At 45.0% G+C, this 576,716-nt stretch overlaps 4 protein-coding genes and 1 long non-coding RNA gene across 8 annotated transcripts in view; 3 read left to right on the top strand and 2 right to left on the bottom strand.

Moving 5' to 3' along the window:
• Positions 1-112,984: 112,984 nt before the first annotated feature.
• PTPRU (protein tyrosine phosphatase receptor type U) lies at positions 112,985-466,004 on the bottom strand. 3 transcript variants are annotated; one of them, XM_035119522.3, is made up of 30 exons: positions 465,643-466,004; positions 328,216-328,344; positions 296,887-297,158; positions 295,386-295,467; positions 294,088-294,203; positions 291,948-292,122; positions 290,418-290,711; positions 265,546-265,854; positions 242,943-243,052; positions 238,845-239,046; positions 226,669-226,771; positions 224,382-224,655; positions 219,209-219,245; positions 209,621-209,759; positions 193,233-193,390; positions 179,528-179,718; positions 176,051-176,123; positions 171,717-171,793; positions 163,843-163,879; positions 162,657-162,754; positions 162,424-162,540; positions 155,561-155,715; positions 149,839-149,974; positions 147,942-148,091; positions 146,859-147,032; positions 139,298-139,438; positions 133,570-133,695; positions 125,679-125,836; positions 120,803-120,938; positions 112,985-114,258 (listed from the first exon to the last, which is right to left on the bottom strand). In XM_035119522.3, exons 1-30 carry the CDS (start codon positions 465,713-465,715, stop codon positions 114,196-114,198), a joined length of 4,305 nt encoding a protein of 1,434 aa, XP_034975413.3. In that variant the 5' UTR covers positions 465,716-466,004; the 3' UTR covers positions 112,985-114,195. The 3 variants fall into 3 exon arrangements, with proteins under 3 accessions (XP_034975413.3, XP_034975412.3, XP_060131711.2); XM_035119521.3 differs by having other exon boundaries at positions 112,988-114,258; positions 146,859-147,035; XM_060275728.2 differs by lacking the exon at positions 465,643-466,004 and adding an exon at positions 433,043-433,110 and having other exon boundaries at positions 112,988-114,258; positions 146,859-147,035.
• A 5,204-nt stretch (positions 466,005-471,208) lies between these two features.
• On the top strand, positions 471,209-480,200 carry LOC118087129 (uncharacterized). The gene is made up of 4 exons (XR_015950649.1): positions 471,209-472,697; positions 475,882-475,981; positions 476,154-476,324; positions 478,799-480,200. It is a non-coding gene; the product is annotated as an uncharacterized LOC118087129 (long non-coding RNA).
• Positions 480,201-525,258: 45,058 nt separating this feature from the next.
• MECR (mitochondrial trans-2-enoyl-CoA reductase) lies at positions 525,259-545,883 on the top strand. Its single transcript, XM_035120264.3, has 10 exons — positions 525,259-525,432; positions 535,844-535,941; positions 537,463-537,594; positions 538,331-538,474; positions 539,441-539,543; positions 541,467-541,569; positions 542,142-542,215; positions 543,603-543,663; positions 543,912-543,984; positions 544,859-545,883. The coding sequence occupies exons 1-10, from the start codon at positions 525,278-525,280 to the stop codon at positions 545,020-545,022; spliced, it is 1,107 nt and encodes a 368-aa protein (XP_034976155.3). The 5' UTR covers positions 525,259-525,277; the 3' UTR covers positions 545,023-545,883.
• A 1,858-nt stretch (positions 545,884-547,741) lies between these two features.
• On the bottom strand, positions 547,742-552,905 carry LOC118086752 (putative transmembrane protein 244). The gene is made up of 4 exons (XM_088671322.1): positions 552,749-552,905; positions 552,103-552,228; positions 549,170-549,214; positions 547,742-547,821 (listed from the first exon to the last, which is right to left on the bottom strand). The coding sequence occupies exons 1-4, from the start codon at positions 552,903-552,905 to the stop codon at positions 547,742-547,744; spliced, it is 408 nt and encodes a 135-aa protein (XP_088527448.1).
• Positions 552,906-565,971: 13,066 nt separating this feature from the next.
• Positions 565,972-576,716, top strand: part of SRSF4 (serine and arginine rich splicing factor 4) — a 15,458-nt gene continuing 4,713 nt past the window's right edge. Inside the window, exons 1-2 of one of the 2 annotated variants that reach the window (XM_035119584.3) lie at positions 565,972-566,311; positions 575,840-575,982. In XM_035119584.3, coding sequence (XP_034975475.1) covers positions 566,205-566,311; positions 575,840-575,982 — 250 coding nt within the window. In that variant the 5' untranslated portion in view covers positions 565,972-566,204. The remainder of the gene's footprint in view (positions 566,312-575,839; positions 575,983-576,716) is intronic. The other variant, XM_035119585.3, reaches the window with a different exon arrangement.

The raw sequence follows: 576,716 nt of genomic DNA, 5'->3' as shown, positions 1-576,716 counted from the left end.
GATTATAGAACCAAAATTAAATTTAAACTCTTCATGGGGAGGTAATTTTTCCTAATCACTCACACTGCTGCACAGATCTCTACAACTTGATTACATTCTAATTAGATTAATTGGATGGAGAATAATTTCTTTCACCAGGAAGATCAACTGCAGAAGGCAAGCAGCTCTATAAATGCCAGGAAATAAAAAAAGAAGAAGGGGGTGGGAATGGAGAAGAACGAATCGCATCCAAAGCTTTAAAACTCAACCACAAAATGCACAGTAATTAAATTGTTAAAGAATTTACAAGGCAAAGTAGATGAGCTTGGATTTGTCCTGCCTCCCGCGCTCCCGGCTCTGCTGTAATCATTTTCTCTCCCTCCAGTTCTCTGCCTTTGTCCTTAAAATGAGATGTGGAATTCCAATTCCTTCATTGATTTCTGAGATAAAAATTTAAGAAACTCCAGTAACAAAAAGGTCAGGAGCCTCCAGAGTGCATTGGAAATAGATTGCCTTTGTTAGAGGGCCAAAAAAAGATTGAGCCATATAATCTTTCAAAGACTTTGGCTTGAATACTAATGGTCATTAGATACCTCTTCCAAAAAGCAAATGTATGTTGAGCCGGGTCAACCTTCCCTTCACTGGGGCAGGGAGACTAATATTTAATGTTCATGTACCTGTTCACATTATATGTATATGCATAACTTCATATGATCCCCTAACAATTCGCAGGTGCAAATAGGAGCACGCTTCTATCCTCACGCCAAGAATCGCTCCCTGAGGTCTGCCTATCACCACCATTCCACATTGCTGAAGGCTCTAGTCTATTTCATATTCATTTGCTCTACAATAACCCAACCTCCTATGGTTTGAAAGCCAAGAGAAGGCTTCCTGCATTACTTGCAGAAAGAGGGTATTACGTCAGCTCTAGAGAGAGGAGTCACATGCCCAGCCCTGTCCTCATAAAAAGGTGCCCTGTTAAATCAGGCCCATCTAGTCCAGCTCTGTGTTTTCACAGTGGCCAACAAGATGCCCATCGGAAGCAGGACAGATGCTAGGCACAGATGGAAATTTAGAAATAACCAGTGATAGCATGGGGGGGCGGAGCAGGGGCACTTGCCCTGGGTGTAAAATTATTAGGGGTGCAACATTTCAACACCCGGTGCTGCCTCAGTACAGCTGTGCACTTCTGTCTAAAGGGCTGCCTAAAGGCAGCCCTGTTTAGGGAACTTTTTAATCTGTGATATTTAAATGTATTTTGGTATTTGTTGGAAGCTGCCCAGAGTGGCGGGGGAAACCCAGCCAGATGGGCGGGGTATAAAATAATAATAATAATCATCATCATCATCATCAACTCTGGGCTCTGTTGAAAATGGCTTCTCCATGCGAACCAGGAAGTGACCTCTCCAGACAATGGAATGACTCTTTTCTTATATGAATGAAAACACAGGTTAAAGGTTGGGAATGATAGAACCACAATAGTCCATTGACATAATTTCCCCACTGATTCTTCTAGTCCAGAAGTAGTCAACGAGGTGCCCTCCAGAGTTTGTTGGACCTTGCCTCTCATCAGCCCCTTTCAGCATGGCCCAATGGTCAGGGATGATGGGGGTTGCTTTCCAACCACACGCGGAAGGCTACCCATTGTAGGCTATGGATGACACTATCAATACTACATGGAACAACCAGAAGCTCATTATTGATGGGTGTCATGATTAGAAGCATCAGGTCCACATTCACCTGAAGAGAGAATTGGACACTACAATTACTGCCTTGTGAAGTTTAAAACTTACGGTACCTGCTATGTTTTCCCTTAAATATTTAACCTTCAGCAGTCCAGCTAAGGAGAATAAAAGTGACTATATATATATTACAGCCATTTTATGGTCAGAATTATTCCAATCCCTGGTGAGTTACAAGACCATTGAGGAGGGGAGAAAAACCCACGTATCTACCCTAATACCCAGCAAAGAAGCAAAGTGTGCTGATCCACAGCTGTATTTCAGATCATCAGTGCTAAATGATAGTATCTTGTGTGCTTTATCCTAACTTGCAGCAATTTATTTCACTGGGGGAAATGTGGCAGATTTATGCCTTGCTAGTTCAATGGCTTTGCATGCCGTACGGATGGTTCACTTTGAATGTTAAGTGAGCTCCAGAGGTTGAAATATGAGAAAGTATTTGGATAAGGATGATGGGCCACCAGGAAGACATAATCCACAGGAATAATGGCAGTGGTCTACCAAAGCCAAAGCAAGTACTTAATTTAATAGCTAAGAGCTCTATTAAAGGGATTAGGTTTATATCCCATAACTTGAAGTGCTTAGGATGCAATGTAAAGATACCCCACACGGTGTTTGTTTGTTTTTTTCAAAGCAGTGAGATCACCACAACAACTGTAGCACATGGTGGCCAGATGGGGGGCAGAAAAATTGTTGTGCCATTCTACAACTGGCACATCAATTGTTCCTATAATGATTCTGATGCCACCACCCAATAGCCAGTAGAGGCTGGTGCCCATTGGGAGTGGTAGGGTAGGAGGCAAAGAGCCCAACCATAGGTGGAGCCAGAGCCAATGAGTTCTACAATGGCAACATTGAGACTAAAGTATGGAGAAGAAGCTCAGGATCATGGCCAGGACCTGGACTAGGAGGAATTTGGATTGAGGTTGATTGGGACAGTGCCCCATTTGCTCTGCTGCTCTCTGAGTGATTATAGGTGAGACAATAAGCCAAACACACAAATGATTCAGGAATTATTTGTACGGGAGAGGTTGGAGACAATTGTCTTCTTTCTCTGGACTTATGTGCACCAGATCTCTCCCCCCCCCTTCCTTAGCAAGGGTGTATGGCCATGAAACTAGAACTGAGCTGAAATTAATCAGAAAAGAAATTTGCTGCAGAGTTCTCCAAGAATTTGCCTTGTCGGGCTCTACCAAAGTAGATGCAGATTTCCAGGAAGAGTAACATATATTTGGTGAACACTCCCTGCCACCCACACCCACTCGCCGTCCAACACACACATTCACATCATGTGAATATGATGGTGCAGTTGTAGAGCCAAGCCTATGCAGATAATATTGTTCAATAGGCTTGGCCACTATTCCTTCCAGAGCCGTCCTTCCCATAGGGGCTAGTGGCTCATTGTGCCAGGGCGCCAGCCTCTCGGGGGCGCCCCAGCAGGGTGCAACGAGCCACTAAGCCCTATGGCTCTGCCGCCACTGCCTCCTCCTCTCCCTCGGCCACTGTGAGTAACTTCCCCCCTCCCTCCCTCTCTCTGTGAAGGACAGGGCGGCTACGGGGCGTGAAGTAGGACTGCAGAGGGGGAGAGGGGAGGGAGGGAGGGAGGGAGGGAGGGAGAGAGAGAGAGAGAGAGAGAGAGAGAGAGAGAGAGAGAGAGAGAGAGAGAGAGATGACAGTGCACCATCTCTTCTGTCTGCTCACACACTCCCCCCCCCCAATGCTGCGGCCATGACCTCTTTATTATTTGGGGAACGCAGATATGTATTGGTGGGACTCAGAGAAAGCTGTCCCTCCCCCACCCCCACACCTTGATTTATAGACTGTTGGGCCTGGAAAAGCAACTTTACATAGTGATTCTTTTTTCTCTAGTAACTCTTTTTTGGGTGGTGCAGGCAGGGACTTCCTGCTGCTGTTTCTGAAGTGGGGTCTCACTGTAGTACTTTGCAAATGCAGACAGTTTTGAGAGAGTGTGTGTGTCCCTCCCCTTCTACCTTCCCTTGGCTTCCTCTTTATGGCGGTGGGGGGGGGGGGTACCTTGCATACTGAATGCCCTGCAATTAACTCTCCTCTCCCCTGCACTATATGCAGTTTGCGAAGGAAAGAAATTAACCCTTTAAGAACGTTTCACCTGGGCAGCAGCGAGAGCGCCAGCAGTGGGCTGTAGTCAGGTAGCCCCAATGGTGCCCTCCGCCCCAGGCTAAATTTTGGGAAAGGGAGGGGGTGCCGGAGGGATCTTTGCGGGCGCCGGGTGTGCTTAAGATGGCCCTGATTCCTTCCAATCCTGCTCTCTTGCTTCCTGGTTGGTATAAAATAGCAATGTAGATTTCATTCGGTATTAATTGAGTCATGATTTATCTGATCAGATTCTTCTTTTTTAACAGATGGAAAAGTCACCAACCACTAGGGATATTTGTGTATACAAACAGGGTGCAGAACTGAGGAAGGTCATTTTCACCCAACTTTAGATGCAATAGCAGTCTGCTGGGCATGGCAGAATGGGGTCGCCCTGCTTACCTGGTTTAACAACACCAGTGTCACCACTGGTTACCGAGAGGGAGAGAGGCAACATAGCAGGGATGGTGGTGTGGGCGCAGTGGCAGGGTGGTAGATTGGTTCTGCTGTGATGCCTGAACTGAACTGATGTTCCTGCTGCCTTGCCACTCCCTCTGGTACTGAGAAGCCAGTTAAGCAGCACAGTCCCACCAACCACTATGGTTTAGATGTACAGTCAAACCTCAGTTTACATTTTCCTCTGTTTGCGACCGCTTCAGCGAGCAACTGCCGAAGTGTTTGCATTCGGGTTCCGTGGCATTGGATGCGCAGACGCAATTTGTGTAGTGTGCGCGTGCGCTCTATCGGTGCTTTGCGCACACGCAAAAGTGTGCCTTCAGGGAGCGACCGCTTCGGCAAGTGACTGCCTCTGCGGAACAGATTGCGGTCGCAAACCGAGGTACCACTGTAACGTTAACGATTCTGATCATCCCAGCTGCAGAAAGAAATGGAGAGCCTTTTGCTTCTGGTTAACATATTAATACCTGTGTTAATTTAACCTTGATATTAAGGCTTTATGAATTATTGTTCTGTCTCATATCCATGTATGTATTTTCCTTCACTCTGTCTTTTCCATTTTGTGTACTGAAATTGTTTAATAAAAAGGAGCAGAAAAAGAAAAAGAGGGAGAGGGACAAGTTTCAGGAGCTGTTGCAAATTAGCTTCCGATGTCATGTTTGATTCCTGCAAATTTCCAGATGCTACTGAAAACATTAGAAGTCCAATAATATTATTTCCAGACATCTAACTAAAAGGTCAATGTATCGTTCTCTGTCTGAGTATGTGAATACTGAATTCTGCAAAGGATGCATCTATAAACTTTAGAAATAAACAAGGAAGGTGCATAGTGAACTTTCCTCAAACAGGTGCATTGTAATGACCATGGGTACTTGCTAGCAGGCATAAACAACTTAAGTTGGATCTAAGGGAGCTGCCTTTTCTCTTCCCTGCACCTCTCCCTCACAAGAACATAACAAGAAGGGAGCCCTGTTGGATCAGGCTAAAGACCCATCTAGTATGACATTCTGCTCTCAGAGTGGCTAACCGTCTACTTGTGGGAAACTCACAAGCAGCAGTGGAGGAAGCCGCTTGGGTGGCTGGGGCAACATGCCCAGAAGTGGGGCAAGCTACTCATAGGGGTGGGGCACACCACGCGGCCTCCAGAGTCTGCCTGCCTTCTCCCACTCAGTCGCCCTACAGCTGTGGGGGAGGCAGCAGGTGAACCGTTTGGAGAGTGCCCAGGAGAGACGTGTGGCTCAGGTGCGCTGCAGGCCCCATAGTGAGTGCCACCCAGCATTTTGTCACCCCCCTCAGTGGTGACACCTGGGGCACACAGCACCTATCACACACCCCTTCCTCTGCCCCTGCTCACAAGGAGATCTGAGTGCAACAGCAACCTTCCACACTTCTAATTCCCACCAACCTTTGCCACCCTGAGTTCACTGCAGGAATTGTGGGGTACAAATTTGATTTTCAATAATATATTAACAAGAACCCCCATCATCTGCTAGTTTAAGGGCCTGCAGATCAACCGAATCGAGGCTGTTACTTTTTAAAAAGCTCAAACCCGTATTTATTTATACTTATAAATTACGTTATTTCTGCTGAACTTTGTGCTATTTGTTTCCACCTGTTAACATACCACGCAAGTTGGTTGTTAGGAAGAGCGTTGCAAGAACTGGAAGGGGGGAGCTTTGCAGGCAGAAGGCGCCGTCTAATTTATTAGTAACAGGAATTATTAATAGTGAGAGCAGACATCTTAAGTGAGGGGAATTTAATAGTCTGCAATTTGAAAATGTGTGAAATCAATTTCATTTGCAGAAACTCGAGACCTTGTGATGTTGGGATTGGAAATGAGATTGCATTACTTGCTTTTGAAATAAAAGTATTTTCTTCTGGTGTTACAAGCATCTTAAAGATGTCAAAACACTGCTCACATCACGCACATAGCTATAAACCAAATAGTCTGCAAATAATATTTTGAAAGAGTTTACAGAGTTATAATTAGAGGGGGGTGGAATTGTGAAATTATCTCAGGTGGTGTGCAGGAATTTTGCCATGCTTACTTTTGCTACTTTGCTCCTCGTGCTACTTGAAGGTGGTCCTTCCTCTGATTCTACAAATTGTCTCACCAGTGCTCTGCACTGTGCAGCCTTCCTGGGTGCCCCACATGTCAACCATAGAGCCTTTTCAGATCAGGAAGTAGTGTGGGGAACTGGGGAGACTGACTGATACGGAAAATACATTTACTGCAAAGCAGGTTCTGTCCATAGGATAGAACATGGGTTGCGGAAGGGCTAACAAGATATCCCAGGGCCTGGGTGGGCGGGTCAGTTTGGATGGCCTCTGGTATCTGATTGGAGGGAATGGTTGTTGCTGGGGAATTTAGCATGTTGCAATTGCTTGATTGACAGCCCTGGCAATATATATGCATACTGAGCAGTTTGTGCCACCTCTTTGCTGCTCGCATCAAATCTCCCGCCCACCCTCCACTATGTTTAGGTCCTTTACACTGACCTTGCGGCGCCTGTCATGGGGTCACCTGTATTCAGGGGTCTGGTAGGAATTTTGCCACTTGGCTGATTGGCTGGTGCCCAGGGCTGGCTCTAGGTAGACCCCCGGTGGCATGGCGAGCCAGGGCGCCGGGCTGGTAGGCAGGGTGCCACACAGCTTTGCGGTGTGGAAACCATGCTGTGCCCTGTGACGGTGGGGGCGCCGGAGCGATCTCCGCCCCTCAGCGCCAGGGCGGCCGACCTGCTCGAGACTGCCCTGCAGGTGCCAGGTGGTTTTTGCCTACTACGCTGCAATTAGTCACAACTTGTAAGGTTGCGGTTAGGCATTGGTTCAAATAAAATGGACGAGGGATACGGATTTTGGCTGGGCCTGACCCTCATTGATTGCTGCTGCCATATAGAAGTATTCCGTTAAAGGAATCCTGGGGCTCCACATGTTTGTCTGTTTATCCCCGCTAGGGGTCAGGCTGCGCATGAGCCTCGGGGAGCATCTGGGGAGAGGACAAGAAGGGCTTGTGCCCCCTGCCCCGTCCTCTCTCAGGGGGTGCTTACTTACTGTGTCCCCTACTAGGCTAGACGGAGTCAGGTCTGTCCCAGGCGGGGGACAGATGGCTGGGGAACCAATGCCTAAGCAACCACTCACATTATTATTTGTATTTTAATAAAGTTGTGGCCAAATTTAATGCCAAAAACCTTAAACTAAAATTACGGTGTTTGGTGTGAGTTATTGGGGGGGATATCTTGGTGCCTCGACACGCAATGCTCAGTTACCAAGTAGGCAGACGAAACACTCTAAGAGAAAGAGAAAACTCATGCATCCTACTGCTCCTTTGACACTGTCCAAGAGAACACAGGATTACATGGCCTTTCCATCAAGTGATGATGATTTGCAAAGCATAGCTAGCACTGAATGGGAAGGATATCTAGGAGTTTTTGCCTGTCCTTATAACAGGGGTGAAGTACAGACACCCCTGGTATAAGATGGCTATCATATCTCCTCTCAGACTCCTCTTTTCCAAGCTAAACAAACCCATATCCCTTAACCGTTCCTCACAAGGCTTGGTTCTCAGACCCTTGATCGTCTTGGTTGCCCTCTGCATGCAATCCAGTTTCTCAATATCCTCCTTAAATGGTGGAGCCCAGAACTGGACACAGTTTTCAGGTGTGATCTGACCAAGACAGGATACAGCCAGACTATTCCTTCCCTTGATCGGGACACTATACTTCTGTTGATGCAGCCTAGAATTGCACTAGCATTTTTTTGTTACTGCATCACACTGTTGACTCATTTTAAGCTTGAAAAAGACCCCTAGATCCTTTTTCACATGTACTACTGGCAAGCCAGGTGTCTCCCATCTTATATTTGTGCAACTGGTTCTTCCTGCTGTAGTGCAGAACCTTACATTTCTCCCTATTAAAATTCGTTTTGTTAGTTTGGCCCAGTTCTCTAAGCTGTAATAATAATAATAATAATAATAATAATAATAATAATAATAATAATTTATTATTTATACCCCACCCATCTGGCCGGGTTTCCCCAGCCACTCTGGGCGGCTTCCAACAAAATATTAAAATACAGAAATCCATCAAACATTAAAAGCTTCCCTAATCAGGGCTGCCTTAAGATGCCTTCTAAAGGTCTGGTAATTGTTATTCTCTTTGACCTCTACCTCCATGGACAGCTGTGAGTCCAAAATGACTCCCAGGGTGCACACCTGGTCCTTCAGGGGCACAGTTACCCCATTCAGGACCAGGGAGTCCTCCACACCTGCCCGCCTCCTGTCCCCCACAAACAGTACTTCTGTCTTGTCAGGATTCAATCTCAATCTGTTAGCCGCCATCCATCCTCCAACCACCTCCAGGCACTCACATAGGACCTTCACTGCCTTCACTGGTTCTGATTTGAATGAGCTGGGTATCATCCGCATTTGGTAGAGCTGGGTGTCATCCGCATACTGATGAACACCCAGCCCAAACTCCCTGATGATCTCTCCCAGCGGCTGCATGTAGATGTTAAAAAGTCATATTGAATCCTGATTCTCTCTTCTGAGGCATTAGCTTCCCCTCCCAGTTTTGGTGTCATCTGCATATTTGATTATCACCCCCACAATTCCTTCATCCAAATTATTTATAACATTGAACAATAGTCCCAGGACAGAATCCAGCAGCACCCCGCTTGTCACTTTTCCAGGATGACGAGGAACCATTTTCATATCTTCCTTATTTCTAAACTCCATGCTAGGTCAACCAAAATATCCAAAAACAGCACACAATATCTCAGATTCTCCAGAACTCATCATCAGACAGATGGTAAACAGAGCAAGTGAGAAAAGAAAATGATGGCTGATGTTGAAAACATAGAAGCTTCTGATCACAGTCTTAAGATGGAATAGGGAAGTAGGCATTGCCTTCATATAGATTGGATTTCTCTTGTGGATGCTGCTGTAATGCAGACCTCACTTTTCTGGGAATTGGTTGTTGCCATTTGTCTGTTGCCATTTGTGTGTTTCCTAGGGCGAAGTCAAATCACAGCATTAGCAGCACCAAAGTGACTTATCTGGGGGTGCAAGCCTGGGCAGTGTGTATGGAGGTCCAACAAGACCCCTTCTTGGTCTTACTGGTGTGGTCCAAATGAAAGCAGAGCAATATGTTTGTCAACCAGCTTGGTTGCAGGAGTTGCCAGAAAAAGGCATATAAACCACAGTCCAACCATATTTGGGACTCCACTCTGTGTAGGGTTTTCTCCTTAGGCTTTCTTCTCCCAAAGATATCCTGCAAGACAGCAGAGGTTTAGGATCAGAGTTTCTCTTCTCCTACACAGGCTACCTTCCCAGGTTGGTGAGCCCAATCTGCCCCTCACATGCAGAAACCGCCTTCTTGACTGTTGGACCCACTATTGGTCTCATCCGCTCAATCTGCCAAGTCTGTCTTCTCATGCAGGGGAAGTCCCTAACTCACTGGGGGTTTGAGACCCACTGGCTACCCTTTAGGGTTGCCAGACTCAATAGTGGACAGGACTTCTGTGCCTTTTATTGCCCTGCTGTCTTTTGAGTCTGGAAACCTTAAAGAGAAACCAGCAGACCCTTTGTTTAATTTCCAAGCAAAGGGTCTACTGGTTTCTCTTTAAGGTTTCCGGACTCAAAAGAGAGCAGGGCAATTAAAGGCACAGAAGTCCTGTCCTCTATTGAGTCTGGCAACCCTAATACCCTTACTTGGTTTAGCTGGCCAGTAGAAGCCATTCTTGGGGTGTGGACATTCTGACAACTTTTGGGAGACACAGGTGAGAATAAGCCCCACACAATTTAGTAGATATTACTTCTGAATAGCCACAGCTAGGATTGTGACATACCTTTACATTTTGTCTTTTCCACTTCTGTTATTTTTAAAAATGGATTTACTACTTTCTCTACTGATACTTTGTTTTGCTTGTAGTGACCACTCCCTCCCCTTTCCAAGTGCGAGCAACCTCCTTTGTTGTGACCACATTTCCCACATCCTGTCCCAGCCTAAGTAAATTAAAGTAGCAGTCGATTATGTCCCATAGTTAACAATCTGCCCCTTAATCATCATCATAATGTCTTCCTGCCATTTCCTATAAACCTGCACAAATACCTCTTGGGCTCATAAACTCTTCTCAGGTTTATGTCACCCATCAAACAGCAAGGAGCTCATAAACAAGATATATACTCAATTTTTCCACTAATTAAATATGTTATAGTTTGTTTTATTCCTCCCGAAATAATGTTTATAATATGCAGCTTTGTTGAAAGCTGAGGAGGAAGCATTGATGGAGAAATCTCTCCCACTTAGGGTTCTACTTGGGCTTGGGGAAAACAACAGCAACCCTTTCCCGCAAACTTGGAAAATGACTGTTTATCTCAGGGGTCAGCAAACTTTTTCAGCAGGGGGCCGGTCCACTGTCCCTCAGAATTTGTGGGGGGCCGGACTATATTTGGGTGTGTGTGTGTGAATGAATTCCTATACCCCCACAAATAACCCAGAGATGCATTTTAAATAAAAGGACACATTCTATTTATGTAAAAACATGCTGATTCCTGGAACATTCGCGGGCCGGATTTAGAAGGCGATTGGGCCGGATCCAGCCCCCGGGCCTTAGTTTGGCTGCCCATGGTTTATTTCAAGCTGAATTGTAAGTGGGAGAGCATGACACTCCCCAAAAATATGCATTTTGAGTGCTACGCTGGACTACAGTGCCAAAAAAGTTCTTTTTTAGAGCGAGATTGTGGTGTGACATTGCAGCAACACATTATTATTATTATTATTATTATTATTATTATTATTATTATTATTATTATTTTGTGCTCTCGTGTGAAAAAACCCAAGATGTCCTGATCAGTTGAAGGGTATGGGAATAGGGTCATTGGATTAACCGAATGGTAGGAAATTCTGAACAGATGAAAGGGTGTGTGTGTGTGTGTGTGTTTTCAATTACAAGCCAATAATAGCCTCATTATAGCAATACCAATCATTCAAATACCGAGTTATATAATTTAGATAAGGTGCCCCCCCCCACATGCTAGAATTGATGGCTTGGTTGTTTGCTTTATTTCTGCATTCCAAAAATCTTATTAATTTCCATTACATTCCAGTCATAATAATAATCCCTTATACAACAACTGCAATATTGTTAACTTCTATTTGTGCCGACACATTGCATGATTTTTAAAACTGCAAGTGAGGAACTCAAACTATATCCTTGTTCTTCCTGTGTGTGGCAATTATTCTGAAAGTTGTTTTTTTTCTTCTTCACTCATCAGCATGTGATCAAACCATGGAATGTGGGGGTGACCATCAACTTATTTTTTATTTCAACGAATTACATATCACTTAGTTACAGTTGTCTCTATGTAGTGTGCAAGGAACTTAAAACAATTTAAACAAAATGAGTTAAAACTATAAAATCAAAATTCAGTTAAAATTCTTGCTGGAATAAAACAAAAGCCTCAACAGGTACCAGAGGTTCAACAGGGAGGAGGCCTGCCTGACATCTACTGGAAGGAAGCTTCCATAAAATTGGGCCCACAATACTAAACACACAGCTCCTGGTAGATACAAGCCGTACATTGGAGCCATGGGGGACCACAGACAGAATCTCCCACAAAGACCTCTTTGATCTCATTGGTCCAAATTGTTAGGTAAATGTAAATGGACCCCTTACCATTAGGTCCAGTCGTGACTAACCATGGGGTTGCCAACCTTCTGATCGACAAGCCCTAGGCTCTGTGGTTTAACCCACAGCGCCACCTGGGGACCTTGTAAATTATTACACATTCTAGCGTATGGACACTCAGTGCAGACATTTGAGCACCAGGTGTCATGGGCTGGACTGAGGAGGAATGGTGGGGGCCGCCCCCCTTCTCCTGAACCTTCCTGAGAACAGGACAGTATAGATTTAGAACAGTGGTTTGCAGAAGGGCATAGTTTAGAGGCTGCAGAGGGGAGAAGCTGGAAAATATTGGAACAGCAGGAAGAAGAAGCCCCTGGGAGAGACAGCTGACAGACTCAGTGCCTCTGGAAAGCATTCCTGACCCCCCCCCCCCTCCCAGGACCAGGCAAGTATTGAGGGTAGTAGAACAGAAATCTCAGAGGCCAAAAACTCAGATTAGCTGACACAGGGGTGACGTAGAATAGGAGAGACGGAGGGGGTGGGACTTTACTTGGAGTGACACCATTATCTAGGGGAGACTGCATTCCTTTCTCTCTCTCTGTGAATATTGAATAAAATACTTGGTAAGAACTACTGTATATTCCTGCGTATAAGACTACTTTTTAACCCAGGAAAATGTTCTCAAAAGTCAGGGATCGTCTTATACGCCGGGTCGTATTTATGATATGGCGAGTATATCCCAAGCTCTATATTTTAACTGGAAAAGTTGGGGGTCGTCTTATACGCCCAGTCGTCTTATACGCCGGAATATACGGTATTATTGTTTATTTGCTTCTTGGCTGCCACCATGGGAGGGATCAGATTTCCCGAATACTGACACCAGAATTACAGTATATGCACAAAATCATATAGGGTACAATTATTAATGACTACTACAAACCCTCCAACATTTTGGGAGGGCAAAATGGGACACACACACACACACACACACACACACACACACACACACACACACACCATCCCACTGCCCCCGTTGCTCGCCCACACACCTGCTGACTGCCACTGACCACTCGCTCACTCGCTGTCTGCCGCTGCCACCGCCCATCACCATCTGCCACCCACCTTACCTTAGCCACACTGTCCAAGGGGCTGATGGGAGTTGTAGTCCCAGAAGGGCACCATGTTGATGGGGAAGGGGAAGCTGATGCCACCTCAGGAGCTGCTTCTGCAGCCCCCATCATCAGGCTGCTTGAAATCGGGGAGCAATGAGACAAAGGCAGAGTTTGAGGTGCCTTCAGAGAAAGCAGGGCCACTCTGCTTTAAACAGGTTGCAACTAGTCACCATGACTGTAAATTGCCTCCTGTATCAGAGTTGATATGCCCATCTGGTCCAGCATTCCATTCTCACAGTGGTCAACTTATTGGGATGCCAATAAGCAGGACCTGGATGCAAAAGCGCTCTCCCAATTTGTGATTCCCGGCCACTGGAATTCAGAGATATAAATTTAGTTAGTTAGTTATTATCACATTTCTATACTGATTTTTGTCTTTTGTTACTGTTGAAGAGATTAATGAGAGAGAGAGGTTGGACCTGAACCCGTGACTTCCAATTACAAGAAAGAAGATTCTGACTAAACGATACGAAGAACTTCCTGATTGTAAGAGCTATTCAGCAGCAGAATGAACTACCTCGGAAGGAGGCGGACTCTCCTCCAGGGGCGTAGGAAGATAGGGGCGGTGGGGGCGGTGCGCCCCGAGTGACGCAATCCCAGGGGTGCCATCGCCGCTGCCCGCCCCACCACCAAAATGTGCGCCCCGCCCCTGCGTGTGGTGCCCCCCACCCAAAACGCATGCCACATCATTGCATACAGCGTGCCCCACCCCCAAAACATGTGCTGCGCCCCGGCCTCCGGAATGTGCCACTGCCCCTGGTGGCAGAGCATGAAACTCCACCACTGCTCTCCTCCACTGGAGTTTTTTAAGCAGAGTTTGTCAAGGATCTTTAACTGTGATTCCTGCATTGCAGGTAATTGGTTAAGATGACCCTCGGAGTCCCTTTCAACTCTAAACATTCATGGTTCTACCTACATGCAGAAAATATAGCAGTATTTAAATCAATTTTTCACATCTTGAAAAGAAAAGCGGCCAGGTAACAGGTGATAAGGAACACCTTGGTCTGAGTAGACCATAGAGGGCTACTTGAATAGATAATCTGACCTGATGTAAAGTAGCTTCCTCTGCTATATGTGTAGCACTAACCTCCTTTCCTACAGACCGTTAAAAGTCCAATGCAAGAGAAGAATACTGTAGTATTATAATCACAGCGTACACGGGGGTGGGGAAGTCGGTATCCGAACCCATTGAAATGGAAACATAATCTGTCTGCACAAAAGATCAGCAAATTTTCATATGCCATCTCCCTGAAAACCAAATCAATTTATTATGATATCCGCTATTATGAAAAATGCCGAAGATTTGTAATAATGATTAATTGAGCACTTATTGCAAAGCCTGACCCACATTTCCCAGCCCTCTCTAAAAAGGATTTGAGACATAACAAAAAGCAACACAATGCCAAGAACACATTTGGTTGCAAGTAAATAATAATAATAATAATTGCTTTTAAAAAAAGAATAAAATAATGTAACCTGCTTTACAGAATACCCATGAATTGTTAATGCTCTGTGGAAATTACCATGGATAAAAATGACAGGAAATCTAAGTTGTTATTTTGCCCGTTGAAGGATAATACTGTCACTGCCATTGAGGATTTGGAGAAACAGTCCTTTACTTAAAAGTGGATGTTTCAGCAAGAAGAGTTTGCAAGGGGAACAAAAGCTTTAAATCCTGACTCACTTATGCTACACTTTGTAGATATGTACGAGCCCTTATCCTCTGTTGCTTCTGGTATTCTTTATTTATTTATTTATTGAATGGATTTTTGTTCCACTCTTCAGTCAAAATGGCTCACAGAGAAGCTTACGGATCAATTATTATTATTTAAGCACCTCTGTACAAGTTTACAGTGCAAAAGACTTAACACAAAAGGAAATGTGGAAAGGGGAGGAGGAGGAAGGAAAGCAAACTCAGGCAGCAGTTCTTAAAGCTGAGCTTTTTAATCAGCTAGGATAGAAGCAGCTAGGATAGTCTGATGGCATTGCTAGTAGTTGACAATGAAGCGGAACCAAATGCAGCTGGTATCTCAGCAGAGTCATGATGGGATAAGCTTGTTTCCCTGCTGCAGTCTGCTGATGGGATGGAATAATCTTTCTCTTTTTCTAGAAGCAACACAATATTAAAAATGGCAACAGCTCCATCTACAAAACTTTTATGACCACTAGCAGGTCCCACCAAGCCACCAAGCTTTAGACCAATGGAAGGACCATTTTCAGTTATGAAACAGAGTGTACTGGCAGCAATGGAACAGAACTAGGTTTGTTATGCCTGTTTTGTTCCAGATCCTCACATTGGAGTTTAGGATTAAGCAGAAGACAATTTAAATATCTATATATTCATAATATCCCCTGAGTGATTTTCATTTCATGATGTGACACAAAGACAAGACAGGTTGCAAGATTCAGGACAGATAAATGAAACCACGTCTTCACACAGCACATAGTTAAACTATGGGAATTGTAGAGTTGACAGGGAGTCTGAGAGTCATCCAACCCCCTGCAATGCAGGAATCTCAACTAGATCATCCTCTACCTTAAAACCTCCAAGAAAGGAGAGCCAGTGTGGTGTAGTGGTTAAGAGCAGTAGACTCATAATCTGGGGAACCGGGTTCGTGTCTCCATTCCTAAACATGCAGCTGCTGGGTGACCTTGGGCTAGTCACACTTCTCTGAAGTCTCTCAGCCCCACTCACCTCACAGAGTGTTTGTTGTGGGGGAGGAAGGGAAAGGAGATTGTTAGCCGCTTTGAGACTCCTTCGGGTAGTGATAAAGCGGAATATCAAATCCAAACTCTTCTTCTTGGGAGTCTGCTGGACTAAATGGGCCATTGGTGTGACCTAGCAAGATAGAACTCAGGTCCATTGCTTTCCATAAGTGTATTCTGTGTTGAACCTGGTTTGAGACAACCCTAGGATTCCAGGCCAGTCCTGTGGCTGACCAGGAAATACCTCCCCATCATGATTTCCTAAAGATCAAAGCTTTCCACACAGGACACATGGAAAACGGCCTTCCCTATTTCTGTTTAGATGCACAGCAATGGTACGCTACAGGTTCCTGTTTGCATGGGCTGCCTCTGCGGGATTCCCATCAAGCCAAAGGGATTCCCATAAGCAGCACTGTTGCTTTGTTACAGCCTGCTCTGTCTCCGAGAAAGCAAATGACAATTAATTTGCAAAAGCGCCTCGGAGAATTTTTTATTAGCATTATTTAAAAAGCTGGCTTCATTTGTTGCCCTCCGTTTGAAGGCACATAATGGGCTCGATGCCTCTGAGCGCTTCACAAGCCCCACAGTGCTTTGGTGACACTTGATATAAAGTGCCCTGTGATAATGAATGAACTTGGTGCAGAGCGCAGCCAAGGGTGGGTTCATTGGCTCGTCTGGGGAGTGTCACATGGCCACAATTTTTATTGGAATTCACGTAATTAATGTACTTTATAGCTGAATTCCAGCCAGAGCACCACCCAGCCCCATTTTTTTTCTCTTTAGCATAGCATTTCAAGGGTTGTCAGAAAGGACTTGGCCATTTCCCATCACATCCTGCATAAGAACATAGGATGAGCCTGCTGGAGCTGGCAAGCATCCCCTCTGGTCCAGCATTTGAGCACAAGAGCACTTTCTCCTCCCGGGGAGTGGAATAACATCAGCTGTCATTCAAAAGCATTACTTCCTCTGACTGTGGAAGCAGAGCAGAACCATCATGGAAAGTAGCCATTAATAATCGCCTTCTCTGTTAATTTGTCCAATCACCCAAGCCATCTAAGTCGGTGGCCATCACTGCATCCTGTGGAAGTGAGTTCCATAGGTTAATAATGCACTTCATGAAGAAGCAGGCCTGGCTCTAGGTATAGTCCTGGTGGCGCGGGGCACCAGGGCGCTGGGCCGGCAGGGGGGGAGCTGCACGGCGAAGCCGCGTGGAAGCCGTGCTGCGCGCTGCGAGGGCGGGGGCGCCGGAGCGATCTCTGCGCCTCAGCGCCAGGGTGCCCGACCTGCTTGAGACGGCCCTGTGAAGAAGTAGTTTCTTTTATCTGTCCTGAATCTTCCAACATTCACCGTCATAAGATGCTTACAATTTATAGAATTCTAAATGAGCGAGAGAGAAAATTCCCCACTCACTTTCTCCTTGCTATGCATAATTTTTATAAAATTCTGCCATGTCGCCTCTTATTCCCCTTTTCTCTAAACTAAAAACTCACAAATGCCGCAGCCTTTCTTCATAAGGAAACCACTCCATGCTCTTCATCCTCCCACCCTGCAGAGCTCCTGGACTTCTCCTCCCATGAGTGGGAAATAGATTTTCTACTGCTCTTTCAATCATGGCTTATCCTTCCAGGCCCAGGCATCACAGCTGCAATGCTAAAAGCACACAGCAGCAATGGGAGCATACTTTGACTTTGTGTGGTGTGGTGGTCAGAGTGTGGGACCCAGGTTCAAATCCTTACTCAACCACAAAACTTACTGGGTGACCTGAGGCTTGTCATTTCCTCTCAGCCTCACATGGTTGGTATTGAGACAAGAGGACAAGGAAGGAACCACGCATGCCCACTGGAGCTCCTTGGAGGAAAGGCGGGATAGAGATGGAAGAATAAACCAAACCAAATCAAATCTTGCCTGTTATGAAACCCAAAGGGCCATACATGAGGTTTCCTACTGATCCTCCATCCATCCACCCAGACCTGCTTTATTTGGTGGCCTTATATACCTTCAAGCCATTCCGTGGGACTCACATTGTTGGGAGCTAATGTGTACATCAGGGACCAGAAGAAATGCCATTGTCATAAGTTTTAGTGGCGTTCACAGCAGACCACTCTGAGAGAGATGGCTCCAAACTTTACCTCCTAACATGCAATCAAGATGAAATTGATTTTCTTGCTGTGCCATGACTGACAGCAGCTGAGCCAGTGCCTGTGAGTTCATCACTCAACTGCCGCAATATCAATTGACATTTTCCATGTAGATGGATGAGCAGATTGTCCCCGCTCCATTTTTTCAGTGTATCCTCATTCATGCCTTCCGCTCCTCCTGAACTTCTCTTTACCTGGGAAAGCTTCTAAAATTAATTCTCAGCTTGGATCATGAAGTTTGCCCCTGTCTTGCCAGGCCTTTCTAAGGATGGAGTACTCATTCAAAGCAGGGATTCTTAGCCATGCCAGCATCCCTCCTCAAAGTGCAGTGAGCAGGATTAAGGCAAACACAGTAAGCATCAGCATCAGGTTTAATGTCTAACATCCCATCCAGAAGAAATTGTCTGTAAATCCCTCCCCTTGCTTTTGGCCAAAGTGGCTGAAATTTATAGGCACTCTTAATCTAGCATGGATTAAGACTGCCAAGCTGCAAACAAATCAGTTCATGGACTTTATGCGGGGGAAGTAAAAGGGGTTAACTTTCCTCCATAATCCCTTAACACACTCTCTCTCTCTCTCTCTCTCTCTCTCTCTCTCTCTCTCTCTCTCTCTCTCTGTGTGTGTGTGTGTGTGTGTGTGTAGAATTTCTCTCTTGCACTTTCTTACCTTGAAATAATTAAGAGGTAGAAGAGTGGTGTGCATTCTTGCTTGTGCATTAAAAAAAATAATACCAGGGTTACACCATTATCAATTTTGATGCTCTCCAATAGACCTTACAGATCTTTTCTTTGTCCTCCAATAGGCCATAAAACCTCCATTATGGGCATTTCAAAGTAATGCTGTCCAGAACACTGCCTGCAGAATTCTGAAGAGCCATGGTAGTGGTGATGTTTGTTAAAGCAGAGTAATGTTGGATTGTATGGGACACAGGAATCACCAGTGACCCTCAGCCTCCCTGGTTGCCCCTAGGCTTAGTTGATGTTTGGGTCCCCAAGAAAACTGCAGAGTGCGGACCACTGGCAAGGTGATTTGTAGAATGAAAGAAAAGACACTCACAACCCTACCTTAACCACCTCAAAAGTCAATTAAGAGCAACAATAAATCTACACCTGACCCACAATAATTTCACTTGAATGATAACTTTGCAAACTCTTCCAAAACATTCTTCGTACAACCATTTGGTTTATAGCTATAGATGTGTGATATAAGTAGCATTTTGAAGAAACTGTGCATGTAACAGCAGAACAGAATTACGGTATTTTATGTTGGAAGCAAAATCATACAATGTCATTTTTCAACACACTCATCAGAAGGTCTTGTGTTTCTGTAAATATAATTGATTTTCACACATTTTCAAATTGCTAATTTCACCTTCATTTTCTTTCCCCTTTGATAATTTCCAAACACAATTTCTTTTCCCATTAATTGGGGCAATATTTCATAACGTCTCCAACAATAGTTACAGGTAGGTAGCCGTGTTGGTCTGAGTCGAAGCAAAATAAAAAAATTCCTTCAGTAGCAACAATAGTGCAACAACTTATTCCAATGGACTAGCTTTAGAGTCAATATTTCTTGACAAAAGGCCAAATGTGTTAAATAAAGATCTTATCATTTTCTTACTTGCAGCTGCAGATCTGGAAGTTGCTCAGTCATGAAGCTCCCATACACATTTTACTCTACAGGGTTGGTGGAATAGGATCTGGGGACTAGCCATTGTGGAGAAAGTGACAGAGTGCAACGAACAGGCTAGAGGAGCCAAATTGCAGAAATATTTCTCAATTACTCTCAGGGACGGACAGAGGAGGAATGGTGGAGACCACCTCCTACTCCTGAACCTTCCAGAGAAGAGGAAGACAGTATGGATTTACAACAGTGGTATGCGGAAGGTCACGGCTCAGAGGTAGATGAGGGGCAAAGTTGGGAAATAATGGGAGAGGAGGAGGGGGAAGCAGAGCCAGAGCAGCTGGCTGACACGTTATCACTAGAAAGCATTCCAGACCCCCCTTCTCCCAGAACCCAGAGAGCATTGAAAGTAGGAGAGCAAAGGACTTGGAAGCAATGTCCCTAAGCAGCCACCGTAAGGTGGGTGGTACTGTTGATGACTGGGGAGAGAAGGGGGATGGAGATTAGTTGGAGCAGCATTATTAGTCCAAGAGGCTGCATTTCTAAGCCTCTCTCTGTGAATATTGAATAAAATACATTGTTAAGAGCTCTCCTTGTCTATTTATTCCTGGCAGCCTACAGTGGGGGGGGGGATTCCCTGATGCCTGGCAATTACCTAGTACCCCCTTCATTGTTTGCATTAATAAACAAGATGGTAAATTACTTCTTCCAATTTCACAAAGACTCTTGTGGTCAGACATAATTCCTAAGCATTTCTGGACAATGGTTTAGTAAGAAAATATCCTATGCCTGTTTTATTTTACCTTGCATCATGCACTCTGTCTCACTTGTGAGAGTATATGATATTGGATGTCATATCTGTACCAAGTATTGAAAAAATGTAAATAATAAAGTATATTAAAAAAATTAAGTGATGCAAAAATGTTTGGTGGAGAGGAATGCAAGAGATTTGTTTTTTTTTTGCCACAGCACTTGTAGCAATAAGGATAATCATGCCACTTTTCCAAATTCACGCTTTGTTGGACAGCTCTGCCTGCACCACAGGTGCCCACTCCTGACATCATTCCCTTGGGTGATTTTTAAACAGCAGGTGTTGAGGAATGTTGTTAAGAAAAGTGATCAGCAACCACCACTTCAATCTCTCTCTGTGCTGAAATTTGCTGGTGCCAAGCCCATAAATGCAAAGAGCTCTGTAGCTTTTGTTAAATTAGCAGCTCGGTAGTCACAGTGGGGGTTTGCCTAGGAACCGTCCACAAAGGACAAGGAAGTCAAAACATCAGTCTTGCATAAAACTATTTGTTCCTGCTTCTTAATTAAGATTTCATGCCTGTGTATGTCCCGAGGAACCATGGGAGGTGCAGAATGCGCAGAATGGGAACCACAGAATTGAAAATGAAGTTTGTACTTCGGTGGATCTGTGAATGATAAGGGGTATTATGAGCTCCACTCCTCGATAAAATAGTCATTCTCTTAGCAATTCAGGGTCAAATGTGATGACATGCTTGAGATCTGCAGCTGAATTTCTCACCTAGTGCTGGGCCAGTATTTGAAAAGGTTGAAAATTTAAACCAAACTTTGGAGGGGGTGGCAGTGAAAGTGAGGGGAAAATGTCTCTTCTGTTTGGGGAATGGGTACACTGAGGGAGACATAGTCAACCCAGCAGGGGTACCAACTTGAATAAAATATAGAGTGGGCATTATTGATCACAAGATCACACTATTTGAATGGCAATGCCCATCAACTTTAGGAGGCCCAGCCCCCTGAAATATTTTATTGGGTGGGCGCAAAGGGACCTCAGCCCCTAGAAGTTGTCTCCTATGCAACCCAGTGTGCAGCGGCTGTAAAAAAAAAAAGGCAAGTCCCATGGCTTGGGATCGTTAAGAAATGGACAGAAAATACAACAGCAGGTGTCATAATGCTGTTATACAAGTCTGTGGTGCAACTGCATGTAAAAAGGTAAAGGTAAAGGACCCCTGGACGGTTAAGTCCAGTCAAAGGCGACCATGGGGTTGCGGCACTCATCTTACTTTCAGGCCAAGGGAGCCGGCGTTTCTCCACAGGCAGCTTTCCGCGTTATGTGGCCAGCATGACTAAACTGCTTCTGATGCAATGGAACACCATAACGGAAACCAGAGCACACGGAAATGCCATTTACCTTCCCACAGTGGTACCTATTTGTCTACGTGCACTGACATGCTTTCAAACTGCTAGGTAGGCAGGAGCTGGGACAGAGCTCACCCCGTTGCTGGGATTCAAACCGCCAACATACTGATCGGCAAGCCCAAGAGGCTCAGTGGTTTAGACCACAGCGCACTGTGGAAAGTTCTGGTCACCTCACCTCTAAAAGGATATCGTTGAGTTGGAAAGGGTTCATCAAAGGGCAAGCAAAATGATCAAGGGCATGGAGTGGCTCTGCTACGAGGAAAGGTTGCAGTGTTTGGGACTTTGTAAAACTATGCTTGGCATGGAGAGAGTGGACCAAGAAAAGGTTTTCTCCTCACATAAGATCTCATGGACATCCAATGAAGCTGGATGTTGGAAGATTCAGGATAGACAAAAGGAAGTACTTCTTCATGCAATTAATTAAACTGTGGCATCTGCTCCCACAGGAGCCACTTGGGTGGCTCTAAAAGAACAGTGGACAAATTTGTGGAGGATGAGGTGGCTACTAGCCAGGATGGCTATGCTCTGCCTCCAGCCTGTGGGCACCAGAGACCCTGTGGGTGCCAGGAAAGGTCTCTCTGTAATGGCATGTGTGTCTTTAGACACCACACTGGTGACCCCTGGACTCATCTTAAGCCCGACTCTTGACAGCAAAGGAACCTTAAGAAGAATTCCCTGTGCTTCCCAGTAAAGCAATTAGAGAAAGATAGAAGTGGTGGGGAAGTTATTAAAAACTGTCCTGGAGAAGGAAACTAATTCTTTGCCCTACAGATGCACATAAAATATTAACTGTGTGAGGTTTTTTTTTTTTTAAGGACAAAAAGAAAGCAGCAAGAAAGACGACTGTTAAATATGCTCATGTTCAGCAGCCAAGGTCTATGCACTACTTGCCCCTGACAAATGGACAGCGAAACAGCAGTTTCTTTTAAGAATCATTAACTCCCAAGGCTAGTATTAATGGTTCTGGCATAGGATCACATCTAATCTCCTCTCCATTTGAAAAGCTTTAGTTGGGAGCTTCAGGTGTCTCTTGGCTTTGTGAATCTGGAAGTGGCTGAGCATGATTTGTTAATGCCTCGTCCTATGCATGCTTATTCAGATGTCTCACTAAGTCAATGGGCTGACTCTCAAGGACCAGGAGTGGGGAAGCGCAGACCCAGGTGCCAAATGTGGCCCTCAAAGCCTCTCTTTCCAGCCCTTGAGGATCTCCCCAGGACCCAACCCAGCTCTGGCCTTGCATTGCACCCTCCTTGAGTGTTCTTGCCTTGCTGGAATGCGTGCTTGAACTTGCACAGAATCATAGAGTCGGAAGGGACCCTGAGGGTCACCATCTAGTCCAACCCCCTGCAGTGCAGGAATGTGCAGCTGTCCCATTCAGGGATTGAACTTGCAAACTTGGCGTTATCAGCACCATACTCTCTAATCAAGTGAGCTATCCAGGTATGATCCCTCTTGCTTGCCTCTATGGACAGAGAGGGGTGTGTACAAAAAGTTGCCTTGTCTACAAAGTCAACTTGAGTCCCTGCCCACCACTGGCATGTGGCCCTCAGGTGGTTGCCCAGAAAGCAAGGTGGCATGGGCTCCTCCAATGAGCTATGATCTTCCTCATATTATCCTAGCCCCTTTAAGAAACCTGCTTGACATCACAGAATCTCAGTGGTGTCTATGATGGCTTGGTCATGCCTGCAGAATGGAAGATGGGCCGGATCCCCAAGGAAGTGCTCTCTGGGGAACTTCCTTCATGCACCAGGCACCAGGCCTCTTCCTGATCGGTCTCTACAGCCACAGCAGGCACTGTAACCCTCCAACAGGCTGACTTCACCACCCAAGGCACTCCTGAAGCAGATGGATGCCAAGAACCTCACAGAATCATAGGAGTGAAAGGAGGATCCCCCCCATCCTAGATGAGAAACATGGGAAAGGATTTTTTTTGGGGGGGGACTGGCCTCAGCTGAGAAGCATACTGTATGGGCAAGAGCACTATCACTTTATGGAAGCATTAGCCAGGACAGAAGAGACAGAAGAAAGTCATTCATCACACAGTACAAACTAGATAAACTATAGAATTTCCTCCCACAAGAAACAGGGGGTTGGACTAGATCAGGCATGTCAAACCTGCGGCCCTCCAGATGTTTTGGCCTACAACTCCCATGATCCCTAGCTAGCAGGACCAGTGGTTGGGGAAGATGGGAATTGTAGTCCAAAACATCTGGAGGGCCGCAGGTTTGACATGCCTGGACTAGATGAACCTTGGGTCCCTTCCAATTCTATGATGCTAAGATTCTATGCTTAAGCATAAGGCTCTCAGTGGCTACTGATCCTGACAGCTACATTCTACCTCCGCTGTCAGAGACAGTTTGCCTCTGAATGCCAGTTGCTGGAAACAGCAGGAGGAGGTTGGATGGCCATCTGACATAGATGCTTTTGCTGAGATCCCTGCATTGCAGAGGGTTGGTCTAGATTAACCTTTGGGGTCCCTTCCAACTCTACAATTCTATGAGAGAGTGCTATTGAATTCAAATGCTGATTGTGAGCTTTCCAAGAGCATCTGGTTGGATGCTGGACTAGATGGGCCTTTGGACTGATCCAGCAGACTCTTCTTATGTTCTTCTGCTTGTGTGTAAGGTTTTTAAGCAGGAAATGTCCTGTTCTAAAAACAGACTCTGGTTCACTAAATGGGAACTATTGTGGAATGAATTTAAAAGACCCCCCCCCCACAAAAGCAAAATATTAAGAGGGATGAAGCACTGCTCTGGAGCTAACAATGCATCATCTAGCCCAGGCATCCCCAAACTGTGGCCCTCCAGATGTTTTGGCCTACAACTCCCATCATCCCTAGCTAACAGGACCAGTGGTTGGGGAAGATGGGAATTGTAGTCCAAAACATCTGGAGGGCCGAAGTTTGGGGATGCCTGATCTAGCCTTACCACCACTACGACCTTGATCCAAAGCTTGGTACCTTGGACTCGTCTGCTGTGCAGTACAAATCTCACAACAAACTTGAAAATCTAGGACTTTGAAGAGGAGCAGAGAACTCCCAAGTCTATCCTTTCCTTTAAGCAGTCCTCACTGATGCTGAGTTTCATAACCATGCTATGTCTCCCCAAACATCTCACAGAAATCCTGTTATTATCATTGCTAAGCCCCACAGAGTGGGAAAGGGAATTAACATGGATTCCCACTGGATATTAGATGGATGACTGCATTGCTAATGAAGCTCAGATAAATAAAGTTAGTGGAAAGTATATTTCTGAAGCAGAAAATCACTCCCATGTTCCTCCCGTGCTCACCTCTTCGTGTTGATCTTTGCCCCATTCTATGTGTTTTGCTGGGGTTATCCCCATCACAAAGAGGTTGAAGGTCCTAAATCACGGTGAGTATTTAAAACTTGCATAGTAAATCTTCCCCTGATTTACTAATGCAGCAATAAACTCTGCAAAAGGCAATCAATATGTGCTAACAAAGTACCACGAGAGGCTGGACGTAAAGCATATAATCCATGAATCATTCTGAAGTTGTTCCACTAAGCGAGGTGCATTGTCCGCCCTTCCATACCCATAAATATAAGCACAAAAAGGTGGGAATATTTTAATGACACCGTGAATAAATAGCCTGGCTTGTGTGGTTTTATGTCTAATGGAATGACATTAACAACCATAATCCACACACACACACATGCAAGCATACACACATGTCATGTTGAAGTAGATTTGTGAGATTTTGGGGTGATAGATGATAGATAGATAGATAGATAGATAGATAGATAGATAGATAGATAGATAGATAGATAGATAGATGATAGATAGAGATATACATGCCAAAGCATCACTTCTAATCCCAGAGTGCAAGGAGTAGATGATCAGTCTATTTCCAGGCACTGTCAATTTTGCATGTGTTCATTCCATCCATTTTCTTCACTAATCTATGTGGGTTTTTAATTTATGGAATTCATACTTAAATGTGTACAGTCATACCTCATGTTACGTTTGTTTCATGTTACGTTTTTTTCAGGTTGCTTCCCGCGGCGGCCCGGAAGTACCGGAAAGGGTTACTTCTGGGTTTCGCCACTCACACATGCGCACAAGCGCTAAATCCCGCATGTGCACAAGTGCCAAATCGCACTGCGTACCTGCACAGATACGGCGCTTCAGGTTGCGGGCTTTTCACGTTGCAAACAGGCCTCCGGAATGGATCCTGTTCGCTACCAGAGGTACCACTGTACTTTATTCCAAAATAAATATCTAAATAAGCATTTTATCTCATTTCCATTTCTAAACATATGTTATTCCCCCAAATAATAATAATAATAATAATAATAATAATAATAATAATAATGCATGTTGCTCCTTTATTTAGCACAAGTTGGGAAAGTGTTGTTTTATTTAGGGGTCCTGCTTCCTAGACTTCCTATAGGAATCTGTTCGGCCATTGCAAATATCAGGATGCTGGACTAGATGTGCTTTTGGCCTGAGCTAGCAAGGTTCTTTTTATATTCATTTTTGCTACATTCAAAAATTCAGGGATTGAGCAATTTCTTTGTTGTTCTCTGATTCACAGTATTTTCTACAGAGCACTGCCTGGCAAGGCTTACTGTTTATTTCCACAGGCTTTCCTCTCTGTATGCGAACACCTTCAGTCGTCGTTTTTTGTGTGTATTTAACCTGTCATACTTTGATAATGTAACAGAGTGAAAGCAATGCTTTCAAAAGGAGAAAGCCTGTCTGCGGTAAAACCTGGATGCCTAATCCACTGATTTGCATATGTCAATATACTTATGCACCAATGTGAGCCTTCCATCGCCTCCACACCAAGAAAAGGAGCAGACATTCTGTAAAAGACAAATGGGAAGAGAAGGTTTGTGGCTACAGTAGTTTTATTTCCTTGTTTGGGAACGGATTGCAAACTTTCTTTCCAGCAATCTGGTTTCCTTTCTGAGAGTGCAGCACTCTGATATGCAGAATCAACAGCCACTGCTGCGGTTATTTGCATTTATTCGCATAATCCCCAGAGGATTCGGTTGGTCCCACTTGTCCTCAGAAACACTTTGTTGGATGTGTGCGCAGCAGAAATGTCCTTGTCATATACAACCACAAAATAATGTTGAAGGGCACACGACTGTAACAGACAAGCTTCCAGATAAAGGCCTTGCTTTGGGAAATCTTCTTCGGATGACAACTGCAAAGAACATTCCCCATAAGGAATTGACAAACATTCATGCTACCATCATAATTAGTTGTTGAGGAATGCATTGTCCCCCAAACACTCCCCACCTCAAAAGCATTTCAAGGCCCTGACAGCAGTTTTCACAACTGGGACGATTTCAGGAATGTCTAAACATGAAACAAGCAAAACTATAATTATATTAGAAAATGGAGGGTTTAAGAAAAGCGCAACCATTCCAAATCTCAATTCCAACAGGATAATGCCGCAAATCATGAGCAGCCCTGTGACTTTTGGAATAAGAATCAACTGTGTAAGAATTGTCAAGCATAATCTAGACAAGATGAATGTGAGATCATGATTCAAAACCACAAGGGATTGATTAGGAGTCAGATGACCCCATACTGAAATGAAGGAGCTAATTATAAGCTTCTATCAAATATTGACAGCCCAGGCCACCTCTTCTCCAGCTTGGATGCCTTTGAGAAAAGTACAGCTTGAAATTTATTTATTTATTTATTTATTTTTCCGGTTGGAGGTGAATTCCTAGGACCTGCTTGCCTGCCTGAGGCAGGGATGGAGTAATGAGGTTCCTGGCACACAGGCATGGTCTCCCTCTGGAGGTCATTAGTCTATATTTAACATTAAGGGATGCTATGCATATAAGTGCCAGGATCCAACTTCTTAAATAGCCAATTGCCTTGGTGCTTCCCTATCTAGAAGCAGAGGGAAATGAAATGAAATGATGGGACAAAGAGGGAGCACTCCTTCAAAGTAGAAGGTTTAATTAAGGAAAGCATCAGTTTCAACCCATATTTCCTGTGAATCAATTCAGACTTGTTAGGGTATGGGTGGGGTGGGTCCCCCCCCCCTTTCAGGTAGAAAATGATCATAGAAGCCTTTTAGCTGGTGGATAAGCTTCCCATGCACACAGAAATGATGATACAGGAAGGGATGTAAGAAGCCCTCGTTTTCCATTCTGCCTTAAATTCATCACTCCCAGCACTGTTTCCATTCTGCTGCAGTTTGTCTTCTGCTAAAATCATTGTTGTTGTTGTTGTTGTTGTTGTTGTTGTTGTTGTTATTAAAATTTCTATCCAGCTCTTCATCTGAGGATCGCAGGGCTGTTTACAATAGAAAAGCATAGAAAAGCACAACATAGTAACAAACAAAAACAATAGCACACACCCCACAGTTTAAAAGGCCATAGATTGCTTAATTCGCCAAAGCCTGGGATTAGAGGAACGTTTATACCTGGCACCTAAAGATATGTAACGAAGGCACCAGGTGAGCCTCCCTAGGCAGAGCATTCCACAAGCAGGGAGCTACCACATAAAAGGCCCGTTCTCATGTTACCACTCTCCAGATCTTTCGTGGAGGTGGCACACAAAGAAGGGCCTCAGGTGATGATTGCAGGGTCACAGTCAGTTCATATGGGTTCATATGGTATTCGTCTCATTGTGGTAAAATTATGCAAATTATGTAAATAATTGAGTAAATTACATAACTTGTGTTGTCATTAATGCTGTTCCACTACATTACATAACTTGTGTTGTCATTAATGCTGTTCCACTACATTCGTTTCAGTGCAAAGGAAACATAATGTGAATGGGAGAAACACAGTTATTTATGTATCCTTTGGCTATTATTTATGTATCCTTTTGTTTTCTGCTGCTCCAGAGAAGCGGACACGGAGCAATGGATTCAAACTACAAGAAAGAAGATTCCACCTAAACATTAGGAAGAGCTTCCTGACAGTGGGAGCTGTTCGGCGGTGGAATTTGCTACCAGGGAGTGTGGTGGAGTCTCCTTCTTTGGAGGTCTTTAAGTAGAGGCTTGACAGCCGTATGTCAAGAATGCTTTGATGGTGTTTCCTGCTTGGCAGGGGGTTGGACTGGATGGCCCTTGCGGTCTCTTCCAACTCTATGATTCTATGATTCTAACTAGAGGAAATAACAATAGCCAATACTTTGGATTGATTTGTGTTCAGGACATGGTATGAATAAGTGGACCTTAGCACCCCAGTCAGCACCAGGTAGCTGTCCTTGGGTACAATAATGTAGACTTAATAGGAGCTAACATTTTACTTCCCCCCAAACTGACCCTGATGTAGCATCTCTGTGGAGCACTGTAGGAAATTAAAACACCAGCAATCCAGAACTGTTCAGAATGCTTGTCTGAAGCAGTAATGGGTACCAGACCTGTCAGAGACCAATATGGCCTTCAGTACAGTCAATTGCTGACATGATGTTTGCAATCACAACCATATATGGGATTGCAAATAAAGCCTTCAATCTCCCAGACTATTGAAAGGATCACTGGGAAATGTCTGTAGGAACAAAGACATTCATATTATGAAAACTGTATTTCAAGTGAATTCTCCCTATCCTGCTTACCACTCAATTGTAAGCTCTTCAAAGTTCCTCCGTTCAGAGAAATGAATCATTAGCACATGAAGGAGTGATGCTTGAGCCTTTGATTAATATTACTGGGGAGTGCCTGGGAATGATTAGTGAGAGATAACACAATAGAAAGGAAGGGGGCTCTGTGCCACTCCAACATGCCATTCCTTTCCTGGCTCGAGAGCTGCATCAGCTTGTCTAATGCAATGAATGCCTCCCTTGTTGTAAATGTGTCAAATTAGACCACGGCTTGTCAGGCTTTCGTTTTCAAGGGTTTCAGATCTTTATCAGGCAGTGTCAGACTAAAGCGACAAAAAACCAGGAAAGTGACAAACACCCACACTACAGCTGCCTGCGAATAGAGCAGGGAGGAAACGATTGGCTCAGGGCATCACCAATTACACCTGTGTGTCAACAGCACCCCTGGTTAATGGAAATGTACTTGCAGATGAAGTCCAGCACTTCCCTTGCTTGTCAAATTCATCACACTTGCTCATACAAACAGTATGAGAATGGTGATTGTCAGTTAAGCTCCATTCACATGGCACTTGGTTCTGTTTCCTTGCTGTATTCCTCAATGTTAGTTTCTGCATTATATTTGAACTTCCATACAATGGAAAAGCCAATTCTGGAAATCTAGTGCAAGTTTAGTGCTCATTTCCATGTTTGTTGGTTCCAGAAAGGATCTGTTTGCAATCCCGCCAACCTAGAAAATTATGGAAGGAAGGCGATGGAATTGGAGCCAGGATGCCAGCATACAGTTCTTTCCTGCTGTTTTTGTGGGTGAATCAAGTGGGAACAGAAGTATGCATATGTGGAAAGGGTGGTAGAATAGTGACACTGCTGAAGGAGAAAATTTCCTTTGAGGGTTCAATAAGGAGTCTCCAACCATATACCCAATTTAGTCAGACCTCCCCCCCCCAGTAATGCATTACCAGACAGAGTCCAAAGAATCTGTGAGAGCTTCTTCTTCTTTGGTGATCATTCGTAGCCGAGTAAGATTGTCTTCCATAAACATTGTTTTAACAATGAGTCCGTAAGTGACTGTGGCGGCCAATTCTGGAACCACACATCCTTCCACAGTGGGGGCATTGGTTTCCGGGTGGGAGTTGATCATGGTGTGGATTTGCCAAGCATGCCTTCTTCTTAGCACATTTCTTCTGTGAGAGCATAGCCTTTAACACACACTATATTTAGGAAGAAAATGTCCTATTGGCTTTTTCATCCTTCGCCCAATCACCTTCTGCCACCTCAGCGCCTCACCATCTTTTCATCCAACCACAGTCCTTGAAAATATTTACTCAACCCAAGCATTTTGCAACCTTCTGTTGCATCTTCTCTGGAATTACTTTTCAGTCCAGCAGTCAGAGTAAGCCTCCTCCTAAACTGGTTCTTATTGGTTTCATGGTTAGGCCGTAGTGACAATAGCCTTACTAATAACAGGTTTTGCAGAATTTATAGCTCATCGTCCAACGATGTTTGTTATTGTGCCTTGCCATGCCCACTAGTGTGAATGAAATTTAGCATAGTATGCTGGTATATCTGTCAAAAAGCCGCAGTTTGATAATGCAACAGGCACTGCAGTGTGAAAGGAACATTAGAAAATGGGACAGAAGCACTGGGGGTTATAACCAGGAGAACTAATGCAATATTCCCCACGTTGGAATGCACCCCACATCCTAAATGGTGGCTTGCAAGATCAGTGGTGTCACCAGAGAGCAAGCATCAGAATAAATTGTTGCACAGAACACTGTTCAATTTATGGTCCTCTTTTCCGCAGTACTTTTTTTAGGGGAAGGGCTTAGTGCTAGGGAATCTCCATTGCATGGAGAAGGCCCCAAGTTTCATTCCTGGCATCGCCAGGGAAGTCTAGGGATGCCCACTGCTGGAACTCAGTAGAGCTATTGCCAGTCAGTGTAGATAATACTGAGCTTGATAGACCAAAGGCTACCCCAACAACCTCAGTCTGCCCCACCTGCCGGTGTGGTGTAGTGGTTAAGTGCGGTGGACTCGTAATCTGGTGAACCAGGTTCGCGTCCCGGCTCCTCCACATGCAGCTGCTAGGTGACCTTGGGCTAGTCACACTTCTTCGAAGTCTCTCAGCCCCACCCACCTCACAGAGTGTTTGTTGTGGGGGAGGAAGGGAAAGGAGATTGTTAGCCGCTTTGAGACTCCTTCAGGTAGTGATAAAGCAGGATATCAAATCCAAACTACTCTTCTTCCGACTCCTGTGACTCCTGTGACACCTGTTGTTGTTGTTGTTCTTCTTCTTCTTCTTCTTCTTCTTCTTCTTCTTCTTCTTCTTCTTCTTCTTCTTCTTCTTCTTCTTCTTCTTCCCGGGGGTGGCACTGGCTGTCAGCTTCCTTCTGCTTACTTCAATGGGCCAGTGGTCTGACAATGTGCTTCTATTAATTTTTAAGGCATACAATTCCTCATGAACTTACTCTATTTGTGTGTTACCCAAATAAGAACCAGATGAGGAGGAGAGTGCAGCAATGTTCTCTTGGCCTTGGTGGTCATCACTGCCTCTTGTGGCTGTGAGTTCCATAGTTTAACTACACACTGCTTGAAGAAGTACTTTCTTTTCTCTCTCCTGAATCTTGCAACATTCAGTTTCATTGGTTGCCAATGTTATGGGAGACAGAGAGAAAAAATGTCCCTGTCTACTTTCTCCATGTCATGCACAATTGTATGAACTGCTGTCATGGTGTGAAAAAAGTCCCAAACATTGCAACCTTCCATCAGAGCAGTGCTGCCCACTAATTGTAATGCTGAGCTGAATATTCAGGGCTCCCAACTCCAGGAGAAAATTCAGAGGAGAGTTTGGGATGTCCTTTGTTTTCTGGCCATAAAGAAATCTGCAGCCATGTAGATTCCTAGATTCTCCTACTTGCATCTGCTGGAATTTGCTATGCAAGTCTCTTAGGTCATGAAACTGCAGTTTAAATGTTTTCTGATGGTCTGAGGATGGAGATTTATACTAAGTCTGTCTGCTTTGAAACCCCTCCATAAAAAGGTGCCTTCAACAAACAGATTTGTTTCATTATCCTCAGATACCCCACCATCAGCAGCAGCAGCAGGGCAGCCAAAGCACTGGAAATAACAAATAGCTTCCAAGTATTTTTAAGAACAATTTATGGCAGATCTCACAGTGTATTTCATATGATCTCCTACATACCTGGGTGTCTGTGCTAGAGGAAGTGCATGGCCCAGCACAGTGTATCAGAGATTATGGGTGCAATAAATATTGGAGGGAGGATCTATGATAACATCTATTACGGCTTTATGAAATATTTATATTGCCTGGATACATATTGCTTCCTGAACAGCTCGTTCTGGGGAGGTTTAATGAAAGACATCTGTCGCTTTCACTGAAATCTACCCATGGACAAAATATGCTCTCCTCTCCTCCTCCAAGCCACAGTCTTTGGGGGGGGGGTTACAGAACCAGCAGATTGGCACTGAAATATTGCTATATTTACTTTCTAAAGGGCAGTCATGGGGGAGACAAGGAAAGTGACATATTGATGTAGGCACACAGAGTCTTTCACTAAGTTTTGGAAATGAGCTTCCTTTGTGAAGCACTAAGATCAATCTTAGTACAAAGCACTGGCTTTTTTTAATGGGGGCAGTAAAAAAGAACACTGTGGGTTGTAAATGCAGCACACACACACACACACACACACACACACACACACACACACAAACACAGAACTATGCAGGCACGTCCAACAGGTAGATCGTGATCTACCGGTAGATCACTGGACGACTGTGGTTGATCTCTGGTAGATCACTGCTCCCCCCCCCAAAGAAGCTCAACAACTTTGGCTCCGCCCCCAAAGGCTCAAAAGTTTAGCTCTTCACCCCCCAACAAATTGGGTTTTCCACCTGCCTCAAAAAAGCTCGACAACTTTGACCTGAACCCCTTAGAAATGGGCCTTCCTTAAAAAATCTCAACAACTTTGACCTAAACCCCTAAAAGGGGGGGTAGATTACTGCCAGTTTTTATCTCTGTGAGTAGATCACAGACTCTTGGGAGTTGGCCACCTCTGATTATAGGAAGACATGGGGCTGAGAAAATAGATGCATCCATTTATGCCTACATTTCTACCCTTCTCCTTTCCCGATGAGCCAACTTGGCAAATAATAGCATATACGCAACCCATAAATTTTCAGGCACAGGCATGGGAAGGAGGGATCACTTTGACTGACTTCATCAGCCCTCCCCTCTCTTCCTCAAGCGTCATCTAGAGGCAAGCCATTCCATCGAGCTGCCTCAGTGGGAGGATATGGAAAGAAGGACTCCTTCCTCAGCTTTTGCTGAAAGGCCAGTTCCACCAGGCACCTCCTGCCTCAGAACTGTGCCACCTGGTCATTAGAACGGTCTATGAATTAGTGCCTGAGCTTGTTTCCCTTCCCCTTCCCTCCCTGTCCTTTCCCTCTTTTATGTCCTGTTTTTGTTTTAGATTTTAAGCCTGCTGGGAAGGACTGTCTTGTTTTAATTGGTGGTATGTAAGCCACTCTAACAGTCTTTTTGTCTGAAGAGTAGAGTACAAATGCTCTAAATAAATAAATGTTAATCAGCAGCACCTACCATTGGTTTGTCTGCCTACTGTGTATCATAATCATTACCGTCCCTACCGAAAGTGAACTTGGGTGGCTGAGTGCCAATCAGTTTGGAAATGAAGCAGAACCACTAATGTTTCAATATGCCTATGGGGACTCCCAAGGCATGCAGAAACATATAAGTTTGTAAATGAATATGGCTTCTGCATGGAGCCCCCCAAAGTATATTGAAACTTTCGCAGTCTTGATTTACTCTGGGGAATCTTGGTTAGAGAGTAGGCTTCACCTGCTGCCATCACACTGACAGAGAGAGATACTTGTAGGAAAGGAAATAATAAAGTTCTTTTTTGTAGGGTGTTTCTAGTTCTAGTCTTAGCTTGTCAAGGGAAGAACAAAACAGCTATGATTGCTCCTTTGTTATCTCAGAGAATAATTAAAGATGACCTTGTCATCTTGAAGTCCACGAGGAACGCATGAGGAGGAAGAGGATGCTGGAAACAGAACACAAGCTGAAAATCTTGGTCTACATTTAGGTGCAGCCCCCCAAAATGTAGAATTGTTTTTTAAAGTCATCATGGGGAAAATCAGAACTTTGTAAGACTTCCTTACACTCCAGTACACACTTTCCCCCTATTTTTCTATTCACTTGTATTACTATTTTTTTTTTAACAATCTATGGGTGGCCCCGTAGTGTTTTCAGTATTTAGGGCCTCTGAAGGTCTTAATCCAGCCCTGGATGAATGGAAATCTGTACAGTAGGCTATGTTCTACACACACTTGTTTTCCATCCTAGAAAGCAAGAGACATCATCAAAGTTCAAGGCCACACTCCAGCCAGGTGAGAACACTCCACAAGGTGTGTGAAGCAGGACCAGTGAAGGTTGTAGCTGCAGGGAGGGGCGTGTGACCTGGGAGAGTCCTGGGGGCCAGATAGAGTGACTTGGAGGTCTGCATTCAGGCCTGAGGCTTCCCGTCCCTGCCCTATTCCTTGGGCTCATATAAAATCCTCTGCAACTCATAGCATAACAGTTTCTCCGCAAGACAGGGCTCAGTGCCCCAGCCACAGAGAAGTTCAGAATATGGCTATTTGAGGGTGCAGGATGTGAAGGTGTTTCAAGAGGGAAGAAACTTGTGTATCCCAGGCTGTATATATGTAGAATATTGATCATGACACACACACCCCTTGAAAAGGATAAGACAGGATTTACAGCACAAACATGCTGGGCCCCCAAATATGGTTCTGCATAGCCCTTCCCAATTAAGTTAATCGAGTCTTAGCCAAGGACTGAGTGGGCTGTGGGGAATGAACTGTGGTTTCCATGGAAACATATTGTTTTGATCTGACTGCAATTATAGCAACGGAGGAGGCTACCTCCTATTCAGTGTGGCCTCTTGTAACCTTCATGAAAACCAGCAAAGAATAGTATCTGGAGATTTCAGTGGCTCGGGCAATGTTAAATGGATATTTCCAAAGGCCACAGAATTTCAGATCGTGCCAGGACATGTGGGGCCATCTCTGGAGATGTGGGGCCTGTTTGCAACCTTCCATCTGCCATGCTAAAAGTTCCCACGTGGTGAGTTTACTGCCTCATTTTCTCACCGAGAGCCATTTGGCTGAAGCCATCCCTGCAGGAAACCACCAAACATGCAATAACTTTTAAAGGGCTTTTATCCAACGATCATCCTCTGGGGTGATTTTATCAACTGCAAAATGATTATGAAAATAAGTCCTTAGAATGAGAAGCAGGTAAGAACCATAGGAAGAGCCCTTCTGCATCAGATCAGCATCCTGTTTTGCACAGTAGCCAATCAGAAGTCTCTGGGGAGCCTGCAGGCAGGACCTGAAGCAAATAGCCAGTCAGTGAAAGATGGCTCTGAACATGGACACTGCATATAGTACTAATGGGCCATGCAACTGCTGATAGGTTTTTCCATGTATCTGTTTCATTCCTTTTAAAGCTGTCTAAGCTATTGGCCACAATAACATTCCTTGAGTTCTAGTTACAGGTAGGTACCCGTGTTGGTCTGCCGTAGTCGAAACAACAAAAAAAAATCCTTCCAGAAGCACCTTAGAGACCAACTAAGTTTGTCATTGGTATGAGCTTTCGTGTGCATGCATACTTCTTTGCGAAAGCTCATACCAATGACAAACTTAGTTGGTCTCTAAGGTGCTACTGGAAGGATTTTTTTTCTCCCCCGATTCCTTAAGTTAACTATGCACAGTGCAAAAAAGTTGTTTCTTTGCAGATACAGTGGTACCTCAGGTTACAGAGGCTGCCAGTTACAGACTCCGCTAACCCAGAAATAGTACCTCGGGTTAATAACTTTGCTTCAGGATGAGAACAGAAATCGCACAGTGGCGGCACGGCAGCAGTGGGAGGCCCTATTAGCTAAAGTGGTACCTCAGGTTAAGAATGGTTTCAGGTTAAGAACTGACCTCCGGAACAAATTAAGTTCTTAACCTGAGGTACCACTGTATCTCTTATTTGTTTGTAGGTGGCGCCTTTCTGGCTACATAAGAATCCACACTTGCCTCAAAACTTCAGAAACAGAGTAAATGATATTAGGAAGTTGGCCGACATCTCCTAAGGGTATGTGCATTGTGAGTGGGGAAAACTCAATTTGGTTCCCATTTTAACGCAAACCTATGTAATTCACACTTCCCAAGCAAGGGTATACCAATTTATACAATCCATGTAGGTAGCAATGTGACCATATCTGCACATCACAACTGATGTCACCCATCTACTGTCATATAACAAATCCAGTATGATAATAGGAATTGCCAATGTTTTGGGGCCCCTGGGAACAATTGTCAACCAGAGGAACTGACATGAGCACTACAGATGATGATATTGATGTTGATGTTTATATGCTACCTTTCTCACATTCCAAGGGGCATGTGCCACCACACTAAAGACACAATTCCTATAATATACAAAACAGACCTCCTGATAGTATCTACTAGATGCCTTCTTCTGCAGCGCTCAGTTGGGTATATAAGGGGCAAGATTATATTTTAGGTGTCCTGGTCCAAAGCAGCATAGGGCATTGCATGTCAGATTCAGCAACTTGAACATAATAATAATAATAATAATAATAATAATAATAATAATAATAACAACTACTACTACTACTACTATTACTACTACTACTACTTTATTATTTATACCCCACCCATCTGGCTGGGTTTCCCTAGCCACTCTGAGCGGCTTAAAGCATCAAACCTTAAAATCTTCCTCATAGCTAATTATAATAATAATAATTTTATTATTTTTACCCTGCCTGTCTGGCTGGGCCTCCCCAGCCACTCAGGGCGGCTCCCAGCAGAATATTAAAAATATGATAAAACATCAAACATTACAAACTTCCCTAAACAGGGCTGCCTTCAGATGTCTTCTAAAAGTTGTATAGTTCTTTATCTCCTTGACATATGGAGCATGTTCCAAGGGGAGGGCGCCACTACCAAGAAAGCCCTCTGCCTGGTTCCGTGTAACTTTACTTCTTACAATAAGGGAACCACCAGAAGACCTCAGAAGAGGACCTCAGTGTACGGGCTGAGCAATGGGGGTAGAGACATTCCTTCAGGTATACTGGACCGAAGCCGTTTAGGGCTTTAAAAGTTCAGCACCAACACTTTGAATTGTGATCAGAAACACACTGGGAGCCAATGAAGATCCTTTAGGACAGTGTTATATGGTCCTGGTGGCTACTCCCGGTCACCAGTCTAGCTGTTGTATTCTGGATTAGTTGTAGTTTCCGAGTCACCTTCAAAGGTAGCCCCATGTAGAGCACATGACAGTAGTCCAAGTGAGAGATAACCAGAGTATGCACCACTCTGGCGAGACAGTCTGTGGGCAGGTAGGGTCTCAGCCAGCATACCAGCTGCCCTGGACACAAAATTGACTTGTGCCTCCTTGGACAACTGTGAGTCCAAAATGACTTCCAGGCTGCACACCTGGCCCTTCAGGGGCAGAGTTACCCCATTCAAGACCAGGGAATGCCACACACCTGCCCACCCCTGTCCCCCCAAACAGTACTTCTGTCTTGTCAGGATTCAACCTCAATTCATTAGCCACGACCCATCCTCCAACCATGTCGACACTCACACAAGACCTACACTGCTTTCACTGGTTCTGATTTGAAGGAGAGGTAGAGCTGGGTATCATCTGCATACCCAGCCCAACCCCCCTGATGATCTCTCCCAGTGACTTCATATAGATGTTGAAAAGCATTGGGGAGAGGACGGAGCCCTAAAGCACCCCACAAGTGAGAGCCCAGGGGTTTGAACACTCGTCCCGCAACAACTCTTTCTGGACACGGCCCAGGAGGAAGGAGTGGAACCACTGCATAACAGTGTCACCAGCTCTCAACTCCTCTAGGCCAAGTGTAGCCAACTTCCAGGAGACTGCGATCTACTCACAGAGTTAAAAACTGGAAGTGATCTACCCCCATTTTATTGGGGTTCAGGTCAAAGTTCTTGAGCTTTTTTCTAGAGAGGGGAAATGCTCCATTTTAGTGGGGTCTAGGGAATAAAGTTCTTTTGGGGGCTCTGGCAAAATTTGAGGGGGATGGGGATTAGCCGCTCAACAAAAGATTGCTGTGGAAGCAGTCTGCCTCACAGCTAAAACTCCATCTTCCATTCAAGGGAAAAGGAGAAAATGCAGCGAGGGGGGAAAGGGGTGGGGGCAGGTGCTCTTAGGCAAAAGAAATGGAAAAGGAACCCACGATTGACAGTGATCAACTAGAATCTCCCGGGGATCGACCAGTTGATCCCAATCAACCTGTTGGAGATCCCTGCTCTAGATGGTCCAGAAGGATGTCATGGTCAATGATGTCAAAGGCCACTGAGATATCCAGCAGGACCAGGAAACAGCCTTCACCTCTGTCCCTTGGCCAATAGCTAATTGGCACAGGCAAACTTCAGTCAAATACTCACCACAACCTGCTCTGTTGGCTACAAAAGAATGATTTTCCCAAACCAAATTTCAGTAGGATGGGTAGAGGGGACGCATATGCATCCAGGGGTGACACGCTGGTGACTTCTGTGGCAGCCAGGTGATTTCCAGATCCTATTCTTTGCAGAGGATAGACATAAGAATGTGCTTTACTGCCCTTGAAGAAAAGCAGTAACATTCTTTAAAATCTGGCACAGCAACACCATGTTCTGTTTAGTTAACACTGGTTTTCCTTGTTTATGGCTCCCTTGGCATCCTTCCTAGAATTAATGTATTTGCTTTGCATTCTCAAGCAACAAAGACCTTTTTTGGAGAGCAGAGCTGACCTCAGTTATGCATTAATAACTGCATAACTGCATGGCATGCAAAGGAGGTGGAACCTAACATGGTAGGAACCCATGGGGGGGAACATTCCCTGCAGTAATCATGCTATGTAATATATTTTATGGGTGTGCACTGAATATGAGATTCGGATTGGGGCCCAATTCATGAATTAGGAATGCCGGCTGATTTGGTTTCGGACTTTTTTGTAGGAAGACACCCACTTTGCTTTGGAATGGCCACAAGTATTTCTGAAGTGGCCCACTTGAAATCAGGATTTGGGTCAGAATAGGTAGATAGGTTGATAGGCTGCAAAAAAGATTCCTTACTTAATACTTTGTGAAAGCTGGACAAATCACTCCCATTAAATTACTTCTGTTGGTGCCTGCCATCCAAAGCCATTGCCTCAAACAATACAGCAGCTTAATAGGATTCCTTCAGAGTGGGTGGATCTGCCGATTTTGCTGTCTCTCGGTTTCTCATTCCCTCAAATCCCACCCCCCCACTCAGTTTGCAATTTAAAAAAAACAAAAAGTTGTCCAATGACGTAATGGCAGAAGAGCAACAAGCTCTCATCTTAATACCTACAGTGACTCATAAGGCCGCAGTTCCCCTCCAGCAAGCTGCTCACAGGGAGCTATCCTTGGTGCTGCAATCAGTGGCTTGCCATGCTGACTTGACCCTTGGCGCTGTAGGTATGATGTGGAGAGAGAAGAACAGTGGATATGTGTGCAGTGGTCTGTCTGGTGAAGACTTAACTACAAGTACTGTAGCAGCTTCTGAAGCCTTGTGCTGTGTCTGCCTTCCCCAACTAGCTATTAGAGCTTCCTAGGCAGGAAGGGGTGTAAGAGGGCTTCCTGTTCTGCTTGAGCAACAAGGTATTCCTAAATTCAGGTGCATTCCTGTATATTTGGTTGTTTTTCAGATGTGGCTTCTATCTTATTCCTTGGTTCATCCCTCCTGGTTGTGCTTCATCCCTGACCTCTGGCTTGCTTCTTGGTCCTGCTTCCTGGTGAGTCCTGATTTGCTCTTTGGTCCTGACTTCTAGTTTGTCCCAGCACCCAGTTTCTGACTCTTTTATCCATAGCCTAACCCTGACACAAAGCTATGAAGGAGCCTGAGGTCTTGGAAAGCCACTGTTCATTGGAGGAGGCAATACTAGGCCGCATAAACAAATGGTTTAATTCAGTACAAAATGGCTTTATAAATCATCCAGAAATTTTGATTTCTGAATCAGAATTTGAACCCAGATCATCCTGCTCTGAATGCATATCTACACTGCAACAATGGCACTCAACATCTGATTATCTGGCCTGCATTGCATTATGCATGTCATACCGAATAAGTTTTTTGTTCCTTGAATAGATGAGTGCAGCTCTTAGAATTCATTTTCCTGAGTGAACCCATGAGTTTGCAAATTAGTCATTCATTTCCCATTAATGGACTTCGGCACTTCCGTCAAATGCCTTCTTTTCGCCACCATTTCTTGCCAATAAATGTGTTTGCTTGGTTGTTCATGTAAAAGGAATATAAATAGACAGGGTCTTGAGCCAAGCAAATGCAGCTTGGTATTCATGCAGTAACCCTATTGATGCTGTTGCTCACTTTCCCCCCTTCTATATCTCTATTTAATGTTACATGGCCTGATCTGAGTCTCATTGAATCCACAGAGACACCCATTGACTTTTCTGTGCTTTGGACAAGGTCCATAAAACCTGCTATTTACATCGTATATATCTGGCCGCAGTTTCCATAGAGTTAAAGGCTAGCTGAATGAAAATTCTGAATTCAAGGCAGCCTCTCCAGCCTATGACTCCCAGCGCCTTAAGGGAATTGGCTGGGTGTATTTTTCTGTACGTATTTAGTGTAAATGAGGCATCCACATAGATGGATCATAAGCAATTTCCATCCCCACTCCAAATCAGCCAAAGGGTTTCAACTCCCACCCTGCACAATGTAATCAATTGTGCTGGAAAACTTTTTTCAGACTGATTGTCAGTAATTTGCAACAAACAACTCCTTAGAGGAAGAAGGCTGCTCTGAGTTTTATCTTATCTTTGTCAGCTTGGAAAGGCCATCTTTGGAAATAATAACGGATTCAGCTGCTTGTCGATTCTCATGGCTATGTCTGGAGGTGAGGCACAAGAGGGCAGGAAGCGTGACTGGGTTCTCACCCCTAGCAACAGTCACAGCTATTAACATACCCCTTACATTGTGCTTTGGCTATGATGCACTGTTGGGGGTGAAATATTCTGCCATTACAGAAAAGTCGCTGGGGGTCGCAGTATATGTATCTTAGCTACTGGATCACTGCCCTGGGTGGTATGAGAGGATTGTTCTTAAGGGTGTGACTGAGTTGCAACAATTTGTGGTAAGAGAAGGAGACGGTGAACTGTAATGCCTTGCTCATTTACAATACCATATGCTCCAATTGTCTCTTATTGTCGGGTCTGGGCAGAGGAGGAATGGTGGAGACCTCCTCCCCAACCTGACCCTTCCAGGGTGGAGGAAGACAGTATAGATTTACAACAGTGGTTTGTGGGAGGTCACAGCTCAGAGGCAGATGAGGGGGAAAGTTGGGAAATAATGGGAGAAGAGGAGGAGAAGGAGGCAGAAGCGGAGTGGCAGCTGACAGACACAGTGTCATCAGAAAGCATTCCAGACCTGCCATCTCCCAGAACCTGGAGAGTCTTAAAAGTAGGAGAGCAAAGAGCTCAAATGCAGAGGGCATGTAGAACACCTGTAGAAGTGATGAATGAGGAAGTGGGAGAGACTGGCGGTGGAGATTCACTCGGGACAATGCCATTATCCAAGAGGCTGGGTTCTATAGCCTCTCGCTGTAAATATTGAAATAAAAAAGGACGGTAAGAAACCTTTCGCTTGTCTTTATACTTCCCTGGGCAACCAGCCAGGAGCCACTGACAGCATCCTGACATATACTTACAGCATACTTACCATAACAACATGAGAAGAACCCTGCCATCTAACCCCCCCATCTAAACCAGCACCCTGTTGTCACATTGGCCAACCAGATGCATATGAAAAGCCCACAAGCAGAATTGAAATGCAACAGCACTGTCCCAACTTGTGATTCTCAGCAACTGGCTTTCAGAAACATAAGCGGGGACAGTACACAACTCTCAAATCGAATAACCATTGATAGCTTTAATTTCCCCAAATCTTCTTTTAAAGCCATCCAAGTTGATGGCCATCATTACATCTTGTGGGAGCAAATTCCATAGTTTAATTGTGCAGGGTGTGAAGACGAATTTTCTTTTCTCTGGGCTGCATCCAATATTCTCTATCTGCTAGGCCAGGGGCGCTCACACTAACAGATGTGAGAGTTTTAATGCTGCAAAAGAGAGGAATTTGACACAACATTTGCACGAGCAGAAACTCATTGCAAAGTTACTAGCAAACTGTTCATGCAGTCCCTGGAACTACTATGTTCTGCTGCTGCCAAAAAGAAAATAAAAGTCAGTAGAAGCAATATAAGTGCCTTTAACTTAGCATTACATTGTGTACAACACTCTTTCCTGAATCTTCAGTGTCATTGAATAGTCCTTGTTCTACTATTATGAGAGAGGGAATAAGCTTCTCTCTATCTCATTTCTCCAGAACATGGATAATTTTGTATATCACCCCATGCTCACTTTTTCTTATAAACTGAAGAGTCCAAATGCTGTAACCTTTACTTCGTGAAGGAATGTATTCCTGTTGCCTTGGCAACAGCGTTTCATTCCCCTGTTGCCCATTCACAGTGTGGGAAATGAGAGGGCTTTGTTGGCCCTCAGTGATGTTGCATGGTACAATGTCACAGGGAACCAGGCAGAGGGCCTCCTCGGTAGTGGTGCCCCCTCCGTGAAAGACCCTCCCTTGAGATGTCAAGGAAATAAACAACTATCCGACTTTTAGATGACATTTGAAGGCAGCCCTGTATAGGGAACCTTTAATGTCTGATGTTTTATCATGTTTTTACTATTCTGCTGGGAGTCACTCAGAGTGACTGAGGAGGCCCAGCCAGATGGGCAGGGTATAAATAATAAAATTGTTATTGTTATTAGCTATGAGATGCTGTGTGATGAACATTCTCATAAACTGATCCTCTATTGGCTGAAGTCACACAATGAAGAGCAATGAGTTCTTGATGTTGGTTCTTACCAAGAGGGAGAGAGAAGAGGCAAAGTGCAGGGGTCAAATGTGCTAAACTTCTCGCTTAAGTTGGCCACCAATTTATGAAGGACAGTTCTGAAGCTTCTTCCATTTATGAGCAGTCCCTGCACAATTAGAAGCCCAGATAATCAGAATCTAAATTTCACAAGGAGCTTCACCACTCTTCCCCATTTTATACCTTCTCTTTCCATAAGTTGGAAGGTGGTGGACACAGTGACAGGGGTGGAGCTTAGGGAACCCATCTATGTTCCCTCTGCTTGTGTGTAAGCTTTACACATGAGCAGAACACCAGCTCAGGGTTGTTGTTTCCACTGCTTCACCCTCTTTCCATGCAACCTTGGAAAATTCAGGACAAAGGAAAGTATTTCTTCATGTTGTTAGACCATTGTTGGACTATGGCATTCACTCCCACGAGAGGTAGTGATGCTCACCAACTTGGAATGCTTTAAAAGAGGGGTGGACATATTCTTGGAGGAGAAATCTATCAAAGGCTCATAGCCACAATGGCTGTCTTCTACCTCCACCATTGGTGGCAGTATATTTCTGAATCCAGTTACAAGGAACCGCAGGAGGGCAGAATGCTGTTGCTCATGTCCTGCTTGTGGACTTTTCATAGGCATCCACAGCTCTTATTAAGCAACCTTCTATTTGACAATCTTGCTCTGTTCCACTCTATCCCCTCGCTATATTAGGGATGCCAATCAACATTTCTTTCTAGAGGAGTCATCGTTTTAAAACTGTTAATTCCTAATATACCCAGTGAAGTTTCTGTACCCTCATTGTAACACATCGCTGCATGACAAATGACACATTACACTTTAATGTTTTTCATCTACCACATTTTCTATAGTTTTTGGTACAGCTTATCAATCTTCCATTTCTTATCTTACAGAATATTGACAACTATAATGGAACACTCCTCTTCCTTTCTTTTTCTTTTTTTATTTTTAAACCATATTCGTTGTTCATTCTCTGGCAACTAACTCAGGACCAAGAGCACAACAAAAAATTCCCTCTTATTTTGTTCTAGGTTGAACATGTGTCTGAAACATATGGAACATAGGATGCTGCTTCATATTGAGTCAGACCACTGGTCTTCTCAAACTTGGTGCTGTCTACACTGACTGGCAGTGTGGTGTAGTGGTTAAGAGCAGTGGACTCGTCTGGTGAACCAGGTTCGCGTCCCCGCTCCTCCACATGCAGCTGCTGGGTGACATTGGGCTAGTCATACTTCTTTGAAGTCTCTCAGCCTCACTCATCTCACAGAGTGTTTGTTGTGGGGGAGGAAGGGAAAGGAGAATGTTAGCCGCTTTGAGACTCCTTAGGGTAGTGATAAAGCAGGATATCAAATCCAAACTACTACTCTTCTTCTTCTTCTTCTTCTTCTTCTTCTTCTTCTTCTTCTTCTTCTTCGAGGTTTCAGGCAGGGGTCTTCCCCAGCCCTACCTGGAAATATCAGGAGTTGTATCTGGAACCATCTGCATGCAAAGTCCCGAACCTCAGTGACTGAATGCATTGAGAAACAGTCTTCCCCACCACCAGATATTGTGAACTCCCATTATCCTTGACCATGCACCATGCTGGCTACAGCTGATGAGAATTGAAGTTCAAAGTTTCTAGAAGGCATCAGGTTGGGAGTGTCTGCTTTACAATCACGTGGTATACAAATCTCATGAAATAAGTAAAATAAAATAAGAAACATCTGTGCACACATGCACACAACCCCTGCAAAGTAATTAAAAGTATGTAAAACATTTTTATGGTCTTCTTTTCTTCCCAGGCAAGTGCCAAAGTGAGTATATCCAAAGCTGGATAACATAGTGTGCCAAAGGGGTTTGATGTTTTAATTTGCAGTGTGTAAAATTAATGGACCTAGGAAGCTTAGCCTTAAATTCATTGGGAAAAGTAATCTATACACTTGTGTGATTGTTTCCAGCGAATTCACCTAAAAATGCTTCCTTGGACACCACCTTGTAAAGAGCCACTTCCCATGCAGAACAGCTCCATGGCTGCCGCCAGCAGTTTCTAAGTGATGTTCCCTAGACTTTTCCCTGCTTGTTCATTCATATGCTTTTATGACTAACTGCAAATGCTCCACATGGGGATGCTGTGTCTTCAGTTTGAATAACAGGGAAAGAGGTGAATGCTGAAACTACTGCATGGCACAGATCCCATGGGCATATCTATAGAATCTGCATAGCTAGACCAAACACCTCAAGTGACAGCTCAATCAATTTCACCATGCACATAAACACCTGGGCCAAGCCCACTGGGGAGATAGTATGCTTGTCCTGGGCTTGGGGCCGGCTCTACCATTAGATCCAGTGGGGTGGGGTGGGGTGGGGTAAAGAAATTTGATTTGGTTCCCATTTTAATATGAATCCACACAATCTGTACATTCCAGAAACAACAAGTATCCTACAAAATTTGCACCTTTCCAAATATTGTCATGCAGTTCTCCAATCAAACAATGTTTTAAAGTTTACAGTGGTTTATGAACATAATTGGTTCCAGAAGTCTGTTCATAAACTGAAGCGTTCATAAACTGAAGCGAACTTTCCCATTGAAAATAATGGAAAGTAGATTAATCTGTTCCAGACGGTCCGCAGAGTACTTAAACTGAAGCATTCATAAACTGAAGCGAACTTTCCCATTGAAAGTAATGGAAAGTGGATTAATCCGTTCCAGACGGGTCCGCAGAGTACTCAACCTGAAGCGTACTTAACCCGAAGCATGGGTGTAATTAGTTCCGGAAGTCTGTTCATAAACTGAAGCGTTCATAAACTGAAGCGAACTTTCCCATTGAAAGTAATGGAAAGTGAATTAACCCGTTCCAGATGGGTCCGTGGCGTTCGTAAACCAAAAATTCGTAAACCGAGGTGTTCATAAACCGAGGTTCCACTGTATATTATAGGAAAGTATACATAAGCTTGCATATATTCATGAATATACCACAAAAATAGCACAATCTATTGGGGAATAGATTGAATTATTATTATTATTATTATTATTATTATTATTATTATTATTATTATTATTATTATTATCCCATCTTTTCCCTGATGGCATTCAAGGCAACTTACTGATAAAACCAAAAACCAAAAATGTATTTATTAGGAGAACTATGCACAACAATGCTGATTAGTTTCTGTGAGTATGCTGAACATAAGATTGGGAAAATGATAAATTGGGAGAAGCTGAAATTAACAGATTTCCCCATCCCTAATAGCTGCTCCAGACAGCAGTGTGGGAGGGGAAATATGACATCAAAAGCTCATAACTCCTGCCCCGTGTGTCGAACCACATAACTGCAGTCTCTCAGGGGGGAACGTTCCAGACCTAGTCTGGCTGCAACCACCATGAATGACCAGTGGCTCCCCTGGGCAGGAAGGATGATAAAATGGCTTCTCATCTCAGTGGTGCTTTGCTTGAGCACCAAGACATACCTAGGCTGTAGTGCTTCTGGGCTTTCTCTTATTCTCACTACTCACTTGTTCTCCCAGTCCTACCTTCTTGTTTGTCCTCTGCCCTGGTTCATCTAATAATCAGGAGGACCTAAGAGTAGGAAAACATGTAGTAGCTGAGTTAGACCACTGGTTCTTCTAGCTCAGCATTGTCTACAGTGAATAACAATGGCTCTCCCAAGTTTCAGATAGTGTCTGTCCAGCCCTTCTTGGAGATACAGGTGATCGAACCTGGGACCTGTGGTATATTTATTTTGGAGCAAGCCCTCAGGATTCAGCTCTCTGTTACCTGAAACTGGGCATTACATGTACCTATGAAACAAGAAAAACCAAAGAGAGGAAGAACCATATCAGTGTTTGGTGAGTGCTTCAAACAGAACAAAGCCCCAAACTATTACTTATTTCTGTGTCAATATTGAGGGAATGCTATAATTGGGCACTTACTTGAATAATTCATTAACTGCATTATCAGCCAACCAACTATTTATGTAAATGTAATGGGCATTAAAAGAAACTGCTATAAAAAACAATCTTTGAACGTAGAATCAAAGGATGCATTCTGAGGACGTAACTGGGTGTTTATTTTTATTTTTAAAAACTCACTACTGCTGCCATTTTGTGTTTTATCATCGCCTCTTCGTGGTTAAGTGTCCTATAGGCTCTGATCTTTTTTTTCCCTAGCAGGCAAAGACATTTTTAGATTTACACAGAAGTTGTTCCATTGAAATTGGCATTTCAAGTTTCACTTTGTATTCTTTATTACTTTTTATTATTGCATTCTTATTACTATTGTTAGATGGCTCAAGCACCATTTGGCTGAAAGGCAGGACACACTTCTAAACACCAAGAAGTAGGCAATACATAAATAACATGACAAGGTTGAGCTAGTCATTTCTCTGCCTACATTGCCAACAGCCAATCTGAGGCAGGGGGCAATAACATAAGAATGTTACAAGAGCCTTGTGGATCAGGCCATAGACCCAACTAGTTCGGCCCATAGCTGCCAAGTACCCCGTTTTCCCTGGGAAACCCCCGTATTTTCTTACCGTTTCCCGCAGGTGTCCCGAATGGCAAAATACCCTGTATTTCCCCATATTACGGAGCTCCTGCCAGCGACCATGTACTTCTGGTGCCGTGCTGGCACCGGCAGTCGCTTCTACACACTTCTGGACATGTGTAGAAGCGACTTCCGATGCCGCTGTGCCCATTTCCAAAATGTCCGCAGCGCCAGAAGTCGCTTCTACGCACTTCTGGACATGCATAGAAGCGACTTCTGGCGCTGCAGACATTTTGGAAATGGGCAGAGCGGCACCGGAAGTCGCTTCTATGCACTTCCAGACATGCGTAGAAGCGACTTCCGATGCCGCTGTGCCCATTTCCAAAATGTCCACAGTGCTAGAAGTCGCTTCTACGCATGTCCGGAAGTACGTAGAAGCTACTTCCCGTGCCGCGGCGCTGCTGATCCCGGATTTTTCAATCCGGAACTTGGCACCTATGGTTTGGCCTCCTGTTCCTACAGGGGCCAACCAGATGCCTATAGGCAGACCACAAGCAGGACCTGAGAGCAATAATACTTTCCCCTCCTATGGTGTCCAGCGACAAGTATTCAGAAGTACACTGCTTCTGACAGTGGAGGTAGAACATTCACATCTGGGTCACTGATACCCTTATTCTCAATGAATTTGTCTAATCCATCACTGTTCCTTGTGGGAGACAAGTGTCATATTTTAACTATGCTCTGTGAAGAAGTCCTTTCTTTTGTCTGTCCCAAATCTTCCAACATTCTGCTTCATTGGATGTCCACATCTCTAATGTTATGAGAGAGGGTGAAAAGCCTTTCTCTGTCCACTGTAGGGATAGTGTGATGGTACGAGGGGCATTCATTAAAGATTTCCCCTGATGTACTTCCTTTGGACTGAGACAAACAAAACTGGGCACAGTTATTAGTCCATCTCTACATGGCTACCAGCAAGAGTCAAACACTTCTCCCATTGTTTTATGCAGCTGTGGAGACCTCGTCTGTAGAAATCAGCAGGTTGCATCAGAAGCCACAGCTTGACCTCAGAAATAAGTATTTCATCGCCTGGAAAAAGCTTGCCTTTCAAAAATAACTTCATGGTTGGAAAGAGGTGGAAGTCCGATGGTGTGAGGTCGGGAGAATAAGGGGGTGAGGAAGGATTTCATAGCCACAGGACCGTGCTTCTGCCTGAGCAAAATGTGAGTTGTGAACCAGGGCGTTATCCTGCAGGAGGTGGACACCTTTGGTCAGCATACCATGCCTCTCCATTTTGATGGCCTTTCGCAATTTCTGCAGCAGTGAAGCATAGTATGCCCCGGTAATTGTGGTACCCTTTGCCAGGAAATCCATCATCACTACTCTGCGCTGGTCCCAAAAGACTGTGAGCATGACCTTGCCTGCTAATGGTTGGACACGTGCCTACTTTGGAGGTGGTGAGGCAGAGTGCTTCCATTGTTTGGACTGGGATTTAGTCTCTGGGTCATAATGATGGACCCATGTTTCATTCTGAGTAATTAGTCTGGCAAAGAAGTCATCATGGTTTTCGTGACACATGGCCAAAAGAGCCCGTGAGCATGGGACTTGTTCCTGCTTCTAGAAAGGCATCAGCAGCTGGAGAACCCACCATGCAGACATGTGCAAATGGTCATTGATGATTTTTTCTTCAGAGCCCACACTGATCTTGACATCTGCAGCTAGTTGGCGAATGGTTATGCGGCGATCCTACAGAATGGCAGCTTCCACTTGCCGGATGGTGTCTTCATCAATGGCAGACTGTGGTCCCCAGGAATTGGAGCTGTTCCACCAAAGTGTGACCACACTTGAACTGACAATGCCAGTGCTTGACTATGTCACACTATGGGGCATCCTCCCCATGGAACGTCATCTCATCGAACGTCTCCTGTGGTGTGCGCCCTTTCAAGTACAGGAACCTGATGACTACTCTGCATTCAACTGGTTCCATTATCAGACGTCACTCCACATTAGCACCCATAACTGAGAAACTTTTTGGAGTTCAGAGCTACAAATTACCACGTTACCTATGGAGAGGTGTATCATTACACTTTTGCAATTTCATCCTCCTGTGATAATCAGAAGTGGGTCAGGGGAAATCTTTATTGAAAGACCCTTGTATCACATCACAGTCCTTCTCTCAGCTGTCGCCTAAGAGCAGACATTCCATCAGGTTGTGGCAGAGGGAGAAGAGTGAGGCCACTCCATCAACTCAGCTAAGAGACCAGCATCTTTCAATCCTTGACCTGTTTCTGTTCCAGGTAGTCATTATAAGAAGCTTGTCATTGAGGACTGGTGCATTAATCTGCTTTTTTTCTCTCCTCCTCCCTCCTCATCTCATTTCCTTTTGTGCAATGTCTTCTAGATAGTGCAAAGTCGATAGTGGGAACTATCTTGCTGATATTTGTAAGCCACTCCAGGATCCCATTTCATAGTAAAATACTTCACACAAACCAATCATTTGTGTTCGGTTACTTGGGATGTACTTCTGAGCAGAACCATAAAGGATTGTGTAGTTAGGGCCCTGTCCAGTTTGACCCTTTGATGCCATGTTAAAATCACTATTTTCCCCTCAGAGCTTTTAATTAAACAGTACTGTTTTATGGCAGCTTAGGATCTTTGCTGTGTTGCTGAAGTTTATTGAGCCTTTGTCTTGTTTTATGTAGCTTTGCTGAATAATGATTGTGATTTACTGTTTTCCTGGTTTCTCATTCCTGTTTTACAAGTTTTCCCCTCTCCATAAGCTGTGTATCTAACTTAATATATACATCAAAAAGGCAGGGTGTAAATATTCTAAATAAACAAACATATGGTGTCCTGAACTCAGCACTGCTAGGACCTGGGAGACCAGGGTTCGAATCCCCACTTGTCCTTGAAGTGACCTTGGGCCAGTCACTGCCTCTCAACCTAACCCACCTCACAGGGTTGTTGTAGAGATTAAATGAGGAGAAGAACAATATATGCCACTTTGAGCTACTTGAAGAAAAAAGTGGGATAAAATGCAATAAATAAAATACTCTGAACACCTGTGATAGTGGCACATGTGCAAAGTGCATGGTGCTGTATGCTTACAACATTTTAATGTACATGGAAGAGGGGTGAGGGGGAAAGTCATTGCAGTTTGCCTTTAAGAGTGAACCAACCTTGTTGGCACTTTATGAAACAATAAACAAACTAATGCAAAGCCATCCTGTGAAATTTATTCACACTTCTCCAAATTTTGCAAGCACTTCTCCATCAAGTAACATGTACAAAAATGCATTTTCTTAAAAAAAAAAAAAGGTAAAGGACCCCTGGCAGGTAAGTCCAGTTGCAGACGACTCTGGGGTTGCGGCGCTCATCTCACTTTACTGACCAAGGGAGCCGGCGTTTGTCCGCAGACAGTTTTTCTGGGTCATGTGGCCAGCATGACTAAGCCGCTTCTGGCAAAACCAGAGCAGCGCACGGAAACGCTGTTTACCTTCCCACTGGAGCGGTACCTATTTATATACTTGCACTTTGACATGCTTTCGAACTGCTAGGTTGGCAGGAGCTGGGACCGAGCAATGGGAGCTCACCCCGTCGCGGGGATTCAAAACCGCCGACATTCCAATTGGCAAGCCCTAGGCTCAGTGGTTTAGACCACAGCGCCACCTGCGTCCCAACAAAAATGCATATGCTACAATAATGTGTGCAAAAAATCCACCTGCTAGTGAAAATTATATACAAAAATGGATAATATTATGGGAAATTGCTTTGCAAAAATGAGCACTTGGGGCCAAATTGCATCCACACATGGGCATAATCAAAGAAAGTCACATGAAATGCTGATGAATTTTCCCAAGGATTTTTCTTATTGAAAAGAATTGCAAGCTGGTGCAGAAATATAAACACAGAAATTACAAAGTGGGAAAATGAGAAACAGGATGAAACTATAATTGACAGATTGACACATATACTGCAGTAAAGTGTGCACAAAGTGTTTTTTTTGAAAAATGACATAAAATAAATGCATTATGTTTGAGGACATTGCTTTATGTATTTGCCAAAATTGCATACAGACATGTGTCTATGAGGATAAATTTGCACTGAAATGCTGATGTGAAAAAGTGGGGAACTGAACTTGAGATTGGAGAGAACAAGAAAGTGAGAGAAATCAAAACTGACAGCTTCGCCCATCCCTACTGTGGAGTTTACATTGCTGGAGAAGTAAGTCTTTGCCTTCAGCCCATCCGACTAGTTAAATATGTCACTGCCATTTGAATCCGAAAAATTGTCATTAGAAGATTATTATTTGTTTCAATCAGCCTCATAGGTCAAGGTGGAGGCGATGAAATGAGGTGGGTGCTGGAGAACACGCTGCCCCTCTCTGCACTTAGCACAGTCTGGTAGCGTGTAAACCTTCCACAAGCAAATGTTATTGCCAGCTGAACAGGAGCTCTGCGTAGAGATAGGTCCTTTTAATTAATCATACACTACAGATTCACCCACTCTGAACTTTCTTCCATGTACGTTTCCCTCCCCCAGTTGCAATGAGCTCCACTCGTGGCTTGAAACGCCCACAGGCATTACTGTGCTAAAATTGTTCACTGCAGCCAGTTGAAATCCTCCCTGACCTTCCATTTCTCCTGTTGCAAATGCTGTCATTCGTCCACCGCCCACGGACCACCACCCCCGCCCACCTCCACTACAATGCTCCTGATAATTGTTTTCTGAAGGATCTCACCGTATCAGCGCATTTCTTAAAAGTGTCTCTCTTTTATGAAATCCTGGAAGGAGGGGGAAAGAGAAATCCTTGGAATGGAAATAGGTTTCTAGCTCTCATCGTTTCAGAGTGACATCCAAACCAGGGGCAGCCAACTTAGGAAGTGCCCTGCTGGATCATGCCAGTGGCCTGGCCAGTCCGGTCCAGCATCCTGATCATGCAATGACCACCCAGATGCCCTTAGGAAACACTCAGGCAAGACCACAGCACAAGAACACTCTTCTCTCCTGCAATTTCTAGCATTCAGAAGCATTACTTCCTCTAATCATGCAGACAGTGCCTAGCCATCCTGGCTAGTAGCCATCCATAGCCTTATCCTCCGCAAATTTGTCCAAGCCTCTTTTGAAGCCACCAAAGTTGGTGGCCATCCCTGTCTTCTGTGAAATGGAGTTCCATAGTTTAACCACCAGGCAGGAGGAGGAGGTTAGAATAGTTCATATCCAGCAACGGGGATGCAAACTCTTCAAAGGCCCGGTTCATGTGCTTTTCCATACATAGGTCAGAAAAGTCGTACAGGCAGCAAAGCATGTAGATTTGCCCCTTTTTTCTTGCCATGGTCTGGAGCCCATTAATTGCTACAACTTCCTCTTTCTCTAGCATGGACATAAAGTGATAGGATAATCACCACCTGCTGAATTTCTTCATCTCATTTGTGTATATCTATTTTTCTGCAGTAGCAGGATGTTGCCTTTGGAAGCCAATTCAAGTAGCTAATGCTCCATATTGATTGTCTGAAGGGCCCAAACCATTTCACTTGCTCTTCCCATCATGGTTAATGATATTATCAATAGCAGCCCTGCTCTGCAAAATGAATTTTAGACCCCTTTTGTCAGGGCTTCAATTTATTCACCTTTATAGGCTGTATGTTACCGAAGAGCATCAAGCTTAATTTACTTCTAAAGGTTTGTCATCCAATTGGTTTCCCCCCCCCCATCCCCATCCCTGCCTCATTGGGTCGTCTTCCTGCCACTGGCATTAAAAGAAAGAAAACATTGATGTGTCTGGTCAGCTTACCCATCAAGATCCCCCCCTTGCTGGTGCTCTGACATTTCTGGTTCTGACCACATGCAGACTAATGCATTTTCATTTGAGCAAATGGCTTCTTTATGATTGAAGACAATTGTCATTTGGTTTCCTTTGTGCCTCCCTTATCATTGCCCATTCAACATTCTAATCCAGCCCCTGCTGAATGCAAAAACCCAGAGCTTCAGCACTCACATACTGAAAAAGACCCCCACCACCACCACCACCACCCTTTTCAGAAGTGATTGCTTCCATTGTTGATCCTCTCTAGCTGGTTAACAGGTTTCTCCCAATATCCAACCCTAGTCTTCCCTCTTGTAGTATAGGCCAATTCAATCTACCTCTGTTGCGTGATAGTCCTTCAGGCATCCCACCCATCTGCTGTATTCTGCTCTTCTCCAGGCTAAAGCTATTCAGTTCCTCATGGGACCTGTTTTCTATATTCCTGACTACCATTGCTGTTCTCCCCTGAATTCGACTGGCTAAATAATGGGCAGGGGAGGTTTTTCACATGGCTCAGGGCCCAAAGCAGAAGTGGATGGGGCAACAAATATTGATTTGTACCATAGGCTGATTTCTGCACACATACACATCCATCTCTGTCCTCCATCCAGGCAAGCAAAGCTTACAGGCGCATCCTAGTAAGGTTGGGGTGGGGGACTTCAAGGAGGATACAAAGCTGTCAGTGGATGTAGCTGGGAAGAGGTATGTCCTGGGGAGAGTATGAAGGTCCAGACAGGCCTGGAACAGCCCTAATTGATCCCTGGGCATGATGTTCTCAATCCCTGGTCTGAATCTGTCCTTCACAGTTTTTTCATTGTAGCATTAACCTACACTTGGGGAGGTCCAACAATCTGCCAATTTTGAAGTTGAGCCTATAAGACAGGACTGTTATTTCATCACTAGATTGCCCACCCTACTGCTTAATAAATCTCCCTGCTTGAGCTGACAGGTTATCTAGAAGATTTGCTTGAGATCTCCAGGCTTATGGTCCTAGGAAACATCCGCATTCCTGCTGGGGCTGCTTTGTCCTGCGTGGCTCAAGATTTCATGTCTGCCATGTCAACCATGGGCCTGTCTCAGGTTATTAAAAAAAGTAATCCCTCAGCCGGGCTGTCTTTCTGTAGGAACAGAGTCGGGCAATGGATCCATTTAGCTCAGAATTGTCTACACTGAGTGGAAGTGGCTCTCCAGGGTTTTCATGCAGGCTTTTATTAGCTCTGCTCGGAGACACTAGAATTCAATCTGGGCCTTGCACATCCAAATCACAGGCTCCACTACTGAATCTTCACCCCTATCTGGAGATTTCAGGAATTGAACCTGGGACATTCCAAGTTAAAAGAATGTGCTCTACCATTGACCTATAGCAACACAGGAGCCTGCCTCACACAAGTCAGGCCACTGGTGCATCTAGATCAATATTGTATTTCTGAGTGGCAGTGGCTCTCCATAGTTCTCCCCCAGTCCTGCTTGGAGATGCCAGCATTGAACCTGGGGCTGTCTGCATGCAAAGTAGATGGTCTACCACTGAACTGTAGCCCTTCCCGAAACCATGAGCCATTAAGGCTGTGTTATGCTTCACATTTCAGTGTCTGCCTTTCTAATTCCACCTTCTTAAAACACTTTGGCATGTTGTGTGTGTGTGTGTGTGTGTGTGTGTGTGTGTGTGTGTGTGTGTGTGGTGTTTTTTTAAACCTCCCCTCTACATCTTCATAACAGGATACAGCATATTGAAGAAAGGTTTGGATCCTCCTTCAGATTTGTTTAAATAGCGTTTACAAAGCAGGGGTGGCATTAAAGGTTGAGAAAGCTTTGCGATGACTGTGTTCTAGAATGAAATGTTCCGTCGCTCTCCTCCCTCTCTCTCCCCAAGCTACAAGCCAGAGAGGAAATTTCTGATCCTGGACATTTGTTTTAGCACAGCTGTTCATGCTCAGGCAGGGAAATTAATCACTCAGCTGCACTTGGCAAGGATGATGGCTTGGGCCACCATCCAGAGATGGTACATGAGGTTCTCCTCTTCTTTCAGCCTCTCTGCACCAAAGCCTACACAGCAGCAACCGTGAGAGAATGCAAAACCGCTAGCATTTCTCCAGCTCTTTGTTTGAGGACACTTCTCACCCCAGCTTGAAATTCTAGGACAAATAACTTGACTCCAAAATTTAATATTGCAAACAAGTGGTTCCTTCTGGTTCCAGTTTTCAGGCTATGAGTACCCATTGCTTAGGCAGCCCAAACAGCACCACCCACACCCAAGAGGACTGACTGCAATAGACCACCGCAAAGCATGATGTCACCTAGCAGCAGCTTACAGAGCAACATGGTTATTGTTCCATTTGCTTCCAATGCTCAGGCTCTGAATGTTGTCATGAAGGTTGCATCAACCATGCACAAGTGGGAGGGCTCGGGAGGCCTGGGGGAACTGCAGAGTTTTCCTAATCACAAAGTGGGGATAAGAAAGTGGGGATAACATTTTTTGCACGTTAAGTGAGATGGGATCCTTTGATGGTACTCCAAGCATCTTCCCACGGTTAATAGCAATGGGGATGGATTGGGTACAGTGCATCTCACAAGCACTCCTCTGTTTTGGTTGTTTTGGTTTGGTTTTCATGACTGTTCTTATAATAATTTTTTAAAAGGATTTCTCTAAAATCCGAAACACACACACACACACACACACACACACACACACACACACACACAGGGTTATATTTTAAGATGCCCACAGGCCAAAACAGAATGGGACACACTGGGATAGACTGGTTCATCCCTATCACCCATATGGAATTGTGGGGCTCTGGCCTACAGAAAGGTCTCATCTAAGGAGGTCTAGGCTAGGAAGAGATTTTTGGGCATAGTTCCTGTCTCTTTCCCAGGGTACAGCCAGACTCACCTAGACATCTTGCATATCCAGTGGGCTGAAGAATTAGCTCAGCCCCCAACATAGCTTAATTTTCAGCTGCAAATCCAGACTTCTTTCTTCCTCCAAAAGTTTTCGTAAAACACGGACCTCATTCAATCCACCAACACGTGACTTGCCTCTTTATTCTTGGCTCTGGTTCCAAATCAAATGCTGTGCCTTCAGGCACATGCTTTCAATCCATCCTTTTGCAATTCATTAGGCGTTATTTACTGCAAGATTTATTCACAATCTGAAATACTCACAACATGCTCCAGGGCAAATTACCTTTATTATTATTATTAGTTCTTTTTTTAAAAAAAAAACCCAACTATATATATATACACATATCTGCTCTTAGCTTTGATTTAGAACAATTTTGAGAGCAGAAGGGTTTTTTGGTTTTTTTTAATTTTAAAAAAGAATTCTCTGGAAAATGATAATCTGATCCAAAAGGCCGTGGTATTTTAACTGTGAGTAACAGGAGTGATGATCACACATGTCAAAGACTTGGGCAGCTTCCCCAGCACCACACACACATACACACTTCTTTTTAGGCCATGTCTTGTTCCCTTCATTTCCATGGGTTGGGGGGAGGGGAGGAATTTAATTTACCTAGTTTTCAGTTAAAGGTGAACCTACATATTCCACACTTTCCAAAATGATACCCAAACCGGAACACAGTCATCCTCCTAAATTGGCACAGCTCTGAATTTTGCAATGCAGTTCTCCAGCCATGTAATGTGTTCAGAAGGGCATATACTACAGTAAACGTGTAAAACGTGTATAAGATGCACATATTAGTGAAAATGGTGTACAGAAATGCAGTATATACAGTGGTAACCTTGGGTTAGGAACTTAATTCATTCCGGAGGTCCGTTCTTAACCCGAAACCATTCTTAACCTGAGGCACGCTTTCGCTAATGGGGCTTCCCACTGCCGCCACGCCGCCACCGCACGATTTCCATTCTCATCCTGGGGCAAAGTTCTCAACCTGAGGTACTACTTCCAGGTTAGTGGAGTTTGTAACCCAAAGTGTTTGTAACCCGAGGTACCACTGTATTAGGCAAGGCATAGGCAAACCTGGCCCTCCAGATGTTTTGGGACTACAACTCCCACCATCCCTGACCACTGGTCCTGTTAGCTAGGGATGATGGGAGTTGTAGTCCCAAAACATCTGGAGGGCCGAGTTTAATAATAATAATAATAATAATAATAATAATAATAATAATAATAATAATAATAATAATATTTATACCCCACCCTCCCCAGTGAGAGCCGGGCTCAGGGTGAACTAGCTTAATTAGGTGAACTAGGTTACAGGTAGGTAGCCGTGTTGGTCTGGGTCGAAGTAAAATAAAAAAATTCCTTCAGTAGCACCTTAAAGACCAACTAAGTTTTTATTTTGGTATGAGCTTTCGTGTGCATGCACACTTCTTCAGATACTTCTTCTTCTTCAGGTATCTGAAGAAGTGTGCATGCACACGAAAGCTCATACCAAAATAAAAACTTAGTTGGTCTTTAAGGTGCTACTGAAGGATTTTTTTTATTTTAGGTGAACTAGCTTTCCAAAATGGTGTATATTTAGCCAAACTGCATACAAAAATTTGCACTAAAATGCTGATGGGTTTTCATGAGATTTTTTTTTTAAAAAAAAAATCTCACCTTCCTGTTGTGATTATCCTTGCCTTGGTTTCCCTGTGCTTCCTTTCTGACAGCTACCTCTGCAAGAAGGACATACTTACCTGCTTTATTAATCCCTGGGATGAGCCCTTTCACCTTTTCCAGGCAGCTGTTAAAAACAGATCTGCTGAAGCATCGACCAATCTCAGATTCTATTAGCACTAATCACCCTCCTCTGCTACACATAGAGCCCAGGGAATGCTTCCCCCATCCGCAAACACACACACACACACACACACTGTATGATTAGAGGGGGTGGTCCACTTGGCCTTATCTAACCAAGCATTTTTGACACTAATTCTAAGACCACTGGTAAATCTCTGTTGCTATTAGAGTCTGTCTAGAACAGTTGTGCAGCCATTACCTATGCAACATAGCAGTTTGCTGGGAAATGCTGGCTGCTTGTGTGACGAGGTTACCAGACATCCCCCAAAATAACTCACAACACACACAGAATTTTAGTTTGGGTTTTGGCATTAATTTGGCCACAACTTTATTTAAATACAATTAAATGTGAGTGTTGGCTTAGGCATTGGTTAATCCATCTGTCCCCTGCCTGGGACAGATCAGCTCCGACTTCCCTAGCCGTATAGGGAAGTCAAGTAAACACCCCATGGGAGAGGAGGTAGCTTTCATCAAATATTAAAAGCTTCCCTAAACAGGGCTGCCTTCAGATGTCTTCTAAAAGTCAGATAGTTGTTTATTTCTTTGACATCTGGTGGGAAGGCATTCCACAGGGTGGGCGCCACTACCGAGAAGGCCCTCTGCCCGGTTCCCTGTAACTTCACTTCTCGCAGTGACAGAACCACGAGAAGGCCCTCAGAGCTGGATCTCAGTGTCCGGGAAGAACGATGGGGGTGGAGATACTCCTCTTGTTATCATCATTTCTATATAAATAATTTTTACATGTAGTTGAAAATTAGTATCTTTTTTTGTCCTCTAGCATACTTAAATTTTTGAGTTAATTTTTCCAGTCATAGCTATGGACCAGACTTGATTATACTTATCCGTAATGTGATAGTTGGCTCCTACCATCGGGACATTTTTCCTAATGTGCCATCCAAATCTGCTCTCCAGTAACTTAACCCCTTTACACCTAATCCTGCCCTCTGAGGCAGCCCAGAACACATCTCTGCCCTCCTCTATGCGACAATACTTCAGGTATTTAGGGAGTGTTATCATGTTGCCAATCAGTCTTCTCTTCTCTGGCCTCATCACACCTAGTCTTTTCCATTTTCTCAGTGATAGCTCTCTTGTTGCGGAAAACTCCCTCTAGTGATGCACACCTGGCACCATCAGGGGCCATTAGGGGCCATTAGGTGCCAGACAAAAATATTTCATTCCCCCCTGGATTTTGGCCCTTGCTTTGCATGGTGGCCAGTGTGGTGTAGTGGTTAAGAGCTGTAGACTCGTAATCTGGGGAACCGGGTTCGCGTCTCCGCTCCTCCACATGCAGCTGCTGGGTGACCTTGGGCGAGTCACACTTCTCTGAAGTCTCTCAGCCCCACCCACCTCACAGGGTGTCTGTTGTGGGGGAGGAGGGGAAAGGAGATTGTTAGCCGCTTTGAGACTCCTTCGGGTAGTGATAAAGCGGGATAGCAAATCCAAACTCTTCTTCTTCTTCTTCTATTATGTGTACCTGTGGCTACTATCTTGCTTATCTTTGCAAAGATGTCTATATTAGACAAAATGTGCACAAAAATGTACATCTTAATCTGGATTCAGGTAGGTAGCCGTGTTGGTCTGACACAGTCAAAATATATTTAAAAATAAAATAAATGTCCAGTAGCACCTTAGAGACCAACTAAGTGTGTTCTTGGTATAAGCTTTTGTGCGCATGCACACTTCTTCAGATACACTGATTCACTGACTGATGACTTCCGTTTCAGTGTCTCTGAAGAAGTGTGCATGCACACAAAAGCTTATACCAAGAACACACTTAGTTGGTCTCTAAGGTGCTACTGGACTTTTTAAAAAATCTTAATCTGGCTTTGTGCCAGCTCTGCCTGCTGTTGGAGTCCATAGAACCACAGACTTTCAGAGTTGCAAGGGACCCTGAGGATCATCTAGTCCAACCCCCTGAAATGCAGGAGTATGCAGCAGTCCCATATGGTGATCAAACCCACAACCTTGGCATTATCAGCACCACATTCTAACCAAACGAATTTCTCGTGAAAATTCTGCTGAATTTTCGTGAGGACTGTTTAAAAATCAGAATTTTCAAACTGAGATGGAAATGCGCAGAACTGAACTTAAGGTTTGGAGACACAAGAAACTGAAATGGTCAGATTCACCCGTTCCTACTCAGCAGGAAGGCCCACCAAGTTCAATGGGACATACTCCTAAGTAAATGTGTTCGGAACTGCAGCCAAAGCATGTGTACTATTACGTGCAATCACGTGCTTCATAACCTTTATAGCTGCTGTGTTTCGGGGGAAAGCAGTTGATATCATGTGTCTGGAATCTCATGGAATAAAGATAAGCATAGGGTGGGGTGCTACAAAGGAAAAGCAAACACACCGCTTCATTTGAATAAATAAATAAATAAATAATGCACTGCCCATTCCCAAAGCTTTTCTCTAAAAGATGCAGCTGTCAAAGTTCTTAGATGTAAGTTTGTACTATTTACAGGCAGGTAGCTGTGTTGGTCTGCCGTAGTCGAAACAAACAAACAAAATCCTTCCAGTAGCGCCTTAGAGACCAGCTAAGTTTGTCATTGGTATGAGCTTTCGTGTGCATGCACACTTCTTCAGATGCACACAAAAGCTCATACCAATAACAAACTTAGTTGGTCTCTAAGGTGCTATTGGAACGATTTTTTTTTATATTTAGTGTGTACTATGTACATTTGGCCTGTCAATTCAGGGGAACTCCCAGCCATGCCAGGAATATAATGAAAAGCAGGGCGATTACAAAGATGCTTAAATTTGAAAAGAGTAAACAGAAGGATTTTAAATCCCCACTGAAATCAAATGCTAAACATGATCTCTGCTGAGCTAAAGGAATTGAAGAGTAAAGAAAAGGAAATGCAAGATATCTTCAAGACATCCTAAGAGACCTTCTAAACAGTTAATAAAGAGCTGAAGGAGGCAGGAAGAAGTACAACCCTCAGATAACAACCCCATTTGTCTGCCAAGAAACTATGTTTATGGAAGCCAGAAAATGAGACACCAAGGACTGAATCTTATATTATAATCTGGTATCTGATGCTCAGCAATTTCCTTGTATTTTGAGTGTAGGAGGAGTTTGAGAAAAAGAGCAACAACACTGCTATACTCTGCTAGTTCAAATGGGCTGATTCTAGAAAATTGGAGAGAAATTCAGTTCCATTCACATAGGAAGGCACTTGCTGGACTAATGTAAGAAGCAAAACACAGCCACCCTTCGAAATGCAGAGTTATCCCAATTTCGTGATGTGGATTTCCAGCCAAACCATGTTTACAAAAAATAAAATAAAAATGCACCTCTTGGGGCGAAACGTGCATAAAAAATGAACACATTACAAAGTTCATGACATCAGCAGAAATTGCTTGCAAAAATGTGTTTATTAGGAGAAATTTGCACTATTTGGTTTTTTAATTTTTTTAAAAAAACACAATTAGGCTGCAGAAATGTGGAGACCTGAATTTAAGATGGGGAAAATGAGAGATTATTCCATCCTTTGCTGCCTCCAAGTTGACACTGCAGGTAATGTAGTATTTCTACCTTGCAGGGTTGTTATGAGGATTGAATGAGGGTGCTATCTGAAGCAACCCGGAGGAAAAGGTGGGATATAAATATAATTAAATAAATATGAAATAAAATATTGACAGTAGGGGTAGTCCATGATGAAACAGCTGTTGCCAAACAAACAACAGGGATGTGTGAAGCCTACCTTTCCCTTTCCCTTTCCCTTTCCCTTTCCCTTTCCCCTGCTAGTTGTTGTTTTTAAGCCATAACCATCCAGTTTACAAACTGTGAACTATCACTGCAATATAAAGTGAGAGGAAAGGGCATCATAGCTAAACAAGTTTTTAACAAATGACAAAAGTAGTTAATGTATACCTGAAGAAGCGTCTCCACCCCCACTGTTCAGCCCGGATACTGAGGTCCAGTGCCGAGGACTTTCTGGTGGTTCCCTCGCTGCGAGAAGTGAGGTTGCAGGGAACCAGACAGAGGCCTTCTTGGTAGCGGCGCCTGCCCTGTGGAACGCCCTCCCAGCAGATGTCAAGGCAATAAGCAACTATTTTACTTTTAAAAGACAACTGTAGGCGGCTCTGTTTAAGGAAGTTTTAAAGTTTGATGCTGTATTGTTTTTAATATTCGGTTGGAAGCCGCCCAGAGTGACTGGGGAAATTAATAATAATAATAATAATAATAATAATAATAATAATAATAATAATAAGTGTTGTTGTTGTTGGTTGTTATGTCTGAGAATGTGATAATGGAAAGAAGTCCTTTGCATGCAGTAGATATTTATACATATTTCAAGAAAGTTAATCTTTTTCTTTTTTAAAAAAGTGCTATTAAAGTAGATGTTCTTTATCCTATCTATTCTGAGTCACAAAACTGGTGAAAATGTGCTAGGTAGAATAAAAATGGTATTCAACTGTGTTTTGTACAGAGAAGACCACTGAAATTAATAAACATGACTAAATTAGGTCCAATAATTTAAACAGGTCTCTTCTGAGTAAAACTTAGTTGAACACCACCCTAAGGCTGCAACCCTGGGCACACTCTGGGGTTGCGGTGCTCATCTCGCTTTACTGGCTGAGGGAGCCAGCCTACAGCATCCGGGTCATGTGGCCAGCATGACTAAGCCGCTTCTGGCAAACCAGAGCAGAGCACAGAAACACCGTTTATCTTCTCGCTGTAGTGGTCCCTATTTATCTACTTGCACTTTGACGTGCTTTCGAAGTGCTAGGTTGGCAGGACCTGGGACCGAACAACGGGAGCTCACCCCGTTGTGGGGATTCGAACCGCCAACCTTCTGATCGGCAAGCCCTGGGCTCTGTGGTTTAGACCACAGCGCCACCCGAGTCCTTCGAAAACAGTAGGTGAGCCAAACTGCAGTCAGCCTTTGAAATTCACATTTTTACTGAATTTTGCAAAGCCATCCGCCAGCCAAGCAACATGAACAAAAATGCATATATTAGAGGATAGTGTGCATTTAAATGCACCTGTTAGTGAAAACAACATACAAAATCATTAGAGCAATCTGCCTGCAAAAATGTGTGTGTTTATCAAAACTGTGGGGGTTTTCTAGAAATCCACACAAATATGTGAATTTTTGTAAGGTGTTTTATTTTGTTACCTCTGAGAGTGAACGTAAAACATAGCCATTGAAACTAGTAACCACTGGTAGCCTTGTCCTCTGTGAATTTGTCTAATCCTCTTTTAAAATCATCCAAACTGTTGTTGGTGGCTGTCTCCTTTTAAAGTTCTGTCGATATCAGTCATATTTTGAATGCTTTTAAAAAGCTGGTTCTAACTTTTTTTATTGGGAAGTTCAATGTTTACATTCTTTTTAGGTATGAGGAAATTTGCACTCAAGCAGTATATGGCTTTTGTTAAGTTAGATATTTTTAAAAAAAACACCCTGCATTCAAGAAAGCAACAGCCATTATCACATTTTTAAAGAAATATGTTTTGTTAAAGATTTTCATGAAATACAAAAGAATGTGCAATGTCTCCTCCCCCCTTTTTGTTCACATTATAAAGTCTTTTGGTTACCTTCAGGCAGTGTTGGATTTATGTATAAGCTAAACAAGCTATAGCTTAGGGCCCCACTCTTTTGGGGCCCCCCAAAAAGAATTAAAGGGAAAAAACTGTACGTACATTTCCAAAATACCGGTATAAGATAAAAAACAAATAAAATAAAACCTACATACAGCAACAGTGTTTTGTGTTGTGTAGGCTCCTATAATGTAAGTAATGGGCCGCGCCTGCCAGCCTGCTCCCTAAAATATCACTGGTAATTATTTCAGTATTAATATACTTCTTCTTAATTGTATTTGAGTTCAACAATTACTTTGATAAAATACATATTTTGTTATGTGCAAATGGCTTTAGATACATTTACCATATAGCATATATTCAACACAAAAAACAGTGACATTTTGTGGTTGACAAAGGACAGCTGGACATAAAAAGGGCCCCATTACCTTCAGTAGCTTAGGGCAGGCATCCCCAAACTGCGGCCCTCCAGATGTTTTGGCCTACAACTCCCATGATCCCTAGCTAACAGGGCCAGTGGTATGGGGAAGATGGGAATTGTAATCCAAAACAGATGGAGGCCGAAGTTTGGGGATGCCTGGCTTAAGGCCTCAGGGTGGGGGGGGGAGGGAAAGTAGAGGGAAGAGAGTGGGCAATAACCTTACACACTATTTTTTCCATTTTTCACATTTCAAAGGTCTATTCCAACCAGACAAAATCACTCAACAATGATTTCAAGCATGGTAGGTGAGTGTTGTGACCTAAGGAAAACCCATGGGGCCAGAGAGAGAGAGAGAGAGAGAGAGAGAGAGAGAGAGAGAGAGAGAGAGAGAGAGAGAGAGAGAGAGAGAGAGAGAGAGACCCAGAGGTTCACATTTGGCTCCTGGGCCTGAGATTCTCCACTCCTGTACTAGAGGGATGTGGCACATGCTTACTTCATATTAAACAAATAGAAACTTGCACTGCATAGCAAGTTAGTTCCATTTTGGCTGGTGGAAGGAGGAGAACTGTAAGAGGGCTCTGTAATTGTTAGCTTTCATAAGAAACATAAGAGAAAATTTAAAACAGATTTAATAATTTTATTAAGTGATTAAGGGGAACAGATTCCCTCCCCCTTCCTTTCCCCTCGTCCATCTTCTCCTGCATCCTGTTATTTTTAGCCTGGTACAGGTAATCTTCCATACTTGGCACATCTACTGACTGTCTTGTCTAAATTGAGATCCAGTTCTTCAAGTCTGATTGCAATCTGATCCCTGATACTGGAGGCTGTGAAAACTGCCCATGGTGCCAGATTGTGGTCCTTGACTTAACCTGCTAAAAATTCTTCAGATACACACACACACACACACACACACACACACAAACCTCTTTGTGAAATGTTACGTCTCTCACATGTTTTGCTTTCCTCGAGAACCCAAAACTCTTTTCCATAATTGTATCTGCAACAGCTTGCCTTCTCAACTTAGATTAGTCACACGCAGTGAAAAATAATCAACTGTTTGCTGGTCCCACAATATTCAGGACCCACTTTTCGGTCTTAACCTGCTGTCTCCATTACAACATCAAATTCTGCAGCACGACTCGCAAACTTCATTTCTTTGGGTACTTTTCAGATCCACTTTTTTTTTAATCAAGGCCCCCTCCCTTTTATTTTCCTTTTAGGCATTCCCTTCTGAAACCATGTCATGTGCCACAACACCCTGATTGATTAGAGTGGAGACAGTCTTCAAATTAAACTGCTTGTATTACTAGTACGCAATAACTTGTCTTTCCACAAACCCACCTAATAGCTCTAGCTCCTAAGATCAACTGAAATTGGCTCTGTGCTGTAAAATAAATCTACTTTTCTCTTAAAAGAGCAGCTTTCTTGCCCAGTACTAGGTTTTAAGGCAAAGTGGGGTAAGGGGAGGCCCTTTTCTCAGACTTGCTTGGAAAACAGAAAGTGCACAGTTTACCCTTGTCCCCCAGCACTCAGAAAGAATGGGAGAGGGTCCTGCTAAATCCTTCCCCTGTGCAACCCATCTTTTCTCCCAGCCCATGTTTTGAGCCTGGAAATTAACTGAGCCTGGGAGAAAAATACCAAAAGCAAGGGACTGTAGGGAGGTAAGAAGGGGGGAGGGTTCCGTTCCCCTTACCCATGTGTGCCATTTGCTGGAGAAAATATACTTGCCCCTCATTATATGTGTACACGGGTAAGATCTTTGAATGAATAGTAACAACAAAAACATGGCTGCCACACCACAAGAAACCTACATAATCGACCATCACTCTGGCTCACAGAGAGAAGCTATCTCCGCTTACCAAATTCTGACACCCAGTGGGATAAGGTTACATTTGAGGGAGCAAGTTCAGTGTAGGAGAGACCAAGTCAGTGCAGACAGGAGCTGAGTTGGAAAGGGGGTGTATACAGATACATACATATATACAGCGATGCAGGTGGCACTGTGGTCTAAACCACTGAGCATTTTGGGCTTGCCGATTGGAAGGTCGGTGGTTTGAATCCCTGCGATGGAGTGAGCTCCCGTTGCTCTGTCCCAGCTCCTGCCAACCTAGCAGTTCGAAAGCATGCCAGTGCCAGTAGATAAATAGGTACCACTCCGGTGGGAAGGTAGACGGCATTTCCGTGTGATCTGGTTTCCATCACAGTGTCCCATTGCACCAGAAGCGGTTTAGTGATGCTGGCCACATGACCCAAAAAGTTGTCTGTGTACAAACGCCAGCTCCCTCAGCTTGAAAGTGAGATGAGTGCCACAACCCTATAGTCACCTTTGCCTGGACTTTCCAGGGGTGCTTTACCAACATATTATATATTCTTGGGTTACAAAAGCACATGCATTGCAGGTCATAGAGTATTTTCTACTGATCAGTTACATTCAATTGTAATGAGACATTCGCAGGGACCGTACTGGCAGACACCCTGGCACCCATAGGATGTCTGTCCCGACATACAGGGTAGCTGTTTTAGATGTGATAACTATAAAGCATATCTGTGTTCCTCCTTAACCTACATATGTCAGCTTGGCACCAGCATTAGCGTGGCTGCTGTGCCTGCTTTCAGATGCAAGCCGTGAGATCGTGCCAGCCCTTCTACTCCCTGAGGTAATCTATTTCTTTTTGCTTAATGTTTGCTGGGAGACAGGCCCTGTCTTAATCTATTACAGTGTCATTAACAAAGAAAATGTTTGCCCCACAGGGCCTCCAATGGAGCTTCTAAACTATAGTGGAAATGAGGATCTAATTACTCTCCTGCTCAAAAAGGTACAGTAGTTCCTTTCCAGCTCCAAAGACGGCTATGCTCACTGCTGGGGGAGATGAACAGAAATGTCAGCAGATCTGAACCACTGAGGTCAGGAGGATGAGACTCCTGTACCTCGAGTAGTTATGTAGAACTCTTCTCATTAATATAATAACAATAGAACCTGGGCCATCCAATGAAGTTCCATGTTGCAAGATTCAGGACAGACGAAAGAGGCACTTCTTCATACAGCACAGAGTTAAACAAAGGTCATATCCATACTATGCATTTAAAGCACAGGGCTTCCCCACACCGAATCCTGGGAATCCCCGTGAAGCTACATTTCCCAGCACCCTTAACAAGTTATAGTTCCCTGGTTTATTTGGGGTGAACAATCTGCTTTAAATATATGGTTGTAGGAATTTGCTCCCAGGAGATGTAATGATGTCCCCCAGCTTGGGCTAGGCAAATTCATGGATAACACAGCAATCAATTTGCTACTAGCCACAGTTGCCATTTCCCCCCCTCTGGTGCTGGAGGTTGAAATGGCTCTGAATACCAGTTGATGGGAATCTTAAGTGGGGAGAGTTGCTGTTTCACTCAAGCACTGCTTGTGGGCTTTCTAGAGGCGTGTGTTGGGCTATTTTATAATTATTTATTAATTTGTATACTGCTCATGCCAAAATGGCTTCTGTTACGATGCTGCACCAAGTGGACATTTGTCCTTATCTAGCAGGACTCTGGCAAGCTACACCCACTGAAATCTTCTATTCTTTTCAGCTATGAAAGGTGCAGCAACTTTGTCCCCTAGTCTGATCTAGTCTCTGAAGGAGACTAGAACACAGGGCTTGAAGAGTCATATTAGATGAGACCTTTACCCAAATCTGTCTGTAGGCACAGTGTGGAGTGCGAGTTTGTCTTGTTTCCATGTGCATAACAAGAACATAATAAGAAACTTGCCACCACAGACCAAAGACTTATCTTGCTGATGCCCGCCATGCTGGCTATGTTCTGCTTCCATGGTCCGAGGCAGCAATGCTTCTGAATACCAGTTGCTGGGTACTGCAGAGGGTGAGAGTACTCGTGCTCAGGTCCTGCTTGTAGGTTTCCCACCAATATCTGGTTGGCCACCATGAGAACAGGATGCTGGACTAGATGGGCCTCTGGCCTGATCCAGTAGGTTTTTCTTATGTTCTCAAGCAAAGAGAAGTGAGGAGAAGGTGGGGCCCTGAGACAGCTGGTGGGCACGGGGGCAGAAGGAAGCCAGGAAACCTTCTCTGGCTGTGATAAGGTTCTGGAACAGAGAAAGGTTTTCATAGCATGTGGAGGCTGAAAAGCTCACCCAGGATCAAAACTGGGGGGGAAGGGGGGCCAAGACACGGGAGGGGAGGGGACACAAAGTGGGGCCACAAAGTTGGGAAGAGTGGCCAACTCAACTAAGAGCCGCTGCTGTCGGCAAAACGTTTTTTCTTATTTTTCACAGGTATGAGAGGAGAGCGCGGGACTCCCTGCCTGTGCCATGGAGGTCCCAACCAAGCACAGGGTCCCCGCGGCGCTTTCCTGCCAAGAAAAACTAAGCGCAGCCGATCATCTTATTTCGGCGTGCACACGTGGCAAGGCTGCCCCACCTGAAAAAAAAGAAGCTCCCTCCGCGCCGTGTCTCCTCCTTGCAGGACTGAGGCGGCGAGGGAGTCCCGACGCGGAGCCAAAGCGCCGCCCGTCAGGAACTTGATCTGCTTGCCCAGCCCCCGTCCCTCCTCCTCCTCGCCGCTCCGTGCACCCAGCGTCACTGCAGTACCTTTGGCCCCACTCCGTTGCCCTTAGCGTCGCCTCCCTGAGTGGTGAAAGGCGAAGCTGCCTCCCTGCGGGCGCACAGCCACATGGCGCCACGGCCGTTGCCAAGCAGCAGTAGCCGCTTGGATTTGCATGCCTGAGCCCTGGTGCCGGAGCAGAGGCGCGCCTGGGACCGCCTCCGCTGCGCCTCTAGAGGTGGCCCTGCCCTCCTCTCGCGCCGCACGGTGGCTAACTGCAAGCACTACTGCTCTGCCACCGGGCTCTTCCGTGCACAGCAGAGAGGTCTGGGCTGGTTTCTGGGGGGGGCAGCGGCCCCCCTGCCCCGCGGTGGGTACGCCTATGTTCACCTCTGTTTCAAGGTACCATTTTGAAGAATCGTGGGTGTTTATTTCCATGCCATGCTACTGCAACTTACCGTGTGTGAACTCTCATAGCATCAGAACTCTCGGGTGCCTTTTCCCTTCTCACCAGTCCTTTACTCTGCTCTTACCTAAGCATAGCAACCTTGGAATGTACCTGCTAACACGGATGCAATCAGAAAACATCACATCATCTTGCACCTGTAATCTCTTGACGACAGGGAGCAGGCATCTCGAAAACCAAGCTGTTCCGTGAGGGCACTCTTCAGTCACACAATCAACTGAAGTTTGCAATGCTTAGAACAAGCCGGCTTCTGATTGCATCATCTCTTCTAAAAGTCAACCAGGGCAGTGCTCTGAGCAACTCTGTGTATGTAAAAGCCAATTAGGCGGGGCTTTGTTTTTGAGACTCCTGTTTATTCCCTCTGACTCTTTGTTTTGTGTGCATGTGTGTTTGGCTGAGAGATTGGCGGGCAGAAGTTAATTATCTTACCTGACACCACCGTCCTGCCTGCACACTTCACAATGAGAGACACTTCACACGGTGCTCTTTGCTAAGCGAGGAAATAATTTGATGCAACGGAGACTTTTCATTATTAAAACACACACACACACATATGAAAGCAAATCAATGTTTCCTCCCTCGTAGAGGCGATCTCTTGCAGTTGGTGGCCAACTTGTCAGAAAGAGAAGCTATAGCTTCTGACAGAGAAGTTCACGGGAGGCATCTTTTCTCCTGCCATAATAGCAGCTTGGGGATCTGGACGAAGGTTGAACATGTGATGGTTTGAAATAAGGTGTTTAATGCCTTCTTTTGCAAAGTAGCTTTCCTTGATAGTTAAGGCAGCAGGGAAGCCATGTAGCTGTTGGCAACCAACTGTGAAAAGAAACCTTTGGAACGGAAGGCAGCCCAGGACCTTTATATATATAAAAAATACATAAGTAAAAGATTGGAAGGTTTCCATCTGTCATACCATGCAGGAGAAAATTGTAGCTTGTCCAGCGCACGCACACGTACACACACACACACACACACACACACATGCATGAATGTACCAACTCACCCAGTGAAGTCTTTCTTATCCAGACCCTTCCATACAAGTGTGGGTCTGTGTCACAGGAAAGTGGTATGCCTTCTACTAAGGACATTTTTCTTTCTAGCTGAGTCTACAGTGATTGGCAGCAGCTCTTCAGGGCTTCAGACAGAGACCATTCCCAGCTCTGTCTAGAGATGCTGGGAATTACTCTACCACAGAGCTAAGACCCTCCTCAAATTGCTTTTCGCATACCCTGCATCCTAGGACATCCTGCAAACAGCTGGGAGGCTGCACTGCATTCTGGGTGGTACCGCCAATGAAGGTTTTGCTTTCCCCTTTTTACTGGAGGGGATTCGGCGTTTCAGAGCAGAGCTCGCTTTCTGAAGATATCGCAGGGCAAATTCTTCGCTATCGCACCCCACAAAGCTTGCTTTCTGAAATGGTGAATCAGGACAATGGTCTACCCACCCAGTCCAGCATCCTGTGCTTCACAGTGACCATCCAGATGCCTATGGGAAACCTGCAAGCAGGATTTGAGCACAAAAGCACTCTCCCCTCCAGCGGTTTCCAGCATCTGGTGTTCAGAGGCATATTGTCTTTGATCATGAAGGTAGAACATAGCTGTTGTGGTCAGTAGTCATTGATAGTCTTATCCTTCAGCAGCTGAGCAGATCCACCCCATACATTTAACACACACACACACACACACCCCACATTTAAAGCACATGACTTCCCCAAAGAATACTGGGAGCCCTACCCACTTGCGGGAGGTTAGCAATGGCTGCTAGCCATGATGGCTATGTTCTGCCTCCATAGTCAGAGGCAGTGACCGTTCTGAATATCACCTTCTGGAAACCAATGCAGGAAAGAGTGTTCCCGGGCTCAAATCTTAAGGGTTTCCCACAATCATTTGATCGACTGCTGTGAGGATGGGAGGAGGACTGCCTGCTGAGGGCTAGAAGGACCCTGCCCTTGCCTCTTTCCACCTGGCTTGGGGCGGGGCTTGACAGGCTTCACAAGGACTGCAGCTGCTTTCAAATTGTTTTTAATTTTTATCTGTGTTGTTTTCTAAAAAGCTTGTGTTTTCTCCCCAACACACCTTGGATTAACCCAGAAATTATCTGACTTCTTTCGAAACAACAACAGCAAAATCAAGAGTGCCAACCCCCTGTCTTACTAATTTGCCTTTCAGCCACTGAAAGAGAGACTGGAGGCCAGCCAAAGAATGTTCCCAATGCCACACGAAGTTTGTCTAGCACGATGCTCGCAAGTGGTAATTCATGGATGCAAGCAGCACACTCAGCGGGAGCCCGGCAGGTCAGTCTTTGGTTACATGCACCACAGCTAGCTGGAGGGCTGGCAACAACATCATCTGACTTGTCCTGCTGAGCTTTTTTTTCACTCCAAGATTTGAAACCTCTCCGCGGAGCTCAGCGGTGCGAAGGCATTGACCCGACGGCTAAATCAAACCTGCCGTTTTGTAGGCTAAAATCCTCCGGTGCTGCTGACTAACCCAGCTGGCTCAGATAAGTGCAACACAGTGTGACCAATGGAATGAAAATGTGGCCTGATTAGAGCGCAAGAGGAGGAGGAAGCAGCAGCAGGGGCACGGGGCACCCTGCAGAAAGGACAGGCGTGTAGCAAATTGTTGCTGCTTTGATAGAAACTTTAAAAGATGTTTCCAGCCGTAGAAACGAAGAGTGGGGAAGGAGCTACAAAGGCTCCCTGTCCAGCCCTGTCATGCTAGCAGGCAGCAGGACCTTCCATGGGCCAGATGCTCAAAGCCTTTGCCAACACAAGGCTAGGCCAACATTCCCGCTCACGGCTACTATTTGTGAAGTCAAGATTGTAGTTTTCAAATGCTGGGCATATACCCCACATAGGTCCATTTCATAGTTTTTGTACACTCACTCACTCACACAAACTTTTCAACAAAAGCTTCTCCTCTCTTGAGAACACACTTCAAACTGGATAGGAGCCCTAAATTTCCAAATGTACAGAAATGCATTCTGTATCCAGTAGGCTCAGCACTAGAAAGAGATAAGATCTAGAACCAGTAGCATGGGAATTACAGGGAAGCAACTGATCATGGGATACTAGGAGAAGCATCAGAATGTTAAGAGCCATTTAGCAATAGGATCGAGTGGTAAGCTCTCTTTCACTGGAGCTATTTAAGCAAAGGCCGGATCCATCTGTCAGGGATGTTGTAGCCACATACTCTCAAGGATGTGCCTTCCAACTCCATAGTTCCATTATTTTTTATTATTATTATTATTATTATTATTATTATTATTATTATTATTATCAAAATTTGTATGCCACTTTCCCATATGAATATAGTGACTCACAAAAGAACAAAAATGGAAATCAATAAATGGTTACAATAGCAATCATATACGAAGATCACGTCCACATACCAAGAACACTCAAAGCACCATGTGTCTCCAAAGAATTACTATGATTCTAGTAACCTGCATTTCCATGGGGGCTGTGCTCCCTCCTGTGTGTCCAGCATGGAAACAAAGACTACTGACCTCATAAGTTACATCGGAAGGGGTTGTCCCAAGCAAGCTGATGAAGGAGGAATGAGCCACCCTTTCCCCATCTCCATTATCCAGTTGATTGTCCATTTTGGTTATGGAAGAAGATACTTCCCTTCCTCTGTGAGCAGTGTGGAAAGAAAGTGGGCTAGTGATGGAGGGACAGAGCAATCTGCAGGTCCTCCACCATCCCATTCACTCACCAGCAGTAGCAGTTAAATGCAAGGCTTTGCCAAGGGGACTGTTAATATATAGAGTTTATCTGCAGCAGAAGAAGTCAAGTGTAGTCAAAGGAATCCTTGCTTGAGCACACCTTTAGTTGAAAGGTATTCAGACTGATATAAAATAAGGAAAGTTATGTTTATTAAAGGAAGCACATTATTGTTATGAAGGAGTTCTATAACCCTTCTTAAGCTTTCTTATGCCATCTCACCCCTTGCTTTTTCCTGCAAGACCAATTGCAGTCGTTAACAGTCGTCAACAGATTTACCACTCCTATCAGCCAATCACCCATTCCCACCACCCTTCTGAATAATAGCCCTCCCCACCCTCTGACTATACATAAGGATCTGGTGACTTCTGTTTCAGTGTATCTGAAGAAGTGTGCATGCACACGAAAGCTCATACCTATGACAAACTTAGTTGGTCTCTAAGGTGCTACTGGAAGGAATTTTTTTATTTTTTTGTTTCTATAACCCTAGTTATCTATTTGGAGAAACAGAGAAGCCATGTTTGCCCCTTTGTTCTCAGAAGATAGATCCAAGATGACCTTGAAGTCCAGAGAAAGACTGTGAGGAGGAGCAGGATGTTGTATTTTTTTATATATAATATTTTTTATTAAGGTTTTTCAAAATACAGAAAAAAAGAGCACAAAAACAGAAATACAGAGAAAACATAACAATAGTAACACTACAAAAAAAGGTAAAAACACAAAATCAAATTGCTTATTCCTTAATCCCTTCACATTGTCTATAGGGACCCCCTCGGGTTTCCCTCCTTGTGGTCCTTTAATAAATTTATAGTTAGCAAATTCTATATCAAGGATGTTGTAAACAGGCTGCAACCTGAGACACATCACACAAAACATCAAAGAGATAGAGAGGTGTCAGCATAGAGAGAAAGGGACAGGGATAGTCTGGGAAGCTGGAGGTCCCGTACTCTATCTGTCTTGACCCATGCAAACCCTTTCCAGCAAGCTGAGTTGCACCCAAACTTCCAAGAAGAACTGGGTCCTTGTCTCTGCTTTTCCTATCTGTGGGCTTTGTTTTCTCTGTTGCCGGATGGTTTTGGTTTTGTTGCTGTTTCTAAGACTACTTCTGTCCCGCTTCCCCACCTGCACTCCGCCCCTGGTGCTCTTGTCTTTGCCTGCGTTGGAGGGTTTCCTCTATATTTTGGAAACTTTCCCAGGCGATTCTAATATAAAGACGACATGTGCTGAACTAATAAATAATTATGTGGCATTTGGAGAGAAGAAAAAGCATCCAGATGTAAAAGCAACAGTTCATCAGCAAAGCAATGAACTCACCAAAGGGGGAGGCGGAATATAAAGGCAATGCCCCCTTCAATACACTCCTTTTATCATTTCCCACCAGCCGGCAGGTGAAAGGAAAAACAGTCAATAGACACGGTGACATTTTTCAAAGCCGGCAGAAATGGTGTTCAGAGCTGCGGGGAATGAAAAGAGAAGGCACCAGGAGGGAAATGTATTGTAGGTGCCCTGTGGGTTCATTTTTAATCTGTGCCTCTTCATTGCGCCAAGTCCTCAAAGGGAGGGTGGGCTGCTGGTTCTCTCTCTTCCCCTCCCTCTGCTCATATGTTTTCCCTTTTCCCCATCTAAATCAAAAGGACACCAAATTGACATTTTAATTTAGCCAATAGCACAGAGTGCCAAGTTCGCTCTTGCCTCTTCAGATATTTAGCGGGGAAAATATTAACAGATCTCTGTACAGTTTAGCGCCGGAAGACATCTTCAATGGCACAACTCTGTTGATTCCTATAAGGTGAGATGCATCGTCTAATGGGGACAAAGGCAGCATAAACACTCTTTTAAAAAGAAGATGGAAAGATAAATCCAATCAAATAAAAAGTGGTGGTGAATCTCAGGCCTAGAGTTGAAATGAATTTGGCCCCCAAACCACTCCACTCGGCCCTTGGGACTTTCAAAGAACGGCTTCAGCTTTCACCTGCCTGCAAAATGGTCATCATCATCATAATACTGGGTTACTTTACAGCAGGTGGGGATGCTGAGGCCCCAGGTAAACCTCTCCCCAGCCACATTTCTTACTGGCCTTGCTTTGCACCCTCCATGAATCTTTCTGCCTGGCTGCAATGCGTCCTTGCACTCTGATGATGCCTTTTGCTTGCCTGAAAGGAGGATGGATAGAGAGGTGTGTGAGAGTATGTATAGAAATTTCACAAACACACCCCAAACTGTTTTCTATGCATGCCTCTTTCTATGCCATCCAGATTGACCATGAGATCGATATAACAGTATGGGAGGAGAGCTTTTACTGCTTCCCTCCTCTTTCTGGAAGGCACAGAACACTTCAAATAGCATTATCTACAGTCAGTGGAAATCAACATCTCTCCACAGTATACAAGATCAGATCCATTGCAGAAGTGGCGTAAAATCCATTGGTCTGTTTGCATAGACCATCATATATCAGAGCATAATTAAAGGCAGTCATGTCTAATTCCAGGACATGCCTTTACTTCATCTAGTGATTCTCTCAAGGCAAGTTTCCAAGTGGAACCGCTTTTCTACAATAAACACAGAATTCAACATGAATGCCACCTTCTAGATCTGATCTAGGAGTTTAGGATTATCAGAAATGTTTCAAATACCCCCAATGCCCCATGATACATATCACAACATCATATACCAAGCAGTGTTACAGGGGTGGAATTATTTCCCCCCATTGATCTCCCATCTCCTTCTTCCCATTGTCTTCCTGAACAGATTTGGAGTCAGCACAGAGCACGGTCAGGAGAGGAAGATTTTGGGGAAATCCCCTTGTTCAAGTGCACGGCGAAGCCGCGTGGAAACCGCACTGCAAGCTGCGCCCACCCACCAGCCATGGGAAGAAACGGGGCGGGGCGGGGGCGCCGGAGCGATCCGCGCACCACGGTGCCCGGCCGCCTGACCCGCTTAAGACGGCCCTGCTTATGAGTATTTTTGAGGCAGTTGGGTATGTTTAGCCTGGAGAAGAGAAGACTGAGAAGTGATATGATGAGCATCTTCAAACATACAAAGCGTTAGTACATGGAAGATGGAGCAAGCAGGTTTACTGCTGCTTCGGAGGATAGGACCCAAACCAATGGGTTCAAATTACAACAAATAAGATTCCAACTAAACATTAGGAGGAACTTTATTTCTTTCCCAGATGATTTCATTAGAGCTTTATCATAATGCAATGAAATAAAAGAATCAAATCTTTAAAAAAAAAAACAGAAAAAGCAAAGCAAAAGAAAATGTAGATTCCTCCCTCAAAGGTATATCTTAATCCTTATCTTACATAGAAAGCGGTGGACCCTCACAGCTCTCACCTGGGAGCTTTCCTTTATTCACCCAGTGTCTCACCTGGGAAGATCTTAATATTAGGAAGAACTTTCTGATGGTAAGAGCTGTTCAGCAGTGGAACAGACTGCCTCAGAAGGTGGTGGACTCTCCTTCAATGACAGTTTTTAAACAGAAGTTAGGTGGTTGTCTGACAGGAGTTCTTTAGCTGTGATTCCTGCACTGCAGGGAGTTGTACTAGAAGACCCTACAATTCTGTGATTCTAACTCACATCAGTCCTGACCGTTGGCCAAATGGGCAGGCACTGGGGGGAATTGGAGTCAAACAACATCGGGAAGGTCACAGTTTCCTCATCCCTGACCTACTGGGCTTAATTCAACCTTAGCCGATCACAGAATGCCTATACAAACCTTATTCATATCCCTTTCCTACTTGGCAAGCCTATGTACTTGGCTGGCATCCCATTCCCTAGCAAAAATCACCTTGGGCCCATAGTGCTAGCAAACGAGGTTACCTTCACATTGGAAATTGTGTCCTGGAGCAGTTCCACACTTTTGTTTCTTATTTATTATAGTGAACATCTGGTACATTTTTCAGGCACAGGTCCCATGTGATTTCTCAGTGGAAAGCGTCCTGCAATAGCAGTCCCAGATACAGCTAACCTCTGGGGTTCCTGGGGCGAGCAACCTGCCAGAAAATGAAACAAATCTTTGACGTTAGTCGGGGATTAAATCGGAAGCAGTGTGAGGGCTGCAGCAGCCTCCTATTTAATTTGGGCCTCTTAAATTGCATTCCACTTCCCCCCGTGAAGAGTTCTTTGCTGCCGCAGCTGTAAATTGCTGTGAACCTTTTATGATAAGTTGAGACGCAGAGTATCTTAACCTTGCAAACACCTTTGTTTCATTCAATGCCCTCTAAAGCTTCACAGAAATCAAAGCCTTTTTTGGGGGAAAAAGAGAGAAAGAGGAAAAGAAAACAAGAAGGTCTCTGGGTTCAGACAGCTCCCTGGGTAATGGAACAGGAGACCTAGTGGGAGATGACCTAGCTTAAGGGTTCTCAAAAAATTTACTTACAGGATGCTCAAAATAATTCTGTGCTTTTTTTGGGGGGGGGGGGGAGAGAGACACTGATCCACTTTTGGCATGGAAATCAATCTTAGATTCCCAGGGAAGCAGGTCATAACCAAAACAACAACCTGGGACAACTTGGAACCAGATTGCCTATGGGAGAACCATTAGCCATACTCCCAGCATAATTATTATATTCATCTGCTGAGCCCCTACTTGATAGTACTGCGGCCAAGGGAGGTTCAATTGGCTGTGATCAGAGAGTAGAGATGGGAAAGAAAATCACTTCCGTTTACACTCAAAGGTAAGGCTAACTAATTGCACTTCCCCAAACCATACAGGAATCAAAACAAATCCTATGAAATATGCACCTCTCTGCATTTTCCAAAGCCTTCAACTGTGTAAAAAGAAGAATATACTAGAGTAAAGTTTGTGTAAAAAAAAGGCATATAAGTGAAAATAGGATACAAAAATGCATAAGATTATAGGCGGTTGCTTGCAAAAATGTGTATGTTGGGCAAAATAGCATACAAAAATGTGTTCATTTGGGAGACATTTGCACTAAAATGCAGATAGGTTTTCATGAGGACTTTAAAGAATAATAATTGCAAACTGAAATGTGGAACTCTGGATAACTAAACTTAAGACTGGAAAAAATGAGAAATGGGGACAAACAGATATTGACAGATTTAGCCATCCTTCTGAAAGGGAGAACCTTTTCCATTATGGCATACCTTCCAATTGAACTAGCAGGTGCCTTCACAGATAACATCTGCGCAGACAGGCAGAGTCCCCCAAACCGCAGGCAACCCCCAAGTGGAATAATGACTCAAGACAACATGTTATGGGATTAAAACTGGCCACAACTTTATTAAGATTCAGATGTAGGGAGACCTTGGCTCAGGCATTGGGGGTTTACCCTTCCCAGTCCCCAGCCGGGGATCTGGGGGACTTCAGGGTTATCCAGAATGTATGGGGGTTGGGCTGGCTCTGGAAAACATATGTTCAAGCAGAGAGAGCCCGCCCCCCGTTCACCACCACTGGAGGGGGAGAGCAATGACAACCATTCGGTGTATGGCCAATGCCTTCCCCCAAGACCCCTTTAACGGGGGAACCCCGATATTGACGCCACAAAGGGGTTGACATCACCATCTCATACCCCCCCCCCCCTTTAGAAAGATAGCCAAAAGGATTCCGCCCAAGGCCTGAAACCGCCAAAGTTGTGACAGGAAAGGCAAAACCTGCCAATGCAGGGAAATTCCTTTCTGGCCCTTCAACAGCGGCCCTAACGTAGCAGAGCCTGCGTACCTGTGGGAAAAGAGGTTAACCTGCAAAATAAGACTTAAATGAGGGTGTGGAGGGTGGGAGAAGCTCTGGAGTCGACTGCTGCTTCCCAGGTAAGAATCACCTTCTTTGTGTGTGCTGGATAATCCCTCCCCTTACCTGGCCAATCCCCTGCCAACACTTCCCCAGGCAGGATTGGTCGATTGGCTGAGGTAGGCGGAGACCCCAGGTATCAAGCCAGGGGAGGATGCCAGTCTGAACTACCAGGGGCCACTCTGGGATCCAGGGGGCTGCGCACGACCGCACAAAAGTCACCCCCTGTTTGATGTGGGGAGCGGTCATTCAGCACCTCCTGAAAGATTATCCATGTAACCCTGCTTGTTTACAATATCTGCTCAATTTATTTCCTGCTTGTTTTCCACTACACTTATTACATGGTGATAATGTAACAAACACACACACACCATAGCTGCCAAGTTATCCTTTTTTTACAGGGATTTTCCCTTATGCTGAATAGGCTTCCTCGCGAGAAAAGCGAAAACTTGGCAGCTATGCACACACACACACACACACACAACCCACCTTGAGAATGTTGTGGAAGGCAGTGCAAAAATCTCTTAATAAATAGATAAAATACAAACCTAGACCTAACAAAGAGATTTTGCCCCAATGGCTCTGCTGTTGCTAGGTGGTCCATCGGATTAACTGAACTGTAAATTCTTCCCATGTAGAAACAAATGCTGTGGCACTGTGGATGCGCTTCAAGAGCAACATGTGCAAAGTCTGTTGTTTTTTTCCATGGCCCTCTGGGTTATTGCACATGTGTGCATGATTGGTGCTAAAACATTTGACCTCGCTTAATGAATTAGAGGCAGGATTGTTCTGTAGAATATGCTCATATGAAGGTTTGAAAGTGATGAGCACCACTCAGGGCCTTTCGTGGTGTAGCACACTCAAAATGTGGAGCTGCTGTATTGCAATGGTTCTGACATCTACAGCTTTGATTATGTGACACTTACAGGTATTGGCAATTCCAATTTTAGATGCTATGCTCCTTCTGCAGTTTCCCCTCTTGCTCTAGGTCTAGGATCATTTTTAGCACCAACATTGGGACCATAGCTTAGCATTACAGGTGAAGCTTTATGTGGCAGCAATTAATGTGCTCATTTTATTTCATATGAACTTTCCATTTTTAGCCTCTATGAAACATTTTATACACTTTTTACTTTTCTTACCATTTGGTATAGTACTGCCACGCAGGGGCTGCTGGTTATACTATTCTTGACATGCAACTACATTGATATCAGCTGATATATTGTAATGATTGATAATTTGTTTTATAATGACTCTAAAACGCTATAATGTTCAGATAATCAAACTGAGTTATTTGTTGGATTGCCATGCTATGTTTTGAAACCATTTAGTATTTGTTGCTGCAAAAGGGTATTGGTTTTAATTTTTGCTTTGTTGTGAGCTGGTTTGAGCTTATTTATGTTAGGAAAGCGGTATGCAAATTCAAATAATAAATGACAGTAATTTCTCTGTCCCTCAAAGGAAGCTACGTTTAAATATCGGAAGTAAATTGACCAGACAGATTTGGACTGAGCTGAAACAGAGCAAGTATTTGGGAGTGGGGGCAGGAATTTGTAAACACATACAACAAGATTCGCAGCTGAGGGACTGTGAAATGTGTTGTGTATTGAGTCAAAGGATTTTATATCTGTATTATTATTGTCTGTATTGCATTAGGATAAAGTAACTGCCTTTTGGTTCCAGAGGGTACAGCTACTATTGGTTCATTTAAGCTGCTGTATTTGGATCCTCTGTCTTATTGGTTTCCTCCAAAAGGCAGCACTGTGATTGCCTGATATTGTTCCCTCCAAAATGTATCCCTTTCTAGCTAGTTCCCTGTCCCTATAAATGTAGCCTTCCTGCCCTCAGAGTCAGTCTTGTTCACTTTAATAAAGAGCTGTTACTAGAGAACTGTCTCCAGCATGTTATGTGAAGAGAGCTGAAATCACAAACCCCACGTCACAACAACTGGCGACGAAGGTGGGATCCGGAATGCTGAGGAGCGGTTAAACACAGCCCTGCCTCAGAGTCCGGATTGCAGCTGAGAACAAGACTCACTGGCCAGCTGAGAAGACGACCCTGCCCGCTAGGACAATGGAGAGTCCAAGGGTATTGGAGCCCTTCCAGCCATCAGAGCCCCACACATGGGAAGACTACGTCGAACGCTTCGAGTTCTTTGCAGTGGCTCAAGGGATCACCGATGCCAGCAAAAGAAGGGCCACATTCCTGAGCTACTGTGGGCCCGAGACCTTCAAGCTGGCCAAGGCATTACTTGCTCCAGCGAAGCTGAGTGAGACATCTCTCAAAGATATTCTTGCCTGCCTAACAAGCCACTTGGCGCCTACTGAGACCAAGATGGCCCGGCGGATGGAGTTCCATAAGAGGCAGCAGCGTGCTGGGGAGTCTGTATCCACATTTCTGGCTGAGCTCCGGAAGCTCGCTCAGCATTGCGGCTTCCAAAATCTGGAAGAGACTCTCCTGGATCGGTTTATTGGTGGTCTGAGCAGCAAGAAAGCCAGAAGACGCATCGTGGCTAAAGAAGAGGTTACCCTTGCTTCAGCCTTGAAGGAGGCCACCGCCACGGAGAATTATGAAAGAGAGGAGCTTGATGCCAGTCGCAAGGCCACTAAGCCACAGATAGAAGTTGCGCATGCCATGGATGAGCTAGAGGCTACTCCGAGCCAGAGCCCAGTCCGTGGGGTCGAGTTGGTGCGTCAGGCCTGCACAGTGCACAAAGATCGCCGAGGCAGTTGCCCAGGTTGTGGCGGAAACCATGAGCGGAAGAGTTGTCGTTTCAGGGATGCTATGTGCCGGACGTGCAGAAAGACGGGTCACATCGCCAGGGTCTGTAGATCGGCGGCGTCGGGAGCAACAGGAGCACCTAGACTGGAGCATCGCAGACCGCCCACAGCAACTCGTGTTCTAAAGGACTGCCACTACGTAACGGAGATCAACGGGAGGGCCGTGCAGTTTCCAGCGCAAGGCAAGGCACACGTCAAGGTGAAGATTGAGGGTCAGCAGTGCGACATGGAGGTGGACTCCGGATCTGCATTCACCATCGTGTCGGACCAGACCGCGAAGACATTCTTCCTCAGGGGTAAGTTGCCCCCTCTGGAGCCCTTCCCGGCAACCTTGCAGTCGTACTCAGCAGGCCGCATCCATGTTATGGGAATGTGTGCCGTGAGAGTACAGTTCCGGGACAAACAGGCTGTACTCAAACTGGTGATTGCGAAGGGCAGTCGCCCCAGTCTCCTGGGCACTGACTGGTTCCCCGCCCTGGGACTGAGTATCTCAGGGCTTAATTCAATCCAAACCTGCCCTGAGATGAGCGAGGCATTATGCAAGGAATTTGCTGGTCTCTTTAATGGAAAACTGGGTTGTTACAAAGGGCCCCCAGTTGACTTCGAGTTGGACCCTGGGGTGGCCCCAATCCGACTCAAACCAAGGCGAGTGCCATTTGCACTGCAACCCAAGATCGAGGCAGAGCTGGATAAATTGGTCAAGCAGGGAGTTCTCTCACCCGTGGACTCTGCTAAGTGGGAGACTCCAATCGTCACGCCCCTTAAAGCAAATGGGGAAGTCAGGATATGTGCAGATTACAAATGTACTATCAATAAGGCACTCAGGGGAAACTCATACCCCATTCCAGTCGTATCACATCTGTTGGCTAAACTGGCTGGGGGCAAGGTGTTCGCCAAAATTGACCTGGCACAAGCTTACCAACAGCTGCCAGTAACCCCACAATCAGCGGAAGCACAGACTATTGTCACACATAAAGGGGCGTTCAGAGTTAACAGATTACAGTTCGGAGTTTGTGTGGCCCCAGGGATTTTTCAAGGGCTCATGGAACGCCTGTTAAGAGGTCTGCCGGGGGTCTTGCCATTTTTTGATGACGTTTTGATTGCTGGAAAAGACCCACAGGAACTGGTTGCGCGTGTCCGTGCAGTGTTGCTCAAGTTCAAGGAGGTGGGGTTGCAACTGAAAAAAGAAAAATGCAGTTTTGGGGTGCCAACTGTGGATTTCTTGGGGTTTAAAATTGATGCATCAGGCATCCACCCCACAGATGCTAAGATTAAGGCCATCATCGAGGCACCACGACCACAGAACAAGACGGAGTTGCAGTCATTCCTGGGACTTATTAACTTTTATCATTCGTTCTTACCCCAGAAAGCTTCGGTAGCTGAACCATTACATAGACTATTGCAGAAAAAGAATGTGTGGCGATGGGGGCGGGAGCAGCAGAAGGCTTTTGACTCCTTGCGAGGAATGCTGAGTAGCAGGAGCGTCCTTGCTCATTATGATGAGTCAAAGCCGCTGGTCCTGGCATGTGATGCCTCTCAATACGGTCTGGGGGCTGTGCTGAGTCATAGGGAACCGGATGGGTCGGAAAAGCCCATCTCTTTCTATTCCCGTACGTTGTCACCCACGGAGCACAACTATGCTCAAATTGATAAAGAGGCACTAGCAATTGTGTCAGGAATCAAAAGGTTCTATGATTATTTGTACGGTCGCCATTTCTCCATTGAAACGGACCACAAACCACTGTTAGGGTTGTTCAACCCAAACAAACGAACACCACAAATTCTCTCCCCCAGAATGTTGCGTTGGTCAATATTCCTGAATGGGTTCCAGTACACCTTGACCCATGTGCCGGGGAAACAGTTGTGCCACGCTGATGCACTGAGTCGATTGCCCCTTCCTGGCGGGAGCAATGAGGATCCTGCTCCGGCGGAGCACATTATGATGCTAGAAACACTTCCGGGGGCTCCTGTAACAGCTACGGATATAGCTGAGAAAACTAGGAAAGATGCTGTTCTCTCCCGTGTGCTCACTTGGGTGGGGAGGGGGTGGCCAGGTGGTCCGCATGAAGAAAAATTTCAGGCCTTATGCGACAAGGCAGCACGAATTGTCCATGCATAAGGGTTGTCTCCTATGGGGAGATAGGGTGATCATCCCAGCACCACTGAGAAACAGGGTTCTTGAGACGCTTCACATGGGACACCCGGGAATGGTCAGAATGAAGTCGCTAGCCCGATGTTATGTGTGGTGGCCTGGAATGGACCAGAACATAGAACAATGGGTACGAACATGCAAGGCATGCCAAGAGGTGCGGCCAGAAGTGGCCAGAGCACCAGTCCACTGGTGGGAGCAGTCCAGGACTCCCTGGAGCCGGCTGCACATAGATTTTGCTGGGCCATTCCAAGGGAAGGTCTTTTTGGTTATCGTTGATGCATATTCCAAATGGTTAGAAGTGGCGATGGTCCCTAGCATGGCATCAGCTGCCGTAATCAAGGTGTTGAGGCAGCTGTTTGCTACCCACGGGTTACCTGAGACCATTGTATCAGATAATGGGGCAGCTTTTGTATCCCAAGAATTCAGGGCATTCTTGGCTGATAACTTTATAAGAGGGGTCACATCCGCGCCCTTTCACCCATCCTCCAATGGGCAGGCTGAGCGCATGGTAAGAACAGCCAAAGAATCCATTGCGCGCTTAATGGAGGGTAACTGGTCGGCTCGCATTGCGCGAATGTTATTTTTGCAGCATGCGACGCCGTGTACTGCGACGGGCAAGTCGCCAGCCGAGCTGCTCTTAGGTAGAAGACTGGTAACGGTGCTGGATTATGTCCACCCAGATAAAATGCCAAACCGTAATTCAAGAGCAACCCCCCAGGCTGAGACTGACACAACAAGGTATCTCGCCCCTGAAGATCTGGTCTGGGTGAGGAACTATTCACGAGGTCCGCGGTGGGTGGCCGGTGTGATCACCCGGGCTAGTGGACCTGTGTCCTATTATGTGACCTTGGAAAATGGGCAAGTTTGGAAGAGACATATAGATCAGCTGAGGCGCCGGGCGCTCAGCAGGGAGGAGTCAGATGATTCATCCCTGGCTAATGACGCACAGCTGCGAGACCAGAGTGAAGATGGCCCAGAGGTGCAGTCACCAGGGGCTTCAGCAAATGAACCAGGGTCTGCTAGTCCTCAGGATGACGAGGTACAGGTAGGGGACCCTGAGATGTCTGGGACTCCATCTGTTCCTGACGAAACCCCTATAGCAGCCCCTCCATCACAGGTAACACCCAATCCAGAACCTGCAACACCTGTTGTCAGGAGATCAAGTAGAAGTTGTAGGACCCCACAGTACCTGAGGGATTACGTCTGCTGTGCTCACTAGGGGGGGAGGGGTGTTGTGTATTGAGTCAAAGGATTTTATATCTGTATTATTATTGTCTGTATTGCATTAGGATAAAGTAACTGCCTTTTGGTTCCAGAGGGTACAGCTACTATTGGTTCATTTAAGCTGCTGTATTTGGATCCTCTGTCTTATTGGTTTCCTCCAAAAGGCAGCACTGTGATTGCCTGATATTGTTCCCTCCAAAATGTATCCCTTTCTAGCTAGTTCCCTGTCCCTATAAATGTAGCCTTCCTGCCCTCAGAGTCAGTCTTGTTCACTTTAATAAAGAGCTGTTACTAGAGAACTGTCTCCAGCATGTTATGTGAAGAGAGCTGAAATCACAAACCCCACGTCACAACAAAATGGGTTGGAAGTTTTAGGGAATTTTTGAGTGAGAGCAAGAACCACAGTCCCCTCACTCTGATTTGTGGCTTCAGTTATCATGTAGCTGAATCTGATTAACTCTGTGATGCTATGATGTCAAAATAGTGCCCATTTGATTCCTGACTGGATGGGATTGCCTCAGGACGAAACTCTAACATCTATCTATCTATCAAAGGCATCCCCAAACTTCAGCCCTCCAGATGTTTTGGACTACAATTCCCATCTTCCCCGACCACTGGTCCTGTCAGCTAGGGATCATGGGAGTTGTAGGCCAAAACATCTGGAGGGCCGCAGTTTGGGGGTGCCTGATCTATCATCTATCTATCTATCTATCTATCTATCTATCTATCTATCTATCTATCTATCTATCTATTATCTATCTATCTATCATCTATCTATATCTATCTTATGATCAAAGACAGCAAGTTGAACTCAGGTAATGATCAATGCATGGTTGAGTTACTGGGGGTTGTCATGAATCCCCTCCCTGGAAAAAAACTTCCTCATTTTCCTATTAAAAATGTAATGGGTATAATTTGCACAGCTCTAAGACCTTCCTTTTAGGAAGGATTTTCACCTAAGCCTTCACTTGTCTGCAAACCAACTTGGTAATCGCTTGAATTCTTGTCACATTGACACTGTAACAGTCCAGAGCCCAGCCTGGAGAATGACTCCATCTGTCTCTCCTTGACATGTGTGCCTCTCTAATGGCAAGAATGCTATTTCTCCACAAAGCCTTTATTTTATTTTATTTGCCATCTATGCCGGTGCCCAAAGGCAACGCTGACTTCAGATCACCAGCTGGCTGTAGAGGAGGGAACCCCTGGTTTTTGCTTCTGGCAAATCCACAGTTCTATCAACATTTAATCATCTGTTCTGAAATTACTGCAGTGAGTGTGGGACACTTCAAGCCCACAATACGTGCTACGAAGCCTTCCAGGTGACCATATGTTGAAACAGTTTACAGCATAATCAGCGTTCCTCTGGGTGGAGGCAGTCTGCATATTTCCTGTTTGCCTGAGTGTGAACATCAGAGTAGCATCCAGAAACCCCCCCCCCCAAAAAGAATCAACAGTGATTGCTGCACATAGTCTTAGCAGAAACAATTGATTCTGCAACATGAATATTTTTACAGCATTTTTGCATATACTCAACAGCACAGACAGCCAACCTTTTTTGGACCTGTGGGTACATCTAAAATTTTGAGACTGTGCTGGGGCACCAGTCTCAAAATAGCTGCCGGTATAAGAGGTTGTCATGTCACAAAATTAGAGAGACAGCCATCATCAACAATCTTGTGTTTACCTTGGGAAGTCATCTATGCCCTGTTGGTGAAGATCACACAATATGCATTTTACACAAACACACTGATGCCCCTCAGGTGGTTTATGTCACCCTCTGATTTTCTTTGCCTGCTGTGCCACAAGCCCCATTTCCATATGTGTGGGTGGGTGGGTGGGTGGGTTGGGTCTGCCACAGCTTAGAACCTTGGAAAATTGGGGTTCTAAGGCGCGTGGGAAGCTCCACAAGTGCAGAAAGCATGCTGCCTCAAAAGACCGTATTCCACATGTTGGAGAGTAGCAGGAGATGAGGCTCTCACAAACCTCCTCACTGCCCTCCTTCATGTCATTGCTTAACTCATAACAGCCAAAGAGGACTACAGCGCCTTATGCAAATCTGAGCAGAGCCTGAAATGAGAGGTTTTCTTTGGCTCTTTGAAAATTGGCTAGAAGCTACAGATTGCCTCCATAACTCTTAAGCATGGCACCCTGACTGATGGAATTTAATGCCGGTCTATTAGATAGAATGCTGTTTTGTGACAGTTTTAAATAGAATACTATTTTGTGCCTGAAATCATTACATCTCCCTGAATAACTCTGCGTTTTGCAAGCCTAAAAACCTTGCACGGCTGTTTGAGTCAATGTTGCATGTGGTGTAATATAGAAAAACGGATACAGCTGCCTGAATTAAATACGGAGAGTTTACATAAGTAACTGCTTCCATTTTTCTATATATGCAGACACCATCATATACCAACAGTGGCTCAGTTGCCTGAGTGACAGGGTTTGGAACAAGATTGTGGTATCACTAGTCTTATGGGGTGGGGAGACAGGCTTTGCAGAAGTGCAAACAACCTTTAGAAAATATATCAGCGGGAGGCAGTCATAGCCCAAAGAAAGCTGAGCATGATCAGTGGCACACAGGGGAAATGGGTGGGACCAAAGACACCAACTTGTGGAGGAGTTTGAAGGGCCAATGATGGGAGGACGTTGGGAGGAGACGGGGGGGGGGAGCTGAATGTGGTGATAGCACGACTGCAATGGCTGTCAGCATTTCCTCTCTGGGGCTCGGCTTCCTCCTGTTGCTGCCACCACTGGCTGGGGGCTGCTTTCCCCCTTTCGCCACAGTGGGAGGAGGAGGAGGAGCCGGTCATTGAAGCCATAGCACAGTCGGCTCTGTGCTTGGCCTCCTCTGCCCCCATATTTTTAAAAACATCCCCCCCCCAAAAAAATTGGGGGCCCCAGAAGAGCTGGAGTTGTCGCCTATGGGTGGGAGTTAAAACAGAATGGAGCATTCCAAAGAGCAGAACTTTATACAGCAACATTTTGTTGCAGCCCTCGCTTGTTCAGGCTAGTCTTTCATTAAAAAGAGGAGCATAATTAAAACAGGTTGTGAAACATAAACAGACTGTAAGAAAGAGGGTGAGTGGGGAAATAAGGCACTTACCCATTTATCCAGGCTCCTTGAGAAACACTAGCTTTCATGTAAAGCAGAGGTGGGGGAGCTTTTTCAGCATGAAGGCCACATTCTAAGAGCCACATGTCAACTATGGGCAGGGCCAGAGGCAAAATTGTACAGAGCAATGGGTGCTTTTTATAGTAGACTAGGTTTCCCCCCCCCCACCACACACACACCCTTCTTGATCATTCAGGCAAGCAAGAGGCATTATCAGAGCTCAAGGGCACATCCCTGTCAGACCAAAATATTTGGGGCTATGAAGCAGGACCAGATAAAAGAAAGTTCTTCATGTAGCACCTAGTTAAACTATGGAACTCGCTGCCACAGGAAGCAGTGATAGCCACCAACTTGGGTGGCTTTCAAAGAGGATTAGACAAATTCATGAAAGATAAGGCTATCGGTGGCTACTATCCATGAGGGTTATGCTGTACCTCCACAGCTGGAGGCAGCAACGCTTCTGAATGCTAGTTGCCAGAAACTGCAGGAGGGGAGAGAACTCCTGTGCTCAGTTGCTGCTTGTGAGTTTCCCATTGTTCTGCTTCAGACTGACTTGTTCACATTTTAATAGGAAACGCAGCAAAGGAAAGATACAGCCACCATATAATGGTCCAGTTGTGGGTGAAGACAAAACAACATTTTCCATATGTATTGGAAGCAGATGCAGCCAGTGTGGAACTGGATTCGAACTCCAATCCAGTGCAGCCCAAGAACAAGGGGGATGGGAACTGTAGTCCCAATATCTGAGTGGCACCCTTCCTTTAAAGAATGGCATTTCCAGGGGTTAAGAATAACCAGCAAGTCAAAATGTGTCGTCTCTGTATTCAAATGCATAATTACTTTATTGATAGTCACTATAAAACAAAATACAATGAGATGAAAACTCCAAATGAAGCTCTTCTGTGAGGATGGGAATCCATATAATCTCCGTGGGATGCCTGTTAACTCAAAAGAATCAATTTTATCCCAATGAAAGCCTGTAATCATAGGCATAAAAAAATACTAGATAATATGCGGATAATCAAATAAAGACCTGCTCACTCTGAGGCTCTCTAGGCACTTACTCTATTCAAAGTTAACTTTGTAAGGTTTACACCGGAATGAATGAGTAGCTGCCTTCAATTTCAAGGATCCGTCTTATCCCTACAACAGTCTGCAACAGATTTACAAAACGCAAGGAAATTGCCAGCTTTGTGTACCGATGTATTGCAGAATACATATATCCTGATAAACTGATATTGCAGGAGCTTATATCCAAAATTACATAATATCCACGTGATATTAGAGCCAAGTGTCACCCAATGAAATCAGTTTGCATACCTTGCAGTGAACCTGATGTTATGGGACAGCTTACAAAGGCTGTAACAAATCAATTCAGAAGAAATGAGACCAGTAACAAAATGTTGCTGTGCAAATTCGCCTTCTGACAGGAGTCAGGGCCATCCCTAGGCCCGGGCTGGGTGGCGCAAGGTGCCAGGGCGCCTGACCATCAGGGGCGCTGAAGGGGCACCGAACGCTGGTGTCTGCCTCCGCGCGCCTCTGCTGTTGAGCGGCTTCAGGCCACTCTCCAGAGGCGCGCGGGCAGCGCTGGCCTGGGGCCTCCTGAACAGCTGAGAGGCGCAGCACGGCAGCCCCAGGCTCGTGCTACCGACGCACGTCCGGAGCTTCGAGCGGGAGCCTGGGGCCACCTCCTCTGCGCCTCTCAACTCTCTGTGCACCCCTCCTGCCCATCTCACTCACGGGGGCGCCGGAGGGATTTTGGCACCAGGGCGCCAGATATGGTTAAGACGGCCCTGACACGAGTGCTCCTCTTCTGGTTTCCAACCAGACAGCCATGCCTTCCTTTAGGATACGCCAGGCATCCCCAAACTTCGGCCCTCCAGATGTTTTGGACTACAATTCCCATCTTCCCCAACCACTGGTCCTGTTAGCTAGGGATCATGGGAGTTGTAGGCCAAAACATCTGGAGGGCCGCAGTTTGGGGATGCCTGGGATATGCCATTCCACCCACCCACACGATTTCCATTTCATAGCTACTCAGCATGCTCATTCCTTATTAAGTTGTTGAGGGGTTTTTCTCTCCCCCTCTCTTTAGGGTTTATACACACACACACACACACACACACATTCTGTAAATTGAAATTCTCTTGAGCATGCTGATGCTCTCTTTTTTCACTATCTTTATTTTGGCACCAATCCTGTTGGCACTCACTACCATAGCTGCCAAGTTATCCCTTTTTTTAAGGGATTTTCCCTTATGCTGAATAGGCTTCCTCCCGAGAAAAGGGAAAACTTGGCAGCTATGCTCACTACCTGAGTTTGCTATTAGGGGGAGAGACCATAGAATCACAGAACTGTAGAGTTGGAAGGGACCACAAGAGTCACCTTGTCCAAATTCCTGTAATGCAGGACTCTTTTTGCCCCATGTGGGGCTCAAACACATGGCCCTGAGATTAAGATTATCAAAACAATTAAGATTATCTAGATTATTAAAATTATCAGTTGGTTAGAACCATCGGTTCGGGTTCTATCCTCTGGAGAAGCAGAAAACAAGCTTCCTCCATCATCCATGTGACAGCTCTTCAGATATTTGAAGATGGCTGTCCTATCACTTCTCAGTCTTCTCCAAAATGTACCCAGCTCCCTCAACCGTTCCTCATAAAGCTTGGTTTCTAGACCATTAGTCATCTTGGTCACCCTCCTCTGCACATGTTCCAGCTTCTCAACATTCTTTTGAAACTGTGGTGCCCTGAACTGTACACAAGACTTCAGGTGAGGGCTGAAGGAATTGGTGGTTCCAGCTTCACATATGGTGGGGGGGGGGAGAGATTCCATAGAATAGGAGCAGTAGCAGAAAACACCCTATGATCTTCTGCAATGTGAGAGTAGAATCTCCCCAGATGGTCTAAGTGACTCACAGATCTATACATGTGTGAGCAGGATTGCACTACAAGAATACTTTTCTTCTGATCGAGCTTCTTAGCTGAGCCAGGAGAAACACAACATCATTACTGACCAGAATGACTTCTTGAAGAAAAGCTTTGAAATCAAGCTTTTCATCGTGATCCGCGTTGCTCAGTGTGAAAACTCCAAAATTGTCAGGCTTCAGCCACAGCTTATCAGAATTTGTTCTATAGCGCAAATACATCTGTAGGATTTCCAGGACTAAAATATCTGAGATCTGCTTCCAAACGTTTACTGTTCATAAAACTAAAGGGCTTCTAAAACGAGATTTTGCTTCTTAAATTCTAATCTCAAGAGCGAAAGCTGTGTTTTGCCCACATAAAGCATTACATTTGCATATTATCAAATAAGCCACATTCCTGCTAGAATTATTAGTAAAGCAATGAACAAACACAATTTTATTATATTTCCTCCTGTTCTGTTTTAATTTGAAAAGACCTGCAGCAAGAAATACAGCCACAGCCCTTGAAATGCCCATGCAAAATTGGACCATCTAGGATGCTTCAGCTAGGAAAATCCAAATGCAGCCATGTACCCTTCCAATTTCAGTTTCCATATGAATGGAGACTCAATGACCCAGCAGAAGCTGGCATTGTATGTAAGATAAATCACCAACTGTAAATAATTTTCTCAAAACCCCTTTTGAGGGAAGTGTGTTCAAAACCACATAGCACCCATACTTTCTGTGACTGCTAACAATTTTGCAGCATCTTCTAAAATATGTGTTGCTCTTATGGATGCTTACAAATATTATACCTTCATATGGTGGGGAGGGGGGTTAATTGCCCTCACCACATCTGCCCCCCGTTATCACAGTGTTTTGCAGGCAATCCTGCAGAATAGTCAGGAGGCCTTTTATATATCTGTCACATCAAATGAAAGGGAATTCTTACCAGTTAGTTTATTTTATAAACACAGAAAAGAACTAAAGAAAGCCTCTAACCAGTATGGTGGGGCTCCCATTTAAGGTCACTCCCCCCCTCGTCCTGATTCATCTACGCCACTCCTACGTCTTGTAATCTGAGTTTGTTACCTCTGTGGTTCCTGTCCTGACACTTTCTGGGCTCTCCGGGACTTTGGGGAAGGGTGTGTGTGTGGATACTATCCAGAGACTGTGAATCTGTTAACTCTCTCTCTTCTAGTGTTTCTTCTGCTAGCTGTTCCCCATCCAGTATTTCCCAGCTTCTGCCTTCTGAACCATGCCCCTCTGCAAACCACTGTTCCAAATCTATACTGTCCTCCTGCTCCTGGGAAGAATCAGGGTCAGGGGGAGGAGGAAGCAGCACCCACCCTTCCTCCTCATTGTAGCCCTCCTCAGCACGGTCCCTGACACAAAGGAACCACAAACCCTAGGTGAGCACCAAGACAACTGGATTCCCACACTGCTTGGAGATTGGCGTGGTATGTAACAAACTATGTCAAGCCCCCCCCCCCCCGCCATAAGCACACTTCATGGGTGTTATCCAATGCACTTGTTGTATTAGCAGAAGGATATACACTTGCACAGCAGAATCGTCCCCTCTCCTCCCCACATGCATACCCCACACCCTCCCCAAATCTCCTCTAGAAGGTTGTGGGGAAACCCAGAAAGGTTTTAGGGGATATATGGCAGGGGAAAGGGAGTTCCATTGAGCAAGCAGACATCTACATCTTTGCACTAATGGAATGGGATGCCTGTCCTTTATATCCTACGATCTCGGGGCAGTCAACAAGAAGAAAATCATTTGAAATAGCAATCCATTAACAAATGTGAGCATCACAAGTTTTAATCAAGCACAATTTGCTCTGTATTAATTCCACACCACCCCGTAAATAGCCGGGTTTTTTCTTTGTTTAATTAAATAGAAAATCTCATCAGAAATAATTAGCAGAAGGCACATTTCAGGCCGGAACATTAGAGTCCTAGCAGCTGCCCTGCCTAGTCAAATCCAACACTGCAGACTGAAGCACTTGCCTGCCTGGGGCCTCTCTCAGAACTTGGACTGGCCACCCAAGATGGCAACTGAATCCTTCTAGACAAGAAGGGTCATAAATGGGCTTCCTTTTTGGCCCAGCATTTTGCGTGAGCAACAGAAGAAGTTGCCTTGCACTGAGCAGACAAATGCTCCAGTTAGCTCAATAGCATCTATCTACATTGACTGGCAGCAGCTCTCCAGGGCTTCAGACAGAAAATATTTCCCAGCCCTAACTGGATATGGGGGGATTGAACCTGGGGCATTCTTCCTGCAAGGCAGCTGCTCTCCCACTGAGTGATGGTCCTTTCCCTAATAGCAGGTTTCCTGGCTCTGATATCAGGCTAGGCTTCTTGGTTGTGACAGTTACACTACACCAAATAACCTTATACCAACTAACCATGGCTCAATCCTGGACATCTCTTGATTCTGGATACTCACCCAGGGATATTATAACTTCCCTGGGAAACCTGAGAAAACACCCAAATCCCAAAATGTCATGTCAACCCCTTTGCCTGTGGATTCCAGGGTGCAGCAATTGCTTCAGTTTCCATGTCTTGATAGGTCAGTTCACCACGTTTCTCTCTCTCTCTCTCTCTCTCTCTCTCTCTCTCTCTCTCTCTCTCTCTCTCTCTCTCTCTCTCTATGTTTCCCCTTCAGAATTTTCTACATTTTAGTGCATTTTTAATATACAGATTTTGTATGCAATTGAGCCTAATTTACACACTTTTGCAAACAGTTCCCCCAATTTGGCACGATCCTCTCCTGTGTTTGATTTTGTACCTAGGACTTTCTGCATGCAAAGCAGATGCTCTACTACTTGGCTGCAGCCGCAGCCCTTTGGCCAGAACATTCCCCTTCCTGTTAGGAAATGAAAAGCTGTTGTTGTTTAGTCATTTAGTCGTGTCCGACTCTTCGTGACCCCATGGACCAGAGCACGCCAGGCACTCTTGTCTTCCACTGCATCCCGCAGTTTGGTCAAACTCATGTTGGTAGCTCAAACTCATGTTGACCTGTTGTCTTTGTCCATGGAGTTTTCTTGGCAGGGATACTGGAGTGGCTTGCCAGTTCCTTCTCCAAGTGGATCACGTTTAGTCAAAACTCTCCACTACAACCTGTCCGTCTTGGGTGGCCCTGCACGGCATAGCTCATAGCTTCTCTGAGTTATTCAAGCCCCTTCACCACAACAAGAAAGTGATCCATGAAGGAGAATGAAAAGCTACAACCATTTATTTATTTCAGTGAATTTATGCCTCGCCCTTCTTCCCAAAGTAGTGATACAAGAAACCACCATGTATTGCCTTTATCCTCCCTTTTTGCTTTTCATCCCCCTGCCCCATACTATTCTTTCTCACTGCTTCAGATACCTTCCACCACCTGAGCTTAAGACATTTTGGAGCTTACCGTTATAGCGACAGGTTTTGTACATCAAGACGGAGATCACAGATTTGACACCCTGCTGTGTTCACCTGCTTGTGTTTTTGCAATATGTGTAATAGGCAATTTTGAAGCATTAAGAAATATTACTTGTTTATGCACAGTGCTTTTTCTTCTTAAAAATGTTTAGGGGTACTCTGATTTTGACTCAAGAAAATCACTATTTTATAGTTCAAATTGGGAAAATTAATTACAGCAAATGGACAAAATACACCAGGAAAGGAAAGGAAGCCGCTATCAGAGGTGGTAACAACAAAGCAGACCAATCACCGTGCTAGATTCCAATTCCTACTTCACACATTAAACGCTGGCTTCAGTCTGAGACTCAGGAAACACTGTGACAGGAAATGAGGCAGCCATCGGGGGTAGCAGTGGAACTGACGATTCAAAGTGCTAGAGAAGAAACTAAACATTAACAAAATGTTTAGGGTTTTGCATACCCCTGAGTCCCCCCCAGGAAAAAAGCACTGTTTATGCATATATGTTATTGAGAGTGGTTTAAATTTTTGGCCCAGGGCAGCTTTCCTGGGCATTTAAACTTTATTCCTGCTTTGGAGCTTCCTGTTGGGGCATCTGGTCAGCCACTGAGAGAGAACAGCTTCATTTTTGACTTCTAGTGTCATGGAAGCGACACATCTCCGTCATTCAAAAGCAAGAAAAGAAATGAGCTATGTTATTCGATAATTTACAGGTTTTTCATCACAATAAAAGTGAGATGATCTGCACGCCTTTAAAAATAAATAAATCATTTCCATATGTTTCCAGTGTAGAACTTTGCCTTGGAGTTATGCTGTGAAATTGCCCTAAGTGTCAATTGCAAGTTAATTAATCCTACCGATGATGAAATTCATTCTGATAGATCTAATTGTGGATACATTTTCCCCCAATCACTGCACAGGTTCTTTTTCCCCATTTCAAGTGGAGCTTCAGTTGAACCGTATCAAAGCCAATCATGGGCATGGAAATTTTGTTTACGCAGGAGAAAATATTCAGCTTGCTGCTACACTATACACAGGAATGAATATCATACATTCCATACATTTTAAGAAACACTTTCAGAAACTCTGTTGCTGCTGCCTGGCCAGGGTCTGATTATGTCTTCCGTTAGTTGTGTGGCAAATAAATGAATAATGCATTGAACGTGCTTGCAATCAACCTTCATACGTCAGTTGGAGAAGAAATGCCTTATTAAAATGTCCATACATTAAGCATGGAGAGACTTCAGGCTTGCTGGATCTAACATCTCCTCTGCCACTCCACACACCTAAATGATAAGGTTCACCAACCAAAACCAGGAGCAACAAACAAAATGCAAATTTGTGCCTCGAGGAGAAGGGCTATTTCCAGGAGCCGTGCATTGGGACAGGGGCTGCCAGTGTTTTTAACCCTGCAGGCACATTTGGAGTTTTTTGACTGAGTGCCAGGGATGCCACCCTCTTTGGTCACTGGTCTCCCTCTTCCCCCAATCAGTCCCAGCTACTCAACAGAAAAAGAGTGTGTGCTGTCTCTATACGGAACACAGAATTTTCAGTGTTCACGCATCAGGGTTAGTCCAGCCCAAGCAGTCTGCTTTCCAACACTGTAAAATGACTCTGTCCCTTTTCTCTCTTTAATCATTTGCCATGGTTTAACAACCCATCAACCAGGGCTGCACAAAACACCCCTAAACAGGGCCGACCCACCCATGATTCAGGGTGAAGCAGCAGCCTCAGGCTGAAATCAGTGCTGAGAACTCCCTGGAAACTGGCACTGATCCTGGCGCTGCTTCTCTGCCAGCAGCAGAGGTGACACAATGGGCATCGATGTGGGGCTGCAGGCAGAAGTGCTGGGGCGCATAGGGGCAGTGGCATGAGCAATCTTGGGGTCGGGGGGGGGGATGACAGATGCCACACACAGAAAATGAACTTATTTAACCTTTTTAATATGCTAAAACCTCAAAGCAGTTTACAAAAAAACAAAACAAAAAAAACTCAATATGGCACCACTAAGGTGAGGGCACCATGTTCCATACATAATGTCCGGGAACAACATGACATCTCAGGCATTATGAGTTTTTTAATATTGCACTGCCACCAAGGAAAGGCACCCAAATTCTTCTCAGAACAATAATCTAAGCATGAATATTGCTTCCCCATCACCTCACACTCTGCCTGCTGTTTTGTTATGGCAGCTTGTAGAGAATTGGCTTTTGGGGAGTTTGCTTTCCCAGCCTCCTGCATGTCTGAATGATGTGCATGGAGCTGACCCAGAAGGGACTGGCACGCCAACTCTCATGCCAGGTAATATTTCAACTAGGGTTCATTAGTCAGTAACACTTGCCAGGCAGTAAGGATGGGGGGGGAGCCCCAAACATTTCACCCAGGTTTTATGAAAGCAAACCTTCTGACCATCTCCCAGCACCGAAGAGTGAAACAGCTGCAATTTATCAGAGGCTGACCTCTAAGACATGCAGAACAATCTTTCTCTCTCTCCTACAACCCATTAGAGTAATTAATGTCTAGGTTTTTTTTGTTTGTTTTTTGCTGGGGTTTTAAGAAAATTCCAGATGGCTCATTTGTAAATCCTGACTTACATAGCTGGGCTCTGTCTGGAAGGTTTGGCATTGCCATCTTTTCCCGGAAATGTGGGAATGGGGTACCGATGGCCTTCGAGATAATGCTGCATTCCAACTCAGCCTCAATCTATGTCAGGCATCCCCAAACTGCGGCCCTCCAGATGTTTTGGCCTACAACTACCATGATCCCTAGCTAACACAATCATTGGTCAGGGAAGGTGGGAATTGTAGTCAAAAACATCTGGAGGGCCGAAGTTTGGGGATGCCTGATCTATGTAATGGCTTATGAATGATAGAGCTGAGCAACATCTATAGGGCATACGTTCCCCATCATTGCATGTGAACATTTAACACCGGAGCTTGACTCCTAGCTCATTGCTATTCCAAACTTCCTTCACTTGCCTCCTCACCAGCACTGCTGAGCCCAGAGAGAATGTTGCAGAGGAGGTTAGTTGAGGTGAGCCGGCACTGGTTATGAGATGGTTATTTGGGGTTCCGATTCCCTGAGGGATGCTGCAATGCTCATCCCTCCTGATGGATTGATGCTGCTTAGAGAAAGGAGTGTTTTGCATTTCAATGATTAATCCAGGCTCCAACTTCGGAAGCCCTTGGGAAAGATGCGCAAAACCTCCTTCCTCATGCCGTTATCTGTGGCAAACATGCCCCAAAAAGACTGCTAATGATTTTGCAAAGCCAATGTCACGGTATTGTTAGAAGTGACCTGCCTTGTCCTCCTCCATTCATGGATCCTTCTTCTAATCCTTGTTGACACACAGCACAGAGCATATATACTCCGTCTCCTGACACCCACCCACCCCGGCCCGGATCTCCCTGGTGTTGAGAGGAAAGCTTCCAGGTTCAATCCATGGCATCTGCAGGTAGGGCTAAGGATGCCCCCTGCCTGGAAATCAGGAGACATGCTACTGGTATGAATGGGGGAGTGATTAACTTAATCTGCACATTCTAAAACAACATGTGAACCGAAATGCAGCCGTCCTTCAAAATCCACACCTCTTAGAATTTCACAGTACAGTTCTCCAGCCAACTATACTAATGTAAAGCACACATTTAAATGCACGTCTTAGTGATAATAACAATGTATCCTTGCAGTCTTGTATGTTATCTTTAGCATAAATGGCCCTGAGATGGTCATTTAGAAGACGATTAGTAAACCAGTGATAATAATAATTACAATGGTGAATCTGCTTGGCAAAGATGTGTAAAAACTGCATGCAAAAATGCTCCCTTGGGTGGGGGCAAATTTGCTACACCTCAACTCCCCCAGAAAGAAGAGTCAAGGTGGTATTGCCCAAGGGAGGAGCTAGGGTTGGCATGTGATTCCCCAGGGGCCAATCAGGAAGGGGAGGATAGCTTGGGAGGACTTACACTATGATCTTAACCTCTTCATGCACTTACTAGCAGTTGTGCATAGTTATGTTTGACCGCAACATCTGACATTTATGAGGGGGAACAATGACACAGAATTATTGCAATGCACTGCCCTCAAAGGGAGGGAGGGAGGGAGGGGGGCCAGGCTGGGAGAGAGAATTATATGTGGCAGACCCTACCTTTCCCATTCACTAAACAGTTTACATCCCGCTTACATCCTTAGGGTAGTGATAAAGCAGGATATCAAATCCAAACTCTTCTTCTTCTTCTTCTTCTTCTTCTTCTTCTTCTTCTTCTTCTTCTTCTTCTTCTTCTTCTTCTTCTTCTTCTTCTTCTTCTTCTAGGAGCTCAATGTGTCATATATGTTTTTCTCCTGCCTCATTTAATCCCCATGGCAGTTCTGTAAGGTAGGCTAAGTGGAGAGGCAGTGACTGGCCCAAAGTCACCCAGTAAGCTTCTTGGCTGAGTGAAGATTTGAATCCTGCTCTATCAAATCCTAGTCCAGCACTCTAACCATCACAACACATTCAAGATGTCTATTTTTGAGACCCACCCTAATTCTCTGGCTTGTAATTTGTTTTAAACTGTGTTTAATGTTGTATTTTAAATTGTTGTGACCTGCCCTGGGACCTTAGTGTGAAGGGTGGAAGAAGAAGAAGAAGAAGAAGAAGAAGAAGAAGAAGAAGAAGAAGAAGAAGAAGAAGAAGAAGAAGAAGCCGCCACCAGGAGGAGCTCAGCAAGCACCGCTGCCTGTGATGGTGGTAAGGAGGGGAAAAAAATTAAAAGCACAGTAATTATGCAGCACTCCCAGGTGGTCCATGGCTTCTGAAAACTGTTTGACACCTTTGTCTAGGTTTCCCTGGAAGAACAGCTTGACAGCTGTTTATTTTTACCCTTTTTAATTTTTTATTCATACGCATATTTTCACTGTAAAATAAATAAAAGTATACAGCAATAGAAATAACCCAAGAGGTACAGCTAGTTGAGTTAGAGTACAGTTTTGACTGATTTATGTGTCCTTAGGCTGACGTCGGTGTCAGTTTTTGGGTTTCAAAGGGTCCTTGGGTAAGATGCCTTGAGTGGACCTGTTGCTTGAGTGGACCTGTTGCTCCTCTTCCTCCTCCTGCTCCTGCAACCCAATTCAATTGCCCAACATATATAACTACCCAGAGGAAAGGTGCAATGGAAACAAAGGATGCTGCTCTGTATCCTCACTGTGGTCTAATGAGCAATCAATGACAGCAGAAGGGTGGTCAAGAGAGACTTCAAAAATAAGCAGTGGGACCAGAGTGAAGACTTTCAGGGGTGCCACACATTCAGCAACCTTCTCTAATGGCAGCTGAAAACACAGGCAGACTCCTATTTACTCCCCTCTCTGACAAATGTAATGCAGTACGGTAATTTTCATCAAGTGCTAGTCTTAATGGCTAACGTAACCATCAAAACTCTTCCATCTAAATTCTCAACAGGAAGGTCTTTACTTACACACACACACACACACACACACACACACACACACACACACACACACATATCACATCACAAAACAAATATTCCTTTGGAGTATACAAAATACCTAATCATGTATTTATCCGTAAGTACTTCTAAAAGTCAACATAATTATTCAAGTCCCATTATGCTTAATTTGTGGCAAATTATGCATTTAGCTTTAAGTCGAGGTTGCTAGGCTGGTTAAAGTGAAGATAAAGCTTCCTGCTATTTATAAAACTGGATTTCATCAGAGATGCAACATATTCGTTTGAAATTGAGTACAGAGGCAACAATCCTAAGGAAATTTATCCATGTTTACTGGGAAATGCCCAGTTGTTTTCAGTCAGAGAGTTTGGTCCTATACATGTCTAGAACCATAGAATTGTTGAGTTGGAAGGGGTCCCGAGGGCCATCTAGTCCAACCCCCTGCAATGCAGGAATCTCAGCTAAAGCATCCATGAAAGATGGACATCCAACCTCTGTTTAAAAACCTCCAAGGAAGGAAAGTCCACAACCTCCTGAAACAGTCTGTTCCACTGTCTAATAATACATCTCCTCAGATAGTAGGAAAAGTGGGGTTAGGATTACAGACTTAACACGTAGTCAAGACCAAAGAGACATAAGATGCTGTCTTATTCCAGACAGACCACTGGTCCATCTAGTTTAGTATTTTCTCATTATTATTATTTGTACAGGCCTTTTAGATGTTCAGTTTATGGGTGTTTGTGCTGGTTTTTATCTGTTTTGCTGTGGTTTTATTGCTCAGTTTTTGTAAGCCACCCTGAGAGCTGAAGAACAGCTAATTAATATCATAAACAAAATGATTTTTAAACGAATAAATGGATAAATAAATAACTTGGTGGTTAAAGAGGCATTTCAAAAGCCAAATATGGCCAATGGCTAAATGACTACATCTGTAGCAAGGTGAAAATCTGGGCTTAGAAATGGTTTTAAAATTCCATGTCTCTGAAACTGGGAGTCAGCAGCAACTCCTTGCATTGCTTTGAGCTAGATTTTTTGGTTGCTCTGTTTGTTTGTTTTTATTGAGATGCTAATTTCTCCAGCATTACATCATTGTTCTAGGATATCTGCTGATTTCAAAACGTTGGCAAGACCAGAATTAACCTCCGCTAAAACCCAGCACCTTTATTTCTCTCTGCGGCCCTGGAATTAATAATCACAGCTGCTGGATTCCCAGCAACTAGCAATCAGGTTCCTAACCTTGGTTGTTTGGTGGAACAGCATTCCTAGGCTGAGAATGTGGCAGAGCAATTTGGCCCAGGTCAGTGTTATGATTTGAAACCCAGACCAGAGATTTGTGCTGACTCCAGATTTTTTTTGGGGGGGGGGGGCGGGGGCGGACATGGGAACATAGGAAGCTACGCAGTGTTGGTTGGTGCTCATTGGAAATGATGAAGCAGAAGACAGAGTGACTCAGTAAACAGAGCCAGAACCAATGACAGGGAGAACCAACTAATTCTAGGTTGACCCCCATCCTCCTCACTGTGGGTTTTATTATTGCAGCGCTGGAGGAGGAGGGAGCTGACAGCCAGTACCACCCCCTGGGCTGGTTGTAAGTAGACTGATGTTGGTGGAACAGTACCCCATTCAACCTAATATACCAGCCTCAGAGGAAGCTGCCTTATACCAAGCCTGACCATTGTTGCATTGCTCCTCTTCTTCATCATGCAGTTGAGCAAAGAGAGGCACCAAGAAGGAGAGCTGTAGCTTCATATGTTCCTAGGTGGAAGATGCATTTGGGATGTGGGCTTTGGGAGACTTTTGAATATGCCAAGCCTTTAAACAGGTCCTGCAAGGGTTTGAGGTTAGCAGGTGGTCAGGTGTTGTTTGCTGCCAGATAATGGCGACCCATTTATCTATCTATCTATCATCTATCTATCTATCTATCTATCTATCTATCTATCTATCTATCTATCTATCTATCTATCATCATCTATCTATCTATCTATCTATCTATCTATCTATCTATCTATCTATCATCTATCTATCTATCTCATAGCTGCCAAGTTATCCCTTTTTTACAGGGATTTTCCCTTATGCTGAATAGGCTTCCTCGCGAGAAAAGTGAAAACTTGGCAGCTATGCTATCTATCATCTATCTATTTCAGATTCATTCATATATCCACCGTATTTCAGAATCTGCTCCTTCCATTAGAGCAAACTGTGGATTAACAAGATGAACTCCCGGATGCCACCCTCCTCTTTTGCATACACTTAATTATGGTCACTCAAGAAATTATACATGCTTTAATCAATTAATTCTGGAAAAAAATGCTTATGATTAAAACAACAGTTTTTTAAAAAGAAAAACATAACATATGGGATTCATTTTTTATTGAGATAGTGTGTGCATATGTCACAGCAGGTCCCCTCTGGTGCTTCCATCTGTGTGAGAGTGGAGAGGGGGGAATGTCTCGCCTAAGAAACTACCTACCCATTTTAGAAGTACCACAGGGTCATAGCTCAGTGGCAGAGTGCATGCTTTTGCATACAGAACAACCGAGGTTCATTCCCTGACAAGTCCAGATAGGCCTGAGCGAGACCCCTGCTTGCATTCCTGGAGAGCTATTGCCAATCAGTGCAGAAAATACTGAACTGGCTGAACCGATGATCTGACTCAGTGCAAGGCAGATTTCTCTGTTCCTAGGTACTTATATAAAAGTAATTAAAAGTGTCTTGCTAGATTAATTAAGAATGTCTTTTTAGTTGCTCAAATTGTGGTGTGGTTTTTTTAATTAAAAAATCAATTCATCTAATCGATCAGTTGATTTACAGATGGAACATGACTTATCAGAGGCAGACGGATCGAGTGGGAGACCATATTCACGCTGTGAAGGTCTCACAGGTTTCAAGGTCAGGGCCTATGTGAAGTGGCCAATGTTTCTTATGTCATCCAACCTGCCTGGATATACCATACATGTGCAGTAGTCCAGTGGCAAATTAGGAAGTGAAGGGTAATGAGAAATGCATTCCCTTTGGGGCAACCTTGGAAGACCATGTGCCAGGGGCGGGTGGTGCTGGCCAAAAACGGGCGGAGCGATGAATGCAAACGTTACCTTTGTAAAGCAGGCCCATTTCTATGCATGCTCACACACAGGCAGTCTTCCATCCAAACAGGCAAGAGGCTATCAGAGTTCAAGGACATACCTCAGCCAAGCAAAAACACCCATGAAGGGTGTGAAGTAGAGCAATTGAGGTGTGTGTGTGTCATGAGACAAAGGTTCTTGAGAGCAGAAGCAGTAAGGCCTACAAGGCCTACACAATCATTCAAGCCTGCTGACTGTTAACAGCAAACTGCTAAAAGTCACTGTGACTCGTGACTCATCTTGAGTGATGACTCATTGCGTGCCCAGGCAGAGACCCCCCAACCTCAGACGACCCCCGGGGAGGAATAATGACTCATGACAATGTGTTATGGGATTAAAATTGGCCGCGCCACCGGAACTATACCTAGAGCCGGCCCTGATCAGAGTTATCCAAACTGTGGGGGGATTGGGTTGGCTCTGGAAAACGTATGTTTAAGCAGAGAGCCCGCCCCCCCCCCATTTTGCCGCAACACAGGGGAGAGCACAGACAACCTAATGGTGTATGGCCAGTGACTCCCCTCAACACAACCCCTTTAATGGGGAACCCTAGGATCACCGCCGCGGGGGGGGGCATGGGTCACCGCTTCACGCCCCTCCCCCCATTTAGGGAAGATAGACTAAAGGATTCCGCACAAGGCCTGAAACCGCCAAAGTTGTGACGTTTTGCTATGGGGAAGGCAAAACCTGCCAAGGCAGGGGAATTCCTTCCAGGTCCTTCAACAGCAACCATCAATGACCGTAGCAGCAAGAACTTTATTTTCTCAAGTAAAAGTTTTGTTTTGTTTATGAAGAAGACTGTGTGTGATTAATTTACCGCTGCATGACAGAATGGCCTGGGAAGAGTCCAAAGGGCCTGATAGTGAGGGCTTCATTCAGACTCAGGGACTGAGTTTCCCCACCCTGCTATGAGATAGCCCAGTATTATTATGCCCATTTTACAGGTGTGTGAAGACTGAGGTCACACTCCAAAGCTCTATGTGAAATTATTGCATTCGTTACTCTTACATGAGAGATACGAATAAAGGCCAGTTGTGTCTTTTAGTACCACAGCAGCTTTCTACAAGTGAAGCAGGAGTGGGAGAGATGTTGATTGTCTATCAGATCTGGAAGTGAGCCAACAGAAATGACTCCCCCCCCCCCCAAGTCATTACCAACACTTGTAGGCACATGCCTTCTCAATGAGTGGGAGAACAGCAACACCCTTCTCTGCCAGTACTCACAGGCAGAAAGGACAACCGCCGTAATTACATTCCACTATAAACAGAGCTCTCGAGTTTAATTTACATTATTCTCTTTTTATTATTTATTGGCAACATTTAATTACCACATCCTTCACCATCCGTAATTAAAGATTCAAAACAGGCTTGACGACTCAATTAGGGTCTTTTAAAAGTTTTATTTTGGTGTGCGCCTCCATTAAATTAAGGTTCAACTTTTACTGGAAGTCTTTAATATCACAATGCATTAAACCGACTGCTTGCTTTGTTATGTATAAATCACCCCAGACAAAAGCTGGCAAGCTCTTACTCAGAAATCCCTGGTCACAATGTAATTTTATTTTGCAGTCAGGCATGGCATAAAGGAGTCCCTTCCTCTTACTTTTTGCTGTAAAGCCAACAATGGTTAATTTTACCCAGCAAGCCCCCATTAATTCCTAAGGCGTCTGCTATATCGTGATATATTTTTCTTGCTAGCATTTGGGAATTTGGGGATGTTCCTTAACTACAAAGTTTAGTCATTTTGACATGGTCCCTTAGGAACTTTGGGCTACATTCACACCATGCATTTAAAGCACCATTATACCGTTTTAAACAACCACAATTCCCAGAGTGGCTTTGGGGAATAACCAGCCTCATATAACCAGCATGCTTAAGTCTAATGAATGCATGAAGGGGTTAATAACATAGAGAAAGATGCCCTGACAAACTTAGCCTAGGTCACGCCCCCTTACCTTGGCGGGAAATGGGTAATCAAGTCTTTGTTCCCTCTCCAGTCTACCTGAGAAGATCAGTATGTGAAGAAGGTTGAGCTGGTTGCTCCAGCTCAACTGCATGACTCTCACAAGCCACTCTTGAGTTCCCATACCAATAACTTAGGAACTTTCACCATTTTACAGCTAAGCTGAATTTTACTGCCTGTGCGACTTTACTGAACCACATGAATCTGACCTTCAGAGAATTTGTAAGTAAACCATTTTTTAACGTTAAACATGCGGTCTTTTCCTATGCTGGGGAAAGAAGGAAACTTGGAAATAAACTTGTTAAGAGGAGCATTTTGGAACTCACTTGGGGGGGGGCATATTTTAAAGGTCTAACAGCCTATATTTCCATGCTTTACTTTGTTGCATGTTTTGTGACTTTAAATCTCTGCTGAGTTTCTCTCACAAAAGAGTACCTGCCCCAAACTTGGATCTTGGCATCCAGGAGTTCTCTCTCTCATATATATCATCAACAGGTTTAACAATCAAGGATACTCTGAGAATTGTAAGTCTGGAGGGAAATAGGGGCCATTTCTTTCTTTCTTACATTTATATTTCACCTTTTTTCCCCCCAAGGAGCTCAGGGTGGCATACTTTTTCATTCTTCATTTAACATGTACAGCAACATTGGGTTAGGCTGAGAGGCAGTGACTTGTGAAAGGTAAGTTTCATGGCCAAGTGGGGATTTGAATCCTAGTCTCTCAGGTCCTGAGGAGAGTGAATGCCACTAGTGAATGGATGCTTAGGACCTGGGTTCTGGGACAGCCATCTGATTTATTGCTTTATAACCTGTTAACAGGTTAGTCTCACCCTTCCAGGTGGGGTTCTTGAATATTTGAAGCCAGGGTAACCAATCCAAACTATTGGATACAGGTGCATCATCTGAAACATGGTGATGTTTTGTATCCTACCATCTTACTTTTGTGAAAACATTCTTCTCCCTCCTAATTAGGCCATATGGCTCAATGTTTTGTATTTAATTCTTGCTATTAATTATTCTTCGTCCATATTTTTATTGCTCACTACTTTGGGTGCCATTTTGTGGAGAAGTGGCATACAAATAAACAGATGATGTTGATGATGCTATGAGTAAGTCAGGAGAGGGGAATCTACAGCCTATGGGTCAAATGTGGCCCCTCAGCTTATGTAGCCCTCTCAAAGTCACACCCCGCCTCTCCTCAAGCCACACCCCTCACTGGTTCTTCTTCCTACCATCCTTGAATGTTACAGCCTGGCTGAAATGTCCCATTCATCTGGCTTAACTGGACGGAGCGGGGAGATTTGTGAAGATGTTGTCTTCCGCAGAGATAGAAAATGTCAGTTGGCATGATTCCCATAACCAGTGCAGCTTTCTTCTTCTATTTTTATTATTATTAGGCCAAGAACCATCCCCCGAGAACAAGAATAAAATATTGGAACTTTCTTTTTGCCATTTGGAAATGTTTTATTTCATTGGCTTCGTTTTTTTGTTTTGAATTTTATTAAAAAGGGAGAAAGAGCACCACTGATTTTGTAATACCGATAAACATTATCCATATGAACAACAGTGTCTATATATATTTACACATATGCCTCTATATACATAGGTATCTATGTACATATGCCCATAAAGATTTTTGTGTTACCTTGGATGAAAATCTCAAAGAGAGTTGGAAAGTTGTTACCCTTTATAGCACTTGGATTTTTATTTTTTTATTTTTTTAATGCTTGCCCTTGTCGAGAGATAAGAGTGAAAATATTAAACATCTGGTCATATGAAGTTCTTCTCAAACTTCTACTCAAACTCTGAATTTTCCCTTGAGACTACAAGAATCATTGTGTGAGTTGCCTTCCCCCCCCCTTCTCTTCCCTTCCCTTCCCTTCCCTTGGCACATCATTTGGATGGTGAATCAGCTCTGAGCTCCCTCATGGATCAGTGGAAAATAACTCTGTAGGTCTCTGGCTCACCTATGCTCTGGTCAGAATCATTTGGCAGCTGGCTGATACACCAACAAGATATAGCACATGGATCAAGTGCTACCCTTTAGCAAATGCAGCTCATCTCAAAAATGAGATGTGACATTGGGCTCATTGAGAATGCAGACATTTGATGTTAATTTCCACAAATGAAACCAGGTCTACATTTCATTAACCTCAGCATCCCCTGGAAATCCTTAGTATCTATTCTGTTAGGTCACACCAGCCTATCAGAATCAATTAACCACCCAATCTCCCACCTATCAGCAGATCCATACTACATACATTCATTTTATTTGACTGCTGCCTTACAGGAAATAAACAGAGGAATAAGACTGTAGAACTGGGTGTGTTATTCCTCCTCCAACCTGCTATTTTTGCAGCAAAAGCTAATGACAAGGCTGGAATAGGATGAATGTATCTATTTCTCTTCTTTCTCACTTTGTGGTTTTTAAAATCCACAATCCCCTTCTATTTTCTTCGGTAATGCTTCATTTTTTGATTGTTTGGTCTTTTAATGTGTTGTAAACTGCTCTGAGAATTTTTCCTACAAAATGTAAAGCTGTATAGAAATGACATGAATAATATTTTTTTCTACAGTAAAAATAAAATAAATAATCCTTCCAAACATATTTTTAAATACATGTTTCCTCTCCAAAATATGTTTTAGCTATTTACCGGTAATTGCATATCATGATAATATAAACTGCTGACAACTGCAATAATTAGAGGAGTGCTAAAGCCAGCGAACTGCTAAATTCTCATGCACATATGAGTCTGAAAGGTGCAGATCAAGGCATTCAATGTAGAAATTCAGAAAGGACGAATTCCTAAGCTGCAAGAGAATGGAGCATTTTAAGCATATCTTAAAGTGGAACAATAATGAAGCTGCATGGGGATGAAGATGATGATTTGGCACTTCCTGGTTGGAGGGGGGATACGTGACAATATAGGATTGGAAATATTTTTTCCCGATCTTAAATTCAGTTATTTGGAATTTTGAAAAGAAAGAAAAAACCTCATGAAAATTAACCATATATTGATTTTTTTATTGGCATTTATTGGCATTTTTGGTAAATATTGTCTGGTTGAAGAACTACATCACAAAATTCAGTTATGTGTGAATTCGAAGGAGGGCTCTGTTTTGGTTTGCATATTGTTTTGGAAAACACAAGTCTCGTTGATTTGTCTTTAAATGCAAACTGACTCAAATTTCTCTCTAATGTCACCACTGGGTTTTAAGAGAGCTCTGAAGATGTCTTTCTTTCAGTCTGCTTTGGGGTAACATTTGGGGGAATGACTGCACATCCAGATGGCTATAATGAATGGTTAAATTGCCATGTTTGGGGTATTTGTTTTTTAATATATAGTTTGTTATGGCATCGAAAAGTGAAAATGCTGAGAAAACCTAAATACCAAAGTACATTAAAAACAAACAAACCCCAAAACGTTTCCTGTGTTTTTCTGCATTTTTCAGTGTGCCCTGAAAGTCCTTTCAATAAGTGGAGAAGAGAAGGTTAAGGGGTGATATAATAGCCATGTTCAAATATATAAAAGGATGCCATATAGAGGAGGGAGAAAGGTTGTTTTCTGCTGCTCCAGAGAAGCGGACACGGAGCAATGGATTCAAACTACAAGAAAGAAGATTCCACCTAAACATTAGGAAGAACGTCCTGACAGTAAGAGCTGTTCAGCAGTGGAATTTGCTACCAAGGAGTGTGGTGGAGTCTCCTTCTTTGGAGGTCTTTAAGCAGAGGCTTGACAGGCATATGTCAAGAATGCTTTGATGGTGTTTCCTGCTTGGCAGAGGATTGGACTGGATGGCCCTTGTGGTCTCTTCCAACTCTATGATTCTATGATTCTATATGAGTCTAAGTAAATGTGCATCACCTCTCAATCTACTCCAGGCTAAACATACTCAACTCCTTCAACCATTCCTCATAAGGCTTGATTTCCAGATCCTTTATAATCTTAGTCACCCTTCTGCTGCAGCTTGTCAATATCCTACTTGAACTCTGGTGCCTGGAACTAGACACAGTATTCCAGGTGGGGCCTGACTGAGGTGGAATAGAGTGGTACGGTCACTTCCTCTCTGGATACTATACCTCTGTTGAAGCAGCGCTACTAGGATTGTATTACTTTCCTGTTAGTGCTGCATGTTTTCAGGAACACTGACCTGAGCAATGACATGATTCTCCCCACCCCTACCCCACTGTGGAAATCTAGAACGTTTTATCGCCTCTCAACATCTGCTCTTTTCTATTTCCACTACCAAAACAAGACTCCACTCCAGTACGGGTCCAATTTATCATTCTTTAGGGCAGCTGGGTGGATCAGCCTTTATACCCAGCCCACTAAATCCTGAGATGACCTTTGCTACCAGCTGGAATTAGCTGAGGAGAGGCAGTCTCAAGTCTGTTTCATCTGACACAAGCTCTCCCTGTGCTCGGTTGCGACTTGGCAGGCACTCTCCTATCCATTAGTTAGTATAGGACTTGTTCTGTTTGCCATTTACTTGGAGCCATATAGAGTCCCCTGCCCAAGAGGTCCCACCTGGCTTTGGATTTCTTGTGGGGATCATTTGCCCATACTGGCCTTGGTCATCAGGTGGTTCTCCATTGTAGGGGGAAGTTCCAGTGTTGAGTTAGGTAAACTGGGGCAGGAGGAGAAATAATTGGTGAACACCTTGAAGCAAGTTCGAGGAGATGAAGGGCTGCTTCATCAGACCTGTCCATCAATGCTTCATGGCTGGAGGGGAGGGGACAGGAACCCTGCTCAACCACTCAAAGCCTCATGGCTAGAGGGGTGTGGAAAGAGTTCAGAATTCCCTCAATGGGCTAGCAAGGAGTGGGGAATTAATTGCTCCGAGGCCTTGAGCCATGGGAGCTCGTCCAACAAATCTGAGACTGAGGGATCACATTCCTATCACTCAAATTTCTAGAGATTAATAGATTCAGACCATTATGATAGCCTTGCTGCTTCACATAGCAGTCTTACCCATTTGAAGATCCAGTTAAAATAATTCAATACATTTGCTGCCATTCAAAACCCCAACTTTTGTTTAGCGCCTCTCTTTTACAGGTGTGTGGATGCCATGTGATACGTGAGTTTACTACACAATCTGCCTCTACCGAGGTTATTTATTTATATATATATAAATTCCTTGGCAGGATAGCTTTTGTACGAACTGTCTTGTCTTTATTGAAGGCATTAGCATTTTTCATACAATTTTGTGTTTCTCCAATGGGATGAATGAAGCAGCCCGTTACGTCTACTCGGGCGACCAGGAGTCCACACACAGAGTTAAAGCTTCCGAGCAGCAGCAAAACAGCCAGGTGTTGATGGACAGAGCAGGTGGGACTGCAGAATGTCATTTCCCACAAAGTATCAAACAAACATACGGTGGAAAGTAAGGAACAAGAATATCAAAAGAGCCCCCAAAGTCCCATCGTGTTGTTGCATCTTCAGAGCAAAGAGATCTGGATGGTTCATTTATTAACTACTGCTGCTTTTTTCATCATACAGGTTAGGAAATATTCTTTCCATCCAGACCTGAACATCTAGCATCCCTTTAAAACAAAATAAAAAACTGAATTGCAATCCTGTGCACATTTGCATGACAGCAGAGCTTGAATGCAGTGGGAGTGACTTCAGAGTAAGTGTGCATAGGATTGCATTGGCGCAGTCTCCTTGATCCAAAATATCTGAGGGATGGATGCCCCAGTTCAGCTTTAGACATGCATAGTTAGCTAGCAGGGCTAGTTAATAGATTCAGACCATTCTGGAAGCCTAAAAAGTGTTGCCCCATTATTCGGGCAGATTTAATTTTCTGCAAAATTGCTGTTTGTTTGGTTTTTTTGAAAAAAAAATAGAGTTATGTATCAAATTTGTATCAAACTCACTGTGTGTGAGAGAGGGGGGGAATTATGCTTCTATGATGATGCTTGCTGCAATATGTACACACAACTTCATAAACAAAATATGCTTATTTGCTTTTTATTTATTTATTTGCCGTGTGAACAGACGTTTCCATTTGGATTAACTGTCGGGGTGTCTGATCTAGAGGAGATGTACATGGCAGTAGTTGTTTATTTCTCCATAAATAGGGCCGTACTGCTCAGTAATGAAAACAATGGATATTAGCAAGCATCCTCAAAATAATTGTTTGACTTATATCTTGCTTGCTAGATGTGCAAGGTGAAGGTTTCTTAGCACTGCTTCCCCTAAAACATTCCCCCCCCGGGGGGGGGGATACTTTTCTGGGATTTGGGACACATCCCGTGTTACTTTAAATCAAGGAGACTTACTGTATCAGACCATGTGAACTCTGAAATAGAATCCTGCACTAAGAAAGGCTGGATTTGGTAACCAATATAAAGAATACAAAAAAAACCCAATTTGCACAATGCCTCTTAATTTTGCAGGATTCTGAAAATCTTTACCGTTTTGTATAATCTGTTCCAATTTTTGTAGTCATAGGAGGTAGACAGGAGCTGTGCAGAGCACTTAAACTCCACCTCCAATCCTTGAAAATCCAGCAAAGCAAAACCTCTGTCTTCAGAGAGTTCATCAGGCATTTCAAGAATGCATCTACGGTCTTGATGGCTGGAACTCAGTCATGTGTTGTTGTTGTTTTAAAAAAGAAAAACTAATACCGTATGAAAGGTCTCAGCAAGCTGAATTCAGTGCCACATTCTACACCCTTGTGAAACAGTGCCATTGGCACAGCCTTCTAAATACTCTTGTAAAAAGTTTGTAGAAAAATGAATGGTGGTTGCCTTTGCTCTGAACACAGGAAGCCATATGTTGCTATTCACAAAAGTGGCATTTCTCAGTATGAATCTCTATGTTCAGAAAGGTGTAGAGGAGCCCTTTAATTTCAGCTTATGTTTTCCATCAGTTCCACCCTCAAATAATTCCCCCCACTACTCTGGCATTGATGTCGATTATAAGTGCCGTATGATACCATAGGCCTTGTTGGCTTCCTCTTAGCTAGGAGCAACAATTTTGGTTTTCATTTTTGCACAGTGGCCTATTGAACTGCCTTTAACCCATGCAGGAAAGAGGTGTCCTAAATCTTCTTGGAGGCACCAATGGTAATCTGGATGGAAAAGCCAGTGGCTGAAAACAAAAGAGGGCTGGTTTCCATAGCATGACTAGAAAACTGTACTCTTTAGGGGTCTGAGAGGCTCGTCCTCTCCCCAATTTCAGAATACCTTTTGCCTTTGCTACTGAAAACTCTTTGCTTCATATTTCTTAGCATTTCATCCATCTTGATATTCCCATTCATTTTCAGATGTTGATGTTGGGGGTTTTTCCCCAGTTTTAATAATCACTATTTTGTGCCCCCAGCTTTTGTGCTGCTGCAGCTCAGCAAAGATTCATTCCTCCTGGCAGCAACCAGGCTATTTTGTTGTTCTTGTTGTTGCTCAGATTGCCCTGAACATTGTGCCATTTCAGGGCATGGTAGAACAAATAGTGATCCCCACATAATCTGGTGGCTCCCAATTTGGCCGACATCACCACTCTGGAATGATGCAGATATTTGGGGAATGAATGGGGACTGCCAGGAATGGCTGCCAAATAAGGTAACTCTCCTAAATGTGCACAAAAGGGGGTTCTGGATAGGTCTCCCATATGTTCCTTTGCATTGGTTGATGAATGCATACCCCTAGCCACTAAGAGTTCTCTCCTTCCTTTGCTAGTTCAGTCAGTGTCTTGGCCAATCAGGATTTTATGGGAGCAACTGAGACTGCAACTAGGGTCCTTCGGTGGTGAGATGAGGAGCGTCTTTGCAGGGAGACACCCTTCTGCTAATTATCTATGAAAAGTCTGTTACCCAGAGTGGGAGGTAGCTGATGGAGGAAAGGGAAGGAAAGTGGCCCCACAGATTCTGACACACCCACACACCCCAGCTGCAGGCCCAACTTCACAGCTAAGGGCACAGAATGAAGAAATCCCACCCACCCAACTCTCTTATGCTTCTGTTGGTAACCACCACAATTTATGCTTTTAAAGTTCTGATTCACTGAACCAAGCTACAGAAAATAAATGTGGAAGTGTCTGCCCCTGTGTGCTGGGAGAGCAGACTTACCTTTCCAGGTAAAATGAATTTGAACCACATTAGTCCTATGTTCTGAAATAATTTACAAGTGACCTCCTTCCATCTCAAAGCCGCAGCCAGCCCACAACCTGAAGCTCATGCCTGACCCTTAAAAAAAAGAATGGATCTGCATTGCCATTGGCATCTGTCTCATCCCTGTTTGTCCCCACTTGTCAGCCAGTCCTCAGAAATATGGTCAAACCCATTTGGAGGATAGACTTTTCTGCTGAATCACTTGCTGGTGGTGTCCGGAACCACTGTAGGTGTGTGTCTGAGATAGAGACAGAGTTAGTTCTAGAGGCTGACATTCTGAAGAATGGTGTGATATCTGGGGTGATTCAGTGTTGGGGTAGCCCTCTTGAAAATGCCTTGAAAGGGCTGGAGGATTGACACTCTAAAAAGGGAGCCCCTTCTAAAGCTTCTGCTGTTTGGAGTGGAGTATCCAGGCACAAAGACATGGTGGTTGTTACAAAATCTGGTCTGGCTACCTTAGTCTTGGAGCAAGTAGCCTGTGTGCTTTCTTTCTCTTAGATAATCCCCAAAATTCATTCACTGTGTTTTCCTACAGGTAAGGTTAGACCAGGGATAAATTCAGAAACACTCTTTGGAGGCAGGCATTAGTCTGGAAACAATAAACGTAGGGTTATAAACAAAGAGCGAAAAACTGTACACGTCCCGATTTTCACTGTCAGTCCAAGATGGCACACACTTTCCCACAGAAGGATGGTTGCCAAGATTTTGCATGATCGCCTTCAAAGAGCTTCTTATAAGCTTTCAGAACACCACTGTTTCTTCGAATCGCATGTGGTCGTTGTGAAAGATGCTGGACTCCAGCTCTCCTCCCAGTCTCGGTGGCGGCATGGATCCCTTTCTAGGCTGTGATTGGTGCAGTCACAAGGAGATTACGCCTGAGGCTCTTCCAGTCCATACATGCACAAACAACACACAGGAGCCAAACTCCAGGCTGGCAGGTACACAATCGTTTTGTAGATGGGATGAGTTTGTGTAGGCTCTGCTCTGCCAGCAGCTGGAGAAGTGGGAGCAGAAGCTTAGGAGGAAAGATGAAGGTAGGGGATGGACAACATGGCCCCATATCTTGCCTTTTTAGTTTCCGTTCTTTTCCTTGTATTCTCTTCTCTCCTCCTCCTTCTTGCTCTTACTCAAAAGTCTGGATGCAAAATGCATGTTTGGCACAAACCCAAAACAAACACTTGCCTGCGCGCTTCTGGCAAGGTGCTATCTGGTCTCCAGTGACTCCAGGTATTCCAGGGCTAGGTCATAGCAGAAGTGGTACTGTTCCTTTAAGGGGGAGGGGGGGGGAGAAAAGAAGGATTGTTAAGAACGGGCAAAGTGCACATTCACCAATGCTTTACAGTGCATTTCCCCATAAAATAAGCATTTGGTACATAAGGTACATGTTCTTATGGGCACATTTTGTTCACCAAAATGGCATCATAAAAGTGCAGAAAGCATACCAAGCAAATTTACCCTCTGTCTCTGGCCCAGCCTTGCAAAGAATGCTGGAAAACACCCAGTGCAGGATTTACATATAAGTTAAACAAGCTACTCTCTAGGGGGGCCCCAAAAAAATTAAAGGAAGAAAACCTGGATGTACATTTCCAAAATATAAAATAAAAAACAAATAAAATAAAACCTATATACAGCAACAGTGTTTGTGTTGTGTAGGCTCCTATGATGTACATATTTTGTTATGTGCAAATGGCTTTAGATACCTTTTAGGTCTATAAATTACCATATGGCATATATTCAACACAAAAAAAACAGTGACAATTTGTTGTTGGCAAAGGACAGCTGGACGTATAAAGGGCCCCATTACCTTCAGTAGTTTAGGGCCTCATCAAACCTAAATCCAGCCCTGAAAAAAACCTTCTGCTGGAGAAAATCACTACAATTTAATTTAATTCTTTATCAGTTTATTTATTTTTATATTGGGATATCACCTTTCCTCCAAGGAGATCAAGATGGTGTATATATTTCTGCTTCTCCCCATTTTATGCACCCCCAACAACCCTGTGAGAGAAGTTAGGCTAAGAGATGGTGACTGGCGCCATGTCAGGATCACTGATAAGCTATATATTAGTTCCAGGGTCACAGACAATATGGGTTGTAGGTAACCCATGCTAGGCCTTCTCAGAGCAGACCCGTCATTTTTTCTTGTTGTTGTTCATTTCAGTGGACTTACTGTGATGAAAATTTTGTTGGATACAACACTGCGTCTCTGAGAAACACTATTCACTGAGGAACACTATTCACTTAAAACATGGGGTGTAGGTTATGACCCTCTTGTGCTGCTTGCGGGCCCCATGGCTGGCTGCTGAGGGAAGCAAGATGCTCAACTAGATGAGCATTTGCTCTGGAACACAGCAAGGTGACTGATACTGAATCAGACCACTGGTCCATGTAGCTCCTTTTTGTCAGTGACTAGGCAATGTAGCATCCTCCACATAAGGTAAGGTAAAGGACCCTGGACGGTTAAGTCCAGTCAAAGGTGACTATGGGGTTGTGGCGCTCATCTCACTTTCAGGCTGAGGGAGCCGGCGGTTGTCCACAGACAGCTTTCTGGGTCATGTGTCCAGCATGACTAAACCGCTTCTGGTGCAACGGAACACCGTGACGAAAACCAGAGCACACCGAAATGCCGTTTACCTTCCTGCTGCAGCGATACCTATTTATCTACTTGCACCAGCATGCTTTCGAACTGCTAAGTTGGCAGGAGTTGGGACAGAGCAGCGAGAGCTCACCCCATCGCAGGGATTCAAACTGCCAACCTTCTGATTGGCAAGCCCAAGAGGCTCAGTGGTTTAGACCACAGCGTCCCCCATGTCCCCCATCCTTCACATGCTGTAATGAGGCATGACGGGCATGTCAAGAACATCTGAATCTCTCACCAACATGAACATTAAAAACGAGAATAAAACAACCTAAAATACAGGAGGAATATATTAATTGATTTGTCCATTAATATGCAATTTTACAATAAACACACAATTTTTTAAAAAAATGTCATCCAAATAAGAAGTAACCCTCTTCAGATCTTCCTGATCTTCTCTTATGTAGAGTTTGAGTGTAGGGCTTGCAATGGCAACCTGACAGCTCTTTATCTGCAAACATAGCTGGATATGGTTATCTCTTAACGTAACCTACCACACAGGGTTGTTAAGACAAGAGGAAAAGAACCATACATGCTACTCTTTAACCAGGCCTTTGGCTGATTGACAGCCAATGCCCTTTTAAAATGCATTGTGGAAGGGGGAGGTTATTAAGTTGTCTTTATTTTTGTTTTTATTACGTACTTTGTAGGGCTTTTTTATATATTGTGATTTTATGTTGTGAACCGCCCTGAGATCTGCGGGTGCATGGCAGTATACAAATTTAACAATTAATAATAACAACAATAACTTTTCTAAGCAATGGTAGGCTATTGATCTCTTCCACCTTTGGTGCCTGCGAACAGGGCCACAAAAGTCTCTGTGGAATGGGGTGGCATTTTTCACTCTGCAGTTGCTGCAATCCTACGCTCACTTGCTTGGAAGTAAGCGCTGTTGAATCCAGCTGGGAAAATTCAGGTCCACTGGGGAACACGTACTAAGATTTCTCTGCGTACCTTCGTTGTCCAAAAGCAAATTTCAAAATGGAAAGGAACATTGCTATATAAAGAAAGAGACAACAAACTCTCATAAAAGCCAGAGTGCAAAAGAATGATCTGCTATTAGGATGTCAGGAGAGTAGGAAGGAAGGGGGAGGATTTAGGCATCAGCGGAGTCCACAACAGCCTGGGAAAGAGATGAAAGAGGAGCCAAGACCACATTTTGAAAGGGTGTTCTCTGAAGTAGAAAAACGACAGCTCCTTTTAAGAGGTCGTCTATGCAGCAGAGTGCTCTTCTTTTATCTATACCCTGCAGCTGATATGATGGATAATTCTTTTGTATTATATGAGTTTCCTACTGGGATGGTCTGAGACTATCATACATTTATGCCACAGTCGGGGGCTGCGTGAACTGGGCACCTTAAAAGCGAGAAGAATAAGGATCTTGATGGATATTCTGGAGAAAATGATCTGGTGTCAGTGTTAGGTCTGAAGGCAATGGACCGGACATAGCAATGCCAATCATTTTGCGACCAATTGGTGAGAAATAAACACTCCCTGAAGCACTTGCTCTGCATACTGTACCACGTGGTGTACTGCGGCCCAGCAATAGATGTGACATGAAATTAGCTACATACCGAGCCACCCAAAGCGCAGGGCAGAACTACCCAAAGCCCTGATTTGCCATGCTGGAGGGGGTCTGAATCGGGCAGAGGCATCCCTCTGCTAGGCGGCGGAAGAACTACACCACAAATTTCAGAGAAGTGCAAATTTCAAAGGATATCTGTTTTGGTTTGTGTGTTAGTTTGAAAAATGCAAACTAGGTAGTTTCTTGTTAAATGCAAAAAAAGAAAATGAAATTCTCTCTGATGCCAAGCACATTAGAACTCTCCCCACCCCACGCCCATGGTTTCAAAGAATTGCTATTCAGAAGCTTTACTGCCTCTGACTGTGGAGGCAGAGCATAGCCCCATGACTAGTATCCATTGATAGCAATATCATCCGTGGATTTATCCAGTCGTCTTTTAAAGCCACCCCAATTGGTGGCCATCACAGCCTTTGTGGGAGCAAGTTCCATAGTTTAACTAGGCACTGCTTGAAGAAACACTTTCTTTCAACTTTTCTGAGTCTTCCAAAATTCAGCTTCATTGGAGGTCCATGAACATTATGAGAGAGGGAGAAAACAACCTCATGAATGCCTATCACATCACCTCTTCCTTCCCTTTTCTCTAAACTAAAATCTGTAAACCAAGAAGTTCCAAACACAGCAATCTTTTCTCATACGAGAGTTGTTCCATCTGCTTCATCATTTTGGTTGCCCCTTTTACTTTTTCACTGAGATGGTTGATCTGTGTCTGAGTTGCACTGCTGGTGACAACCCTTTTGCATGGGGGTTCTGTTCCTGCCCCCCTTGTTATGCCCCATTCCACCTCCCACCACCCCATTCTGCCCTCTTCCTGGTCCAAAAGGACCCACACATAGGCGGTCGCATGTCAATTGGACGCGAGCAAAATTGTTGCTGCCTGTACTTCAGACTGCAGACAGGGGTTCATGCAATGGACTATACCCTCCCAATCATTCTGACTTGGCCTTTAACCTGACATGTCGGAGGAGCAGTTAAGATATGGGCAACAACAGAAGTTTAGCTGGCTGCTAGAGAAGGCATTCCATCCAAACTCTTAAGTACAATTCCTTCAATGCAAGCAGCAGCCAACTTTTCAAGAAACCAATTAGTTTCTTGTGGGTTGGGGAAACCTGAGCCCAGAGCCTCAGGTGCCAGTGGTCTCCAGAAGGGAAGAGAATCAAAGAGTGAAGGCAACTATGCAAGATATTAAACAATTATCTAATGCTTTTGGACGACGAAGAAGAAGAGGGTTGCTTTCCTTGATGGCAGCATTGAAACATCAAAGTTCTGTAGCAGAAACGATGCACACAGGGGCCAGATCCTCTGCGGGTGCAAATCAGTGAAACTCTACTAATAGCAAAACAGACAAGATCTCATTTACTCCTGTGGTGGATCATTAAATTGAGTCTTCAGGAAACAGCATTTGCAGGTTCAACTGAGGTTGGGGAAAGATTGTGTTCCGGATGAAAACACTAGTTTGCATCTGCTAATACCTTGCAATTTAGCCCAATAGGTTGTCCGACTCTGTGCCAGTTCTTGCATATATTTTTTTTATTGCTTTCGCTTAATTCCTATCCTCTCCCCCACCCTTTCCGTCCCCCTGCTCCAATTGTGGTTTTAATTCCTAATGCAATCACATCCACCCCCAAAGATATTTCATTTTGCAAGGTAGAAATTTGATAATCCAGACTTCACAAATGTCATATTCCCCCCCCCCGCCCCCCGCCATTCCAGTTCTGTTCCTGGCATGACTCGCTACTTAAAGCAAGAAAATAAGATTCCGGCATTGCAGATGGGTGTGCTTAGAAAGCCAAAATGTTCATTCTTGGGGTTTGGCTCTAGAACTGCACCAAAATGCACCCCTCCCAAATCCACTGCCCTGTTTGCAAGCATTTAGCAAGTTTTTGAGTGCATGGACAGTGAATGGGATAGAAACATACCTACCTTTTGGCCATTATGGAAGTCACAGCAGCAGACAGGTGGTGTCCAATGCAGGCACGGACCCAACTTAGATTTGTTTAGCTTTAGGAAGCTGGCTGCATTGTGTGCCCTCAGGCAATTCCTTGGAGCCAAGAAGGCCCTCTAGGCATTTCTATCTGACCTTTGGGACTCTCCCCAGGACACACCCATCTCCCTAGGCCACATCTCTCACTGGCCTTGCTCAATACCCTCCTCAAGTGCCTTGAACAGTGATCTTGCCTTTTTCCTCTCTTGCTTGCCTGCTTGGATCTCTGACTTTTGTCTGGCTGGAATGTAGCCTGCTGATCAAAGTCCTATTCCATGTTCCGTCCACATTTTGCCTCTGTTCCCACCCACCAGTGGCATGTGTCCCTTAGGTTTCTCTTGGTGGAATGCAGCTCTCAGGTTGACAACAGATCCCACCTCATATCTACAGCATGACTTAGCATCATGCTGAATTGGCCTCCACTACCAACGCAGGTGGCACTGTGGATTAAACCACAGAGCCTAGGGCTTGCCAATCAGAAAGTAGGCAGTTCGAATCCCCATGACGGGGTGAGCTCCCATTGCTCGGTCCCTGCTCCTGCCAACCTAGCAGTTCGAAAGCATGAAGTGCAAGTAGATAAATAGGTACCACTCCGGTGGGAAGGTAAACAGTGTTTCTGTGTGCTGCTCTGGTTCGCCAGAAGCGGCTTAGTCATGCTGGCCACATGACCCGGAAGCTGGCTCCCTCGGCCAGTAAAGCAAGATGAGCACCACAACCCCAGTCATCCACGACTGGACCTAATGGTCAGGGGTCACCTTTACCTTACCCTCCCAATGTATTATGTGCCAAATTAGGAACATTAAACAACAGCAGTTCTGGTGGCTCACCACGCAGGGCTGCCTCACAGAGAAATAAAGGTCTTGGATTCTATCCCCCATGACTCCTGGCAAGCATGTATTGCAAGGTGAGCTTAGAAACTATTTGGAAGAGAACTTGTCAGCCCTCAGCCACCAACCCTATCTGCTATCTTTATGCCTGGGGATCCTTGAATGTCCCCCTAGGGCCTTCCATGCCCAGCTGAAGCTCCCTTCAAATGGACTATCTTGGAAGCCTTCTCTAGCATCTATGGTCACACTAACCCCCTGCCAGTTAAAGAAAACTGCAAGGCTTTCTTTCATTCCTGGTCAGGACTATGATACCAACCACTAGAAAAAAATGACCCTGCAAGATCAGAGCAGAAGTTTACCATCCTGTTTCTCAAAGTGGCCAACTGGGGATGCCCAGCCACAAGGCATGAAACCAACAGCCCTCTGCAACAACTAGTATTAAGTGGCATAGTGCTGCTGATTCTGGATAGCTCAGTTGGTTATTAGCTCAGTGCTAATTACCACCAAGGATGCAGGTTTGATCCCTGTATGGGGCAGCTGCATATTCCTGCATTGCAGCAAGTTGGGGTCCCTTCCAACTCTATAATTCAATGAAAATTGAAGTTCTCTTGAGCTACCATGGTTGATAGCCATTTACCAACATATCTTACAGAAGTGGTGCAAGCGAAAGGTCATGATCACAGTTTGAGGCAGAAAATTCTGTCATTTCCTGCCAATTCCACAAAGCTGCAAAATTTTCAAAAGGTGCAGGCAAAGGAAACTGTACTTTTGTTACTTACAAAGGTCTCGACCATATTTGGCTTGTAGTTGCGGAGGGTCTTTGCAGCGAAGAAAACATCCACCAGCTTGTGACACTTGATCATCTCCAAGATCATGGTGCAGGCACAGAAAGTGCCACTCCGGCCTCCCCCGTTTCTGCAGGAGAAATTAAATGCACGGGACAGTCAGCATATTAAAGCAACCCAGGGGTTTCCAGTATTGTGAGTAGGACCTTGGATTCTAGAGTTCAAATCCCTACCCAGCCATGAAGCTCACTGGGTGGCAGTGGGTCTGTCAATAACCCTCAGCCTAGCCTACCTCACAGGGTTGTTGTAATGAAAAAAATAGGAGGGGAACCATGTATACCACCTTAAGCAACTTGAAGGGAAGATACGATATAAATGTAACAACAGCAAGAGAATGGTGAACTGCTTTTTATCCAGCAGTGGAGAGAGAGAAAGAGAAAGAAGAAAAACAAGCCAACATAATGTATCCAGAACTTGTTTTTCCCCCCTTAAAAAACGTTTAGGGGTACTCTCATTTTGACTCAAGAATGAGTCATCATTAAATCACCATTTAATAGTTCAAATCAGGAAAAATAAATACAGTAAATGGACAAAAACACAAAGATTCACAAAATGTTTAAGGGTATGCATACCCCTTCGCCCCCCCCCCTCCGAAAAAAGCACTGCATGTACCCAACCCAAAGGATAACATTTGAGAGCTGAAATTAGACAGACTTCCTTCATTCAATAAGTAAGGTCCACAAATCATAAGGGATTTGGACTTGAAATTGTTTTTTATGTATGTTTTTCATTGTTCGTGTTTTTATTGTTAATCGCTTCAGAATATTTTATGGGAAGCAATGCAAAAAAATGAAATAAATAAATAAATAAATAAATAAATGGACTTGGAGGTCACCTTGAGCCCAATCTTTAAGGCTTTTCGTTGGGGGGAAGAGGATGCAGGGCCAGTGGCTTCTCTAGATTCTGGCCAATCCTTGCATAAGGCATGTGAATAGATTGAAGCCAGATATATATAGATGGCAGAACTCGAAACTGGGGGCTAGACTGAGGCTATGTTTGTTGAACTCCGTTCCCATTGAAAGCAATGATACTTAAGCCATGACTCGATTGCCCCATTGATTCCAATAAGAGCTAAGTTCAGCTGGATCCAAAGCTCAAAGCCGAAGCTCAGTGCCATTTTGTGCTTTTGGAAGTATTGAACGGAGGACTCTTAATAATCTGTTAGTTCTCAAAGTCTGGTTTAGTAATTCCAACCGGGTCAAGAAGTGCAGAGCCGAAGTCATCACAGTAAGTTATGCCAAGTTTTAGGCTTCGTCACTGTTTTTTTTTTCCTGTAAAAACTGTTGAAATGATTAATTTGAGTTTTGTCTAAATGATTTCAAAGTTTGCAGCCATGGTTTATGCAAGAGGCTGCCGAAGATTTGCTTGCTTCCTTGGAAAAGGATGTTAAGCTCAGAATGCACTCACCTCATCATGTTGCATAATTACCCTAGGCTTTCCAGAGTAGCCACTTTTAAGGCTCTGAATCAAGGGGTTTGCTGTCTCTTGGATATAATTAAATATAGGCTTGTGGCAATGATTGAGAAATAATCCTTGCTAAGAGATTAAATTGTTGAGCAGACTCAGAAGGGCTGTTTTGCTCCTATGCAAATACAGATGGGAATCCAAAGATAGTGAAAAAAAGGGCAGGGAAAACCCTCATCCCATCAAAAGTCAGAGCACTTTGCTAATGGGGATAATGCCAGCATTATTATATGATTGTGGTAATGCAGCATTTCAAACTCTTAAGCAAAGTATTATATAAACACTAAGCATTATATTACATACTAGTGGATTTTAGCCCGTTTAAAAACGGGCGCTAGAGGAAGCGGCCTGCCGGGACTGGCTTGGCGGTGGCGGGTCTTCCCGCCACCGCCAAGCCAGTCTGCAGCGGGGGCTTTTCGCCGTTTGCCTTCCCCAGAGGGGGAGGCAAACGGCAAAAAACCCCGCCGCGCCGCAATTCGGCTCCGGGACTGGCTTGGCGGTGGCGGGTCTTCCCACCACCGCCAAGCCAGTCCGCAGCGGGGGCTTTTCGCCGTTTGCCTTCCCCCGAGGGGGAGGCAAACGGCGGAAAACCCTGCCGCGCCGCAATTCGGCTCCGGGACTGGCTTGGCGGTGGCGGGTCTTCCCACCACCGCCAAGCCAGTCCGCAGCGGAGGCTTTTCGCCGTTTGCCTTCCCCCCCACTTCGACTCGGGGACTGGCTTGGCGGCGGCGGGAAAAAGGGGAGGAATTCCTCCCCTTCTTCCCGCCGCCGCCAAGCCAAAGCGGGCTTCCCTCGGCGCCCGCTGCCGCTTCGGCTTCCTCGGGTTCCCCGAGGAAGCGCCGTCCCATGCCGGAGGTGTGCGGCGAGGCTGCCGGGGGGGAGCGCTTCTCTCCCCCGCCGCCTCACCGCGCACCTCCAGCATGAGACTGGGCTTCGGAGCGGCGGTTGGTGGAGCGGCAGTTGGCTGTTCCCTGTGTCCCGAGAGCGCGCGTCCAATCCCTGTGTCCCTGGTTGTCTCTGCTGTCCAATCCCTGTGTCCCTGGCGCACATGCGCAGTACCCCAGGGACACACGGGACAACTGGACGCAGGGACAACATGGACTTTATATATTACATATTTGTATTAGTGCAGGGATCCTGTATTTGGCCAAGTCAGTTTCAGGACTGCTTGGGAAAATAACTCACAGAAATAAGAATTGCTGGGGCAACAATAACATACAGATATAGGAATAATCTCCCAGCGTGGTCTGAAATCTATACAATTTTTGAATGGGCTCTGCATCTTACCATGAGGCGCCAGAGGGTGTTCTGTTTTTGTATAACAAAAATAATCAAAGACCCTTTTTGTCTCTGCTTCTATATTTCCATTCTGTCTTCTCTTCTGTTATTATTTTATTTTTCATTAAAAAACAACAAAGCTTTGCCATCTTTCAAGTGGTAGCTTGAAGGCAGCCCAGGGGTAGCTGGCCTGCCTTCTGAACAGCCCAGCTGCATTTGCTGCAACATGGCCTGGTGGGAATGACACATTGCATTTTCTGGGAGAGAAAAAATGGCTACCGCGTTGGCCAACAGAGGCAATGATCATTTCTTCTCACTCCCCAGAATGAGAAGGAACGACACACCAAGGAACGACACTCCATTGTGACTCCAGAAGAGACCAACGAATGCCAACACAATTTTTGCAGAGAATCTCCTTAATCTCATCTTGCCCACTCAGAACACAGCACTGCCTGCGAAGCAGTTCCTTTCTTCCTACTGTGGAGAAATCTGAAATGCTAAGAGCCTGCAACAAGGAGGTGAAGACCAGATTTCCTGCACTGTGGCAATTTTCAAGGATGGCCAAAAAAGAATGAGGTCATGGCTCAGTGGTAGAAAATACGATTTCATGCAGGAAGTTTAGGGTTCAAGCCTCAACATCTGCAGGTAAGGCTTAAAAGGGTAAAGGGACCCCTGACCATTAGGTCCAGTCACGAACGACTCTGGGATTGCGGCGCTCATCTCGCTTTACTGGCCGAGGGAGTCAGCGTACAGCTTCCGGGTCATGTGGCCAGCATGACTAAGCTGCTTCTGGCGAACCAGAGCAGTGCACGGAAACACTTTTTACCTTCCCACCAGAGCAGTACCTATTTATCTACTTACACTTTTTGGCGTGTTTTCGAACTGCTAGGTAAGGCTTGGGTGAGCCAAATAAAGAGGGATGCACTCGTCCCCTGGGGCTGAGGTTCTCCACCCCTCCTTTAAAGTTACAGTTCAGGATTTAACAGCTCCACATTAGCCAAACTAAACAGCTGCAAATGACATCAACACCCTCTCAAGCTCCCAGAGCAAATCTGAGCAACTTTATTTATTCCTTCTCAAGCACCTGTTTTGTTTTGTGTAAAGTGATGAGACCCAGTGAAGCTCAGACTTTCCTCCTCCCCCCTCCCCTATTATTTCAGGCATGTTGCCAGTTTACACTGTAAATTCTGCAGGACATGGATTCCCATCAGAGCTAATAAATCCTTTACACCTGATATAATCAAATTAGCCAAACACATGCAAGATTGCTGTTTGTAAGCCAGAAGCTGCTGCTGCTTCTTTTTTTCCTCTCTCTCTCCTGTCTCTCTGTCGTCTCAACTTTGCCCTCTGGAAAGCTCTGGATGTTGCAAATACACTGCCAAATTATCCTTCGGCTAACGAAGACAGACAAGATGGTAATTCATTTTTGATTAAAATGATTAAAAGCTTTCTGGGTGCCCCAATCAATTTGGAAACGTAAAAGTTGCCTCATATATATACCTTGGGGGGTTGAAACCATCAACATATGAAGATCAATAGACTTTTCCAGCACTTCCTCAGATAGGGTTGCCAGACTCAATAGTGGACAGGACTTCTGTGCCTTTATTTGCCCTGCTCTCTTTTGAGTCTGGAAACCTTAAAGAGAAACCAGCAGACCCTTTGTTTAATTTCCAAGCAAAAGGTCAGTTGGTTTCTCTTTAAGGTTTACAGACTCAAAAGAGAACAGGGCAATTAAAGGCTCAGAAGTCCTGTCCTCTATTGAGTCTGGCAACCCTATCCTCAGAACCTACATAGAGCTAAATCCTGTTAATGATAAACAGTTGGCCATCATGAACACCCTAACACCCTTTCAAAAGCCTGGAGAGCACCAGGTTGGCAAAGGCTATACAACAAAAAGAACAATTTTGTTGTAACGCAACATTACACCAGCATCACAAATCCTTCTTAACAATTAAACCGAGAGGTAATACGTAGAACTGGAGGTGGCTTGGTAAAGTGAACACCACCTCCTTCCAACTGAGAAGGGCGGGCCCTTGTCCCCCTCCCCACCCCGCAAGGTGACACTTACAAACAATGGACGATTGTCCTTCCATCGCCGCTCTCCCCCTGCCACTTATCCACTTGGGCTAATAAATGCAGGAAGGACTTCTTTGAATCAGGGGTGTCTCTGTAGGCTGACCACCGCAGGTACTGAAAGTGTCGAACCATCAGGTGCCCTTCCTGCAACTAGAGAAAGCACATCATTTCCCCCCTTTAGGGTAGCATGCTTAGGTGAGATGTTTTCAGGCTTTTTGGACACACAACCCATCTTGAACTACAACCTACAATGTGTGTGTGCGTGCACACAAACAGACCTTTTCTCTCTAAGGCAGCCTTCCTTACCCTGGTGCCATCCATATGTTTTGGACAGGGGGCTGGCCCACTTGGGCAAATGGGGCACCACCCCACCAACCACAGCCTGCCACCAACCAGTCCTCATTCACCTGCCTTCTTACTTACAACCAGTCCAGGGGGGAGCACTGGCTGTTAGCTTCTTCCTCCTTGGTCCCAGTGTTGCCCCTTGTAGAAGTTAGCAGGGAGAAGGATGGGGAAATTTGTAGAATGAGTTGGCTCTGCCTGTCGTTGGCTCTGGCGCCATCTACTGTTGGTCTCCCTGCCTTCTGCCCTACCAGTCGCAAAGGGCACCAGCCACCACGGGTTTTGGATTACAACTCCCATGCCCACTGGTCATGTTGGCAGAGGTTGGTAGTCCAAAACAATGGGGGAGGGGCACCAGCATGAGGAAATATGCTGTATTGTCACAAGTTATATGATCAGCAAGGTATTATATCCCATTGTTTAGAATAGGACATTTTAGCTACCACTATTGCTTATCATGGTGCCTGCTGAAATTCTCTATTTCTATGCAACTAGTGAATGAAAGGAGACTATACTTCTGGTCTTCTTCCAAATAAAAAATAAATAAAAATGAGGATAAACGACGGGTCCCATTGTCGCAAGTCCTATCACAGGTCACAATATCACTCATGTGTGGGCCTGATCCAGCAGTTGAAGATTTTTCACTTTTATTACCTTGCATTGCTGTTAATTTTTCAGGAAAGGATATATTCTACTCTGCCAAAGGTGATTTCCAGCAAGGTACAGTCAAGGGCTTCTGGACTGGGTTGTAATAAGACTTCAATATTGTAAATCACTTTATGTTTTCATTTTATTTTATTTTTTAAAGAAAGTGACTAATAAGCATGATAAATTACTACCATAATCTCTGTAACTAGAAAACTCCTAAATGGGATAAGAGACAATCAGATGTTCCCATGAGTCCATCAACATTCTTTGTGTATGCTGTACTTGAGCAAACTGTTAAGGTAGAGGGAGGAAATGGCCAAAAGAAAGAGAAGAAAATCAAACCCATGTTAGGCTGATGGGGATGCTGGAGAATTCTGACAAAAATGGAAATGGGAGTGGAAACCGCCAGCGCTATTCATCCCATGATGGAAATGGCAATCAATCCACTGAATATAATCAGTATTCACTGTTGTTACTGTTGTTGCTTTCAATCAACAGATGACATGTAATTAATTATGTTCCCTCTTTCTCATTTGCATTGTATTTCCTTTGCATTGAAATGAATGGGGTGGAGAAAATAACATAATGACACCATAATGAACAGTGTAAACTATTAAGGTGCGTAATTACAGCACCGTGAACTGTGAGGTGAGTAATATTGTTTTTGGCGGAAGATGAACTGCAGTGGAATGGAGACACTGCCGCATGCGGCAAATACAGGATGGAATGGAAAATGCTCCCATACAGTGTGCTAGTTGCAGAATTAATTTTAGAAATTCTGTGTGTTAAATCAAAAGAAGGGCAGGATGCAACACTGGGCCATGTGACCTTGTGGAACAACAGTGGAATGGAAGCAACGGTATCCGCTCACCCACAGTTCAGATTTGTCATAATAATGAGCTTATTCTTGGGTATTGCCTCCCCACTCATTCTCTCACAAACACACATGAACACACAACACCAAAAGTGACAATGTCAATCCTGGCAATGGTGGCTGTCAGCAGTACCTGTTTTTATACATTTGGTATTCTCTGCAAAAAAAAAAAAAAATCTCGAAAGGGAAGGGTGGCTGTGAGAGGAAAAGGATGTCCTTTAATACTCTGGTAATCTGGTTAGCTTTGCAATCTAATGTGGTTAGGGGGCTCTGGAAGGAGAGGGATTATGTGCACACAAGCTAAGTGAGCCCAGGGTTTAAGCAGGTGAATGCAGAGCTCAGTACCAAATCAGAGGCTTGGGAGGGAAGAATGAAAATACTATGAGAATCAAGAGTGGCTTATGAGATGAATCTCTGGGACTGGCACTAAAGCTGTCATTAATGCTTTATTAATGGGCTGGGGCAGGAGAGGCACAGAACTGGAGAGAAGGCAATCAATGACAGATTTCTGAGCCATCAGCAAAGAAGACTGGATGTATTTACCCATTCATTAGGACTTATGAGTTTAGCCAAATTTTCAAGGTGAAATGGGGACAAAAGACCCCTAAAACCCTCCCGTGGTCTCTTTTCCCAGGAATTTGAAGCTCCTGTTTTGTTTGTTCAGATTTTCACTCTGGCACCACTGTTTGCTTGCAGAGGCATACCTAGGGTTCCTTGCACCCCCGGCAAGGAGCTGTATCAGTGGCTCCACCCCCCCCAAAAAAAATCACTTTACCAAACTGCGGGAAGGTCAGGAAACTTCTCTCACATGTTGTCACACACATATACATTATACCCTCCATAGTCCGATAGGTGATTTTTGTTTCACACCCACCACCCGGCCTGTGCCCCTGGCAGGGACTAGTTTCTCAAACCCCTAAGTATGCCTCTATTAGTTTGTGAGGGGTTTTGTCTAGGCTCCTTCCCAGAAAGATCCCAACCAATCAGGGATTACACAGGCAATGTAATGATGTCCTGGCACTGGGTAGCCAATCAGATCTGGATACATGATGATTGATGATGATGATGATATAATTGACATGTTTTGCTCCAGTTTAAACTAGGTATGAGCTAAAATGGCCACATTCCATCAGTTTTTTTTGGGGGGGGGGGTGATATGACCCCCAGATAAGATATAAGGAGGGCTCTGTGAGTACAGAGAAAAAAGTGGGTTGGAAAAGTGTTTTCAAGGACTGTGGTTGGATGAGAGATGGTGGGACAATGGAGTGGCAGAAGATGCTTGGAGGAAAGATGGAATTGCCTGGATGACGCTCCCCTCGCCCACCCTATATAGCATGTAACAAAATGGAAAGCTCTCACAAATTCCTTTGGACTCTGTGTTATAATGCAATAAGTCTAATTGGTTTGTGCCTCCATACTGAACCCACAAAGGGTAATTTTCTCCCACAAAACAGAATGCATTTTTTTTGGGGGGGGGTGGAGAGGCAGTCTTCAGTGACATATTGTTACATATTCTCTGGGTTTTGATTTCTGTTCTGTATATAGGACAAATAAGAGAATGCAAACATTTTCTCCTTAAGTTTCCATTTTTATCAGAATTCTCTGGAATTCCTGCCTACAGTGAATTTTAATTTACCTCAGAGCAGCTGAGGAAGGCAAAAGCCAAAACATTTCTTTTTCTTTTCTTTTTTTCTTTTGCTTAAAGACTTTAATATCTTTGTTTTGTTAGTCATTGCAAGAAATATATGGTTTTAGTGATTATCTGCATCCTTCTGGGATCCAGAGCAAATTTATCTAAAATGCTGATCGATGCTTTGAAAATTGTGTGTGTGTTTGTGCGCACACATTCCCAGGTGCTGACACACCTCAGAGTTGTCTCAGCAATGGAAAGATTCCCTTTCCTTCTCAGTCACCCAAAGTCAAAATGTTTTGCTTTAAGACTTTAATATAATTCTCTTCCCCCCATGTGTTGCTTCCCCCTCCCCTTTCCTTTATTTTCAGAAAGTAGAAAAATGCTGAAACAGATAAAATATTAATCAAAGATATTAGAGGTACAAAAACATAAGAGGGGAGAAAAGGCAAAAGAAAACAATGAACCAGAAGCCTGAAGCCTTTGTACACAATAATAAAACAAATATTTGGCCCCTCATAAAGAGAGAATAAAAGATTTCACATTATTCCATTCAAAACTTGGATAGTTTAAATATGAAATATTAAAACTGTAAGAGAAATGGTTAAAAACAGATATCAGTTGGTCCTGTTGACCTTTAGCTGGTAGGATGGGACTAACAACAGGGTCACAGCCTGATCTAAGTTGGGTTGAAAGAGCAGCACTACCACCTTAAAAATGTATGGGTTTTTTTTTTGGGGGGGGGAGTAAGTTATGGGTTCCCAAGTGGACCCAAAGGTGAGTCCCAGGTCTGCAAAGTTTGAAGGCTACTTAAAAATGCAAGAGTCAATCAAACATCAGCTTCTCCTTTCTGGGTTGGGAAACGTGGTCCTTCATAGAAGCATGGAATTCTAGAGTTGGAAGGGAGCCCCAACCATTGGGAGGTACTGGATTTCTTGGAACCTCATAGGCACCTCTTATGGAAGAGTGAGGCAGCTGCCACAGGGAACAGGCATTGTGGGGACTGGCAATGGGGTGAAGTGTTGCAGAACAGAACCGTGTCTGTGGCCTGCTCTGTGCTCCCAAAGCTAGGCTTCTGCCCTCAGATGCGCTGGTGGGCACCAAGTTGAAGTAAGAGTCAGCTGCTAATCCAGTCAGCTTTGGTACATGAAATGGGTGGGGAGTGCCATTTTGTCTTGGGCCATGGGCCAGCCCTGCCATGGAATGTGTTGTTACAAATCTATTGAACCTTATTGAGTATATATTCTGTTCTCCATTCTCACCTCCAGCCTAGAAACATTGGCTCTTCCCTTCTCCCAAGCTGTCAGCTAGGAGCAACCTTTCCTCGTGACTGTAGCAATGGGAGAGAAAGGAAGCAGGGCTCACAGCATGGGCAGCACCAAGAGTTCAGCTGCCTTTGTCCCCTCCTCTTCCTGAACTGTCTTCATCTCAGCAGTATATATGGGTATATAAGGGTTTGGTGACTTCTGTTTCAGTGTATCTGAAGAAGTGTGCATGCACACAAAAGCTCATACCATGGCAAACTTAGTTGGTCTCTAAGGTGCTACTGGAAGGATTTTTTAAATTTTGTTTCACCTGAGCAGGTTGTCATATGAAATAAATGGTGCCTGACTGCTTGTTTTTTTTTTTCCTCTTCTCTTTTCCTTTCATCTTGTGTCTTTTAGATTGTAAGTTTGTAGATAGGGACTGTGGTTTGCTTGTAACTCATGTACTGTAAGCCACTGGGAGTTTAGTTTTGGTTTTGTTGAAGATTAAGTTAGTATTAGTACAGTCATACCTCAGTTTAAGTACGCCTCGGTTTGAGTACTTTCAGTTTAAGTACTCCGCGGACCTGTCTGGAACGGATTAAGTACGGACTTCCAGAACTAATTACACTCATACTTCAGGTTAAGTACGCTTCAGGTTGAGGACTCCGCGGACCTGTCTGGAACGGATTAATCCACTTTCCACTACTTTCAATGGGAAAGTTCACTTCAGGTTAAGTATGCTTCAGTTTAAGTACTCTGCGGACTGTCTGGAATGGATTAATCCACTTTCCATTACTTTCAATGGGAAAGTTCGCTTCAGGTTAAGTACGCTTCAGGTTAAGTACAGACTTCCGGAACCAATTGTGTACTTAAACCGAGGTACCGCTGTATTCGTATACATACATACATACATACATACATACATACATACATACCCCAGCCACTCTTTGCAGCTGACAATAAATATGCTGACAATAAATAATATAAATAGCATCTTGGGCCGCAATTTGGGGATGCCTGCTCTAACCCTTGACTATAAACTTGACAGCTTTCACTGGTGCTCCTGTATGAGAAGGGACACAATTGGGGAAAGAGAATGGGAGAGAGGGAAAGAGGAAGCTGCCTTTCACTGGGTCAGGTGATTTGTCTTTCCAGCTCATTGCTATCCACTCTGACTGGCTGGGCCCTCCAGGATTTTAGAAATACATATTTCCTATCACCTGTTAACAAGCAATGCTAATATCCTTTTAACGGGACATACAAGGATTGAATCTGGGACCGTCTATGCCAGGCATCCCCAAACTGTGCCCCCCCCAGATGTTTTAGCCTACAACTCCCATGATCCCTAGCTAACAGGACCAGTGGTCGGGGAAGATGGGAATTGTAGTCCAAAACATCTGGAGGGCCGAAGTTTGGGGATGCCTGGTCTATGCAAAGCATGTACCCCTGCCATTGAGTTATTATTATCTGTGCCCATGTTATTTTCTCTTTCTTTTGGCAAGCCAAGATGATTCTGCTGGCTGCTGAGTTTCTCGGGAGACAGAGAGAGGATCTGCTGTTGTTGACATTTAGTTCCCCGAGCATCCCATTACCATAGTGGCTGCCTGCAAATTATTCACAAATTTACCTGCAAGACAAGTGTTGGCAGGGGCTGGAGAATGTGGTGGTATCTGATACTTATTAAAAACAGCCCCTGCAGCTTCAGCATGGGAATGAGACAAGAAAGACCTGTGTCATCTCCATGCCAAACCAATTATGCAAGACAAGGAGAAGAGGAATCAAAAGCAAAAAAAGAATGCTTTAAAGGACTGGGCTCTCTGAACAGACTTGGGGAAAGGCGGAGGGTGAGAGATTTTGTATTATTCTGCCAAACTTGGGATGGAGAGCACTCCATCACTTGCAAACCTGAAAATGAAGTTTTCTCAAAGTCTAGAGATTTCTGAAAAGGAGTAGCATGTCTAGTCCAGCATCCTATTCTCACAATGGCCAATCGGATGTTCATAATAGGTCCATAAGCAGGACCTGAGGGCAAGAACATTCTCCCCACCTGCTAGTCCTAGCAACTGGGAGCATACTGCCTCCAATCATGGGGGTAGAACATAGCTGCCATGCCCCACTATTATTGTATGATAGCTTTGACCATTCCTGGAGTGGGAGAACTACCACAGTAGTCCAGGCATTGGTGACTTCAAGGCTGGATTACTGCAATGCACACTATGTGGGGCTTCATTTGTGCTTGATCCAGAAGCTGCAGTTAGCTGAGAATGCAGCAGCATGGTTTCTAATGGGAGTGAGAACCTGTCAGTAAATATAACACCTCTGCTCAGATATCTGCACAGATTGCTGATTTCTTACCGGGCCAAGTTCAATGTGTTACTATTGGTATATAAAGCCTGTAAGAATTTGGGGCAAGTTTACTTGCAGAACTGGGAGACACTCCTGCTGGAAACCTGTAGAGCTGCTCTCAGTCAGTGTAGATAATACTGAGTTAGATGGACCAATGGTTTGAGATGATATAAGGCAACTTAGGCATGTTCAGTTTAATAAAAAAGAAATAATAATAATAATAATAATAATAATAATAATAATAATTTTATACCCTGCCCATCTGGCCAGGTTCCCCCAGCCACTCTGGGCAGCTTTCAACAAAATATTAAAATACAGAAATCCATCAAACATTAAAAGCTTCCCTAAACAGGGCTGCAATGAAAGAACAATACATCCTCTTGTTGCCTTTCCCAAGCTGGTGTCCTCAAGAAGATGCTTGGACTACAACTCCCACCAGCCCCAGCCAGCATGGCCAGTGGTGAAGAATGATGGGAGTTGTACTCTGACAACACCTGGAAGACATCAAGTCTCCACTTGCAAATTGGATGTGGCCTTTATGGACACTATGAGTTGTGATCCCCAAGACCATTTCAGACTCATGGATCGTGCAACAGGAAAACCAGGAAGTTTCAGCACTCTCTTCACTCATATTTCCTTTCTTGCCATTTTCATGGAACATGGAAGTGACTCAGGTCACAGGCATTTTGTATTTAAAATTAAATGGGGACAAGGATTATATGCATGTACTGTACATTGTCTTCTTTGAAGTCAATTCTACACCCAATTCCAACATAATCTCAAAACAGCTTCTCACCCGTGTTACATTCTGAACCCGGAAAAGACGAGCGACAACATCCTCATCAGCTGACCTAGAAACGTATTCCACTTCCATTGGTCCATACTGCTGGAGTCCTGGCTCAGGCCAATATTGTAAACAAGGCTAGAGAGAAATAAAGAGCACAGAGTCAGGAAAGTGTGGCTTTGGAATACAGCCAACGGCTGATGCTACCAGCCTTGCTGTGCAGTTCCACACATGTTTACTCAATAGAAAGTTCTACTAAGTTCAGCTGGACATAATACCAGGCAATTATGTACTGGACTGCATCCATTCAGCCCCAATGCATTACTAGGACATACTCACAAGACAAAGGCAAAACATTCCATAGGTTACATCTGTGATGAATCTGCATCTGATAACCTACAAGGGGTCTCTAACACTCCACCCCCTTAAGCTGTATTCTTTTTTTTCTAAACTAAGAAGACCCGTATTCTTTAGTAGGGAAGCAATTCAAAGTTATCTGAGTCCCCATCAATCAGAGACTTCCCCTGACTGAGCCGCGCCCCTAGCCAATTCCTGCTTGTAAATATCAACAGGAGGTTTATATCAACAAGAGCTTTAATATTCCCGAGCATTAGACATGCGAGAGAAAGATCACTGATAGGAAGGGACCCTGCTCTTTCTATCTCCCATCCAGCAGCGCAGCTGATGTATTGTTCCATTCAAGGATCACCGATGTGATTGTTTTTGTGCGTGACAGCCAGGAAGGCAGCGTCAATACAAAATATATGATGTTTGTCGTTGCACTTTAACAGAACATTTAGCATTTGGGGCCATCCGGCAGCTCAGGCCTTACCGCATGGTAAATGTGTTTGAGAAATAATTGGTTATTAATAGGGGCTATAAATCTCTGTGATCTCGATGCCTTCCAGACTCAGAGCTATAATTTGGATATTAAAACTTCCTCCAGCAAGGCATGGTTCAAGCAAGGGATATACCCTCTAAGTCACCTTTTTTTTGAAGCTGTTTCACTGTAAAGGTTGATTTATTAGCCGTTGGTGTTAAGCTGGTAAACATTTAAGATCTGGCTAAACAGCACTATGCAAACATCCCCCAAAAATAAGCTGCCCAGTGGGGCTGGCAGAACAAGGTGAAATATTGTAAGAAGAGAGTTGCATATTGATAGAGTGGAAGGGGTTAGGGGTAAACAGCTCGCAAAAAAGTGTATATTAGGGTTTTTTTTGTTTTTTTAAAATGCATTAAAAATGTTCCTATTCGGAATGTGCACTAAAATGATGAATTTTCATATGATTTTTTAAAAAATAAATAAATCGCAAAGTGAGGTGGAAATGTAGTGAACTGAATTTAAGACTAGAAAAATGATAAACTGAGAGAAACTTCAATCTGCAGATTCCTTCTTCCAGTGGAGGCTTGTCCATTACAAGCAAATGGGACACGATCCTGCCAACTTCAGTCAGCCTTCAGGCAGACCTCAACAGCCTGCCTTCTTTGCTGTAACTAGTCTAGGAGTTTTGACTGGTTGTCAGTTTCCTTCTGCTTCCATACCCTCCAACAATTCTCCAATGAAAATAGGGACATCCCATTCCATAATGATAATTTGACTATTTATACCCCACACATCTTACTGGGTTGCCCCCATCACTCTGGGCAGCTTCCCACATATATAAAAACATAATAAAACATTAAAGATTTTTTTAAAAAAAGACTTCCTTATACATGATTGCCTTCAGACAGCTCGGGGGTTGGATAACTCCATACCCTCCAACATTTCTCCAATGAAAACAGGGACATCCTAAGGAAAAGTGGGACATTCTGGGATCAAATCAGAAACCAGGATGGCTTCTCTAAATCAGGAATGTCCCTGGAAAATAGGTACACTTGGACGGTCTGTGCTCAGTCTCAGTGCTGACCTTGAAGGGAAAATGATCGACAGGGGGAGGGATTAGAATTAGTTGGATCTTCCTCTCATTGGCTTTGGTTCTGCCTGTCGTTAGCCTCCCTTCTTTATGTCCTACCAATCCCAGTGGGCCTCCATCTCTTGGTTGAAGAGAATTCAGGAAGCTGCTCTAAGAACATGAAAAGAAGCTGGGAAAGGCAGAGCACCTCATCCACTACCAAAAGCCTTTTTGCTCCTGACTCCTTTTATGTTTAAGCTTCCCAAACTCTAACTCTGCCCTGGTGTAGCAGAGTTACTGGCTCGGATTTCCCTCTGTGTCAATTGCTTCCAGCGTTAATTTCACTCCTGAATAGGCTCCCTCTGGCCTTGCAGAATTGCTGGGCTTCGTAGGTACGGGAGCACCAGGGATAATGTTTATTTCCTCGTTCTGTTATTTAAGGACACAGCAGTCCTCTTCAGCTCAGCAAGTGCAGCTGACGGAGGAAGGCTCCTCTTCACCCGAGGTGGGCCTTTAATTCATTCCTCTGCTTACTTTCCCTGTCGGCATTGCAACTGTAGGTTTGGGTCATTTGCACTAAAGTGCCTGATCTTGACTCATAAAATAATCCAGTTAATGAAGTCTTCTCCATACATCCATTAAGACTCTGTAATACCAATTTTATGCTAAGAAGAAGAAACCAATGTGTTCTTCAGGCAAATTAGCATTACGGACTTGTAATGGGCTCTTAAAACTGCCATGAACTTGACAAGAAGGCTTTAAGAATCCATGGAGGGGAGATTCAAAGTCCCATGCCCTTCCAGGCATTCATTACTGACTATCCATCATAGAGTTCCCTTCCATACAGAAGATTTTTGATGGCCAGAGTGTGGTGTTGCTAAACTGTGTTGGTTGGCAACCGTCTGTCTTGGGTGACAATGGAGGAATGTGCCTTGGTAGGTAAAGTCAAATTATTGGAAGGTTACAGTGCCTGCTGTGGCTTTAGAGACTGATATGGGGGAGACATGTTTTGTTGTAGCAGAGATTCTGTAGATGGAGGCGTCTGGTTCTGCTCATGCAGGTGTACCAACGGTTATTCCTCCTCTGGTCACTGCTGTCGATACACAACTGACTGATTGTCTTCCCAGATTGAAAAATCTGGAATCAGCAGCAGCGCGGCACCGGAAGTCGCGCTGCGTCCATTTTGGAACTGGGCAGAGCGGCACTGGAAGTCGCTTCTTCGCATGCTCTGCCCAGTTCCAAAATGGCCACAGCGCCAGAAATTGCTTCTGCGCATGTCCAGAGACTCCAGACATGCGCAGAAGGAGCGTCCCTGGGCCGGTAAGAATCTGGGGAATTTACGGGGTTTTTAAAAATCTGGGCTACCAGCGTGAAACAGCTGGAAAAATGGGGGTTTCCCAGGGAATACGGGAGACTTGGCAACTATGGTCTTCAGGCGCTGCGGTCATCTGTAAGGGATTCCTGCAGAGTGAGGTTGATGTAGCCAGCCTTCATGACACATTTGCAGACATCTTTGTAATGCAGAGTTGGTCCTGTCCCTGAAGCCAGCTCCGCGCGGAGCACTTTCTTGGGGATCCTGCCACCTTCTATTCTGTGAACACGACCGAGCCAGTGTAGACATCGCTGAGGCAAGAGTGTGAACACGCTAGGGATGTGGGCTTGGGAGAGCACATCTTTGTTTGAGACTCTGTCTCAAAGTTGTGCTCAAAGAATCCTGCATGTTAGGATTCTTTTCCCGTGCTGCAGTCATGGGATTGTTTTTATCACATGGCGGTGTATGTTTTCATTCCACATTGTGGGAAGTCACGGAGACAGGATGTTAGTTTTACTGTGTTTCCATGATGTAGGACGTTTGTCCTTTGTCCTTTGTCTCTGCTGTCTGATGATGAAGAGGAAGGACCTGAGTTACGATGCTCCGAGTGTGTATATATAAATAAACGTAGTTTAGCCAAATGCTGCGCTACTGAGTCTGTACGCTGACTGCCTATAGTCTGCTGATCCTTAAGTGTGCTGGTGCCTCTAAGGTATCAGTCGCTGTGATGTTCGGGCTGGAGAAAGATTTTGAATCTCCCAAACGAGGGAGGGAGAGAACATGCCAGTCGGGCATGTGTCTCTGCCAGCCTCCTGCTCTTGTGTAGGACCTTCCGACACTGCCATGTGATGCCCAAAATCTTCCTGATGTGGAAGGCATTGAGGCGTTGCTTCTGCTGGTTGTAAGCTGCATACGACTCATTTCCATACAGCAGAGTGCTCAACGCACAAGCCTGGTAGAGCTTCATCTTGGTATTGGACATTAGCATCACATTCTCCCATACCCTTTTGAAGAGGCAAGTCATTGCCGTACCTGCCTTGCCAATACACTTGTCCAGCTCAGGGTCTATGGAGAGGTTGCTAGGTTTGGTGGAACCGAGGTAGACAAAATTGTCTACCACTTCAAGCATGTGGTAGCCAATGCTGATGTGTGGAGTGCTGGCAACATCCTAACCCAGGATATTTGTCAGGTGGTAAGGCCAAACTCCCTGCAGGCTTGGGCAAAACGGTTTATGAATCTCTGAAGTGTGTCCTTGGATTGTGCTGTCAAGGCTGTATCCTTCTGGCAGCTCCGGCAGCCAAGCTTGGACCACATCACTGAGGCCAAGAGGGGGGTCTTGCCATCTGGACAGCCCAGGACCTCCATATACACTGCCCAGGCTTGCACTCCAGAGAGGTCTCTTTGGTGCTGCAAATGCAGCAAAAACAACACTGGAGGCAGCAGTTTTGAGTTTAATTGTGTGGTTCTCTTGCTAATTCATTTAAGCAAGCAAGATGTTATTGGCATGTATTGCTTCTTCCTAATTCTTCCAGAATAAGCAAAGGACTATTTGTGTTTCCAAAGTAATTGTTATCTATTGCAATAATCTCTGGGCTGGACAATCATTTCCAGTCAAAATCCCCCAAGTAGTAGCTCCAATTATGTGAATGTAAGATATGGGCTCAGTTGTTTCACACTTTAAAAGAACAGCCAAAAAACCTGTTGAAGACAGTAAGGTAAGCCAAACACACACACAACTTTGTAATATTTCTTCTGCTCCTCTGTAAGGAGAAGAAACCCCCCCGACTTTTGCAGGGGAAGAATTTCAACTCAGCTCTCTTTTCATCATCATCTCCTTACAAAGCTACAGCTTCCAGAGTTCCCTGGGAAGAGCTATTGATTGTTAAACCACTCTTAAGAATTGTAGCTCTGTGAGGGGTATAGGTGTCTCTTAACAACTCTTAGCACCCTTAACAAAGAACAGCTCCCAGAAATCTTGGGGGGAAGTAATGACTGTTTAAGGTGGTATCATAGCGCTTTGAATGTCTGTCGTGCATGTGGCCCTGGTGATGATTCTGTGGAAACAGAATTAGTGACTGGCTGTCCATTCCATCAGTCCAGCCTTTAGCAAATCCAGATCAAACTGGCCTCTGCTTCAGATCACTTTGACCTTCCTCTGCTTCAGATCACTTTGACCTTCAACAGACTTGCAGACTTGTCATTATTTTGCTGAAATTAAATTAACCAGAATAGTTATAGTTATAATAGTTATAATACCTGCAACCAGAATAGTTTTAACATGGTTATTTTGTGTTTCAGAACCAGCCTGTGCATTAGACTATTTAACTGTGATTTGACTGTTCAAGTTTCATATATTACTTACATTTTTAATTCCACTGATACACACACACACACACAACCCCTGGAGATATTAGTTGAATGCAAGTAGATCTGGCTGTCTTCTCGATGACCACATTATACATAAATGCAAAGTGGAGCAAACAGTCCGCTGAAAGAAGCAACAGCAATGAGTGGCAGGTGTTTCTCTGTTACTCACCCAGGCAGAGTTGGACTGATTGAGCTGGTTCAGCATGATGATGGAGGTGCAGCCATAGTCATACACCAGCCTCCAGAAGTCTGTGGTTGTGTTCTGTAGTGGGTGCAAGGTCACAATGAAGGCAGCACTCTTTGTGTAGCTCTAAAGGAGAGAAAAAGAGTCATGGGATAAAAGGAGAGTAACATATTAGAGGGGAGAGATGGAGCAAATTTAGTCAGAATCTCCTTTTGTGCAATTTGGATCTATTGATTCAGGCCCTACTCTCTGGAGCAGCAGAAAACAAGATTCTTCCATCTTCTATGTGATGGCCCATCAAATATTTGAAGGGTTACCCTAAACACACCCAACTCCCTCAACTGTTTCTCATAAGGTCTGATCCTCAGCCCCCACCCTCTTGATCTTAGGGGGTGAGGAATCCCTGAAGAAAGGCCTCAAAGAGACTCATAAAGGAGCAGGTGGCTCTAGAGAGACTTTGGTTCCAAGCCATACAGGACTTCATAAGTCAATCCCCTCACGTTAAATCAAGCCTGGAAGTTTATAAGCATGCTTTTCTCTCACACGCTCTGTGCCCTATATATAAGTAGTTCTACTGGGGATCTTGGAGCATGCTGGATCCTCTTTCAATCTCAGGAGACAGAATCTCTAATCTGATACCATTTGTCTGCTTTATAATTTGAGGCCTATAACAAATAACCATCTGGTGAGGAAAAATCACACATATACATATTACTGTGAGTCAGGGCAGAGGCCCATTTTGGATCAGACTAATTTGAAGGCTGAATGACAGAGATATGATAAAGCCTCATTCCTGCATAGGACCTCAATACCAGCAAACACAAAGTTTTAAAAAGAATGAGCTTCTATCCATTGATATTGCTCAATGGGAAAAAAGCACTCAGATCTCTTTTTAAAAAAAACAGAATTCCGTCTCCTTTGATTTAAGAACCAGTATGAAAAATGTCTGCCCAGTGGATCATCCCCTTGCCTCCCCCCCCCCCACCCAGAAGTTATACCTTCTGGATAAAAAGAGTACAGAAAGCAGCTCTCGGATCTAAACTATCACACAGCCAACATTGCCTGGCAAAATTTATTGGGGTTTCGAAATGGGTGGAGGGAGGGAAATGGTAAGCCACAGAAAGCCAGGAAGGCTCCTCTAAGCCTTGCTTCTAACAAACATTTTCTTGGGAGGAGGGGAAGGAAAGAAAAGACCCTTAACCTCAAGGTAATGACTTTGCAAGGCTTGTTAGCACTTCAAAAGAAGCAAGGGCTTTTAGGGGCACCTGCAGAGATGGAGCAGACAATCCAGGGTTGCAGAGCTTTTCTTCTTCAGCTCTTTGCCTTCCTAAAGAGCCCTTGAAACAACACTTACGAGCTCAAGTGACAAGTTCCCTGCACTTAGAAAACATCTCCCAGCTCTCGCAGTTTCTTTCAAACTCTGTTACAGAGTGCATAATCTCAGTCTTGAGTTCTTTTCTCCCATCAGCAGGGTGATTTGGATCAGCTTCTCTCCAAATGGGTGAAGTTGGACAAAGGGAATCTCAGGACAAATTTGTTATTTTACAGAGCCTCCCCCCCCAAAAAAACCCTATTACTTTTAAAAAAAAGGCAGCAAAGTGGGACACAAATGATGAAAGAGTACTGTTGAGTTCCACAGGCTGCTACTTAATGGAGAGAGAAGCACCAGGTTTTTTTTCATGCTTCAGCTCTGGTGCTTGCATAAAAATAATTACAGCAATTTGCTACCTGATCAGAACAGAAAGGAGAACTGGGAATGCCGGAAACAAGAGAGGTGGGATCTGTTCAGGAAAGCTGATGGTGTTAAGTGATTTATTGGTGCAAGTCAGAGTCAGCTATTAGGGCTCTCTCCAGGCAACCCCAGGAGAAGGGCCACAGCTCAGAGATAGAGCATCTGTTTTGCATGCGCAAAGTACTAAGTTCAGTCCCTGGAATCTCCTTGTAGGGCTGGGAGGGATTCATGGAATCCTGGTGAGCCACTGCCAAGCAGTGTAGGCAATACTAAGCTAGATAGACCAATGGTCAGACTCAGCACAAGACAGCTACCTGTGCTCCCAGGATCGAATTAGCCCATCTAATCTTCCCTGCAGTTGGAAGGGAAGGTGTTGCTCTCACACTTGACTTTTCAGTGATGCCCTGGTTTCTTCCTTTGGGCACAGTTCAAATTTCACAGCAAAATCAAATTTGGTCCATTTGGTCTTGGGCCAATGCATCTCCCTCCTCCCCCAATGTACCCCATGTCCCACCATCACTTATTGGTTTGCGATAATCACAGTTTACTGTTGCACCTGAACTGAAGAAACTATGGTTTGCCACAAACCAGTTTCCCTCCTATTCAGAAAAGGCAAACTCAATTCAAAGCATGGATTCCAGCAGGGCCACTCAAGACATTTTGCTGCCTGATGAAAAAGGCCAAGATGGCACTTCCACTCCATTCCTTATAGAGAAGATGACTTCCCTGGCTACTGAATCTTACTTCAACTCTGGTAATGAAATTCTGTCCTCCACCACACTTCAGCCCCCCAAGCTAGTTCAAGGGGCCCAGGTCAAACCATATTCTACAAGGGCAATGACCTGAGGGCTTAGAATAAACAGCCAGAGAAATCCTGCTTCTGCTCCACAAGACTCTTTTGGAAGCGAATGCATATTTGCAGGGATCTTAGCTTACCAGAATACACTAGTTATCACAATCCACGAAGTGAGGAAACTGAAGTGTGTGAAAGAAGGGGGAGGCCTGGCACTAGCACCCATGATCCTCAGCATATGCTGAATCTGAGCCCATCTATCCACCTGCCCTCTATATTCCTGACTTCCTAAGTAGCAGTGGCATGCTGTTGGCAAGCCACCCCTTTTAATCTGCCAACAATACCATTGGGCAATGGCAGAGACTGCAGCACTGGCACTGTGGGTGCCTATCACAGGGTGCCCTTCTGAGGATGGAGCAAATGAGCCCGAGGCACAGGCCTAAGAACCCTGAAGCCACAGTTTGACTGGAACTTTTGTTCCAGACCTAGGCCGAAATTTACGATAGTGGCTGTGTTAAAAGTGGCCATGAATCAAACGGTCAACTACCTGTTGCGCCCAAGTTATTTACAAAAACACCATAGGGCACACAAGTAAAAGAAAGGGTTGATTTGAAAGGCGGCCCCTGATGATTCTGGAAAGTGAATAAGCATATAGCACATCATGGTCTAATCAAATCCTTTCGTGCTTTGATGGCAAGAGACAAACCTGCAGAGGAAGCCCTTTACCCTTGATTATTCCATTTCCTTGGAAGCTTTACGTCAATGTTGGCTTTCAGAATGCTCTCCCCACCACCACCAAACTGACCTCTCTGACTAATTGAAGCAGGTCACTGATTAATTTAGCCCATCTACTTTTATTTTCCCTTTTACCTGAAAACCGGCATTGTGAATTTTACTCGTTTGCATAAAGTGCCGCAGCTGGTCATATCATATGGATAAAAGGATTGTGAATAAATGTGCTCATTCTAGATGGGCTCCATTGTATGGGAAGATGTGATCTGAAAGCCTGAACAGGCATGTTTTTATCTCATGAGCAGGCCTGCCAAGAGCACAGGTTCAAACAAAGTCGGCCCTACCATTAGGCAGAGTGAGGCAGCCGCCTCAGGTGGTAGATACTGATGGGCTGGATATGGTGATGAGACATTCCAAGGACAGAGCTATGGGTGCCATGCAGTCTGTCTATCACTCCACAGCCTGCTTCCTTGAGTCATGGTGGAAGACAATATCCCATCACTAATGTCAAAGAAAGAATCATTACAGTATTCCACTTAATGCCTGGAATGGGGTGGGTCACTATTGCCTCAGACAGCAAGATGTCTTGGGCCAGCCCTGAGTCCGCAAGTGGCTTTTAGTGTTTTGGAGTCTTGGCTTAGCTATGCTATTATAAGCCTGAAGGGAGAACCCAGCAGCTTAGAGGGGAAATAGGAGCTGGGGCAATGATAGGGAAGTGATTGACAGCAGAAACCTGGGGAAAGGCTTCAATCCATATTACAGGTATCTTTCAGATCAGGGCCCTCAATCTGTGGCTCTTTCTTCAAAACAAAAGTGGCTAGTTTAAACACTTCTAACTATTTTCAAAATTATGTATAGTAAATATAAAGATAGTTTGAGGAATTGAGATATTAAGATACAGGTAATGGTAACTAATTAAAAATTTCATATCCATCTACCTATCCAAACCTAGGTGGAATCTACACACACATTTAAAAAAATGCTGTGAAAATGCTTATTTAAAAGAAATGTTTTGAAAAAAATATATTGAATTTGCCATAGCTCACTGTCGCCATCTAGTGTCACAATTGCATATTGCACTTTACAACACACAAACTTTTTATTTGCAGCTGTATAGCTGAGTCCCTAAAAACCTTTTAAATTGGTGTTGTCAAATACTCAAATAATCCAATCCAATCACACACATGTACATTAGTATCCCCGGGTAAAGAATATGGATCTACGGAGTCCTACAAGACAGCAGACTCCATCTTCCAATGAACTTACTATCTTTTTGTCTGCATTAAAAACTGTATGAACCGTGTGACATGTAGTCTGGCCCCGAGAGAGATCTATCTAGATTATCTTTCCTCCATCAAGCTAAGACTATTCATAAAGGCCTTTACAGTGGACCCACCGGATACGAATTAAATTCATTCCGGGAGTCCATCCGCAACTGGAAAAGTCTGTGGGCAGAGGCGGCACTTCTGTGCACGCGCACAGCACAATTGAGCACTTCTGCGCATGGGCGTGGGGCGAAATCTGGAAATATACACTTCTGGGGTTGCCACGTTTGTAACCCAAAAGTTATGTATCCAGAGAGGTACGTAGCTAGAGGGTCCGCTGTATTTGAAAACTAGGTGCAGATGATGTTGACAAATGAGCTGCTATCAAGGCAATTGGTATTTTAATGCTGGTCCTGAATGTGTTTCATTGGAGTTTATCTATTGTTTTCAACTAGTTTCTTTTTATTTTAAATGATGTTTTTTGGGGGGAAATTCTGAGCCTCCTTGAAACCCAACTTGGGTAAAGCAGGGATAGAAAAAATGAATAATAAGAACCTGAGAGCACAGAACATATGCAGGCAGTCCACGGAGTTGGAAACCCTGTCTGACTGAAGTCCCTGACCTTGGGAGTTGCTGATGTACATTTATTATGGACTTCCTGTTAGGCATATGGAAATCGGGGGTGAAGCCAGTGGGGTACAGCCAAACCATGGGCAAACCGAGCTGGCATGATTCTCATGCCCACTTGTTTAACCTATGCTATGGGCAGACAAATCTGTCCATTTCTAATTCTCTCATTTCCCCACTTTTCAAGTTCTAAGTTCACTTAGTTTCTCCACATTTCCTCATCAGTTTGTGATTTATGTATTTTTTAAAAAGAGTCTGCCTGAAAACTCATATGCATTTTTAATGTAAATTTATCCTAATAGGCAGAGGCTTGTGCGAATTTTTGCCTAATATGCACATTTCTGCAAGCAATTTTCTGCACCCAGAATGTGTCATACAAATGCACACTTCCCCTCATCTATGTTTTGTTTTCTCACAAAACTGCATTGCAAAATTCAGAGATGTGTGAATTTCGAAGGATAACGGCTCTTCTCTTTTACACATTGCTCCTGGAAGCACAATTATGGAGATGGGAATTAAAAATGTGGACCGACACCACTGCCCCCCCCATCCCAACATCTGTGTGGTGGGAGCGAAAGAAAAGCTTATCTGCTCCCTCTGCCTTGCTACCACTTAACTCCCAGTTTTGCGGCACGTTCCTGAGACGGGAGCGCAGTGGCAGCGTTCGGCTCGGATGCTCCTGACTCCCTCTTCTCCCTGCTCTTTGTTAGACATATTTACAATAACACGGCGTGTCAGTTCAGCCCATGCACTCGCAAAGGAACTTCCATGCATAATGGATTTTATTTCCCCTGGCTTGGAAAGAAAAAGGGACCGCGGGGGAGGAGAGAGAAGAGAGAGAAAGAATTGTTCGAGGAGTGGTTGCTGAATTTACATCACTGTCTTCTCTTGCCGAGAGAAAGAGAGAGAGAGAGAGAGAGAGAGAGAGAGAGAGAGAGAGAGAGAAGACTAGAGTGTGCTTTGTGTCTCTTTTTTAAGCACAGGTGAAAAGACAAAGTGAGCCAAAAGAACTGAAACTGAAAAATCAAATCACACAGCACAGAAATGCCGAGGAAGAGCAGAGAAGATCATAGGCAGCTGTCCATTATCAGACTATCTGTCCATCTAAGCAAGTGTTGTCAATTCTGACTGACAGAAGCTCTTGGGAGAAATAAAGGTCTACCTGATCCTACTAACTGGAGAAGACGGCAGAAATTGAACTTGGATCATTCCATATGCAAAGCTACAGCCCCTCTCTGATCAGTGCTCCAAAGGCAGAAGAAAATACGGTGTCTCTGCCATTTAACTGACCAGTGTTTAATGTCTTTGTGCTGGCTTCTGTTGTATTGTCAGATAGATGGAGCCATCAAGTTCTTCCTAATGTTTAGCCAAAACTCTCTAAAGAGCATAGCCTTATATCAAGTCTGACAACTGTTCCATCTAGCTCAGCACTGCCTGCAGTGGCTGGCAGTGACGCTAAGAGTATCTCTCAGCCCTACCTGAAGATGCCGAGGATTGTAGCTGAGAACTTGTGCGTGCAAAGCACTTGCTCTGCCACTGAGTTATACCCCTTTTGATTAGAGGATGTTTGATTCCAAATCAATCGACAGGCTGTAAAGGAGCATATATCCTTCCTGGGAAATATGGGTGCATGCTGAATAGGTTTCAGTTCACAACAAGAAAAAACAGTGTCTTAGACACTAAATTATAATCATAGTGAGTTATTATGGGAGGTACTGTTGGAGGAGTTCCAAACTACATGGGGGGGGGGGGCAGAAAGCAGCTACTCGTCCGGAAAATCTCCTAGCTCCAAAAAAAATTCTAGAATTTTTCCAGTCCCCTGAAATTTGCAGGGGACAGTTTTCACTCCATTGCAGCTGCCATTTTGAATGAAAAACTTTCATTTCATCTCTGCTGTAAATATGTTGTGTTGTGCTGTTATATGTTATATGTTATGCTATGTTATCTTATGTTATATGTTATGTTATTCTATTTTAATACCGCCCTTCATCTGAAGATCTCAGAGCAGTTCACAATATAAAATTACACGATAAAAGCACAAATCAATAGTTAGAACAGAAACAAAACGAAACAATGCCCCTCCCAAACGAGAATTCAAAGAGCGCAAAATATTAATCAGCCAAAGGCCAATTAAAATATAACTCATTTTAATCATAGCCTGGATGAGACAACAACTGTGCATTTCCTGAAAGTAGATCTTTATCTATGTGCTTACTTAGAAAACTTTGCATTTTGAATGTTCTTTTCAGTCTTTCAAAGACTGATTCCACGTTCCCATTCAACGGCTTCAGAGCCTGAATGTGGCAGCTTGAACCTTATCAGGTGCAGGCTAGAGAGAGGCTTGGCCTCCTCCGTTTCCACTCCCCACCCCTAACACTTAACCGGCAATGCACTTACATCGGTTAAGGCCGCGTTGATGTAGTTGTTGCTGTCTCCGTCCATGGAGATCAAGAAGGGGAGGCACCGGTCTGGAGGCAGCACGTCCATACTGCGATTCTTCTCCCGGTTGCGTGGCAGAAGAGCGATGCTGCACTCCTCCACATCCAGGTGGGGTGTTACAGAATTCAGAGTCTGCTGGACACAAGGAAACCAGGTCAGGCAGCATTTCATCATCTCAGAGTCCAGAGAAATTTAAGAGGCATAATAAACAGGCACCCTTCTTTTATATCAGGAGCAGGGAACATTGTTTAGCCCCAGGGCTGCATTCCCTTCTTGTCAACATTCTGGGGGGCTCACGTGACAATGGTGGGTGGGAGTAGAGGCAAAAGTGGGTGGAGCAATGAATGCAAATTCTGCCTTTGTACTGTTGGCTAATTTTAAACACACACAAACACACCCCTCCATCCAGGGAAGGAGAGGCCTCCAAAAAACAGAAGTGTCATTTTTCTCTTTTTCCTTCCTAAACTCCTATGCCTTCAGGTAAATGTAAAGGACCCCTGGAATGGTTAACTCCAGTCAAAGGCAACTATGGGGTTGCAGCGGTCATCTCGCTTTTCAGTCCGAGGGAGCCGGCGTTTGTCCACAGACAGCTTTCCGGGTCATGTGGCCAGCATGACTAAACCGCTTTTGGCGCAATGGAACACCATGATGGAAACCAGAGCGCATGGGAACACCGTTTACCTTCCTGCCACAGCCCGATCCTGGCACCTCCACTCTGGGAAAAGCTTTGAACATTTGTTAGTAACATAGTTCTGTGTCCTTGCCTGGAAATAAGGTGACATCCTCAACTAGAGACTCTTACTCTCAGGGTTGAGGGTTCAAGGCCCAGGTTGAGCAAAGGATTCCTGCACTGCAGGGGGTTGGACTAGAAGGCCCTGATGATCTCTTCCATCTCTGTGCTCCTGGTTATCACAAAAGATGCATGCCTAGGCTATACTGGGCTCTTGCTGTTGGCGATTCTGGGTCCAAAGGCTCATCATAAATGTGCGCTTGAAGAAAATCTCTTTGGTTCAAGGAAGCCTTCAGCTTTTATGCACTCACCTGGAACTCCTCCCGCAGCTGTGATGAGTTGCTCTGAGGATCTATCCTGACCATCTCTTTGTATGTGGGCCTGAATTCACTGACAGGGATACTGGTCTCTCCACACAGGCAGGCTTCCAAGATGGCATCGTGGATGAAGACGTATTGCTCCTTCAGGAGAAGGGAATGGAAGTTAAATGGTTATCGATTTATGCAATTAAAATAATTCACCAGATTCATCTGAGGTCCAAGGCCTCAGCCAAATCAGGAATATTAGGAGGGTGTTAGGCATCAGATGAGTCAAGTGCAGACAGGCATGGACTGTGACTGGTTGGCTTGGATGGCCAGGAGCAATCTGTGGCTGTCAGGGTATTGGATAGAAATCAGAGGCAGGCATTGGGCAGGAAAACCCTGTGGAAAAACCCTGACCACTGGTTGCATTTTCCCAAGAGAAGGTGGGAGTCCGCCATCTGATTCTCCTTCATGTCTGAGACCCATCCCTGAAGCAGCACCTTGCAGGATTAATGGCATTTATGTTGCATGGTGTAGGAGCCTCCTTTTCAAGCAGCTTTACTGCATTTTGCAAATGAGCACTATGCACTGATTCGGTGTGGTGCAGGATAAAGGTAAGGTAAAGGGACCCCTGACCATTAGGTCCAGTCGTGACCGACTCTGGGGTTGCAGCGCTCATCTCGCATTATTGGCCGAGGGAGCTGGCGTACAGCTTCCAGGTCATGTGGCCAGCATGACAAAGCCGCTTCTGGCGAACCAGAGCAGCGCACGGATATGCCGTTTACCTTCCTGCTTGGAACAGTCCCTATTTATCTACTTGCACTTTGACGTGCTTTCGAACTGCTAGGTTGGCAGGAGCTGGGACTGAACAATGGGAGCTCCCCCCGTCATGGGGATTCGAACCGCCAAGCCCTAGGCTCTGTGGTTTAACCCACAGCACCACCCGCGTCCCTGTGGTGCAGGATACCCATTTGCAAAAGCAGCTTCTTGAAGAAGCCCTGAAGGGAGCACCCAGCATGACTGGTGGTCATGGATGATGGGACTTGTAGTCCAACAACAACTATGGGAGGAAAATGAAACATCTTCTCCTCCCAGCTGTGTGTTTAAGTCAAGCTTTAGGCGGGAAAACATACCTAAACATGCACTAATTCAGATCCAGGGTGGGGTAGGTGGTCTCTATCGATCAGGGCCATAGAGTGGATGTAAGATGGACAGTGCATAGCCCTTATATTTATATGCTCCACACTACATTATTTTTTGAGGTGGCTTAAAGCATCCTGAAAGCTGGATTGAACTCCAACAAATAGGGCTGGGTCCCTTTCATTTGCTGAACTATAGTTTTGCCGTTTTGCCTGAAGCAGCACACTGTAGGTAATGTTAGCTTTGGTTTGTTTGAAACAAAGGAACTTCAGGCCTAAGGATTTTCATGTCACACTAAACCAGTGGTAGCCAATGTGCTGCCCTCCCATCAGCCCCAGCATGACTGGTGGTCATGGATGATGGGACTTGTAGTCCAACAACATCTGGAGGGCACCATGATGGCTATAACCGGGTTAAACTACAACTTAGTGTGATGCCTGAACATGGCTAGGATGTTGTAGCATGTTATAGCAGTGAATTGTTGGGACTAAAGATTCAGAAGGCTTTATGACAGGTCTTGAATAGTGATAATAATTTGGGGTCCCCAGTAGGAGACCATGGAAATTATGCAGCAAAAGAAATAAGAGGATCCAGTCTTACTGGGGCCTTAGCAGAACAGGAAGTTGGTGCAAGGTAGATGAAAACCAGGAGACTGTCATTTTATGAACCCACGGGGTGCTGCTTTGCATGCTAAACATGCCGTTATGATAACCTACAGCCCATCCCTGTCCCGACTGGGACCATACCCCGTGTGTCCAAATCTCACCTCAGTCTGGATCATGTTGATCCTCCGTGAGCATAGTGTCTTCACGCAGTTGTAAATGTCTACAACACCCTCACACTCAGCCATATCCAGCATCACGTCCAAGACGATGTAACAGCCTGTCCTCCCTGTGCCGGCACTGTAGAGGGTTGAGGATGTGGGAGGAGAGGATGGTAGACTCTTAAATGCCTAAGCATAAGACAGCTTTCTCCAGCCTGATACCTTCTCTTCCTATTTTTCTGAACTCCCATCAACCCCACCCAGCTTGGCCAATGGTCAAGGATGACGGAGGGCACCATGTTGGTTGCAGAGTGTGGGCAATGTGGCTTGGGGGTGTGATAGAATAGTAAGTTTGAGTATGTTGGTTTAGAGCTGTGGTTCCTAAACTTTTTCAGGCTCCCCCACCCTTGGTTCCATAAATTCTTCCCCAGTGCCCCCTACCATACCCTATAAAGAGCATTACTCACAAAAGGGAGATAATTACACAACATTCAAAACAGTAACAACAAATTTCACATTTATTCAAAATCCAATTAAAACTATTAAGTTTAATTAGTTCAACAAAATTGAGAAACTTGATCCAGTGACACCAGCTTTTCAACATCTAGTAGTCATTTACACCTCTAGCACCCCACCCCACCCACGGCAATTCCACCAACCGTTTTGGGAACCACTGATTTATAGTGTTAATGTGTTTGATGTGTGTTGATCATGTTAAGGGTATACTTGAGTGAGACTGACTGGGATGTATTTTTTTAGCTGCATGTAGAATACGTTTTGTTTGTTGCTATATAAGGGGTTGGGAAATTCAGTTGGATTGCTCTGTTTGACTGTACAATTGATTTAGCATATCAAGGCTGGGAAGAGTGAGCTGATTTTTATTTTGCCTGATTGTCAATCATGTTATTTAAAAATGTGGAATTCATACTTCTTAGCTGATTTTCATTTGTAATATTCTATTTCCTGATATTCTGGGGATATATTGTTTAGCTGTCTGCTGTGTTTTGCTATCTGGAATTTTCCTTGTAATTTTGCAGCTGATTTTTATGCGTAATGTTTCTTTTTATGCTAAATAGGATGCTCTGTTTAGTTCTTAACTGTGCCTTCCAGAATGCGGAAATTTGCTGGTCTTTTTGTACTTTTTATTTATGATGTGTTAATCTATGCTGTAAAATTGCTTAAATGAAAGTGGCAAATAAATTGCCCAAGCAAATAACGGGGAAGGGGAGCAACTCAGTGGTAGAGTATGCAGAAAGTCCCACGCCAAGTTCCCAATATCTCCAGAGAGAAGTGGGAGAGATACCCAATCTGAAACCCTGGAGACTTGCTGCCAGTCAATGCAGACAATACTGAGCTAGATGGACCAATGTGTCTGACGCAGTATGAGGCATCTTCCTCTGTTCCTAATATACACTGTTGGGAAAGTCTGGCCTAACTTCTCCCATAGGTTCCTTCACTGCTCCAATGAATTAGAATGCTGAAGGCAGAGGTGCATTCTCGATGGCTGTCTCCCCATGATAGAAGTCTTGGCCTTTGGAAACTCAACCGAGTCCTGAGCACATCTTTTATTGAAAGACCCATTTGCTACAGCAGGCTCTGGGGAGTCAAGCCTAAGCCACCTGAAATGTGGGTTTCTTAAAATGTGTTTTAGTTCTTGGATGTGATTATATTTTAATGTTGTGGGTCTTGTTTTGTTTTTAATCAATACCTACTTTTCTTTATACAACAATGAAGAATGTGCCAGACAGATAGAATTCATCCAAGCTTTCCAACCCTTTTTTGTAGATTTTTTATAGTTTTAGAGAGAGAGAGAGAGAGAGAGAGTGGTGCTGAGATCCAGAGTGTTGAATAGTACAGGAGACAACTGGGTTTCAATCCTCACCCCATTTTGATTCATGCATCAAATGTTGGCTTAAATGCATGAGAGTGGGGTCTGTTATTAGTTATCTTTTCACTGTGATCATTTGCCGACCACAATTCTATGTAGCCTGGGGTTTCTGAAATGCAGGGCAAAGGTCAGATTCACATGAAGTGCTAAATTAGTTAAACCATATTTTAATGGTTTGTTGTTGTTTAGTCGTTTAGTCGTGTCCGACTCTTCGTGACCCCATGGACCATAGCACGCCAGGCACTCCTGTCTTGCACTGCCTCCCGCAGTTTGGTCAAACTCATGTTCGTAGCTTCGAGAACACTGTCCAACCATCTTGTCCTCTGTCGTCCCCTTCTCCTAGTGCCCTCAATCTTTCCCAACATCAGGGTCTTTTCCAAGGATTCTTCTCTTCTCATGAGGTGGCCAAAGTATTGGAGCCTCAGCTTCACGATCTGTCCTTCCAGGGAGCACTCAGGGCTGATTTCCTTAAGAATAGATAGGTTTGATCTTCTAGCAGTCCATGGGACTCTCAAGAGTCTCCTCCAGCACCATAATTCAAAAGCATCAATTCTTCGACGATCAGCCTTCTTTATGGTCCAGCTCTCACTTCCATACATCACTACTGGGAAAACCATAGCTTTAACTATACGGACCTTTGTCGGCAAAGTGATGTCTCTGCTTTTTAAGATGCTGTCTAGGTTTGTCATTGCTTTTCTCCCAAGAAGCAGGCGTCTTTTAATTTCGTGACTGCTGTCACCATCTGCAGTGATCAAGGAGCCCAAGAAAGTAAAATCTCTCACTGCCTCCATTTCTTCCCCTTCTATTTGCCAGGAGGTGATGGGACCAGTGGCCATGATCTTGGTTTTTTTGATGTTGAGCTTCAGACCATATTTTGCGCTCTCCTCTTTCACCCTCATTAAAAGGTTCTTTAATTCCTCCTCGCTTTCTGCCATCAAGGTTGTGTCATCTGCATATCTGAGGTTGTTGATATTTCTTCCGGCAATCTTAATTCCGGCTTGGGATTCATCTAGTCCAGCCTTTCGCATGATGAATTTTAATGGTACGGGCAGCTAAACCAGGTTAGTGTTAGCTGCAGAAGACTCCCCCATCCCACTCTCCTCCTCCAAAGGGAGACTGGGGGAATTTGGTTCCATTTTCAACTAACCACAGTTTACCATTGTCTCCAGTCCCAACTAGGATCTATCGTTAACTATTGCTATTATTATTATCATCTAGATGTGATATGTCCATTAAGCACTAGCTGAAGGTGGCTGATTAGGACAAACTGTGTGCCTCCTCCTTGAGAGGTCCAGAGGGTGGTAACACGAGAACGGGCCTTCTCTGCAGTCTATGGAATGCTCTCCCCAGGGAAGTTCACCTGGCACCTTCATTACACACCTTTAGGCACCAGGCAAAAACGTTCCTTTTAAACCAGGCCTTTGGTTTATCTTATTGACATCCAACACCCTTTTAGAATGTGGCTTGGGTGTGTGTGTGTTATTGGGTTACTGCTTTTGGTTTGAATTTATATGTTGTGGTTTTGTTGTGAACCACCCTGAGACCTCCGGGTATAGGGTAGTGTATAAATAAATATAATAATAATAATAATAATAATAATAATAATAATAATAATAATAATAATAAACCTAACCAAATCCCTTCTTCATAGCTGCACCAGAGGAAGAGAGAGCAAGGGAACATATGAGGACATAATGTTCAGCTATGGTTTAGCGCTATGCGTGAACACAGCCAACATCTCATTCAGCGATATATTCCTGCAATGGCAGCCAGAAGGTTTCTGCCAAGGTCCCTTCCCAGACCTGCTTTAGACAAAACCAGCCTGCTCACATACATACCGAGAGAAGCAGATTCATTACAGATTGCTGTTTCTTAGGGAAAGCTTGCCTGTAGCACAGGGCTGACCCCACAGATCCCCTCCTGAACGAAGATCCACCCAGCCAAGCCCCAGACAAAATTCCAAATGCCGCAAAGGGAAGCCACTTCTCCTTTCCATTGGACCTTCTTAGTATATATACTAATTTCTGGGGCAGATGAATCACTTGCTGTGATTATCAATGATTACAGGCTGGGGAAACTAATTATACTGGTTGTCCCTGATGAATGAATACTGATGAAGCAATCGACGAGAGAGAGAGAGAGAGAAAAGTAGTGATGAGGAGAAATTCCCCAGCTTTCATTCATCAGTCCTTTCTTGTTTATCTAGCACAGAAAGAGCACAGAATGCAGAAGTTAAAAAGAACGGCTGTAAGAGAGGAAAGGAACAGCGCTGCTGTGTTCTACGCTAGCATGGGACTGCTTTGCAAGCAAAAGAAGAAGAAGGAGAGCAGGTGTAAGATCAGGAGTGCAACATTCATGGCTTCTCAGCAGAACAGCCAATGTAGCCATGCAGGCCATGTAACTGTGAGGATGGCAGCATTGTCTAGCAGTTAGAGTAGCGCCAGATTTGGACCTGGAAGACTGGAGTTTGAGTCCCCCACTTATCCATGAAGCTCCATGGGGCCAATTACTGTGTGATTTGGGGCCAGGTAGCATGCGATGGGAAAGACCTTAGTCCGAGATACTGGGAAGCCACTGCCAGTCCAAAACATGTAATATTGAGCTAGTGGACAAATAGTGGACCAACTTCCTATGTAATAATAATAATAATAATAATAATAATAATAATAATAATAATACCCTGCCCATCTGTTTGGGTTTCCCCAGCCACTCTGAATACAGAACAAATAAAACATAATGAAACATCAAACATTAAAAACTTTCTGATACAGGGCGGCCTTCAGATGTCTTCTAAAAGTTGTATAGTTCTTTATCTCCTTGACACCTGAAGGGAGGGTGTTCCACAGTGAGAGTGCCACTACCGAGAAGGTCCTCTGCCTGGTTCCCTGAAACTTCACTTCTCGCAGTGAGGGAAGCAACAGAAGACCATCAGAGGAGGACCTCAGTGTCTGGACTAACCTTTGATAATGTTTCCTGGGACATTAAGCTCCAAAGCCCAAGCCATAAAGCACTGGTTTCTTTACCTGCCTCAGCTGCCTCCACCACCATTCCCAGCAATAAAGCCAATTTTGTATTTCACTGATGTTTAAAGTATAATACAGAAACTGGATGTGATCTAAGGAAAGGACTCTATATCAAAACTCCCACAATTATCAATAGAATCACAGAGCTGGGCATTTTATTAATTGTGATGACATTTCACTGCTTTCAAGACAAAAGTCATCATTTTCTGTGATTTCTCCTTACTACTAATTTGCAGATAATGCCCCAATTCTTTGCTGACTTTTTTCAACCATGAGCTGAGGACCCTATTCATAATAAGGATCATTATTCTCTCCTCATGCTCTCATTACTGAACTTAATGTATATTTTTACAAGTTATATTACAAAAGGCTCTGTGTGTGTTAGGCAAAAACTAATGGTTGCTCCTAATTGTCTTGATCAGGGATGTTGGGGAATTAAAAAAAAACCAGCAACGGATGAGGAAAATGCTTATTCCTTCCACGTCTAGAGTGAAAATCAATCCAGTGAATACGATCAGTACTTGCTGTTGTTGCTTTCAGGCCACAAACAATATGGAATTGATTATGGCTTCCCACCCTATTCTGTTTCCTTTAAATTAAAATGAATTGGGTGGATTAACATAATGGCAATGCAGTTTATGCAGTTTATGCGATTAAGTACTGTATGTAAAATGACATAAGGCATGCAAATTTGCCACAGTGGACAATATGAACAATGTGGTTTAGGGCAGAAGATGAACCTCAGAGGAAGAGAAACAGTCCTGCGTGTGACATGGAAAATGATGCCTTCTTGCATCCCTAGTCTTGAACTTACCTGCAATGAATAACAATGGGTCCTGCATCGGGAGGTGTGGAGGCCTTCACTCTGCGGATGAATGCCAGGAGCCCGGTTGCATGGTAAGGCACCCCATGTTCTGGCCATGATGTGAAGTGGAACTGCTTTACTTCATGCCTTGCTGAGTAGCCCCTCTGTAAGCAGGAGGTGAGGACAGGGAGAGAGAAAGTAGGGTTAGCCCTACAGATGTCTCCAGGGCGGGATTTAGTTTTGATGAGGCCCTAAGCTACTGAGGACGTTGTGAGGCTTGCCGATCAGAAGGTCGGCGGTTTGAATCCCCACGATGGGGTGAGCTCCCGTTGCTCAGTCCCATTTCCTGCCAACCTAGCAGTTCAAAAGCATGTCAAAGTGCAAGTAGATAAATAGGTACCACTCCGGCGGGAAGGTAAACGGCATTTCCATGCACTGCTCTGGTTTCGCTAGAAGCAGCTTAGTCATGCTGGCCACATGACCCCCACATGACCCAGAAAAACTGTCTGCGGACAAACATTGGCTCCCTCGGCCAGTAAAGCAAGTTGAGCGCCACAACCCCAGAGTCGTTCGCGGCTGGACTTAATTGTCAGGGGTCCTTTACGTTTTTTAAGCTACTGAAGGTAACGGGGCCCTTTATATGTCCAGCTGTCCTTTGTCAACAACAAATTGTTGCTGTTTTTTTGTGTTGAATATATGCTATATGGTAATTTATACAACCAGTCCATGCAGAATGTAGGCACCCTATATATAGAAATGAGCAAACCATTTTAGGGAGCAGGCGGGGGCCATTATTTACATCATAGGAACCTACACAACACAAAACACTGTTGCTGTATGTAGGATTTACTTTGTTTTATATCTTATATTTTGGAAATGTACATCCAGGCTTCTTCTTTTTTTTGCTTTTTTTGGGGGGGGGCAAGAGAGTGGGGCCCTAAGCTATAGCTTGTTTAGCTTATATGTAAATCGGGCCCTGGACGTTTCCCCAGAAAGGTGGAGGTTAACGTTAAAGGTGCTTCCAAAATTCTCATCATCCCAATTTCTTTGCTGCATTCCAGAGTCCCCAGCTGCCTGGCCTTGTGTTTAAAAGTGGAATCAATGCATTACATTATTCCTTAGAGAAATTTATAGCCTGCTCTTCATTTAAAAATAAATCTCAAAGTGGGCCGCAATAAAAATATCCTGATCAATAAGACCAGCCAATGTCACATAAAATCACAACAGCAATATGGGGTGAGCACATCTTGTGAGGGCAGGTCACCCAATTCCACCTCTAATTAACCATTAGGAATCATTATTTTTAACATTATTGTGGGTTTTCTTTGAACTGCATTGTTCCATGAGTTGTTTGTTCTTGCTTTGCTTATTTAACACGGTGTTTATTTATTTGATTATATTGATTTATTTATTTTTTGCCATGGCTTATTATTATTATTATTATGAGCTCAACTTTGTTGTTAGAAAAGTGGCAGTGTGGTATAATGATTAGAGTGGTGGACTAAAACTAGGGTTCAAATCCCCACTGAGCCATGAAGTTCACTGCGTGACCAGCGAAAATCACTTTCTCTCAACCTAACCTAACTCACAGGATTGTTGTGAGGACAAAATGAGGAGGGCAGAACCATGTACACTGTCTTGAGTTCTTCTATATAAATGAAATAAATAAGTATGTAAAATACAAATATTAAAATCAAATCCTTTATAACAAATCCCGAACATTTACGCACCATTTATGTGAGGTTTGCTGCAGAAGCATGACTTGATTACAGTTTATGAACACATAAGGAAAAAGGAAGTGGTTCCTCAATTATAGAGGGATTTTTTTGCAATTAAACAGAAGGCTATTTAACAGGACCCAGAAGCTTGGAATTTGCATTTTCTCAAAATTGGAGGAAATAATAAAGTTCACTATGAAAGATGTTAACCACTGCAACAAACAGTTATCACACTCAATATTTAGTTGACCCTGGACGCTCACCTAATTTTAATTCATTCATTAATATACTGCTGACACACCTGAGTGGTTTCTAAGCTGCTTACAAGTTAATAACCAATGATGTGATTCATACATAACTAAAACAAAACAATTCCATCAACATGTTAAAAACATCCATAATTTAAAAAAACCACAACAAAACAATCCTGTTAAAAAGCATAACAATTAAACCAATTTGAAGAGCAATTTAAACAATCAAATCAGGAAAGTTCAAGTTCGGGGGAATACTTGTCTAAACAGGTGCATCTTCAACTGCCGGCAGAATGCCAACACCGATGGGGACCTCTTGTATTTACCAGAACTCTTGCTACGTATCCAGAACATCTAAGTATTGATGTAGGAGAAGCTGTTGGGAATTCTCTGACTTCAGGTGTGGCGTGATGCCAAGTGGAAAGCAATTACAGGTGCTAGATTTTGCTCATGAGATAAGAGCATATACACAGTAGTTTCTGACATGAAGCAGCTCTAATGGCAGGAATGCCACCTGATCATAATTCCCACCCAGGTGCCACGACTTCACTTTGGCAGATTCATCTCAGAAAAGGTTTGTGTATTTCCCATGTCGCTGCCCTCCCAGCGGAACCAGGAAGCTTTGATTCAGTTCAATTTTTTCATGTAAGACCCCCTTAAGTCACACTTTCCTCCCCCACAAACACACAGACTGAAATGTGCCTATCCTTCAAAATGGATACTTCTCTGAATTTTTGTGATGCAGTTCTCCAGCCCAGGAAATGTGCATGTGTACACTGCATACAAAAATACTTATTTGAGTGGAAATAGCATGCAAAGATTGCTAGGGAGGAATCGCTTTGAAGAGATGTGTAGACTGGGCAAAACGGCATGCAAAAGTAGGAACAGCAAGCGCTAAAAGACTGAAGAAGTGAGATCATTTTATCAAGCAAATAATAACTGCAGGCTGATGTGCAAATATTGCGAACTGAACTTACGCTTTTGAAAAACGAGAAACATAGAGAAGCCAACACTGACAGATTAATCTATCGCTTATTCACGGGATTACCCCATGATTGAAGGTCATGCTGTCTGCTCTCCTTTTGAGGATACAACTCCTTTCACCCTAAATCACTCATCATGGTTTGATATTGCATCTCTGTTAAGCTTGGCTGAGCTGGTATCATGATTTAATACACTGGCTCAGAGGTTCCGTCCTCTTTTTTGGTGGAGAAATCCCAGGCCACTGATTAAGTGGTCCTTCTCCCTGAAACTGGAGCTGCGGCGTATGCCTTGGAACGATTACAAGGCAACCAGATCCCGACGGAACTCGGGTACTTTACTTGTAACAAGGTTGTGATTTAACGTTCTTCTAGATTACAGGGTGAGGGGAGGTGAATTACAGTTGCGGGTGCCTCGAGATACAGTAGAACTGCTCAATAATTGCCACGAAGCTTTCAGCTCCTGTCTAGAAGACAGAAATAATTGTCCATTCCCTGTGCAATTACATGGCACTTAGCCTGAAATTAAACCATCAAGAATGACCACGTAAATAAAGGGCTGTTCTGCGGCATTATTTACTGAGAGACCGTCCTTCAATGGAATACCTAAAGAGTGTGTATAAACAAGGAAGATTCAGATGGAGGAATTCTGAGCAACCAAGCGTGGTTGGCGAGAGGGGGCTGCCAAGGTGAGCAGAAGGTTTGGGTTCCAAAAGAGAAGACTGGAAACAGACAAAAGTCTCCCAGGCTAGGAAACGGCTACACCCAAATACTAGGTGTGTGCACTGGTTCTGTGCGTACTCTGAATTACAAGGCAATTTCGGGACGGTTCCCACCTTCCAGGAAGGTACTTGCTTTGCCAAGTGTTTTTAGAGAATTTATTTGATTCAGTGTTGGCCATTTGCTCTGTTCTTTGTGGTTTTATAATGTTATGATTTTATAGCTCTCATATGTTTTCCTGACTTCATTGTGCACTACCTTGGTATTTTTTTAATTAGTTGCCTTATAAATATTCTTATGAATATGAAAATCCTGAATTCGGATCACAGCATAACAAGATGTGTTGAGGTGAATCATGAACTCCCTACAGTTCTTTGTGGCTCCGTGGCTTTAGATCTCAAAAAACTAACTAACTAACCTACCTACCTACCTACCTACCTACCTACCAGACAATCTATTCACTGCCAGAAGAGGCAGCTGGCTGCCATGATGGCGGCAGCAGAAACCAGTTAAAACAAAACAGAAAGCAATAATTTAAACCCTGAAACATTCCGGTAACTTTGCTCCCATTCCCCTGAAATCCAGTTCCAGATTTTAACACCTTGCATTCTAAAGTCAAAACTGTACACAACACAGAGTCTATAAAGGAAGATGCAGCAAGTAGCAGCATCTCCAGGCCCAGGTTACCATTTTCTTCCTCATAGAAAACATTTCCAGATAATGTCACCATGTTTCCATCTTCTTCGTCAAAGGAAACCCTCTATTTGTGTTTGTTCACATCACACGCGCACCACAATATGAAAGTGGACTTTCAAGGAGCCTTTAAGCCAACTTGATGTTGACCTGTGACAATGCCTTCTTGGTGGTGGTTCCCTGTTTGTGGAATTCCCTTCCTGGCGAGGTGCATCTGCCTCCCTCACTATTGACTTTCAGAAGAAATGTTGAAATATTCCTGTTTACCTAGGCATTTGATGGCTCATAAGAAACTAATACATTAATAACTGTGAGGGTATGTGATTGTTTCTAAACTTTGTACATTTTTTTAAAATGGTTTTGAAATGTCTTAAAGACGTTTTTCTTTTCTTTTAAATGGTCCTCTTTTGTGGTTTGCTGTGCCAGGCCCCAGCAGAAGGAGGGATAGGATACAAAGTCAATAAACAAACTACTCTTCCTTCTACGTTCTTTCTACCCTCAGTATCTAAGGATATGATGCACATCCCTGGTTCTCATTTTGGGGAGTGAAAATCACAGAGCTGCAGCTGCAAACAAGTGTCCCAAATATAGCAACATTGTGCCAAAGAGTTATGGCAGATTGCAAAAGGGAGAGGCACAGAGAGAAAGCCATTTGGTGATGAACAAGTTCTTGCATGTTAAGCCTGGTCTGTTGAACCATTAAAAAAACTGGAATCTTTATGTCAGCGTTTCCTAAACTAGTGCCTCCAATGATCAGGGGTGGTGGGAGATGCAGACCAACAATCTCTGGAAGGCACCATGCTGGAAGGCACAGGAAGCTGATCAGCACTTTAATCTATGACCTGGGAAGAATGTCAGCACTTCCTAAGAATGTGTAATGATGGGGAATGATGTGTGCCTAATGCCTTTCCCTGCTACTTCGAAACAGCATTTTTTTAAAAAAAGAAAACAGGGTGGGGAGAAAAATTGTGTATACAGGTGTGCCTATGACTGATTGCTAGAGAAATTGATGTTGTGTGTCAAATCAGTGAGGACAACAATGCACAATAATCTTAGGATCTGAACTAATACATCAGGAAAGCCCTATCATTGGGACACCAACTTGCCTCCCACATTGAGGGGGCCGGTCATCACATGATGTGTCCCGCCCAGCACGAGAGCACTCACCCAGAAGCAGGGGGGGGATGACGGCCCCCTCAATATTGAGAGTAGGGCTCGCCCCCCACAAATATTGAGGGGGTCGAAGCCGCTTCCACCCCCTATGGTTGGCGCCCCTGCTTTTTTTGGGGGGGGATACCATTTGCTTTTGTGGATTAATAGCCTAAACATGGTGCTTTTTAACTATGTAGAAATCTAGAGGTAAGCCAATGGAAGGAAGGAAGGAAGGAAGGAAGGAAGGAAGGAAGGAAGGAAGGAAGGAAGGAAGGAAGGAAGGAAGGAAGGAAGGAAGGAAGGAAATTTCTTTTCCCCATCTCCACTCAAATTGCTCCACCCATTTTGCCGCCTGTGAGTAGAGTAAAAGAATTTCAAGCTCAACTGTGAAGATGATGATGAAGATGAAGATAGATAGATAGATAGATGATAGATATATAGATAGTTTAACATGTTGTAGGAAGCAGTGATTTTGCTCCCTCTTCTTTTAACCCACTGCTCCCTTCATCAACCAACACAAACTATCAATATCTTATATTTCAGTATTCATAGCCAAAATAAGAAGAAAATGGGTTGTGATTTTTCGAAAACAAACCCCTCCAGACTATTAGAAAATCCCTTCCCATCCCAGAATATTCAGTGAACGGGCCATTCAAATTTTATGGTCTGCAAAGAGGATGAAGCATTTCAGAAGGTCTGCTTTTGCTCAGCCCTAAACTATCCATCAAAATAATATGGTAGACCTGAAACTGGGGGACCTGCAGCCCTGCATGGTATTGGGACGCCATCATTGGCAATGCTGGCGGAGGCTGATGGAAGTTCCAGTACCAAACACATGGAGGGCAACAGGTTGAGGGAGACTGCTTTAGACACAGATGTCATGGGGCTACAACTCCCATCAAGTCATGACTATTGGTAATGCTGAAGGTGGGGGTGTAGCAGTTGGAGTCCACGGCATCTGAAGGGCCACACCCTAACCATAGGCTTTGCACATGAGCATTGCACATTACTCCAGGGACCAGCATGGGTGGACAAAATAGCAAGGTCTGAGGGTGTGTAAGTTGAGAAGAGAAAGATTACCCCCCCCCACACACACACATACACATAACCTCCCAGAAGGAGTCCTGATAGTGGAAATGGCTTCTCGATGCTCAGTGGCTGCTATTGTTTAGTTCTATAGGAGCCCTCCTGCAGTCTTCCTGGCCTGCAGACCTTTTTGCCAGCGAGGAGACCTCAGTGAAACACATCTCTGCCACCCGTTGCTGCTGGAAGATCATGGCCAATGTACCAGCTTTTGGATTCAGAGCAATGCTTCCACAGACAGGACTGTGCTGAGCTCTGAAGCGTGAAGAGCTTACCCTCTCCAGAGTGAACGTCCTCACGACATATTCCGCCAATGTCTCCGACTTCACCTGGGTAATTTTGATGTCGCCATACATCTCTGAGTCATCTGGCCAGTATTTGGAGCACTTGACCTGCAATAGCAAAATGAGATCAACATCTGTGTGTCTAAGGGTGGGGTGGGGTCAGGGCCAATAAAACACACCCCTCTGGAACCCACAGGGAGAGGAGAACAGAAGGAGTCTCTTACCCTTCCCACTTCAACCAGCTTGGTTATCATCACTATGCTAGAACAGTGCTCCTGCCACACCATCCGCCAGAAATCATAGATCATCTCCTGTTTGGGGCCTGAAGCATTGAGATGGAAGAGAACTAAGCAACCACGGAGACTTGCTAAAGGACGTCATGTGCAGAAATAAGGTGCCTATTGATTTGTTTCAGGTATTTTCCTGGCCGCCCTCTACCACAAAACTCTCAGGGGTGAGTTACAGCAGTACAATAATACAGTATTAAAAAGCAGTTGGAACAATGTAGTGGACATGAAAAACTGCACCAGGGAGTAGTGGAACTTAAAAATAAGACTTATCTGTCAAAAGCCAAGTAAAGAGGTGTGTCTTCAATGAATGGGGAGAACGATACAATGGTGGTGCCAGTTGCCTCTTTGAGGGGTGGGAATTCTACAGTGGAAAGCCACAGAGGAAGCCCTCTCCCAAGACACCTCCATTCCAAACTTCTGAGGACTACCAAGAGTGTCCCCTCTCAGGCATCTGGGGTCTAAATTGTTTAGTAAAATGAACAGCTTGAATTGGCATAAATTAATGTGTTGGGCTGTCGGAATCCACACACTCCATCACCTTCAAGATGAAGGAGGATCTGCCAATCCCCAGGAGTCCACCAATGATGGAGGGATTGGGAGGGGGGCACATATACATAGCATCTGGGCTCCTTTGGGAGGAAAGACAGGATATCATTTTAATTAATCATCATAATAATTAAACCAAGGGTGGTCCAGGGATTGAATATGCCAACCCCCACTCAGTTTTGCACTGTTGCTTTTTTTTTCTGGGTCCCTGCTGCCCACATGCTCAGGACCATTAAAAAAGATGTCATGGGAGATCCATCATTTATAATGATCTCCTGTGATTGTTATTTTTTAATAATAGCAATCATGGATAAAGGAGCGATTCTGATTGTGCTTGGGACATTGTGCGTGTACATGTGTGGGAGCCAGGCTTAAGTCTTCTGCCCTGCAGTTTTCTCCCTGGAGAAAAACTTTACATACTCAACTACTACTACCGTTGTTGTTGTTGTTGTTGTTGTTGTTGTTGGCAAGCATCACCATCATTATTCTCCAAAACAAGCCCAAGTGGTGCAGGAACGAGGAGGGCAAGAATACCAGAATGTGAAAGAGGAAGAAGATGATAAGAATGATTTACCTTGAGTGGCTATGAAGTGGTTGGATCTGTGGTAACCCTGTGAAGGAATAAGACAATGTGTTATGTTCCTATGGTAGGGAGGGAACAGTGGAAATACTTCTTGCATTCACATGGAACACCACCAGCAACATTGGTCCCAAGATCTGCTGCTCTTAAAGCTGATTTAAGCAATCCCCTTTTGGCAATCCCCTTAAAGCTGACTTAAGCAATCCCCTTACACCACACATACCAAAGCCCCAAAAAACTTCCAAAGTTGGTTAGAGGATGTCCAAATGAATCCTCAGCCAGGGTCTCTCTGAAAGCAAAGTCACTCAACCAAAATATCCACTAAAGCCCTTCCACAGTGCCTACATCTCAGTTTCCTGCCCAGATTCTGCATGATTTGGACCAAGACCACGTTCAAACCACACATTTAAAGTACTATGATGCCACGGAGGGCAAATACAGATCTCTCACTGTCCTCCCTCCAAATGGGCAGTGAGATGCTGCTGCTAAGGCAACAAGGATGCATTTCTTCTTCAAGAAAAGGTCATGCCATTTGGGGCATGTTAGTTTAGAAACAAGGCTAGTAAGGCAGAGCAAGATACATGGCATGGTATTAGGGGTGATGTGGAGAAAGTAGACAGAGAGAGGTCTTTTTCTCCCTCTCTTGTAATAGTGGAACCCAGGGCTATCGAAGAAAGCTGAGTGTTTGGAGGGTTCAGGACAGACAAAAGAAAGCGCTTCTTCCCACAGTGTACAGTTAAACTCAGGAACTCGCTACCATAACAGGTAGTGATGGTCACCAACTTGAATGGCTTTAACAGAGGATTATAAAAAATTTGTGGGGGGTAAATCTATCAATGACTATAAGCCATGATAGCTATGTTCTATCTCCATTGTAGGAGTCAATATGCCTCTAGGTGTCAGTGGCTGGGAAAGTGTGCTGTTGCGTTCATGCCCTGTTTGCAGGCTTCCCATGGGAATCTGGAAGGTATGAAGGGGGGGATTCTAAACACATTCAGCTGAACACATTTATAATTCTCCTTGCCATCTGGAACCCTGATAAGGCACAGTTCCTGATCAAAGGAAGGCATGCACAGGACAACAGGGAGCCAGACCACCGGTCCATCTAGTTTAGTACCATCTACACTGTCTGGCAGAGGCTCTCCAGGGTGTCAACTAGGGTTCTCTCCCAGCCCTACCTGGAGATGCCAGGTACAGAACCTGGGACCTTTGGCATGCAAAGCAGATGTTCTACCTGAGCTACAGCTATTCCCTAACACATGGAGAGGATTATATGCATGCTAGCTTGAACAAGCTTAGATCCTCATTCATCTCTTCCTGCTCAAAACGGGGTGGTCTGAAATGGAGCTTGCATGTGTGAACCCAACAAACCCTCACTTCAATCCAGTTGTATGAACATAACTGGTGTCTCCACCCCTACCCCCGGCACCATCATACAGTGCACACAAGGCCAAACACAGGAGACTGGGATTCAGCCTGAGCATGGGTCACCTTGAGGGTAACAGCAGCCTACAAGAGCTTCCCAGCACACGAAGGCAGCCTTGATTAATGTCCACAAGCAGCAAGGAACTGAGAGCAGCACAAGAGCCCTGTTTGCAGCCTTGCTGTTCGCAGAAGTCATGTGGTCCTGAGTAATGATTGTGAACACCTTCATTCATCCAAGCCACTTACTGCACACATTAGTAACTCCTAATGGGGGAGCAGCGGCCCAAAGAGCAAAGAAAGATGTAACAGCGCCAGTAACCAATAACACAGCAGGTTGGCTTGAAAGCTAAACATGAGGCTCCCTGTGTGGCCACCTACGCTCTCATTTTGCATTTTATATGTGAAGTCATCAGTTCTGCAAAGGACCTAATATACACCCATGTTCAATCATCTAACCAGAAGGGGACGTTCTCCAGCTTGGAAAAGCTCCCTCCCTGCAAATATTCTCTGGATGCTTACATTCAAGCATGAGCCCTCAGCAAGCATTGATGAAGTTCACATCATTTGTGCAACCCATTATAATACATGTGACAGTCCTTCAGATATTTGAAGACAGTGTGAGTTAAAGTAGGTGTAGGGAAGCTTTGGTCCTGTAGATGTTGCTGAATGACAACTCCCACCAGTCCCAGCAAGTGTATTCATAGAATCATAGAGTTGGAAGAGACCACAAGGGCCATCCAGTCCAACCCCCTGCCAAGCAGGAAACACCATCAAAGCATTCTTGACATATGGCTGTCAAGCCTCTGCTTAAAGACCTCCAAAGAAGGAGACTCCACCACACTCCTTGGCAGCAAATTCCACTGTCGAACAGCTCTTACTGTCAGGAAGTTCTTCCTAATGTTTAGATGGAATCTTCTTTCTTGTAGTTTGAATCCATTGCTCCGTGTCCGCTTCTCTGGAGCAGCAGAAAACAACCTTTCACCCGCCTCTGTATGACATCCTTTTATATATTTGAACATGGCTATCATATCACCCCTTAACCTCCTCTTCTCCAGGCTAAAATTCATCTTGTTTGCTTTGACCCAGTTGTCTAATCTGTTAAGGTCAATGGCCAGGGATGATGGGAGCTGTTGTTAGGCAACATCTGGGGGAGAGGCAAAGGTTCCACAGACCTGAAGTAGAGGGAACCACCTTGTGTGCCCCCAACCACATTCTCCACCCCTGAATAAATATTTAAGGGACTCCTAAATGGAGGAAAGATGGAATAGAGGAGAGGGACTCAACATATACTTACTTCTCGGTTTATCCGAATCTTAGCAAGCCCAATCGGACACAGGTTCAAGAGAAAAAGAGATCAGAGACAGACAGATTAGTGAGACACAATCTGAGGAAGACCAGACTGTTTAGTAGAGGGAGTACATTAGACAGCAACACAGATGAGCAGAGAAGGAGCAGCAGCAAAGGACACTGGGATTTGATCTTGTTTCTTTTGCCTCACTTAAACAATCTAGACCGTCATGAACAGTATAGAGCTGAAATAAAGATTCACAAAGATTAGAAATTTGACAGAAATTCCCCGTTGGTTGGTTTGCCAAATTTTGAATCTGAAATTCTAATTTCAATTTTGAATGTGGCATTTGAGATATGAGTGTTTTCAGCATTCTGGCATCTTTTGATTTAGGCAGGTGTCCAAAAATTAGATAAGCCATCAATTGTAAAGTGTGGTAGATGTCATTGCTTGTCAGCTATCAAATACCATTGTATATTAACTACCAAAGTCAAATATCCAATACTGAAACCAAATTTGACTCAATTTCAGCTATAGGTATCATAAACTACTGGCAAGTCTTCAACTGTTCAGTGCATGTTTGATGTCAAAATTTGCAGAAGAAAACTTCTGAGACGTTTTGGAAGGAAATTAGTTTCAGCTCTAGGACAGGTTGTTTCAGAGGCTTTACACTTGGGGAGGGGTTTAGAGATCACTTATAATATTATATTGTCCCTATTCTGTTTTTGAAATCATGTGTTAGAGGATGGCCGTAATATGGACATAGACTGTATTTTTAACAGTTCAGGCCTGAGCCTCCAGCAAGCATTTGATGAAATTCATATTGTTACCATGCAGACCATTGTTGTTGTTGTTTAGTCGTTTAGTCGTGTCCGACTCTTCGTGACCCCATGGACCATAGCACGCCAGGCACTCCTGTCTTGCACTGCCTCCCGCAGTTTGGTCAAACTCATGTTCGTAGCTTCGAGAACACTGTCCAACCATCTCGTCCTCTGTCGTCCCCTTCTCCTAGTGCCCTCCATCTTTCCCAACATCAGGGTCTTTTCCAAGGATTCTTCTCTTCTCATGAGGTGGCCAAAGTATTGGAGCCTCAGCTTCACGATCTGTCCTTCCAGGGAGCACTCAGGGCTGATTTCCTTAAGAATGGATAGGTTTGATCTTCTAGCAGTCCATGGGACTCTCAAGAGTCTCCTCCAGCACCATAATTCAAAAGCATCAATTCTTCGACGATCAGCCTTCTTTATGGTCCAGCTCTCACTTCCATACATCACTACTGGGAAAACCATAGCTTTAACTATACGGACCTTTGTCGGCAAAGTGATGTCTCTGCTTTTTAAGATGCTGTCTAGGTTTGTCATTGCTTTTCTCCCAAGAAGCAGGCGTCTTTTAATTTCGTGACTGCTGTCACCATCTGCAGTGATCAAGGAGCCCAAGAAAGTAAAATCTCTCACTGCCTCCATTTCTTCCCCTTCTATTTGCCAGGAGGTGATGGGACCAGTGGCCATGATCTTGGTTTTTTTGATGTTGAGCTTCAGACCATATTTTGCGCTCTCCTCTTTCACCCTCATTAAAAGGTTCTTTAATTCCTCCTCGCTTTCTGCCATCAAGGTTGTGTCATCTGCATATCTGAGGTTGTTGATATTTCTTCCGGCAATCTTAATTCCGGCTTGGGATTCATCTAGTCCAGCCTTTCGCATGATGAATTCTGCATATAAGTTAAATAAGCAGGGAGACAATATACAACCTTGTCGTACTCCTTTCCCAATTTTGAACCAATCAGTTGTTCCATATCCAGTTCTAACTGTAGCTTCTTGTCCCACATAGAGATTTCTCAGGAGACAGATGAGGTGATCAGGCACTCCCATTTCTTTAAGAACTTGCCATAGTTTGCTGTGGTCGACACAGTCAAAGGCTTTTGCATAGTCAATGAAGCAGAAGTAGACGTTTTTCTGGAACTCTCTAGCTTTCTCCATAATCCAGCGCATGTTTGCTATTTGGTCTCTGGTTCCTCTGCCCTTTCGAAATCCAGCTTGCACTTCTGGGAGTTCTCGGTCCACATACTGCCTAAGCCTGCCTTGTAGAATTTTAAGCATAACCTTGCTAGCGTGTGAAATGAGCGCAATTGTGCGGTAGTTGGAGCATTCTTTGGCACTGCCCTTCTTTGGAATTGGGATGTAGACTGATCTTCTCCAATCCTCTGGCCATTGCTGAGTTTTCCAAACTTGCTGGCATATTGGGTGTAGCACCTTAACAGCATCATCTTTTAAAATTTTAAATAGTTCAGCTGGAATATCATCACTTCCACTGGCCTTGTTATTAGCAGTGCTTTCTAAGGCCCATTTGACTTCACTCTCCAAGATGTCTGGCTCAAGGTCAGCAACCACACTACCTGGGGTGTACGAGACCTCCATATCTTTCTGGTATAATTCCTCTGTGTATTCCTGCCACCTCTTCTTGATGTCTTCTGCTTCTGTTAGGTCCTTACCACTTTTGTCCTTGATTATGGTAATCTTTGTACGAAATGTTCCTTTCATATCTCCAATTTTCTTGAACAGATCTCTGGTTTTCCCCATTCTATTGTTTTCCTCTATTTCTTTGCATTGCTCATTTAAGAAGACCCTCTTGTCTCTCCTTGCTGTTTTTTGGAAATCTGCATTCAGTTTCCTGTATCTTTCCCTATCTCCCTTGCATTTTGCTTGCCTCCTCTCCTCCGCTATTTGTAAGGCCTCGTTGGATAGCCATTTTGCTTTCTTGCATTTCCTTTTCCTTGGGATGGTTTTTGTTGCTGCCTCCTGTATAATGTTACGAGCCTCCATCCATAGTTCTTCAGGCACTCTGTCCACCAAATCTAAATCCTTAAACCTGTTCCTCACTTCCACTGTGTATTCATAAGGGATTTGATTCAGATTGTATCTTACTGGCCCAGTGCTTTTTCCTACTTTCTTCAGTTTAAGCTGGAATTTTGCTATAAGAAGCTGATGATCTGAGTTACAGTCAGCTCCAGGTCTTGTTTTTGCTGACTGTATAGAGCTTCTCCATCTTTGGCTGCAGAGAATATAATCAATCTGATTTCGATGCTGCCCATTTGGTGATATCCATGTGTAGAGTCGTCTCTTGTGTTGTTGGAAGAGAGTGTTTGTGATGACCAGCTTGTTCTCTTGACAGAACTCTATTAGCCTTTGCCCTGCTTCATTTTGAACTCCAAGGCCAAACTTGCCAGTTGTTCCTTTTATCTCTTGATTCCCTACTTTAGCATTCCAATCCCCTGTAATGAGAAGAACATCCTTCTTTGGTGTCATTTCTAGAAGTTGTTGTAGGTCTTCATAGAATTGGTCAATTTCACTTTCTTCAGCACCGGTAGTTGGTGCATAAACTTGGATTACTGTGATGTTAAAAGGTCTGCCTTGGATTCGTATCGAGATCATTCTGTCATTTTTGAGATTGCATCCCATTACAGCTTTTGCCACTCTTTTGTTGACTATGAGGGCCACTCCATTTCTGCTACAGGATTTTTGCCCACAGTAGTAGATATGATAGTCACCCGAACTGAATTCGCCCATTCCCTTCCATTTTAGTTCACTGATGCCCAGGATGTCGATATTTATTCTTGTCATCTCATTTTTGACCACATCCAGCTTACCTCCACTCATGGTTCTTACATTCCAGGTTCCTATGCAATATTTTTCTTTACAGCATCGGACTTTCCTTTCGCTTCCAGGCATATCCGCAACTGAGCATCCTTTCGGCTTTGGCCCAGTCGCTTCATCAGCTCTGAATCTACTTGTACTTGTCCTCCGCTCTTCCTCAGTAGCATGTTGGACGCCTTCCGACCTGAGGGGCTCATCTTCCAGCGTCATAACTTTTATATGCCTGTTGTCTTTGTCCATGGAGTTTTCTTGGCAGGGATACTGGAGTGGCTTGCCAGTTCCTTCTCCAGGTGGATCACGTTTAGTCAAAACTCTCCACTATGACCTGTCCATCTTGGGTGGCCCTGCATGGCATAGCTCATAGCTTCTCCGAGTTATTCAAGCCCCTTCGCCACGACAAGGCATTGATCCATGAAGGGGCAGACTATTGTAATAAATGCTAAATAAAAGTTTTAGCTGCTCTGTCTTGTGGAGTATCTAGGTTGTATGCCAGTGGAACAGAGGAGGGAGACCATTGTTGGCAATTCTTCCTCATCACAGGAGCCTGACTAGAGGGCTAGGAAATCCTCCAGAGCAGATTTAGTAGGGAGTATGGAGGTAGCAGTGGGGTGAAATCATTAAGAATTACCTCCCACCCTCATTCTGTTGATGGGCTCCTTCTATCAGTGGACAGACAGCATTATATTTCACATATTGTGTGTATCTTCGCTTTATAGTTTTACAGTTATTGACTCATCACACACAATCTTGCATTTATTTCAATGTACATTTTTATACCATTTATTCACAGTTGGGGGGACAAATGGATTTCTCTTGTTCTGTTCCTTTATTGTTCCATGAACTTGGTCTGTGCTGCATTCTAGTTGGTCTTAATTTTTGTTTAATTGGGGTAATTTCTAAAATCAGTTCACTTGGGTCACATTTGGACTGTCTTTTCCTGGAAGAACTTGAATAATTTTTAGGAAACATGCCCATCTCTAGACATAACATGGATCGTTAAAGGATGGGGAATTTATATTTGTCCTTATTTGGTATGTGTTGGTGGGGGGGGAATACAACTCCCATCATCCCTGACCATTGGCCATAGTCACTGAGGCTGATGGGAGCTGTAGTGCATCAACATCTGGAGAGATACAGGCTCCCCATTCTTGAAGGAGAGTGCATATGGTCCTTCACATATATCTAACCCTATCTCCTTCTGCTGCTGTACCATCACGTTCCATTCTTGGAGCAAAAGGGAAAGGGAAAGGTAGCATTTTCCTCAGGAACCGAAGAACATTCTTAAAGACAGCAGGGGCAGATGCAACATCAGGCTGCATGAAGTGCGGAGCTCCAAAGGGTGCATGTGTGAGAGAGACACAGGGAGAACATGGAAGACAAAGAGAATTCTAGATCACACAGTCAAGAAGGTTTCTATGAGACAAAAAAACTCAAGACTCTGAGGTTTTGCTGAAGAGAAGGTTGCTGGCAAGGCGATGGAAACAGGTCAGGGGCGTTGATGCACTTACATCAATGTAGTTGGCATTGATATAGTCCGAGTTGGGGTCCCCAAGAAGTGGATGGAGTTTAACTCGATGCCGATCATCTGGAAACAAAATCAGATAGGACTATCAGTCCAGGACAGGCAGAATAGCCACTGGGTGACCTTAATCTCTTAACTCCCCATTTCATAAGTTCAGGGTGCTTTTCCTTTTACATTTCCAGTCACTTACTGGACAGTGGGTACATCAGCCTCCAACAGTGCAACTCAAACTCGGGCTACAAGCCCTGGTGTCATTCGTCTAGGACTCTGAAACCTAGATGTACAGCACAGAGATTTCCTGCAAGATGTACATTACAACTGAGTTCCTGCAGTCTTGGACAATCACATGACTCTTCCTACAGTGACCCACAATTGCAGTTTGCCATTTGCAATTTGCTAATCAAGCTCTGATCCTCAGGCACAGAACTCCAGAAAAGATGTCCTTCTCTTCTAACCTTTAGTCATTATTGTGCTACTCCACATCTCAGCCTGCCTGTGGGGTTTGGCCAGAACCTCAAGCTTCACATTCTTTTGCTCTTTTCTTTTGAAATCCAAGGCCTTTTGGCTCCCTAGCCACACAGAACAATGTCAAAAGCTTTACTGACTGAATTCTCCAATCTCCATGCAAAAGCCACAATAGGTACCTGAGAGGTTCCTCAAGGTTTGCCACAATGTAGCCGAGATCAAGGCTTTGCTCTAAGGTAGATTTAAAGAACAGGCATACCAGGGCTGCAACGCTTAAACAATTGATCAAGCAATGAAAAATCTACTGAGCTTTTAAAAGGCTTCTCCAATTAATCAGGCAGCAGTTATTCTATTAACCCCCCCACACACACACACCCAAAAAACGCATTATTACATATTTTAAGGGATGTACTTGCAAATTTTGGGGCAGCAGATGCCTCTTTAGAAGCATCATTTCCTTTCTCCTATCTCTCACAAAGGAGGGAATGCCTCTTCTGACATAAAAAGCAGGACCTGCAACAAGATATTGCAGTAGCAGTCATTGGGGTGCTGTAGGCGAGGTGGTGATGCTCACCTGCTTTCCAATGCCCAGAGTCGCAGCTAGTTACTGAAACGAGGTGGCAGCAGGGAGTGCAATGTAGGCACAGTGGCAGGAGTGCTGGATTGGCTTCACTGCTCAGCTTGCACCATGCCAAGCTCCTTGCCCCCTTGCTCCTCTCCCTCTCAGCAACTCGAATGGATGCTCTGTGTTGGGAAGCCAGGTAAGCAATAACACCCCCACCCACCCCATGCCACCAACCAGGGCTGTCTTAAGCATATGTGGCACCAGGGTACAAAGATCCGCCTGCCCCCCCCCAGGTTGCCCAGTCCCAGGAGCACAGGTGGGCGGAGCTGGGCGGCCGCCTCAGCATCCTTCTGGCTCGGTCACCCCCAAACTCGGGGTGTAGCACCACCTGCAGCAGAAGAGCCCGTCGCAGTGCTCCGACTGATGGGAAGGCTCTTCCCCAGACTCAACTCTCAGGCCCCGGACTCTTGGCCTGGTGCCCCTGAGAGCCTGGTGCCCGGGTGCCCCGCACCCCTAGTGCCTATGGGTAAGACGGCCCTGCCACCAACTTCTGCTGGGGGTTGCAATGCATGGTGCTCCTGTTCAGCAACCCAGCCACACTATTCCATTGCCAGCCCCCTTCACTATACTTTTTCACCCTCTTCCAAGCTGCTATCAAGCATTCCTTACACACTGAACCCATTAAAACTCTTTGTGCTCCTTTTGAGGTCCCTCTTTTGTTTCACCACCAGATTTTCCAGACTTTTGCAAACCTTAAGAGTTTCCCCGAGCCCGACGATACCTTAGGGATGGGAGGTGCCATTTTGACGCTACAAACAGCAGCACTCACAGTCTAAACATTGGGAATAGAGGAAATGTATCTACTCAAGACGCATGAATACTTCGTCTAAAAATGAAGAATGCCTTATATTTGCAAAATTAAAGAAAAATGTTTTTTTTTAAAAAAAAAATTAAGAATGTCTTTCCCCCTTCAAATAGGCTGTTCTATATTCATATCACCATTTATTCGGATTGAATTCATGCATTCATTTGTTAATCAATTCACTGATCAACTGGAAGCCTCAGTTCTTATACCTACACTGATCCTGAATAAATCTCTTGTCTCTACATTAATAAACTCTGCAAAATTAATGCATTTGACTGTAAGATCATGGTTACTTGAGATATGGTGTTACCTAGAGGTCTAGTCTTCAACCATTTCAGACCTGAGACTCACCTTTAACCCACATATGCATCCTGGGGACCCACTTATTAAGTTTTACCTTCTATTTGTATGATGGTAGTGCTGCTGTTGTGACCCACCTTAGATCAGGCCATGATGTAGTTTTGGGTCCTGACTCACCAGTTGAAGACCAGTGACCTAGAAGGCATGTCACCACCCAAAGAAGACATCTGCTGCATACCAACTGACACCATGATGGTAGCAGAGTTGAGGAAAGGGCAACATTAGGATGAGACAGACAGCTTTGCTCCATGCAGGGCAGAAAGATGGAACTACCTCAACGCAGAGTGCAGTGAATGGGCAGCTCACTTCCCAGAGTTCCTTAAGCAGAACCTTCCCAGTGATCAGGTGCAGCCCGAGACATTTGGGCACCTGAGGCAAACCACAAAATGGCGCCCTCCCTCTCTGCCAGGGAAGAAGGGGTCAGTGACAATCTGCATCAGGAACAACGGGATAATAATCAGGTCTGCTGCCCCTATGGATTCAGCCGCCTGAGGCAGTCACCTCACCTTGCCTCATGGGTGGGTTGGCCCTGCCTGCCACCTGATTGTGATGTTTGGTTGGGGGACAGGGTGGAATCTGAGTTTGGCTCCCACTAAGCTGTTTTGAACAATTAGCTCTCATTTTTGTCATAATGTTCACATGAAATTTCAATTTCCAAAACACAGAGAATGGGAGGCTATAATTAGAAGCGGTAAAAATAGCTGGCTAGGATGGTATTGCAGAGGCAAACCAGTCTTTAGCAGAGTTATTTTACAGCACAGAGTCCAAGTGAATTGCAGCTTCCCTCTCTGTTCTATGGAGGAGGATCTCCCCGGTTACTCATTCAACTCTTTCCAAAACTCTCCCAACCACCAAACTCCACATTCTCCGACGGACAGACAGACACACCATGCAACCATGTGACGGACTTCTTGAACAGTTGACAAGTACTTGAAATGTTGCAGTGGAATGCTATCACACTCAGGTTTAAAGGGGGGGGAGCCCTTTGATACAGCCTCTTCTCCATTGATGGGCCCAGCTGACTCACTCAGTGGTGGCAGCAAACAACAATGGTCAGTTTCAGCACATCCTGAACAACACTACACTAGGAACATTTTGCCAATGCTGACCCTCATCACACTACAGAGCACAGCAGGTGTAACTGTTAGAATATAAACCCTGGCACCAGTTTACCTGTGAGATCACGTAACCTTATATATGCCCAGTTGACTGCTTTGATCTGCAGAACTGGCAAGTGTCACAGGTGCTACAAAATCCCTGCTCTGCCTTTGCAAGAAATAGATATTTTAGCACGACAGCACATACACTTCGGAACCCCCTGGCTATATGGAACAATGGCTCAGTATGAAGCAGCTTCCTTTGTTCCTTACAGCCTGTATTTGATACAGAATCAAATGGGTGGCCCACACTACCAAATTATTCCACACTAACTGAAACTTCATCTCTAGGGTTATTTCCCCTTGCACAACAACCCTGTCCGAGGTTAGGTTGCACTGAGAAAGACTAACTGGACAAAGGTTCCTGGCTGAATATGAACCTGAATCCTAGACTCATGGGTCCTAGTTTGGCGCTCTAACCGCTATGCGACACTGCTCTCGATAAATAAATGCTAGTCGAGCACCTGCACTTATTCCCTTCAGAGTTTTGAGGTCACGTCACGCTCCCGGCCCTCTCCTCCTGCCAGGCAGAATTTTATCCGGCTGCAACCGACTTTCCAGCCCACAAAGCCTCTGCTAGCAACTTGTGTGACATATTTAGTTCCAGGCAAACGAATGACACATCTCAAACTAAATGGAATCCCCCCAAGGTGTAAAGATCTGATGTCTGCAGGCTATAATGAAGTGGTTGCATTTGCAAACTGAACCCAGATTGGAGCAAAATGCAACCTCCGCTGTGCATTTGACAGTCCTCAGATGCCTGCAAACCACAACCCAAATGCATACTCTCCAGAGGCTGGGGAGTTTTGGGGCGTTCATACATTTGAAATGAAAGAAAGAGATTGATTTTTCCCTTCCTTGTAGGTTTTTTTTTAAAAAAAAAGACAACTTTTGTCTCTGACACTTACAGGTTGGCATGTGATCCTGTCTCCCTTTGGTCTTGTCTTTCTTCTTTGAAGCATCCCAGCCTTCAAAGAAACTCTAGGAGGAACAGAAGTCTATTATCTGCATAAAGAATACTTGGGGAACAAGCACACATAATTTTCTTTGACAGCACAGATACTGGATGCTCCCCTAGGGGTGGGCTCCACTATACGGCATCAAGACTTACTGCCTAGGTGAGGTGTTCACAGTGGCTTGCCCAATGAATGACCAGGCAGAAGGAGGGGCACATATCTTTTGGGAATATTAAGATGATCTGCATTAAAATATTAGATGATCCACATTTTTTATTTTAAAAAAAACACGCACACAAAGCAGAGAATACACAGAGGGTCAAGAAATCTGAATCCATATTGCGGCCAACCACAGAGCAATCAAGTACAGCATCTGCAAAACAGAGGTAACTAATGTGTGGCAGCACTCAGTCTAATTTCATAGAATCATAGAGTTGGGAGAGGCCCTGAGGGTCATCTAGTCCAACCCCCTGCAATGCATGTGGCCCTAAAATTAATTTCTGCATAAGTGATCAGTTCAGACCTATGGCAAGAGGGATCTCTATCCCATCTCCAGTTACCTGCATGTTGGGGTAGGGAGGCAGAGAGAAATGAAGGGGTGGGGAGAGGCAGAGAAAGAAGTGGCCCCATCCACTTTTGGCTTTGGCCCCATCCACAGTTGGAATGTGGACCCCGACAGATTACCTTTGAAGAAATGTGGCCCTCAGCAGGGGGGAAATGCCTCTAGAAGGGCATCTGATCTTGTTTGGTTACAGCATGGCACTGATAATGCCAACATTGAAGGTCCGATCCCCATATGGGACAACGGCCTATTCCTGCATTGCAGGGGGTTGGACTAGATGATCATCAGGACCCTTCCAACCCTACAATGCTGTGATTCTATGGCTGGCCACTGTGAGAGCATGACAATGGACAGATGGGCCTTTGGCCTGATCCAGCAGGGCTCTTCTTGAGGAGGCTGGCAAGCCTTCCCCTTGCAGTGTTTCCGCCCATTTGAGAAAGCTGTATGCAATCCTTAAAGGGCCTGTAATTGGTTCTGTAGTTGCATGCTCCAGCATGGTGGTAGAACAGGAGAAGCTACAGGGGAGTCACCCACAGATCTCAGAATCAAGCGAGAGCCACATCCTCAGAAACTGCCCTCTTGACCGTTGGGCTCACTCTTGAGTCTTGTCTTACAGATGGCAAGTACCATCTTAGAAGAAGCATCTGATTGGCCATTGTGGAAGCATAAAGCTGGACTAGGTAGGTCTTTGGGTCTGATCCTTATGTTCTTATAGGCATTTTCTCCTGCGCTAGAAAGGAGAATGCCTCTTGTAGATAATGCCTGATGCAGCGCATATGAAGATCATCTTAAAAACAAAGTAAATATCCCTTTCCCCTTGCGGTTTCCCACTGATATGTGTCGGGTGGGTATGCGTCCTTTTGGATTATAAATTGGCACAAAAACAGCTAAAATAGGTGGTTAATCAATGACAGAAAAATGGGGATTTAATTAACCAATCAACTAAAACTCATATGATTAATTGACTAAGGTTCCAGCCCTATGTCTACTTACTTGGAAGTAGGCTCCATGGAAAAGACTTACTTTTGTGTACAAGTCTGTAGGATTTCACTGCTAGGTTTTGATCTGTTTTTCCAGTACAATCTTTTCCTTGTATTTTCAGGAGCAAGCACTGTTGAGTTAAATGGGACTCCTGGCACACTATATATTTAAAGCACATCCCACCCAAAGGAATCCTGAGAACTGTAGTTTACCCCTTACAGAGCTACAATTCCCAGCCCCCCTTAACAAACTACAGTTCCCAGGATTTGGGTTAGTGTGTGTATGTGTGGCAGGAAAAGTGCAATGTGTGCACAGTCTGAGACTTACTGCAAGTTTGCATAGGACTTCACCCTCAATTGTGTAGCAGACATTTTTTAGTGTGCTTTCTGCTCTAAAGTCAACTTAGGGAGGAAGATCTACATTTTCAAAAGCTAAGACCCTATGGACCACACATTTCAGGACCAGAACTGCTAGATTCCAAACTGCATCCCTCAGGTAGCAGCAGCAGCCATTGTGTCGAGAGGATGCTACATTTACCAACCCTCGAACTGAAGTTTTTACTTTGCTGCCTTAATTGCAAGTTTAATGTCTGCACTGTGCTGATTATGTGGCGTGTTTATTACTTTTAATTGGCTTAGTGTATAGTTTATTGTTGTTTTGCTTTAAATTACATTGTAAACCACCCTGGAATAAATATTTTGAAGGGGAAATAGATAGGTAGGTAGGTAGCTATAGATAGATAGAGACAGATAGATAGATAGATAGATAGATAGATAGATAGATAGATAGATCGATCACTGGTAGGGTGGAAATATATTTTCATCGATGTCTATTTTCATTAAAGGGATTCCCCAAGGGGGAACTTTTAAAGTGGATTCATTCCACTACATCTGTATTCTCCCTCCCTGCAGAAATGATTCATCCCCCATCCCCCACCCCGATTATGGAATCTTCTGTTCCCCAGGGTTCTTTATTTCCTGTTATTACACATAGCTATTGTGTGTGTGTGTGTGTATGTGCACACACACACACACACACACACAGAGACACACTTGCAAGCCTCGTGCGCACGTGAAATAACTGCAGCCCTGCTGCTATGAGCAAAAGAGAGAAAGTGGAAGAAAATAATACGTTGCCTTCCTTGTTCCTAATATCCAAGTGCCTTTCAAATGACTGGTTTGGAACATTTACAACAGCTTTTCAAGGTGCCCTAATTATTGTGACTGGCCCAGGTTTGTCAAATTCATAATATTGGAGAGGAGAGAATGTCTCCGACATCCGAAACAATTGAACACGGAGACAGTAATATTTTTTGGCAGGGAGAATAGAGGGACCTTCAATAGGCATGTCCCATGGGAAACATAAACCATATTGTTCTGACAGTGTCGCAAAGCAGAGGGGCTGCACATGTTCCATTTTGATATGGCATAAGAGGTGATGTTGTGGTTTAGGGACACAGTGTCCTTTGAGAAAAGAAAAAGAAGAAAGGAGCCGGGAGACAGAATCTCCCCAGGAATTCCCCAGGCTAAGCCAGCATCTTGGATACTATGTCATAGCAATACAGGAATTCCAGAGATCTAGAGCTCAATTTGGGTGTTCTAATCTCCCTGTCCATCACCCTCCACATTATTAGAATGGCATAAGGAAGAGTGGGGACCAGTGTGCTAGTCCCCAACCTCCTCACTGCACTCTGTGAACTGCAGGCAAATATCTGGATCAGAGAGGAGGGGGTTACTCTACTCACATAGGCGTCCTGTACAGAATTCTGGAGGATCAGGGTTCAAAAGAGGGATGTTTCTCTCACTTTCCCATTTTCAAGTTCAGTGGGCTTCACATATCACTATCTGGGATTATGAATTAGGTAGAGCCTGGGGCCAAATCCTCACCTCATACTCCTGTTTGAAGCCATAGCCTTCCGCAGTCTTCATCTGGTTGATGTGCTGGAGAAGATCAGCCACTCGTACGGCAGGATGGAGCTGCCCAGTGTGGTAGGGGGAGCCTTTGCGCCCACACTGCCGCCGAGGGGAACCCCCTAACAAGCTGCTGGACTCATTGACAACACTGCTTCGCTGGTCACCTGGGAATGAAAGAACAAGATGTGACAAAGAGGTGGAAAAGGGAATCCAGAGAACAACAGGAACCAACACAACTCCCTCTATAAAGCTATGTAGGTCTGGGTACAGTCAGTGCTGAATGACAATTCCCATCAGCTCTAGCCAGCAGGGCCAATGACCAGGGGTGATGGGGGTTGTCATTCAGCAATGTCTGGAGGACTGCAGGTTCCACACGGTTGACCTAAGTAGTCTAACATGCCTGCTGAAATCAGTTCATTTGCCACAGACTGCTATGACACCCCACCCACCTACCCTGGGCAGCAGCTCACACTCCAACTTAGACAAGGGCACAGCCAGATCTTAAAAGCCAGTGGCAAAGATCACAGAAGAGCTGGTCCTCCACACTGGTTCTGAGCCAGAGCCTTTCCATGTTCCTCGGAACAGGTATCCCCATAGACTGAGGTTCCCAAACAAGCAACCATCTTCCCCACTGGAACTCCCTGCTCCTCGCCGCTGGACCACCGATACAAACAACAAGCTAGGAAATAAATTGGGGAAATGAGTTGGAGTGCTATATAATAATTTAAGCTACTTAGTCTCCGGGGGGGGGGGCGGAAAAACCAAAGGTAGGCTCGAGAGTGATAGCACAAGACTGAGAACACAAAGATTTCATTGGGGACTGCAGAACTTGGAGCAAGTTGCTTGTGTGGGGCTGTCCAAGGTGCTGAAAATCTGACTGTACCTGCTCAATTGCACCACATTCAGATGACCAGCTATGCCCCTAAGGTTCTTTTCTGGGTCTGCAAAATTCAGAAAAGTTCGAATTTTGAAGGACAACCAAGTTCACATATTGATTCAGATAATGTGAATTTGGTAGGTTCACCTTTCAATGCAAATGGAATTGAATTTCTCCCCCATCCCTACTTGGCGATTCCACACACACATACAAGCTTATTTTCTTTTAACTTGAAACAATCCTGTTAAGGGAGGACAGGGGGAGTTGTGCTTTAGGATTTTCTACAAGGGCTAGCCAATCAGCACTCTGCACAGCCAAACATGGAGTTGGGATTGAAACAGATTCATGATTGTCGCAAGAGTCAGCTAATCAGCCAGCTTCTACTGGAAAGAGGAAGGAAGAACTGGTTGCTTGTGAGCATGGTTCAGCTTGGAGGTTTGTCCAACTATACTACAAACTGATGGTTTTAAACCAGTGCTGTTCTGCTGGTGGTGCACATGCTACTGGATTGGTTTTGAAAAGTACTGCTTTAAAGCATGTGAGGACCAGACAACCCTGAATAAATGCTGCTTGCCCAAAGTTGGAAAGACAATAAAGTCCCTACCAGAGTGGACTGGCAGATTAAATTAATGGACTATGCAGAGATGGCAAGAATGACTAGGAAAATTAGAAATCAAGAGGATCAAAACTTCAACATAGAATGAGAGAAAATTATACTATATTTGACAGAGCACTATAAACGCTAGAACTCTTTTTGGCAGGCCTTAAATAACTCTTGTAATGTTACAGAGACTTTGGATACAAGGGAGGACTGGAAGATTGTGTGGATTTATAGTATGTAGTGGGAAAGGTTAATTAGAGAACCCATGGAGGGGAGGAGGGAAGTCTAGAGATTCTGAAGAATCTTGTGTAATTTTTATAATTTGCAATTTTGTGTGTGAATGAATTTGTTAAAATAAAAATCATTTAAAGAAAGAGACAGGCCTGAATATACTTCAGCCATTTTGTCTCATTTGTCTAGTGATCGGTTCAAAATGACTTGTACAAATGTTTGTGTTGGTAAAATATCATTTTTAAAAAGTGGGTTATTTTTTAAAAAAATAGAAAATTAATGGAGATGTTCACAAATGCAATTTCTTCTCTGGGATAAAGTACTGATCTCTCTGGTAATGGCAGTAATATGATGCTACTGACGTCAATGAAGTCCACTCATCTTGAGTAGAATTAACTCAACATCTCTCTCTACGAGGTAGACCGGGGCTTTTAAGCCAATTATACAGCAAAGGGACCACCCTAGGGATAAAGCTCTCCCTAGGCCACACATGGACCCTTTCTGGTTCTGTATTCACATTCATTAACCCAAATTAGAATTAGAGAAGGGCAAACTGCCTTCAGCAGTATTCAGAAACAACGCAGGAATTATGAGTAGAATTGGAAAACACTGCAAAAAGGATATTTGTTGAGAGTTCTAAATGTGCAGTTATTGCACATGTGCAGCTGCTTTCCAGTATGCAAGCATGCTGCCTCTTGAGAAGTATAGCTCAGTAGCAAGATAAGGCACTGTTGTAAACAAGGCAGGGCTTCCCAACTCCAAAATGGTAAGGCTCAGGGTGTTTACACTTACATTGTGCATGCCCTCTTCTTGAAGTACCGTATATGTGACTATTTTATTTAAACTATTTACATACTGCTTAACAACCATAGTCTTTATGCAGTTTACAAAATATAGAATACAAATAAATCAATAAAAATCATTTACCAAAAAAAAGGAAGTGAGAGCTGGACCATAGAGAAGGCTGATCGCCAAATAATTTTTTTAAAATGATTTTTATTGCTTTTACTTAATTCGTAAAAAAAGAAAAACTGTAATACACAAGCGATTCTTTTTGTCTTACAGCAAAATAATGTATACAATTCTCAAATAAAACAAAAATGTCTTACAAATACTACCCTGTATCATGCCTTCTTTACCTCTCTTTTCTTGCTTATAAGATTTCCTCTTTAAACTTGTTCTTTCGAACTCGACTTCCACTTTCCTCCCTCTTGGTTTTATTTTCCATCTTTCAGGTTTCAGTGCTTTATTCTTTCTCGCCTGTCCTAATCTTACATCAATTTCACATATACCTTTGTGACAATGGCTAAATTGATTTCTTGTTGTATTTTATAATAAAACCTACTGGTGTTTTCAAATTTAACAAAATTCTTTCAAATATTCAACATATTTAAATTCAATTTTAAGGGGAGGGGTTAATTTTAGTTTGTAATTTTCTGTCTTTGTTTGTATTGTTTTATTGCATTAGTTTGTTTTCTGTATTGGTTTTAAATTTGATTTTAAGGGGAGGGGTCAATTTTAGTTTGTAATTTTCTGTCTTTGTATTGTTTTACTGTATTTTTTGATTTACATAGGTTTTAGGGAGGGATTTTTAGTCGGGTGTGGGAATCTGTTAAATTTTAGTGTATTTGTAATTTTTATTGTTTTTATTGTTTTATTTTGTTTTTTGTGTTTTTTTTCTGTTTTTTGTGTTTTTTTGTGTTTTTTTTGTTTTTTGTGTTTTTTTTGTTTTTTGTGTTTTTCTTTTGTTCTGTTCTTTGCTGTTTTTACAGAGGTTTTATTTTGTTTTTAAGGGGAGGGGTCAGGGCTGCCCGGGAGGGGGTCCCAGCAAGCAAAATGGCTGGGGCAGATTCCACAGGGGGTGATGCACTGGGACAACCGATCTCAGTGGTCACGGGTAGGAGGAGGAGTTACGCTAAGACCAGACCATGTCGTTACCGAGGAGGCAGACTTAGTCGTTGTCTGAGGACTATCCCTGCCTCCGGGTCTGGTCCTGACCGGACGGATATTGGAATCAGCAAGGGATACCCACATGACCTGAAGGTGCTGCTGTGCAATGCCAGGTCGATGATGAATAAGACCACTGCCATTCACGACCTGATTGTGGATGGAGGATTTGACCTGGCATGTGTGACAGAGACCTGGTTGGATGAAGCCGATGGGCCCGTTCTTGGCGCTGCTTGTCCACCAGGTTTCTCTTATGCACAGCAACCCAGGCCATCTGGGCGGGGAGGGGGGGTTGCAGTGATTTTTAGGAAGTCATTAGTTTGCACCAGGCGTCCTATTGGTAAGACGGAGTTTTCTGAGTGCATGTTCTGGAAGTTGGGCAATAGGGGCAGTACAGGATTCCTTTTGGTGTACCGACCTCCCCGCTGCACCAAGGATTCCCTGCCCGAGCTGCTCCAGGTCGTGTCGGATGTGCTCCTGGAGACACCTAGCTTGGTTGTCTTAGGGGATTTTAACATCCATGCCGACACGACCTTACAAGGAGCCGCTCGGGACTTCGTGGAAAGCATGGCCACCATGGGGCTGTCCCTGAATAAGTCTGGCCCAACTCATAGCCGCGGACATGCCTTGGACTTGGTGTTCACCTCTATGGATGTTGGTGATCTGACATTAAGTAAAAGCGAAACAAAAGAAGTGCCATGGTCAGATCACTTTCTGGTGCAACTGGACTTCTCCGCAACCCTTCCCCTCTGCAGGGAGGTGGGACCGATTCGGATGGTCCGCCCCCGCTACTTAATGGATCCAATTGGCTTCCAGAGAGTGGTAGGGGATGTTTTATCCCATGTCGATGGCCTTTCAGCTGATTCCCTGGTGGCCCGCTGGAATGCGGAGTTAACCAGCGCTATTGACTGTCTGGCTCCGAAGCGCCCTCTCAGATTGCATGGAGCCCGGACAGCCCCGTGGTTTTCCCCGGCGCTGAGGGCGATGAAACAGTCGTTGAGACGGCTAGAGCGCCGGTGGCGGAAAACTCATTTTGAATCAGACCGGACACGGGCTAGAGCTCAACTTCGAGCCTACCAAGTGGCAATGGCGACAGCGAAGAGGACCTTCTTCACCGTCTCCATCGCATCTGCAGAAAACAGCAGCAGGAGACTCTTCCAGGTGGTTCGCAATTTAGCGGAACCACCTGCTCCATCCGGGCCCAGTACGGGCCACATGATCTCCTGCAATGATTTTGCAAAGTTTTTTGCAGATAAAGTCGCTCAGATTCGGGAAGAGGTAGACTCCACCGTGGGAGCAGGGCCGGGGCGGGGGAGTGCTAGAGTCCTGTCTAGTCAAGTTTTGTGGGATCAATTTCAATCTGTTACCTCCGAGGATGTGGACAGGCTGCTTCGACAAGTGAAACCAACCACCTGTCTCCTTGATCCTTGCCCATCCTGGCTTATAAAAGCTAGCCAGGAAGGGCTGGGCGATGGGCTTCGCGGGTTGGTAAATGCTTCTCTCCATGAAGGAGCCTTCCCAAACCCGCTGAAAGAGGCGGTTATTAAACCGCTTCTTAAAAAACCATCTTTAGATCCGGCCAATATGGCCAACTATCGCCCAGTCTCAAATCTTCCATTCTTGGGCAAGGTGATTGAGCGAGTGGTTGCTGAACAACTTCAGGCATGCCTGGAAGAAGCGGACCATTTGGATCCATTCCAGTCAGGATTCAGGCCTCATCATGGGACTGAAACTGCCTTGGTCGCACTGGTCGATGATCTCCGGCGGGCTAGGGACAAAGGTAACAGCTGTTTCCTTGTTCTGCTGGATCTCTCAGCGGCTTTTGACACCATCGACCATAACATCCTTCTGGATCGTCTAGAGGGTTTGGGAGCTGGGGGCACCGTCATGCAGTGGTTCCGCTCCTTCCTCCTGGGCCGTGTTCAGAAAGTGGTGGTGGGGGATGAGTGTTCAGACCCCTGGGCTCTCACTTGTGGGGTGCCTCAGGGTTCTGTCCTCTCCCCCATGCTTTTTAACATCTATATGCAGCCGCTGGGAGAGATCATCAGGGGGTTTGGGCTGGGTGTCCATCAGTATGCTGATGATACCCAGCTCTACCTCTCTTTTAAATCAGAACCAGTGAAGGCGGTGAAGGTCCTGTGTGAGTGCTTGGAGGCGGTTGGAGGATGGATGGCGGCTAACAGATTGAGATTGAATCCTGACAAGACAGAAGTACTGTTTGTGGGGGACAGGAGGCGGGCGGGTGTGGAGGACTCCCTGGTCCTGAATGGGGTAACTGTGCCCCTGAAAGACCAGGTGCGCAGCCTGGGAGTCATCTTAGACTCACAGCTGTCCATGGAGGCACAGGTCAACTCTGTGTCCAAGACAGCTGTTTATCAGCTCCATCTGGTACGCAGGCTGAGTCCCTACCTGCCCACTGACTGTCTCTCCAGAGTGGTGCATGCTCTAGTTATCTCTCGCTTGGACTACTGCAATGCGCTCTACGTGGGGCTACCTTTGAAGGTGACCCGGAAACTACAACTAATCCAGAATGCGGCAGCTAGACTGGTGACTGGGAGCGGCCGCCGAGACCACATAACACCGGTCCTGAAAGACCTACATTGGCTCCCAGTACGTTTCCGAGCACAATTCAAAGTGTTGGTGTTGACCTTTAAAGCCCTAAACGGCCTCGGTCCGGTATACCTGAAGGAGCGTCTCCACCCCCATCGTTCTGCCCGGACACTGAGGTCCAGCTCCGAGGGCCTTCTGGCGGTTCCCTCACTACGAGAAGCCAAATTACAGGGAACCAGGCAGAGGGCCTTCTCGGTAGTGGCACCCACCCTGTGGAATGCCCTCCCACTAGAGGTCAAAGAGAACAACAATTACCAGACCTTTAGAAGGCATCTCAAGGCAGCCCTGTTTAGGGAAGCTTTTAATGTTTGATGGATTTCTGTATTTTAATGTTTGATGGATCTCTGCATTTTAGAATTTCTGTTTTGTTGGAAGCCGCCCAGAGTGGCTGGGGGAACCCGGCCAGATGGGCGGGGTATAAATAAATTATTATTATTATTATTATTATTATTATTATTCCACTCTTTTTGATGCCTTTGTTCTTTTTGGTCTCTTATTCTTCCTGTCAGCCTTGCCAACTCTGAGTATTCTGTCATTTTCTCCCTCCAATCCTCTACAGTTGGGATTTCTGATGTTCTCCACCTTTGGGCCAGTATGATTCTTGCGGCTGTGGTGGCGTATATAAAAAAATTTTGGTCCTCCTTTTTTATATCTCTCCCCAAAATTCCCAGTAACATTTCTTCAGGTTTTGGGGGGAAAGTGTATCGCAACAACCTTTTCATTTCATTATATATTGATTCCCAAAAAACCTTTATCTTGTCACACAGCCACCACATGTGGTAGAAATCTCCATCTCTATTATTGCATTTCCAGCATTTTTTATTGTTTGTCCTGTTAATTTTTGCTAGTTTGACGGGCGTTAGATGCCACCTAAACATCATTTTCATGATGTTTTCTTTTAATAGTGTGCATGCAGTAAATTTAATCTGACAGTTCCACAAATTTTGCCATTGGTCAATATTTATGTTATAGCCCAAATCTATTGCCCACCTGATCATGCACTCTTTTGTTGCCTCGTCTTTTGTATTCCAATCTAATAGGAGGTCATACATCTTGGTCAGCAATTTTTCTTTACCTTCCACTATTTCTAATTAGAATTTAGATTTTTTATTGTTGAAACCATGATTCTTTTTGTCTTGTTTGAACAGGTCATATATCTGATGATACTGCAAGCATCCTATGCCCCTTTCTTTTAGTTGTTCGTATGATTTGATTCCCCATCCTTCCTTTGATTCTACGAGAATGTCTTCATATCGCAACCAGTTTGACTCCATGTTTGTTTTCTTAATAGTTAATACTTCTGTTGGCGACAGCCACCTTGGGGTTTTTCTTTCTAATAGACTTTTATTTCTGACCCAGACTTCGTATAGTGGTTTCCTAATAACATGAGTTAGGAAACCCTTATGTGCTTTAACTTTGTCATGCCATAGGTAACTGTGCCAACTGAATCTATTATTAAACCCTTCAAGGTCCAGGAGGTCGGAATCTTTAAGGTGGAGGGCACTAGGAGAAGGGGACGACAGAGGACGAGATGGTTGGACAGTGTTCTCGAAGCTATGAACACGAGTTTGACCAAACTGCAGGAGGCAGTGGAAGATAGGAGTGCCTGGAGTGCTATGGTCCATGGGGTCACGAAGAGTCAGACACGAATAAACGACTAAACAACAACAACAGAAGCTCAGCAGGGAGCTTCCAGTTGTCTGTCCTCAACTGGAAGAAAGTTCCATAGAATTGGGCCCACAGTACTAAATGCATAGCTCCTGGTGGATACAAATGTTTGGTCATTAGGCATTATTTGAACATGAGCCATAGGCCATTTTGAGAGCAGCAGGCGATGTCGTCATAAAATATGGTATGCATTGTGTACTTCTGTATTCATAATTCCCCCCAAATCATAAATCCATATTTGGAGCCTGATATTTTTAATCTTCAGTGGCATCACTGATTAGAATCCTTGTTTTCTCCATTTCCCCTGGAAATTCACCCTCATTTAAAGTTGGGCAGGGTAGTTAAGCAATGTTCAAGACAGCTAATGTGCACTAAGTAATTCTGGGAATGCATCTTAATGTTGCTAAACTCTCTTGATTCTTGCATACCTCCTGTATCCTGAAGTTCTCTTCATCTCACTTAGTGCCTTGCCTCCCTCCCTCCATCTCTCTCTCTTTCAGAGCATTATCCTGTATGGTGAGCTCTGCTCAAGTTGCAACTCCCTTGCATGGCAGAGTTCTTGAAGTAGTTGCCCTAACAACATTTCATCATAATAATCCTTTTGGGCTCAATCCTACAGCTCCAGCATCTATTCATCTTCTGGGCAAATGTTACCACATAGCCTCCCTCCTTGCCCTTTTGTTTGCGGTTTCCAGAAGGCAGCATGTGCATTTGGTAATTAAAAGCCCACAGAGATGTATCGGGCAAGCATGTAAAGGAAATTGTATGAGAGTGATGTGCACAAGGGGGCTCAGATAGCATGCAGAAACCATTACCGCAACAACAGAAGCCGTGGCAAATGTCTTATTCCCCGGGAAAATTAGCCTTTCCAGATCTCTGGGAAATGAGCCATTCAGAGCTTCCCTGGGGTATTAACACAGCGTTATGCATGTATCTTAGCTTGCACGTGCTTTCCCAGGCAAACAAATAAATAAATCATGGGTTTTAAACAAACCTAGTTAGGAGTAGTTGTTCACTGCTGATTAAAACACCACAAGCTCCATTTTGAGGGGGAGCAAGGCTGGACAGGGTGTTTTTGGGCTGAAATTTACCTGGGAAGGAGCCCCACTGAACTAAACGAGACTTGCTTCTGAGTGGACACATATAATAGAGGTGGAGAAACTCTGGCCCCCCAGAGAGTGCAAGAGTACATCTCCCATCTCTTACTGGTTGGGACTGGCAGTAATTGGAATGGAACAACATCTGGAGGGCCACAGGTCCCCCACCACTGGCATACAGGCCCGTGCTATCCTGGGCACCTTTTCTTGAGTGGCTCCATTTCTCTCCTGCTACTACTGTCACTGCTGATTTTCTTGGCCTCTAGGGCAGTAAGGGGAAAGACACAGCCCTCCTAATGTTGTTGGACTCCAACTCCCATCAGTCCCACCCATGATGGCCAATGTTCAGGAATGATGGGAGTTGTACTCCAGCAGAAATTGGAGGACACGGCCTCCCCACTCTTGCTCTAGCCCCAGCAGTCTGAATGGCCACCCAGAGTAAAGACTTCTTCAGGCCGAATCATTGCTTGTTCTTTCAAATGGGAACAGATGCCAGTCTTCTACAAAGCCCCCAGGCAGTCTGTGGGCCACCGTGTGCCACCGTGTGCCAAATCTTCATTGCTGCCTTAAAGTCACATCACCAAATTTAGGATGGTCCAGGTGATTCCCCTGCCAAACCTAGGGGGAATGGCTTCAACTGGTCAACTAAACCAGGTGAGGACAGCCAATGGTTCTCAAACCCTTGGCGAGTTTGGGACTTCCTCTGCATACAAAGACAGGCTCTTGCAGATTGAGCGGATGAGACCAACAATGGGTCCAACCACCAAGAAGGTGGTTTCTGCACATGCTGAAGAGGGAAGTGAGGGGCAGGTGGGGTTCGTGAACCTGGGAAGGGAGTCCATCTAGGAGAAGGAAAACTCTGGTCTTAAACCTCTACTGCCTTGTGGGATATCTTCAGGAGGAAAAACGGCTAAGGAGTAAACCCAACAGAAATCCAGAGTGGAGTCCCTAAGATGGTTGGATGGTGCCTTGTCCTTCCGGCAACTCCAGCAGCCAAGCTGGTGCCAAACATATTGCTCTGCTTTCCCTTGGACCACATCAATGAGGCTGAGAGGGGGATCTTGTCATCTGGGTAGCCTAGGACCTCCATATACATTGCCCAGGCTTGAGCCCAGGGGAGATCGTTTCAGTCCTGCTAATGCAGAGCTTTGACTTCACCCCAGCATTCTTTTGTCACTCAACACAGACAGGTGCTAACAGTCAACCTACTGAGAAAATCCATAAAAACCAACTGTACCAGATTGAATTATTGTGAAAATACTGATTTTTTTTGGGGGGGGGGCAAAATTCCATCCTTGTTCAGGGCACCATATTACCAAAGTCGACCCCTGATCAGCAGATGTCAGGAGCTTCTAAGTTTAATGCTTGTGTCAGAGTCAGGGCAGGGCTCTTGTTTTCTGTGGGTACATGTAGAAAGAGGCTGCAGCCCCCTGGCAATTGCTTTGGAAAACTCCCTTTTCCACAGGGCCTCCCAAGAACAAGGTTAAACCCACTGCCAGTCAAGACAGGTGCCATTCCATTGCCTTCAATAGATGTAAAGCAATAGCAGCAAATTTGGGCCGAAAGCTCTTTCAGATGCTCGCAGAAGACAAATTGTTCATACAAACTGGTCTTGTTAAGAGCATTCTAAGAAACTGAAATGGTGCAGTAACTAAAATAAAATAATAGTCCTGCGGAGATGTATAAAACAGGGAAACTCTTGCCCTCTGGGCTTCTATTGTCTGCGAGACAATGGTACAGACCATATTAATCTTGTAGTCTGCAGAGGAAAGATGTGAGCAAGGCAGCATCTTGAAGTTCCAATAGCAGGTGTTATTAGCATATGGCTGAAACTGGGGCACAGAAAGAATTACTTTACAACTAAATCAGCATAGAAATGCATTCACCGGTGTGAAATTATCAGTCTCGGTCTAACGTGGAGGGTTTGCCGCATTAACTCTTGAATGTTCACAACAGCTCAGCCACAATCAGAAATCCAAAAAAAAAAAACAGCCCCAGGAAAATGCAAGGATCTCCATTTTAGTTTATTAGTTGCTACATTTATATACTGGTTTCTGGCCAGATAAACTTTGCTCTTGGGTTTATATATATCTTGTGCCATGCTCACATATGGAGGACGGTGGTTGGCACAGGGACAAGCAGGCTAGCTCCATGCCCCTTGTGCCATTCCTGTCTGCCACAAGGCAAAGGGCAGCTAAGGTGAGGAGCTCCCTGTGCTCCTGGAGGTTTTTTGCATAATACAGAACCTTGGAAAATCAGGGTGCACAAAGTGCAGCATGGGTGTGCCTGCAGGTATGTTGCAGCACTGCCAATAAGAGTCACTGCAAGAAGTAAGACATCCTCTGCACCAAGGACCATATTTGCACTGGCTCCCAAGAATCACGGGGATTGTGACATCATGATGCTTCCAATCCCAAAGCTGCAGCTTTGACTGGGGGGGGTAGGGTTAGGGGGTGCATTGCATTTAGAGAGCAGGTGCTGTGAGGCTGGAGGAAATAGGGCAAACATTCTCAGTATGGTTCCTCAATATGCATGGCCATGTTCAAGATGGGAACCACAATTCCAGTGCGCTGGATGTCTCTTGCTGGGAGGTGGTTACTAGGTAGCCAGCTGAGGTTATAACTATGGGTTCAGACCACTAGCAAAATCCATTGATCAGTCTCAGTCTCAATGCAGAGCAGAGTTTTGGAGGGAAAGATCATGGAGCCAAAGTGTAGGCTGCGGAACCAGTGGCTTTCTAGATTCTCATGGGTGTCTGGTTGGCCACTGTGAGAAGAGAGTACTGAACCAGATGGGCTTTTGGATTGATTCAGCAAGGCTTTTCTTATACCTTTATGTTATTTGATACAGCCAGACTACAGCTCCCATCATCCTGATAGGAGTTGGGAAGGCCATAGGTTCACTATCTCTGGTTTAAGAAAATCTACAACCGTATGCAAGCTAACAATGACTCAGAATCCTATTGCAATGGGAACTGAGGGGAACCATAAAGATCTTCTTCTCTGCACCATGCCAAAGCATTTCAAACGAGATTACTCCCTGTGATTTTTAAACATTCAGTCACGGTCAAATCAAACAAATGGAAATCAGGTGGGTCAGAGGCAAACCAGCACCAAGCACATTCAAAGGACAGAGAGCATGTAGCTCTATTTTTAGCAAAGATGTACCCATTGAAAGTTGCATCAGAAAAAGAATAAAAATTGCAGCAGTGGCTGTTCTTAATCCCATTAGGCCAATCCATTTGACCCCAAGACTGTAAAGCAAGACGTTGGGATACAGTTGTCTGGATAGAGCACTTTGAAACCAGTACTTCTGTGGATTCATTTTGAGAACTAAACACTGCCATTCAAGCCCAGTTTGAAACATACAATCCACACCACAAATGCTTTAACATACCATGCCTTCAAACAACAAACACTAATTTTCTTAGTGTTTATGCTTTGGCAGAAAATAACTATAGGGGAAGTAAATGTCCATTCTATAAGCATTTTTGTTTTCTTCCTTCTAGCCCCACAGCATTTTGGGAATATAATTCTGGAACTTCCACTGGTTCCAGACAGAAACCAAAAGCCAGAGGTGGCTAGGAGGGCTTGCCTGGAGTCTCAAAGCACTTACAGCCAGCCTTGGAGTACTTGACTGTGAAGGTTTAATCATGATTCCGTGGGGCATACTGTGTTTAGGATGATGTATCCTGTGGCAAAGTCCAGAGCATGAAGCCACAGAGCTCCAGGGTGATAGAATCTGCTATATCAAAATGAAACTCACTCAGTGCCTTCAGGCACACCTCAAAACCATAATTTGGAGGACTGTGAACGAGCCAGGGGCTTTAACACTTCCTTCTATTCTGGGAATATCCCGGGGGGGGGCAAGTACCCACATACTCATGTGGCTATAGCCCCTGTGTTGCAGATACTCTCTCTCCCATCATCTCTCTTATTTAAAATAAACTCAGAATGGGTTTGCTACAGCCTTAAATAGGTCAGAGGGAGCCTGAATAAGAAGAATCCTTCTAGATGAGACAAAGCTCCTCCTCTTCCTCCTACTCAACATCAGATTAATTACCTGCCCTTTACTTAATTTTTTTAAAAAAGGACACAGGCCAGGTTACAACATAGAAAACAGTTTGAAACAACCACACAAACATGCACATGTGTAACCGCCCAGTGATCTTTGGATGAAGAGTGGTACAACCCATAATTTCCAACCAGATACACCTGGCTGGGCAACAATATGACAGTCCTTCAGTCGCACTGCACATATCAGTTATGGGATGCATGCAACATGACACTCTCTCTTCCTCTTCAGAGTTCATTGAACAGTAGTCGACTTTCCAAAATGGCGGGAAGGGACACCACAAGCCCTTGCAGGGATTTTGCCAAGGGGAATCAAGTTCCCCTTTCTCCCCCACCCTGTACGATGTGGCTGCCCCTGTGTGGCTTCATGGTCCAACATCCCACAGAAGCCAAACAAGATACCTCTCTACTGCATCTGTGAACGCTTGCAGCAACCCGTTTCTATGGGCAGAAACCTTGGCTGTAATCTAAGCAAAACCCATGTTGTTCTTGAGCACCAATGCCATGGTCTATGTGGTTCAGCACAGAGCGTAAAAGCCAACCCACTCCCTGTAGCTGCTTGTTTGGAACTTACCTCTGTTACTGTAGTTGTGTGTGTCCATGAAGGACAGGCCCAGCCTCTCATCTTCCTGCAGGGTGCTTTGGTCTGTAAAGCTTCTATCAATTGCATTCATCATGTGTGTCTTCTCATTGCGGTAGTTGATTGTCGCTTTGGCCATGTTGACTGGTTTCCTGGCACAAAATCACAAAGGAGGAAAGCAGGCACACATCAGACAAAGGGGTCCACTCTGGGGCTTCCCGATAGATACATTTTCCAAACTTCTACAGGTAGGAGGATGAAGAGAGGCTGATGTAAATCTGTTGCATGGGAAATTTCTTATGTTGTCATGGGCAGGCATCACACAGCAATCGATGCATCAAACTACCTGGTTGCTCAGGTATTGCATCCATGTAATTAGAACTAAGCCCAAATTTCTCCTGATAAAAGTTTTGAGATTTGTCTCTCTCCCACCCACCCCATCCCACTAGAAAAAGGCCACCTAGCAGAATTGCTGTAAGTATTCTCCACTGTGTGTGTGTGTGTGTGTGAGAGAGAGAGAACTACCATGTTCACCACAACCCCCCAATGCTAGTTTTGGGGTCTGTAGCAGTGGGCAGAGTGGGGGAGAGCTGTGATATGAGCATGTTGCATGGCATATGCACATTGCATATGCATAATCGCCATGGAATTTTGAGGGGGACCCACCCATCTCCCTCCTTTAAAAAAATGGGGTGTGTATGTGTGTATTGCTCCCTCCCATTGTGCCCCTGCCTGCAGCTGCACTACCGCCATGACGCAGTGGCAATGGTGCAAGGGATGCAGCAGTGAGGGCAATGGCACTGCGGTGGTGGCACAGGAAAAGCCCCAGTGGGGCTGGCAGCAGTGCCATTGCAGCAGCAGGGGTTGCACCTGCTGCCTGATGCAAATGGCTTCACCTTATTGATGGGCTGCCCATGATTGGGTTGGATTGGAGAGAGACTTCATCTGATCTGGCAAGTCCTAGGGGCTGTATCCAGCATTAGGGTTTAACTTATGTTTGTTAATTTCAGTGCATCTACTCTGAATAGAACATAGTTGGCTATGACCCTAAGCCCTTCTTTTAAAAAGTTAGAAAGATAAATTTTAATTTTCTTATAGATATATACAGTGTTTCTCTGAAAATAAGACACCGTCTTATATTTATTTTTCCTCAAAAAAACCACACTATGGCTTATTTTCAGGGGATGTCTTATTTTTTTATTAAGTATGGTACAGTTTAACCTACAAAGTTAAACTGCCTATCACTATGTCTTATTTTCGGGGTATGGCTTATATTCCTTGAATGCTTAAAAATCCTGCTATGGGTTATTTTATGGCTATGTCTTATTTTAGGAGAAACAGGGTATACACACACAGAAAATGAAGCTATTTTGAGATTATTAGATAGGCAGACTTATACTATCCATCCTCCAGCAGATCTATAAGTCATTATTCTCCTTGGTGTAGATCAATTAAAAGTGAAAGTTCCCCCATGGAATATGCTGGCTGAGACCCTACCTGCCCGCGGACTGTCTCTCCAGAGTGGTGCATGCTCTAGTTATCTCTCGCTTGGACTACTGCAATGCGCTCTACGTGGGGCTACCTTTGAAGGTGACCCAGAAACTACAACTAATCCAGAATGTGGCAGCTAGACTGGTGACTGAGACTGACCGCTGAGACCATATAGCACCAGTCCTAAAGGGTCCCAGTGTGTTTCTGAGCACAATTCAAAGTGTTGTTGCTGACCTTTAAAGCCCTAAATGGCCTCAGCACAGTATACCTGAAGGAGCGTCTCCACCCCCATCGTTCAGCCCGGACACTGAGGTCCAGCTCTGAGGGCCTTTTGACAGTTCCCTCACTGCAAGAAGTGAGGTTACAGCAAACCAGGCAGAGGGCCTTCTTGGCCGTGGAACGCCCTCCCACCAGTTGTCAAGGAAATAAACAACTATCTGACTTTTAGAAGACACCTGAAGGCAGCCCTGTTTAGGGAGGTTTTAATGTTTGATATTTTATTATGTTTTTATATTCTGCTGGAAGCCACCTAGACTGGATGGGAAAACCTAGCCAGATGGGTGAGGTGTAATAATAAAATTGTTTGTTTGTTTGTTTGTTTGTTGTTGTTGTTGTTGTATACTGACAGTGGCCTTTCTTGGATAGAGAACTTCTAATGAAGTGTCACCCCCCCCCCGCTCTTAACTGGCATTTTAGCACAACTCCAATGAACAAGGATGTGGGTCTGAAGTTCCTTCCCCATTCCCCCCCCCCCAGCATCTTTCCCAGGCAGTGCAGGAAAATCAGTGCAATGCCCACTTATACTCCCATGGCCCTTTTAAATACACTTAGCCCACAGACACCTCATTGCAAAACAAAGCAGAATCTGTGGCGCTGTCTATCCTTGTGATGCTCCACTTACGTCTGATCAATACTATTGATCAGTCCCCCGATGTGATTTTAAGTGTAGGACTTTTAACATCAGGCAAGTTGCTCAGCTCTGTACCAACACAGAGACAATGCCTCATAATTTGCCTTTCATGGCTCCTAACAATAATAGCACTCCCAAGGAAGGCTTTCCCTTCCAGTTCTTCTGACAAAGGCATTTCAGACTGAAGATGCCAGGGTGAAAGTCAAAACACTGTGGCGCATCCTAAGAAAAGGCATCTGGAGATTCATGGCAAGGGTGAGAGAAAATTCCCCAGTCCTTCCCTGTTTTGGCTTCCTGGTTCTCTCTCCGCTCTTCATTCTATACTTCATGAATTCTGGTTTAGCCTTGATAATTCCTAAAATTAAATTCTGCACCTTTCTTTTTGTTTATTTGCATCTTCTCTACCCCTTGTTACCAGTGTGAAATCCTGAAGAGGAAGAGGAAGAGGAGGAGAACGAGGAGGAGGAGGAGGAGGAGGAGGAGGAGGAGGAGGAGGAGGAGGAGAGGAGGAGGAAGAAGAAGAAAAGGAGGAGAAGGAGGAGGAAGAAGAAGAAGAGGAGGGGGAGGAGGAGGAGGAGGAGGAATCATAGTATGCTCGTTTGTGAGAGGAGAAGAAAACTGGCAGAAACTTATGCAGAGGAAAAAGTGTCTTCCACTGCACTAAAGCTATTTGGATACAAGCAATGCACTTCTGTTCTTTGGTTTCATGATATTCAATTCTAGAATCATAGAACTGGGGGTGAGCTCAAAGGTCATCAAGATGTAGGAAATCTGAAGCTACAGCATCCCTGATGGGTAGCCATCCAGTTTCTGCTTATAAATGGAGAGATGAAAAATTGAAACGGACCTTTCAAGGTGATCTGCTACACTGCTGTGAACAACCTGTGCCACACGATGTTCTTCATAACACTTAACCAAATCCCTTTCCTTATAATCTGATTTTGTGGTACACCATACTGAGCAACTTTAAAAAGCAGTTTAGAAACACTGTAAGCAACTAAATGAGAGGAATGAATCTAGTTCTGTGCACCTTGCTTTTAACTTCTTATTTACAAAGCTTCTAGGCCACAGATTTCAAAAGCTCCTTCCTAAAACTGGGACACATTTCTATACCGGTTAAATCATTGTGTAGAGCAGGAATTCCCAAACAGCTTTGAAATGAAAATGCATTGCTATTAATTTCCATTTATTAAACTTTATGCAATATATTAACCATCTATAGAAATAATAATACAATTTTAAATAACCCATTTCTATTCAGAAGAAGAAAATTGAAATAAAACGTAGTAGTCTTAATTCTTCTAGCACTGCATCATTATGTCCCTGGTATTGGTCTGGTGTGAAAAGCATTTTAACATGGTCTTGAATTAGGAATTAATAAGTAAACAGAAATATGTAAGTGTGTGTGTTTACTTACAAGTGATTTATTCATTTCTGTGTAAGCTAAAAAAGGCTTCACTATCAGAAGGAAATATTCAGCAGTAACAAAGCCCGCTGTTTCTTTGATTCCATGAAAGGAGAGCAAATCCTTGAAAACTTATCTGGCTTGGAATAAAATCCAAGTTGGAAAAGAATAGCAGGCTTCTCACGACCACCACCACCCCTCCTTGCCTGCCCTCACTGCCAGCACCTGAAAGGACCTTTGCCTTTCTTTTCCCTGGCAAAAAGCAGCACTGGGAAGTAAGTAGAAGCAGAAGTAATAGGGGTGTACAATTTGAAGAGAGAAGGAATGGTGTTCATAATGACTGGGGCTGGTTGGAGTTGGAGAACAACAGTACAGTGGTACCTCGGGTTACAGACGCTTCAGGTTACAGACGCTTCAGGTTACAGACTCCGCTAACCCAGAAATAGTACCTCGGGTTAAGAATTTTGCTTCAGGATGAGAACAGAAATCGTGCTCCGGTGGCACGGCGGCAGCAGGAGGCCCCATTAGCTAAAGTGGTGCTTCAGGTTAAGAACAGTTTCAGGTTAAGAACGGACCTCCGGAACGAATTAAGTTCTTAACCAGAGGTACCACTGTATCTAGAGAGACACAGGATCCCCATCCCTGCAGTAATGGCCCAAGTGACCAGGGGAGATATTGTTCCCTCAAGGTCTTATGCACTTGCTATAGATTGGCTTGAAAAATAATTCCTTCTGCTTTTGGAAATAATTTCTGAGGTAGTCCAAGGCAACCTTGTGACAGTTCACCAATATCTACCTTAGGGGTGGGGAATCTCAGGTGTCCTCCCCCCTGAACCCAGCCCTTTAGGCCCATCTGTCCAACCCTAGGGACTCTCTTCAAACCACACCTCTTCCCTAGCCACACCCCCTCTTCCCAAGCCACACCCCTCATCTACCATGCTTTGCTTCACTCTCCTTGGGTGTCTTTGTCTGGCTGCAATGTGCCCTTGAACTCTAGACTCTGAGAATGCCTCTTGCTTGCCTGGGTGTGTAAAAACAACTCTAATGTACGAAAGGAAAATCTATATTAGCTGCTCCATCCAGTTTTGCCTCTGGCCCCAGCTAACCCCAACATGTGACACTGCTCCCCCAAATGAGGTTGCCTATGGGGCTGAAAAATATTACCCACTCCTAATCTCCATGAAACAGGATTTAGATGAATCCAACATAAGCAGTTGCAGAGGTTTAATTTCCAGATGGGCAAAAACCATTAAATCAAACATGGTGGAAGCTGGGCGAGTTGTATTCTCTTGAGGTGTATATAGCCTCTCTAAAGGGCATTCCAGGTCTTGATCCCCTCCAGCGGCAAACCCCTTCCCCACCTCCCTCTGGAGTCTCTACATTTTATTTCAGCAGCCGTTTCCCCCCACCCCTGGAGCCCCCCCAAATGGTACTTTAACATTTATGTGACAAGGAAAGGGAACCAGTTGGGAGCAGCGAGCAGCGGAGCGAGCGCGAGTGAATGAGAATTACTTACGGGTAATAGGAATAGGAATAGTAGTTCCTCCTGGCAAGCGTGCAAACAAAGAGAAACAGCAGAGATTGCATAAGCAGCTTTTCTCAGCAAATAATGAAGGAGAAGATGGGATATTTGGAGCCTAAAATGACAACAGACCAGAGACTGAGCCATTGTCCATGCAAAGGGAGGGGGGAAGGGAGCCGGAGACAGGGGGGGGGGAAGGAAGGAGGAAGGAAGTGCAGGGAGACAGAGAAAGCAATCAGCTGGAAATGGGAAGCAGTTTTCGGACATGCTTGGTGCTGCCCTAAGGGCAAGCAAGGTCACCTGCCAAAAAGGTTTAGAGAGGGCAAAGACACCAAGTAACTCGCTTCCCCACACCTGCAAACACACATACTTGCAAACTGCACATCTAATTCCAGGTGTCCTTGAAATTGTATGCTGATAACTGAGGAACAGATAATCTGGATTGCTGCAGATTTAGTGTTTGGGATTGTGATGTAGGGTAGTTCCTTTGCTACAAATTTGTTCTCATCAGGTTTAAAACAGAGCACTTGTTTTGTTGAGCAGCTATGGTGCTACCCATAACAGAGGTATATCACCACCCCATCCCACCATGCCCCACCCTTGATTTTTGAAGACACCACTCTATGTCTCATTCTGAACTTCACGAGGCTTTGTGATTCTAATTCTGCCAAACTTCATGTGCTCCCTGGATGCTAATGCTGCAAATATAAAAACAAGAGACCTCTTTATTTCTCCGAGGAATGCAGAGGCTATATCAGGGGTCTCCAACCTTTTGGGACTTGGGGACGGGGCACTTTTGGACCTCTAAGGAACTTTCAAAGGCACTATAAAATAATCATTTCATGTAAGAAAAACTGGGGGTGCTCAGAACCCCCTCCTCCCCCAAAGCAGAAACACCTATACCCCAATGAATAAAACACAGACAAAAAAGCAGGCAATAGCCACCCCCTCAAATAATAAAACAATAAAACTCAACCAACTCCCAACTTAATTTTTTAAAAAGTAATTAAAAATTGGGAGTGCCAAGATGGTTGTGACATTATTGTGGTGGTCATGGGTGCCAGACGGAGAATCCCAGGGCTACCTGAAGCCTTCAATTAAAAACAATGACTTATACTGGATTCTTTGTTGGAGGGTAGCTTTCGATGGGCCACTGCAAACATAGTTTCAATTTGCTTCATTATAGCTTTAATGCTGTTATTAGCTGTCTTGGTGTGTCTGAGGGTCAGATATATTAATGGTATATATATCAGCCTTCAGAGCTAGATCTTTTGGACTGGGGCTGCCTGGGCCTGATGGGATTTGTAGTCCAAAAGATCTGAAATGCACACTGCTGGTGAAGGCCAATACATATCCTAGCCAGCAGACTGAATCTTCCACTTCTCACAGCCAATGTGTTTTCTAATATTCTTCCTAACAGTTCCATTCTCCCTGTCACAGCTAAACCTGCAGGGAGGCAACAGGTATTGCTCATCAGTCTGGGAAGAAGCGTCCTTTAGTCCCAGCCAGAAATAGCTCTGCAAAGCCTTCCCTATCATATCTGCTAATAAGCTGGAGGCCTGGCTGTTTCCCAGGCAATTTCTTTGCTTCCATTAGCTTCCCATGGTCAACTTCGCCACATGAGAGGCATAGCAAAGCATTGCACAATTGTCTTCCTGAATCCAGCACAGCCTCCAGCAATGGGGATCCTGGACTTTTTTTATAGAGTTGTGTACAAGGGACAATATGTGGAGCTTGCAACAAAAAAGTTGCAGGGTCCAGGGTGCCTATTTAGTGTTCCAGCCAGCCAGCCAGCCAGCCATACCCTCTCACATGATACTCCATTCCATTTTCTCAACTCCCCTCAAAAACACAGCAATCTGTGGCTTGAGGTTTCTCTGAGGAATCCAGTATCTCCCCCATGTTTCTCACAGGGACCTGTTCTCACTCACCACCTAAGTTCACTATTAGAGGGCATAATTTCTGCAGGTGCAGCTTATGGTCACCTCCTTGTGTTACAGAGGACGGAAAAGCTGCACTGAGCTGAAATGTTCCACATTAAAGCCACTGTCTCTTGGCCTCAGTTCCCAGATTGAATTTTAAAGCAATGATGTCCAATATCATTTCACATCTTTATGTTTCAAACGCCCCGTTTTAGACTATCTGCAGAAGCACTGAGAACTAGAGGCCAAAAGGACTCTTAGCAGAGTGAGGTGCTAAGATCCCATAGTAGTAGAGTGAATTGTACCATTTCAGACTGCAGGTGGAACAATACTGTTTTTTGAATGCTTCCCCGCATATATAAAACCCTGCAAGTAAAAACTTAGCTCAGCAATGAATGAACTTAGCGAGAACTTGCAGGAGCATCCAACAATGTGATCTCAACATGCAGGCTACCTATTTGAAATGCAGACTGAGATCACATTGTCGAATCTATTCCAACACCTTAGGCAGAGTTCACCAGAGCTTTGTCTCTCTCGTTTTCTCACTCCCCCAGTCGTGGTCTTATCTGAATGCAGCGGATAGGTCTGGGAAGCAGGCTTGGCGAAGAAATATGAAGCAAATGGAAACAGAAGCAACAATTGCCTGTGTTCACTTATTTGTCCCATGTCTGGAACAGAAATCAACCCAGCAAATGCCATAAGTATTCACTGTAGTTGTTGCTTTCAGTCTACAAATAATTGTTCATTTCCCCCTCATTTTGCATTGTGGTTCCTTCGCACCGAAATGAATGGGGTAGAATAATGCAAGGATGGCATAATTTACAAAATGAATTACACTACTTAAGTAACATAATTTTACTACAATGGACAGTGGTGGGAAATGTAGTTTTGGGCAGAAAGTGAATTGTAATGGAATGGAAACAGTTCTGCATGCAACGAAAGCAGGGCCAAATGGAAAATGGTGCCTTCTTTGATCCCAAACAGGAAGCCATGTGCCATCTTGCATTTGCTGCAATGCCCTGCAGTGTCTGTCACACCATCGCTCCTGTGGGAAAGAGAAAGTAGCAAGCATCTTCCCGGACCCAGCCAGTGCTACCAAGCCCACAGTTTGCAGGTAGGAGGGGACCAAATAGGAAGGTCACCAAGGAGCTCCTTGCTGAGGGGCCATCACACCTGGTGCCAACCCTGAAACCAGCCCAACAACATACCAAATACGGAATTGTCAGGTAGGAAAGAGACACCATTTTGGGTATCAGGCCATTCCTTTAGCACAAACAGCATCCATCTGTTGTTTATTTACACTCTGAATCCAAGGAGCGGCTGTCCATGGTTTTGCAAGGAACTCCAACTGAAATGATTTAATCAACTGCGACATTTAAAATGGGATCAGCCAAACACCTTGATTCAAGCGAAGAGATGGATGTCTGAATGGATTCTTAACCTGTTGAGGAAAGGCCGTAACAGACAAAGTAACATTGACGGCAGATCTGCTCTGTGCAGAGACTAAGGAATGTGAATAAGGGCTCTATAGGAGTGTCTTTAATCTTTTGAGGAAATCTACGCAATCTAAGAATCTCCCAGGAGTCTTTTTAAAGGCTTTATTCCCTCCCACCTACCACCTGCATTTTAATCCTTTATGAAGCTGATAATTGAAGAAATAAACCATTTCTGATTTCTCCAGAACACACAGTCAGGGTTCTCCTCTTCACAAGACACAAGACTTTGTATTCTTATTCCTCTCCAGCAACCCATGTGGCCATAGCTCAGTGGTAGAGTATCTGCTTTGCATACAGAAGGTCCCAAGTTCAATTCCCACTATCTCCAAGTAGGGTTGTCAATGTCCCCTATCTGAAACCTGATGCCGGTGTAGACCATGAGTACCCAAAGTGGTAGGCTCCATAAGTTGTTGGGCTTCAACTCCCATTATCCCTGAGCATTGGCCATGCTGGCAGGGACGATGGGAACTTTAGTCTAACAACATTTAGAGGTCAACCAGTTGACTATCCTGCCTAGGCTGAGCTAGATGGACAAATGTTCCAACTCAAATAACTCAAGGTTAACAAGGTTGCTAACAACTCTGGTTTCCAAACTTAAATAAGCTATTAAAAACAGCACAGATAACATAATGAACCGGTAACTAGCTTCTTAAATTATGCAGCAAGATAGGGTCATTTGCTAGGAAGTGAAGGCAGCAGTGAAGACAGCTTGCCCAATATCTGTAATGTAACAAAATGTAACAAAATGCAATGTAACAAAAAATAAATATAAAGGGGAGCCCTGTAATGCATGGTTTATAACACTGCCATCTGTTCTGACTGCCTGAATCTGTGAGCTTTATACTACTCACTGGGTTTCACTGAAAAGCTGAGGTAGGAATCCCCTGGATCCACAGATATTAATAAGAAACCTGCCACTCTTTTATTATATATCCACATATGTCTTTTCAATTGCTGTTGGGTGTTTTTTTTTTGGTGGGGGTGTTGCACGCAGAATGAAAGATCAAGAGTGATGTGTTGCACCCGAATTAGGACTGGCATGGGGAAGGTCAGCACTTGTCAGGCTTCAGGGACTCAGCTTCCTCCCCCCCCCCTTTGGCCATAGATAAGCAGAACAAAGAGGAAGGAGTATCTTATTGATTGGAATTTTTAATAATCACAGCGAGAGAACAAAGATTCCATTCCTAGGAATGAAGGTGCTCCCAATTAAGGGTTCCCCCTACTTCCTCCTTACTCATCCACGTCACTACCACGTCTTGCAACCTGATCTCTCAACCACTGTGCTCTTCTTAACCTTGGGGTGAGCAGATGGACACTTTCCAGCGACAGTGAGTCTGTTAACTCTCTCTCTCCCAGTTTTCCTCCTCCTAGCTGTTCCCCACTCAGTACTTCCCAGCTTCTGCCTTCTGAACTATGTCCCTCTGCAAACCACTGTTCCGAATCTATAATGTTTTCCTGCTCCCGGGAAGATTCAGGTTCCTGATCAGGAGCAGGGGGGAAGGGGAAGGGGAGAGGGAGGCTCCCACCATTCCTCCTCAGTGCAGCTCTCCTCAGCACGGTCCCTGACAGCACTGCCCTCTGTTAGGTCCCCTCCTCCATTGGTGGGCCATGGCCATGGGTTTACCCAACAATGGCAGCATTGGCTGACTCTTTTCATTTCCAACCATCATCCATAATGTTTGATGAGTGCTGTTCCTGGGCACTGTGGGAAATTTAAGTGGCTGCCCATCTCTGCTGCCATTAGATAGGCCTATGACTGGGCAGGTACCAGCACCAGTAAGCTCTGCCAAGTAATTGTGGTCCCAGAAGCTGCCTAAAGGCACTGAGCACTGATACCTAGCTTGTCCCTAATTGTATTGTATTTGATCTGTGTCTTTCAACCTTGGTTCCTCAGGTGTTGCTGGACTACAACTCCCATCATCCTCAGCCAGCTTAGCCAAAGGTGAGGGATGATGGGAGCTGTAGACCAAGAGCATTTGGGAAACCAAATTTGGAGAACACTGTATTCAGCTGTGTACACACTACCATTTACTCTGGCTCCAGTGCACACCCACTGCCGTTGTTTGAATCCATGTGCACGGGAGATTAGCTACAATCCATATCCTGCAGTTCGTTTGCTTTTTTTAGAAAGGCTGCCATTTAATAAGTTTTTTCCCCAAGCCAGCATCTACCCGAATTGAAAACGTAAGGCGCATTCACTTCGCCATTAAGCTGAAGCCATTACATTTGAGACAGCCATTGTGTATACGCACAGGCAACAACTTTATGAATAGTAGTTGTGTGGGGAGTTACAGGTGCAGGGAGACCCAAGACACGATGCACATTGGATGAAGACTCACTCTCTGGCGTGTACTGCAATGTGCAAAGGCAACTTGAATAGCAGCAGCAGGGAAACTTCTTTAAGCCGCTAATTTGTGCATAGCTTTATATAACTAATATTAAAAAGAAATCCTAAAATGAACTGAAGCTCTCCTCGGTTGATATGAGGGCCCCTCAATTGATATGAGGACCCCTATGGAGCTGGCATTTCATGTCTGCCAAGGCGCCGCATGAGCTGGCACGGCACAGAGCCCAGGTGAAAGAAGACAGACCTCCCTCCTCTTCCCCCTCCCTGTCGCACAAGGTTAAACAAATCCACTTCAGACACTGAATTCTTTAAGCTCAACGCTGCTTGGCATGCCATCCTTTGCAGAGCCATTTATGTTACAGTCAAATAGCGGCACGGTTCTGGAATCTGAAAGATGCGCGCAAAAAAAGTTGGCAGAACATCCCAGCACATTAACAGTACTTGATTGTGTTCTTTGCCAGGATAAATTAAACGACACCCAGGTTTGTGCCCTTCTGTAAGACTATAATCTGACTGCATTAGTCAGAAGCCACCTTCAACACCAACTATCAACACTTAACTCTGTCCCCCCCCCCCCATTTTTCTCAAGTCATTCCTATGCCAAAGATCTAGGCTACATTCACACCATACATTTAAAGCACTAGAATACCACTTAAAACAATCATGGCTTCTCCCAAAGCACCCTGGGAAGGGTAGTTTGTTAAGGATGCTGGGAGTTGTTAGGAGACCCCATTCCCCTCCCAGAGCTACAAATTCTGAAGTGGTTGAACAATCAATCCCTCTTCACAGGAAACTTTGGAAATGGTAGCTCTGTGCGGGGAATATGGGCCTCAGCACACTAGAGTCCCCAGAATTCTTGGGTGGAAGCCATGACTTTAAATGTATGGTGTCAACAGAGCTTACGCTGCATTCAGACATCCTTTTTTATGGTGCATTCATTATTATTTGTGTTCACCAGCGTGGTCACACGCAATCCCATTTTCAATACTGTTTGTGCCTGCGAAGGTTTTGGGGGCAGTCACACTGCTCCATTGCCAGTCAGTGCACATGCTGTTATATCTTATACTACAAATGTCCTGGTTTATTTATTTTGTGGATGTTGCTGTTGGACAGCATTAATGTGGTATCACTGGGGAAGCATCACAGGGAAAAAAACCCCACCTAAATGCGGTGATTAAAAAAGAACTGTAAGATGTGCATAATATTTTAACCTGAGTATTGTCATTTGTCCAGTTTTAACTTTAATTTATTTGACTTAATTTTGGGATGCATTTTAATCGACCGACTGCTTGTTTTTATGCATATTGTATTATTTAAATGATGTTAGCTGCTCTGAGCACAGCTCTGGCCAGGGAGGGTGGGGTACAAATAAAAAATGATTATTATTATTAAATTTGGAAAATGCATATTTTTTTTAAAAAAATAAAGCAGAATAGAGCCAACACTATTCCACTATTGCACTAATAATGGACTTTTATAGCATCAATAACATGTTGCAAAATATACCTGCGATAAAACACCAGTCTGGAAGGGGAAAGTATAACATAAAGAAACAGCTATGGGTTAATTCAAGCCACATGTATGTTTATACAGAAGGATGAGGGTTGTGAGAATATCACAAATCCTGCCTTTGGGCATTCATATGATCTTTAGCTCAGGACTCCAATCCAGATTCCCATTCCCCACCCCCACCCCCCACTTTTTCTTTCTCTCCCTGGAGGACGCCCAATTTTGTTTTGAAGGCAGAAAGTTTCACAGTGGCCCCCAATTCGATCTGCTTCTAAGCCACGGACTGCCAGGCAGTGAGCAGCATGCAGTGCAAAGGCAGAAGATGCGTGAGGTGGATACCATGCAGCCAATCCACCAGAGACTCATGAGCGTGTGACTCCGTCCAACCTCTGCGATTCCTGCTGGCCTGACCTGTTGCGCCTTGCTGACTCTTGTCATTCCCCGGTGGGCTGCTTTGGGGAAAACCAACTCCTTTGTCGGGGACTTAATGTTCCTGAAAGGGCAGAGGGATCGTGCCTATCCAGGCAGAATGGGAACTCATGAAATATAGACGGAACACAAAGCAGGCATTGCTGACCTGCTTCCTTGCCCCCTGCCAGCCTTAGCTTTGAAGCTCAGAGGACTCTGCGGAATCTGTGCTGAGGAGCTGTCCAGCCCATTAGCAACCTGGGTTGTAGCAATGACAGCAGCATGGTGTTGCCACTGGAAGCCATGCTGAGGACTGCTCTGCTGGGTCCAGGCAAAAAAGCTCACACGGGTCTCTCTGTCTGCTGCACACAGTTCTAAACTTCTGGGTAAAGTGATTGATTGACTGGCATTTGTAGCCCAGCCTCCGCCACGAGATCCCACACTGTGGCCTAGTCACCCTATGCTAAACAAGGAGCCAACCACCCTGCTCAGTTCAGGAGTGGGGCCAAGAGTTTTTAAAAAGAGTTTTATAAACCCATTTGGGGTGCAAGAACACTGTGCGGGATCTGACCCTTATGCTTCACAGCTGTTAAGCAGGAGGATCTGGTCTTGTATGGCGCTGCTCCTTTGAGAACAGCTTCCAGGATATATAATGAATTAAAGAAAATGTTTAGAAATACATTTGTTAAAAAAACAGAAGCTTTCCTGTTAGATATAATAGGTGAAGAGATACCAAAAGAGGATAAAAAGACTTTTTATGTATGCAATGACGGCAGCGAGAATGCTATTAACCCATAGATGGAAGGAAGAAGAAGTAACAATAAAAGAAAAAATGGCAGGCAAAACTGATGGAGTATGCAAAGATGGTGAAACTGATGGGGAAGATCCAAAACCAGGAAAATCAAGTATTTTTAAAAAGACTGGAGTAAACTTTTAATTTGTTTAAAAGACCACTGTAAACAATTAAAGTGATTGGCAGGGATGTAATGACACTTGTAATGTGGAATTAACTATGATAATTATGGATATATAACAGAGGGATAACAGTAAAAGATGCAGTAAATTCAATCTTGAATATGGAACCCATGGAGGGAAGGAAGGAGGTCTGAAGGTTCAAAAGAACCTTGTTATTTTAATGTTTGCGATGGTTAAGTTAAAACGTATAAAAATGTGAAAAAACCAATAACAAATTTTTTAAGAGAGAGAGAGAGAGAGAGAGAGAGAGAGAGAGAGAGAGAGAGAGAGAGAGAGAGAGAGCAGCTTCCCTGCGTGCAAGGGAAGCCACTCAGGAAGGAACACAATCACGCAGGATCAGATCCTTCAGGGACCAGGAAGGAACAGGAAAGAGCTGAGGCCTGGCTGTGGGGAGAATGAAAAGCCAGGTGGGAAAGCTACCCCCACCTTCTCCCACAAAGATGTAGCCACCCAACGGATCTCTTTTTCACAGTTTCTCAGCAACTCCCTCGCACCAGCCTCTCCTCACTGCCCAAAGTCCCACCCCTTGACACCCTCAGATAGATCTGGGCCCCCCTCCCAACCTGTAGTGATCTGGGGCTGCCTGAACCCAGCTTGAACAAGACCTAGAATCCTCTGAATAGGCAAGTTGGGATTCAGACCTTGGCCTTGTAACGTAATACGCCATGAACCACTCTGGACCAGGTTACCTGAAAGGTTACCTGTCCCTCTACACACCTCTAAGATCGCATATGGGGAGATTCTATTTGTGTTCTTCTTTCCTGTTTATTTCCCCCCAAAAATAAAATATGAATAACAAAGAAAAATATAATGATAATAATGGAGGTGAAAAATATGTGTGACAAGGGGAAATTTCACTTGCACCTCTGCACCCTACAGTGAGGCTGTAAGGTTGGTGAGCCTTGGCACGCCCGTGCTGTGGAATACCCTCCCCTCTGCCATACAGTAACCATCAGTTGCTTCAGTCCTTGTCTTTTTGCCCAGGTTTCCCCTGACCCATCAGACTGGATCCTGCTTTATGTTTTTGAATCCTCTGGTTTTCTGTTTTATTCACTTTTAGATGCTTTTATGTTCCATACTGCTGCTTTACCGTTTTTAGCTTGTGTTTTTGTTTCACCTCATTCGTAACAGTATTTCTATACTGCCATATCATATACCAGGCAATGTACAACTTTAAATAAAATAGATCCGTTTTAGACTGTACACTGCTGAGACATTTTTGAAATATAAGGCAGTTTGAAATCCTTTTAATATAAATAGTTGCCTATTATTATTATTATTATTATTATACATTAATGCCCAGCTTCTAGCCACTAGATGTTAAAGGTTTGTCTTTTGGTTATTGCATGCAGTCCATGCTGATAAATTCATCCTTAATCGCTGCTGAAACCAGTTTTGAAACATAGAATTGGAAGGGACCACAAGTCACCATGTCCCCTGTAATGCAGAAATCTTTTGCCCAATGTGGGGCACGAACCCACCACCCTGAGATCTAGAGTCTCGTGCTCTACTGACTGAGTCCTGCCTAGCAAAATGAACATAGGACCCATGACACCCTAAAAGACTTATGGTGGGTGGGGGACCTCTTTTTTTCTGTCCAGGGCTGCATTCCCTTAGCGCAATTCTGATGGGTGCAGAATGCTGGCATTGGGTGGGCTGTTGGGAAAAGATAAATTGCCCTTTTGATCGCTTGGAGGGGGCCTATGAAATCAGGTTGAGGTGTGACTGTCCACACCTGCTACAGTGGCACCTCGACTTACGAACGACTCGACAACCGAATTTTTCGACTTACAAATGGCGCAAATGGCCGCATGCTTACGAATTTCTCGACATCCAAACGGAAACCGTGGCAGTTTTAGATAGGGTTTTTTTTTCGACTTACAAATTTTTAGATGGGGTTGCTTCGACTTACGAATTTTTCCATTTCCAATGCATTCCTATGGGAAATCGCGTTTCCAATGGCGCTTTGCGACTTATGAATTTTTCGACCTACGAAGGTGTCTTTGGAACGAATTAAATTCGTAAGTCGAGGCACCACTGTATTAGCCTTCTTGCATGTCTGTCCTGTCTGATCTGCCATGATCCCTTACTTGTTTTGTGCCTCCTCACCAAAAGATCCCTGGTTATGGGCCTGGAGAGGAAGGAGGAAGATTCTTCTAGGTTAGAATGAGGGCTCACTAGGATAAGGGAGGGAGTGGCCCGAGACTCTGGCTGGCTACTGCTGATGCCCTCCCTGCCTCTCCTTCCTCCAAGACTTTTCTCTTCATCCGCCAGAGCAAGGCTGCTGGGCTCCAAACAAGGTGAAATGAGCTTTGTGTCCAGAGAAGGGAGTCTGTGGGAGGGTCTACAACACAGCCAGCAGTGATGGCGAAGGCAGAAGGGGAAAACATTTCCTTACCCTTTCCGTATGACGACAATGATGGCCCCCAGGAGGATGATCAGCACCACAAGTCCTCCGGCGCAAATGCCCAGGATGAGGCCCATTTCCTCCGAGTGCTGGGACACTTCCAGGGGACGCTTGCTCTCTTTGCAGGCAGCTGCAGGGGATAAAAAGAAAATAGCTCTGGCCTGTTGTAGTGGTATATGTAGAACCATCTCCTTTTTCCTGCATATGAAATATGTGTGGAAGCTTGTTTCGGAGAAAAGTGGAGACACACCCACATGTCCATTTTACATTTAGATAGATAGATAGATGATAGATAGATAGATAGATAGATAGATAGATAGATAGATAGATAGATAGATAGATTCAAAATTCTTTTTCAGCATTTTATGCCCTCCCAAGAAAACTCACAAGGCAAAATACAATGAAGTCACAATCTCAAAATACACAATAAACTCCTGCAATAATTAAAACTCCTGATGGATGGTTGTACTCCTACTGAAAGATATTTCTGCATATCAGTTTCCACTGGATCTTTTGTTCTTTTTATTAAGATATATAAAAGGTCATATAAAACCAAGGAATCCAACTCAAGTTTTCTATATTATAACAATATCCAGAATAATGTACATAAGAGCTTGGGGAAAAAACCCCAAAGGCCAAAGAGAATGGATTTTTAAGGAAATTATGAGAGCAACTCAATACTGTCAAAAGAACAGCTTTATTTAAGAAGAAAGAACGGGCCAGGGAAGAGATTGAAAGACAGAGTGTGTGAAGAAGGAACAAAAAGCTCAGGTCAAGGGATAGGCTGCATATATTTATAGAATTGGAAGATCTCAAATGGAAAGTGGTTGTGTGTATGTTTTAGTGTTTGGAAAGGGTTGCTAAATATTCAGTCCAGTCAGTTATTTAGCATTCTTATTTACCCAGGGTAGTATAAATATTTGGTATTACATGGAACAGGGAATTATAAAGGTGTGCAGTTTTAAAATGTCCCTCCAGTCCCAAGACTACAAAAAACCCAGTACAAAATGCAATATGGAGCCATCAGCTATCCTGCAAAGCAACAACAGAAAACCAAACTCATGGGAAAACAGAGTGAAGCAAAAGAGTATTTAAGGCACCCTTAAAGCTCTGTAATGATCCCCACCGCCAATGAATTCCAGAGGCATGGAGTCATTATAGAAAAGGCCCTCTCCCCCATTCCTGTCATCCTAGTATGTGATGAGAAAAACCTCCTTCCTAAAATTCTGGAGAACTGCTGCCTGTCAAAGTAGACAGTAAAGAGCTAGATGGATAAACCATCAGATCTGTGGATTTCCTGGAAACATGTGGGCAGGTGGTGCAGCAAAGAGGATTGGGGGCTCTTGGTTTGATCCAGCAGGTTTCCATGTACCATGAAGGCCAAGGTACTTGAAACACTTTGACAATTCACTGACTGATAGTTCTGGTACATATGGTGCAGAACTGAAGGAACATAGGGAACTGCTTTATACTGAATCAGACCACTGGTCCATCTAGATTAGTAATGTCAACACTGACTGACAGCATCACTCTAGGTTTTCAGGCAGGAGCTTTTCTCATGCCCTCGAAGCTTGTTGACTCTCCTTCATTTGAAGTTTTAAAGCAGAGGCTAGATGGCCATCTGTCAGGGATGCTTTAATTGAGTTTCCTGCATTCCAGGGGGGTTGGACTAGACCAGGCATAGGCAACCTTGGCTCTCCAGATGTTTTGGAACTACAACTCCCATGATCCCTGACCACTGGCCCTGTTAGCTAGGGATCATGGGAGCTGTAGTTCCAAAACAACTGGAGAGCCAAGGTTGCCTATGCCTGGACTAGACGGTCCTTCGGATGCCTTCCAACTCTATGATTCTGTGATTCTATGATTTTATTATTCTTCAACCACCACCCCCAATATTGCTCACTATTTTAAATATCTTAAATGTTTTGATATGTCCTTAAACTGTTTTGAAATGTTTTAGTTGGTTTTAAAATGGTTTTTAAAGCTGTAAATATTATGTCTTTGGTTTTGGCTGTTGGGCAGGAGAGAAAATTGGTGAATAAAACAAGTAAGTAAGGGTTGCCCTAATAAGAATCTGTAAATGCATTGATAAACAATGATCTCCTTGAGACCACCTGAAAGCTGCTTTATAACAAAGAGGCTGACATCACGGCTCAATAGTCGGGAAGAGATCCTTGGCACCTTGAGCTGCCCTTGTGGAGAGCTGAGAGTCCCATCTGTCTTTGTGGCCTCTACAATTAAAAGCGAGAACTATCCCGCCCCCTTGGGCACATGTGAGGCCAGCCACGCCCTGCAGTATGCTGGTTACCCAACTGAGTGGAACATGACCGAGACCAAGCCACAAAGAGGCGTGGGTGTCCTTCCTATGGCTCTGTCCGGAAAAGGCTGGGCAGAGTTTCATGGCCGCTCAAGGCACTTCTTCAGCGAAGCATGCACAATGCCTGTTTAATGTTCTAGCAAACAATCCAATCTAATCCCACACGGTGTCTTGTTTCGTGTGTTGTTGGGGTTTTTTAAAAAAAACAACCAAAATGCTTTTGCTTAGTGACTTGATTTAAAGAAAAATAATCCAATCAAACATATACAAGACATGCCATGCCATGCACCCCCTTCCTCCATCCATCCATCAATCCCACCTACCCAAATAATGGACCAAGCTGTAGTTGGGACAAATTTTCCCTGATAGCTCTGTTATACAAATTTTTAGAGATCCTTTCATGATCAAATAGGAATCCAGTTGCCCCGAAGAATAACATGGGTGAGACATCAAATGAAGAAAGAAAAAGTTGTTTTAAAACAGGGGGGACCTTTTTTCAGCCTGAGGGCCACATTCCTTTATGTGTAAACCTCTGGGGGCCACATGCCAGTAGAGGCTGGGGACAGAGGAATAAAGTGGGTGGGGTCACATGTTATTCTTAGTTTTGCACAAAAGTCTATATTTCAAGGAGGCCTATTCCAGCCAGGCAAAAGCACTTGAGGAGTAGGCTTGTCAGAGTAGGCATGCCAGAGAATTCCATCAGAAATGGAAATGGGAACCAAAATTGCTGCAATTTGCATGTTTGTCCAAAGTCCAAAACACAAATCACACAAGCAAATATCAGCAGTATTCACCACTGTTCTTATTTTAATCCACAAACTTCACATAAAGAATTACGGTACATTGTTTTCTGAATTATCTTTTAACATTTCCTCCCCATTGAAATGCATAGTAACTAATTATGTAATTAATTAATTCATGTTTGTTTCAACAATAGCAGGTAGCACAATGACTTATGTAAGTTTCAGTGGAAAGAAACTGAACTGCAGCTGAATGGAAGCAGCATTGACAGGACAAAATTTGCTGCCTCCTGGCATTCCTTATGCAGAACAAGGCTGGTGAGAGGTGAAGTCTCCAGAGAAGAAGGCCCAACAGCTGGATAGAGAGGCCCAGAGAGCTGTGTTAGGCCCCTTGGCTTGAAATTCCCCTGCATTTCTAAGAGTCAAGCAATAATGGCATGCAAAAAGCATTGCAGAACATGCAATCTGTCTGGCGATCTGTCTGTGCTGTTGCATCTGTGGACCTTGGCAGTTTTCAGCTCTTCATTAAAAACCTGTCACTCCTGCTTACCCTCCTCCGTTGCTTAGACTTTAACTTCAGTGGTGGGTGACCCTCCCTGAGTCAGGCTTGAGGAGAAAGAACCACAAGAATATTCACCTTGAAATCAGAAAGTAGCTCATTCTCCCCCACAACCCGAAAGCCAATTCAAAGCTGTTATAGATGCTGGTGTCCCCCCTAAGATTTTATTGAGAGCATAGTGCCGTCCAATCCCTCCTGCATCCTGTCTTTGAAAGTCCCAACAGCCCTCACTTTCACCCACTCACCTGCCTCCTCTTCACCTGCCCTCCCAAAGAGCCTCTCCCGCTGCTTTTGTTATGCTGGCACGCTGTGTCCAAGGAACACTAAGTGTTGTGGCTTTCTCATTGCTATTAACACATGACAGTAGCACTGGGAAGGTTACAGTTCCCAGTGCTGCTGGCGAGGACGCTGACTTGCCCCACACATTGCAGGAGTGCATCACATGATACGTCATGTGACACATCCCCCACACACACCTAATGCACGAGTGCTCACGCGCCGGGCTGGGAACATGGGCATCCCACCGCCATGATGCTAGTGCTCAGCCTCCTCCTCCCTGCTCGACATCGGGCAGGGCCACAGGATTTGTGGGGAGCCCAGCCCCCTCCCTGAAAAAATTGGGGAGGCTGAAGACCCCTCGGTCCCCACCACATGACACACCTCACTCCTGGCTAGGGCCATTGTAGAGGGATAGCCATGGGGGTTGGAGTGCAAAGTGTTTTGTCCCTTCCCCTTATGATAGTAGTGGGAAGGAGGAGCAGGAATAAGAATAAATATGTTCCTGTTTCTGAAAACCACAGGATGTGAAGATCTCTCTTGTGCTTGAATCCAGCCACTGTGAGAACAGCATGCTGGAATGGATTCGATGGGCCACTGGCACAGTGCTGGTGATAAACTAACCGCCCGCCATCGTAAAGTGCCCAGAAGCAATTGTTTGAGTTTTAACATGCACATAACCAACAAATCTTACCAATAGATTGTGGGTGGGGTGGAGTAAATCCTGGTAGCTGGAATTTGTTCCCCACCCACCCCACCCCAAAAGCAGCCTGAATTAGTATATTCAAATTTGTGTGAGTGCTCTATGCCTCCCCTACTTTATGTGCCTGGCAATGCCCCTGTTCCTTGCACCCGGCACATAGCCATGGAAGCATGCCAAGCATCAGAGGTGAGAGTGAGGGCGGGGGGAGAAACATTCCTCCGTTCTTTGGACTAACATGAAAGGTGATAGAAAGGGGCCTGAAGGTCAGGAGCGGGTGGTCCGGAGGCAGGATGAAAGGTAATTGCAGTCTAAGGAAGGGGCAAACATTGGGAGGTCAGGATACTGCGTATACCATTGCGGCGAGCGTTATGAAGCACGCTTCATAATTTCCAAAGCACCCTTGAAGCAAGTTCAGTTGACCCTTGGCACAAGTCCCTTCTTTGACTCTGTGGAATCAATGGAAACCAGTCTGGGTGATCCCATGGTGATATGTTGTCCAGGCCCAGAAACTTCCAAGAGGGGTTTTTCATAGAGATTCAAACCTTCAACAGACAGGCTGATAATGATCGGTCTCTGGATTTACTGTTGCTTTATATTGTATTTTGTATCGTGGTATTGTTTTTCCCATGCTCGTAGGTGAAGGAAGGAGTAAAGCTTTATTGGTTGACCAATAAACTAAGTTGAAACGAATACTGTGTGTCTGCTCGTGTGACTTCCACAGTACATTTGCTCCCAGCAAGTCTCTGCCAGTTTGATTCATGTGCGTAACTCCAGATAGCTCTGGTTCTGCATTCCAGAAAATGCCATTCTGTGCTCCATACACATATCATTTACTCGGTTTTTTTAAAAAGATGCTCTGCTATCCCAGTTTAACAGATCAATGGGCAGGACATGACATGATTACAGACAAAGAAAAAGGTGTGGAAGGCCTCCTTCTCCTCCAATCCCACAGAGGAACCTCCATCTGCCCCGTTGCTGTGTTGTGAAGCATAAAGAGAAATTAACAAGAGGGCTGCAGCCTTGAAGGACTACCCTGTGCACATTTAAAAGTTCCAATATGGTCTGTCATTGACAACGGATTGGTTTAAAATGCAGGATAAAATGTTGCCAAACGCAATAAAACACCTGCAACAGTTTTAAAAAAAGCAGGGGAAACGTCCCAAGACTAAGGGCCATGACCTGCTAAATTCTACTCAGAGTAAACCCATTTAAATCAATGGACATAAGATAGTCATGTCTATTCATTTCAGCGGGTCTATTCTGAGTAGGGCTAACACTGCATGCAACCCAAAGTTACAATTCCCCCAAGAAAATGATTCCCATTAACCTCATCCAGCAATCTTAACAAGCCCAAATTGTACGCTGCTGGGAATTTATTCTGCATTTTGGGGTGGGGGTTGAGAAGGAGCTTCTTTTAAAATTTTCAAATAAAGCTATATTGAATAAAACAAATTTTGTATTATTACAAATGACTGTAAGAAAGATTTCCAGGACCACTTTTCATTAATCATAATAACAAAGGAGGCTTGGAGAAGCACTCTCAGCTAATCAAGGAGAAGCACTCCAACACTGGCCACATTCACACCATGTATTTAAAGCAGCATTAGACCACTACAAACAGTCATGGCTCCCCCCCCCAAAAAAAAAAATCCCGGGAGCTGTAGTTTGTTAAGAGTGCTGGGAGATGTTAAGAAGCCCCTGATCCTTTAACAAAGCTACTATTCTCAGAGTGGTTTAATCAGGCATCCCCAAACTTCGGCCCTCCAAATGTTTTGGACTACAATTCCCATCATCCCTGACCACTGGTCCTCTTAGCTAGGGATCATGGGAGTTGTAGGCCAAAACATCTGGAGGGCCACAGTTTGGGGGATGCCTGGGTTTAATAGTCAACACCTCTTTACAGAACTATAGGCACAGTCCACTCCTGTTCCTCCACCATCACCACCAGCAGCAGCTATCTTCATCTCAGCATCATAATTTATAAGGAGGGAACCTTTTGTTGTTGCCAAGTGGCCCCTAGATGGGAGTGTGCTCCTTGATCCCAAACAGAGTCTCCACCCTTTCCTTAAACCAATGGTTCCCAAACTCCCACCCACAAGGCCACTTCAAAATTGTTGGTGGTCTTGGCAGACCGCTTAACAATTTTTCTGCCTGTCGTGGCCATCACACCTTGCTGTGCTAGATGCTGTATGATTTTAAACTGCATTTTTATTGCTTCTTTTATTCCTCATATCGCATTGCATTGCATTACAACTCACATTCCATAGAACTCAACTTGCAACGCAGTAAAACACAAGAAATAAAATCAGCAGTAAAATATAACTGAAAAAGATCAGTATGGGTACCTAATGTGGGCAGGGCTGCAAACCCACTTGAATAAAGCTTGCCTACCCCTCGAGGTTGATGGACCACAGTTTGGGGACCCCAGTCCTAGAAAATCATCATATGGTTCTTAATCCCTGCTGTTCTTCAATATTCTGCACCAGGCAGTTGTACACACATAGTTGTGGCCATTTTTCACTTCTCACTGAGACAAACAATTTTAAATTGCTTTATTGTGGATTTATTCCTGCCTATGATTTTGGACCTTTGCAGTGGTATTATCCATTTGGAAAACTGCAATCAGGGCCTTGAAACCCCTTTTGAGGTGTTATCATCCGAAGAGGATTTGGCAACTCATGACCTTATCCGGAAGCCTATTGTGAGCTGCTTAGTGCACCCTTCAATACGATAATAATAATTTGCTTTTTGTAGGCCTTGCTGAAACATACTCTTTGCAAGTGTAATGATACTTGTCAGTTGCTTAGAGCGTTCTTTGGTATGATTCTTGTGCTATGTGGTTCTTTGCAGAAATGCACATTTTACAATTGTGATAATACGCTGCCTATTTTATTGTAACGAATACATGGTTGTTACATTTGTGCACATATAGCTATGTCCATTTTTCATTTCTTACTGTACCACAATTTTTAACTTGCTTTATTAAGGGCTTAGTCCTCCCATCCCCTCTCTGTCCCTGAATCCAAAAGGGAGCAAAATATATTAGCCAAGCACAAGGAATTTTATTAAACACACGGGAGGCCCTGAAGTTCAGTCTCAGTGAAAGGCTGAGCATTTGGCTATTTGCTGAAATTCCAGGAGAGAGAGAGAGAGAGAGAGAGAGAGAGAGAGAGAGAGAGAGAGAGAGAGAACAACCCAGAAATATCTCCTTGATCAATTTCAGAAGAGTCGCTCGTGGTGACCGCCAGCTACACAATTTTTTTCTGGATAAAATTGCCAGCCACCAGTATAAAATACCAAACACGTCCAGAACACATGGCAGACCAAATCAATTGTTCATGTTCCCAGCTTTGAAAATATGTCAGCAAGGTTGAAAAGGCCCCCAACCCAGGGCACAACAAATTTGTTCTCCTACAAGACCCGTTATTCTTTACACAGTCTTGTGGTTTTTAACCCAAAACAAATGTTTCAGTTGTGCAGCAGCTGAGGACAATGGATTATCCAGATGCCTGGGAGAAAATTCATTTCCTATTTAGACCCTAAACATGTTGCTATGGGAGAAAAAAAAAACATCTACACAAATGACTCAATTTGCTGAGCATCTACATTTCTATTTGTTTTAGAGAAAATGTGATTTAGGCTTAGATGGGGTGTGTGAGAGAAAATCCAGAGAGTGATTCTTTAGAATTCCTGTGGAGGAACTTTGCAGTGAAGTCTGTTATCTGAATGTTCTGCCATACCTTTGGCAAAGAATCCAAATGGATTCTCACTGCATGACCTACACTGACTGTGTATGCAGCAGTTAAAGACTACAAATGCCATGGTGCAGTGAAACTTTGATTTACACCACAATCCTATGGGCTGCCATATTTTGAAGAGCAAAAAAGAGAGCACATCTGCTGACTTCTACTTTTAGCTATGGATCACTATGATGACTCTCATTTTACATACTCATGAAAAAGAGGATGTGTCCTAGAAAAAGAGAACATACTGCAACCAATGTCTACTCTGAAGTATGTACTACTGAGTTCAATGAGACTTCCTTCCAAGTATGTGTATTAAGGACTGCAGCCTATAAACTATGCTTGCATGCTTAATAAAATTACAGATGCAAAGCATGATGGCACAAGCTCCACCTCCACTCCATTTTGGAAAATCAAATCCCAAATTCTGCTTAAGGGAAAATTATTTCTGCTACAACCCATCTCTTGAGATGACAAGCCCACGGATGGTCCTTTGTGCACAAAGTAGGAATCGTGCCTTTGGTGTTATGGAAAACTGATGTAGACAGTGCCGGATTTACGTATAAACTAAACAAGCTATAGCTTAGGGCCCCACTCTCTTGGGAGCACCCCAAGAAAAATGAAAGAAATGAAAGAAAGAAAACCCTGGGTGTACATTTCCAAAATATAAGATTAAAAAACAAATAAAATAAAACCTGCATACAGCAATAGTGTTTTGTGTTGTGTAGGCTCCTATGATACCTATTAGGTCCATAAATTACCATATAGCATATATTCAACACAAAAAACAGCGACAATTTGTTGTTGACAAAGGACAGCTGGACATATAAATGGCCCCATTACCTTCAGTAACTTAGGGCCTCATCAAACCTAAATCCAGCCCTGGATGTGGAAATGTGCAGAATTGAACTTAAGATTGTAAAAATGAGAAACTGAGAGAAAACGAAGTTTACAGAGTTGCCCATCCCTACCTGAGCCACCCCCTAACAACACGCCTAGGTATTTCCTGGCTCAGATGACAACATAACTCCATCTGCCTTAAGGGAGGGTGGGATGGACATTTCAGGCAGCAAAATATCATGGGGGCTCTGCAACTCTTGTCTAGCTCACCGGCAGCCACTAACCTATGGAAGTAAAACTACCCGTAGTGCATGTCACTCAGCAAGAGAGCGCAAATCAGAAAGCCCATTTGACAAAAGACGGGGATAATATAGGCAAAACACACTAAGAAGAATTATTACCTTTCCGGGCTATTCGGATGCAATTCAGCCTCGTTTCCTAACAGGGAAGAAAAGAGAGTCAGGTTTTACTGGTCCATGAAGCCTGTTTTTTCTATTCACTTTTAACACATCTGCTTCAAAAGAGGGAAGGGAGAACAACACTCAGTCAAAGCTTTATGTGAACTTACTCTGTATTTTTACAATGAATATTGTTCTGCCTGCTTGCATCCCATCACAGTTACTCCAGGCATAGCTGTCAAGTTCTCCCTTTTTTTAAGGGAAGTTCCCTTATGCTGAATAGGCTTCCTCGCGAGAAAAGGGAAAACTTGACAGCTATGACTCCAGGACACACCAGAAATAGGTATATCCATATCCAGACATCAAGGCTTCATACCACTTTGATATTTTTGAAATATTAAGCAATACAGTGGTACCTTGGTTTACAACCATAATCTGTTTCGGAGGTCCGGTTGTAAACCAAAACAGGTGTTCTTTTGCCAATGGGGCCTCCCAAAAATAATTGGTTGTAATAAAAAACAAATGGGTTGTAATCCAAAAAAGGGACACACACTTCCGGGTTTGACGTGGTTGTAATCCAAAACGGTTGTAATCCAAAGCGGTTGCAAACCAAGGTACCACTGTATATGCATTCTTTTAAATAAAAAGCAATATGAACGTGAAAAACACAATTTTACAACTAACATGCTCACTCACACACACCACATGACATGACGTGCACAAGGTCGCCATGCCCCCCCCCGGCCCCCTCATTGACAATTTGGGGGGCCCTTGGGTCCCTGCCCACCCGTACCCCCAATGGCCCCCCTGATGTTGGTTATGGCTTAAGGGAGCTAAAGCCCTACAATATCTGTAGGGCAACAGGTTCCCCATCCCCAATTTAAAAGCTGGCTCTTAAATTGTAATGATGCCATTTGTAGTGACTGGCAAAGTTTGCCAAGGAATTTGCTCCATGGCAGTGAATTCCTTTAGATTTAAGGCTTATGAATAGAAATGAATATACTGTAGTTTTTCGTGTATAAGACAACCTTTTTTCCCCTTAAAAATTATGTTAACAATTGGGGGTCATCCGCTGGAGATAGGTAGTGGCTATTTGGTGTGTTATTTGTTGCTGTGGCCAGGGCTGGTGTTGATTGGCTGTTGCTACTCTGAGCTACCCCTCTCCCCCCAAAAAGCTCAATAACTATGGACAATCCTCCCCAAGAAAAAGCTCAAATCTGGGCAATCTTTCCCCATTTTCTTAATTTAGAGTCCCCCAAAATAGGGGGTGTCTTATACATAGGGGCGTGTTATATATGAAAAAAATACAGTAACCTCTCAGGTTGATAGAGAGCCATCTCACTTGCCCAGCTGAGAAACCATTTTGTTCCTCACTTTTCTCGTCTTTCCCGCACTGCCTGTCTCCTCCCTCTCTATCTCGCCTGCCCAGTGGGATTCCTCAAGCACCCCCCCCCCCTGCATTGTCCGCCCGCCTGCCAAAACTCCATGCTAATAACCCAATCACTGCAGATGGAAGAATGAAAATGAAACAAATGGGCATCATTTTCCTTAATGTGCATAATCTATATCTACTCATTATGTTAGGATTCCTTGTTGTGCCATTTGGGATATTTGGATGCCGGGTGCATGAGAACCAGACTGCAGCAATAAGGAGGAGGCTGGAAAGAACCTCAGCTGGGGCATAAAGCTTTCCAAGACATCCTCCCCTGCCTGCCCACACAGGCAGCTCTTCTATTCTCCCTGCAGCTGGACTGTGAAATTAACAGCTTCTGTCAATCATTACCAACCTGGGGTCATTACAGTTCTAAGAATTCGACTGGCGCTCCACATATAACAGTACCCTGCTTCCCACAGGGACTAGTCAGATGCCTTTGGGATGACCACAAGCAAGGCATGGATGCAACAATGCTACTCGCAGCAATTAGTGCTCAGTAGCACAAAGGAGACCTGCAACAAAATGTTTCCTCCTAGCCACAGTGTTCCTGTTCAGAAGTCCAGGCAGCTAACCAAGCCCTTCTCTAGGACTAAGGAGTTCATGGAGGCCATTCCAAGGTTTAGTGACTACTGAGCACACTCAATCCATATTGTCTCCCTGCCCCCCCATCTTTGGAGAGCATTTTTTTAAAAAAAACATATCAATACATTTTGGGGCATGTCAATATGTCCATCTAGTTTCTGGGTGAGGGTTATAGCTCAGTGCTGAAGCATCTGCCTTTGCAAGCAGAAGGACTCAGGTTCAATTTCCAGCATCTCCAGGTAGAGTTCAGAAAAAACTCCTACCTGAAATCCTGGAGAGCTGCTGCCAGTCAGTGTAGACAATACTGAGCTAGATAGATCAATGGTCTGACTGGTATAAGGCAGATCCCTATGTTCTTATGAATCTCAGTGGCCCCATTTGGCTCCATTCTTATTGGCACTCACTACCCAAGTTTGCAGTTACAGGAAGTGAAACCTGCTTCTGAACCTGGAGGTTTCATTTACCTAGCTAACGGCCTCCAATGGACTTAGGCTGCATACATTTAAAACATGGAGAAAGAATCCTGGGAGCTGCAGTTACCCCTCACAGAGCTATAATTCCCAGCACCCTTAACAAACTACAATTCCAAGAATTTATTTATTATTATTTTTTAGGGGAGAGGTGTTTTATATTTATTGTGTGTATGCTGCTTCATTCTCCATGAATTTGTTTAACCCTGTTTTTAAACTAGCATCATTACATCTGTAGCACTGATAATTACGCATTGTTCATAGAAGCACTTTCTCTGGTCTGTTCTGAAAACTGCTCTCATCAATTTAATTGGGCAACCCTGAGTTCTTGTATTATGGATAGGTTGGAAGGAGGAGAGAGCCCAGCACCAGGTATGTGGGTGCTCATCTCGCTTTACAGGCTAAGGGAGCCAACGTTTGTCCGCAGACAGTTTTTCTGGGTCATGTGGCCAGAGCAGTGCATGGAAACGCCATTTACCTTCCCGCCGGAGCAGTACCTATTTATCTACTTGCACTTTGATGTGCTTTTGAACTGCTAGGTTGGCAAGAGCTGGGACTGAAAAACGGGAGCTCACCCTGTTGTGGGGTTTCGAACTGCCGACCTTCTGATCGGCAAGCCCTAAGCTCAATGGTTTAGACCACAGCGCCACCCGCATTCCATTAAGGGAAGTAATAGTACCACTCTATTCTGCCTTGGTCAGACCACTTGGTCAGACAAACTGGAACATGTGCAGAGGAGGGCAACCAAGATGATCAAGTGTCTGGAAACTAAGCCTTACGAGGAATGCTTGAAGGAGGTGGGTATGTTTAGCCTGGAAAAGAGGAGACTGAGAGGAGATATGATAGCCCTGCTTAAATATCTCAAGGGCTACCACATGGAAGAGGGAACAAGCTTGTTTTCTCCTGCTCTGGAGAGTAGGACTTGAACCAATGGCTTCAAGTTACAAGAAAGGAGATTCCAACTAAACATACAGAAAAACTTTCTGACAATAAGAGCGGTTCGACAGTGAAATGGTCTCCCTCAGGGGGTTGCGGACTCTCCTCCCTTGGAGGTTTTTAAGCAGAGGTTGGATGGCCATCTGTCATGGATGCTTTAGCAGAGATTCCTGCATTGCAGGGGATTGGACTAGATGACCCTTGGGTCCATTCCAACTCAAATATTCTATGATTCATCTGTGCCTGAATAGCCAGATACCTTCCACTGCACATAACCAGTCTAGTAGCACCAGGAGCACACCAGAAGGGAGGCTATGGAAGGAAAGAGGAGTGCCCTTCTTCAGGCCAGGGGACTGGCCCTTTAAGACACTGAAGTTTTCTCAAATGGGTGTAGCCTGGAGGAGGCATAAAAGTCCTCAATCTGCTCCCAACAATGGTTGCAGCAAGTAGCTCTTTTGGAGCTGTCTGTGGTCCTGTAACATTTGAATATCCTTGCTTCCAGAACAGGACACCTGCAGAATGTCCTGGGTTCAATCCATGCCATCTCTAATAGAAATGATCAGTTAGCAAGCAAGTAGTGGGAAACAGTCTCAGACTGAGACCCTTGCTGTTCACCGAAGCAGACAACCCTGGGCTCCATGGACAAATAATCTGACCTGGTCAAAGGCAGCTTCCTGCGTTCCTTATTTGAATCAATGGATTTACATGTAATGGCAACCCTTCCCGCTTCTTTGCCAGCTCTCTCTGGCAGCACACACTCCTTCATGTGGCTCTACAGCCTTCTACTTCTATGGATGTGGCAATACATTGCCTGCCCACTTCTGCATCCCCAGTGGCTCAGATGGAAGCTGCAGAAACGTGTCAAGTCAAGGCATCAAGGATCCTCTGGAGGATGCCCCCCGTTGTTCCAGCAGTCACCTTGAAAGAGATTTGCCCAGACGTGGAACAGAACCTCGGGTTAGTCAGATCAGATTTGTCTCTGCAATGAAAGCTGGGCTGTTGAAACCAGGCCAGGCTTGATCGTCTTGCAGATTAGGACAGAACAGCCCACTGGGGCGGCTGCAGGGGACAGGCCTGGAGTCCTTGGAGGACATCTCCTAATGTTAGCAGATGCAAGGAGTTGCTGCAAGAAAGGGTGTCAAATGAATTGTCTCTTGCTGAGATGCCTGAGCAAGATCCCCGCCCTTCTCCCTCTGTTGACAGCCTGAAGAAAATCCACATGATCTCATTTCCAATGGCACAGTCTGGTAATTTTTAGGCTTTGGACTTAACGGTCTTACATACTCTATACCCCATCACCACCACCGTTCCAAAGATGGCAAAGGGGAAAGGGCCACAGCCTGAGCATCAGAAGGTCTTATGCTGATTCTGCTGCCCCCAAGTCCTGCCCTGATGGTATCAGTGCTAATTTCCTTGCTAGAAAAGGCAAGGATGTCTCTCAGGTCCAGGCAGGAAAAGGCAGAAGCAGCTGAGAATGGACATTAATGACACACAGACTAAGGAAAGGGGGTGTAGCTCAGCAGTGCAGTGGAGGCTAGTCTATTAGGCAAATGGGGCACTATACCACCAGCCATCATTGCAGTGATGATGCACTAGCTTTGCCCTTGTGAAATGCAAGGTCCAATCCTCAGCATCACTGATTAAAAAAAAAGCAGCAGTGCCTTCTTGGTGGTAGTCCCAGAGCTCCAAAACTCCCAGAGGTTATGGAAGGCTATCAGCTGATTCCAATTTAAACCAACACGTTGCTACTCACCCCTTTGAGATGGCTCATGGCCTGGAAGTAGATGAGATAGGCCTTCTTGGGCTCCAGCGGTGGATTCCAGTAGCCACTGTAGGTTTGGTTGTCCCCTACCGTGAAGGGCTTGGCTTCTGTGAGGCTGCTGGGGGGCAGCTCGGCTCCAAAGTAGTGAACTGAGCCACGGGACATGGCGTCGTCAAAGGTTAGGGGCACCGGAAAGCATTCCTGGCCCCCCACCTCCCGCTTGACCTTCCTAGGCCTGTCTTCTTCCACAACGACTTGGTATGTGCTGGGGACACAGTCCGAGGAAGCGGGTTGGAGAGAGAAAGAGAACAGAAAGGGGTGAAATCAGATGGTCTCACAGAATCATAGAACTGTAGAGTTGGAAGGGACCCTGAGGATCATCTAGTCCAACCCCCTGCAATGCAGGAATATGCAGCTCTCCCATATGGGGATCAAACTTGGAACCTTGGTATTATCGGCACGAAGGCTCTAACCAGCTAAGGCATCCAGGCTGAAATAAATCAGAATGCTTTGAGATTAAGGGAGGGGCCACCTGCACTACAGCTGTGTTTTCAAACCCTTGGAGAATAATCCAACCAAAGAATTCAGTAGTCTTGTTGAGGGTGTTGGGAATCATAGCTCTGTGAGGGGTAAACTACAATTCCCAGGATTCTTTGGGGGGACCCATGTGCTTCAAATGTACAGTCGTGGGGGTTTGTGGCTTGCCAATGCCCGTCTATGCTAGAGTCTACTGCAGGCATCCCCAAACTGCGGCTCTCCAGATGTTTTGGCCTACAACTCCCATGATCCCTAGCTAACAGGACCAGTGGTTGGGGAAGATGGGAATTGTAGTCCAAAAGTTCATCTGGAGGGCTGAAGTTTGGGGATGCCTGGTCTACTGCTTATACCATCATCCTAAAGACACTGGATTACAAATGTTCAGCCTTACTGGCAGAAGATCCAGTGGAAGCAGAGGTGCTGCCATCCCCTTCCCTGCATGATGATCATTTATTTAACAACATTTCTATGCTGCCCGATTTTGTAAGAAACAGGAATAGCTAGCAAAGGGAGAAGATGCATGGCTTGGCTAAGGAGTCTTAGAAGAGGAGGCAGCCAGACTTAAGGCACAGAGCTTTGAGGATGATACACTTGCATTTCCTTGCTGCCAAAGTCAAGGAAAGAGGATTCCGCCCAGCAGGTGCACATGGGATGCAAAGACACCTGCTCAAGACATTCAAGCAAGAGCCCCAGGAAATCCACAAAGGGAATGGGTTCTCTCTCTCTCTCTCTCTCTCTCTCTCTCTCTCTCTCTCTGCCTTTCTCCAGACCTCGATGACTGTGACCAGCAGGCCAAGCGCAGCTGATCTCACACACACATCAGGCTTGGCTGTCTGTAGGTTATATATAATTAAAGATGCCAAGTCAGAGGCACTTTTTGTAACTTTCTCTACCCTTCAGCCAAGAGCAGAAAGGCAAATAACAGTGTGTCAGAAGCGACTGTTTAAATGCCCCAAAGCATTCACGGGCAGGTTTCGTACTGTGGCACAGACCATATTAAAACCAGCGCTTTTCAAAAGGGATGCATTAAATTAACAAGCAAACCTTTGCCATCTCTGAAAAAGACAGGTGCTTCGGGTTGGGGAGGCATGTGTGTTCAGTGGGTGAATCAAGTCTCGCTCACCAATTCTCAGCATTAAAGTCTAATTACAAAGATGGCAAAGAGGAACACTATCAGCCATAGCCCTCACATTTCTGTTCTTGCTCTGGTTGTGGGTGGCTCTCAATCGGATGTGTAGTAGTCTGGGGTTGCAGAGGGTCAAAGACTTGTTACTATTTCTGCAGCATGGTCCCTGTCTCCAGTGTCCTACAACTGCCCAATCAGCATGAAACTTGCACACCATTCCCTGGAAAGTGAAGCACCTTATGGTTTCACTATTTCTAAATGGAACATACAGAGCAACTTCTCCTTGGTCTTCCTCCCAGCTGCTTTCTTCAGAGTGGCTCTAGGAGCCAATCCTCAGTTACCGTCTCACCTCCTTTCACTATGATTGGCTCCTATAAGTGTGAGGAGATTCCTCCCTAGAGGCTAAAAAGTTCCCCTTCTGTTACATACAATGGAACTTCAAGGAAAACAGAAGTTGAGTCAACTTGAAAGAAGATACAAGTGCACTCCAAATTGGGCAAATGACACAGGGAGAGGGGAAGGATTAAGCCCTTCCATTTCATAAATGAAGTTTTGTTGTCTCAAAACTGAAAGGTGGTATGCATGCGTCCCTTGAGCAGATGGGCTTTCCTGTACCTGATAGGGGCACCTCTGCCCTGTGCCGGCCTCAGCAGAATGGTGATGGTGCTCTCTGACTCTCCCAGAGGGGAGGGCATGTCCCCATAATCGAAGCTAGGAGCTAAAAAGGAAACCAAAAGACAGTTATCAGAAAGGATATAAGCTCAAGCAGGACAATCCTGGGGCTGTTGTGACTTCCAAGCATAGTGATGTTTCATTGGAAATAGCAAGCCATGTATTGAACCCAGAGAGGTTGTGCATTTACATTGGTTTAAACTGATTTAAGACAGTGCAAGTCCTCCTATAGATGCTCTGGTTGGGAGCAACAGCCATTTGGTTCCTTCTTTACCAGAATTGTCTCCATCACCAGACATCATCATCATCATCATCATCATATGTTATTATTTATACCCCGTCCATCTGGCTGGGTTCCCCCAGTCACTCTGGGAGGCTCCCAACAGAATATTAAAAACACAATAAAACATCAAACTTAAAAACTTCCCTAAACAGGGCTGCCTTCAGATGTCTTCTAAAAGTCAGATAGTTGTTTATTTCCTCGACATCTGATGGGAGGGCATTCCACAGGGCGGGCGCCACTACTGAGAAGGCCTCTGCCTGGTTCCCCGTAACTTCACTTGTCGCAGGGAGGGGACCACCAGAAGGCCCTCAGTGTCTGGGCTGAATGATGGGGATGGAGACACTCCTTCAAGCCATCCAGATATATCAGAGTATGATATAAGACAGTGAGGTCTCTCCCCCCCCCCAACCAACCATGGCAAAGACCACATGTCATTTGGCTCTTCCCTTCTCAAAACTACCTCCATCGGATGCCGTTCCATCTGGTCCTCCCACCCCTAGTCTCTGGGTACATCAGTTAAGCCCTCTCCAGATGGTACTGCCATGAACAGGAAGTACCAGTAGAATGGGGGTGGGGGGGCACATCTTTATCCCCACCACCATCATTGCAAGGTACATTTATTTTTTTTCTGCTCCAGGGTTCTTGAGCTGAGAACTGCTTCTTAATGTTTGAGAAGTGTGAAAGCCCACAGATGACTTGATTCCAATCTGCACACTAAACTGGAAGGTGCAGATCAGATTAGGCTGAACGGGAATTTGCAAAGATCATATTCCTCAAGAAGCCTAGGTGTAGCTGTTTCCCGCTACCTAGAACAGCATCTTGACAGAGCAGTTAGGCAGCCTCCTCTCCAAGTCATGAGTGCAATGAATCAGAAAGACAAATCCAATTGGTTCATTTTAAATGACCGGCCTTCACCAAAACTCCCATGGCACTTTTTGGGGGGATGAATTACGAGCGCCAGCAACTGCCTCCTTCCCACATGGTAAACTGAGCCAGTTAGCATTCTTTGATGTGCATCTGAATCAACTCTTGGATTCCAGATGTGACAGCATTTCAGAGGGAGGCAAAGTTTGAGGGACTGGGGGTGCTCTTTGGGAGGGGGGAGGGGAATGTGTGTTGGGCTGCCAAGTCAGAAGCATCCCTGAGCCTGAGATGTCAGGGCCCAAATCTGAGCTCTATGGGCAGCCTCTGGTGGTGTCATGGAGGGGAGGTTTCTGGTGATGCCAGAATGTTGTCCCTGGAACCATCACAGTTTGGACCCTGGAGATGGGAGTTAATTGGGAGAGGGGAGGGGGGAGGCTGACCTCCCTCAAGTGTTTATGTTATCCTTTTCAGCCAGCTCCTGCCAGACTGAAGCCTGCAAGCTGTATGCACAATATTATTAATACTTCTTATCATTATTAAAGGCACTCTTGCCCACCTGAAGATTCAAGCCCTCCACTTGCTACCTGGAGGGGACCAGGCAAGCCTGGGGACTTCAGATCAGACCTAGATGTCTGGCAGCCCTAGCTGTATGAAACTGAGAAACCTCAGCTCTCTTTTCCTTGACTAGTTCTCTCTTTTTGAATAATGTCCCCGGTTTATGCCAACCTAAAACGCTGCACCTCATTTCCATCCACATTGCACACTGATTATTCTGAAAGCCATGGTTATTCCACAATTCTTTTTGCTCTGACAAGAGAAGGGGAAGAAAGGAAGGGGAAGGACATATTAATTGGCTCTGCTTCTGACAGAGCCAGATGAGTGAAAAACAAGGGGAGGGACAACATGCTGTCTGAAAGGAAAAAATGGAAGGAGAAGCAGTAAGATGAAGTTCTTTGCAGAAATATGAAAGAATGGTGAAGGGTTGAGCAGCTGCTTTGCATGTAGAAGGACCCAGGTTCAATCGCCGGCATCTCCAGGTACAGCTGGGAATGTTCCCTGCCTGAAACCCTGGAGTGTCACCGGAAAAGGAGCTAACAGAATCATTAGTTTGCCGGAAAGTGAAAATGTACCTCTGCAGACCTTGCTTTGTTCAGTGTCGTCCCTTCAGCCAATGCAGCAAAACCTTTCCACAATTCCCTTGCAGAAACCCCCTGCCCCTCACTCTCCCTTTGCTTACAGCCTGCAGGTCCTGATTAATCAGCAGTCACTCAGGTCCACCTCCTGCTGCCTCCTAATTCCTGTGTCCCTATTAAAAAACATCTCAGCCAATTCAGCACTGTTAATAGCTACACCACAGACATTAGCAAACAGCCCTAAGTACTGTATGGCTTGTTAATGAAGCCCAATTAATCCCTTGTTTGTGCCTCTGCAAAGCAGAGTATTTTGTTTCCTCTCTGTAATCTTCCCCTTGGCATATATTATGGGGTGGTGGTGGCAGGGGGTTCTGTTATCTCTGCAGTAGACAATCTACTAAAGAATGCCAGCTTTGCCGCCTCCTCCTGAGAGCCAGCCTGGCCTCCTCTCTGTCTCCCAGAATGCCTGGCTGTATGACTACAGACCCAAACTTCCCTCCCAGCTCTTCAGCCTTGGCACAACTAGGAGCTCATATGGCAAACTGTGGGCATTGATGTGACTAGCTTCACTGCCAAAACTTGAAACAGAGAGAAAAATAAAGGGCAATTGATGGGATCAGGAATAGTCTGCTCATTTGGCAAAAAAAAGGACTCTGAAATCTGACACTATTTCAAGTTCTGGGATCCCACTGCATCTTCTAATTGGAATGGCATGCTTTTGGGTGCAATCTTTGCTATTTCCAATACAAATGAACTTGCTCCATACCTCCTGGACAAATGCATGGATTAGAATTTGTCCGTTCACTGATTTCCATGCTTCCTTAATGCTCTGATGCAGCACTCAACATCAAAAAAGCATCAAAATAGGGCCCTAGGGTTGCCATACATTGTCTTTTTCCTGGACATGCCCTCTTTTCCAGGGGTGAAATTTCTGTCCAGGCAGATTTTTAAAATTGGGCAAAATGTCTGGGGTTTTCACCAAATGACGACGGCACCCTGCCTTCTCCTGTGCAGAGGTTACCCCGCACATAGCCATGGCTCAGTTGGGAACCACAGATGTTGCGAGCAACCTCGCTGCTCCATTTTCTTTCTCGGGACTGCGTGTGACCTTGCCATCCATCTCAATCAACAGTAGGCAGCCGTGGCACATTTGAATGGAGTTTTGGAGGCGACGAAGGAGGGCAGGCTGTTGGTTGATCACCTAGCAGCCATTGATTACCTTATCCTCCATGAATTTGCCTAATCCTCTTTTATAACCATCCAAGTCAGTGATCATCAATTTATGCTGTGCTGTTGTCACTCTGTACATTGACTGGATCATTTCTAAACACTTTCAGGCTGCAATCCTAAACTAGGGAGTATATCACGTTGGATACCATGGAATAGGATTGTAACGCAAAATGCATCGCTGTAGAATTTCAGTGATTTCAACAACTTCACTAGTTCTATCAGTGCAAAGAGATCCAAGATTTTAAGAACTATGGTATTGCTGTTTCCTATTTTTTTTAATTTTTTAAAAAAATTATTTTAATTTTTTTTAAAAAAATTAAATTTTTAAATTTTTGATTTTTAAATTTTTAATTTTTTGAATTATGGTGCTGGAGGAGACTCTTGAGAGTCCCATGGACTGCAAGAAGATCAAACCTATCCATTCTGAAGGAAATCATCCCCGAGTGCTCACTGGAAGGACAGATCCTGAAGCTGAGGCTCCAATACTTTGGCCACCTCATGAGAAGAGAAGACTCCCTGGAAAAGACCCTGATGTTGGGAAAGATTGAGGGCACTAGGAGAAGGGGACGACAGAGGACGAGATTGTTGGACAGTGTTCTCGAAGCTACGAACATGAGTTTGACCAAACTTCGTGAGGCAGTACAAGACAGGAGTGCCTGGCGTGCTATGGTCCATGGGATCACGAAGAGTCGGACACGACTAAACGACTAAACAACAACAACAACAACATTTTTTTAAAAAAAATGATCAAAACTGAAAGCTAATCTCTTCATCTTCAGGCAATGTTAATCCTATGTCCCAGAGATGCAACATCAATTTATTTGTGGGACAGGTGACTTTCCTCTGACAAGTTTGTGCCAGCAAAAACAATTGCTCTTCCACGGCTCAGTGACTAGAGAACATCTTTTGCATGCAGAAAGCCCCAAATTTAATCTCTGGCATTTCTACTTAAAAAAAAGATGTTGTGTAGCAGCTGATAGGAAAGGGCAGGAAGCCACAAATCCACTTGTCAGCTTGTCAGAGGTGAGTGCATCCAGTCCTCCCGTGAGCAGGGCACCCAGCACTCCACAGATCCATTCCTGTGAAAGGTCATTTTCACTGCAGCTTTTGAGTAGGTAAGAAACAACAACAAGAAATGACTCTCCAAACTTTGGGAAGGATGTGAGGGAAAGGGGACATAGCTTTGATGGGAATGTCCAATGAACTGATGGCAACTGACCAGGAATAAGACCTTAGGAATGAGTCAGTGTGCCTGGCTGTTAACTAGAAGGTTGGTGGTTTGAGTGCCCCCAGGGATGGCTTTGGGCAGAATTCCTGCACTGCAGAAAGGGGTCCCTTGGGGTCCCTTCCAACTCTAGAATTCTCTCTTCTATCAGAGAACAGCTCAGTGGAGATACTGACCCCATGTATGGCAGCTGTGAAAAAGGCGAACTCCATATTAGACTAGAGATCATTAGGAAAGGAACTGGAAATAAAACTGCCAGTGTCCTGATACTGTTGTACAAATCTATGGTACAACCACATTTGGAATAGTTCTTGGTCGAGTTCTTTGGTGCAGTTCTGGTCGCATACTTCAGAGAGGATACTGCAGAGCTGGAAAGGGTTCAGCAAAGCGCAGCCGGAATGATGAGGGTGGAGAGCCTGCTCTGTGAGCACTAGGGACTTCTTAGCTTTGAGAAAAGGTGAGTAAAAGATGACATGAATGAGGCTCACACAAATATGCATGACATGGAGAAAGTGGGTACAGAATTTTTTTTGTCTCCCTTTCCCATAACACTAGAACCTTTGGACATCCGACGAAGCTGGGTATTGGAAGAGACGCAACAGATAAAAGAAAGTCCTCGTTCAGTGATGCAGCGCATAAACTCTGGAACTCCCTCCCACAGGAGGGGCAGTGATGGCCACCAACTTGGATGGCTTTGAAAGTGGGTTGGATAGATTCACAGGGAATGGTGTTAATGACGGCTACTAGTCACAATAGCTATGCACTGCACCTCCAAGGTTAGAGGCAACCATGTACAGTATTTGAGTACCAGTTGCTGGAAACCACAGGAAGGAAGAGTGTTCCTGGGCTCTAGTACTGCTTGCAGGTTTCCCACAGGCATCTGGGTGGCCACTGTGAGAACAGGATGCTGGGCTAGATGGCCCACTGGCCTGATCCAGAAGGCTCTGTTTTGTTCTTGTGTCCAAGGGCAGAGAGGCTCCAAAACAGAGCACTATATGAAATGTCTAAAATTACAGGGCAAATGAAAACTCCAAAACTAATGTTGTGTTCTGTGTTTGAAGAAGACAAAACCCACATGAGACCAAAAGAGCTTGTATGTGGTCTGTGGCTAGACTTGTCATTACACAAAATTGGAAAAGTTCTATACGGTAGTACTGGCCCACAAATTCTTGGTGTACAATAAGCTCTTGACCATTTCAGCGGCATAGCAGCCTGCTGATCAGAGGTGTGTGATCAAATGGCCAGTGAAACTAGAATAAGATATTTGGGTCGGGGAAGGCTTTGTTCCTTACATCAGTGTTTCTCAACCAGTGTGCCTCCAGATGTTTTGGGACTACAACTCCCATCATCCCTAGCTAGCAAGACCAGTGGTCAGGAATGATGGGAGTTGTAGTCCCAAAACATCTGGAGGCACACTGGTTGAGAAACACTGCCTTACACTATGAAAAAGCAAAAAGTGAAACCAAGCAAACCTACCTAAAAAGTGCATTTCGCTTTGGGGAATAGTATCAGGTAAGATCACAAATAGAAATGATTAAGGTATAGGCTGGTATTTGTGTAATAAGCAATGTGCACACCAGAGACTCTTGCAAGGAGGGTGGAGGGTGGATTACCATTCACCAATAAGTGGGAAGAATATCCGGGCAACATTGCCCTTTAAAGATCAACCTGAAAACTATATTCACAAGGAATTAGAATACCTTGGACATATCTGACCTTATAAAATCAAAACAGACTATTAACCATTTTTCCATTGTATGTTGACCTGTTTTACACACGTGTGGTTTTCTTAATTGAGAACATCATAATTATACCCATATTCACCTAATACTGGGTTTTGTAATTGTCTCCTTGTGAAGTGTGGGGAGCCTTGATGCAAGTGGCTTAGTAAGTGAGCCAAACTGAGGAAAGAACTCAGCAAGAGTCCCTGGAGAGCCACTGTCAATCAGAGCATACAACACTGGACCACATAGACCAATTGTCCATCTCAGCTTCCTATAATCTGCACACACACACACACACACACACACACATGCTTATTGCGTTAAAAGCAAACAAAATCAAGTCTTTGTGTCTGTGGCATCAGCATCCATTTGACCTACACAAGATCTATCTCCCTAAATCATCAACTTCAGTGCAGAAAAGGCACACTCAAGGTCCTGTGCTGTTTAATGAAAAACACAAACCCTCCTCGCTTAGCGATGCCACCTTATCTATTCCACCTCAGACAACATTTCCCACTCATGCAGATAATATCATTTCTCCGAGACTGTTTGTAGCAAGACACAGGGCCGGCAGCATTCAATTTCTCCTTTCCCAGACCACCCCCACTAATAGATCCCATCAAAGCCGCTCCACTGAGTTAGGAAATGTGTTCCAGCGCAAAAAGCCCCCGTAATGTAAACAAGGCAGCTTTTGGACCGCCATGCAAGTAAATTATCCAGCAGGGTTGTAAAATGTAATGCATACTGTTCCCCCCCCCCATTTGAATTCTAACTGCTGGGTAGCTGGGAAAGGAGGAGGGGAAGCATATTTAAAGGAATCAGAGCAGTGGGGTGTGTGGTTACCCTGATGGTTCAGCTGCACTGAGTTGCCACTCATCCCGATTGCCAAAGAATGGCTGGAGCTGTGACATCTCTCTCTTGCAACACATCCTAGACCAGACTATGCTGTCCTAACACATGTCACAGCTGTGAGGTACAAAGGAAGCATCATCTGAAAAGAGCAAGAGCCTTTCTAGACCAGTGTTTCTCAACCAGTGTGCCTCCAGATGTTTTGGGACTACAACTCCCATCATCCCTAGCTAGCAAGACCAGTGGTCAGGAATGATGGTAGTTGTAGTCCCAAAACATCTGGAGGCACACTGGTTGAGAAACACTGTTCTAGACGATTGGTGCATTTGTGCAACAATTGCTCAGTTGCTAGCCGTTGCTCCAGAGAAACCCCATGTCTTCCCTTCAGAAAGCACTTGTGCAGCAGATGCATTTTATTTTCCTCACTGCAATACCCACGACCCAATGACCTTGCCATGTACAGGAGACATAAGGTAGAGGCTACTTCCTCAGGGGGAGTACCACTAGTACTATATTCAGGGTCCTTCTGGCTGAAAGACACAACCCTTTTACCATCCTCTAAGATGATGGGGAAGAAGAAGAAGAAGAAGAAGAAGAAGAAGAAGAAGAAGAAGAAGAAGAAGAAGAAGAAGAAGAAGAAGAAGAAGAAGAGGAGGAGGAGGGGGAGGAGGAGGGGGAGGAGGAGGAGGAGGAGGAGGAGGAGGAGGAGGAGGAGTTTGGATTTGATATCCTGCTTTATCACTACCTGAAGGAGCCTCAAAGCTGCTAACATTCTCCTTTCCCTTCCTCTCCCACAACAAACACTCTGTGAGGTGAGTGAGGCTGAGAGACTTCAGAGAAGTGTGACTAGCCCAAGGTCACCCTGCAGCTGCATGTGGAGGACTGGAGACATGAACCCGGTTCACCAGATTACGAGTCTACCACTCTTAACCACTACACCACACTGGCACTACACACACTGTACGTTTGTCTCCCCAGCCTCACAGAAGATCAGCTTATCCAGGGAGGCAGATCCAATTACACTTCAGACCTTGTCAGTCTACATGAAGTTTCATTGGCTATAGCTGCCTGCAGAGGCAACATCTCTTGCAGTTGTCTTAGCAGGGGCACATGGAGCTGTCCAAGGTCCTGTATGCTCCCAGCTCCTGACTGAGTACTGTCTGCTTCCCAGGAGAGCCTCAAGCACCCACAGAATGAAGCAACACCTCTCCAAATCACAATGGTTTGTTGCCGGGAAAATGCAGTCCTCATCATGGACTGCATCCATTAAAGGTCATGACCCACCACCCAGAGCCTGACCTGGCTGAGTCGCAAGGGCCTGTGGACCCTGTCTTCTTAGCTGTTCAGGAGGACCTCCACTATAGGCCTTAGCAGTTGTGAGGGATGCACTGTGTCAGGGCTGAGTTGTAGACAGTTATCATAGTGGAGCTCCAGGAACCAGAAATCACACGTTGTGCCAGAGGGAAAGTTTAGCAAAGAACCAAAGCTGAGAGATAAGAGTCAATGCCAATGAACAAAGCCAGGAGTCTAAGCCAAAGGGCATACTGAAACACACCACACCTAGAAAAGTCACTCTTATCTAGGCAAAGTCCCAGCCCAAACAGACCATCCCCAGCCTAGAAGGATTCAACGGTCAATAGGTTTGAGTAGAGACAGTCCACAGCCTAAGAATATTTTTCTTCCCATAGAGATGTTCCAAACTAGAGTTCTGGGGACTCACAGATGGAGTTGAAGTTTACTAGCAGCAACTTTGGGGTCCCAGCCCAGAAGCTCCTGCTGCAGCAACTGGGACAATACAGTAAACATGACTACAATAATCCAAAGGTTCAAAAGTTCACCACCTCCACCCCTGCACTGCAATGCGGGGATGCACATATTTAACTCCAGGTCCCTGATCAGAGTAAGTGTGACCATCATACAAAGTGGGAAGGCGAAACTGGGTTTGCTTTCATTACTTGTGAATGTTTTAAGCTGCACTGTAACAAGAAGCCAGCTTTGAGTCTGGAAAGCTTTCTGAGAGCACTACTTGGAGGCATTTCGCTGGTTTAAATTCAGCAGCAGTCAGTGTTGGAGCACAAAACGTTAGCATTCAGTGGCTGTTGGAGAGCCAGTAATCACAGAATGGTGGAGCTGGGTGAGACCACAAGGGACCCCAATCCCCTGCAAAAGGAGGATTTCTAGGACTCGGATTGCAGGATGTTTTTGCATACCAAGTCTACTGCCTCTTGCTTCTTGCATACCAAGCAATGTATGTGTGATACAGGCTATGGTGAGAAAATCCTGGCTCTCAGCACAGTTCTCAGTAGGCTGCCAGGCATCAGACCAATGCCCCTCGGCTACTAACTAGCTGTACTCCTCTGAAGATTTCATGGATGGGCCAATAAGCAAAGAGGCTTTGAAGACTGAGCCATACTCTCTCTGTGTGTGCACTTCTAAGTAACAAAATGTTTATAGCAACTTCATACGCCTTTTCTTTGGTGTGATGAAAATGTTCTTTGGTTGCACAGTTGTGGTGTCAGTCCATCACTGAAGCCAGAACCTAAGTCAGCAACACCACCAAGGTGTCCACGTTCTACCAATGTCTGCAATCTCCTTGGGCCAAAATCAACTGACGAAAACCAAAGGAAATCCACGTAGCATAATTTTGTACTCCCACTTTGGCACTGACTGATTTTGTTTGAAAGCCTGCTTGGAACCATCGATGGGGCTTTCCCAGAAAATGTTGGATCAGAAATTTTTTCCAGAAAATAATCCTATGGAAATTAACCTAATTTGCATTGAGAAATTTTCAGTTAGCACTGGGAAATTTTCTGATGCCCTGGAGAACGTGCTAATTTAGCATGTTTAATTTAGCATTGCTTGCAGTTGATAAATAAAGCTCAGAACTTAGAAACTGCTAAGCTGGCCTCAAACTGTATTTGCAATTCGCTTGCAATTGTGGTGCCTAATGACCTGAAGAAATGGGAGAATTTTCCGCAGAAAAATAAAGCGCTGGAAGTGTTTTACTCAGAAAGTTTTCCATGCCACAAACCTCCACCTGTTTGCCCTGGAGACTGGTGTGAACAGGATCTTCTGATCACATAAGAGCTTGGTTCTCGACAACTGATTTAGTGAGAAAGAGAGAAATTTTTAAAAACCCAATTTTTGCCTGAGGTGGAGGAGCAAATGGCATATATACACCAGTGGCAGAGCTTCATGTCCAGCACCGGGGGGCGGAGCGCAGGCGGGGTGGGGCTGGCGCGTGTCCTGGGGGCGGGGCACGCTGCCTGTGGGGGGTGACACCCAGCCTGGTCAGGGGGGCAGCTGCAATAGCACCCCAGTGTTGCGCTGCCGGGGCTGGTGCGCTCCCCCCGCACTCCTCTTCTTCCGCCAGTGATATACACCACAATGCCATTCTTCCACCATACTGCTGTGGGCTCTCAGCTGGCCAGGTGCCACAGCACCAAGGAGAAAAGGCCGGGGGGGGCACCACCATGGCTGCAACTAGCTGGGCAGAGTGGCCCCTGAAGCACCTAATTCCCACAATGCTTTCCCCAAGTCCCATGAGAATGCCAAGCCTGCTGTGACGTTTTGCAAGACTTGGCCACTTCTTACAAGACTCAAACAAGGACTATATAAGGCAGGTCCCCCCAAACTAAGGCCCAGGGGCCAGATGCGGCCCAATCACCTTCTAAATCCAGACCACGGACGGTCCGGGAATCAGCATGTTTTTACATGAGTAGAATGTGTCCTTATATTTAAAATGCATCTCTGGGTTATTTGTGGGGCATAGGAATTCGTTCATATATTTTTTTTTTACAATATAGTCCGGCCCCGCACAAGATCTGAGGGACAGTGGACCGGCCCCCTGCTGAAAAAGTTTGCTGACCCCTGATAAAAGGTTTGCTTGGCCTGAATCTTTGGTAGGCTGTAGGAATACTGCTTGCTTTTCTTATTCCATGAGCCCAATTCTAAATTTAGAACACACTGGACTTCTGACCCCATAACTGGGAGCAAGACAGAGAACATATGCTTTTGCACTCTCCCTGTAACCCTGCATAAGCTCACCATAGGAAACTCTTCATATATATCTGACAGTGGCAGCAAACAACAACCACCACCACCAATCTCACTGCAGACCTTTACATATGACTTTCCTCACGTCCACTTGTAACTCCAACAGCAGCATACCAGTTACCAGGGAACTTGGGAAATGTGATGTTCCCGGGGCACCTTAGTCTACAAAGGATGTTTCTGTTGCTAACTAAGTAATTACAAGCTTCAGCAAGATCACAATTTAGGACTGCAATGCCAAAGCTGTGAGATGGGAGTGAGGGCAGGGAATATCCTGCTGGAATTGCTGCAAAGGGAACAATTAAAATAAGGCCATGTCAACTACAAAAGAAGAAAGAAAAGCAGTGTGCAGAAAAGATAGGGGAAATCTGGAGGAGAAGCAGGGGTAGGGTGGGGGAAGAGAGTGAACAAAAAAGCTAGAATTGTTAATGCAATCCCTTTGCATAAGCAGCTGGCGTGAAGCCTTACAACGGTGCCATGATCACATATGGGCATGCTTGTCAGCAGAAAGCCAGCTCATCACACGCATCATTTTTTCTAAGAAAAGAAAAGAAAGGAAAGGAAAAAGAAAGAATGGAAGAAAGAAAGAGGGGGAAAAGAATGAATTCCACTGGCTTGTCAGATGTCACTACATCCAAACCACATCCCATCAATTTGCAATGGCAGACACCCAAAGAACCCCAGGACAAGTTGTAACTTTGAACAAAGCCTAGATGGGAAAAAAAAAGAACAGCCTTTTCCCTCTTCTTGCCACCAACCTGAGATGTTAGTGGTGATCTCGGTCAGAGCCGTTTGGCCAAATCCCTTGCCGGTCCGTGCCCGCACTGAGAAGAGGTAGGTTGTCCCGGGATGCAGGTTGGAGAAAACATGGTAAGTTTCATTTCGGAGCTTGGAGACGGTACGCCGTGGGCCAGGGACATTGACTGCTGGGTCAGAGGATTCAATGCTCTGGTAGCTGATCTAGGAGAAATGGATATACTTTAAGACAATGTCAGTATCAGAATATAGAAACAAATCTGGTGAAGAATTGTTGTTGTTGCAATTATTACCTGCCCTTCATCACGGGGTCCCAAGGTGGGTTGCAACAATCACAATCACACACACACACACACACACACACACACACACACACACATTCCTTCCAGCAGCACCTTAGAGACCAACTAAGTTTGTCATTGGTATGAGCTTTCGTGTGCATGCACACTTCTTCAGATATGAAAGCATGCACACGAAAGCTCATACCAATGACAAACTTAGTTGGTCTCTAAGGAGCTGCTGGAATGAATTTTTTTACTTTGTTTCGACTACGTCAGACCAACACGGCCACCTACCTGTAACACACACACACACACACACACACACACACACACACACACTATTTGCATGGTATAGAGGAGGAGCCAATCAATTGTGACCTCCTGCCTGGAGTCTCAAGTGGTACGTTCAGAAACAAAATTTATCACCACGGTGAGAATGGGGCCAGCCTGAAAACTTTTAGAAAGGGGAATGAAAAGCTGCTTGAATTCTGCATTCTAAACAATGGGGTTTGGAAGGAACTATAAAGTTGTCCTTAATCTCCGAAACTGTAAAACATGTCTCTGGAATTACAATGGAGCCTGTGTCAATTCTCCGGGAGGCAGCATTCAGCCCAAGGCAGGGCAGTCAGAGCAGCACAGAGATAAGAATCAGCTTTCTTCACGCCGCTGTTTCTGCGCTCTAATAATTTTTGTTGATGCCAGAGAGGGCAGAAAAGCAGGAAAAAAAGAGATAAGAGAGGGCTTTTTTTGCCTGGCTGCATTTGGGAGGGAATGTGAAAGAATCCCCCCCCAAAAAAAGCCCACCACACAGCTAGCCTCATTCAAGAAACTATCAAAACACAATGTATCCCTTTTCTCTCTGCTTTGAATGGCTTGCTGAGAAAAAAAAGCAACCTCTATCCATTGCTTAAGCCTAGCCTGACATGCAAAGGCCCATCACCAGGTGTGCTGTTGCCTGAGATGTCTGCCCTGGCATGACAGCTTGCAGAATTTCTGGAGCTCAGCATCCAGGTCATGCTCTGCAATTCAAGCTTATTGTCAACTGGCTCCACACCAACACCCAACCCTATACACAATTGAGGTGGTTGGGGAACCTGCTTCCCCCAAGGAATTCTGGGGACTGTAGTTTGTTAAGTGTCCCGAGAGCTGTTAGGGGAATTTTAACAAACTTCAGCTCCCATAATTATTTTGGGAAGCCATGACAGTTAAGGAGGTATAAGAGTCATGACTATGGTGATGAAATTAAATTTGTATACCGCCCTTCATTCATAGATCTCAAGGAGGTTCACAAAATAAAATTTACAATATAAAAAGCACACAATTCATAATAAAACAAGAACAACAACAAACTAATAATGGATGTGGTAGGTGTGACCTTCCTATACTCTACTGCACTGGTTTCCAGTCTATTTCCAGACTCAGTTCAAACTACTGGGAATAAACTAGACAGACTTAAGCAGTTTGGCATTAGGTTACCTGACGGATTGCCTAATCTCACACAAATACCTACATGGTGATCTTTTGAGACCACCACCCACCCACCAAATGACATCTGGCAAGTGGCAGGTGGATCCCAAAGAGAGGGCCTTTTCAGTGGTGGCACCCTGCTTATGGAATGCCTTCCCAGCTCTCCTACCATCTACTTTGGGATCTTTCTGGCACCAGGTAAAAACACTGAGTTGTTTCCAACTAAGTTCTGTGCAGAGTAGAGCCATTAAAATTAAGTCACCCATCTTAGCAATGCCAATGAATTTCAAGGGGTCTACTCTGAGTAGGACTAACATTGATTACTAATCCCACCCCCCTCCTGTCCCCAGCTTTTCAGGAAGTGTTTTAGAGTTCCAAAGATCTCTTAACCAGCCGTGATCCCCATCTTGCTGGTTTTCTTGTGGTTTTAGATTGTTCTGGTTTTCTTCTGCCCTAGATTTAAGGTCTCGTTCTATTTTATATATTTTAAGCTTTATTGCAAACCCCCCTGAGAATGTTGGTTTTGTGGTGAGGTGGAAATGTAACAAACAAACGAACAGGCACTTCTTTAAAAACCTGCAGAAAAGCACAATCTTAAAAGAGGCAGCCTCCCTTCTGTTTCACACAGGAGAGAATCCTTCTTCCACAAGATGATGCCTCCTGTGACACACGAGTGCATAATCTAAAGTTTGCCTACTGCTTCAAAAAATATTGTTTTTCTTCATATGGCTGTTTCATTGATAAGTTAATGGAGTAAATATCATGCAGTTAATAGGTAAAAAGTACAGTGGTACCTCGGTTTAAGTACACAATTGGTTCCGGAAGTCTGTACTTAACCAGAAGCGAACTTTTCTATTGAAAGTAATGGAAAGCGGATTAATCCGTTGAAGAGGGGTCCACGGAGTACTCAACCTGAAACGTACTTAACCCAAAGTATGAGTGTGGTTGGTTCTGGAAGTCCGTACTTAACCTGAAACGTACTTAACCTGAAGCAAATTTTCCCATTGAAAGTAATGGAAAGTGGATTAATCTGTTCCAGACGGGTCCGCGGAGTACATAAATTGAAAGTATTCAAACCGAAGCGTACTTAAACTGAGGTATGACTGTAAAGGTAAAAGACCCCTGGAAGGTTAAGTCCAGTTGAATTTGACTATGGGGTGCGGCACTCATCTCTGCTTTTCAGGCCCAGGGAGCCAATGTTTGTCCACAGACAGCTTTCTAGGTCATGTGACTAAACTGCTTCTGGCGCAATGGGACGCCTTGCACTGGTATGCTTTCGAATTGCTAGGTTAGCAGATGCTGGGACAGAGCAACGGGAGCTCACCCTGTCACACGGATTCAAACCGCATACCTTCCGAACAGCAAGCCCAAGAGGCTCAGTGGTGTCCCGATCGTAAATATCATGTAGCTAATGCACTTGGCTTGACTACTGCAACATGGGCACTTGGGGCTGCCCTGGAAAACTGCCTGGAACTGTAAAATGATGCAAAATATTGCCACCCGTAATATGGCCAACTGATCATATTACAGTCATACTTCGGTTTAAGTACGCCTCGGTTTGAATACTTTCAATTTATGTACTCCGCGGACCCGTCTGGAACAGATTAATCCACTTTCCATTACTTTCAATGGGAAAATTTGCTTCAGGTTAAGTACGCTTCAGGTTAAGTACAGACTTCCAGAACCAATTGTGTACTTAAACCGAAGTACCACTGTACTCCAGTGTTGTCTGATGTCCATAGGCTGCATATTGTTTCTACGCTCAAATCAAGGTGCTGCTTCCTACCCATACAGCCATAAATGCTTGGGGACCTAGATACCCAAAGGGCCATGAGATATATTGAAAGATCACACTCCACCATGCATAGAACTTCTTGCATTCTGATCGACAGCTGAGGTCCTGTTTGGGTGCTCACTTTGGCTGAAGATTGGAGGATATCCATCAGGTGGAGGAATTTCTCAGTGCACAGACTGTGCACCTTCAGAAACCAAATAATGAGTTGACTCTGCAATAAGCATTCAGATTCTACTGAAATTCTTTTTTGCTGTTGAATTTTGCTTCAGCAAGCATATCTGTTTCCATTTGATTTTTTTTTAGCTGCTGCTTATCTCCAGCTGCTGTGGATTCGGTGGATCTGTTGCCAGTTCAGCATTGGGTTTTTTTGTTTTTCTTTTTTTTGTTTAACTATTCTTGCATTTGATGTGTTCCTGTTTCTGTGCTTCGTATGGCAGTGACTTTTGTGTTTATTCAGAAAGATAAAGCAGGATGTAACAGCAAATACATGAAATAAATGAGATCTCTTTAATGCTGGTAAAAAGTCAAGGAATCCCCAAAGGGGCTTTACAACATACCTCGTACTGTGTGATGAGGCCATTGGGCTCCACTGGTTCCTCCCATTTCAGAAAAATCATGTCCTCCAAGGGGGTGAATGTGAGGGACTCCGAAGCAATGCCTCCGGGGACTGGAACAAGGAAGGGTTTGGGGAAGAAAAGGGGGTGGGTGGGTGTCAAAATACAGTCTTGTTAAGACAGCTTTTCTTACAGCTCCTTAACTACAACAAGGGAATATCATGAACGCAAACATTTCCCCAAACCGGCAATGTTTAAAGTTGCTCCCCACAGATGTACTGTTTTCACAGCCTAACAACTACATCAAGGAATATCATGGGGCACAACTGCACCCCCCAAATGGGCAATGTTCCATTCCAAGTTCCATCCCAACGCTCTGTTAAGCTTTCCATATGTTGGGCATTATATATTAATGAGGCAGTATTTAAATACACAGCCCCCAGTCCACCCAAGCATACATGCACACCATCTGTTTGCCGAGACTGCATTTTCCTGGGAGGAATAAACCATGGATCTTCCCCAGCATTGGAATCCAGCAGTCAGAACACCGAAGGGAGTCATGGAATGATGGCAAGATTCCACATGCACAAAGTGTGCTTAAGGACCTAAGAAAAGCCCTTCTGGAACAGGTCAGAGACTCATCTAGTCCAGCATCCTGTTCTCACATTGGTCAACTGGTCTTTGACAGTGAAGGTAGAACATAACCATTGTGGCTACTGGGAAATGATAGGTGTATCCTCCAATAACTTGTCTTGCATGCAGAATTTGACATTCTTTGAAATGGTTGTTGCAACATCCCGTGGCAAAGATAGGACCCAGAAGCAACATGACTCTGAAACCTCATGTGAGCAGGAGAGAGGACTCTACAGAGACACTTGAGATTCTACTATCCATAAGCATTCAACCATGTTTCCAACACACACACACTGTCTTCCAAGTGCAACAGACAGGTTCTCTCTTTGCCCCTGGAATTTATTGACTCAATAACCTTGCCAAGTAGTTTAGGCTGAGAAATGGTCACCTCAAAGTCACCCAGTGAGCTGTGGAGTTGAGCAGGCATTTGAACCCAGGTCTCGCCACTCCTAGTCCGACACTAACCCAGGATAGCCAACACGGTGTCCTCCATACATTGTAGGACTACAAGCCCCATCAACCCCAGCTATCACACCCAGTGGCCAGGGCTGATTGGAGTTGTAATCCAACATTTGAAGGTCACCACATTGGCTAGCACTGCTCTACCCACTACATCACACAGGCTGTGGGAAAGTCATCTTGATCCAAGGAATGAAACTTCCCTGTCAACTTAGGTTGCGAACATAAATTTCAGCAGCCAGAGGAGGGAGAAACCACACCATTACCGGACTGTGTTTGCATAATCCAGAGCACTCTGAGTTGATCACTGCAGACTGAGCCCTCAATCCTCCACAAATTAGCACTCAGGCAAATACATGCCTGGTGAATCGGCAGGCGACTCTCGCTCATGTTTATTTTATGGGGACGGCTTAATTGCCTTTTGCTGAGCCAAGGCAGTCAACCCACTAACTAAAGGGAAGACAGGAGAGGATGAGGAGAGATGAGAAGGAAGAGGCATATCTGAGCAGTGTCAGGAAGAGTCTCATGCACACAACCCCCAGTTGGATCCCAGCGCTCAGTTTTGTCCTCCTACACCAATTAGGTCAGACAGTGAGATGCAGAGCTCTGTGAGAGAGCATCTGCCTTGAATGTTCAATTCCTGGCATCTCTGCATAAGGCTGGGAGTGTCCCCTGCCAGTCAGTGTAGGCAATACTGAGCTAGACTATGGACACATTTACTGATTTGGCAGGAGGAAGCTTCCTAGCATGATCTAGACTGGGAATGAGGGACCTGCACTGCCACCCAGATGTTTTGGGACTCTAGTTTCCATCAGTCCCTGGCACCCCCCCCCCCATGGAAGGATGCCTAAGAGAGAATGCAGCCCTCAGGCTAAAAAGGTCTCCATCACCCTGACATAAAGGAAGAAGGCAATGGAACAGGCAGCAGTGCCAGCAACAAGGAAAAGCTGGGTGAGCTCTAGAAGGGTTCCTGCAGTGTGTCTCTTGACCAAGGGCCCCCAGAACCTGTAGCCAGGGCCACCACCCAAACCCAGCAGCCTTGGACAGCTTTGAAAGTCCATGTGCTCTGGGCAAGGCCAATTACATGGATATTGTCCCTCACCCATTTCTCTGGCCCTGGCAGAGCCAACTGACAGTGGCGACTGAGCCTCAGAAGATAAGCTGCCACTGTGAATTTCTGACAGTGATCTGGAGGGACACAACACCAACATGCAAACAGACAGGAAGCTGCTGTCTCACACTGAGCTCATCGAGTTCAGTATTGTCTGCACTGACCAACATTGCTCTCCAGGTTTTCAGGCAGGGAGATGTTCCCCGTGCTACCCGGAGATGCCAGGAACTGAACCTGGGACATTCTACATGCAAGATGGGTGTTCCAGCACTGAGCTATGGCCTTTCCCCCAAATGCATTGTGGGAAATATAAAATGGCAGGCAGATTGCTATCGCCCTCTATAGTTTGTAGTGTTTGTATCCACAACTAGCAATCCTTCAGGGATCGGTGATGTTGAATGATGGTGGGAAGGGGGCTTCACGTGGAGCTAACCCTCACTGTACCTTCTCTCAGATGTTTTTGACATGGGCCTCAATCCATATTAATCAATTTGTTATCCCCCCCCCCTTGTGAACCGAGTCCTGATGGCTCACACTAGCACCTGGCATTAGGCTTCTGCAAACACACCATACTCTGCCAGGAAGGATGGCGTGTCTGCCATTTACTCAGGCCTGGAGCATTCGTAACCAGCTGCTCCAACCGCCCACTGACGGGGCCTTGTGTAAATCTCTAATCTCCAGGCAATTTGGCTGGATTAGTGGAGCCCTGTCATTCCCTCTAATTATCAACAACCCACAATAATAACAATGACAAACAACAAGAAAAAAGAGCCATAACTAGGATCAATATTCACTGATTTAGCACAGATTCCCCCCGCCCGCCTTTCATTCCCCTTTCTCAAGGATGTCATTAAGGAGGAACAGACCAGGCAATTGCTTTGCAAAGATCACTATTCACAAACAGTATCATCTGCCACACAAGCTTTACAGCACCCTCTAATTTTAGGCAGAATCGAGTGATTATATTCTCTTTAGGAGAAGAAAAAGCAGAAGGAGGGGGGGAGAGAGAAGCAAACCCATTCGACTCCACAGACAGGGGCAGGGACAAGGTACAAACAGCAGGATGGGGAAGTCCAAAGGCATTATTCAAAACCATTCCTTTCCAAAACCTCCTTGGCAGAAACAGGCTTTAGGGGTTATGTGAATAATACTGCTTGCATTAAAGCTATAATTCACTTTATTGTGATCATCGGGGCTTTGTCAGACTCTGCAGTTGGATCGCAAAGGCTGGAGGTCTGTAATCTGTCTGCCAGAGCCAAGCTGAACAGCCCCTGGAAATGAAATATTATTCTTTATTTTTTTATTTTTTTTTAAGTTAGGGTTGTGTGTTCTTTGGTCCAGTGTTAAATATTCCAGTTTAAAACATAAGAGCATAACAAGAGCCCTACTTGATCGGTTCAATTGCCCATGTAGTCCAGCACCCTGTTCTCACAGTAGCCAACCAGATACCCAGCAGAGGAATGCAAACTGGGCATGAGTGTCCTCCTAAGAGGGATTCCCAGCAATAGGTATACAGAGGCATAACACCTCTGACAGTGGAGGTAAAATGTAGCCATTGTGGCTAGTAACCGTTGAGAGCAATGTCCTCCACAAATTTGTATAATCCACTTTGAAATCCATGCATAAGAACAAGTCAAAGGAATAGGATTTGCACAGACAGGCTAGTGAAAGAGGCTGGCCAACCATCCCCATTTATTTATTTGTTATTTTGAATTGATTGTTACATTTCTAGCCCAAAGAACAGTACACTCCTTCTATCTGAGATGGTCATTCTCTTCCACCAAGCACGCAACTTCAGGAGGGACTCACATGGAGCAGTGAGGGAGCCAATCAGATCAAACCTGGCGATCCATGGGACGGCACGTCCTGCAATCTCCCCGGGATCTGAAATTTTGTGAACAGGGAGTGGATGGATCTTGTCTGCAATGTGCAGACAGCTTGGACAGCCACATCATTATACAAGGTCCCTGCTTGCAGTAGGACCCCCAGAACTTGAATGTCTCAAATGTGTGAGTAATTCATTTTGCCTCTAGGACACACGCAACTGAACACAATGGATCACTGAAGCAGCTAAATGCATGTGCCTGAATACTAAATACAGAATATTCCTAAATATAGAAATATTAGGAAGTTGCTTTATACCAGGCATGTCCAACAGGTAGATCGTGATCTACCGGTAGATCACTGGACGTCTGTGGTAGATCACCGGTAGATCAGTGGCTCCCCCCAAAGAAGCTAAAAATCCTTGGCTCCCCTAAAAAAAAGCTCAACATATTTGCCCTGCACCCCTAAAATGACCTGAACCACCAAAAACAGGGTTTTCCTTCCTAAAAAAGAGCTCAACACCGCTTTCCTCTTCCCTAAATAAGTTCAATAACTTCTACGTGAAACCCCCCCCCCAAACAGGGCTTTCCTTCCTAGAAAAAGCTCAACAACTTTGACCTGAACCCCCCAAAAGGGGGTAGATCACTGCCAATTTTTAACTCTTTGAGTAGATCGCAGTCTCTTGGAAGTTGGCCACCCCTGCTTTATACCAAGTGGGAAATATATAGGCCATTGGACTATATACAGTAGCTCTGTATTGTCTACACTGACTGGCAGTTCTCCTAGGTGTCAAAGTAAAGGTCTCTCTTAGTCCTACCTGGAGATGCCAGGGATTGAACCTGGGACCTTCTGCATGGAAAGCAGATGCTCTACCAATGAGCCTTTCCCTAGAGCATCATGCGGTGCGCCGGCACACAATGCACCTGCTGAGGTGCATTTTGAACTGTTGATACCTGCAGTGCAATGACACTTTTCTAAGCTATCGCTAATTAAATTGGTTTTTCATCAATGAATGTCAGCTGATGGCAAAATAATGAATGCAAATATGGAGAAGGTAGAATCACACCTTTAACAAGGCATAAACACAGGGTGGGACTCTGAAAGTGATATTTGATGTGAGAATTGGGATGTTGTAAATGTTTCCCTACATTTTTTTTTTAAAAAAGGCAGAAACAATCCAATGGTTTGGAACAGTTCACTGAAACTGTTGAGACAGTAGCAAGCTGGGAGGAAGAACTTCGTGTAGAACCCAGGCATTCAGAAGGACTGTATTCTCTTGCATGGACTTCCTGGGCTCTGAGATCTTTTGGGGATCTCAGTCCTGCCACACTTACAGGCACATATGTTGGGGGTGCAGGATTGGACCTTCTTGGTGGCTGCTCCCAGGCTTTGTTACTCCCTTCCTAGAGAGGCTAGACCGGCTCCCTCCTTGTTGTTGTTCCACTGGCAGGTTTTTGCGAATTGATTGCTTTTAAGGAAAGGGCTCTTAATAGTGTGTGTGTGTGTGTGTGTGTGTGTGTGTGTGTGTGTGTGTGTGTGTGTGTGTTGGTGTTGGTGTTTCCTATCTGCGTTCTAATTGCATTTTAATTCTATATATAGTTTAATGGATTTTTAACTATAACCTTTTATATGTTCTTTAGCTATGTTTCTTTAATCTTTGTTTTCTAAACAAACAGCAGCAACAGCCCAGTTCCCAAATCCTCATGAGTGTTGTTACCATTGAGATCTTTGCCCTGCCTTAGGTACTACAGATAGGCATCCCCTACTTTCCACTTGATAACGGCACTCTAAATATCAATTGCTAATTTCTGCAATGCTCTTGTATTATTTGGCGAGGTAAGGAGGACAAGCTGATTCACTGCAAAACAAGTAGGGGGGGATAAAAAGCAAAAGCCCACCATGCAAATAAAGCATTTCCACCTGATTTACAAGCTAATTTAATCCGAGGTGAGGTGCCCTACACAAAGCACTTATTAAATTATGGAAACCTTTGGGGCAGATATATGTATTTGTGCATGTAAACAGATGTGCAGTCTTCGTCTGTGCTCAGCACTATGCAAATGCTCCATTTTATTACAAGTGTCTGGGATGCACCTGAGGAATCAAAACTGAGAAGGCACAAAGGAACCAATTTTCAGGATATTCCACCTTGTTTGCATTACCTGTAGAGGTTGGCATGATGCACTACAAATACTGCTGCGCTTTGGCATCTTTTAAGTAGAAATAGAAGACTCCCCCCCTTTTTTTAAAAGAGTTCCCTATCACCTTGCATTCTAGGAAAGCAATGCCATGGTATGTGACAGGCTGCTAGCTAATTGTTGAGTGGAATGATGATGATGATGATGATGATAATAATAATAATAATAATAATAATAATAATAATAATAATTTATTATTTATACCCTGCCCATCTGCCTGGTTTCCCCAGACACTCTGGGCGGCTTCCAACAGAAAAATAAAATAATTGATTAAATATTAAAAGCCTCCCTAAACAGGGCTGCCTTCAGATGTCTTCTAAAAATCTGGTAGCTGTTTTTCTCTTTGACATCTGATGGGAGGGCATTCCACAGGGCGGGTGCCACTACCGAGAAGGCCCTCTGCCTGGTTCCCTTTAACTTGGCTTCTCGCAGTGAGGGAACCACCAGAAGGCCCTCGGCACTGGACCGCAGTGTCCGGGCGGAACGATGGGGGTGGAGACACTCCTTCAGGTCTACTGGACTGAGGCCATTTAGGGCTTTAAAGGTCAGCACCAACACTTTGAATTGTGCTCGGAAACGTACTGGGAGCCAATGCAGGTCTTTCAAGACCGGTGTTATGTGGTCTTGGCGGCCGCTCCCAGTCACTAGTCTAGCTGCCGCATTCTGGATTAATTGCAGTTTCCGGGTCACCTTCAAAGGTAGCCCCACGTAGAGCGCATTGCAGTAGTCCAAACAGGAGATAACCAGAGCATGCACCACTCTGGCGAGACAGTCTGCGGGCAGGTAGGGTTTCAGCCTGCGTACCAGATGGAGCTGATAGACAGCTGCCCTGGACACAGAATTGACCTGTGCCTCCATGGACAGCTGTGAGTCCAAAATGACTCCCAGGCTGCGTACCTGGTCCTTCAGGGGCACAGTTCCCCCAATCAGGACCAGGGAGTCCTCCACACCTGCCCGCCTCCTGTCCCCAACAAACAGTACTTCTGTCTTGTCAGGATTCAACCTCAATCTGTTAGCCGTCATCTGCTGCTGTGTGGGTGATGATTTAGGCACTTCATTGGGGTGGTTTTAGTATTGCACAGATAAACCATTGTTCACTGCTCTTATGCTTAAAGCCTTTTGTATGTTTAGTATTGTTTGTGGGTCACCTTGAGACTGGCTTGTAAAAGGCATCTGAGAAATGTTAATAAAAATAATACTTGGCAACTATGTCTGGATTCTAGAGTTTGTGCAAAACAGTGATTCAACCAAAAATTCATGCAATTGGCCCATATAAACACTTTCATTAAATCCTCACCCCACCCCCCAAAAAACAGACATTATTTCACTAATTCAGTTTGTTGATTCATCAGCGCTTATTTTGGCGTCAATGAGACTTTAAAAAATTGCAAATATAACTGAAAGACTCCGTGAGAATTGCTTCCAATTACACAGACATAAGATTATGTTCACACCCGTGCCATATATTTTAAGCACATTGAAACTAATTGAATGATCCATCGCCGTCCCCAAGAATCCTGGGAACTGTAGTTTCTTAAAATGCTGGGGATTGTCGCTCTGTGAGGGGTAAACTACATTACCCAGGATTCTTTGGGGGATGCAATGTGCTTTAAATGTATGCTGGGGGTGTGACCTGTAATAGAGCTGGCCTTAACTCATGCAGCAGATACTGGGGGGGGGGGGGTGTTATGGCAGCATCCTCCTGGTTGTATCCTTCAGCTGGAGAACAGATTTGTGTGTGCCATGCAGCCTGCACCCCCTAACTAGCCTGCCGCCCTCAGGAGCAGTGAAAGTCGCTTGCCCAAGATTGAAATAAGATTTTATTGCCATTCTTCATTGGCTTCTGTACTTGACCCCTGCTCTTGAGACCGGGAAGGTGCAAGGGAGGGAGGAGAAAACAGCTTTAGCATGTGCTGAGTTTGGACTAAATGAGTAATCTACATTGTGCTTTGCTTGTAGCAGTGAAGTCTCTAATCAGCTGAGCTGCTGTGATGTCACAGACAGCGGCAAAGCAAGCCGATTGGGTGCTAGGGGCAGGGCCATCCGCCTGCAGGACGGGACGAGATGCGGCAGGACACTCTGTGGGGCCTCCAAGGAGTCTGCCTGCCTCCTCCCACTCAGCCGCCCTACAGCGGGAGGCAGCGGGTGGACCATTTAGGGCAGCACAGAGCCTGCGAGCACCCAAGCCACCGCATCACTCGAAGGAGAGACGTGTGGCTCAGGTGCGCTGCGGTGAGTGCTGCCCAACATTTTGTCACCCCTCTCAGTGGTGACACCTGGGGCAGACCACCCCTACCACACCCCCTTTCTTCCACCCCTGGTCACAGAATGCCAACAAAAAGCAATTCCACCTCTCACCACTGCATGCAGATCTCTGTTGTCTTCCTTAAAGGTGCCTTGAAAACTCCCCCCCCCCCCAAACCCGCCACCTTCCAACTGTAAACACTAAGAAAGATGCAAGGCCTGCAAAGGGATGTAGGCTGCAGTGTCAGAATGGTAAACTCAATTGAAGAAGAGCCACTCGCCCCTAGAAAGCTCCCATCTGCTTGGGAGGATCGGTCTGGGCAGCAGAGACCTGCCTGTTAATGAACCGTTCCATCTCCTAATGGGAAATGCTTCCATTATTTAATGTTTTGGAACAACCTTTGAGGGCTCAAATGACAGCGGCGCTGCCTCTTTTTTTTATCTGTATCATTGATCTCTGTAGGAAGCGAATAACTCGGAAAGGGGTTGGCCTGAGAGCAGCTCAAGCCTTTGAGCTGCCCTGCTGGCACACAGGAGAAAAACTTTACAAAGTTTCCCGCAGCTGGCAGCCAGTTTGATGATGAAAAGGTCAGTCTTACAGAGAAGGAAGCTCAGAGGAGCCTTACCGGGAGAGAAAGGGTCACTCGTTTCAGGCACCCCACAGACTCTATGGGAAGAAAGCTTCCTCTTTATCTCTGGTTTTGCTTTGCCATTACTGATGGAGGAGTGCTCCTTTGCCAATACATACATGACCCCCAGAGAAGGAGGATACCCTACACAACAGACATCTTCCACTCCCCAACACCCCATTGGGGTTATATGGATCCCCTATGAAGACAAGTTACAGCATTTGGGACTTTTTAGTTGAGGGAAATTTTTTAAAAATGTGAAATACACCCATGGATTTAAAATAATACAGGACCCAATTTGGTTCTTAGGAGCTAAGGAACGAGCTGGTTTTCTTTCAATACATATCACTGCCAATAGGGTATAATCTACAAGAGGAGATTGTGTCACCAGCCTCGACACCACCATTGCCATCACTGGACCTATCATTCCATCTAAAAGTGAATACAGGGGGTACCAGAAGAATTTTGACCAAAATTTGGAATTAAGACGGAGGTTTCAATGTGTTTAGGAGAACCCACAATGTTTGAAGAAGAACAAAAACTACTGGTATTTGTGGGAGGGAGAAAGGGGGGCAAAAATTCAACTCCAACACAAAACCCCAGGGTAGCCCAATAACGACTAAGCTTCCTCACTGGCCATGGAATGCTATCTGAATGTTGGGGGTTGGGACAAAAAGCTGAGAGGATAATGGAATATTCTGGGAAAGGACATGATTTATCAGCTAAATTCCTGAGCAGGAGCACTTCACAGCGCAATATGTTTTTGCAGCTCACATTTCTGTGTATGCAATAAACACCAGCTCCACTGTTCCAGTTCATCCGATATACTGTAGTTGTTGTTTTTCTACAGAAGCTCATACCATATTGGCATACTCTGGGTAGATGGTGCTGCTTCTGAAACATTTGAAACCATTTGTATGTCCAACCGCCTGCAGTAAGGACACCCCCAGGAGCTGCAAGTGGCTGAGGTTCCTGGGCACTTGATTGCCACATATCCAGACAAGCAAATGTCCTTCAAATGTTACAGAATGGATGAAGTCAACTTATGGCAGAATGATGCAAATGCATATTCTGCTGTAAGGTGTCAAAGCTTTCTGCGCAGGCACAATTGTGCAGAAGTAAGAGAAATAGCAACCAGCCTATTTTGGTTGCTGGAGTCATAATCACAGAATTTGAAGACTGACAAAATGACAACAGAGTACATCACTTTGCCTGCACTTTAGCAGTCCTAATTATATATATATATATATCAACAAAACAGGGGTATTTTAATAGTCTTTCCCCCCCCCACACACACACACCTTCAGATCAAAACTACTTTTCCATCTGATTGTTTTTAACATGAAAAAGATTTAACCAACCTACAAAAACATGAATTTCTAATGAACACTCCAGGACAAAAGCAATATATCAGAGAAAGAGCTCCATAAAGCAGTCCTGGGCAGATTCAGATAGCCACATTAGATAAATTGGATAGGCAAATAATTGAAACAGACATGTACAATTTTCAGTATCACCCTGCTCAGACAAAGATGTATCGATCCCCAGAGAAGCATAGACAGCACACTGTATTAGACATCATATTCAACTCAAAGGATAAGAAGAAAGTCTTGTTAATCAGAAAAGCAGCTGGAGCGCTTACATACAGCAAAAAGCACAGCTGGAGTAACTGTATGCGGGCACAAGAAGAAAACAGCTGGAGCAATTATTGTGTGGTTAAAAGCAGCAGGGGAAATTGCAAGTTGAGAAAAATAGGTTAGGAATGCAAAGCTGGACACAGGGAAATTGGAGAGACTCACCCTTTGCCTTTGAAGGAAGGGTTGCTCTCTTTCCTTTGGAAATGAAAAAGGCTAATCGTTAACACCTACTTTGATATTAGTTAGGACTATCAGGTGAACATTTGGTTATCTCTACAGTCATTCCTGGACAGGGATAGCCTAGCCACAGTTACCCCATGCATTGGTAACTTTACACATTGATTACTGTAATGTACCCTAGATGGGGCTGCCATTATTCTTGGTCCAGGAGCTGCAGCCAGTGCAGAATGCTGCAACTAGGTTGTTGTTGAGTGGTACACCTAGCCCTGGACGTGCAGCACCTTTGAAGAAGAACCTCCACCGGCTGCCAATTTGCCAGGTTGGAGGTTTTAGCATTAATTTGTAAGTGGTTTGGGAGAAGGCCACCTGAAAGACCACCTTCTTCCATATTGACCCATCCAGTCACTGTGATCATCTCCAGAGGACATCTTGGTTGTGCTACCACTTGGCGATGTCCATCTGGCAACAACCAATAAAAGGGCCTTTTTCTGTGGTGGAGACCCACACTTTGGAATAGCCTCCTTCCCAACATACCCTAACATCCTCACAATTCTCAAGCATGCTGATAACCTTTTCATTTACCTTAACTTTTCTTTCTTTCTGAACAAAGCCCCATTGTAGCTTTTAAGCATATTTGGACTACCTGGTCATATTTTGATTTGAATTACAGTGAATCATCAACATAAGTATAGTGTCCAGATCAGGGAAGTACGGTAATAGTACCACTCTATCCAAGATAGAGCACACCTGGAATACTGTGTTCAATTCTGGGTGCCACAATTTAAGAAGGATATTCACAAGCTGGGAGAAGAAGAAGAAGAAGAAGAAGAAGAAGAAGAAGAAGAAGAAGAAGAAGAAGAAGAAGAAGAAGAAGAAGAAGAAGAAGAAGAAGAAGAAGAAGAAGAAGAGGAGGGGGGAGGAGGGGGAGGAGGAGGAGTTTGGATTTGATATCCCGCTTTATCACTGCCCGAAGGAGTCTCAAAGCGGCTAACAATCTCCTTTCCCCTCCTCCCCCACAACAGACACCCTGTGAGGTGGGTGGGGCTGAGAGACTTCAGAGAAGTGTGACTAGCCCAAGGTCACGCAGCAGCTGCATGTGGAGGAGCGGAGACGCGAACCCGGTTCCCCGGATTACGAGTCTACCGCTCTTAACCACTACACCACACTGGCTCTGGAATGTGTGCAGAGGAGGGCAACCAAGATGATCAAGGGTCTGGAAACTAAGCCTTACGGGGGATGCTTGAAGGAGGTGGGTATGTTTAGCCTGGAAAAGAGGAGACTGAGAGGAGATATGATAGCCACCTTCAAATGTCTTATGGGCTGCCACATGGAAGAGGGAGCGTGCTTGTATTCTCCTGCTCCTGATGGTAGGACTTGAACCAATGGCTTCAAGTTACAAGAAATGAGATTCTGACTAAACATACAGAAAAGCTTTTTGACAGTAAGAGGCGTTCAGCAGTGGAACAGACTCCCATGAAAGGTGGTGGATTCTCCTATTCTCCTTCCTTGGAGGTTTTTTAAGCAGAGGTTGGGTGGCCATCTGTCATGGATGCTTTAGCTGAGATTCCTGCACTGCAGGGGGTTGGACTAGATGACCCTTGGTCACCTTCCAACTCTGATTCTATGCATATTTGGTGTTTGTTTGCATGCGTGCGTGCGCGCGCGCGCGCACACACACACACACATTGTATTTCACCTGGAGGTGCTCACATAACAGGAGATAAATATTTTAACAAACAAAAATAGAAATAAACCAATTTCAACTAATCAGACTATTATATCTAATATATAAATCAGGTTTTCCTTAATGATGTTGCAGTGGTTTGCTGTACATGCATGAAGACCAAATCTCCATCCTGATTTTAGCTAATTAATTGTTTTTTTCCAGTCAATTAATTGTAAAAGTAATGGGTTGAATTTGAAATTTTTGCCTGTAAGGAAAACAACTGTTCCTAAGTTTTCTGTTGAATCTTGCCTTCATTTATACAACTATTAAGGTCTCCTATGCAACCTTTATTTCCCCCCCATACACTGTTGTTCTAGAACAATCTTTGACAATGTTCACAGCTAACCTTCAAGGCTGCCTGCACACTCTGCTGGTGCATGAGCTATCCACAGAGCCAGAGCTGTTACACAGGGATTTGGTGGCGCTTAAATTAAACCCACTAATACCCTCCACCCAATTGAGTCTTCAACAGGAACAAGCTCCTTCAGGTTAATTGCAAATACTTAAAGCTTAAGAGAAGAAGAAAAAATGACGACAAAATAGGGGAGATTAATTACAATGTAACCCGGAGCTGTAAAAGTCGTATGATAAAACTCTGGATGAGAAACTAAACAATTTCCTCTTGATTAATGTTGGTATTTACTCTGAACTTGTAAAGTGGAGTTAATTGCAAATTATGGGTGGAACACACAAGGTCCATGTACTTCCCTGAGGAAGCGTCTTTACATAAAGAGCATATGGTCTTCCTCTCCAGAGCAGTGCTTGAATATTCAGTGCTAGCAAAATGCACATCATTATGATGAGCAGTGGAGGGGGGGAGCTGTGCTTGGGTTCTCTATCAACAGCTCCTGGGCATGAGGGCTATGTTCTACCAGTTGTTGGGTACTGGCTGTGGGCACAGCAGGAGGGGAGAGCGCTCTTGTGGTCAGGTCCTGTTTGCAGACCTCCCATGGGCATTTGGCTGGCCACTGTGAGTCCAGGAAGCTGGTGAAGATGGGTGATTGGTCCGGTATTCTGGGAGATGATATATAATGAGTTGGGGGGGAAATGTTTCAAATAACATTTGTGGGGGGAAAACCATAGCTGTCAAGTTTTCCCTTTTCTCGCGAGGAAGTCTATTCAGCATAAGGGAATTTCCCTTAAAAAAGGGAGAACTTGACAGCTATGGAAAAAAACCAGATGCTTTTTAATTATGAATTTTAGGTGCAGAGATACCAAAGGAGCAGAAATGATTATTTATGTATGTGATGACAGCAGCATGGACACTACTGGCCCAGAAATGGAAAGAAGATATAAATTCCTGACCAGAGACGAATGGCTGATCATTCCTTCTTAAGGACATCATTTAAGATGATGGAAACGATGCCTTATGAGGAACGGCTTAGGGAGCTGGGTATGTTTAGCCTGGAGAAGAGGAGGTTAAGGGGTGATATGATAGCCATGTTCAAATATATAAAAGGATGTCATATAGAGGAGGGAGAAAGGTTGTTTTCTGCTGCTCCAGAGAAGCGGACACGGAGCAATGGATTCAAACTACAAGAAAGAAGATTCCACCTAAACATTAGGAAGAACTTCCTGACAGTGAGAGCTGTTCGGCAGTGGAATTTGCTACCAAGGAGTGTGGTGGAGTCTCCTTCTTTGGAGGTCTTTAAGCAGAGGCTTGACAGGCATATGTCAAGAATGCTTTGATGGTGTTTCCTGCTTGGCAGGGGGTTGGACTGGATGGCCCTCGTGGTCTCTTCCATCTCTATGATTCTATGATTCTATGACTACGCCAAAGTGGCAAAAATGACCGGGAAAATCAGAAACCAGGAAGAGAGGAACTTTAAGAAGGAATGGGAAAGAATCACAATGTACTTTCCCTTCAATATCCAGTTTTTAAAGGATCGGGTTGCCAGTGTGGGAAAGATCGATAAACGTTACATCGGAATGTTCTGCCAAGGACCCAGAAGAGCCATTGCTAATCTGAGCAGAAAATATTGGGCTAGGAATGTCAGTGATCTGAATCCTTTGTCCCTATGCACTTCTGCACAAAGGACTAGATGTGAGAAAAAGAAAGTGTCACATTCAACTAATAAGTCCTACCAGAAGAAGCCCACACAAGGACTTCTGCTAGCACAATGGGGCGGGTTCCTCCTCTCCCTGCACCTTGAGCCCCACAAACTGGCTTGTGGGGTTTTGAGAACCCCTGGAACAGTACACAAGGGGAAGTGGGGGGGAGAGACAGTTGCATCAGTCAAGCAGACATGCTTACACTAATGGAGCAATATGCTTAGCGTTATTCTGAATTCCTCTCCCACCCAAGCAGGATATTTTCCAAAGACACCATTGGTGTGGTGAAGGAGTGAACCTCTGGCCCTTCAAATCTTACTAACTTCAATTCAATCAGCTGGCTTGGTCAAGCCACATTCGGTAGCAAGACTTCTAACCAGGTTTTTCTCCTCCTTTCCAGAGAATGAGACAAAATAGCAGCAAGAATTCCACCTTTGTTCTTGTGCCTGACTTTTCTCTCTTCCATCTAGCCCACTCTATTTTCTCACTGTCCTCTTTCCAAGTAAACTGAACCTTTGTGTTCTGGTACTAAATTTGGGTAACCTCCAATTGACTCTTCCTGTCAGGCTTTTGTGCATCCATCTCCCATCTCCTGCCTTATTTGAAAGTGGAGAGGCATAATGTGGCCGGCTTTATCCAGAATACTGCTCATTTTATTGCTAGCATCTTTCTTGTTGATGTCACTGTCATCACCAGGTCTTTGTTGGTTGGTATGTTTCCTAGCTCTGTGGCCAGTTAGGGGCTTGATGCTAGGCAGATTTAATGCTTCTTTAATGTTGGTATTTCAAATAAAAATGGAAAAAACCACAAATAATAGAAAGCAAATTTCATTTTCAACTATGTAATTATATGGGTGAAGATCATACATAAAGTTGTATGCTGTCTTGATACTTTGTATTCCAGTAAGTCATAAATGGTTTATAAATGTGTTCATTCTTTTCAATGAATTTATCTGATGCATGTCCTTCTTCACATTGCTTTACTAATGCGTATATCTTTTTTATGCGGTCAGGGATAAATCCCCTTTTTGTCACATATGGAGAGAGAGAACGAAAGAGAGCTGACAGGAGAGCATGAGTTAGAGATCAGTTAATTCCCCATCATCTTGATTCAGAATAGGCTTGTTCTTTTCCAGCTTTTTCAGATAATTCTCAGGGAAAACTCAAGTTGTTTCCAAAGAGTTCTCTAGCTTTGTGGAGATGTTCATCAGCTGTAGAACATCTGCCTTGCATTGCATTGCAGAGAAGGTCCCAGTTTCAATCCCTGGTATCTTCAGGTAGGGCAAGAAAAAGGACCTGCCTGAAATCCTAGACAGTCACTGACAGTCAGTGTAGATCAGTTTTTTCCAAACTTGGGCCTCCAGCTGTTTTTGGACTACAACTCCCATCATCCCTATCTATCAGGACCAGTGGTCATGGATGATGGGAATTGTAATCCTAAAACAGCTGGAGGCAAAAGTTTGGAAAACACTGGTGTAGACAATACTGAGCTGGATGGGCCAATGGGTCTGACTCAGTAGAAGTGCCTGTTCCAAATGTTTCTCCGCTTTTCACTGGCCTCCATTTTCTTGAGGCTTTACTAAGTTTAGCTGGTTTCTTCTTCCTCTCCTTTTGCAAGTCATCTGCTTCTCTTTCCCCCAAAACCACGACAGACGTGGGGAGAGGTGACAGGAAGAAGTTGCTTCTCCCACCTTCCTTAAGCCCCCAAAGACTTGCCAATGTCAACAGTGAATTTCCAACACCAGATCTCCAGTAACCAGAGACCACATGTACACTATACATTTAAATCACTAAGACACTACTTGAAACAGTCATAGGCTTCCCCCAAAGAATTCTGGAAGCTGTAGTTTGTTAAGTTTGTTGAAAGCTGTTAATAGGCCTCTATTCCTCTCCTGGAGATACAATTCCCAGAGTTCCTTGTGAGAAGGAATTAATTGTTAAATGACCATAATAAGGAATTGAATGTTAAATGAATGTTAAATCCATGTGACGGTCACCTCCAGGCTTGATTATTGTAACTCGCTCTACGCGGGGCTGCCCTTGAAGCTGACCCAGAAACTCCAGCGGGTGCAGAATGCCGCGGCAAGGCTCCTTACGGGGTCCCAGCCGCGGGATCACATTCATCCAGTGCTTTACCAGCTGCACTGGCTCCCGGTGCAGTACAGGATCAGGTTTAAGGTGCTGGTTTTGACCTTCAAAGCCCTATGCGGCTTGGGACCCTTAGGACCCCTGTACCTACGGACCGCCTCTCCTGGTATGCCCCACGGGTGACCTTAAGGTTACTTCCGGGTTTCAGCGCGCGCGCATGCGCAGAATCACTAAGTCTTGCATTGTGCATGCACAGAAGCGCCAAATCATGACCTGTGTGTGCGCAGACGCGGGTTGCGAATGCTGTGGGTTGTGAACGTTCCTCCTGCACGGATCACGTTTGCAACCTGAGCTTCCACTGTATTTCACACACATCCTTCTTATACAAAGGTGCACACACACACAGGCTTAAAGCAAGGATGAGGAAACTGTCCAGATGTTGTTGGACTCCAACTCCCATCAGTCACAGCAAACGCAGCCAACAGACTAGCGATGATGGATGTTGTACTTCAAAACATCTGGAGAGCTACAGGTTCCCCATCCCTGGCTTAGAGTTAAATGCTCCATAGAGACCAAATTCATTTTCACTTCAGTCATGTACTCAAATACAATGACAGGTTAGTACCGAGGAGACTTACATTTCAGGTTCTAGAAATGATGCACTGTATAAAAAGGCCCATATTCTGCTATTGGGTGATAAGATGTGGCATGAATGTGATGAAAAGCTTTGTTCTCCAAGCCTGATCTTTGATGTAAGTGGCTTTTTCAATCCTCGTACAAAGAGTACAACGTTTAATAGCTAGCATTTTTTATAGAATGGGTTAACCTCGCATTCCTATCCAGATCTCAGCTATTGGCATAGTAATGTTTCTAGGGGTGCTCTCCCTAAAAGTCTCTCTGAATCACCCTTTACAAGTAATTCTTCCGGAAAACATTATATGTTAAATGGACCTTTCACAGTGGCCTGGCGTAATGCCCAGGATTTTAATATTTTTAACAACAGCAGCAGTGATGAAGAAACAAAAGTTAAATTAATACCTTTCAAGTAGTCATTTATTTTAGGATAAACTGACTGATGAATTTACTTGGGGGGAAATAGCAAAATGATGAAGGAATGTGAAGGTGTGGGAAGCTGAAGAACTGAACCTCAGATTGGAGAAATGAGCATAGCTGCCAAGTTATCCCTTTTTTAAGGGATTTTCCCTTATGCTGAATAGGCTTCCTTGTGAGAAAAGGGAAAACTTGGCAGCTATGGAAATGAGAAGCTGAAATGGACAGATTTTGGCTATCGCTACATGTGGCCTGGGGATGTGGGTGGCACTGTGGGTTAAACCACAGAGCCTAGGGCTTGCCGATCAGAAGGTCAGCGGTTCAGATCCCTGCAACGGGGTGAGCTCGGTCCCAGCTCCTGCCAACCTAGCAGTTCAAAGGCACATCAAAGTGCAAGTAGATAAATAGGTACTGCTCCGGCGGGAAGGTAAATGGCATTTCCGTGCACTGCTCTGGTTCGCCAGAAGTGGCTTTGTCATGCTGGCCACATGACCATAGCTGCCAAGTTATCCCTTTTTTAAAGGGATTTTCCCTTATGTTGAATAGGCTTCCTCGTGAGAAAAGGGAAAACTTGGCAGCTATGCACATGACCTGGAAGCTGTACGCTGGCTCCCTCAGCCAATAATGTGAGATGAGCGCCGCAACCCCAGAGTCGGTCACGACTGGACCTAATGGTCAGGGGCCCCTTTACCTTTACCTTTACATGTAGCCTAACCTCCTGATAGAAAGGTATCATCTAAATCTGATGCCTTGATGACCCTTGACCTGTATTGATTTGCGTGTGTGCGCACAAGTAACACATAAAAACTTCTTTTTTAAAAAAAACACAGCTACCTGCCAATCAACTGCCACGACCCAGTTAGCATCAGAAGAACTGGGAAATTATTCTTCCTGATATGAGATAGCACTTATCCAGGTCAGAGACGTACTGAGACATCTACAGAGAGCGGACATCAGAGGCAGACTGCCCCCTCGGCCCTTTGTCACCATTAAGATCTACCTCACGGAGGTGTTGTGAGCCTTAATTAATTGGTGTTTGAGATCCACAGATGAAAGGTGCTGACTGAGAACAAGGTAGTAATTAGGGTAATTGTTGTTATTGTTATTAAGCTTTGATATGCTTACACAAAAAAAGATGAAAGGAAAATGGTCTGTTCTGAAAGGAAGCCCCAGTAATGAAATTCTCCAAAAATAGAAAAGCTGAAGGGGGGAACTTAACACCCACTACTGCCTTACATTTATTCTCGAGCCTGATCTGCACACAGGAGCAAGAGGGAAAGGTAGACTCTTGAAGATTGGACTGCATCACTTCAGTCTGCAGATGGAGAGCGCCCTTTCTGCAATACCACCCATGACAAAACTAATTGTTAAGTAGAATTTTTTAAAAAAAAACCTAGCTCCTGTTGAAGAAATTAACTATACCCTGCTATATTGGCTTCCTACTTGCAAAGAGGGTGGTTCTCCCCTCCCTCCATCTGTCTCATTTGGAATTATCTAAAATGCATGGCTCTTCTCCACCAGATCCAGTATTTAACCTAACTCCCTTCCAGGGGAGGTCTCAGATAGGCTCCTTCTTTGTTGAACTTCCATCACCTAATGAACACTTCTTTAAAAATTTCCCGCAGACATTTTAAACGAACTCCGATTTTAAAGTTTTAACAGATTTTTAGCTTCTTTTTTCTTTTTCAGCATTTTATTTCTTGTACATCACTTGGAGATGATTGAAGTTAAGCAGTATATAAATGATTAAAATAATGCAAATCAATAGCACTGCAATTCACATCTGTTCCATAATCCAACGTGGTGCAGTCTGTTCTCCTTTGCTGGGATTCCAGCACCTCATTCCCTCCTCATCCTGCTGCCTGTATGGATCAGGCCTCAGTGAGCAACCTGGGCCTAACTGCCGCTTTCCAGCATCTGCCACCTCTTCTAGTTTCTTTATTTCCATGTCTGGGAGCAGAGGTCCACAGCCCCACTTGGAAGAATGAGCAAGTGGGCCCCCAAATGTGACACACCTGACTTACCACATTTTGAGCAAAGCGAAGTAATAGGCATAAGCCCAAAGTCTAAAAATACCAAGCCGCACTACTGAATTTAAGCCAGGATGTGAATTATCAGAAGAAAACCAAGGGGATGCCATTTCCTCCAAGTTTTCCACACCATTCCTATCCTTTCCCTTCTCTTCTCTCCTCTCCCTCAGACCAGCTGTCACATTGAGATGGGCATTTAATTGGTTTAACTGAACTGTCCCAGATGGCCATTACCCAAACTGCAACTTTTAGTACTGAGCCTTGAACTTGCTTTTACCCTCTTCCCTCCACATCCCCTTTTCCTTGCACGCCATGGCTTTTCAACAGTAAACATGGGAACTCTCTAGCTACTGATCTTGTAAACTGCTCTAGGAGCCATTTTGGCTAATGTGCAGGGTGAAAATGCCTTAAATTAATGAAATCCCAACAAGCATTCTTGTATCCCAGCCACATTCCTACCTTTAGACATTACAATAAACCTAAGATGAGAAAGAAAAGCAGGACAGGAAGGATAAAAGAACACCGACCGGCTGGTCTCATGCATGTATAAATAAGTCCCATTGGTAACCATGGTAACAGTACAGAATTGCTGTCCTGCACCACAGCAGCATCCCATTTTTTTTACAGTTTCTTATCAATGAGCTCTCCTTGAATTTGCTAAATGCAGACACATGCAATAAAGAGCTGATGGTTTAAACCAGGGATGAAGGCTCTGTGGCTCTCCGGAGGTTGACTACAACTCCCATGATCCCAGGCCATGCTGACTGGAGCTGATGGGAGTTGGGGTCCAGGAACATCAGAGTTCTTCATCCCTAGTTGAAACTACACATACAGGTCTGACACTTGGACAAAAACCACCCAACTCTGAAAACTGAACATACAGAAATTCCCATTTGCTTTGTAGTACCTCTTGCCTACCTATTCCTTCCTTCCTTCCCTCCCGTCCTCTCTCCCAGCCTTCCATTCTATTGCATTTTCCCTTCCTTCAAAATATTTATACCATGCTCCATCTACTATGTTAGAGGTGGCTCACAACAACACCAGTGTGTGTGGGTGCGTTCACAAACATATACGTGCCAGTTATCTAGGAGAGGTTGTAGGACAATATTGCCAGGGCAAAGGTTCTATCACGCACGCCACAATCCTGCAAATGAATCATGCATCTCACCATCACATAAAGATTAAACGTATGTCCAGGTGCTTGCCTAAACACACACACTTTATTATTTGTGGGTGGGTGGGAACTCATGAGAAGAACCCTCTACATAAATGAGGACTCAGATAAAGTCCCCTACAGGCCATCCCAGCTCAATGGAGGGCTAGATAAGAGCTCCATCTCCCATCCTTTGCTACAGCGTTCACATGTTCACACAAACGCCTCCAAACATCTTAATGCCATCCATCAGTTAGGAGATTGGTGCTGAAACATTACTTTCCCAAGATGATGGAGAAGTTGCTCTTGAGAGGGATGAGCATCCTTCTACTTGGCAATAAACTCATGTTTATCCATCTGATGGCATTGAGGTTGCTTCAGGAGCTGTAAACACCTCCAGGCATGCTTCCGTCCAGCCCTCTCTTCATTAAAGCTCTACTTGGCCATCAGTCCTGAACAGGAAAGCACAAGGCCACAGCTGCTAGCCCTGCCCCCAACATCCATGGCTGCACCCACTCGGTCCCCAATCTTCCCATGTTGAGCAGAGGAGATTTAAAGGGAGAGTTATGCTTGCATTCAAGGAAACTTGGGTAAAAGCCCCACTCCACCCTGTGGGTCTTCTCTGCTCAACATGGGAAGGTCAGGAACTGAGTAGGCAAAGCTGATGTGCCTGGGGGTGTTAATGGGTGGGTCTTATGTTAATTCCCCTTCCCATGGTTTAACTCAGTGGTTCCCAACAGGTGGTCCGGGGACCCCCAGGGGTCCGCGAGCTATGCCAGAGGGGTCCGCAAGATGCTATTAGAATAAAAAATATATTAAATATATTTCGTATGATAACAGATTTTTTGTTTTGGCCGCTTCCTGCATGAGCAGAGTCTAGCGCAAAACTAGAATTAGATGAGGCAGTAGTTCTGCTGTATGCCGTTAGGTGGCGCTTTACAAACACTACTGTTTTGCAAAGAGGCAGCGCGCGCATTCTACTAACGCTCACCTCCCCAAGATGCTTTGCTTCATTTGTGCGCTACTGCGCAGGTACCCTGTCTTCTCCATTCCCCTCCCTCCTCCCTGGACTCTTATAAAAAGACTCTTAATTTGGCTCTCACTTTTTGATTTTAGGATTAGGAATTAATAGGGGTCCTTGTCACAATAGCGGCTCAATGATGGGTCCTCGAGAAAATTTTGTTGGGAACCCCTGGTTTAACTAAAGGATGGAGGGAAACAGTAGTCATTCAGATATTCTAGGACCACAGCTCCCTTCACCCTTGATCACTGGCCATTCTGGCTGAGGCTGATGGGAATTGGAAAGGACATTGAGAGAGCCCAAGATCCCCCATTCCAGTTTAACCCTTTGCACGTTTATCCAAATACCTGAACATTCCTTAAGTCTGCATGGCTAGAAGATCCCATCCGCTGCACCTACACCGTGATGCATTATTCTCAATAAATCAGCATCATTAATATAAGAGGACATAACTCTGCTTGGATGGGGTTCTGATAAGCTGTTCTCCTTTATGTCCCTTACTGACAACAGTTTATGGATCCCAGAGGACAAATCTCTCTCCCCTGCCCACCCACAGAAGACAAAAGACTCACCATCTTCATCCGTCTGAAATATCATCTCTTTCCCTTCTTTCCTCCCCTCGGGGTTGGAGAGGATGAGCTTGACATGGACATTTTTGTAGGGGAGGAGGTTCTTGATGGTGTAGCGGTTGGCATTGCGCTCCATCTTCACGCATTCCCGGAACGTCTGGTTGTGGCCAGTGCCCACGGCGTAGCGATAGCAGAGCGTGACGGTGTAAGTGTGACATCGCGTCAGGTTGTAGCCCAGAGGTTCCCACTGAAGGGTCAGCTGCCTGGACTGAATCTCAGCAAATGCGAGGCCCTTGGGAGCCCTCATGGGTTCTGCCAGAGAAAACAGAGAGAGGAGTGAATGAATTGATGCACGAGAAAACACCACAGATCCTGGAAAGCCAGTCACTGGCGGACAACAGGGGCAGGGCCATAGCCCAAGAACAGAATGTCTGCTTTGCATGAATGGCGTCTCAGGTGCAATCCCTCACATTTCTGATTCCAAAACCTTCTTCTTCCAAGAAACCTCTTTTTAGTAGACATCTTTCCCCATCTCTATAGGCATTGTTTAATGGTGATTTTTAATTGTTGGCAAAGAGTCTCCTGACAGGACTTTCTGTGGCAAAGGCTGCTCCTGCGAAGAAGCCAGGGTGCTTTGGCGAGACCCTTCAATCTAGGGAGGTGTCTTATCCACAGAGTGAGGGCCAGCCCCTCTGCCTGTCCCACTGCCACCATCACTAGCAGAGAATTAGCACCAACATCAGAGCTGATTTTGGGTGAGGTATCGCTAGCGCCAATTCTCTGTCAGCGGTGTAGGTGGAAGCGCAGGCAGGGCACCTCTCCAGGGGCCTGCTTCCCGAGGCAGCTGCTTCACCTTGCCTCATGGTTGGGCCTGGCCTGTACACACAGGACTCTGTGGATGAGAAAACAAACGTGGCTGCAGTAAGAACACAACCCACACCAACTGCGGAAGCACATATCGTTTCGATGCCTGTGACCATCTCTATTCTCAGCGGCCAACCATGGGGCCTCCAATTTCAGCAGTGCCCTGTGTGATGGCAAAATTCAGCGCCGCCCCCGCCTCTCACCATTCCATTCTACATCATCGTTGTGGCGCCCCCTGCGGAGCACCCGAGGCTTTGCACCCAGTGTCCCTTAAACCCACCTCTGCTATTTCATAGCCATTTCAAGCTGTTGGCTTTCAGCAGTATCTAGGACAGAAGGAAAGCAACACCGGGCGAGCAAACTCTCCCAATATTTCAGGCAACGACAGCTCCCCTGTGTCTGCAGGGCGCTTCCTTCTGGTTAAATATTTGGAATTTTTCATAAACATCATTGGAAGAGACAGCGCGAGGTGAAATACCAGACAAAGCAAAATGCAGCCATAGCATCCCTCTCGGGTCTTTGGCAGCTTACCCGGACCAATCAATCTAACCGCTCTGTCTCTTTTCTCTCCTGTAATGATAGAAATCTATCAATTTTATGAGGGTTGTTTTTCTATAGCTGTTATTTTAAAGGTATTTTAGTTGTCCACATAGAGCCTGAATTTACACTGCGGTGGCAACATATAAGTGGGGATACATTTCAATAAAATTACCATTTCTATCATGATTTTGGGTTGTTGTTGCAGTTGTTAAAATGGAAATGGTGTCCCACTGGATTTTATCTCTGTATTCCGAAGTTGTTTTGTAGGAATCGGGAATGTGTCTGAATGTGCTCTGAAAATCCAAGAGAACCTCTTGAGCTCTTTAGATGGTGATTTACAAGCCTCTCTTGTTGATTAAAATGCCATCTTTGTGGTGCGTATGGTGTTTTGTTTGTTGGTTTAAGGATTTGATAGCCCACTTTTAGTTTTTGTTTAAAGCCATTCTAAAGAGCAGCTTCCAAGGCAGATTAAAAAAAACAAAACCCACACCTTTGAATTCACAAGGCTTATAAACCAAACACAACAACAATAACCTGGCCAGCTAAAATCCAAGCTAAGAACAGAAGTCTAAATGACCTGGGTGGAAAAAAAGGTTTTTGACAGGGACTTTAAAGATAATGACTTGCATTTTGAGGCCCCAAGCCAGCCCCCCCCCCATGAAATAACTACACACGGACACAGAATTAAGGTTGATGGGTAACATTAAGGCCACAACTTTATTGATTGCAAATTAAATGTGGCATAGGCATTGGCTGAAGACTATAATGGACTACTGCCCCAGTTGACAGAGTCGATGTAGGTATACCCATTGGGGCAGCAACATCGGGGTTTTGCCCAACAGAAGCTTACCATGAGGTTCCTGTGATCCCGGCATGGCCCTAGCCCGGGCATCCCCAAACCCGGCCCTCCAGATGTTTTGGGACTACAATTCCCATCATCCCTGACCACTGGTCCTGTTGGCTAGGGATGATGGGAGTTGTAGTCCCAAAACATCTGGAGGGCTGAGTTGGGGGTGCCTGCCCTAGCCCATCAAGCAGACTTGGGACGAGATCCGGGACCCCCAGATTCCTTTAACAGAATACCTTTTGATCAATGAATCTTGGGGTGCAGTCATGTACATCAGGTTTGCTTTCGAGTGGTTTTTTTCAATCACTGCACACAAGCACACCAGAGCTTCGGTAAACAACAGCCTCAATGCAAGTATCAAGAGTGCATTTGATCAGCGGAGCCCACATGCACATTGGCAAGACAGAAGAGTGTGGTGGCATTGAAAGCTCCCGCACTACACTACAGGGGGGCATCCTGTGTCATCACAAGGGGCTGCCTCTAGGTCTCTGGCTTGAGCCCTGAAATCTCAGGGTCTGGGATACACCTGACTTGGCAACCCTGCTGGCAAGCAGTGCAGGTGTTTAGCAACATATGCGAAGTGAGTTCTAACTGGGATTCCAGCCAGTAAGCATTACTTCATAAACCCCCTCAGCAGTGCCTGATTTATGCAGAAGCTATGTATGTTACAGCTTAGGGCCTCAAATTTTGTGGGGCCTCTAAATGCATGTTAAAGAAAAATAAATTGCAAGTTTTACATAATTGGTTAAAAAAAGGAAACAGGGAGACTCTGAGACAAACATTCTCTGTTTTAGTTGGATTGTTAGTTTTTAATTGCATCATTGCCTATGTGCCAGTACATATGCAAATATGAAATACAATCATTTCTATTTTCGTTGTCCTTTTTGTTGGAATACTGCACGTTTTGGTTTTGGGGTTTTTTTGGGGGGTGACGCTATACAGCGTTTTAACATGACAGCTTAGGGCAGGGGTCAGCAAACTTTTTCAGCAGGGGGCCGGTCCACTGTCCCTCAGACCTTGTGGGGGGCCGGACTATATTTTGGGGAAAAAATGAAAGAATTCCTATGCCCCACAAATAACCCAGAGATGCATTTTAAATAAAAGGACACATTCTACTCATGTAAAAACATGCTGATTCCCGGACCGTCCGCGGGCCGGATTTAGAAGGCGACTGGGCTGCATCCGGCCCCCAAGCCTTAGTTTTGGGACACCTGGCTTAGGGCTTTGGCGTGCTTTGATCTGTCCCTGAACATCAAGGACCTTATGACAACATATGGAATTAAAATATTTTGAATAAGGAAATCACACAAAATACAAGTCTGCCAATATATTAGAAACAGTGGAGTCTGATTTATTATGGCAGGTGGGACACTGCCCCAGCAACCTTACTCAGCTCTCAGCCAGCTCCCACCTGCCTATCTTCTTGCTTTTCCAAGGGGTGACACTGCCTGTTAGATTTCAGCAGGTGTCAAGGGGCATCCCATGCCCCATGCCTGGTCCAAGGAGGCGGATGTCGGGAGGTCCCCAGCAGGAGCTGGGGGACTGTGGGGTGGCCCCCTGAGCAATCAGGGAGGGATGGACACAGAGATGAGCAAGAGGAACATGGAGGAGCACTCAGCACTGGAATCACAGTGTCTCACGATGATTGAAGAAGGCTAGTGGAGGCTGGAGACAGAGCTAACCCTGAGCAGAAAGAGTAGCCACCGGCAGAAGCTGATCAGATCAGAGGAGATCCCCCAGTGCCTCCATACCCACCACTACTGTCACCTCAAGCACATCAACAGGCAAGGAGAGAGGAGCAATGCCAGTTGAGGGTCTGGCAACATGTGAGCAACAGCGCAACTCCACTGAATGCAGGTGGGGAAATCCTGACTCCACTCTTTGCAGCCGCTCGCAGGTGGGCAGGCAAGCAACAGACAAGGGGCGCATTTCCCCACCACTGTAATCCATTAGGCACAATGTTGTTGTTGTTGTTTAGTCGTTTAGTCATGTCCGACTCTTCGTGACCCCATGGACCAGAGCACGCCAGGCACTCCTGTCTTCAACTGCCTCCCGCAGTTTAGTCAAACTCATGTTAGTAGCTTCGAGAACACTGTCCAACCATCTCATCCTCTGTCGTCCCCTTCTCCTTGTGCCCTCAATCTTTCCCAACATCAGGGTCTTTTCCAGGGAGTCTTCTCTTCTCACGAGGTGGCCAAAGTATTGGAGCCTCAGCTTCACGATCTGTCCTTCCAGTGAGCACTCAGGGCACAATATGTGCCCAATATTGGGAGGACAACTTAAGGTGTAGAGAAGCTGGGCACCCTTGTCAACCCAACTTCCCTGGGTGAGTGTTTGGCAGAGGGGTTGTGTAAGGACTGAGGAGCGACAGAAGGTGCTGGAGCCTTGTCAGAGGAGGAGGGCAGTGGAGCCATGTTGGAGGGAGGATCGGCAGATGTCAAAGTCAAGGGTAGAAGTGATGCCAAGTCAAGAGCAGGGAGGGGTCAGGAGTGGGAGTAGCGTTGAGTCAAGAGGAGGGAAGGGAAAGGCTGCAAGCATCCAGGTCGAACCAGGAGCTGGGGTTTTTTGAACTGTGAATGATATTGGGGGAGCCTGAGCACACCCCACCCCCCTGCCCAGACCTCAGTGCCAAATGCCGACCACAACAGAAGAGAGGGAGATGGGGACTAAACTAGGCTTTCTTTTCTCTGTCAGTCATTGGCTCTGGCTCCCCCTGCTGCTGGGCTCCCTGTCTTCTGCCCTACAAGTCACAATGGACACCAGTCGCCACTGACAGTAGCAACAACACATTACAATGCATGTGGGACTGCAGAGATTGCGGTCCAGAGGGAAATTTGCCCATTTGTTATCCAGTAGAAATTGCTCGTTACCAATACATCATCACAACCGAAGCTCCCAAAAGTGTGGCAGAAAAACCAAAAGTTCAGGAGAAATATCATAGATTCCAGACATTGCTTAAGGTTTTTTTTACAAAAAGGTCTGGGGGTATGCACAGGCATCAGGGGAAGGGCAAATGTCTTGCATGCAGAAAGGCCCCCCCGTTCAATCTCTGGCATCTCTATGTAGGACTGGGAAACATTCTTCCCTCAAACCTCGGAGAGCTGTTGCCAGTTATTGTAGATGAGAGATGAGGAACCCATGGCTCTCCAGATGCTGTTGAACTCCAACGCCCATCAGTCCCAGCCAGCACAGCCAATGGTCAGGTATGATGGCAGTTGTAGTCTGTCAACATCGGGGGGGGGGGGAGGCACAGGTTCCCCATTCTTGGAGTAGACAATGCTCAGCTAGATGGACCAATAGCATAACTCAGTAAAAAGCAGCCGCTTGTGTTTCTAGGTTCCTAGAGCTAGGATAGATGACTAGGAACAACACTGATTGATTCAGAATTAGTAGAAGGGGCATGAATCATGTTCTCCCTGGGATCCATAAATCCTCTCAGCACTCTTCTGTTTTTCTCATTCCTCATCAGACTTTTGCCTTTGATGTGGACTCATTAGGCAACAGCACGGAGGGAAAATTGATTAGCTCTGCTCTGCAAGGAGAAGGGGGCTTTCCAGCAAGCTCCAAATAACAAACGTAATAAGGACAGAAGCCCTTGCCTTTTCAAGGAGTTCAGCATCAGGCTCTTGAAAGGGACGCACACTTGACAGAGTCATTGCGGAGAGGCTCAATTAGTTATCATAACTGGCATCAATAGCAGTTGTCTGCTTTCATAAGGAGTCTAGCTTCATTGCCACTGTCAAATACAAAGGTTGTTTATCTCAATAACGAAGGATAAATTCAGATTCCTGGCATCAAAGCAGGGAACCCAAGTGGAATCCAGAACAAATATTGTACTCAGAGATGGGTGAATCCGTCAACTTCAGTTTCTCTCGATTTTTAATTTTTCTATTCTTAAGTTCCATTTTCTAAATTTCCATATCAGTTTAAGAATTTTTTTAAAATGTCCTCGTGAAAGTAATCAAAATTATAATGCAAATTTCCCCTGATATACATAGTTCTGTCTGCAATTCTGCCTAATGTATGTAGTTTTGTAAAGCAATGTTGCTGAATACAATGCATTTCTGTGTGATATTTGCACTAAAATGGGCATTTATATGAACACGTCACCCTAGCAGAAGCAGTTTTACACAAATTACTTGGCTGGGGAACTGCACTGAAAAATTCAGAGAACTGAATTTCGAGGGATGGCCGTATTTCAGCTCATATAGTGTTTCTGAAAGTGCAAATTAGGAAAGTTAGCCTCCCAGTGCAAACTAAATGTCATTTCTCTCCTAATGCTCCTGTTTAGCATTCCAGCCAGCCATGCCCTTTTTCAGGGTCTCCATTCCATTCCCTTTGTCGCTTCCTCTTTCCTAAGCAAGTCCTGTGTCTCACTGAGCAGAATTGTGCACAAATGGCAGTGAAGATTAACACCTCAACAGTTTTTTAGAGGGTGGAGCTCACCTTTAGCCATGGCAGGTGCACAGCTTCTTTCTTTCTTTTTCTAATGCTGCCCCCGCCTCTCCCCATCATTGCAAAGAGTATCAGCAGCAGCAACTGTACTGGCAAATGAAGCTCAGTTGGGTTGGAACCACTAAATTTCATATACAACTAAAGCTGATTCTTCTCCACCCAAATATCTGAAGTACTGTCACATGGAAGATGGAGCAAGCTTGCCTTCTGCTGCTTCAGAAGATAGGACCCAAACAGGTGGGTTCAAATGGCAAGAAAGGAAATTCCAACTAAGCTTTAGAATAATAAAAAAAGATTGCAAAAGCTGTCTGTTCAATGGTGGAATGAAGTGCCTCGGAAGGTGGTGGACTCTCCTTCACAGAAGGCTTTTCAACAGAGGTTGAATGGCCATCTCACAGGAATTCCTTATACAAATTTAGTTAGTTCAGGGGTCAGCAAACTTTTTCAGCCATGGGCCGGTCCACTGTCCCTCAGACCTTGTGGGGGGCCAGACTATATTGGGGGGGTGAATGGATTCCTATGCCCCACAAATAACCCAGAGATGCAGTTTAAATAAAAGGACACATTCTACTCATGTACGACAGAGGACGAGATGTTCAACAGTGTTCTCAAAGCTACCAACATGAGTTTGACCAAACTGCAGGAGGCAGTGGAAGACAGGAGTTCCTGGCGTGCTATGGTCCATGGGGTCACGAAGAGTCAGACATGACTAAATGACTAAACAACAACAACTCATGATTCCTCGACCGTCCGCAGGCTGGATTTAGAAGGCGATTGGGCCGGATCCGACCCCCGGGCCTTAGTTTGCCTACCCATGAGTTAGTTAGTTAGTTAGTTTAGTTAGTTAATATAGCTGTTATTCCTGTGTTGCAGGGGTTGTGCTAGATGACTCTTAGGGTCCCTTCCAACTCTATTATGTTACGATTGCTATTTGTTGTCCTGCTATGAGGTTTGAGGAGGCTCAACTGGAATGTCAGATGAGGTTCAGACTGAACACAACACCAGGCTGGATACAAGCTGTGCTCTGAAAAACACTAAGATCTGAAGTTGTTCCAGGAACAAGTAAGCTGCAATAAAGCCCTTTTATAGTAGCATTACCAGGTGCAGCCTAATTCTTAACGCCACACCACCCATGCTGCAAAATGCTGCTCTACTTCAAGGGGCCCAGCAGTCTGTAGCAATCTCCTACTGTAACAGAGCAGTGCAGCCTAACATCTTCCAGGATCTTGAACAGCAGAGTCCTTTAAGCCAGGGGGTGGCGGTGTCACATCCTTGAGTTGTGGGGATGGGGGGCATCGACCACACAAGTTCATCTTGCAGCCGTGCTTTTGCATACCCGTCCATTCAGATTTGCAGTCGTTTCCTCCATCACCTACGAAAGAGGAATCTGACTCCTAGTGCCTGTCACTTGTGGGATTTTCACTCCTAGGAAGAGACTCTTGTGGGGTTTCCCCCCTCAGGTGCTAAAATAACTTGCTTAGTCTTATGTATTATGCACTTCAACTTGGAATGTGTCTGTGGGTGGGAAGACTCTTTTGATGTCCTGCCTCAGGCAGCAGAATGTATCGCACCAGCTGTGATGTTTGTGAACAATTCACTGCTTTATGCTCCCTCCTCTCACTTCCCGGTCTTGAAGTTTAGAGTGTAAGCCTGGCGGGCAGGGCCTGTTGTCTTGTTTTTGTTTGTGTACTGCACCTAGTTAATGTAGGTGCTCTGGAAAGCATAAATTAACAAATAAAGTAAGATTTAGAGGGGCACGTTGCTATGCCTGCTGGTGTGCAACAGACCAAGGAAGCCTGGAGCTGAATAATGTTCCTAGGAATCAAAGGTGTCATCCAAGTTCCAAGAAGCTAACATCCTGAGATATAAAGAGAAGCACTTGTAGGCTGGTGGGTGGATACAGAGAAGCAGATAAAGACACTGTGAGACAGTGATGCTCTGCACCCAAGCCCTTCAGTAGATCAGCTGCCCTTGATGCTAGTGCAGAAAGTGACTACTAGGCTGGTAAGCAAGAAAGCCCAATGGGACCATGTGCCACCAGTCCTGAAAGCACCACCTTGGCTGGCAGCAAGTTACTAGATCCAATCCAAGATCTTAGCATATAAAGCCATAAATGGCTTGGAACCTGAGTAGCTAAAAGAGCACCTTCCCCAGTTCTTTTCTCCCTCCTTCTGGGAGGTACACCTTCTTTATGCACTGATGCAGGGGGGGGGGACTGGATCTGCTCATTTTTGCTGCAGGCACCTTATTCCAATGGAGCAGCAGCATGCAGCAAAGGCAAGAAGACCCCCTGTCTTTCTGCAGCTTACTTTTCTCTGTGCATCTCTGTTTCAAAGAGGGAACAGGCATGCTCAGCTAAACAGATCAAGATTTAACCTCCCACTGTCAGCTGTTATGCAGGGGTTAAATCCTACTGGGAACCCACAATATTAGGGAATTAAGCCCCACCCTCCCAGGTCATCAGCTGACATTCTAAGTGATGTCTGCTGATTGACACTGGGTGTGGTTTGAGGGAAATGGTTTGGAAAGACCAAGTGGATCCCCTGTGGGGTGAAGATTGTGCTGCGGTCCAGGGGTTCCCCACCCCTGGACCAGAGTTTATTTTGAACCATAACTCCTGTCTTACCCATAATGGCAAACCAGGAATTGGTGAAAGCAAATCCTGGAGCTGCATGCAACACTGCTGTTCCACTAGCACAGCAGATTTCCTGATTAATTGTTGTAACCTGTCCCAGGACCTTAAACTGAAGGGCAGGAAAGTTGTTGAAGTTGTTGTTGTTGTTGTTGTTGTTGTTGTTGTTGTTGTTGTTGTTGTAAAAGACACTTTAGTTGTGGGGAGGGGGGGAGCCAAGAATTGTAGTGGGATACTCAAGAAATGTGGAAGCCAGTGGATAACTAAATTCTGAACCACTCTCTAGCCCAGAAGGTTAGCTTGCATCTCCAAGACTGCATCACAAAGACTGACTTCCTCAAGCATTCTGCTTTAATTGGGAATAGGGGAAAGATATAGGGGGGAACATGGGGAATGAGGGAAAGATAGATAATGAAAAATATGCATACAAAAACCCGCTTGGTGGCAGGGGGGATATGAGCTTGCTGAGTCAACTCCCTGTTATTATTCACAAGAATCGTTAATGAGAATATTAATGGGAATAATGAATAGTATCACTTTGGAAGATGTTATCAACATGATCACTTTCAATTGTTGTGAATCACAGATTCTTTGGAAGCACGCCCCCGCAAACACTTGCACAAACACTGAAGTGTAGGAAATGGAGACACAGCCGAACAAGCGTTAACTAATCAGAGTGGCACATGGGGAAACTGAGAAGTGAACTTGGTTCGAACTCTCAAGATGTATCCGAAGGCATTCCAACTATCACATTTCAGAAGGGAGCCCATATTGATTTGCGGATGGTGATCAGAGAGCTGCGCTAAGGCCCTTTGGGCAGGATCCAGCATGAGCAGGATCCTAAACTGTTCTGAGAACTGAATAGTGAGATGAATATCAAGCATGGGGTTTTTATTCCAGGGCACCTGATCAAGGAAGCTGCTGAGAGCCGGGTGAGGTCATGGTCGCCGGAGCAGAGGTGAGCTGTTGCTCAAAGCGGGTGAGATAGCAGGGCAGGATCAATGCCTGTTTTGCTCTGGGATAAGCTAAAGGTATTATAGCAAATGTTTTAAAAATACCAAAGGTCAAAAGCAAGGTCAAAGCACCACACAGGGACAAGGCTGAGGTATGGAAGTGCTGCAGGACATGAGCACAGAGGACCTGAGGCTATGACCTCATCAATACAAGTTATTGAGTGTTCTCTGCATCTCTGGCAGACTATAAACATCAATGGTAATAATATGCTTGTTCTCCCATCTTGCTTGCTCAATTCCAACCATGACCCACCACCACCACATCTGACCATCTTTTTAACTGCACTATATGTATCACAACCAGGGCTTTTCTTGTGATAGGAGGACATTTTGGGGGGGGGATTGCAGAAGCTCCCAAGAAGGCATCGTCCCTCAGTTATTGTAGCAGCTGTGACTATGAAGTAGGGATAGTAACTGGTTTCTGCCTGAGATTAAGAACATAGGAAGACCCTGCTGGTTCAGGCCAAGGGTCCAACTTTGTTCTCAACATGGCCAACCAGATGTCTGTGGAAAACTCACAAGCAGGAGGTGAGCACAAAAGCTCCCTCCTCTACTGTGGTTCTTATCAACTGGTATTAGGAAGCAGTGCAGAACACAGCCTTCACAGCTAGTAGCCATTGGTAGCCCTCTCCTCCATGGGTTTGTTGAATTCTCTTTTAAAGCCGGCTAGGGTGTTGACCATCACTGTGCAAGCAAGTTCCATAGTTTAACTATGCGCTGAATGCAGAAGTACTTTTCTTTCTTTTGTCCTGAACCTCCCAGCATTCAACTTCAGTGGATGTCCGCAAGTTCTAGTGTTGTGAGAAGGGAAGGGTTTGTTTGTTTGCTTCAGTTTTTTGCTTCTAAAATGCTGTCCAGATCAGTTGGGGTCCAACCACCTCTAGCACCACGCTAGCTTCCCCTGCACCAAACCACAGTTTAGTGTTTATGTGCATGATCAGATCTTGATGAGGTGGGATACAGTTGGGATTCTAGAGAAGCATTATTCTGGAGGAAAAGTGAACAGCTAAATTTTGAAATAAGATGTGTGGGTTTTTGTCTGTGTTTTAAACCTAGCAGTTCAGTCTCACCACAAGTAATTTCCACATCTGTTTCTTGTTGTTGTTTTAATTTGCAAAGGTGTCCAATGGTGACAGCAGGGATTTTCAAATTAAAATTGAAGTAATTGGAGATGTTGTTCTTTCAAAACTTTTATTTATTTCCGATTTCATGGAAAGCTATGCCCCTCCATGCAAAGCTTTCACCACCACCACCAAACTAAAACAATGACGAAAGCCGAAGTTACAGAGGGACATGATTGCACAATTGCATTTTTTTAACTGAAATTAAAAACTTATTAACATTTAAATGGCACATATGAAGAATTCTGCAAGCTACATTCTAAAATTTGGAAATACTGTCCAGATTAAGACTGGGATAGAATTAACCATGATGATCACCCACATGGATTCTTTAAAGAGAGGATTAGAAAAATTCATTGGGGGATCAGAATAACAATGGCTACCATCAACACTAGCTATGTCCCACGCCCACTGTCAGTCAGAGGCACTCAGGACTGACTTTTCGTGAGCATCTGATTAGCCACTGTGGGAACAGGGTGCTGAACCGTGTGGATCTTTGGCCTGATCCAGCAGCTTTTCTTGCACCCAAATTGCAAGAATCCCAGGACAATTATAGAAGCGAATTAATCCACCTTGCTCATCCTGACAATAATTGCATATTGTCCATTTTAATTACAGCACATCTTGTTTCTCGTCTTGTTTATCGTCTTGTTTATAAGCCACCCAGGGAGTATTTATCAATGGATTGTCCTATAAACTAATAAAACACATACATATCAATCCCAGGGTACTTTTTGACTCAAAGCCACATAGGAATAAGTTTGCTTCATAATTTGCAGGCCTACGTGAGAACATACAACTACTGGCTCCACAATTTACATACTGATCTAATGAGGGACATATCTCAGCTGTGGTGCTGAGAATTACATGGGTGTCCTGCTCATCTTTGGGGCACACAGTCTCCCAACCAAGTAGTAGCTACATCCATAGCCAGTTAGATTAAGAGGTGGGACTATTAGAGCAATCCAAATCCCTGCCTAGAAGATGCAAGGATTAATGGAAAGTTGCAGCTGTTGCAGCATCCCCAGCCTTGTTGCATGTGTTGTCCAGGGCCCACATTTTCATTATCCTAGCTCTGCATCAACTGAGATTGGGCCTATTGCCATCATGTGATGGCAGCAAGTGTCTCAGGATCCAGGATAATTTCCATGGCTGCTGGGAGAGATCAAGATGTTGGACTAGATGGGTGTTGGGCCTGATCCAGCATGCCTTTTCTAGGATCTTATATTGGGCACAGGACCCAGGTGGCGCTGTGGTTAAACCACTGAGCCTAGGGCTTGCTGACCACAAGGTCGGCGGTTCGAATCCCTGTGACGGGGTGAGCTCCCGTTGCTTGGTCCCAGCTCCTGCCAACCTAGCAGTTCGAAAGCACGTCAAAATGCAAGTAGATAAATAGGAACCGCTACAGCGGGAAGGTAAACAGCGTTTCCATGTGCTGCTCTGGTTTGCCAGAAGCAGCTTTGTCATGCTGGCCACATGACCTGGAAACTATACGCTGGCTCCCTCGGCCAATAATGCGAGATGAGCGCGCAACCCCAGAGTCGGTCACGACTGGACCTAATGGTCAGGGGTCCCTTTACCTTTACCTTATATTGGGCACAAAGAAGAGTCAGCCCAGCTATGGATTTCCCTGCCTCTGGATGTTGTGGGAAGAGATTATGGGCCTAACTAAATTGATGGAAGGAGATCAGTACCACATAAGAGGAATTGCTGGTCCACATCTGACATGGGTAGAAGTGCCCCACCCCAAATCCTCAACTCGTGCCCAATGCACTTGGGTGGTTTCTCAGGAACAGCACAAGTCGGAGCTGAGAGAGTGCCAGTCTTGAAGCTTCAATCTCCTTTCTAAAGTTCAGTGTTATTTAAATGATCAGTGGCAAACAGACAGCCTGGCACCCCTGGGCCAATGCAAGCAGCCTCGCAAGTGCTTCAGTCAAAGATCAGCTAACAAGGATGTCTGAATGCATTAATATTGCTGAATATATCCATACAATTAGCACCACTACAAAAATTGCCTGTGCTTATAGCAGCCGATACAGCTGTAGTACACCCTGCTGCAGCAACATAATCCATGTCAATCACTGCCAGCAACATGGCACAGCGCGGGGGGGCATCTCCCTGTGCTCAAGGGCTGCTTCCAGTAAAGGCTGGCAACTGCTCACATCCAAAAAGGGCTGGCACAGGCAATGGTGATATTACTGTACAGAAGGAATTTCTGCCACTATGGAAAGTTTTTTGACGGGTACTGCTCTCCACTATGAGAGAAGAAAGGAGGGTTTTTTATTACAAGTGCTGCAAAAGTTGCACTCTGCATTTTTTTTGTCTGAATATGTTCAGCTCCTGAAAATCAAGAGTTATAAATGGCTACCTGTAGAGGTGGCCAAACTCTACCCTAGCTCTCCTCAGATTGAGGCCCATCTGCACTACACATTTAAAGCAGTGTCATGCCACTTAACTAGTCACGTCTTCCGTCAAAAATCCAGGAAACTGCATTTATTGAAGGGTGCTGACTGAGTTGTTGTTAGGAATCCCCCAATTTGAGAACTACAATTAGCATAATAAGAAACTGCTTTGCACCAAGTTAGACCATTGGTCAAGTAGTGTCAACACCGACCACCAAGAGCACTCCAGAGTTTCAGACAGGTGGAATTCCCAACCATACCTGGAGATGCCGGGGAGTGAATCTGGGACCTTCTGCATGCAAAGCAGATGCTCTACCACTGAGCTGCAGTCCTTTCCTGAAATCCCAGAGTTCCCTGAGAAGAGGAATTGATTGTTAAACTATTCTGGAAATTATAGCTCTGAGAGGGGAGTAGAGTCACCTAACAACTCTCAGCACCCTTAACAAATGACACTTCCCACAATTCTTTGTGGGGAGCCATGACTGTTAAAATGCAATGCAATGCAACCCATTTTGTTTCCTACTGTGGCCAACTAGATGCTTTCACGAATCCCACAAGAGAGCACATGAGGCTACTATGTAGCATCAACAAATCATATGATGGAGGAACTTTTCATATCATGCACCACTTTTCAATGCCCAATTATTCTTTCAGCAGCTGTACTACTTTTCTGAAACATAGAGAGGTTGGTAACCAGAGACACAAGAGCCATACTACTGTAATGCTCAGCTTCCCCATGTTCTTTGTAAGGCTGGGGAGCTGTCCAGCAGGGCAGGAGCTGCTCTAGCATGGGAGCTATCCAACCAAAGACCCAGAACTAGCATATGGGACTAGGTCAGTGTTTCTCAACCAGTGTGCCTCCAGATGTTTTGGGACTACAACTCCCATCATCCCTAGCTAGCAAGACCAGTGGTCAGGAATGATGGGAGTTGTAGTCCCAAAACATCTGGAGGCACACTGGTTGAGAAACACAGGACTAGGTAAAGGTAAAGAGGCCCCTGACCATCAGGTCCAGTCGTGTCCGACTCTGGGGTTGCGGCACTCATCTCGCTCTATAGGCCGAGGGAGCCAGCGTTTGTCCGCAGACAGCTTCCAGGTCATGTGGCCAGCGAACCAGAGCAGCACACAGAAACGCCGTTTACCTTCCCGCCAGAGTGGTCCCTATTTATCTACTTGCACTTTGATGTGCTTTCGAACTGCTAGGTGGGCAGGAGCTGGGACGGAGCAACGGGAGCTCACCCCATTGCAGGGATTTGAACTGCCGACCTTCTGATCAGCAAGCCCTAGACTCTGTGGTTTAACCCACAGCGCCACCTGGGTCCCAGCACCATATGGGACTAGGAGATGTGTTGAATGAGGCTTTGCACCCGCCAACAGCCTGGGAGCAGCTGAAGGGTTTTATAGCTGACCTTGCTGCCCCCACCTCTTTCTGGCACATCAGTGGGAGACACCTGATGTTCCTTACCATCTCACTTTATGATTTATCATCCCACGGAGGGCTCAGAAAAGGAAGGTCTTGTGTTGGCAGGTATGCACTGCACCTTCTGATGGTAGCCTTGGACCTGACTCATTGCCAGTGGAACACAGAAAAATGTTTCATGCAGCCAAATGATTTGTTTCCCGGGGTCAGTGTTGCCTATTCATGACTCTCAGCAGCTCTCAAAGTCCTCTGACTTTCCAGCCACTTGCTAACCTGGTCCACTTTTTAACTGGAGATGCCAAGAACCAAAGAAGGGAACTTCTGTATGCACAGCATGTGCTCTTCTCTTGAACTATAACCCACTGCATCCCACGGGCATGTGTGAAGCTCAGCAACTGGTAGGCATAAGAACTCAAGAGGAATCTGGTCCCCTAAGTCTGCAAACGCTCCAGGTGGTGTGATGACAGTAACATCACAGGTGGGACATCTTCCAGGGCAGTGTGCTGTACCACCCCCTTAGGGGGTGTATTACCCAAGAGAGTACTAAGAGGCAAGGGGACCCTGGAGGTGTAGATAGCTATCAGACTTTGAAAAGCTGGTGTCACTGCATCAAGGTCATTGGTTTTGCTGAATTAATTAAACGAAATAATTTTAATTGGATTTTGAATAAACATTGAATTAATTATTACTGTTTTGAATTTTATTGTGTTCTAATCTTCCTTAGCAGGTCTTGCAAACTGCTATTCTGAATGCTTTTTATAGGGTAGGGGGCATTGGAGATGAAATTATGGAACAAATGAGTGGTGTCCTGAAAAAAGTTTGGGAACTACTGTACCAGGGTTTTGATCTGGGGATGGGTGTTCTGTCAGAGTCCACTGCCGTATCAATGCACTGGATCTCCCCTCTCCAGGATCTCAGACTCTTCTGACTGCAGGATGGTCCCGACAGGGCGTGGGTGGGTCACAACACACCCTGTGACTTTGCAGACGGATGAGACAGCATTCTTAACTGCCTCAGACCACCCCACTCCCAGCTCAAGAAAACAAATAGATAAAAAGGCAGCATCCTTGACCTCCAAAGAGCCAATTAGGGCGACCTTGGGATGTTGGATGCTGTCAGTGTAGAGCTTGCTCCCTTTATGCAGCACCGGAGCTGCAAGGCAACATGTCATGTCAAGTGATGCCCTGCGCTGTCCACAAGGTCATGGCAGTTCAGTCAGGAACCTCAGAGAGATTTTCCCAGCCTCCTCCTCTCTCGCACATGCAGTGCCCCAAGAGAAGAAGAGCAAAGTGACAGGAACAGGGCAAGCCAACTCTGCTCCCATCATCCTCTCACATGCCTTTGCATCCTCAGCCTCCCTTTGGGATACCCAAAGAGAACAAGTTGTCCCTGCAAGGCGAGGGGACAATGCCAGGCACCCTCGGTAGAATGATTCAATCCCTGGGTGCCTCTCGTTCTGTCCCTGCAGCAGCAGCAGCAGCAGCAGCAGCCCAGCAGTTGTCATGAGGGGAGTGCAGAAAATAATCCCACAGCAATCATCTCTTCCTTTGCTGATCAAATGCAAATCTGCACTTCCACTGAAGGTGGGTGTGGGGGGGAGAGAGAGAGAGACAGCAAGGTGCCGGCATTCCGTGAACTATGTTGGGATCAGTGAACATGTGACAGGGGACTGGCCAGAAATAAAATGAAAGAGACAGACAGGGAGAGCAAAGGGGAGATGAAGAAAGGAGGTGCGGAGAGACAGGCAATGGTGGGAGGGGACTTCCATGAGCACAGACAAAGGCCCAGAAAAGAATACAGAAAAAGGAAAGACAAGTGTGTGCCTAGATCCTTAAAGTGGAAGGGGCATAGCTCAGAGGTAGAGCACCTTCTTTGCAAGCAGATTCAATCCCCTGGAAGCTTCAGGTATGACTGAAAATGTCCCTTGTCAGAAAGTCTGCCAGTCAGTGCAGACAGTACTGTGCTAGAGGGATGTGTGGTCTCATTCAGAATAAGGCAGCTTTTTATGTTCCCATTTGGGGGGCAATGGGGAATCTCAGTTGCAGAACAGCTACTTTCCATGCAGAAGGTCCCTGCTGCAATCCCTCGGCATCTCCAGATAGGGCTGAAAGTGCCACCTGTCTTGAAGCCTGGAGAGCTGCTACCAGTCAGTGTAGGCAATACTGCGCAAGGTGAACCAATACTCTAACTCAGTAAAGAGCTAAGTTCCTATACAGTTACTTCACACTGGGGGGGGTGGCCCTTTCATCTGAATTTTTTTGGGGGAGGGTGGCCCCCTGTCCCCTCTACTTGGTGCCCCTGTTGTTAAACCACTCTGGAAATAAAGCCAGCTCTACCCAGCCCCTCCCCTCCTATAGAAGAGAGCAGTGAATCCTGAGCCATGACAATTGACCATCATTCTCATCAACTGGCCTCTTGGCAGTGGCACCCTTCCTGTGGGGTGCCCTCCCATAAGATGTCAAGGAGATAAAGCACTAAACAACTTTTAGAAGACATCTGAAGGCAGCCCTGTATCATGAGGTTTTTAAGGTTTGGTGTTTTATTATGTTTTTATGTGCTGGAAGCCACCCAGTGTAGCTGGGGAAACACAACCAGATGGGAGGGGTATAAATAATAAAATTAATATTATTATTGACTGCTCCAAATATGACTCAAGAGTCTATACCAGGCATCCCCAAACTGCAGCCCTCCAGATGTTTTGGCCTACAACTCCCATGATCCCTAGCTAAGAGGACCAGTGGTCAGGGATGATGGGAATTGTGGTCCAAAACATCTGGAGCGCCAAAGTTTGGGGGTGCCTGCTCTAAACTAAGCAGGCAGGCAGAACATTTGTTCTCTCAATGCAGACTTCCTGAAGCTGGTGCCTTCCAGATGTTGTGGATTCCAAATTCCCACAATCCCTGACCATTGGTCATGTTGAAGTGGCTGATGGGAGTTGTAGTTCAAAACATCGGGTGGGGAGACCAAGTTGAAGAACCTTAGGAACCTGCCTAATACTAAGTCAGACCACTGGTTCATCTAGTTCAGTCCTGTCTGCACTGGCTGGCAGCAGATCTACAGGGTTTCAGGCAAGCCCTGTCCTACATGAAGATGCAAGAGATTGAACGCGGGACTTTGTGCAGGCAACACAGATGTTCTACGCTTGAGCTACAGCCCCAGCTATCAGGGCACAAGCTTTGCTAGAAAAACTTTGCTAGGTCTGGGTCATGTTTGCCAACTAGGGAGCGTTGAGGGGAGGCAGTGGCCTGGATCTGAATTTGGAACAAAGGGACAGAGATCAAGAGCAGAAAGCAATTGTTAATGAAGCCTGAATCACTAACAAGCTCCACTTGGGTTGGGAATTCCCAGCTGAGACACCTGGAACGATTTGGGTCATGCCTCCACTATGGCAATCCAGTTAGCGGTGCCTTGAGTAATAGGGGGGAGAAAGGGGGGGAGAGAGGGGGGAGAGAGGGGGGATTTCCATCAACAGAGCCAGCAGCCTGCTTGAAAGGCTTAGGGAACAATACAGCAGAGCAAATGCTTCAGGAGGTCGTTGCCGAAAAAGAAAAGAGAAAAGTCAATCAGAGTCAGAGCCATGCACTGTTTGCAGCAGTTAATGTTCCAGAGCCCCCTTTGCCCATTCCCCCCCCCCATTGCGTGCAGCAAACAGTTTCCCCAAGTTCCCGCTGACATGGCTTCCCCTACTGAGGGCACTTTTCTCTCAAAAGGAATCATAATGCACAGCCCAGGGAGACAAGAGAGCGTGCCTATCATAATCAACTCAAGAGACACTATTATTAACCACCAGAGCACACACTTCCTGTAGCTGCAAAGACTCAGACATCCGCGAGTTGCAAATTCAGTGTTTCTAGGTTAGAAGGGCTTGAAGGTTTCCTTTCCTTTCTTTTTCTCAGTGGTGGAAATTAGTTCCATTTCCCATCTTTGCCACTGACAAGTTTCTCACCCAAGGCTGAAGACTGGTGTAGCATTTTTAAGAGAGGTAAAGGAGGTCAGACACCTTGCGCTGTTGCTGCTTTCCAAGCACAGACTCTCCTCTTCTTTTTTTCTGTTCCAATGAGAACTCGGGGGAGAGGGAAACAGTTCAGTTCTGCAGGTTTTCAGCCTGGCAGATGTGGGGACCCTTTGTTCTACCACGTTGGCCATGCTTGCAGCAATGGCTGTGTTCAGCATCATGTGAAGGGCCAAAGGTTTCCCACACTGACTGTATGGCAAGCAACAGGCATCACTGGACTGGCATCAGAGGGAGATGATGATGTCAGAGGTGGACCATAGGCGCCTGGGTGAAGTGCCATGAGCTTCGAGGCAAAACCAGTAGTCAGGATTGAGGAATAAGTCAGAACCATGGAGAAAACCAGGAGTCAGAGAAGGAAATCAGAAGTCATAGAATCATAGAATCTTAGAGTTGGAAGAGACCACAAGGGCCATCCAGTCCAACCCCCCTGCCAAGCAGGAAACACCATCAAAGCATACTTGACATATGCCTGTCAAGCCTCTGCTTAAAGAAGGAGACTCCACCACACTCCTTGGTAGCAAATTCCACTGCCGAACAGCTCTTACTGTCAGGACGTTCTTCCTAATGTTTAGGTGGAATCTTCTTTCTTGTAGTTTGAATCCATTGCTCCTCTGGAGCTTCTCTGGAGCAGCAGAAAACAACCTTTCTCCCTCTATCACACACACACACACACACACAAAACACCAGAGTTTAAGAAGACATTGTTGTGCAAGTAGAGAAGTAAGGAAGCCCATCTATACCCCTTCCTGTCCAGAAGGATACAATTGCCAGCCTGGTGGATGGAGTCAGACCAGGGGCTGAGAACACTGAAAAGCTGCAACCTGCAGTTTGGAGGTCACCCAGATGGAGGCGCTTTACAAAAATCCAGCAGTTCCCGAATAATCAAGAGAGCAGGTAATGGAACAAGTAGCAGTGGCACGGAGGAGGAGGAGGAGGAGGAGGAGGAGGAGGAGGAGGAGGAGGAGGAGGAGGAGGAGGAGGAGGAGCAATTGATACCAACCAGCAGCAATTTCAGGAAGGGCCATAACTCAGTAGCAGAGAACCTACTTTGCATGCAAAACAGCCCAGATCCAATCCTGGGTATCTCCTGTTAGGATAATTAGATAGCAGATGATGGACAAAGCCCCTGGGAATTGCTACCAGCAAGAATAGATAATTCTGGGTTAAATGGAGAAGTGTGATCCAGCATAAGGCAGCTTTCTGTGTTCTTATGACCTTCAGTGGTGTCAGAGCTGGGCAGTGGGCAACAGTCTAAGGTGAGCCAGAAACCAGGCGCCTTGGGACAACAAAGTAGTCGGGGGCAAAGAACAAGTCCAAAGCAAAGGACAAGCCAGGAGCCACGATTGAGGAACAAGCTCAAACAAACGGACAAACAAAGGATGCAGGGAAAGTAGTAGTGCAGTGGTAAAAAAGGTAAAGGACCCCTGACAGTTAAGTCCAGTCACGAACGACTCTGGGGTTGTGGCGCTCATCTCACTTTACTGGCCGAGGGAGCTGGCGTTTGTCCGCAGACAGATTTTCAAGGTCATGTGGCCAGCATGACTAAGCCACTTCTGACAAAACCAGAGCAGCACACGGAAATGCCATTTACCTTCCCGCCGGAGTGGTACCTATTTATCTACTTGCACTTTGAGGTTGGCAGGAGCTGGGACCGAACAATGGGAGCTCACCCCGTCATGGGGATTCGAACTATAGCTGTCAAGTTCTCCCTTTTTTTAAGGGAAATTCCCTTATGCTGAATAGGCTTCCTTCCAAGAAAAGGGAAAACTTGACAGCTATGATTCGAACCGCTGACCTTCTGATCGGCAAGCCTGAGGCTCAGTGGTTTAGACCACAGTGCCACCTGCAGTGGTAGGGCATCCTCTTTGCATATAGAAGGTCCCAGGTTCCACCCCCAGCCTCTCCAGGTTGTCTGAAACTCTGGAGAGCTGTAGCCAAGTGCCATAGACCATACTTGAGCTGGATGGATCAATGGTCTGTTTTGGTATAAGGTAGCTTCCGCAGGGCAGCCCCACATGCTCCTACAATCCTGGAGTATTATTAGTAGTTTATAAAAGAGCCTTTTAGACATCCCTACATGCCACCTTATTTCCCCAAAGACAGATAAATAAATAAGGAATAATAAGGGAAGAGGGTAGAGAAAGGAAGGGGAAAATAAAGATGAAGAAAGCACAGGAGAGGGAGAGGGAAGGACAAAGAAAACATACCAGATGGTCTGTAATAATGCTTTATTTTAATGCTGCATATATTTGCACAAAATGTGCCCATATTTCTTTACACCTCTCTTCCATACCTAGATTTTTATATGCTATTCTCTCCTTGTCTTCTAGGTCCACTAAATCTAAGATCCAGGTAATCTAATGTCTGGTTGAGTTTTGTCTTTCCATTGATGTGTTTAAGCAACCAATGCTGCTCTTTTGATTCAAGCCTACCGGTATTAGAAGATTCTTCACGTTCTTGTACTCTCAGCATATAGAACAAAGTACTATCCTATTGGGACGCGGGTGGCACTGTGAGTTAAACCACTGAGCCTAGGGCTTGCTGATCAGAAAGTCGGCGGTTCGAATCCCCGCGATGGGGTGAGCTCCCATTGCTCAGTCCCAGCTCCTGCCAACCTAGCAGTTCGAAAGCATGTCAAAGTGCAAGTAGATAAATAGGTACCGCTACAGCAGGAAGGTAAACGGTGTTTCCGTGTGCTGCTCTGGTTCGCCAGAAGCAGCTTTGTCATGCTGGCCACATGACCTGGAAGTTGTACGCCGGCTCCCTCGGTCAATAACGTGACATGAGCGCCGCAACCCCAGAGTCGGTCACGACTAGACCTAATGGTCAGGGGTCCCTTTACCTTTACCTTTACCTTTACTATCCTATTATGCTGTGGCCCTGGGACTCACAGGGCGGTGGTAGTAATAAACAGGCCAAGTCAGTGAAGATAAGCAGGTCAGAGCAAAAGGCAGGGAAAAATTAGGCCAGGCAAAGATCAACAAGTCCAGGCGGGTATCTCTAAACAGATCAGGACCCTGGATAGCTCTCGGCATGCCTTACTGGCTGAGTTTTAGGAGATGTTGTCTCGGCCAAAAGCTGGAAGCATCTGAAGCCTAATGCAGCCTGGCAAAGCCTAAACTGCACTCGGCTCCATCTACTCGAGGAGGTGGAAGTGCCAGTATAAAAGACAGTTCAGTTCTGTACAGTTCTGTAGGCACTGACTTCTATGCTGTGAAAGAGATGGGAATATTATCAGAGGTTCATCCTCTTACTCAGAAAAAATTGGGAGAGCTATGTCCTTAGAGCAAGAGAGGGATGATGAGGGTCTCCCCATTAAATGGAGCAACCCTTTAGCAGGTACTATTTCTTGGGAGGAAATTGTATTATTTCTGAAGCTCCCTCCCTTGCCCTTTCTGCCTGGAGCACTGGGGCAGCCTTACCCATCTTCCCAAAACCCAATCATATTTAAATATGAATACTCTTGGCCATAAATTATAGACCATGGGCACCAGTGGCTGCTAAACCACTTCATCCCCAGCATTTTATTAATCCAACCTGCTGCCAACAAGCTGTGACTGTTCCTTTACTCGGTTTCTGAAGCAATGATCATTTTTCAGTTTAACGTGGCCCCTGTTGGTGAACACAACTGTAAATTTGGATCACAAGAGCCGGCTTCTGTCGGAAAGATTCTCTCTCTTTCCCTTTGCTGCCTCAGGTTAGTCATTAACACTTGTCTAATTGCAGGCATCAGTGACAGTAAACACATCCACCTTGGAGACAGCCAAGGACTTAAGGAACTTCATAATACCATCCCAGGTAGACAGACGGACAGGTACTTAAATAGCTTCCTTGAGCCTCAAACAAAGAACATCCCTACTGTCAGCTTCCAGACTAAGCCACTTTTGTGAACCACAACTCTTGTAAAATGCAAAGTGACTCAGCTATTGATTCTCAAAGTGCCAAGGAGGAAGAACTCACAAGCTGCTGTCTGAGCCTTCTCTTGACTAGGCCAGCAGACTGAATAGCAGCTAGCCACAGCCATGCCTATTCAGTGCAACATAGGGGACTGCAGCAATTTAAAAAACCCTGGTAGCACATTTGGAAAGCTAAGCAGAGTCCGGTATGGTTTCAAATTGGATGGGGAACCATGTATTGAGATTCCTGCATTGCGGGGGGTTGGACTAGATGCCCATCAGGATCCCTTCCAACTCTACAATTCTATGATTTTATCTGTGAATGAGCCATAAGATATGATGGACTGTACACACTCCCTTTCTCATCCTGACCCCTTTACTCTTCCAGTCTTCTCTCTGCCTGTCCCACCTCTCTTGATGCCATAGACCTTGGCAAGAAGCATTTCTTTGGCCATTACTTGGAGCAATCCAAATTCAGGTAGCTATGCTAAGTTTAAAGATCTTAGATCTTAGAATTCCAATTTAGGTACAAAGGCAGCTGCTTCGTAACAGGTGAATCTATTTGCTCATCTAGTATATTACTGTCTACTCTGACTGGCAGCAGCTTGCCAAGAGCAGAGCAGAGCAAGTATCTTTACCTATTACCTGAACCTTTTAACTGGAGATGTGGGGGATCAAACTCAGGTGCATTACCATTGAATTAGTGTCCCCACTCCCTCAGTTTGAAAATCCATTGACCACCTTCATTAAATTAAACTGTGCAGGTATTGGTGACATGCCTTGGGCTTTCCAGTTATCACTTGTTAAGTGCACATCACCAAAGCCATTTTGGAAATTTCCCATGGACACGGGCTTTGGGATGGATAATGCTTGATGCTTATGCTTAGCATTGCTAGATCAATGTACAAACTGCTACTGCCTCGAGCCTTTTGCTTTTGCTATGGTCTCAGCCACAAACACCTAAAACAAAGCTGCAGTCCTGCTCCTCCTTTTCTTCAGGCTGCATCTGGCTGGCAGCTTTGCAAGTTGCTGATTTTAGCACCTAAATGCTGCTAAGAGCGCAGGAAGCAGAGCCGCACAGAAAAAAGAAATCAACTAGTAGGCATGAGGTTTGGAATTACAATGTTTTGTGCAGGTGAAGGACTGTAGCTCAGCAGTAGAGCATCTACCTTGTGTTCAGGAGGTCTCAGCTTCAACCAACAGCATCTTCAGGTAGGATGGAGAATATCCTCTATCTGAAACCCTGGGGAGATGCTGCCAGTCAGATCGGCACTGCTCAGGTAGATAGATGAACCAGTTGTCTGACTCAGTATAAGGCAGTTTCTAATGTGTCTGTGTTTTGAGGGAAGGGCCATAGTTCAGTGACAGGGCATCTGATTTGCATGAGGAAGGTCCAGGTTTCAACCCACAGCATTTCCAGGTAAATCTGGCGAAGGCTCCTGGTTAGATTACACTGCCAGTCGGGGTAGATTATAGCAAGTGACACAGAACAATAGCCTAACTCTGTATGTAGTAGCTTTCTATGTTCTGATCCCATGGGCAAGAATGAATACTACCCCACAGGCAACTCATCACTGCTCTGTTGTAGAAGATGCATTTGGGGTGGTATGGCAACTGGTTTTCATGGTACAAGGAAGCTCACTGAAAACTATAACAATGAAAGCACCTACCTGCACATTTTGTCCTGCTGATGAGGGGAGGCCCAGGTTTTCCAGTCCCTCCATCCCCTGGCCGGGTAAGCAGGACACTGATCTCATATTCCGTGTCTGGATCCAAGTGCCACAACTTGTAGGTCTGCATGTTCACAGCATGAACCTCCGACCACGGCCCAGAGGTCATTCGGTACTCAATTTCCTTCCTTACAATGGGGCCATCTCCGATAATGGAATTGGTGTTGAGCTGGATGATCAGGTACGTCGAGCCTGCTCTCAGCAGCTGTGGGGGTGCAATGGGCGTAGGGGGCTCTGTCCAAAAGGAGAGACAAGTTGTTACTAGAAGAGACCATCACACCAGCTTCAGATCAATAAGAAAGTGGCTTACTAGGACCGCCTAGCCCCATATGAACTGACCCGGACACTACAATCATCATCTGAGATACTTCTTTGTGTGCCTCCTCCATGAAGGGCTTGGAGGGTGGCAAAAGGAGAACAGGGCCTTTTCTGTGGTGGGTCCTCACTTGTGGAATGCTGTCCCCAGGGAGGCTCGCCTGGTGCCTTTGTTACATATATTTAGGCACCAGACAAAAACATTCCTCTTCTCCCAGGCCTTTGGATAATTAAAAAATCTATGGCCTTTTGAACCGGGGAGATGGGGTATTATTTCTGTTTGCTGCTATGGCACATGTGTTTGTGTTTTGATATTCTAAACTGCCTCGTGATCCTCAGGTAAAGGGCAGTATAAAAATTTAATTAATTAATAACAATAAAGACAAGGGACCACAACTTTGCATGTGGTAAGAAACAGCAGGAGTCTCCCCTGGTGATTGGAAAGAGGTTCCCAGTGTTCCTTATCTTCTTAAAAGCAGCAGTGGAGGTGAAACCTCAAGGTTTGTGTGGTTCAACACTTGAGCCATTATTCCCTGGCCTTCTATGATTCTATATCAATAATGTACCAGTGGTTGGACAAGATGGCTTTTGAGGTCTCTTCCAAATAGAAGATTCTACGCTCCCCATAATGGCTCAGTCTAAGCAGAATTAAGGTGGCTTGGAGCTCATTGCATAGCTCTTCTGTTGCCCTCTGCGCCCCACCCCCCACCCTCCCCAAAAAAGTTCAGCAATGTCAATGCAAGTGGGTACATTTAAGGTGCCGCAGTGTTCCATCTAAAATTGACACGCAGCTGCACCTGTCAAAATAAATGAACAAAGGACATGCGGCAAAGGCAGATTATTTGCTTTGCCTCCCCCTCCTCTAATAGTTTGTGTTCACTGGCTTGCAAAATCCACCCATCGCAGAGAGTTTGGGAGGGCTTCTTTGCTACGTGTGCACAGCAGCCAAGACTCTGCAGTGTCACGCCTGTCTGTTCCCAGCTTCAAAGCCCTTTTCTCAGAGCTTTGGTTCAGTGACACAAGACATGAGTTGCAGGGCTGAATTGGAGTTAAATCCTCCCCTAGTTCTTTGCTTTCCCCTAGTTCTTTGCTTCTGTCTTCTACCGGTATAGCCCTAAGCCAAAGTCAACCCTCCTGGCACTCATTGCTGCATACCTTTCACAATCAGTTCTGCAAAGTTGGAGACGCCAGAGCCCCTGCCAGACTGGGTAACGCAACGGTAAAAGTCCTGGTCTCCATTGGAAACTTTATCCAGTTGAAAGGAAGCCAAGAATCTCCGGTGGCTGATGTGTTTCACGGAAGCTGCCGGGACAATTGCTCCATTCTGCCTCTGCCATCCAAAAAACAAGAATAAATGGCTTCATCAGGAAGAAGTCATTGGATTCTCCTATGTTTCTTGCGGAGCTAAGATCTCATTGGCTCTCACACACAGTTCCTTTTACTCCATGTGCCTCCCATGACTTCCTATTATGTGCCCAATGCTGCGATTTCTCTACTCGCCTACAACATAGCACATGAGGAGTACACCTTAATCTAGGATGCAACAACATTTTCATGAGTGATCACTTTCAACATGAAAAGGGGAGTTTTGGAGGGTGGTATAAAAGTCTTCTCCAAACTTCCCCTCAAGCTTTTTCATTCCCCCCCCTTTGTGCAATTTCTCTCATTTCCCCGCCCTTTAAAAGAGAGTTATTCTTGGTGGATGCATGATAACCAGCTGGGGAATCATGCAGGGAATATACTGATCTCAACATTGCCAATCAAATCTGTCACCAGAATGGGGGCAATGCTTTCTCCTCTCACTCCGAATAGGCTCTTCATTCTCAAACTCCACCTAACTATCACCCAAACAGAGGATATATTTGCGTGTCAAGACCTCGAAGCCACCCCATTTGGTGAATAAGCCACAAGGACACAGTATATTAGGTTAATGGTTATTGGGCAAATTTAGGTCACAACTTCATTGGTTACAGAATGTGAGTGGTATTGGCTTAGGCACTGGAACTGACCTGACTATATCTGACTCCTGCCCACCATGCAGGGAGCCCTGTAAGGCTCAACCACCAATAGGGGGAGCCCCGTCAATGCAAAGCAACAAGCTTCCGCAGGGTTTCCAATGGGGTCATGGGGTTGTGGCATGGCCCTAGTACCTCCCTGGGCTTTGGACAAGATCCTCACCCTGGATTCCTTTAACGGAATACCCATAAGATTGGAGGGACAGATGATGGCCACACCTCCCCCCCCCAAAAAACCCCCAAGTTCTACCAATGCCTAACTGCCACTCAAGCCAAAGGCTCGCCGCCAATACCCCCACACCTGCAACCAATCCTTTACGCCCTCTGTAATATCGGCCAACCAAACATCATTTCCCCAGTTGGAAAGATGTATGCCATCAACTCCTCCCCAGCCTCCCCATCCTTTCACTTCAGTCTTATTGCAATCCTAGTCTTTCATGGGCCCTCACTTTATAATAATATAATAATAATAACTTATTATTTGTACCCTGCCCATCTGGCTGAGTCTCCCCAGCCACTCTGGGCTGCTCCCAATCGAATATTAAAACAATACAGCATTAAATATTAAAAACTTCCCTAAACAGGGCTGCCTTCAGATGTCTTTTAAAAATAGGATAGCTACTTATTTCCTTGACATCTGTTGGAAGGGCGTTCCACAGGGCGGGTGCCACTACCGAGAAGGCCCTCTGCCTGGTTCCCTGTAACCTTACTTCTCGCAATGAGGGAACCGCCAGAAGGCCCTCGGTGCTGGATCTCAGTGTCTGGGCTGAATGATGGGGGTGGAGACGCTCCTTCAGGTATACAGGACCGAGGCCGTTTAGGGCTTGAAATGTCAACACCAACACTTTGAATTGAATTCATGACATAGTGTTCATTCCACTAGAATGCTTATTTCTTTGTGGAATGGTACAAGCTAAACATGGAGGCAAAGGGTGTCTGGGTGAGGTAAAAAGAAGCATCTCTCTTCTACTCAAGCAAATAACATTTCCTAAATGCCTAAAACAGGTTGCTTGGGCTTCGGGAAATTGTTTACCTAACAGCAATCCTTCTGTCCAAGCTGAAAGATGGTCAGCTCACAGATAATAGGAAGAAGTTTGCCATTCAAGTACAACTGGATGGCAAGGCAAATTCTTATCTAACGCCAATTCTCTCTCAGGATTAATGGGCACACGCTGTACTTCTGTAGTTATATCAACCAAATGGCACCAGGAACTAACAGGACAGAGAAATCACAGATTGTTCTTTGGGCAGTAATCTTGGTAGCCTCCAACCCCACTTACCTGCATAAGGAACCTCTCTGCTTCAGATGCCTTGCCGGAAGCAACACACTGGAAGGTGGCGTTCTGACCGGCATTCACCTCCACATCACCCAGGCGGGAAAAATGAGGTGCTTTAGCTGCCAAAATATGCAGAGAGAAATAAACCCATTGAAATCCCTGGAACTGAATGTCCTTCTCCCTTCCTCCCCTCCCCTCCTCTCATACGCACATTATATAGCTGAGTGCTATGCAGAAGGTCCCAAGTTGCACCCACAGAATTACAAAGCACTGGGGGGAGACTCCTGCCTGAAATCCTGGGGGTCGCTGCCAGTCAGTGTGGACAGTACTGAGCTAAATGGACCAATAATGTGACTCAGTATAAGCCGCCTTCCTATGTTCTTTAGATCCAGCTGCAGCCCAGTCAGCTACAATGCATGGAATTTGGAGAGGATCCTATCTTGTCTTTTGCCCTTCAGCTCAGGCGGCAAAATGTCGTGAGCTGGGCCTTCTCAGTCTTCCTTTGTAATATGGGCATAGCTATCCTGGCCAAATTTACAGGGCTGTGGTTAGGAATGTGGAGAGCACTGGTAGAGCTGAGATAAAATTGCCTCACCAAATGATATATCATGATGTCAGAAATAAGGATGGGGCTTTATTAGAGGCATTGGCTGGTTTCACAGTTTTCCCCACATTGTGATTTTTGCATGACACACACACACACACAATATATTGCCAGGTCAGAAATTTTGAAACTGGTATCACTATATGGACTTCAAACCAGTTTTGGACAATATATTGATATATCGCCCAGCCCTAGCTCCAATTTTGAGCCAAAGTTCACATGTTTATCCCTAAGACAGAAAACATAAAGCACGTACAAAGAAGCATGACGTAATTATTCAGAGTTGTACCCAGCATTAGTTCTACTCAGCGTAGACCACTGAAATGGATGGACATGACTAACTTAATGTCAGTGGGTCTATTCTGAGAAGCACTTAGCCGGAGAAAACTGTGAGTGTTATAATTTTGATCCAACTGTTTAGCCCCGAGATATATAATATAAAGCGCTTCAGGCACTTATGAAAGGCATTACAGAAGAAACAGCAAGCATTACAATCACATGGAATTCCATTTGGTTTTGAAATAGAAATTCAGGCAAGAGGAGAGAAAAGGGAGGAACAACACATGAGATTACAAAAGGACTCCATGTGAGAGAGAAGGGAAATAAAGGAGTAGCTTGAAAACTTAACCAGAGAGTTTGGATGTATAAATTAAGTAGATGAATCTTGTCTCCAGGCCTAGGCTATAGCAATACTTACAGCACGGATAGTTCAAGAGCAGGATGTCATCCAATCCTAGGTATCCTCTGTGTTCACTGGAGACCACTGCCTCAAACAGGACCTGAGAAGGAATCAGGTACATAGAGATAAACCCTGTCAGGAATATTGGAAGCTGCTTTATTCTGAGCCAGACCATTAGTCCATCGCTACTGTCTACATTGACTGGCAATGGTTCTCCAGTGTTTAAGAGAAGGTTCTCTTCCAGCACTACCTGAAGATGCCAGGAATTGAACCTGCAAAGTAGATGCTCTACCTCTGAGCCACAGTCCCTCTCAGAGAATTCTAATAGAGTAGGACTTGGAAACCTAGGGTCCTCTGGAGGGTGTAGGACTCCAATTTCCATCAGCTCCAGCTCAGCATGACCAATGGTCAGGAATGATAGGAGATGGAATCCGTAAACAACTGCTGGACCATACATTCTGCACTCTTCATGGAAATGCTATAGCCCTGGGACAGCAAAATCCAATACATGTCCACTTCTACTGAATTCAACATGGCTTACTTCCATGCAGATGGAAGCAAGATTGATGGTAATTTTTTTAAAAAGGCTAATCAGAACATTTCAAAACTCCACAAGCATCATCTCTGGGTTTGTATCAAGCAATCTATTTTACTACTACAACTACTACTAAAATAATAATAATAATAATAATAATAATAATAATAATAATAATAATAATAATAATACAATTTTATCCCATGCTTCCTCCAAGGAACTTGAGCCATCACCCATTAGTCAATTGATTGATTGATTTGCCTATCTATAGCCTACTTAGTCCATACCTAAAGTCCACAGGTTAAAATCAATTAAAGGTCACCATAGAATTAATACACACCAGTAAAAAGAAAAAAGAAAAAAAACAGGAATAACAATTGGAATAGAACAACTGGAATAGAAAATGCCTTATCATAGCAGCAAAAAAAAAAAAAACCTGCAGCAGATTAACATATCCAGCAGCAAAATATCAGGTTAAAAATCTAAAAGCAAAGCAAAAGCCAACCAAAGGCTTTCTGAAAGGAGGTCTGTGGCCAATTGCCTGAAGGAGGGACAGGAAACTTGTGACCCTCCAGATATTGCTGAACTCTAATCTCATCATCTCTGACCAATGACTATGCTGACTTGGAATGATGGGAGGTGGCATTCTGAAACATCTGAAGGACCACTGTCTCCCCATTCCTGGTCTAAAGGAATAAAATGTTGGGGGCCTATGAGGATCCTTTTGAGGAGGGATATTCTACACAGTCCTGTTCTCTCCACAAAGAATAGCAGAAAGCTGTTTTACATATGTTAAACCACTGTTAATCACTTCAGGGTGTCTCACTGGAAGAGATTCATACATTAAATAAATAAATGGTGGTGGTGGTGAATTAAAATATTAATTACAGAGTGCATGATTTGTTTTGTTCTTAGCCTCCTTGTGCCTGCATAGCAGAGAAATCCGAACCCAAGCTTTCTCCTGAAAAGTATTTCTCCACTCACCTGGTACTCATTGGGCCAAAACATACTGACGGATAGTTCCACTTGGTGCCACTGCCGCCCATGGGAGCCAGAGACATTCCACACCACACTGCCCAGTGGACCCCCGTTCACCTTCACGTAGACGTTCAGGGTCCCTGGGCTGTGGCCGTCCCGGCTGTACATGAAGTAGCTGAACTGGAGGCAGTGGGTGTCGTTCTCACTGAGCGTCTGGAAGAGGATGTGAGCTTTCTGACCCTGAGCATGTTGAGAGGAGTTGACCATCAGGTAGGACCCTGCAACAAAAAGAGAGGAGAATATTGAGCGTTCCTTCAGCAGCGCATGCATCGGAGACTAGGTTTGTGGTAACAAGTGGTTCATGCGGGTTCCCCATCACTTTGCCTGCTCGTCCCACTTCAAACACCACCAGGTATGTTGCCCATCTGATAAACACATTTACCTTGTCTCATGAGTCAAGGCTAGTTTTTTTAAAAAAAATTATTGAAGAAAAGTAATTTTTAAACAATACAAATTACATATCCAATTACATTTTTTTTCCTCCCATCCCTCCCTCTCCCATCCTCTAAGAAGGACTTCCCTTAGCTCCCCTCTCTGATTTGTTTGTACATATTGTTTACTGCATGTTATAAAATTGTGCATATCTATCATATGTTCTTAACGGGACCCAGGTGGCGCTGTGGTTAAACCACTGAGCCTAGGGCTTGCTGAAGGTCGGCGGTTCGAATCCCTGTGACGGGGTGAGCTCCCGTTGCTTGGTCCCAGCTCCTGCCAACCTAGCAGTTTGAAAGCACGTCAAAATGCAAGTAGATAAATAGGAACCGCTACAGTGGGAAGGTAAACAGCGTTTCCATGTGCTGCTCTGGTTCGCCAGAAACGGCTTTGTCATGCTGGCCACATGACCTGGAAGCTATACGCTGGCTCCCTCGGCCAATAATGCGAGATGAGCGCGCAACCCCAGAGTCGGTCACGACTGGACCTAATGGTCAGGGGTCCCTTTACCTTTACCTATCATATGTTCTACTAATAAATTGTGGGTGTTTATTCAAAACCTGCCAAGGAGTCCAAATCCTTTTGTTGTCTTTTTAAACAATTTGTGAATAGTTCCCATTCTTCTTTGAAGTCACGGTTGTCCTTCTCACGTAGTTTATATGTCAACTTTGCCAACTCAGCATAGCTCATCAGTTTTACTTGCCACTGTTCTTTCGTTGGGATTTCCTCAGTCTTCAAACAGTATTGGTTTCCCCCACAGAATCCTGGGAACTGTAGTTTAATAAGAGTGCTGAGAGTCTCCAAAAAAAACTCTCAGCACTCTTATTAAACTACAGTTCCCAGGATTCTGTGGGGGAAACCAATACTGTTTGAAGACTGTTTGAAGTAGTATAATAGTGCTTTAAATGTACAGTGTGAACGTGACTTCAGTCAGTCTATTGAGTCCTTAAAAATCTGCAACTGCACAGCAGTTGAAGCCTGGCTGACAGGAAGGGGTGGCTTACAGGAAGATGAAGGCAATGGAAGGAGGTAATTTTGGAATCCAGAACAGATGGCACTCCCCCCCCTTGTGCCAAAGCCATTATTAACAACACCATTACCCTAAGTCTGTATTATCAATCACAATGGGGCCAGAAATTGTCATGCAAAATCACCATACAAGGGGGGAAAACCTAGTATAAAAACAACCAATAAAACAGATGTAATGCAAAGCAAGTTGGTGATAGATGCTATCATATGAACAAATTGAGTCTCCTTTTTATGTTCTGAAAATGATTTTGAGTATAATCACTTATAAATGCATCCTATTAATATCAGTCTCTCCCTTACAGCCCAAAATTGGAAGATTAGGTGTTTATGAAATTATAGCAATGTCTTTGATGGCAGCTAGAATTTAATTTGTATCTGTTGCACAAAGGGCTCAAACATCCAGGCCATCTGTATTTTTGGAGGCCTTCATGTAGATCTCTCTCTCTCTCTCTCTCTCTCTCTCTCTCTCTCTCTCTCTCTCTCACACACACACACACACACACACACACACACACACACAGAGAGAGAGAGAGAGAGAGAGAGAGAGAGAGAGAGAGAGAGAGAGTCCCACCTTATCAATATTATTGCCACTTGAATCGTAGCCAAATAAACCGTGATAACTATTTACAACTTGCCTGGAAACTCTCTAGCTGCTTCCCTTCAGCTTTTATTGCCTTGACACTCCTATCTCCACCTGGATTTAAGCCATTTAATTTCGAGTTCCGCCTCTTCGAATCATTTAACACATAGCTGCTTCTGACTTTAAGCAGTGCTCAGCAGGCTGTTAGGCAGTTCAGAGGCCATTAGCATAACAAATGCCATCTCATCTCTGAAGCTCAGCTTGGGGGAGAGCCTGGGACAGGGATTTGGCTTCTCCCATCACACCATTTAAGTATCTGCAGAGTGTTTCCCCCACCCCACTCTTCCTTGCACTTTGGGACCTCCACGGCATACCCTCCAACATTTTTGTCCCCAAAACTGGGACATCAGAAGGGTTGTGCCAAAGCGCCTTCCAGTCTGTCAACCTGGCTTGAGTCAAAAGGGGTCGGAAGGTGCTCTGGCGCAACCCTGCTGACAGTTGTTAAGATGGAAGGAAGAAACAACCCCGACCAGAGAAGAATGGCAAATCAAGTTGATGGACTATGCTGAAATGGCAAAACTACCTGTGAAGCTCAGGAATCGATAAGACAAGAAATTTTTTGAAAAAAAGAATGGGAAATGTTTATAATGCATATACAAAATCATTGTAAGCAGGTCAAAACATTAACAGGATTTTAAACACAATTGTAATGTAACAGAATGTATAGATAATTTAGGAAGATGAAAAATTGGAGACTTATTGATATGCAGTTGAAAATACAATCAATAGGACCCATGGAAGGGGGCGGGAGTCAGGAGATTCAGAGCAATCTCGAGAATTAGATTTGGAATTGTTTTTGTTGTGTGTTTATATTTTGGAAAATCAAATAAAAATGTATTTCACAATAAATAAATAAATAAATAAATAAATAAATAAATAAATAACAGTTGTGGGGTATGCCTTGCCTACCAGAGGGTCTGTGGCACATACCCCTCAACAGTCCAGGACATTCCCAACGGGGGGCAGGGGCTGTGCTCTCATGCAGGTCACATGATTCCCACAAGCACATGACCTGGAAGACGTGCATCCCTTTTTTACGCTGGGACACGTCGGAGGGTTTTGTGGCACCATTCACATAACGCAGTACTTAGCTGATCAGGAACCACTGCTCTAAATTATCCCCCCATCACTGGATGGGGAATAAATTGCAAAAAAAAGTATCTAATTGTAACCTGAATACAACACACCCAATGTGTCCTGTGGATTTAAAATCACATGTTAGGTCTCATCTGCACTGCACGGTATCATATCAGTCATGGCTTCCCCCAAAGAAGCCTGGGGTGCAGTTTGTTAAGGGTGCTGGGAGATTTTAGGAGACAGTCAAACACCTGGGAATTGTAGCTCTGTGAGGAGACTAGAGGTCTCCTCTCATAACTCTTAACAAACTACGCTTCCCAGCACAGGGGAAGCCATCGCTGTTTAAAGAAGTATGATACCGCTTTGAATGTTCAGTGCAGATGGGGCCTTTAAAGGCACCTTACTCAGACACACATGGTCGGAATAACCTGAAAATGCAACAGACAATCAATCAACCAACCAACCAACCAATGTAAGCCCTGGATTCTGTAAGTTAAATAAAATGATCCCATTTATACAAATCTAGAAATGCTTTCTTGACAGTACTCTTTTAATTTTTAATTGCATTTACTCATTTGATTCATTTAATTTCCATGAAGCCACATGGACGCAGGTTTGTGTTTTGTTTTTCAAAGAATCATTCCCTGGACAAATTTCAGTTCTGACCGAATGAAAACAGAGCAATTAAACCAGCGTGATCAAATGCAGGCCAACAAAGACGTGCTCTGTCCCTGCCTTCTACTGGATGAGGGAAGAATTGCTGGCTATTGTGGCACAAATTCTGCCTGCCAAGATGTTCCCGTTCTAAGCTGGTGGCACAAGAAGCGACATGTTTTGAAGTCTGTTCGGAGGCTCCACATTCAGAGTCCAAACGTAGTCCTAAGATAGAATCACAGCTGGGAGGAAAACCTTGCATCATTCCTGAACCAGCATCTGCTTTCATACTTATTTGCTGTTGGGTCGGGTTCATGCTGTGCCACTCATCCTGGCAATTTCATCAGCTTCTCTCTCTTCCAAGGGCTGACGGGGGTGGGGAGGGTAGCAGAAGCCAGCACAGAAAAGCCCAGAAGGCGAGGGAAATAGCAGGAATGGAGATGAGAAGAGAGGGTAGGGGTTTTTTTGTTTTGTCCGTTTCTCAACTCAATGCATTGAATCCAAAGCCCAAGGGAAGATGTTCTTTAATTCATAGCAGAGAGAGAGAGAGAAGCAGATGAGGGGAAAACAGCCAAGGAGGTTCCTGCTGGATTTTGGCAAAAACATAGGGAGGGAGGAAGCTGCATTATACTGAGTCATATCATTAGTCTTTCTAGCTCAGTATTGTCTTAACTGAGAGGGGGGTTTGTGCAAAGGACCTTCTGAGCCCTAGCTGGAGCTGCTGCAGCCCTGCTCCCATCTTTTGTCTTGCATTTCTTTAATTTATTTACAACTCATATTGGGGGCTAAAAGCAGCAGCAGCATTAGCAGAGACTTGTCAGGATCAGAGAATATCCAAAGCATGTGTGGAAACAACTGTCCTTTTTCTGAAGGCTGGGAGAGAAGAGGCAAAAGGAGTTTCCCGGGAGAGGGAGTTTCCAGATCCTATGCACCACCACCAAGCAGGCCCTGTCCCATGTACACACCAGGTGAACTTCAGATGGCGGTGAAATGGGCGAGCAGCAGAACGCACAAGCAAACAACGCACAAGTAACAATCAATAGGTATGGGTCTGCCAATACTTGGTGATCCCCATTCCAGTGGCAGAAACAGGAATATCATCAACAGAACTCATGATTTCCCTTGATCTCTCCCCCTGAACCTCCTGTTTTAATTGCTGCTGCTTCACTTTAACATTTAATTGCTAATTATTTCCTTGTATTTCGAATGCCGTTAGCCCCCTTGAGCACTACTTTGGTAAGTGGAAAGGTGGTACAGTGGTACCTCGGGTTAAGTACTTAATTGGTTCTGGAAGTCCATACTTAACCTGAAGCGTACTTAACCTGAAGCGAACTTTCCCATTGAAAGTAATGGAAAGTGGATTAATCCGTTCCAGACGGGTCCGCGGAGTACTTTAATTGAAAGTACTCAAACCGAAGTGTGCTTAAACCGAAGTATGACTGTATATAAAATAAGTAAGAGGAGGAAGAGGAAGATTTAGTCACAACGGCTATACGATGAGAGACAGCAAACCATTGAATTCTGGTTGCTGGGGAACAGCAGCAAAATAGGGTGGTTGCCAGGGGCGGCCCACCCACCCCATTTTGCCACCTGAGGAGAAATGAGAAGGGGCTGCCGCTCATCTGACCCTGCTGTAAGCCTTGGTTACTGAGGTTGTGCAGCAGCACAACTCTGGTGGCAGCAGGGCTGCTCTACAATATCCCACCACCCAAGGCAGCTGCTTCAGCCCATGGACTAGCCAGCCCTGATGATTGCCCTCATGTCCTGCTTTGGGGCTCCCCGCTGGCATCTGGTTGACTGCTGTGAATAATAGGATGCTGGACTAGATAGGCCTCTGGACTTACACATTTATGGGAGTCTGATTCTGGATGGTCCAGTTCCAACTTCAACCCTATATTCATTGGAACATTCAGTGGTTTCCACTGCTCTTGTCGCCATCTTCCACATTCCCACTCCCCACCAAGCTTCGCTGCCTCAGAGCCGACATCCCTCTAATATTTTAAAGAGAAAAAGCACTTATTCAGTGGAACTCAGCCACATGCTGACTGATATGTCGATTCCCTTTTCGCCTCCAATTCTTCTCCCCTTGTGTCAAATTATTAATGTGCTAATGAGGTTGGGTCCACTTGGCCCAGGAAGCGCTTTTCTCAACACCACCACTTTGAGTTTGCTCCTTCATCTGAACTGCAGCCAAGAGCCGTCTTTAGAAAGCCATCCTTTGCACAGTCCAATCTCCTAGGGCCTCATTTATTAATGACGAATATTTCCTCCTCGCAATGCCAGCCAAGGATGAGACAAAAATTAAACTGCTGCAGGGGACCTCAGAGTGATGATATCCTGCCTCAGCCAGTGGAGCAGGGAGAATGAAATTCTCTGGATGTCAGGTAGCTTTCAGTTCTCTCAAATCCATAGGGCTTTTTAAAAGAAATACCTTAAGGGTGGGGATCCTTTGACCCCCTTCAGCCCCAACAAGCATGGCCAATGGCCAGGGATGATGGGAGTTCAGTAGCATCTGCAGCTCTGTTTGAATAGTTCTTAAGGTGTCTTCATTGTTTTTTATTGTTTAACCACTTGTTGTTTGCCTCCCTGGGCTCCTTTGGGAGGAAGGTTAGGATATAAATTTAATTCACCATCATCTTGTGGAACTTCATCCCCACAGAAGTGTGTCTCGCTCCTTCATTTTACACCTTTCAGTGAATACTGAAGACGTAACCCTTGCTTTTAATGCTTGAGGTGCGTATTCCTAAAACCCACCTTATTTCTGCCATTTTAAATTGTTTTAAACTGTTTCCATGTTCTGTAATATTGTGTTTTAACTGTTGCAACCCGCCCTGAGACCTGAGGGCAAAGGGTAGGTAATAAATGGTTGTTGCTGTTAAATATAGGCATCTCCCCACATATGCATCTTAGACTCACGCGCAACAAAGGGCTGGGAAATAAATAAATAGATTTAAATTGCAAACGGGAGTGAAAAGGATAAAAACAGCCAGAAAAGAGCAGGAAAGCTGCAGTCAGTGACGCATCCTGCAACTTTAAGTGTTTCAAAGCACTCCAGATTTTGCCAAGCGAGTGTTCCCTTCCCCATCATGGAGGTGTAATGATGAAACCGCATGCGGTGTCACCTAATTATCTTGTAGCTGGAATTTCAGTTGATACAGTGTTTTTTTTCCCCTCACTTGACCTCTTTCGGCTTCTACAAGCAATTTCAGCTAGTGCACACCTATTAAGGGTACAGGACCCCTATCCTTCTTTGGTTATCCTAATGGGGAATGTGGCACCCGTTGGGTTTCTACTTCTCTGGAATCTAATTAAAGGCATAAAGTCTTCATCGGGATATTATTCAAAGGGGTGGCCTACAAAAGGAAGAAAAAATGACCTCGGGGGCCGTAATTCTCAAATTCCACCTGCCCAATTGGGTTGTTAAGAGATCACAGCAAAGTGGTTTCACACTCAATTATTCACCCCACGCGGAGGTCATCTAACATTTCCACTGGTCTTATCGTGTGACATAATCCGCCAATATAGAATAGGGTTGGTCAGCCTTTTTTGTCTGCCGAGGGTCATATTTAGCAAGAAGTGGGCAGTCAGGGGGTAACATGTCAATTGTTGTTTAGTCGTTTAGTCGTGTCCGACTCTTTGTGACCCCATGGGCCAGAGCACGCCAGGCACTCCTGTCTTCCACTGCCTCCTGCAGCTTGGTCAAACTCATGTTAGTATCTTTGAGAACACTGTCCACCCATCTCGTCCTCTGTCGTCCCCTTCTCCTTGTGCCCCCCCATCTTTCCCAACATCAGGGTCTTTTCCAGGGAGTCTTCTCTTCTCATGAGGTGGCCAAAGTATTGGAGCCTCGGCTTCAGGATCTGTCCTTCCAGTGAGCACTCAGGGCTGATTTCCTTCAGAATTGATAGGTTTGATCTTCTTGCAGTCCATGGGACTCTCAAGAGTCTCCTCCAGCACCATAATTCAAAAGCATCAATTCTTCGGCGATCAGCCTTCTTTCATGGTCCAGCTCTCACTTCCATACATCACTACTGGGAAAACCATAGCTTTAACTATATGGACCTTTGTCGGCAAGGTGATGTCTCCACTTTTTAAGATGCTGTCTAGGTTTGTCATTGCTTTTCTCCCAAGAAGCAGGCGTCTTTTAATTTTGTGACTGCTGTCACCATCTGCAGTGATCATGGAACCCAAGAAAGTAAAATCTCTCACTGCCTCCGTTTCTTCCCCTTCTATTTGCCAGGAGGTGATGGGACCAGTGGCCATGATCTTAGTTTTTTTTGATGTTGAGCTTCAGACCATATTTTGCGCTCTCCTCTTTCACCCTCATTAAAAGGTTCTTTAATTCTTCCTGACTTTCTGCCATCAAACTTGTGTCATCTGCATATCTGAGGTTGTTGATATTTCTTCTGGCAATATTAATTCCACCTTGGGATTCAAACAGTCCAGCCTTTTGCGTGATGAATTCAGGGGCATGCAAAAAGGAGGGGAAGGGAGGGTTGCAGGGTCAGCAGGGGGGTAGAGGTAGTTCAGTTTTAGTTTTGGATGGAAGCAGTTCAGTTTTCCAAGCCCAGTTCTGGGGGTAGCACTGGGTTGTTCACCCCATCACTGATTTAGTTCTTAAGGGACCACCAAACCAAAAGGAAGAAGAAGAAGAAGAAGAAGAAGAAGAAGAAGAAGAAGAAGAAGAAGAAGAAGAAGAAGAAGAAGAAGAAGAAGAAGAGTTTGAGGAGTAGTAGTAGTTTGAGGAGTAGTTTGGATTTGATATCCCGCTTTATCACTACCCTAAGGAGTCTCAAAGCAGCTAACAATCTCCTTTCCCTTCCTCCCCCACAACAAACACTCTGTGAGGTGAGTGAGGCTGAGAGACTTCAGAGAAGTGTGACTAGCCCAAGGTCACCCAGTAGCTGCATGTGGAGGAGCGGAGACACGAACCCGGTTTCCCAGATTACAAGTCTACCACTCTTAACCACTACACCACACTGGCTCATTCCAAGGCATAAAGGATGTGCACCTATCTATCTCTATCCATGAGAGCACTCAATACAGCAACAGGAGGGAAAACCTAATCAAAAAGTAGAAAGTGGTGGCTGAGCTGCGTCAGGATGAAATCCAACTTCAGAGTGTTAACAGACTTCATAGGCTGAGGGATGGAGGCCCAGAAGAGGCAAATGAGTGTCACTCCAAAGCAATTGCTGTTATACTGCAGCTCCCTGGTGAGAAAAACTGAAAAGGCTTCTAGCTTGGCTGTGAAGCATCACAAGGAAGTGCTAATGCTTTTTAGCAAAAGTCCAGCACAGGCCAAAATAAATAAAATAAAATAAAAACCCTCCCAAGCCTCCCGGGGGGAGGGTCCATCTTTGCTGCTGCTTCCAATCAAGCTGGCCCATTGGCCTGTTGGGCAAAATTAGAACAATACAGGAGATTGAGGGATGTTCAAAGCGAGCAACATTCAGAAATGTGTGTCTTGCCTTCAACATCCCTTCAAGGACTTCCAGTGTGCCAGACAGTCACATTGCATTCATTTCAGGAGATGCACACACACTGTGCTCTCCGATACCTCACTTATTCCGCTTCTGACTTCTTTGCCATTTTAATGAAGGTCTTCCAAACAGGAGACATTTCTCTGCTTTTTTTTTTGTGTCTGAAGACAAGAAAGTAGTGGCCAAAAGCATCAAGATAATCTGGGACTGTCCCACCCCCTGCCAAAAAAACCAACAACAACCAATGGGGGGGGGTCCAAAACAATGAATTGAAGCTCTCAATCCATGCCACTGAAATCTTCATGAAGTTAAGTCTTACTGAACTCAGAAGCCATTGAAAAATGAGCAACCTGCGGTATGGGCTGTTTACTGTAAACTGGATTTCCAGTGATGAGATTTTAATCTGTGTTCACATACAACATCATCTGAAATTAGGGTTCCTACATCAGGAGCATCCCAGACCCTGAGATTTCAGGGTTCAGACCTGAGACCTAGGGACAGCCCCCCATTACATCATGGGGGCAGGCTCCATTCATCAATGGGAACAGGCCCTGGAGATGGAGGTAAATTGGGGAGCTGAGGAGGGCAAAGTGTGTCAGAGTGTCAGTGCTATAATTTGCAGACAGCTCCCGCTAGGCTGGAACTTACAAGCTACATGCACAGTAATCTTAATAATTTAATGATTATTACTATTAAAGGCAAACCTGGAGACTGCAGATCAGCCCTGGAAGTCTGGTAGCCCTATCCAAAATGCATATGCATCTTGCACTTTGTTACAAAATGCTATGGTTTTGATGTGTTATTTCTCCATCCAGCTTCACATTGATTAGAGTCTGTAAGCTCTCCCTAACTCGGTTCTAGCTATGAACACCTTCGCACTAAGCAAAGGCACCCCTGCCCTGTCAATGCCACCTGGAGCGAACACAAATGGAAATAAATGCAGGCGTGCTGATGTGAACAGCCAAGGAGGGGAAGAGCTGTGAAATGCACAGGGAAAACACTCTTTCACTGAGCTCTAAGGGGGTAATGTGAACACACTCATTATAAGTAAATTGTATCCTCTGCAGCAAACATGTACAGGTTCTACATCCCACAGATGCCACTATGTAGTTTGAAGTTGGTGTTTTTTGCCTCACCACTGCCAACATGTAAAGAACTTTGTGCTATCTTCCAAGGCTGCAGACCATGTGAGATAGACCAGGGAAAAGTCCAACCCTGCCCAGTCATACTGCCACCACCCCTGCAGTCCCCCAGTCCTGAGCCAGGGAAAACTCAGGTTGTTTCTAGATGTCCTTGGGAACTGCAAAGACAAGAGTCAGACAGTCCACTCGCTGTTTTCGGAGCTCCAAGCCCACAAATTCCAACTCTACAATGCCATGATTCTACAATTCTAAATTACTCAGTAGTGCAGGCATCCCCAAACTGCGGCCCTCCAGATGTTTTGGCCTACAACTCCCATGATCCCTAGCTAACAGGACCAGTGGTCAGGGATGATGGGAATTGTAGTCCAAAACATCTGGAGGGCCGAAGTTTGGGGATGCCTGCAGTAGTGTATGGCCAAGCAGCGAGGTACCAGATTCAGAGCCAAGCTTGCGACAAGAAGCCACATAAGGAATAAACGCAACACTATATGAAGGAGGCGATAAACATAGAATAAGAACCTTTTACCAATAAAAGGCTGTTAAGAAAGACTAACAGAGTAAAAACACCTTTGGAACTTCAAGTGCAGAATAAAATAACAAAGCTAGCTTGCCTCACCCAGCAATTAGGGTGTGGCAACCAACCATTAGAGTTGCGGAACCCACCAGGAACTGCATCAAGGCACACACGCTGCCTGCAATTCACAATCCTTCATTCAAACGGAGGCCATTAGACACAGGCCAGAGACTAGTTTTTATACATAAAGGCCTGGATACAGAAGGGTAATTTTCCTTTGGCCAGTCAGGGCCTAGAGGCCTATTTCCCCAGCTGGAGAGGCTGGAAGGCCATCCAGCTCCCCGGTGGATTCCTACGGCCACAGTGACCTTGATGCAATCTTGCATCGGACACTCACACGGGTGGTGAGATGGACTAATTATGTATATTGAACTCTTTTGCCACAGGAAGAAAGAAACCTAGCAAGCTGCCTTGTTCTGTGTCAGACCATTGGTCCATCTTGCTCAGAATTGTCTGCACCAGCTCTCCATGGCTTCGGGTCAGAAAGGCTCTCTCAGCCCTACCCAGAGATACTGAGGATTGCACCTGGGATCTTCTGGGGATGTTTGAAGTCCCGTATCTAGCACATCAAGGTGACAATCCTTCTCCTGCCACACTAGCTCTCACTTGCAGTGTGCACGCATGCGCACATGTGCATTTAGAAGGGAGGAGCATCCAAACATATCGCAACATTCCACTTGCTATCCAAAGTGGCGCAATCCAAAGAGCACTGCATCCTGTCAGGGCTAAACAAGATCTGACATGGAAAATCCACGAAGATCTCCCATGATTGGATCGGCAGCTGCAGGGGGTGGGGGATCGGATTGGGCCCATGGCTAAGGCGGAGGAAGGGTTTAATCTTTTTATGTGCATCGTTTCTCGATTTAAAGCAAGCCCGTTCCCAAGCTGCTAGGGGCAAAATGACAGGTGCATGCATTGCATTCCTCTTTTCTTTTTCTTTTTCTTTTTCTTCTCCTTCTCCTTCTCCTTCTCCTTCTGCTCCTTCTCTTTCTTCCAGTTAGGGAGGTGGCTTAAATTGGGAACATGGCACAGGGAGAAAGTTAATACCTTACACACACACACACACACACACACACACACACACACACATTTCAGTTCCACATCCCCAGCTCAAATCAAAGAAAAATATGTCAGTAGATCTAATCACTGGCTTTCCACATCACATCTAGTTCACTTCTTATCTGACAAAGGCATTCCCCTGGTCCTGCACATCCCACAAATGGAAAAGGGACTGATCTTGCAGATAACTAGTTCTTCCCTCTAACTCCACGCTGGGAGAACGATTTTGGAAAGAAGCAGTGGCACTTCTGCCATCTCTGGCTGTGAAGAGAGTTCATTAATAGCCAAATCAATACACTGCTTCCTTTGTTCCAGAGTGTTCACCCAGCTCGATACAATTTGAGGGCAGTTTTAATTGACACTCAGCAACAGGGACCAGTCACTCTCTGTTCCCTGTGCTCCATTTGCTCGGGGTGAGGGGAGGGGTGCTGTGCATGTGTTTACCAGTGCCACTCACTGAGGACCAGTAACTCCTGCCACGTAAACACAGATTTAGGTCTCTCTTTTTTAGATCAGGACGATTGGTGTCCTCTGCTGAAGCACCATGGGGACTGGCTGACCCTCTGGAAAGTGAATGAGGTTATAAGGAGGCTTTTGGTTTTGTTTGAAGCAAGGTAGCAGAGAGTAGGTACAGAGAATCATTGGCACTCCTGATGTTGCCATACTACAACTCCCACCAGCCCCATTGTGCCTGAAGGATGATGGGTGATGTACTTCAGACAAGGATAGCCAAAGGTTCTCAATACCTGGTACAGAGTAAGTCAAAGCAGTGGTGTAGAATCGAGGGTTCCAGGGGGGCTTGGGGCCCAGGCACTTAATTTTGGAGGGAGCATAAACCAGGCACACACACCCCACAGGCACCCACAGCCCAGTGGCCATGTCGGCTGGCCGGGCTCCTCCCTGTGTGGGCAGGCAGGCAGCTCAGTGCATCCCTGATGGTGGGAATAGGGGCTGGGCTGGCACACACACACACCTGCCCAACACACACACACACACACACACACACACACACACACACACACACCTGCCCAGCACACACATGCAACCAACTCCCTCAACCATTCCTAATAACCATTTCCAGACCCTTTATCATCTTGTTCACCGTCCTCCACACATTATCCATTATGTTCACATTAAGCAGTACAGAATTTGTCATCAGCATCCCAGAGTTTTACGAGTTGCATCTGTGTGGTCACATTTTCAACATGGAATACACATGCTTGTGCATATATATTTTTCATCTGCAAAATTCAGAGAAGTGTGTAATCCATCAATACCTGCATTCGAATACATATATAAGTCCAGGACCTGCTCAGTTCATTTTGAAATGCAGACTCAACGAATTTACTCTCCACTCCTACAAGTTTCTTGATTCAGTATTGCAGGCATGTTGCGTTGTGTCATGAAACACTGCTGGGGTGAAAAGCACCAAGACACAACATCTTCCAACCCCACATAGTAAATCAATAACTCTGTTAGGATGCCTTCCAGGATTCATTGAATTATAAAATTGTAGAGTTGGTATCCCATCTAGTCAATGCAGGAACCACAGCTTAAAAAAAAAATTCCTGACTAATGGTCATCTAACTTCTGATTAAAAACCTCCAATGAAGGAGAACCCACCACCTTCTGAGGTAGTCCTTCCACTGTCAAACAGCTCTTACCTTCAGATATTGCCATTTCTATCAGGAGAGTGTTTCCCATGAAAACGCCACAGCAAAAAGCAGTATCAAAAGTGCCATTCATAACAGAGGAGAAATGTGTGCAGAGGATCCCATCTCTAGTTTTTGAGGGGGGGATAGAAAGAAGAGGGCTCCGAACGAAAGCAAATTAACTAGGACATTTCACCAAAGCCACTTAGAAACAAAAACAGAAGGAGTGAAGGAAGCTCAGGCTTCAGTCAAATTGTAATGCCAGTGCGAGTCATGCCCTGTGTAAATAAAATTTGCTTCTTTCCCCCCCTCCCCCTCATGCACATTGCCAGAAATCTGCTGTGTAGCAAATCTCTTTCAATGCCACAGAATGTGCTGCTGTGAAAATCCTCTACTGAGCCCATTAGCAAGGTCTTCCCTCCCATAGCAAGCAGTTTGAAAAGGGTCAGGTTTCTGGCAACAGGGAGCTCACAAGCGCTACTGGAGATGTCACCAAAGCTTGAGAGTAAGTGGGCCAGAGGAGCAGCAGGTTCCAATGACAAGGCCAGTGGACAATGGGGGTGAGGGCACATAGCAGGCGTGGAGAACAAGCGTTTGGAGCTGACTGACAAGCTTTGCAGAAAGGGAGCCAAGCCAGAGCCTGCGAGATGGCCAAGTGTGCTCCATCGCTCTTTCATGCAGAGCTCGCCACTTGAATTACGAAAGGGGAATGGCTGCCCCTCCCATCACATGTGTAGTGCCATATCTCATTGCAAGGTCCCTTTAAAAACAAAGCACTCAGGCATGGAATGATGGATCATTATAACCTAATGCAAATCTATATTTGGTTGTGCAATGGGTAAATTATCACTACTGTACTTGCCAAATCATGGTCTGCAAGTAGTTGCCAAATTAGGATCTGAAACCCAATGGTCATCTAGTTCAACTCTCTGCAATGGCTTGGGATGTTGTGCTGCAGGGCCGGCCCTACCATTAGGCAGAGCTGTCACATACAGTATCTGCCCACCCTTGGAGAGTCCCATGCCCTTAGCCTTTAGATAAGCTGAAGTAGCTAACTAGCAAAGCTTTCCCATGAAGAAAGTGTACTTGCCTGTGCTTCATTCTGATGGGATTTTCCCTGACATAGAATACTTCAGTCAAAAAGGACTTGAGAAATTGTCATCATAAAAAGTAATGTGCTTCAGGCTGTCAAACAGTATTTACATAATAACAAGATATGGTGTGGATGCACATTAAAATATAGAGTATATATACAGATACAGATGTAGCAAAAACAAATTTCGAAAGCTTGCTTAAGAGTCTTAAAGAGCTTGCCTTGCTTTAAAAGATTTCACTCAAAAGGATTCTTCATAGCTGTCCAAGTGGAAACGAGAAGAGTTGAATACATACCACCATACTTTGAAAGTTTATGAATTGTCCCTGGGAACTATAGTTTGTAAAGGGTGCTTAGAATTTGTAGCTCTGTGGTGGGTAAACTACAGTTCCCATTATTCTCAAGGGGAGGATGGAAGTTAAATGCTTAGGGTTTTAAGTGTGCTTTAAATGTATTCAGTGGCAGCACCAGAAAAAATGTAGGGGAGCACAGAAGGGGGCAAAGTGTATTTCTAGGTGGGTGACCTGTGTCCCCCCTGTTAAGGTCTCTGAAGGAAAAATAAATGTTAACAATGAGTCCAGCAATGGTGGGGGTGAGCTCCTTTTTGGGGGTGGGGGGTGCTTGCCTCCCCCAATGCCACTCATGAATGTATGGTGCATATGCAAGCCAAGAAGCCTAGTAAGGAGCTTTCCTGACCCCAGAGTCAGGGAGGTTTTGTTGGGAAGATACAGATTTCTAAAGAACTTATATATAACAGTTCACAAAGGATGGAATGAAGTTCAGCATTCTTTAGCTTTTAATTTTACCAAAATGCATGGGTGAGATCTGGATGTAATATTTCCCAGCAATTTAATAATAATAATAATAATAATAATAATAATAATAATAATAATAATACAACTGAATACAGCTTAATATGAGAATAAGTTGATCTTTGCATGCTTCAACATTCTGCTGCAAATAAATGGGCAATAATTATGAGGCAGGCAAGAATTTTGCAAAGATCAGGAAAGGAAAGCAGTAGGAACACTTAAGCAAGGGGTCAAGGGCTTCGGGTGGGGGGGGATGAATCCATCTTCCTCTACTATCCATGAGATTACTGTCTCAGGTCAAGGGGCAAAGTGGCACCAAGGTGCTGGATGGCAGAGTTCCATGTGTTGCTTCACTGACCCTGAACCCCCTACTGTAGGCTGGTGCCCCCAGATGAGCAGCATATGGTCCCACCACCACATTTGAAGCAAGGTTCAAATGCCAGCCTGGAAGGCACCTGTATGTGGAATGGGATGGTGACTATCTTATCCTTCACCTCAAGAAGCAAATGCCCTTTGTTGCTCTGCCTGTTTGGGTACAGCATCCTGTGGTTTTTCCGAGGGAAGACAAGGAAAAGAGGCAAACCATGGTTTGCTTGTATAGCGCAGAACAAAAAAAAAAGCATGGCTAAACTACGGTTAGCACAAACTGCAGTTTCTTAGGCAACAACCAACTCCTAGCCTGTAGTTGCAAGGATGTGTTGCGGACCATAGTCCAAATGAAAACTAGTCCTGGGCAGATGCATGAATGATCTTGGTGGAGCTGCTCCTTGTGGTAAGCCAGGGAAGAGCCACTAGAGAAGAAACAAGTCCACAGTGCTGGGGGGCGGGCGGGGGTTGGGGTTGGGATGGAAGTCAATCAATGACGATGATGTTTCTCCAAATGCACAACATGATATTTTCACAACAACTTAAGAGGATGTTCTCACTTTGGCAAAGGAAAAATGAAGAAAAGCTTTCATTAAAAAAAGAAAACAACCCTCTCAGCCCTGCCTTTAATACACAAAAATGTTCCATACTTCAACTTCAACACCTTTATTGGCATATATAAAACAATAGAATCATGCAAACCATCTATTTATAAAATGATTCTAAAACACACAATGAATAGGGGGAAAGGGGTGAAGGATAGGGAATCCTCAGGTGTCTCTTTTCGGTAGGCCAGATGTACTGGATTTGATTTCAAAAATCCTGGTCAGGTATTGCACCATAATTCTAGTGAGTACAGGAGAGTCGTCCCTCAACAGGAACTGGACCACGTGATGTTTATTGGAAGGGGCCCTGAGCCACAAAAAGGGCATCAAAGGGCCAACATGGAAGATGTTAGAAAGAGGGCATTCCAGAATCATGTGGTCCACAGAGTCTGGCACATTTTGGCCACAGGGGCAGAGTCTGTTCTGATAGGGGATGCCCTTAAGCCTTCCAAATAACAAAGAAGACGCAAAGGCGTTTAAGCGGGCCAACATAAATGCTCTACGATGTGATGGCGTGGTCAAATCATACAAGTAGTTAGGCATCATTCCATGATGGGGTTGCAGCCCCAGATAGGCAGGGGAACATACAGAGGGCTGAAAAGGATAGAGTTTTTGAAATTCATTATCTAGCAGCCTCTGCGTAATAAGTGCAAAAATGTGTGATTCCTCAAATGGCAAGAGGGAATCCACAGTAAAGCCTATTTGCCTAAGTTTAAGAATAATATCAGAAAACCAAATAAAATTATGTTTGTCCTTTAATAGAAATGATAGTAAGCTTTCTGACTCTGTGTTAAAATGAATTTTCAGCCAGTATTTAAAAGTGATAATCCAACCCCTTGTTTCAAGAAGGTGCTGGACCCTCTGCCAATCTCAGCACCCGAGTGGGTCTGTAGGGCAGGAAGTGGGTCTGTAGGGCAGTTTCAGAGCTCTTTATCCCTATGACAAGAGAAGAGGTCAAACAAACTTGCAGCTCCCACATTTCTTTAGGGGTAGTCACAACTGTTTAAAGTGGTATAATGGTGTTTAAAATGCATAGTGTGGCTGTAACCTCGGTCGATTATTTCCCTAAACTTAAAGTTCCATCCTACGAGTTTCTAGATTTAACTACTGGCCACTAAAAATACATACAAACATGATATTGAGGGGGATAAAATAATTGCATCGTGGTGGAAGGCCCCACAGAGAATAGAATGCCCCAATGGTGGATTGTACTACATGGAGTTCCCCATGTTTAGACATCTCTCTCTCTATCTATCTATCTATCTATCTATCTCTTTGATTCTTTCATTCTCTCTCTCCCTCTGCCCTTGGGAGGAACTTTGCCTGCCCCCCTACAACCCAGCACCTGCACCTTGTCACTCAATTAGCTAATGCCTTTCTCTCCAGAGACAAGTCATCCCCCCCCCCCGGCCATTTATCTATCTAGGAATCTAGTCTTGCAGCTGCCAACTGAAGAAGAAAATTCACAGATGGATGAGCAAAGATACAAGGAAGCTCCGGCAGACTCTCCAAAGCTGTGCTTAAGAAACATTTTACAATAGAGAAAATATGGGTTAGTGGGAAACTCCTTCACAGTCCTCCATAGATTCACAGCCCCGAGGATTTTAGAATGCTTGAGGAATTTGACCATCATGAATTTCTATTCCAAATGACCTGATCTACACCTTCCAGATTCATGTGCAGATAAGAATTTTGCTAACTACTGGCCTCCCTCTGTCTTTAGATGTTGAGTCACAGCTCTAAGCAGTTTATACTTCTCAGAAAATACCAGTTTGCTTTTGAGAGAAAAAGTATGTATTTTGAAATGAATTTTTAGGGGGCTCTAAATTCACAGATTAATGTTGAAACTGAATGAAATGAGATTATATGGAGAGTGGGAATGAGAAGGTGACATGGATTAGGGGGGAAGAGAAAGATTTGCTCATTCTATATCCAGTACGCTAAAATAATGCCATTGCAAAAAGCTGGATAACATTTTGATCCTATGAGATCCAAGGCTCAGTAGCAACTAGTAAGATGACCCTGTTCATTCAAGGGTTTCTGCTTAAGCAAACTGGGATGTCTGATCTTTCCTTGCCAAGCTCCATTTGCCTACCTCAATGGCTGGGAACCAATGGTTGGGTCAGAAACCTATCTCCCCACCCCAGAGGCTCAAATTTAACAGGTGGGTGGGCACTTGACTATCATGACTTCAAAGCAGAGCTACGCATAAAGGGCATGTCCCCCAGGACTACTAGGGCACAGTCAACACACAGAGAATATCAAGCAATAATAAAAAAAAATCCCCCAGGGTCTCAAAGTCACACACTCTTTCCTGTCTCACAAGCATTGTTATTTGAATTCTCTGGTAAATCAGGTCTTTGGAGCAAGTGAGATCTGCAACAAAATGATGCACATTCTAACAGGAGTGCTCCTCCTCAGGGCCTCAGCCAGCCATGCCCTCCTTCGGGATATTCCATCTGCTCCACCAAAACGGTTTTCCATTTCATCTTTTCCAGTAACATTTCATACCAAGCCTGTTCAACCCTTATTGGGCTGTGTTTTGTTTTTCTTGACGGGTAGGTGTACTGTATTTATATTGGTACCACTGCAAACGTTGCTGATTCTACCAGCATTCTGATATCTCCCACTTGTTTCTCAGTGGTCTCATTTTGGATCCATTTCTGTCTGCACTGACTGCGCCAGTTCTTGTTTACAGGGAGTGATGGCATCTAAGCTATAATTGCATCTAACCACCGAAGAAGATAGAGAGGACCGATCTTTGTTAGGTGGTTTTTTAAAGAAGAGAGATGTGGCCCTCGGGTTCAAGTCACTTCAGAAAATTAAAAGTATTGAATCAATAAAGCTCTGACATTTCTCTCTCGAAACACTGGAATCATGTCATTGATTCTGCCTCATAATGTAAAGGGGTCAAGCAGCATAAAACATGGAGCCTGCAAGCCATCCATCAAGCACTAGTAATGCTGTTTTCATTCTACATGCTGCCCTGAATCCAGATGGTCTTGCCCTTGCAAAATGAGCTTGGAGATGGATGCTCCACCGCCGTAGCAATGAAAGGTAGACCATTTGCTAACCAGGTTTGCAGCATTGACGTTCCTCTCCAGAATCCTCACCCAACAGAGGGTTAAATGTGGACAAGTTGCAGGATTCTGGAGATTAAGCTTAAAGGTTCAGTGGAAACAATCATTTAAACAAAGTGGTGCCAAATGACAAATATTGCAACACTAAAAAATGAGAATTGCAGCCGGAATTCACTAAAGAATTTTTTATTTTGCAAAACTAAAGAATGAGAATTGCAGCCGGATGGGGTGGGGGTGGGGACTGTTGAAACCCCCATGCGAATGTGCACAGCTTACTGAAAGCACTGCAGTTTTGGGGGTTGTCAGACCCTCCACATTCAATCTCATTATTGCCATCGAGATATGTTGAAGCGATCCAAGAAACAATCTTATGTGCGCAAAGGAGGTGCCATTAAATAGAAATAACTACTCCGTGATTTCTAAGTTGCACAAAGCACATTTGGATTCACTACCAGCTACTAGCTATGTGCTTTCCTAATGCCTGGATCCAGTACACTGTACCCAACAGAGGCCACAATCAAATGCCAAAAGTAGGGACGGGGAAACACGTGGACCTCTGAGGTGTTGGATGATGAGAGCTGTAGAACAGCATCACCTTTAGGTTTCCCATCCCTGGACTACTAAGGAAAAGTGGAGCAGTAATGAGGAATAATAGTTCTCCATCCTTTGTATTTCCACTCTCCAGTTTCTAAATATAGGGGTCTTGGACAATGACGGCTCTAGAGATTTTACTGTCTGAACCACAACCCAAATGATGCCCTCTCCACTGCAACTTGAGCCAGCACTTTAAAAAGTCCTGCTGCAGCATTTGGACGTAAATTCCTGCCCTCATCTGTTCTCACCCATGTGGTGGTGCCTGAAAGAGGTTGCTTCGCCCTGCTAAATAGCAGGGTTGAGAAAGCTCTTGGCTATTATTGATCCATTTTATTATTTCACCTTCAACTATTTTTGCCAGCAGATTTGGTAAGCACCCTTTCAAGACTCAGAGATTGAAACAAACTCTCATGAGTTCTTTTAGTGTAGTTTTTATTAGGGGTCCTAGAGAAGACATAATTCACCCTCTTATGAGGTGGCTTCCTTGTCAATCTTTAGAGACCCCCCTGAGCATCTTCGGGGGGGGGGGGAACGGGACAATACATTGATTACAGAAAAGGTGGCAAGACATCTAAATGTTGATATCACCATAGCTGCCAAGTTATCCCTTTTTTTAAGGGATTTTCCCTTATGCTGAATAGGCTTCCTCGCGAGAAAAGGGAAAACTTGGCAGCTATGATATCACTTAGAGCTACTATGAATGTTAGCTGTCAGCTTTTTGTTTTAAAAAAGTAACAATAATTGTTATTGTGGCTGTGATTTTGGTCAGTTTGCCATAATAAACACTTCTAACTAATTACAGGTAGGTAGCCATGTTGGTCTGCCGTAGTCGAAACAAAATTTAAAAAATTCCTTCCAGTAGCACCTTAGAGACCAACTAAGTTTGTTATTGGTATGAGCTTTTGTGTGCATGCATACTTCTTCAGATACACTGAAACAGAAGTCACCAGACCCTTATATATAGTGAGGGGGTGGAGAGGGTTATTATCAGCCAATCACCCATTCCCACCACCCTTCTGAGGAATACCCCTCCCCACCCTCTCACTATATATAAGGGTCTGGCGACTTCTGTTTCAGTGTATCTGAAGAAGTGTGCATGCACACAAAAGCTCATACCAATGACAAATGACAAACTTAGTTGGTCTCTAAGGTGCTACTGGAAGGAATTTTTTAAATTTTGTTTTGACTTCTAACTAAATAATGCCTCATTTTTCCATCTCTGTATCCTAGTTCTCCACGACAGAGCAAAAGTGTTTGGTTTTAATATTAGAAGGAATGCATCGCTTGGAGAGCACCGAGCATCTCACTGAGACTTAACAAGTTACAGTGAATACAAGATACCCTAATTACATCTGCTTCTAATTACATCCACAATTCAAGGTGCTGGTTATGAGCTATAAAGCCCTGTATTGTATGGCTCAGGTCCAGGCTACCTGAAGGACCATATTCTCCCATATGATCCTACCCAGACTCCGAGTTCTTCTGGGGAGGTCCTTCTCCCAGGCCCACCACCCTCACAGGCACATTTGGCGGGGATGCGGGGGAGGGCCTTCTCAGTGGATGCTGCCAGAACTTTGCAACTTCCATCCTAGAGAGTCTAGACTGGCTCCTTTCCTTGCTGTCCCCTTCTGAGCAGGTGAAGACCATTTTATTTCAACAAGCTTTTGGGAACTCGCTGTTTTTAAGGAAAGGGCCCTGAATAGTGTGCCACATTGCGGAATTTCTTTTTACTGTCTCTCTCTCTCTGTGTGCGCGCTGATTTAATGCCATAGATAGTTTAATTACTTTTTAACAATAACCTTTTATCTGTATTGGTTTTAATTTTTGTGAGCTACTTTGAATCCCGATTCTGGGGGAAAGGTGGGAAATAAATATATAAAGACATGGGACAAGTTAGAACTGAGGTACAGTTCAGATGATATGGCTGCCATCCAGGCTACGTTGTGCTCGTGCCAGAAATCCCAAAGCCAGCCCATGGATTGGGAGCTCTTTAATTAGAATTATAGGCAGTGTGGAAGTCCTGGAATGTGCTTCACATATGTCCAACATCTCATTTACATCAGACCCGAACCGGTCTGCTCACTTTTCCCTTCACTTCTCTGTTCCCCGTAAGAACATTTGCAATACACATGGGTTGAGGGCTGAGGGGTTTCTTTCACTACAAAGGCCTGCTTTATGTTCTGCATATGAAAATGTAGCCACTTATAAATCACCCCTTTAAAGTAAAGAGGGGAGATGGAGTGAGCAAGAGTTAAAGTCAGAAAGAGAAATTATCTTTATGAAGTGAAGAGAGAGAAGGAAACACAAACCGAACAGCACCTCCTTCTCACCCTACACTGTGAAAAAATAAAACAATATGTGAAAGGAAGCTGTAGGAGTGATGGCTAGCAGCCAATCTCTGTTCAAATAAATTCAGTGCTCTCTGGAATTGGCAGAGATCCAATAAAAACTCATTTTAATCTAAGACCACGAGTCTCCGATGCAAAGCGCTCCCGAGAGAGGCCACAGCAATGTGAAATATTATTCATCTACCTAATGACTGAGATAGACTGGGGAGGACTGATAAAGCTGCAGCAGTGGCCTCCAACCTTCCTTGTCCACTCTCAGCAAACAAGCCAAGAGGCAGGAAATGAGGATAAACCCCAAAAGCAAACCATATAAATTCATGGTCTCTCCAAGTGACAGAAAACCTGGCTGCATGATACTGATGGAGCAAGTGCTAACAAAACCCCAAGGATCTTCAATGACACAACACCCCAGGTTTTATGTTTTGTTTTTCTTCCCCAGTTCTCAAAGTTTGAGAGGGGAAATGAGGGTGGCTTCCGTGGCCTGGAATGGAATGCTCCTAAAATGCAGACATTGCAGCTGAGCATGACCACCAAGAAGGGGAGAGTCATAAGGAGAGAGATATTATGGCAAACCAAAAACACTCACAAAAGGAAGAGATGGAAGGAGGTTTCACCCATGAGGTCTGGATCAACTTTATCTGAAATGGTCTCCAAAATGGAACACAAAATGTGCATTGGCTACAATGGGCATCTGGTTGCTTTCCCAAAATCTTTATTTCATTGTCTTTGTACAGGATACAAAAAGCACAGGTGAAGTTCAGGTGTGCCAGAGTTATTTGTGTAAACATCCACAGGCAATTAATCTTAAGGTAGAAGCGTAGAAAGCTGCTCTATACTGAATCAAAGCATTGGTCTGTGTAGCTGAATATCATCCATCCTGACTAACAACAGATCTCTGAAGTTTCAGACTGGTGATATTTCTGGCCAGGGAGTGAGTGAGTGAGTGAGTGAGTGAGTTAGTTAGTTAGTTGGTTGGTTAGTTAGTTAGTTAGTTAGTTAGTTTAAAATTATACACCGCTTGATTTATATTTTAAGAACCTCAAAGTGGTTTCCAAAAAGATAAGCCAATAAAATCAATACAACAATCTGAAGCTTGCTTTGGAAGGAGCTCTCCGTGGTCCTGACTATCTGGTGCTGAACCAGAAGCTTGTTACACCTAGACAGAATATTTACTTCTATGGGCTCCAGCCCAGAGCCAGAAAAGTGCTAACGATAGAATTCCCATTCTCTTTTCAATTTCTAAGCTTATTAACAAAACTAGGTTGTGTGGCCTTTTGTCTGGAATTCCAGTTTAAGCCAAAATCTGTAGTCATTTCAATCCAGACCTGTCTTTTTAAATTATTAGGAGGGGGAGTATTTATTTACTGGTTTTTCAAGCCAAAGTGCCCTTTCCACCAGCTTACAGAGTTATTAAGACACTAACACAGAGAAAATATGTTTAAGGTATTTTGTGGCAATGATTCCAGTTGGCACTATCTCAAGGCACTCAAGCCTTGCATTATAAGCAGTGCTAGATTATCATCTAGAAGCCAATATTGAGATCCTGCCAGCATCTCTTTAAGAAAGATCAGCCATTTTTTGCATGTGAAATTCAAATTCCTGTGGTAATTCCATAATTACTTTAAAACTCGGGGGCGGGGGGAGAAGAACCAAAAACAATTATCTTGTCAACAATTCAGATGGGGATAAACAGCTATTTTACAAGCTCATGCTCTGTGTAATATTTTGATTTCAGGGACAAAAATGAGAGGTTGACTTTATTTGGAAAAAATAAGGCCACTTGGGTTCTGTACTTTGGAGTACTGTGGTTGCTTGCTGAGATATTGCTGAGTGGTACACAGCAACCAAACAGGAGTCAGAGCTGAGAGTTGAAACTAAGAAGGAGAGCTCAGGGGCAGAGAACAAACTGATACCCAGAGCCAGCAAAAACCATTGTTTCTAAAGCAAAGTCCCAGCCTAGACAGAAACCTAGACATGGAGTTTCTGAGGAGGCGTTCACAAGTGAAGTTACATTACCACTGGGCCTCTGACATGACACTTCTGAATATCTGCAATCTGACATGTGTATTGAGGTTCATTTTATATTCATTTGGGACCCAGCTGGATAATAGATATGAATTCATATTTAATGCTCAGTGATAAAATGCTGTGTTTTGCCAGGGAGCATCTGAATTTTTAGTTTATTCTGGTTTTACATAATTTATTTTTAAACTTACATAACTTATTTTATTTCATTTTAATCATTTTCATATTTGTTACGGGTAATAATCTCCTTTTATTTATTTTTTTAAGGGGCAAGTTACGATCTGCCAAGGAAACTCAGCATTCTGAATTTGTTTGTGTTGTAGTTTGTGTCCAAGCTACCGTAATGTCTGTATCTGCTATGTTGCCTTGCACTTTCATAAATTCTGTTTTGTAATGGTCCAATGACTACCGGTAGAAACGAATGAATCTGAACCTATTGAATGCTTGGGGAGTTGCTTCCTGTTCCCTTGTTCTCAAGTAGGCACGTGGGCGGATGCTTTGCTGAAGCATCCTTTGATGTACCACAAGTCAGCTGACTTGCAGAAGCATCAGGTTGGCAGCCTCGGAAAGAAGCAGAGGAAGCACTGTTCTGCTGCTGGGCTAAGCTAGGAAGCAGGTGTTGTAACCAGTTCATCTCAACATTTTCAAGCACTTATGTTGCCCAAGGTTGGTAATTACCCAGCTTTGAATGTGAAATCTGCCCCACTGGCAATGCTTGGATGCATTACAAATCAAGCATCCTTTTCACTGCAAGGGATTTGGCGTGTTTTGTGGTGGGGAGGATACTGCCTTGTCTCTTAAAATATCTTTATTTGAATGATGTTGCTGGACTACAGCTCCCATCAGCTACAAAGCTACAATTCCTAGAGTTGCTTGGGAAGAGGGGATAATTATTAAACTGCTCCAAAAATTGTAGCTCTTGGAGGGTAATCATAGAATCTTAAGAGTTGGAAGGGACCCCAAGGGTTATCTAGTCCAACCCCTTGCAACACAGGAATCTGAGCTAAAGCTTCATGGGATAACAACAAAATTCATAGCTGGATCTTAACTAGGGATGAAGCTTTCGACCTAGCACAATCTAAGGCAGCTAAAATCTCCACGTGGCTTCCCCACGTGAAGGCAGTTAGATCTCTGGCCCACTATTTGTGTGATTTAACAAACCCCAAGCTAAGAAGGGCTTTCACACTAGCCCGATTCCACGCCATACCTACAGCATTCTTACACGGCGCTTTTTCCAACATACCACCGAACCTCCGACTCTGCCCATGCAATGAGGGAATGATAGAAGACTATATACACTTTTTCTTTTACTGTTCCCTATATGACCCTGTAAGATCCAGACTTCTCCTTTCAATCCCAACGACCATCTTACGAGACATCGATCGTATGAAGTTTTTACTGGTGGACGCCAACCCCTTGGTTTCACGTGACGTAGCTATCTATATTTTACAGGCCCTTAAACTCAGGGCCACTTTCCTGGCCAACCAGCCAGGCCCTAGACCTATGTAAATTCCCATTATATTTTTACCCAACACGCATTCCTTTCGCCTTCACCCAACCAGTTGCATTTACTTGGATTTTATATTTAATGTTCTAATTGTATTTGTTGTAGTTTTATTGTTGTGCGACAGTTGCCTGTCTTACTTGTGCTTAGGCCATACGGCTAATGCATTAAATGATGTTAAAGATCTGCTTTAAGTCTCACAGACCTTTAAAGTGAGAACTTCTCAATTCACTGAATGTTAGATGGACTGTATATTTTTACTGGTGCTGGGTGCTTTTTCTATGATGTTTTACACTGTCGCTAAAAAATAAATAAATACTAGGCTGATTCTTACTTTAATCCAGCAATTAATATTCTCTTTTAGTTGTTTCCTAAATATTGCTATTTTAATGTAAGCTGCCCAGAGAGCAGTGATACTGAGAGGCATATCAAGGCTGTTATTAAATAAAGTAACCTTCAAGCAGCCTTGCCAATGCCAGTGTTACAAGGGGAGTTGGGCAAGATTGCCTGGACAGCCTCATCGCCTCCTCATCACTGCAGCCGATACCCATTCACTTACCCTGTCTCTCTGTACCCTAGCCACACTGCCACCTATCTTATTGGACTGGGGCTCTCACCATCATGGGAAGCCATAATCATTACCAATCAGCACCTTGGACAGCTCCCAGTGAACCCTGCTGGCTGAAATAGGGAGGAAAGGGACATAGGAAGCCAATGGCCCTCTGGTCCAGCATCCTATTCTCACAGGGGCCAATTAGATGCCTGTGATAAGCCCACAAACAAGACCCAAGCACAGGACCCCTCTGGCAGTTTCAAGCAACCGGTATTCAAAAGCAGTATCTCTGACTGTCTAGATCAGGGACTAGACTCATATCAGGGCTTAAGAACGCTGGCAGGGGGGCTCACTTAAAGTGGTTCCACGCCCTTGGGAGAGCTGCAGTCCATCTTTAAAGGGCTTGTACGCTATTGTGCAGTTTCATGCTTCCGTGTGGTTGTGGAACAAGAAAGCCCACAGGAAAGTCCTCTTCAAACGGACAGGAAAGTCACAACTTTAGGCCAAAGCAGTGTAGAAGGTGCAGCCAGGGATTCCCTCTTGACTGGGGTGGCCGAGGGATCATCTGAATCAAGAGTCCTCCACGGGTCAACACAGGGACCCTGAGGCAAAGGATATGACACCATCCAAAATGAGAGGGCAAGATAAGCAGAGGCTGCTGCTGCTGCTCTCCCTTCTATTTGCCCCTGTTGCTGCTCACACACTTGGAGAGGGGCAGGTTCACAGGCTGCAACCCTGAAGGGTTGTAGCAGCAGAGCTGGAGGGCTGGCACTGGGCTCCCTGCAAGGGTATAGGCCTCAGCAGCTGCCCAACAATTCCAACTCGGATGCCAACATTGCAAGTCCATTAAGTCCATTTAGAGAATGGTAGAAAAGTTTTGTGTGTGTATGTGTGTGCGCGTGCATGTGTGTCCCGCCCCCATGCAAGAGTTTTCCAGTGATGCTCTTAATGGCCGAGCAAATTCCAAATTAAGCTTGGGAGGGAAGCCACCCATGGCTAATCAAAAGCGAGAAAATCCTGCAATGCGGACTTTCTGTAAAATGCAGATTGGTGACATCACCCATTTGTTGTCATTTATGTATCGCCTAATACCGCTTCTTCGGTGAAAGCAAAACCTTTGTATCTAGACAGGCACTTAGCAGCTATGGATGAGCAGAAGTTTCTGTAAATGGCACATTTAGCATGGTCTGAACCCCCCAGATAAAAGGCAGGTTAAAAGCCTTCTACAGTGATAAAGGTATATCACTGGAGATGCAATTTATCATCCTCGGCTGTCCTTGGTTCCATTTCTTGGGTCAGATGTCTTATCTCACAAAAATAATGGAGAAAGTATAAGGCTGCTGGATTTACAGCTATGGAAACCATCCATCGCACAATGACTGGAGCCCCTTTGCTGAAAATTACTCATTTGCTTACTTTGGGCTGTCATTTTGCTTTCCCCCACAATAGCTCGTGAGTGCCAAATCCACATGACAATGGCAGTGAGCACAGTGTACTCAACATTTCCGTTGTGTTGTTTAGTGTGCTATTCCACTATGCTGATATATGCTTTCGTTAACCCTCAAGACTGATGGCTAGCACACTCTCTACATGGGACCACTCCTGAAGATAAATCGATGCAGAAAGCAGCTCACCATCTCCTTATAGATCTTGGGAGATGGGAACACACACATAAGAAGCACAGAATTTTAGAGTAGGAAAGTCCCTTATAGGTCATCCAGTCCAACCCTCGACTCAATGCAAGAAACTCAGTCTGGCTTATGTCAGCTGTTCTGGGCTGTCAGGTATGCTTTCGGGCCCAATTCAAGTGGATGGATTTAGGGATGAGAGCAGCATATAAAGACTATTAATAAATAAGGTAACATTTAAGCAACACTGCCAGGGTCAGAAAATAAAATAACAATGAAGGCAAACCATTGCAACAATAAACTGCAGATTGTTTCTCACTGAGACACGTAATTATTCAATATTAGAGAAGAGAGTTAAGTTCACAGATACTATTCAAATTTAATACAGTACTACACAATCCATAAGTTCTTCAAGACTTCCAGCACGGGTACATTACAAAACTCCATCAGTTGTAAGAACCTAAGAACATAAGGAGAGCCTGCCAGACCAGCTCAATGATCCATCCAGTCCAGCATCCCATTCTCACAGTGGCCAACCAGATACACATGGGAAACCTGCAAACAGGACTTGGGCACAAGAGCACTTTCTCCCCTCCTATGGTTTCCAGCAACTGGTTTTCAGAATTATTACTACCTCTAGCCATGGGGGCAGATCATAACCATCATGGCTACTCACCATCAATAGCCCTCACCTCCATGAATTTGCCTAATCCTCTCTTAAAGACATCTAGGTTGGTGGTGTTCACTGCCTCTTGTGGGAGTGAGTTCCATAGTCTAACTCAGTGTTTCTCAACCTTTTTTGGGCCAAGGCACACTTGTTCCATGAAAAAAATCACGAGGCACACCACCATTAAAAAAGTTACAAAAATTTAACTCTGTGCCTATATTGACTAATATATATATAGAGAGAGAGAGAGAGAGAGAGAGAGAGAGAGAGAGAGAGAGAGCCCAGTTTAGTTTGTGGGGTAAGTCCTAAATCTCAGTGAATTATGACTGTAAGAAACACTTGCCAATTGCTGTGTTGGTTGCAATCTCCTGTAATAAGGCTTCACAAGCCGCTGATTTCTCTGCCAGCACGTGCTCCTCGCCGAAGAGGCCGCTCACTCCCTCGTAGACGCTGCTGGCTGCCCTCCGGAGGCTGTTCTGCTTGTCGGCCCACGGCCTCGTGCCGATCAAGCCCCGGGCGCTGCCAGCAAGAGCAGCGAGAGCGAGACAAACAGCAGCAGCAGCACCCACCGGCCGCCTCTCACGTCCGAGGCCAAGGTGGTGGCTGTTGAGAGCTGCGCTCGCCCCGCGTCGTGACCCGGCCGGCTTCCTTTCTGGCGGGGTAGTGGTGTTTATTGGCGGCCGCCAGGCATGTGACAATGCAAATCGCCCTTCTCGTTGCCGCACGTCGCGGCACACCAGCCAGCGTCTCGCGGCACACTAGTGTGCCACGGAACAGCGGTTGAGAAACGCTGGTCTAACTATGTGCTGCATTCATTAAGTCTGCTGAGAATACATATTTCTTCTTTTGGCCTTTACTCATATGAGGTTGTTGGATTAGATTCTCTGTGAAGACCATTTCCCATATTTTACTGTACAATTTCAATAAAGAGATGCCTTGTAAATCATTTGAAAAACTAGCTACAAATGTCCATGCTGCAATTAATGGTCAAGACTTATATGACCAAAGGAGCATCACCACCCAAAATAAGCCTGTCCATCCCTTAAGTCTGGCTGAACAGATTCACTTAAAGATCCAACTTCTCTCTAAGTCCCTGTAGAACAGGCATCCCCAAACTTTGGCCCTCCAGATGTTTTGGACTACAATTCTCATCTTCCCCGACCACTGGTCCTGTTAGCTAGGGATTGTGGGAGTTGTAGGCTAAAACATCTGGAGGGCCGCAGTTTGGGGATGCTTGCTGTAGAACGTCTGAAAATGTAGATGAGAAAAGTAGACCATGTTAGGCTAGATGGACAAAAATCTGACCCAGCCATGTATATGACAACATACTTTGCTCCTTAACATCACAGAAGACTACAAAGGTTATTCTCCAAATACAGCCATTATGGAATAGAACAAGGCATTTCATGTAGAGGAAAAACTAATTGCTAGCTGGGGAGAATAATTGCTTGGTGTGATGTTAAAATACCCAACTGTGTAAAGGTCAAATCCTGATGACCATTAAGTCGCTTCCAGAGCAGCTCTGCTTTTTAAGACACAGTTTCCATTCACCCCCAGAAATTACCTGCACTGTCATTCCTAGATGTATGACCTTGGTGTTTTTCAAACCTTAATGCATGTATTGTTGGAACTATCTGAGCTTACCAAGCAATCCATGGAGCTTTGCACATGACTGCCAAGTCCTCTTCATTATTCATCACCAATCTCTCGTATCTTTACATCATCTGCAAACTTTAATGCTGCAGCAAATTGCTCCAGATGCTTGTCAAAAACTATATATGTATATTAGAATAGAGCATAAGACCTGTTCCTTCTAACCAGGTTATGATTCAGTCTTCCCCACCCCAGTGCCCTTCAGATATTTTAGAAAACAACTGCCAACAGAACCTGACTCAGAATAAGGCATCTTCCTATGTGTTTGTTTGCTGTGATAGACCTATTTGTACTTATTGGCAAATCCCTTTACCTCACTTTGTAAAATAATACTTTCCCTCTTCTTCCCTTTATATTCAGGTGTGTAATGTATGTATATATACATTTCACTGTGTTTTTATTTTCTCTTGAAAGCCGCCCAGAGTAGCTGGAGCGACCCAATCAAATAGGCAGGGTATAAGTAATAATAATGTTGATGTTCACACATACAAATTTAGTTGGCCATCTCATGCAACTGAACAAATGGACTATGGTTCATGGAAGCTGGTACCAAATGCATTTCTTAGTCTATAAAATGCCACACAAGACTCTTCCTTGTTTCCACTCACCATGAGGAAGATCAGATGTCAGGTGGGGCATGAGGTAGCTCCGGGTCAGCTCCCAGTCAAAGTCATCCTCAACACCTTGGCTATACTCACACTGGTTTAAGTCCCCGTCTTCTTCGAAAGTACAGCCAGCTGTGGGATAGAGATAAAAAGAAACATCGGGATGAAGGACAGCGTATTTTCCCAGAAAGAGAGACACAAAACAAATCTTAAGAGGACACAGAAAACATCAGAGAAAGCACACAAAGGACACAATCGATAGGTATTTCCACCGTTGAAATCCATCCTGCCTTACAGCTCTCGTTTCAAAGAGCTGAAGGAGAACTTGTAGGTCATCTAGCTCAATGCAGGAAATCCAGATTTAGAGCACCGCCAACAGATGGCTGCCCAGTCTCCACTTGAGATCTACTGTCGTAAGCTGTGTGGCTCTGAATACCGGTTGTAAGGAACTACAAATGGGAAGAGTGCTGTTGCACACACTCCCAGCTTTTGGGCTTCCCAAAGGCATCTGGGTTGCCACTATGAAAACAGGATGCGGGACTAAATGGGCCTTTGACCTGATCCAGCAAGCCCCTTATGTTCTAATGTGGTGAACTGTTGCCTTTAATACATGGGGAGGCGGCAGTGGCAGTGGAGTGTCAGAGCCATCAGCATGCAAATTAAGGTCATCTCAGTGTGATGCCAGCGCTTCATAGTTATTTCCTTGCATGGCTCATCCCAACTTCTTCTATCACTTCAATTAGCAAAGCCACCTCACCTGGCACCACTGACAGAACAGAAAATAACAACTTGGACAAAAGAGAATTTGCTAATGTTCTCCCACCCCGTTTCCCCAAATTTAAGTTTCCCCTGCTAGTATGAAACTCGTAAAAACTCCAGGAGTCCCAGCAGGTTCTAGACTCATCAAGATATTTAAAATCAAATCAGAATTCAGCACGGCTAAGCACTGATTAAAGGGGTGGGTATACTATTGTAGGGCCACAAAGATGTAGGGTGGGGGGAAGCAGAGGAGACTACTGAACATAGTAGCCCAGCTCCCCCATAACACTAAGCCAAAGCATGGTTAGGTATAAACCACAAGCTACAGAAAATGTTTGCTCTTGGGCCTTACCTGCATAGTATATTTAAAGCACTATGGTGCCACTTTAACACTCATAAAGGTAAAGGTAAAGGACCCCTGACAGTTAAGTCCAGTCACAAACGACTCTGGGGTTGGGGCGCTCATTTACTGGCCGAGGGAGCCGACGTTTGTCCGCAGACAGTTTTTCCGGGTCATGTGGCCAGCATGACTAAGCCGCTTCTGGCGAAACCAGAGCAGCGCATGGAAACGCCATTTACCTTCCTGCTGGAGTGGTACCTATTTATCTATTTGCACTTTGACATGCTTTTGAACTGCTAGGTTGGCAGGAGCTGGAACCGAACAAAGGGAGCTGACCCCGTCGTGGGGATTCGAACCGCTGACCTTCTGATCAGCAAGCCCAAGGCTCAGTTGAGTCCTGGGAACTGCCATTGTTTTAAGCGTGTGGGGAGTCTTTAGGACAGGCATAGGCAAACTCAACCCTCCAGATGTTTTGGGACTACAACTCCCACCATCCCTAGCTAACAGGACCAGTGGTCAGGGATGATAGGAATTGTAGTCCCAAAACATCTGGAGGGCCGAGCTTGCCTATGCCTGCTTTAGGAGATTCCTATTCCCCTCACAGAGCTCCATGAGAGAAACAGTGGTCTAACAACTCTCAGTACCTTTAACACACTACAACAGATCCCAGGATTCTTTGGGTGCAAGCTATGTCTGCTGAAAGGGGAAAGGCTTTATAGTGTGGCTGTGGCCTTAGGTTACCTCCCATGTAGCATGTGAGAAATCACAAGGCCAGGTTCACACATATAGCTAACTCAAAACACAGCTTAGATCCAGACAGCACAGCAGCAGGCTGACCAGGGGAAGAGCAAAGAAGTGGTGATTTTTTGCTGTGAATACTTGCCTGCTAACTCATGCATGCTTAGCCATGCTTTGGCTAAGCACCGCGTGCAAATGGAACTAGCAGGACTTAAGTTTCCACAGAGGACTGTGCAGTTCTCCACTTCTGCCAGCCAGATCCACTTTTTTGCTACATCACTATGCAGCAATGCTGCCTCAACCACTTTGTAATTGGATGGTTTTGCATCATGCAAAGCAGCACACAATATTAGCAGGCAGGCATTGTTGTTTTAAAGCACATTTCCCTTCCCTGCCCCAACCGATAGCTCACACCTATAAACGGCTAAACGACAACAATCAACAAGCTAGCCAGCCACTGAAATGCATGCATGTGACTGGTCTCACTTCTACTAGGATCATTTCAATGGTGCTCCATCTGGAGAATTTTACAGGACAGGACGACATATAATGGGCTGAAAGCACCACCCACCCAAAGGTCTTGTTAAAAGGGATACAGAGTCTTTAATGGATGAAGGTAGGGCTGACAGATGTCTCATATTTTAGGGGACTGTACTTTATTCCAGAATGTGTCATCTCTACAGAACATTACAGACTGCCTTCCCGATTCTCACCTCCCCATCCCCTGCCCCAGGCTGCTCAGGCAACACAGACGAGGTGGCTTATTTGAGAGCATTTTTTTGATCTGACTCACCTAGAGAGCTGGACCAAACCCAAAACAAAACGAGCTAAGAGCAGACAATGTTGCTGTATTCTAGCACTTTGGTGAAATGAGGCTAGGGGGCCACTACTAAGCATCGATACATAGCTTTAAATTTGTAATGAGCTTTTCAGTGTTTGAGAATGTGCGCTTATATCTCTGCATGGAAGCCTAATGTTATCTCCGCACCCCTCCCAGAGGTGATGGTGGTCATTTTATAATGCATTTCAGTAAATCAGAGCATGTTTTGAGAGGGTGCATATCTGGGAGCTCTCATACTCAAATTGGAGGAAGGAGGTGCGAAAAGGTGTGTTGATGGCCACTAGTTTTCAAATAGAGCATACAACTTCATGGAGGCTATCAACGGCTACTAGACCTAGGAAGCTACCTTTGGTCTATCTACTCCATGCACCCTGCAGGTTTTTATTGTTGGGCTACAACTCACATCAGACCCTCCCACTGTGGTCAACCATCAGGTAAGGTGGCAGCTGTAGCCCAAGACAACTGGAGGGTAGCAGGTTGGGGAAGACTGATCTGCTCTGATTGGCTGTGAATCTCAAGGATATCTGGCATGGGTAATTGCTGTTGGGATTTTCATAGAAAATGTAAAGCATAAAATCAGAAAAGATCCCCCTTATCATGAGGTGCTGCCGAGTGCTGCTCACTGCAACGGGGAGCTTCCTTGCAAGAGGATTTTTAAAAATGCATTTAAGAACATCACCAATAAAGAAATGTCTGCAATTTTTTTTTTAAGGAGGGGGATAATACCTATAGCAATCGGCAAGGTGGAAGGCTTTATGGCTCAGCCTCAGCCTTGCAGAATAAAGTCATTCCCAAATCCATCAAAGCCCTCTTCACACAAGCTGTCAGAGATGAGCAGCCGGGCTATGCTGTTCCATACAGTGATCATAGTGTGTGTGTGTGTGTGTGTGTGTGTGTGTGTGTGTGCGCGCACACACACACACACACACACACACACATACACACTCCATATTCTATTGCCTAAGACCTCAGGATGCCAAGCCTTGAAGGCTCTGGGGTTCAATGTAGTGTGTGTGTGTGTGTGTGTGTGTGTGTGTGTGTGTGTGTGTGTGTGTGTGTCCGTCCTGTTAACTGGCACAGCCCAGCTTGTTGAGTGCTGACCTATTGTTCCATTAAAGCCACAGATTACAAGCAGGGCAGTGCTTCAGCAATAATTAATGCTGCCCCCCTGAGCCAACGGGAGCAGGCATATTAAGAAAGCTCTGAACAAGCAGAATGAGAAAAGGCAAATGGCCCCTGAGAGGTCCAGGCAGAACCTATTTATTATTTCGTTACTTGTTTAACAATATCTTTCTGCCTTCCCATCCCCAAGTCACACCGGTCAGCTCTGCTCCCCCAAGGTCCTCCACTGGAGTTTTTAAAAGACATACCACCAGTTCAATATCTCCATGAGGCAATTAGTAGGCTGCTTTCCAGCCCTGATGCAGCTTTGCAGTGAGGAGGAGGAGGAGTTTGGAATTGATATCCCACTTTATCACTACCCAAAGCGGCTAACATTCTCCTTTCCCTTCCTCCCCCACAACAAACACTCTGTGAGGTGAGTGAGGCTGAGAGACTTCAAAGAAGTGTGACTAGCTCAAGGTCACCCAGCAGCTGCATGTGGAGGAGAGGAGACACAAACCCCTGTTCACCAGATTATGAGTCTACCACTCTTAACCACTACACCACACTGGCAGCAAGAAATCAAGAATTGGATGTCCCAACCTTAAAAGAGGGCAGTTCTCTATCTGGGTTGTTTGGTCCTAGGCTGCATTCACATGGCGGGTTATTCTATTTCCCCAGTGCTGCCCTACCTGTTAGTTTATGTGCGATATTCGAACTTTCACCTAACAGAAAAGCCATGTAAAGCTACAATACTGCATGCTTAGCACTTATTTCCGTGTTATTTCCAGAAATAATTAAGAGCATCAGTGGGGAATTAGTCGCTCACAATATGTTGTGGAACTCCCTTCAGCCCTGGCCAGCTGTTCTGTTTCAGGCAGCGGTCGCTGCTAGGGAAAGGGTTCTAGGCCCACGCCTGTCCCAGCTGGATCCGTGGAGCAAAATACTGATCAAGTCAATATGCATAGGGTTGCCAGACTTAATCAGGGCCATCTAAAGCATACCCGGCACCCTGATGCGAAGATCCCTCCGGCGCCCGCCCCCCAGTCCTTCCAGCTTCCTTTGGGTTCTTACCTCTCCAGTCCCAGTCCTCTCCAGTCCTGGCCTTGCACAGAGCGCGCAGGTCGAGCGCCACTGCTGCCGCCTCTGGTGGCGGGAGCTGCATGGGGCTCGGCGGGGATATCTTTGCCGCCTTGCGCTGCCGCCACCGCGGAACTAGCTGAGCTGCTGGGCGAGGCACTAGCCTCGCTGCCGGCGCGGGGCATCTCGCTCGTGTGGTTCTACTGCGGCGCCGGCAGGAGCCGAAGTCGGAGCTGAGCCGGACGCGCAGCTGGCCGCCTTCTACGCGCACTTCCAGCTGGCCCAAGGCAAAGCCGGAGCTGGAGCGGTGCCGGACCAGCAGCAGCGGCAAGCGACAAGCACCGGAAGGTGGGCGCTGCAGAGCGGAACAGGGTCCTAGTGCCCCTGCTCCACCTGCTTACCTCACTGCTCTCCCCTGAGCGGTGCGGCTGGCGGAGGGAAAAGGGAGGCCGCCACGCAGCTCCCCCACTTGCTAGGGTGCCCCTCAGCGCCCCAGCGCCCCGCGCCACTAGAATCAATGGGCGAGCCAGCCCTGGAATCGATAGAGGATAGGACTTCTGTGCCTTTAATTGCCCTGCTCTCTTTTGAGTCTGGAAACCTTAAAGAGAAACCAGCAGACCCTTTGTTTAATTTCCAAGCAAAGGGTCTGCTGGTTTCTCTTTAAGGTTTCCAGACTCAAAAGAGAGCAGGACAATTAAAGGCACAGAAGTCCTGTCCTCTATTGCAGGCATCCCCAAACTTCGGCCCTCCAGATGTTTTGGACTACAATTCCCATCTTCCCCAACCACTGGTCCTGTTAGTTAAGGATCATGGGAGTTGTAGGCCAAAACATCTGGAGGGCCGCAGTTTGGGGATGCCTGCTCTATTGAGTCTGGCAACCCTAAATATGCAGGATCTGCTGAGCAGAGGTAGGCCAGGCCAGAATCAAATTCCTCAAAGGCAGGCCAGCAAAGAGTCAAATTCCAAGGTACAACAAAGCGTCAGCTTCCAGGATGGGTCAGGAAAGGGGGCCACCCCTCATGATGCCCAACCCACATGCAAAGAGAACTCTCATGTTGCTCCAGCAAGCTGCATACACAGACTAAGCCTTAAATAGGGTTTGGGCTTCCTTCAGGCTGTTGGCTCCATCCTCACAATGAATTAGGCTTTCACTCTAAAAGGGAAGCCACTTGCTCTAGAAACATTTGTCTGCAGCCATGGGGAAGCAACTGTAGAGTGTGCTGGGTTTGGAGCTGGTGTCCTCAAAGTTTGAGGATGGTCTGTTCTTTCTGGTGATCAAAATTCTGAAGAAGGAAGAGCATTGAGGTGTGTTTCCAAGGTCAATTTCTGATACCATCTCTTTCTGGGGTCTGTTCTCTAGAAGCACCCCGATCTAGAGGTCACCTTCTGAATACTTTGTTTGTTTGTTTGTTATACCCCTCCCATCTGACTGGGTTTCCCCAATCACAATGGGAGGCTCCCAACAGAATATTAAAAACACAACAAAACATCAAACATTAAAAACTTCCCTAAACAGGGTTGCCTTCAGATGTCTTCCAAAAGTCAGATACAGGTAGTTGTTTATTTCCTTGACATCTGATAGGAGGGCGTGCCACAGGGCAGGTGCCACTACCAAGAAGGCCCTCTGCCTGGTTCCCTGTCACCTCACTTCTCACAGTGAGGGAACTGCCAGAAGGCCCTCGGTGCTAGACCTCAGTGTCCAGGCTGAACGATGGGGGTGGAGACGCTCCTTCAAGTATACTGGGCCGTGGCCATTTAGGGCTTAGAAACATACTGGGAGCTGCTTTCTTGAGCAAAGGTAACACAAAGGTGAGGCCAGCTGGTGCTATTCTTCTTTACTAGACTCTTGACATACAGACTCCAAGAACAGCTGACCCAGCAATGTATTCAACGTTCAGTTCTGTCCTTCTGCCAAGTCTGCAGAGCTGGGAGCTGTGACTTTGCTCCAGACGGCCCCAATCAAAGCAACCTAGCCCTGCGGAGAGGATGGCACAGGCAACTGGGTATGTTCCAGCCAACAGTCTATTAATTACTTATTGGCTTCTGTTGTTCTGTGCGTCAGGCAGCTATTTTGAAAACACACATATCAATGCAAAGTCCTCTTATGCCCTAAAATGGCTTGCAAGAAGGAACAGCTGGAAGTAAGGCAGAATGGATGGCTATCCTATCACCACTCAGTCTTCTCTTCTCCAGGCTAATCATACCAAATTCCCTCAACCATTCCTCATGAGGCTTAGCTTCCATCCCCAATGGCAGTTAAGAGATCTTGCTACAGTCAGTAGGGGAACAAAGCTTAAGGGCAGGATATGGAATTGCTGCAACAGGAATAGTGTCTCTGAGCCCCTGCTCCTTCATTCTATTCCATTCCACACATACATAAATACCAACTTTAGCAAGTAGGAACTCAAATTTTATTTCTTCCACACCTGCTGAAGAGAATGGCATGCAAAAGCCACCTCTCCCTCTCCATGCAGCTTGGCAAAATATAGAAGGATAGATTCCTCGTTTCACATTCTTGGAATGGATAACCATTCATTCCCCTAGGAAGCAGCTCCCTCTCTTCCTCCTTCATTCACCCCTATGCCGCAAGTCATTTGCTTGCTTGATGCAAAACCGAGAATATTTATTTCCACCTCTCAAGCGATTTGGGATAAAGAAGCCAAGCAAGTTCAAACAAACAGTACGATGCAGTCATCTCAAATGCCAGGCCATTTGTCATTTCACAACTTATTCTAATAGAGCTAGGGCTATTAATACAATGGCTGGGGTTGTGTGTGTGTTGGGGGAAGCTGCCACAATTCATTTCAAAGCCAGTAAAAGCACTTTTGGGGGTGGGGGTGGCTGGCTATGGGAAGTGAAACAGAGGACTGGATATTTGACACAGCAGAGCCAGCAGTTCAGGTTTCCAACCCCCTAAAATTAGAATTATTCTGTTCCACAGACTAAGCCATAGAATCATGAAGGCAGACCTCACTTGGATTCCTGCTCCAATCCTAAAATAAGGGCCACATTCCCTCAGGGATAATCTGTTGGGGGGTGAGGCTCAGGCCATAAATTGGTGGAGTTAAAACCATCAATGGGTGGGGCCAGAGCCAAAAATGGGTGTGCCGCCCCTTTCCCCTTTACAGTGGTACCTCAGGTTAAGAACTTAATTCGTTCCAGAGGTCCGCTCTTAACCTGAAACTGTTCTTAGCCTGAGGTACCACTTTAGCTAATGGGGCCTCCCACTGTCGCCACACCACCGCCACACAATTTCTGTTCTCATCCTGAAGCAAAGTTATTAACCCGAGGTACTATTTCTGGGTTAGCGGAGTCTGTAACCTGAAGCGCCTGTAACCTGAAGCGTCTTTAACCTGAGGTACCACTGTATTTCTAACCTCCTGTTGCATGCTGGGGAAAGGGAGTGGCTGGCTGAAAGGCTGAAAAGGAGCACTCCACACTGCAACATTTTGTTAGGCAGTTATTTTCAATGGAAGGGAAACAATAAAAAAAAATGCAGAAAACATCATTCAAACATTCCCAAACTTGGGTCTCCAGCTGATGTTGGACTACAACTCCCATTGAACATGGGACCTTTTGCATAACAAACCATGGCACTCTAACAGCAGTCTCACCAACAGCAAGAAGTTCGCCTCCACCCACGGGGCCCAGCTAGCTTGCAAGAAGCATGAAAACGGAAATCGGGATTGTTAAATGCACGGTAGCACAATGCAAGGCACAGACTTTGAAAGGGCTTTGTCTAGCTAAGCGTAAAGCCTCCCTCTTTCAGCGTTTCGGATAGGATTAGAGGCGGGAACGTCTGTCAGGAATATTAACATGACTAACAGCCACATGCTGAGCAAAGCTACTCAGGCCTCAATCTCCCTAAGCAAGGCCCCCTGCCAGCTGGACGCCATCTTTGGTGCAATTTGTGAAGCACTGTGACTTAGAAAGTACTCGTCTTTAAGCTTCGGGAATGAAAAATGAATAACCTTAAGCTGTAGCACACAAGCCCGTCCAGGTTACCTGGAAAGAAACACCATGCCCAGGTAATAAGTCCAAATGACAACGTTTGACTTTGGTTGCATTTTTGTCCTCGGCTTAATTGGGGAGCAAGCCCCATTGAATTCCATATGAGGACAGATGGTCGGGATGTAGTAGAGAAGGGCCACACCAATTGGCACTGCCCCCTGCACCCAGTACCCATTTGTTCAGGAGGCCATGCGTCACTGCTCACCAAGCTCAGCCTGTTCTCAGCCAGCTCCTGAACTGCCTGCCTTCTTTCCTTCAGCCAGGCCCAGGCCAAACGGTATCATGGTAGCAATCAATTTTCTTCCCCCTTCCCCCTGTAAAACTCAGCAGAGAGGGGGATGGGGACAAAACTGGAATTAGTTGGTTCTGCCTTGCATCGGTTCTGGTTCCATGCACTTTTGATCTGCCAACCTCACCCTCCATTGTCTCCACATCCATCAGTGAAATGGTACAAAAAAAATCATATTTACAAATGGATTGAAATAAGTACCTGTATACCACACACTTTAGGATGAAGTGCATTTCTAAATGCATTTGTTGAGCTAAAATACATGTGTAAATATGTAGTCTGTGATAAAGTATTTCACCTCATCAAATGCATTTAGAAATGCACTTTATACTAAAGCGTGTATTATTTACTGTATATGTATTTATAAATTTTGGCACTTTTTCCCCTTTGGAGGAAGAAAGGGCTGTGCAAAATCCAGAGGATAAATGTCCGTTCTGCTTAAAATGAGGACCAAATGAAATTCTACCCTCATTCTCCCCTCATTTCCTCCATTATCCCTAAATGGCTTTGAAGAGTTCTACTGCTTTTAGTATGTTTGTATGTTTCAAGTGCTTTCAACCTGCTTTTATCATGGGTGTTGTTCTCTGTTAGGCTGTCTTTGGAATTAGTTTGAAAGGCAGCGTTAGATATTTTCAAAATAAAAACATACATACTTACATACGGCCTAGGCCAAGTATACCTGAAGGAGCGTCTCCACCCACATTGTTCTGCCCAGACACTGAGGTCCAGCGTCGAAGGCCTTCTGGCGGTTCCCTCACTGCGAGAAGCAAAGGTACAGGGAACCAGGCAGAGGGCCTTCTCGGTAGCGGCACCCGCCCTGTGGAATGCCCTCCCATCAGATGTCAAAGAGATAAACAACTACCTGACATTTAGAAAACATCTGAAGGCAGCCCTGTTTAGGGAAGTTTTTAATGTGTGACATTTTAATGTATTTTAATCTTTGTTGGAAGCTGCCCAGAGTGGCTGGGGAAACCCAGCCGGATGGGCGGGGTACAAATAATAAATTATATGCCAGTGTGGTGTAATGGTTAAGTGCAGTAGACTCGTAATCTGGTGAACTGGGTTTGTGTCTCCGCTCCTCCACATGCAGCTGCTCGGTGACTTTGGGCTAGTCACACTTCTCTGAAGTCTCTCAGCCCCACTCACCTCACAGAGTGTTTGTTGTGGGGGAGGAAGGGAAAGGAGAATGTTAGCCGCTTTGAGACTCCTTTGGGTAGTGATGAAGCGGGATATCAAATCCAAACTCTTCTTCTCTTCTATTATATTATTATTATGGTTGCGTGAGGCCCACCTGCCACCTCAAGTGAAACATGGCAGAAACTGCTGCTGTTTGAGGGAAATAGGTGGTTTATTGTGGTTAGAAACATAGGAAACTTCCTTAAACCAAGTCAAACCATCGGTCAGTCTACCTCAGTATTGTCTACACCAGCATTATTCAACCTTGGTTGTCCAGATGTGGGTGAACAGCAACTACCAATGTCCACAGCCAGCTTAGCTTGATGGTCAAGGATGATGGGAGTTATAGTCTACCCACATCTGGGGAAACCAAGAAACTGGTCTATGCTGAGTGGCAATGGCTCTCCATGGTTTTAGGTGAGGGACATTCCCAGGAGATGGCAAGGATTGAACCTGGTACCTTGTACAAGCAAAACAGATTCATTGCGATCAAATCCTTCTCATTTATCATAGAATCATAGAGTTGGAAGAGACCACAAGGGCCATCCAGTCCAACCCCCTGCCAAGCAGGAAACACCATCAAAGCATTCTTGACATATGGCTGTCAAGCCTCTGCTTAAAGACCTCCAAAGAAGGAGACTCCACCACACTTCTTGGCAGCAAATTCCACTGTCGAACAGCTCTTTGAGGGTCCTTTGAGGGTCCAGAAAGGAACCAAAGAGCCACAGTCTTAACTAATGTTGGGCTGAATAACCTCCCATTTCACACGGCAATTCATGATGTATTGTTGCCATTCCCAAGTGGAGTGTTCTGTTTAGGAATGCTGCCAGACTGCTACATGCCACATGAAGAGCTAGCAAGGCTTTTACCACGAGAAAAAAAAAGAACCGAAAAAGAAGGAGGATAAAGCCTTTGGAATCTGCTATTAACATTCCACATGTGTGAAAGATATTAGAATGTCTTTGCAGGGTGTCACGAAGCCTGTTCCCCAGATAGAGCCAAAACAACCGGGGCTAAGTAGTCCCACCGCCGTTTAGATTAGGTGAATTACACTCACCGAAGCAGAATAAATCCTGGTTCAACAGGGTTCTAGGCACACACAAAAAATGTCCAACAGCTCCTTCAGGTAAATGAAGCAACAGATGAATGCTGCAGGCCACATTCATCTGTGCTCAGGGACAGAAATTAGTCAAGCAAATATGATCAGTCTTCAATCACATGGTTGTAGCTAAGTCTACAAATGACACATACCGTTAATTGGTTTGTTTGGTTTTCTTACATTGTTGATGTTTCCTTTACATTGAAATGAATGAACCTGAGTTACAAAGCTGCATACACAGTTGTGTCAGTTATGTAAATAGTTACGTAAAATAGCAGACAACAAGATGAATAACTTAGTATGTGACTGAACTGCAGCAGAAGGGAAACAGCGCTGACTGTGATTCATATAGGCTGGGACAAAAATCACTGCTAGGTATCCTTGAGGATAGGGTGTAAGAAGGCAATGATTTGGCGGGGGGGTGTATTTTAATGTCTTGCAATCCTCCAGACAGCAAAGCATATTTATTTAGTAACATAATGTATATATTGCTCACTAGAAGAAAAGACTTTTCTGTAGTTTACAGTAGATAGTCCAACATATTCATTAAAACCACTCATAAAAAAACATTTAAACAAGTTACATAGAAAAAATAAAATATAAGATCACAAATTTTAAAACACTTGTACTTGCTGAAATAATGTGCTAAAACTGATTGTGTATATATGGAGGTATAAAAAGCATTTGAGGAAACGTACATGGTGGAATGCAGATTCAGCCACGTGGCTCTTTTGGAAGCCCAGGGTGGATGTCAGTGCTCAGGAGGACTAAGTTCAACCTGTGGTCAGCAGCCCACATTCACAGCCCAGTGGTAGAGTTTGGATTTGGATTTGATATCCCGCTTTTATCACTACCTGAAGGAGTCTCAAAGCGGCTAACAATCTCCTTTCCCTTCCCCCCCCCACAACAGACGCCCTGTGAGTTGGGTGGGGCTGAGAGACTTGTGTGACTAGCCCAAGAGAAGTGTGACTAGCCCAAGGTCACCCAGCAGCTGCATGTGGAGGAGCGGAGACGCGGACCCAGATCCCCAGATTACGAGTCTACCGCTCTTAACCACTACACCATACTGGCTCACCACACAGTAGTGGCTGCTGCCCATTGGAACTGGTAGGGCAACAAGCAAGGTGACCAAGAGTAGGTGGAGCCAGAACCAATGGCAGGTGGAGCCACCCCCATGACTGGTTAATAAGCAAGAAGGCAAGCAGGAGGAGGCTGTCTGGGGGGCAGGACAGACTGAATTTGGTGGTCCATTAGTCCTAATGGACCAACCTCCACTAACACAGCCCCTTGCACTCTTTCCTCTACTAGGTACTGGATCTACTTCTGCTACATCACAAATGCTCCATGACATTATGGCGCCTTGCTCGCCTTGAAGTTGAGTCACCATTAAAAGCAAAAAATAAATGCTTCCCTAGTTTTAACAATGCACATTGTTCAGCTCTGCCTGTAGCTACTGGACAAGATTATCAAGGGACACAACCTCATTCTGTCAATGCTGAAGACCATTATTATTATTTTAAAATATTGGCCACTGTAAGAAGCAGAAGATGCTGAGCTGGTGTGACACAATACTTTATTCCAACTGAGTGGCAAAAGGCAGATTTCAATAGATTGCAGCTGTTGGGAAATTCTTGCCGATATTAATGGAAGAAAGTTTAAAACGTTGTGAGTAATTTTACAGAGAGCCAACGGGACTATCCACTCATTTGCTTTGAAGCCGAGTCTACAGAAACTCAACATTCTTCCACCAGTACTGTAGGAGCTCTGAGCAGAAAGCTGCATTCTCTCTCTTTTGTTGGGGGGGGGGGTATTCTCAAGTCAGACAGGAGTGCCAAACTACCGTACTCCCAGAGTAGAGATGGAAGAAAAATGAAACTCAGTTTGCATTTAAAGGTGAACTCATCTAATTTGCCCTCTCCAAAACTACGTATGATTTATTTACCACCCTTCATCAGAAGATCTCAAGGTGGTTCACAGATACAAGCCAAAGTGCAGCCATTCTTCAAAATTCACAGACTCTCATTTATTTCACAACAACATTTATACCAAATCAGAAATGTGTTTATTAAGAGAAATCCACGTTAAAATGTTGGTGAGTTTTCATGACAAATCACAATAGAAACATGGAACCCGGAATTTAAGATTGGAAAGATGAGAAATGTAGGGAAGCAAAAATGACTGATTTGTCCATCCTTAGCTTTGAAGAGAACCCTCTTTGGAATCCTGGAGAGCCACTGCTAGTCTGTGTAAATCAGGGTTCTTCAACTGTGGCTTGGGCTGAAGTCAAGTTGGTAATGAAACACTGGGCAAAGGATCTGGGACACTTGTGGGGTGCCTCAGGGTTCTGTCCTCTCCCCCATGCTTTTTAACATCTACATGCGGCCGCTGGGAGAGATCATCAAAGGGTTTGGGCTGGGTGTTCATCAGTATGCGGATGATACCCAGCTCTACCTCTCTTTCAAATCAGAACCAGTGAAGGCGGGGAAGGTCCTGTGTGAGTGCCTGGAGGCAGTTGGAGGATGGATGGTGGCTAACAGATTGAGATTGAATCCTGACAAGACAGAAGTACTGTTTGTGGGGGACAGGAGGCAGGCAGATGTGGAGGACTCCCTGGTCCTAAATGGGCTAACTGTGCTCCTGAAAGACCAGGTGCGCAGCCTGGGAGTCATTTTGGACTCACAGCTGTCCATGGAGGTGCAGGTCAATTCTGTGTCCAGAGCAGCTGTCTATCAGCTCCATCTGGTATGCAGGCTGAGACCCTACCTGCCTGCGGACTGCCTCGCCAGAGTGGTGCATGCTCTGGTTATCTCTCGCTTGGATTACTGCAATGCGCTCTACGTGGGGCTACCTTTGAAGGTGACCCGGAAAATGCAATTAATCCAGAATGCAGCAGCCAGACTGGTGACTGGGAGCGGCCGCTGGGACCATATAACACTGGTCCTGAGAGATCTACATTGGCTCCCAGTACGTTTCCGAGCACAATTAAGTGTTGGTGCTGACCTTTAAAGCCCTAAACTGCCCCGGTCCAGTATATCTGAAGGAGAGGCTTCATCCCCATCGTTCTTCCCGGACACTGAGGTCCATCGCCGAGGGCCTTCTGGAAGTTCCCTCACTGCGAGAAGCAAAGCTACAGGGAACCAGGCAGAACCTTCTCAGTAGTGGCACCCGCCCTGTGGAACGCCCTCCCATCAGAGGTCAGAGAGATAAACAACTATCCAACATTTAGAAAATACCTAAAGGCAGCCCTGTTTAGGGGAGTTTTTAGTCTGTGATATTTTAATGTAATTTGATGTGTGTTGGAAGCTGCCCAGAGTGGCGGGGGAGACCCGGCCAGATGGGCAGGGTATAAATAATAAATTATTATTATTATTAAGAAACCAGAAGCTTTTTTATTAGGAATTACAGGTACCAACATACCAAACTCTTCATGTATGGAACAGCAGCCGCCTGAATGCTACTAGGCCAGAGATGGAAAGAAGACCAAGTCCCTACCAGAGAGGAATGGCAAACCAAGCTGATGGACTATGCCGAGATGGCAAAGCTGACTGGAAAACTCAGAAACCAAGAGAATAAAAACTTTACAAAAGAATGGGGGGGAATTTGTAAGTTACCTAGGAAACCACAGTAATCAGATGAAAACAAGAGCAGGAGTTTTATTTCACTAGTAGCGCAAAAATCACTATGGATAATATGGTTTGATAGAAAAACTGGAGTATGGATGAATATGCAGTTGTAGATGTGTAAAATGAGACACCATTGGGGGGGGGAGTCCCAAAATTTGATTGGAATTGTAGCCCAAAGGCTGATAGCAGACAGTGCACTTTGGCAAACAGTACCATTGTAGATGAGCCAATGGTCTGATTGGTGAAAAGACAGCTTTCTTTGTTCTTCTGTGTGGTTCTGTTTCATGTCTGCACATGGAGTAATCTGGACAACCTGAGTTATGGGTTTCCCCTTGCAGTAATTAATGTGACCCAGAATTTAGGCAGTGAAATCCACGTGTCCCAGAATTTCTGGAATTTCTGAATCTCATCAGGATGACAGAGGGATAACCTGGCACCAGGGGCAACGTATGGGGTCTTCCCCTTAGGACCCCCCCCCCACATCAATGTGGTCAGCAGGAAGCAAGTCTAGGAACCATCAGTATAACAAATGTATTTCCTACTTTAACATGTAGGTATTTAATGATGATAAATTCATTCATACCCACGAATACCAATTCACTAGATAAGCAAATGGTTTGTCTATGGCTTTTAATGGATTTATCTACATACTTTATCTAACCTACTTTACTGGCATGCAAGAAGAATCTCCTACAATCTCAGGAAATTGCAAACCATCATAGTATCTATAAACATTATTTATGATTATTAAAAATGAAGAACAGAAATTATCATTCACATACTCTCAACAAAATGTCTTTTATTAAAGTAATTAATGAATCATCAGATACTTAAACAGAGAGCTGACTTGAATTACTTCTTCCTTGCTTTCATTCTGGTGATGCTGTTCTTTAAATTGTCAAAAAAGATTTGCCAAGCAAGCTCACATTCCGCTGACAGCATAATAAGGTGGTTAAGCCTTTCTTGCCCTGTGGTAGATCTTAAGCAATTATTTGCCACAGAGATTAGTAACCCCCGGCCTGCAGGCTAGACTGAGCCCATTGCTGAATTGCATCCAGCTCCCTTGTTCCATTGGACACCCATTCCTCAGCCCACCCCTAGGAAAATACAAAGCTGATTTATAGAGAGTCCTTTCCTAGTACTGTATGGGGTTCTGGACAGGGGTCTCCCCCAGCCCTACCTGGAGATTCCAGGGACCTTAATGTGTGTCCTTCTACCATTGAGCTACAACCCTTCCCATCAATAGACAAGGTCAACTTCACATTTGTACTAAACAATGTTAACAGTTACAGGTAGGTAGCCGTGTTGGTCTGAGTCGAAACAAAATAAAAAAATTCCTTCAGTAGCACCTTAAAGACCAACTAAGTTTTTATTTTGGTATGAGCTTTCGTGTGCATGCACACTTCATCAGATACACTGAAACAGAAGTCACCAGACCCTTATGTATATTCAGGGGGTGGGGGTGGGGGTGATGGGAATGGGTGATGGGCTGATAGGAGTGGTAAACCTGTTGATGACTGTTAACGACTGTTAATGACTGCAATTGGTCTTGTGGGGGGAAAGCAAGGGCTGAGGTGCTAAGGAAAGCTTGATCATGTATAATGAGATAAGAATCCTGTGTCTCTGTTCATTCCAGGTGGCTCCATGGTTTTAAGCTTGCTAATGAGCTAATAATGTTAACAGTGTTTCTGAAGCTTGGGAGTGAAGGAGGCTGCATGGGCCTGCAAAGCTTTGACTCCCACAAGCACCCACTTTGGCCTCTCTTCTGGACCTTTCTCCATCAGATCCTCATACTTAGCCTCTCTTTTCTAACACATCTAAGAACAAGTTCCATGGATGACTGGCTCAGCTGAGCAGGTGTCTTGCCTGCAGAAGGTCAACAGGAATTACAGTGGTTCAGTGGTATTTTGGGTTACAAACACCTTGGGTTACAGACTCCGCTAACCCAGAAGTAGTACCTCGGATTAAGAGCTTTACCTCAGGATGAGAACAGAAATCGTGTGGGAGTGGCCCCATTAGCTAAAGTGGTACCTCAGGTTAAGTATGGTTTCAGGTTAAGAACGGACCTCTGGAACGAATTAAGTTTATAACCAGAGGTACCACTGTAATCCCAGTTGTCTCAGGTTAGGATGCGGCATCATGTGTATCCCTTTCCGACTTCTGATGCAAAACCATGATGTACATCTTCCAGGATGTGCTCCTGAGTGAGTCACATGACCTGTGCCTCACTCTTGCCCCCCAAAAGCACTTTTTTTTGGGGGGGGGAGATCTCACACAGCACCCAAAATCTTCTGGGGCACTTGGAAGGTCTACAGGTGTTGCTGGGTGGGGGCAGGGACCCTCTTTTAATACGCCAGAGAGCCACTGCCAGTACTAGTAGACAATTCGGGGCTACATGGATCAGTAAACTGATGTAGTATAATTCTTATGTTCTTAAAGCTCCTTACATTTCTAACAGGAGAACAAACTGCAAAGACAGCTATCCTGAGAACTATTTATATCAACCTGTTTTCTGTTGCGGGCACCATCCCCTCAGGGAATGTATATGTCAGAGGGTACATACCAGTTGAAGGTAGTGGTAGAGTCAGAGGCAAGGGTGGGTGAGCTACCCCTTTTTTCTTTATGTCCTCTCCTCACTTTTTAATGCTAGCTCCCCCCCCTTTGTGTCCTTCCTTGCCACCCACATGAAATTGGGCCAAGAGAAGGAGTACTGGAGAATTCTGGCAAAAACAGACACAAGAGCTGAAATTTCTGGTATTCATTTCTTCATCCCATGTCTGGAATGGAAATCAATGCAGCAGCTGCTATCCTTATTCATGATTGTTGCAGTTTTCTGCACACAAAAGATACCCAACCGAATTGCTTTGCTCCTATCTGCATTGTGTTTCTTTTGCACCAAAAGGAATGGGCTGGGATAATGTAATGACAATGTAACTCGTGTTATTTATGTAACAAATTAACTTCACCACGGCAGTAAGATGAAGTGCAGTGGAACAGAAACAGCCCTGCAAGTGATGAATACAAAGTGGAATGTAAAATGATGCTCTCTTACATCCCTAGTCGAGGGCTAAATGAAATTGGATTGAGGGCCGTATACAGCCCTAGGGCCACAGGTTAATCATCTATGCTTTACACTAGGGATGTGCAACCAGCAGACTGTGATCTACCAGTAGATCTCAGGCTGATCCTGGTAGATCGCAGGATACTTATCATGTACAAAAAGTTACAGGGAAAGTTTACACCTATGCTCAGCTGAAATCAGAGCTAATTCTCTCTCTCTCTCTCTCTCTCTCTCTCTCACACACACACACACACACACACACACCACATATCACACATCCACAAATACCCTTACATCTAAAGTGCAGTCTTTCTGAGATAGGGGCACAAGCATCTCATTGTCTTAAAAAGTTTTTCCAGGAAGGAAATCATCTCTCCTCCTTGCCTCCTAAGCCACCTTCAGTGAAGAAGGAGAAGAGGGAAAGTCTTCCACCTCCATTTCAAAAATTTACCAAAGCCTGCCATTTGTCCTAATATCCTGCCATAATAAAACAATTTTGTCTGGTGACCAGCAGAAGCTTAAAATGCAATTATGTGTAAGGGGTTATTTCATCGCCCCACAGATACAGCTGTCTGAGCCAATCCATCTCCTCCGTCTGGACAGGTTTAGTGTTATTGCTTTTTATGCACAAGGCCTTCAGTCTTTTCTCGCTCTGCCGTTGGTCTCCGAAAGAGGACCCAAGCTCTGCGTAGGCTGCTTCATCTTAATGACAAATTTGACGCCATCTGTATACCCCACCCCTGCCCCACCCCAAATAAAAGCAGCTTGGAAAATAGCTCCTTTGTCAGATGGGTGTAGCAAACATGCAGAGTGCTATTGCACAAAGCGCATGGAGGGCATGGCTAGAAATTTGTGCTCACTGTACATAAGAGGAGTGTGCTGAATCAGGCCTGTGGCTCATCTAGTGCAGCATCCTGACCTCACAGTGGGCAACCAGATGACTGTGGGAAGGCCACAAGCAGGATCTAAGCACAAGAGCACTCCCCTCCCCTGTGGTTTTACAGCAACTGTTATTCAAAAGTATGACTGCCTTGATCCATGAAAGCAGAGAATAGCCACCATGGTAAGCAGGCAATCATAGCTTATCCTCCATGAATTTGTTTAATCTTCTTCTGAAGCCATCCATGGCGATCAACACACACAACCAAGGCTTTGAAAGTCAAACAAGTTCCCCACCCCTGACTTAAACCATCAGTCATTTCCTAGACCAGTGCCAAAGCAACATTCCTTGCCTATCAGTGAGTCTGCTTTCCAGCTTGATTCCAGTTCACATCCTGACCAGCTACCTTGATCTTGTCCATTTCCAGGCTGCCCCTGGCAAGACCCAGCATGGAACAGGAAAAAGCGACATGCCAGAGGTCACATGAGTAGCAAGTAGAAATTAAGTTTTCTGTCTTGAGTGCCACCTTGGGTGGGTACCAGAAGACTGTCCCCACAGCTGCCTGCCACATCCCTTTTCCAAGCCAGGAACATTCTTTTGATCAAAAGGAACCAGGCTAGTGTACAAGGACGAGCATATTTTCAGAAGCAAAGACTAATGGCCCACATCTCAGCCTAGCATGGCAGGCTGCTAATGCCAGTCTCTAAGCAGGCCCTGCACAGAAGGCAGTTTTGCAATGCACTGTGGGTTGCTGCTACATACATAGTTAGGATGCGGGTGGCACTGTGGGTTAAACCACAGAGTCTAGGGCTTGCCAATCAGAAGGTCGGTGGTTCGAATCCCCACAACGGGGTGAGCTCCCGTTGCTCAGTCCCAGCTCCTGCCAACCTAGCAGTTCGAAAGTACATCAAAGTGCAAGTAGATAAATAGGTACCGCTACAGCGGGAAGGTAAACGCCGTTTCCATGCACTGCTCTGGTTCACCAGAAGCGGCTTAGACATGCTGGCCACATGACCCAGAAGCTGTCTGCAGACAAACGCCAGCTCCCTCAGCCAGTAAACAGGAGCGGTGCTAGGGCTTTTTGCGCCCTAGGCAAAAACACCTTCTGGAGCCCCCCGGGGCGCATGCGTCATGACGCATGCACGCACACCGCTGATGCCCCTGCGTCCCCTCCATTGGCGGGAGGAGCCCAGGCCAAGGGGGGAGCTTGGCGCCCTCCCGCCTGTGGAGGGGACGCTTTGAGCTCTTAAGCTCTCCTTTTGGCTCGTGCTCCTCCCGCCTGTGGAGAGGACGCTGGGGGCTCCTCGGCGAGCGAGCGAGTGGGCAGGCGGCGGCAGCGCCCATAGCTGACGGCTTCGGCTGCGGGTGCTTTCCGCCACTACCGTCGCCTCTCGCTCGCTGCGCCCGCTGCCGCTGGGGAGCTCTCGGCGTCCCCTCCATAGGCGGGAGGAGCGCAAGCGCGCGCCTTGGGACAGCGGCAGTGGCGCGGGGGTTTGCGGGGCAGGCTCGGCAGTGCCCCCTCCATTTTCGCGCCCTAGGCAATGGCCTAGTCCACCTAAATGCATGCATCGGCCCTGCCAGTAAAGTGAGATGAGCGTTGCAACCCCAAAGTCGGTCACAACTGGACCTAATGGTCAGGGGTCATGTTACCTTTACCTTTACATAGTTAGGAACTGCTATAGGAGATGCCAATCCACTCTAGGAGACTCCAAGAACTAAACTGTGCTTTAAATAAGGGGGGGGAGGCTGAAAAAATGACACTGTCAACCAGCAGCTACCTTTGGCAAGCAGTTAGGCAAGTAATGGCTTCTGTGTGATCAACCTGAGCGAGGGAAACACGGAACTGAACTGCTGAGTTAGGAAAGCAATAGGTGATTCAACTCCATTCCTGTCCAAAGTGCTCTTACATGGCCTATGCTACGCTTGCCATTGTATTTTGGGTCCCATGTTGCAGCATAGAAGCCCTTTCCATGCACTGGTGTTAGGGATGGAGAAGAAGTTCCAAACTCTCTCATTCAAACTTCCTGAAACAATTCACGAACCGAAAGGCAGCAGTCCTTCAAAAGTCAGATGTCTCCAAATTATGTGGTACATTCTTATATGACATTGAGAATGTAAGAAGAGCCTGCTGAATCAGGCCAACTGCCTACCTGGTTCCAGCATCCTATTCTCACAAGGGTCAACCAGATGCTTATGGGTAGCAACTGCTATTTGAAAACCCTGCTGCCTCCAGTTGTGGAGGCAGAACATAGCCATCATGGCCTGTAGCCATCAACAACCTTCTTCTCAAGTTTATCCAGTCCTCTTTTAAAGCCATCTAAGCAGCATTCATTCTCATTTATTGTGGTGTGCTCCCATTCATCTTCCCATTAATCATCAAACATTTTTCAATGCATTTTTCCATCACTTTCTTAGCCACAAAAAGTCCCTTCCTTTTTTTTAAAAAAAAAGTGGATGTGTTGCACCTTCGGGACACTTTAATTGCACAAACCTACATTACCCAGCATGCATTTGAATCCCTTCTATAAAACTCAGACAGTCTAAAGGCGCTCTCAGATATGTATGAAAGAAAGAAAGAAAGAAAGAAAGAAAGAAAGAAAGAAAGAAAGAAAGAAAGAAAACAACAACAACAACAACAACAACAACAACAACGTATTCAGTCAGCAACAGAGGTTCAGCAGGGATGACCTCAACTGGAAGGAAGTTCCATCAAATTTGGCCCACAATACCAGATGCATGGCTCCCACTAGATATAAGCTGCCCATCTATGGGGGACCACTGACAGTGACCTCCAGACTGCATACCTGCACCTTCAGAGGGAAGGCAACTGAACCCCAATGGGCTACCCTGCCTAGTTCCCAGACCTGGGAACCTTCCACCCAAAAGACCATAAAACCTCAGTGATCAGGCAGAGATATAAGGGATCAGGCAGTATCTTGGACCCATATTGTTAAAGGCCTTGTAAACAAATACAAGAAACTTGAACCTGCCTGGTAGAGCGTGGGCAGCTGCTTGTTTTGGCAGGTGGAGGTGTGCTCCCCCTCCAACATGCATAAAGGAGCGTTCTGGGTATATACTTTTTCCAATCCAGTCCAAAATGTTGCACGCTTAGCGCAGAAGAAAGGAGACTCTTGGTAAGCCCTCTGGGATGGTGCAGGAAGGAAAAAGAAGGAGAAATAGGAGGAGAAAGGAACACACACAAAATGACCCAGTGGTACCAGGGAGGCCTAATTAAATCCTTCACAGTAACTCGGGAATATGGATGGCTGCCCAGGAGTCTGCCTGGTGCTTTTTGATCTGTTTAGTCTGTGGGCCTCTTGCTTCAGAGTTAATTACACACTTAAACCCTTTCTGTTTAAGCTAATGCACCATGGGAAATGTTCCATGGGCTTTTTTAGTTTTCTTCTCCTTCTCTTTGTATCAAGCATCCTTTTAAAGTGCTCCCATGCTTGAGGGAAGCTCAATGCCCTCGTTAATTGGGCCACGTGAACCTCTTTACTCTGAAAAGGGCTTTGTTTGCTGGGATGCAGCAGGCCGCACTGCCTCGCAGGCAAGAGCGCCTTCCAAAATGGCCTTGAGCAAGCAAATCTCTCCGCACAAGCCTTCTTGTGCTTTCTTGGAAAGTGTAAAAAATTGCAAATGTTGGGATGCAGCAGGAACAGGCCAGGATAAATGATAGAGCAGGCATCCCCAAACTTCGGCCCTCCATATGTTTTGGACTACAATTCCCATCTTCCCTGACCACTGGTCCTCTTAGCTAGGGATCATGGGAGTTGTAGGCCAAAACATCTGGAGGGCCGCAGTTTGGGGATGCCTGGGATAGAGTGAGGCAGGGGGGCAGCAGGGAGGCAGATAACCTGGGCAATTAGACCCAGTAAGAAAGCAGTCCTTGATGTTGCAGCAATTTGTCGACCAAGTTCCTTCAGGACTGGTGAAATATATTCAGGATAGGCTGCCACAGCAGCCTAACCACCACATTCTGTTCAAGCTGCAGTTTCCAAACCAGCTTTAAGGGCAGCTCCAAACAGAGCACACGGCAGTAGTCCAGCCTTGCGGTACCAACAATGGTCTGTCAGGGTTTCAGACAGGGGGTATTCCCAGCCCTTCCTGAAGATGCCAGGGATTGAACCTGGGACCTTCTGCATGCAAAGCAGATGCTCTACTACTGAGCTACTACTTTTCTTGCATCCTTTGGTTGTTCTCTGGCCCTGACCTTCAGGCTCCTGGCTTGTTCTGGCAAGTTTGGACTTGCTCTTTGCCCCTGATTGTCCCACAGTTCCTGGTTTCTGGCTCACCTTAGTCTGCTGCCCACTGCCCAGGCATGACACAAATGATGGTCTTAAGAACACAGGCAGCTGTCCTGTGCTAGATCAAAATATTTCTCCATTTAGCCTATTCTATTCTGGCTGGTAGCAATTCCCCAGGGCTTTCTCCATCACCTGTTATTTAATTATCCTAACTGGAGATGCCTGGGATAAGATCTGGGCTGGTCTGCATTCATAGCAGATTCTATGCCACTGACTCCTCCCCAGATCAGGGTAGTACAAAGGTTAAAGGAGAAGAAACAAATCAAAAGGCATTTTTACAAAGAGGCGCTCTTGTTTTCATCTGCTTTGCAACATGAATTTAACACCTACAGTGACCAGAAATATCATTTTGCTTTCTCTTCTTCATTGTTTGGAAGTTAACAAATAGCAGCAGAGAGGCTCACAGCCAATTTAAGCTTCATGTATATAAAATGTTCCAAGACACCAATACAGAAGGTACAATTATAAACAACCATTTTCACTACACAGGGGTGTTGGTAACATTTTGTGTGCTACCTCCCCTGACGGAATTGGTTTTCTTGACCACTGCTGAATATTGGCCTTTCCAGAAAAACAGCTGCAAATGTGTAATATCCAACTGAATCATCCTCAGCAAAGACCCATTGAAATTAATGAATTTAAGTTACATTTTCATTAATATTGATGAGTCTAATTATGGCTTAGGCTCCGCTCCTACCCTCCCACACACACTTACATGGGAGTAAGCCCCAATGAATTCAATAGGACATGGTAAGGATTGCAGTTAGCTGGGTACAACTCAAAGATCTCTAACAACACCTAACAACAGGAAAACCAATGTGCATGAACTAACTGGCATGGTTTGGCACTACACAAGCAAACATTGCAATGGCACACACACACCCCGCCCCTTCCTCTTGTGCTCCAATTCCCTCCTTGGCTCCCTCTTTTACAACAAACTGTGGTTTGCTGTTGCATAAGAACCAGGCAAATGTTTTGTCCGCAAACCAGAACTGAAAACCGTGGTTTGTGTAAACTAGCAATTCCCAGGGTCCCCTGCGGAAAGGGAAAGATTGTTAAACCACTCTGGGCATTGTAGCTGTGTGAGGACCCATTAACAAGCTACCATTCCCAGGATTCGTTGGGGGAAGCCATGGATGCATGAAGTGTTATGTAGGGTTGCCATACATCTGGAATTTCCCAGACATTGCCAGGATTCAGCCATTGGAAACAGTGTCCGAGCAGAAATTGCTTAAATGTCCAGGAAAATTCAGGTGTATAGCAACCCATGTTGGAAGTGTAGATTTTGGCAAATATCCTTTAAAACAGCTCAAAATCTTCCTCTCTTTTTTTACATCTTGAAAAAAAAAATTCAACTAAGTTCAACAACTTTGCCAAATAAAACCCTCAACTTATTTCACTTTTTTAAATATGGCAACCCTAGTATTATGAGACTGCTTCAAGTGTATAGTGCAGATGAGACGAAGCCCAGTTTAAGATAAATAATCCTAAGAAGGGATAGCACAAAGGGCCCATCAAAAGTTAGCATTCAAACAGACAGGTCACCTGGTGTCAGAGTTCCCTGCTATGGTGAGCTGTTTCTAATTGGCAGTTCTCTGTATGTATTAGCATATGCATATGTGGCCACATTGTGTCCTTTTTATTTGGCAATGTGATAAGTGGCCACCCTATCTATCAGACAGTACTCTTGAGCAATTAAGTCATGGTAATTATCTAATTTATAGTAATTACTTCTGAATTTGCAGCAAGACATACAAATTAGCACCTGTAAATCTTACACAAATCTGTATATTGGTGGGAAGGATGCATAATTGGTCTCTGTGCTAATAACATAATACGAATGTTCGAAGCTATTGCAAATAGATCCCCACTTGTTTTGTTAAATGGTTGGGGGTTACAAAAATTCTGTGCCTCTGTGTTTGATTTTTGTTTGTCCTGGAAACAGGGCTAGTTTTTGGAGGAGGAGGAGGAGGAGGAGGAGGAGGAGGAGGAGGAGGAGGAGGAGGAGGAGGAGGAGGAGGAACTATTTGATTTCTACACCTTTTAAAGGACCCAGGTTAAAGGTTAAACCACAGAGTCTAGGGCTTGCTGATCATAAGGTTGGTGGTTCGAATCCCTGCAACGGGGTGAGCTCCCATTGTTCGGTCCCAGCTCCTGTCCACCTAGCAGTTCGAAAGCACATCAAAGTGCAAGTAGATAAATAGGGACCGCTCCGGCAGGAAGGTAAACGGCGTTTCCGTGCGATGCTCTGGTTCGCCAGAAGCAGCTTTGTCATGCTGGCCACATGACCCGGAAGCTGTCTGCGGACAAACGCCGGCTCCCTCGGCCTATAGAGCGAGATGAGCGCCGCAACCCCAGAGTCGGACACGACTGGACCTGATGGTCAGGGGCTCCTTTACCTTTACCTTTACACCTTTTAAACACATTCAGCCCCACTAGGTCTCCAAGATGGCTGCCAGCTTCATGAGCATCCTAGACTTCCTGTCATCACTTCCCCTCTATTTGCTGTGTGTCCCCCCCCCCTCTGAGCTGATAGACTGAACAGCTCCACATAAATGACAACCCACTAAAGCAAATCCAGGTAACCTTTCACAACTGTGATTAAATTTTCATTCCTGGCCTTTCTCAAAAGCTCAGACAATCATCCTGTACCAATAAAAGAAGGCTTTGGCCTACTCCTAATGCACCTCGGGGGGTGGGGGTATTTTGCCCAGCAAACCAAACACTGAACCAACCAAGCCGCTAAAAGGTGTGGCCAGGAACTGCAGAGCTTGTAGCTGCATCACTTTGAGCCAAAAGAGAATTACAGATGAATGAACTTATAAAGCCCTCTTGGAACTCTACCATTTCCAAATAAAAGTAAGGGACATTCCAACTGAGCATACCTCAGTATCCTAAAACACCTTGCAGATGGAACAGCGTGAGACAATGTGGTTCTAACCTCACCCTTTATGTCTCAGGTTTCTGAGGGTCTCGGGTGCTCCTGACTTGGCATAAGCCATTGTCCCAATTTATATGACGGGATCACAGCTGTATAATGACAGTTAATAATACCGGAAGCCATTATATTATGAAAGGTAAGAATCACCCTCTTTATGTGCCTGAGGCACAAATAGCAAACAAGCTAATGAACTAAGACAGAAACCATATTTGGGGCTGGAGTTACTTGCTTAATCACCTTACAAAGACAACTTTCTCTTCTTTCCTTTTTTTCTATTTACAAAAGGATAAAGTTTATTCAAGAAAAATGTATATAGTTGATATATCCTTCTTTACATAAATGAAAATTTAATAAAATAAAATGCAAAATAAAAAAATCCACCGCTGTGACTTCCCTCCACCTCAACTCGACATCTTTTGATATTTTATATTCTTATTTACATCAAACACAACTTTCATTATGTTCCAGGTTTTTCACCTACATTCTTTTCCCCACTTTCCTAAAAATGCTAACACGGAACTCTGAAAAGTGATCATCTATTCATTCTGCAAACATAAGAAGTGCATTGTTTGTTTGTTTGTTTGTTTGTTTGTTTTGGGCTCCTTCTGCTTGCTCAGATCATGTTTCAGAGAAGATAACTGCAATAAAGAAGTATCTTAATAACAGCGCAAGACAACCACAGAGTCAACAAACTGTAATTCCTCTTTGCCACCTGAAACTTCCCTTGCCTTTATTGGAACGTTCCAACCTGCTCTGTGCCATCTCCTTCCCCGCATTGATGCGTTTATTTTATTTAGGACATTTATATGCCACTTAATTATTCACATTTCTAAGCCATGTGTGTTTTTAAAAACACACAGGAAAAAAGGCAATAAAAGTAACAAAAAGTGATCATAAAACTGAGCTGTATCTCTACTGTATGCTCTCTGATTAGGAGCGGAAAACTGAGGCTGAGTGCAATTTCAGCTCCTTAGAAGGATCGATTCTATTTCACGTGAGAATGAAAGCTGGATGCAAGCACATACAGAGAAAATGGAGAGGCCAGTACAGACTGGACAATTAGAGATGAATAATGTGGCCAAGTCAGGTCCACTATTGGGGATGGACAAATCGGTCCGTCTCAGCTTCTCTCAGCTTCTCCTTTTTCCAATCTTAAGATCAGTTCACCACCTTTCCACAGCCATTTGCTCTGTCCTCCTGCTATTTTTAGGGTGCCCCTGTGTCTTGCTTTAGAGGACAATCTCTATTTCAGTAGTCTTCGACTTTTCCCAGACCTAGGACCCACCTTTAAATCAAACATGCATTGGGGGACCCATCAGATAACTCCATCTCCAAAGAAGGTCAACTGGCTCCCTCCTTGCTGACCTTTCAGCAGCAGCTAAGACCTTATTATTCCAACAGGCTGGGGTTGTTGTTGTTTTTTCATCTTGTAAGCTGCCTTGAATCTTATAAATAAATATATAAGAATAATTCATTAATCTTTTACCACTTATTGGTAGTGCTCCTGTTGCAACCCACCCTGGATCAGGCCAGGACCCAGAAGTGGGTCCCAACCCACCAACTGAAGACAAGTGCTCTGTTTGAAGGGTTATATGAAGTTGCCCATCAGTGGTGGGCAACACCTAGATAGGACCCCTGTGGTGGACAAAAAAGAGGTGGATTCTCCATGCCAGACCTGAGGTTATATTATGAAGCATCTTGTATGTGTTGGATAAAAGAATGGATAACATTAAGAAATACTGACTTGTTAGACTTAGAAGGATTTAATAATAGATTTGGATGGCATGCATATCTATGGTATGATTAAAAAAGGGCGCATAAAGGATTCACAAACCATGTGATAAGAAGATCTCTGTACGAGGTGTGGGAAAGAAATAAAATGCTGTTAGAAACTAAAACTCCATGGTGGATTTCACCAGCAGAGGTATTGACGGTTAAGAAAGTAAACATGGAAGGGAGGAGGGCCACGTACGTGGAAATCTTGACAAAAACAGACAAGGGCTGGAGGTTGAAACCTTATGAAGAAATCAAAGACATGTTAACAGGATGGATACAATATCACCAAATTAATGATGTACTTAGAGATGATAGAAAAATGGGTTTTGAGGACAAAAGGTCCAAATTTCAGATAGAAGTGCTAGAGGGTAAAATTAAACTTTTGTCAAAAATGTATGATCTGTTGTTAGAATGGTATACAAAAGATGAACTGACAAAAGAGGTGATGATAAAATGGGCAAAGGATTTTGGGCATAATATTGAATATGACGCGTGGTTGAAATTATGGAACCAAACTTTGAGATTTACAGCATGTACTGCCTTGAAAGACAATGTGTATAAGATGATGTATAGATGGTATTTAACACCAGTAAAACTGGCTAAAATGTATAGAATGAGTGGTAAAGCATGCTGGAAGTGTAAAGAGAAAGATGGGGAATTTTATCATATGTGGTGGACATGCGACAAAGTTAAAAGATTTTGGGAGATGTTATATAATGAATTGAAAAAGATTTTTAAATATACTTTCCCCAAAAAACCGGAGGCATTTTTGTTAGGGATTATGGGAGGAGAGATTATGAAAGAAGATCAAGTACTGTTTATGTATGCGACAACCGCGGCTAGGACATTGTTAGCCCAAAAATGGAAACTTCAGGAACTACCAACAATTGAAGAGTGGCAGATGAAAATGATAGACTATGCTGAATTAGCTAGACTGACTTGCAAAATCCGAGACCAAGGAGAGGCAAGGTTCCAAAAAGACTGGAGTAAATATGTGGACTATATGGAGAAAAACTGTAGAAGTTTAAAAACACTTGCAGGATTGAAATAAATCCTACGAATTGATTGAAAAAAGACAATAAGGAACTGCAAAAAAGGAGTTAATAAGAAATCCGCATGAAGGGAGGGAGGGAAGTCACAGCTCGGCAGAGCAAGGTGAAAGAGGGGAATATAAGATGTATTGTATAAAAGATTGATTTTTATTTTGTTTCGTTGTTAATTGGAAAAATTGAATAAAAACTATTTGGAAAAAAAATAGATAGGACCCCCACCAAGCAAAATGCCTTTTCTTCCTATTTGAGTTGTTTATGGAGCAATTATATAGGAACACAGGAAGTTGCCATAAACCACGTCCAGACCATTGGTCCCTCTATCCCCATATCATCTGCTCCTTTGCTTGGATGGGACAAGTTGTGCAAACTAAATATGGAGGAAGAAATTTTAAGAGATCTTTGTTTCCAGAAAGACAGGAAGCTCTAGTACAGACATGTCTTCTTCGGGTAAAAGTGTGGGTTTAACAAAAACAAAAAAAGCACAAAAAGGTATGAGATGCAGAATGATTTTTCCCCCATTTGAGATTCAGCTTCATATACTGTATTTGCTTCCTGTCATGAATGAGGAAATTCAGCGTTGCGCCCTTTTTCAATCTGAGATATTGATTTTGAACAAATTGCTCTGGCTATTTCAGCTTCATTGTGAGCCTCTCCAAGCTTGGCTCCATTAGCTTCTATAAATTTGAATACAATTGAAGGAGACATTGCAGTGGCATATCTGGTGGCGGCGGCCGGCCCCTTGACATTCTTCAGGGAGTGGAACTGTGTCCTTTGTATCACAGTCACAGTATCACTCTGGGGTACTCATACAAGGCAGTAACCACTTGGAGGCCCATAGCTTGGGAAAGATGGGAAGGGATAGTCGGCAGAGATTGTTAAGACTTTTAACAAAGGAAGTAGTGATGATGTCTGATTTAAAGGGGGGGAGCAAGAATAACAACAGCAGTAATAACAATAGCAGCAATTCAGTCTCCATGTGTGTAGCGAGAGCTCTAGCACACAGATAATTTCTTTAAAATGATGCCAGAGAGGCTTGTGCATAAAACAGCCAAAGAAAAAAGCTACCTCTCACACACTCATGCCTGCAAACAGGGAAGGGCTGAGGCTCGGTGGCAGAGCAACTCCTGCTTTGAAGCAGAAGGTCTCGAGCTCAATGCCCTGCATTGCCAGGTAGGGGTGCCTGAAACCCTGGAGAGGCAATGCCAGGTAGTGTACTGAGCTGGTAGCTCAAGGGTCCTGATTCTGTATGAAGGGTTTTCTATATTACTAAGGAAAGCTCAACATCAAAAAAAACTAAGGTCATGGCCACTGGTCCTGTCACCTCCTGGCAAATAGAAGGGGAAGAAATGGAGGCAGTGAGAGATTATTCTTGGGTTCCATGATCACTGCAGATGGTGACAGCAGTCACGAAATTAAAAGATGCTTTCTTCTTGGGAGAAAAGCAATGACAAACCTAGACAGCATCTTAAAAAGCAGAGACATCACCTTGCCGACAAAGGTCCGTATCGTTAAAGCTATGGTTTTCCCAGTAGTGATGTATGGAAGTGAGAGCTGGACCATGAAAGAAGGCTGATCGCCAAAGAATTGATGCTTTTAAATATTGGTGCTGGAGGAGACTCTTGAGAGTCCCATGGACTGCAAGAAGATCAAACCTCTCCATTCTGAAGAAAATCAGCCCTGAGTGCTCCCTGGAAGGACAGATCCTGAAGCTGAGGTTCCAATACTTTGGCCACCTCATGAGAAGAGAAGACTCCCTGGAAAAGACCCTGATGCTGGGAAAGACTGAGGGCACAAGGAGAAGGGGATGACAGAGGACGAGATGGTTGGACAGTGTTCTCGGAGCTACCAACATGAGTTTGACCAAACTGCGGGAGGCAGTGGAAGACAGAAGTGCCTGGTGTCCATGGGGTCATGAAGAGTCGGACACGACTAAATGACTAAACAACAACAACAAGGAAAGCTACAGTTGATTTTACAATTCAGTATCCAGGAAAGGACCAAATGAAATAGAACAGACACGTCCAACTTGCAAGAGATTGTGATCTACTCCCAGTATATATAAAAAAATGGGAGTGATCTATCCAGTAAGAAATGAGAAGAGGAGCATGTGTGGGGTGGGAGGGTGAAAGGTGGTGGCTAGCTGGAAGTGGGGGGAGAATTGCCCAAAGTTGTGGAGGTTTTTTTAGGGGGGAGTTGCCAAAGTTGTTCAGATTTAGGGGGGGAGGTGAAAGAGTTGTTGAGGGTTTTTTCAGGAGGATTGGAAAAAAACAGGCACTAAATAACAACGCAGAAGGGAATGCAGCAAATGGCGACATTGCTTGCAATTTCAGGAAAATAACGACGGGGGTAGGGAGCACCGACATTCATTGAACACTATATTTAATCCCACAATCTACCAGTAACACCACACTGGTCTACCTGTCGACCTTGGGTGACAGGTTGTACCTGTCTGAAACAGAAGAATGATTCAAAGCCAATTCATTAACCCAATACATGACATGCTTCACAGCATTGCAAACTTCTTTGCGTGCCTCCTCCACGAGAGGTCCGCAGGGCAGCAACATGAGAACAGGCCTTTTCTGTGGTGGCTCCCTGTTTGTGGGATGCTCTCCCCTCCTGGTGCCTTCATTATACTGTACACCTTTAGGCGCCAGGTGAAAACGTTCCACTTTAACCAGGCCTTTGGCTGATTGACATCCAATGCCCTTTTAAAAATGTGTTGTGGAAGGGGGGAACGCATATTTTTATTATGCGTTTTCTGTTTTTTTATATTGTGATTTTATGCTGTGAACCCCCCTGAGATCTACTGTACTAGTGTTCACATTTAATTAATAAAAATACAAAACAGACCAGCATAACTTGCATAGTTGTTTTTTTAAGTTGCAGAATCTGTGTGTGTGCGTCCTGAGAAAGAGAGAGAATTTGCAACTTTTTAAAATGGTGCAAATTGATCATACAAATTTAAGGCTGTAATCTTACATTCATTTACCCAGGAGTAAGCATCATTATAATCAATGGGATTTATTTCTCAGCAGACATATATAGGATTGTACTGCTTGCCACTTAATCCATTCAATTGTTGATTTAAGTTTGCAGATGGGAAAAAAGTATTTCCAAAGCAGGAAGCATTTCTTTGTTTTCAGATGACATACAAATGTGCCATCGCAGGCATCAGCTTAGAAGAGGCTTTCCTTCCTGTGTGCCAGCAATTCTTTTAAAGTGGTATTTCCCAGCTGCAGTTTTTATAAACACTTTAATTAAAAAATATATTGTTTAGAAAACATCAGCTGCATGATTCATTGGGGCACATTTAAAGGTGATTCAAAGAGTTTTTTTTTAAATAGAACACTCTGGCCTACTAAACCAATGGACTATAGCAGTCCTAATATATACAGAAAAATACATAAGCACAAACATAGGAGTAACCTGCGCCCCACTGTGGGTCACCCAGTACTGGTAAATGCTGGGTCTAAGTGGATGCAATGTACCAAGTCAGACTCCCCAAGACTGCTATTGGAAAAGGTATGGGACCCAGGGATTCTACAGAGCTGGGATTTCAATGTTCTGACTGCAGGTGTAAGAAGGCATTGTTACAAATTTCTTTGCATGCAGAAATATTTCTACTCTGCTGCAGTTCCATCTTCCGTCAAAAACTGTATTATTCAGCTCAATGTCTGCTGTGGCAAAAATTACCTAACGTATGTAATTTACTGAATTAATTCCATAAATGACAAATTACAATGTCTCTATATTATTCTACCCCATTCATTTCATTGCAAATGGAGGGATATAACAATTATGTATCATGTGCAAACTGAAAGCAAAAGCGGAAGCGAATACCAGTCATATTTGATGGACTGATTTCCACTCCAGATGTGGGACAAAGAATGAACATTGGCAATTTCCACTTCTGTTTTCACTGGAATTCTCCCTACGCCCTTAGTTGTGACCATGGAGTCAAGGACTCTGAATCTTAAGGGGCACATGTCCAGCTCCAGAAGCACTTCACAAAACAAGCCTCTGGGACGGGTGTCACTCAGCCTGATGATGCCTCATTGCTATCCTCTGACTCAGAGGACTACCAGACCTTCCAAGTGCCCCCTTTCCCCAGGGACAGTCCTGGATCTACAGAAGCCATCAGTATTTCCAATTTGATTCCAGAACGTTCCACTTTTCCTTAGGACGTCCCTATTTTAGGGAACATCCCTATTTTCATTGGAAAAATGTTGGAAGGGATGTCTCTATTTTCATTGGAGAAATATTGGAGGGTATGGACTCTGCCACAGAAGCCTCAATGAGACTAGAATGTGACCCTGCTCCATTTGAACAGAAGACTACTTTGCCTACTGTCAGAAGAAAATGCATGGAAATCTTCAATTTAAGGCCTCAAATGGTAAAGCAAAGCACACCTCCTTCAGTATTTCATGGACATATTCTTGAGGAACTTCAGTTATTTCTTCTGCACCCCCCTTTGTTTTCAGTGCTGTGATGTATGTCAGATGTGTACTTGATTATTGATTCTGCTTTGATTTGTAGTCTTATTGCATTTTTCTATTGTTACGCAGAGCATCTATTTTTGTGGCTTCTCTCCTTTGATTGCTACTCAGAAAGCCTCATGGCTCGTGTTTTCTAAAGCAGCCTGTTGTTGTTTTTTTCAAAATGATTGTCTCAGAGTTTGTGCCATTAAAGAAAAAGAAAGAAAGCATGAGCCGTAGCCAAGATTGTTACTTGCTACAGACTGTGGTTAAGGAGGAAAGAGCTTAACCACAATCCTCAGTTTTGGACAATGCATTAAGCCAAACCTTGGTTTAGCTGCTGCACTGCAAAGTGGGTGACAGCTCCTCTTTAAGAGCCAGCATGTTCACACTGTGCCGATAAGACGTAGCTTGCTTTACCATAATGTGTGAACCAGGCCAATGGCATACACATATATGGGATTACTGTGTGTTCTGTTGTCAACCAGCACTTCAGAGTTATAAGTCTGCTGCAACTGGATTTCTTATGGACAGTGCCAATCCTGAATGTATAGGATTAGTGACCATTGTGCTCATTTGCCTTCAGTAGCAGTAAAACTCTGCTGGATGAAATTTAATTGCCTCTGGTCTAATTTTTTTAAATCCTGCAACATGTTTAACTTCTTACTCTGCTAACTATACATTGTTCTGCTGTGGATCAATATTGAGTAGAATTCCATGGCAATTTCCATCAATTTTGTGAGGGGACAACCCCCTCAAATATTTTATTGGGAAGCTGAAGGCACCTTGGCCCCTAGGAATTGGCTCCTACATCCCCACCTGATCTAGGGGGGCATCCTACTAACATAGATTAACAAATAATGGGTTTTTTTAAAAAAAATAACAATTTACTGTAGTTTAGTTTTTGTTTTAATATACATGGGGGTTGGGGGGTTGCACACCATAATCCCATCAGTGCGTAGGGCTCTAAAGGTCTTAATCCAGCCCAGGTGGTGTCCCTACAATTTGCCATCACCTGTGACCAACACGTCTGTCTACACAGCACACGCAGACACATTTCATATCAGCATCTTTGCAAAACCACCCACGTATGTTATGGATTCACCATCTGCTCTGCCAGCAGAAGATGATCTTCTCTGCTTCTTATCAGTAATGCTTTTCACATCCTTATCATCAGTCCAGGAGCCAAGGCCCCGCTTGGCTGTCACTTCTCTCCAGTAAAAGTTCCAAGCAGCTTGTGTAACCCTTTACAAAACATTGCTCTGCTTCTATATATTTTCAAATCAAGGTTCTTTATTCAGGGTCCCTAGAGGGACCCGCAGCAAAGGACTGATGCGAAAGCAAATGGCACGTAGCACACATCCGCCAAGCAATATCCTGTCTTGATCATACGATTCTAGATAGATTCTACACAAATGCCACCCTCAAATGTTACTGTCCTCTTAAACGTTATCTCTCTCTTGCAACAGAATCTCTTCTAGCGGGTTCTCTCCCAATTCCAAAAATTCTCTTTTGCAGTTTGGTCTTGCTGGCCACAATGCAGAAAAGTTCCCTTCGTTCCACTGGCAACAGTACCAAAACAGACTTGTCAAAATGGCTGCCAACAGCTCCGCAGAGGAAAAGGAAAGACCTGCTTCTTAGGGCTTCGGGGATATACAGAAAGGAGGTAGCCTAGCATCCCTATTGCCTAACCTCCAGTTGCTAACTGCACTGAGGATGAAATTGTTTTCCTCTGATAGTGAGCTCTGTGAGGGGAATAGGGGATCTCCTAACAACTCTCAGCAGCCTTAACAAATGAGGTTTCCAGGATTCTTTGGGGGAACTAGTGACAGTTTAAAGCAGGGTCCCCAAACTAAGGCCCGGGGGCCAGATATGGCCCAATTGCCTTCTAAATCCAGCCCCCGGACGGTCCAGGAATCAGCATGTTTTTACATGAGTAGAATGTGTCCTTTTATTTAAAATGCATCTCTGGGTTATTTGTGGGGCCTGCCTGTTGTTTTTACATGTGTAGAATGTGTCCTTTTATTTAAAATGCATCTCTGGGTTGTTTGTGGGGCATAGGAATTTGTTCTTTTTTTTTTCCAAAATATAGTCCGCCCCCCCCCACAAGGTCTGAGGGACAGTAGACCGGCCCCCTGCTGAAAAAGTTTGCTGACCCCTGGTTTAAAGGAATATAATAATGTTTTAAATTTGTAGATCATACGTAGCCATGGGCTGGACAGCCCTTCAAATACAGGACTGCCCTTAAGGTTGCTAAGTCAGGACTGCCTCTCATGATGTTGTGAGGGGAAATCACCAGGTGGTCCCTGGAGACGGAGGTTAATTGGGAGAAGGAAGCAGAGGAAGGCAGACCTCCCCCATCAAGTGTCTATGCTATAATTTGCAGACAATTCAAGTTGCATGCCCATACTTCTTCATATTTTTTAAGGTACTCTTGGTCACCTGGAGAGTCAAGCTTGACACCTGCCAATTGGAGACTTTAGGTCAGACCTGCAGGTCTGGCAACTCTTAACTGTAAAGGAGGAAATGGAGCCACCCTAATCAAGGGCCCCAGTTGGGGATGGAACTCTTGCTTCTGCTTTCATTTCTTCCCCACCCCTGATGAACAGCATCCTTGTATATCTGGAATAGAGAATACTGTAGATCAGTGTTGCATTTCTATGGCTCCAGCAGGCCTTGGCTGGTTAGCCCACCGCATCCAATTTCAGCTGTTTAGCTGTGTTGGTATTTGCTAGTACAGGAGAGAGGCAGGGAGGAACAGGGGAGAGGAGAGAGGAGGGAGGGAGAGACTAAGATGTGGGCCAAGGAAGCACATATGGGCTATTTGCAGTGTAAAACATCCATTAATGAGCCTGGCTAACATACACCTTTGGCAGAGCCAAGAAGAGATACAGTAATCTGCGAGTAGATTAGATTTCTGCTCCATGCAAGGCCATGCTCCTTCCCTCCCACACTTGGCTAACATTAGACAGAAGGAAGTGAATCTGTGAAACTGGAGCTCTCGTCTTTAAAAGACAGGAAGATCCACCTTTCAATAAGAAGCAGAAGTGCTCCAACTGTCCCTTATTAATGGGAACACTTCCTTTTTCATGGTGAATCACTGCTTCACTTTAATCTCTAATTTTATCTTTATCACTGCACTTGCCGCCAAAGTCCTCTGGAGCCAGGCTTGTAAATGCACTTATCATGGTTGTGTTGTTTTTTAAAAGCCCACTTTAAATGAGCCATCTGTGTGGAACATTGGGCCTTCCAGATGTTGCTGAACTACAACTCCCATCATCCTCACACATTGGCCATGCTTGCTGGGGCTGATGGGAGGTGTGGTTCAGGAACATCTGCAGGGCCACAGGATCCCTGAAATAATAGGTGGGCTTTTAAAGCCCCCAGATTCTTCTCCAGCTCTGGGATCAAAACCAACTGCAGTAACCGTTGGGATAACTACATATTCCACAGTCTCCTCCTGTACCTTGGTCTGCTGTTTTCCAGTACGCTGGAGTGACAAAAAAGAGGAAGAGAGGAAAAACTTCCCCCTTCTTTTATCCCCACAAAATGGAATGGGAATGTGATAGTGGGGCAGCAGGATGAATTTAGGGGCTAGGTGAATGCTGGCAGAGATGGGCAGGCGAAAAGTTTTCTAAGCCCTCAGACGGACTCAGAAAACTTAAGTTCTGATTTTGTTTGGAAGAACTTGGGTGATTTCTGAGTTGATCCAATGGGAATGAGCCACAGCTCATCAGCAGAGCACATGATTTGCCTGCAAAAGATGCCAAATTCAATCCCTGGCTTCTTCAGTTAGGGCTGAAGGGAAAACTCACACCTGAGCCGCTGCCAGTATATGTAGACCATTCCCTAATCTGTGCCCCTCCAGATGTTATTGGAATCCAACTCCCATCAGCCCCAGAGAGGATGCCCAGTGGTTGAGAGTTACAGGACTTGAAGTGCAACAACATCCCGATGGCAACAGGTTGGGGAAGGCTGGTGTAGATTATACTGAGCAAGATGAACCAGTGATTTGACTCAGTTTAAGGCAGTTCCCTACTGGAGAAGGGCCACAGCTCAGTGGCAGACCGCATGCCTTGCATGCAAAATATCCTAGTTTCAGTCCCAATTGTCTTCAGGGAAATATTCCTGTCTGAGACCTGGAGAGGATGTGCCGGTCAGGGTAGAAAACCCTGAGCTATGAGGACCAATGGTCTGACTCAGTATAAAGCAGAGTAATCATCACAGACCTCACCCATCTCTAGGGAGGTTCTGTTCAAACATTGTTAGCATGAGCTGCTTGTGTTGCCATTTCACAGCATTCAAAGCCCCCCTCCCCTTCTCTAGCAATTAAATTTCCGAGCGGGGAGCGGATGCATCTTCTCTGGTGTCAACGCATGCATTTGAACACCAAGACACCATGCGGTGCACACGCCACTTCACACACAGCAGCTGCTGAGGTATATCTTGCACTATTAATAACACGGTAGGACAATGATGATTTTCTAGTCTATCTTTAGCCCAAAGCACAAACACCCTCTTAACTTTTAAATCGGTGGAGAACAGGTGACTGCAGAATAAATTAATCCAACATTCCAAACAGGGGGGAAGAGTTTGTATGGACTTTTTGACTATTCCCCTGCTGCTATTTGATTTATATTATTTGATTTCGCTTGTTTGTTTGGATTTTTATTTTATTGTTGCATGCATCTTTTATTGAATTGAGGTAGACATCACCTTGCCAACAAAGGTCTGTATAGTTAAATCTATGGTTTTCCCAGTAGTGATGTATGGAAGTGAGAGCTGGACCATAAAGAAGGCTGATCGCCGAAGAATTGATGCTTTTGAATTTTGGTGCTGGAGGAGACTCTTGAAAGTCCCATGGGCTGCAAGAAGATCAAACCTATCCATTCTGAAAGAAACCAGCCCCGAGTGCTCCCTGGAAGGACAGATCGTGAAGCTGAGGCTCCAATACTTTGGCCACCTCATGAGAAGAGAAGACTCCCTGGAAAACACCCTGATGTTGGGAAAGATTGAGGGCACAAGGAGAAGGGGACGACAGAGGACGAGATGGCTGGACAGTGTTCTTGAAGCTACAAACATGAGTTTGACCAAACTGTGGGAGGCAGTGGAAGACAGGAGTGCCTGGCGTGCTCTGGTCCATGGGGTCACGAAGAGTCGGACACAACTAAACAACTAAACAACAACAAGGTGGTTCTAATTTTGAGAGCCAACTCATGTTCCTCCTATGGAAGTTAAATTATTAACTCTAGCATTTTGATTCCAGAATCTCCATGCTGTTAGCAGAGGTATATTAAGCTGATTCTTAGAAACTTGAGGCCAAAAAGCAGTGAGCACACGTGGGCATTTCCCAATCTCTGGATGATGCTCTACAGGTAGGCTACAACAGCTGTACAAGTGAGTCACAGGCTTTATAAGTAAACCCAATATAATTGCTTTTCATCCTCAACAAGTAATATGAATACCACTTACAGCTTGTATCCAAACCTCTTACAACTTGCACACCAAACATCAGAAAGGCTCAGGTCTTAGGGTTTTATCACTTGGGATCTGCTGTCATGCTGCTGGCTGCTGGTCCACCATAAGTTGTTCATATAGGGAGCTGATCTGAATGGCTATTACAGCTCCCTTCTGAATACCCTGCAATCAGATTATTGGTGTTCTTGGGTCCCCATAAACAAAACCACGAAGAAAGTTTAAGTACCAACAAATCTCACAATGAATAGGGGCGTTATGTAAATTTTTGCTCAGATACCTCAATTGGCTGTGATAAAATAGGCACTTTTTCAGTTAAACTAACAGCTGCCGAAGGCCTAAGGTCCAAAGTTCATGGGACAACAAATTGATGGGTTGCCATACGAGTAAATTTGGACTTTTGGGTTGCTGTATCAAAAAGGTTTAGAACCGCTGATGTAGGTAATAGGAGTGGTTCTCACCCCATGTGCAAGATGCATGAAACCTTAGGAGAGTGGGGCTTCCTCCCCACCTGTTCCCTAATGCAAGTTATCTGGATGCACCCAGTAAGCTCCATGCCTGGAAGAAACTCACCGAAAAATCCATCACATACTTAAGGGAACAGCCAGGGTCTAGGGCTTACTGATCAGAAGGTCGGAGGTTCGAATCCCTGCAACGGGGTGAGCTCCTGTTGTTCAGTCCCAGCTCCTGCCCACCTAGCAGTTCAAAAGCACATCAAAGTGCAAGTAGATAAATAGGGACCGCTCTGGCGGGAAGGTAAACGGCATTTCCGTGCGCTGCTCTGGTTCACTAGAAGCAGCTTTGTCATGCTGGCCACATGACCCGGAAGCTGTCTGCAGACAAACGCTGGCTCCCTCGGCTTATAGAGCGAGATGAGTGCCGCAACCCCAGAGTCAGACACGACTGGACCTGATGGTCAGGGGCCCCTTTACCTTTACCTTTAGCACCCATCAAGGCTGGGTGAGGGTTAGGGCTGGGCGATATCTGGTTTTCAACATTGTGCTATATCACGAGCTAAACATCATGCTATACTGATATATTATGATGTCTGAAATAAGGATGGAGCTATGTAGACATTGGCTGGCTCCACAGTTTTCCCCACACTGTGATTTTTGCATAGCACACACACACACACACACACACACACACACACACACACACAATGATTCAAGATATATTGCCCGGTCAAAAATTATAAAACCAATATCACAATATGGGTTTTAAATTGTTTATGGACAATATATCAATATTTGGCCAAGCCCTGGTGAACGTTAGAGATAGAGCAAAAGGGAAGAGGGTGGATGTGTGCCAATCTTATGGCCTGGGCAGGTTCATATAGATGTTCATACACCTGCACACACATAAATAATACACCTGCTCTCTTGCAGTTAGAATAAAGAATATGATTTCCGTCAAGCGTTTTGCCTGGCTGAAATGTGAACTTTGCATAGATGGGCGATAGAGAGGAGGGGTGTACAACTAGCCTACCATTTAAATTTGATGCTCCGCCTAGTTTCGCTCTTGGCCCTACCCACTAATAGGATGTCGCCCCTGGAAAGTTGCCCCAAATAGACTTAAAGAGGTTCCCCACCACTGCGTATAACTCTGACTTTTTTGTGCCATCATTTGGATCCAATCTGCTTTGGCTTGACAAGTCACACCTTGCAGGTCTGATCTCTCAGCCAACACTCTATAGCAGGGGTAGGCAACCTAAGGCCCGAGGGCCGGATGCGACCCAATCACCTTCTCAATCCAGCCTGCGGGTGGTCCAGGAATCAGCCTGTTTTTACATGAGTAGAATGTGTCCTTTTATTTAAAATGCACCTCTGGGTTATTTGTGGGGCATAGGAATTCATTCATTTATTTATTTTCATAATATACTCCGGCCCACCTCATGGTCTGAGACGGTGGACCGGCCCACGGCTGAAAAAGGTTGCTGACCCCTGCTCTATAGTTACAGACCTTTCAGCCAAAACCACAGGGTATCCAAGCTACAGAGGAATTCAGTGCTGCCAGAGACTGCTGGTAAACTAAGAACGGGGCACCAATTGTCTCCGCTTTGTCACAGCCTCGGGCAGCCAAGCTAGCAGCATCCATTGCCAATTTCCACCTTGTTTAACCCTGCAACTGTTCATTACGTATCAGATGGCTCCGGGAGGGAAAACACAGACGGGCAACAAAATATGGGACTGCCTCCTCTTAGCACACGAGTCTTGCTGCCAGCAGCTCTTCCGACATTCCCCATGGACATTTCCAGCTTAATAAGAGACAAGGCTTCCTGCACACAAGGGAAGCCAAGTGCAGCCGACACCAGCTCTCTAATTGTTTCCATGCAGAGACGAAACAAGTTCATCGTGTCTGCAATTAGGAAAGCCCCTGAGTGCGACACCAAGACCTGCAAAAACCGCACAGACCGATAACTCCCATATTTCTGCCACCTGTTCCTCACCTCCACATTTCTTCTGCCCAGGGGCAGATCAGTGAAACTAATGAAGCTTAAGTTTCAAGGCCCCTAATCCTGGAGGGGTCCCAGAACTGACTTAAGTCCACACTACATAAAACAATTGCTTTAAAAACTGCATATAACATTTCCCTAATTTTCACTCCCTCCCACGCCCATCATTCAAAAACTATGAGGCATAGGAAATTTTCATTCACACCAGTGACTTTGGCATGTGAAATAATCCAGTACAGGCTGTTATGTATTCAGTGGTTTGTGTTTGTCTGAGCTTGAGCCTGGACAAGGATTCTGAGTTCCTGTGTTCTGATTTGATACATGTTGCCCAATCACAGAACATTTCAGGATTTGGGCATCTGCCATTGGCCCTTGAACTCTGAGTTGTGATTCGCAGTTTGGAAGTTTAGACAGTGAATCACGTTGGGAGTGGGAGTGGCCCAGGCTCTCAGAAATGTATATAAGCAGTTGCTTTGCCTCTGTTTCCCAGTTATGTAGTTCAGTAACGGTTCTTGCTGTTATCACTGCGTCTTGCCTTGTGGGAGCCCGCCTACACTTCACAAGCAACCCCCAGTTTGTGTAAGGGTCGTGTTCTGGGTGCTTGTGTGAAATTGTGTGCAGTTGAAGCACTCCGTTCTCCCTCCACCCTGCCCTGTCCCACCCCACCCCTGCTCGGCCCCCGTTCCACCCTTTTAGTGACATCTTTTCGGTGCTTTTTTTCTGAGGGGACGCAGGGGTACGCATACCCCTAAACATTTTGTGAATCTTTGTACTTCTACTGAATTTATTTTTCCCAAATTGAACTATAATATGGTGATTTTCTTGAGTCAAAATGAGAGTACCCCTAAACATTTTTTTATTTTAAAAAAAGCACTGCATCTTTTATTACATTTATGGGTCACTTCTGGGTTTGGCACTGTGCATGTATGTGTGATTGTGCATATATCGGACACGCCTAAAACAGGGGTTGCCTGTACAGCAATTTTAACCAAAATCGGAAATGTAGCTTTTTTAAAAAAATAAATTGTGGCGATCTGTCATGGAACAACCCCACTAAAGAAGATAACAGTGGTTACCCAGACATCATTGCTGGTTGTGATGGGGCCCCAAGGAGATGGTGTGCCACACGAACATGGCGGAGAGGATACCATCAGCGGTCTGTTCTCAAGTGACAGAAAGCCAGGAAAAGCAAGTGCATCTGTTGATCTCACATTTAGCAGCACTGCTTGGAGATGTTCTCAGCCAGACAGAATGCAATTCCAAAGGTTGAGAAGAAAACCTTGAGGCAATCTGGAGATGCTGCAGATCACAGGCTCCACATTCCACACCTGCTTTTGATCTCCGAAAAGAGTTTGGACTTGCCAAGCTTCCAAGTTTTAGTCTGGGCAGGTCAACTGTGCCTAGGAACAGACAGATCTGTCAATTCCAGTTTTGTTTGGTTTTTTTCCAGTTTCTCAATTTTCCAGTTCTCCACATGTTTTGGTTCTCCACATTTCCACATATTTTTTCTTTTCTTTCTTTTAATTAAAAAATGTCCCCATCAAAATCCATCCGTGTTTTCATGCAAATTCTTCCAGGACATTCTTGAATGCAGTTTTGCCTAATATACAGGCAACTCCCCATTTACGCAGGGGTTACGTTCCAATGGACTATGCATCTAAGTGAAATTTAAACCTCTGGAAACCCCTTAAATAAAACAAAAAATCCACCAATCCCTACCACCTCAATCACTCGCTCCAAAGCTCCTTGTTCAAACTCCAACTCTCCACAGGCCTCAAAGGTCAGTGCAAAAGGTCCTGGGATTGTACATGCAAAGGCTCATGGGATTGCAAGACAGTATTTTCATGCCATTTTGCCATATTCACCCCTTTTTGTGCCACTTCCAGGTTCATGACAATGCACGCGTACACGGTCAGGCATGCCTTGAATTCACACAAGTGAGGAGCTTAATAAAAGTAATCATGGTAATGGGACACGCCCCTTAAACCAGTCTTGGCACGCAAGGCCCAGTCCAAACATGTACACAATTAGTTGTGCAACTCCCTACACCATTACAGGTGGCGCTGACCCAGAGCTCTATCATAGGTCAGCCAAGGATGAACACCTGAGGTAGGTGAAAAGCCCGTGAACAGACTCTGTTCACTCCCCCAGATGCTCCCTTGGACTCAGGCACGGGCACAACCCCCTCTCGGGGGATGACCAAACCAAGTTGAGTCCCTGGATTCCTTTAACGGAATACCCTTCACATAGGAATGGTGAGACCGTTCCCCCATCCCTATCACATGAACCAGTGCCTATCCGCCACATGAACACCTGCGCTCGCCGCCAACCACTCACTTCTGTAACCAATCCCTTAACCCCGCTGACACTGATGTACACATTTCAGCAAAGCAATTTCCCCTAATAGAATGCAGTTCTAGACGATATGTTAGGACGTCCCTATTTCATCAGAGAAATGTTGGAGAGTGTGGAGTTGTGTGACCCACAGAGCCAAGGAGATAAGTAACTATTCAACCTTTAGAAGAGATCTGAAGGCAGCCTTGTATTGTTTTATTATTATTATTTGTATTTGTTGGGAGCTGCCCAGAGTGGCTGGGGCAACCCAGTCAGGTGGGTGGGTTATAAATAATAAAATTGTTGTTGTTGTTGTTATGGAACAGAACATCCCTGTTTTCACCGGAGAAATGTTGGAGGGTATGAGAGCCTATATAAAGTGTCAGGGCTCCGGCAAATACCCAAACCCCACCCATTCCAGGCACTGACCACAAATATATCACAATATTCACAAACATGGATGGTGAGCAGCACCCCAGCCCATGGCCTGTTCATACAAGCATCGCACTCTGTTTTTCGGAAGCATTGATGTGAGCATGGAAATCGGATTCTCTAGTGTACAAAGCCCACACGCAGGATGAGCTACGTCAGCTCATAATGTATCACTGTACCCTTCGTGATCTAGCAATGACAGGGCGCTGCAATTTTCTCATCTCTAAAAGCTTTTATCAAGTCTTCCCCTCCCATAATTAAGTGGGATTTTGGGAGCCTGGGAGGGAAAATTGGTCCATTTTGAATAGTACAGGACCTAATTAGGCAAATTGCAGGCAAAGTCCAATGTATAGTCTAGACGAAAGCACATTGGCGTCCCACGGATATTCGTCATTCAGTAAGACATCGTTAGCTGCCTTATTAGCCTGATATGGCTTTTCTCTCTCAGCTTCTGGGACCATCCACGCTCTTGGGGAGCCTCTTCGCCAATCCCTTCTTCAAGAATCCACAGTTTGGACTAGGGTGGGGGAGAAACTCCATTCATTGAAAGGCAAATCTACCTAACTCACATTTCTGAAACAACATGCAAAACACAGTCATCCTTTGAAATAGGCACTTCTCCAGATTGTAAGGGAGCTTAATACCCAAGATACATGTAAATTAATTAATATGTCACCCATGTGACTGGATTTCCCCAATAAACTGTGTATAAAGGCAAAACTTGGGTCCAAAAAAAAAACCTCAACAAGTTTTGTGTCCAGATTTTCATTTTTTGAAATATGGCAACCCTAGTGGAGGTAGAACACAGCCATTGTGGCTAGAAGCCGTTTATCGTCTTATTTGTCTAATCCTCTTTCAAAGGAACACAAAGAATAGGATCAATAGCCCCAGCTATTGCTCCACCCACTTTTGTGTCTGGTCCCACCCACCACTGGCATGTGCCCGCAAATAGTAATATTCAATGTAATGGTAACCAGGAAAGGTAACTAGTGCAAAGAAATGAAAAAGCAGAGGCCACAATCTCATTTGCACATTGAAATAACAACAAAAATAAGATGGGCATGAGAATGCAAGATAAGCCACAACAGCCTTGAGACGGGAACATGGAAGGCTGAGTAGAAGAGTGTTGTGATAATCTCAAAGAGACAGAATTTTTAAAATAATGATGAACCGCAGTGTGGGGAATATCGGTAGAAACAACAAGGTCAGTGATGTTTTAGCAATGGAAAATAACTGAGCTATGAACAAAAGTGAAATGATCAGAAATAACATCAAGACCTCTAGCCTCGGAAGACAGGGAAATTGTAGCAGATAAACAAATAAGGGGAAGAGCAGAAGGAAGATGAAGCAGTTTGTCTTCCTAGTGCCTGCAGGAAGGGGATGGTTCTGGAATCAGAAGCATACCCAGCAAGCAGCTGTTATCGGCACACACACACTGAAGAAAATCATATTTGTGCCATGGTTCAAGGATGAGGTAGGTTAGGCTGAAAAGCACCCAGTGAGCTTCATGGCAGAGTGGGGATTCCAACCATGGTCTCAAAGGTCCTAGTCAGACATTCTAACTACTATGCCAAACTGGTTCTCTACTTCTGAGCAGGATTGCCCCAAGTATTACCAGAAGCTTTCTTGTTAGGAATTTTAGATGCAGAGAGATACCAAAGGAGCAAAAACGATCATTTATGTTTGTGACAACAGCAGCACGGACACTACTGGCCCAGAGATGGAAAGAAGGTAAAATCCAGACCAGAGACGAATGGTTGATGAAGATGATAGACTACGTCAAAATGGCAAAAATGACCAGGAAAGTCAGAAACCAAGAAGATAGAAACTTTAATAAGGAATGGGGGGAAATTGCAATTTATTTAAAAGAACCCTGTAAACAACTAAAAACTTTGGCAGGATTTGAGTAACGCTTGTAATGTATTAAAAACTAAGGTGAAAATGGACTATTTTAAGAAAAATGGAGAAAATATATGATGCAGCAGAAAAAGTTTGATAGTGGAAACCATGGAGGGGCGGAGGGGAGTCTAAGGATTCAGGGAATCCTAAATGTTGATGATTATGATTAATGTTTGAATTCAAATGTATAGTGTAAAATTGAATAAAAAAAGATTTTGCAAAAAAAAACAAGGGGGGATTACCCCAAGTATCAGTTGTGAGTTGGGCTGCAAATGTAATTTAATTTAAAGAGGAGAAATCATGGTGGATGGCAAAAGCATTTTAGTTTCATTTTTAAAACTTGATTTTGATTGTTTGCAGTTAATTTTCCCTTTCTGTGACTGTTCAGCTTAGCAGGTTTGCTTTTTGTTTAAAGAAACCCTCTTATTACTGGATAACCCTTAAACCCTCTGCTTTCTCAGCTTGTAATTGACAATCCCCCAGACTGTACTACACAGCCAGAGCTGGCTTGTAGCGGGGGGGGGGGGGAGGAGCAGCCAATTTTATTTCAGTTCTTGATAATCATGCAAAACATGCAGGCGTGTGGGTATAGCAAATAAGAAGAACAACAATGTCTTGTTCAACTGTTAAAATATTAGTATCCTTTGAATACTTACTTCATCTCACTCAGTCTTTAGTATTCACAGCAGAAACCAACACAGAAGTCAGTCTCGCTGTTCAATTGGGCTCACGCACAGGTGAGTATGCATAGGATTGCAGATTTAGCTGCCTTCCGGTGTCTCGGTAAAATTAATCTCAATATTAGATATTGCATGTAACTTATCTCTCTCTGTGTATAAGTTGATGTGTGGACACTGCAAGGCACCATGGAATGGAAAGGTCATCATTTTGCAGGCTAGGGTAGAATAGCTTGTTTTGAATTATGCATTGTATGACAATGATGTTTGTTCCCCAACTATATCTATTGTAATTTCGATTTCATTCCATTTATCTACCGGTAACAGAGATAAAAGTCTGATGCATGATCCCTTCCCCTACACATTTTCTTTCCTCAAAACAATTCTGTGAGGTGGGTTAGACTGAGAGGTTATAATTGACACAAGGTGACCATGTGAGCTTTACAGGGAAGCTGGGATTTGAACCTGGTATCTGAATGTGTTACTATGTGCATTGGGCAGGTGGAGTCAAAGCAGAGCTCACACAGTAATCTTTGGTATCAGAGCTGGAATGCTAGAAGCAGGTAACCTCTTGAAAGTTCCAGAGGGCACAAAGCACTACAACTCAATTTTTCTGTGCTTCGTTGCGTGGGGGCTACAGTGGTGTGTGTTGGAGTTGTGTTTAGAAGTCTGGTTTTGTACTTTTTTCAGAGAAAGCAAGATTTCTTCCACACCATGACTTCCACCACAGTAAATTGGAGTAAGGGTGTCATTCTGTGGCTCTCCTCAGGTGCCAAAATGTCTTGGGGCAGCCCTGAAGACAGCTATTATCTTTTCTCCAGCAATCCACACTGGTTGCTCATTTGTGCTAAACGGTGGTTTGGCTTAGCACTACATGCAAACCAGAGTACTGTTGGTAGAAGGCAGACATTACCTGGTTAGTCATCACCAGACCTCCCAAAACACCCTCTCTTGCCAGCTTTTTGCTTTAGCCACTATTCTGTGTGCCCTTGCCCTATCCTGCCTCAATAATGAGTGCGCTTTCTCCATTCCCTCCCACACCCCCAATCCAAATTTCATAACATCTTTTCCTTCAAACTCTTGGCTTTAGATCCAGCTGCCTTATTTAACCCTGCAACTCACTGCTGTGTCCTCTTAAATGTCAACTTGGACAGGCTCTTGGGGCCACATCCAAGAAGATCCCGGGTTCGAACAAAAGGATTGTCCTGAATCTCTGGGGTAGGACAAAAATGGATGCCTACAGCATTAGAACTGACAAATCCCAGCGGGTTAGTCACATTTTTAGCCCATTATAGCAAGGACAACAGAGATGGTTTTATGGCACCTTGTAGGTTTATGGCACCTTTCAGCAAGCATTCTCCTAATTTGATCTCTGGTGTTTTATACCCCTCTCCCGTTTCTTTTTTATTATGGGTTGTGTTTTATGGTTTTACATTTTATAATTTCGGCTCTGAGCAAATGCTCCTCTTCCGTGCTTACTGCCTTGGATCTAGACCTCTGCCTGACTTTGACTCAGCACCAACCTATAGCCCCATCTGATCCTCGTCGCCAACTCTGAAAGCAGAGCCTTGGATGGTGGCCCTGCCTCAGGACCCTTTGGACTGAGAAGCACTGCTCTGTTCCCTGATCATGGAAATCTGATGGCTCATACTCTAGAGAAAGGCTGGAGAGAGAGGGTGAATGAGAATCCAAAGTTGCTCAGATGTCAGGGACTGGCTGGACGATGAAGAGTGATGGGAGGTGGCAGAGGGAACCCACAAGGGAAATCCCAGAGGAGGGAGGCTCAGAGCCCGGGGATTGGTGGCGGGACACTGATGTGCAAATACATCACATCAGGAAGTCTACTCCAAACAATATAGGAATCAGGCCTTTAGTGTCATGGCACCTACCAGCTCCAGGGGGATAAGCCCTTTTGGGGGTGGCCCTATATTTTTGGCGTCCTCCACCCATGTCCAGAAATTGCAGAGGCAATGCATGGAGCCAACCACAGCACAGCTCCAGTGGCCAGCTCTTCCTCCTGTGCAGAAGGAGGCTTGAAGCGGCCTCCCACCAGCCAAGAGGCGGCAGAGAAGGAGCAGCGCCATTGAAGCCATGTGGCCGCTGCGTTTGGCTCCAGCCCCAGCTCCTCACGATGTCCTGACATCATGCGCAGGATATCAGGATGTCAGGACATCATACAGGCAACATTGCCAAACCCCTGCCCCCACATTGCCCTCGCAAGCTGGCACCTTTGGCACCTACCCTTTGGGATCTCCTCCCACTGAATACCGTATAGATGCCACCTCTGGTGTCTTTTTGGCACCTACTGAAATCCTTTCAAGTCTATTCAAGTAGAGATCCTTCCCGGTTTGCATCTCTTTTGGAAGTGTTTTAGTTATGCTTTGATCTATCGCTTATGTGTTAGCCACCCTGGGCTCCTTTGGAAGGAAGAGACAGAGGGTCAACTAATTAAACAAATAATCGGATTTACCCAAGGGGATGGTTGGGCAGGGGCCAATGGTTGAATTCCACATATTCCTTTGCTCTGAACTAACCAGCAAAATCTTTGGATGCGGGTCTTTAGCTAGTTTTAATTAACTTAGTATTTATAACACACACACTGCCGGATTGAAAAGGTGCCAGGTTAATGAAAATTATTTCAAACACGAAACCTGACATTTATGCACGGCACCAGTTGCAATAAGAGCTCCCTTCCTACCTCCTCTCCCCCCCCCCCAAGTAAAATAAAAATGTTTAAAAAGCCATTACCGGTTTTCAGCAGCTGATATAAGCTGATTAGGGGTCTGTGGGAAGTGGCTATATTAAAATTCTTGCCAGTCATTTGTTTTCCTTTTTCTAAGCCATTTTAAATATTGCATTTAATAGAAAAATAATTTGCTCAGCTCTAAGAAACATCAATTTGCAACTTGAAGGCTTGTATATTAAACCAAAAGAAGCTAATGGGTAAACATTAGCAGTTCCAGCAAATGCATGGGGTTATGCCAATTTGATTCCAGTTGCGAGAAACAGCCAGATATTAAAGACAAAGGATTTACATAATACGACACTTATCCTGGATAACCTTGCCATTTAAAGATGCAAACACAAGAGGGTCAATAGAAGCCCATCGGTTAAAAAAAAAATATGGCGGAGTTACCACACTTTTGTTTGCCTCTCACACCATTGAGACCTGCCACCATGATCCAACAGGGATGCCAGCATTGCGTGCAGCTGCCCCGTGTGGTAAGCACCAGAACTGCAGCTTGGTCCATCTTCATACCTGCCAAGTCTCCTGCTGAAAAATGCGGGAACAGCAGCGGCGCGGCACCAGATGTTACGTAGAAGCAACTTCCAGGGCCACTCTGACCATGTGTGGGCACCGGAAATAGGGCAGAGCGACACCAGAAGTCACTTCTACGCATGCCCGGTGGCCATATTGGTGGCCACTCTGCCCTATTTCCGGTGCCCACACATGGTCAGAGCAGCACCCAAAATGGAGGCTCCCTGGCAGGTAGGAAATCCGGGGGATTTCTGGGATTTTCCTCCATTCGGGAGAACAGCGGGAAACGGATTAAAATAAAAAAGGTTTCCCGCGAAAAACAGGGTACTTGGCAGCTAAGTGCATCTTCCTGGCTGGTCATAAAGTCATAGAATTGTAGATTGGATTCTGCAAACCACAACACAAGTTGGTGGAATTTGAACTGGATGCCATACCCAGCTGCAAGAGTGATTTTCCCCCACTGTGCAATGCTTGTTGGGCACTGCACTCAGAGGCGGGGAAATGTCCTGTTTGTTCAGCAATCGCCAGCCATGCTTCTCCATGCACTGAGCTATTACCCAGCTACTAACTGGCAATAAAGCTGCATTAATAATTAACTTCCACTTCATTAGCATGCAATAACTGCCTAGCTTCCCACAGTTCTTTACTACCTCAAGCATACATAGGCTCTGATTATTTACCATGCAAGTGTTGAAACACTGGTTGCAACTTTGAAAGCACTTAAGGGAGGAGGCGCAAGGTTTGCGTTTCAAACCAGGCCACGTGCTAATCAGTTTGAAATGCTAATCGGCATTCTTTCACAGGTTAAAGGACGAAAGCTCCCCTTCCTGGTCCACTCCACATATGAAAGACCTTACATTGATTCCACAAAATAATTAGGAATAACATGAGAAGAACTAGCGGAACATAAGAGGCTCTGCTGAACCAGGTCAAAGGCCCCTTTGGGAGACCCTCCAAGCGTCCCTATTTTCCAGGGACGGTCCCAGATTTACAGAAGCCATCCCAGTTTCAGATTTGATCCCAGAGTGCCCCGCTTTTCCCTAGGACATCCCTATTTTCATCAGAGAAATATTGGAGGGTATAGAGTGATGCAACCCCCAGGCCAAGGAGATAAGTAACTATACAACCTTTGGAAGATATCTGAAGGCAGCCATATACAGGGAAGTTTTGAAGTTTGGTGTGTGTGTGTGTGTGTGTGTGTGTGTGTGTGTGTGTGTGTGTGTGTTTACAGTCAAGTGGTGTATACATTTTATGAAATAGATAAATAAAATAAAGAACTTGGCACAGACTCGGCTGCTGCACTATAATCTTTCTTCTAAATATAAACTAAAGTTCCAGTCTTCATAATTCTAAATAAAGGTTAGTGTCCATGTTGTTTATGTTGTTATATGTATTGTCTATGTATTGTATATGTCATATGTAAATTGTTGTATAATAAAGGTTATTTTAAAATTTAAATTAAAAATAATAATCTAAATAAAGGGCAGATTTGGAGAGGAACACTGAGGTGCAGTCCTTCACAATACAAGTGCTGGGCAACTAAGGTAAGCACTGCATGATGTTCTTAACTGTTTTTAATTATCTTATCTGCAAATTGCCTTGAGGCAGTGGTTTAGAAGGAAATTAATAAATCCAAGTTGTTAATAATAATAATAATAATTCTTTGGCGATCACTCGTAGCCGAGTAAGATTGTCCTCCATAAACACGATTTTAACAATGGGTCCGTAAGTGACTGTGGAGGCCAATTCTGGATCCACGCGTCCTTCCACAGTGGGGACATTGGTTTCTGGGTGGGAGTTGATCACAGTGTGGATTTGCCAAGCGTGCCTTCCTCTTAGCACGTTTCTCCCTTGCGTCCTGAAATCGAGTTTCTTCAAAGCCCATGACACCTTTGGTAAAGGCTGCTCTCCAACTGGAGCGCTCGCAGGTCAGTGTTTCCCGGTTGTTGGTGTTTATACTACATTTTTTAAGATTTGCCTTGAGACAGTCTTTAAACCTATTTTGTTGACCACCTAATAATAATAATAATAATAATAATAATAATGTTGGAATTGCTCCAGGAAGCACCACTATGGGTTTCTTTTCCTAGATGCCTTGCATAAAACATGACAGTAAATATGCATGTGCATGAAATTTTAAACACCTGTGTACCTACCTCTGGAAAACCTGGGCAAGTTTCCCAGAAGCATGCATGCGCATACACATTATATACTTTGATGCCTGCCAAGAGAGACAGTTCCCACTTTTCTAAAGGTCAAGCAAGATGTGATGGGGAGGGCGAGCCGTGTTCTTCTTTCATGTATATGCCCTTCTGGTGTATAAAGTGGAACATGGAGAGGGCCCTGAAGCCCTTGATGGGAAGATCAGATGAACTTCCCCTGCACATTGTTCCCAGAGCTGTGTGGCCTCTAGCTCCCCAGCCTGCCTCACCTTTTCACACAGAAAATTGCTTAGGGCAGGGAAAGCCAGCACGGTGCCCTCCAGGTGTAGAGTTGGAAAGGACCACGAAGGTGTTTCTGGATTCCCATCTCCCCTCGGCCCCACCCAGCAGGGCCAATTATTATGGAAGAGAAGAGTTGCTGCCCAACAGCCTCTAGAGGGGCCCACAGCAGGGTTTGGAAGGTGGGGTACATTTGTCCCTCTCACTTGCAAGCCCAATTTAAGGTAAAATTAATATTAATGTTCCAGAACTTTTTTCTTCAGCTGAGCCACAAACAGAAACAAATGGAGCGACAAGCAACATACATTTTTTCCCGTGTATAACATGCCCCTGTGTATAAGACTACCTCTATTTTGGGGGACTCAAATTTAAGAAAATGGGGGGAGATGGTCCAGAGTTGTTGAGCTTTTGGGGGGGTTGCTGAAAACCACTCACGCAAATGAAATGCACTGAAAATTGTGTGCATCATCGATGCCACCAGCCGGTTGCCCACTCGCCGCAAGCAGCCGGCAATCGCACGCCCAATTGCCACAGCATCAGCCAATCCTAAACAGCCCTTGCCGCATCCACAAATCACCCACCCAATCATCATAGAGAAGCTCCTGCTCACGGCTGCAACCAATCACCTGTCCCTCCCCTGCACTATCCATGTATAAGATGACCCCCAATTTTTTACATTATTTTCAAGTAAAAAAACCTCATCTTATACACTGAAAAGTACAGTAGTTACAATGGTAATGCTCAACTTCTGCCTTGCATGTGGATGGGGCAGTCATGAAAAACATGAGATTGGCCCTAATTGGATACAATCTAAAGGCTCATCCAGGTGGATTGTTCATTTGGGATTCATCCTGATCTCCCAGCACAAAGCTTCCACAGGGGTTAAACTATGTCTGGTCTTTATTGGGTATTCACTCTGATTTTGTTTACAGGGCAGTTATACCACAAGGATTTGTTTGCAATGTAGGGATGTTGATGAATTTGGGCAAAAACAGAAATGGGAACGGATGTTGCCACTGTTTGCTTATTTGTCCCATGCCTGGAACAGAAATCAATCCTATGAATTTGATCATTTTCAATCCACAAATGATACGTTAACAATATGTACAGGTAATTGATTACTCACATAGTCACTATTTGTACTATGTTTCCTTTCTACTGAAATAAATGGTGTCAGCCTGCATAAAGCTAATGTCATTAACTAGGTGAAAATTTGCCAGACAGTAAGCTGAATAACATAGTTTTTGTCAGAAGCTGAACTGCAGTGGAACAGAAACAGCATTGTGTGTGAAAGGTGAAAGGGACATTGATGCCTTCTTACAACATGAATTGCAGGTCATTTACACATCTTCCTATTAATCAATCATTTCTCCCTTAATACTCAATATATTACACCACCACCACCTTCTAAACCCTGAAAAGTCCTTGTTTTGTTTTTAAAGTGGATTTGTTGTGAGAGAGTTCTTTAATCCACTTCAGCTGCTAAATTGCTGGTATTTCTTCCCCATAAAGACTGGCAAGCTGGAGGCAACCAAAAACAGGGATGGCAATCTAGGTAATTCTGGACTGCAGTTCCCATTAGCCCTAGTCAGTTGAGAGCTAATGGGAGTTAGAGTCCAACAATGCCCAGAGGCTCAAAGTTCCCCCAGCTCTGGTGTTGTGTTTTGTTTTGTTTTGTTTTGTTTTAAAAAAAAAACCAGGGTAAGAGTATTGCTCCCACTGTACAGGAGAAGAAGAAAAGTTTCAAATGTTTCCCTTTGAAAAGTGAGTTCATTCTGAATATCATAAACATCCCTCCTCCCCCCATAATTTACCCTACATCCAGCAGGGAGCCTGGCTTAAAGAATTAAGAACCTAAACTTAATTGGAGGGTGATGAAGGCTGAGAGCAGAGCTTTTCTGAATAATTGAGGCTGCTGCTGCTGCTGCTGCATTTGCAACAGTGACAAAAGCAGCCAAGGAAGAAGTATGCAGCTCAGCTAATTTGGGCCCAGGGTGCGTGAGTGATGGGATATGCTCAAAGAAGCCATTAAAAAGAAAACACACCCTGCGTGGCAGGCCTAAATTCCCCATGATCGAACATGTGCTAGATCTGCCGGGGCCCTCTCTGAGCTTATGAAAACCAAGCTGGCAGGGCATATTTATGCTCCTCTAATATGTAAAGCAGCACTGTTTGCATTTCCAAACGATGCCCATTTCTCTTCCGGCTCCCCAGGCATTCTGCAGTTATGAAAATCTCTGGCATCATAGGAGTGCACCTGCTGCTGTGGGAAAGATGATCTGCAGGAAGGCCAGCTAGAAGCGCCAATTCTGGGCTTCTGAGATCCTCCGAAATGGATCAGATTCTAACAGGTGACCCCAGGGAACAACGGGCTGAGCGCCTCTAGCAAGCCAATGAGAGGACGTAGCCCCGCACCTGCTGCAGGACCCCCCTGGGAATTAAATCCAGATGATGATGCTTGGCAGAAATGGGCTTTTGCTGATCAGCTGAACCACAGGTGCTTCTCCTCTGTGTGCCTCATTCTCCTGCCCCAATTGGCTCTTTAGAGCCAGTGCACAATGAGCGCCAGTGTGGTGTTGTGGTTAAGACTGCTGGACTAGGACCTAGGAGACCAGGGTTCAAATCCCCACTCAGTCGTGAAGCTAGGGACATTAAAAGGCAGCGATTCTGTTCTAACCTGTATTCCTCACAATACACTGTTTCTGTCCCACTGCCATTCTGTTTCTTCCAAATGCTATGTTACTCGTCTCTCTGTCTTTTATTTAACATAGCTTCCATAAATGACATAGAATCATAGAATCATAGAGTTGGAAGAGACCACAAGGACATGCAAAACCCAAACTGCAGTTTGGCTTCCACAAAATGCTCCTTTATTTGTCTTGCTGCCAACAAATTTAAGGCAAAGTATATATGTTGACATTCGTTGGAATGCAAAGGAAATGTCAAAACAATGTGGGGGAAATGTAATTACATTTCATTAATTGCATATCATTTGCGGACTTAAAAACAAAACAACAGCAACTATGTGAATTAATACCATCCTATTCACTTCACTGGTTCCCATTCCTGAACACAGCCCAACATGCCGAACTGGATTGCAGCCAAATTCCTCCTCCATGCAGATGGGTCTCTTCTTCATCTTCTGTCAACTATCTTATTTCTCAGAATGGAATAAGTATTCAGAATGAAAAGCATGAAAATGCACCTCCATCTGAACACAACTGTCCCATTTCCAGTTCAGCCACTTTTGTACTAAGCTGAATTCAACCTGGGACTCGCATACCACTTACAGTCCTTTCCTGCCACTTCCCTAAGGGAAACAGAAGGTCCCTATCTTGTGGAAAGGGTCGTTGAGGACATGAAAGGCTCCAAGACAGGGATGGAGAAACTGTGGCCCTCCCAGGTAGGTGGGTAGGTAGATATAGCTATTGAAAAGGTGCAAGCAGAATGCAGAAAGTGCTGGGCAGAGAGTGGAGTGGCAATACCCACGTTTGACCAGATCCAACAATAACATGTAGCCGCAAATGAAAATATGACCCATGACCCTCTTACCACTACACCACACTGCCTTTCCAGTTTTCTAAATGCATAACATGTACTGCCATTTTAAAGCTTGCTTTCTCTCTTTATTTTTCTTTCTTCATTTCCTTTCTTCCCTGCCATCCTGTATCCTTCACCAACCTTTGGTGTGTTTCCCTTGGATTGTTGTTCGGAATCGTAAACACGTTTGCAATAATGAAAAAAATAAAATAATCATCATAATAACAATGAAATCCACAGAATATTTCCAACCACCAACTCATGAGGTTTCCTAAAGTCTCAGGCTGCTCCGGACACATGCCTAGCTCCAGCAGGCTTGAGAACTTCACAGGTCCTCTGCGTCCAAATTTCTGTTGCACCTTGGCATGTCTCAGAGAGCCTTTACTGAAATCCCACCCCATGTTCATGGGAGAGACAGCCAAGGTTGACTCTGGGAGAAATTCCAGGGCAAGTCTGACTCGAGGGCTGAAGGCACTGTTGAGATGTTCCAACTCCATCCACTAGAGGACAGCAGTGCATTAGTTCAAACCCATATAAGACGGATTGGCTGGATATTTATGTGTGCTTCGGAGATGTAGGAAATAATGAATAATGGAGTTTTGTGCCATGTTTAATATTAAAAGTAGAGCATTGAACTCCAAAGGCGGTGGAGGGGGGGTGAGTCTCAGCCCTCTTCTGCTCCATTCCAACTCTTCCAATGAGCACTTCCAATCATCAACATGGACTTCCAATCATCAACATGGAAGAAATGATTCCTACTTCTTTTTAATAAAAAAAAACACTTCATACCTACCAGCTGCAAGGCAAAACCAAAATCCCATTTGCTGTCTGTGGGTGGTGTGTAGATGACAGATATAGACTCTCTGCAACCCTCTCTCCCATGTTTTGCCCCTAGGCATGGTCCCTGGGAGATCTGTTCTCAGCAGGGGTGGGCTTTGGTCATCTTTGCCAGTATAGACCCCTGAGTGAGGCCAGAATTTGCCGCCTCCAAATGAATCTTCTCAGTGACAGCCCTTCTCAATTTTGTCCCTGGGAACCCTATGCAGGGGAACTGCCCGCACTGCCCCTAATCCAGCCCTGGTTCTCAGGAAGAGCTGAATGGTTATAGCTCCTTGTTGCTTACAGAAGGTCTCAGGGTCAGCATGTTTGAGTAGGGCTGGGAAATACCTGCTAAGTGCAAGCATGGACAGCCATCGCTGGTCAGAAGGGCTCTCCCATCATATGAATAGTTTTTACAGTCCTCCAGATGATAGCATACATGCCATTTTAAAATATACTTTTAAAAAATGCAGCTAGCCTGCCTAAGGCAGAAGAGGAGGGGGCGTTTCTTCGAAAGCCGGCCCTCCCTGAGTTCAGCTTGCATACATGCATTTGGACGAGGCAAGCCGTGAAGCGGGCTTCACCTGGTGGGTGAAGAATCTGCTGTGACCACTTCTGAGTGTGTGGTGCCTGTCTCCGTGCATCCGCCATCTGAAAATCACAAAGCTCTTATTCACAACAAGTTTTCCTTACAAGACCTAGTCCATCTGCGGCTTCCACCTCTCGTAACAGTTTGCCCGCAATTCTGATTGAGCATTATAATTTGGGGCTGTTGCCATAGCAGCCTTGACAGTTCCCCTCCACGCTCTGGATTGCCATCCCATCCCTGGAAAGAAAATCAGCTGAATTTCTCACCAGACATTCTAGGTTAAAAACCACAGGGGGGGGGGAATTGTTACTAGAAGTAACTTTCTCTCCTCCACACCCACAACACAGCACTATCCAAGAGTATTTGGGTAATGTCTTCCCTGGTGAACCCTGCGGCACCAAGCAGCATACCCATGCATCAGGTATTCCTTAACTCACAATACAGTAGCCCACTTTGTATGCTGACCGCAGCAATTCAAGATGTAAAGGTCTTTAGGGAGCAATCCTAAACTCCCAGGAAGAGTGGTAGAAACAATTGGATACAGTGGATCTCTCTCTCTCTCTCTCTCTCTCTCTCTCTCTCTCTCTCTCTCTCTCTCTCTCGGCTAAAAGACGGAGGTTAGAAGGTTGGAAGCCAACCTGGTGCAGCAATGAAAAGCTCTACCTCCACAGCCAAATCCCCCCTCAGCATTTGGAGAACTTTGAGGCCACGAAGTAGACATTATGGGGGCATGTGAGGGGCTGATGGGGGGAGAATAATTTGGATCCACCAAATCCAGCTTCTACCCCACCCCATCGCCCAAATATTGACCTCTGGAATGAGAGTGAGGTTTTATACCAGCCCCTAAATTGGCATGCTGATTTCCTCTCACCCACTGAACCAATGAGGGGTGTGGTGTGGTGTGGGTGTGTGGGTGTGGGTGTTTAGCAAGCAAAAAACCAGTGAGCCCTGCAAGGTTTGGAAAGCAGCAATTCCTCCACCACTGAGCCACAGGTAGGTAAAGGTAAAATTAAGGTAAAGGACCCCTGGACAATTAAGTCCAGTCAAAAATTGAATATGAGGTGTGGCACTCATCCCTACTTTCAGTTTGAGGGAGCCAGTGTTTGTCCACAGACAGCTTTCCAGGTCATTTGGCCAGCATGACTAAACCGCTTCTGGCGCAAATGGACACCATGACGGAAGCCAGAGAGCACGGAAATGCTGTTTAACTTCCCACCACAGAAGTACCTATTTATCTGCTTGCTCTGTTTTGCTTTTCAGCTGTTAGGTTGGCAGGAGGTGGGACAGAGCAACGGGAGCTCACCCCGTCACGGGGATTCGAACCGCCGACCTTCTTATCGGCAAGCCCAAGAGGCTCAGTGGTTTAGACCACAGCGCCACCTGTGCCCCACAGTAGGCAGAGTGCTCTTGTACTTGAATCCTGCTTGCGAGCTTCCCACAGGCATCTGGTTGGCCATAGTGAGAACAGGATGCTGGACTCGATGGGCCTGATCCATTCTTATCTACTTTACTTTTTAGAATAAAAATAATAATTAGGCACCAGATCTTGAGGGTTGCCGAGGGAGTTGTTTATATTTTGAAAAACGTGAAGCTGGCAGGTCAGGGAGAAGACTGCACTAGAGCTCTCTAGAAAAAGGGAAAGTTTTGAAAACCTTGTCCCACCCCAACCTATGCACTGAAGTAACACTGTCCCAGCACCACGTAATTTTTCCTTCCTCCCCAAATGTGCAGAGTACCTCTACGGTTTTCTAGCAGAGGTTCTGGGTGCTAAGGCTCATCCTTTGTTTTGCGGCATGTAGTGAAAGCACCCAGCCACCACGTGTCTCAGTTATTAAACTCCAGTATTTCCCCGTCGTTCCCCTCCTTTCTTAAAGCTGTGCCTGCAGACAACGGTGGTGGGCGTTCAGAAGCACGTCTGATCCTGTTGAGATTGGTATTGCATGTGCTCTCATTATGCTCAACGAACAATGAAGACTTCAATATTCTCTGTAACTCCCCCCCCCCCTTAAGAAGGTTGGTACAGAACGGCGCATGAGTCTAACGCATCCTAAAATTAAACATCTTCATTGTGGTGGGGGGGGGGAGGATCTGGCAAATAGCATGGGGGAAGGGAGGGGGAAGAGCTGTGCAAACAAACAAACTAAAAAACATTAGAAGATTGACAAGGAGGTACAAGGTGGCAATTTAGCTGAAGCTAGCAAATCAATCACACTGGCGCACCAGCTGCCAGGTGGGGAGTAAGCTATTGATTCCCTAATAACTAGATCCAGAGAGTCTTGGAGAAAAGGAAAGCAGAATACAAACAGCTCTGCCTATTGCCGTAGCCATCCACAAGCTTGATAAGAAATGCAAGAAGAGCTTTTTGGATCAGCCCAATGGCCCATCTAGTCCAACATCCTGTTCTCACAGTGGCCATCTATGGAAACCCTTATAGGACCCAAGCACAAGAGAACTATCACTTCCTATAGTTTCCAGCAACTGGAGGCATTACTGCGTCCAACTGTAGAGGCAGAGCATAACCTTCATGGCTAGTAGGGTTCAGAAGCCTTCTCCATGAAGTTGTCCAATTGTCTTTTAAAGCCATCTTTTAAGGCCATCACTGCCTCCTGTGGGAGCAAGTTCCATAGTTCAACCATGGGCTGCATGAAAAAATACTTTTAAAAAATCTGTCCTGAATCTTCCAACACTCAGCTACTTGGGCGTTCATGAGTTCTTTTTTAAATTTAATTTTATTAGACAAAGATAAAACAACTACATACAATCAGAGAGTCATCTCTGAATAGACCACAGAACCCTGTCAAAGTGAGTTTAATTTGTTAAGGGAGAGAAGAAAAACTCCTTTGTCCACTTTCTCCATGCTTTGCATAATTTTAAAAGCAACCATCATGTTGCCCTTTACTCGACTTTTCTCTAAACTTGAAAATCCCAAGGGCTGCAACATTTCCTCATAAGGGTGTCACTCAATCCTCTTGATCAATTTGGTTGCCCATTTCTGAACCATTTCCAACTCTACAATATCCCTCTTAAGGATATTAACACACACACACACACACACACACACACACACACACACACCGATTGTCCCCTTATAGAGAAGATGGGATGAAAATGGTGCCCACGTGCCCCAGCTGAACCTTGGAGAATGGCTCTCTCGTGTCAGCCCCAAGCTTGCTCCCAAACCAATTGAAGTAGTTCCCTGCTCTAAATCAGAGGCAGGGAAGCTGCAGCTCCCCCCAGTCAGTACATAGCTGCCAAGTTTTCCCTTTTCTCGCAAGGAAGCCTATTCAGCATAAGGGAATTTCCCTTTAAAAAAGGGAGAACTTGGCAGCTATGAGTCAGTATGGCCAACAGTTAAGGATGGTGGATGTTGTAGCCCCAAAACATATGGAAGGCCGCTAAATGGCGTGAAAAGCAAGTGAGTCTTGTTGCTGATAAAAAGGCTTGCCCCACACCAAGGACAGAGTCTTTTGCACATATTCTGGAAATGCTAAAAATAAATAAATACAGACATTCTGGAATTTAATTTGCAACACAATGAGATAAGAGGTTACTCATTATCCCCGGACTCCAAGACTTTGCTTTTACCATTAGAAATAGACTTGGAAATAATAGTTAGCTGCAAAAAAAAAAAAAACCTCCCTAGCTAAGAACTGGAGGAAAAGTAACCCTCCAACAGTAACAGAACAGTTTGATAAAATCTGGTCTATTATAGTAATATGACGTAGTTAGAAGAGCATCTAATGATCAATCAAATAAAGGTTTTCAATGACGGTCACTTTTCATTATGTTCTGGAATGATAAAAATCCAACTTGGATGGCTTTAGTAGAAGATCAGAGAAATTCATGAAAGTTAAGGCTATCAAGGGCTGCTAGCCACGAAGGCAATGCTCTGTTCTCCATGGTCAGAGGCATGAAAGGTTCTGAATTCCAGCTGCTGGAAGTTGCAGGGGAGGAGAGGGCTGTTTCACTCAGGCCCTGCTTGGGAGCTACCCACAAGCACCTGGTTGGGCACTGTGAGAACAGGATGTTAGACTAGGTGGGCCACTGGCCTGACTCAACAGGCTCTTCTTATTTTCTTATAATATACATCTGTGTAATGGTTTTTGCACTATTTAAACACATCTCAGCCATACAGAGTTTATGAGACTAATAGCTGTTTGGATAAAATTCAATGGAATCGATTAATGATAATAATAACAATCGGTCATGATACAGTTGCTGAAATGGTGCCATTTCCGAAACACCAATCTATATTGCACTGAGTTGAAAATTCATGCCATTTATTTCCTACAGCAAATTGTAATATTCGAGGAAATAGAAGCTGTCTTCTATCACTATCTTCTGGAGAATAATTTAGCTTCACAGACCTCTATAGATAAGGTTAATGTAAGGTTCTTTTGCCACTGATTGATTGTCTCTTAAGACAATCTTTGGTACAGGAGAGGAGCACCGTTTTGCAAAAAGCTTCCCATTTTGGCTTAGCCCTAATAACCACTAGGACCATTTGCCACTACCACTTGAGAGTCTTCAAACCATGGGCTGCATTAATTCCAACCACTCTCTCAGCCATATAGGAAGCTGTCTTATACCACACTGGATCAATTCTGGCTCAGAATTGTTACTCTAACCGGCAGCAGCTCTCCAAGGTCTCAAGCAAATGCCTTTTCTGTCTGATGCACTCTAATCCTCTCACTTGGAAATGCATGGGCTTTAGCGCACACAGAGCATGTCCAAATTCTTTCCTATTTAGAGGCAAACCATGGTTTGTTGTGACAAACCTGGCAAACTATTATTTGTACAAAACATACCGTATTGCCTTTTGACCAATGTGGAACCCAGCTGAAGTCCACTTTTGAGGGGTAGGATATGGTTTGTGCAAGCACAGTTTGCCCAAATGTGGTAGCAAAGTGTGGTTTGCCACTAAATAGGAAATGAGGGTGGAAATCAACCTGCAGAAAGAAAAGCAAGGAGCTCATAACCACAGCAGCCATTCATGTAGTGCAGAACTATGGGCTGGGCATTGCATGAACTAACCCAGTGTGGGCACATTTCAAAAAAAGGCTACAGAACCCATCCTGGCTTCCCAGAATGATGCCTCTTGGGATTGGTAGGTTAGAAGGCATGGAGGCCAATATTAGGCAGTGACAACTCATTCAAGCCCCCACTTTCCTCTAACCTGCCAAGCCCTACAAAGGCAACATTGAGACTAAGGAGGAGGAGAGGAAGCTGACAGCCCTAGACAAACTGGAAGTCAGAAGGCAGAGCAGTTGAGCTCTGGATGAGGGCAGACAGAAGTTGGTGGGGAGCACCCCCTTTGCCCTAATGGACCAGCCCCCATGACCGTAAATCAGAAAACCTACAAATGTCAAATGTACATTCCTAGGATGCTTTCCCAACTCTTTCCATAGTTATTTTCACACCCTTTTCCTGCAGCTCATTCTCCTGCATGGATGCGCAACAGGGTGGAATAGGATGAAGTGGAAAGGTTGCCTCATTTATAGTTTGTCATCTCCCTTCCCCAGCCCTGAAGGTTTAGGGCAAAGACAAACCAGCAGGGTTTTCCCTGACCTTTGATCCCCAGGGTCACCTCACCCGAGTCTTGGATCCAGGGTCTCTGTTTTATAAGAAAGAAATACAAAGGAGGGGGGCGGGGGAGAGGTGAGAGCATCCTGCACAGACTCTTTCTGTGTCCCTGTGGCTCCACGCTGAGCTTATTACAATAAATTACAAGACAAAACCACGCTGGAGTGAAGTGACATTGTATTGACGTCTTTGTGTTTTTCACAAGGCCCGAGAACACAGGACGCTTTATTGGTTTGCAGGTTGTCGAGGCAATTAAAAGAAGGGCGCTCGTTTGATGCAGTCGCTTCAGCTGGCGCAGCGGGCGGAACTCAGTCGCACCCAGCGGCGACAAAGAGAAAAGTAACATATCCCGAAACAAAGGGGCTGGGGAGGGGGCCAGAGGGGGGGCAAAAAGACTGGCACAAAACAGAGAGAGGTGGGGTGGAGAGAGAGAGAAAGAGAGAATTCTTCCTTTTATCAGCAGAACTCATTACAAAAAGAGGAGAATTTATGTTCCTAGTGCAGAAATTTCCTAGGAAAAGGTGTTTCACTTGAAAGTGCTTCCTAATAACTCCTTCTCCGAAGCCTGGTCTATATGTACTGTAGAACACTGTTCTTCAAGTGGTGGATCAGGAACTGATTCAAGGTGGGTTGTAAGAGGAGTCAGACAAATATAAGGTGAACGGTTAAGAAATAGGTTGCCCAAATGCATGTCTGGGTTAGAGGTGGGTCCTGGGTTTTGGGTCTGGACGGGTTGAAGCCTGCTCCAGTTGAATGAGGCTAGAACGAGGAGGTTGAGCTGGTTAAAAGGGGGTAATGTTAGAACAGCGGGGGGGGATTTGACTCAGGTCATGGTTGAAGGCAAACCCACCTAAGTCATACTTTCTGAAACAATAGGTGAAGCAAAATGCATCTTTCAAAAATCATTTGCACCATCCTGCTCGGCAGGGGGTTGGACTGGATGGCCCTTGTGGTCTCTTCCAACTCTATGATTCTATGATCCCTCATTCACACTTCTCAGATCACATATGAGAACTGAAATGCAGTTATCCTTTGAAATTTCTATTTAAAGTGAATGACTGTTTCTATTTAAGTTGAAGCAATTATTGCAACTGTCCACTAGGGATGGGGGAGACATTTAATTTTGTTTGCATTTAAAAGCGAATCTACCAAATCTGCACTTTCCAAAAACAAGATGAAAACCAAAAGGCAGCCATCCTACGAAATTTGCACTTCGCTGAATTTTGCAATGCAGTTCTCCTGCCGAGCAGTGTCAAAAAATGCATATACAGGGGTAAAGTGTGCATAGCATATAATTGCATACATTGGTGGAAAGTCACATAGAAAAATACACACTTTGGGGGGAAAGTGCTATGCAGAAATGCATATACTGGGCAAAATTAAATACCAAAATGTGAGAAACGTGCACTAAAATACTACTGAATACTGCTGAGTATTTTTTCAGAAACATAAATTCACAAACAAATGTGGAAATGTGAACAGAACATGAAATGAGAAAAATGGGAAACAAATAACCTTAAACTGACAGATTTGCCCATCCTTACAGTTCAGTGGAACCTCGGTTTATGAACACCTCGGTTTATGAATTTTCGGTTTATGAACGCTGTGGACCCATCTGGAACGGATTAATTCATTTTCCATTACTTTCAATGGGAAAGTTTGCTTCAGTTTATGAACGCTTCAGTTTATGAACAGACTTCCGGAACCAATTACACCCATGCTTCAGTTTATGAACGCTTCAGTTTAAGTACTCCGTGGACCCGTCTGGAACGGATTAATCCACTTTCCATTACTTTCAATGGGAAAGTTTGCTTCAGTTTATGAACGCTTACTCCGCGGACCGTCTGGAACGGATTAATTCACTTTCCATTACTTTCGATGGGAAAGTTCGCTTCAGTTTATGAACGCTTCAGTTTATGAACAGACTTCCGGAACCAATTGTGTTCATAAACCGAGGTACCACTGTAGAAGGAAGTGGAAAGGGCAATAGGGATTGACAATACAGGAGCTGAGGATCATGTTTTAAAAATATTATCCTAGACTGAAAAGAAAGCATTTTCATGGATGAGAAGGCTATCAATGTCTACTTGCTATGATGGCTAAGCACTCCCTCCATAGCTGTGTGCAGTTGTGCGTTCCTCAATTGCACAAACATTGGGAGCTGATTGTACCAGTTGCTGGAGACCACAGGAAGAGAAAACGTACAACAAAAAAGTTGAAATCAGAAAGCAGGCAACTATTTTGCAAAGATGTATTCTTATTTGCCTGCATAAGCCCAACGAAATAGAAAGGTTTTCAGTGGACACTCAAAACTTCGCACAGAAAGAAAACTCTATTGGCAAAGTGTTCCACTAAGCCAGTGGCACTCCAGTCTCTTTTTCTTGCTGTCATCAGATGAGTCTCTCCAACTTAGGGAATGACCAGTGATGCTCAAACAGATGATCTCAATGATGGAGCTGGGATGTAATGGTTCAGGAGGTCCCTGAGGTACCCTGGACCTAAGTTGGTCAAGGCTTTGTGAATGAACACAAGGACCTTGAACCTAGCTCAGTAGTAGATGGGCACCAAGAAGAAGAGGAGGAGGAGGAGGAAGAGGAGTTTGGATTTGATATCCCACTTTATCACTACCCGAAGGAGTCTCGAAGCTGCTAACAATCTCCTTTCCCCTCCTCCCCCACAACAGACACCCTGTGAGGTGGGTGGGGCTGAGAGACTTCAGAGAAATGTGACTAGCCCAAGGTCACCCAGCAGCTGCATGTGGAGGAGTGGAGACGCAAACCCGGTTCCCCAGATTACGAGTCTACCGCTCTTAACCACTACACCACACTGGCTCTCTAGAGCAGATGCTTGAGCAACGGTGTCACATGTTGTTGGCCAGATGCTCCCACCATCAATCTGGCCGCCACATTCTGTAACTGATGGAACTTCTGAAGCAGGCCTAAGGGCAACTCCACTGAGATGCCCTTTTTGTACCCTGCCAGGATGAGGAAGTGATGCTTGTTTTCCCAATGGGGAAAAATGCACACACTACTCTAAGAATGCAACTTTTCTGTTCCCCCAGCCCTACAGACACAGGAGTAGATTCTTGGTCTGTTCTTATTCCAAGAGAGAGGGAGTAATAGCTAGAAGGGACATGCAATAAGGACCCACAAAGCAGTCATTTAGGGAAGGGCTGTAGCCCATTGGTTGGAGCCACTGCTTTGCATGCAGGAGGTTCCAGCTTCAATTACTGGCATCTCCACACAGAGCTGGAAAAACTGTCTGAAATCCTGGAGAGCTACTGCCAGTCAGTGTGGACAATACTGAGATAGATGGACCAACGGCAACTTCCTGTGCTCTTGGATCCCCAATGGGAGAACAAAAATATGAGAAAGTCAAAATAAAATTAAGCAAGGGCACTGAAGATCAAACTTTTGAGTTTTGCTCTCCGTGGTTTGGACCAACTTGGCCTTCGCTCTGATGTACAGTCAGTCAGACACACACACAAACCCATCTCCCTGTCCCTGTGTTCCACACCCTCTGAGCCTAAGGCTTTTCACTGTGAATGTGAAGCAATTATCTTTATCGCCCAGACCTGGGTATTGTAAGACTTTAATTAACACTTGTGATATATTTTTTAACATTTCTTGGATAAGGAGCTCTAAGTAAACGGAAGGCATTGTGGCAGTTACTAATTATAGAACGGAAAGGCTTTGGGCTTTCAAAGTAATGACTGACAAAGTCTGCTAAAAGGTGTGACAGTTATTAATAATAATAAAAACAATACCGGGAAGCTTCAATAAATGTTCTTTAAATGCACACACACACTCTCTCTATCTCTGTGTCTCTCTGCCTCCCTCTCTCTCTCTCTCTCTCTCTCTCTCTCTCTCTCTCTCTCTCTCTCTCTCGTTATGCTGCAACACATGAGCCAAACTTTTTAAGACAAAAAAAGTTTGAGATTCTCCCACAATTATGTGACTTCATAGCCAGCTTGGAAAACCAGTGGCTCTCCTGATACTGCATACCCTCCAAGTGTCCTGATGTTTCATAGACAGTTCCGGAATTACGAATGCCATCCAGGTTTCTTATTTGATCCTGGAATGTCTCTCTCTTTCCCCCCACCAGTGCCAAGCTCAGGGAGGAGCATGAGCCAGTGCTTGTCCTGAGTAGCAGGGGAGTTGGCAATGGTGGCCTCGAGGGAGCATCCCATAGCCTCTCCATAGGCTCTCCATGACCACTGCTGCCAGCCTGCTCCCTTGGGCAGCTCATAGCAGCTGCTGGAGGGAAGGAAGCAATGAGACTGCTGCCGACGAGGCCCAGCCCTGCATGGCGTGCTGGCTCTGAGGGGCAGTTAGGGGCAGGGCCACCCTGGACAGGAAGGAAAGGGGAGCAAGGGGGAGCACAAGGGGTCTTGTTTTTTTATATAAAAAAATTGCTTTGTGCATCCACGTCTCATCTTGCCCCTTTCTAAAATTTATTTATTGGTGTGTGCTTTTCTTTTTGTAAATCTATCAAATAATCAAATCAAATCGGGATCAAGGGGTTTTCTCAGGACGGCCCGTGTGCTGTGTCCTTTTGGTGTAATAGTGGAAAATCTTGCCCTTCTTCTGATAGGAAATGCTCTGCCTTTCAGGAAGGAAGGAAGGAGCAGGATAATGGAGCAGGCTCTTGACTGCAGCAATTCTCTTTTCTAGGATTGAAAAGGAGGCTGCTTTGCTATTGTATCTGCTTCTTCCAGTTCTTTAAAACGTGAGCTACAGAGCCCCAGGCAGGAAAGCATCTCACAGATGTGCACACTACATCTCCCAGGCCTTTGAGGCTGGCAAAGGCAGTCACAATAGTGTTACAGAATTTTTTAGTTTGAGCCATTTTGCTTCCATTAGAGAACAGGCCTGTACTTCTTGTGGTCTAGCAGTACCAAGAAGGAAGTGGGTGTTGCTGGTCTTCAACTCCCATCATACCTGGCTGCTTTTGGTGATGCTTGGCTCTGTAGCATCAGGGCAACAACTTGCTCACAACAGGATCCTGGATTGGTTGTAGAAGATGGTGGAACCTGGAGTCTAGCAAAAGCTAGCGGGCACCATCTGGACAGCCCATAGGCTAGATCAGGGGTAGGCAACCTAAGGCCCATGGGCCACACAAACCAAGCCGCCCACTCAATGAGTCCCCGCGTGCTGCACTAAACCAGCGCAGCACACGCTGGGACTTGCTGGAAATCATGTCTGTGCATGCACAGACACCGGAAATTGTGTCTGCGCAGACGCAGATGCCAGAAATCATGGCCGTGCACACCCAGGCACAGGCGCGATCCAGCCCACGGAGGGATCTCCGCTGGAGTGAACTGGCCCAGGCAAGGTAAACCTTGCTGACCTCTGGCCTAGACAGTGGGTCACTATTTAGCAGGGGGCGTTAACTAAAAGGAGTCATGTAAAGTTTTGAGAATTATGAATAGTGGGGAGACAGTGGGGTTTGTATTCTTCTTGATCTAAGCAATGCTGAAAATTCCTTGAGTTACATGGAGAGAGAGAGAGAGAGAGAGAGAGAGAGAGAGAGAGAGAGAGAGAGTGTAAATAAGATCTTTTGTAATATGCCACAAACCTGGTTTCACCCCAGATATACAAGAGCATGGATACTACCCCCCCCCCAAAAAAAAGACACATGCATGGTGAGTGCAAAACTGGCATTATTACAGGTGCCACATAACACTCATTCCACATTTGCATGAAATCAATCTTGGCGGCACCCATAACTTTGGAACTCCCTGCCTATGGATATGAGGCTGGCTCCTTCACTGTTCTCCTTTTACCACCTGCTAACACTGGACTAATTTGTGGGATGCTATATTCCCCCAGTGTCTCATGGTTGGGGGAATCTAAGAGATGCTGCTGAAACTTCTAATTAGTTGATCCACATTGCGAATCTTGCCTGTTCATAATTCCCATATGTATAATGAGCTCTGACTCTGATATGCCCACACCGTAATACGTTCATAATTAAAACCAGGGCTTATTACAAGCTAATCTCTTTTCTTTGCACCTGTTCAGTGTGTGTGGTTGGCATGGTGAAGCCTGCTCAGATGTTGCTCACCTCCACCAATCAATCTGTCAATCAATCATTTATGATACCACCACACACCCACTGAAACAAAGTAATAACAGAATAAAGCATGAGCATTTAAAGCCTATGCTTGTTTAAAATGCAAGCTAATGTTAATGCAAGGCGGGGTATTTAAAATACCATATACTGCAAAAGACAAAAACCTGAGATACAAATTGCAATTAAAACAAAAGTAACATCTTCCCAGGCCTTTGATCAGAAAGGAGAAATGTGGGCACTGAATCTGTTACAGTATTAGCTTGTTTGTATCAGGAAATAATTCTAACACCATTCTGATGTTGCTTATTTTTGACCCCTCAGTTACACTGTGTCAAAACTCACACATGTGATAATAGGAAGCTGCTGCAGAGTCAGACCACTGATCCATCTATTTCAGTATTGTCTACACTGACTGGCAGCAGCTCTCTGGGATTTCAGACAGGGGAGAATTCCCAGCGCTACCCAGAGATGCTGGGGATTAAAGCCACGACCTTTGGCATGCAAAGCAGTGGCTCTGCCACTGAGCTGTGCCCCCCAATGATGGCCAGCCAGAGAATGGCCCATAGTGACACAGGATGTCACGATTCACCGGGGTGAATACAGAGCATTGCACTAAATAGGCTGTGATCCCAAGATGCACTTCAGTGACCCACAGGTCCAATTTGAAAGCTCAGAATGTAGGGCAGCTTTCATCCAAGTTGGACTCATAAATCTCAATCTAAAAATAATAATAATTCTACACATACACAAATGCCTCCACAAAATGGAGGTTAAGTACTGCTATGCTAAATAAAAGGCTTACAATTTATTAAAATAACAGGTCAAGAATATCAACCATGTTTTTTCACATGTGGCAGACATGTAAAAAGGTAAAGGTATATTGGGAAATGATTTATAATGAATTGGAAAAAAAATATTTAAAACTACTCCCCCCCCCAAAGAAAAAAGAGTCCGTTTTGTTGGGGATGACCCAGACTGAAATTCCTAGGTGTCAGAAAAGGTTATTTATGTTTGCAACAACTGCGGCCCGTGTTTTGTTAGCCCCAAAATGGAAAGTGAGTCAGGTCCCAGCTAAAAAAGGATTGGCAACTTAAGTTGACAGAATATGCAGAACTTGAAGATTTAACATACAGGATAAGAGAGCAAGAAGAACATACATTTAAAGAAGACTGGGAAACATTTGTTGAATATATTGAAAATAACTGCATACAGCTGAAAACGCTGGCAGAATTAAGATAAATTCAACAGAGTAAATATTTTTTTTATGCATGTAAAAGTGGAAAACTGATTTGAATGGTTATAGTAAAATATGCAGGGATGTGTGATATGCAAAATGAACCATGGAAAGGGAAATGTAAAATGTAAAATTTGATTTTAAAAATGTTATATATATATATATATATATAAAGACTATCAACCCCATAAGGTTTATGGGAAGGGCTGCAGTTCAGGGGTCGAGCATCTGCTTTTCCATTCAGGAGTTCCCAGGTTCAAGTCACAGGGTTTCCAAGTAGGGCTGGGAAATACATCCATCTGAAACCATGGGAAACAGCTGCCAGTTGGGGTAGACTAGCCTTTCTCAACCCTGGGTCCCCAGTTGTTGTTGGACTACAATTCCCATCATCCCTAGTTAGCAGGACCAGCGGTGAGGGATGATGGGCATTGTAGTCCAACAACAACAACTGGGGGACCCAAGGTAGAGAAAGGCTGGTGTAGACAATATTGAGCTAGACAGACACTTGTCTGACTCAGTATAAGATAGCTTCCCATGTTCCTAGGTGGCTACTGGAGAGAGGAACTTTTCAGCAGTGGCACCTAAATTAGACATGCATAGATGGAGCCTCTTATACTTCTGTTAGGTACCAAGGCTGTGGAATCTGGTCCTTTAGGGGAAATGGGGCACTGCCCCACCATCCTCAATCAGCACCCACTTGCATGATTTCTCACTTACAACCAGTCAAGAGGTGGCTCTGCCTTTGGCTCCACCTACTGCTGGTCTTGCTGCCTCCTGTCCTCTGGGCACATCCACCACCATGCCAGGCAAGGTGCCCCCTGCCCTTTCCTTGTGCCATAGTGGCTGTGCCCCCTTTTAATCGCCTTCTGCTGTTTCTCTTTGGGCTTCCTCTTGATTGCTGTCGCCATTGTCTTTCCTTTTTTAAAAATCTACTGTAGCATTTATCTGCTGCTTTATTTATCGTGTGTGTTTATCTCACCCCATTGTTTGGGCTGCATATTTTATTGGGTTTTAATGTTTTTTTATTGTCAGCTAATTAAGCTAAGCTTTTTCTAACTGCTTCTTACCGGAGCTAACATGCAAAAGACAAGGGTATCAATGTTTTAAACAGAAATTGTAATTGTCAACCTACCCTTTCTTTCCCCGTACAAAAGCAGGGGTCTTATTGAGCTCACCTCCTGACTTGAGCGTTCAGGGTTACAAAACTCAGGACTGCATCCCATGCTATTCTGACACAGACTGGATGGATTAAAGTTCATAAACACAACTAACTTAGGTTCATGGTCCTCCTCCGAGTGCAACTTAGCTGGATGCAAGCTTCATTGCAGGAGTCCACCCGTGGAAGCAACACTCATTAGGAGAGCACCTTGCGTTGCACATAGAACATTATTCTGTTTTAGTGTTTTAAACTTTAGTATGTTTTTAAGTAGGGTTGTATTTTTCTTCTTGATTTTCTTGTATTGTCTTTGTTGAAAACAGCTTTGAGTGTTTTTTTTAAAAAAAATATCAAGGGGTGTATACATTTTATGAAATAAATAAATGGTTTTGCAAAAACTACGCATATACAGTGGAACCTTGGTTTGCGACCGCCTCCGTTTATGACGAACTCGGAGAGCAACCGCCACGGACCCAGAAGTATTTACACCTGGGTTCCGTGCACGCAGATGCGCAGAAGCGTGCCTTTGGCGAGCGGCGGACTCAGGGAGCGACTGGCTCCCCGGAATGGATCGTCGTCATAAATTGTATTAAGCAAAATTGCATACAAACAGAAATTCACACTTAAATGCTGGTGGCTCGTCATGAGGAAATCTGCAAGCTGATGTCAAAACATGGGGAAATGAACATAATATTGGAAAAATAAGGAGCTAAAGCCATATTCGCACCATCCATTTAAACCAGGATGATGCCACTTCAAACAGCCACTGCTTCATCCAAAGAATTCTGGGAACAGTAGTTTGCTTTAGGGTGCTGAAAGTTGTTTGGAGATTCCTAATTTGCAATGGAAAGAGAGATTGGTTGTTAAACCACTCCGGGAAATGTAGCTCTGTGAGGGGAAGTGGGGGTCTCCTAACAGCTCTCAGGATTCATTTTTCTGTGGGTGGGGGTGGGGGTAGACAGGACTGTTTAAGTAGTATTAAGAATGCTTTAAGTGGATGTTTAAAGTGGTATCATGCTGTCTGGTGTGACAGTGACCTGAGAGAAACTGAATCCAACAGATTTGCCCCTTCCTAATCAAAGTAGACAGCTCTGCATGCTCCATTTCCCCAAGGGACACTGCCCCTTCGGATGAAAACTACGGCTGAGTTGCTGGGGGCAACCATCTGGGGAAAGTGACACCTCCACCGTTGGACAGGGAAGGAGAATTTCAGAACGGAATGCCTTGTTAACTCTCAGGGCCGGTCAAACCAGTTTGGGTGAAATAAGAGACCACAATGGGAAGGCTGGGCAAAGGCCGGGCCTGCTTCCTGGTCAGGTTCAAAGAGATTTCACAGAGGCATTTCATTGGGAGGTCAATAAAGAAAGAGAACACTTTCTCTCTTTGTTTCACTATGACAGGCTCCAGCTGAAGGCTCCGTTTATGGCTCTCTGGCATCTTCAAAGGCTGGTACATAGATTATTATTTTTTTACATCCAGGGACAGATCCTGGAAACTGAAGCCCTACGAAGTACAAGGGATTTAAGAGCCAATGGCTTCCCAGTTGCCACTACAGGCAAGAGCCGGTTTATTTGCAAGATCACCTTGTGCTGCGTATGTTCACTTGACTGCTTTGATCTGCAGAACGGGCACAGTTACAGCTGCGACATAATAACTGGGCTGCACTTGTAAGAAATTGATCTTTAAGTGTAGCAGAATTTGGGAACTCCCAGCCTATTGACATCAGGCAGCCGCCTTTGCTGTACAATGACTGCTTGAAATATTAGGGTGTTGATGCCACGAACCCCTCCATCATAGGCTCAGGTTGTATATATGCTGTACCTCATTTCCAAAAGGAAACACAAGCCTCCAGAACCCCTGGAATATCGCACCATGGGTTAAGTGTGGAACAATATGGTTCTTCTATATTGCTGCCTCCACGTCCCGTCCCCCCCACTAGCCCCCCCATATGGCAATCCAAGCTACAAATCCTGAAAGAATGCACTGAACATTTCTGTCTAGAAATGTAATTTTATGAGATCCACATCCCACATGTTGAACTCAGAAATATCTTGTTGCTATAGTTTGATCGGATTAAGCAAACATTCATTGACAGTGAAGTATTCACTCAGGTAATTTCACTAGGCTAGGAGAGGGTATCTTTTCCACTTAGAATAATACTGAGCAGAATAAACACTTCTGCTATTTTTGCTACTGGGTGCTACATGTTGTTTAAGTAATCATGTATAGTATTGAAATGTGATTTTTTTTCTGTGTTATTATATTTTTGTTCTGCTATGCTATTATGAATTTTTTTTTAGTGTTTGTTTGAAACGCATACTTGTTTCTTTGTTGTATGCTGCTTTGAGCTTAATTGTTTTGTGGGAAAGTAGCATAGAAATAAAATGAATTAAGGACTTTGCCTCTGCTTGGGAGCTGTTTGTGATTTATATGACCAGTCAATCTCATCGTTGAGATAATAATAATAATAATAATAATAATAATAATAATAATAATAATAATATATTTATACCCCGCCCATCTGGCTGGGTTTCTCCAGCCACTCTGGGCGGCTTCCAACAGAAAAATAAAATAAAATAATTGATTAAACATTATAAAATAATTGATTAAACATTAAATAAAATAATTGATTAAACATTAAAAGCCTCCCTAAACAGGGCTGCCTTCAGATGTCCTCTAAAAATCTGGTAGTGTTTTTCTCTTTGACATCTGATGGGAGGGCGTTCCCACAGGGTAGGCCCTCTGCCTGGTTCCCTGAAACTTGGCTTCTCACTACAAGGGAACCGCCAGAAGGCCCTCTGTACTGGACCTCAGTGTCCGGGCAGAACGATGGAGGTGGAGACTCAAGAACTTTGGGGGATTTCCCCATTTTCTTAATTTTGAGTCCCCAAAAACAGGAGGTGTCTTATACATGGAGGCATGTTATACACAGGAAAATATGTTATGTTGAAGAGCCAAGGAAAGAAGTGAAGGCTTTTTGTCATACACCAGAAGTAATTCCAGGTCACAGCAATAGGGCAGGTGGTTACATTGATTTATATACATATGATGCAAACAAACATGTGTGGGGAACAGAGAGAATCCTACAACATCTCGTTTCAGGAAAGCCATGGGCATGTCTGGCTTTACAAGGAAGAATTCCCCGTATCGCCCATTAGCGTAGGTTTTCAGTGCTGAATTTAACAGCCAAGCATGAAGAATAAATCAAGCACTGAAAATTTGTCCTCTCTCTCTTAACTCTCGTCTCATCTTCCTCTCTCAAGACAACCCTGCAAAAGCTTCCCAGCAAAGTCCCAATAGTTAATAATTGAACTTTTGTGCAAGGACCGTAGAGCGCCATTTATTAGTTTTCTGCAGGAAAGCAAAACTAAGCTGCCTAGAGAAGGGTGAGGAAATAAATTCGGTAAAATATTAAAAAAAAAAATCAAGCTTTTAAGGGGGCTGCCTGTCAATTTCTTGATCAAATCAGAGGGCAAGCCTGTCGCTGGAAATGAAGGGTCCACACAATGAAACTTGACAGGAAGGGACCAGCCTTAGTCAATTTCCAATACCCAAAGAAATAATTCAGCCTTGAGTGGGAGGGGGAGAAGACGAATGCACAGCTTGAACATTTGCTCTAGAAAGCTGCAAGGCACTCCAGTTAGTCAGGCTTAAAGAAATTATGTAGCCATGGGGAAGGAACATATTTGTCTGATATGTACTTGTCAGATTCTTCCTCAAATAAATCATTTCTTTGGAATTATCGCAAGAAGCTGACATGCTGTCAAACCGTTGGTCCATCTAGCTCAGTTTTGTCCCAAAACTGACTGACACCTTCTTCAGACAACAGAAATGCTCTGCCGCTAAGTGATGGGGCTTCTCAAAAAGACTAGGGACAGTGGAAGCTGACTTATACTGATATCAGGCCATTGGTCCATCAAGCTTAGTGACTGAAAGCATCTCCCCCAAGCTTGCAGTCAGGAATGTTTCCCAGCTCTACCTAGAGATGTTGAGGTCTTCTGCACACAAGGAACCTGCTCTACCCACCAATGGTGGCCCTTGATGACATGACACCTGAGTTGCGTTTTAGCAAATAACATTTGCTAATAGTTTGGGTGCAAAGGTTCGCCAAGTAGCAGCCAGGGCCTGGAGAGCTGTGAACAGAGCCGTCTTTCCCATATGGCTTAGTGGTTCATTGCGCCAGGGCATCGGCCTCTCAGGGGCACCCCAGCAAGTGGGGGAGTTGTGCGGCTTTGCTGGTGGCCTCCCCTTTCCCTGCACGCACGCCAGCTGTGCCCCGTCAAACATATGGTTGGCGGGCGTACAGCTCCCCTCCCAAGCCTCTGCGAGGATTGCTGTCCCACAGTGGCATGGGGGAGAGTTGCGCGCACACACATCCCATGGCTGGCAGTGCACAGCTTCGCCCCACCCCCAAACTATCCATGGTAATTTGGGGGTGCTGAGCGGATATTTGCACCCTGGCGTCGCATCTGTAAGGACAGCCCTGGCTGTGAGCCATGAAGTCAGCAGTTCTGTTTGCCTCTAGCATGCAACTTTGGGAAAGTTTGCCAGAATCATGAGAAATAGCCACTAGCTATGAAAAACAGAACACTGCGGTTCTCGGGGATCTAAGTGGTGCAGCCCAGAAGTCCAGTTCTGCTATCCAGACCATGATCACAACTATCAGCTCACAGCATCTGCATCGGTCAGGAAACAGAGAACTTGACCTCCCAAATGGAAGCCATCACAGCACCGCTCAGAAATAACAGCCAGCATTCTATAGTATAGTGTCGTGCCGTGTCGTGCCGTGTCGTATAGGGACACGTGTGGTGTTGTGGTCTAAACCACTGAGCCTCTTGGGCTTGCTGATCAGAAGGTCACTGGTTCAAATCCCATGACAGGATGAGCTCCCATTGTCCGTTGCGCATAATGAGAGCACATCATTGCTCTGCTTCCAGCCAGTCCATGACATCACCCTATGGGATCACCAGGAAAAAAAACGGACTCATCCCCCAAAAAGACAGGGACGAGAGAAGAGCTGGCTTAGATCCCATAGTGAGAACCACCCTTGCGCACTGGTGCAACAGGCACCTACATGCCACACACTCCATCTCCATCTCCATATGGGTCCCAACCTGGTCCTCTCCAAATGGCATTCCCTCCTCTTTTCCCATAAGATCCCATCTATAACAAATGCAAGCTTGCAGGCAGGGAATATGCGTTCTTTGTCATCTTTATGCGGCGCCAAGAAAACTTTAGCCTTTATTTGCAAATAAACAAACTATAAAGCTAAATAACCAGGTCTAAAGAGTTGTCTTCCAGGGGGTGACATCTGGCATTCTGAGCCATTGGTGTGTTTTAATTTTTGCAGCAGAAGGTGCATGCCTAATATCTGTGCAATCCCCGAGCTAGCCACAGTTCAGAGAAGTACCCAACATGGCTACTTATGCATCACACAGAGAGGGAAAGAGGGGGAAAGAGGGCAGAGATTTCCATTAAATTTCCATATGCTAATTTGCACGGCCAGATGCCGCTTAGAAATTAATACTGCGGTTTAAATAGAAAACATAGTGGGGACGGCTGTGACCAGGTGGACCGTGGACCTATTCAATCTGCTATCCAGGTGTTGCTCTGCTGATGGACAACTTCAAGGTCTCTGCTCTTTCTTCTTAGGGTTATCTTTAAACAGGAATATTGACTGGAGGCAGTGATGGCCACTAAGTTAGATGGCTTTAAAAGAGGGTTAGACAAATGCATGGAGGAAAAGGCTGTTGGTGGCTATTAGATATCATGGCTATGCTTTGCCTCCAAAATTCTAGATCACTCGCTTGGTGATAGCTCTGGAGACAGGGTGCTTTGCTGCACAGCCTGAGCCTGTTCTGCCTTTCCTCGTAGGAGCTCAAAGGAGCAGAGGAACAAAGGAAGCTGCCTTGCTGAATCGTGTAGAGGGCTAATGATGGCTACTAGCCATGATGCCTCCGTACAACCTCTACAGTTGGAGGCAGCAATGCTTCTAAATGTCAGTTGCTGGAAACCACAGGAGGGGAGAGGGCTCTTGGGCTCAAATCCTGCTTGCTGGTTTCCCACAGGCATCTGGTGGGTCACTGTGAGAACAGGATATCAGGCTCTTCTTATGTCCTTATGAGACCCCGTCTACACCATACATTTATAGCACATATGGTTGTGGCTCCCCCTAAAGTTGTGGCTCCCCCTAAAGAACCCAGAGTGGTTTAACAGTCAAGCCTTCTTCCCAGGTAACTCTGGGAATTGTAGCTCTGGGGACAGGAGAGTCCTAACAACTCCTAGCATCTTTAACAAACTTCAGCTCCCGGAATTCTATTGGGGAAGCCTTGATTGTTTAAAGTGGTATGATAGCGCTCTAAATGTATGGTGCTGATGGGACTGCTAAGCCACTGGGAATTGTCCAATAAAACGTATTTATGTGACTTTTCTTGCTTTTTTCATAGTTATGTACTGGAAACTGTCTTGGAATTTTTAATAGAAGGCGATTTTAAAATGGTTTAAATAAAGAAAGAAAAGGAAAGGTTGCAGTTAGAGAGAGAGAGAGAGAGAGACCCGAATGGGAATGTGTGTCTCTTTTTGTTGCACATTTCTTTCCAAAATAGACAGATCATTTCTCAGAGTCCCCAATCCCCCCAAGGCACTGATTCTCACATCCAGATGTCATACATTTTAAAAGACCATTTGAGAAACTAATTTTGTTATTCCCCAAATTGGAGGGAACATGTAATGGTAAAATTTGGTGTGTGTGTGTGTGTGTTGTTATTGTTGGTTTTTTTTATTAAAAAAAAAGCTCCCTTGCTCCCAGCAATAACAGAGAAATTAGGTTTTGTTTGCATATGCTTTGATTGCTTTTGCCATTTGTCAACAATTGATTTTCCTTCCCACTCTGAATATTAACGAGACACTTTTGTTCATGCCCTGCTTCGCACCGTTACCATCACAATTCTCGAAGAGGCTGAAATTAATTGCTCAAGTGCAACCACGAGGGGCCGCTCATGGCCCAGTGTTTGGTAGATTCCTTAAGAGCTATGGGGTATTTCTGCCAGCTCCCCTCCCGTTCTTTTAAGTCTCAGCACCTTGTATTTCTTCCATGAAGAAAACTGAGCAAAAAGGGAACAAATGTGAAGGCAGTAAATAATAATAAAAACTACATACTCATAGACACACACTTGCCACCCCCGTAAAGCTGAGCATCCAAAGTAGCAAGGATGGAAGGGTCTTCATTTCTGGAAAAAGGTATGTGATAAGCCAGCCTTGCTGCATATTAGCAATATACCATTGCGATCTATTATGGGCAAGAAAGCAGTTGGAAGCCAGTATTGGGCACATTTAGAAGTCACAAACTGAAACACCAGAAAGGAAAATCTTTCCCAAGTAATTTGTAGCAGGGAGGAACATTTTTCTGCTTCTCACAAAAGAGACAAAAAAGCAGTATGAGCAGAAAAACTGGCTAAGGCAGTCTGGTAACTGGGATTTGTGGGACATCTATATCTCCTGGACCTGCCTGCCTCAATGCATTCTGTGCCAGTTCTTAAAGGCTGCATCTACACTACAGCCTTAAACTAGTTTAACAGGTGCTTTCGGAGGCACCTTGGGAAGTGTAGTTCTTTGAGGCAGGGTCAAAGATCTCCAACAGCCCCTCACTAACTACAATTCCCAGGACACATTGGGAGAAGACACAACAATAACGTCTGTAGCGAAAATACGCCGCAGTTAACCCATGAATAACTCAATCATGCAGTTCACATGTGACATCTGGAGTGGAAATAACGGCCATGGCTCTGCTCCCACAGTCCTGCTGCTGCTTGTCAACCGTACTTGGTTTTTCTGGCAAACGAACGCCAGCCTTACTTGTGAAATGGCCCCTCTCCATGCTGTCAACCTGTGCTGAATTTGGAGATCCCAAACAAACATCTTATTAATTGGGAGTGTGATGCGATCAAAAGTTCACACTTCTCCAGGTGCAAAAACAAAACAATGCTTTCAATTTGATTTTGGAAATGCTCGCTACAAACCGGCTGGTGGAGGATACTCAAAACAAGCAGCCCTCTGCCAGACATAAGAGGACACACGGCAGCTGAGATGGGACAGGTCACAACCACAGAGATCCCAGAGGAATGTAATATTCTCTCTTTGTTTGCCCAATCTTCCCCACTTGGCTTCTCAGTTCATGGTTTTAATATCCTCTCTTCCTGGACTGGCTTCTCTCCATCCATATGAGGTCACGAATGTCCTATGGTGGGGATCGAGGCTGAGATTTTAAAACAGGCCTTCCTATTTAAAAATTCTTCAACCAGGGAAACCTAGCTATGTGCCCTGATCCTGAACACCAGCAGGCAAGTCTCCCTAATCTAAGGCTCATTCACATGGTCCAATTCAGCCCCTACACACAGTGTAGGACCAATTCATACAGTGGCAGCATTGCAGCAAGAGCCAACTTGGAGTCAAAGCTCACAAAAGTTGAAACAAACATGGATAAAACAAAGATAGATAAAAGCATATAAAAGTTCAACAATTAAAGAGTAATTAAATTGCAATAGGATTTTAGAATTTTAGATTTTAGGATTTTAGAAAAACAATAAAAAACAGAGAGTAAAAATAGCACAGCACTGATAGAAGTCCTTTCCTAAAAAGTAGGAAGTTCCCCCCAAACTAGGCAAGAATAGAAGAGCCTTCACTTGCTGGCAGAAGGGCAACAAGTAGGGAGCCCATCTGGCTTCAAAAGGAAGTGAGCTCCAATGCCTGGGTGCAACCACCAAGAAGGTCCTCTCTTGTGTCACCTCCAAAAGTGCTGGTGCGACCCAGACAAGGGCCTCTCCAAAAGAACTCAGAGCCTGCGTAGCTTCCTAGAATCACAGAATTGTAGAGTTGGAAGGGACTCTGAGGATCTGTCATGAAATTCTACTCAGTATTGATCCAGAGCAGATTCCAACATATAGTTAGCAGAGTAAAAATTTAAGCACGTTGTGGGATTCCCAAAAATAGACCAGAGGCAACTAATACTTCATCCAGCAGAGCTTTCCTGCTGCTGAAGGCAACTGAGCATAATGGCCACATATCCAATACATTCAGGATTGGCACTGTCCATAAGAAATCCAGTTGCAGCAGAATTAACTTAAACTTAAAATAACTTATAATAAGACTAAATCTTAACACTAAACATACTATGTACAGAACACCACGCCAGGAGGAAAAGAGAAAGTGAACGTAAAACCCAGGCTCCTTCTGGCCTTACTTTTATAGTCAGCATGACCTTGACAGAAAAGATAACAGAACCAGTTTAAGACAGCTGTACTCAGCTTCTCTGAAGGAATAGCCCAAACATCATGAACCTTCTGCTTGTTTCTTTCGCACAGAGAAGCTTCCAGAACCCGCTTGAATTAATTGGAATAGGAAAGATCTCTACACATCAGATCAATACTTTCTGCACTAAGAAACAGCGGCGGAGCAAGCCAATCAGGAGCCTGAGGTGGTGTGCATGCCCTGAGCCCAGGGGCAGGGGCCAGACGCTCATGGGGCGGAGAGAGCCAGGGCAGGATGCTCCGCAGAGCCTCCGAGGAGTCTGCCTGCCTCCTCCCACTCAGCTGCTCTATAACTGAGGCGGGCGGACTGTTTGGGGCAGTGTGGAGCCTGCAGGCGCCCAAGCCACCACGTCACTCCCAGGAGAGACGCGTGGCTCGGGCGCGCTGCAGGCCCCGCGATGAGTGCCGCCCAGCATTTTGTCATCCCCCTCAGTGGGGACATCCAGAGTGGCCAGCCCCCACCGCACCCCCCTTCCTCCGCCCCTGCTAAGAATGCGAACTGACAGAATCATCTAGTCCAATCCTCTGTAATGCAGGAATATGCAGCTATGTGGAGATCAAACCTGCAGCCTTGGCATTATCAGCACCACGCTGTAACCAACGGGGCTATCCAGCTGAGCTATCCTATGAAAGAACACAGTCCCTCAGATACCCAAAGCCTAAGCTGTGTAGGGCTTAAGGATAAACACGCATGCATATAAATCATTGAGGAGAATTCAAGAGAACTAGCAGGGGGGGGGGGCGGGAATCCTCCCGGTCTCTTCCTTTTAGTTATGCCTTGCAAAGGAAAGGGCTTTTAAGCAGCGCCGATCAAAAAGTGTGGGTGGGCTCGCATGAGAAGAACCATTCGCTATCCTGTGACACACCAAGCCAAACCCATTTTCCGCTCGTGGCGCTGAGGCTTTGCACAATCCCTGTTCAAGGACAACTGTCTGCACGGCCGCAAGCACCAATTCATGCCAAAGTGGTTACTCAGACAAGGCACCCCACTTGTGTTCAAGCCCCTCGATTTTGTAATTCAAGTGCGGTCCGTCTACCGCAATCCCAAACACTTCCCTTTTATTGCCACTTCACGCCGAAATGGTCCACATCAAACCAAGAGCAGGAAATTGAACCTAGCAAACTTTCAACTGAATAATACTGGAACAATAACTGCTTGTCTGGTGCCCTTTCCCTTGATATTTAATGAAAGATACCTGTGGGAAAGAGAGAGCCAGCTAAACACATACATACATACATACCAGACATGGGGGGAGAAAAGGGCTCTAGCTCAGCAGCAGAGCATCTGCTTTGCATGTAGAAGGTCCCTGGTTCAATCCCCACCATCTCCCAGCAGGGCTGGGAGAGACCCCTGTCTAATACCCTGGAGAGCTGCTGCAGGTCAGAGTAGACATTACTGAGCTAGATGAACTAATGGTCTGACTTGATAAAAGACAGCTTGCTATGTGAGACAGAGTGAGAAGAGAGGGGGGCTACTTCCTTTGCATGCAGAAAAATCCCAGGTTCAGTCTCCAGCTATGGTTGGGCATGTCCAACCCTGCCTGAAGCTGCTGCCAATCAGTGTAGATAATCCTAAAATAGGTGGACCAGTGTCCCTGATTTCTACCCTACCATCCCCTATGGGTGCCAGGCAGCACTAGCTACATTCAGTGCAGCACTTGCATACTCATTTATATGAAATCTCACCTTTTCACTTTTGGGGGGTCAATATTTTTTTTTTATTAAACTTTGAAATCTTTACATCTATATTCCAGATTCCAAATGTGTTGTGCATTTCTCTTTAAACTTTGACTTCCTGCCTTTCCCTCCATGCTGCTCGTAATCCCATCCCATTTACATACTGCATTCTAATAAACATTTCAGCTAAGACATATTCTTCTATTTCATATGTTATCGGTCTTCTACTGCTGCTCATATTCCAAATCTTGCTCACGATTTCATCTGATTGCGGTGTTTTTTCAGATATTCCAAAAAGGGCTTCCCTTCTTCCATGAATACTCCATCATGTTGGTTTCTACTTTTTCAGTTTTTAAAGGCTATATGATTTGCGCAAACCACCACCAAGAAGAAGAAGAAGAAGAGTTTGGATTTGATATCCCGCTTTATCACTACCCGAAGGAGTCTCAAAGCGGCTAACAATCTCCTTTCCCCTCCTCCCCCACAACAGACACCCTGTGAGGTAGGTGGGGCTGAGAGACTTCAGAGAAGTGTGACTAGCCCAAGGTCACCCAGCAGCTGCATGTGGAGGAGCGGAGACGCGAACCCGGCTCCCCAGATTACGAGTCTACCACTCTTAACCACTACACCACACTGGCTCTCTTGGTCAGTCACTCTCCAAAGCTTAAAGATGCCCTGGGAATATTTTGCAACTGGAGGCCATGGATTTTACTATTTATGCTCTGGGTTCAGCCCATCATAGCTTGGCAGGAGAAATGGCCACCATCAACAGAAAGGAGTAATTTTGCACTCACAATATGTTATTAAAAATTGACTTTAACAATAATTTTAAAAAACCAAAGCTTTCCTGACACATCGAGTCCACCCCAGCTCAGACCATCCTTGCTTGATATTGTCATAACAAAGAAAAGTCAACTAGGATTATCACCGGGTGTAAAAATCAATAGGACATTATCGCTGAACCAAACAGAGCCAGAAAACTGTCTGCTACAAAGAGTTGTAAATACAGAGAGAGGAAAACCTGGAGGGACACACACACACACACACACACACACACACACACACACTCCGGAAGAGAGCAGGCTGCAGAGCCAACAGCCACTTTGAGTCTCAAAAGGGACTGGTCACTGTTATTCTCATTTGAAAGCTAGGAGGCGGGTGCACAATTCTGTCATCACACCTTGGATGAGTAATTAGCACTCTCTCGTTTCCTACCCACCCACGGTAATAACTGCACATCACACTCTAAAAACCCATCTAGGAAACAGAGCACCATCCTTAGACGTAAACAGTCGTCTCCAAGGAATGCCAGCATTCGCAGAAATGGGGCCCCCAGCAAAATGTTGCAGCATGATGGAACGTGCCATTCCCTCTTCCAGTGGCAGACCTTGGGGTCTTTAATTTCAGCAGGGCCCTATGCAGCACCCATATTTGCTGCCCCTCCACCTCTCGTGCGCCACTGTAAATAATAGCTGTGGGGTCCCTGACAGCACCCCCAAGGTTCCACGCCCAGCATGACTGAACCAGCCGCACTCCCCTAAATCACCCTCTGCCTCTTCCATTCCATTTCCTGTTCGTTCATCTCCCAGTCAGCCAGTCAGTATTCCAGTGTCACTGAGCATGTGCAGTTCTCACTGAGGTGTTTTGGGGGGTCCCATCATTTAGTTTTGCTTGCTTGCTTGTTTTCGTAGTTCTGCAAATTTTGGCATATACACCCCAAGCCTGCTGACATCTCCCTCTTAAATGTGGTTGGTGCCGTTCTGGCTACACGAGGACCAGTGCTTGGAGAACTGAGACCTCTATTAGTAGTTGATAGGTGTGGGGTATCTTTGACCCACCAGCTGTACCTGAGTCATCCCTAGCAAGTGCAGCCAATAGCCAGGGGTGATGGGAGATGTAGTTCAGCACCATCCTATCAGGCTGGGGTGGGGAGATGGCATCAGCTGTGGGCCCGGGTAGGGTGTTAAGTGCTGCTTCCAATCCTGTCCACAGCACCTAAAAGCTCTCCAAGCATTGCCCAATGGGACTCTGGCATTCCAGATGAGCAGCTACTGCTGCGGGAAGTGGAAGCAAAAGTTCACCAAGTCTGTCTTGCTGAGACAAGCATGCCTGTCTCAAGCCTCCTGAGCGTCAGTCATCCACCCTTCGCTCTGTGGCACAGCACATGCCATCAAGCAAGAGCATCACAGAGGAAAGGATTGTGCCACTCAGGCGAGGCTGCCAGGCATGCTAATTAGCATTCATTAATGCCACTATTGTTTTAAGGCTCAAAAAAAAATGCTGGTGCTAATCCCACAGGCTTCAACACACACACACCCTGCTCCCAAAATCTCTCAGCTGGAGCTAACAGGGCTACCCCGGAGCTCAGAAATCTGGGCACCAGAGAGCGGGGCAGGACACACAGAGAGAGAGAGAGTCTGGAAAATAAAGCCATGCCATCCTCTTGCTCTGCAGAGATGCCTGAACAGACACCTGCCTGCCCTCAGGAAGAGGAAATAACCTTTGAAGGGCAAGCGTTCGTGGGGAGCAAACCTGAAGCTGCGAGGCTCACAGTGGGGCAACGCCGTGCGGTTGATCAGCAAAACACCATATGCTATTGTTTTCTCAAATACGGCCAGCAGGTATTTGAGATAGAGCCGCTAAGGCGCGGAGGCAGGGGCAAGGGCAGGCTGGAAGAAAACAGATGGGTTGAAAAAATAAAAATAAAAGAGAGGGAAGCTGGTATGGCAGCAGGAGTAATAAAGAATGGCTGGGCTGAACCAGAGTTCAAGGGTAGAGAGCACATGCCTTCCATGTAAATAAAATAGGGACATGGGGACTTTGAGGGTCAACGGGGCTCCCAATAAGTTGCCAGTTTGTTTCCAGGCCCAATATAAGGTGTTTACATTAGTGTTTAAAGCCCCAAGGACTCATGCCCCAACTATTTGAAATGCGGCCTTCCAGACACTGTGATGGGCAGAGATGGTATCTCTTGGCAAGGCCGGCACAATACATTTTGGCACCTGAGGTAAACCACAAAATAGCGCCTCTCCCTGCCAGGGAAGAGCGAGGGAGTGAAGATCTACATTGGGAACAGCAGCGGAAGGAGACCAGCAGTGCCTCTTCTTCACCAGGAGGCCACTGTAGGGGTGGCATGAGAGGGGGCCTGCTGAGGTGGTGGCAAATCCAGCCTCTAAGGAGTGTGCAGCCACAGCATCAGCAGCTGGCAATGCAGGGCCGTCTTTAGCATATGCAGAGATCCACCCAGCACACCACCCTGGGGCGAATGAAAGACACCACTAGGGGACAGCGCCAGATTCTGCAGCTCTTCCGCAAAAGAGAACAGAAATGACCCAGCGATCGCGCTCGACTGGTTGGACATCACAGAGGTAAATAGTTAACAGCTTAGGCAGCTTCAGCTGCAGACTCCTGGTGCCCCCCAGAATTTGGCATCTGGGTGCAGCCCCAGGTAAAGATGGCCCTGGGCCAGTGCATTCCTTGGAGGCAAAATCTGCTGCCTCTGTGGATTCTGCTGGCTGAAGCAGTCGCCTCACCTTGCCCCATGAGTGGGCCAGCTCTACCTCTTGGTAGAGCTTGGGGTGAGTGGTGGCTTGGGAGAGGCCATTCTTTGTGACAGCCCCAAAGTTGTGGAAACCCCCCACCACCACAGTGGTATGCCTGGCGATGTCATTATACACCTTGCAGTGAACATTGAAGATGTACCCCTTTACTTGACACTATTTTCAGGACCCAGCATATTGTTTTACGACTGCATTTTTTGCCATTGTGAGTTCTTAAAGCTGCTTTCAATGGGGCTTTATAAATTGAATAAGAATAAATTGATTCCTCCCCCGCCCCCCCCCTCCTTGCACCTACACTCCAACTCAGCAATTATGCTTTGCCTATTAGCAATTTTCTCCTGGGGCACCGCAGCTCAAGTTACAAGCTCTCAATATTAAACAAGCATTTTGTGTCTCATTTTGCGCTTTCCAATAGGAAAGGCAAAAAAAAAAAACCCTGCTATTGCTAGGCTTCTAAGCCTGAGCTCTTTTTGCTAGCTGCCAGAGCAGCCACTGCAGCCAGCGATGCTCTTATCCTTCCCTACATTCACAACCAAATAGACAGTCAAGCAAAAATTGTTCTGCAGCCCTCTAGATGCTCCTGGACTGCACCAGCCACAACCAGCTCCCATCAGGGTTGATGGGAGCCACAGTCCAACAACACCTTGAGGACCACAGGTTCCCACCCCAGCTCTAGAATCAAAGAGGCAAGTTGATGGGTAAGATGCATTTTCAGCAAAATGTTGCTCTGACACCCTGGGTGATCAACCTCTCACACCTATATCTTCAGCAAATCTTTATATATATATAAAGGTCCATGTTTGTTAAAGCCCACTTTTCTCCGAAACCGCTTGCCCGATCGCGTTCAAATTTGGCCACAGTGTCACATGCGAATATGCGAGTGTTTGCATGCACTCTCCCGCCAGACCAAACCCCGAAAACACCTCCACCACAGGAGAAATGGGAGACCCTCCCCAACATTACCTACAGGTACCCCCCCTACCCCTCCGGGATCCACCAGGGGACCCACACAGAGCCTCCCCAAACGATGAATGCTTAATATGGGGGGGAAACAGACAGGGGTCGGGGTGGGTCATATCCTCCCTCTGTCCTGGGAAACGGGGGCCCTGACTAAGCCACGGCAATGCGTGGCCGGGTACAGCTAGTGCTGTTATATTTTCTTTCAGCTGGTCTTGAGACAACAAAGCAACCTGGATCATTACATTGGCTCAGCTATAGTAGCAGCTTCTAGATGATAAATGGGGAGCCTTTGGCTTCCCAGATCTCATTTTCCTACAATTAGGGTTGCCATATTTCAAAAAGTAAAAATCTGGACACAACCTTTGGCAAAGTTGTTGAGCTTTTTCTTGGGAGAGGGGGGCAAAGTTGTTGAGCTGTTTTGGTAAAAGAAAAAAACCCCAGACTTTTTTAGCTATCTTTAAGGAAAATCAGAAAAAAAACACTGCCGACATGGGTTGCTATACATCTGGATTTTCCCAGACATTTTTGCCGATTTCCACCTGGACACTGCTTCTGACTATAGTATTCCAGGTACGTCCGGGAAATTCCAGACGTATGGTAACCCTACTATAACCCCCAAACCCAGTGTTAGAAATTCAGATATATAAGCTAATCGCCAAATGGCACCTTAAACCTAGGTCTCCACGACAGAATGTCTAGACGCTTTTCTTTTTACAGTGAGATTATTATTATTTATTTGATTCTATACCACCTTATATTTAAAATTATATATTTCAAAGTGGTTTACAACACATTAAAATGTTGAATAAAACAATCAAGAATAAAACAAAATCAAGCTTCCAGGGAAATATTTCAGATCCTTCTCTAAGTGACATTTTGTTTTACCCATATTTATTTACCTACTTAATTTAAAGAGTTGGCTGGGGCAACCCAGTCAGATGGGTGGCGTACAAATAAAAAAAATATTCTTATTGTTATATAGCTGTCCTATAGCAGAAGTACTCTAGGAAGCCAGTGTGGTGTAGTGGTTAGAGTCCATAGAAGATCAGGGTTCAATTCCTCACTCAGTCAGGAAGCTCACTGATTGACCTGGGGCCAGTCACAGTCTCTTAACCTGCCTCACAAGGTCATTTTAGAGATTCACTGAGAAGGGAGTGAACAATATACAGTCGTACCTTGGATCTCAAATGCCTTGGCTCCTGAACAAATGGGCTCCCAAACGATGGAAACCCGGAAGTGAGTGCTCCGGTTTTTGAACCATTTTCAGAAGCCGGATGTCCGGCTCAGCTTCCGTGGCTTCCGATTGGCTGCAACCAATCGGAAGCCGCGCCTTGGTTTTTGAATGGTTCCTGGAGGAGTCTGTTCGAGAGCCATGGTACGACTGTACTTCTTGGAGAAAAAGGTGGGATATAAATGCAGTAAATAAGCTCTTCTGCTTACCTGCTTAAGAAAGCTGGAGGGGCCAGCCAGATGGAGATGTCAATCACCAGCCTGGCGTCCACACGGTTGCAACTGGACCTGCTCCAGTCTCAAAACGTGCCTTGCGCCTGGGGAATTCCTAGCACTTCTCCCAATTCATAGCTGAACACTGGCCAAGCTACTGAGGCAGATGGGAGTTGGAGTCCAGCAACAACAACTAGAGGGCCACAGCTCAGTGGAAGCACATCTGCTTGGCATACAGAAAGTCTCAGGTTCAATCCCTGGCAAGACCCCTTCCTGAAACTCTGGAGAGCCGCTGGCAGTTAGCCATGCTGAGCCAGATGGACCAAGGATCTAATTCAGCAGACGGTCTGGAGGCTTTGCGCTTCTGTTCCAGCTGTTGCCAGACCACAACCCTGCAGGGTTCCTCACTGTTGCCCCTGCTGGCCAGTGCTGGAAGTTAGGAGTCTAACAGCATCTGGAGGGCACCATGTTGGCTATCCCACTGTAGAACACCCTGAACTGTGTAAATCCTCCTTCTGCACATCCCCCCACCCACGATAACAACAGTCAGTTTGCCGGTCCATTAATCCAAACAACTGTGGTTGCTCATTTAAGGACACAAGGAAGCACCCGCACCTGGGAATCAACAGCCATAAAAGCATGCTGCACAGCCCTCAGAATCCTGCGGCAGCATCTTTAAATAATCTCATTGAGAAACTCTTGAGCGCAAACTCCAAGCCTCTGAGCTTTTAAGCCTCCCCCCCCCCTAGAAAGGAAACACTTTTCCTGCTGCATTGGACCAAGAGGTGGAATTCGGCTTTGAGCATTAATCCACTGAACGACCCTGTGAGCGCCGTGTTTGGTAAATATTGCTGACAAGTGAGAGCAGGGAAATTATAGGGGAAGTTAAATGCCAGTAGGAGCAAGGAGAGTTAAAGCAAGAATGGAAGCCTTGCTGGGACCTGTTTTCCAGCGAACACAAGGAGGTTTCTGATTTAATATACTGAACTGGGGGAGCCCTTGATCATTCTCCCTCCCCTCCCCTTTTGCTAATTTCAGAGAATTTTTTTCCTCCCCATCAAATATTGGAAAATCACAGCATTGGAAATAGGGTTGCCAGACTCAATAGAGGACAGGACTTCTGTGCCTTTAATTGCCCTGCTCTCTTTTGAGTCTGGAAACCTTAAAGAGAAACCAGCAGACCCTTTGTTTAAATTCCAAGCAAAGGGTCTGCTGGTTTCTCTTTAAGGTTTCCAGACTCAAAAGAGAACAGGGCAATTAAAGGCAGAGAAGTCCTGTCCTCTATTGAGTCTGGCAACCCTAATTGGAAAGGCTGCAATACAGAAGTGTGGAGAACATTTTTCAGCCTGAGGGCCATATTCCCCTCTAGGCAACCTTCCTAGGGCCGCATGCAAGTGATGGGTGGGGCCAGAGGAAAAAGTAGGCAGGGCCAGAAATGTAAATTTTACCTTTGTACAGCTATTCCCTACACACACACACACACACACACACACACACACACACACACACACACAACCTTTCTATCTGAGGAAGTTCAAAAAATACATTCCAGCTAGGCAGCAATGCTCAACAAAGGTGTAATCCAAGGCCAGCAAGGGTGTAGTCTGCAGATGGTCTTGAGGGCCAAATAGAGATGTTTCAAGGTCCACATGCAGTGTGCACCCCAGGTCTGTGGTTCCCCACCCCTGCTGTAGGAGATTTGAAGGTCTCCCAATTCAGTTCTTGCTACAAGAACATCTGCTGCCAAAACAAAAAAAATTCAGAAACACACACCTAAGCAAGGATGATCCAGATAATAATTTGCTCTAAAACAGAGAAAGACCAAAGTACAACTCACTTTCAGGAACACCCAGAAGACATAAACAAAGCCATGCATACAATGCAAACGAATGTGGAACCAAAACTATCCTTACCCCATTTTTGCAGCCCCGTTCACTTGTCAAGAGAACAGGAGGGTCACTGTGACTCAATAGATGGACAGGGGGTCATTTTGTACCCCTCCACCACCAGAATGCCCCCAAGGACAAAGATAATATCTTGCCACAGTGTCATACCAGGATTAATTCTATGTTGTGGCTTTTCCTTGTATGTACCTGTAATCCAAAATACAAATCTATGTACTGGATTTTACATCAGTAGAAGAGGGCAGGGCATTTAGGGATGGGAGGATCTGCTAATTTCAGTTCTCTCCATTTCACATTTTTCCAATCATAAGTTCTGGTCTCCACATTTAGTAGCAATTTGCTTTTAAAAATAAATAAATAAATAATAATAATAATAATTCTGAAAATTCATCAGCATTTCAGAGTGAATTTTTCTTAACACATTTGTATAACGCAGCTTTGACTAATGCACACATTTTTTTCAAGCAATCTTCTGTAATATACAGTGGTACCTCGGTTTATGAACACAATTGGTTCCGGAAGTCTGTTCATAAACTGAAGCGTTCATAAACTGAAGCGAACTTTTCCATTGAAAGTAATGGAAAGTGGATTAATCCGTTCCAGAGTACTTAAACTGAAGCGTTCATAAACTGAAGCGAACTTTCCCATTGAAAGTAATGGAAAGTGGATTAATCCGTTCCAGACGGGTCCGCGGAGTACTTAAACTGAAGCATTCATAAACTGAAGCATGGGTGTAATTGGTTCCGGAAGTCTGTTCATAAACTGAAGCGTTCATAAACCGAAGCGAACTTTCCCATTGAAAGTAATGGAAAATGAATTAATCCGTTCCAGATGGGTCCACGGTGTTCATAAACCGAAAATTCATAAACCGAGGTGTTCATAAACCGAGGTTCCACTGTAATGCATATTTGCAAATTATTTCCCTAATACATTCATGTTCCTGCACACTCCCCCCTAAAATATGCATTTTTTTGCAAACGCTGCTTAATTGGAGAATTGCATCGCAAAATTCGGTTCAGGACAAATTTCAAAGGATGGCCCTGTTTTGGTTCCCATGTTGTTTCGTGATGTGTGAACTTGACTTTAAGTGCACACTGAATAGGGTTTCTCCCCTATATATAGCTGATGATAAGTCACGGTTCAGCAATGTGTAGAAGGCCACAGAATCCCCAAGGTAGAGATACAGCTTTCAACAATGTATACTGGTGGTTAGGGGAGGTTTGGGGCAGCAATCAGTGCCAGCTCTGATATGGGAGGCAGGGCTTGAGCAAGCCAAGCTTGCTGGGCCCCTTCAAGGAACTTCTGTCACATGCACTTGCCCTATCTGTTTAAACCACCCAGAGCTTAATGTTTGCAGAAGATGCTGTTTCACTGCTTCTGTCTACAGAATTTATCTGTTTCTTGCAACTGAGCTTTTAATCTTGTTTCTGGGTTTTTTATGATGGTTGTGAGTCATCCTGAGAATTTTAGAGAAGAATGGCATTAAAAGGTCCATTAATTGGGATTTATTTTGCAGGTTTTTTAAAATAAAGGTTCAACTATTTCTATATATGTTCGACAGCGACTGATATATAGGGAGAGTGAAAGAGAGAGAGATGTGCTCAAAGACAGTCACTTGTTGTAAGATGCTGGGATGGGCCAGAAATATGGCTGCTCTCCCAGACCTTGAGTTTTAATTATTTGCCAGTTTATTCAAGTAGAATTAGAATGGATTATTAAATAGCTCATGCCTTATGGACAATGAGTAATGGGGGCTTTGAACTGTTTGCTTGTGATAATAGTGTCAAATGATTAAACTTACTCTGTAATTGTTGTGATTGATGAAGAACCATGTATTAGCTAGGTTTATCATGATCATTATTTGATTGGGTTGTTCTTGCCTTGGGCATTAGTTTGCAAGGAGCCACATCTTGGTCTCTGCTACAAGCCAGAGGACTCAAGACTATTGGGAGGTTGCACCTAGGGATGTAGGAAGGCATTATTTTCCATTGCACACCCACCCACTCATATTCATCGCCTACGGAACTGCTTCCGTTCTGCTGCAGTTCATCTTCCACCACTGTCTGCTATGGCAAATTACATTGTCCTTATGTTATTCAACCCCAATCATTTCAATGCAAAGTCAACACAATGCAAATGGGCGGCCAGGGAACGTGATCCATTGCATATCGATTGTGGTCTAAAAGCAACAGCAGCAGCGAATGCTGATCGTATCCAATGGATTGATTTCCGTTCTGGACATGGGGTGAATAAACAGACACCAACAATTTCTCCTCCCATTTCTGCTTTTGTCGGAATTCTCTAACATCCCAAATTTCACCCCAGGAAGAACATTATTGTAAGTGGGTTGCAGGTGGAAGGGAGAGAAAGAGAGAAAGAGAGAGGGGGGAGGGAGGAAGCAGCCTGGCCTCATCCATCAGCTAGAGAAGGAGCAGGGGCAGCGAGCTTGCTTCCTCCTCTTCCTCCCTGCCAGAAAGAATATGCAACTCTGCCTGCCAGTTACCCTGGGATTGCAGAGCAGAAGGAAAGCTCACTCTGGCCCCAAACATTGTCCAAGGAAGACTGAAGGCTGCTGAGTTATGTGGGTTTGGGGTTTGCATATGCATGTGCTATTACAGTCATAAGATACTTTGAGGATCACTTGAGTGATCCTTTTGTTAGACTGAAAGTCAGGATATATCTTCTTCTTTTTTGAAACAGCTTTTTTCATACAGCAAATAGACCAGGCATCCCCAAACTGCGGCCCTCCAGATGTTTTGGCCTACAACTCCCATGATCCCTAGCTAAGCGGACCAGTGGTCAGGGATGATGGGAATTGTAGTCCAAAACATCTGGAGGGCCAAAGTTTGGGGGTGCCTGAAATAGACTCAAAACCTGCTTTTTAAAAATGGCAAAAAACTATTAAGGCAGGTATGGGGAACCTTTAGCCCTCTAGATGAACTACAACTCCCATCATCCCTGCCCATTGGCCATGCTTTCTGGGGCTGGTTAGAGTTGTAGTTCAGCAATGTCTGGAGGGCCAAAGGTTCCCCACACTTGCATTAAGACAACCTATGCTTCCAGTCCTCAAGAATGTAATGCAGAGCCTGATGGAGTTAATATTTTTATGTTAAGCCATCTCTCTCATCTGTACTCGCTCATATTTATAGTCTGACATGGGCACAAATCAAGGTTTGTCTCGTGCACCAAAGGCTATTGAAAGCACTGCCCTTCAACCTGCTAGTTTGTTTGAAACACAGAGTGGCACCTTCGGACTGGAGATGCACAGCCACAGATCAGCTAGTTGCTCAAACACAATCACTGTCCCCAGCTGGGCTACTATCCAGCAATTATTTTGCAGGGCCTGGAGAATAGAATAAGCCTTGGGCCGTGGTAGGGTAGGGACTTTATTAGTTCTGTGATCTCCCTCACCTCGCCTCCCTTAATGGGCAACATGCCACTACATCATTGTTAGTGCAAAACAGCAGCTGAACAGCAGCCAGCACAAATAGATGGAAGCTGCTGACTCCCAGCGGCATTTTGCAATAGGATAAAATGTGTGATGTCAAAAGATTCTGGATAACTTTGTGAGGAGAAAAGCAAGAAGCATTTCTGACCTCCCGCACCCCACCCGGGACTTAAAAGTTGCTCCATCAACCAATCAGACTAGCTTATTAAAACACCGTTTGCACCAAGGTAAAATGAGAGGTCAGGAATAAGTACAATCTAAGCAGAGGAGGCTGGTCCATTAGGCCCACCTGCCTGTCTTCTTACTTAAAACCAGCCCCTGGGATGGCGCCATGGCACGGGCTGTCAGCTTCCTCCTCCTTTGTCCCAGTTTTGCCCTTGTAGAACTCGTCTGGGAGGAGAATGAGGGCAAAGCTAGAATTGGCTCTGCCTGTCATTGGCTCCAACGCCACCTGCTGTTGGCCTCCCTGCCTTCTGCGCCACCTGCACCAGTGACCACAGGCCACCACTGAAGTGGAGGATGTGCAAAAGGAAGAGGCAAAAATAACATCTTTTTTTTCTACATGGGAATTGCCATTCGTCACCCTATGCAAAGGGTCTTCATACCTTGGACAGAGACCAGTTAGGAATAGCTGGAGCTAGTCTGAAAAACGGCAGCATCAAACATTTTTAATGCCATGCAAGATAACATCACATGAACACCGGTTAAAAATCCAGCGCTGGAAAATCAGTGAGAGCACAGTAAACAGGAGTGTGAAGACAGCCTGAAATTGGCTTGCAAGGCTTCTTTCGAGCATGAGGGATCATGTTCTTTCGGGGGCCTCTCCTTTCTTGGGAGGGTGAACCACTCCTTCCGTAGACACCATATTTACAAGGTGGAGGAGAGACAGCCCTGGGCAACATCTCCTTCTTATTCCTATAGCTGCACTAGCAGATGCTACCGCCATTCCAGCATCATCAGTATCTCCAGCTTCCCGCTATACCTGCTGTAACCCTGAGGCTAGGCTGCAGGGGGAAAGTGCAAAAACAAGGTAAGCTGCCATATTCTGTCACAGGAACACCATGCAACACTGACATGTGTCAGTGAAGCAACTTCAAGCAAGCCAAAAGCAAAACGAGTGCTGGTAATGCACTCATCGAACATAATTGGACCCAAGCGAGTCCCCAGGAGGTTACACACACACACACACACACACACACACACACACACAGAGAGAGAGAGAGAGAGAGAGAGAGAGAGAGAGAGAGAGAGAGAGAGAGAGAGAGAGAGAGTCTTAGCACCAGTGAGTGAAAGCCACAATCAGCCTCTTCCTCCTCCTCCTCGGAACAGATTTCCACAAGGGCAGAATTTGCATCTTTCTAGCACAACACACCGTGCAGCGGTAGCTCATTTCTGGCACCAGGAACAAGTTGTTGATAATGACCCTTCCCATCCCAAATAAACCTGATGGTGCCACAGTATATCCATAGGCTGGCAAGATCTAGGTAAGATTGTTGCAATGTATTGCACGTGAAGGCTGCCTTACAAGGCCACTTGGAAAATCAGGAACAGAGGGAGCTGCCTTAGGACAGATCAGATTATAGTCTTCTTCAGGGGTTACCAAAGTTGTAATTGTAAGGACATAGGATGCTGGCTTATACTGAGTCAAACCAACTGGTCTATCTAGCTCAGTATTGCATACACTGGCTGGCAGTGTCTCTTCAGGGTTTCAGAAAGGAGTCTTTTCCTAGCCCTACCTGGAGATGCCCATGACTGACATTCTAAATAATAATAATAATTATAATAATAATTATAATAATTTATTATTTATACCCCGCCCATCTGGCCGGGTTTCCCCAGCCACTCTGGGCAGCTGCCTACTTCTGAGTTATGGCCCTTCCCCAAACCATTAAGAGACATGGTGTCATGTCATGACCATCGGCACCCTCTCCTTCTGCTGGAGCAAACATCTGGGAGAGAACAGCAGCAGAGCAATCATCCCTCCAACAATACCTATTCCCATTCTCTGTGGACTGGATACTATGCTATTGTTTTTTTCAATAGCACAGCCAGGCTGGATCCGGCCAAAGACCCATTTAGTCTACCATCTTGTTCTCACCATGGCCAACCAGATGCCTCTGGGAAATCCACAGATTCCCAGCTACTGGTTTTAAGAGGCATCTACTGCCTCTGACAGTGGAGGGATAAATAGCCATTGTGGCCAGGAGCATCTTCTTGGGATTTGTCCCACAAAGGCCAGCATGGTGCAGACCTGAGCTATCTCAGCAAGCCCTGAGAATGGCAGGAATGACACACACACATCTTGGGTGTCCTAGGCTGGCCTCTAGGGAAGCACAAATTCCTAGACCCATTCAATGAGAGGTCCAACTGTTTCTTTAAGCCTCCAGGGAAGAAGATCCCACCATTCCTTTGAACAATGTGCATCCTTGTGCTTAGGTAGCATATCCTGGTATCCAGCCAAATTCTGCTCTGCCACAGCTCCAAACACATTGCTTCTTGTCTTTCTCTCCTGGGCTTTTGTAAACAGATGTTCTCTCTCTTCTTTACAACATCTTCTATCTCTCGTCTTCACATATATACGAGACAACTTCCCAGAGCCTTTTTTTCCCTCACTGGTGCCTAAAACTAGTGATGGACAGACCTGTCAGTTTCAGTTTCTCCTTTTCCCTAATCTTAAATTTAGTTTGCCCCATTTCCATGCGACTTTACAAATACAGTCATCATGAACAATTTGTCATCATTTTTTTTAAGGGTACGTTTCTCCCAATCTCCACATGTTAGGATGCCAGTTTTGCCTTATATTTTTGCAAGCTATTTCCCCATATATTTTAATATCAAAGCAGTTTACAATAATATCTCTATATTAAAAAAACATTAAAAAAATTTAAAATCAAAGTCAGTCAACTAACTATTATTGGAAAGACGTGCTCTTAATTGCCTTGCATAAACCTGGAAGACTAGGAAAGTTTTCTGCAGGTGTTAAAAGGTTTTCAGCAGCTGTAAGAAGAAGAAGAAGAAGAAGAAGAAGAAGAAGAAGAAGAAGAAGAAGAAGAAGAAGAAGAAGAAGAAGAAGAAGAAGAAGAAGAGGAGGAGGAGGAGGAGGGGGAGGGGGAGGGGGAGGGGGAGGAGGAGGAGGAGGAGGAGGAGGAGGAGGAGGAGGAGGAGGAGGAGTTTGGATTTGCTATCCCGCTTTATTACTACCCGAAGGAGTCTCAAAGCGGCTAACCTTCTCCTTTCCCTTCCTCCCCCACAACAAACACTCTGTGAAAAGAAAAGAGAGTGAGGCTGAGAGACTTTAAAGAAGTGTGACTAGCCCAAGGTCACCCAGCAGCTGCATGTGGAGGAGCGGAGACCTGAACCCGGTTCCCCAGATTACGAGTCTACCGCTCTTAACCACTACACCACACTGGCTTGAAAGAAGGTTGAAAGATGCTTGCTGAATCTCTTTTGGAAGAATATTTAAATATCTAAATATTCAAATATCTAAAGGGCTGTCACATGGAGGGGGAGCAAGCTTGTTTTCTCCTGCTTTGGAGGCTAGGACCCAAACCAGTGGATGCAAGTTACAAGAAAGGAGATTCCAACTCAACATCAGGAAGAATTTTCTGATGGTAAGAGCTGTTCAACAGTGAAATGGATTCCCTTGGGAGGTTGTGGACTCTCCTTCCTTAGAGCTTTTAAAGAAGGGATTGGGTGGCTATCTGTTATGGATTCTTTAATTAAGATTCCTGTGTTGAATAGGGTTGGACTAGATGTCCCTCAGGGGTCTCTTCCAGCTCTACAATTCTGTGACCCTATGAAGAACATTCCACATGACTGGGCTGAATAATGATGGGGATGAGGTTAAGCCTACAAGGGCCCCAGAAATATTTCATCCTCAATGTGCCCCTTCATAACTACAAAAAGCCAAAGGGGGCTTCATATTTACCATAAACAAAGCCCAGAAAACAGGGGCAGGTAGAAGGTTATGGCTGGCTATTGCACCAGTCAACATGGTGCCCCTCACTCAATGTTGTTGGGCTCCAACTCCTATCAGCCCCAGCCAGCATGGCCAACAATCTTGTGCAGTAGTTGGAGGGCATCTTGTTGGCTATTCCTGTTTCACATCAGTGACTTTTCTCAACAGGTTGTACCCATAGGTGCCAAGTTCCGGATTGAAAAATCCGGGATCAGCAGCGCCGCGGCACCGGAAGTCGCTTCTACGCACTTCCATACATGCGTAGAAGCATCTTTCGATGCAGCTGTGCCCATTTCCAAAATGTCTGCAGCGCCAGAAGTCGCTTCTACGCACTTCCAGACATGCGTAGAAGCGACTTTTGGCGCTGCGGACATTTTGGAAATGGGCACAGCGGCATCGGAAGTCACTTCTTTGCATGTCAGGCAGTGCGTAAAAGCGATTTCCGGTGCTGGCATGGCACCAGAAGAACATGGCCGCCGGCAGGAGCTCCGTAATCCAGGGGAATATGGGGTATTTTGCCATTCAGGACACCTGCGGGAAACGGTAAGAAAATACGGGGGGTTCCCGGGGAAAAGGGGTACTTGGCAGCTATGGTTGTACCATGCTTTCATTTACTCAAGTTAGGGGAATATTGCAGCGTAAATCAATGCTGTGTGCAGCCAGTGGAAAATGCCTCTGGCAAGGCCTAATCCTGTGGGAGGAATGCCTGGGGGCTGGTGTGAGAATAGGGATGGAGCAAGGGTAGCTAAGTGTTTAGATTTCCACCCACAGTGCCCCCGACTGATGCTCACAGGCAGATGGGAGGGGGGAAGCCATGTCTGTTGGCAGCAGGCAGATGGATGCATTTGACCTCAAGTCCTGTGGCACAGTTCTGTGACAGGGGCCCTGAAGGAGGGCAGAGAAGCTGGCATGTTTGGGGAAGGAGTGTTGTTCCATGGCAGAACACTTGCTTTTGCAAGTGGGGAGGTCCCAGGTTTGATCCCCGGTGCCTCCAGTTAGAAGAAGAAGCAGGGAGCAGGCAATGGGAAAGACCTTTCTCAGCCTGAGGTCCTGCAGAGCTGCTGCCTGTCAGAGTAGATAATCCTCCGTCTCATGACCAAAGCAACCTGAACTGCTATAAGGCAAATGTTTATGTCCCTATGGCAGGAAAACCAAACTTATATATATTTTTCACATTCACACACACGCACATACACACATATATGCATGTCTACACTCTCTTTTGAGAGCCACCCACATCGACTAATTCAATTATCCCAACCGCAGCACTTGGCTTTGCAAGCAGTACCTACTTATTATGTCAAGAGCATTTATTCAGGTAATTACGCAGGAAGTTGCAGCCTCTTTTGGGAACAGAGATGCAGCTGATCCTCCATCCATCCCACCCTCCCCCATCCCTCAAAACAGGCACAGCTCTCTGAAATAGAACCATTTGGCGAGGCCCCAAGTTGCTTGCTCTTGGGCTGCTGCAACATGATCCTTTCCTGCTAATGAACCTCAACTTGGGGGCGGAGAGGGCAGCACTCATGCATGAACTTTGCCCCCAACGCACACACACAGTGTGTGGACCCATTGCAAGTCAAGCCTGGCCACCTTTCAGGCTGGCATCCACTGAAAATGGCCAATGATTGCCCAACCCTGCAGGTGCCACTCACCCACCCATCAACCATGACAGGGTCACCCGCAGCGTTCGAAATTAGCCAGGCGCAAGGCGCATTTTGCAGCTGACTATCTAGCAACCAAAAGTGAAGATGCCTGGATGCCAGGATACCACCTGACATCTCCCCCATCTGGAGGTGCATGATCATTTGATCGTGACCGTTTTCACACACTAATCCCACATCCGCTAGAATTCTATCCATGATATTTTATCTGCACAGTCAGAATGAATTTCAGATAAGTGCCAGGAGCCTCAAGGCGCTGCATGATCTGCCCAGTTCCTCTAACTGTAGACTTGCAGGACAAACACAGCCCTGCTCATCACTAAGCCCCTGAGATGACTCTTCTCCTCCCCCACCACAAGCTGGTAGTTGTTTGTATTGCTCAAAGCTCATGCCTATAGGCTTCAATGGTCTCATCACACTGGTAAGTATAATAATGTTGCTCTGCCCATATGCAGATTGAAGCTAACGTCAGGGAAAGCATGCAAAACATAGAATACACAAAGGCAACCTAAGTACAAGCTTTGCCCCAGCAAAGCTAAGAAGCAAGGGTGCCACAAACACTTTTTTTTGCAGCCTCTTTCCTAGACAAACATTTTTTTAAAAAAAGGGCAACCTATCATCCTTCTTGTTGAGTCTTTGTGCTGCTTTATTGATCTTATGCCACTCCATACGGTTTTGCGCTAATTTTCTTCTGGTGCCACTTTCCTATTGATTGCTTTTCATTATCGTTTTGTTACATCTGTATTTTATCGACTTTTCATTGTTCTTAATTGTATCTGTATGTTATCGATTGGACTTGAGCAATGCCCAGAGGGCATGGTTAATTGGGTGGTATATAAATGCCAAAAACCATCCCAGCTGCGGCACTCGGCTTTTCAAGTCCAGAGTGAGATCTGAAGGCGGGCAAGGCCACCACTTTGCTGGAGCTAAGCAGGCATGGGTCTGGGTCACTGCCTGGATGGGAGACTGCCTGGGAGCCACACGATGCCACCTGGGATTCCAGGGTGGGGGGAAAGGCTCCGTATAAATGCATGAACATTTATTTATATGGGGGAAATGGGGACGGGCCTTGGCCCAGTGGCAGAGCATCTGCTCAGCGTGCAGAAGATGCTAGTAGGTCTAATCACCATCATCTCCAGGTAAGGCTGGGGAAGAAAATTCCTGGATAGTTACTGCCAGTCAGTGTACTGAGCTACAAACCCACTTCCTTCAAAAGATTAGACTTCTGGTGATAAGACTGTGATGGAGAAATGCACTGGAAAGTTTGGGATGCCATGCACTTTGATGTATTCTAACCTCCCCGCGAGCAATTTGGAATCAATGCTCATTTAATAGCCAACATAGTCTAGTCTCCTTGCAAGCAAATCAGAATGAATGCTCATTAAATAGCCAGCATTGTTGAGCCACCCTGCAAGCAAATTCGGAATTAATGGCCTTTAAATAGCCAACATATTCCAGTCTCCCCGCAAGCAAATCGGAATGAATGCTCATTAAACAGCCAGCATTGGCTCATCTCCCTGCAAAACAAATCGCAATGAATGCCCATTAAGCCAGCCAATGCTATCTAACTTCCGTGCAAAACAAATCAGGATGAATACCCATTCAATAGCCAATGTTGTTTAACCTCCCTGCAAACAGATCAGAATGGATGTTCGATTAACATTTCATCTGTAAGCACCCCACAGCGAAAGCTCACCTCATCTGGGTACCCTTCCCCAAACAGCCTATTCCATAGTTAAAGATATGCACCAATAGGGATGGGTGAATATGTCAGCTTTGACTTCTCCAAGTTTCTCATTTTTCCAATCTTCCAGTGCTTCATATTTCCACATCCATTTGCAAGAGGGGGATTTTAAGTCCTCATGAAAACCCTCTGTTTTAGTGTGAATTTCTCCTAACAGGTACATGTTTGTATGCAATTTCGCCCGATATGCCCATTTTTGCAAAGCAATTTCCCTTAACATACATTTTTGCTAACTTCTGCATTTTTATGTACACTTTAAATGAACGTGTGCATTTTTGTATGTGCACATTACCTGGCCAGAGAACTGTACCGCAAAATCTGTAGCACTGCAAGTATTGAAGGATGGCTGTGTTTTGCTTTGCAGATTGTTTCAGAAAATCCAGATTAAGCAAGGTCTTCTTTAAGTGTTAACTGAATCAGATTTCTGCCCCATGCCTATCACAGAGAGCGGGTGAAGTTGTTTTGTAGCAGGCTGTGATTTCTGGCTAACAGAGAGCACCATGTGACCATCTTCCAAGGCAAGCAGAAGTTTTTCCACTGAGGAACACACAGACAGACAAATACTTCTCCCCACAAAAGCCACACAGACAGGCTTCTCCTGTGAAGAAATCAGTGAAGAAGAAACAGATAATACTGACAAGGAAACAGAAGAAACCTCCGCCCAGTCGCGCTCGCCAAGCAAGCCACAAATTGCTGGATATGGCTTCACCGATCTTGGTTTGGATTGAGTTGCACATAAACACAAGGGCATGTGCTGTGCTTGGTGAAGATGCACTATCCGATACCGCTGGCTATGCTGAGATTAAAAACCACAAACCACATTCCACAGACAAAACACCAGGACTGTATGGAGCCCACCAGACCTCTCCTTTCAGTAGCAAGTCACTTTGAAGAGAAAGAGAAACAGAAATAGAAAGAGGGGAAATCCCTCCCCATTCACAAGTATTCTCCCCCCATCTCAAGAGAATGGGTGTGCTGATGATGAACATACACTTTTGGGTGCCTTTGGGGCCAAAGGCACAACCCGCTATCATGAGCAGTTACTCCTCCTCACTTCAAACAAACCAACAAACCCACAACCCAGGGGCATCTTACCCATAGATGTTAGTGGCGCGGGGCGCCGGGGCACCAGAGTTTGGAGGGCGCCACAGGCTGAGTGCCAAGGAATGAGAGTCACACGGTGCACTCCCTTCCCTGCTCTGGGGCAGCCCACTCCTCTCATCTCAGCCACCCATTGTGGAGCATGCTACGTCCGGCTCAGGCAAGCCCCTTTGCGTCCCCTCCCGCCGGGGCTGCCTGGGCGCCTGGCGAGTGCAATCGGGGGAAGGTGCAGGGCAGGGTGGGTGTGTCTCTCCCACCCCTCTCTGGCCGCGTCACTGCCTGCACCCCTCCCTGTGGAGTCTGCAAGCGGAGCAGGGAAGCACCCTGTGCAATCCTGGCACCGTGCGGGGGTGGGGCAGCCAGCAAGCCACCTGATCTGCTTGCTGGCTCTCCTGTCGTGTGGACTTCCCCAGACAGGGGCAGGTAAGGGGCGTTGGACGCTTGGAGGGAGGCTTTGCAGGAGGGCGTGGGAGGCCGTCTGGGTTGCGATCTGGGCACCTCTTACATACGTGCAGTGCCAAGCACGTGTCAGACCACACAATGTAAATGAGCTGGACTGGTTCCCCCCCCCCCCTTAAAAAGGTCAACTCTGGGAAATGGGGGGGGGCACCGAAGAGATATTTGCACCACGGCGCTGGATATGCTTAAGATGGCCCTGCCACAGCCACTTCACCACAGATAGAAATATACACAAAAGTGGAGTCAGATGTGAATGGGAGTTCCTAAGGAGGAAAAAGACTTCTGTGGTTCAGGCCAGAGCAAAAGGGAGACGTTCAGCCCTCTCAGTTTAGAAGCTGTGGAAATGGCAGCCATGGTTGCAAAGAAGCTATTGGGGCTACAGGGGATGCACCCTTTGTTCATGAATCAAGTTTGCACACCAGCTGTACTTAGCACAAATGTGGAGGAATGTATGGTCCTTCAGATGTTGCTGAACAACAACCCCTGTTTTCCCTGGCCATTGGCCGTGCCTGCTAGGTCTGATGGGAGCTGTAGTTCAGCAGCATCTGAAGGGCCAAAAGTTACCTATACCTGACTTAGCAGATTGTATCCGGCACAAACGTATGTTAGATACTGGACTTATACCCAGAATACAAGCTGTGCAAAAATAAATAAATCATTTCATTATTCCAATTATTTTTCCAACATACAGACACATTTCATTATTCATTTATTTTAGACTGGTGTTTTGTTTTGGTTTTGTCAGATTCATTTTCATGGCCTTTTTCTCTCTTCTCTTCTTGCTGCAACCACTTCCAGACAGCCACCATTTTATTTTCCCAGAATGCCCCAAATGTTACATCATTCTGATTGGGAGAAATGACAGCCTCCACTGGCAGCCACCAGGTTTTCCCCCCAGAATGCCCTGGAACAACACAGTGCCTGAGGCATTCTGGGAAAATAAAATGGTGGCAAATAACTGTGGATGGAATAATGAAAATTAACTCATTTCTTACTCATGGCCTATTCAATGGTTTCATAGTAAGCCACGAGATCAGCCCATGGGCAAGTGGGTGAACAAGTGGGGGGGGCTACTCTTTAGCCACTTTTCCAGGGGTTGCCTCTAACTCGGAGCAGGCCATGAATTTGAGGAACACAGTAGAGAACAAAAGCAGGCATGTAAGAAAGCAGTGGTTTTTGTTCCAACCTGCATTTCTCAGAAATAGAACTGTTTCCATTCCCATACAGTTCAGTTTCTCCCAAATACTATATTACCCATCTCACTGCCTGCTATTTTATGTAAATTACATAACTTATGCATCTATTTACATAACATAAGGAACGTATCTTTGTTTCAATGTGAAGAAAACATCAAAACAACATTTTAAAAGTAATTACGTGTTGCTTGCAGACTTAAAAACAGCCATTGTATCAGCAAATACTGATCGTATTTGCTGGCCTGATTTCTATTCAGTCTGGCCACAGACAAAGACTCAAAGTGTAGCGATTCCCACTTCTTTTTCCATTGAATCTCCCACATCCCCCCTCTACAGTGGTACCTCGGTTTACAAACACAATTGGTTCCGGGAGTCTGTACTTAACCTGAAGCTCACTTTCCCATTGAAAGTAATGGAACATGGATTAATCCGTTCCAGACAGGTCCGTGGAGTACTTAAACTGAAAATACTCAAACCGAGGCATACCGTACTTAAACTGAGGTATGACTGTACTAGAGAAAGGCAAGGATTCAGCCATCCTCATCCCAGGACCAACACATACCATCACATCTGCAAGACTAGTGCTACATTTGAGCAGCTCTCCATTTCCAGTATAACCCTCCTTCACCCCCTTGATGCCTATAAATGCACATTTCTCCCTGCACTCTCCTGCCATCGATTGGAATCATTATCATCAGCTTCTGAACTCACAAAGATCAAAAGCTTTTCTGTCCGTTGCACAAACAGAAGTAGATCACAGAATCTCCAAGGGGAAAGCAAAGAGGGGGGGAAACGTCACCCATGAGCCTCACCCCCCCCACCCCAGAAGCAGCAGCTGCTTCCCCCCTCCCATCCCACACACAAACATAGGATCTAATAAGGACAAAATCCTACCAGCTGCTAGCATGGCAGGTGGGCCGATCCAGTCCCATTTCCAGGCTAGGGGCACCTGCCAGTCATCGCAGCAGATGCGTCAGGTGAGGCGTCCTCTGCGCAGAACCGCCACCCTCCTGCCTCTTCCCTAATTGGAACTGCCAGTCAAGGCTAAAGCCTTGTTTGTTTTCTCATTCTGAGAGCTCTCTGAAAGGTCGCTGAACGAGGCTCTCCTCCACGGGGGGGGGGGGGGGGATCAGAAGAGGAACACTTCCATCAGAAATTGTCTGCACACCGAAAGAGAATCAACGGTTTAATGAAACACCCTCAAAGTCCTAGCAGGGAATAGCAGAGGGCTCAGGTTTTGCACTGCATTCCAAAGAGGGGGGGGGGAGAGATTCTGTGAAACACTGCCAGGGACTGGCTGGACAAAAAGGAGGGGTGGGAGGTACCCTGACTGAGCATGCAGACCCTCCAAGTGTTCCTATTTTCCAGGGACGTCCCTGATTTAGAGAAGCCATCCTGGTTTCTGATTTGATCCCGGAATGTCCCACTTTTCCTTAGGATGTCCCTATTTTCATTGGAGAAATGTTGGCAGCTAGACTGGTGACTGGGAGCGGCCGCCAAGACCACATAACACTGGTCTTGAAAGATCTGCATTGGCTCCCAGTACATTTCCGAGAACAATTCAAAGTGTTGGGGCTGACCGTTAAATCCCTAAATGGCCTCGGTCCAGTATACCTAAAGGTGCGTCTCCACCCCCATTGTTCTGCCCGGACACTGAGGTTCAACTTCAGCGCCCAGGGCCTTCTGGCGGTTCCCTCGTTGCGAGAAGCCACGTTGCAGGGAACCAGGCAGAGGGCCTTCTCGGTAGTGGTGCCCGCCCTGTGGAACACCTTCCCATCAGATGTCAAAGAGAAAAACAGCTACCAGATTTTTAGAAGACATCTGAAGGCAGCCCTGCTTAGGGAGGCTTTTAATCTTTAATTGATTATTTTATTCTTCTGGTGGAAGCCGCCCAGAGTGGCTGGGGAAACCCAGCCAGATGGGCAGGGTATAAATAATAAATTATTATTATTATTATTATTATTATTATTATTATTATTATTATTATTAGGTATGGATTTATCCGACCCCTGAGCCATCTGAAGGCAATCCTGTATAGGGAAGGAGGTTTTATGTTTAATGTTTTATTATGTTTTTTAATATATGTTGGGAGCCACCCAGAGTGGCTGGGACAGCCCAGTATGATGTGTGAGGTATAAATAGTAAAATTATCATTATGGAATGGGACGTCTCTATTTTCATCTGAGAGATGTTGAAGGGTATGAGTATGACAAGAGTAGATCCGTTTGGATTCATGGACATAACTAATTTGGGTCCATTAATTTCAGTGGGCTTACTCCAGGTAAAATTTAGCTGGATGCTACCCATTACTGCCAGTCACCCCACCCAGTCTTTTCCACTACCCCATGGAATCGGCTTGCATTCAACAGACGAAGTGCAGAGAACTGTAATCCAGAATCACGGGCACTGATTAAAAGCTCTCTAACCCACACAACAGATGACAGGCACATTTCTCCATTGCCGGTCTTATTGCACCTGTGCCAAATACCTAACACATTCCCAACCCTATCTAAACAAATGCAAGCCTGTGTGTTTTTCTCAGTGCCCCACAACATGAGCTCCATTCTCCCTGGAATCTCTGCACAGCAGTGCCCTCAAAGCAGCTGTGCTGAGGCAGCAGCATTGCTCCTCCCCAACCCAATTTACGACCCTGCCCAGATCTGGAATCACACTGGAAAGCTCGGAGGAGCCTAGTTGTCAGTCCTGCAGGCAGCACAACTTTACAAACCAAAAAGGCTGAAAACCAAAGCTTAGCCACCTGTGGAACCCAAGACCTCGGGGTGCAAAGGAGAGCAAACAGCTTGTAAATATCAGGAGGAGGATCAGACACTTTTGTGGTGGAGAAAAACATCTGTAGTTCGAACAGCAGAGATAAAAATTACGGAGGCCATCCATTCCATGGGCCTCCGGGTGCAAGATGATCCTCAGCTGTTAAGGGAGTAGCTGCCCCGTTTGCTAAGCAGTTGCCAGAGCCACTGAGATTACAGGAATCGAACGAGCAGTGAACAATTGCCTCCAACCCCAGGCAAGTTCAGCCAGGCCTTGATTGATGGACAGGAAACCCCTGAGACTGCTTACCACAACAAGATTGTGGAGCACCCAGACTAGTATCTAGATATTAGTCTGGGGATCTTCCGTTTAAAGGGATATTTATTTTATTTATTAAATTTGTATACTGCCCTTCATCCTTAGATCTAAGAGCGGTTCGCAACATAGAGTAAAGAAGGAAATGGAAGAGGTGTCCAAGATTATGCATGATGTTGAGAAACTGGGAAGAGTTGTGTGTGTTTTTCTCCTTCCCTCCCTCCCTCCTCCCCTCAGCATATTGGAAAGCCAGGGGCATCTGTTGCAAAAGTGGTATGCCTCTCAACAAATGCAATCAGATCCGTGCCTGCGGAATTTATAATCTGACACGACACAGATAAATTGTGCATACAAATCACTTGTCAGAGTCATGAAAAGGGCCACCAATGCAAATTTTAAAATATTTTTCAAAGGGTATTCCAAAAATCAGTCTTCCCATGCCAGATTTAAGCTCCTGTTTTTGCAGTTCCTTTCAGTGAGTTAAGGCAGCCAGACCCAAAGAAGAGAATGAAGGCATAGCACTGTTGCCGATGTCTTAAAGCTCAGTCATTGATTTCCTTTGAGCTGCTGCTTTCTTCCAGTGCCACCACAACACAGTGCAATAAAAGAAGGGGATTAGTGATGCCAGACCTCCAGAGTCTGACCTGATGTCTCCAGGTTTGCCCAGCTCCCTGCAGGTGGCAGGTGGAGGGCTTGAATTTCCAGTAGGACAACAGCGCCTTTAATAAAACAAGAAATCTGTGCATGCAGCTTAGAAGCTTCAGCCCAGCAAGAGTGGGCTGCAAATTATAGCATAAACTCTAGGGAGGGGATCTACCCTCCTCCACTCCACTCTCCCAATTAACCTCCATCTCCAGGGGCTAGCCCAGTGACATCACCAGGGGTGGCCCCCAGGTATCAGCTTTGTGCCCCAAAATCTCAGGGTCTGGGATGCTCCTGACCTACCCACCCTACGGCTGATGGACCCAGAGCCTGTGTTTATCTCAAGGGATGGATGGTCCTGGTAATTGAGGACATTTAAGGAGCAGGGACAGGGCCGAAGATACTCCTGTTCTGTGGTGAACTGGCCAAGCACCAGCTCCGAAATTCAGCTATGATAAAATAAAGAGTCTGGCAGGCGGTCGCCCTTTTCATGACGTCTGCTTTCGCAGTGTCTCTTGAAGCCGGTTTACGGATAAAGAATTGTTTTCAAGCTGGGTCATTCGGTATAGATTTGCAGTTATGTGGTGCTGTCCCTGCAAGAAGGCATCAATAGTAAATACAATAATATTAAAATAAATCTCCTTCTGCAGCCGAGCCTGAAAGGGGCCCATTTCAAGTGTCAAGAAGAGAAGTCACTTCATAAACATTAAAAACACTGTTAAAATATTAACCAGAGAAGGCCTTGCTGTTGGCTGTTAATTTGGCATGGACGTCGGGCCCACTGCAGCTCCTCAAATGTCCTTAATTACCAAGGCCGGCCTTCCCTGGAGACATGCACAGGCTCTGCGCTGATCTCCTGCTTTTATTGCATCACCTGGTGCTGGCACTGAAGAACAGTAGCTGTGCAAAGGAAATCAATGGCTGAGCTTTAAGGCGTCAGCAGCAGCACTTTCTGAAGAGGCCACACGTCCTGCTTTACAGAGGACATGGGCCGGCCCATCCATGAGGCAGATTGAGGAAGCTGCCTCAGGTGGCAGAATCCCACAGGGCAGTGTCCCCGTGGGTGACCTGCCCACCGCCACCAGGGAAGCAAGAAGTAGCAGCCGAGGCTTCCAACGAAATCTCACTAGATCTCCCCAGAAGCTGCCACTGCCACCACTGCTGTTGCTGCTGCACAACCGCAAGTAAGCAAGGCATGGGGGCAGCACCCTCCCATTTTGCCTCAGGCCACAAAACGGGATGGGCCCTTACCTTCTAAGTTCCGGACTGCAGAATCCGGGACCGGCAGCTGTTTGACACAGGAAGTTGCGTCGATGTAACTTCCGGTGTCGCTTTGCCCTTCTATGGGCACCCAAAATGGCTGCCACCGGCTTCGAAAGTCACTTGTACGCATGTCAGGAAGTGCACCGACGCAACTTCCGGTGTCACTCTGCCCATCTATGTGCACCCAAAATGGCCGCTGCCAACACTGGAAGTCACGTCTATGCACTTCCGGACATGCGTAGATGCGACTTTTGAAGCTGGCGGCAGCCATTTTTGGTGCCCATAGAAGGGCAAATCGGAAAGAAAAAAATGGCCGCCGGCAGGAGAAAATAACGGAGAAAAACGGGAGACCAAGTGATACGGGGGACCACCGGGAAAAGGTAAGTAAAAAAGGGGTTTTCCCGGGGGAAACGGGAGACTTGGCAGCTATGGATGGGCCACCTGTGCAGGGTGAAAATTCTCTTCAAAGAATTTTGAACAGATGGCCAGTCCAGACTGGCTATCATTGGATTTATTAGTATTAGTATTATTACTCTTGATAATGTCATTGTTTTATTCTTTTTCGTAAACCACTTTGAGGGATTATTTATTTTTTTGCAATCAAGTGGTATATAAATTTTATGAAATCAATAAACAGAATAAAAATATTATTGTCACCTGATAGCTTTAATACAGGCATCCCCAAACTTCGGCCCTCCAGATGTTTTGGCCTACAACTCCCATGATCCCTAGCTAACAGGACCAGTGGTCTGGGAAGATGGGAATTGTAGTCCAAAACATCTGGAGGGCCGAAGTTTGGGGATGCCTGCTTTAAAAGATGATCAGAATGGTAGATGAAGCTTTCAATGGCTACTAGCCACGATGGCTGTGTTCTACTGTTGAGTATGTTCCTTAGTGTCTCCTGCTCTGAGCTTGAGTCCACGTCACAATGCAGGCCAGGCTTCTGAAGCCCGCATTGTGATTCGCTGCCTGGTGCAAAGCATCCAATCAGGCATTAAGTGGGTGTTGCCAGGGGCTGGCTGAAGCATATATAAATCAGACCCTTTCCCCTGTTCCCCCAGTCTGTTCCTGAGGCCTCAATAAAGACTGTAAGCTGAATCGCTGCCTTGGGTCTTGCATGAACCAATGTATACTTCATCCACTTCCACTGTTCAGAGGCAATCTGAAGGCCAGTTGCTGGGAATCCCAAGCAGGGAGAGGTGTTGTTGCTCTCAGGTCCTCTTTTGGACTCTCCATAAGCATTTGGTTGGTCACTGTGAGGACAGGATGCTGGACTTGATGGGTCATTGTGATTGCCTCTTACAGGCCCTCTACCCATACCTGCCAAGTTGCTGTCGGAGAAATAAGGGACCGGGCGGAAGTAGCAGACCGGAAGTAGCGCTGCCGCCATTTTGGAACTGGGCAGAGCATGCTCAGAAGTGACTTTTGCTGCTGCTTTGCCCAGTTCCAAAATGGCCACCGCGCCAGAAGTCGCACTGCAGCCATTTTGAAACTGGGCAGAGCAGCATCAAAAGTCGCTTCTGAGCATGCTCTGCCCAGTTCCAAAATGGCCGCCGCGCCAGAATAAACCAGGGGGAAACAAAAAATCCATTTTTTTCAGCTAGGAACAGCTGGAAAAACGATGATTTCCCGGGGAATACGGGAGACTTGCCAGCTATGCCTCTACCACCATGGAGCCTATTTGACTCCCTGGTACATTCCAGAGCTTAGAGCAAGGAAACAAGTTGGGAGATGGCTCAAACGCAAGTAGAGAAAAACTCCAGTTGAAGGTAACCAAACACTGGAGAGGGCTCATCAACAAGTCTACCCTAGGGGCAGTGAAGGCAGCTGCCTCCCTTGCAGCCTTGCTGTGCCGCCTGGCAGAGCTGTTCTGGAAAGTTCAGGGCATTTTACAGTCTGGCCTGAAGGAGATGGCGGAACCAAAGGTAGCTCACTGCAAAGCATTTTGAGGATAAAATCACTTGCTTCTAACGGGATCTTGACTGCTGTTGCAGCAGATGAATTTGAAGGGGTGTCCACAGTACTGCCCAGTCCTGTTATGATGGGTGAGTTTCAGTTGAGGGTGTGGAAAAGGTGCTTGGATTGGTCAGGGGGTAGTACCACTTGCAATCTGGACTCTTGCTCTTCTTGGCTAATAAAAACTAGCAGGGAGGGGGTCAGCTAGCTTGGCCAGGGAGGTGAGTAATGCCTCAAGAAACCCTCCCTGGGTTTAGGAAATCTAAGTAACTACTGGCTAGTTTTCAATGTCCCCTTTTGGGGCAAGGTTGTTGAGCGGTGGTTGCGGACCAGATCCAGGTGCTCTTGGAGGAAACTGATTTTTTAGATCCATTTCCATTGATGTTCAGGCCCGGTTTTGGCACAGAAACTGCTCTGGTCACCCTGTGTGATAACCTTTGTCGGGAGAGAGAAAGGATAAATGTGTCTGTGTTAATTCATGATATCCTTCTGGAGCAGGTGTCCAACCTTGGGGCAACCTAGTCAGATGGGTGGGGTATATATAATAAAATCATTCTTGTTATTATTATTGTTATTATTACTGTTGAATAGGACGTTCCTATTTTTTATCAGAGAAATGTTGGAGGGTATGATTTAAACACACACGTTTTAGATAAAAAGTCTACCCTAAAGCACTTTATTTGACATAGGAACTTGTGCAAGACATCTCTCAATCAACTTCGGCTCCTCCCGGCGGCATTTACCTGTACAGAGAATGTGTCTTTGGGCTATCTTTGGGTCATGAGAAACAGGCCTTTGGTGTGTGCAGCTCTCAGGCATAAACTAGCTGCCTTTGATCATCAGCTCCCAGCTGCACCGTTTCCGCGTCGCTGCAAAATTGACCAGCTCCCTCTCTAATCACCCATCTGTTGGTGATGTTATTTTAAAAAATAAAAACCACTCACACACCTCTCTTATGTTCAAGAGAAGCAGGAGAATATCCTCACCTCCTAAACAAGGAAGGAAATAACAGTGACAGGAAGAAATGATTCTCCCTCAGCCCCACCTTTGGCTCACATCAAAAGCCTATTCCCAGAAACACTGGCTCGGCAATGCGAATGAACTCCTTTGAATGTTGATTCTGCTTTGGGGATGGGTCAGAACAGTCACGAGATGTGGCTTGAGGACAGGCCCCTGCAAGGGCACCCTTCCTTTCCAGGGGTTTCCTTAGTTTAGAGAAAAGGTGACAAAGAAGGGACATGACACAGGTGGGCAAAATGATACATGGTGTGTAGGAAACGGGCAGAGGAAAGTTTTTTCTCCCCATCTCAGAAGAACTGGGGGGGGGGGGGATCTAATGAAGCAGACTGTCAGAGGATTCAGGATAAGACGAAAGAAAGTGCTTCTTCACATAGCAGATAGCGAAATGATGGGATTTGCTCCCACAAGAAGCAATAGTGGTCGCCAGTCACCAACTTGGATTACACTAGTCTCCACTCTGTCTTGATTTCCCAATGCAAACACAGCCCTGGTTGAGTGCCTGGAACACCCTGGAATCTTGCAGAGATGGGGGGGGGGGTGGCATGTAACACTTCATTTAAGCACATGGCTTCCCCCAGAGAATCCTGGGAATGACCCAGCTAGAACTTGAACCCAATCCAACACTTTTATCTGCCAGACCACCTCGCTCAATCCTTTGTAAGCAGCCTAAGACTCAATAATAATAATAATAATAATAATAATAATAATAATAATAATAATATAAGTTTTATAAGCAACTTCTGCACAGCGCAGAGAAATCTGCTACTGGCAAATGGATACAGCAATCACTGAAACGGAGGACAGAATTTCAGATTGCAACTGGAAGGGCAAGTTTATTGATTAAGTACCACGTTGATCCAAGTTGCCACACACTTCTGGCTAACTTAGCTTGGCGACCTAAGCGAAGAGTTTCCCGGAAGGAGGACAACATTCTCCGATGTCACCATTGAGGAAGACATTCAGATCTTATATACAACAATGCAGGGGCACTGCTGTGTACTTATTAGAGGTGTGGGCTCATCAGCGCACATCTGCATAGCATTTGCATATACTAATTTACATGTATAGGTGTAAATTTAGAATTTAAAATGCCACAAGTCAACTCCTTTCCCACCCAATGCACTCCAGATAAGTTACTGAATTATTTTGCAACCCAGTTCACCTCAGATCTGTTCCTCTTCCAATTCATTTACCCCCTATTAATTTCCCAAGAGATCCTGCTCCAAAACAATTCAGTTACCCCAATCCTCTCTCGATAAAGTAATCCCGGATTTACTCAGTCTCCAAAATTGATATACTACTCAATGATCCTGATCACTCCTGAATTCAGCTGTCCCCAGATTTGTTATGCGCACACACACCAAAACAATCGGGGCATTTCAGATGCCTCCACACCAGTGTTAGAAACTAGCCAGGTGGCAGGCATATTTTACTACTGGCACAGGTCCAATTGCAGCTACATGGAGATTTCTGAGCACCAGTTTGGTGACCATAGTTTAAAAACTTCTTAGTTCATAGTAAATACCATTTAGTTCATAGTAAATACCATTTCCACCATGTGTGTTTCTAATTTTTGCATACAGGGACAAATGAATTGTTGTAAGAGCAAGCTCAGTCAAGCAATGTAGTTGAGATCACAGGATCAGAGAATCGTAGCATTGGAAGGAACCTATCTGAGTTTCTAACACTGCTCCAGACTATTAGTATTTTGGAGGAGGGATTCCAGTGCATACCAGTTTAGGTGAACAATTAAAATGGGCTAGAGGGCTCTCTCACACAAGTGGAACAAATCCACTTTTTAAAAGAAACTTGAGTTTTTGCACAAGACAGGAAAATTCATTGAAAAGTGTGGAATGAAGGAAGACTTAATGGGGAAGATGTACAGCAGGCACCCCCAAACTGCAGCCCTCCAGATGTTTTGGCCTACAACTCCCATGATCCCTAGCTAACAGGACCAGTGGTCAGGGATGATGGGAATTGTAGTCCAAAACATCTGGAGGGCCGAAGTTTGGGGATGCCTGATGTACAGCATATAACACCCCACAAGCAAATCAGGATGAATGCTTGCTGTTGCATCACCGCCTCACAAACAAATGCTCAATAAATGCCAAGCATTGTTTAAGCTCCATGCAAGCTTTGGGCAAGAAAGTCAAGATGACTTCTCCTCTGGAGAACCCCTAAGGAAAAGAGTGGGGCTTTGTCTGCCCACTCCTACAACCACACCAGCCAGGTGCTCAGATCCTAACACAACCTGAGGGAATTTGTTCCAGAAAGCCAAGGAGCAGGAGGGATTCTTTCACACCCAAGTCAACAGAGCGAGAAACTGCTGTGCCGATTAGATAAAAATTAAAAGCAGTGACCAGGCAAAAAGGCAAAAGCAAACAGCAAAGCTCTCATAGCCGATGTTAAATTTGGAACCTGACATTTAATCAAATGAAAGGTTGCCAGACACATCTAACAAGACCATTATGCAGTGTGTGTTAATAAAGGATTATTAGAAAGTGTGTTTACAGGGCCTTAAGCACCCACGGCTCAAGCAAATGTGCTACATGGTATTAAGTGTGTAACATGGCGGTCAGCTTGCTACCCATTTAACAGCCTTCACCTCCTGCCCAGCTGCCTCCAGAAAGGCTAACAGGAGCTTTGAGTACCTATGATAAAGAGCAGCTAAAACTTGCCCATATGAGGCAGTTGTGGGGAATGAGGTCCACACCTTCCCACAGTTGCCTAAGTCTCCTCCTGCCCTGGGTACTTCTCAAGCAATCTGAGACTCTGTTGCCATGACTATCTTTGCTCCTCCCTCTTCACACACCAGTGTGGTGTAGTGGTAAAGAACGGTAGACTCATAATCTGGGGAACCGGGTTCGCATCTCCGCTCCTCCACATGCAGCTGCTAGGTGACCTTGGGCTAGTCACACTTCTCTGAAGTCTCTCAGCCTCACTCACCTCACAGGGTGTTTGTTGTGGGGGAGGAAGGGAAAGGAGAGTGTTAGCCACTTTGAGACTCATTCGGGGAGTGATAAAGTGGGATATCAAATCCAAACTCTTCTTCTTCTGGTTCTGGGATACCAGGCAGTAGGGGAGCTGGTCACAACAGGAGAGGGTGTCTCCCTGGCTTCTTCATCAGCCTAACTCATCTTTCCTCTTGGCCCCCCTCTTCTCCAGCCCCTGCTTTTGCCTCCGATTCTGGACTTCTCTCTGCCACCAACTCTTTCTGCTCACTTAAGCCTGTTGCCTCTTCAGCTTCAAACACCTCCTCCTCCCTCTTCTCCCTCTGACCGCCCATCATCATCCCACTACCAATCCCTTGGGGGTTCCCCAGCTGGTGCCTCCTCTACATCCAGCCAGCCCATCACACTAGCTAAGTAACAAGTGATACGTGCAACAAAATGTTGCAGCATTTTGTTCAGGGTGTGTTCAGGGTGTGTTCAGGGTGGCAGCTGCCCTATTCTACTCCCCCTCCCGTTTCCCCCCATACATTCACACCCTACATTTAAAGCACCATGCTACCACTTTTTGCCTTTCCCCAAAGATTTCTGGGAGCTGTAGTTCACTAAAGGTGCTGAGAGTTGTCAGGAGGCCCCTATCCCCCCCCCTCACCAAGCTACAGTTCCCAGAGTGGTTTAACAACCAGCCCCTCTTCACAGGCAACTCTGGAAATTATAGCTCTGTGAAGCTGTACCTCCCAACAACTCTCAGCACCCTTAACAAACCACCCAAAGCACCCTTAACAAACCACAGCTCCCAGAATTCTTTGGTGGAAGCCATGACGGTTTAAACTTGTATCATAGTGCTTTAAATATTCAGTGTGGATGTTGCCTAGGTCAATAATAATAATAATAATAATAATAATAATAATAATAATAATATTTATACCCTCCCATCTGGCTGGGTTCCCCCAGCCACTCTGGGTGGCTTCCAACAAAATATTAAAATACAGAAATCCATCAAACATTAAAAGCTTCCCTAAACAGGGCTGCCTTAAGATGCCTTCTAAAGATGTTCTCTTTGACCTCTGGTGGGAGGGCATTCCACAGGGGGGTGCCACTACCGAGAAGGCCCTCTGCCTGGTTCCCTGTAACTTGGCTTCTCGTAGAAAGGGGACCGGCAGAAGGCCCTCAGCACTGGACCTCAGTGTCCGGGCAGAACGATGGGGGTGGAGACGCTCCTTCAGGTATACTGGACCGAGGCTGTTTAGGGCTTTAAAGGTCAACACCAACACTTTGAATTGTGCTCGGAAATGTACTGGGAGCCAATGTAGGTCTTTCAGGACTGGTGTTATGTGGTCTCAGCGGCCGCTCCCAGTCACCAGTCTAGCTGCCGCATTCTGGATAAGTTGTAGTTTCTGGGTCACCTTCAAAGGTAGCCCCACATAGAGTGCATTGCAGTCAAGGTGTCCTGCCCTCGAACACTATTGTTAGGGGCAGGAAGACAGGTCATTCCAGACACACACACAGAGAGAGAGTGCTAATGGTAGCTAGATGGGATACTTTGAGTCATGAAAACTGCAGGGAGGGGAAGAATTAAATCTTCTCCCCAGATGCCATGGCCCTGGTCCTAATCCCCCCCATCCACTCCTCCCCTAGCATGGCTTTGCTTTGTTTTTAAGGACGGCTGATATTCTCAGGAAGCCAGATTCCGTAAGCAGCATATGCACCCATATTTTGAAGTTACAGGAGTCTAAGCACTGGCAAGTCCTAAGGATTAGCCTAATTGAAGCCATTAGCAATGTCTGCTGTAATGAGATGTAAAAAATAATAAAGCGCTTGAAGCATGGAAGGAGGGAGATTAGTGCCATGCTTTTGGGTATCAAAGAACCTCAGGAAGGAAGCTGGTCTTCTGAGGTGGCTCCTGGTCAAACAAGGAACAGTATGATCAAACCAAAAGCCTAAGCTTCCTGATCAGGAGATGTGTTATATTTGAGTGACAGTCCTTGAACTCTTCTCCAGTCTGCGGAGAAGTCGCTCAGATCAGCCTTCCTCGATGTTTCCGACTATAACCTCCATCAGCCCAAGTCAGCAGAGTTTGTTTCAGCTTGTGACTTGCTTAGATCAAGCTACTGCACACCATTCTGGCTGGGGTTGGTGCATAGGGGCCAGGGTCCTGCCAATAAAATATTTGAGGGGGCCAGGAGGGCCCAAAGCTGATGGACATTGCCCTTCAAATGGTGTGCATCCACTGTGCCTTGTAATTGATCATGTGGGGCATGACTTACCTCCCCCCTATATTTTATTCAAGTTGGTACCCCTGGGCTGATGGTACTCATAGTCCACAGCAACAGGGGGGCACAAGGTTTGCTTAACTCGGATGTTATTGGACTGCAACTCCAATCAGATGCATAGGATTACAATGCCATGCAGTGGGGCGGGGAGATCTGGGTCACGACTGATGGGACTGGGGGAAGGGAATTACTCTTCCTTGCAAAGTTTTCCCGACTTCAATTCTCTCCCCCGCTTTGCAAAGTTGCATGCGTTGTGGAGAGGGACTTGGAATCAGTTGTGTCCCCTAAAGAAAGTGTTTGGGTTCCTAGTAGCTATGAGAACCGCTAGAATTTATCTCCAGCGGCACACGGTATACCTAATGTCAATGTTGATCACACAGACAAGAGAACCCTGCATGCTGTTAATCCGACCCTTCCAGGTCCAAAGAACCACTAGACTCAGCAAACCAAGTGCAATGATGAGGAACCAAACTGGACGGCAGCCACAGAGAAGTTTGGCTCTTGCGCTAACCTTTGTCAACAAAGAAGCTGACTACGGGGTCAGAGTGACTTTAGAGGGGATTTTAAAAAATGCTTCTGTGAGCGATCTTGGCACAGGGTTGCTAGTAAAGGAGAGAGGCATCCCTGGATGATGATGAGATCTCGCTTACCAATAAAGGAAACTTTAACTGGAAATTTTAGCAGGTGAAACCATAATGATAAGCTGGCAGCTACATGCAGCAAGGACACTTGCTCATAAAAGATTGCCTCTTCTTTTTTTATTTAAAAAAAAACGGAATGTGCTTACAAGACAAGTGGGAAATGGTGAGAAACCTACAGGTTCCCCTAAAAGATATGAAGCAAACAGAATGGCTTGGATCCCACCCCATACCATTTTTTTATTAGCAAAATTTATTGCTTCATTTTTTTAAAAAAAAAAAGCTTCTAAGTCGTTTATCTTATTAATTTTTGGCTTCGCTTGACTGAGAAGTGGGTGGCCTTGGGCCCTTCATTGCCTATCAGCCTAGCCTACTTCACAGGGTTGTTGCAGGAATTAAATGAGGAAGGGGGAAACCCATGCACTCTACCTTGAGCTTCTTGGAGGAAAAGGTGGGATGTACGGTAAACACAAATAAAATAATAATAATAATATAGTAGCTGATCTGGAGGGAGTTTAACATGCAAAAGAGCTTGGCTTTTATTTCCCACATTGCATTATGATGATTTTGGCTTTATTGCTTTATTATTTCTGTTCTTGTACTGAGGATCATTATGTTCATTTTTCTTGTCCTATTTTTATAGGTTCCTTATTTTTTGAAAACATACAATGCTTTCTAATGCAGAATTGCTGGAGAACTTAATGTGAAGGTTTCTGTTCTTATAGTCTATTTGTTTTTATTATATTATTATCCCTTTTGGTCACATTAGGTCCCCTCTTTTATTATGTGGTCCCATTACAGTGGTACCTCAAGTTACAGACGCTTCAGGTTACAGACTCCACTAACCCAGAAATAGTACCTCGGGTTAAGAACTTTGTTTCAGGATAAGAACAGAAATTGTGCCGCAGCGGGAGGCCCCATTAGCTAAAGTGGTACCTCAGGTTAAGAACAGTTTCAGGTTAAGAACGGACCTCCAGAACAAATTAAGTTCTTAACCCGAGGTACCACTGTATTTATTTCTCCGCTGGTTCCCTCTTGAGCATCACATCTCTATAAACTGTCCCAATGTTGAGTCTCTGGCTCTTGTTGCTTGTTCCACTTTCCTCACTGGGTGTGCTTTCAAATTCAGCTTTGACAGAGACACCAACTTTTGACATCACAGAATTGTAGAGTTGGAAGGTACCCCGAGGATCATCTAGTCCAACCGCCTGCAATGGAGGAATATGCAGGTGGCTCATGTGGGGATCAAACCCATGACCTTGGCATTATCAGCACCAGGCATCAACCAACTGAGCTAACTGTACCTTCTGTACAACAAAAGTGTCTTGTGGTGCCTTAAAGGCTAACCAGATTTATTGCAGCATGTGATTCTGCAGACCTGGAGCAAAGCATGGTCTCTACCATGGATCTCTGGCCTAGAGGATGAGCAAATCTGCCAATTTCAGTTTCTCACTTTTCCCCCCATTTTTCAGTTCTTCTCATTCCCACATCAGTTCGCAATTAAAAAATTTAAAGGACCTGAAAACTCATCAGCAAATCTCTCCTAGTACACACATTTGTTAGTGCAATTTTGCCTAACATGCACATTTTTGCAAAGCAAAAGGATGCATTTTGTATGTCATTTTCATTCACATTTGCATTAATATGCCCACTTTACCCTTGCATGTGTATTTCTGCATATGTTACTTGGTTGCAGAAGTGCAATGCAAAATTCAGGGTGGCATGAATTTTGAAAGTTGGCTCTTCCCATGGCCATTTTGGTTGTGAATTAGGCAGGTTCGCCTTAAAAAGCTAATAGATAGATAGATAGATAGATAGATAGATAGATAGATAGCTCATATCTCTTATCCCTGCTCTGGACCACCCCCAAAAGTCAACCTCTCCCCTCATTCCAAGTCCTTTGCAAACAGGGACCTCCCTTACATATCAGGGCCTGCCCTTTGCTCATTCAATTTGTCATGCTAGCTTTTAAGCGCTTGGGGGCTCAGCCCGCAGGGAGGGAATAACAGTTTGCAACTGAACTCTCTCCCACTGGCCCAGGAGGCAGTCAAGGGGAAAACATGACATGATCCCCAATCAATGGGCATTAGTGATGCTTTAGTGACCTGGAAAGCAGCAGAGGTGGTGCATTGCAATAGCTCCCAAGGGAACCGGCACTCCCTGCCCTTGCCTGAATCCACCCCCAAGGCTGCCATTGCCCCAAGGGCGAAATCTTTCCAGAGGAGTAGGTGAGAAAGAAGTGAACGAGGCATGGGATTTTTTTCCTCAAAGATGACTTTGGCCAGTGTTTTCCTCACATTCCTCCTTCCTTCCCTTATTCTGTCTTCAGAAGCTTGGATAGGGTTGGCAGGCTCCAGGGTTCAACGCCAAGACCTGGGTTATGAAGTCCCCCATTCTCAGGGCTTCAGTACCTCAAAGGTAAATATCTCAGGGCAAGTTTCAAATGACCACCTTTTAACCTTGGTTCCAGGCGTTTCTCAGGTTTTATTTTAAAAGAACTGCTTTGAAGAAGAAAATATTCCTCATTGTGAAAGAGAAAATATTGCTTGAGAGGGAGTTTCCCCAATATTTTCTCGAAAGAAGAGCCTGTTGGATCAGGCCAATGGCCCATATAATCCTGCATCCTGTTCTTGAAGTTGCCAGCCAGCAGGAGGAGCCCGTCTCATTTCGCCGCCTGAGGCAAAACAGGAAGGCTCCGCTTCCTCTTCCATCGCAGCCCCACCTGCCTGCCCACCAAAACCTCGCCAGTGGAAGCTTCCTGTGAGATCTATCATGAGATTTTACTGGAAGCTGCTGCTGCCGCTTCTCCTTGCTTCTTTGGCAGCAGCAGCAGCAGCAGCAGCAGCAGCAGGGACAGGCAGAGCACCCACAGAGGAGCTGCCTCATAGGAACCCAGAGGCAGCTGCCTCAACCCACCTTATGGGCAGGCCGGCCCTGCCAATCAGATGCCTGTGGGGAAACCTGAAAGCAGGAGTCAAGCAGTAGAGCTCTCTCCCCTCCTGTGGTCTCCAGCAACTGGTATTCAGAAGCATTACTGCCTCCAACTGTGGGGGCCGAGCAGAGCCATATTCCATTTTGCATTTTTTAAATAAAGAAAACCGAACATTTAAGGAGCCTCAAGCAGCCAGTTGCTGACCCACCCCAACCCCAAACCCACCCCCAGTCTCACAGGGCATTCAAGTACAATTTTCTTTTAAAAAAGAAAATCAGAGAAGGTAGTTCTGTAATGCTGAAACATTGTGTCCCACACAGGTTTATTTTCCTGAGCAATGAGCAAGTCCCCTCTCATGGCAGCACACCATTCTTCTTCTTCTTCTTCTTCTTCTTCTTCTTCCTCTTCCTCTTCCTCTTCCTCTTCCTCTTCCTCTTCCTCTTCTTCTGTCTCCCCCCTTGGAAAAAAAATCTCTCCCATCCCTCACACTCCATTGCCCTGATGAAGACGCACAGGGCAACAGTTGGGGACGACGCATCTGGCGGACAGAAGCCAAGCCGATTCATTCCAATCCCTGACCCCAATCCCAAGCAGGCATTCAAAGAGAGAATGTGCCTGCTCAGTATTCCAGACAATAGCGCTCTCAGCAGGAGAGAGGCAGAGCTAACGTGGAGGCCAGGGAAGAGGATGAATTAACCATGGCTCTCCAGAATACATTACCACAAACAGGCTGGAACTTTGAGAACGGGTGGTGGCTCAAGCTAGCAGCATTTTCCCCTCCCCGCATGGCATCTTTTGCTCTCAGCCAGCTGCAGCCCAGCTTTGATCTTCCAACCTACGTTTACACATCATTTATTGATCAAAGGCTGCCAAACAGGGAAGGGCTGCAGCTCAGGGTGGCGCAGAACCTCCTTTGGATGGAGAAGGTCCCTGGTCCCATCCTCAACTTCTCCAGGTAAAGCTGGAAACACCCCCTGTCCGAAGTCCTAAAATCATAACACTGTAAAGTTGGAAGAGAACCCAAGAGTCCTCTGGTCCAACCCCTTGCCCCCACAATGCAGGAATCAATAATCCTTGACAGAAGGCCGTCCAACCTCTGTTTACAAACCTCCAAGGAAGGAGAGTCCACCACCTTCCGAGGGTGTCTGTTCCACTGTCAAACAGCTCTTACTCAAAAAAAAGTTCTTTCTAATGTTTTGTTGGAATCCCATTTCCTGTTGTTTGAATCCACTGGTTTGGGTCCTACTCTCTGGAGCAGCAGAAAACAAGCTTGCTCCATCTTCCATGTGACAGCCCTTCAGATATTTGAAGATGGAGAACTGGGGCCACTCAGTGTACTAACACTAGGGGGTGGGGGAACAGGTGCCCTCCAGATGTCACTGACTCCAGCTCCCATCAGCCCCAGCCATCACAGCCAGTGATCAGGAGTGATGGGAGTTGAAGTCCAGCAGCAGCTGGAAGGCCACAGGTTCCTCATCCCTGCACCAAGCTATCCCTCCCTGGGGCATAGCAAAGTAGGCTTTGTGTCACTTTCTGGAGAAGGACCAAGGAACCTTTTTCAGCTCAAGGGGCACACTGCCTTCCGAGCAACCTTCCAGGGGCCACATGTGGGCGGAGCAATGCATGCACATGTTATCTTTGTACAGTAGTATAGCTTCTACACGCACTGTTCTCTAACCAGGGAAGCAAGAGGCTTCAAGGGACACATTTCATCCAAGCAAAGGCATCAAGGAGGGTGTAAAGCAGGGCAAGTAGGGGGGTAGCCCATGGAGAGTCCCAAGTGTCTGACAGAGAGCTTGGGTGGGCACCTTTCGCACTCAGGTCTGATGTCTCCAGGGACTGGTCTAGAGCTTCACTCTAACAGCAGCAGTGTTCCTGTTCTGTAAAGATATGGCGCTTAGAAAAGAGAAAGTAAGTCACAGTAATTTAGAGACCCCCACCATGGCTGTGGGGTCCCGGGCTTGTGCCCCATAGCTCACTGCTTGCTGTTTCCCTGCCACGGATGCCCAGAAAAGGCAATGTTTGCGCAGGGCAGAGCTGGCATGGATTATTGATCTGTCCAGCCTTGGCAACATACTGTGGGACAGAAGCAGTATTGCCCTACATGGATCTTCCCGCTCACTGCGTAAAAAGGTTTTCTCCTCAGGTGGGAAACAGCTCCGACTAACTGTTCCAAGAGGTAACAAACACTGGAACACAATCATCAGAAGAAGCAGGAAAGGAGGAGAGGGGGGTCCATTTGCAAATAAAATGACACAGGGGGGGGGAAATATCCCCTTAAATGCTCCAGCTTAATGCAGGTAAATGAGACAGTTGAGAGGCTTCAGACTTGTTGCACCAAACATGGCATTTTCCACCAAGGTTGGCAGCTTGCAGTCCTGACGTGGGCCACCAAAACCTGAAGGAATTCACACAGAGTGATTAGAGTGTTGAACTAGGACCTAGAAGACCAGGGTCCAGATCCCCATTGGTCAACACACCTCACTGGGTCAACACACCCATCACAGCCTCATAGCCTAACCTACCTCAAAAGGGTTGTTATGGGGATGGGAGATGAAGTAGCTGGGTACGTCCCCTTGAGCTCTTTCAGGAACCTGCCTCATGCTGCTGCCTTGGCCACCCTCCGAACAACGGCAAGGATGCAAATCCTTTTCATCCTCGTCTTTTTATGAGCCCCTTATGAACAGACTATTGTGGATTATAGACGTGATTATCAGAGTTTAGTAACCTATATAAATATACATTCAGAGAAATGAACTCCAAGTCACTAACTCAGGAAAGCGTTGAGGCGGGGAGAGGCACGCACACCAAGCGGAGGAATATCAACCGCAGCTCCATCCTCAAGGCTGCTCATGAATATTTTTCAATCATGCCTGGATCTAGATCCAGTAGAGAGCCCCTCTTCCCTCTGGCTACCATGGCAGAAGCTATCAGAGGGAGAGAAATAAGCAGTCCCTCGGCCGTGCTTAACTCCAGCTCCATAAGCTGCTGCATTGCATGTCCACCACTGACCCACCTGCCCTGTTCCATCCTTGCAAGGGAAAAACAGGAGGCTGGCTTGAATCCTTGGTTGGGTGGGGGTTGGGGGTTGCTGGCCTGTGCTGAGCTGCACTTCCCCCTCTTTGGAGCACAGAAGAGGTGCAAGTAATACAGCTGGTCTTTTCTGGAAGGTGAGATGCATGCCCTTGACCAGGCATCCCCAAACTTCGGTCCTCCAGATGTTATGGACTACAATTCCCATCTTCCCCAACCACTGATCCTGTTAGCTAGGGATCATGGGAGTTGTAGGCCAAAACATCTGGAGGGCCACAGTTTGGGGATGCCTGCCCTTGACAGACCATCTTCATTCCTTGAATGTCCAAAGCAGTAGCTTGGGATTTTGGTTTTTTGAATCTAGGATTAATGAAGCCAGCTTTGAGCTGTTGTGATTGCCCATGCTAGTTTATTCTCAAGGACCCTGCAGCATGCAGAACTACTCCTGCTCCTGGAACTGCTCGGGCTGCTGTGTACCCATGTTGAGTCGGTCAGTGTAAGCACTGGAGCTAGGGTCCACAACGTGACCACCATGAGGCGCTCATATGGGGAAGGATCATAGCTCAGTGGCAGAGCATCTGCCTTGCAAACAGAAGGTCCCAGGTTCAATCCCAAGCATCTCAATCCCAAGCAGTGTTTCTCAACCGCTGTTCCGCGGCACACTAGTGTGCCGTGAGACACTGGCTGGTGTGCCGCGACGTGCAGCGACGAAAAGGGCGATTTGCATTGTCACGTGCCTGGCGGCCGCCAATAAACAACACTGACCCGCCAGAAAGGAAGCCGGCCGGGACACGATGCGGGGCGAGCGCAGCTCTCAACAGCCACCACCACGGGAGGGTGGTTTTAGACAAACTTAAAGAAGCTGGCTGGATGAGCTCAACCTGAAACTTGCTGAGCCAAGGATTGTGCTGGCAGAGAAATCAGCGGCTTGTGAAGCCTTATTACAGGAGATTGCAACCAACACAGCAATTGGCAAGTGTTTCTTACAGTCATAATTATATAGTCAATATAGGGCGGCACAGAGTTAAATTTTTTAACTTTTTTAATGGTGGTGTGCCTCGTGATTTTGTTCATGGAACAAGTGTGCCTTGGCCCAAAAAAGGTTGAGAAACACTGGTCTAAAAGACTGCCTCACTCCCTACAGACCCTCCCAGGTACAAATAGAAGCAGGCAGGGCCCTCGTGGTAGTGAGGAGGGGTTGGCCCGGGACACAGCCTTCTCAGTAGTGGCCCCTCCGTTATTGAACTCCCTCCCCACAGAGGTGGCACTCCCTCCCCACAGTACACAATGTCAAGTAGGGCAAGTGGGCATGGCTAGACTGAAAAGGCCTGGCGGGCCAAATGGGAAGGCTGCTTGGCATACCAAAGCACTTAAAAGATTTTGCTGCCCCCCTATGTATCTACCTCAAAATATAAACAATAATGAGCTGTAAAATAAAATTTTATTTTTTGAAATGAAACAAAACCTACTGTATGATAAAAAATAGTGTTTCTTTTTGTGTACTGTACTTCAACTTCATTTATATTTGGGAGGGAAATTTTCCAATTTTTTTAATTAAAATGTCTTCGGATCCTCGAACCTAATATTATGTAACACGTCTGCTTCTATACTTAGCAGAGATGAGGCATCCGGCCTGCCTTCTTGCATAGTTGTTCTATTGGGATTTTTTAATATACTTCAACTGAGAAAATGAATGCTCAGCTGAGCAATTTGTGACCATTAATGTTAAAAACCTGGCAATGGAAAATTCCTGTGGTGGCCCCCTTCCCTTGATGCCCTAAGCATGTGCTGATGTTGCTTAATGGCTAATCCAGCCCTGCCCCCACGGGTGGTTTATATACAAAAATAAAATAAAATAAACAATAAGAGATCAGTAAGTAAAATTAAGGAGACCCACATAAAGCCAATGAACCTGACTGCAAGCACCAGTCCCCATCCCATAATTATCCAACCAACCTCCAGCTGCCATATTACAACTTTCTGGTGGGAAGTGTCCAACTTTTAACTCTGTTACATTGGTCATCTCCCCCTCCCTCCCCCTCTCCCTCTCTCTCTCTCTCTCTCCCTCCCTCCTCTCTAGTTGAATATCGGGTTGTCTGTTGCTGGAAGGCCTGGCTATTTCATTTTACAGCAATCCATCATTCCCCAGCAGCACACTTTGGTAGTATGGGTTATTTATTTATTTAGATTGCTACCAGGTCCCCATTCATAAATTTTAACAGGTCACGGTTAGCCTGCTGTTGTAACCAATTAAAGCTACAAGTTGCAGCAAGTGCATAAAAGTGGCCTGAGATCAGGGGCAGAAGCTGCTTTGCCCTGAAAGCAAAATAAGCTCCTGTCCCTCTCCAAAGGACTAGAAACATGCAAAGCTCCCCTATAGTCAGACCCACTGGTCCATCAAGCTCAGTACTGTCTGCAGACCCACTAGTCCATCAAGCTCAGTACTGTCTGCACAGACTTCCAGCAGCTCTCCAGGGTTTCAAGCAAAGGAACATTCCCAGCCCTACCCAGAAATGCCAGAGACTTCTGCGTACAAAGCACATGCTCTCCCACTGAATTACAGTCCGTCCCTAAGCTTTCCTAACACCAGGTGATTTGGGGGGTGGAATAGAGATATGAAGCCAAGAAAAGTTTAGCATTACACTGCTCTAGCCTGACTGCTTGTGAGCAGTGTTAGATACTCATATAAGCTAGGTGCCAAATGGCTTCTTAAACCGGGCCTACAATAGCCAAAAGCGGAATGTCTAGTTGGCATTTGGGGGTCAGACGGCTCTGAAGACGCATTTTTCAATACGACTTTTTGGTTCCTGAAATTCATTCTGATTGTGCAGATAAAATTCAACAGATAGAATTCTGCAGGATGTGTTGCTAGTGTTTGAAAACTGTCAAGATCCAAGGATCCCCAAGCATGCACCTCCAGATGATGATGTCAGGCACCATCCTGGTGCCCGGGCATCTTCACTTGGCCGCAGGTGGCCGATAGCCAGGTGCTAAATTTCAAATGCTGCTTGTGAGCTTCCAAAGGTGCCTTGCTAGCTGGAGACAATTTGCTGGATTGGATGTGCCCCAAGTTTGATCCAGCAAAGCATTTTTCTATCCTGTCCTTGATCTGATGATGTGGGTGTTACAGAGGCTGGATCTATACTGACTGTAAAAACACTAAAAAGAAAAACCTGTTATATAGCTCTCAATGCAATTTTACATTGATGATTTTATACTGCTCTACAGCGCCCTCTGGTGTCACTTGGTTATAATGTATTTATAACGTTTTAACTGACCTGTATAGATTAGTCCACAGTGGAGACACCTCCATTAGGCTAAGTGGGACACTGCCCCATTAACTAACCAACCAACATCTGCCTGCATACCTGCCTGCCTTCTGACTTACAACCTGTCCAGAGGGGTGGGACGGCCTATCAGCCTCTTTCTCCTTAGTCCCATTGTTGCCTTTGTAGAATGTAGTAGGGAGGAGGAGAAAACTGTCCACTGATGTTACAAACAGGTCGTTACACCCAGTGCTTTTTTCTATTTAAAAAAGTTTTGGGGGACTCTTATTTTCCTACTCATATTGAAATACTTGCCCTCAATGAAGCCAAACTTAGATTCACAAAATGTTTTGGGGTATGCATACCCCTGCACACACACACCCCGAAAAAAGCACTGCTTTACATCCATCTGTGAAACACTGAAGCCTATGGATTCAATAACAATTTGAAGAGGGTCTCATATGGAGGATTTCCCATTGAAGGGCAAGTTCTGGACTGGTCCAGGGGGTCCTCTGCAGAAGCATCCTCTTCTGTCTCGAAGGGCTTCAGGAGGCAGGGGTGGCTGGCAGCCCAGCAATCAGTGCAGGTCAGATTGGGACGCCATTGCCCTGGGGCATTGTGGGAAATTCAAAAGGCAGTTCCCAGCCAGCTGACACAGTTAATCCAGGACAGGCCTAGGCAGAGCAGGAAATCAAGTGCTGGTGCCCATCCAGATTCCTGGATCTGAATAAGAGGAAGGTGAGTGGAAAAGTCGCCCACAACAACCCAGCGGCGGCTGCTTATTCTGCTGGAATTTATTCACTTTCTGGAAGACTCCGGCGGGTCATTCTGAGGAGCAGAAGGGAGCGAAAACAACTTCAGGCTGTTAGGCTTGGCAGAGGAGTAGAGAGTTGATCAGGGCGCTCCCTTCTCCACACCGACCCCCTGCAGACTTCGTTTGCATCCCCCCTGGGTTCGAAATAAGACTTCTGCATTCCCTGCTCACTAGACTAAGTGCATTTTCAAAGCAACAGACCAGAAGAAGAAGAAAGGCGAAGAAGCTGTTATTCTATTCAGAGACGATCATAATTAATACATGAATGAAATCTCAGCAGGCTTCCTAATTACAGCACCCACCATTCTGGCTACATCTGGAAAGGTGGCTGACCCGATTAATATTCAAGCGGCTGCCAATGGTCCACAGCCCACTCAGGATGCCTTAGGATGCTTGAGGACACCCTGTCACTTAACCCTCCCTCCCTCCCGTAGCTTTCTCCTTCCATTCCGTCTCTCCAGCGAAGTCGCTTGGCTCTTTGCATGAGGCTCTCTGTCTCAGAATCCCTTCCTAGCGGAGGGGGTTGCAGATTCTCTCTCCTCACCCACATTGTTTAAGGAACAAAGAAGAAGCCTCCTTGTGTTCTCCGCTGATGGTCCAATTAGGACCAAAGGATCAAGGGAAGTTCATTCAAACAGGAACAACATGGCCATTCCATCACAAGGGGCGCAACAGTTCGAGACAACCTTGGAAACGCAGCCAAGAGGGAGAAAGGGCCACCTGCTGATCTTAAGGTTTAGTTGAATGTCGTTCACATAAAAATGGCCTGTTGTCTTTAAAATACATATGTTTTTTATTTAAAAAAATGCATCTGCAGAGTGCTTTGCAATCTGCACCTTGTTGGTTCCTCACAACAACCCTGCTATGTAGGGCTTTGCTATTCCCGTTTTACACAGAAATGTGAAACTAATAATTAAATTAGCTGTGTAGATGTCAAACACTGAAAGCACACACACACAAAGAATTCTGAGAACTGTAGTTTACTCCCTCACAGAGCTACAATTCCCAGCGCCCTTAACAACTTACAGTTGCGAGGATTTCTTTGGGGGTGGGGGTATAGACAGCCTTACTCCAGGCCAAAAGCAAGACAGTTTTTTGTGCAAACATGGGGGATTAAGCAGGCATATTCTGGTACATGCTTGCTTTGCAACAAAAAACTGAATCAAATCTACAGAAATTACATACATGCCAGCTGTTCCAATTTTCTGGACACTGCTCTGTGGTGCGTGAAAACCCTGCATCACCCCTGTTTTAGAGCAGACTACTGATACAAGCAAATCCCTTATTTCATCTGTGCAAAGTTGAAGGGTAACAGTTTAGGCCCCATAAATTCTGAGCAATATAGTAAATCGAGTCTATTTTTAAAGCACGCATTCTTGTTTCCAAAACCTCAGCAGACACAAATGACATTGTGAAGTGCATGAGGACTAGAAGCATTTTATTAACAAACAACACAAAGTAACTCAAAAACACACACTCCCTTCCTCCCCTAACACTGTATTCAGGGATTTCCGTCTGAACTAGCAACAAATAACATAGTCAGTTGCTACTGTAACAACACTGATAGACAGTGGCTCTTCCAGGAAGGGAGTGGGGGCCTCTCCCAGCCCTGCTTGAAGATGCTGGGGATTGAATCTGGGACATTTTGCATGCAAGGCAGATGCCCTACCACAGAGCTACAGCCATTTCCCATTGAGGGTGGGTATCTTGGAGTCCCCACATGGAAATGTAGAGGCGACTGCCAGATCCTGGATGACAACTTGGCAAAGAATAATTGCAGCAAACCTCATCGCCTCCAACAGACATTTCCTCTTAATCCTGAATCCAGTCCAAAGTCAACCCCCACCCACCCACTGAATTTATAACTCGCATCCAAGTAACATTAGCCAGAGAAGACCTGGCTAATGCCCCTACCCCCACCCAGCAGGAGCCCGAGGAACGTCACTGCAGAAATATGGGATTGTTTATTCTAGTGCATTCATCATATCCAGGAGCATTTAGAACTTGGCTGGCTTTCCACACTGCCCCCTCCTTGTAGGCGAGGAACACATCCATTGCACAGAACAGTATTTCATTTTCTGTTTGCGTTGCAGAGGCGCTCGGCAATACCACACAGTTACTTACAGTGGCACACATGCGCCCTGAGTACAGTGCACATTTGTTGCGCTGCCACGGCAATGATGCTGCATGCAACAGCAGGAGTTCCTTACACACACACAACCCCACTGTTGAGGACTGCAGGTAGCAAAACATTGGGAGCTGCCTTACCCCAAATCAGACCATTGCTCCATCTAAGCTCAGTACAGATAAGGTAGATAGAGAAAAGTTTTGCTCCCTCTCGCTTAACGCTAGAATTCGTGAATGTTGGAAGGTTTGGGACACACAAGACAAAGCACTTCTTTACACAGCACATACTGTATATTCCTGCGTATAATTTTAACCCAGGAAAATCTTCTCAAAAATTGGGGGTTGTCTTATATGCCGGGTCGTATTTCTTATACGGCAAGTATATCCCAAACTCTATATTTTAACTGGAAAATTGGGGGTCGCCTTATACGCCCAGTCGTCTTATACGCCAGAATATATGGTAGTTAAACTGTGGAACTCACCCCCACAGGAGGCAGACAGTGCCTGATTAAACCCTGTGGAGGCCCCTAGGCAGTCGAAATCTCAGGGCCCCCCCCCCACTCTAGTGGGGTAACATTGAACTAAGAAGGCTTGATTGTAATTTTCTTTCAAGATCAAATCAATGTTATTTTGATCCATTGTCGCAGGGCCCCTAAATGGCATGGGGCCCATAGGCTGGTGCCTTCTCTGCCTTCTTTGGTAATCTGGCACCCGAGGCAGTGATGGCCACTGACTTAGAGGAGTGGACCAATTCCTGGAGGAGAGGGATACTGAAGGCAGCTGGCCATGAGAGCTATGCTCTGCCTCCACAGCTGGAAGGGGAGCAATGCATCTGAATACCAGTTGCTGGAAACCACAGGAGGGGACAGCGCTCTTGCATCTTGTCGGCCACCATGAGAACAGGATGCTGGACTAGATGAGCCATTGGCCTGATCCAGCAGGCTCCTCTTGTGTTCTTTTCGTTTACTCTGACCATAAGCCCCACTCCAGGGTTTCAGGCAGCGGCCATTCCCAGCCCTATCTGAAGATGTGTGGGATGGAGTCTAGGACCTTCCACATGCAACACAGGTGTGGTTCTCTCTGAGCACTGTTAGTCTGATATTCACTATTTTCTTGGCTTTTGTTTTAAATTGCACACTACCCTTACCTTAACGGTTAGATTTTATTTTATTTTTTATTTTACAATTCACCCTGGGACCAGTTGGCAAAGGGCACATCAGGTCGCATTCAGCAGTCACTATGTTTTACTCCATCAAATCTGCTCCAGGGCCTCTCCCAGCAATCTAGAGCTGATCTGGAAAGGTGCAAGGGCACACAGCCAGGAGGAATTTCTGTTGCACAAGTATGGGAGACATGGTGCTCATTCAATGCTTTCATTGGATTTGTCCCATAATAGAAGTGGGGGGGGGGTGCATCCCAAAGAATGGCCACTTCCATACAGAATTTTCTTATGCTCTTCCTTTGTGGTTGTTCACCCTTTGAGCCCAAAGCTTCCTCCAATTTTTCCATGGAATTCATTTTTACCTTCGCCACTGCCCAGTGGCTGGGAATCTGTAGGCACCTGTGAAAGCACCGTCCTTTTGGTTGACCTAACTGTGACCTCTTAGTCCCCATACCTCACGGTGATGTGTAGAACAATCCTATACAGTACAGGTTTATTCGGGGGGGGGGGAGAGATGAGGGTTACCAGGTCTGCAGCATTCCAGCCACTCAGACTTCAGGGTCCGAACCTGAGCCACTGGGGCGACCCCTAGTGATGTCATGAGCATAGGCCATGGTCATTCTCTCTTTATGCTCCCTCCCATCACTGAGCCCTGGAGACAGAAGTTAATTGGGAGAGGGGAGGAGGGAATGGAGGAAGGCAGGCAGGCAGGCAGACACACACACACACACGGGCCAATGCATAGCTGTCAAGTTTTCCCTTTTCTCGCGAGGAAGCCTATTCAGCATAAGGGAATTTCCCTTTTAAAAAAGGGAGAACTTGACAGCTATGGGCCTATGCAATAATTTGTAGCTGGCTCCTGCGAGGCTGAAGCTTGCAAGCTGCACACACAGCCATAGAATTGGAAGGAACCCCGAGGGTATTCCAGTCTTCTTAATAATAAAATTTAAAGGCTATCTCATCCACCTGGAGATTCAGTCCCTCTCCCTGCAACTTGGAGTGGACCAGGCACACCTGGAGACTTCAGATCAGCTCTGGGGATCTGGCCCCAGGGAAGATCAACTGAGTCCAATGGCACTGGCTAAGAGGTGTTTGCAGCCTAAATACGTGCAGCTGAAATAAATGCATGTTCTACCACTACTATACAGTGGGCAGCCTCTGCAGACCGATCCAAAGGTCAGCACCTAAACGTTGTCTGCAGTGTGAGACTGGAAATCGATCTGCATATGCACGGCTTGTTGGCTCTACACGGTACGTCACGTCAACAAGCAGAAGGCACAACCGGTGGACCTAGCCCCTCTTCGACTACCAGGACTTGACAACAAATCATTCCCTCTGTTTCCAACGTTCAGGCTGGGAGCCCCATTGCTGATGGGGCCAAAACAGCACCAGCCACCCACAAGCGAGGTGTCAGGCCATCCCAAGGCTAAAAGAAGTTATGAGAGAAATATTTGAAGGGAAACGCCCTAAAAGGGTTTCGTAATCCAAAACATTTGGAGGGCACCAAATTGGGGGAGGCAGATTTAACCCATGATTGGTGCATGGTGTGGGGGGGGGCTCCTTGCACAGAAGGCGTCACTTGACACTGCAGCCATCAAGTGACCAATGCACAAGCAGCGACCTGCGTGAGATTCAAGGAAAGAACTTTGCTCATTCCAATGGCAGGGGAGTGTGTGTGTGTGTGTGTGTGTCAAGAACAGCCTCCGAAAAAGGCCAAACTGTGATGTCCAGGGCTTGATGGAACAAGCATTTTTAATCAGTAACAAGTTTGCAGAATCTGCTAATGAGAATGGGTGGCTTATTTCATGCCAACTTATCTAAATCGCACAAGAGAAGAGGAAGGACTGTTGCCATAAAACTGCATCTGTTTTAGCCAGGCAGCCTGCAGGGCATTCAGAGCAATAGTACTGGTAGAGTTTCTGGTGGTGTGAGTGGCAGGTGGGGGGAAACTCGCTGCAAATTTTTATCACCTGGAGTATCAGGCATTTCCAATGATCAAGGCTCATGTAGGATGAATGTGGCTCCCCATCAACACCTGAGGAGGAAGGCCTGTAGCTCAGGGGTCAGCATCAGATTTCCATGCAGAAGGTCCCTGACATCTCTAGGTCAGGCTGAGAGAGAACCCATGGCCTGCCTGAAGCCCTGGAGAGCTGCTGCCAGTCAGTGCAGACAGTACTGAGTTAGATGGGCCAATTGTCTGTGGAAGGCAGCTTTCAATACTCCTAACCTTACCAGTGTAATTAATGCTTGGGTATATGCAGGGAGAAGCTTTCCTCTGTTCGAGAAAGGACATTGCAGTTGAAGGGAAAAAATCACCACTGAGAAAACCCTATCACAGCCCTCTACTGAAAAGAAAGATGCATATTCCCTATTCACAGACATACACACACGCAAGGAAATGACAGATAAAAATATGCTTATAATGCAGGGACATACGGTAGGAGGCTGCTGCTTTGTGTCAAGTCAGACCATTGGTCCATCTACCCTGGTGCTGTCTACACTGACTGGCAGCAGTCAGTCAGTTTGGGGCTACAGACAGGGAGTCTCCACTAGCCCTACCTGGAGATGCTAGAGACTGAACCTGGACCCTTATAAATGGCTCCACCACTGAGTTATTATGGCCCTTTAACAACTTACTTTAAAGCCCCAACTCAAGAAAATCCAGGCAAATCCAGCCGCTCAAGGACTGCAGAATATCAGCAGGAAATGAAAGTAGAATGCTGAGTTGCCCGATGATGCAAGAACTGGGAGACAGGGTTTTCAGCATGGAGTTCTGCGAAAACATTGCTTTCTCTTACGCTCGGACAGCAGGAGCCATCCCCCATGTCAAGACATATCACCCCTTAACAATGTTTTTTTGGGGTTACAACTCCCATCACATCTCTGATTACTGGCCATGCCGATGGGATTCCAAAAAATTGAGAGGAGTGGGCAGCACACGGATTCCCCACCCTTGCTTTAGATACTGCTGGGGGGGGGGGGTGTTCCCTATGCAAGGCCTGCCCCAGCCCCATAAGTAAAAGGTAAAGGGACCCCTGACCATTAGGTCCAGTCATGACCGACTCTGGGGTTGCGCGCTCATCTCGCATTATTGGCCGAGGGAGCCGGCGTATAGCTTCCAGGTCATGTGGCCAGCATGACAAAGCCGCTTCTGGCAAACCAGAGCAGCACATGGAAATGCCGTTTACCTTCCCGCTGTAGTGGTTCCTATTTATCTACTTGCATTTGACGTGCTTTCGAACTGCTAGGTTGGCAGGAGCTGGGACCAAGCAACGGGAGCTACCCCGTCACAGGGATTCGAACCGCCGACCTTCTGATCAGCAAGCCCTAGGCTCAGTGGTTTAACCACAGTGCCACCTGGGTAGAGGCAAGTTCCCAACACCACTTCCCCAAGAGTACTGATTTCAAACTTGCGGTGTCAACCATCCCACCTACCACCCCCACCCCACTTTAGCAACTGTGCTAGAAGGAACACTATGCTTATTATGTTGCATTGATGTAAGTAGTGCTCTGCGAAGAGAAATCCACACGGCCAGTGCTCTGCGAAGAGAAATCCTTCCCCTCTAAGCGGTGGGTGAGGGGCTAAGATATGCAAGATCCTGAGGTCTTCCACACACCAACTCCCACCTTGATGACAAAAAGCTCACTTCTCTTGTACCCCACATGCCGCAGCTGGGAAAAGGCTAGGCAATGTGTGCCCCCCCCACACCCCCAAGAGCATTCCAGAGCCATTCATTCCATCTGGAGGAACTCTCCTCCCTGCTACTGCCAGTAATGAGAAGCAGAAAGGACCCTAGAGAAACCTCCACCCCGCGTCCCACCTTCTCAACATCCCTTGATGCCCGAAGGGACCAATTGCACACATTAAACCCATTGAAGACTTTTGCACGTAGCCTATCAACCCTTCAGTCATCTGTCACTAGAACCGGTGTTGGTTTCAAATTGCAGGGGCAGCTTTTTAAACTTTAAGAATGTTTGAAAGCAGACGCTGAGCACTGTGCATTTATACAAGTAGTTGGGGGGGGGGGGAGAGGAACAGCCGAACCAGATATGACTTAGGAAGCAAGTGTTTCCAGAACACAGCAAGCAGGGGGTTGTTGCTATGGGGGTGGGGGCAGGTTTCTCCCCCAGCGACAACCATGATCAAGTCAAATGACGTTTGTAGGTTTCCAGAAACGGTTCACAAATGTACTGGATCATCAAGCAAAACAGAAACCTCAGTCGGTGAACCGTCGCCAAAAATGCCTGCAAAGTAAAATTAAAAAGAAACCACAACACTAGGCTTAGAATGTAGCACTTTGGGGAAAGGAAAAACAACTCTCCACAACGTACAGCTCTTGGTCTCATAAAGGTTTCATTGCAAGCAATATATTTTCAAAGTCAGGTGTTGAGATGGCAATATTGGGGTGGGATTTTTTTTATTAAAAAAAAGTAGAGTTGCCATTAAAAATATTAACTGTTTGACATTTTAAGAAAAATGCTTAGCAATCTCTTTTGTTCCCTTCTGTGGTGTGTTGGTTTAAAGGAAGGATGTGACTCTCATTGGCTGGGGGGGGGGGGACATTGTGGATGCTCACTGGTCAATAACACAGCAAGTCGTCTATGGAAGACACAGATCTATTCCTAGCAAATAAAGGCAAGTTTGAAGTGGTTGCTCACAGATCAACAGCACAGGAAGTCATCTGTGCTGAACGCAGATCTATTCCTAGTCCATGCTAGTTAAGTCCGATGTGTCAAAGACATTTCTCCAGCTGCTATTAAAAAATGCCAGGGAAAACAAAAGCCAGCCTTTGCTTTCTGAACCCAACACACATAGAGTCACACTTTCTACCGCCTTTTACAAGCTTTGCAGTAAAAGCAGTGACTGTGGAAAGTCAAAAGTTGGCCCATTTGCTGGTGTTTTATTCTAAGGAAACGTTTCTCCCTTCGGGATAAAGGCAAATCGAGCAAGCATATTATCCAGCAACCTTCCTCTTGCTCCTGGAACCTCTCTCCTTGCAACGTACAGTCAAGACAACATGCAGGTAAAGGGGGAGAGAGAGGCACCCCCAAAAGGCACAAGACCCTCGGAGGTATGTTGAACACCCCAAGGGATCCCTTAAGGTGGCGATACTTCAAAGGGGTCCCGGTGAAATCGTGCCACACAGTCCTCTAAAGGGGGCACCCCATGACTTATTGCAAGGAGATGGGTAAATGTTTGGGCGCCCCTCTTGAACTGTGAGCCAAAGCACTGAGAGAGACAATATCTCCTGAAAAACCCTTTTCAGACAGTTTCAACCATAAAGTACTTCATCATCTTCACCATCATCACTGGACAGGAGAAAGAGCAAGGTATCTGGCTTGTATCTTCTTTTAAAATCATACACATGCAAACATATGTATTTGGAAGCGAAATGAGGGAGACAGCTAACCAGTCCTTACGCCTTATTTCCCCAGAATCACGTTTGCAAGCCTTCGGGCAACACACAAGTCTTAGGCTGCGATTCTACACACTCCTACGTGGGAGTAAGCCCCGCTGAATTCAATGGGGCTTACTTCCGAGTAGACGCACTTAGGGTTGCACGGTCAACCACCGACGACGACGAGAAAGTGGACAAAAAATGGGGAAAGGGACCGAGGAAACGCAGATTCAAGCCAAACCCAAAAGGTCTCCAAAATATATCATATGGGATAGCGGAAAAGCGTCGGATCTGCCGCAGTTTAAAAAGAATTGGAGGAGATGCCCGGGATATTTGAGGAGGGGGCTGAGATTGAGGGTTGCACTGAACTCCCCTTAGCCCCGGTGCCTTCCCTAGCCAGCCCAATCCGGAGCTCTCGGGGACCTTAAATCACTTTAGGCAGGGCCGAAAGCGAGAGCAGGGAAAGGGGAGGAAGTTTTCCCGGTGGCTCGTTTTACAGCCTCTTCCCGAGCAGGAATTTAAACACACACAACGCCCGCCCGCCCGAGCTCTCCAAAAACAACAGCAGCCCGCCACCCCTTCCCTGGACCACGAACGCCGACGAGGAAATGCGCCACCAGGCAAACAGGTCCGTTTCAAACTCCGGTTTGCCGCCGCCTCCCAAGCGCTGAGAACCCGCCGGCTCGTTCCTTGCGAGACGCCTCCGAAGTTAGCGGGAGAAGGAAGGAAGGCAGGCAGGCAAAGCAGCGAGGGAGGAGAGCGAGAGAGCGAAAGCACAAGTTGAGCAACGCAAGTAATGCGCGCAAAGCTCCCGCGAAGTGCCTAGCCAAACTCTCCAAGAAAACAGGCTGCGAAACGCAGCAGCGGCCGGAGGGAACGAGCGGGGCGGCGAAGGGGGCTGCGGGGAGGAAGGATTCGAGGGTCTCGGGGTGCTGACCTGTAGGCGTCTCGGTCTCCAAAGAGCAGATCTGGAAGGTTAACATGAAGATCAAAGCCCGGGTGTTCTGCATGTTGTACGAGAGCAGAAAGCCACCCTCCAAAAAAGTTCTTTTCCCCCCTCTCTCTTCCAAGCTTCTTGGCGTCCCTCACTCCCTCTCTCTTTTCTTCCCCTGCTCCTCTTCCTCTTTAAAGGATTTTTTTAATAAAAAAAAATTCTTCTGCCAAAGCTCAGCAGAAGCTTTTTCTCAGAGGCGCGCCGGAAAGTTGCCGAGAGAAGCCATTGATTCCCCCAGTTCCAGCTGAAATAGCAGGAGCCTGATTGGAACCGAAAACCTTCGTCCCCAAAAAAGAGAGAGAGAGAAGGGGGTGAGCAGCACCGAACTGACGTCAGGCTTCCAGGGAAGGGAAGAAAAAAGTACAGGAGGAGGGCAGAGAGAGAGGAGGAGAGAAAATACGGCTCTGAACGAGAGGCGAAGGCCAGGATTGGAAAGGCAGAGGATGCCGCCTGCTGGTCTAGGTGGGGAAGGGCAGGCAGAAGACCAGGGGGGGCGGGGGGCGCAAAGCAGGAATGCAATTCGGAGCCGCTGTTATCTACGTATCTATATGGCAAGCGCGCGCACCTGTGTGTGTGTGTGTGTGTGTGTGTGTGTGTGTGTGTGTGTGTGTGAGAGAGAGAGAGAGAGAGAGAGAGAGAGAGAGAGAGAGAGAGAGAGAGAGAGAGAGAGAGAGAGAGAGAGAGAGAGAGAGAGAGAGAGAGAGAGAATGAATAGGGCAGCAATTTATATTAAGAACAGAAGAAGAACTCTACTGGATCAGGCCCTAAGCCCATGGAGTCCAGCATCCTGTTCTCACAGTGGCCAACTAGATGCCTGTAGGAAACCCATAAGCAGGATTCGAGCACATGGGTGCCCCCCTCCAACTATGGTTTCCAGCAACTGTTATTCATTTCTGTTCACCCTGTCCTTCCCACGGGGGAGCAATTTGATTTTTAAGGGGGGGGGGGCGATTCGAAAATGAGTTATTAAGAGTGAATGGCCTGTTAGGCTTCCTCCACGTGAACAGGAATTCACTTTTTGAATAATAAGAATTATATGTCACGGGATTGGGGGGGGCATCAGGATTTTAGAGATGCTTAGGTGGGGCATGGCCAAAGGTAGGTTGGGAACCACTTCCCTTAACCCCTTTGCATTTGGCATGGGGATGTCCTGAACAACCGTAAGCACAGATTTCTGGGCTTGGGGTTGTTGTTGTTTTTAAAGACTGTTATTTTATCAATCGATTAGTTATGTATTTGTTTTCATCGCTGATGTCGTTTTGCCATTATCCTTTGCTCTGTACATGGCCCTGGGCTCTGTTTGAGGGAGGGAAAGGCATAAGCACATCAGAAGTGGGGAAGAAGAGGAAGAACCAGCCTGAGATCTTTGGATGAAGGGCGGCATAATAAATTTAATAATTAAATAAGAGTGGGGGAAATGACTTCTATTAATCCCAGCCTAGGCCGAAGACAGTGGGTGCTGGAGTTGGAAAAAATCTGGTGAGCCACAGATCCTCCCTCTCTAAGACAGAGAGAAGAAAAACAAGTTGTAGTTGTAATTGTTTTTAATTGAGTGGGGCAAACCTCTGAGCAGACATAAGACAAGCCCTGTTGGATTGAGCCAAAATCTAGTATCCTGTTCTCACAGCAGCCAGTCAGATCCCGCTATGGCAGTGATGGCCAAACTTGGCCCTCCAGCTGTTTTGGGACTACAATTCCCATCATCCCTGACCACTGGTCCTGTTAGCTGGGGATGATGGGAGCTGTAGTCCCAAAACAGCTGGAGGGCCAAGTTTGGCCATCACAGTGCTATGGGAAGCTCGCAAGCAGGGCCTGAATGCAGCAGCGCTTTCTCCCTCATAGCTGCTCTGCTCTGTCACGCTTAGGATAAAAGGCATCCAGGAGTCATTTTAGAGTGAAGCCAGAGGTCGATTCAAAAGTGTGGTGAAGGTGGTTTCAACACACATCCGCGGTTTGAAAACACTGGCTTTTTCAGGGCAAAGAATGTCTCTGTGCGCGTCTAGACCACTTCCCCCCACGTGAAGAGAGCGGACACCTGACTTTGTTCTCGCCACGCAACAGGTTCCACTTCTGCTCTGCCGCCACCGGAAAACCCTGTGGCATGAAAAGGGCTGTGGGGATGCATTGCTAGATGAGCAGAGGACAAAGAGGGTTTTCAATGCAGGGGTATAGATGCTGTCTATACCCGGATGCAGTGATCTTGCTGAAGCTGAGCCGGTGCAGGTCTGGCCAGCCGTTGGATGGGAGACTGCTCAAAACCCCCGCAAGTGTTGCCTTGGTGTCCCCTTGGGTGACAAGGGTGGCGTAGAGAAATGATAGTATACCTAAGTACAAGCAGGGCTCTCTTCGGTCACATTAAAACTCCATCTAATCCAGGAAACAAAGGTGATGGATCTGCACATATATTCCTACAGAATTAAAAATCTGCATTAGAGCAAGAACCGAAATGGAACACAGGGTGGGGTTCTTAGTACAGATACAGCTTTGTAAACACCACCATTTTAAACATATATTTAAATCTACATAAAATTATAGACTATATAATTCTGGTTTGTTTTTGAGCGATCCTTGGACCATCAGTGATCCACAAGCTCTATTCGGTGGTGTGTTTGAAGATTGGAGACAGCATATTGACTATTGGTATTAATTTTTCATGGTATCTTTATTGCTTCTTTTGTTTCATATGCTGTATTTTATTGTAATAATCTGAATTCTTTGGAATTACAATTGCTACAACAGGCAGGAAAATCATTAAGTGGTCTGTTGAGACCCTCGGCAATTTTCCAGTGGTCCATGGGGGGAAAGGTTGGGAACCACTGAGATCTATAATTCACAAAATGCAGATTTTTAATGTCCCAGATTATGCATTTCTCAAACGTATGTTATCCTAAAATACATTTCTTTTTCTTTCTTTTTTACACATTTTGATATGTTGTTTGAGTAGAGGAATGTATTGCAAAAAATAAAGAAGTGAAATATCTGAAGTCTAATTGCATTCTGATCTGTGTATCTGTCTGGAAGGTGAAAATGAGCTCAGTTCTGTGGTTGGCACCGGAGGAGGGGCAAGGAGGCAAGTGACCTCCCAAACAAGGAGCTTTCCCTCCCCCCTCCAATTGCTAGACGCCTGCCATTAAAATATACTGTTATTTTTTTCTTTCTTTCAAATATCTTGACATGTGGGAAATAACTCTCCCACCTAGATATGCACTTTGCCCCTTCTGTGCCCCCACGCCCAAAAATCTCCTGGTGCTCTGACTGCTAAGTTCGCATAAAAATGTAGAGCATTCCTAAATACCCTCCAACATTCCTCAGGTGAAAAGGGAATATTTATCAGCCCCCTTCTCACTCCCCCTGCAACTGAGCCTCCTTTACCCCCCCCCCCAGGGCTGCCCCTATGGCAAGGCTGGGTGGTGCAGGGCCACCAGGGGGGGGCGCCGTGTGGATGCGCCTGCGGCAGCTGCACAACAAGCGCTGGGAAACGGGACGGGGGGCGCCGGAGGGATCTTCGTGCCAGGGCGCCAGATATGCTTAAGACGGTCCTGCCCCCCCCATTTTTTGTTTTCCCACCCACCAAAAAGGAGTGCTTCCTATCAGAAGAAGGGCAAGTGCCACCATCACTACACCAAGGGACACAAAACACACAAGCTCCACTGTCCTGAAAAACACACACCCTTAATTCCTATTTTATTTAAATGTATTCTTTGGTCAATGTACAAAAAGAAAAACATGCACCAGTAAATAAATTTTAGAAAGGGGCAAGATTAGACGCAGATGCACAAAGCATTTCAAAAAAATAAATACATTGAGACTCGTTGCCCTCTGCTTCCCCTTTCTTCCTGCCCAGGGTGGCCCTGCCCTCTGCCTGCCCCCCCCCCCCCGAGCCAGCATGTCATGTGAGTCTGGGCCTTGGCGAAGGCAGCCTCTTCTCTTCCTCACCCGCCCAAGAGAGGAGGTCGGCGGTGGCAGCCATGGAGGGCCCGTGGAGAGGCAACAGGATGCTGCCTCGCAGCCACCACTGCCACTAAGAGCAAGTTGTGGCTCATCCTTCTCCCCGAGTTTGGCAGCGCCAGCACTGGTGGGGGAAGTAGGGGCATTCTGCGATCAAATCGGAAGCCAGGATGGCTTTCTTAACTCCAGGACAGTCCCTGGAAAATAGAGACACTTGGAGACTTGTGTCCCTCACCATAATATATATTCAGTTGGAAACTGGCTGATTTTAGCATTCATGCTATGGAAGTCACTCGTGAGCACGCAAAGACTTAAAGAGGTTCTTAATGTAATTTGGAAGCAAGAATCCCACCTGGTGTCTTATGATTTATGGACATAAAATGACCCTGCAGGAACAGGCCCATCTATGCTCTGTGGCTTGCCATTGTTTTATTGATGGCAGTTTAGAAATTATTTGTTGTAATTGTTAGGAGTGGATTTCGGCTTAATTTTTATATGCTGATATTATTATTCTGTATTATTCTAATGATCGTTGAATGTTACTTTATTTGATGTAGGTTGCTTATTTTAAAGTTATGTTTTATTATCACATTTTTGTATTGCGTTAGATTTTTATAAGGTGTACATTCTTTGTTTCTTCAGCTTATAAACCGCCTTGGGTATTGTCAGGGTTGTTACGACTACTCCAGAGTAACGACTCTCCACATGCTTGTCTTTTAACAGTCTTTATTAGTGCACCTTATTTACAGTGTAACGAGCTGTTGGTTTCATGTCTCCTCATTCTGATTCAGAATCCGGCACTGCCCCTTTTCGCGACTTTGACCAACATAAAAGCCTCGGGACAGTGAATCTCCTCCCCTTTCTCCTCCTCCTCACTATCGGTGTTGGGTCTACGGTCAGCCTTCTGCCTGTCCCCCCTTCCCGTCTCTCTCTCTTCCTGCCTGTGGAGCAGTGGCTCTCCCATGCTGCCAGAGCCCTGGCACTCCTTCTCCATCTCCTGACTCACCCCTTCAGAACCCACACTTTCATGACTGCTTGGAGACGGGCTGCTTCTGATGAGGGGGGGGGGTTCTCTGTAACTTTCCCCCCTTACAGGTATTGTAAGAAAGAAATATGGTATACAAATTAAAAGTGATGATGATGATCATCTAGTCCTAGTCCACCATCCTGTTCTCACACAGGCCCACCAGATGCCTGTAAGAAACCCATAAGCAGGATCCGAGTGCAATAGCAGAGGCGTAGGAAGGTCAGGTGGTACCCGGTGCGGAAAATTTCTTGTCACCCCCCCACACACAAACATTGATTTTTTTTTACCTGCAAAAATGGTTTTACGTTATTTCATATTTTCTTACAAAGGAATAATAATAAGTAATAATAGTAATAAACTTTTATTTATATCCCATACTCCCCAACCGAAGTCGGGCTCAGATACATAATATTGGTATAAAAGCAAACAATAATTAAATTACCTCCTAAAAACATGTCAAAATAAAATTAAAGTCTAATTAGATGGCTTTCCGCAGGGTTAGGGTTGGGATCAGTAAGTGATCCCAACTGGTTTTCAGAAGCATTCCTGCCTCCAACTGTGGAGGCTAAGCATAGCCATCATGGCTTGACAACCCTCTTTGTGAATTTGTCCATTCCTCTTTTACAGACGTATAAGTCGGTGGTCATCACGGCCTCCTGTGCGAGCAAGTTCCATATAAGTACACACTGTGTGAAGAAGTCCTTTCTTTTATCTGTCCCGAATCATCCAACATTCAGCTTCATGGGGCATCCATGAGTTCTCGTGATTTGGGAAGGGCTGCAGCTCAGTGGTAGAACACCTGCTTTGCATGCCAAGGCCCCAGGTTCAATCCCTGAGCGTGTGCAGTTAAAACAGGGCTGGGGAACCTGTGTTAGCAGACTAGGACACCCAACATCCCATGCTGAGTGGGAGATGGAGTTCAACAATACCTGGCAGGCCACAGGTTCCCCCCCCCCCTGAGTTAAAGGGGCCAAGTAGCAGCAGGTGATGGGGAAATAGCTCTGCCTGAGGCCCTACCTGATGGAGTAGACAATCTTGAGCTAGATCAGAGTTGTGGCCCATCCAAATGCTGTTGGACTCCAATTTCCATCATGGCCAATTACTTACTTAGAGATTATGGGAGTTTTAGTCCTATAGCACCGGGAAGGTCACAGGTTCCCCAGCCCTGGGCTAGATGAACAAATTATATGCCCAGTATAAGGCAGTTTAGTATGATCTGTTTGGGTTCTTGCTTTCTACACCTGGACCCTAAAATGACCATCCTCATGCTTTATGGCCATGCCGTTGCAGAGGGGCAAGAGGGCTGGTCAGGCTAGTCTTCTATTTGGTAGCCCCTGTCCCAGCACATTCCCCGGTCAGTCCACATCTGACATGCACCAGCTATAGGCTTCCTCTTCATGTCCCAGTAGGGAAGGAAAGTTGCTAGCCCCTGTCTGAAAGCTTGGCGAGGCCCCATCAGTTAGTATAGACCAGCTTTCCATATCCTGATGACCTCCAGAAGTTGTTGGACTCCAGCTCCCATCAGCCCCAGCCAGCATGGCCAAAGGTCATGGATGATGGGAGTTGGAGTCCAAGAACTACCGGAGAGCACCAGGTTGGGGAAAGCTACCAGAGGGTTACTGGAGACAGAAAGGCCCTGATACTGTGATGGATAGGCAGGAGTACATCTGGCTGGGCAACACTAGTTTTCCAAGCTTTTCTTCCTTATAGACAAGGATACGGGGAAGAAACAGAACAGCCCATTATTGTTAATATTTCTTTTTCCCTCCTCTCTCTCTCTCTCTCTCTCCAAGTAATGATGCTTGTCCAGAGTTTCAATGTGGTGTTAAGAAGGTAGAGGACACAGTCTATTTACACATACTGAAGAAAGAAATAGCTGGAAGGAGAAGAAAACAGAGAGGAGGCGGAGGACGGCGAGCCGAGTGGGCAAGTCTTCAAGGAAGGCACGCGGCAATTGTGTAATACACAAACCAACAGTGTGACAAGCCGGCACATGAAATCAAACCAGCTGTGGCGCAGATATGTGAGTGGTGTTCATTAGATACAGATGCAGGGGAGCCAAGATAACTAGGAGCTGGGAAAGGGAAAGGAAGGAGTGATAAAACAGGGAGCTCCCCGTCGCCTTGAAATGAAAAAGAGAGGGAGGGAGAGACAGGGAGCGAGCAAAAGAAAAAGGCAACCAGCCAGCTCTACACACCAAGACGACAGGCAGCATCTTATCCAGCCTGGCAGAGAGTCCTGGGTGCAGAAAGCCACTTTCAAAGGCAGGATCAGTCCATTGATGGGCACGGGTGGCCAGGGAGGTTCTCTGATCTCTGATCTGCAAAGGATGTCACCATCCACAAACACACACACCACACAGCTACCTCTTCTTCCTTTCCCACCCCCACCACACCCCACCCTGCCAGCTCGATCTCCGCATCAATGGCTCTGGTGAGAAATTGTGCAGGGAATTATCTAAATTATACAGATAAACCCAGGAAAGCAGGCAGAACCTCAAACTCAAGCAGGGTTGCTTGGGGGAGAAGTGGGGCTGATGAAAGATATTGGCTCAGATGTGGGGGGTGGAGGTGGAGGCTGTACCCCACAAGGGATAAAAGTGAGGATTTTCAACTGAGAATGGGAAAGGAGTGACAAAGCCTTTCTCCCTGCCCATATTCCACTTTAGATTATAGTCTCGGTAACTGCATTGTAGAGAAAGGCCGGCAAAAGGATTGAATCACTACACCAGTGATCGGGGACCACCTGCCCAGACATGGCCCTCTATGACTCTCTGCTGTGCCCTTGGGACTCTTCCCAAGCCATACCCTCTCCCCAGGCCACTACCCCCCCTCCCTGCCCTTGCTTTGCTCCCTCCTTGAGTGTTTTTGCCCAGCTGGGAAGTATCCTTGAACTCTGATCGTGCCTCCTGCTTGCCTGAATGCAGGAAACTATAATTAACAGATTTGCCCATTCTTACCAGCCTGCAACAGTCTCCAATGTAGTGTCTATTCTTGCCACTCTCTTTATCTTTCCAGACTTCCTTTCAAAAACAAACTCCTTTCTTTTTCCACTTGGGAAGTGAAGGAACTCCCCTAACTAAATCAAATGATACTTGGAGCACTAAGGGATGTTAACTTATTCATGGGGGAAATCCAAGAGTCATAAAAACCAGCTGAATCGGCTCTAAAAAATAACCGTCCATTTCACACACCCCAAAAAAGAAAAAGCCACAGGGAGATCCCAGGAACAAGGCATTTACAACAACCCTGCTGGATTAGACCAAAGGCCTTTCCAATCCAGCCTTCTGTTTCTGCAGTAGCCAGCCAGATGCCTCTGTGGACCTGCTGCAAAACAGCAAAATAGCTGCAAGCAGAGGATCCCGGCACTGGAGCACCGGCGGCGGCAACCCACTCCATAGTGTGCATGCACAGCGTTGCTACGGAGCGGGTTGCCACCCCGGGTGACCGAGCAGCTCCCTACGATGCTGACTACTGGGATTGAGGTTGTTGGCCAACATAGAACAGATGAATCACTCCATTCACAAAGACTCCTGGAATTCTTGGGAGTTTAATTCCTCCTGGGATTCTGGGCAGGGGCAAGAGAGGTATCAGGAGAGCTGAGATAAGGACTTGAAAGAACAACCTTCACCAACCTGATGCTCTCCAGATGTTTTGGACAACAACTCCCACCAGCCGTGGGGCAGGTGGGAGTTGTCATATCAAACATCTGGGGGGCACCAGGTTGGTGAAAGCTGCCCTGTTATCTGACACGTAAGTTGATTAGTTCATGTGCAGAGTAGCTGGTGATTGTGCACATTCACCAGGCCTCATGGAGAATATGCACATAATCCATGGGGAGGGAACTGTGCACACTTCCTTGTCAATTTGTGCAATCTCAAACAGCCCTTTTGGAAGGTGCATATTTCAACTGCAGTTTGTACACATTAACCTCTCAGCTTATATTACCCCTAACATATATAAAGTTGATGTACAAAGTAGACCTCTCATCTCAAGCAGGGAAGGTAATCAACAAATATGAGTATTCAGCCAAAGAAACCGCACACACAGCAATGCCATACGTGATCGTCCTAACTTCCACTCGTTCTTTGCTGATGGGGCTCTTTTTGTGGGGGGGGGAGAGAAAGAGTGAGAGGGGAGAAGGAAACTTTAAAGATTTAACTAACAAGGCAGATGTCTAGCTGGGTGAATGAAAGCAGTCCATTCTATCTGTCTGTGACTGCATAACCCTCCCCTCCTTTTACCTCCTGCCGTCTGTTTTATTAACTCTCGTTGCTTTGAAATCAATAGACTGGGTTGAATGAAGGGTATATTTAACAACGTGTAATAGGGGGAAAAATAGATATACACACTGGTGCCAAACTCTGTTACTGGCTCTTGCTGTCACCAAGCACGTCAATATTCAGGCTGAACAGAAATGCCCATTTTAATTACGGTAACTAAGAACGTCTTTGGAAACCAACCTGTGGCCATATTGTAGTCCATCTTAATGCTACCTGAGTCATCGTCAATATGGCCCCCACAAGCACCAGCATGTCTCCCAGTACCACCTGGGGCACCCATGAAAGGTCTCACTAAATAGCCATACCTGCCAAGTCTCCCACTGAAAAATGCGGAATCAGCAGCGGCACGGCTCCAGAAGTTGCGTAGAAGCAACTTCCAGGGCCGCTCTGCCCATGTGTGGGCACCGGAAATCAGGCAGAGCAGCACCAGAAGTCGCTTCTACGCATGCCCAGTGGCCATCTTGGTGGTGGCCACATGGCAGCGGCCATCTTGGTGGTGGCTGCATGGCAGTGGCCATCTTGGTGACGGCTGCCGCCATGCGGCCACCACCAAGATGGCCACTAGGCATGCGTAGAAGCGACTTCCGGTGCCACTCTGCCCGATTTCTGGTGCCCAGACATAAGCAGAGCGGCACCCAAAATGGAGGCTCCCTGGCAGGTAGGAAATCCGGGGGATTTCCGGGATTTTTCTCCATTTGGGAGAACAGCGGGAAATGGATTAAAATCCGGGGGTTTCCCGCGAAAAACGGGGTACTTGGCAGCTAAACTAAATAGCCCCTCGAAGATCTGCAATGAGGCTGTTTGCTCTTCCTGTTTAGTTCCCCTTTATGCTGGAATGACCCCACCTACATTAAACACATTTCCTCAGACTTTTAGGTGGAGACAGCATCATTTTGTGCTCTTGTCTCTTTCCTCACTCTTTCAGATGTGACCGCCGTGTTGTGTTCTGCCACGACCACTGCAGTAGCCATGTTGTGACTGGTGCCCACGGCACTCCCCCAAAATTTCAAAACTGGCACCAAAAGGTGGGTGACTCCTGTGGTACGCCATACTCTCCCATGCCTCTGGTTTGTCTGATTGGAGGATAAAGAAGGATGTGTTTAGCTTTGTGTAGTAGGCTAGTTTCTAAACTCATTCTTTGGAGAAGGAATTCCTTGGTTCATTTTTAAGGCTGAAAAACTTCCCCCATTCCTGCAGAGGATGGCCAACAGCTCTACTCCCTTAGAAACAGCCTTGGCTTCCTGACCAATCTCCCTGCTCCCCTCACTGCTCACTCACTTGGAGAGGACAGATGAACAAGGAGGAGAAGCAGAAGAAAAAAGACAGGGCCCAGTGGCTATTGAGATCATCAGTGGTCCCCCTATTCAGGTATGGACCACAACAGATGCTGGATGATGCAGACATCTCGATGGCCCCAACATGCAAACGTGACCACGTCCCCCCATTTGCAATCGCAATGGTTTCATGATCATGGGGGTGAGCAGGCAGGGATTGGTTGGTGAGGGGCCAGGGAAATGTGATTTCTTTCCCAGTGGCAATCATTATAGTTGGGAGAAGGTTATCCAGATTGCACGCAGCAGCTGATGAAGCATGACGCAGTTCCCTGCACGGGGGAGGAAGGAAAAAAAATGGTTTGGAAAGGTCCCCTCAGCAAGTACATGGCTGCAGGTGGATTTAAATTGTGCTGAGCACGCCAGTCAATTGACCAGTGAGACATTGTCAATTGACTGCCTATTATTAGACGGCGGCCAAATATTGTCAAATGTTCCATGAAGTCAAAGATGCTCTTATGTAAGTGGCAGGCTCTCCCTCCCTCTTGATTGCTCTGCCTGTCTTCTGATAGCAAAAGCAGGTCTATGCAGTCTTGCTTGCCATCTATAGAGCTCAGAAAGGTGGAGGAAAAGGCTCCAGATGATCAAGGGTTTTGGAGCATCTTCCCTAGAAAAGAAAGGGCTAAGGCATTTTCCATACGTGGGGGGCAGAGAAAGAGTCCCGTGCGGGGAAAATGGTGTTTTGATTTGCTTTTAAAGCATTGCAAGGAGAAAGTGAATATGGTAGAGAGATCCAACCCCTGTCCCATTGTACCAGGCATCCCCAAACTCGGCCCTCCAGCTGTTTTTGGACTACAATTCCCACAATCCCTGACCACTGGTCCTGGGAGTTGTAGTCCCAAAAAAGCTGGAGGGCCAAGTTTGGGGATCCCTGCATTATACCATAACTCAAGGGTCATCCAAGAAAACTGGTTGGCATAGACAGGACCAGTTAAAATAAAAGGGAAGGGTTTAGGGAATCTACTAATACAAGATTAAGTGATGGACTCTTTAAAAGGGATTAGACATTTTTTTTAGAAAATCTTATTTTATTTAAAGCATTTTTATCCAGCTCTTCAGTTCAGAAAGGTTCCCAGAGTTGCTTACAGCAATAAATAAGATAGTCAATTCTCTGCCCTCAGCCTCACAATGTAAAAGACACAGCACAAAAGGAAAAGGGATTGGGAGGAGGGAGGGAGGAAGGGCACTCCGGCTCTAGTTCTTAGGGTCCATCTGAATTGCACATTTAAAGCAGTATCACACCACTTTAACCCACCATGGCTTCCCCAAAGAATTCTGGGAACTGTTGTTTGTTTAAGATGCTGAGAGCTGCTAGAACACCCCTACTCCCCTCAGAGGGCTACAATTTCCAGAGTGAATTAACAATACAGTAAATCCCTCTTGAAAGAGAGCTCTGAAAATTGTAGCTCCACGAGGGGAACAGGAGTCTCCTAGCAACTCTCAGTACTCATTACAAACTACAGTTCCCAGGATTCTTTGGAGGAAACCATGACTGCTTAAAGTGAGACAATACTGCTTCTAATGACTAGCTCAGGTAGACACGGTTCAAGGAGAATAGGAGCCAAAGGTTTCTGGTTCTCTTCCAGACCTACCTGGAGATACCCAGGATTGAATCAGGGATTTTCTGCATGCAACACAGATGCTCTGTCGCTCTGCTACAGCTTCTTCCTGCTGTCAGAGAACTCTGAATGTCCAGGGCCAAGATAGCTGCCTGTCTAAATAGGCCACGCTGAACGAGATGGGTTTATGCTCAGCCAACCTTCTCTTCATTAGAGGGGAGATGTGCCATGTCTGTGAAAAGCTACAGGGGTTGCACGTTTCAGTGGTGTGATCCAGTGCATGTTTACTCAAAAGTTTACTATGCTCAATGGGGCCTACTCACAGGTCACTGTGTATACATTATCCAGGCTGGGCAGTAGAGCCAGAGTCTGAGGTGAGCCAGGTATGGGGCAAGAGAAAGCGTAGGACCAACCAGAATTTGTATTTCCTTTTCTTCAATCTGTCTCCCATGTAGCAATTGAAGGCTTTAAGCTTTCCAGCCAGACCTCTACCACTGCACATGCATATGTTTGTGCAAAGGCCCTTCAGAGTGGTCTCAGCCACCCACCTGAATCTAAGAGAATGAGGGAGACGGGGGCGCATTTATTTCTGAAGGAGCATCTCCACCCCCCGTCGTTCTGCCCGGACACTGAGGTCCAGTGCTGAGGGCCTTCTGGCGGCTCCCTCACTGTGAGAAGCAAAGCTACAGGGAACTAGGCAGAGGGCCTTCTCGGTAGTGGCACCCACCCTGTGGAACGCCCTCCCATCAGATGTCAAAGAGATAAATAACTACCTGACATTTAGAAGACATCTGAAGGCAGCCCTGTTCAGGGAAGTTTTTAATGTGTGACATTTTAATGTATTTTAAATTTTTGTTGGAAGCCGCCCAGAGTGGCTGGGGAAATCCAGCCAGATGGGCGGGGTACAAATAATAAATTATTATTATATTATTATTTATTTGACCTGCACCAGAACAAGGGGCAACCCCAAAACCAGCTAGGAAGACAGCTTGCCGTGTTTTGAAGCGCCTCTACAAGTGTTAAATGGGGCTGTTGGCAAACCAGCATCTTGTTCAGGGCTGTCCCGAGTCACCCAGCAACTTACTGTAACAACTTCATGGTGAGTTCCTATTTTTCTTGGGAAAGCACCAAATAAGGGTACACTTGTGCTTTTCAGTCTTGGTTTATTACACCTGTAGATGCATCTCTCATAGCACAATATTTTTTTCTTCTCTCTGTTTCAACCTCAGCCTGTCTCAAGCAGTGGGAGGAGGGGTAATCCGTCAAAACACAGAAGGAAATATTTCCAATCTGCAAACAACTCCCCACTAACTCTTTCCTCCACCTATCCGCACATGTTTACACAATAAGCACACAACTCGGGGGATCAAAGCATTGATGTCTGCTTTAAGTTTTGACATCACTATGGTACATTTGGTGCTTTTTGCCATACTCTCTCTGTGTTTTAATTATTAACTAGCTTTTTTCTTTATTCCTTTTGAAATGAGAAAAAAGAAGGGGGAAAGGAAAAACCTGGTGCTTTGAGATGGCTCCGACCAAAGGAAGGCAAGAGGATGAAGCAAAGGTAGAAAAATGTTGTTGTTTTTTAGTAGAACAGGGATAGCCAATGTGGCACCCTCCAGGTATTGTAGACTACAACAACCAACAACAGGCAGCGTGGCCTATGCTCAGGGATAATGGGAGTTGTAGTTATGTAGGTCATCACATCAATGGATGGACCATAGCTCAGGGGGAGAGCATGCAGTGAGGGAGTGATCTGCTTTGCATGCAGAAGGTCCCAGGTTCATGCCAAGGCATTACACATAGGGCTCTGTCCTGGCTTCCACTCAACGCAAGCAAACAGAGGCTCTTAGTTGGAAGTAAGAAAGAGAGCCTTGCTCAAACAAGTAATGCAGGCTCAGCAGCAGCCAAAATGTTCAGGAGTCACAATTCAGGAGGAGGGGAAGAAGTTCAGAAGTGGACTGAAGGGACGAGGATGTCCCAACAAGTTTCTCCACCCTTCACCCCAAGCTTTCAATTACAAGGCATGGTGCTCGCATTTGTAAGACTCATCTGGTGAGACTACTGGGGTTGCAAGTGTGTGCTCTGTCAAGACAGGTGGACCTGCCATCTGTGGAGGTGGTGCCTGGTTCCACGTGACAAGATAGCATCCTCCTGCTCAAGCTGCTGTCCAGTCACAGCTGCCGCCTGTTCAGCCTTCTCCCTGCTCAAAAAATACTGAATTCAATAAAAACTTTGTTTTTTTCTCTGTCTGTCTTAAGGATAGGGAACCTGAGGCCCTCCAGATGTTGGGCTCCAACTTCCACCAGGGCCTTTCTTATGTTCTTAACATATTGAGAGTAAAAGCAGTTCAGCAGTGGAACCAATTCACTTAGTGGGGTGGTCAGCTCTTCCCCACCCCACCAAGGTTGCACAGCTATGTGTTGTGGATGTCCTTGCTCTGGATTTCCTCCATCAACCAAGCAGTTGGAACAAATGGCCTTCAAGGGCTGCCTCCAACTCTGATTCTATGAATTAGCAACCATGACGGCTTGGAGAAGTGATCATGAGTGGAAACGTCTGGAGTGTAAAAATACAGCATTGGGGAGGGGCAGTTTCCACCAGGGGAGGAAAGGGTTTAATCTCCCCTTTTTGTTCAGTGCTATCCTAGTCTTGATCCATTGCTCCTCCTCATCATGCACTTAAAAAAAAACAGATACATGAGAAATGCATTCACACATTTCACGTGCTGTCTAGTTTGGTTCTTGAAATGAGATGGAGGAAGCGCTTGGCAGACATAACTCAATTTGACTGTGCTTCATGTACACACACACACACACACACACACACACACACACACACACAAGATCTCAAGTTGCATTAAGGCATGTTGGCTTAAAGGAAAAAAGGCTGTTTTCCCTTTGGGAAGGTGGGGGAATGCAAAGCCAGCAACTATCTGGCTCGGTTTCTAGCAGTGACGTCAAAGTGTCCTTTCAGGAGAACAATAGCAACCTGGGGACACAGGAAACTGCCTTCTACTGAGTTGGACCATTGGTCCATCTAACTCAGTATCACCGACACTGACCAGCAGCAACTCTCCAGCATGTGAGGGAAGGGACATGTTCAGCCCTACCTAGAGATGCCAGGGACGGACCTGAACCTGAAACATTCTGCATGCAAGGCAATTGATTTGCCCCTGAGCCACTGCTACAGTCGCCGTCTCCAAGCTAATTCTGTGCCTTGCCTTTTGGCTGACCATGACTCTGTCTACAAAGGCCCTGTCAACAGCCAATGACGACAATGATCTACCTCCACTTTCAGAGGCATTATGCCTCTGAATACCAGTTTATGGGAATCAAAGGTAGGCACAGTGCTCTGCTCTCATATCCAGCTTACAAGAGTCTCACAGGTATCTGGTTGGACACCGTGAGAACAGGATGCTGCAATAGATGGGCCCTTGGCAAGATCCAGCAGCCTTGTCTTGTGCTTTGGGTCCAGTCTGAGCTGAGCTGAAGCCTGAAAAATTCTGAAACTATTATCAGAATTAGAGGTGGGGAGAGGAAGAGAGGGGGATGAACTAGCTGAGAAAGTGGTGGACTGTCTTCTTTGTTTGAGGTTCTAAAACAGAGGTTGGGTGTCCATCTGTCAGGAATTCTTTAGCTGTGATTCCTCCATTGCAGGAGGTTGGACTAGATGTCACTGGGGTCCCCTCCAACTCTATGATTCTATGAGAGGGGGGAAGCAGGGTGTTCACTGGGGAAAGTAGAGTGAAGTTCTTTGTAGGGCAGTTTGGTGTACAGTCGTACCTTGGAAATCAAATGGAATCCTTTCTGGAAGTCCATTCAACTTCCAAAACATTTGGAAACCAAAGTGCAGCTTCTGATTGGCTGCAGGAAGCTCCTGCAGCCAATCTGAAGCCATGGAAGCCTCGTCAGATTTCGGGTTCCAAAGAACATTCACAAACCGGAACACTCACTTCCGGGTTTGCGGTGTTCAGGAGTCAAAATGTCCGAGTACCAAGGCATTCAGGATCCAAGGTACAACTGTAATGTGGCGCAGAGACCAGCATGAAGCTATGCTGCCCACGCCATATACCGGTAGATCATAGAATCATGAATGAGTCTGATGCTTTGTCATACTAGCCGTACCAGCAATACAATTGCTTAAAAGATTATATACAGGTATATACTAGCTGTACCCTGCCACGCGTTGCAGTGGCCCCTCCTTCCCCCAATTGCCCGGCATATGCCTGTGACTATTTTGATCCCCCTTCCTCTACCCCCTCCTCCCCCCACCCCTTGGCTCATCTCTGTGACTCCCCCCACCCCCTCCCTGTATCACCCCAGTTCATCCCTGTGACTCCCGGCGGGGTCCAGTCTATCTCTGATGGGGGTGGTGGAGTTGTTGGTGTGGTCCAGTCTGTTTGGTGGTAGAGGAGGAGGCGGGTATCCCGCCCTCTGTTATGGAGGCAGTGGCATCGGCGTTGGGGTCTGGCCTGGCTCACGGGGTGGGTACAGTGGAGGTGTGGTCCGGGTTCGTCCAGTCTGTCCCTCGCTTTGAGGAGGATTCGGCGTTTTGGCGGCGGTAGCAAGGGTTACAGAGAGGCCTGCCTCCCTGGGAGGTCTAGGTCTCGGGCGGCAGTGCAGCCTGTGGAGCGGCCTGGCCCCCTGGACAGAGGTGGTCTCCTGAGGCAGCGAGGGATGGGGAGCGGCCTGCTCTGGGGTGGTCGTGGTTTCTGGGGAGTGGGAGGGATTGTGGCAGTATTTTTGTCATATGTTTGTTTGATGTCCACTGGAGGGCACAATTTTTTTACAGAAATCCAGGTTTTTACCTGCCCTAGGTGTGTCATCTGTCCAATGTAAGTGCATGGAAACACTCCTGCAGCCGCATGTAATGTTGTGGCCAAATTTGAGCACGATCAGGCAAGCGGTTTCGGAGAAAAGTGTGTATGCGTTCCCATTTTCCAAAAAAAGATTTTCAGTAGTACAAATGCAGTTGGTACCTAAGCCACATAGGAGCAAAGGAACTTGCCCTGTGTGGTTCTCCAACCTACACCAACGTGAATTCATTGCAATTTGCCTACTCTGTGGGAGGCTCTATGCATGAATGGAACCTCTTGCTATCTCTTTCGGTGGAAAACATCTATCTGTAAGAGTGAAAGAATTTATCAGAGCAAGCAAAGTTCTCGCACAGTAATCGAAGTCACAGGGGGAAACTGTAATGTAAACTTTCCTCTTTTAAAAAAATATTTTGGCTAGATGGCAGGCTGCTCCCTTCTTCCATCTTTCTCCCGCCAGATGCAATCACATTTTCGTTAGGGGTATTAATAACACCGGCTGCTAAAGGATGGGAGAATTGAGAGAGTAGTTGCTCTTCCCAGGGCCAGATGAGATTTCTTCTTCTTCTTCAGTTCTTACCCCCATGCAGCATTTTCTGACACGTTCCATAAGTTTCATGCCTTTCTCTCCCCAAGGCTGTCTAAAAGCTGGGGCTATTAATAGAGAGATGTGATCCATAAGAGTGTATTTCCAGGCAGGCTTGACAAAAACTGAAAGATGGTCCTGGCTGCAGCAATCTTGCTCCTGTGCTGAGTTATTCCCTTTAAGGGAAGGGGAGTTGAAGAGCAGGCAGGAGAAAGTGGAGGCATTTGCCGCAGCAGGACAGGTTCCAATAATAAGAAAGCCCAACCATCAAGATAAGATATTGCAGACACTCCATCTTAAGGATGAGAGGATATACCGCACTCCATCTCTTGCTTCCCCACTCCACCTCTTGGCTACTCCTTAGGTTCATTCTGCCTTGCATTCTGCTTCTGCTACACATTCCGCCCAGCAATCCACTTGGATTACCTTGTTTAACTCACTCTAAACTTGTTTCTGTTGTCTTTGTCCATGGAGTTTTCTTGGCAGGGATACTGGAGTGGCTTGCCAGTTCCTTCTCCAGGTGGATCACGTTTAGTCAAAACTCTCCACTATGACCTGTCCATCTTGGGTGGCCCTGCATGGCATAGCTCATAGCTTCTCTGAGTTATTCAAGCCCCTTCGCCACGACAAGGCATTGATCCATGAAGGGATCAAGATTGAGGGCACTAGGAGAAGGGGACGACAGAGGACGAGATGGTTGGACAGTGTTCTCGAAGCTACCAACATGAGTTTGACCAAACTGCGGGAGGCAGTGCAAGACAGGAGTGCCTGGCGTGCTATGGTCCATGGGGTCACGAAGAGTCGGACACAACAAAACAACTAAACGACAACAACAAAACTTATTTCTGGAACTGTTTGCCATAGGGGTTTTTTTTGCTATCTGCAGGGTTAGGATCTATAAGAGCAAACCTGCTGAACTGGCCAGACCAGCTTCTTTGTAAGAAAATGGCCTTTGTTGGCCAGTTAAGTACCTCCACTTACATGTCCAAAGAACTTGCTGTTTTGCTATAGAGACAAACAGTAGGGGAGGGGAACCCTCCTTCCCACCCTCACCTAGTTGGAAGCAGCATCGCCTTGTAAGATAGAAAGACAACAGTTGGAGTTTGTATGTGAGTTTTGGCTGATGCTGGAAGATGGAGGCTCAGAAACTTTCCTTGCTCTGTGGTGGACCCAACGCTATGGCATGGAGGGAATCTAATGGGGAGGCAAGATCTCCTGGGTCTTAATGTCATGAGCCATATAAATCAGATGTGGGGGAACTTTGTGTCAGGATGTCCTACTCTCGAGTAGAACCTTGGCAGAGGCACATGCCCAAACTGCATGTTCTCTCCCTCCTGGGCGATCGGCAGATTCATAGGCTTTCTCCAGCCCGAACATCACAGCGACTGATGCCAACTGACATCAGCACACTTCACGGAAATGCAGAGGTTGCGCAGTTGCGTAACAGAACTCAGTAGCACAGCATAATCTACTTTATTTACATATAAACACACTTGGCTTGGCTCCCTCTCTCTCTCTAGCATCAGGCAGCAAAGAGAAAGAACAAAGGGCAACAGTCCCACTTCACGGAACACACAGTAAGACAAACATCATGTCTACGTCACGTCCCATTCCTTTGGAAAGTAAACACATATCGTCATGTGATAGACAACAAACCCCTGACAGGGAATGAATCTCCAACACTTTGGTCCGCCAGATGTTTCTCATAACCCCTAGCCATTTGCCATGCTTGCTGAGGCTGACGGAAGCCATAGGGCTTCAACATCTGGAAGGTTACATGATACACAATGTATCTATCAGTGATGACTTCCGGAGCTACAGTGCCCAGAGTTCCCTAGGAAGAGGGATTGATTGAATCGCTAAGACTCTGTGAGCAAAGTGGAAGCCTCCTAACAACTCTCAGCACCCTTAACAAGCAACAGCTCCCAGAATTCTTTGCGGGAGGCCATGACTGTTTGAAGTGGTATCATGGTGCTTTAAAAGTATGATGTGAATGTAGCCTAAGACTAAGGAGGAGGAAGGTGGTAACTATGGCCTCCCCATGTACTGGATGTAAGAAGGCAGGCAAGTGGGAGCTGGATGTGGGCAGAGTGCAGCTGGCAGGGCAGGACCCCATCTGCCCCAATGGACCAACCTCCACCGCCAAGAAAATCCAGTGACACAACCCTATGAAGTCAGAACTATTTGGAGTTTAAATCTGTCAGGTTACGTTGGCTTCAGCGGGATCCCCACAGGCTTTAGCCCAACTGCTTTGCCTTAACTGAGTTGTGGATTGAACAATGTGTCACAGTTTTCTTTCCTCGATTCCCCTTTGAGGTATCTGGAGCCAAGCAGTGACACACGCTGCCCTCTGCAGGTTGTCAAATCTGATGAGATCACAGATAACAGCAGCGTCGCTTCAGGCTATAATCCTGACAGCAGAACCACAATTGGGGGGGGGGCCTGCGGTCGCTGCTTTTAAGGACTGCAAAAAAGGCCTGGTGCTATTTAATAAGGATATTTATCTGTGGGAGATTCAGCTGCTGCCTCGGGGACAAGTCTCACGGGGTTTCGTAGCTGAAGCCAGACTTTTATGTGTACCATTCAGCTGTTCCGTTTGTAATAGCAGCTGCTTTTATCTACGGTTCTGGTCACCTCGACTCAAAAATAATATTGTAGAGCTGGAAAGGGGTTCAGGAAAGGGCAACAGAGATGATCAAGTGGATGGAGCGATTACCCTAAGAGGAAAGGTAGCTTTTTAGTTGAGAGAAGGTAAGTGAAAGGAGACATGAGGGAAGTTTGTAAAATTATGCATAGCATGGAGAAAGTGGCTAGAGAAAAGTTTTTCTCCATCTCTCATGATACTGGAAATGGTGGAAATCCAGTGAAGCTGAATGTTGCGTTCCCAATGCACAAGAAAGGATTGCAGCAAAGCGACGTCCGGGATGAAAAAACAAAACTAATATATTCCTAAAGTAACAGTCATTAGAAAAACAGAAATTGGCACTTACTACCATTCAGGAAAACAGCACCATGTCAAATGGAGAAGGGTTAGGGCAGGTATAGGCAAACTTGACCCTCCAGATGTTTTGGGACTACAACTCCCATCATCTCTGACCACTGGTCCTGTTGGCTAGGGATGATGGGAGTTGTAGGCCAAAACATCTGGAGGGCCGAAGTTTGCCTATGCCTGGGTTAGGGTGAACAGAAATGATAGTCCTCCTCAGAGTAGACCTATTAAAATAATGGGCATGAGTAACTTGGGTGCATTCTGAGTAAAAGTAGGTTGGCTACAAACCAGTGTCCTTAGCTGAGATTGGAATTCCAGCAACAAAGGGGGCAGAGACCAGCTTCTGTGGGAGATTCTTCCAGATCCAAGAACCCACCACAAAAAGGCCCTGCTACATGTCTCATTGTTATGAATCCTGGGGACTTTGAGCTAATTGGAGTTCAGCAACACTTGGAGGGCTGCAGGTTGACCATCCTGGACTATGTCTCTCTATAAAGCTGTCTATAAATCTACTGCGTCTATATAACTCCCCAATGAGGAAAGGTTACAATATTTGGCTTTGTTTTGTTTTAAGTTTAGAGAAAAAGCGATTATGAGCTGACATGACAGAAGCCTGCATGGTGTGGAGGAAGTGAGCAGAGAAAGGTTTTCCTCCCTCTCTCATAAGGCTAGAACTCATGGACATGCAATGAAGTCAAATGTTGGAAGATTCGAGACAGACGAAAGAAATGACTTCTTCAGTTTCCTCCTACAGGAGTCGGTGGCGACCCCAAACATGGATGGATTTAAAAGTGGATTGGACAAATTCATGCAGATAAAGGCTATCAATGGCTACAGTCTACCTGTACTGTCAGAGGCAATATGCTTTTGAATAAAAGTTGCTGGAGACTACAGGATGGGAAAGTGCTCTTGCACTCAGGGTCTGTGATGGGTGTGGCCTGAGAAGAAGGGCGTCACCTGGGGAAAGTTATAAGGGTCAGGTAGATTGGCCTGGAGAGCCGAGCTTCCTCACTTCTTTGCAAAAGGATGCCAAGCCAAACAAGAGGTTGCCTCCACCTATATAGGCCATGTACACACCATACATTGAAAGCACATTGGATACACATTATTTCCCCCCAAAGAATTCTGGGAACTGTATTTTATTCCCTTGGAGATCTATAATTCCTGGCACCCTTAACAAACTACAGTTCCCAGGATTGTTTGAGGGGGTGGGATAATGTGCTTGTAATGTGTGGTGTATACGCAGCCATAGAGAAAGGAAGCCAAGGACCATCCACGAGACACCAAAAAATGTCACCAAGCAATTCCACCACAAGGAAAGAAACAGGCTTCCTTTCATGAGAAAATCACCCCAATTGACAAAGGCTGCAATTTTCAGCCTCTGTTCCTTGCAGGCAAGAAGCACTGTATCTGCTGCCTGCCGCAATTGGGGAACTGAACAGGGAGATCTGGGTAGAGAAGGATGGCGACACAAGCTGACTGCAAGGTTGAGCCCAGAGACCTGTCAGAGCTCCCTTCAACAACAGCTGATCTAACAGAGGCAAGGGGCATGCCCTGCGTCGATGAATGACACAACTGAGGACAGCTATTTCCATCACAAGAGTGGCTTATTATAGGCTGTTGGCAGCCTGTGGGCAGGGCCCAACTCTTGATTCCTCTCTTCTAAATGTCCAGATCACTACAGATACTCAATAAATAATTGAACACGAAACACAAAAACACTGTTAGAATCGGTTCTAGCGCTTATTAAAAGCTGATTTCAGTGTCCTTTGAGCTGCAGAGGACAATGAAAGCCCAATTCAAGGTATGAACAGTGTCACGGGAGCCTGAGATACATAATGTTCAGAGTGCTCGATCCATGCCAAGGACATACAGTGTGTGAAACGGCATGTGCCATCTATTCTATGCTTTCAGCAAAGCATTTCCTGACCGGTATTGGTGGGTGTACATTGTTGGTCACTGTGGAAACTGTAGGAAATGCGTTCAACTGTATTGTTCTATACCAGGCATCCCCAAACTGCGGCCCTCTGGATGTTTTGGCCTACAACTCCCATGATCCCTAGCTAACAGGACCAGTGGTCGGGGAAGATGGGAATTGTAGTCCAAAACATCTGGAGGGCCGAAGTTTGGGGATGCCTGTGGTAGGCTAAGAGAGAGAGCGTTTCTAAATTAATTGTGTAGAAACACAAAGATGGCTTTGTTAGGAGCCATGTGGCCATCTGGGCTGGGAGTGATCTCTGCAGATGCCCTCCTCACTGGTTACATGATGCGAAAGAGAGGTAAACAAAGGGAAGAAATTTAACCCACTTCCTTCCAGGTGGGGTGTGTGACCATGACCTAGCTGAGTCTAGCAGTACAAATCTATGGTCTTAACCCCTTCATGTATTAACTAGCATTACACATGCTATGGTTATATTTGACTGCAATCTCTCACAAGAAAGTTTAGCATATACACCACGGCTATGCACTGGATTCGACTGAGGCCCAATCAAGCCTGTTTGGCAGGATCTGGGGCTCATTTAAGTTAGGTTGAAACAGCTGCCAATCACTGCAGGTTGGCCTGAGCAGCCCAGAGCAATTGGAATGGTCAGAGGGTGTGGCAGGAAGCAGCAAGAGGAAGGGCAAAAAAAGAGGGAGCTACTGGGCAGGTGAACCTTTGTGAGAGGAGATGAGATGGATGTGTCCCTTTCCCACCAGACCTCACCCCCTTCCTTCCTCTGAAGCAGCACCATACTGTACATAGAAACCAGCCTACTGTACAAAGGTAACATTTGTGTTTGTTGCTACTTTTGCCTTTGGCCCTGCCCCCCAGTGGCATATGGTCCTTGGAAAGGGATGTTCTCCACCCCTGGGGACATGGAATAGGGAACAGAGAACACAAAGAGTGCTCCTTGCTTTGGGGACAGGGGAGCTACCAGCACATCTTGATTTTTCTCAAGTTACGCGTTGGATGCCACGGCTGCCTTGGGCGCCTCCCATTCATCCCAGACCATGAACAGTGACCACAATGAGAAGCGACGCATCCAAAGTTCATACAGGAGCAAGCAGGGCTCACGTCTTGACTTCAGCTTTGCATGCAGCTTGTGAGTTTAGCGGGTGGGGAGGAAAGGCCTACATAACAGGTCTCTGGCCCATTTATAATGATTCTGGCGAAGGCAGCAGGAACAGTAGTGACGTGTCATATTTCTCCTGCAATTCCTGCTGGGATGCAATTTAATGAAGTGCTGGGCTTTTTTAATTGTATTTTCCCCCCTCGGTGGGCCTGTCGAGATGAACATTTTTATTAACCTGAACTGTAATGAAGCAGGGTGGGAAGCTGAAGGCCCTGTGTGATTGCTTGGAAATGCTGGAGAGTGCCCTGCTGGCTACACACACACACACACACACACACACACACACACACACACACACACACACACACACGGCGGAGCATTACAATTTACCCCCTCTGCAACATTCTTTGCCCAGTGCCAAATGTTGCCTGGAACCCCTTCAAACTGGAGCCCCAATTTTGATTGATTGATTGTACTTCTCTGCTGCTTTCCATTCAAATGAATCCCAAAGTGGCTTACAAACAATAAACAACAATACCATAATAAAATGCAACAGAACATCATAAATACAGCATAAATAATATAGAATAATTAACAAATTATCAGTAAAGCAATTGCGATCTATAAAACACTCTTTACAAAGCAGCAAGTAAAAAAATAAGCTAAACATCCCAATTAAAGCAAAAGTCATATTTTATGACTGGCAAATGGATATGGCATTTATAGTCTATAAAAACAATATTAACAACATTAACAAAATAGCAATTAAAAAACAAGCTAAGCGCTTCTTAAGTTCATACGTACACTCTTCACGCGCCCATGACTCATAAACTTTCTACTCAGTTCATTAAAATACAGATGACACCCATTGTTAAACCAACTCAACCAGAATCTGTGCTGGCTGGGGTCCTTGAGTTGTGGGGCCATGGTGGAGACAGTGGAGCTCTTGGGCCTACCACCAGTGGCAAGGTGGACGTTGACTCCAGGTAACCTACCCAGGCACTGTTCATGAAGAACTCGCCCACATCACTCTCAATAATCAGGGGAAACTATTGCCACTCAAGGAACTCCAACAGCACCTCCATGCTTAGGACATTCTCACTGCGCCACAGCCCATCCACCAGCAGCCTCTCCAGCTTCTTCAGCAACACCTTGGCCAATGTGATGGTGGGGCAGGAGGCAGCTGCCGAGGGGAGAGGGGGTGGGGCTAGTCGAGACCACCAAGCAGTGTGAGATCCCGGAGGCTGAGAGGGAGGGAGGGTGTGTCGTGAGGAGAATGAATTGATGTTGATTCTTATATATTTATAACTTTGCATTAACGTAACCTTTTTACCTGTAATTCTGTGAGGTTTTTTGGGTAATATTTGTTTAAGTTGTCTGCTGTCGCTTCAGGGGTTTTTCATGCACCGCTTAGAGATATTTTTAATATATGGTTATTTTTTAAATAAATTTTTATTCATTTTATAATTAAACACAACCAACACCACATAATACAAACATAACACCCACAAAAACAACATAACGAATTTTTTAAAAAACTAAAATACTATAATCATTTTCCTTTAACATTCTAAAAGTGTACTTCCTCGATCTCCCCCTATCTGCGGTTCATTTCTGCTCATCTTTAGCAAATTCTACTTCTTAATTTTAAATTCTTCCCATTTCCATTCTCTCAATATATTTCAATATATATTTCTCTCAATATATCTCTCAATTAATTTAACATAATTCTTAAATCTGCAGTTTCTATACACTTCTAAATCCACTCCTAGAACTCAATTTTAGCATACTTTTTGAAATACATTTTAAAATCTTTCCAATCCTCTTCCACCGATCCTTCTCCCTGATCACGCAGTCTTCCGGTCAGCTCAGCAAGTTCCATATAGTCCATCATTTTCATTTGCCAATCTTCCACTGTTGGTATCTCTTGAATTTTCCAGTTCTTAGCTAATAGTACTCTTGCCGCTGTTGTGGCATACAGAAAAAAAGTTACGTCTTTCTTGGGAATTTCTTTTCCGACCATACCCAGATATTTTTAATATATTAAACTGGATAGAAATTTAATAATTAAAGCAAGTCACAATGAAAGGTCAGGTGAAGAGGCAAAGTCAGAGCTGTACATAGTCAGAATTGGCATAGGCAGGAGATCCACTTGCAGGCAGGGCCCAGATCTAGTACGAAAGCATTGTTCCCACAGCTCTTCCAGTCCCATGCTGGGGGGCGGGGCTTGAGCCATACGCCAACTTCTCCTTCTCCTATCAACTTCCCTTTCTCCAGAGGCCTCTGTGAGGAGAGGGTCTTAACTCCCAGGGAGACCTTGACTCACAATGGATGGACCAGGTTTCTGTCTAGCACAGGCATCCCAAAACTTCGGCCCTTCAGATGTTTTGGACTACAATTCCCATCATCCCTGACCACTGGTCCTCTTAGCTAGGGATCATGGGAGTTGTAGGCCAAAACATCTGGAGGGCCGTAGTTTGGGGATGCCTGGTCTAGCATTTAAGGTACCACTTTTCCCTCAGGCTTGGGACCCATTTGGCTTTGGTTGCAGAGCCAAACTCATCCCGGATGCAGATGGCCCCTCCTTAGTCACGTCACAGGATCCCAGCTCTTCACCCCAAAATGGAGCCTGTCCCAGAGCTTGGGGTAAGGCTGGGCCTCCTCTGATGAGGATTATGCTGGCTGGGGTAGGTCAGGCAGGACCAAAACCAGAGGGTTTCCAAATGCAACAGAGGGGATTTCAACAAAACTTCAGGAAGAACATCCTGGTGGTATGAGGTGTTTGACAGTGGGAGGGACTGCCTTGGAAGGCAATAGGCTCTCCTTCATAGGGTTCTTTAAGCAGAGGCTGATTGACCCCTATCAGGGTCACTGTAGTAGGGGATTTCCTACATTGCCCAGTGGGTGGACTAAATGACTTCTGAGGTTCCCTTTGACTGAGCGTGGAGAATCTGGTTCCCCCAGTGCCTCTTCTCTCACACACCTTGCTATTCCCCCAACCAGGATCAACACTGTGGACAATTGACACAAGGAAGAAACACTCAGGTTGAAATGAAGTAATCTTTCTCCAAGTACAGTCATTTGGAAGGAAAATATAGGCTTCTTGGTGATTGCAAATGCTCCGGACTCCCAAGACTGTCACTTCCATTCCAAGGATAAATGTTTTCAAAGGCAAAGTGTGTGATTACAGGCTGCCTGGCAAGGAGCCCAATTGTATCTTAACAGCTGACCTTGTTGTGATGACAGCAATTCTGCTTGGGTGAAGATGCTGCCCCAGTTTGGACAGGTCCATGTCTGTCGCTCATGTCCCCAGGCTGTCGTTTTGAGAGTGGTCCCTTTCTGCCATGCAAACCGCAGAATTCAAAGGGCAGCCAGCTCAGCCTGGCAACTGACTGTTCTTGGTTCTCTCTTCTGGTCAAGGAATGACAATTTGTATCTCTCAGGAATAGGGGGTGGGCAACAATGTCACTTTCAGGTCCCATCTGCACTATACATTCAAAGCAGCATCATAGCACTTTAAACAGTCTGACTTCCCCCAAAGGATCATGGGGACTGCAGTTTGTTAAAGGTGCTAAGTAGCCTTATGAGACCCCTATTCCCCTCACAGAACTATAGTTCCCAGGGTTCTCTGGAAGGAGGGATTGACTGTGAAACCACCCTGAGAACCGTGACAGAAAGAGAGGGAAACAGATATACAGAAGAAGAAGAAGAAGAAGAAGAAGAAGAAGAAGAAGAAGAAGAAGAAGAAGAAGAAGAAGAAGAAGAAGAAGAAGAAGAAGAAGAAGAAGTTTATTATTTATACCCCGCCCACACTGGGCAGCTTCCAACAAAATATTAAAATACAGTAATTCATCAAACATTAAAAGCTTCCCTAAACAGAGCTGCCTTCAGATGTCTTCTAAAAGTCTGGTAGTTGGCTGTAACTTGGCTTCTTGCAGTGAAGGAACCGCCAGAAGGCCCTTGGCGCTGGACCTCAGTGTCTGGGCTGAACGATGGAGGTGGAGACGCTCCTTCAGGTATACTGGACTGAGGCTGTTTAGGGCTTTAAAGGTCAGCACCAACACTTTGAATTGTGCTTGGAAACATACTGGGAGCCAATGTACGTCTTTCAAGACCAGTGTTATGTGGTCTCGGCGGCCGCTCCCAGTAACCAGTCTAGCTGCCGCATACCAGATTAGTTGTAGTTTCCGGGTCACCTTCAAAGGTAGCCCCACATAGAGTGCATTGCAGTAGTCCAAGTGAGAGATAACCAGAGCATGCACACCACTCTGGCATGGCAGTCCATGGGCAGATAGGGTCTCAGCCTGGTCACCAGTGCTCCTCCTGTGGAGCATAGAGCTTCATTGGGGAGCAGGGAGGGCTTTGACTAGCCAGTGAGAGGGGCTGAGCAGGAGGAGAAGGAGGAACTGGAACTGGACACCATCTTTTCACCAAGAACCAGGAACCAATCAGACAATTCCACGCAGGCAGAATGTGCATTTGTACATGTGGCAGTCCCATGATGCAAGAGAGTTTCACAAGTGAACTCAGCCCACCTCTTCTCTAAAAGCTTGGCAGCAGGGGTACAACAACCGGGACATCTTTATTGCTTCTGATCTCTTCTACTTCTCTTGCCTTGCTTGTGTACCTTGGAATCTTGACATCTGCACCCAGTGCTTGCTGCTGAGCCAGTACTGTTGTCAGCCTGAATAAAGCTCTCTTCATTACTCTCGAAGTAAGAGTTGCTATCATTGTGCTTTGGGGCAGAAGTGCAACATCCAGAACATTTGTGGGTTGAAAAATTACGGGGTTTCAGCAGGAAGTTATGCACTGGTTGGAAATGTAGCACTATGGCTGCCCCACAACTTTGGCAGATGCATTGAAAGTAGGGGTCACATATGACTGCCCCAATGGTGTTATGAGTACAAATAATCACAAATGTGCAATAAAAGGGGTGTCTGTAGTAGGAATTTTAAAAAGCATTGATTTCTGTTTGGCCCCATGTTTGACACATGCAGTGTTGTTTCCGTTCGGCTGTAGATTGGGTTCCAGCCCATGTTATACATCTCACGGTCCACTGTGGCAGAATTTTACATAATTAATTACATAATAATTGCATTATTTCACATCGTTCTTTTCAATGCAAAGGAAATGCTGTGCAAATATGCAGGGAGTCATCAATTTTGTATTGTTTCTGGACTGCAGACAACAACTGTGAATACTGATCACATTACAGTGGTACCTCTAGTTACAAACGTAAGTCGTTCCGGAGGTCCGTTCTTAACCTGAAACTGTTCTTAAATAGAGGCGTGCTTTCGCTAATGGGGCCTCTTGCTACCGCTGCACGACCGGCACACGATTTCCATTCTCATCCTGGGGCAAAGTTCTCAACTCAAGGTAACTCTTCCAGGTTAGCGGAGTTTGTAACCTGAAGCGTTTGTAACCTGAGGCGTTTGTATCTCGAGTTACAAACATCTCGGGTTACAAACACTTCGAGTTACAGACGTAGTACCTCGGGTTAAGAACTTTACCTTAGGATGAGAACAGAAAATGTGTGGTGGTGGCGCGGCAGCAGCGGGAGGCCCCATTAGCTAAAGTGGTACCTCAGGTTAAGAACAGTTTCAGGTTAAGAACGGACCTCCAGAACAAATTAAGTTCTTAACCAGAGGTAGCACTGTATCTTGTTGATTTCTGTTTTGGACATGAAATGAGTAAGTGAACATTGACAACTTCCAGCCCTGTTTCTGTTTCCAACAGAATTCTCCTGCACCTCTAGTCTGGAGAGGCTCTGCGTGAATGATGCCACCATAGGGAAAGGACAGACTTTCTAGGGTGTCCCTTCAATCCTGGTAAAGGACAGAACCTCTTCTACTTTGTTTATACTTCCTCTCCAGAGCCAATATATATTGCTCTTCTTGCAGCTTTTTGGTTGCTTTATCTAATCTCACTGAGATCTTGACAAAGCCATGCAAAAATTACCCCACTGAGTATTGCTTCCATTGCTTTAGAGGAATTTAAGCAATTTTAGCTCCATAATCTTTATCTTCTGAAGAGACCTTTTTATTCTGGGCTCCTTATCTTCCTCACTGTATATTTTTATACTCTGCGATAGCGCCGTCCAGATCTTTATCTATAATCGGGCTCCGCTCTTTTCTCCAAACCATCTGCCTCTTGATCAAGCCCCAAAGCCCCATTCTTTCTAACTGACAGCAGAGATCTCCATATCTGGCCGTTCGTTTCCCCTGTCTGTCCACTGAGATGCTGGCTGCCGCCTATTCCAGTCTGTCTCCGCCATTGCAATCAGTGTCTCTTCTGTTTCTGAGAAGGTGAGTGCAGGCATTTATGAACCAAAATGGCACCACCCACACACATAAGAGGGGAGGTATCAAGCAGGCCTGGGAAAATGCCAAGCTTCACAGAAATGCAAGCAAACCTTTGGAAAGACTCAGTGCGACAGAGAATTTCTATTTGGTGACTGCACTTCTTCTATATCTCTCCTCTAAATGATGTACCAACCCAATAGAAGACTTCAGAGACCTTCAGTTTCTCGAAGATTTTTGCTGATACTGCTTGTTGCTGTCTTTAATGTTGTTTATTATTGCAGAGGAAATTGGGTAGGTTTGCATTGAAGGAAACCAAATTTATCCCTTTCGGCCACCATCACATCTCATCTGACCCTTATTGAGCTCCAGGGTTGGCTCTAGAGTTCTGGGGAATCCTTGACAAAGTACATTCCGGAAAGACCTCTTGTACATCAGCAATTGGAATTACTTAGGCTGGATCTACACTGATCTAAAAAAAAAATGCTAAGAAAAGAAAAATGTCGCAATGCAATTTTCCATTGACAGCACCCCCTAGTGTCACATTTTTATAGCACATTTATAACATTATAACTCACCAGTGTAGATTAGTAGACTGCATTCACACGACAGCTTGTTCCATTTCTCCAGTGTTACCTTAACTGAAAATTTCCACATGGTATTTGAGCTTCCACACAATGTAAAAGCCACTTCCAGGAAACTAAAGGAATATCTTGCATGTTTAGCATTGATGTCCATATTTTGATTCCAGGGGGAAAAAATCCATTTGCAGCCCGCTTAACCCAGAAACTGACAGAGTAAAGTGATGGACTTTGGGTAATATACTGGCCTACAGTTTTTTCCTGCTGTTTTTTTGAGGGAATTGTGGGGGAACAGAGGCACAGGTGTGGAAAGGATCCAGTGGTGTCTGTTGTGCCATGTCATGCCCACTGGTGTGAATGGAATTTAGCAGAACATGGCAGTATATTGGTCAAAAGGCCACAGTTCCATAATGCAACAGGTACTGCAGTGTGAAAGGGAAGCTAGAAAATGAGGCATTATAATCAGGAAAAGCAACATAATACTGAACACAGAACCAATTAAATGGGGGAGCAGACAGGGTGTTGAGGCCCTGGTAGCTGCCCTGAAGCGTTGTGTGGTGATGATGGACCAGGATCAGTCCTACTGTCAGGTTGAATGAGACAGCTGCCTCATGTAACAGATGCTCACAGGTAAAGAGCAGCAGAAAGGTGTTGGAGGATAGAGCTCTCCTGTGTCCTCTTAGGCCGCTCTCTGCTCTCAGGCACGTTGTGCTGTTGAAGTAAGGTTCATCTGCCAGTCCAGTCAGCTTCTGTAAGCGGACCAGGCGCTGAGAGGGCAGGAGGTGCCGTCTTGTCCTTTGCCGCACGCAGTAAAAAGTCTTGGGCCAGCCTTGGCTGAGGTGAAATCTGAGCAAGGGATTTCCCTGCTCCATCTCTCGGTCGCTAAGATACGCCAATTCCTATTCCTGCCATGGATTTGTCACGAGCTGTCACGTTATTAACAGATGTTGATCTGCTCTAATGTGACAGTTTGTGTTGTGTTTATGCTGTTGTGGGCTGCTTCGGAGGAACAGAGGAGAGGTGGGATAACAATATTTTATACAAGCAAATAAACGCTGAAGCTGATTCCATATGGGATCTTTTTTTTTTTATGAGGACAGGATGCATAATCAGTGTGTTTCTGTTTGAAGCCTAGGAGCCACACATACCAGGTCTTCAGGAAGGTATATGTTAGGGCAGGGGTGGGGAAACCCTGGCCCACAGGTCTGATTTCGCCTGCTGGGCACCCCCGTTTTGCTCTGTCTGAGACTTATTAGTGATGATAGCTGAATAGAAGCTCCAGGTTGAGGGGCACATTAACTCTGGCACATATTGGCTGCTAGGTGAAAACAGCAGGGGGGGGGTTGGCTTCCAGCCATGATCATGGACTTCCCAAGAGCTTGGGACCAAATTACTTGAAGGATCACCTTACCCACTCTCTTCCAATTTGACCACTTCAGTCTCTGGAGCTGGTATTTCTACGAATGCCACATAGTATTAATTTCGCTCTTGCAAGGAATCAGCCCTTAAGTGTGTGGTAGCATCTACACTCTGCAACTTTCTGCCCATTGATATTATGCAGGGATCTTCACTGTATCATTTTTTGTGCCTGCTTAAAAATTCTTTGTTTAGGCGAGCCTGTCCAAGCACATGATTTTGATACATATTTTAACATGCAATCTTTTTTTATTATGCAATTCTTATTTTTATTTTTTATTTAAAAAAACCCACTGCCTGCTGCTTTTACTTACATTTTGGAAGTGTTTGGGTCAACTTATTTTTACATCTGATTGTCTTGTGATGATTAAGTGGTTATATAAATCATATTAAATAAGTAAATAAATGGCCAAATAGGATGCGGGACTTTGTGGGCATAAGACCTGATCTTAGGTTCGTCGAGACTGCAGATTTCAAACCCGAAAAGCTCATGAAGAAATTGCAATGCCCGTGACAAGCTGAATAGAGTTTCTCGAGTAAAGAGGGGAATGAATGGATTCCTGTCCTACCACTCCCTATGCAATAACAGGCTTTTTTAAAAAAATAGGTTGAAGCCAAAAAATAATCATTAAAAAACGTAAGTCTGCAAGGAGGCCAAAGGGTTCATCCTCCGTCTCCATGACATGATACATCGGAAGCCTTTAGCCAAGGTGCCATCCAAGATTGAAATCGCAATTCCATGATGCCTGCCTTGTGTCTCATCAATTTCAATACCAGTCAAGGCTCTGAAATTGACAAGAAAATTCTCCCAGGCAAGCAGCGTAATATTTCAAATTAAAGAGCGGCGTAACATAACATTCTAGAATATTGCTAAGGCAAGCCATATATTTTCTGGAAATGCCTGAAGACTTCAAGAAGCAGCATAGCAAGTAAATTAGTGAAAGCAAATACAGGCAGCAATGGCTGGTACCCACAGGAACTGGTAGGGCAGAAGGCCAACGGTATGTGGAGCCAGAGTGAAAGAAGGTAGAACCAACCAGTTCTAGTTTTGTCTCCATCTTCCTCTCTGCTAGGTTCTACAACAGGATTGAGACTAAGCACCTGAGACTAAAGAGCAGGAGTCGGCAACCTAAGGCCCATGGGCCACAAGCGGCTCACGGGGGGTCGTTTACCTGGCCCACAAGCTGCCCCCGAACTGAGGCACCCACTCGGCGAGTCCCTGTGCACTGTGCTAAACCGGCGCAGCGTGGTGCGGGGACTTGATTCCGCGGCGCCTGAAATCGCATCTGCACAGATGCCAGAAATCATGTCTGCGCAGATGCTGGAAATCGCAGGCGCGATTTGGCCCACGGATGGATCTCCGCTGGAGTGAACCGTCCCAGGCAAGGTAAACCTTGCCGGTGCCTGCTAAAGAGGATGGAGCGGGCAACCAGGGCCGCCCCTGGACTAGCTATAAGGAGGCAGGTGCCCAGTTCTTGCCCCAAAACACACAAGCCAAGTCTCTTACTGGTAAGTAAGAAAAACCTATTTCTTCAGACAAGTAATGGTGCAGGCTGTGCTGCAAACATAGGACTCAGAAGTTGTGGTTCAGCAGCTCAAGAGCAGGACAAGATGTTCATAACTGGACAGAGACAATGCAGGTGTCCCAACAAGGTTCCATGCCCTACCCACCAAGCTTTGAAAGATGAGACTTGCTTGCCTTGCTGGAATATCGGGATTGTAAATGTGCACTCCTATGGGGTGGGTGGGCCTGCTCCCATCAGCAAAGGAAGTGCTTGGTTCTGGGTGACAAGGTGGCACCCAGATTCCTGTTCAGCAGTTGCTGCCTCCGGTTTTGCCTTCCCCTAGTGGCTGCTTCAAGCCCTCCCTTCCAAAGTGGTTGAAGTCAGGGAAGAAAGGGGGAAATCCCCCATCTTCCAACCCAGAGGTTCTCAGCATTCATCTCCCTGCCTCCCATTACTTCCTCCTCCTGTGTCAGATCCTGCCAATCCAAACACAATCCTGACAGTACTGTGAAGCTCCTGGCAGCAGGCAGAGGGGACTGGATAAGATCGAGGTTGGTGGGGTAGGGCCCCATTCACCCGAACAGACCAATCTCCACTCAGTACATAGTTCCTTCCAGGGAAAGGAAGACAGGGAAGGTGAGGTGTGTTTTGCTTTGCTTTTGCATCAGGATGCCTTGTGGAATGTTACAATGAAGGAAGTGCATGTTTGTGCAATTAAATATATTTATTGACTTGTTTTCTTAGCCAAGATTGGCTCCCAAAAGTGCTTACAATAGATCTGGTTATAACAATCCAATAATTGCCTTGTCGGGATTCTATGCTATGCAGTGCTATTCTCCAGTGTGTGTGCAATGTAAGGTAAGGAACCTAAGGCCTTAAGTTGCCCAGGTGGCCTCTGCATGTGGCTAGTGCCCATGGGACTGATAGGGCAGAAAGAAGGGAGGCCAACACTAGGTGGTGCCAGACCTACCGATAGGCAGAACCAATGACAAGCAAAGTGCTGAGCTCTATAAGAGCAACACTGAGACGAAGAAAGAGGGAGCTGGCAGGCACTGCCTCCCTTTGGCCTGGTTGTAAGAAACCAAGAAGGTAGGTGCTGCCTGTGGGTAGACTGAGGTTGGCAGGGCAGGGTCTGAGATGCAGGGGATTGAACCTGGGAGCTTCTGAGTGCAAGGCAAGCTATCTACTGCTTAGCTATGACCATCTGTATACTCTGAGCTACATCCCATTCCTGGTTTTTGACCTATGAGCAAATCCACTGCTCACCCTGTGATGCCATTCACAATGGACACATTCCTCCATGAGAAGAGTTATAGGTCCGCTACACATGTCCTCAGAGTTTGCTGGCCTTCCTTTTGTGTGCCTTGGCATCCCACTTCATTGCATGGGGCAATGCTTTCTTTACTCCTAGAGTTCTGCAGAGATAAATTCATTAGCGTCTGAGAGGTTCCTTTGACACCATGGTGATTAACAGGGTCTGCCCAGAATAGGCAGTAGATAACCATTCACCTGGCACAGCTGCCAATCAATCAGGATCCTCCTTACATAACAACTGGTGCTTCTATTAACTGCTAGATGAGCGTTCTGTTCTTTATCTCATCGGCTGACAGTCAGTCTTCATCCATCCACAGCTTGCTGTCAAATCTCTTTATGCCAGCAGTGAAACATTGAGAAGCAGCACAACATTGGGGTGGGTGGGGGATCTAGAGAAAGTCTGGAAAAATATTTCCCTGCAAATTAAAATATTGTTGAGGATTCAATTCTGTATTAAAAATATAACTGGGAAAGGCTGGTACTCTACAGAAGGGTTGGAGAACCGGTGGCCTTCCAAATGCTGTCACACTCCAACTCCCTTCGGTCTCAACCAACATGGCTAGTACAGTAGTTGAATAAGATGTTTCACACCAGCTGCAAAGAGAAGTCCAATGTTCATCAGCCTTGAGTCTTTAGATGTTGCTATACTACAACTCCATCAGCCTCAACCATCATAGGCAATGGATAGAGATGGTGAAAGCCATAGTTCAACCAAGGGGGTAGCCCACACATGCACACACACATTTACAGATGTTCCAAAGAAGGTGCAGGTTTCAGGGGTAAGGCCAGTGGGCTATTGGCAACAGGGCACCCAGTGTTGGTGACAGGACCAGCAAGACACAATGATGGGGCCAACAGGGTGCATGGCATGGGGATGGAGTCAGTGGGGTGGTCAGCATGTGGATGAGAAGTCATGAAGAGTGACCTTGAAGCCTAGCCTACCCCACAAGGTTGTTGTGAGGATAAAGCCCCCCCCCAAGCTTCTTGGAGTAAAGTTGCTATAAAGATGCATCACATAACCCATAAATAAAGCCAAGGAACAATAAGCAACCACAGCTGGCAGTATCTTAAGTCAAGTTGTCAGTAGGACCTGTATGTTGCTTGGGAACATAAGAAGTGAGGTACATAAGAGGAGAAGAACCTGCAATGCTCTAGAGCAGGCACCCCCAAACTCGGCCCTCCAGATGTTTTGGGACTACAACTCCCCTCATCCCTAGCTAACAGGATCAGTGGTCAGGGATGGTGGAAATTGTAGTCCCAAAACATCTGGAGGGCCGAGTTTGGGGATGCCTGCTCTAGAGGCTGCTGGACTCCAACACCCACAATTCCTGGCCATTGTTCACACCCAACTACATCTGCAGGACCACAGACTCCTCATGCGATTACAATGGGTTACAATGAGTCAGCTGGAAAAGCTACCTACTCCAACATCATGTCATAAGCAATCAGGTGCCTGTTGGGAGGTGACATGCGGGGCTTGAAGGCAACAGCTATCCCCTGTCATTTTTCTCCAGCTACTATCAATCAACAGTAGGGTTGCCAGACCTCCAGGTCAGACCTGAAGTCTCCAGGTTTGCCTGACCCCCTCCAGGTGGCAGGTGAAGAGCTTGACTCTCCAGGTAGACAGAAGTGTCTTTAGTAATATTTAAAAATAAGAAGACAGTGCATTCAGCTTGCAAGCTTCATCCAGGCAAGAGCTGCCTGCATATTATAGCATAGGGACTCCTCCCCTCTCCCTATTAACCTCCATCACCAGGGCCTGCCTCCATAACATCGCCAGGGGCCACCCCTATGTGTCAGGTTTAGGCCCTATAACCTCACTGTCTGGGATGCTCCTCACCTGGCAACCCTATTCAGGCAGTATACTGCTTCTGAAGCTGGAGGTTCTGTTTGTGGAAAACAGCCATTTTGTAATCCACAAGTTTCAAAAAATCGAAGCAAAGCCTTTCCAGTCCCTGAAGTGACTCTTGTACAAAGCCCCGCATTTTGTGCAAGGAGCACTGCGCTGGATTCCAGGAGCACCATGTGTAGGTGGGGAGGCTTTGGCTAAATGAGCTTGGAGGCGAAAGAAATTATGAGATTGCCCGACACCTTAAGAGGCGTTAAATGAGGATTCGGGGATAAGCCGTGGATTAGGGAAAGTGCTTCTTTAAGCACAATGTAATTTTTTTATTAGGAAGTTCATGCATGCCTAATAAAAAGAAAAATCAATTGATCTTCAAGCCTTGCTTTATTTTCTGAATGGCAGTCTTTCTCAGGCTCCATTGTTTGCTTGTGAATGCAGCTCCAGAGCCTTAATAGCAGCTTTTCAACTTAGGCTGGCAAAGCAAAACAGTTGATCTTGATTCTCTCCTGCACAGACCAGGAAGCCTTTAGTCAATCAAGGGACTGGGGTGGGAAGGGTTTTTTTGTTTTTGTTTTTTTTTAAGTCGGCTTAAACACGGAACATAATGAGTGCACAGCCTCTGTAGAAAATATTAAGAGAGGGAGGGAAACTGAAAAACAGCTCTCCCTCTTTCAGACAACATGTAGCCTGGGGATAGCTCAGTTGGTAGAGTATGAGACTCTTAATCTCAGGTTCCTGGGTTCAAGCCCCATGTTGGGTGAAAGGTTCCTGCATTGCAAGGGGTTGGACTAGATGACCCTCGTGGTCCCTTCCAACTCTGCTGTTCTATGATTCTGTGTTCAGTTGGGGCAGTCATAGGCACCATCCAATAGGGTCCAATAGGGTCTAGTTTGCAGAGCAGGCTGGTCCGATAGGGCACTGCCACACCAACCTTAATCTTCCTTCTGTCTGGCCCCAGCTGCCTGTCTTCTTATAACTAACCCAGGAGGTGGCATTGCTTCTCAGCCTCCTTCTTAGCCATAGTGTTGCCCCTTACAGAACCTCAGAGGGTGGGGACAAATCAAGAGCTCTGCCTGTCATTGGCTCTGGCTCTGCCTGCTGTTGGGGCTTCCTGCCTTCCTCCCCATCCCACCCCCCAGTCTCAATAGGTACCAGTTTGTAATGTCCTTCTTAGCATGTGGTACCCAGAACAGGAAGCTAAATACATCTCCCCAGGGTTGGGGATTCCAATGCCTGGATATAGGGAAGGAGAAGGTCCTCTTCCACACATTTCTGCCAAGTGAACCTCAGGTAAAGGCAGGGCACAGGGCCGGCCCTACCATTAGGCAGAGTAGGAAGCAGATACTAAGTATTCTGGATACGGCACGTCATGCTGGTTATGGAGAGCAGGAGTCATTGTTTCCCAGCAACTCCAGCTGGAGACAAGATTGCTGTTAAACAATGATCTCCCCACATCATGACTACTTGCCAGAGCGATGTCATTCTGCCGTTTTAGTCATGCCGTGCAGCTGCATTCAAGGGTCCTTTAATTAAAATAAAATCACAATCAAGCCTGAGCAATTTCCAGCCTGACAGCCTAATATCAGGCTGATCTTAAAAAGAATCACAGGAGGAGTCAGGCCCCTTGCAGTGCCTGCTGGGAAATAGATGGCAAAATATGATGGGGAGGGTGCCTATCCTTTTCACAGCTTATCTCTGGAAATGAAATAAAACTATTCACACATACAAAAAAAATTCAGAGCTGCTTTTCATCTTACCACTGTTAAGTGGAGGCTCTGTATGTGGCAGCAGAGACGACAATGCCTGTCATCATCCTCTGTCAGAGCATAAAGCTCATAACTTTAAATCGTTCACTCTATGTCCAATCATCAGGCCGCGAGTGCTGTTCATTATAGGTAGGGTGAATGACGTCACTCATTCACAAGCGGGAGTCATTAGCAGGCTTGAAGGGAACTCCAGCTTTTGCAGGGCAAGAAAACATATTTCACAAAATAAGATCTAAGGGACAAAACATGCATGCATGCACGCACACCCAAAAATTCCAGTGAGGACTAGGTGTATTCAGCTGGCTTGGGATGAGAAGTGATTGTTGGGGACAACAATGGAAACCTTGAGGAGAAGGGGGTGGAATGGAATATCCTGTTAAAGGGCATGGCTGGCTGGCTGGCTGGCTGGCTGGCTGGCCGGAACACTGTGGGGAGCATTTCATGCTGCCACATTTTGCTACACACCTCACTTGTAAACTCCCCCACTGCAAGTGGTTTAGAATTGTAGAATCTGGTTTGTTTTGTCATGACTTCTGCTAGAAGATTCCTTGTAACCATCATTCAGGAAGAGAGTTGGGAACGTAGGGAGGGGCTAGGAGGCCTAGGAACCATCTAGTCCAGGCATCCCCAAACTGCGGCCCTCCAGATGTTTTGGCCTACAACTCCCATGATCCCTAGCTAACAGGCCCAGTGGTCAGGGATGATGGGAATTGTAGTCCAAAACATCTGGAGGGCTGAAGTCTGGGGATGCCTGATCTAGTCCAACATTCTGCTCTCATGGTGGCCACACAGATGCCTGAGCAAAACCCACATGGAGTTCAGAAGCATTGCTGCCTCCAACTGTGGTGGCAGAGCATAGCCACTGGGGCTGGTAGCCACTGATAGCGTTATCCTCCATGAATTTGTTCGACCTTCTCTTAAAACCACCCAAGCTGGGGGCCACCCATGCCTCCGTAGTTCCATATGCATTGCACAAAGTGCTTTCTTCTATCCATTCTGAATCTGCCACCATTCAGCTCCATTGCATGTCCACGAATTCTAGTGTTTGTTTGAGGTATCTCAAGGCCCTTTAGCAAAACAAATTCCCAAGGGCTTCTCAGTAATGGAATCCTGACACCAAACCAGACCTGGAAGTGGTTTAAATGTGTAGCATAGGCATGCTTTGAGGGCCATGTGGGAATTTAGCTTCTAGGGCTTAGGTTCTAGAAAATTCAGGCCAGCTGCACACCGGATTCAGCTCTGCGACTTAACATCTCATCTCGCACTCCCTGTAGGCACATTCTAGAATGCCAGCATGAGAGAAGAACATAAACCCAAAAGTCCCCGGCATCAGCTCTTCTCTCGGCTCGGTGATTGACGCTGGGAGCGCCTCGTTCAAATGGCACGTTATATTTATCACTACTGCGTTAAGTATAGTGCTGCTTTTATTTTTGCCGTTCCAAAAAAGCTGCGTGCCTTCCAACTTCAGAGCTTTGTCAGCACAAATGAAGCCATGCTAATCAAAAAGAAAGAAGAGGGAATCTACATGCTCTGAACGGCTTTTGGTTCATCATCAAGTTCATTCTCCTGTATGTGGTTGTTTGTTTCAACAAAATAAAAAAATTCCTTCAGTAGCACCTTAAAGACCAACTAAGTTTTTATTTTGGTATGAGCTTTCGTGTGCATGCACACTTCATCAGATACCAGATTGTTTGTTTGTTTGTTTCATTTTTCTTTGGGCCTTTAAGCTTAAAGATAATAGAGTTGGGGGGGGGAGTTGAAATAAATTAAACCATTCACATTGCAATGTGCATGCGTGTTTTGATGTCTTCACAGTCTTCTTCAACATGTTGTTGTTACAAGCTACTTCAGTCTCTGAGTGGTGAGAGACTCCGGGTTCAGTTTCCATCAGAATGAAGGTAAGCAGAGACTGTGGTGTCTTAGAGATATGTGGTTTTATCTGCACATATACACAATCAGAACATAGGATGGAGGCTCACAGCATTGATGCCCCAACAGAACCTGCTTTTCCATTAGGATTCCGGGGAAACCTTAAATCCCAGTTTAGGTTCAGCACAGAGCAAGACATTTATCTGTGTCTCTAGCTTCCAGCTGACTCACTGCTCACTCACAAACAACTCTCACCTTTGGCTATTGTTCTCCTACATACCGGTAGCAGCCAGTGGCGTGGGGGGGGGGGCTCTCATAGGCTTCCATGGCACAGAGCAACTCCTCTGGTTATGCTAAATTGTGGTGCTTAACTTGACAGCCAAAGCCATTACTTTGAGAAAGGAAGTGGTTGGCAAGCTGCTTCTTATGCATTCTACCCTTTCAGATACAGAACTGCAGGTTCTGGAAGGGGACCCAGGGTTTCATCCAGACTGGGGCCCCAGCTCATATCAATATTTTATACTTCTGAATAGCAGCTTGTAACCTCCTCACTGCCAGGAGAAGGGGTGAGGTTCATTTGGATGAACCTGATTTGAACTGTGAACTGAATGTGAACCAAACCAGACAAACCTGAACTGGAATCCGTTCCTTTTGGGGGCATGTTGAACTAGAACTAGCTCCTTTTTAAAATTAACTTTCCAAACTCTGGTTACTTCAGATGGAAGTCTTCACATGCAACACTCTGGATTTTCGTACCTTCCCTCCATCTGCCTGCTATGCTCTGGCCACCCTTGCATATCCCAAGACCGATAAATGGATTTGCACCACCAATTAGTGTCACTATTTCTGTCAGGGATTATTCAGTTTTTAAATGTCAAGGAGTCCAGATCTTGCTTTCATTTTATCCCTCTGCTACCTGTGGTTGAAGTCAAAGAATGAATGCAATGATTTGAGTAGTGGAGCAGGGAAGGAGGAAGGAGGTTTTCAGACCTCTGCACAAATGATACCCTTGCTCCCTAGCAGGTCATCAGTGCAGCCAGACTGAGTGCCACACAGCCTGCTGTGTCCCTACTATCCCATCACCAGGGTTGAAATAAGATCCTGGCTGTGTAGACACTCTGCATCCACTGTGTTCCCACTGCTGGTTTGATATGTATACTATAGCGTACATTCGATATTAGCCACAATCAAAATCTATTCAGTTGTATCGTAGGAAATACTGCATTTTGGCGCTTTTTTTTTTTACCCCAAACCAGCTTTGATCCGAATTGTGGGAAAGTATGGTCTAGCTGCATTTTAAGCCAGTAATGTGTATGCAGTTTGGTTGGCTTCTGTACATGGGGTGGGCAGTTGCCTCAGGCTGCAAAATGTCTTGGACCCTGCTCAGACTGCACAAGACACAAGACAAAATGCTCCTTGATAGAAAACAATAAAAGGAAGTCTTTAAAAAGTGCATTGAGAAGTAAAATATAATGGAGAGGGGTTTCCAGGCTTGCCTTCTCTCTAACAAGCTGGTATTCTATATGTAGAATTTGTTCTGGTGTGTGTTTCATTACATGAGCTTCAACCTGAAGTGTCACAGCCCAGACTTCAGTGACAATCAGATCTCTACAATTACCGTATTTTTCGCTCCATAAGACACACTTTTTTCCTCTTAAAAAGTAAGAGGAAATGTCTGTGCGTCTTATGGAGCAAATGTGTGGTCCCTGGAGCCGAATTGCCCAGGGGTGAAAGACAGATTGTGCTGTGGTTTTTTTTTTGCTTTTTTTTTTTTGCTTTTTTTAAAGAAAGAGCTAAAGGCTAACAAGAGGGAAAGAGGGTGTTGAAAGGAACCCGCTCAGCAGATGATTCCAAGAGATCAGGGAGGGAGATAAGAGACGCTAGCTCCCTTCCCAGCCGGTCCCCTTGCCCAGGCCTCCATTGTTGAATATTCTGCAGGTGGAGGCTATTTGTTTCCCCGGCGACATGTGACTGGCTGAATAGATTATCTGTCTGGAAACTGTAGAAATGGCTCCCTTTCCTTTCCTAAAGAACCCGCAGAACTGTGAGTTGAACCCCATAAAAACAGTATTTTTTCTCTTTGCAAGGTAAACTCAACAACTTTGAGCTGATCCTCAAAAATGGAGCTTTCCCCCTTTGCAAAAGAAGCTGCACAACTGTGAGCTGATCCTCCAAAACATGGGGCTTTTCCCATTTGCAAAAAAGCTGCACAACTGTGAGCTGATCCCCCCCAAAAAACAGGGCTTTCCCCCTTTCCTCCTCTAAAAATTAGGTGCGTCTTTGGGCCAGGTGCGTCTTATGGAGTGAAAAATATGGTACATTATATCCTTGTGTGCACACACACAGTAAAGAGAATGAGAATTAGTAGATTTGAATCTTTTGTGCTTGAGTTCCCATCCTCTTTCTACATTTTTGCTGTCGCAAGAAGACATAGGTGACAACCTCCCCACCCCCTTTGGAGAAATTCAAGCAAGACCTTTTCTCCTGTGATGTAAGGGAACCCACTTTGATGTAAATTGAGAATGTCTATAACCAAGAATGCAGTTTGAAGACTGGGTCATTCCAATGTTACCTTTACAGGAAGAAGCACAAATCTGTAACAGGTACATTTTGGGCTCTGGCACGCAACCAGATGATGCCCCGTCTGGAATTTGCTGTCTGAAATGTCTGCTTTGTGATAGGACCATCTCTGGTAGGAAGCCATCCACCACAATAAGGGGGTTTAACATCTAGATCTACCTTCTCTAACCTGGTGCCAATGTTTTGGCTGACTAATCCAGCCAGCACAGCTGGTAAGAGCGGTAGCCCAAACTGCAAGCCATTAGCCTGATCCAACAGGCTGTTCTTACATTCTTACTTTTAAGGTAAGGAACCACCCAAACCATTTCTCCTCACCTGCTACCTGAAGAGCTGTTATCCCAAGAAACCTTTGCAAAGTGAGCTCTGAAATGGCTCACAGGTGCATCATTTGTCAGGACGTAACTGGATTACAGCAGTTGCCTTCCTAATCAAGGTTGCCCGCTGGGTATCGTTGAATTTCCTCTGACAGGTTACGCTGATCAAATCAGGGTTTGGTGTTGCTGAGCTCAGTAGCTGCTTCACAGGGGTTAGGTGAGTCCCAGCAGGCAAGGGACCACTGCTGCCTCCCTATAATATTGACTTTAAGGTCAGAAGTAGGACAGACAGACAGGTGGCCAGCAGAAGGAATAAAGGGTTTTAGCACAAAGGCTTCCCTCTCCCATTGCAGCTAATCTCGTTACTTGGGGCAGCTTCATTCAGTTCCAAGGTCTGGAGGGTGAAGAAGGAAGCCAATGGGCTCTGTGGCGCTACTGCCATCTAGAGGAAGAAGCCAAGCATTGTGGTGGAAATGGTTGCCCTTGCTTCCAGGTTGGCTTTGCTTCAGATTCTGTTCTTGTGGGTAGGGAGAGGTGGGGCAGGGAGAAGGAAAGAGAGGATATTTGGTCCCTGCTTTTCCAAGCCTTTGCTTTGCTTCTGGATTCTCCACGAACTGAACAAAAGCTGCTTTTTTCCAATTTGCTTGGGTCTCTGATAACATGTATGGTTAGCAACAAACCGTTGCAGCATAAGAAGATCCTGGTGGATCCGTCTCCTCTGCTCCTGTGGCCCTGGCAGAGATGCAGCAGATCAGAGATCCAACCATAGAGCTATTCTAAAACAGTTTCACTGACATCCAGTTCACTTCCAGGCCCAATTTAAGATGCTCACACTATTGTGAAAAGCCCTAAAGTGACTTGGGTCCCAAACATCTGAGAGACCACTTCCTTCCCTACAGACCCTCTTGGGTGTGGAGTTGTGGAACTCCCTCCCCAAAGAGGTGCACCTGGGACCTTCACTATGCAATTTTCAGTGAATGCCAAATGCTTACCTCTTTACCCTGATCTTTGATGACTGAGATGTGTGTTTTCAGAACCCAACCTATTCTGGCAACTGCCACTGGTTTTCACTGGTTTTAATACTGAATTTCAAATTGTTATAACCTGGCATGGGACCTGCTCGTGAAGGACAGGTAATAAGTTTGATAAATAACAGCAACAGCAACAACCAGGAACCCAGGCAGGTAGTGTGGTAACCTCCACTTCTGCGACAGAGATGCCCAGATCCAGAGGCTCCTCAGAATCACTGGGGGGTTGGAAGATAAGGCTATCAATAGCTACTAGCCATCATGGTTGTGCTCTGCCTTCTCTGATGGAGTTGGTATGCCTCTGAACACCAGTCCCTGAGTAACACGAGCGCTGTTGCACTCAGGTCCTGCTTATGGGTTTCCCACAGGCATCTGGTTAGCTACTGTGAGAAGAGGATGCTGGACTAAATGGGCCTTTGGCATATCTAGCAGAGTTCTTATGTTTTAGGTCCAGGTCTGGGAGAGCTGAAGCTTTACAGCTGAAGCTATGAGGGGGGGGGGCAGACTCATCTCCATTTCCACTTGTCCCATGCCTAGAAAGCATGGGTCCAAGCAGTTTTGTCTTTGCCCCACTGCTTTCCATAGCTGCCAAGTTATCCCTTTTTTTCAGGGATTTTCCATTATGCTGAATAGGCTTCCTCGCGAGAAAAGGGAAAACTTGGCAGCTATGCTGCTTTCCCCCTAGAAAACCCACTCTTTATTGCTGAATTGGAACAAATGGCAATCTGCAGAAAACCTAGTTGCAGAGACCAGCCTGAAGCTTCATTGCCCACACCAAAGATGAATGAGTCCTTAAAATGGCGAGCGCTCTCTCTCTCTCTCTCTCTCTCTCTCTCTCTCTCTCTCTCTCTATATATATATATATATATATATATATATATATATATATATACATCCCCAATGTCATATTGGCAACATTTTGCTTTCAGGACATGAACAGGCAGGAATTACTTGAATCAGTCAATGAGCATGATAAATCATGGCTTCATAATTAACAATAATGGTTATTAGCCAGGCAAAGCAGAAAGGAGCAAACAGGCTCATTTATCCTCCCGGCCAGGCGGTTCTGCTGGGGGAGGAGTGGGGGGGGGGGAGAGACTAATGAAGCCATGAAATGCTGTTTGTGCTTGGAGAGTCGTGCACCTCCGCTTTTCTCAAGGAAAGAAAGAAAGAAAGCTTCCCATAAGAACGTAAACAAGATTTGTGTGTCCTTTCTAAAAAATAATAATAATTGTAGCTTCAAGAGATGAAAAAGCTCTTAATCACGGGAAATTGTGCTTGTTAGAAAGAGAGCGAGAGAAAGAAACATTAACAAAAAAAAATCATAAATTGTCTGTCAGTACTCATTTTCAAACACATACATTTGGACCGATATGCAAGAGATTCTCATTTTGCCAGGGTAATTAGGTCTTTAACCGTTTCGGTGGGGAAGAGAAGCAGATGGCAGATGGAAGGGGCACCTGAAGAGTGGTGTCCTGCTTTTCACACGCAGTGATCCTGATAAATGCATGCCACAAGTTGTAAAATGGGAGGGGGGAGGCTGGAAAGAAGAGAAACTGGGGTGGGGGTTGCAATTCATCAAGCATCTCAGTTCCTCCTACATGTCACTCAAAGTAGAACCACTGGAATTAATAGACATACCTTAATCCTAACCGGTTTAGTCTGAACAGGACTAGCATGGGATACAACCCTGGAATTTCTTGCAGAGACCCATAGGATGAAGTAGTGCCACCGGGGCAGAGGTCAAGAGCTGCACTCAGCAGAAGGCCCAGGAGCAGTGCCAAAGGCAGCAGGGCTAGCTCACCACTTTTTGAAGCAAGTGAAATGTATACCCCACTAGTGGTATAGCGTGGGTTGCCAGTGTCCAGGTCCACACAGAAGGGTGGGAGGGAGGGGAACGGACACAGCACGCATGCACATTCAACTGCCTAACGGTGTCCGTGTAACTCAGCCACAGAGATAAGAAAAGTTGTTTTGTTGTCTGGAGAGGTTACTTCCTGGTTTGCAGGGAGAAGGCATTTTCAACAGAGCCCAACGACGGAAGCATGCAGTTATATTGAGGCAGCAAAAGGTGTTGAAATGTTGCACCCCTAATAATTTTGTGCCCAGGGCAAATGCCCCTGTGGCCCCCCTCCCACAATATGCCACTGTACCTTGCTTTTCATTACAGCTCTCAAGGCAGCATACAGAAAAGCAAAGAAAAAACCTACAGATGTACCAAATTTAGAACATAGATTAAGACGAGTTTCTTAACTTTTGGCCCTCCTGATGCTTGCTGGGCTACAACTCCTCTCATTCCTGATCATTGGCCGTGCTGACTGGGGCTGGCAAGAGTTACCAAAGATGAAGGGCCACAGGATCCTTCCTACCATTCCAATGAGTGTGGGAGCTGTAAGACCATTAAGTCCAGAGTCTAAAAAAATGCCATTGCACCACTAATAAGATATTTCCAAGACTTAGACTGCGTGCACGTCTTGCACTGAAAGCACATATAAAGCAATAGCATATAACTTCCCCAAAGAATCCTAAGAACTGTAGTTTACCCTTCACAAAGCTACAATTCCCAGCTCCACAATTCTTTGGCAGTTTTCAAATGGGTTCTCACCAACCACAAGCATTTGTGCAACACATACAAAATCAGAAGCGGAAGATTAATCAGAACTGGCACAAGACATTGGGCAGCCATTGATTTTTAGTTTTAAAAGTCTTCATGTAATATGATCTGAATACAGATTTATTCCGCTCAATATTTATTATTATCCCCATGCCTTGCTCTGCGAGTGCATTGAAAAGTGGGCAGGAAGATTGTCTAGATCAAAGCACTATATGAATATTAATTGCATCACTCAATGCCTTGTTGAGTGAATATTTTAATTATTACCTCCAGTTTAATGCAGTGAACCTAGACAAGGACATACAGTCAAAATCCTGCACCGTGATCCAGTAAGGAAGTTCTATGTGCACAAGTAGGCTTATTTGTATGCAGCAGATCCACATTACAGCACTCATTTGGGCCCCATGAAACCACCTGAATCAAACAACTCTCTCCTTGACCTCTCTCCCAATACAATTCTAGGCAGTGGAGGCATTGTCCCACCAATCTCAATCTGCCCTCCCCCAGCTCCCACCTGCATGCCTCATTACTTACAACCAGTCCAGGAAGTAGTAGTACTACCTGCCAGCTTCCTTCTCCTTAGCTTCAGTGTTGTCCTTGCAGCGTAGAGGATGGAGACAAAACTAGAATCAGTTGGCTCTTCCCACCGTTGGCTAAGGCTCCTCCTACTCTTTGGGCTACCTTCATTCCATCCCACCAGTATCTCTGGGCACCAGCTATTACCTGTTGTAGGAATGGGGAAGGAAATTCAGCAAGTTCATATTTTGAAGTGGAATCTGATATGCGTGGATGAGATATGAATCCACTTTCGAATCCACACTCTTTCCAAGGCACCCTGTGCCCCGAACCTAATCCAAAGAGGACACTAAAGGAGGGCCCTAGCAGGAGTTGGGGGGAACCATGGGGTGGCTCCCCTGAGCGATCAGGGAGAAACAGACACGGAGGCAAGCAAGAGCGACAGGGAGGAGCACTCAGCCCCGGGGTCACAGGATGGGGTGTCTTGCACTGATCTGGAAGACCTGGAGAAGGAGGAAGCTAGTGGAGGTTGGAGAGTGAGCCCTGAACAGAAGGAGGAACTGCTAGCAGAAGCCAATAGGGATGGAGGAGAGCCTTCCATGCCTTCTTCCCCACTGCCATTGTCACCTTGAACATATCAGCCAGGCAAGCTGAGTTGTCAGAGGAAAGAGCAATGGACATTGAGGTCAAGGGACACCAAGTCAAGGGAGGAGAGAAGATGGATTAGGCATGAGAGCGATGTTGGGTAGGGCTGCCATACATCCGGCAACCACTGAGCCTCTTGGGCTTGCCGATCAGAAGGTCGGCGGTTCGAATCCCTGCGACAAGGTGAGCTCCCGTTGCTTGGTCCCTACTCCTGCCAGCCTAGCAGTTTGAAAGCACATCAAAAGTGCAAGTAGATAAATAGGTACCACTCTGGCGGGAAGGTAAACAGCATTTCCGTGCGCTGCTCTGGTTCACCAGAAGTGGCTTAGTCATGCTGGCCACGTGACCCGGAAGCTGTACGCCGGCTCCCTCGGCCAGTAAAGCGAGATGAGCGCCACAACCCCAGAGTTGTCCGCAACTGGACCTAACGGTCAGGGGTCCCTTTACCTTTAAATTTGCTATAATATAGAAATCAAGATAAAGAATGCTGGAAATGTAAAGAGAAGGAGGGGGATTATTCCATATGTGGTGGATGTGTACTAATGTTAAAGCCTATTGGGATATGATATGTAATGAATTGAAAAAGGTCTTTAAATATAATTTTAATTTAAAAAAAACCAGAGGCATTTTTGTTAGGTATAATTGGAGAGGAACAAAGATAAATTTGTTCATGTATGCCCCAACGGCAGCAAGGACCACTCTGGCCCAGAAATGGAAGCAGCAGGAACTTCCAACATAGGAAGAATGGCAGACTAAAACAATGGAATATGCAGAATTGGCAAAGCTGATGGGGAAGATCCAGAACCAGCGCGATGAGCTGTTCGAAAAGGACTGGAGTGAATTTATACAATACATGAAAGAACATTGCACACATTTGAAAACGTTTGTAGGTTTGAGTTAAAATCTTTTGTAATGTTAATATTTGGAACTGGTTTACAATTAATAAGGTAATTTTTATTAAGACAGAAAGAAGGTAAATAGGTTGTTATAGAAATGCTAAGATCTAATTGAATATTTATGAAAGCCAGGGAGAGGGATGGGGGGAAGTCGAAGCTCAGTTTGAGCAATGTTTTTTTGTGATGAGATTAATTAATGGATTGTGAATGTGGTAAGAATATAAACTCAATAAAAATTATTATTATTTTAAAAAATGAAAGGCTCAGCGCAGGCCTTCTTCCAGCTACCTTGCATATGCGCTCCAATCATTATCAGACAAACCTGAATGACTTTACCAAATCATTAAGCCCTGCAGCACTGCTTGAAGGCAGGGGTGTATTATCTGCATCTTTCAAAGAAGTGAATTGTGCCCAGAAGGACAAAACTGATTTCTTCTTCTTTTTCCCTCCTCCTCCCCTCCCCACACCAAAAAAAGCACCTCACCACTGTAATTTAAGAAGCTGGGTGTAGTGGCCACATTTCAGAAATGCTCAGCATGGCAATTTGGCCGTAAATGTCGCAACGGGAGCTTTCAGGTGCTGCATATTTGTCACAAAATGCCTAGCGTGCCTCCAGATGCTTAAATGGAAGCAGAATGCTTTAGCAAATGCAGTTGCTCCATTGTGAGTGCAGAGGGATGCTAAAAACAAGTCCTTGCAGTGGCTGGCAGGATGTGAGTTAGCAACTGAGGCAGCAGCAGGAGGAACCTGCCACATTACAATCCTTTGTACTACTTTCAGACGCCATCTCCAAATTCTATTTGTCTAAGTGCAGCTTCTAAATATATCCAGCCCTTAGTGGTTATCTGTGACTGAAAGTTGCATCATCCTTCAATTTTCATGCACACATTCAGCTTCATTATTTCAGTCTTCCACCATATTTAGGGACTGAGGAGAAATTTGATCCAGTTCACAGTTTCAAAGGCAAACTTACCCGATTCACATTTTGAAAACAATTCATGGACTAAGATTCAAGTGCACAAATTAGGCAAAACAGCATACAATAATGTGTGTTTTAGAATAAATGTGTACTAATATGCTGACTAATTATCATAAAAATTTGCAAACTGATGTGGAAATGTGGACTGGAGAAGAGACGCTCTTAATAATATTAGCAGGGTGGGCAGGGGAAGGAGTAGACCATGTGAAAAATGAGCATAAGATTCATTTTCAGCTTTGTATTCCTGTTATATAATAAAGTGCGCCTAGACATTCCATTGTCGTGCCCATAACCTAGGTTTAAGGTGCCATTTAGCTCCTAGCTTTCATATCTGAGTTTCTAACACTGGTTTGGGGGGAGGGGCACTTCTCCCTCTCTTTGTCAAACCCTGGAATCTTACTGACACCAATTGGTATTTAGGGACCACAGCACAGAAGCCCTGGAACGGTTGGCAGGTGTGGAGGGAACAGGGTCAGTATGAACCAGGCAGCTTCAAAGAGCCACAGAACAGATATTCCGATTGGGCATGCTGAGGATGGTGATGTTATAGGAATTCTAAGGTCTTATATAGAGAGAATAAATGTTCATAAATGTACAAGGCAAACAGACATGCATAAGTATAGCGTCTGAAACAGTACAGGAGAGGCTTCCGGTTGACCACGCCATCTTGCTCAGACGGGGGTCCGCACAGCGGAGCGGACCTCGGCGCTTCAGAGGTGGAGGGAATCGTTCCAGCGAAACGAAACCTCCTTAAAAGCCCCAAATCGTGCTTTTTGGGGACAGATTTTGCCTGGCGGCGCCAAAAGCGGGCTCTCTCCTCCCCGGATCGGCTTTGTTTAAGCCCCCGAGAGCGAGGAGCTGAACCGCGGCGGACAGGCTGACATTGCTGCTCTGAGAGTGCGAAGCTGCGAGTCTGGGAAGTGGAGGTGGCCAATTCTTCAAAGAACATTCAGCAAATGAATAGACTGTGAGTAATTTGGATTCTTTGGAATGTAAATTAAGGCAACAATTTGGATCTGGGAGAGAGGGGAAAAGAGGAAGCCACCCCCCCCCCACGGTAACATAAGAGACAGTAAACAGAAACCCGAAGCCGTAAACAGAAGATTTTAACTTAAAAGGATTCCTCAAAGGCATCAAAGAGAATCTCCCCTAAATGCAGGGTAAAAGGGGAGAGAGACTGTTGTGATTGCCCTGCAGAATGAAGTTAAGACTAAGAAAGACCTTTCTTTTTCTCGGGAGCCGGCAGCCCAGAAAACCCAGTGAGCTGACCAGGATTTATAGTTAAATTTTATTTCTATCTTTATCTCTGGACTTTTTGGGAATTTTTTTTTTTTTGGTTTATATGCTTTTGAAATGTGAGTTCGAACTTTATTTTTAAGAATGCAGCCAGCTTGTTAAAATGGAGTCGAGAAAATAGACTGCGATCATATTCCACCCCATGTGACAAGTTTTGACCTTGACAGGACTGAACTATGTCAACAAAAAGGTACCCGCCTGAGTTTCAGCGGACTGTTTTGACCTTAATGTGGGAAACAAGAATAGAACTATGTCAAGAGGAGACACAACGGCTAGTGTTACAGCAACAACTCCAGATTGTGATGACAGAATATGATTTCCTAGAAGATGAAGCTTTTGAAACTGAAGAAGATGAATGTGAGAATGACAATGATGACGACTGTGATGATTTAACACAAAATGAAGCCCATCACGAAAAAAATGATGATTTTACTCTACAAAAAGTTGGATGGAGTGCCTCCCCTTCGAGGGGGGCACGACTGGATTTACTGGAACTCCAGAATGACCACAGGGAAGAAGGAAAAATTAAGCAGAGAAGAGAAGAAGCTCAGGGGTCTGATATGGAGGCCTGGATGGCAAAAGACTGCAAACAGGGGGTGGGGTGAAGGGAAAGTGAAGTGGTGATTGTAAGGATGGGTTAATAGGACTATAACTGGACTGCTGACTATGGAACTTGCTGGATTGGAGGGGTGGAGCAGGTACTCGGGGGGAGTAAGGTTAGTTTGGGAATAGTTATAGGTTTAAAAAGTGAATTGATTCTGGAAAAAGGTGAAAATATGGAGGCCTATAGAGGGGTAAAAATTAGGCACGGGAAGAAAAAATGGGAGTTTGATTTCTCAGTGATTGGACAATAGGCGAAAATGATAATAGTTTAAAAGTGGTATAAGATATAAAGGTGTATGTTATAAAATATGAACTATGAAACTGTTGAAGATGATAAATAAGGGAGGAAAACCGGGGAAGGGTGGGAGGGTGGGGAAGCCCACAAAATATGGTTTAACAATTATGAATTTAACAATTATGATGAATTTTTTTTTTTTGTCTTTTTTCCTTTTTGTCTTTTTTTTTCCTCTTCTCTTTTTTCTCTTTTTCTCTTTTGTATTTTCTTTTTTTTTTGGTATGACAATAGATGGTTGGATGGATGAACTCCTGCGTACTGCCCTGGTTCACTGGAGCTCCCTGGTGGCAGGGGGGGCTTGGGGGGCAGGGGAGGGGGAGGAGGACAGAAACCCAATCATAAAATGGACCACTTCTGACTGATCACCTGCGTGGGATACTTCTGTGGCAGGGGAGGACCCATGGAGGGGGGTGGGAAGAAGGTGGAAAAGGTGTTTATGTATGTACCATTTTTTGTAATTTGTAAAAACCAATAAAAATTATGTTAAAAAAAAAAAATGAAACAGTACAGGAGAGCAATCCTGAAGCCATTTGACTCTCCCAAATGGACCTCAAATATTTCTCTGCAAGGAGGAAGGAAATGGGGAAAGCTTTCCAGATGTCTTTGGACTGTAGGGGCGTACAGCTCCCTTTGCAAATAAGGTCTGGCAAGTATCTGTTAAACTGAGCAAATTATCAATACAGTCATACCTCAGGTTAAGTACGCTTCAGGTTGAGTACTTTCAAGTACTCCGCGGACCCGTCTGGAATGGATTAATCCACTTTCCACTACTTTCAATGGGAAAGTTTGCTTCAGATTAAGTATGCTTCAGGTTAAGTACAGTACGGACTTGCGGAACTATTTAAGTACTTAACCTGGGGTACCACTGTTTATGTAAGAGATTCAGGGACTAAAGTATTTATCATCACAAAAGAATGGCCAGAGTGCCCAGGTTGAGCAATGATTGACCATTATTAGGTATCCTGACAGACAGGTTTTCTTCTGTAGACCACCCTGTGATGTATTTCTGTGGTAGACCCCCACCCCCACCCCAATGATGTATGTATGACGTTTCAGGGGGGGGTCTTGAGCTTCAGGGGAGGCAATTTCAAAAGTCTATATAAGATCTTGCATAGCAATGTTCTGAGTTCCTCTCCTCCCTCCTCCCTCCCTGCATGGGGGGAGTGGAGGACCCTGTTGCAAGTTTAATAAAGATCATGCTTACTAACTGATCTGCTTCTCAATATTCTCCGATTGGCCTCTGTTATTTTCTCCTAATGATAGGAACCCACTTAAGGACTCTATACTCTTGGATACCCCATAAGGGAAAAGGGAGCAGTTTTTTTCTTATAACAGTGAAAACATGAGAGGGAGGCCATAACTGCCCTAGGTATTCCAAGCAGTGTCATACCACTTTAAATGCTCGTGGCTTTCCCCAAAGAATCCTGGGAAGTGTCGTTTGTTAAGGGTGCTGAGAGTTGTTAGAAAACAGTGAGAATTCCCTAGCAAGAGCTAGGGAAGCCTCTTGTCTGATACCCTGGAGGGCCACAGGCAATCCATGTAGACAATGGTGAGCTTTACAGACCGATGGTCTAATTTAACGTGCTAGTTGATTGATTGCCTTCCTTCACACCCAAAGGAGTGTGCCTTTGGGGGTGAAGTCAAATTGCTGGAGAGTTACGGTGCCTGCTGTGGCTGTAGAGACCGATATGGGAGAGACATGTTTTGTTGCAGCTGGGGCAGATGAAGGCGTCTGGTTGTGCTACTGCAAATGCATCACAGCATTTCTTCTTTCTGCACTCCTCCCAACTCTTGTCCGTCAGTCGTCGCTCCTCATTTTTCCAACCATAGTTCACTATATTTCTGCATCAGTTTGCAATTAAGTCCATATGAAAAATTTCCCTAATTTCTCCTAATTTACACATTTTATATGCTGTTGCCTAATACCATATATACATTATTGCAAACAATTTAATCAAATGCATTTTATGCATTTTTATGCACACTTTCATCAAATCTATACATTGTTGAATACAATCTTAATTGGAGAACTGCATTGCAATTAAAGATTGTACAAGTACATTCCAAAATGCAAAGAAATGATGGTTTTTAAGGAAAAGTTACATTGTGGTTCGCACATTGTTTGGGGAAGTGCCAAATTTGAATGTTTCTTTCAAAGTGTTAAGTGAACTGAATTTCTCTCCCATCTCAACTTGCTGCAGGACAGGTTTTTATTTTCCAGATTAGATTTAGCAGATTACATTTGGCAGAGACTATTGATGCAATTTTGTCCCAAACCTGAGTTCCAATCTAAAATACCTTAGCTTGCCATGCCCTAAATTAAGTGTTGCATAGTACCACCATCCAAACTTTTTTTTAAAAAAAACTTTTTTAAAAGAAGACTCTGGAAAATAAACTGTAAAACATTGTCTCTTTGTAGAGCTTCCAGTATGAAACCTTCCTTAGAGGTCAGGAGATATGTTTAAGCACCAAACAGGCAGCGAACTTATCTCTGGCGAGCAGAGGGAGCTGAGCGTTAGATCTCTGAGCCATGCTTGGCAGAGGAGCCGCTGCTTGGTAAGAAACTGGCTGAGTCCTCTGCAAGCTTGTACCATTGAAAGGAATTGTGTTGCTGTTCAATGCCGAACAGAACCAGAGGGATTTGGATTTACAATTCAAATTGTTAATTAACCTTTGAGAAGCTAATATAGAGCTCTCAAAACACTTTTGTTTAAAAAAAAAACTCGGATGCATTTAACATATCAACAGGTTGTTTCCCTGACCCATTTCTGGATTTACATGGTATAATTTGTCACTTGCAGGCCAGAAAACTCTAGATCATTCGCTTGGTGATAACTCTGGAGACAGGGTGCTTTGCTGCACAGCCTGAGCCTGCTCTGCCTTTCCTCGTAGGAGCTCAAAGGAGCAGAGGGACAAAGGAAGCTGCCTTGCTGAATCATGGAGGAGAGGGCTAACGATGGCTACTAGCCATGATGCCTCTGCACAACCTCCAGTTGGAGGCAGCAATGCTTCTGAATAAAAGTTGCAGGAAACCACAGGAAGCAAGAGTGCTCTTGGGCTCATGTTCTGGTTTCCCACAGGCATCTGGTTGGCCACTGGGAGATCAGGATGCTGGACTAGATGGGCCATTGGCCAAATCCTGCAGGCTCTTCTTATTGGCCTATCTAGCTCAGTATTGCTTACACTGACTGGCAGTAGCCCTCCAAGGTTTTAGACAAGAGTCCCTTCCCAGGGCTACCTGGAGATGCCAGGGATTGAACTCAGGACCTTCTGCATGCAAGGCAGATGCAGTGCCACTGAGCTACAGCTCTTCCCCATATGTGGGTCATCACATGAACCCTGTGAAGTAGCTTAGGCTTAAGAGGTACTGACCGGCTCTCGGTCATACCATGAGCTTTACAGATTCGAACCTGGGTCTCCCCAAGTTGAGTCTGACCCACCAACACAGGGATGGAGAACCCGTGAGCCTCCAGATGTTACAGGGCTTTAACTCCCATCAACTCCTTCCAGCATAGCCATGGGTTAGAGATTATGGAAAAGTCTGTCATAGGTAGGGTTACCAGATATCCCTGTTTCCTGGGGACAGTCCCCAGATTTGCAAATAAGTCCCCAGACAAATTCCATCCCTGGAATGTTTCCGAATTTCATCTAATGTCCCCGGGAAACGCAGCAGCGGCAGTCTCAGCAGCCTGGAGCAGTTGGCTCTGGCTGGCTTCACGAGCTGCTCAGAAGTCCCCATATGATGGTGGTGCAGGGGCTCTAAGATGCAGCTTCCGGGCTGCCTCCACCTTCCCTAACCCCAGCAACTAAGCTGTGAAGGGAGGCTTCATGCTGCCTATCAGAGCAGCCTCCCAACTCCTACTTGCCTGCAAGCAGGAGGGGGCAGGGATCTCTCAGTTAGGCAACAAGAAGCCTCCCTTCCCAGCTGAGGGATCCCCGCCCCCCTCCTGCTTGCATGCAAGTAGGAGTTGGGATGGGGCTGCTCCAAAAGGCAGTGTGAAGCCTCACTTCCTAGCTGAGGGATCCCCGCCCCCTCCTGCTTGCATGCAAGTAGGAACGGGATTGGGGCTGCTCCGATGGGAAGGGAGGCATCGCGCTGCCCGAGCCTCGCCGCCGCCACTGCTCTCGGCCCTCCTTCTCCACCTTCCATGCCTGACCCACCGTACACCGCTTCCCCACCACCACAACCAGAACCAACAACTCAGGGGCTGGCCAGGCTCATGGAGAAAGGAGATGGAAGCCTCGGAGAAAGGGGAAACGTGGTGGTTGAGGTCAAGGCAGCAGCCGCCCCTCTGCCACTGCCGTCGCTGCAGCATCAACGTCCTGAACGTGTAGTATTTATTTGTTTGTTTATAGTGTCCCTGGATTCATTGAAAAAAATCTGGTAACCTTGTTGTTGTTGTTGTTTAGTCATGTAGTCGTGTCCGACTCTTCATGACCCCATGGACCAGAGCACGCAAGCGACTTCTGTCTTCCACTTCCTCCCTGACCGTTGTGTCTTGTGGAATTACCAGCATACATACTGAGGTTAGTGGGGCCATGCCACATTCACTCTTAATAGATCAGCCTCCCCTGGAGGAGCTGCTCTTAATACCAAGGGAGCAAAAGACAGTGGTGAGAAATTGGGAAGGTGCAGCTGAGCTCTGAGGCCTAACAAAAGTTCAGAGTCCAAGGAGGAGGAAGCTCGACAGTCCATGCCATCCCCCAGACGGATTGCAAATAGAAAAGCAGGCAGGTGGCAGCTTGCTGAGGGCAGACTGGGGTTGATAAGGCTGTGCTCCACTAGCTCCAGTGGACAAGTCTCCAAGGAATAGAATTGTACACAATATACTGAAATGAATTGTGAGCCATTGCCTTTTAAACTGATTGTGAAGTGTCCTATTTCAAATAAATACTGTACTACACTCCTCCTCCTCCTCCGCTGCACCACTTTCCTACGGGTATTGTACGCTGAAGAGCAAACTGGATTCCTGCAAAAAAGGAAGAAGTGATTTCTTGTCCTTTGTCTCCCCCCCCCCCTTTGGATGGCAGGGTGCTAAGTGTTCTGCTAATGGCTCTCATTTGGCCCAAGGAAGGCAGCGCATTTACATGCAGTAGATTTAGGAGCATTATGAAAATGACGTGTTTATGAGCCTGCATTAGAAGGAAAAGAGGGCATTAATGTTTCATTTTTTTCAAATAAGTCAGGAAATTACTAAGTAAAAGATTGTAACCACAGTAATAACTCAACTTCTTTGGTACAACTGGAGCCGATCCAGCAGCACTTAGTCACGTGAAGGCGTGGAATGCTTTGGGCTCAAGCATGAATAAGTAGGAACAGGGCCCTGAAATATATTGCCACTCCTGATGTAAAATAAGGCCCGGGGGCCGGATGCGGCCCAATCGCCTTCTAAATCCGGCCCGCAGATGGTCCGGGAATCAGCATGTTTTTACATGAGTAGAATGTGTCCTTATATTTAAAATGCATTTCTGGGTTATTTGTGACACCTGTCTGGTGTTTTTACATGAGTAGAATGTGTCCTTTTACTTAAAATGCATCTCTGGGTTATATGTGGGGCATAGGGATTCGTTCATTTTTTCCCCCAAAATATAGTCCAGCCCCCAACAAGGTCTGAGGGACAGTGGACCAGCCCCCTGCTTAAAAAGTTTGCTGACCCCTGGTCTAGTTGCAGGCTGGGGAAGGAACAGCAGTAGGATGGAATGCCCGCAGAATAATAGGCTACTTTAGCATGTTTTTAAAACCTGAATGAGATCAGAGAATGAGCCATAAAAACTAATTTGTGACCACCTAGAATAGATCAATGTTAAACTTGAAAGAAGTATAAAACGGGATTCAACAGCAGTCACTGATGGGTCAATTGAAATTCAGCATCCTCATGAATAGCTTGAAAGTGGGACACTATGGGTGCTTAAATATTGAAGGGGTTATAAAACTAGGAAAGGCTCCAGATACTTTAGAGTACATATGGGCATCACATGTGATACACATCACTCTTTGGGGTCTTCAAGGCAGGATCTCAAGCCACCTGTCTCATTCACTTCTCCCTGCCGCTGATTTTTGCAGCCTCCTCCAAGTTCATGTGCTGCTGTCCTCTGCCTGTGTAGCCTGCTAAAGATCTGTTTTGTGAAATGGCAAGGATGTGATTGTGGTGAGTAGGATGGCAGGGCCACCCCTGCATGTCATCTTCCCCATGTCAACCACACTCTCCCCTCCCCACAAAACAACTGACTTGCTAATGTGAACAGAATTGTCATGGGGAAGGTGGCATGTGGAGAGGCTAAACTGTTCCTTTTTCCAATATGCATCCTCCAATGTGTGTGAGAGGGAGTGAATTTCCCATGCCCACAATCTCAATCCTGTACTGTTTACTCAGAAATAAATCTCACTCCCATCAAGAGGACTTGCGCCCAAGTAAGCATGCATAGGATTGTAACCATAAAGTGGAAAACATAGCATTTTGAGGCTGCTTGTTGTCAGTTAATATTTAAGGACTGTTCTAGATTAAAGAGGGAATTGAAATCAAAAACATAAACTGCTGGGCAGGTGTAGAGCCCCATGAGACCCCAGAGGACAGCCCCTACCATTTCCTCCCCCAGGGTGCGAAGAGACCAGCAGCACTTCCTATTTGCTAAGATGCAGCTGTAGAGGTGGCAGATGTGGCCTCATAATGACCACACCATAGCCATTGACAGCAGCAGCAGCAGGGGATGCATTCCAAGGCAGCCATATCCATGGATCCTGCCACCTGAGGCAGTCTTCTCACCATGCCTCATGGGTGGGCCAGCCCAGACTACAATGGAACCTTGGTTCTTGAACTTAATCCATTCCAGAAGTCCATACAACTCCCGAAACCATTCGAAAACCAAGGTGCAGCTTCCAATTGGCTGCAAGACCTTCCTGCACTCAAGTAGAAGCCACGTTGGACAATCGGCTTCCGAAAAACGTTCGAAAATCTGAACACTTACTTCTGGGTTTTTGGCATTTGAGAGCTGATTTGTTCGTCAACCAAGTCGTTCGAGAACCAAGGTATACAGTAAGCCTGAAACTTACACCTGGGTTATGTTCCCGGGATTGCACCTGAAGCCAAAATCACATATAGTATAGTCAAAACGCATTGGGTTCAATGCTGGGCAGGATTAAGCCAAATTATTTTTCTCCCAGTTGCCCACCTTTCCATTTTCCTTTCTTTCTTTCTTTCTTTTGGCAAGCACATAAAGCTGAATTCACATCCGTTAAATGTGCTCAAGTCTCAGGCTGCTGGGTATGATTTTAACAACTGAGGGGTGCATTTCTTCTATTCAGTTACAGTATTGCATTTAATATCCCACCTCTTTCTCCAGGGAGCTCGAGGTGGTACAAGCATTCTTTTCCCCCACCCCTCATTCAATTGCACATCAGGCGACAACTCCCACTCCTTCATTTCCCCACCTTTGAAATAAAAAAGCACGCGGGCGCCGGCGCCTCTGCCGGTCACGTGCCGCTCCGCCCAGAGAAAGGGAGGCCCCTCCCACTCCGCGTGAGTGGCGTGAAAGGGGGGGCGCGACGATGACGCGCAATGATGCAGCCCGGCGAGAAACGCTGGAGCTGTCGTCATCGCCACGCGCCACCCGCGGAAACGGTTGCTATGGGTTTAACGGCTGTGGCGGCGCTCGGCAGCCGCGCTCGGCCGTTACGGCCTCTATGGAGCGCCGGCCTCCGCGCTCTGTCGGCGTCGGCTGCCCGGGCGCGGCCTCGAGGACTGGTCTACGAGCAACATGGGGAGCCGGCTCAGGTCCTAAAGTAAGGGAGGGAAATGTTTGGGCTGGGCCGGGCGCCCGCTTTGCCATGGAGTCAGCAGGTGCGGTGGGAGAAGCCACGTCCACACAGCCCAACGGCGCTATAGACGTCTGTTTGGAAGTGAAAAAGTCCCTCTGTGTTCTGTAGGGTTAGTGGAGGGTTGCCTTATGTAGCTCAGGGCGTCCTGGGTTTGCAGCCTCAGAATGGGTAAGAATTAAGCTGGTGGAGCGGAAAACCACTACCGTACCAGTGCATCGCCCGGGCTGGGGGAGGCTGCACCGTTGAATTTCTGCCTTTCACGTAGGTATGGCATGGCATGATGGCAAGAAGCACAAGGGCGAGGGGAGGCAGGAAAACGGGGGCTGGAGAAAGAGAATATTTAAGTCGTGAGGGAAGAGAGAGATTACATGATTGGGCTGCCCTCCTAGTGTGTTAAGTTTGTTCAAAGCTAGAGCTCCTGCGTGTAGGTGCATAGTATTTCATCACCTGTAATCATTACATGATTGGAGATGGTTGGCAGAAAAATAAAATTCGATTTCAGAACTTAAGCTTTTGTTCTGGTTTTGTGTGTGCATTGGAACTGGTCTCTCTGTACTTAGTTTTGCTTTCCTTCTTGCACTCCCCGCTGCCCCGCTCTTTTATTTGACCTTCTCTAAGATGGTGCTGTGGTTAAACCACTGAGCCTAGGGCTTGCTGATCAGAAGGTCGGCGGTTCGAATCGCTGTGACGGGGTGAGCTCCCGTTGCTTGGTCCCAGCTCCTGCCAACCTAGCAGTGTGAAAGCACATCAAAGTGCAAGTAGATAAATAGGAACCGCTCCAGAAGGAAGGTAAACGGCGTTTCCATGTGCTGCTCTGGTTTGCCAGAAGCGGCTTTGTCATGCTGGCCACATGACCTGGAAGCTATACGCCGGCTCCCTCGGCCAATAATGCGAGATGAGCGCACAACCCTAGAGTCGGTCACGACTGGACCTAATGGTCAGGGGTCCCTTTACCTTTTACCTTTAAGATGTAATGAGGGACGTGGGTGGCGCTGTGGGTTAAACCACAGAGCCTAGGGCTTGCTGATCAGAAGGTTGGCGGTTCAAATCCCCACGACAGGGTGAGCTCCCAGCTCCTGCCAACCTAGCAGTTCGAAAGCATGTCAAAGTGCAAGTAGATAAATAGGTACCGCTACAGCAGGAAGGTAAACGGCGTTTCCATGTGCTGCTCTGGTTCGCCAGAAGCGGCTTTGCCATGCTGGCCACATGACCTGGAAACTACGCCGGCTCCTTCGGCCAATAACGCGAGATGAGCGCCGCAACCCCAGAGTCGGTCACGACTGGACCTAATCGTCAGGGGTCCCTTTACCTTTTAGATGCAATGGCCTGGGATATAGGACCTGGTAATTGGTGACCTAGCCTTGGTTTCTCCTTCTTTTGGGTAAGTGTCTGCCTTTGTGGCAGTGTTAAACTTGCGAAGCTTGATCAAGGTTTCAAAGGACTTCCAAGAGGCCCTGAAGCTCCTGCACTGTCACAACCGTTGCCTTATATTCACATTGGCTCTGTTTCCTGAAGAGCAACAGAAGTAAAACAATTCAGAGGTATCCCCAAATACTTCAGTTCTCATGATGAGGACGTGTGTGGAAGTTTCTTTCCACACTTTGCAGTTGCAGATTTGCCTATCATGGATTGCTATTTCTGAATTGGTAAGCTAAAGATCCCAACTGACAGGTATTGCAGAGTAGTTCCCAGCTGCTGAGCATCAGCTCTCAGTGATAGTATGTGCAAAACATTTAAATAGTGAAATAATTGAAACAACCTTATGTAGCTTATGGTAAGATTTTACATTCTCATCCTAGAACCTCATTCTTTAGCATCTTTTACTAGATTGTTGCAAATATTTTTCCATTCTTGTTGAAGGGACATTGAATATAGTAGCTTTGGAGATCACATCCTTTTGTAAACTGGGCACAACACTCCTCTGCTGGTCATGGGGATGTGTTTGCCATACCATATATGGCCAAAACACCCAGCTGTTGCAGTATCAGTGACTATTTAAAGTTCAAGTTTTATTTTGGGGTGTGTGGTTGACCTACAGGTGAAACTCAGAAAATTAGAATAGCGTCAAAAAGTGCATTTATTTCAGTAGCGCAACTTAAAAGGTGAAAGCAATATATGAGATAGATGCATGACATGCAAAGCAAGATATGTCAAGCCTTTATGTGTTGTAATTGTAATTATTTGTCGTTAGGCGGGTCAATTATAAATGGAATGTAATTAATGAAATGTAATAGCGATGTTTATTTTTGTTTATTTTTGTATTATTGTAACTATTTGTTTTATTACTGTGGAATTTCCAAAAGAAAGCATTTGTAAAAATTAAAAGGGGGGAAAAGTTGCATTACTGAAATAAATGCACTTTTCAACGATATTCTAATTTTCAAAGTTTCACCTGTATATAAATGATTAGTCAACTACTGAAATCTTCCAAGTACGCAAGCAGGTAATGTTTGTGTTACGTAGGTCTGCCATTAAGTCTGCCTTGTGTCATATATAATAATCAATGGAGTGACATTTCTTCCTTCTTACTTTGAAGGAAGGCAGGGATAATCAAGCCTACAAGTATAACTTTTTAGGTGGGATTAAAAAGTCAATGTCCAGCTAACTTTAGGATTTTAAATCCGTTGAACATAGTCATAGAGATGAATACATCTGATTTTGAGTGAGAGCTTTCTTTTTGTTTGAAATGCATGTTTTTGCTTCTATAATAGCAGGTTAGACTTTGTGGCAGAGAGACAGCTTGCTCCAAACACACAAAATCGTAGATCTAAAGAAGAACTTCAGATTCTGCTCTAATGATAGCTCATTTCTAATTTGAACCTGAGTTTTGAGGTTCAGATTTTCTTACATGATTATAGTATAGTATAGAAATTCTAGATCCAGTTGTAAAAAAATAAGCTGCCAAATTTCTTTAGTTATCTGGAAATATAGATTTTAACTTCTGCTGTTTAAGTTGTAATGGCTTTGGGTTCCAAAATGTAGCATAAATAGGTTTTTTGAATCAGATCATGCATCTTTGCTTTGAATATTTATGTGTTTTGATTACAACTAAAGTATGTTTTAAAATATTCAGACGTCACAAGGCTGAATTGGCTGCACAGCTGAGTTCAACATGGATAATTTGATCACACAAGAAGCAGGCTTGACGTTGATGGGTTTTTAAGCCTACTTCAAGCCTACCTTGTACAGGGATCAGCGGTGCAATCTAGTCCCCACACGGAGTCATCAGGTGATTGACAGGCAAATGACCTCACCAACATGTCAAATTTGGCCCACAAGGGGCAGGGGAAGATTGAGTGAAGGTTATCAGAACTATGACTTATGTCATATTGGGCTACTGGACAATTAAAGTGAACAGAAATAAACTTTAAGAGGTACACTTGCTTAGTATGCAAGCATTCTATATACCTAGCATGAAGGTATCTTACCTCCCACATGCAAGTCCAAGAGGAGGAAACATGGCTGATAAGGCAATCTGAGGGGCCTAGGGTGCAACTTGGGTTGTCATCATGGGCAACCTGCAGGAAGAGATTATTAGTGGTCTGACTGGGGATGAAGAAGGCTATAAATCTATTTGGGACAATGGGTGAGGGAAAATGGTGTCAGCAGAGGCTATGAGAGAAGCAGTGGAGGCTGGAGACAGTTGTTGGGGGGTCTTGCAATGTTGATATAAAAACTTTGGAATGGGCTGCTAAGGATACTTGTCCCTGTCTATTTATGGTAAATTAATTCTGCACTCTCTTCCCCTGATTCCCGTGTTACTTCTTGAAAGTGCCACTGTGATATTTAATTTCTGTCCTGAAAGGAAATCAAATATGACAATTGGCCATAAAATTCCCTGCCCAGCATCTTGTAGATTAAGCAATGGATTTCTTACACAATTTACTTGATCAGTTGAAGCGAGTGACTATTATTCAGCTGAATGGCCTAATAAATTTGAGCAAATTTGGATGATTAGGTTCCTGCCATACTTTGCTGGCAATGTAGTAATTAATGGTCTGTCAGCATTTCCATTAGAACATCAATTTTTCAAGGGAGCTATAAATTTTAAAAAAGAAATCTGGTATGTTCAGAAATGTTGAGATCAAGGGCTCAGACTAAACTGTCTTCGCTACTGGATTTTACTGTTCCTGGTTTTTCAGCACCAGCTACCCTGTTTCTCATATTTTAAGACATACCCATAAAATAAGACATAGCAGGATTTTTAAGCATTCAAGGAATATAAGCCATACCCCGAAAATAAGACATAGTGATAGGCGCAGCAGCAATGCTGGCCGCGGCAGGAGGAGGAAAAAAATAAGACATCCCTTGAAAATAAGCCATAGTGTGTTTTTTTGAGGAAAAAATAAATATAAGACATGTCTTATAATATGAGAAACACGGTACACTAGCTGCACATCTGGAATCTCATAATATAAATATATTATTAATCACATGCCTTTAGTCACTAAAAAAATAGTGGCCGGAAAAGACCCTTCTTGGTCCATGAAAGAATCGTGTGTGCCTGTCACAGTGCTGTCTTGTGGTTTATAGAGGACTTTGCTATGATAGCATCACATAATGTTCTTTCTCTTCCTTTTAAAAGCAGGGGTGGCAGGCCTGTGAGATGTATTCAGTGCCCCCCCCATTTGCCTACTTTTTAAAATTACTTTTTTTAAAGATGCAGACTGCTCATATCAGTTCCCAACTGTGCTGTTGTGGTGCAGAAAGGGTTCTTATACCACCACCATCACTACCTCCGCTCCAAATTTGTCCTGACAGGAATGTTACTGTGTGATCTTCTCTGTGTGCAGAGATACAGTGAATATTGAGTAATATGTAAAGCCTTCCTCCCTCTGTTATGTTCTAGCGTGCAGAGAAGTAGAAGCTAAGCTAAGTCTGCTAGTGAAGGAGTAAGCTTTCTTTTCAGTTAATCCTGGAGTTCTATGACCAGATGAACAACAGATGGCAAGACAGTTGAGGGGATGTACCCTCCTGACACGCTGAAAGCTGGCCTCCCAGAAGAATCTTCCTGTTCCTTAAGATCATATTCTGAGGTTTTAGGTGCCCTAACTTTCAGAAGTTAGAAGAGTGGTGTCCAGGGGTAGGGCCTCTTCTGTGTTGGCACTCTTAGTGTTGAATACATGCCCCCAGATAGCTGTTTGGCACCTGACCTTTATATTTAAGACCCCCGTCAAACTGTGTTTCATGTTCTATTTAGGGAATTCAGTAGGTGATTCCTGCCCCTCTTATTTTTAATGCAGCTGCTTTTTTTTACTGGATTTTGCTATTTGTTGGTTCTATAGGGTGTTGGACTAGATAACCCTCAGGGTCCCTTCCAACTCTGATGGGACACGCATTTCTTGGCCACACCGAAGCCATGTTTCACAGAGTACCAAATCAGGTCAAAAGGGAAAGCTGACTTGAGACCGGGATGGGGAAATCCTTCTATTGTTTGAACCAGACATGCCCCGGTATGCTCCGCCATCCCAATCAACATGATCCGATCACCACAACCTCCGCCCTAAGCCCATAGAAAGGTACACATAACAAAGCCAAGCCAGGATGTTCGGAAATGACAGCTATCTCGTCTAATTACACAAACTCCTTGTCGCTGCTGACAAAGCGTCTCCGTCTCCCCCTCCCAGGAAAGGAGATTATCGATTCCAAGGAAGCCCAGCCGATCTTTAAACAGTGCCAAAATAAAGGAGAAATTGTTTTATACTGTTTCTAACAAATGTTTCCTTTGATACACTGTCTGGCCTGAGATTTCGTTATATCTTGTTACTGAATGTCAAAAGTGTTCCTCTGTAGCTGTCATTGCACGATCGCTGTCAGAACGTAATCGTTCCTTTACTTTTCACTCGCTACAATTGTATGTTGTTGTTGTTGTTTAGTCGTTTAGTCGTGTCCGACTCTTCGTGACCCCATGGACCATAGCACGCCAGGCACTCCTGTCTTGCACTGCCTCCCGCAGTTTGGTCAAACTCATGTTCGTAGCTTCGAGAACACTGTCCAACCATCTTGTCCTCTGACGTCCCCTTCTCCTAGTGCCCTCAATCTTTCCCAACATCAGGGTCTTTTCCAAGGATTCTTCTCTTCTCATGAGGTGGCCAAAGTATTGGCGCCTCAGCTTCACGATCTGTCCTTCCAGGGAGCACTCAGGGCTGATTTCCTTAAGAATGGATAGGTTTGATCTTCTTGCAGTCCATGGGACTCTCAACAGTCTCCTCCAGCACCATAATTCAAAAGCATCAATTCAATTGTATGTAACCCCTTTTAATAGGATGCATCAAGAGGTGACAAGCAAGGAGGGTCCATCAGTTACTTTGGTGCTCCAGGAGATTATGAGATCTCTCCTTTCCTGGAGGGAAAAAGTCTTAGAGCTATACTCCCCCACATTCCCCCTCCACCACAACACTGTGTGACAGAGTAAGCAAAGTCTTTACCCTCAATGGTGTCTCTGTGTACCCTACCCAAGCACTAAATGTACAGTGCTACTGCAAAGAAACCACTCCTATAAATCACTTTTATAAATCTTACCACTAGTATAAATCCCAGGTTTTCCTCTCCCCACCCCCTCTTTGAGGGCAGATAGGAAGTTGCTGTGTTTCAGTATCTATGCAAACCTGGGGAGCTAAAAATTAGAAAACGCTAAAGGAATTTTTGCATTATCTCTGACATAGAATAAACAAGTCTGCAGGTGAAGGTGAGCTATTGCAGTGCCTCTGAGCAATTACTACGCTAACAAAACATTGCTGTGGTGCTCACCCACTTTTTAAAAAGGGGGTGGGGCAAGGCCACGCCAAGTGTGTGACAACAGTTGAGAGGAAAGTATGTGCATGAATCTGCAACATAGGGAAAATGAAGCGGGTTCTTTGTGGGAGGAAGGAAATTAAATATGCAGGTAAAATACACTATGAATTTTACTACAGCACAAAGCTGCAGAGGCAAACAGAATGTAACCGCTTGAGTCTTGTGGATGATGGATTACTCTGTTTCAGTTAAGTCCAAACACATGAGCAATAATTCCAAACTGAGCTAAGCTATAAAGCCTCCCTAACTGCAGCACAGATGCTTCTTGCGACTTGAACAAGGGCCTTGGTATTTGTACTTAGAGTCTATACACAAATTCCCCATGACATTAATGGCTGCAAATGAGCAATTGTGTTTGTGATCAGTTGTTTTAGAACACTAGGATCGCAAGGCCTCTGAAAAGAGTTGTCATGCTTTCAGAAGAAACGGCTGGAACAGGTCTATTAAAACAGCCAAACCTATTAATTCCAACAGCTCCAGCTGTGTGTGGCTTGTATCTTTGTGGGAAAAGATTAAACAATGTTATCAGTGCTAAATCCATCAGTGATGGATAACATTGTGGCAAACATTTCACTCTGTGTCTAAGATGTACCAAATGCTGCTGTGAAAGGAAATTATTGTACAACCTAAAAATGCATTTTTCAGAATCTGATCCCTATGATCTTATGTGGCAACATTAACTAAATGTATACTATTTGTTAAGATTAAGGGCTCATAGTTTGGAGTGTGCCCTGTCCCTACGCTGTATATGGGACTCTCTACACTGACCGTCATTGAGAGATGTAACAGATATATTCACACCCCAGTGGTTTATTTTATTGTAACTTTGGAACTTCTGACCTCCCCACAGTTTATTTTTATTCAGAATAATTTACTGCCTTTTGCAGTGATAGCAACCTTACAGTGGCAACAATAACATGCCTTTCTAAACAACTGAACAGAAAAATAAAAACAGCCAGGACAACATTCTGCTGTAGGCTATATTGATTTACTCTGCAGTAGCCTGTCCTGCATTGGCTTCAAAGCAATGTGTGTTAGTAAACCGACCATAACATTTTAAAAAATGTAAGTCTGTTTATTAGAAGGAACAGTTGCTGCCTGACATGTTAACTCAGAGTATGCGTAGGATTGTAGCCTTTGGTAAAAATGGGAAGCATTGTCTCACTGCGTTCATCCCAACATACATTTCATAGTTGTAATCTTATGCATGCTTGCTTTGAACTGTCCCATTTGACTCAATGGATTTATTTCTCTGCAAAAGGCAAAATCCCAAAGTGTTTACCAGGGGCAGGCACCAGTAAATAGGGCCTACTCCTGTATAATAATAATAATAATAATAATAATAATAATAATAATAATAATATTGGAAACCGTGCCCAGAAGTACCCACCAGGGAGCACAAAGGACTGGGGTGTGTGTGAATGAACAGGGGTGTTTTTTTTTCATCCTCTGTTTACACAGAGGTTCAACACATATTTTCAGAGTCCCTCTCTGCATGGTCAAATAATGCTAATGTCCAAGTGCTAAAATCTTTTGAACATTTGCATCTTGTGCTGTCTATTTCAAAAGTTATAATAAATAACAAGATGAAATATTTAAAAAATCTTTTTTAATAATTCCAGTGGCACCTTTAAGATCAACTAAATATAAGCTTTCAGGGTATGAGCTTTGATGTGTAATACACATATGTATATTTATAAAATGTTTGACATATTGCTGTTCCTCAGATGAGGAAGGAACCTGCAGTTCTCCAGATGTTGTTGCACTACCGCTTCCATCTATGACCATTGGCCATGTTGGCTGGGGATGATAGGAGTTGGGAGTCCAACAGCATCTGGAGAGCAACAGGTTCATCACCCTGTTCTAGCTGTTGAGATTCAACCTGCTTTCTAAGTTGCCTTTTCAAGCATTTGTGCGTGTGTTTTTATCATGTATTTTATGGCTTTGTAGATGGATGATCTTGGTGTGGTGTGGCTGCCTTTTCAAATTGTATTACGGTAGTCTGGTTTGTGATTTATAATGTGGTAGTGTCATTTTTGCTGTGTTTTGCTATCGTGTGATGTTCTTACTGTGAGTTGCTTTGAAAGCCCTAGGGCAGGAAAGCAGGGTTTAAAAAATCTAAATATAGACAAACTTATTGCTGATGGGTTTTTATAACACTTCAAAGCCTTTAGGGACGTCCCTTATTAGCTGAAACTAAATTTCATTATTGTGTTGTCGAATCTAACCTTTAATTACTGATATGCTTTGGTCTCTTTTGAAGGCAAAAGTATTGAACTTTTCCACTCTGCTCTCTGGGGTAGCAACAGAATTGCTGACAGATCAGATGATGGACCAATACATTGGAATGTAGTGTTTGCCTGTTTGTGTGTCATTCTTCAGTTCAGGAATCTAGTGTGTTGGGCAGGTGCTTCAGTGGAGATGCAGTAAATTAATTTGGCTGCCTACTGTGTCCAAGCAGCTGGAAGTCAAGGTTTCTTTTGCACAGGGTATAAGATGGCCAAAGCCAGTGCAGGAATCCCGCTAATGCCAGGTAGCACATTTTCTGTCTTCCATCTGCATTCTTTATGTTGGTTGCTTCCTCACCATAGCAATTTAGTGCTTCAGAGACACTGCTTCTAACAAGTCAGCTGGAATTACAACATTGACTTCATATAGCACTTGACACAACACTATTTCCCCCCATTAAAAATCTGTCAAATCCTAGACTTATGGGCAAGAGCTTTGATATGGGTTTACTCAGAAGTAAGTCCCATTCATTAAAGATGCTGCTTCTCCCTGCCACTCTGCTTAAAATACGATCCTGATTGTTCCTTGGCAAGTGGTGCCTTTTAAACTTGGTGCCAAATGCAAGCCCTGCTGGGATTGATTCCGCTCAGTAGCTCTGAATTGGAGCTCCCAAGTGACACCAGTCTCTGCCAGAAGTGGAGCTTGAAGACAGCATCAATCAGCTGATCTGCATTGACTTCAAGCTCTGCTTGGATTGGCTGGTATCTTCCTTTGCAGCACAACTTGAGCTCAAAGAAAAACCTGACATCATGGTGATGCTACCAGATTGATGAGTGGGTAGCTGTGTCCACCTGTCAAAATGGCCCTCCAAGGATGGGTGAGCTCGTGATTTAGCCTGCCAGCCAGATCCTGTTCCCCATCCCAGAATTAACACAGTATCCTAAAAAGCCCTGATAGCACTTTGCTAGTGTTATAGGGTGCTGCAAATGCATTTTAAACAGAAACAAATGGCATAAGATAAAATAGGAGAATACAGAAAATACTAGAATGCAACAGGTTGGGAAAATCACTCAGTTTTCAGAGAATCTCAATGACACCCATTGGTCACGTATAAAACTGGTTTCTCAACTGGTTGGTTAGAAATGCACTAAGGTTCCACAGCTGCTCCTGCAGAAGGATGCTAACAGAAGCTTTGAATGGTACTTAATTAAGTTCTCTTTTGGATGAGAGGTTGGACCTGATGGATGAATACTTTAAAGACAGATTAAACTCCATCAAAATACTTAAGAATCACATGGGTGAGAAAGAGCCTTAAGCATAATATTGCATTTTTGTCTGCCTTTCCTTCCAGCCTAAAGGAGATAGATCTGGCAGAGCTGGGGGATTCTGGAGTCAATGTGAAAATGATTGCAGCCCCTATCAATCCATCTGACATCAATATGATTCAAGGTAACCTTGGCTTGCATGCAGACAGTTTCATTCTTGCTCCGCATATCATTTCTTCATATAATGCTGTCAGATGGTAATAAGGCAAAATTGTTGTTGTTGTTTAGTCGTTTAGTCGTGTCCGACTCTTCGTGACCCCATGGACCATAGCACGCCAGGCACTCCTGTCTTGCACTGCCTCCCGCAGTTTGGTCAAACTCATGTTTGTAGCTTCGAGAACACTGTCCAACCATCTTGTCCTCTGACGTCCCCTTCTCCTAGTGCCCTCAATCTTTCCCAACATCAGGGTCTTTTCCAAGGATTCTTCTCTTCTCATGAGGTGGCCAAAGTATTGGAGCCTCAGCATCACGATCTGTCCTTCCAGGGAGCACTCAGGGCTGATTTCCTTAAGAATGGATAGGTTTGATCTTCTTGCAGTCCATGGGACTCTCAAGAGTCTCCTCCAGCACCACAATTCAAAGGCAAAATAGATTGTCTGAATTTAATGATAGACCCTGTGGAATATACCACAGGGGTTACATGGCCAACTTTCCTTCTTCTGTGCGTGTGCACACAAAGACACAATTTGAATCGGGTTGAATTCCTTTCCATCTCTGAAAACAATGTTTTCTAAGGGCCATGTCTGTCACTGTGTGCTATGCAAGTTATTAATGTTGTCTAAATACTCGGAATGATTTGGCCACCAAATACATATAAGCAGCAAAGCTCCATAAAGTGCATAAATATTCATATGTGCTTTTCAATAGTGATGCTATCCACTTAATACTGAAGAGCGAAAGCAAGAAGTAGCAGGAAGAGATGTTCCTCTTACCTCTCAACTTTTCAGACTCTCTCCCAACATGCTCCCTCCCAGATTGGCTCTGACTGGTTTAGGCAGTAGCATGTTCTAGAAGGCCGCAATTGCCATTCAGCTGTTTCAGCTTCCGCTCCCTGTTCAGCAGCAACAAATGAAAATGACAGTGGAGGAATTGGTCCTTGTGCCTCTGGCATGGGGTGAAGGTCCCTATGTGTTGTGTTTAGGAGCGCATGGAGGATATGAAGGTGCCAGAACATCCAAAGCAGGTGTGCAGAACCTGTAAACCCTACGCCCTCCAAACATTGGACTACAACTTCCATCATTCCTGACCACTGGCAATGCTGAATGGGACTGATGGAAGTTAAAGAAACCAATGACAGCTAGGAAGCAGCTGGAACCCCATCCCTGAGCTGGGAGAAGGATGCAACTTCATTCACAGAGACAGAGAGTGAGTGTTCCAACGGCTGCAACAGATTTACCACTTTTCATTTACTTAAAGTGCAAATTGTCTTTTAGTTTATGTTCATTGTTAACCACCTTGGAAACTATTTTGATTGAAAGATGGTCTATAATGGGCGTTTCAGTCATAAGTAATGAATGCTCATATGCATGTCACATGCTGGCATCTTGTTTCTGAATATGAAGAAAAAATGAAGCAAGTCTGAATATTGGCTTATTCCCAATAACTGCTTGGATGTTTTATGGTATATGTAGTTGTCATCTTGCAGGGACGTATGCTACTCTGCCTGACTTGCCTGCGGTTGGTGGGAATGAAGGAGTTGGACAAGTGATTGAAGCTGGGAGTCGTGTGACTTCTCTGAAGCCAGGTGATTTGGTTATCCCAGCTGATGCAGGACTTGGTGAGCTTGAATAACTTTTTAAAAACAATTAACTAAGAAAAAATTGGTTCTGCAACTAGATAAGAGAAAGAAAACATACTCATCAAGGGCCATAACCCGTCTGATAGTCTGATTCCCCAGTTTAAAGAAAGATGCTCTCTTTTGCTGTACATCTACAAAGACATGCACTTGGAAATCTCTGATGAAGATACAGTAGCGCCCACCTGCTTTCATCAATCAACTGAGAATTTATGCCTAAGTGGGCAGAGTTTGCAGCATTTGGTGGATAGCCAAAAATTAATTATATGACCTTCTGTATTTTCTCCCCATGGGACAAAGAGAAACTTCCAAGGTCATGGATTAATAAAATAGGGGGGGGGGTGTTTTAAAAGTTTTGCACTGCAATGGTCATTGCCTGCTTCATAGATACCCATAGTATGTTTAACTCTTAAACAACAACAGAAAACCAGGAGGGCCAATCAGTTCTCTTATCATGCCTACCTGGGCCTGAAAAAAGAACAGCCCTGATGTTCTTCCAAGAAAATATTTGTGACCCAGCAACAGGCAAAAACTCAATTTATTTCTTCTTTGCTCTTAGGCATGTCAGTAAACATTTTGAAACTACTAGCTTGCAGGAATGGAGCTATTCATAATTTTTGACCTATTTCTTGAACTGGAAGCTTTTAACTTAAGCTGCTTGTTTCTAGCTGCACTCTTTGCCCAAATTGGACTTTTTTTCTTTTATCCCTCAAATCAGGAACATGGCGAACAGAAGCAATATTTGGTGAGGAGACTCTGCTGAAAATTCCTCCTGATACCCCATTAACTTGTGCTGCCACTTTAAGTGTCAACCCCTGCACAGCTTATCGGATGTTGTTGGACTTTGAGGTCTTGAAGCCAGGTGTGTACTGACAATGTGCTTTGTAGTATTTGTACATCATGAGCAACTTTACCAGATGGACATGGTTGTAGCCATTGGTTGGCCATTGGAGAAACTACTGGCCCTTTGTTATAATCCAGCGGGTCTGTAGTTGAGTTATAAGATGCATCACTAGACTCTCTAGCAAGGATGCAGAGAGGAATAGAGGTGAGGGATGAGCAAAAGAACTCTAACTTGCCTTTCTCATCTTAATTACCATTTAGTCTGGATAGCATAATCATGCAGACAGGTATTCTCAATTATTGCTCCTTCATCATGAATTTCATCCCCTGGGAGAATTTCCAAAGTTCAAGTCTGAGCCTGTTCGAGAAGCAGCACAAGATGAATTTTTGTTCTGTTTTTCCCAAGTGACTTGACGTGGCCAGAAACAAGGAGGGGGAAGAGTGAAACTCGGGCAGTGGAAGAATTGTAACTGAGGCTGTATGGTTCTTGTCATGCTTTCATTCCTAGGCCACCTCTGCCTTGCCACTCAGATTTTTGTCTTCGTTCATATTTCATTATCACCCCTTCCTCCTCTACCACCAAACACTCTGTCTTCTCTGTTTTGTTTCATTTATTTTCAACTGGTAATGATTTAGCACAGACATTGATAGCAAAATCTATAGCTGCTGATGGAAATAGCAAGATTTTTGCAATGGTCAACCATTTTATCATTTCTAGAGCTAACCCTTCAAATTAGGGAGTGATGGGTTCCTACCAAGAACAACATGGATTGTGGCTTCTCAGAATCTGTTGCATTTATGTCCTGCTTGTAGGCTTCCCATAGACCACAGTGAGCAGAATCATAGACCAGAGAAGCATTTGGTCTGACCCAGCAGGGTTGCTCTTGTGTTATAAATTCTGTAACAGACAAGAATGAAAATTTGCAAACTCCACCAAAGGAAATGAAAGGGAATCTTAAACAGAGATGCATCTGTTTGTCTGCAGGAGATTCAGTCATCCAAAATGCAGCCAATAGTGGAGTGGGGCAGGCCGTCATCCAGATCGCAGCAGCCAAGGGGTTCAAAACAATAAATGTGGTCAGAGATAGGTGAGTTACAGTGAAACTGCTCATTCTGCATATCTTAAAACTTTTTTTTATTTTGCTTTGGCCCAAACAGCTCCCCTAGTTGCTACTTGGCTTGGCTTGGCAGGAGAGGATATTCTCTTGGTAGCAATTCCCAAAGTTAGAGTTAAGCAGGTAAATGCATTGCAGTCCTGCAACATGATCATACCGTATTGTAGGTTTTTTTAAGTGTAGCATAACTTCCAGCAGGTACAGATAAAACCAGGTGCAAATTAAGAGTTCCACAATTTCTTAAAGAAAACTTTAAAAACTGTCACAGAGACTGTTTTGGAGGGGGTGTTAACTGGAGTGGTGTCGTGTTTAGTATGTTGGACTAGGACCTAGGAGGCCAGGGTTCAAATCCCCACTCAGCCATGATGCTAACTAAGTGACCTTGGGCCAGTCAGGATGGCTCAGTTGGTTAAAGTGTGGTGCTGATAACGCCAAGGCTGCGGGTTCAATCCCCATTTCAGGGGGTTGGACTATATGATCATCAGGGTCCCTGATATTGTATTTTAATATTTTTAATATTGTATTTTAATCTGTATTTTAATTAATTGTTTTTTCTTTTATGTCTTATTGTAATTTTACTGGTATTAGCCGCCCTGAGCCCGGTTTTGACTGGGGAGGGCGGGGTATAAATACAATTTTTTTATTTTTTTTTTATTTATTTATTTATTTATTAAAGTGGAGGGGGAGAGGACTATATATGCCACCTTGTGCTCCTTGGAGAAAAAGGTGGGATTTAAATGTAACATTATAATAATTTTAAAAATAGAAGAGGGGAATCATAACCTTTCCCATCTGTGCTCCCACCCTTCACTGAAATCTTTATCCTCAACTACTACTCATATATTGCTGCTATCCTCTCTGGGGGCAAATGACAGTCACAGTTTTAGTATCTGTAATCTTTGTCCTTCAATGTAGTTAATGCAGTGTGAGGAGAGGGCCAAATATATGCCCTACCCCAAGAATGTAAGAACGGCCTTGCTGGATCAGGGCAGCCAGGCCCATCTAATCCAAGGGAAATGTTCTCTTCTCACAATTGCTAGCCAGATGTCTACGGAAAGCCACAAACAGGACGTGAGCACAATAGCGCACTCCCACTAGTATTCTCCACAACTAGTATTCTGATACTGGAGGTCATATGTATCCATCATGTTTTATCTTCCATGATTTTGCCTAATCCCTTTCGAACGCTGTTGAAATTAGCTGCCATCATTACATCTTGTGGTATCAGGTTCCACAGTTTAGCTATTTACAATATTTCCTCTTCCCTGTTCTGAATCTCCCTTCATTCAACTTTATTGGATGCTCCCAATGAGTTAGATGAGAGAAGAACAACAACTCCTTAGCCACTAACTCTACACTAGGCATCATTTTATGCATCTGCTTCCCGTCTTCCCACCTCTTCACTGCTTCACATGCAGTGTTACACTAACCTATGGGTGTCTGAGTTTAGTTAATAATTGCTGTTAACTACTATATTATTATTATTTAAAGAAGCATTTAATTGACTACATTTCTTCCAAACCCTCCCTTGTGTCTAGTCAATGAAAAGTGGGCATGTGAATGTCTGATTAAAAGGGATTTATTTTGGAGAAGAGTAGAGAAATGGAAGTGGCATGGCTGATGGCTCCCACGCTATGGTTTCTGAATTATAATCTACTTAGGTGTCTGAGCAATTGGCAAGTGGTTCCCTCAGCACCGTATTCTGAGGAAGCTGCTTCAGTGACTGACTACAGGAAGAACAGCAGAAGCTCTTCCTTTTCTCACCAAACGAGGACTTGGGTTCACATGATGGCGAGTACAAGAAGATGTTCTTCCTCACAACTGTGCAGCATGGCATGGTAAACAGCAGGTCTTAACATTAACTAAATTCCCTTTTCATTTGTCCTTCCTTCCCAGACCCAATCTCCAGGAGCTTGTAGACAGACTGAAGTCCCTTGGAGCAGACCATGTCATCACAGAGGAGATGCTGAGAAAACCGGAATTAAAAGAGCTGTTTAAGGTATAAGTGAAAACCAGATTTCTGGGGGACAGAGATGGCAAAGAAAAACAGGGTTGCCACAGTGAATCACTACTGGTTGATAATAAATGAAACAAAACAGACAGAGAAGACAGAGTGTTTGGTGGTGGTAGAGTGGAAGATAATGAAATATGAACAAAGACAAAAATCTGAGTGGCAAGGCAGAGGTGGCCTAGGACTGACACCACAACAAAAACCATACAACCTCAGTTGCAATTATTCCACTTAAAACTGAAGTCAGATTTTCTGCATTCCTTTCTGTTTCTCCTCCTGTCTGCCCAGGAGCTGTCGCCTCGTATTATGGGCCAAACCATGAATCTTTTCAAAAATTCAACTCAGTTGCATCCTAGAGATAAAAGATTCCAGCTCATGGGAGTCTTGATTATAGTTGTATTGAATGGCACAAAATGAGTCAGGATCAGGTGTATGTGTCTCTTTGTGAGAATCCGTTCTGAAAGGTGGACATCTTGAAGCTAAAGCAGCAAACACATGCGGTGAGGGGGGGAGGCAGTAAAAGAAGGAGCTTATTTTCTGTGCAATCTCTTGTTCTCCAGAAAATCCCTAGGCCCATATTAGCTTTGAATGGCGTTGGAGGGAAAAGTGCCACTGAGTTGCTGCGTCACCTGCAGTAAGTTCAGCTATTTGTTGGGGGTGCATTTTAAGTGTTTACTAAATGCCTTTGTCTTAGTGTTTTTAACTGCTTGTATATTTCATATTTTAAACATTTTAAATATTTGCATTGTGAACTGCTCTGGGATAAATATTTAAATAAATGTATTTAAATAGTATTGCTTGTGGCTGGAATCCTCTAGTTCACAGTGCAGATTTACAAAATCCTCTCTTGGGTGTGTGCACTCATGTTTCTTGAAGAAACAAGATTGTGGGTGAATTGAAAGTCTTCCTTCCTATATTCCTAATATTAAAAAAAAAGAGTTTTCCCAAGGATATGAGATTCCAGCTCCCAGAGGTCTTAACTGTAGTTATATTGATCATTATCACAGAGGTTCAGTATGCGTAACATTTAAGAGAGAAATTAAGATGTGTTAAAAGACATAGAATACCTTACTTGTTGAGCTAATAACTTGCAAATGCCTGCCAGTGCTAAAGGGTCTCTTCTGCTGAAACTTGAGCATGCTTGAGTTTCATGTTCCAAGGGAATGAAGTTCTATATCTTCCACGAGAGACTCCTATGCCCAGTAGCCGTTTGAGCACAGATCATGGAAGGACTGAAACCTACTCTTGAGCAAATTTAGCTGTCATCTTGATTGGACACAGGAAGGGGGTTGGTATCCTAATTGGGACCCCACTAGTTTGGGGCTTTATTAATCAAAGCTGGCTTGTGTTCCATAATTTAGTGTAGCCACTTGAAATTACCTTGAAGGCCTGCCAGGCACTTCCAGGAGCCCACCCTATTATTGAAATGCCTGCCAGGCACTCCCAGGAGCCACCCTATTATTTAAAGGCAGACAATTGCCCGGGGCCACAAACCTGCAGATGTTCTTTCTGAAAAGGAACAGATCTCTCTTTAGGCAATAGACAGGGTGGATTCTGAATGCCAGTTGCAGGTAATCACAGGTGAGGAGAGTGCTGCTGTGCTCAGGTTCTGTTTGCAGGCTTCCCATGGGCATCTCATTGGCCACTGTGAGAAGAGCGAAGAGCAGGATGATGGACTAGGTGAGCCTTTGGCCTGATCCAGCAGGCTGTTCTGAAAGGGGCCCCTATGCACTTTTGTACCCTAACTCACCTTCCCAATATTTTGCTTGATCTAAATTTAAGACATTTTTCTAAGGAAAAGGAATGGCATTCTGGTATTTGTGCAGTACTGTTTACTGTGAACTATTGGGCTGTGTTGCTTACAAATTAATCCTGGTAAAATTAGCCAGATATCCAGGAGATGAGAGAAGCTGGTCAACAAAATAGACTTGAGTACTGAAGTAAGAGGATATGCTTGTTGTCTGGAAATGGAAAAGCCCGACCATTTAATCTTCTAATCTCACTGCTAACTCTTCCTATAGGCACAAAGGGACCATGGTTACCTATGGTGGAATGTCAAAGCAGCCTATAACAGCCCCTGTGGTGAGTAGCCATGAGATTTCTGTGGTTTACTTAATTTTTTTCTGCACGTTTCCATTTGTTAAGGGGCAATAGCTTATTCCTGTTGCGTTTCTCCTTGCAACGAGTCATCTCTTTCCTTGGCAGAGTGCCAAATTCTTCACATCTATGGGGCAAAACCATTCTCATGCCAGTTCATGTTGTGCTCCAAAATGTCCTCCAAAAGAAAATATATTGCAGGGCTTTCATAATCCCTCTGCTTTTTTCTGCAGAGTGCACTGATCTTTAAGGATGTGAAACTTCGTGGCTTTTGGATGACCCAGTGGAAGCGGGACAACGCACAGAGTAAGTGATGGTAATGTGCAATGGTGAAATAGAGTTTGGAAGAAAAGAGCAGGGTGATGTTTGGTCCTGTATATTGATAAGAGAGCATGTGCCATGCATCCCTGGAATCTCCAGTCAGAAAAAAATGGATAGAAGCAATAGGAGAGAACTCTGCCTGAGACCCTGGAGAACCCCTTATCGTCAGAAGCATTAGCTGACTTCGAGCTGGTTTCTGTGCATCTCTGCTGTCCAGTTTTAGTGTTGGAATCTCTGATCTGTAATAAAATGAATGTAAATGTGTAGTTGCGTGTTATACCAGTAGTATGCTGTAGATAATTCGCTCTGCCCCCTGAGCCGCTCTTTGGCATCTTAGCCCACCTCACAGGCCACTGCTGTGCACCTGACTCCAATTGCTGAACATCAAGCTCTAGTTTAAACAACAAAAGAAACCACTCCTGTTCTACCCAGCGCACAAAAGAGGTACAGTATCTTGAACTGTGTTAGAAGAGAACATAAGAAGAGCCTGCTGGATCAGCCCAATGGCCCATTTAGTCCAACATCATTTTCTCCCAGTAGCAAAACAGATGCCTAAGGAACTTGCAAGCAGGATCCGAATGCAATGCCCTTCTCCCCTTCTGTGGTCTCCAGCGACTGGTATTCAGATGCATTACAGCCTCCAGCTCAAGTTGGAATTTCAGTATCTCTGCCCTGAACAACATCCATGTGTTGTTCATGTCACTTTTGACTTCCCTACTTCTAAACAATCAAAATCTGCTTATTAGTAGCAGTAGATTTAATAGCATCATTTTCATTCTCATGCCAGTTCTTGTTCAATGTAAGCTCAGTTGTTTTTGAGAACATTTAATATGTACTCTGCTTTGTTTCCTGTATACAGACAAAGAGAAACTGAGAGGAATGATTGAAGATCTATGTGAGCTCATTCGTAAGGGTCAGCTCACAGCTCCAGCCTGCCAAGAAGTCCCACTGATAGACTACCAAGCTGCTTTGAAGTCTTCCATGAAGCCCTATGTATCAGCTAAACAGATCCTCATTATGTGAAGCCGGTCTGATGGGAAAATTTGTACACAGCCTGTTCAGATGGAGGTCAGGCCCAGCTGGTTTGAGGGCTCCCAAGACTAGGACTTTTTCAAAACCCCATGCCCTGCAGCTTGGCAGAGGGGGAACTGTGGGGGCAAATGGCCCAGTCTATCCAGTAATAGTGGTGGTGGGAGATTAAAGCTCTTGTTTCTATATGACTAGGAAATACTGGTTTCATGGCAGAAGGTGAGGTGGAGGATGACCTAGGGAGACTTTCCCTCAGTGTACCCTGATCCAGATTTTCAGTGAAGGAACTGTACAAAAGCTGCTGTGTGCTCAAATTCAGAGTGCCTACTGCCAGAGCATGTGATCTGCCAGCCTCATGGCACTGCTTTTTGTGACCCTGGAGATGAGTCACTTTCTTCCTCCTATAGCACACTTTTTGCTGGCTTTTCTGCACTTCGGCTCTGATTCTGATTGCATTTTCAAGTATAAGGTGGTTGTTGTTTAGTCGTTTAGTCGTGTCCGACTCTTCGTGACCCCATGGACCAGAGCGTTCTAATTCACATTGTTGGTCCATTAGCGATGGGCAACATGAGCTGTATCTAGCCTACCAAGGCTTTCCCCCTGGAGTTACCACTTTGCAGGTTACTTTCTGAGAGTGTTGGTGTGTCAGATGTAGCCTGCAGTCCTTAAGTGCCATCCTCCTAATCTGTATATAACGCATAGAAAGACTAGTTTAAAATTGGTTATTTATATCAAGACTGTTGTAACTGAAATGAAGGCAAATTGTATTTGATTGCAAACCTGTTCTTGCAGAACCGTGTAATGGCCGTTGAAATGCCAATGATTCTCGTTTCCAATAAAATTCTCTAGCTCTGATCAGTGATGAGATTTTTGCTGGAGCTTAGTAATAGGCTATGGCACTCTTGAAGCTGTTCAGTCATGTAGTGTTGCTATATCAGCCTCTGGGGTATTTCATGGTGTTGCTTTAATAGCTTATATGGTGCTTTCACACATTAGACTTGAGCAGTGTAGAAGCGTGTATGTTTATATGCATTAGCACGCACACACATAAGCATAAAATGAGAACGGCTGTGCTGGGCTTTGATGAAAGTTATCAGTGCATGGACTAATTATGATGAGAAAGTATATCAGGCCCACAGAGATTGGAAATATAGCAATAGAAACATTTTAAGCCCGGAGAGAAATTGTGTGATAGCCCTGGGGAAATCAGTCAATATTTCTTTTTAATTCTAGAGTATGGATTGATTTTCTAAGTGTTGGTGATACCATGAACTTGAAGAATTTGGGGTTTCAAAGGGGTTGTTTTTAGGGATAATTTTGAACATTTTGATTGCCCCTTTCCAGCTCTACAATATCTTTATTTTTTTGCAGTGACCAAAACTCTACACCAGAGCTTTCCAAACTGTGTGTCACAACACATTAGTGTATCTGCTGCAGTGTGTAGGTGTGTCATGTGAACACTCCCTGTGCTCCTCCCAGGGCTGGGAAGGGGCTAGTTTAACCTCCGTTTTGCTACTAAAAATGAATGTCACCAAAATGAAAAGTTTGGAAAGCTCAGTCTACACAGTATTCCAAGTGTAGTCTCACATAGATTTTTATAATGGCAATTTGCTTTTCCATGGTCCCTAACATGGAATTTGCTACTTTCCGCAGCTGCCCCATGTTTCCGTTGAGCTATCCAATACAACCCCAAGATCTCATTCCTGGTCAGTTACTGCCAGTCTGGACCCCATTAGTATATATGTTGTAAGGAGTCCTGTGTAGTTGTTTTGCATCAGCAGGATATAAATGTTTTAATAAACAAAAGACAATGATATTACATATAGTTGTACAAAAACAATACAGTGGTACCTCGGGTTAAGAACTTAATTCGTTCTGGAGGTCCGTTCTTAACCTGAAACTGTTTTTAACCTGAGGTACCACTTTAGCTAATGGGGCCTCCTGCTGCCACCGCACGATTTCTGTTCTCATCCTGAAGTAAAGTTCTTAACCTGAGGTACTATTTCTGGGTTAGCGGAGTCTGTAACCTAAAGCCTCTGTAACCTGAGGTACCACTGTAGTTCTAAGGGGGGAGAAACATTCATTGTTTCAATATGTGTGTGTTGCAGCAGATGACATCATAGACTCCAGAGGCACCTCCCTTCTTGCACTGGAAGGAGTGCCTGTATTAGATGGTGCTTGCCCTCTGCAGTTTTTGTAAGGTATTTAAAATATTTTCTAAAATTAGCAATTTGTTTGTTTAATCAAGGCCACATTGTTAGCTGATATTTGTAATTGATTAACAGCTAAATGCTGCCGTCTGCTTAGGCACCTTTGTCAGCCTGTCTTTTTCAAATGGAACGCTGGAAGAACCTGCCATATACTGCCAAAATCAGACTATATGTCCATCTAGGTCAGCATTCTCTATTCTAGGGTCTCTGGCAGTGGTTCCTCACATTCCCTTCTACCTGGGATTCATTTAACTTTGGAATGGAAAACCTGTGATGCTCCAAGTGTTGGACTCAAATTCCCCCGATCTCTGACTTTTGACGATGCTGGCTGTGGCTGATGGGATTTGGAATCCAATAACAGGTAGAAGTCTGCAGGATCCCCACCCCTGATTTAATTGGAAAAGCCTGGAGTTGAAACTGGGACCTTTTGCATGCTCCATGGTCCCTTTCCGATGAGTGCCTTGCGCTGAGTGTTGATGTGAAGAAGTGAGGCCGCTTTGAGCTTAAAGAAGGCTGTCTGTGTTGGAGCAAGCAAGGTAAGTCACGAATTCTCCACTGCAAATCATGATGAAGAGGCCACTGGCTGCAGAGGGAAGGTAAATCAGCATATGAAATATTGTCTAAATTAACCTAATCCTCTGCTAATAATTTATTTAAGATTACATCATTCCTTTCTGACTGATTACAGGTTTTTAAGGTGGTTTACAGGAACTCGCAACCAAGTAAGATTAAGAAAAGAAATAAGGCAGCTGGAGGGCATCACACCCCCTACTGCAGGGGTCAGCAACCTTTTCCAGCCATGGGCCAGTCCACCGTCCCTCAGACCATGTCGTGGGCTGGACTATTTGGGGGGGGGGAACAAATTCCTATGCCCCACAAATAACCCAGAGATGCATTTTAAATAAAAGGACACATTCTACTCATGTAAAAACATGCTGATTCCCAGACCATCAGCGGGCCGGATTGAGAAGGTGATTGGGCTGCATCTGGCCCACGGGCCTTAGGTTGCCTACCCCTGCCCTACTGTAAGATAGCCTAACAATGCTGTCAATGTTGCTGCAGCAACTTCCTCCCTTTCAAAGCTTACCAATGACCACAGGAGAAAATCCCTCCCTAAAAGAAATGGGCTACCTAGCAACCAGTGTCAGGAATTCTTAGGGCACTTACTCTTGGGCAGCTGGGTAACTTGTGGATCCTGGCTCGTCCTTGCAGTGGTGACTGATGAGTGTATCTTACTAGATGTTCTCTAACTTTTTTCAGATTGAAAGAGGGGTTTTGATGAGTGGGGCACAGCTTTATGCAGATCCCCTCTTTGCTCATGTTTTTTGTCCCTTTGCTGCCTGTTCATGGTCCTGTTAGTAGCAAATGCTCCACTACTGGACATCATTTTGCTCTCTTTTACCCAAGAAAAGCTGGAATGAGACCAGGAAGCATTGCCCTTCTGAAGCTGACATAATCATATAACTAGCCAATGAGAGTTAGCAGATCATAGTGAAGGCAGGAAACATGTTTTCAGGTTCTTCCTGACAAAATCAACAAAATGGGTGGTCTGGGCACAGCACAGTGAAGGTGAGAGGGCCACCTTGACCCAGCCCTCAACGCCCTGTCAGTCAGAGGTGAATAGTACTGTGAACTCCCAAACAAAGCAATGCATGTTGCATTGACTTTGAATACAGTGGTACCTCTGGTTAAGAACTTAATTCGTTCCAGTGGTCCGTTCTTAACCTAAAACTGTTCTTAACCTGAAGCACCACTTTAGCTAATGGGGCCTCCTGCTGCCGCCGGAGCACAATTTCTGTTCTCATCCTGAAGCAAGGTTCTTAACCTGAGATACTATTTCTGGGTTAGCGGAGTCTGGAACCTGAAGCATTTGTAACAGACCTTATACTATCCCTTCGAAAGCAGAGTTGGCTTTTTAAAAATAATCTTACCAAGCGCCAGCCACCATTGCCAAACCAGAGGAAATTCTTTCATTACTGCAAAAGACAGGTCAGAAAAGTCAGCTGAAAAGTTGGAGAGATGCTGGCATCACTATACTGTAAAGGATAATTTATTTGGTAGGAAAGAACGTATCGGAGAAATATGTGGCATTCCAGGGCCCAAGCTCCCTTTGCTGCCTCTGCTACTAACGTTTTCAGTAACCTGAAGCACAGCTTTGCCTTACTGAAGGGTCTGGAAACTGTAGGCCCGAGGACCAGATGTGGCCTTCTAAGGCCCTCTCTCTGGCTCTCAGAGCTCTCCTCAACCATACAACCTTCTGGCCCTGCTTTGAGTGTTTTTCCTAGTTAGAAAGAGTCCTTGAACTGTGATAGTGCATAAGAAGCAGGACTGACTTCAGGAGTTAGCATTGTTTGACAACTGCCAAAGCCCACTGCCAACTCTTGGAGACTCCTGGCCTTGCTGCTGCTACCTATTCATCTTTCCTCTCCATCCTGAGTGTCAAAAACTCAGGATAACTGTACTTGCAACATACATACAGAATTAAGGCGGGACCATTAGAGTGAATGGGTCACTGCCTCACCTGCCTGATTTCTTTCTTAGAGTCAGTCAGTCCTGAGGGTGGCACTGCCTGTCGGCTTCCTCCTCCTCTGCGTTCTCTGTCTCTGCCCTTTTGGAGGAGGATGGGGACAAAGCTAGAGTTTATTAGTCCAGATCCTCCTCTTCCCTTCCTCTTCCGCATCTTCCAGCATGGGGGCTGAGCTCTTTTCAGGTGTGTGCTGGACTACTAATGTAGGTGGCTGCCACCCTGTTCTGGCATAGCAAATCCAATAAACCTGACTCATCTATCTGTTTGCAAGTCCATTCATCTCTTTGTGCAGCTCTTCCCCGTTCCTCGCTTTGCTCATCAATCATCTCTTAATTTGCCTATCTTGGCCCTCTCACCCATCCATCTCAATCTTGCAGCACAGAAGTTTGCCTCCCTCTAAGTCACAATTTTAAAGGGGGGGGAGTGACTGCACCTTGCTTTGGCAGCAGAAGCAGCTGCAGTTTATCATGCCCAAGCTAGGATGCCAACAAACCATGCCCATGTTGGAAGCTGATGCAGCAGCCCTAATAGGAAAATGCATGGGGACTGTGGCACGGAAGCCACACAATCCTTTCTACTAAAGCGCATGTGTCTGGCTCCCATTTAGCAAAAATTGCTTTGTTTATGACTAAGCGATTAGTCTTTTCCATTGATGCCCCCCAGCAACCCAACTGACACGGGAAGCCAGGGGGGAGCGTGGCACCTCTCATGGTGACAGCGAAGTGATGGGTGCCTTTTTCCAGTCCATTAGCACCAGCAGGCTGCAGATGTCGGCGCCTGTCTTTCTGGCATTTCAGTGCACAAGAGAAATGGAAGGCTCTTCCCTGTTATCATTGCTGCCATGATGGGAGAGAAGGAAAGATAGTTCCACATGGCACAGGGATTAATGGGACAGAACAATAGCGGAGGCAGGGACATGAGAGAAGAGGCGGGTGCGAGCCATTTGCAAGCTATTTAAAAACAACACTCTGTTCCTTGGTAATGTTCATATTTGCTTTAAAGCTGTTTTTAAATTTGATTTTGCAGGATCATTAGCTGTTACTGCTGCTTCTAGGGTGGTGGGGGTAGAGAGGATGCCTGTGGGAAGAAGGGAAAAGTTGGCTTTGTCTGCTGGGTGAACTTTTTAGGTGGGGAACCAGTGGCATTGGACTACAACTCCCATCATTCCTCTGACTACTTGGCTTGCTGGCTGGTGTGAATGGGAAGGTCACAAATGTATCCATTTTTGCAAAACAATCTCCCCTGATATAACACATTTTATGTATTTTTTCCTGATAAAGGCATTTTAAATGCACACTTTACCCTTATACATTTTTGTACTCATTGCTTAGCTGACAACCTGCATTGCAAAATTCGGATAAATACAAATTTTGAAAGATGCCTGCCTATTGCTTTTCATCTTGTTTCATTAAGTGCAGCTTAGGTTAGTTTGCCTTTAAATACAAAGTGAATTACATTTCTCTCCTGCCCATAACCTGGATATATTTTGTTCTTTCATCAATAAATTCCTTTTGAAGTCAGTTCTTAGTTGTTTAATTATGTTACTTAAAATGTGGAAGGTTCTAAGTCCTACTCAAGTAAACCCACTGAAGTGAAGACTATAGGTGGTCATGTTTATGTCAGTGGGTCTACTCTGAGTTGGACAAGCCTTAAATACCAACTGAAGTCGTTATTATGATGGTGATTAGTAATACTGTTTTGCATTGCATGTGGAATATGTATTATACTCTCTTGTATTAACTCACTTTGGGGGCGACTTATAAACTGCTTAGAAACTTTTGTAGGAATATGAAACAGTATATAACTTAAGTAAATAAACAAAAGATTTGAACATGACTGATACCGTACTGGCCCGAATAAAAGCCGCACTCGAATATAAGCCGCACCTTTAAAATTGGAGAGGAAAAAAGAAGAAAAGAAAAAATACCCGAATATAAGCCGCTCCATTCCTCACTGCTCCTGGCTGCTTTTGGGGGGGGGGAGCCACACTGCGTTGCCAATGGCCTTTCCCCTATCTCGCTCTCTCCCTTCCTGACCTTGGGGGAGAGGACGGGGGAATATGCATGGGGCAAGCGCCACTTTGCCACGCTCCTGGCGCTGTTTGCCCCTTGCTTCTGGCTGCATACCGTAAGGTCACGAATATAAGCTGCACTTTTCACGGTTGGAATTTGGGATGGAAGTGAGGCTTATATTCAGGCCAATACGGTAATATCTTAGCTGGACAGTTGGCTGTTACTTCACTGGTCCATGAAAGCTACAGTCCAGTGCCAAACGTTGCTCCTTTTAACAACCTTGAAAGGGTCCTTCCAACTTAGCAGATGACTGCCTTGAACTCACCTGCAACAGTCAAGAGCACATGGGCCATGGTAACAGTGATGGTATAATCCCAGACCCAGCGTTTCAGTAGCACAGCAAAGAGGAGGCCACTGATCAGAAAGGTGGTCTCCATCGACAGCACATTTGCTTAGGAAGGAGGAAAAGGGGAAGAAAGCCTTCAATGACCTGGTGCCCCCCCCCCCCAGATATTCTGGATTACAAATTGGAAACAAAACAAAAAACACCCAGCTAAAATTCTAAACTACAGTCGTTCTCCTGTACAGTAGAGCAAAATGTCTTTGACGTCATGTTCTATGCAGAGGTCATTCATTTTAGACTTTCTAGTTTTATCCGATGCTAGTCCTATTCAAAGTTCCTGTTTAGGGAAGTTTTTAATGTGTGATGTTTTATCATGTTTTTAATATTCTGTTGGGAACTGCCCAGAGTGGCTGGGAAAACCCAGCCAGATGGGCAGGGTATGGAAAATAACTTATTTATTATTAAAGTGAACCTAACGGAATTAATTGGCATGGCTAACTTTGGTCCATTAATTTGAATGGGTCTACTCTGAGTTTTGCTTCATAGGCATACCTTGATGGTTCTGTTCTTCCCCCACCCTCAAAGGCAATACCATCTCTATGAACACTAAAGGGTTTCCCCAACTCACCCAGATAGTTGGGATTTGAATAAGATGGTTCCATGTTGAATTCAAAAGGGATAAGCATGCCAAAGTTGTTGAGCCTGGAAAGAAAAGTACTTGAGGTTAAACTCGATAGAAACTTCATGACAGTTACTATGGTGGCGCTTGTAAATTCCACCGACATCATCTAACTCTTGCTGGTTCAGAGCAAGGTCCACTTTATCCTACATGATGTTTCCAAGTGCAGAAGCTGAGCTTTTGAATCTCAGTTCTGCAATAAACTGAAACAGCCCCTCCTTAAGAGGTTAACAAATAAACTATGGTTGAAACGTGAACAGCTCAGGACAGATGGGTTTACTCTGGGGTGGTTTAATTTTGTAACATATGCCAGTATTCCAGAAAAGGAATAACCTCATCAGCATTTGCTTCAATCGGATTTATCTAAATTTAATTTAAACATGTATTATCTTCCCTTTGAAACCACTCCGTTCCTCAGCATACGAATTGTTTCATTGGTAACAGTAGGGGAGAAATGAATATGACTCATACTTAATCGAAGCACAACCACAAAGGCCCCTGGTTAAGCATTTGGCTATGCAATGTTGAACTTTATCTGTTAACTCTGTTCTGTCCCTGCTCCCCTTTATTTCTGTTTAGACCAATTCACAAACCAAGAACTGATATGCTGACCGCTAATAATGAACCATATGCTACAGATATCACTGAAGATTTATTATGCTCCTTTTGTGGTATACGCATGGCACGAGAAGACTTGGTCTATTTATTTGTATCATTTATTATTCCTTTGATCCTTGTTTATAAAACCCATTAAAAAGTTATAGTAAATAAAATAAAAAACCTCTGCCGCAAACTATTAGTGACAATGGCAGCTTTAGGGGGTACAAGTTTATATGAGAGCATGGTGGGGAAGAAAAGATTCAGCCCTCTCCAATCCTGTATAATCCTGATCAGAGAGAGAGAGAGCTGCTATTTAACAAACAACAAGCCCAGATACATGAAATATAATTGTGCATTTAACTTACTGTGTAGTTTGGCCTCCCACTAGTTGTCTTAGGCCAGTGGTGGCCAAACTCGGCCCTCCAGATGTTTTGGGACTACAATTCCCAACATCCTTGACCCTGACCACTGGTTCTGTTAGCTAGGGATGACAGGAGTTGTAGTCTCAAAACATCTGGAGGGCCGAGTTTGGCCACCACTGCCTTAGGCAAACTCTTCCCCCAGCTTCCACCCAGCCCTGGTGATAGTTAGGCTGTTGTAGGTATTGCAGAAAGGTACAGTGGTACCTCGGTTTATGAACACAATTGGTGCCAGAAGTCTGTTCATAAACTGAAGCGTTCATAAACTGAAGCGAACTTTCCCATTGAAAGTAATAGAAAGTGGATTAATCTGTTCCAGACAGTCCGCGGAGTACTTAAACTGAAGCGTTCATAAACTGAAGTGAACTTTCCCATTGAAAGTAATGGAAAGTGGATTAATCCGTTTCAGACGGGTCCGCGGAGTACTCAACCTGAAGCGTACTTAACCCGAAGCATGGGTGTAATGGGTTCCGGAAGTCTGTTCATAAACTGAAGCGTTCATAAACTGAAGCGAACTTTCCCATTGAAAGTAATGGAAAGTGAATTAATCCGTTCCAGATGGGTCTGCGGTGTTCGTAAACCGAAAATTCGTAAACCGAGGTGTTCATAAACCGAGGTTCCACTGTGTTCATGCACCTGGCTAGAACCTTGAAAAGGAACTCGAAATTGCAATGTTTTGCTGTGGGTTCTGCTTGCTTCATGTAACTGTGATTGATTACTTTGTCCACTTTGTCCAAAGAGATCTACTGTTTCACCCAACAACTTTGTCAGGTTGGACAACTTGGCAAAGCCACCCCGTACCCTTGAAGGCTGAAGTGCTGTTCTTCCCCAGACATTTTGTGTAAGTTATTACAGATCATTGCTCTTCTTGCCAGGCTGGGAGGTTAACCAACAATGGGAGTCAAGCTAGGCACTCATAAACCTATCTATCATTGATGGATGGGTAATCACTTTGGTCTGAAGTGTAGCTACACTTGGAAGAAAGCCTCATTGGTTTAAATCTGAGTGGGAAACCTTTGTTAGCCCAATGGCCAGCTGCCTTCAAGAAGAAAGCTTTCCAAAAGAAAAAGTGCATTAGGCAAAAATGCATACTAGAATGAGAATGATTCAGGAGGAATGAGTCTTTATAGAGGGTGGTGAACACAGCACATGATATCATGGGCTGTCACCTGAGCCCGCTAGATGACATCGCAAGGGATCGTTGCCTTAGGAGAGTGAGAAAAATTCTCAGGGATGATTCACACCCCAGCCAGCACCTCTTTAATCTTCTACCCTCGGGCAGGAGATATAGAAGTATAATCAGTCGTGCCAACAGGCTAAAAAACAGTTTCTATCCGTGGGCTGTTAGGCTGCTGAACAGAAAATAATATAGTGGTGTGTTGTGTGACAAGCACACAGAGTGCAATGAGATTGAGTGTTGGGGGGGGGGAGGCTTGGTGTTTTCATTGTACACAGGTACATTGACAATAAAGGTATTATTATTATTATTACAGTACTAAAATGCTGGTGAACTTCTTTGAGGACTTAAAAAAATAAATCACAGACTGAAGCAGAAGTGTGGCAAACTGAACTTGATGTGTGAAAAGGATAAACAGACACTAAAATTGAAATAGATGTTTACTATTATTATCATTATTAATTTATTTTATATATTTATTTAAACAGATAAATGCAATTACTAAAAACATAGAAAAAAACAATACCGTAATTTTAAACAACCAATTAAAAGACAATTGACAAGAATCAAAACTTTATGTCTGTGTATGTCTGCGTGTTTATTCCTGGAGTACACCCGTTGAAATTAATGGACCTAAGTTAATCATATCCATTAATATAGACATTAATATTATTAATATGTCCATTAGTTAATATTAATAATTGCTTAATTTTTACAGAGTTGCTGTGGGAATTAAATGAGGAAGGGGGAAAGTCCTGTACTCTGCCTTCTGCTCCTTGGAGAAAAAGTCGGGATATGAATGAAATAAATAAAGGATGTCCATAGATCTACTGTACACTGAGTGTAACTAACATTGACCACAAGCCTTAAGACTCCCAGGAACATGCTGTCAGATGTGTTTTCTAACAGCACAAAGCTAAAGGGAAATTAAAATAAATGGCCTACACTGTTATTAGGCATTGTGTCAGGTGTGGAGGGGAAAAGAACAGTCGCAAACATTTATTAGGAGGAGGAGCAGGATGATTAAACAGTTGTGGGAGATGCTAACAGGAGAGGTTGAGAGTAACATCTATGGTTCACAGCAAGCAACCTCACCTGAATGCTCCACAGCAAATGCTTCCAATCATGTAATACACTGTGTAGAAAATGAGGAGGCACAGCAGTATATGAAGAACGATGGTCTGGAAATCAGGAAAGAAGAAATGAAACATCTGAAATAGATTGGTACACATGTGACCTTACGTTGGTTTCCTGCTGAGCAAAGTTGAATGGTGCCACCTCAAAGGAGAAAAGTCATTAGAGAATTGGGTACCTTTGTTGGCTGGTCCAAATAATATTGGTGGGTGCATTTGCAGGTGATTGTTGAAGGTGCTTTGCAACCCAACAGAGCATTGAAAATGGTATTGGGTTCACCTGAGAAACAGCATTTGTGCGGCAAAGAAAGGACTTGGGCTTCTGTGTGGAATATTTGTTGGAAGTTCAGGCGCAACTCAGCTGGCCAAAAAGGGGTTACATGGGGATTCAGATTCTACCTAGACTATCCCTGTACCTTTGGCCTCTCTGCTGACCTCTCTCTCCTTTGAAGTTTAGATTGACAAGCCTTAGGTTGCATCCTCCTCCTCCTCCAACTTCCTCCTCCTCACCCTCTCAGACCTGCCTTTGTTTTCTCTATAGATTAGTAAGCTTAAAGAGAAGCTTTTCTATCCAAGTTAAGTACTTCCTACGATAGGCAACTTTATTATTTTTCTCTCCAAATCTCTCTGTGCATGATTCCCATAGGGTAACATCTACTCTGTTATCAGATTCACAAGCCACATTCTGCATACCAAATTTCAATAATGTAGGCTAGTAAAGAGTTTCCAGAACCATCCCTCCCTTCTTTCATATGTCTTTTGAAAGCTATAATGTTTAGACAGGCATTTGCAATATGAATTTTCTCCCTTTTAACCAATTGGTATTTAATGAAGTTTAATGGATATTTAAAATAATGTTTTTCTACGGATACTTTTTGCTGATTTTATTCCTATAAATTGTATACCACCTTGATATATTTTAATGTTTGGTGTTCTATTGTATTTTTAATATTTTGTTGGAAGCCACCCAGCCAGATGGGTGGGATATAAATCATCATCATCATTATACAAAATATAAATACAAAGATACATACATAGATAAAATAGGACTTCTGTCTTCCTGTAGTTTTTTCTCATACAACAAACCACTGAGAAATCTACCACTGGTAGATGCTAGTCGACCTTCTCATGGGAGCAGCCAGGATTTATGCAGGGGGGGGGGCAGGACACCCACCTGTCCTCATCCTCTCTCTGGCTCTGTCTGTGACTCAGTCAGGTTGCCACTTGCATCGCTAGAATGCACCACAATATCATCCAAGTGATATTTAGTTAAGTATTTTTATTTATTTACTTGATTTGGGGGAGGGGGAGCAGTTGCCCCCTTGCCTCCCCCAACTATGCCCATGGACCTTCTCCTGGCCCATGTTAGAGAATTCTATGCTAGAGCTATCTTTGGAATGATAGAGGTATTCTATTCTACAGTTATCTTTAGATTCTGCAGTCTTACTTCAAGCTGATAAGGAGCAGGTGGTGTGGCTGAATCCCTGCTTGACATCCCAAACCTCTCTGCAGCAGGTGACTCTGTTTCCCCCCCCCCAGCTCAACAGAGGTAACCTGTTCCCCAAGGGCTTTACCTTTATGGCTGCTGTATGGCTGCCTTGAGGCACCATGTAAGATTCATAACAGCAAGGGTGATATTTTGTGAAGCACAGCTGTAGCCCAGAAGAGAGAGCCTGGTCTTCTCCCGCAGGGGATTAAAGTCTGAGCTGCAAAGCCTGTTAGAGGCGAAGATCGGAGGTGGCAGAGAAAGAGGGAGGAGCAAAGGAAACTAGCCAGTTCCTTGACTGGAATAGTTGAATAAATTATAAGCACTGTGGCAGTTCTTAATGACTTGCACCCACTGAGACAGTTAAGGCAGAAGCAGGAAGATCTACAGCAGAGCCTCTCCCTAATTGGTTGTAAGAAAGAAGACAGGCAGGTGGGGGTTGGCTGGAGGTTGGTGGGCCAATGTCCCCAATCCCCATTCACCTTAGTAGAGTAGCCTCCTGTGGCAGTGATTTTACAGGCCTCAATATCTGTCATGGGATGGGATCACATTGTTCAGCGATGCTGAAGAAATTCCTACCCAGACATTCAAGAGTACATCTATACTACCATAAAGGTAAAGGTAAAGGGACCCCTGAACGTTGGGTCCAGTCGCAGACAACTCTGGTGTTGCGGTGCTCATCTCGCTTTACTGGCTGAGGGAGCCGGCGTACAGCTTCCGGGTCATGTGGCCAGCATGACTAAGCCGCTTTCTGGCGAACCAGAGCAGCGCACAGAAACACCATTTACCTTCCCGCCAGAGCAGTACCTATTTATCTACTTGCACTTTGTGCTTTCAAACTGCTGTGTTGGCAGGAGCAGGGACCGAGCAATGGGAGCTCACCCCGTCGCAGGGATTTGAACCGCCAACCTTCTGATTGGAAAGCCCTAGGCTCTGTGATTTAACCTACAGTGCCACCTGCGTCCCTCTATATTCTGAGGTGTTGGCTACCGTTCCCTGTTTAGTGCCATCTTAACTACCATAGATGGCACTAAACAGGGAAAGGTAGCCAACACCTCAGAAAACAGAATAAAATTCAGAGTGAGCTTGGCAGAATGTGAAGGGATGGCCTGGAACTATGAAAATGAAAATTCAGCAGAGACAAATGCAAAAGTTCTGCATTTATGCAACAACATCAAGTGAGTGACACCTAGCTTGGAAACAGTGAATGTGAAAAGGGTCACAGCAGATCACAAGGTGAACATAAGTAAGCAAAAAAAAAAATGTGTTTTTAGCCTAATAGAGCCAGAGTTATCAAGTCATTAGTTCCCCTTTATTCCATGCTGGACCTCCTAGGTTCAGCTCAAGGCACCATACTTAAAGAAAGATATGGGCAAGCTGGAATGGATTCAGAGGAGAGCAACGGAGATGGCAGTCGATACAAAAAACAAGCCCAAAGAGGAAAGGAATGGGGTATCTTTTCTCCAGAGCACATAATGAAATAGACATGCTAGCAGTCTTCAAATACCCGAAGGACTGTCACAGATCAAAGGGCAAAGGCTAGAACTAAATAAGCTTATGTTACAGGAGGGTAGATTTTGGCTGACCAGTGGCAGAAATAGCTTGAGTGATCTTACAATGAAACTAATTGCCTCGAGGGAGGTGGAATTAGAAGAGAAGACTGGGACCATGGGGGCATGATCATAGCACCTTTAACATCCGGGAAGGGGCATTGCGCAGAAGAAGGCAAATACTTGTTCTCTGCTGCCCCAGAGGGCAGGTCTACATGTAATGGGCTTAAGATACACGAGGGTAGATTTTGGTTGAACATCAGGAAAAACATATTGATGGTAAGAGCAGTTCCATGGAACCAATTGTCTGGAGGGTTGGTGGGTTCTCCCTGATTGGAGGTCTTAAGCAGAGGCTGCACAGACCATCTGCTGGGGATTCCCTAGCCATGCATTGACTGCATGAAGGTTGGGCAAAGTGGTCTTCTCCAACTCTCTGATAGGTGGGTCTACCATGGAACAACCCACTCACTGTTCACTCCATTTTTAAGGGGCATCAACATTTGCTGTCTTCATCAGATTGCCGTCCTCAGTGGGTCAATGATGGCAGGGTAGAATTTCGCACCTGACTTCTGAGATATGAAGAGTTCAACTCAAGGTGAGCACAGCGCCAGCCCAGCACCAGGAGCATTGGAATAGCTCTGACTCTGCTCACACCACCCTGACCAGTGCCTGTCATTCTGAAGCTGGATGTGCAATGCCACCTCGCCTTCACTGGCCTGCTGACCACTGCCTGTCCTGTTCATGACTCTTCCAGGCGCATTCGTGATGTCATTTCCTGCCTCTTCCTCTCCAACCTTTCTTGCAGGGCCAGTTGACGTTGCATAGCTCTTAAGGGAAGGCTAGCATAGCTTAGCCTACATCTCCTCTGCCCCCATAGTATCTGGCTACTCTCAATTTATCTTTGACTTTTGCCCGCCATTTCATTATTATTATTTAGAAGAGGGGAAAGAAATCAAATCGAGAAAATATCATTAGTTAGAAAAATAGGTCCCCGGCTTTGTAGCTAATGAAGCTTGGTAGCCTGCAGCATTATGAAAGGAGATGGAAGCTTTTTACATATGAAGAAAATGGTTGTTTCAATAGATTGCTCCCCCTACACATACATTTAAAAAATGTGTCAAAAAATTAAGCATGTCAACAGAAGGCACAGCACTCTATGCTCAGGGCCCAATACTGTCAACGTGTCAAGCTTAGGAGAAATGGTTTACTTGTGTGAAGACCAAAAATGAAGAGAGAATTTTTTACTCTGGAGTTTGGCAAGTTCTACACCAGGCATCCCCAAACTTCGGCCCTTCAGATGTTTTGGCCTACAATTCCCATCATCCCTGACCACTGGTCCTGTTAGCTAGGGATCATGGAAGTTGTAGGCCAAAACATCTGGAGGGCCGCAGTTTGGGACTGCCTGTTCTACACGGTTGTCTGAGAACTCTTCACCGCAGCAGCAAGGAATTGGTGAGCTTCCAGATGTTGCTGGACTTCAACTCCCATCAGCCCCAGCCAGCTAGCCAGCGTAGACAACAGTCAGGAGTTGCAGTCCAACAACCCCTGGGACTCAGCTACATAAGTCAAATAACAATGATTTGAATGTGTTATAAACAAGCAACACCAGATGGCACCAGAGAGCAGAAAATTTTTCTACACGATTTTCCATAGGATTTTCTTCTTTTGTTATAACAATCTAATTTATAGTGTTTCTTACCTGTGTATAAATCCACCCCTTGGAGTCAGTGGCGGATGGTGCCAACTGTAGGTGGAGCCAGAGACTGGTGCAGCCAACTAATTTCTCCCAGTTGAGTTCTACAAAGATAACACTGAGGTGGATCAGGAGGAGGAGGAGGAGGAGGCCGACAGCCAGTGCCACCCCTTCAACTGGCTGTAAGTAAGAAGTCAGGAAGATTGGGACTGGCTGATGGCAGGCTGAGGTTGGTGAGGCTGTGCCCCATTTGCCCTAACAGATCAGCTTCCACTGCCTGGAGGATCCACACGCCTACTTTAGCACAAGCTTCAAGAGAGCAAGTAGCAATGCACAGTGAAGACAGCTCCTCCATTTGCTGTGTTAGCCTGATATGATATCAAGACTTGGCTCAGCTTCCTGACCATGGATGAACCTCTTAATGTGCAAGCTTTTTAGATAGGTTGTACTGCCTGCAATGCTGGGGTTGCAATGTTTGCAACTCTGTCCATGTTGTGGAATTATCAGGGGATTATTTGCCCATAATACCAGGGATATTCTATGGTACAAAATCCAGTTATATCCTTAACCATATTGAGAAGGGACCCCTCAGGTATGTTGTCCCTTGGGCAACAAAAGGACATATTGTGATGTTGATTTGTGTGTGTGTGTGTGTGTGTGTGTGTGTGTGTGTTGACAATTGCTTGGTGTTTATTGGTGAAAAGCAATGAAAACAGAGCAACTACTATATTTGGAAGCTGGGGCCCAAAACTCTGGAGCACCATTTCATTGGATAAACTTATCTGCTATAAGCATTTTGGGAAGGGAAAGGCTTATTGGTTTTATACAATACTGGAATAGATCTACAGAACTTGTATTCCAAAATGTCTTAATTATTACTTGTAATTAATTGAAGATATTTTGGACCCCAAGTCCCATCAGCCAATGGTCAGAGATGATGGGAAATGTAACAGCTGGAGGACCAAAAATTGCCCAGCCCTAATGTAAAGACATGGAAGACTAGATAGGTGTGTTAGATTTTGTTTGCCTTTTTTTCCTATTTGTGCGTTGAATAAGAGGAGAAAATAAAAAGTAGTAGTCTCTTAGCCACATCGAGTAATTAGGGAGAGCTAATCTGGAGTAGTGGTTAGAGTGCCAGACTATGACTTGGGAGACCAGGGTTCAAATCTCTACGCAGCCGTGAAGCTCGCAGGTGACCTAACTTACTGTGTTGTTGTTAAGATAAAATTGGGAGGGGAGAACAATGTAAATCACCTTGACTTCCTTGGAGGAAAGGTAGAATATACATGTTGTAACAAATGAACAGCTAAAGAACTTGACTGGATGCTAGTGACCACTGCTTTGGGCAGAGTAAGTGTTCCAAGTTCCCCTCTAGCCTTTACTTTAATTATGGGCATTAGAAATTCAAAATCACTCCTAACACATCATGTGTGCCGAGGAAATGTTAATATTATTAACACTTACTACAAAACAGAAGATCGCAGTCTTATTAAAACTGATTCTAGAGAACGGCACACTGAGAACAAGCAATCATAGCTGGTTTGAGACATTTTTTACCAAAAAAATTGCCATCTGCTCGTTGACAAAAATGTTAGTCCCCTCAAAGACTAGCCTGGAAATAGTTTCAGGAGACGTTAGATTATATGTTCTCAAGCTCCCTGGTAATAAGAGAAAAAGAACAAATGGACTGTATCTTTTCCACCTTAGTGTGATTACAGGGAGGACAGCTTTCTTTCAAAAGAACTCCAGCAAATCTGTCTGCACACACCATTTATTTGCTGCAGCAGCAAAAGTTTAGTTTAGTTAAATGGAATCCTTGCATGGTACACACCTTTAGTTGAAACTGAACCTTGGTGTAAAATAAGCAAGCTTATGATCATTCGAGGAAGTTCATTCTTGAAAGGAAAGAGTTCTATACTCCTAACTAACTGGTTGGAGAAACAAAGAAGCCATGCTTGTCCCTTGTTCTCAAAAGATAGATTCAAGATGTGTGAGGAGCAGGAGGTTGTAAAACTGGATGCAACCTAAGATTTGTTGCTCTAAATCAGAGGGGTCTGCATCACCCCTAGTGGCACATTTCTTAGGAGCCAGCTTTTTTAAAAATGGCAATGAACATGACTTTTTTAAACCATAGATCCCTAGAGTAACAAGTCGCATCCTTCCACCCCTGAGATCACTAGATGAGCGGCAACCAACAGATAAAGAATTAATTGTTGCCTCTGCTTGGGGGCCGTTTGTGATTTATAGGACCAAACAATCTCAGGGGTGGCACATTCCCACTACATATGAGTTTATCTGGCAACATTCTTGAAATTTGGTATATTTAGTATTTCTGCCAGTCTTGTATTCTACTATGGAAATTATTTTATGCTTTTCAAGCTCTCTATGATTATTATGATTAGTACTATTTTATTGTCTTGTTATACATTCTACCCTCACAGCTACAGGATCGCAGGTTTGGAAGGAGACATTGGGTTTCATCCAGACTAAACCCCTAAACACATAACAATATTTCACGCATCCTGAATTTGTTGCCCTTGTCAATAAAATACTAACTTTACAGCCCTCGTTTCTTCTCTAAACCATTACAGAACATCTACACTTTCTACAAAGCAATGATTCAGAAACTCCTAAACTCTCTTCACTGGGTGAACAAGCAAAGTCCTGTTGTTGATTTAGAGGTCTCTTGATGTTTTTATTACAGCGCTGCCTGCTTTTAAGAGGCCTTCTGGTTGCCTTTTATTATGGTGCTGTCCACTAATGTGGATCATTGTCCGTGAGCATGGCAAATCAGGGGAAAGTGCAATAAATAAACGGCTAAAAACTGAAGGCCTCTACATCTGCGGAGGTACCGTTTGTGTTCTTAAGGGCAATTCTCTAAGAATAGAGGCACTGCTTTACTGCAGGGGTAGCCAATGTGTTGGCCTCCAGATTTTTCTGGACTTCCAACTCTCACCATCCTTGTCCACTGCCTGTTCTGGGTGGGGCTAATGGGAGCTGGAGTCCAACATCTGGAGGCACAACAAGCAGACCAAGATCAGTCTAATGTAGTACTCGAGAGTGACTAACAAGATTTTCCACCACCGCTAGCAGCTCACAAAACCCACCAAGTGGGTATGGTGGTTACACACTTACTGAGAATAAGTCCCATCAAACACAGATTTATTTATTTTTGGAGTACACATGTATAGGGTTGCACTGTTAGTACCCAATTTCTGGCGTCCATAAAATCTCCCAAATTAGTTTTGAGGTGCATTGATATAACTTCCATTGAATTCCTTCTTTCAGAAAATGACGTGACTATATCTAGGGAAGAGTCATAGCTCAGTGGTACAACATCTGCTTTCCGTGCATAAAATCCCAGGTCCAATGCCTGGCATCTCCAAGTAGGGCTGGGAATGTCTGAAACCCCAATGAGCTACAACCAGTCAGTGTTGACAACACTGAGCTAGATGGACCAATGGTTGGATTCCATATATGGCAGGTTTTTTTTAAAAAAAAAATCTATGATATAGATTGGTCTTAATTTAATCAAGACGGAACTGTCAGTGAGTGATTTCATTCACTACAATCTGGCAGATCACTTCCTGAAGTGACGTACCATGTAACATTTTGATGCCTTAAATGCAAACACAGGTTTCTGGTGTCACAGCTGTCATGTCTGTGAGCGTTATGGTGTGCCAGATCTTCGGCCTAGCGACAAAAGGGAAATTTAGTCTGCAAACTTAAAAACATTTATTTAATCATTATATGCTGCTCACTCTCCACCTTAGAACAAATCTACACCACCAGGTGCCATAGAAAAGCACTAGACATATCAAGAGATCCAATGCACCCTGGTCACCATTTCTTTCAGTTCCTGCCATTGGGACGGAGATATAGAACTATGCAGGCAAGAACGAGCCGTCTCAGGAACGGTTTCTTCTCTAGAGCGATTTTGGCCTTAAATGGAAAGCCTGGACTTTGAAGTCATCTTATTTTATTTGTTATTTGTATTATATTTACTGTTTTTAATTAGGTTTTGTAATTTTGGATTATGCGGAATGCTTTATCTGAGTGGATGTAGCAACCAAGTAATTTTGTTGTTCCCGCAAGGGGACAATGACAATAAAGATATCTTATATTATTTTATCTTTTATTACGTTTTTAGATATGCTGTAAGCCATCCAGAGTGGCTGGGGAAACCCAGGCAAATAGGTGGAGTATATATAATAAAAATAAAAATTGGTCACTTACTACATAAAATACCTTGGAGCAACTTAGTGGTATTTATTTATTGTACAGTATTGTACAGTATGTGTACACCACCCCATAACAGGGAGTTCTCTGGGAAGTTTATAAGTTAAAAACATACACAATTGATATGCACAGGTAAGACATAAAAGCATTTTCTTAAAAAAGGAAAATCTACATAAATACAACAAAACAGAATTCATGGCACCCTCTATGTGGGAGTTACTGCAGCATAAACTTCTGCTCTTTAATTAATTAGCATATGACACCCTATTGTGGTAGAAGAATAAATGCATATGATCACGCGGTGATATTGTAATCTTCAACCTGCTTATTAGGAAGCAAGTACTTTTGAACTCAGTGGGGCTTAGTGCTCAGCAATGCACTCCAGCGAAGGTGCATCCGTTAACTGCATTAACAATTAATAAAGCGAGCTGCGCCTGGTGGATTTATCCCTGCTGCCACGCATATAATGAAAGCACATGCGTTGCCTTCAGCTAAGTCCCGCTCCCCGAATAGACCCACTGAAATTAATGGACGTAAGTCAGCCATGTCCATTAATTTCAGTGGGTCAGCTCTAGCGTATTACTAACGCGGGATACAACCCCGGTTCATCAAGGCATTATACTGGTGAAACTCTGTCCCTAAGCGATCGGATGGAGGGAACCGCACCTGTCGAATGTCTGTCTGCCTGTTAAGACAAACACCTCACCCACCCCACCCCGCCTCATTTCCGAGCGTCCCCTTTAAGAGCCGCCGCCGCACATTCCGAGAGGCGAGCTAGCTTTGAAAAGCGCCGCAGCGAAGGCTTCTCGGGCCCGCCCGCCCCGCGGCGTCACCTGACGCGCCTACGTCAGCGCGCACGCCCTTGCGTTGCGTGTGTGCTTACGCCGGCGAGGGAGAGGAGGGAAAGAAAAAAAAGTCCGCTGCCGCCTGCCGCCCCTCCCCCTGCCTTCTCTCTCTCTCCTCTTCTCTCTCTCTCTCTCTCGCTGTCTCTCTCTCCCCCCCCCGCCCTTCCCGTCCAGCGCTGAGCCCCGCAGGTCGAAGCTGTCGCTAAGGTCGCGTCCGCCGTCGTGCGCGGCGCGAGGCCCTCGCCAAGCTGTCGGCCAGGGAGATGCCGCGGGTCTACATCGGGCGGCTCAGCTACCAGGCCCGGGAGCGGGATGTGGAGCGGTTCTTCAAGGGCTACGGGAAGATCCTCGAGGTGGATCTCAAGAACGGGTAAGGCGTCTCCGCCGCCGCCGGGCCTAGTCCCCGGAATCCCTCGTTTCTTCCTGTCAGCGCGGCCGGGGCCTCAGAGCGCATGCGCGCCCTTTCCCGTCCTTTCCCGCGCGCGTTTCTTGCCCGTCCGCCGCCTCTTACTCCCAGGAGGGCCTCGCCGTGGCTGCCTCTGGGACCCTTCAGAATTGGCTTAGGTGGGCAGCAGAGCAGAGGGACTTCGGTTCTTCCTCCGCTCCAGTTTTGAGGCCTTCCTTGTGGTGGGGGGAGCAGCTGCTTCTCCCTCCGTCTGGCGCCCCGCTGCCCCTTGTGCCCTACTTGCTCCCGGAGAGGTGAGAGGGCCGAAGGCCTTCCTATTAAAATGAAGTAAGTGTGCATGATGCACACGAAAGCTCATACCAATGACAAACTTAGTTGGTCTCTAAGGTGCTACTGGAAGGAATTTTTAATTAAAATGAAGTTCGCTGCAGGAGCGTAAGGAAGCCATCACCGACCCCGGCCTAGCTCAGATTCGTGACTGACAGCAGCTGTCCAGGGTTTCAGGTGGCAATTCTCCCACTTGAGCTCTTCTGACAGTTAAGAGCTGTTAGGCAGTGGGACGGACTTCCTCGAAGGTGGTGGTGGGCTTTCCTCCTTTGGAGGTTTTTAAGCAGAGGTTGGGTGGCCCTCTGTAATGGATGCTTTAGCTGGGATTTCTGCATTGCAGGGGGGTTGGACTTGATAACAGTAGGGAGTCCTTTCAGCTCTATGATTCTGTGAGGGCAGGGGTGTTTGAACCTAGGACCTTATCCATGCAAAGTGTGTGCTCTGAAACAGACCCTTCCCCAAATTTGGCAGCAGCTATAGGGAGTCCCCCATATAATGCGTCTCAGACCATTTTGCAAATTCCTTCACTGTGTGGTCTTGGGAAATACGTTGCTGGGCGTGAGGAATTCAAATCTGCTATCCTTTTTTGTGATTGGACAGCATTTAGCTTGGCAAGTCTACATGTGATGAAGCACATACAGTCTTACCTTGGATCTTGAATGCCTTGCGACTCGAACGTTTTGGCTCCCGAACGCCGCAAACCCAGAAGTGAGTGCTATGGTTTGCAAACGGTTTTTTGGAAGCCAAACGTCCGACGCGGCTTACGTGGCTTCTGATTGAGTGCCTTGGATGTCTAACATTTTCGGAAGTCAAATGGACTTCCGGAGCGGATTCCGTTTGACAATCAAGGATAGGACTGTAAAGTGCTTTTGGAAAACCAAAGAATTTATATTTTACCGTCTGAAAATTAGGTAGTTCTGAAGATTAATTAATAAATAAAAATGATAATAAAAATATAATGGCAAGTACTTTGCAATCATTTTTAATTATTTCTATGCAATTTAACACATTTTACTTACCAAGCAAAACTAAATTCTATTAATTTAACCAAAACATCTTTTGAATTTCCATGTTATGTTACAACTTTTTATCGCTCCCTTTTTTGGAAAATGTAAGTTGAAAAATTCAACACATCCTAGTAGCAGTGCAACCTCCACACTGGCTGTCAGCAGCTGTCCAGGATTTCCTATAGGGATCTTCCTGAGCCCTGTCTAAAGATGCTGGAGAATGAATCTGAGACATTATGCAATGGTCCCTCGACTTATGAAGTACTCGACTTATGAAATTTCGAGTTACAAATGAAAAAAAATATGGCCGCACGCTTATGGTTTTTTTGACATCCGAAAGGAAAACCGTTGTGGTTTTCTCGACTTACGAATTTTAGATGCGGTTTACTCGACTTACGAATTTTTTCGTTTCCAATGCATTCCTATGGGAAACCGCTTTTTTCGACTTGCAAACTTTTCGAACTACGAATGTGCATTCAGAACGGATTAAATTCGTAAGTCAAGGGACCACTGTACTTGCAAAATATTTTCTCTGCTCTGGTGCTCTGGTCCCGCCTTCCTTAAACACAAAAAGTTCAGTGCTAAGTTTGAATTTGAAATACTGTTTTTGCACCTGTAAGGCAGCTGAACTATTTAAAATTTTAAAAGATGATGCTGTTAAGGTGCTACACCCAATATGCCAGCAAGTTTGGAAAACTCAGCAATGGCCAGAGGATTGGAGAAGATCAGTCTACATCCCAATTCCAAAGAAGGGCAGTGCCAAAGAATGCTCCAACTACCGCACAATTGCGCTCATTTCACACGCTAGCAAGGTTATGCTTAAAATTCTACAAGGCAGGCTTAGGCAGTATGTGGACCGAGAACTCCCAGAAGTGCAAGCTGCATTTCGAAAGGGCAGAGGAACCAGAGACCAAATAGCAAACATGCGCTGGATTATGGAGAAAGCTAGAGAGTTCCAGAAAAACGTCTACTTCTGCTTCATTGACTATGCAAAAGCCTTTGACTGTGTCGACCACAGCAAACTATGGCAAGTTCTTAAAGAAATGGGAGTGCCTGATCACCTCATCTGTCTCCTGAGAAATCTCTATGTGGGACAAGAAGCTACAGTTAGAACTGGATATGGAACAACTGATTGGTTCAAAATTGGGAAAGGAGTACGACAAGGTTGTATATTGTCTCCCTGCTTATTTAACTTATATGCAGAATTCATCATGCGAAAGGCTGGACTAGATGAATCCCAAGCCGGAATTAAGATTGCCGGAAGAAATATCAACAACCTCAGATATGCAGTTGACACAACCTTGATGGCAGAAAGCGAGGAGGAATTAAAGAACCTTTTAATGAGGGTGAAAGAGGAGAGCGCAAAATATGGTCTGAAGCTCAACATCAAAAAAACCAAGATCATGGCCACTGGTCCCATCACCTCCTGGCAAATAGAAGAGGAAGAAATGGAATCAGTGAGAGATTTTACTTTCTTGGGCTCCTTGATCACTGCAGATGGTGACAGCAGTCACGAAATTAAAAGACGCCTGCTTCTTGGGAGAAAAGCAATGACAAACCTAGACAGCATCTTAAAAAGCAGAGACATCACCTTGCCGACAAAGGTCCATATAGTTAAAGCTATGGTTTTCCCAGTAGTGATGTATGGAAGTGAGAGCTGGACCATAAAGAAGGCTGATCGCCGAAGAATTGATGCTTTTGAATTATGGTGCTGGAGGAGACTCTTGAGAGTCCCATGGACTGCAAGAAGATCAAACCTATCCATTCTTAAGGAAATCAGCCCTGAGTGCTCCCTGGAAGGACAGATCGTGAAGCTGAGGCTGCAATACTTTGGCCACCTCATGAGAAGAGAAGAATCCTTGGAAAAGACCCTGATGTTGGGAAAGATTGAGGGCACTAGGAGGGGACGACAGAGGGGACGTCAGAGGACAAGATGGTTGGACAGTGTTCTCGAGGCTACGAACATGAGTTTGACCAAACTGCGGGAGGCAGTGCAAGACAGGAGTGCCTGGCGTGCTATGGTCCATGGGGTCACGAAGAGTCGGACACGACTAAACGACTAAACAACAACAACAAGGCAGCATAGTCCTATACATGTTTTCTTAGAAGTCCCACTATTAGTAAGTGTGTTTAGGATTGCAGCCTGCATCTTGAGATTGACACTTGAATGTGCTTACCTGGGAATAAGCTCCATTAAATTCAGGGGACTCACTTTTTGTGTGTGTGTGTGTGTGTGTGTGTGGCAGAGAGAGTCTGCTGTGCTTTACAACACAGTTCTAGGTCTATTTACTTAGGTAGAGAAGTAATAGCTGTACCACTGTGCTAATTGGGGTCTATTACCATGTAAGTGTGCAGGAGGGCACAGCCTCAGAACACTTTTTAAATGCTGCATTGTGGAAAGAATGATGCAACTGAAATATTTCTGCTGTAAAATTAACATGCTGAAACTCTTGCACAGTGTTGCGGAGAGTACAGGTTTCCTTGCTTGAAATGGGCAAAGGAAGAGATTGGCCCTCATAGCTTACTGATTTAGAGATTGTTTCCCAAGCCATAATGGGTATCCTGGATGTGTGCATCCCAGGTTTTCTGATTAGTCTCCGTGTGCTACATATGCAAGAGATGCAGTTTCTACAGGCCTTGTGAATATGGCATCATATGAGCATTCAGTATATTCCATGTATGCACATTTCATCTGAAAACATTAAAGTACTTTCATGAACATCAGCTTTGTAGTATGGCATAGATATTACCTGGGTTGGGGAGGGAGAGTTCTTCTTTAATTAAGTTCATTGTTACTCATACATGTGACTGACAACTAACAGAAAATGGAAATTACTCCTGCCCTGACACAGAATTAAAAAAAGGCTTCTGCCCTGATAATCCGTCATAAATTTTCTGTGAGGTAAACTGAGGTAGCCAGTCATGGGAAACTTAATGACTTGCTTGCTCACTGTCATGAAGGAGGTTTGTGTATGGCCATAAGGCTCCTTCAGATCTCAGCTTATTAAGCCAGTGGGTTGTGGATCCTGTGGTCAGCATGGCCAGTGGTCAGGGATGGTGGGAATTGTAATCTAGCAGCATCTGGGAAGGCCACAGGTTCCCCATCCTTGCAATATCCAAATGTGGTCATTGATGAGCTCCAAAATGACCCTTCCAAACTAATAAAATTAGTTTCAAAAAGCAAAAGGTGCATTGATGGATCTAAATTGGCTGAAACATAGAACTTCATACTTTGGAACTGTACTGTGGAATATCTGAGAGTCATGATGGAAAACTTGCTCAAAAACTACAGTGCAGAAAGACTTGTATGGTGCACAGTGCCATTAGGGATCACGCAAATTCAGGGATCGCCAGTATTAATAGCCATGATAGCTAAATGGACCTTCTGTGTTAAAAACATGCACATAATATTTGAATGCCACATTGTCTGGCTTTGACTGGCAGCCGTTGAAAGCAGAATGCTAGATTGACAGGTGTTGATCTGATCCAGGAAGGCAATTCTTCTGTTCCTAATCATTTGTTGAACAGTGCAGGTTTCTCAGCAAAGAATATACGGAGAGTTTAGACACTGAAAAACTAGTTATGTGACTCACTGCCAGGGAAAGTAATGTGTACTTTGAGCTGTAAGAATGATGAGTGTAATTCATTCTGTAGCATTTCATTATATATGGGCAGACAGCAAATTGACATTCTAGAAAGAGTTTATGGATTGATTCTCCTCTGGAACAAAAAGTATGTAACATGTAAGTTACACTTGTAAATGGCATCCCAGTGTTGATTATTGGCATGCTTGGGGATAGAATGTGGATGGTTGACATCTGTAGATGTGCTGCTAACCCGTACAATTCATGCCCTTCACAAAACTTTTTCCCATTTTCAGAGATTGATGGGCAGTGCATCTGTAAACAAGTGGCTTAGCTGCCAGAGCCTTTGTACCACACTTAAAGGTGTTTTCATAGGCAGGCTTTTGGCAGAAGATCTGGGCTGCAGAAGCCTTCTGCCTTACCCTCATGCCCTCTTCCTCCCCCCAAAAACCCTCCTACCACATGGCGGGCTGATTGGTGTCTTAAGGATAATTTTGTTGACCTGGTAACATGTAAACTTCCTAAGCTCCCTATATTGCTGTAATACTGTATAGCTATCTATTTCACAAGCTCACATTCTCTTTCTTCTGTTCTCTGTCTTTGGCATTCTGCTGGGCTAAACTCATTCATATATTGGCGCAAAGAATCCTGCCTCAGTGCTGGAAGTAAAAGATGAGCTCTAGGTTTTGAGCACCATGTTATCAGTACTAAATGCAGTAATTTTAAACTGATCCCACCTTTAATTTAGAATTCTGGAGTTATCTGCTTTTCTCTCTTTATATATGCTATTTCATATAGCTATCTAAAAATCTTTCAACAGACCACAGTTAATTTGGCCTGGATCTAAAATCACAGTTCTATACATTTAATTAATTTATGTAGCAGATATGTTGTTGGAATAACTAGAACAATTTTCAGGTCTAGAACAATATTGTGCTTTTCCTCAGAATAACTGCATTAGTTTTATTTGTTGGGGCTGTCATCTTTTTCATTGTTTGCTTAGCAAACAATTACAAATTAACTGCAAGTGGTATGTTGTAAGATATCTTGTTTTTCAGTTCTTCATTTTTCAGTTTATGCTCAGAATTGATGCTGATCATAGGTGCTTAGTTTGCAGGAGATTTTAAGTTTTGTTTTAAGTTTGGGGTAAATTTAGCTGTAATGTGAAGCTGAAATACTATATTACAGAGGCTGTAATCTGATGTCACACTAAGTGAGACAAGTACAAGCTGCAGTGAGGCTTAGGCTTGCACAGTGTTAGAAAATGAGATATGCATACCCACCATCCCTCTTCCCTGACAAAGCTTGGAACAGAGCACAAGTTTTCACTTCTGATTTCAGTTAGCCACAGTTCAGCATATCATCTGAATACTGTACTAAGCTCTGGTTAATTTTAATTCAGGTTTGTGTAAACAAGCCAGCTTCAAAACCCATGGTTTGAAGTTCGTCTGTTTCAAACAAACCATAGATAAACCAAACTATGCTTAATCTTGTTGGTTCGGAAAAGCTGACAACTTGCTGTTAATCTATGGTGGAAGTGAAAGCTTCATAACTTATCACAGTCATACCAGAAGAGGAACAAAGGGCACATGAGTCTGAGGATCATTGTAGCTTGTTCTTGTTATGCTAGCCTATGGTTTAATATGATGTTCAAAGTGGGCCAGTCTAAAATACTGTACCTATCTAGTCCAGAAGTCTACAGATTCACCAAGCAAAATTTTAGTCAACAGGACCATTCTCTGTCAATGAATAGGGTCTAGTTCCTGATCTCACCCATACCTTTGAAAGTCAATCCAAGGTCAAGGACAATCACATGTTCTTGTTTTGTCTTTGCACCTGCCCTGTAATCCATTCCTGAAAAGCACAGAGCAAAAACAAATCCTAGGTTTCCTCCAAACACTGGAGCTGCAGAGTGAGTGGGGACCACCACCACATTTCTACAACTACAGGACTTGTTCACCAGAGGTTTTCCAAGCACTTACCATGACAAGTGTGGTGAGTGATATTGTGAATCCCTGATCCTAGTACCATTTATTTTGATTAGTACTACAGTCTTTACATTTGTGTGAACGTAGGCTCCTCTGAGAACAGTGAGACTGGCCTAGATCACACAATGGGAAGATAATGGCAAGTAAGAGAACAGAAATTAGAGGAAGAGGAAATACGGGTCATACAACTAACAGACTGAGACTTTTTTTGACAAGGACTTAATTCTGTCCAATTAGTGACAGACACCTGACATTATCCTCCCCAATCAGGGGCTTGGGTAACTTGTGGTTTTTTTGTTCATGTTGTAATTGGTTGTCAGTTGAGTATGCTAAGTATTTTTAATTGTTAAAATAGTGAAAGGTTGCCCATATCTATTAGAATTCAGAGTGTAAACCCTTCTGTCTCTTTTATTCCATAACAGAGAACTGTGAGCATTACAGTTGGGCACTCTTCTCTGCCTCACTAACCTCACAAGGTTGTTTTGAGGATAAACTGAGCGAAGGCACTTTGAGCTCTTCAGCAGAAGAGCAATATACAGATGTGACATGCAGGTCACTAAATGATAAAAACCAACCGTCATTTGGCTCCTCCCTAGTTAGAACTGCCTCTTGCCATGGTAATTCCATCTGATCATTATAGCCCTTAACTATGTTTATGAAAATTGCCTCCTGGGTTTGTGTTTTTTTCTCTTCCCTCCCTTTCCCCTTTGTTATTATCTCTATAGATTGCAAGCCTGCAGGCAGGGTTTGTGTTTTTAAATAATTTATGTGCAGCACAAAGCATTGGGTGGTTTATAGATAAGAATAAAGTTCCTGGACTTCACCACTTCTAAAGCTTCCACGAGAGGCCACTGGTGTTCACACTTGGAATGGGGATGCAACTCTTTTTGCACTTGACCCAACAGGCTTCTTCAGAGATCTACAGGAGGAACTGTGATATCATCCTGGAAAATGTAGTGCATTCGGTCTGTGCAAAGGCCTAGAAGGCTCATTGCAGGAACTGAAAATCATTTTCTTGTATAACAAGATAGTGTGCACATTGTGGAAAGAGTTTGCACTATATTTTCTTAGCATTGACAATGAGCTGAACTATCGTGCAAAACCAAAGCATGTGTTCATCTTCTGTATCCACACACACACACTAGAGATGAATGCTAAACCCGGTGTTGTTTACACATTTGATCAATAACTTGTAAACTTGCTGCTTCTGTTTTTTTCCTTGTTCATCTGTGGAGGCCGTTGAGCATTTCATTTCTGTCCTCTTAATTATGTCTAGCAAGCATTACTAGAAGTTGCTTGTTCACTGAAATTGTTGATGCTTAGACTTTGAGGGGAAATATTACAATTTTCACTTCCTAAAAATCTTGCTGAATGAGGTTATTGTAGTAGTAAGTGTTTTGTTTTCATTGGCATGGAAGAATTTAAAACCTCACTATATGCAAGCAACAATCTGGATAGAAACACTTCTGCATCTGAATAATTCAGTATCAATATCCCTCCTGATTTGCAAGAGGAATATGTGAAATTCAGAGGTCCACAATGAAATGTTACTTGAATAAAACACTTAGGAATATGGTTTCTTCCAGATTTTCAACAATAAGAGATTACAATAGCAAAAAGATTACCAGCACAAAAATAAAAAATATCTGGAACAGTACAAACAATATCCTTTTTCCTGGTTAGAAAAGGTTACTACAGTTAATGTGGTTATTCTCCGGAAAATTCTATTCCTGTTGGGAATGCTGCCTTTGGAAATAAAATATTATACACTGACAAAAGAAAACCATGAAGTGTATGGTCAAGCAAACCACATAGAACTGCTAACAATAATCTTGGTTTTTTGATAGCCAGTAGAGGAGGTATTGAATTTTCCTGATGTTAAAAGGTATTGTCAAGTGGTAAAATTGGCAATGATCAATAGTAGCATTATCTGAAACTGATGCCTCCTCAAATTTGAAAACAGGGGAAGCACCCATATACATGTATGCCTATAAATGTTACGCATTATTTACAATATACTTCAAATAACTGGTGATGAACAATAAAGTCATAATAATAAATGGCAGGCAATCATCGTTTTCTACTATTTGGCACAAAGCTTTTATTGAGGTATATCGGCCTTTTTTGCCCTATGGACTTGGCAGCTATTCTTATGCCATACTTTTGTTGTCACCATTGAATTTCTAAGGCTACACTTGGAGAGAGATGCTTGTCAACAGCTCCCATACTGCATACTGTAGATCAGGGGTCAGCAACATTTTTCAGCTGTGGGCCGGTCCACCATCCCTCAGACCATGTGGTGGGCCGGACTATATTTTGAGGGGGGAAATGAATGAATTCCTATGCCCCACAAATAACCCAGAGATGCATTTTAAATAAAAGGACACATTCTACTCATGTAAAAACACACTGATGCCCAGACCATCCGCGGGCCGGATTGAGAAGGTGATTGGGCCGCATCGGGCCCACGGGACTTAGGTTGCCTACCCTTGCTGTAGATCTTCAAAGCCCGTGCCGCTGTTGGCCGCAATTGTGAAGGTAACTGTTGACGTGGTTGATGCTGGAGCTGTTTTTGTCTCCCCTTAGGTATGGCTTTGTTGAATTTGATGATGTGCGTGATGCTGATGATGCTGTTTATGAGCTAAATGGCAAAGATCTTTGTGGGGAACGTGTAATTGTTGAGCATGCCCGGGGCCCTCGCCGCGACAGCAGTTACGGTTCTGGACGCAGTAAGCACTAACATACCGTTGTATTGGTGCCTTTTTATTCTATTTAAAACACAGCATTTAAAAACAGTATTTTTTAAATTAAAAAAATGTAAAGTTTGATTACTGTAGATTTTATTAAAGTAATATTATTTAGATATTAATTTGTATTCAACTTTTTAAACTGTAATTAACTAAATGAACTTTAATTTTCATTATTTTATTTTGTAAATATATGAATGGTTTATTTGTAATGTGATTGTTTAACATAGACTTAACAAAGACCTCAATGTTTCAATTAAGAGTCCTTTGAGGCTAAGATGACTGCCTGTTCCATTTGCTGACCCTGGGTTGCCTTTCCATGAGTGGCTCTTTGACCTTTGTGGCCCTTGGCTGATCCAAAAAGGAAGCCATGTGACGACCGCAACCTTTTCCCATTAGACGTGGGTGGTGAGGACCCCAAGGGTTAGAGACAGATGTGATTAAACTGAAATAGGTGCCTGAAATCTTTATTCATGTTATATATTCAGAAAACTTTAAATCAATGTAAGTAACATTAGTAACTGACTATAGTGATTTGGTTTTTCTTGTTTTCAAAAACATTATTTTTTATTAACTTAAACTTAGTTGCATGTTTAATTTTAATAGTAAATATAAAATATACAGTCTTTTAATTATGTGCTAATGTTCTAAACATAATGTATTTAGACCTTTTTAAATGTCTGACTCTCATAACATAAAATTGTTAACACTGAGAA

The sequence above is a fragment of the Zootoca vivipara genome, chromosome 6 (genome assembly GCF_965207765.1).
Source record: "Zootoca vivipara chromosome 6, rZooViv2.hap1.1, whole genome shotgun sequence".
Classification (NCBI taxonomy): domain Eukaryota; kingdom Metazoa; phylum Chordata; class Lepidosauria; order Squamata; family Lacertidae; genus Zootoca; species Zootoca vivipara.
This window is presented reverse-complemented; position numbering and strand designations above follow the sequence as displayed.

Bases quoted from the DNA above. Each gene is read 5' to 3' on its own strand.
- PTPRU (XM_035119521.3), bottom strand. From the start codon at position 465,715: ATGCAGAACACCCGGGCTTTGATCTTCATGTTAACCTTCCAGATCTGC. The intron at 179,719-193,232 runs GTAAGTTCCAAA...TTTCATTCCCAG, and splicing joins ACACAACTACAGTAACAGAG to GTGACCAGCGAAGCAGTGTT. The intron at 125,837-133,569 runs GTGAGAAGCTGT...TGCTTTCTCTAG, and splicing joins GGGTTCAGAATGTAACACGG to TTGCAGGAAGGGCACCTGAT.
- MECR (XM_035120264.3), top strand. From the start codon at position 525,278: ATGGGTTTAACGGCTGTGGCGGCGCTCGGCAGCCGCGCTCGGCCGTTA. The intron at 537,595-538,330 runs GTGAGCTTGAAT...CCCTCAAATCAG, and splicing joins CCCAGCTGATGCAGGACTTG to GAACATGGCGAACAGAAGCA. The intron at 541,570-542,141 runs GTATAAGTGAAA...CTTGTTCTCCAG, and splicing joins AATTAAAAGAGCTGTTTAAG to AAAATCCCTAGGCCCATATT.
- LOC118086752 (XM_088671322.1), bottom strand. From the start codon at position 552,905: ATGTCGGTGGAATTTACAAGCGCCACCATAGTAACTGTCATGAAGTTT. The intron at 552,229-552,748 runs GTGAGTTGGGGA...CTCCTTCCTAAG, and splicing joins TTCAAATCCCAACTATCTGG to CAAATGTGCTGTCGATGGAG. The intron at 549,215-552,102 runs GTGAGTTCAAGG...TGTCTTTTGCAG, and splicing joins TGTGCTCTTGACTGTTGCAG to TAATGAAAGAATTTCCTCTG.